The 473,733-nt window shown below is 53.9% G+C and overlaps 11 protein-coding genes, 7 long non-coding RNA genes and 2 pseudogenes across 72 annotated transcripts, besides 107 other annotated features; 13 read left to right on the top strand and 7 right to left on the bottom strand.

Annotated features, from left to right (window-relative positions):
- Positions 1-15,065: 15,065 nt before the first annotated feature.
- ELFN2 (extracellular leucine rich repeat and fibronectin type III domain containing 2) lies at positions 15,066-101,901 on the top strand. Of its 2 annotated transcripts, none has more exons than NR_110512.2 (3): positions 15,066-15,247; positions 99,842-99,944; positions 101,576-101,901. NR_110512.2 is itself a non-coding variant. In NM_052906.5 (3 exons), the coding sequence occupies exon 3, from the start codon at positions 67,011-67,013 to the stop codon at positions 69,471-69,473; it is 2,463 nt and encodes an 820-aa protein (NP_443138.2). In that variant the 5' UTR covers positions 15,066-15,247; positions 24,626-24,776; positions 66,549-67,010; the 3' UTR covers positions 69,474-74,585. The 2 variants fall into 2 exon arrangements, 1 of the variants encoding a protein (NP_443138.2); NM_052906.5 differs by lacking the exons at positions 99,842-99,944; positions 101,576-101,901 and adding exons at positions 24,626-24,776; positions 66,549-74,585.
- Positions 21,440-22,109: an enhancer, noted in NCBI's record as "H3K4me1 hESC enhancer chr22:37816475-37817143 (GRCh37/hg19 assembly coordinates)". NCBI's record gives its function as "activates a minimal SCP1, AML or CMV promoter by ChIP-STARR-seq in primed H9 embryonic stem cells {active_cell/tissue: H9 hESC(primed)}" and the evidence as "EXISTENCE:reporter gene assay evidence [ECO:0000049][PMID:30033119]".
- Positions 22,110-22,779: an enhancer, noted in NCBI's record as "H3K27ac-H3K4me1 hESC enhancer chr22:37815805-37816474 (GRCh37/hg19 assembly coordinates)". NCBI's record gives its function as "activates a minimal SCP1, AML or CMV promoter by ChIP-STARR-seq in naive and primed H9 embryonic stem cells {active_cell/tissue: H9 hESC(naive and primed)}" and the evidence as "EXISTENCE:reporter gene assay evidence [ECO:0000049][PMID:30033119]".
- Positions 25,754-26,298: an enhancer, noted in NCBI's record as "H3K4me1 hESC enhancer chr22:37812286-37812830 (GRCh37/hg19 assembly coordinates)". NCBI's record gives its function as "activates a minimal SCP1, AML or CMV promoter by ChIP-STARR-seq in naive H9 embryonic stem cells {active_cell/tissue: H9 hESC(naive)}" and the evidence as "EXISTENCE:reporter gene assay evidence [ECO:0000049][PMID:30033119]".
- Positions 31,494-31,995: an enhancer, noted in NCBI's record as "H3K4me1 hESC enhancer chr22:37806589-37807090 (GRCh37/hg19 assembly coordinates)". NCBI's record gives its function as "activates a minimal SCP1, AML or CMV promoter by ChIP-STARR-seq in primed H9 embryonic stem cells {active_cell/tissue: H9 hESC(primed)}" and the evidence as "EXISTENCE:reporter gene assay evidence [ECO:0000049][PMID:30033119]".
- Positions 39,222-39,970: an enhancer, noted in NCBI's record as "H3K4me1 hESC enhancer chr22:37798615-37799363 (GRCh37/hg19 assembly coordinates)". NCBI's record gives its function as "activates a minimal SCP1, AML or CMV promoter by ChIP-STARR-seq in naive H9 embryonic stem cells {active_cell/tissue: H9 hESC(naive)}" and the evidence as "EXISTENCE:reporter gene assay evidence [ECO:0000049][PMID:30033119]".
- Positions 55,969-56,507: an enhancer, noted in NCBI's record as "H3K4me1 hESC enhancer chr22:37782078-37782616 (GRCh37/hg19 assembly coordinates)". NCBI's record gives its function as "activates a minimal SCP1, AML or CMV promoter by ChIP-STARR-seq in naive H9 embryonic stem cells {active_cell/tissue: H9 hESC(naive)}" and the evidence as "EXISTENCE:reporter gene assay evidence [ECO:0000049][PMID:30033119]".
- On the bottom strand, positions 60,186-62,313 carry LOC124905114 (uncharacterized). Its single transcript, XR_007068094.1, has 3 exons — positions 62,235-62,313; positions 61,581-61,676; positions 60,186-60,435 (listed from the first exon to the last, which is right to left on the bottom strand). It is a non-coding gene; the product is annotated as an uncharacterized LOC124905114 (long non-coding RNA).
- Positions 63,717-64,285: an enhancer, noted in NCBI's record as "H3K4me1 hESC enhancer chr22:37774300-37774868 (GRCh37/hg19 assembly coordinates)". NCBI's record gives its function as "activates a minimal SCP1, AML or CMV promoter by ChIP-STARR-seq in naive H9 embryonic stem cells {active_cell/tissue: H9 hESC(naive)}" and the evidence as "EXISTENCE:reporter gene assay evidence [ECO:0000049][PMID:30033119]".
- Positions 73,541-74,507: an enhancer, noted in NCBI's record as "H3K4me1 hESC enhancer chr22:37764078-37765044 (GRCh37/hg19 assembly coordinates)". NCBI's record gives its function as "activates a minimal SCP1, AML or CMV promoter by ChIP-STARR-seq in primed H9 embryonic stem cells {active_cell/tissue: H9 hESC(primed)}" and the evidence as "EXISTENCE:reporter gene assay evidence [ECO:0000049][PMID:30033119]".
- Positions 86,670-87,170: an enhancer, noted in NCBI's record as "H3K4me1 hESC enhancer chr22:37751415-37751915 (GRCh37/hg19 assembly coordinates)". NCBI's record gives its function as "activates a minimal SCP1, AML or CMV promoter by ChIP-STARR-seq in primed H9 embryonic stem cells {active_cell/tissue: H9 hESC(primed)}" and the evidence as "EXISTENCE:reporter gene assay evidence [ECO:0000049][PMID:30033119]".
- Positions 87,171-87,671: an enhancer, noted in NCBI's record as "H3K4me1 hESC enhancer chr22:37750914-37751414 (GRCh37/hg19 assembly coordinates)". NCBI's record gives its function as "activates a minimal SCP1, AML or CMV promoter by ChIP-STARR-seq in primed H9 embryonic stem cells {active_cell/tissue: H9 hESC(primed)}" and the evidence as "EXISTENCE:reporter gene assay evidence [ECO:0000049][PMID:30033119]".
- On the top strand, positions 87,706-90,355 carry LOC100506271 (uncharacterized). The gene is made up of 2 exons (NR_110515.1): positions 87,706-89,419; positions 90,105-90,355. It is a non-coding gene; the product is annotated as an uncharacterized LOC100506271 (long non-coding RNA).
- Positions 101,902-110,408: 8,507 nt separating the features above from the next.
- LOC105373024 (uncharacterized) lies at positions 110,409-131,924 on the top strand. Of its 3 annotated transcripts, XR_938232.3 has the most exons (4): positions 110,409-110,652; positions 125,040-125,153; positions 129,842-129,952; positions 130,968-131,924. It is a non-coding gene; the product is annotated as an uncharacterized LOC105373024 (long non-coding RNA). The 3 variants fall into 3 exon arrangements; XR_938234.3 differs by lacking the exons at positions 129,842-129,952; positions 130,968-131,924 and adding an exon at positions 125,353-126,148; XR_938231.2 differs by lacking the exon at positions 129,842-129,952 and having other exon boundaries at positions 110,419-110,652.
- Positions 111,743-112,037: a silencer, noted in NCBI's record as "tiled region #3535; HepG2 Repressive DNase matched - State 12:CtcfO". NCBI's record gives its function as "represses a minimal TATA promoter and a strong SV40 promoter by Sharpr-MPRA in HepG2 cells {active_cell/tissue: HepG2}" and the evidence as "EXISTENCE:reporter gene assay evidence [ECO:0000049][PMID:27701403]".
- Positions 112,936-113,581: an enhancer, noted in NCBI's record as "H3K27ac-H3K4me1 hESC enhancer chr22:37725005-37725650 (GRCh37/hg19 assembly coordinates)". NCBI's record gives its function as "activates a minimal SCP1, AML or CMV promoter by ChIP-STARR-seq in naive H9 embryonic stem cells {active_cell/tissue: H9 hESC(naive)}" and the evidence as "EXISTENCE:reporter gene assay evidence [ECO:0000049][PMID:30033119]".
- Positions 114,029-115,228: an enhancer, noted in NCBI's record as "P300/CBP strongly-dependent group 1 enhancer chr22:37723358-37724557 (GRCh37/hg19 assembly coordinates)". NCBI's record gives its function as "activates an origin of replication core promoter dependent on BRD2, BRD4, P300/CBP, MED14 and CDK7 cofactors, with strong dependence on P300/CBP, by STARR-seq in HCT116 cells {active_cell/tissue: HCT116}" and the evidence as "EXISTENCE:reporter gene assay evidence [ECO:0000049][PMID:35650434]".
- Positions 123,754-124,611: an enhancer, noted in NCBI's record as "H3K4me1 hESC enhancer chr22:37713975-37714832 (GRCh37/hg19 assembly coordinates)". NCBI's record gives its function as "activates a minimal SCP1, AML or CMV promoter by ChIP-STARR-seq in primed H9 embryonic stem cells {active_cell/tissue: H9 hESC(primed)}" and the evidence as "EXISTENCE:reporter gene assay evidence [ECO:0000049][PMID:30033119]".
- CYTH4 (cytohesin 4) lies at positions 127,204-160,037 on the bottom strand. Of its 2 annotated transcripts, none has more exons than NM_001318024.2 (13): positions 159,957-160,037; positions 149,842-149,943; positions 147,821-147,885; positions 146,480-146,546; positions 144,863-144,981; positions 143,239-143,319; positions 141,526-141,638; positions 139,143-139,291; positions 133,222-133,333; positions 131,481-131,557; positions 131,018-131,089; positions 130,371-130,525; positions 127,204-129,106 (listed from the first exon to the last, which is right to left on the bottom strand). In NM_001318024.2, exons 4-13 carry the CDS (start codon positions 146,540-146,542, stop codon positions 129,034-129,036), a joined length of 1,014 nt encoding a protein of 337 aa, NP_001304953.1. In that variant the 5' UTR covers positions 146,543-146,546; positions 147,821-147,885; positions 149,842-149,943; positions 159,957-160,037; the 3' UTR covers positions 127,204-129,033. The 2 variants fall into 2 exon arrangements, with proteins under 2 accessions (NP_001304953.1, NP_037517.1); NM_013385.5 differs by having other exon boundaries at positions 149,842-149,924.
- Positions 130,262-131,461: an enhancer, noted in NCBI's record as "CDK7 strongly-dependent group 2 enhancer chr22:37707125-37708324 (GRCh37/hg19 assembly coordinates)". NCBI's record gives its function as "activates an origin of replication core promoter dependent on BRD2, BRD4, P300/CBP, MED14 and CDK7 cofactors, with strong dependence on CDK7, by STARR-seq in HCT116 cells {active_cell/tissue: HCT116}" and the evidence as "EXISTENCE:reporter gene assay evidence [ECO:0000049][PMID:35650434]".
- Positions 131,097-131,306: an enhancer, noted in NCBI's record as "active region_18971". NCBI's record gives its function as "activates an Ori minimal core promoter by ATAC-STARR-seq in GM12878 lymphoblastoid cells {active_cell/tissue: GM12878}" and the evidence as "EXISTENCE:reporter gene assay evidence [ECO:0000049][PMID:35858748]".
- Positions 132,433-132,702: an enhancer, noted in NCBI's record as "active region_18970". NCBI's record gives its function as "activates an Ori minimal core promoter by ATAC-STARR-seq in GM12878 lymphoblastoid cells {active_cell/tissue: GM12878}" and the evidence as "EXISTENCE:reporter gene assay evidence [ECO:0000049][PMID:35858748]".
- Positions 132,812-133,393: an enhancer, noted in NCBI's record as "H3K4me1 hESC enhancer chr22:37705193-37705774 (GRCh37/hg19 assembly coordinates)". NCBI's record gives its function as "activates a minimal SCP1, AML or CMV promoter by ChIP-STARR-seq in naive H9 embryonic stem cells {active_cell/tissue: H9 hESC(naive)}" and the evidence as "EXISTENCE:reporter gene assay evidence [ECO:0000049][PMID:30033119]".
- Positions 132,923-132,982: an enhancer, noted in NCBI's record as "active region_18969". NCBI's record gives its function as "activates an Ori minimal core promoter by ATAC-STARR-seq in GM12878 lymphoblastoid cells {active_cell/tissue: GM12878}" and the evidence as "EXISTENCE:reporter gene assay evidence [ECO:0000049][PMID:35858748]".
- Positions 135,025-135,254: an enhancer, noted in NCBI's record as "active region_18968". NCBI's record gives its function as "activates an Ori minimal core promoter by ATAC-STARR-seq in GM12878 lymphoblastoid cells {active_cell/tissue: GM12878}" and the evidence as "EXISTENCE:reporter gene assay evidence [ECO:0000049][PMID:35858748]".
- Positions 135,415-135,474: an enhancer, noted in NCBI's record as "active region_18967". NCBI's record gives its function as "activates an Ori minimal core promoter by ATAC-STARR-seq in GM12878 lymphoblastoid cells {active_cell/tissue: GM12878}" and the evidence as "EXISTENCE:reporter gene assay evidence [ECO:0000049][PMID:35858748]".
- Positions 135,505-135,674: an enhancer, noted in NCBI's record as "active region_18966". NCBI's record gives its function as "activates an Ori minimal core promoter by ATAC-STARR-seq in GM12878 lymphoblastoid cells {active_cell/tissue: GM12878}" and the evidence as "EXISTENCE:reporter gene assay evidence [ECO:0000049][PMID:35858748]".
- Positions 138,423-138,717: a silencer, noted in NCBI's record as "tiled region #14238; K562 Repressive non-DNase unmatched - State 6:EnhF". NCBI's record gives its function as "represses a minimal TATA promoter and a strong SV40 promoter by Sharpr-MPRA in K562 cells {active_cell/tissue: K562}" and the evidence as "EXISTENCE:reporter gene assay evidence [ECO:0000049][PMID:27701403]".
- Positions 157,561-157,680: a silencer, noted in NCBI's record as "silent region_13684". NCBI's record gives its function as "represses an Ori minimal core promoter by ATAC-STARR-seq in GM12878 lymphoblastoid cells {active_cell/tissue: GM12878}" and the evidence as "EXISTENCE:reporter gene assay evidence [ECO:0000049][PMID:35858748]".
- Positions 157,911-158,020: an enhancer, noted in NCBI's record as "active region_18965". NCBI's record gives its function as "activates an Ori minimal core promoter by ATAC-STARR-seq in GM12878 lymphoblastoid cells {active_cell/tissue: GM12878}" and the evidence as "EXISTENCE:reporter gene assay evidence [ECO:0000049][PMID:35858748]".
- Positions 158,633-158,682: an enhancer, noted in NCBI's record as "active region_18964". NCBI's record gives its function as "activates an Ori minimal core promoter by ATAC-STARR-seq in GM12878 lymphoblastoid cells {active_cell/tissue: GM12878}" and the evidence as "EXISTENCE:reporter gene assay evidence [ECO:0000049][PMID:35858748]".
- Positions 160,229-160,278: an enhancer, noted in NCBI's record as "active region_18963". NCBI's record gives its function as "activates an Ori minimal core promoter by ATAC-STARR-seq in GM12878 lymphoblastoid cells {active_cell/tissue: GM12878}" and the evidence as "EXISTENCE:reporter gene assay evidence [ECO:0000049][PMID:35858748]".
- Positions 167,893-168,062: an enhancer, noted in NCBI's record as "active region_18962". NCBI's record gives its function as "activates an Ori minimal core promoter by ATAC-STARR-seq in GM12878 lymphoblastoid cells {active_cell/tissue: GM12878}" and the evidence as "EXISTENCE:reporter gene assay evidence [ECO:0000049][PMID:35858748]".
- Positions 174,998-175,187: an enhancer, noted in NCBI's record as "active region_18961". NCBI's record gives its function as "activates an Ori minimal core promoter by ATAC-STARR-seq in GM12878 lymphoblastoid cells {active_cell/tissue: GM12878}" and the evidence as "EXISTENCE:reporter gene assay evidence [ECO:0000049][PMID:35858748]".
- Positions 175,208-175,267: an enhancer, noted in NCBI's record as "active region_18960". NCBI's record gives its function as "activates an Ori minimal core promoter by ATAC-STARR-seq in GM12878 lymphoblastoid cells {active_cell/tissue: GM12878}" and the evidence as "EXISTENCE:reporter gene assay evidence [ECO:0000049][PMID:35858748]".
- LOC107985576 (uncharacterized) lies at positions 176,721-183,073 on the top strand. 2 transcript variants are annotated; one of them, XR_001755534.1, is made up of 3 exons: positions 176,988-177,741; positions 178,590-178,685; positions 182,829-183,073. It is a non-coding gene; the product is annotated as an uncharacterized LOC107985576 (long non-coding RNA). The 2 variants fall into 2 exon arrangements; XR_007068093.1 differs by lacking the exon at positions 182,829-183,073 and adding an exon at positions 178,772-180,464 and having other exon boundaries at positions 176,721-178,685.
- Positions 181,405-181,944: an enhancer, noted in NCBI's record as "H3K4me1 hESC enhancer chr22:37656641-37657180 (GRCh37/hg19 assembly coordinates)". NCBI's record gives its function as "activates a minimal SCP1, AML or CMV promoter by ChIP-STARR-seq in primed H9 embryonic stem cells {active_cell/tissue: H9 hESC(primed)}" and the evidence as "EXISTENCE:reporter gene assay evidence [ECO:0000049][PMID:30033119]".
- Positions 188,737-189,238: an enhancer, noted in NCBI's record as "H3K4me1 hESC enhancer chr22:37649347-37649848 (GRCh37/hg19 assembly coordinates)". NCBI's record gives its function as "activates a minimal SCP1, AML or CMV promoter by ChIP-STARR-seq in primed H9 embryonic stem cells {active_cell/tissue: H9 hESC(primed)}" and the evidence as "EXISTENCE:reporter gene assay evidence [ECO:0000049][PMID:30033119]".
- Positions 196,776-197,360: an enhancer, noted in NCBI's record as "H3K4me1 hESC enhancer chr22:37641225-37641809 (GRCh37/hg19 assembly coordinates)". NCBI's record gives its function as "activates a minimal SCP1, AML or CMV promoter by ChIP-STARR-seq in naive H9 embryonic stem cells {active_cell/tissue: H9 hESC(naive)}" and the evidence as "EXISTENCE:reporter gene assay evidence [ECO:0000049][PMID:30033119]".
- Positions 197,616-197,665: an enhancer, noted in NCBI's record as "active region_18959". NCBI's record gives its function as "activates an Ori minimal core promoter by ATAC-STARR-seq in GM12878 lymphoblastoid cells {active_cell/tissue: GM12878}" and the evidence as "EXISTENCE:reporter gene assay evidence [ECO:0000049][PMID:35858748]".
- Positions 197,816-197,885: an enhancer, noted in NCBI's record as "active region_18958". NCBI's record gives its function as "activates an Ori minimal core promoter by ATAC-STARR-seq in GM12878 lymphoblastoid cells {active_cell/tissue: GM12878}" and the evidence as "EXISTENCE:reporter gene assay evidence [ECO:0000049][PMID:35858748]".
- Positions 198,276-217,275, top strand: RAC2 (Rac family small GTPase 2). 2 transcript variants are annotated; one of them, NM_002872.5, is made up of 7 exons: positions 198,276-198,431; positions 200,887-200,958; positions 209,627-209,744; positions 210,551-210,613; positions 211,155-211,314; positions 215,742-215,874; positions 216,506-217,275. In NM_002872.5, the coding sequence occupies exons 1-6, from the start codon at positions 198,397-198,399 to the stop codon at positions 215,870-215,872; spliced, it is 579 nt and encodes a 192-aa protein (NP_002863.1). In that variant the 5' UTR covers positions 198,276-198,396; the 3' UTR covers positions 215,873-215,874; positions 216,506-217,275. The 2 variants fall into 2 exon arrangements, with proteins under 2 accessions (NP_002863.1, XP_006724349.1); XM_006724286.4 differs by lacking the exons at positions 215,742-215,874; positions 216,506-217,275 and adding an exon at positions 214,602-214,806.
- Positions 198,366-198,435: an enhancer, noted in NCBI's record as "active region_18957". NCBI's record gives its function as "activates an Ori minimal core promoter by ATAC-STARR-seq in GM12878 lymphoblastoid cells {active_cell/tissue: GM12878}" and the evidence as "EXISTENCE:reporter gene assay evidence [ECO:0000049][PMID:35858748]".
- Positions 198,456-198,645: an enhancer, noted in NCBI's record as "active region_18956". NCBI's record gives its function as "activates an Ori minimal core promoter by ATAC-STARR-seq in GM12878 lymphoblastoid cells {active_cell/tissue: GM12878}" and the evidence as "EXISTENCE:reporter gene assay evidence [ECO:0000049][PMID:35858748]".
- Positions 199,359-199,922: an enhancer, noted in NCBI's record as "H3K4me1 hESC enhancer chr22:37638663-37639226 (GRCh37/hg19 assembly coordinates)". NCBI's record gives its function as "activates a minimal SCP1, AML or CMV promoter by ChIP-STARR-seq in naive H9 embryonic stem cells {active_cell/tissue: H9 hESC(naive)}" and the evidence as "EXISTENCE:reporter gene assay evidence [ECO:0000049][PMID:30033119]".
- Positions 199,752-199,901: an enhancer, noted in NCBI's record as "active region_18955". NCBI's record gives its function as "activates an Ori minimal core promoter by ATAC-STARR-seq in GM12878 lymphoblastoid cells {active_cell/tissue: GM12878}" and the evidence as "EXISTENCE:reporter gene assay evidence [ECO:0000049][PMID:35858748]".
- Positions 199,923-200,486: an enhancer, noted in NCBI's record as "H3K4me1 hESC enhancer chr22:37638099-37638662 (GRCh37/hg19 assembly coordinates)". NCBI's record gives its function as "activates a minimal SCP1, AML or CMV promoter by ChIP-STARR-seq in naive H9 embryonic stem cells {active_cell/tissue: H9 hESC(naive)}" and the evidence as "EXISTENCE:reporter gene assay evidence [ECO:0000049][PMID:30033119]".
- Positions 204,155-204,833: an enhancer, noted in NCBI's record as "H3K4me1 hESC enhancer chr22:37633752-37634430 (GRCh37/hg19 assembly coordinates)". NCBI's record gives its function as "activates a minimal SCP1, AML or CMV promoter by ChIP-STARR-seq in naive H9 embryonic stem cells {active_cell/tissue: H9 hESC(naive)}" and the evidence as "EXISTENCE:reporter gene assay evidence [ECO:0000049][PMID:30033119]".
- Positions 204,834-205,512: an enhancer, noted in NCBI's record as "H3K4me1 hESC enhancer chr22:37633073-37633751 (GRCh37/hg19 assembly coordinates)". NCBI's record gives its function as "activates a minimal SCP1, AML or CMV promoter by ChIP-STARR-seq in naive H9 embryonic stem cells {active_cell/tissue: H9 hESC(naive)}" and the evidence as "EXISTENCE:reporter gene assay evidence [ECO:0000049][PMID:30033119]".
- Positions 207,793-208,292: an enhancer, noted in NCBI's record as "H3K4me1 hESC enhancer chr22:37630293-37630792 (GRCh37/hg19 assembly coordinates)". NCBI's record gives its function as "activates a minimal SCP1, AML or CMV promoter by ChIP-STARR-seq in naive H9 embryonic stem cells {active_cell/tissue: H9 hESC(naive)}" and the evidence as "EXISTENCE:reporter gene assay evidence [ECO:0000049][PMID:30033119]".
- Positions 208,293-208,794: an enhancer, noted in NCBI's record as "H3K4me1 hESC enhancer chr22:37629791-37630292 (GRCh37/hg19 assembly coordinates)". NCBI's record gives its function as "activates a minimal SCP1, AML or CMV promoter by ChIP-STARR-seq in naive H9 embryonic stem cells {active_cell/tissue: H9 hESC(naive)}" and the evidence as "EXISTENCE:reporter gene assay evidence [ECO:0000049][PMID:30033119]".
- Positions 211,282-211,421: an enhancer, noted in NCBI's record as "active region_18954". NCBI's record gives its function as "activates an Ori minimal core promoter by ATAC-STARR-seq in GM12878 lymphoblastoid cells {active_cell/tissue: GM12878}" and the evidence as "EXISTENCE:reporter gene assay evidence [ECO:0000049][PMID:35858748]".
- Positions 211,952-212,011: an enhancer, noted in NCBI's record as "active region_18953". NCBI's record gives its function as "activates an Ori minimal core promoter by ATAC-STARR-seq in GM12878 lymphoblastoid cells {active_cell/tissue: GM12878}" and the evidence as "EXISTENCE:reporter gene assay evidence [ECO:0000049][PMID:35858748]".
- Positions 219,623-219,762: a silencer, noted in NCBI's record as "silent region_13683". NCBI's record gives its function as "represses an Ori minimal core promoter by ATAC-STARR-seq in GM12878 lymphoblastoid cells {active_cell/tissue: GM12878}" and the evidence as "EXISTENCE:reporter gene assay evidence [ECO:0000049][PMID:35858748]".
- On the top strand, positions 221,997-238,308 carry SSTR3 (somatostatin receptor 3). Of its 6 annotated transcripts, none has more exons than XM_017028924.2 (3): positions 226,379-226,924; positions 227,511-227,643; positions 234,706-238,308. In XM_017028924.2, the coding sequence occupies exon 3, from the start codon at positions 234,742-234,744 to the stop codon at positions 235,996-235,998; it is 1,257 nt and encodes a 418-aa protein (XP_016884413.1). In that variant the 5' UTR covers positions 226,379-226,924; positions 227,511-227,643; positions 234,706-234,741; the 3' UTR covers positions 235,999-238,308. The 6 variants fall into 6 exon arrangements, with proteins under 6 accessions (XP_005261778.1, XP_016884413.1, XP_047297429.1 ...); XM_006724311.4 differs by lacking the exons at positions 226,379-226,924; positions 227,511-227,643 and adding exons at positions 230,068-230,720; positions 231,856-232,000; XM_005261721.5 differs by lacking the exons at positions 226,379-226,924; positions 227,511-227,643 and adding an exon at positions 221,997-222,138.
- Positions 223,219-223,438: an enhancer, noted in NCBI's record as "active region_18952". NCBI's record gives its function as "activates an Ori minimal core promoter by ATAC-STARR-seq in GM12878 lymphoblastoid cells {active_cell/tissue: GM12878}" and the evidence as "EXISTENCE:reporter gene assay evidence [ECO:0000049][PMID:35858748]".
- Positions 223,589-223,758: an enhancer, noted in NCBI's record as "active region_18951". NCBI's record gives its function as "activates an Ori minimal core promoter by ATAC-STARR-seq in GM12878 lymphoblastoid cells {active_cell/tissue: GM12878}" and the evidence as "EXISTENCE:reporter gene assay evidence [ECO:0000049][PMID:35858748]".
- Positions 223,789-223,888: an enhancer, noted in NCBI's record as "active region_18950". NCBI's record gives its function as "activates an Ori minimal core promoter by ATAC-STARR-seq in GM12878 lymphoblastoid cells {active_cell/tissue: GM12878}" and the evidence as "EXISTENCE:reporter gene assay evidence [ECO:0000049][PMID:35858748]".
- Positions 226,325-226,404: a silencer, noted in NCBI's record as "silent region_13682". NCBI's record gives its function as "represses an Ori minimal core promoter by ATAC-STARR-seq in GM12878 lymphoblastoid cells {active_cell/tissue: GM12878}" and the evidence as "EXISTENCE:reporter gene assay evidence [ECO:0000049][PMID:35858748]".
- Positions 226,610-226,999, top strand: RPL39P41 (ribosomal protein L39 pseudogene 41; annotated as a pseudogene).
- Positions 230,250-231,229: an enhancer, noted in NCBI's record as "H3K4me1 hESC enhancer chr22:37607356-37608335 (GRCh37/hg19 assembly coordinates)". NCBI's record gives its function as "activates a minimal SCP1, AML or CMV promoter by ChIP-STARR-seq in naive H9 embryonic stem cells {active_cell/tissue: H9 hESC(naive)}" and the evidence as "EXISTENCE:reporter gene assay evidence [ECO:0000049][PMID:30033119]".
- Positions 238,575-238,624: an enhancer, noted in NCBI's record as "active region_18949". NCBI's record gives its function as "activates an Ori minimal core promoter by ATAC-STARR-seq in GM12878 lymphoblastoid cells {active_cell/tissue: GM12878}" and the evidence as "EXISTENCE:reporter gene assay evidence [ECO:0000049][PMID:35858748]".
- Positions 241,466-241,515: an enhancer, noted in NCBI's record as "active region_18948". NCBI's record gives its function as "activates an Ori minimal core promoter by ATAC-STARR-seq in GM12878 lymphoblastoid cells {active_cell/tissue: GM12878}" and the evidence as "EXISTENCE:reporter gene assay evidence [ECO:0000049][PMID:35858748]".
- Positions 241,536-241,625: an enhancer, noted in NCBI's record as "active region_18947". NCBI's record gives its function as "activates an Ori minimal core promoter by ATAC-STARR-seq in GM12878 lymphoblastoid cells {active_cell/tissue: GM12878}" and the evidence as "EXISTENCE:reporter gene assay evidence [ECO:0000049][PMID:35858748]".
- Positions 242,815-242,994: a silencer, noted in NCBI's record as "silent region_13681". NCBI's record gives its function as "represses an Ori minimal core promoter by ATAC-STARR-seq in GM12878 lymphoblastoid cells {active_cell/tissue: GM12878}" and the evidence as "EXISTENCE:reporter gene assay evidence [ECO:0000049][PMID:35858748]".
- On the top strand, positions 243,122-262,379 carry C1QTNF6 (C1q and TNF related 6). Of its 11 annotated transcripts, none has more exons than XM_047441114.1 (6): positions 243,122-243,221; positions 247,033-247,164; positions 251,617-251,680; positions 256,499-256,674; positions 257,090-257,327; positions 259,810-262,379. In XM_047441114.1, the coding sequence occupies exons 4-6, from the start codon at positions 256,624-256,626 to the stop codon at positions 260,355-260,357; spliced, it is 837 nt and encodes a 278-aa protein (XP_047297070.1). In that variant the 5' UTR covers positions 243,122-243,221; positions 247,033-247,164; positions 251,617-251,680; positions 256,499-256,623; the 3' UTR covers positions 260,358-262,379. The 11 variants fall into 11 exon arrangements, with proteins under 11 accessions (XP_047297070.1, XP_024307921.1, XP_047297068.1 ...); XM_024452153.2 differs by having other exon boundaries at positions 243,122-243,276; XM_047441112.1 differs by lacking the exon at positions 256,499-256,674 and adding an exon at positions 254,069-254,382 and having other exon boundaries at positions 243,122-243,276; positions 244,684-247,164.
- Positions 243,697-244,266: an enhancer, noted in NCBI's record as "H3K27ac-H3K4me1 hESC enhancer chr22:37594319-37594888 (GRCh37/hg19 assembly coordinates)". NCBI's record gives its function as "activates a minimal SCP1, AML or CMV promoter by ChIP-STARR-seq in naive H9 embryonic stem cells {active_cell/tissue: H9 hESC(naive)}" and the evidence as "EXISTENCE:reporter gene assay evidence [ECO:0000049][PMID:30033119]".
- Positions 243,785-244,014: a silencer, noted in NCBI's record as "silent region_13680". NCBI's record gives its function as "represses an Ori minimal core promoter by ATAC-STARR-seq in GM12878 lymphoblastoid cells {active_cell/tissue: GM12878}" and the evidence as "EXISTENCE:reporter gene assay evidence [ECO:0000049][PMID:35858748]".
- Positions 244,267-244,837: an enhancer, noted in NCBI's record as "H3K27ac-H3K4me1 hESC enhancer chr22:37593748-37594318 (GRCh37/hg19 assembly coordinates)". NCBI's record gives its function as "activates a minimal SCP1, AML or CMV promoter by ChIP-STARR-seq in naive H9 embryonic stem cells {active_cell/tissue: H9 hESC(naive)}" and the evidence as "EXISTENCE:reporter gene assay evidence [ECO:0000049][PMID:30033119]".
- Positions 252,655-253,288: an enhancer, noted in NCBI's record as "OCT4-NANOG-H3K27ac hESC enhancer chr22:37585297-37585930 (GRCh37/hg19 assembly coordinates)". NCBI's record gives its function as "activates a minimal SCP1, AML or CMV promoter by ChIP-STARR-seq in primed H9 embryonic stem cells {active_cell/tissue: H9 hESC(primed)}" and the evidence as "EXISTENCE:reporter gene assay evidence [ECO:0000049][PMID:30033119]".
- Positions 253,289-253,924: an enhancer, noted in NCBI's record as "OCT4-NANOG-H3K27ac-H3K4me1 hESC enhancer chr22:37584661-37585296 (GRCh37/hg19 assembly coordinates)". NCBI's record gives its function as "activates a minimal SCP1, AML or CMV promoter by ChIP-STARR-seq in naive and primed H9 embryonic stem cells {active_cell/tissue: H9 hESC(naive and primed)}" and the evidence as "EXISTENCE:reporter gene assay evidence [ECO:0000049][PMID:30033119]".
- Positions 253,925-254,558: an enhancer, noted in NCBI's record as "H3K27ac-H3K4me1 hESC enhancer chr22:37584027-37584660 (GRCh37/hg19 assembly coordinates)". NCBI's record gives its function as "activates a minimal SCP1, AML or CMV promoter by ChIP-STARR-seq in primed H9 embryonic stem cells {active_cell/tissue: H9 hESC(primed)}" and the evidence as "EXISTENCE:reporter gene assay evidence [ECO:0000049][PMID:30033119]".
- Positions 254,559-255,194: an enhancer, noted in NCBI's record as "H3K27ac-H3K4me1 hESC enhancer chr22:37583391-37584026 (GRCh37/hg19 assembly coordinates)". NCBI's record gives its function as "activates a minimal SCP1, AML or CMV promoter by ChIP-STARR-seq in primed H9 embryonic stem cells {active_cell/tissue: H9 hESC(primed)}" and the evidence as "EXISTENCE:reporter gene assay evidence [ECO:0000049][PMID:30033119]".
- Positions 255,723-275,786, bottom strand: IL2RB-AS1 (IL2RB and C1QTNF6 antisense RNA 1). Its single transcript, NR_199008.1, has 2 exons — positions 275,581-275,786; positions 255,723-260,116 (listed from the first exon to the last, which is right to left on the bottom strand). It is a non-coding gene; the product is annotated as an IL2RB and C1QTNF6 antisense RNA 1 (long non-coding RNA).
- Positions 261,199-262,058: an enhancer, noted in NCBI's record as "H3K4me1 hESC enhancer chr22:37576527-37577386 (GRCh37/hg19 assembly coordinates)". NCBI's record gives its function as "activates a minimal SCP1, AML or CMV promoter by ChIP-STARR-seq in naive H9 embryonic stem cells {active_cell/tissue: H9 hESC(naive)}" and the evidence as "EXISTENCE:reporter gene assay evidence [ECO:0000049][PMID:30033119]".
- Positions 262,059-262,919: an enhancer, noted in NCBI's record as "H3K4me1 hESC enhancer chr22:37575666-37576526 (GRCh37/hg19 assembly coordinates)". NCBI's record gives its function as "activates a minimal SCP1, AML or CMV promoter by ChIP-STARR-seq in primed H9 embryonic stem cells {active_cell/tissue: H9 hESC(primed)}" and the evidence as "EXISTENCE:reporter gene assay evidence [ECO:0000049][PMID:30033119]".
- Positions 267,293-267,551: a promoter, noted in NCBI's record as "1/260 LTR promoter fragment". NCBI's record gives the evidence for it as "EXISTENCE:reporter gene assay evidence [ECO:0000049][PMID:21865161]".
- Positions 267,293-267,669: a mobile genetic element, named in NCBI's record as "IL2RB LTR promoter".
- IL2RB (interleukin 2 receptor subunit beta) lies at positions 267,427-316,707 on the top strand. 3 transcript variants are annotated; one of them, NM_001346222.1, is made up of 10 exons: positions 267,427-267,551; positions 298,340-298,460; positions 298,910-299,024; positions 300,033-300,111; positions 303,323-303,428; positions 304,810-304,958; positions 306,152-306,317; positions 307,103-307,217; positions 310,077-310,161; positions 313,697-316,707. In NM_001346222.1, the coding sequence occupies exons 2-10, from the start codon at positions 298,373-298,375 to the stop codon at positions 314,447-314,449; spliced, it is 1,656 nt and encodes a 551-aa protein (NP_001333151.1). In that variant the 5' UTR covers positions 267,427-267,551; positions 298,340-298,372; the 3' UTR covers positions 314,450-316,707. The 3 variants fall into 3 exon arrangements, with proteins under 3 accessions (NP_001333151.1, NP_001333152.1, NP_000869.1); NM_001346223.2 differs by having other exon boundaries at positions 267,489-267,587; positions 313,697-316,702; NM_000878.5 differs by lacking the exon at positions 267,427-267,551 and adding an exon at positions 292,629-292,720 and having other exon boundaries at positions 313,697-316,702.
- Positions 274,192-274,251: an enhancer, noted in NCBI's record as "active region_18946". NCBI's record gives its function as "activates an Ori minimal core promoter by ATAC-STARR-seq in GM12878 lymphoblastoid cells {active_cell/tissue: GM12878}" and the evidence as "EXISTENCE:reporter gene assay evidence [ECO:0000049][PMID:35858748]".
- Positions 275,566-275,615: an enhancer, noted in NCBI's record as "active region_18945". NCBI's record gives its function as "activates an Ori minimal core promoter by ATAC-STARR-seq in GM12878 lymphoblastoid cells {active_cell/tissue: GM12878}" and the evidence as "EXISTENCE:reporter gene assay evidence [ECO:0000049][PMID:35858748]".
- Positions 291,764-292,719: a promoter, noted in NCBI's record as "-857/+97 promoter fragment". NCBI's record gives the evidence for it as "EXISTENCE:reporter gene assay evidence [ECO:0000049][PMID:8413220]".
- Positions 292,259-292,370: an enhancer, noted in NCBI's record as "-363/-251". NCBI's record gives the evidence for it as "EXISTENCE:reporter gene assay evidence [ECO:0000049][PMID:8413220]".
- Positions 292,453-292,468: a protein binding site, noted in NCBI's record as "-170/-155 Sp1 site". NCBI's record gives the evidence for it as "EXISTENCE:protein binding evidence [ECO:0000024][PMID:9199305]".
- Positions 292,453-292,484: an enhancer, noted in NCBI's record as "-170/-139". NCBI's record gives the evidence for it as "EXISTENCE:reporter gene assay evidence [ECO:0000049][PMID:8413220]".
- Positions 292,465-292,479: a protein binding site, noted in NCBI's record as "-158/-142 Egr site". NCBI's record gives its function as "positive regulation of promoter activity" and the evidence as "EXISTENCE:protein binding evidence [ECO:0000024][PMID:9199305]".
- Positions 292,567-292,589: an enhancer, noted in NCBI's record as "-56/-34". NCBI's record gives the evidence for it as "EXISTENCE:reporter gene assay evidence [ECO:0000049][PMID:8413220]".
- Positions 292,567-292,589: a protein binding site, noted in NCBI's record as "-56/-34 ETS site". NCBI's record gives the evidence for it as "EXISTENCE:protein binding evidence [ECO:0000024][PMID:8413220]".
- Positions 292,567-292,589: a protein binding site, noted in NCBI's record as "-56/-34 ETS site". NCBI's record gives the evidence for it as "EXISTENCE:protein binding evidence [ECO:0000024][PMID:8413220]".
- Positions 294,293-294,342: an enhancer, noted in NCBI's record as "active region_18944". NCBI's record gives its function as "activates an Ori minimal core promoter by ATAC-STARR-seq in GM12878 lymphoblastoid cells {active_cell/tissue: GM12878}" and the evidence as "EXISTENCE:reporter gene assay evidence [ECO:0000049][PMID:35858748]".
- Positions 315,348-315,397: an enhancer, noted in NCBI's record as "active region_18943". NCBI's record gives its function as "activates an Ori minimal core promoter by ATAC-STARR-seq in GM12878 lymphoblastoid cells {active_cell/tissue: GM12878}" and the evidence as "EXISTENCE:reporter gene assay evidence [ECO:0000049][PMID:35858748]".
- TMPRSS6 (transmembrane serine protease 6) lies at positions 332,009-377,109 on the top strand. 9 transcript variants are annotated; one of them, XM_024452167.2, is made up of 19 exons: positions 332,009-332,090; positions 339,127-339,329; positions 343,996-344,129; positions 345,830-345,897; positions 346,455-346,639; positions 346,953-346,994; positions 352,763-352,967; positions 356,126-356,262; positions 357,706-357,818; positions 358,141-358,250; positions 367,265-367,410; positions 367,837-367,935; positions 368,900-369,013; positions 371,513-371,629; positions 371,893-372,061; positions 373,201-373,472; positions 373,864-373,929; positions 375,583-375,719; positions 376,307-377,109. In XM_024452167.2, exons 2-19 carry the CDS (start codon positions 339,128-339,130, stop codon positions 376,463-376,465), a joined length of 2,475 nt encoding a protein of 824 aa, XP_024307935.1. In that variant the 5' UTR covers positions 332,009-332,090; position 339,127; the 3' UTR covers positions 376,466-377,109. The 9 variants fall into 9 exon arrangements, with proteins under 9 accessions (XP_024307935.1, NP_001275929.1, NP_001361433.1 ...); NM_001289000.2 differs by lacking the exon at positions 332,009-332,090 and adding an exon at positions 332,832-333,042; XM_024452168.2 differs by lacking the exon at positions 332,009-332,090 and adding an exon at positions 333,108-333,206.
- Positions 334,101-334,602: an enhancer, noted in NCBI's record as "H3K4me1 hESC enhancer chr22:37503983-37504484 (GRCh37/hg19 assembly coordinates)". NCBI's record gives its function as "activates a minimal SCP1, AML or CMV promoter by ChIP-STARR-seq in primed H9 embryonic stem cells {active_cell/tissue: H9 hESC(primed)}" and the evidence as "EXISTENCE:reporter gene assay evidence [ECO:0000049][PMID:30033119]".
- Positions 344,069-344,574: an enhancer, noted in NCBI's record as "H3K27ac-H3K4me1 hESC enhancer chr22:37494011-37494516 (GRCh37/hg19 assembly coordinates)". NCBI's record gives its function as "activates a minimal SCP1, AML or CMV promoter by ChIP-STARR-seq in naive H9 embryonic stem cells {active_cell/tissue: H9 hESC(naive)}" and the evidence as "EXISTENCE:reporter gene assay evidence [ECO:0000049][PMID:30033119]".
- Positions 353,446-354,645: an enhancer, noted in NCBI's record as "CDK7 strongly-dependent group 2 enhancer chr22:37483940-37485139 (GRCh37/hg19 assembly coordinates)". NCBI's record gives its function as "activates an origin of replication core promoter dependent on BRD2, BRD4, P300/CBP, MED14 and CDK7 cofactors, with strong dependence on CDK7, by STARR-seq in HCT116 cells {active_cell/tissue: HCT116}" and the evidence as "EXISTENCE:reporter gene assay evidence [ECO:0000049][PMID:35650434]".
- Positions 361,184-362,164: an enhancer, noted in NCBI's record as "H3K4me1 hESC enhancer chr22:37476421-37477401 (GRCh37/hg19 assembly coordinates)". NCBI's record gives its function as "activates a minimal SCP1, AML or CMV promoter by ChIP-STARR-seq in naive H9 embryonic stem cells {active_cell/tissue: H9 hESC(naive)}" and the evidence as "EXISTENCE:reporter gene assay evidence [ECO:0000049][PMID:30033119]".
- Positions 364,275-364,776: an enhancer, noted in NCBI's record as "H3K4me1 hESC enhancer chr22:37473809-37474310 (GRCh37/hg19 assembly coordinates)". NCBI's record gives its function as "activates a minimal SCP1, AML or CMV promoter by ChIP-STARR-seq in primed H9 embryonic stem cells {active_cell/tissue: H9 hESC(primed)}" and the evidence as "EXISTENCE:reporter gene assay evidence [ECO:0000049][PMID:30033119]".
- Positions 364,548-364,687: a silencer, noted in NCBI's record as "silent region_13679". NCBI's record gives its function as "represses an Ori minimal core promoter by ATAC-STARR-seq in GM12878 lymphoblastoid cells {active_cell/tissue: GM12878}" and the evidence as "EXISTENCE:reporter gene assay evidence [ECO:0000049][PMID:35858748]".
- On the bottom strand, positions 364,741-365,457 carry LOC124905113 (uncharacterized). Its single transcript, XR_007068092.1, has 2 exons — positions 365,217-365,457; positions 364,741-365,004 (listed from the first exon to the last, which is right to left on the bottom strand). It is a non-coding gene; the product is annotated as an uncharacterized LOC124905113 (long non-coding RNA).
- Positions 378,457-379,280: an enhancer, noted in NCBI's record as "H3K4me1 hESC enhancer chr22:37459305-37460128 (GRCh37/hg19 assembly coordinates)". NCBI's record gives its function as "activates a minimal SCP1, AML or CMV promoter by ChIP-STARR-seq in primed H9 embryonic stem cells {active_cell/tissue: H9 hESC(primed)}" and the evidence as "EXISTENCE:reporter gene assay evidence [ECO:0000049][PMID:30033119]".
- On the bottom strand, positions 379,155-390,803 carry KCTD17 (potassium channel tetramerization domain containing 17). 14 transcript variants are annotated; one of them, NM_001282684.2, is made up of 9 exons: positions 390,596-390,803; positions 389,337-389,445; positions 386,134-386,225; positions 385,052-385,147; positions 383,107-383,232; positions 381,623-381,722; positions 381,370-381,441; positions 380,916-381,006; positions 379,155-380,020 (listed from the first exon to the last, which is right to left on the bottom strand). In NM_001282684.2, exons 1-9 carry the CDS (start codon positions 390,782-390,784, stop codon positions 379,951-379,953), a joined length of 945 nt encoding a protein of 314 aa, NP_001269613.2. In that variant the 5' UTR covers positions 390,785-390,803; the 3' UTR covers positions 379,155-379,950. The 14 variants fall into 14 exon arrangements, 13 of the variants coding, with proteins under 13 accessions (NP_001269613.2, NP_078957.3, XP_005261801.2 ...); XR_937917.3 differs by lacking the exon at positions 381,623-381,722 and having other exon boundaries at positions 381,161-381,441; NM_024681.4 differs by lacking the exon at positions 381,370-381,441.
- Positions 380,133-380,990: an enhancer, noted in NCBI's record as "H3K4me1 hESC enhancer chr22:37457595-37458452 (GRCh37/hg19 assembly coordinates)". NCBI's record gives its function as "activates a minimal SCP1, AML or CMV promoter by ChIP-STARR-seq in primed H9 embryonic stem cells {active_cell/tissue: H9 hESC(primed)}" and the evidence as "EXISTENCE:reporter gene assay evidence [ECO:0000049][PMID:30033119]".
- Positions 380,991-381,848: an enhancer, noted in NCBI's record as "H3K4me1 hESC enhancer chr22:37456737-37457594 (GRCh37/hg19 assembly coordinates)". NCBI's record gives its function as "activates a minimal SCP1, AML or CMV promoter by ChIP-STARR-seq in primed H9 embryonic stem cells {active_cell/tissue: H9 hESC(primed)}" and the evidence as "EXISTENCE:reporter gene assay evidence [ECO:0000049][PMID:30033119]".
- RN7SKP214 (RN7SK pseudogene 214) lies at positions 387,198-387,437 on the top strand (annotated as a pseudogene).
- Positions 389,201-389,917: an enhancer, noted in NCBI's record as "H3K4me1 hESC enhancer chr22:37448668-37449384 (GRCh37/hg19 assembly coordinates)". NCBI's record gives its function as "activates a minimal SCP1, AML or CMV promoter by ChIP-STARR-seq in naive H9 embryonic stem cells {active_cell/tissue: H9 hESC(naive)}" and the evidence as "EXISTENCE:reporter gene assay evidence [ECO:0000049][PMID:30033119]".
- Positions 389,918-390,635: an enhancer, noted in NCBI's record as "H3K4me1 hESC enhancer chr22:37447950-37448667 (GRCh37/hg19 assembly coordinates)". NCBI's record gives its function as "activates a minimal SCP1, AML or CMV promoter by ChIP-STARR-seq in naive H9 embryonic stem cells {active_cell/tissue: H9 hESC(naive)}" and the evidence as "EXISTENCE:reporter gene assay evidence [ECO:0000049][PMID:30033119]".
- Positions 389,918-390,691: a biological region, named in NCBI's record as "H3K4me1 hESC enhancer GRCh37_chr22:37447950-37448667".
- Positions 390,572-390,691: a silencer, noted in NCBI's record as "silent region_13678". NCBI's record gives its function as "represses an Ori minimal core promoter by ATAC-STARR-seq in GM12878 lymphoblastoid cells {active_cell/tissue: GM12878}" and the evidence as "EXISTENCE:reporter gene assay evidence [ECO:0000049][PMID:35858748]".
- Positions 390,702-391,011: a silencer, noted in NCBI's record as "silent region_13677". NCBI's record gives its function as "represses an Ori minimal core promoter by ATAC-STARR-seq in GM12878 lymphoblastoid cells {active_cell/tissue: GM12878}" and the evidence as "EXISTENCE:reporter gene assay evidence [ECO:0000049][PMID:35858748]".
- Positions 397,907-398,820: an enhancer, noted in NCBI's record as "H3K4me1 hESC enhancer chr22:37439765-37440678 (GRCh37/hg19 assembly coordinates)". NCBI's record gives its function as "activates a minimal SCP1, AML or CMV promoter by ChIP-STARR-seq in naive H9 embryonic stem cells {active_cell/tissue: H9 hESC(naive)}" and the evidence as "EXISTENCE:reporter gene assay evidence [ECO:0000049][PMID:30033119]".
- On the bottom strand, positions 407,032-410,496 carry LOC112268295 (uncharacterized). Its single transcript, XR_002958751.1, has 2 exons — positions 409,219-410,496; positions 407,032-407,986 (listed from the first exon to the last, which is right to left on the bottom strand). It is a non-coding gene; the product is annotated as an uncharacterized LOC112268295 (long non-coding RNA).
- Positions 408,466-409,131: an enhancer, noted in NCBI's record as "H3K27ac-H3K4me1 hESC enhancer chr22:37429455-37430120 (GRCh37/hg19 assembly coordinates)". NCBI's record gives its function as "activates a minimal SCP1, AML or CMV promoter by ChIP-STARR-seq in naive H9 embryonic stem cells {active_cell/tissue: H9 hESC(naive)}" and the evidence as "EXISTENCE:reporter gene assay evidence [ECO:0000049][PMID:30033119]".
- Positions 409,224-409,741: an enhancer, noted in NCBI's record as "H3K27ac-H3K4me1 hESC enhancer chr22:37428845-37429362 (GRCh37/hg19 assembly coordinates)". NCBI's record gives its function as "activates a minimal SCP1, AML or CMV promoter by ChIP-STARR-seq in naive H9 embryonic stem cells {active_cell/tissue: H9 hESC(naive)}" and the evidence as "EXISTENCE:reporter gene assay evidence [ECO:0000049][PMID:30033119]".
- Positions 410,497-412,729: 2,233 nt separating the features above from the next.
- On the bottom strand, positions 412,730-422,803 carry MPST (mercaptopyruvate sulfurtransferase). Of its 7 annotated transcripts, none has more exons than NM_001130517.4 (4): positions 422,771-422,803; positions 418,618-418,793; positions 417,735-418,353; positions 412,730-413,329 (listed from the first exon to the last, which is right to left on the bottom strand). In NM_001130517.4, exons 3-4 carry the CDS (start codon positions 418,327-418,329, stop codon positions 413,031-413,033), a joined length of 894 nt encoding a protein of 297 aa, NP_001123989.1. In that variant the 5' UTR covers positions 418,330-418,353; positions 418,618-418,793; positions 422,771-422,803; the 3' UTR covers positions 412,730-413,030. The 7 variants fall into 7 exon arrangements, with proteins under 7 accessions (NP_001123989.1, NP_001356833.1, NP_001356834.1 ...); NM_001369904.2 differs by lacking the exon at positions 422,771-422,803 and adding an exon at positions 422,673-422,725; NM_001369905.2 differs by lacking the exons at positions 418,618-418,793; positions 422,771-422,803 and adding exons at positions 415,450-415,546; positions 422,673-422,725.
- TST (thiosulfate sulfurtransferase) lies at positions 422,362-431,686 on the top strand. 2 transcript variants are annotated; one of them, NM_001270483.1, is made up of 3 exons: positions 422,362-422,383; positions 423,792-424,407; positions 431,220-431,686. In NM_001270483.1, the coding sequence occupies exons 2-3, from the start codon at positions 423,813-423,815 to the stop codon at positions 431,516-431,518; spliced, it is 894 nt and encodes a 297-aa protein (NP_001257412.1). In that variant the 5' UTR covers positions 422,362-422,383; positions 423,792-423,812; the 3' UTR covers positions 431,519-431,686. The 2 variants fall into 2 exon arrangements, with proteins under 2 accessions (NP_001257412.1, NP_003303.2); NM_003312.6 differs by lacking the exon at positions 422,362-422,383 and adding an exon at positions 423,098-423,145 and having other exon boundaries at positions 431,220-431,680.
- Positions 422,487-422,806: a silencer, noted in NCBI's record as "silent region_13676". NCBI's record gives its function as "represses an Ori minimal core promoter by ATAC-STARR-seq in GM12878 lymphoblastoid cells {active_cell/tissue: GM12878}" and the evidence as "EXISTENCE:reporter gene assay evidence [ECO:0000049][PMID:35858748]".
- Positions 422,817-422,936: a silencer, noted in NCBI's record as "silent region_13675". NCBI's record gives its function as "represses an Ori minimal core promoter by ATAC-STARR-seq in GM12878 lymphoblastoid cells {active_cell/tissue: GM12878}" and the evidence as "EXISTENCE:reporter gene assay evidence [ECO:0000049][PMID:35858748]".
- Positions 422,967-423,356: a silencer, noted in NCBI's record as "silent region_13674". NCBI's record gives its function as "represses an Ori minimal core promoter by ATAC-STARR-seq in GM12878 lymphoblastoid cells {active_cell/tissue: GM12878}" and the evidence as "EXISTENCE:reporter gene assay evidence [ECO:0000049][PMID:35858748]".
- Positions 422,967-423,576: a biological region, named in NCBI's record as "H3K27ac hESC enhancer GRCh37_chr22:37415035-37415536".
- Positions 423,050-423,551: an enhancer, noted in NCBI's record as "H3K27ac hESC enhancer chr22:37415035-37415536 (GRCh37/hg19 assembly coordinates)". NCBI's record gives its function as "activates a minimal SCP1, AML or CMV promoter by ChIP-STARR-seq in primed H9 embryonic stem cells {active_cell/tissue: H9 hESC(primed)}" and the evidence as "EXISTENCE:reporter gene assay evidence [ECO:0000049][PMID:30033119]".
- Positions 423,517-423,576: a silencer, noted in NCBI's record as "silent region_13673". NCBI's record gives its function as "represses an Ori minimal core promoter by ATAC-STARR-seq in GM12878 lymphoblastoid cells {active_cell/tissue: GM12878}" and the evidence as "EXISTENCE:reporter gene assay evidence [ECO:0000049][PMID:35858748]".
- Positions 423,580-424,555: an enhancer, noted in NCBI's record as "H3K27ac-H3K4me1 hESC enhancer chr22:37414031-37415006 (GRCh37/hg19 assembly coordinates)". NCBI's record gives its function as "activates a minimal SCP1, AML or CMV promoter by ChIP-STARR-seq in primed H9 embryonic stem cells {active_cell/tissue: H9 hESC(primed)}" and the evidence as "EXISTENCE:reporter gene assay evidence [ECO:0000049][PMID:30033119]".
- Positions 429,519-430,019: an enhancer, noted in NCBI's record as "H3K4me1 hESC enhancer chr22:37408567-37409067 (GRCh37/hg19 assembly coordinates)". NCBI's record gives its function as "activates a minimal SCP1, AML or CMV promoter by ChIP-STARR-seq in primed H9 embryonic stem cells {active_cell/tissue: H9 hESC(primed)}" and the evidence as "EXISTENCE:reporter gene assay evidence [ECO:0000049][PMID:30033119]".
- Positions 430,020-430,520: an enhancer, noted in NCBI's record as "H3K4me1 hESC enhancer chr22:37408066-37408566 (GRCh37/hg19 assembly coordinates)". NCBI's record gives its function as "activates a minimal SCP1, AML or CMV promoter by ChIP-STARR-seq in naive H9 embryonic stem cells {active_cell/tissue: H9 hESC(naive)}" and the evidence as "EXISTENCE:reporter gene assay evidence [ECO:0000049][PMID:30033119]".
- On the top strand, positions 434,694-451,420 carry CIMIP4 (ciliary microtubule inner protein 4). Of its 4 annotated transcripts, XM_011530165.3 has the most exons (7): positions 434,694-434,816; positions 434,889-435,073; positions 438,520-438,579; positions 440,242-440,708; positions 442,561-442,705; positions 450,954-451,064; positions 451,269-451,420. In XM_011530165.3, the coding sequence occupies exons 3-7, from the start codon at positions 438,558-438,560 to the stop codon at positions 451,364-451,366; spliced, it is 843 nt and encodes a 280-aa protein (XP_011528467.1). In that variant the 5' UTR covers positions 434,694-434,816; positions 434,889-435,073; positions 438,520-438,557; the 3' UTR covers positions 451,367-451,420. The 4 variants fall into 4 exon arrangements, with proteins under 4 accessions (XP_011528467.1, NP_848647.1, NP_001157329.1 ...); NM_178552.4 differs by lacking the exon at positions 434,889-435,073 and having other exon boundaries at positions 440,261-440,708; NM_001163857.2 differs by lacking the exon at positions 434,889-435,073.
- Positions 459,881-460,480: a transcriptional cis regulatory region, noted in NCBI's record as "candidate enhancer chr22.1657 targeted for multiplex CRISPR interference". NCBI's record gives its function as "positively regulates LGALS1, MPST and TST gene expression in K562 cells {active_cell/tissue: K562}" and the evidence as "EXISTENCE:mutant phenotype evidence [ECO:0000015][PMID:30612741]".
- Positions 461,496-461,823: a transcriptional cis regulatory region, noted in NCBI's record as "candidate enhancer chr22.1656 targeted for multiplex CRISPR interference". NCBI's record gives its function as "positively regulates MPST gene expression in K562 cells {active_cell/tissue: K562}" and the evidence as "EXISTENCE:mutant phenotype evidence [ECO:0000015][PMID:30612741]".

Here is a 473,733-nt window from a genome sequence, read left to right as displayed (position 1 = left end):
TCTCTTCATGAATTCAGTGAAGAGAGTTGAGCCCCCACTGTTGCTAAGCACTGTTTTAGGCGGTGAGGATACAGCAGTGGGCAAGATGACAAACATCCTATTTCTTCCAGAGCTTGCATTCAAGTGAGAGGAGAGCCTAGTGTCCTGGAAGCCAGAAGGAGAGCGCTTCAAGGAGGAGGGGGTGACCGGCTGAGTCTATTGTAGCTGACGGGCGCGTCAGAGGCAGGGTGAATGTCTGGCCGCTGGAGTCCCTGGAGACCTTGACGAAGTCATATCAGTGACATGGAAGGGCAAAGCCTGGAGAGTCTAGTTCCTAATGCATAGGAATTGGGGTGAAAAAAAGGGAGCTCTTTGGATATATCTTCTTTCTATTAAGGAAAGGAGAGAACTGGGGATGTGCTGTTGAGACTTTCTTTTTTTTTTTTTTTTTGATGGAGTCTTGCTCTGTCAGCAGGCTGGAGTGCAGTGGCTCGATCTCGGCTCACAGCTCACTGCAACCTCCATCTCCCAGGTTCAAGCGATTCTCCTGCTTCAGCCTCCCGAGTAGCTGGGGCTACAGGCATGCACGAGACAAGTTTTTTAAGATGGAGAAATGGCAGTACATGCATGTGGTTATGATGGTAATGAACCTGGAGAAGGAAAAATGAAAATGCAGGAGGGCTGGGTACAGGGCTCATGCCTGTAGTCCCAGCTACCTGGGAGGCTGAGGCGGATCGCTTAAGCCCAGGAGTTCGAGACCAGCCTGGGCAACATGGCAAAACCCTGTCTCTACAAAAAATACCAAAAAAAAAAAAAAAAAATTAGCCAGGTGTGGTGGTGTGCACCTGTAGTCCCAGCTACTTGGGAGGCTGAGGCGGGAGGATCGCTTGAGCCCAGGACCAGGAGTTCAAGGCTATAATGAAACATGATGATGCCACTGCACTCCAGCCTGGGCATCAGAGACCCTTTCTCAAGAAAAGGAAAAAGAAAAATGAAAATGCAGGAGAAAGAGGGGTACACACTGCAGGAGTGCCCTCCTTAAGGAAGTAAGAGGGCTGGGTATAGGGCACAGTGGAGGTGGACCTTCGTGAGGGGCAGAGTTGACAGATCAGGCTCGGAAAGAGGAATGTAGGTGTTGGTGGAAGCTCTTTGGATAATTTCTGCTCTCTCAGTGAAATGGGAAGCAAGGTCATGGATGGCTTGAGTGAAGATGGGGAAGAGCAGTAGGAAATTTTGGGGCAGAGGAGGCATCTGTCTGCTGCAGGGGTTGGGGCTTCCTCACGTGACAAGAAGCCTCAAGGTGGGACAAGATGGCTTCCACAGTGGGCTCCAGCATCACCACCAGCATTCCAAACAGGAAGAAGGTGGAAGAAAGGTGGGGCCCCACTGGTTGTATCTCATGTCTTTTAAAAGGAAAGGAAAAAATTTCTTTAGAAATGCACTAGCTGCTTTCTGCTTAGATCTCATTGGTCAGACTGGGTCACATGGGTATCCCTAGCTGCAAGGGAGGCTGGGAAATCAGGAACCAGGATCTCAAGACTGGCTTAGAACAGGGTGCACTGCCTCCTCGAGGGCTCCGTTAAGAGAAAGATGGGTCCGTTAAGAGAAAGATGGGGGATGTGCCTGCCACCCAAGTCTGATACGTCCTGTTCACCAGCAGCTTTGCTCATCTGCTAGTGAAATATCTGCTGGCATGCACATATGACAATTATGGACCTTCCATATTGTTTGCCATGAATTTCAAGCCCCTCTCCACCAGTAGTGTTACCTGCCAATAGCCTCACCTGTTCTCTCTGACTTGTCACTCAGTGTGTGACTAGCTTTATAAGTGTCTTGGCAATAGAATGGCTTGTACCTGGCTTTTCTACACAGCAAGCCACTTTGAATAATACCTCTGTGCTTTTGGTTGCTTCTCTGCCTTCAGTGATGGAAGTCATCAATTTTGTACTGGAAAGTTTTATTTTGTGCTTGTTCTAAAAAAATTCCAATGGTTCCCTGGAGTGATACCTTGTTTTGTAGGGGAAACATGAAAACATTTCAAAGGCTTCCAGCCACCACCAGCCACCTGAGATAAGAGAGCTCACACCGGTCAGAGGTATGATGCGTCTCCTCTTTCAGGTATTTAGGGTTGCACTTTCTATTTTTATTTTTCTTCTTTGTTTGTGCAAAATCATACATTTCCGAACCAGCACATTCCACAGGCATATAAAAATCCTACTTACCACTTATGATTGTGTTGTATTCTGAATCATAGAATTTTTGTTAATATTTTCATCCCCACTTCGATGTTTCAACAACCATTTTGCATTATCCACCCATTTTGGTCATTTGGGGCTTAATACAACAGGAAATACGTAGGGCCAACTATGTGCTGGGCACTATTCTAGGTGCTTTTTGATTTTTTGAGTCGGAGTTTTGCTCTCGCTGCCCAGGCTGGAGTGCAGTGGCACGATCTTGGGCCACTGTAACCTCCACCTCCCAGGTTCAAGTGATTCTCCTGCCTCAGCCTCCCAAGTAGCTAAGATTACAGGTGCACACCACCACACCCGGCTAATTTTTTTGTATTTTTAGTAGAGATGGGGTTTTACCATGTTGGCCAGGCTGGTCTTGAACTCCTGACCTCAGGTGATCTGCCTGTTTCGGCCTCCCAAAGTGCTGGGGTTACAGGCATGAGCCACCACGCCCAGCTGTAAGTGCTTTTTATAAATACTGTGGTGGTTTTAAAACATGACCCCAATTTTGGACACTCTTCCTGTTGAAGGGTGGGGTCTATGTCCCTTCCTTTTAATTGTGGGCTGGACTTAGTGACTCTATTATATCAATAGAAAACAGCAGAAGTGATGTTTTGTCATTTCCAAGGGCAAGTGTTTTCCTCCTGTTTCTCCCGGGATGCTTGTTCTGGGGGAAGTCAGCTGCCATGTAATAAGCCCGGCTCCTCTGGTTCTGCTCTGCTGCAGATAGCCACTTCAGTCACCAGCTCCAACAGAGCTGCCAACCGATGGCAGGCATCAGGTGCCAGCTGTGCGGGTGAACCATCTTGATTGTACCCATCCCAGCTGAGCTATCAGATAATGGCAGCTCCAGCAGACATCTGAGGCTAACTGCATGAAAACCCCAAGCAAAAACAACCCAGCTAAGCCCTTCCATTCTTGACCCACAAAATTTTGAGCAAAATAAAGCAGGTGTGCCTTTTTTTTTTTCGCACCACTAGAATTTCTAATTAGCAATGATCACCAGAAGACATAGAACTCATTTAATCTCCATTTCTCAGATAAAGAAATTGAGACCCAGAGAGATTAAGCAACTTGCATATGTTCTCATGGAAGAGATAAGAGATGAGTACAGTTGATTCCAATATTCCGCCTCTTGACGATAATAAGGGGAGAAAATGCAAAGTTAACAAGTAGTTATGCAAAACATGTAAAAATGTGCCAGCCAGGCTCAGGGCTGTTGAGGAACCCCTTGTTTTTGTTTTTGTTTTTGTTTTTGGAGACAGGTTCTTGCTCTGTTACCCAGGCTGGAGTGCAGTGGTACAATCATAGCTCACTGTAGCCACACCTCCTGGGCTCAAGTGATCTTCCCACCTCAGCCTCCCAAGTAGCTGGGACTACAGATGACACCACTGTGCCTGATTGATTTTTTTTTTTTTTTTTGGTAGAGATGGGGTCTTATTGTGTTGCCCAGGCTGGTCTCAAATTCCTGAGCTGGATGATCCTCCCATCTTGACCTCCCAAAGTGCTGGGATTACAGGCATAAGCCATGGCACCCGGTTTCCTTTGGACCCATTTTGGATGGATGGACTGTATAGTACACACAGCACCTTGAAGAACTGAGCAATTCCTGCAAAAATCGCAATTAATTTCACATTTCAAATTTGCAAAATGTCAGTGAATGAAATTCTAACAACCTTCTTTCATCTGAAACCTCCAAACTGCCTGGGGATCATCAGGGTTTTGAGACCGCACAGGGGAAGCTCTGACCCCTTGACTCAGCATTTTAAGCTCAGAAGCTTCCCGGTGAAAAATATTAGAGCCATTAAATTAAAGGACATCAAATTTAACTGTTGGATGCACCTTGGAGTCCATTGCATCTAACCTTCCACCCAGGGCAAGACAAGAAAACACATGTGTGAGTGAAGCAACCGTTCGATATGACGGTCTGAGCAGCTGCGGCAGACAGCTTGTGATTAACAGTTAAGGAACTGCAGAGAAAATATGGACATCAGATCACAGGGCTCAGGTGGTCACTGAGGCCGGGGACGGGGCCAGCCTCAAGGGTATGTAACCTGCGCACTCGCTCAGGGCTCCCCACCTGGAAGGATCCCGTGCTTGGTTTAATGCTCTGCTATTGCTGTCTTGAAATTCATAATAATTTTTGAACAAGGAGTCCAGAGTCCAGATTTTCATTTTTCACTGAGCTTCACAAAATCGGTAGCTGGTTCAGGCTGGGGAGGTCGGGGGCTGGTTCAGGAATGACCGTTTCAGACAGGTGAGCAGGACAGGCAAGACCTGGGGGCTAGAAAACCCCATTAGTTTGGGAAGCAGTGACTTGCCCAAGATCACCAGTCAGGAAGTGGTAGCACAAGGGTTTAAACCCAGGCCTCTCGGACTCCAGGGTCTGTGGTCTTATTTTTTGAGTCGGAGTTTTGCTTTTGTCGCCCAGGCTGGAGTGCAATGGCGCAATCTCTGCTCACTGCAACCTCCGCCTCCTGGGTTCAAGCAAGTCTCCAGCCTCGTCCTCCTGAGTAGCTGGGTTTACAGATGCCCACCACCACAGCCTGATAATTTTTGTATTTTTAGTAGAGCTGGGATTTAACCATGTTGGCCAGCCTGCTCTTGAACTCCTGACCTCAAGTGATCCACCTGCCTTGGCCTCCCAAATTGTTGGGATTACAGGTGTGAGCCACTGCGCCCAGCCTGGCCTGTGGTCTTAAATACTTTACTCTCTGTCTCCTGGGAAGGACCTCACACCTGAGCTGCTCTCTTGACTGTTCTTAAAATTGTGGCTTTCTCTTCCAAGGAGACTTCCTGGATTGCTCCAGCAGTTGTGCTCACCACTCCCTCCTTCCTTCATTCTTCCTTCCCATGGTCCTCGTGCCTGCCCCCGTTTCCTTTCCCCACTCCTCTTGGCTGGCATCTACCATGGCTTCCAGGCCCCCAGGCCCATTCTGATGGGGCCTTACCCCCGAAAAAAGAAGTCTTGGGCTCAGTTTTCTTGCTGCATACCGAATAGACTCCATGGTACAGCTTTTTTCACCTTCCCACTCTTAGAGCTGGGCTTCTGTCTCAGTTTCCCTGCCTAAAACTCCAATGAATGTGGGATAATGGGAGTCAGATGGGCCTGGTTCACCTCCTGCCCTACCATCACTCCAGTGCAAGCAGCTTCACCTCTCCAGGCCTCAGTTTAAGGCCTATCTGTTAAGCGAAGGAAGCGCCACCCTAACCAAGTGACCAGGGTTAGTATCACCAATGATCCATCCTGTACCCCCTGACATGTAGCAGTGACAATGTACTATAACTCTGGGCTGTTCTCCCCCACTGTGACCCATATTAATGATAAGAAGACATCAGACAGGCCAGGCGTGGTGGCTTACGCCTGTAATCACAGCACTTTGGGAGGCCGAGGCCGGCGGATCACCTGAGGTCACAGTTCGAGACCAGCCTGGCCAACATAGTGAAATCCCGTCTCTATTAAAAATACAAAAATTAGCTGGGCATGGTGGCGCATGCCTGTAGTCCCAGCTACTCGGGAGGGTGAGGCAGGAGAATTGCTTGAACCCAGGAGGTGGAGGTTGCAGTGAGCCGATATTGTGCCACTGTACTCCAGCATGGGAGACAAGAGCGAAACTCTGTCTCAAAAAAAAAAAAAAAAAAAAAAAAAAAGCAAGCATCAGACAAATCCAAATTGAGGGACAGTCTACAACATATCTGGCCCTTCAAAACTGTCAAGGTCAAGCAAAGCAAGCATAGTACAATGAACTGTCCCAGGCTAGAGGATTGAGGAGACATGATGGCTGAATACAATGTCATGTCCCAGATAGGATCTTGGAACAGAAAAAGAATCCATGGAAAAACAGGTAAATCTGGATGAAGGCTGGAGTTTAGTTAATGGTAATGCACCAATGCTAATTTCTTAATTTTGACAAAGGTACCACGGTTATATAAGATGCTGGCTTCAGGGGAAGCTGGGTGAAGGGTATCCGGGAACTCTCTGTGCTATCTTTGCATTGTTTCCATAAATCCAGAATTATTCCAAAATAAAACATGTATTTTTAAAAAGTCCCTGCGCTGCTGCTGTTGCTGTTGTCTGGCCAGGGTCCCTCCCAGTTCCTCTGCTGACAGGTCCTCTCCCTGGTTACAAGGGCAGGGGTACCTGACCCAGGCTGGGTCACCCTGGCCACAGCAATTGGTCCAAGGGATAAGCATGTGACCCACGCTGGGCCAATCAGAGTCCTTTCCTAGAATTGTTCAGCTTGGAATGGGAAGAGAAGCTCTTCCCACTCTGGCCATGAATCTGTCAGGCCGTAAGTCTGGGCCTGTGGAGGCTCCTGGTTCTCCTGCAGCAGGGACAGTGGGCCTGAGAGAACTACAGCACAAAGAGAGGATGTTGATGGCATTCAAGATGGCCTCCTCCTCCTTCCCAGTCTTCCTCAAGGCAGCCTGCCCTGTTATGGGAGTCAAGATATCACCTTTGAGTGTAATCCAGTTCAAACTGGTTTAAGTTGGGTTTCTGTCACTTACAACCAATGAGTCCTGGGGACTGATGACATCCCCTCAGGTTGTCATGAGGACATGGCGGCATATCTACAACCTGGCACAAGGGAGCCGCTCCTACGTGGTGAGGGGTCTTGTTATCCTCTCCAAGGAGTCTGGGGACTGCCCTGGACTCCAGCCTGCATGGCTGTGGCCCTGACACAGGCTCCCCTCCTGGTCCCACTCAGCCCCTGGTAGGAAGGAGAGGTCCCACTTCAAAGGAGCCCGCCTGGCTCACAAATCCCTTCCCATCTCCAGGCCCTGCTCCAGCCTTCTCCTCTGGGTGTGGGGAGCTGGGGTCTTGGCTGTGACCAGAGCTGGGTCTATGGCGGAAGAGAGGGGAAGTCCCTATCACCGCCCTGGCCAGACCTGGCAGAACTAAGGCACAGCTAGGTGTCAGATGCCAAGGCTGTGCCAGTGCTTGCTCTGAGAATGAGTTGTGATGGGCCATGTGAGCTGGAGTTCCATGGCCTCCAAGCATGAGGGCAGACAGAAAGCAGGAGATGAGAGAAAATGGGGAGATTTTGGAGAAACCAGTCAGAACTACCGGAAGGATCTGAGTGAGACCAAGGCCTCTTCTGTGGCCTGCTCTTACTGCCCCCTCTCAAATCTTCCTCCACGCCTTGCCCCTTCCAGGCGCCCTGCCTGCGTGCTCCTCCCACCTGTCAGGCAGGTTCCTGGAGCATCTCTTCTTGTGTGAAGATTTCCTTTGCCCAGTGCCCACCCCTGGTCCCTAGGGCAGAGCCGAATTCACCAGCCTTCCTGTTCACCCATCCGTTTTCTCTCCTCATGCTGGCCACTCCCTCTTCTTTTCTTCCTTCGTTTGTTCACGCAGGCATACACTTGATCATTTTCCTTAGCAAATATTTTTGGAGTGCCATCTGCATGCCAGACCCTGAGCACGCAAAGGTGAATGGGACCCACCTGCCTTTGCTTCTGTGGCAGTGAGGGAGAGAGGAGGGGCTAGGTTTAGCAGGCAGAGCTGACAGGAGCCCAGGTGGCATCCAGGTGGCATTCAGGTAGCATCTGGGATTTGAGCCTGAGTAACTTGGTAGCAGCCACACAAACCCTCCCTTTGCCATGGAGTCTTGGGAATATATACAATGCATCCCCCTCCCCAGGGACCGTCAGTCCCCCAGATTCTACAGTGAGAGAACCTCAGGAAAGGCATGACTCTGGGAAGTGACAAGCGATTGTAGGGCTAAGAATGGGGCTTTGAGCCTAAAATATCCCCAGCGTCTCGTGGCCACAGCCTGGCTGCATCAGCAGGAAAGCCTGGGGGAATCATCGCCTCTTCTTCACTGTGTGATCCTGGTCAAATTGCTTAGCATCTCTGAGCCTCTGCAGTCAAATGAGAATAACAGAAGTACCTCGTAGATTGTTGTCATTATTCACAGAGACTTTAATTCATGTAGAGCACATGGCACCAAGCCTGAAGGAGAGTAAACACCTCCTTTTTGAGCTATTATTACGATTTTAGGAAGAGTGTGGCCAGGTTGCAGAAAACTCCAGATGCCAGCGTAAGGAGCTGGCGCTTTACCCTGTGGAGTCAGAGACCAGAAGTTTTTGAGCAGAAAAAAGAACATGAAGAAACCAGCCAGTCAGCTCCTTTCTAGCCCCTACAGCATCTGGAACCTCGGAGCCGGCAGCAGGTCAGCAGTGACAAGCCCAGCCATGAGGCCGGTGACCTCCAGCTCCCAGGAGCTGCCGGCTGCCCCAGTTCCGGACCCAGGCAGCAGCCTGCCCCCACCCCCAGCATCTCCCTGGAGGGAGCCAGATAGATGGTTTAATAATGCAGGCTGCCGGGCTGACCTCGTAGCCGCTGAGCCAGCTGAGGCTAACTCCGCTCCCCCTGCTGTGGCTCCCGCAGAATTCCAGAGCTCCCTGCAAGGGTGCTCAGATCCAAATGGCAGCCACACAATAGTGCGGGGTGCAGTGGCCTCTGGCTAGGGGACAGAATAAGTCAGGCAGATGCAGAGATCTGAGCCTTCCTTCCTCCTCCTCCAGCTCTCCCTGGGGGTGTCTCAGAGGAGTCTCCTGGTTCAGAGAGCTGAGAGGAGGCCATCTGCCATGGGGCTGTAAACACTCGGCAGATCCCGCTTCTGTTGGAGCAGGCCTCGGGGTTGGGGGGAGGGGGATGGACACTCTCGGTCTGGCCCTTGCACCATTGGGTGGGGCAGCTCACCAGGACCCTCCCCAAGCACCTGCTTGTGACTGGCAAGGGGCTGGGCACCCATGGCACAGATCTGGATTAGATGGTTGAATTGGCTGAAAATGGCTCACCTTCTAGTGGAGGCAGCCGGTGTGTCAAAAGGGGTGTCCCCCATTGTCCTCCTGTCCCCTCCCTATCTGACAGCACACTCCAGGGCTGCTCTACCAAGACTGGCGGGGAGGCAGCCTGGCAAACCTCACCATCCAGTCATCTCAGCCCCAGCCAGGCAAGCAGGGTGCCATCAGCACCTCTAATAGGGTTCTCTGGGGTCCCTCCCATAGCTGGGTCTCTGGACCTACAGGCATCCACGTGGACACTTCAAAATATCCCCCAGAGTGTGGCCCTGGCCTTTGGTCCTCACAGGCACCCCCTCACTGGGGCCACACCTTCGGCCACCTTTGACTCTTGTCCAGCCCTAGGGTCTTTATGCACATTCTTTATGCATCATTAGCCTTGAGCTGCCCTTGGTCTATAAACAATGAAGACCATAGGCTCTCAGAATCATGGACTCCTAAGGAATCAGGCCATCCTGTGTTGGCTGCCACTCCTCTAGTTCTGTTTTCGTCTTTGATAGTCTGGATGCAGAACACAGAACTTCCTCAACTTCCCCAAATATAATTGATTGATCTCAAAACCACTGGCCCCCAAGAGGGCTCCTGATGGTACCTCCCTCCTGGGCTCCACCCCCTGTGTGGTCCCCTCACTACAATGAATGGGTCAGATCCATGGAACCAACGGGAAAGCAAAAATGAGTGTTACTTCTGAGGACAGGTCTTAAGAGACACAGGCTTCCTACTTGTTCTCACTCTGGAGAAAGCAGCCGCAATGTTGTGAGGACACTCAAACAGTCCTATGGAGAGGTCCATGTGACAAGACACAGAGGACTCCCACCAACAGCCAACACCACCCTGCCAGCCACGTGAGGGAAGCATCTCAGAAGCAGATCCGCCAGCCCCAGTCCAACCTTCAGATGGGTGGAGCCCCAGCTAAACATCTTGACTGCAAGTTTATGAGACATTTCAAGGCTGAATCACCCTCTCCCAAATGCCTGACCACAGAAACTGTGAAATAATAAGCATGTCATTTTGCAGATTTAAGCCACTGAGTTTTGAGGTAATTCATTACAAAGCAATAAATGACTCATAGGAGAAACACGCAGACTTTTCTGAAGGGAGTGGGGGGAAGGAGGTGGTAGGGAGACTGAAGTGGGGGAGGGGGCTCGTAATGTACACACCACAGCAAAAGAATGTCAAAATCCTTCCTAGAAATACATGTGTTCTTCGCAACTAGGCCTCCTGGGCGGGTCGGCTTCCCTCCCTGTCACCTTCCTCCCGACTTGTGGTCTCTTCTCTCTCCTACTCATTCTCCCCCAGGCCCCAGCATCTGACAACTACCTTCATCCTTGCATGCCCTGACCTGTCACAGTGACCAGAAAAACAAAACACTCCTAGATAAGAGGACCCACCTTCCCCAGAAGGCAGCTCAGCCCCCATCTCTTCCTAGTCCACTTGGCAGGGTTCCACCGTGGGCAAGGACCACGCTTTGCCTTCCAGGCCCGTCTTTTTCTTCCAGGCTCTGTCTCACCACTGGCTCCTGTCCTCAGCGAGCTGATGTCCTCAGTTCCAGTACTGGAGGCGCAACAGAAATGTGATTTTAGGTCTGGATCCAAAGGAGGAATGTGACACCCCGCACAAGCTCTGGGGTGTGTGTGTGTGTGTGTGTGTGTGTGTGTGTTTCTCTGAAAGAATCACTTTAACCTAATTTTCTTAGCATCAACTCAAAATGCCACTGAGACCAAGTGAAGAAAATTTCACCTAAGTACAAAGGGTAAATCTTGTTATTCACCTTAAACAATGCGTGAAGCTTTTAGCATTTCTATGTTCCTCTCACTCTTCCTCCTCTGTTCTCTAAGCTTTGAAGAAAGGACGACTTTCTGGAAAAAATGTCTTTCTAGTGACGTGGCCAGGGCAGTGGGATCATTTGGATGTGGGCCATGCTTGTTCACCTTGAAAATAAAGGGCACTTTCTGGTGAGCTGTCAGCCAGGGGCAGCTCCTGTGCACCTCTGGGAGAAGGCCGAGCAGATGGGGTTCTGGGATGCAGGGCAGGTGCCCAGCCCACCCATGTCACCTGGCACTGACATTTCGAGGATGGTTCTGCTCCGGTTAATTTTCCTGTGCACGCGTCACTCCACCCACAGCGCAATTAGCCCAGCTGAGGGCAGGAAGTGGTACCTGGATTCACATTCCTCCAAGACTGTCCATGGTGGTGGGGAGAGGAGAAATTAGGGCGCTGGTGGGAAGGGGGGGTGGATGCTGTGTGCCCGGAAGAGAACCTCCTAACGTCTAGATTGGTGGCTTATTAATAAGAATAATGTGTGAAAATGGCCTTGCACAGTGCCTGGCCCTGAGCGAGCCCCTGACACATGGTTGCTACTTGATAGAGGTGACCAAGTGAAGAATAAGCTGGGGGAGGTGGACACATAGAGAATGAATAATGACATGATGTGATGTGTGCTGTCACTGAAGCCTTGCAGAGTGTTCTGGGAGCCGGTGGAGAAGGAAGTAGCTCAGCCAGCTCAGTTTAGGAGTGGTCAGGGGAGGCTTCACTGAGGAGGCGGCTTTCAAGCAGTACCTGAGGATAGGTAGAAAGTAGACAGGTAGGGAAGGGATCTGAGAGGAGGAAAGTCCTCCCACATCAAGGGAACAGGATCAAAAGCACAAAGGTGTGAAGATGATGGGGTGACAGATCCAACTCCATCTTCTATATGGTGGCAGAAAGTGAGTCTGGAAAGGGCAGATATTGGTGTTGCTGGGACCCAGAACATATGTGGGATGATATTGAAGATGCTGGAGGAATAAATAAGGACCAACTGCAACGGGCCTTATTTAGGCAAGTTAAAGAGTTTGGAGTTTTGGTCAGGTGCGGTGGCTCATGCCTGTAATCCCAGCACTTTGGGAGGCTGAAGCAGGAAGATCACCTGAGCTCAGGAGTTTGAGGCCAGTCTGGCCAAAATGGGGAAACCCCGTCTCTACTAAAAATACAAAAATTAGTCAGGCATGGTGGTGGGTGCCTGTAATCCCAGCTACTTGGGAGGCTGAGGCAGGACAATAGTTTGAACCTGGGAGGCGGAGGTTGCAGTGAGCGGAGGTTGCACCACTGTGAGTGGAGATTGCACCACTGCACTCCAGCCTGGGTGACAGAGAGAGGCACTGTCTCTAAAATAAATAAATAAATAGTGTTTGGATTTTATCCTGTAGCAGAGAGGGCTTACCATTCATCTCTGTATTTATTCCTGAGGCAGACATCACCAATTGATCATGCCATTTTCTGCAAAGGGTGAGCACCTCTAGGCAGCTGCTGCCAATCACTTGTCATGAGAAAGAGAACATATTTGCCTCTGTGCATGGGCTCTGGGGAGCTACTGGAGGGTTTAAACAGATGGGTGGTGAGGGAGTTTGTTGCAGGTATCCAGGTGACGGCAAGCCTGGTCTGGGGCAGTGACTGTGGGAATGGACATGTTATTGCTTACGTTTGTCTCGGTCTTAACCATTCAGCTACGGATTCTAGGCAGTCTCCTGAGCTCCCCGCTCCCCGCATTCCCAGGTCCTCAGGGTTCCCTGTGTGTGTGTCTGTGTGTTTGTGTGTGTGCATTAGGTCTGCCTGGGCTTGATTTTAATAAGGAGCTTGCTATATGTCTGGAGCTGCACTATCTCACATGGCAGCCACAAGCCACATTATGGCTATTTAAATTTAAAGTAATAACAATTAAAATTAAAAATTTAGTTCCTCAGCCACATTAGCCACAATTCCAATCACTCAATAGCCACATGCAGTTAGTGGCTACTGTCTTTGACAGTGCAGACATGTATCCTTTCCACTATGGTCTAGAGAAAGCCCAGTCGAGTGTCTAGATGGTGTGGTCCACTATGACCCTCAGGCCAGGCCAACTCTATCTTCTATATGGTGGCAGAAAGTCAGCTAAGAGCTGAAACTCTTGTCAATGTACATCTGCCCAGTAAGGGCAAAGTCTCCAAAGGGAGATTCTTAGACCGTTTTAGAGCTTCAAACAAATTCTGACCAAATCCAGCCAGACCTGGAGGTCTCCAGGGAGAAGGGAGTGGCCGGCACTGTGCTGGGGGTACTGGCTGCTTTTGCTATATTTCTTTCACAAAGGAGGAAACAGGCTCAGAGAGGGTTGTGACTTGCACTCTGGAAGATGACTGGGAATGTCTCGGAAACAGAGCAGCAAGAGGCTGTTTTGCCACTGACTCCCTGGTATTCTTTGGGGTCATCACTGCTCAGTTTCTTGGGCAGGAGCGGATTAGGTGGCATCTGCCAGTGCCCATCTCAGAAAGTGTCTGGGCCTGAGAGCCACAGGGGGGCTGTTGGCTTGGGGAGCACTCTAATTTCTCGAGGGATCCGCCAGAGGGCGCAGAGGCCGTTATGTTCCGCCTGAGGGGCTCTTCCAGCAAGGTCTTGGAGCTGGGACCCTGCTTCTTGCCCAGCCTTGTCAGGGATACACACCATGTGTTGGATACCGCCCCTGCCCTGTAGGAGGGCTCAGTTTAGAGGGCAGAGACAGCACATGGCTTGTTTGGGTTTGCAGCGAGGGACCTTGAAGGATGGGTAGGAGTGTGCCAGGCAGCCTGGGGTGCAGGTGGGGAACGCCCAATAGTCCTTCTGCATACCCCAGGACAACAAGTGGCCTGTGACCCAGTGCTTGTCTGCCCTCCCAGCCCCATCCTGGGCCGTTCCCTGTTCTTAGTTGAAAGGAGGGAGGAATTTCTGGACAGACGTTCTTTCTGCTCTACTAATACCCAACTCCGTGGAGTTCCCTGTACACACATACAAAGCTGTTTCATGCCTCTGTGCCTCTTTGCACATGCTGTTCCCAGAGTCCAGGACACCCTTCTCCTCCTTCTTTAGCTGGCCAACTCCTACTCATCCATCAAGATTCAGCTCAGGCAGTGGCTTCTTCTGGGGAGTCTCCTTATTCCAGACCTGCATGAGATGTCCCGACGGGGAGTTCCCGCAGCCTGGACTTCATCTGCTGTGCAACACCTGAGAACAGGCGCTGGTGCATGCGGTCCTATAAAAGTGATGGAGAAGTACAGGGCCTGCTGGCAGCAGGCCTCCGACATGCAGCTCGCAGGGCCTCGGGAGGAGGTGCTTGCATGCCCAAGCACCAAGTTATAGGCCCCGGGTGCCAGGCTTCTTGCATCTTCCACCTCCTCCTCCTCCTCCCAGCATCCACCCCTTTGCAGGTGGCAGCAGGTGGCAGGGGCTTTGGCGTAAGGGGCGGGGAACTGGGCCTCTGGAAGGCTAATGAAGGTTCTCTAGCTACAGATGAGCCCAGTATCCCTTGGACCTACTCCTGGAGGGGTGGGGAAAGGCAGTGAGTGCCCTGGCACAAGGTAGGGGAGCGTAAAGTCTAATACTGTCTGTAGGCTCCCTGTGTAACCTTGGGGGAATCACTCCTCTCCGAACCTCAGTTGTCTGGCCTGTAAAATGGGAACGCAGCAGCCGCACTTCCCCAGTCGCCAGCGGTTGAACGCGGGACCAACCAGCAGGGCGCAGGCGGCAGGGCATGGAGGTACAAGGCGGAGAGGGGGCCCATCAGCGGAGGCGGAGTCCAGGGGGAGGGCGAGTCCAGGCGCACTTCGGGCGGCCCCGCCGCAAGTTTGCCCCCAGCTGTTGAATGCGCTGGCGGAGGCCGGACCCGGACCCGGACCCGGATCCCGCGGGGTGAGCAGCGCAGGGGGCCGCGGCCGGGACAGGGGTCCGCCAGGCCGGGGCTCGGGTCCGTGGGGCCGCCTTCGCCTCCCCGGGCGCTGCAGCTGCAGCGGCGGCGCCAGGCGCGGCCCCAGCCCCGCGGGCGTGTGTCTGCGAGCGCGCGTGTGTCCGTGGAGCGTGCGGCCGGCTCGGGGGCGGGAGCGGGCTTGCTGCGGAAAGGCCTGCGGAGGGCACCGGGAGCGGGCGGGCTGGCGGACGGACAGACGGGGACGGACAGACGGACACAGCCTGCCGCGGTCCCTGACGCGCGCCGCTTGGCCCCTCCCGGGCGCCCTCCCCGCCGAGGCAGGGGCAGAGGCGCGGCGGCGGGGAGGAGGGGGCGGCGGCGTCTGCGCGCACACGCGCGCTCCCAGACACACACACAGACACACGCGGGCCACCCCACGGCCACGCACCCCGCACCCACACCCGCGCTCACACTCACATTCACACTCACACTCACACGCGCAGGCCCCGCGGCCGCCGCTTCCCGGAGGCGGTGCTTGGCCCGGATCCCGGCTGGGGCTGGGGTAAGTGAATTCCTCTGGATCCGAGCGCCGCGACCGACCGACCGGGGAGACGGTGGGAGTCGGGGCTGGAGCCGGAGGGCACCCCCTCCGTCAGTGGGGGTGGGGCTTGGAGAGGGACACGGAAGGGGGGATGAGACGGGGAGAGCCACCCCCAGTGTCTCCTGGGTCTGGGGATCCCCGTGAGACCCCCGGGGGACCACCCTGCGCGAGGGAGGTGGTGGTGGTGGCGGTGGGCGGAGGCGGTGGGAGGACACCGAGGACGGTCGGTGAGGTGAGCGTTTCTGGGGGTGGTGCAGAGGCTCGATGGTGGACGGTGTGCCAGCCGGTGCCACACTGCACCTCTCTGCCCTCATCTTTTCGAATCGGGGGCCCTAACCCCTCTCTTTCACGGGGTGCTGCCGGGTCAAGGCATTCATCCTCTAGCTGGTAAGAGGGGTTGACGGGGTGGATGCCTTCTAGGGGAAGGGGGGCCAGGGTGGGGCTTGACGGCGGTGGGGTTGGTAAGACCAGAATTGGGGGGTGGGGACCCTTTCAGAGGCGCTGGCCAGGGACAAGGAGGGAGGCAGCCCAGGGAGGCGGCATAAATCGCAGACACTGCAGCTCTGGCAGGGCCGGGGCCACTGCCGGGTGTGTGTGTGTGTGTGTGTTTGTGTGTGTGTGCGAGCGCGTGCCAGTGTGTGTGTGTGCGTGCGTGTGTGGGCTCCAGCAGCTGTCAGGGGACGGGGAGGGGGTGGGTGTGTTGGCTGGTGGGGCGCCGTGTGCATGTGGAGAGGATTGTGCGTGCTGTGTGTGTGTGGTGTGTGCGTGTGTGTGTGGACATGGGGTGGACCCTGCTCTCTGTCTGTATACACACAAGCGCACACACGCACACTGTCAGTGGCCTGGCAGGATTTCCTCGGAATGTTTGGAGGGAAGGGAGCTGATGTGTGTGTGTGTGTGTGCGCGCGCGCGCGTGTGCATGCACACTCGGGGAGCTTGTGTCCAAAACAGAGGCCACAGGCCATGGTGTGTCAGGCGTGCCCAAGGAGGGAGACGAGAAGGGGACAGTGGTGCTGACCGTGCACTCAGCTGGGGAGGAACGTGGTACTCGGCACTTTCTGCAGCTCAGGGCTCTGTGCTGTGCCCCTTCCCCCTGGACTCCTCCCACCCAGCAGCTGCGGCTGGAGGGCACTGCCTTGGTCCCTTGCTGAGACGCAGGTGTTGGGCTGGAGTGTGTGTGTGTGTCTGGGCTGCGGCTGTCGCTATCAGCAGGCCAGGCTGTCGGAGTCAGAAAGCTGGAGGGAGTGGGGTGCTGGCAGCACCTGGAGGAATGTGGTGGAAGCTGTGGGGCGCGGACTGCCCGGCGCGGTTACCGAGAGGCGTTTTAATATGCAAGTTGCATCATGAGATGGGACTGGGAGTGTGTGTGTGTGTGTGTGTGTGTGTGTATGTGTATGTGCATGGCTGACACCCCTGTTCTCGTGGCCCGTGGACACCTGTGGGACGTGTCACGTCTGGGCCATCAGCAAAGCATGTGGGCATGTGTGTCCCCTGAGAGGGGTGCACAGGCAGGTGCTGTCCTGATGAGCCGGGGGCCCTGCAACTGTGTGGGTGGGGAGGTGGGTACCTCTGGGCCATCAACGCCTAGGCAGGAAGAAAGAGTGTTAATTGTGGGGACATCAGGAAAAAGTATGTATGTGAGGTCAGTGAGAACCTCAGGTGTGACATAAGCTCCAGGCCGCAGGTGACGTCACTGGGACAGTTTTGTCGGAGGTTGCTCCCCCCAGCCAGAGTGTGTAAATGTGATGTCACGGGAGTGTGTGTGGCCGAGTGTGGTTATGTCTCTTGTATATGAGGGGTGGGAAGGGGAGAGGGATGGAGCCTTAGGACGCGTGGCGTGGTCCCTCCCAAGAGGCCGCCTTTCCCAGCATCCTGAGTGGGCATGGGACCCCTTTCCTTAAGTCCTGCCCCCTGAAGAGTGCACCTTCCAGGACTGGAACCCCCGAAGGAGGTTCTCACATCAGCACCATTGGCTGCTGAACTCCTTTGCCAGGTGGGCCTGGAGGCCTCCAATGTGCTGCAGCCCCCTATCTGACCTCCCCAGTCCCTGTTTTCCTCTTCATCCCAGCCAGGCCCACCACCCCTGGGTGGATGTGCTTTAATGAGTGAGTGTGTCAGTGCATGTGACAATAGAAAATGGCCATAGCCAGGGAGCGTGAGGCCATTGGTTCGAATCCCATTTTGCTGCTTTCTGTGTTTTGTGATTTAAGCATTCGCGTCGCCTCTCTGAGCCTCAGTCTCTCCTCTGTAACATGGGGTGAGGGGTTAGAGAGGTGAAGGGGGTTAAGGAGACCATGGGCCTTGTGGGGGGCGGGTGCTGATGCCTGGCATATGGTGGGGGCTCAGTCCACGTGAGCTCTGTCCTCTCACCTCCTATCCCCCTAGCCCAGAGTAGCTGCTTTCCTGTTTTGGTTTAAGTCTAACTTTGCAAAGGACTTTCTTTTCTTTCCTTGGATTTCCACGGCAGTTCTTTGAGGTGGGTGAGTTAGCCACTATTATGTGGATATTTGACAGATGAGTAAACTGAGTTCTGGAATAAGCTGTCTGTTGATTTAATGTGAATTCCATCCCCCCCCCCGCCGCCCTCAGTGGCTACAGGGAGACACATTTGATTACCCAGCCCCTTCTCGAGGGGTACCTTCCTTTCCTGGAGAGATATGGAGCTATGAGGAATTGGTGGTGGGGTGCCAGGTGATGAGCCCAAGGCCAAGAGTCTCTGGCTGGAGGAGAGGCTGCTCTTGACTCCCAGGTCAGTGCTCTCTTGCTCTTCCACCCACAAGCTCCAGAAACAGTCAGCGTGATAGGAACGGGCACACTCAGCAAGCCTTCTCCAGTGGGGCGTGTCTAGGGCGGTCACTGGGGGCTCCATGCCTGTTCCTCAATATCCCCTGAGGTCTTGTAGGATGCTTGTTTTTGGCAGCAGAATTGGGTTCCAGTGACACCCCTGCCGCATCTGCATCCTGGCTGTGTGTGACAGAGGTCAGCCTCTCCTGTCTCTGTAAGAGGGTGGTGGCAGCTTCCCTTGCGGGTGTGATGTGTGAGTGTGAAAGGGTGACAACCGTGTGCAGGGCTGGGAGGCACACATTGCTGCTACCCTCACCTGCTCCGGCCACAGTGCCTGGGGGCCAAGCTCCTCTCTCGGTGCCCCCACCTGCCCCATGTTGTGACATGTGCTGTGTGGAGTGGATGGCCGAGAAGTAGGATTGCCTCGAAACCTGACGCTTCTTAGCAAGTTAGACCTCTTCAGGAGCTGTGTTAATCGTCTAGAAGGTTTACCCAGTCCTCTGCCTCCTGCCGTCCCAGCCCAATCCCTGATTAAATTAACCTTCTCTTGGCTCAATTACCACCTGGGGCAGAGGCATTGACATTATTACTGGAGATGGTGTCTGGGGGTTGGAATAATTGAGCCCCCTCTCCTTCCCCCTAGCTCTGCCGACAGTCCCCAGGAAAGCCCCAGAGAAGCCCTGAGGACTCAAGAGCCACCTGGGCAGGCTTGCTTATGCCTGGGGTGCCAGAGGAAGGGTGCTGGCTGCACGATGCTGCTGATTGAAATAGTAATAACTATAGTGATAATAATAATAATGATATCAGCTAATATTATTGAGCCCCTACTGAGAGCCAGGCCCGGTTCGAAGCTCTTTATGGGCGGCATTCGTTTAGTCCCACAAAAGCCAGCTGCAGCAGGCACTATTATTATTCCTCATTTTGAAGACAAGAAACAGAGAGGTTACAGACCAGTCCAGGGCCACACAGCGATGGAACCAGGACTGGAACCCTCGAAGGGAAACTCTCACATCAGCACCATTGGCTGCTGAACTCCTTTGCCAGATGGGCCTGGAGGCCTCTACATCTTGGCCTACCCCTCTCACTGAAGGCCCTTTCTGGGCCTTGCTTTGCTTATCTGTAAATGGGTGCAGTGACCCTGCCCTAGGGAAGCTGGGGGTGGCGGACGCCCTTTGCTTTGGCTGCAAGGAGAGACAGGAAAGGAGGGGCCTCGTGGGTGGTGCCTGCATCTCAACCCCCCATCCCATTCCCCACAGAGATGGGACACCCCCAAAGGCAGCCCTTTGCTCCCTGGCCCTCCCACAGTGCCTCGAACAGCAGCGCTTGGAGGGCTCCCCCGGGTGACAGTGGGGAGGTTGCCCCAGGATCAGTATCTTCTTCAGGTCCCGAGTCTATCGTGGCCTCAGCTGTGGCCCCCTGGACTCCCCACCTGGCCATCTTGCTTGTGGAAAGGGCAGGGGCAGGGCTCCAAATCCAACCTCTTTTCCTCCTCGGTGTGGGTCCTGGGCAAGTCACTTCCCCCCCCCCCCCCGAGGCCCAGTTTCCTCAATATGAAGTGGGGACAAAAGTACCGAATTCTTGGTTGGGCGTGGTGGCTCACACCTGTAATCCTAGCACTTTGGGAGGCCGAGGCAGAAGGATCACCTGAGGTCAGGAGTTCGAGACCAGCCTGGCCAACATGGTGAAACCCTGTCTCTACTAAAAATACAAAAAATTATTCGGGCATCGTGGTGCATGCCTGTAATCCCAGCTACTCAGGAGGTTGAGGCAGGAGAATCGCTTGAACCCAGGAGGCCCAGGTTGCAGTGAGCCGAGATTGTGCTACTGCACTCCAGCCTGGGTGACAGAGTGAGGCTCCGTCTCAAAAAAAACTTCCCCAGTAGCTGGGATTACAGGCACACACCACCACACCCGGCTAATTTTTGTATTTTTAGTAGAGACGAGGTTTCACTATGTTGGTTAGGCTGGTCTCGAACTCCTGACCTCGTGATCCTCCCTCCTTAGCCTCCCAAAGTGCTGGGATTGCAGGCGTGAGCCACTGTGCCTGGCCAGAACAACAACAGCAACAATAAAACAACCAAAAAACAAAAAAAACGAATTCTTAACCCTTCTGGGTTGTCTTAAAGGTCATGCTAAAGGTTAGGTAAGAGAAGACCACGTGTATAACATCCTGTCTGGCATGCGAGATGCCATTATTTTCCTCCCCCTTCCCATCTGCCCCCTCCGTTCATTCCTGGCTTCCTGGAAGGGGTCTGCACTGTGCATGCATGTGTCTGTTTCTTTCCCATCCTTTTCACCCTCTGCTTTTCACCGCCTGAAGTGCATGGGTACTGCTGGGGTTGGGGGCGCCTAAGGATGCATGAAAAGAGCCTGGGTGCTGCCAGCTCTTGTGACTGTTTGTGTACACTGGTCACCACCTCTCTCAGGGGGAAGTAGGGAATGAATCCCAAGGCTGCCTGACCAGCCTGCCGTGGGCCTAGTCCCAAGACTCAGGCCTGACTCAGTTTCCCTCCTTGGCCCATCTATTATCCTTCTCCCCCTACAATTGCCCCTGAATCTTGGAGAGACAGAGGCTGTGGGGTCAGCCGACCTGCCTCACTCCCTTCCTGGCCCTTCTCATTCCCCAGTGGATTTCCTACATCTGCCTATTGCCTGTCTTATTTCTCCCACTTCATGTCAGCTCTGTGCAGGCGGAGACTGGTAGGCCCTCAAAAAATACTTATTAAACAAATTCCTTTCATCTACATGCTACCGAGGACGGATCGCTGCATTTTGCATTCAGATGGCGCGTGCACACACACCCTTATTAGCATGTTTCACCCAGGGAGAAATGCTGGGCCCCGGGGCTCAGGCAGGAACCCCCAGAGAGGAGCCCCTGCCTGGCAGAGCTCAGGGCCCTGGAGGAGAGGTGAGACACGGGAACCTCTGACAAGTGCCCAGCATGGGGTCTGCACACAGTAGGGCTTGCTTGACAGGTGATTCTTGTCCCTTTGTGACCTGACCGAGAGGGGGTTGCTGCTGCAGGCTGGAGGCCAGGTGTGGAGCGAGCCTCCCAGGCAGGGCTGGAGAGTTTGTGCCAACTTCTGCTCTGGGCTTTGCAGAATTCTCTCGATTATGCACCTGCTATGTGCCAGGCATCGGGCAAGGCGCTCTCTGTTATCTTGTTTAACTTTGGCTGGAGGATTGTGAAAGAGGTCCTGCCTACCCCTGGGTGGGGGCATGCCATATGGAGTGACCGTGTGAGCAGGGGCCCGGAGGTGGGGAAGCCCAGAGTGGATTTTGAGAAGATGAGTCTGGACATGTAGTTTGAGGAACAACCACACGGGACCATCCATGCTGCGCCAAGAAATTGAGTAATATCCTTTTTGTCAGGGAGCATTAGAATCTCTGGGTGTTCGTTAAAATGCAGATTCTTGGGCCCTGTCCACTGAGATTTTGATTGGGAGAGTGGACGAGGGGAAAATTGCAGGAACTTGCAATTTTAATGCTTTCCCGAAGATTAATTCACTCACATTTGCTGGTTGGATGGCAGCTGCATGTTCCCCGGGGTCTCTGAGACTCCTCCCAGAACCCTCCGGAGCCAGCAAAGCCATCCTCATTTTCCAGAGGAGGAGCTTGAGCTCAGAGAAGTGCCTAACCTTCCGCGCCACAGCAGCAAGTCAGGGGCCAAAACTGACTAATAATACTGGCTAATCATCTTCCGTTTCGTTGACTGCTGCTGTAAGCCTGTTTAAGGAGTCCCTCATTAAATCCTCAGAACGCCCCCTCTGCATCATTCCTGTTGCACAGATGAGGAATCGGAGGCAGCGTGTGCGGTCACGGGTTCGAGGCTGCACAGCTGCTAAAGCTAGGCACGTTAGCAGCCTAAAGTGTGGTCGGGATGAAGTGGAATTGGAGCGGGCCTGCCCCAGCACCTTGCACAGGGCGAATGCCCTCCCTCTCCCTTCCTGTGGAGCGAGGGCGCTGGTGGAGCTGAGTTTGCGGCTGTGCATGTGAGCAGAGGCCAGAGGCGGAGGTGGAGGTGAGGGCAGAGAAGCGGCGAAGAGGGCGGAGAGCAGAGAAGACGTCCTGGAGGAGGCGACCGACGCACAGCCGCGTAGCGGTGGCTCGATATGGTCCATCCACTTGGCGGAGGCAGACCTGGGTCTGGAGGCCGGCTGGGATTGTCCGTCCTGGGGGCGCACGGGGCGGGTGCGCGATGGCTGCTGGGCCGGAGGAGGGGGCGGGCGGGAACTGCCGCGGACCTGGCGTGGTGGGGACGGGAGCGCGCGCTCGGAGCCCCGCCGGGGCCGCACCGCCACCCTGCTCCCCCCCGACCTCGCCGCGCTCCCCACCTCCGCACCGTCCTCCGCCGTCCGCGGCTCTTCGAGGCCCCCGTCCCCCGCGGCCCACCCCGCCAGCCTCCGGAACTTGCGCCCGGCTGGCCCGGCTTTCCTCCTTACTTGCCTGTGTTTAGAATTTGCAGCCGCAGCCCCTGACGCTCGCAGCCAATTTCGCAGCCTCTGGGCTCTGCGCGGTGCCCGGGATCGGAAAGCGACCGGCAGGGGCGGGGGCTGGCGGCGGGGCGGGCCGCGCTGGGCAGGGGCACAGGGGGCGACCGGAGCCAGGACCCGGCGAGTTGCTGGCGAGGGGGTGTGTGTGCCGGGTGGGTGTGGACGGCATGGGGACGCGCCGCGTGAACTGCCCTGGGAGCGCTGTGGCGTGCAGGCGTGGCTGTGCTGGGGGTGTGTTGGCTCATGTGCATTGGCACGTGTGTCCGGGAGTGGTTCCCTGTGTGTGGGCATGCTTGGGGCATGTATGTTTTGGCGTGTGTCTATGTTGGGGGCCCCGTGTCCCTGGGCACGTTTTTCTGGGTGTGTTTGGTGAGCGTGGGGCGGGGCAGTCCACGGTGCCCCTGGTTTGTGCGTCTGTGCAGTGGCCGCATGCATTTTGGCACCAGCGTGGGCCTGCGTGTTGGGGAGGGTGTCTGTGTGGGGCGCCCCTGTGTTCTGGTTCAGCTGTGTGCAGTGCACCTTGGTCTCTAGGCCCACGAGTCTCTGGGTCTGTGATGTGCGTTTCTCTGCGGCGGTGGGAAGTTCTCCTGTGTGGATTCTGTCTGGGTGTGCTCTGGGAGGACAGGTCTATGTGTGTGTGTGTGTGTTAGGGTATAGTGTGTGCCTCTGGGGTGCTTTCCCATCCCTGCTGGCTGAGGGGCTGAGGGTCAATTGTGTGCTCCCAGCTAGGCCTGGGAGCCTTTCCTGGAGGAAGCCGGCCCTGCTAGTTCTCTGCCTTTGGGAGGGGGTGAGGGAGTTGAGGCAGTGTGGCGGGGAGAGGGGAAGGGAGGCCCGAGTGTGTGTTTATTTTCCGTTGGGCGCCGCTGGCTGCCAGCACTTGGTGGGTCTACATATGTTTGTGAATGGCAATGCCGAGGGGGCCGAGGTGTGAGCCCCTGCCTGCGGGGGAGGGCCAAGAGTACCATCTGGGCTGGTGGGGTGTGGGGCGGGACAGGGAGAGGGGCCTCCTCGGGAGGAGCTGAGTGTGTGTGCGCACGTGTTTGCGCAGATGGAGACGAGGTTCCGCCGAGGCCCGTCTGTCTGGGAGCGCCTGTCTGTGCAGGTGGAGGTCAGCCAGGTACTGTGCTCTTAGGCTGTGTGTGAGCCCATGTGGCGGGAAGGTGGGGTAGAGGCATTACACCTGGCTGGGAACAGGCTGAGCACATAGGGGAAGGCGTGTGCCAGTCCTGGCAGAGTTCTGAAGAGGAGAGGGTGTGCCGAGGGCGAGGGTGTCTTTGTTCCCTGGGGCCCGGCTGACGATGGGGTTGGGCGGCGTTGGTGATCCGAGTGACCAACAGGAGAGGAGGGTAGTTGGCCATGGAGGGGGTGAGGGCTGTGTGGGGGCACTGGGGGTCAGGGGAGTGTGAGAGTGTGTGTGCACACACACGTGGGTGTGACATGTGTGACCATGGCTGTGACTGGGGTGTGACTGGGGAGACACCTCCAGGCTGTGGAGCCCAGTAGGGAGTGTGGGACAAGGTGAAGGGGTGGGAGTGGGGGCCCCTTGGTTCCCAGAAAGCTCACTCATCTGTGCCTGCTCCTCCTGCCCAGGGGCTTGAAAGAAGCCCTGTGGCCCCTGGCCTCTTCCCTGGCCCCTGAGCCCCATGGGTTACGATTGGAAGCCTCAGCCCTCCATCTCTCCTGCCTCATCATCCTTCTGTCTCTACCTCCATCTCTTCTCCTCTCCCTGCCCCATCTCTCCATCTCAGTGCCTTCACATCTCTGCCTCCATCTCTCTCTGCATCTCTCCATCTCTCCCTGCCCTGTCTCCCCCATCTCTCTATCTCTGTCTTTCTCCATCTCTCTTCCATCTCCCTCCATTCCTCCTCTCCCTTTACCTCCTCTCTGTCTCACCCTGATATTCATTTGTGGTATATTCGGTTGCCATGGGAAACCCAAGAAAGAAGTGAGTGTACCCTTCAAGACTTCAGCATTTTTCCCTCCTCCCTCCCTCCTGCTGTCCCCCCTCCCTCTCCTCCCCTTCTCTCCCTCCCTCCCCTCTCTCCCCCTCGCCTCCCTGCAGAAGGAGAGGACTTGGGTGAGGAGCTGCTGCCACCCGGGCTGGGCCAGGACCTGAGATCTCATTGCTACTGCTGCCGCTGCTGCCTGGGGAACCTTTCTGAGACCCAGGTTGGGGACAGTGCCGGAGGGGCCTCCTCTGCTGCAGACATCTGGTAAGGACAGGGTCCTTTTGCCTGTGTGTGTGTCGCTGTCTGTGAGCATAGCTCACATGACCCGGCCTTGCAAACCTGTGATGTGGCCCAGCCTCAGGCTTCTGTGTGTTCCTTCTTGTGGGCCTGGCCCCTGCCCCCAGCCGTGGGCACCCCTCCCACCCAGCTTTCCTTCCACAGGGCCTATGAGGCGGCCTGCAGAGCGGCAGGCCTGTTGGGGGCTAAGACAAGCCCACTGGGGAGGGTGGGCAGGAAGCCCCTGTTGGCTCAAGGACCCCAGCTCCTGCCCCATCACCCGGCAGAGAGGCTGAGGCAGGCTTAGTCTGCACTCCAGCAGGTCAGGGGGCATCTGTGCACCTGCTGGGGGTGGAGAGCCAGCTTCCAGGGGAAGGCCTGGGACAACATGGTGGGGGTCTCGCTCAGGTGGGGGTCTGTCCATTGTAGAGAGAGAGGCTGGAAGTGAGCCGGGAGCAGGGGAAAACGCCAGCAGAATTGATATGGGGCCTGATCCTATGTCATTGAATTTTGGAGGCACAGGGAGAGCCGTCTGGCACTAGGAGGCCGCAAACAGGCAGACAGGCAGGCAGAAGGAGCTGCTCCGTCCTGGCTGGGGCTGGTGGCTGCCCTGGAGAGGAGAGGAGAGGAGAGGCTGGGGCTGTCACCGAGGCTGTGTTGGTGGCGGCCACGTGGAGGGAGCTGTTGTCCAGGCGGCGCTGAGTGACGGTGGTTGCCGTGGTGAGGGAGCCGCCTCTGTGGCATTGTGGTCTCCGTGGAGAGAGGAGGAGACAGAGAAAGGAGGCTGGCTGGCTGCGCACAGTGTTGGTGGTTGCTAAGGATAGGGAGATGCTATCTCCAAGGTGCGGTGGTCCCCACGTGGAGGGGCTGTGGCTGTCCAGGTGTTGGAGGTCCCCAGGAAAGGGGTAGTGATGGGTGCCCTGAAGGGGGCTTGTGCAGGGTGGTGGGTGCGCCCCGGAGGACGGAGGAGGTGTGGTGGGGGAAGGGCTGCTGCAGGGGACTTGGTGTTGCTGTCACAGGCTGAAGTGGGGGTTCTTGGTGGTGGAGGGCTGGGGAGTGAGGCACAGTGGGCGGGTCTGCACTTATCCTGCCTGCCCCTGTGGACAGACCGGAGACCCTGCTGCACCAGCGCTTGCTTCCTCCCAGTGCCTCCACCCAGCCCTTCCCTCCCACTTCTGTGGTCATGATCTTCCCACCTCTGCCTCCTTGAGCCCTCTCGCTCCCCAGGGCCTCTGATCTCATAAGTCTCTCATCTGGGCACATGCTCCTTTCTTGCCCCCAAGTGACTTTGTCCCCATCCGTCATGTTTGCTGAGGACCTGTTGACCCAGTGCCGTTCTCTGGGGGACCAGCATTGGTACCTGCCTTTGAGGAATCAGACGGGAAGTGACTTGCCCAAGGTCACCCAGCAGGCACGTTCTGGGGAGCATCTCCCTCCCTGAGTGCCGGACTCAGCAGGCCTAACTCCTTCCCTGGGGGAGCCTGTCTCTCTGACACCGTTGAGTCCTCTCTCTCCCCCCAGTCCCCAGGGGTTCTCCTGAAGCAGCATTTCATTCAATTACTAAAAACAGGAAGCTGCACAGGAGAGCAGCGAGTTCTGGGTTTGCAACCTGGCTCTGGTTTTTACGGTGGAGGACCTCTGGCCTCAGTTTCCCCCTCTGTAAAATGGAGATGAGGCACATGCCTCCCAGGGTGGCTGTTATTTGGGCTCATGGATGTGATGGCTCCTGGTATGTAATAGACTCTCAGTGACTGGGAACCACCACCACCATCATCATTATTATTATTTTTTTTTGAGACGGAGTCTCGCTCTGTCACCCAGGCTGGAGTGCAGTGGCACTATCTCTGCTCACTGCAACCTCCGTCTCCCGGGTTCAAGCGATTCTCCTGCTTCAGCCTCCTTGAGTAGCTGGGACTATAGGCGCGTGCCACCACGCCTGGCTAATTTTTTGTATTTTTAGTAGAGATGGAGTTTCACGGTGTTAGCCAGGATGGTTTTGATCTCCTGACCTTGTGATCCACCCGCCTCAGCCTCCCAAAGTGCTGGGATTACAGGCGTGAGCCACCGCGCCTGGCCCACCATCATTACTTTTAAAAATCGTTTTAAAATGATTTCCTGACACGCGTAGGGAAGCCAGATCTCACTAGAGTTCTGTGGCATCGTACCTTTCCCCATGACCCTTAGTGGTGGGAGTACGGTCCTGAGTTGGTGGTAACAGGAACGGGGCCGGAGAGGCAGAGAGCCTTCTGACAGGCACATAGTACCCTGGTGGCTGAGCCAGGATGGAGCAGGTGTGGCAGGCTCCCTCTCTGGTGCTCCTCTCCTGCCTGCCCCAGGGCCTGTGTGTGCACTTTCATCAGGCGAGCCCTGTCCCCACAGCCGTTGCCTGAGCCCCTGGCCACTGGTCTCCTTCATGGGACTTGGGTGCTCTGAGCTGCTCAGCCAGCCCTGGCCTAGGGCACCGCATGCCAGGCATGTGGCTGGTGGTGCCCTGAGAATAACCGAGTCAGGGGAAGACTGTCCTGTCTACCATTTTGGCATCACCAGGGGGACAGGACAGGCAAGGGAGGACTGAGAGTGATGGCCAAAGAGGGCCATTTGAGAGGCCTGGGAAGTGACGGGTAACTGTCTTTCAGGTGATGAGGGCCTGAGCTGAGATCCCAACACTGCCACTTTCCTGGAAGCTGCCGTTGGGCATGTTTCTCCACCTTTCTGGGCCTCAGTTTCTTCACCTGTACAATGGGGATGATAAGAATCCCTACTTCACCTTGCCAGAGCAAGGCCAAGGGACAAAGTAAGGCACAGGGCTTGGCACTGGGAGGTGCTCCAGGTGGCAGCTGCTAACATTTCAGGGTGACCTGGGAAGGAAGAGAGAGGGCTGTCCTGGGTGGCCTCAAAGGGCAGGCTCAGACCTTGGTTCATCCTAGAGACGTTCTGACAGGCTGAGCTGTCTTGGGATGGGAAGGGGGAATGTAGTGAGTGCCCTTTGTAAGTGAGACCGCCCAAGGCTGCCAGGAGTGTGGGGTTTGAGACCACTAGACTTAGGTTCATGTCCCGATGCTGTCATTTATGGGCTATGGGATCTTGGGAACCTCAGTTTTCTCACCTGCAAAATGGGAGGACTATTAATGGAAGCAGGGTTACTTTAAATGAATGAAGGAATGTGGAAGAGACCTAGGATGCACTTCAAGCTGCATCGCAACCTGGTTTCCAGAAGAGGAAGGCAAGGAGCAAGGGGTTTGGGGGGCTTAGAGTAATAATGCTCACAGCTGCTGTTTATTGAGCATCTGCTATGTGCCAGGCATTTTCCCATAGGCTCCAGCTCTCATTTGATTCACTGGCCTTTGACCTTGCTGTTCCTTCTGTGCTCACTGCTGCTCTCCTGGCTCAGTGCATGTCTGTCTCCTGTTCTGGTTAACTGTCACCTCCTCAGGGAAGTCCTCCCGAGCACCCTATCCTTTGCCCTTGGCCTCCTCCCTCTGGTTTCTTAAAGCCCTTAACACAACTTGATGCTGTTTTATTTGCTTGCTTACTCTCTGCCCTCCCACCACTGTAGAGTATCAACTCCCTGAAGACAGCTTTTTTTTTGTCTTGTTCTCTGCTCTATCTCAAGTACCTTGAATGGGGCCTGGCACATAGTAGAGGTTCAATAAATTTGTGTGACTGCATGGATAGGTAACCCCACCAGCCACCCTGGGAGGTCAGTCTCGTTATTCCCATTTTATACAAGAGGACAGTGAGGCCAGGGAGGCCGGGTAAGGTGCCGTGGGTACACAGCAGGCTGTGAGTGGCACGCCGGGCATTTGACTCGAGGTCCAGTGCTGTCTTCTGCTGCTGTATACCACCTTGCTGGGAGGCCTTGCGTTTCAGGCTGAAGAACTTGGACCTGACTCTGGATGCCGAGTCAAAATCACAGATTCTTAGGGGGGGCTTGTGCCATAACGAACAGCTTTTGGTAGCAGCCTGAATTGTCAAAAGAAATCAATCCAGATGCTCGCTAGCTGTGTGACCTCAGGCATATTACCTAACTACTGTGTACCTCAGTTTACTTGTCTGTAAAATGGGGATAATATCTGGGCTGGCTTCTAGGAGGCAGTGGGCTTTGAGCTTAGATTTGCAGGCTTAGCTCTGAGGCCTCCTCCCCAGTGTTGCCATTAATGGGCTGTGGGATCTTTTTTTTTTTTTTTTAGACAGGCTGTTGCTCTGTCACTCAGACTGGAGTGCAGTGGTGCAGTCATGGCTCACTGCAGCCTTGCAGCCTTGACCACCTGGACTCAAGTGATCCACTCATCTCAGCCTCCTGAGTAGCTGGGACTACAGGCACATACCACCATGCCAAGCTTTTTTTTTTTTGTAGAGACGGGATCTCACCGTGTTGCCCAGGCTGGCTGTGGGGTCTTGGGAGCCTTAACCAGCCTAGTCTTAGGAGACTTCACTGCCAGCTGTAGAGGGATTTGAGACTTTGATTTTGGAATAGGCAACATTTTAAGTGCCTGGGACAGGTCATTTTCTACTCTGCCAGCCTGTGCCCTCTCACCCCCATTTCTGCCAGCCCCACCTCTTATCCCCCTAGGGCAGAAGAGGGAATGAAGGAGAGAGAAAAACCAGTTTGGACTGAGCACCTCTTCTGTGCCGGGATTTTCTTCCTGTACCTCACCCCGTCTGTGGCCACAGCAGCCCCTGCAGCATAGGGAGTGTCACACCCGGTTGCAAACGACCAAACAGAGGCCTGGAGAGATTCTCTTCCAGGGTGCAGAGCAGGGATTTGGACCTATGCTCAGAGGTCCCCGCCCACACTGTGTCAAGGGAAGGGAGAGGGGAGGAAGTGGGGAGCGTGGTTAGGGGTGCCTGGCCCAGGCCCACTCCTGGGTCACCCGGGGAGGAAGGCTGCTGGTCCCAGCCCTGCCAGGATGAGCTTAGAGTGCCGGGCTCCCAATGCCAGAGGCTGGACCTGGAGGGGCTGTGGAAGGGACAGACAGCTCCGCAAGCCTGACCACCCACCCCGCTGGCAGCCGCGCCAGTCCAGGGAATAGATCTGGCCTTGTGCGTGGTTGTCCCGGTGCCTTGCTCAAGACCCCATTTGTTTGGGGAGGAGAAAGGGGGGTCTGTGGTGCCCAACAGAGGTGGGATTCATGGACAGGGCCCGGTGGTGGGAGGGTAGCCTGCCTGGTACTGGCCAGGCCTGGAGGAGTGCCAGGAAGAAGGGAGAGGAGGGGCTGAGGCGTGGCCTGGGGTCCTGCTTGGCCCCTTGGGGCAGAGTCCTGCAATCAGGTAGGGGGCTGTGTGGATGGAGGTGCTGGAGGAGGGAGTCCTGGGACCTCTTAGTCTTTGGGAAGGGGAGTGAGTGCCCTGTCTGAGGGAGATAGAGCCTCAATTCCCAGGAGCCCCAGTCTGAGGGTGGAGGCACTGTGGGTGTGCTGGCCTCAGTTTGCTTTCTTTCTTTTTTCCTTTTCTTTCTTTCTTTTTTTTTTTTTTTTTTGAGACGGAGTTTTGCTTGTTTGCCCAGGCTGGAGAGAAAGCTGAGATTACAGGCGACTGCCACAATGCCCAGAAAATTTTTGTATTTTTATTTTTAGTAGAGACCAGGTTTCGCCATGTTGACCAGGCTGGTCTCGAACTCCTGACCTCAAGTGATACACCTGCCTCGGCCTCCCAAAATGCTGGGATTACAGGCCTGAGTGTACAGACTGAGGCGCCCAACCTCAGTCTGCTTTCTGAATGTCGGAGGAGAGATGGTCCTCTGAGCGGAGGTTCCAAGAGCTCTGGGAAGACTTTTTTTTTGGAAGAGGCAGTCCCTGAGGGCTGGGAGTGGTTGGATTGGGGCAGGGGCTGCAGGAAGGCCTGTTTGGTGGTGGGAAGTGAGACCTTGTGAGTTAGATCCCACGCCTGAGTGGTCACATGTCCTGGTCTCAGTTTTCTTATCTGTGAAATGGGGATACTGCCAGGCTCCTGGAGGGGATGGAGTGAAATAGGATTGGAGATAGGAGTATCTGCACACAGTAGGCCCACAGGGTTGCCAGGGGCTGCGTGAGAAGCTAGAAGCTACTGAGAACCCATAGCCCCATCCCTGTCTCCACACTGGGTCACAGCTCAACCCACCCAGCATAGGAGGTAGGGTGCCCTCTGTGCCAAGCTGGGAGGCAGAGATGAAGGGCTATGTTGCCCTTCCTGCCTCCGCTTGCTGTGTGAGTCTTGCTTGTCCTACACTCCCTCTGGACCTCAGGCAAAGGACAGCCCCTGTCCCAGAGGACATTGTCTGAGGTCTGTGGGGGCACACAGACCTTCTCCGCTTCCCCTCCTCACCCAGGGCTGGGACTCAAGGATGGAGGTGGGGGCTCTCCAGGGACCCCCAAGCATCATCCTGGGAAGAGACCGGCTACAGAGAGGGGTTGGCACTGAGGTGCCCCAATGGTGGTGGCTCAAGGGCCCTTGATCTAAGCAGCGCTTCTGGGGTGAGGCCTTTGCTGCCCCGCTAGACACTCCTTGGCTTGGTGGTCGCAGGTCAGAGTGGAAAAACTCCCAGGCTACAGGATGGGGCGATGCAGTGATCAGGCCCATGGGCCCAGCTGTCAGTTCCCAATTCTACCCATGACAAGTTGCCCCGCCTGTGTGTGCCTCAGTGTCCTCACCTGTCAAGTAGGAATAAAAGTAGTGCCCACCACCCAAGGGTGACACTATGAAGCACTTGGTGCTACGCCTGGCGTGCAGTCAGGAATGCTAGCACTGGGCTTCTTGCTGGCTTTCCTGGTGGTCGGAGCAGGGAGGCAGGCTTCAGGGGCCCTTCTAGAGTCACCTCTGAGGCTGCTGGAGACAGGCTGGGGCCTGTGGAGTCCCGGTTCTGGGTGCTAGGTCAGGAAATGTGGGGGTGTCTGCCCCTGTGGCCCCTCCTACTGCCTGCCGAACAGGATGTCGTGGAAGGAGCCGATGGGCTTTGGAGTAGACGCGTGGGTTCCATCCCAGCTCATTCATATTCATCCCCCGCTGGCCGTGGGGCTCCGGCCCGATCATCCTCCGCTCCTCGGTTGCTTCGTGTGGTAGAATGGGATCAGGGCTGTGATGGGGATTAGGTGAGATGAGGCAGGAAGACAGCAGTATCCACGCCTGCGGTTTCCGGTCAGTGCCCGGCTCGTCCCTCTCCAATTTGATGCTGGGGCTGATGGCAGGGGAGGGAGGGGCTTTGGGAGTGAGTTCCTGGCTGGGCTGAGATGGCAGCTGACCTGGACGCTGCCCTCAGCACCATCTGGGGAGAGGGGAAGCGGGGGCTCAACAGGGAACCAGGACCCCGGAGTGCTGGAGGGTCGGAGCCAGCAGGTCTCCCACCCACTGCCCGCACTCGTGGGCAGGCTGCAGCCCAGAGAGGTGAGGCGCTGGCTCGGGGCCACACCGCAGTGAGTGGCCAGGCTGAGGGTGGAGACTTGCCGGCTTTCCTCTTGGGCACTTTCACTTCCCGCAGCCCCTGGACCAGCCTAAAGTGGCTGCTCTGAGCAGGATCACCCTAGGGCCTGAGCTGAGCTCATTCGTTCTGTTTCTCTCTCTCTCCCTGTCTCTTTGTCTCTGTCTGCCCACCCATCTCTCTGGCCCTGCCCCGTCTGTTTGCCGCAACCGCCTGTCTCTCAGGCCGCAGGAGAGAGCTGGCTGGATGGAAGCTGGGCACACAAGGGCAGGTGTGTGTGTATGTGTGTGCCCTCGTGATCTTTGTGCATTTGCTGGGTTTTGGAGCATGTATGTGTAAAACAATGCATAAGTATACAAACCCCCTTATACCTGGGGAACTGGCACATGCTCTCGGCGTGCACAGCAGAAAGGAATGGGCCACTGCCTGTTCCCAAGGCCTCCTCCCCAGAGGCTGTCACTGACCCGTGTTTCCTGGTACCTACAAACACACGTACACCATCTGTTCTTACCCAGGAGGGATTCTCCTCGCAGCTGGCCCTGCACCCTCCTGCGGCCCCTGATTGCACCCTGAGCACCCTTCTCAGGGGTGCGGCGGGACCTGGGTCCTAATCCACTTTGGAATGGGCTTTTCTTGAAAGGACATTTCCCTGTTGTGAGTGCCTGGGCTGTTTGCACTTTTTCTACTTTCACCCACTTCAGATCTGAAGTGTCTGACTGCAGAATCAAGCTCCTCTGACCCGGCACGCTGCCCTGGGGCACGGGTGGGCTGGTTTGAGGGGATCTGCTTCCAAGGCTAAGTGTGGACATCTGGGCTCCTCTCGCTGTTGGCTGAGCACTTTAGGCAGGAGCCCATTCTGGCTGGGATTCCTGCCTGCGGGCTCCCTGGGACTTGGGGAAAGGTAGGGTGTGGGGGTCCAGGGCCAGGACCCCTGGCTGTCTCTGGGGACAGAGTACCCAGGGACTTGGAAGGTGGTGCCGGGAGACCACGCTGTTCCCTGCTGTTCTCCACCTGCTGCATCCCAGGATCACTGGGCACTGGGCTCCTTGGGGCCACAGGGAGCTGCTTCGGGGCCCAGGAGCTTCCCAGGGTCCTTGAGTGCCCACAGGAGTGCCCGGGCCTTCCGGAGCTGGGGGTGGGGCCGGGTAGGCGAGTGCCAGGCACAGAGGAGGGAGGTGCAGGTGATGGAGCAGGGTCTGGGGCCTGGTCCCTGGCCTGTGGCTCTCATCCCTTTAGTCTTCCTCACAGGCTGTCTTTCCGCCTTGGGGCTGAGCCTGGGCCAGTCCTGGGACTTTTTTGTTCCCTTGGCCAAGCTGGAGATTCCTTGATGCTGTAGGGAGAGAGCCCTGGACAGGGAGTCCTGAGTCCAGCGTTCGAATTGCAGCTCTGTCTCTTGCCTTCTGTGGAACCCAAGTGTCAGGCCATTCACAGAGTCAAAGGGAATCATATCTTCCTTATATCAACACACCATGTGCCAGGCACTGCTCTAAGAACTTTATAGAACTTAGCAAAATCCTCACAACAACCCAGCAAAATAGATACTGTCACCATCCCTACTTGACAGGTGGGGAAACTGAGGAACAGAGAGGTTAAAGATCCTACCCACAGCCACACAGCGACTCGGTGATGAAATCAGGATTTGAAACTGGCCATCTGAACCTGACTGCCTTGCTGTGTTGGGCGCCCTTGGCAATCCCTGGAAGGCCAGTTATTGGGCAGAGCTGGTTCAGGCGGGTGCCCTGGTTTGAGCCTTGAGAGTGGTCCAGGAAGAAGGTCCTGGCATATGGTAGGGGTGGCAGTTTGGGATCAGGCCCGATTTGAGTGCCTAGCTGATTATTTACTGAGCAAGTGACTTCACCTAGCGGAGCCTCAATTTCCCCATCTGTAAAACAGGGTTAACAGCACTTCCTTGGCAGGGCTGTTGTGAGAATTCCGTGCAGTGAGGCTCAGGCGCTCAGCACATGGTGGGCCGCTGCCAAGGCCCCATGACCAGGTGGGAGGGAGGCAGTTCAAGGGACGCCTGTGCCAGCAGAGCTGAGTGTATCCCCTGGAGTGCGGGCCGCAGATCCCGTGATTGGGAGCTGATGGGCCCTGGGGTATGTGATGCCCCACCCCTCTCATCATCAGGCACATACCTGTCTATCTGGTACATCCATTGTGCAGCCGGGCCCAGGACTGGGGACATGGTGGTCATCTGTCTGTGTATGTATAAATGTGTGGGCTAGACCGCAGCCCCTGGGGGGATCATGCAGACATTCTCATGCACACACCCGGCCTGGAGAAACTCGTGAGAACTCCTGCTTGTGGGACTGAATCAGCCTTGGACAGCATCTCATCCAGCTCCCGCGCTGTGTGCATGAAACAGAGGTCCAGAGAAGGGAGAGGGGTTGCTCTGAGGTCCTCCATGAGTTGGGATTATCTGCAGTTTAATTGCTGGGTGGGGCCTTTTCTCGCTTTCTTTTTTTTTTTGAGACGGAGTCTTGCTCTGTCCCCCAGGCTGGAGTGTAGTGGCGCGATCTCGGCTTACTGCAAGCTCCGCCTCCCGGATTCATGCCATTTTCCTGCCTCAGCCTCCCGAGTAGCTGGGACTACAGGCGCTTGCCACCATGCCCAGCTAATTTTTTTTTTTTAGTAGAGATGGGGTTTCACCATGTTAGCCAGGATGGTCTCAATCTCCTGACCTCGTGATCCGCCCACCTCAGCCTCCCAAAGTATTGGGATTACAGGCATGAGCCACTGCGCCTGGCCGCCGGGTGGGGCGTTTTCTAAAAAATGCTGCCATAAGCCCTACCTGTGGTGGCCCCATCGCTTGTCCACATCCTATGGGTGGACTCTCTACAGAGCACGTTCCTCTATCTGCCAAAGCCAAGGCACTTGTTTCTTGATTTTCGTGTTGACTCCCTGGCTCCCCCATCACAGTGAAAGCACTGTGAGGCTGGGGACCTTGTCTGTCTTGTTCACGAATGTGCCTGTGGTGCCAGCACAGAGCCGGCTGCATGATAGTAGGTGTTCAACAAGCATTTGTTGAAGAATAAGTGGCCCTGTGGTCACGTCTGAAATGATTTCCAAAAATCGTGCCCTCCAGCTCGCTTGTGGTATAGCCTGAATTTCAGAGGGGCAAGGACTTTCCCAGAGCCTGAGCAGGTAATTGAACGCAGGCTTCCTGGCTCCCAGTCCCGAGCCCTCTTGTTCTGGTGTGCTCATGTACACATACGACACACACACACACGCACACACACAAGCACACACAAATGCACACACCCAGTAGGCCATGATCCAGAAACTTCCCTCTGATCATTGCTCAATTATCCAGCTTCAAATTGTCCATCTGTCCTCTTGGCCAAGGCCATGGGCTGCATGCCTACTGGGGCACCTGTTCTGGGCCTCTCCCAAGCCTGTGGCTGCCTGGAGGATGGGGCGGGAACCTTGGGAAGGTGGGGCTGTCCAGGTGACCACGGGTGCATTGCCTGCTTTGCCCAGTGGACTCTGTCTCCTGCTTCTGACCACGTCTCCTTCATCCCACCCTGAAATTCCACCTGCCCAAGCCTCCCTGTCCCCCTGCACCACCACCCTCCCATTGCTGGGCTCTCAGGCTTTAGGGGAAAGGGGTGTCATTCCCAGGGACCAGCTTCCCCCTCAGCCTCCCCCAGGAAGTCTGCCCTAATGCCCGGGAGGATGGTAATTAGTATGAGGCAGGCTGATTAGCTCAGAAATTAAGTCTTTGTTTCCCTCGCTCCCCAGTTTCCCTAATTGAGCAGATGCAGAGCGGGGGACGGGAGGGGCTGCTAGTGGGTCACGGGGCTGGGGCGGCACACGCGTGGCTGTGTGCTTGCTGCAGGGGCGGTGGGAGTGGGGGGTGGCATGGATGGGAGGCACTGTCTGGGGGTCCCTTTGCTCTCTGCCCTTTCCCTGATGGGGGAGCGCCAGGGAGGGTCACCTGGGGGTGAATCCCGAGATGTGCAGCCCTCTGGGGTGTGATTGAGCTGACAGGCACCACACCCCGGCACTCCGTTGTGAGTGCTTGTATGCAGTCATTCGTCCCCGTGTCCAGGTCTTCATATCCAATCACCGATCGTAACTGCTGTCACTTGTTGAGCACCTGCTGTGTGCCATCACTGGACTGGACAACTTTCACGTATCACCTCGTTCAGCCCTCGGGACAATGGTACAGATAGGGGACCCTTGTTTTTTATTTTTCATTTGTTTTATTATTTTATTTTTTGAGACAGGGTCTCACCCTGTTGCCCAGGCTGGAGTGCAGTGGTGCAATCGTGGCTCATTGCAGCCTCAACCTCCTAGGCTCAAGCGATCCTCCCATCTCAGCCTCCAGAGTAGCTGGGGCTACAGGTGCGTCTCACTATGCCCAGCTAAGTTTTTAAAAAACTTTTTTGTGGAGACAGGGTCTTACTATGTTGCCCAGGCTAGTCTCAAACTCCTGGGCTCAAGTGATCCTCCTGCCTTGGCCTCCCAAGGTGCTCAGATGACAAGCGCGAGCCATTGTGCCTGCCCAGGACCACCCCCCCTCCACCCTTTTTTTTTTTCCTAAAGGGAGGAACCTGGGGCTCAGAGAAGTGAGATGACTTGTCCAAGGTCACACAGTTCGGAGAGGCCAGGAAAGGGTTCAGATCCAGGTAGTCTCATGCAGCCCTGTCTCAGGCTAAGGGGGCTATTTGGGCAGGGAAAGGGGATCCTGCGATCACGTGGTGGTCAGTTCAGGTCCTGGATGCTAGGTTGAGGCCTTTGTCTTTCTTGTTTCTTATTCGGGCATCAGCACATCCCCCTTCTTGGGTCACTGGGAGGAGCAGTGACAATAACTGTAATGACAGCAGTGATGAATTATTTAGTGCTTGCTATGTCCCAGGCAGGTGACCCATGCCTGACATGTTTTCTTATTTCATGTTTACAGTGACCCCATGAGCCATGGGGTTGATACCTTCACTATCCCCATTTTACATTTTAAGAAGCTGAGGTGGCCAGGCATGGTGGCTCATGCCTGTAATCCCAGCACTTTGGGAGGCCGAGGTGGGTGGATCACCTGACGTCAGAGGTTCAAAACCAGCCTGGCCAACATGGCGAAACCCCCTCTCTACTAAAAATACAAAAATTAGCTGGGTGTGGTGGAATGCACCTATAATCCCAGCTACTCAGGAGGCTGAGGCACAAGAATCGCTTGAACCCGGGAGGCGGAGGTTGCAGTAAGCCGAGATCACGCCATTGCACTCCAGCCTGGGCAAGAGCGAGACTCCGTCTCAAAAAAAAAAAAAAAAAAAAAATGCTGAGGTTCAGGGAGGTGAGGGGCCTTGCCCTGGTTCCACAGTTGGTAAGTAGGGGACCCAGGATTCAGCCCAGGGCCTGAGGCCCAGTCCTTCCTTCTTGATCACCAGCAGGTAGCTGGAACTCCTGTGTCTCTGGGGCTCAGCTAAGGATCTGGGGGGATGGCCCTCCTCACAACAACCTATGTGGTAGGTATTGCTTTTATTCTCATTTTACAGATGGGGAAGTTGAGGCTCAGAGAGGTGAAGTGACTTGCCAAGGATCCCATAGCTGGTGAGGTGTTGGGTTCGGGCTTTGAACACAGGCAGATGTGGCAGGCTCCTGAGCACCAGCATCCACTCCCAGCTGCTGCACCTGTCCCTGAGCGCTGACCCTCCCAGCCTGGGTGTCAGCCGCTGCTGTCGGGCCAGCATCTTAACAGCTGTGTGCAAGGGATGCCTGAGTCTCCATCCTCCACTGTCACCTGCCTCTGGCTGTAGGACATTGCGTGTGGCCACCTGCTGACTGGTCACTCCTTTGGGGTGTTCCTCTGACCCCTAAAGCTCAACTGGCCCCACCCGGGCTCTGCCTCTGTCCTCCTGCACTGCTATTTGCCCATTCTCTGAGGCTCCCTGTTCCAGGGCAGGCACTACGCTCACTCAGCCACCCACCCAGACCCTGGGTGGCATCCCTGAACTCCCCCCTTGGTCTCTCTCTCCATCCTGCCCGACTCTCTTCGCTAAGCCTGACTCAAATCTGCCTTCATGTGCCCACCCTGCTGTCCTTGCCTGCACCAAGTCACCCTCCAGGCCCGTCTCGTTGCAGCCTCCTCACAGGCCGCTGGCGCCATTCCCGCCCCTCCGATGCATTCCAAACCCTTCCATTGGTGTCACCCCCCCAGCATGTCACTGGCTCCCCACTGCCCTTGGGCCAAGATCCAGAACCTTGAGATCTGCAAGGAGTTGGCTCGGCCTCGGGGCTCCCTCTCCTTCTGATGTTCCATTTATCTTGATCTCAGTTCTCCTGACCTTGTTCCAGTTCCTCAAAAGTGCCACCTTCTGGGTACCACATACGTGGTTCCCTCACCAGAATCACCCTCAGCAAAGCCTTCCTGGACCCCAGGACAGATGAGGCCCCTCAGGTGTCCTTGTGCTGGGGACGTCCCTCTCTTTCTCCCAAGAGCCCTTTGAGGGGAGTGGTGTTGCCCATTTTACAGACAGGGAAGCTGAGACTCAGAAGGCTAAGCTGGCAGCCAAACCCAAGGCTCTCTCATTCTGGGGCCTGTGGTCTCCTCGGCGTGTGCAGGTGCGTGTACACGTGTGCATACACGGCGGGCACCGCCGATGGCTGGCTGTGTGAGACCTCGTTTGGGCTGAGATGATGAGCCTCGTTGGGGAGAGGAGGTCCCGGATGGTCTCTGGGTGCCTGGCCTGCCTTTTCTGCCTTTTCCTGTGGTGGGGGTGAGGGCCTGCTATGTGAATTTGGGGCGAATGTCAGCCCCTCGCTAGACCCCGAGGCCGCAGCCTCCCAGGCCCTCTCGCTTCTCTCCCTTTGCTTCAAAACAAACACCCGGGAGCCCAAACCGCCCATCCAGCCAAGGCACAGATGGAGTTGGAATTAATTAGTCCTGTTGCCCAGGCAACCGGGACCCAGACCAGGATCCAGTCTTCTCTCGGCCCATCCCCACCCTCCGGCCCCTCGCTCGCCTTGCATGGCCCCGCCCCTTAGGAGCCTGGCCCTGCCCTCTGCCCTAGGGATGCCCTCGGGGACTCCTCCTAAATTGGGAAGGTGGTGGTAGGGATGTCTAGGAGCTGGGTTTCACTCTGGGCTTGGTGGGACCTTGGGCAAGTCCCTGCAGTGCTGGGAGCCTAGCTTTGTTCTGCAGAATGAATGGATGGACAGGTGCACCTGCCTGGGGGTGGGGGGAGGGGCATCATGGAGTGATACCTCATGGGGGACTTGCGATTGGTGAGAGAGGGAAGAATGAAAGTGGCCTCAGCTTGGGATGTTGTTGGGGAAGATGTAGCTGGTAGTAACTGGGATAGGCTGCGGCTATGGCTTTTTCTGCTCGATGCCAGCAGGAGGGGGCAGTTGTGGGCAAGTGAGGCATGGTCTCTGGCCCGGGCCATTCTTGGAAGTGGGCTCAAGTGGAGGATGTGGAGGAGACCTGAAGGGAACAGGCCACCTCTAACCCCCGTCTCCTATCTTTCAGAGTCCCCAGTGCTGTGCTCGGTGCACAGCAATGCCACCCTGGCTTGGCATGCCTCGGGTTGGCTGGGACGAGGCCCAGCTCATGCTCTGGCTTCTGCTCAGCCTCCTGCCTGGTCCTGGGACCCACCGAGCCCCTGGAGGCTGAACACCATCTCTCCTGCCACCTGCGTAACTGGCCATTTATTTGCTCCTCCAGCTGCCAGGGAGGCTTCCCTGAACCTGTCGTGGTGGCACAGGGGCTCAGGAGAGAAGACAGGCTGGGACTGGTGGCTGCACTCTCACCTTGGCTCCACAGCCCCTTCCTTGGGAACTGTGGGCAAGTTGCTGCCCCCCTCATGAGCCTCGGTTTCCTTATCGGTCAGCTGGGCCTAGTGATGCCTCTAGTGAGATCACCAGTTGGAAAGGCTTTTGAGAGGCAAGAACTAGGGGTGGGAAACTCAGACGCTCACCGGGGCCGGGTCACTGCAAGGCGCACGTCTGGTCTGTGTAGGGCAATAGGGTGTGGTGGGCCTGTGGCAAACTCCAGCGGTCAGTTTGGATGGCATCAAAACTCAAATGTGTGTCAACACGGAGTCTGCCAACAAAACCGAACCACAGGCTGCCTTTGGAGCTGCCAGCTTGCCCCGGAAGACAAACTCTACAAATGGATTAACCGGAGGGTATTTAACTCTTCTTTACATAATAGCATGGGCTAACATTTATTGAGGGTTTGCTCTGTGCCAGAGACAACTAAGCACTTTACTTGGATTATCTCCTCTGATCCTCCCAGGAACCCCAAAGCAGGCAGGGTGCAGCTACTGTTCCTACTTCATAGATGAGGCAATTAAACCACAGAGAGGTTAAGTCAGGAGCCCAAGGTCACACAGCTGTGGAGGAGGGAGCAGGGCTCACTCTTGGGCCTTCTGATTCCTTATCTGGGGCTTCTTCCTTCAGCCTCCCTGGGGCAGGTTGAGGCAAGGGCAGACCCCGCAGGCAGGGAAAGATGGAAGACGGAAAAGACAAGCTTTTCCCTTGTCGCCAAGGAGGCTGGGGGCGGGGAGAGGAGAAGCAAAATTAAACAAACGAAGGGTGTTGTGGAGCTGGGGAAGAATAACTTATTTTTTATGGGCTTGTTAACATTTGTGAAGTTAAGTAAGCAGAAATTTATGCCCCTCGTTTGCATGCATTAAAGGGAGGGCTGCCGGGCCGGCTTGGTTACTGGGAAACCTCACGCGCCTCCTAGGGCGGTGGCCCCCAGGCTCGCATTAGGCAGCTCCTGTGCAGGGATGGTTTGTTTGGGCTGTTTCTAGTGATTTCTGCAGGTCCAGCTGGGGCCGTGTTTCCTGAGGGCCCACTGTGTGATTGGCCTACCCTGGCTGCGGCCTCCTCCCTCCCTGCTGGGAGTGGAGCAGCTGGCCTGAATCCCATCACAGTGGCTTGGCCCTTAGTTCACTGGCTGAATGTTCTAGAAACTGTTCCAAGCCTCCTCAGGGACCTGAGAATGTGCAGGAGGCCCCATGACCACCAGCTTTGCTGCCTAAGAGCTGTGAGACCTGAGGCATGTTGCTTTGGCTCTCTGGGCCTCAGTTTCCTCATCTTTAAAATGAGGACAATGATAGTGTTATATATACTGCCCAACTGTGTGTCCCTGTCTTAGACACTGCCCACCTGAGATGACACTGGCTGGTTGGGGAGCTGTGCTCCCTTTGCTAGTTGACCTGCTTTTTGGAGACCCTTTGTCTCCAATAGGCCTGAGAGCTAGGTGACCCTTCCTCTGGAAGACCAGGCAGCCCCACCTGGCCTAGGCCCCACGGCCCCCGCATGTTCCGCTTGTAATTCCTGGTACCCTGTTTGACTGACTCCCTTGGAGCCGTGGGCTTCCTCAGGGCAGTGCCATGTCTGTTGAGGTCATTGCCAGTCCCCTGCACCGTCCCCAGGACTTGGCACAGAGCCAGGACTTGAGAATCGGTATGAAATGAATGACTGAATGAAATACTTAACCTGTGACCGTTTTCGCCACTTAGGGATTACAAGTCCCTTCCAGGTGTGTAGTGATTTATGGGTTTTGAAAGCACTTTCAGGCTAATGCCCTCGTTTGATCTCCACCTTTAGATCCCTCTACAAGAAGGCAAGGCAGGGCCTGTGTCCGGCATGGACTCTCTCACGCTTTTATTTGTTCAAGGAAACTCTTGAACTCCTGTTCTGGGCCGGGTGCTGGGACCCTGGCGGGGAGTGAGGCCATGTCCTTCCCTCCAGGGGCTCAGGGGCTGCTCCCAGCAGGCGTGCCCACCGAGGGTGGGTGGGGAGGCTGAGGGGGCCTTGGGGAGTCCTGGCACCCCTGCAGGCCTCAGGCTCCCATCTGTCTAATGGGTGACAGCGAAGAGGTTTAAGCTCTTCCAATTCTGCCAGGCTGTGATTCTTGGTAGTCAGGTTTGGTCACCAGGCACCTGCTAGGAGGCCCTAAGATGCCAGAATGCCTTTGCCCCAGCCCTGCCCAGGCAGCCCTGGCCCTCCAGGTGGCTGAGGTGCTCCTCAGGCACAGGTGTGTGGGCCTCCGGGGGTGAGGGGAGGGGACAACTGCCCCTGCTGCTACCCCCAGGCCCGTGTCAGTGGGGGCAGCTCTCTGTCCACAGTGGGAGTCGGCCTGTGGACAGAAGGTGAAGTCTGATTGGACCGGAGTGGGGTGGGATGGGGGTAGACACGAGGGGGTGGGTCAGCATCTCTGAGTGGAGTGGAGGGTGGTTGAGGCCCCTGACCTGGGAGGATAATAACCCCGCCTTTCCTTACATTCTTCTCCCTTGCACTCCCTTGCCCCTCCCGGTTTCCTAGGGACCTGCTGCATGGGCTGGGGACGTGGAGGGCTTGGCCTTTGGAGGCAGGGAGGGGGTGGTTGCAGGCCTCACCCTGCAGCAGCCTGGCTTTGGGCAGTTGTTTCCCTTCTCTGTGCCTCAGTTTCCTCCTCTGTCCTTTGCGAATGATGCTGGTTTGAGGGTTCAGTGGGTGCTGAGGAAGCACGTGGTCAAGCTCTGCAAGCCCTTCCTTCTTTCATTTACCAGGAGGAGCAAGGCGGCCATGGCGGGGAGGTGGTGGCTGGAGCAAGTGAGTGAGGTGGGAGGTGAAGAAGTGAAGTCTGGGAAGATTTTGGATACTATTCCAATCTCATGGGAGCCAGCAGCCGGTGAGGGCAGAGGCCGGTGGCCCAGGTGTGCGACGCAGGGGGCTCAGTGGGGGTGGGAGAGGTGGGCTGATGGTCCCCGTGGTCGGTGGAGGTGGGAGAGGTGGGCTGGTGGTCCCCGTGGTCGGTGGAGGTGGGAGAGGTGGGCTGGTGGTCCCCGTGGTCGGTGGAGGTGGGAGAGGTGGGCCGGTGGTCCCCGTGGTCGGTGGAGGTGGGAGAGGTGGGCTGGTGGTCCCCGTGGTCGGTGGAGGTGGGAGAGGTGGGCCGGTGGTCTCCGTGGTCTGATCAACTTGCTTGCTGTGCCTCCAGGCACTCAGGGGTGGCACAGGAGGGAGCATGTTTCCTCAGCAGACAGTTCTCAAGGAGCCAGTATGGGCCTGGGCATGAAAAGAGTCCCTGCCCTCAGGAAGCCCACACAGGGGCAGACTTGCCAGCCAGTCCTTACAGGGTGGCTGAGGCCTGGTGGGCTGGAAGGCTTCCTGTAGGAGGCAGCTTTGAGTCCTGCCTGAGAAGTAGCACTCACTGGGCGGGGATGGGACAGGAGGGTACTCCAGGCCGGGGAATCTCAAGGGGAAAGGCCAAGAGCTGCAAAAAGCCTCTCCGAGTTCAGAGAGGGGTAAGAAGCTCACGTGCCCATCCCTGGGAGTGGGGAGGGAGGATCCAGGAGTCTGGGGAGGACACCAGAGGCCCCTGAGCTCCCTCCGGGCCAGGAAAAGGCTGGACGCTGTGTCTTCCAGCAGCAGGGAGCATGTATGTGTTTGGGAACAGGCCAGGTGGATGCTGTGTTCCAGGAAGGAGCTGGTAGGGGAGCTGAGGAATTACAGGGGGTGTTTCTTGGAGGTGCTGTTCTGGGGTTGGGCTGGAGGTGGGAAGGTGGGTAAGGCAGGAGTGGAAGTAGAGGCCCAAGCAAGGGAGGAGCCTAGGAGATCCCGCACCAGCTGGAGAGGTGTACATGTGTGCACATGTGTGCACACATGACATGTGTAGATGCGTGTGTGTGCACGCCTGCGTGTGTGAAGCGGGGAGCAGTTTGTCTTGATGGTATTGGAGGGCACATTGCAGAGACAGAGCCAAGCCAGATCATGAGGGGCCTAAACTGTGGAGCAGAGGAGCTGGGGAGGCGCCAGAGGCTTTAGAGCAGGGCGGCGATGTGAGTGCGCTGCGGGAGGCTTCCTTGGGCTGCTGTGCAGAGGATGGGCTGAGGCAGGGTAGGCGACAGTCAGTTAGGAGACTGCTGTGCTGGGGGGCTTTACTGGGGTAGGGGGAAGGGGCCGGACAGGAGTGGGGTGGTGGAGCCCAGGGCGGCTCAGTGGAAGAGGTAGCATTTGATGAGAATGTAAAGGGTGAGAGGTTTGCTTTCTGGAAGTGGAAGGAGAGGCACGGCAGGTGGCTGGAACAGTCCCTACGAAGGCTTGCAGGAGGGAGAGGCCAGGCTGGAGGCCAGTATATTCAGGGGCCTTTGAGGAATAAAGGGCAGGTTGGAGTCAAAAAATAATGTTGTTTAGTGAGGCCCTCCATGTGCCCGGCACGGTCTACCCAGGCCTGAGCGCTAGCTCCACCGCCCACAGCTGCCTGGCTCTGGGTAAGGCGTTTGACCCTGGCACCTTCATTGTCTATCAAATGGGGACCCTGTTAGACTCAGCCTCCCAGAGTCACTGTGAGGATTAGATGCAATAATCCACCCGCAGCGTGGCCTGGAAGATGTTCGGCTGTTATTGGCTGTGTCCTTACCGTCTCATTTGACACAGCAACCCTGCAGGGCAGCCTCGCACCCCCAGGGACCAGTGCAGACGTCCGCTCAGAGAAGCTGCGCGGGCTGCCGAGGCCACACAGCTGAGGGGAACCGAGCAAGGGTCTGAGTCCAGGTTATGAGGACCCCAGACTTGGTGTTCTTTCCCGGGTGCCCACAGCCTCCCAGAACGCCTGTAAAATGCCCAGCCCGGTAGCTCGTTCCCCTCCTTGTGCTTAGGAAGCTCCTGGATCCAATGTAAGAAGAAGTGGGCAGGAGACCAATGCCGATCTCTGGGTTCAGGTCGGCTGCTTGCTCTTGGAGCCTCAGTTTCCTCATTTGGAAGTGAGAGCCCCACGTCCCCACATAAGAAGGTCACGCGGGGCTCCCACAAGGCCAGCAGAGTCAGCTGACCTTGGGGTCTAGGCGAGGCTTCCAGCAGGGGCTCTGTCCACGTTCCCCCTCCTTTCCCTGTCCCTCTGCACCCGTCTGACCAGACTGTCCTGTGGGCAGGGCCAGCATGGGAGCCATCGTACTGGACGGCTTCCTGATGGTCACAGCAGCCAGAAGGAGCTGGGAGGCCTGGCTGTCATCAGTCATAATAATGGGCACACTCAGCGTGGGTGGGGGTGAGCGAGTGGAGACGGATGCCAGCTGGGAATTACATGCCTGGGGGCCTATGTTGTTCTTTTGTGTTTTCAATTTTCACTCCCTGGGTGCCTTCTCCATGCCAGGCTTCTCACTGGGGGCACTGAGGGGGCACAGAGGGGCACGCCGTGCTTCCTGGCCCTCTGGAGGGGACACAGTGACCCTTCAGTGGGATGCCACTTGGAGCTGGTGAGCATGGGGGTGCTGTGGAGTGGAGTGGTGAAGCCAGACCAGGGATTCAAGGAAGGCTTCCTGGAGGCGGTGATGCCCGAGCTGAAGCTGGTAGGAGTTCACCGTGTTGGTGGTCACCCACCAAGAAGGAGCTTAGGCTCTAGCCCTGGGGCTGCAGGGAGCCCTAGAAAGATTTTGAGCAGGAGAGACAGCATCAGAGCTGCCCTCCGGAAGCCTCCCTCTGCCTGGAAAAAAAGGAGATCCCTGTGAGTGATAGGCAAGTGATGATAGTGGCCTGTCCTGGCATGGACTTGGAGGCTGGTCTGATCTTCATCTTCCAGTGGGAGAGGCAGGAGTTGACGGGAAAGCTGGGATCTGGGCCTGAGCAAGCAGGCAGGCAGTGGTGACCATGACCGAGCGCGATCTGAGCAGCCAGGGGCATGCATGAAGCCACCCTGGAGGAGAGGGCAGACGAGGGTGCCACAGGCCAAGGACAGAGCCTGGAGGAGCAGCAGTGGTTAGTGGGTCGGGGCAGGAAGGGGGCGCCTGGAAGGGAAGGGGGCGTGGCTGGGAGGCCGTAGGGCTCAAGGCTCTTGTCCTCTCTGGGTTCAGTTTCCTCACCTGCTGCATGACAGGGGCCTGGGTAGTGCTAAGGGATCTGCCAGCTCTGACCTCCTTCAAAGTGCCCCAGAGGGTCTGAAAGTAGATGGCACAAGGTGTGCCCGCTGGGGGATCCTGGCACCCAAGCAGCTCTGCTCCTGGGGTTTGGAAATGAGTGCGCTAACAGAGTTGGCTTCTGCAGCATTTGCTGAGCCTCTTCTGCACGCTGGCCCCATGTTGGGGGCCGGGGACATGGTGGGGACACAGCCCTCGTCCCACCCTTGGGGTGTGCAATACAGAAGCACCTAGAAAGCCAGGAGTGTTAGCTCACTTTCAGCAAACCCAATCTGAAAATTCAAGCTTTTGATGGGGAATTGGAGGCTGATACTTAGTTTATAAAATAATTCACAGGAAGCTTTCTTTAAATAGCAAAGTCTCTGGCGCATTTGTCCGTCTGTGAGTTCCTGGCTTGTCTTTGTGTTTTCCACGGTGTGCCTGAAATCCTAGGCTAGGTGCTCATCGGATGTGGAATGTCTGGTTAGCTGGATGCAGCCCCTTCCGGGGGTCTCCAGCCCTCCGGTGGTAGCGGGTCCTCAGAGGTGCTGAGCCTCCCACTTAACCACCAGCTTCGGGTATCTGGGGGCTCAGCTGTGTCCGTGACCCTTCTTCTGGCTTCCTGTTGGGTCTGTGGTGCTTGTGCTGACAGCAGACAGGGACCTGCACCCTGCTTGTCCCCTGAGCCCTGAACAGGTGGCTCCCTGCCCCTCCCACCCTGGGCCTCCCTTGGTGATGCCCTGCACGCCAGACACTAGTTTTGCAGGTCTTTGCAGCCCACGGTGCCAAGCCCAGGACCTGGTGTGTGGTGGGCCCCTGGGTGCACGGATATTGTGCCAGTGCTGACAGGACCCCCAGGTTGTCTTGTCCACATCCCCTGCCCCCCGTGGGTGAGGAAGCCAAGGCCCAGGTAGAGAAGGACTTTGCTCAGCTCCTGGCTGCCACAGAGCCAGCCAAGGGGTGCCTCTCTCCCTAGAGTGCCCCTGACAGCAGAGGAGGCTGGGAAGGAGATCTGGGCAGAGCTAGAGGGGACAACACCTTGGTGTGTCTCAGGCCCTGCCACTTCTTAGCTGTGTGCCTTTGGGAAGTGGCTTCACTGCTCTGGGCCTGATCCCTCGTGTCTCAGATGGGTAGAATAACAGTGCCCGTCTCCCAGGGCCGTGGAGGGGTTTTCATGAAGTGATTGATGTAAATGCCTACTTGGGTCTGGCGTGTGGTCGGCACTCGATTGATGCTCCTTGACTACTTCTAGGACGTTTCTTCTGGTGCTGGAACCAGGCACAGGCAGAGCCAGGTTTGAATCCCAGCCTCACCACTTACCAGCTGTGACGCTGTGAGGCCACTTTGTCTTTCTGAGCCTCCGTTTTCTCATCTGAGAAATTAATCCAACAATATTTATTTATTTATTTATTTATTTATTTATTTATTTATTTATTTTTGAGACAGAGTCTCACTCTGTCACCCAGGCTGGAGTGCAGTGGCGTGATCTTGGCCCACTGCAACCTCTGCCTCCTGGGTTCAAGTGATTCTCCTGCCTCTCAGCCTCCCGAGTAGCTGGGACTACAGGCGTGTGCCCCCTTTCCCAGCTAATTTTTGTATTTTTAGTAGAGACGGGGTTTCGCTATGTTGGCCAGGCTGGTCTCGAACTCCTGACCTCGTGATCCGCCCGCCTCGGCCTCCTAAAGTGTTGGGATTACAGGCGTGAGCCATTGCGCCTGGCCTGACGATCTTTATCTTGACACCCTGTAAGGTCGGGGGTTGGTGTTGAGTTTGCGGCAGCCAACCCAGTGCTCAGTCCCAGGCGAGGAGTGAAGAGTTCTTCATTTACAGCGTATGAGGCACTGTTGACAGTCACCACGGCCCGTAGGATGAAATTGCTGTCTGCACTCGATGGGGGCATTCCTTTAAGCTGCGGGATCGCTCTGCCTACTGTGTGCCGGGGCGGGAGCTGCGGGGGAGGACTCACGGTGCTGGCCACTGCGGCCCCCTGACGGTCCACGGGGGCTGGACACTCACCAAGGAGTCATCCTGGGAGAGGTGAGGCTGCCCGGGAGGAGGGCGGGAGGGAGCCTGGAACAGGCGGCCGGGCCAGGCCCCTGAGGGGCCTTGACCTTCAGGAGGACGTCTGGCTTTAGCCTGGGAACTGTGGAAGCGGCTGAAAGGGTATTAAGAAAGAGGCCTCGGTGAGTCCATAAAAGACAGCACCCGAGCCGAGCAGAGGGAGGGGAGGACCTTGGGGCACACTAGAGACCCTGGGAGGTGGGTGCTGCCATCCAGACAAGCTTGGACGGAGGGGCGGCAGCAGACACACAGGTGTGTGGCCTGGAGAGGTGTCGAGGTGGATGGGAAATGAGAGACGAGGGAGAGGGTGGAGTCAGACATAATTTGGATGATGAGACTGAGGCACAGAGAGTTTCAGTAAGGGGCCCACAGTCACACAGCCAGTGGGGCCAGGAGCAAAGGCTCCATCCCTGCATCTGTACGAGGTGGCAGCTGGGCCTGTGGACATCAGTCGCAGCCTGGTGTGCATGTTAGGTGGAGGTGGCAGGCGGGTCAGAGCCAGCAGGAGTGATGCTGGCGGTGGCATCATCACGCTTCATTTGCAGTGCTCCTTAGCGCCAGGCATAATGGAGATGGATTGGGGCATCTGCCAGCGAATGGGGGACCCGTTCCGTGTCGCCTGCAGCTCCATTAGGCAGAGATCGGGCCTATAAAGGAAGAGCTTGGGAAGAAGGTGCTGGAAGGAGCCAGGGCAAGAGGGTGGCCGAGTGCTGGGGCCTCCTGTTGGCACATGTGATGGGGACGCTCTGGGGACCCCGAGTCAGCGAGGCCTGGGTGCAGAGCCAGCTCCAGCCTGGCTTAGGGAGATGACTTGACCTCACTGGCCTCAGCTTTCCTATCTGTTAAGTGGAGGTTGATCTGAGGATGGGACCATATGGGACTTAGCGCAAGGCCTGGGGCGTGGTCCAGGCTCAGGAAGTGCTGGGTGCTGTTATTATTACTGTTGTCCTCATCGATACTGTTGTGTGGCAGTTGGAGTCCGGCAACTGGTGGGGGGTGTCAGTTGTCCTCTCTGATTTGGGACGTGTCATGGTCTGCCAGGCCCAAGCCAAGTTAGCCCGGAGATGCTGCCCTCAGGATGATGGGCCAGTGCCAGGACCTGAGGCCCACTGACTGCAAAGCCCAGGCCCAGGCCCAGGTGCGAGTGGAGGCTGTTGATGGGGGAGCATAAGGAAACCTCCAGAGAGGATCGGCTTCCATTCTGGGGAGGGATTACGTGAGTCCAAGAAAAGACACGCAGAGAAAGGACAAAGGATGAGACAGGGCCACCTTGACGAGGCCAGGTGGTGGTCAGAGACCATCCTTTGCCTGATTTTACCAGGTAAACATACAGGAGGCTCAGAGAGGGTGAGGGCCTGGCTCAAGGTCACACAGCAGCTGTCACTGGGAGCAGGCCTGCTAGCCCCGGGGCCTGGGCGCTGTCCCCCTCTGTGAAAGAGGGGTTTGATCATTTATCAGGGGAGTTTAATAATGAACGAAGTTGAAGTGTCTTTAATGCAGGCAGCAGGCCTGAAGTAATAAGGGACCCTGTATTAATTGAGAAGTTAATGAATATGCAGGTGTGTCTGAATGATTAATGGGGCTCCTGAAGGCCTTGGAAAGGGGTGCGTGAGCTGCTGCTGATGGAAATATGAATATTACATACATCTGGGAAGTCGGATAAACCAGGGAACAGATGGGCATTAACCAACCAGAGGTCTCTAGCAGCCACTGAGAGTGGAATATACAGATATGTGGGGGCAAATATACAGTGGCGTGGGGAGCACGCTCACTTTCTTGCAATGTGATCTTGAGGATGTCACTTAATCTCTGAGAGCCTTACTTCCCTTATCTGCAGAACGGGCATAAAAATAATACCTGGTTCTGGCCGGGCGCGGTGGCTTACACCTGTAATCCCAGCACTTTGGGAGGCCAAGGCGGGTGGATCACGAGGTCAGGAGATCGAGACCATCCTGGCTAACATGGTGAAACCCTGTCTCTACTAAAAATACACAAAAATTAGCTGGGTGTGGTGGCGGGCGCCTCTAGTCCCAGCTACTCAGGAGGCTGAGGCAGGAGAATTGCTTGAATCTGGGAGGCGGAGGTTGCAGCGAGCCCAGATTGCGCCACTGCACTCCAGCCTGGGCGACAGAGTGAGACTCTGTCTCAAAAAAAAAAAAAAAAAGAGAATCCAACAAACAAACAAACAAAAAACACAACAAAAAACTGGTTCCTAGGATCCTGAGGATGAAATGTGAGAGAATCCCTTAACAAGGGTGGGCTCACTGTGAGCATCTCACAAACACAGGTGAGCCTTTTTAGAGACGGGGGCAGAGAAGTGGTTGAGGAGGGCCAAGGAAAGTCTAACGGTAGCAGTTAAATTCCCTTAAGATGGACGGTGCTTCTGTTGCACTGACAGCAAGAAGGAAGAACAAAGATGAATGGCACTTTACAGTTTTTAAAGGGGAGTTGCCCGTGGGTTATCCTTTTCCTCCTCCTTGCAGCAGGTGCGTGGGGCAGAGGAGATGGGTCTTGGGGAAACTGAGGCTCTGAGGGGGCCGGTCACTGCCCATGTCACCCAGCCACGCGAGGGCCAGTTGGGCTCAGGCCCAGGTCTGCACCCCTTCCTCCTGAGTCTCAGAGGATGTGGGACCCACGCACTGCCTGGGAAGGCCCTTTCCAATATTTGCCAGGCCTGGGGCTGGGCACAGGTCATTTCTCAGAGCCTCAGTTTCTCTCCCTGTCATGTAAGGGTCTGTCTGCCGTTTGGGGTTGTTTTGAGGCTCTGATGAGGAAGTGGGACACTGTCCCTTCACCTATGCCTGGCCTTCGGGGAGTCCCAGACACCGTCCCTTTGATGGTCAGACTGCTGTATCAGCTGGACTTGTATCTGGGGAGTCATGGGTGCTGAGCCACTTTAGCTGTGGGCTCTTGGGCATGTCTCTTATCATTTCTCAGCCTCAGTTCCCTCATCCTTCAAGCAGGCATGACAGTGTGGCTGCCATGTGTGAAGTGTGCGGGGGCCTGGCACACAGCGGGTGCCGGCGCGGTGTGCTCCTCTGTTCCTGGGCCTGTGTCATGGCCCTGTGCGTGGTGGCTCTCTTGTGTTCCCAGGGTGATTTTCAGCCGTGGACGTGTACAGAGAGCCTACTGGGACGGTGCCGGGCCCTGGGTTTACAGGGTGAGTGAGACTGTCCACACTTGGTCTTTGTCCTCTATGAGGCTGTGGTCCAGGCAGAAGGTGGATGTAAAACCAGTGTCCCTGTCATGCGACCTGGGATGGGGGTCGGGAGCCAGAGGATGGCCCCCACGCAGCCTTGGGCGGATAGGGAAAGAGATGCCCATTCATCTCCCTGTCATCCCCACCAGAGCCCCAACCAGAAGGCCTGGCTTTGGCTGTGGGTCCTCCACTTGCGGGAGGCCGTGCTCACAGCATGGCTGTTTGAATGGAGAGAGAGGGAATGAATGAATGGCTGGCTTCTAGGCTCCTTTCTCTGCCTCTTGTCAGCTCCAGGCTGGTGAGCAGAGGCATAGTCTAGCCCCTCGCTTGACTGTCTCAGGTATCCGGGGTGATCCTGTTGTACATCCTTCTCTTCTCCCAGGTCTCTGCCTGGGCCTCCAGGGCCTCCCCCTGGGCCAGCCTGGCTGGGGTCAGAAAACTGTGTGTTGCTGGGTAAAGAACCTTCTGGCAGTCATGGTCATGGAGCAGCCTGCTGTTGACAAGCAAGGAAACCGAGGCCCAGAAGGGAGAGGGGTGGCGGGAGGGGGCAGGGCTGGGGTTAGAACCTCTGTCTTGGCTGTGCCAGGTTGGCCGCCCTGCAGTGACCAGCCTGCCCGTGTATTTATAGTCTCTACTGATCTATATTAACACCCAGGCCTGCCCAGGCCTTTGCAGCTGCGGATCTGAGGATGCCTTTGAACCCTCTGGGGGGCTGTGGAATCAGAGCTCACCCCCATGGGGAGGGGAGAATGCGGCTTCTCACCCTTCCCTTCACAGCTCTGGGGCTCACGCTGGGCCCTTTGCCTGCAGAATCTTTGCCAGCCTGGGTAAGGTTTGGGCCACCCTTTGGTGGGTTCAGCTTCTTCATCTGGGGTTCATTATCACTCCTTGCTTCCCTCTGGCTTGGCAGGGAGGCCGTGTGTACAGCATGAGATCAATGCATGGGCTGTGTGGCCTTGGGCAAGCCAGGCCCCTCTCCAAGCCTCAGTCTCCTCATCTGTAGAATGGGCATCATTCGCACCCGACTCTCCTGTGTCAGGCGCTGGGCACTCCATGCTTGTGAGCTGGGGTTTACTGTTTACACTCCTCACATCTCTCTGGTCCTCATCACAAGCAGTCCTCAGAGCCTGGAGGGACCGGAGTGTCATCTCCATTTGACAGATGAGGCCAGTGAGGCCCTGCCGCAGTGTGACTTACCAGAGCCATGCAGCCTGTTGGGGCAGAATTCGGACTCATCTAAGTCTGAATGTTCCAGCTTCCCAGGCCCCCTCCCCAGGGCCCGTGGGCTCCTTGGGGCAGGCCAGGTTCCTCACCCCACCAGCTTGGTTCCCACCCCCCTGGTCTTGGGGAGAGCTCCACTAACTCTATGCTTTTCTTACAGAGCAGAGACGACTGGCCGCCCTGAGCGCAATTCAATTCAACAGACATTTACTGAGTGCCTACTATGCGCCAGGCCTTAGGCTGGGCACTGGGGGAGGGGCGCAGACAGGAAGATGGGGTCCTGTCCTCAGGTAGCTCCAGGCAGGGGAGGGGGCATGGAGAAGACAGGCAAGGGCTAAACAGCTCAGCACCAGGAGAGAAGCTGCTTGGTGGGCTGGATGCAGCAGAGACCCGGGTTCAAGTGCATCACTGGAGAGCTGCTGTTCCTCGTCCGCACCTCAGTTTCCCCTACTTGTAAAATGGGGGAGATGATCTCTAGGACCCATCCAGGATTCCAAGGGCTATACCTCGGGGTTGTGGGGGCATAGCAGGGGGGTCACCCTGCAGAAGGGAGATCTCCAAAGGCTTCTCAGAGGAGGAGGCATAAGGTCTCGGCCCAGGGGATGGGGACAGGTGGGAATGGGTCCCAGGGTTAGTACCAGCTAATCGCTGGTGAGTAACGGCCTGGTGGATATGGGTGTGGGCGTGCCCTCAATTCCATAGGGTTGCGAGGGGACATGGTGGGGTGTGAGCTTAGAGAGGGAGAGAGGGGTTCTAGGGCCACAGGTTGGGTTGTGAGCTCTATTCTGGGGCCAGTGGGAGCCATTGTGGGCTGTTGAGGGAGAGTCAGGAACAGCTGGTCCTGCTCTGTCTCACCCTCTTCTCTCTCCCTCTCTGGGGCACACTTCAGGATCACATTCCCATAGAACCTTGCAGCCATGTGGCCTTGGCAGCACCTGCACTGTGCCAGGCACTGTGTACATTAGTCCTCATTGTGGCCCCAATTGACAGAGGAGGACGCCAAGCTCTGAGAGGAAGCTCTTGCCCAAGGTCATAATCTGACTCCCAAGCCCCGCATGCTTCTCCCACTACCTCCCCCTGAAAGAGTTCCTATTCTCTGTGACCTCTCCCATCCTGGGGACGCCCCCCACGAAGCCCCGGGGAGTGCCTGCCAAGGGCAATGCAGTTGGATTTGGAGGGTGAGGTCAGGAAAATCCCAGATGTTAGCAGGACTGGCTTTCTCCAAGACCTGAGTTTCTGCCCTATCAGCCACCCTCTGGGATAGAGAGTGAGGCGGGGCTCCTTCCCACTTTACAGATGAGAAGACTGAGGCCCTGAGAGTCATGTGGCTAGTCCAAGGTCAAACTCAAGGGAGTGACAGCCTAGGCTAGAAGCTGGTCTCTTTATTGCCCAACTGAGGCTGGAGGGAGGCTGAAGTCCCCTGAGATCTGTGCAAAAGCTGACCCCTCCCCGACTTCCCCAGGGAGCAGAAGAGCCCAGAAGAGCACTGGAGTCACAGACCTGGTTCAAATCCTGGTTTTGTCTTTTGCATGAACTGTGTGATCTGAGCAAGTCATGAATTACTTGGAGCCTCGATTTCCTTATCTATATGAGGGCGGCGAGCTGGCCTCCTTCACTCAGCCATGAACAAATATTTATTGAGCACCTACTAGGAGAAGCAGGACCCTTCCTCGGGGAACTCAGTCCAGAGGTAGCAGCAGCAGTTATGATTCCGGTTGTGATGGAGGAAGCACAGGGGGCTGTGGGAACCCACAGGAGAGACCCCGGCCAGGTTGGAAGAAGGCAGGCAGGTAGGAGGGCAGAACAGGCAGCGGCTCCCACAAGACCATGTGGGCTGGGCTCTGGATGCTGTTGGAATTTTCCCAGATCAGCCCGAGCCAACGAAGACTTTTCAGCAGGGAGTGCCATGCTCAGGTTGATGTTCTAGAAAGTTCATCTTCTGCTGGGTGGAGGGGGCATGGAGTGGGGAGGTAGGGTTGGAGGTAGAGAGACCAGCAGGAGCAGTAGGGGGAGGCGGCGGCACCAAGGCGGGACTAGGGGCAGGTGGGGAGGTGTGGGTGCCTCTCACTGTGTCTGGGAACTGGGAGAGAAGCAGGGGAGGAGGGGGAAGGGGCCGTGGGAGATGAGTCCAGCCGTGGAGGTGGACATGGACGAGTGAGTTTCAGGTGCCAGGGAAGGGCCCCGGAGGCAGCTGGGTACGGTGGTTTGGGTGTGGTCAGCCCAGAGCTGACATTAGAAGCCTTGGGAAGGGTTGAAGGGCTCTTGGGGTAGGGGAGGGGGAAGCGGGTTTGAGAGAGGCAGTGAGCAGGGACCAGGACATCAGGGGAGGCCACTGCTTGGCTTACAAGCAGAGGAGCCCGAGGGGCCGCGGCCTGGGAGGTCGCGGGAAAGCAAAGCTGCAGGTCCCCAGCCCAGGAAGAAGGTGGCAGGACTTAGGTCTGTGGGGAGATTTCAGAAGGCGACATGTCAGGCGCTGTGCCTGGCACCAGCGCGGACGAGGTGCCCAGGAGGGTCAGCTCCTGCATCTTTTCACCTGAAGGCAGAAGCTTAGTCTGTCCCTTACCCTCCTGAGGAGGACGAGGAGGCTACAGAGGGGGAAGGTGTCAGGGAAGGAGGAAAAGGGGAAAAACATTTGCATGCATGACAAGGCTGAAGTGAGGGAGAGAGAAGGGGGGAGAAAGAGGAAAATAAATTACCATACACCAGGATCTTGTTATTCAAGCTAATTTTCAAAGGACCACAGCTGTCACGCTGAGATAATTCGTTAATTATAACAGCCATTGTGCTTTGGCGCTGGGAGAGAAACCGAGGCCGGGGAACAGGCTGAAGGTGGGGGTGGGAGCAGGCTATTGGGGGGCCTGGACATCAGAGAGGGGACAGGGACAGAGGCAAAGAGGGGTGTGTTGCCCTCGGGACTGAAAGGAAGACAGGCCAGGCCCCATCCTTCCTCACTGTCATGGTTGCGGTGGGTAATGAGGTCCTCCTGCCTGCCTGGCGTGTGCCACGGTGCCACGCGCCAGACCCTCACAGCGATACCTGCAGGAGGCAGCTTCCTGGAGCTGTGACCCTGCCCAGACCCTGGCCTGTGGCCATCCCCCTCCACGGCCCTCTGAGCTGGTGCCCTTCTTGTCCCACTTTACAGAAGAGGAAACCGAGACCCAGGACAGATTAGCTTGCCAGGACCACGGGGTGAGGTGGCATAGCCTGGATTCGAGCTGAATGTGGACCCTGCGCTTTGGCAGCACGTTAGGGAGGGCCGGTCTTGGTGGACTGGCCACGCGGAGTTGGTGGCCACAGCAGCTGTCACATAGATAGCCTCACGTTTGGGCTGTGGTTTCTGCCCAGCCGGCGGCCCTCCCCGGGGAGTTTCCGGGGCTCGATGTCGACCCCTCTGCACCGACAGAGCCTCCTTGTTCTCTGCTGCTGCAGCTGCAGGCCCCCCGTAGCCTCAGAGGCGGCCGTCAGTGTGGGCTGGACCCTCCCACCTCCTCTGGAGAAAGCTGGTCTCAGGGCCAGGGGGAGGGAATTTGGGCCACCCCAGCTGGTGTCCATACTGACCCCTTGCGATCGCCTGGTTAGAGGTTCTGAAGCGACAGAAGCTGAATGGGCTGTGGCCTCAGGAGGGGTTTCTCAGCCTGGGCCTAGAGGGCTCCAGGACCCTGGGTGCTGGGCCATGCTAGGGACAGGGGGCTGGGGGCGTAGCAGGCAGGTGTCCCAGTCCTAGGTGAGCAGAGTGAGGGAGTCCATGGGGAGAGGGGTGGGACCAAGGAGCCATTCCAGAAACCCCAGGGCCCCTTGGTGAGCTGTGGTGTGGCTTCAGGAACTCAGGTCTCCTGGTGTCCACAGTGGCCATGCTTGGAAACAGCACCTAGGCTAGGCCAGCTGGCAGTGTTCTGTGGGGTGGGAATAATGTTTGGGAGAGGGTAACCCTCAAACCCCAGTAGGAGTCCCAAACTTGACCCAGGCAGGAGAGAAGTGGGCCCCACAAGGTGACAGGTGGGCCTGGGGTGGCTGTGTGGGAACTCCCTTGGTTGGGGACCTCTCCCCAGTGGGGCCGCATGGAGCCAAGGGGAAGCTGTCAGAGGGTCAGGACAGCTTAAAGTCCTGTAGAATTGGTGACCCACAGAGGCCAAGACACAGGAGACTTTTAGGACCAAATAAATGGTAGATACATCCTAGAATCCTTGAGCCCCAGACTCATAACTGGAGACCTCCCTCCCTAAATGACCGATCCATGCTGTTAGTATCCTGGTACTAAAACCCAGGAGCCATGGGTCAGGAGGATAGGGGAGGGGGGCTCGAGGTCAGGCAGGGGTCAAGTACAGGAGGCAGGGATCGGGGCACCCTTGGGTCCCAGGCTGAGAGGCTCATAGGAATACCCCTGACAGGCTGGGTTTCTACGTGTCCCCACTCTGGGGTTCCCCCCTTGTTGCTGGCCTCATAAACTCCAGTGTGCAGGGGTCAGCTGGCCACCTAAACCAGAGAGGCAGGGAGGAGGTTGGATGCTGCCCCGGCCTGTGCCACTGCTGTGCCTCCGGGGACGCAGACCCAGGGAAGCCAGATCTTCCCTGTATCTCAGTGGATTCCAGAAATGAGGATTTTTGAAATAAAATCTGCCAAGTTTTCAATATTGGCAACTGATTAAAAAAATGTGAAAACCACCATCCAGATGAAACAGGATCCCACAGCAGCTCTTGAACGGAGCCTGGGGCCGTGGAGGCTGGAAGCCACTGTGTAGCAGTTGTGAGGCCTCAGTTTCCTCATCTGCAAAGTGGGAATAGTGATAGTGCTTTTAAGATGTTTAAAGTTGGCTCAGGATTAAATGAGTTAATATGGGAAGTGCGGAGGCCCAGCCAGTGCAAGCACTGAAGACTTTTCATCTTGTCGGAGGCCGCCCATCCCTCCCCGGGCTACCTCTCAGGGGGCTTCGCTGTCCGACACTGGAGCCTCCATTTCCCCCTTGCGGTCCCCACATGCACTGCCCCTGTCTTGGGACAGCCCTGAGGGTACTGGAGGGCAGGGAAGCGTTCGCCCCTTGGGACCCTGGGGGAGGAGCAGGTGGAGGAGGCAGAGCCAGGAGGGCGGGCCTAGCCGGCGCCTGGTACATAGTAGGTGCTCCATAAATGTTTATTGAATGAATGAATGGAGGCCATGCAGGCAGAGGCAGCCGTGCTGCGCAGGCACTGGTGAAAGAGCGGGTCCAGTGGACACTGGTGAGTAGTGCCCAGGGGCTGCAGCTGAGGGGGCCAGCAGGGGCCGGGGGGAGGCGAAGGTCAGGTCGGGAGAGGGCAGGGGTCAGGAGTGGGAATTGGGGTCAGGTGGGGAGAGGGCAGGGGTTGGGAGTGGGAAGCGGGGTCAGGTGGGGAGAGGGCAGGGGTTGGGAGTGGGAAGCGGGGTCAGGTGGGGAGAGGCCAGGGGTCGGGTGGGGAGAAGGTAGGGGTCAGGTGGGGGAGGCAGGGTCAGGTGGGGGAGGCAAGGGCAAGTGGGGAGTGGCTAGAGGTCGTGGGGGGTGGGGAGGTGGGGTCAAATGGGATGAGGCCAGGGGTCAGGTTGGGAAGGTGGGATCAGGTGTGGGAGGCACAGTCCATGGGGGAGGTGGGATCCAGGGGAGGAGAGGTAAAGGCCAGGTTGGGGAGAGAAGGGGTGAGGGAGGCAGTCTCCTGAGTAGCTTGGAGGATTCTGGGAAAGCCAGGAGGTGGGTTTTTAATACAGGTCATCCTTGGCTGTGGGACAATCCTATCCCCAGGTGCCTGGTGGTGGGTGGGCTGGGGTGGGGGTTTGCCAGGGAGTGGGCCCTGCTCACGGGCCATGTGGTTACAGCTGCCCCTAGAACCAGGCTCAGGTGTCTCCTGTCAGGCCACAGGGTGGTTTGCCAAGGCCAAGACCTTTGGTAAAACCTTCCACCCCCTGCCTCTCTCCTTCCACCAAGGCCTGGACATGGAGTAGGTAGTAAAGATGACTGTGGCACCCTGTGAGCAGGGGAGGCACGGGGACCGGGTGAGCCATGGGGGGGTGACACGGTGGGCAGGTGACAGGGCTTTGGGGTGGCCCCAGCAAACCAGAGACACATGTGTACTGTGGTTTTCCTCCAAACAGATGAGGAAACTGAGGCCCAGGGAAATGAGGTGCTGACTTGCCCGAGGTCACACTGCGGCTCAGCGGCCCAGCCCCATGCCCCTTCTTTGGCTGAGGTTACACCTGGAGATGCGCGTCCAAAGCACCAAGGCCTTGCAGAGACCCTGACGCCTTGGCTGTCAGCTGTTGGTGCTGTGTGGTTCTTGTTAAGCTCTTTTGAGTAAGAAGGCAGCTTAGTGAAGGGGAGGCAAATCTGTCTGTCCCAGGGCCAGGGGCATAGTAGGTGTTCAGGGAATACATGTGGAACGCGTAAGCAACGTGGGTGGGTGTGCGGCTGCTTGGGCAGCATGCCTCACCCAGCCCAGGGCTGAACTGCAGGCAGGGCCCCTAGCCTGGGCCCGGTCCCTGTTTCCCTGTGACACAGATGCAGTCATGGCCTGCTCACCCAGTGCAGGATGACACAGAGCCCGGAGCAGGTGCCAAAGCAGTGAGGGGCAGGAGCCAGCTCCCCCGGGACCCAGAGCAGCTGGTGTGCAGGGCTGAGACTAACAAGACATGATTGAATGGGGGTGGACGAACACCCAGCACCTCAGAAGAGACCTAAACAGATACTGCCCAGAGCTGCCCGTGGACCTTGTGAGGGCACCAGGGCTGCCTGGCCGTGTGTGTGAAGGGGCCTAGAGGTTTGGTTGACATCTAGGACAAGGTGAGGACAGGACGCTGGTGCCTCCTTACTCTCACCGCATGAACAGAAGCAGGGAGCCCAGCCGAGGGAGGTGGAGGCTTCTGGAGCTGATCCTGCTCTGAACGCATCGGCACTGGTGCTTGGCTCCAGGCGACACGTTGTAAGAGGGACCTTGACAGCAAGCATGACCCGGGCAGCTGTACCCAAGGGCAGGAGGGACTTGACACCACAGCGAAGGAAGAGCAGGTAGAGGACGTGGTGCTGTTTAGCTTGGATAAGCAGAGTGATAACAGACCAGGAGATGTCAGAAGGGTCTTTATGGGGTACTGGCCTCGTCCCTAGTGGCTCCAGAGAGCAAGGTGGCACCCATGAACAGAAGCACAAGGAACCAGACTTGGCTTTGTAATAGAAGAAGAAATTTCTAGTAATCAGAGCTGTTCAAGAAGGGAATCAGGGCCAGGTACGGTGGCTGGGTGTAATCCCAGCACTTTGGTAGTCGTGGGCGGGTGGATCGCTTGAGCTGAGGAGTTCAAGACCAGCCTGGGCAACGTGGTGAAACCCCATCTCTACCAAAAATACAAAACAATTAGCTGGGCGTCGTGGCATGCGCCTATGGTCCCAGCTACTTGGGAGGCTGAGACACGAGAATTGCTTGAGCCCTAGAGGCAGAGGTTGCAGTGAGCCGAGATCGTGCCACTGCACTCCAGCCTGGGTGACAGAGCTAGCTAGAGTCTGTTTTTAAAAAAAAAAAAAAAAAAAAAGGCCAGCGTGGTGGCTCACGCCTATAATCCCAGTACTTTGGGAGGCCGAGGCGGGCGGATCACAAGGTCAAGAGATGGAGACCATCCTGGCCAACGTGGTGAAACCCCGTCTCTACTAAAAATACAAAAATTAGCTGGGCGTGGCGGCATGCACCTGTAGTCCCAGCTACTCAGGAGGCTGAGGCAGGAGAATCACTTGAACCTGGGAGGCAGAGGCGGCAGTGAGCAAAGAAAAGGAAAAAAAAAAGGAGAACCAGTAGCTTTAGGTGGGCGCTGAGAGCCCTGTTACTGGAGGTCTGCAGGTGACGGGACATCGTCTTCCAGGGAGGAGCCTTGGAAAGTCTGCTGGTTCCACTAGCTCAGGCTGGCCTGGGTTCTTGGCTGTGTGGTCTTGGGTGCATCACTGCACCTCTCTGAGTTTCAGTTCCTTGCCTGTAAAATGGGAGGCATAAGGACGGCCGTGAAACTAAAAGGAAGGCTCGGCACATTTTGTGCCCCATCATGAGCACCCCATCACAGGGGGGGCTTCTCCCTCTGATATTGAAGATTCTTTTTTTTTTTTTTTTTTTTTTTTTTTTTTTTTTTTGAGACGGAGTCTCACTCTGTCGCCCAGGCTGGAGTGCAGAGGCGCGATCTCGGCTCACTGCACGCTCCGCCTCCCGGGTTCATGCCATTTTCCTGCCTCAGCCTCCGGAGTAGCTGGGACTGACTCAGCCGAGTCAGGGGATCCAGGATCTCCCCACCATCCCTAGCCTGGAGCTCTCACTCCACACAGCATGTCCTGAGAACCCGCTGTACGTCTGACCCTGTTCTAGGCATGGGGGTTACAGCAGTGAACAAAGTTAAATCCTGCTTTGCTTTTCTGCTGGGGGTGGGGCAAGGCAGGGCGATGATGAAGAATTAAGTGACGTCAGGTAGTGCTGGCTGCTGTCAGGGGACCGAAGCCTGGGTTGGGTGAGGAGTGAGTTATCTCAGACTGGGGGGCTAGAGAAGGTGGGGGTCAGGGGCAGGGAGTGGTTGAGCAGAGATCTCAGGTGGATTATGGGGATTCTGGGGGAAGAACATTCCAGGCAGAGAGAAGAGCAAAGGTCCTGGGGTGGGGAGTGTGCCTAGGGGTTTGAGGAGCACAGCTGGCCTGGAATCAGTACTTCCTGATTGATGGAAACATCGAAATCTCTCGAGGCTTGTGGACAACTCCCCCTTGCACGCTTTCCTCTGACAGGGGCAGAAAACCCAGTAGACTGGCTCAGTGCATGTCCCGCCCCTGCCATGGTCCCAGCCCTTTGGAGGGAAGCCGGGGAGGAGAGAGCCTCTGTCTTCTCATCTGTAAGATGAGGCTGACAGCACCAGCTGTGTGGGGTTGATATAAGATTCGAGGAACATCAAATGTCAGACACAAAGGAGCATTGGATAAGGGGTATATGACTGTCTTAGAGGCCAGGAGACTGAAGCCCAGAGGAGTTAGGTAATGTGCCTGATGTCACACAGCTCAGCATTCAATCCCAGGACCCTTCCCCGCACCATCTATGCCCTGCAGTAAGGGCTCATTGTGCTGGAAATCCAAAAAGTTAACTTACCGAACGGTAGTTCCATGGTGAAGGTATAATCCTCCCATTTTACAGACAAGGAACTGAGGCCCAGGGAGCTCCATGACAAGGGAGCTCCAAGGAGCTCTAGGCAGTGAAAAGACTGGTGTTCAGACCCCCGGCTTGAGTCTCTTCCCCGGGGGGTGGCAGGCTTTGTCCCTGAGGGCAGAGTTCCTGTCCTGGTGCTAGGGTTCCAGCAGCAAGGGGTGAGGCAGCTGCCTACCTGAGAGATCTGGCTGGGCCCCAGGAGTCCTTGGTCCTCCTAATCCTCAGTAATGGCAATGACACGGATGGTGACAATGACACCTCCGGGAGCCTTGGCCAGCCTGGCTCAGGGAAGAGCCTGTGCCAGGGCTTATGAGCTGCTGCAAATGAGATTTCCCTGGCCGAGCCTCACGTCCCTGCTCCTGGGAGGCCAGGACACAGACTGCGCTTCCCCCCACCTGCTCCTGGAGCTGACGGGTGTCCCTGCAAGAGTGTGGCCACACAAGCGGGAGCCTGGGGTGGTGTGTTTGTGGGGCCTCCTGCCCTGGACTGAGCGTGTGTGTCTCTGTCATGTCTGGGATTTCGGGGGAACTCTGGAGCTGGGTGGTACTCACCTTGCCACACGGGGAGAAACAGGCTCGGAGAGGGCCTGCAGCTTACCTGGGTCTCAGAGCTGGTTGGGCCTGCATCTTCCCTGCTGACCTCCGCTGCCTGCGTCCCCAGCTGGCCTCGCTCTGTTCACCCTCTCACCCAGCCTGGGGAGTTAGCCCAACCCCCCTCAACCCCTCCCACACGCCGCAGTGCAGTGGGGGCTCTCCCCGGGTCCGGGGTCCAGACGCTCCCCTGACAGGGAAGCTTGGGAGTCAGCCTATAGCGGGGGGCTGAGAGGATGTGACCCGGAGGTTCAGCAAGCCTGAGTCCAGGGGAACCCTGATCTTGGGTGATGAGGGTTGTGAAGAAATAACTATAAAACCCCCATTAACAACAGCGGCTGTCATTCACAGAGGCCAGGCGCTGTGCCAGGCTTGCCCTCCGAGGGGGGGCAGGGGTGGGACTGAGCCAGGACTCCTTGTCTTCTCAGTTCTGAGTCCAGAGAGGGGCCCGGGACCTAGGAGCACCCGGGCGGAAAGGGCACAAACCCAGCGGGATCACTGGGCAGCTGACTAACCGGAGAGGGGAGGCATTTGCTGAGAGTGACTTTGGGGTCTGTGGTCCTGCCCAGCTCTGAACTGAGACCCCTGCACCACCAGCTCTGCCCTCAGAGCAGCAAGTGCTGTGAGGTCTCACTGACTCTCCTCTCTGCCCATGAATGTCCCCATGAGAGGGGACGTCCTACAGCATGCAGCCTGCAGACCGGGAGCCCCCGATAACAGCATGCACCCTGGCTGTGCAGCTGTTTCTTCTGTGGTGGAAGGAGAGAGTGCCCCTTAAAGAGAGCTGGTGGTGGGGCACTTGGGGCCTGAAGGGAGAAAAGCTCTAGGGGAGGGGTCCAGTCAGGCCAGGGCACGGGAGCCCTGCTCTTTGCTGGAACATGCCACCCCCCAATGCCTGCTTGCCTGCATGGCTGCACCCCTCCTGGGCTGTGCCACCGGGCTCTGGGCAGAAGAGGCCTCTGCGCCCCACAGCTGCTTCCACTGCTCCCCTCTCCCTCTGGGCTGGTCACAGGCTGCATTCTCGTGGTTCAGCCAGACCAGGTGTCAATTGTCTCCCGGGCCTCTGGGCTGCGGGAGGGAAGCAGGTGCCCGTGTCCCCTGCGCCCCCCATCTATCATCTAGATAGCTCACTGCCGTCGGTGCCTCTGTCTCAGACGCGCTTTCTCCTTTTCTCTCCTCCTCTGTCTGTCTGCTCGGCTGTCTTGATATTTTTGCTTTTCCACCATTCTCAGTCCTCACCTCCTCCCTGCAGCACCCCCTTCTTCCCGTCTCTCACCACCTGGGTATGTGGGGTGCTGCCCTGTCCCCCCTGCTGTGTGTGTGGGAGGACCACCCTCATGGGAGTAGGGGAGGGGCATGACCTTGGCCATGTGACCGCTGGACCCTTAGCCTCAGACCTGAGAGGACAGGCTGCTGCCCCCACCCCCCACACCTTGAGTGCGTGAACAGCTGGGCTAGGGGCCAAGTGCTGCTGTCAGCGCCTTCTCTGCCTTGGCCTCTCTGTTCCCTCCCTGGCCGCGTCAGGTCTCCACGGGTGGCAGGCAGGCAGCCCGGGATGGGGACCGGGCAGCTGACGCCCCTGGGACAGCACGATGGGAGCCTCCTCCCAACTCCGTCTGAGTCACGGGGGTGGGTCGGAGCTGGGCCCAGCCCAAGCCATCCTGGAGACCAGGAGGAAGAGGAGAGAGGGCCACAGGCAGGTCACCTTGAGGTTCAGGTGGGCAGAGCTTGGAGTGGCTGGGCTTGGGGCACGGCGGGCCTCTGTCCACCCTGGACTGTTTGGGAAGAGCTGGTGGGGGGACTAGCTCCCCTCCCACATGGGCCTCTTCTCCCATGCCCCTCCACGCTCAGCCTCTTCGCATCCTTTGGCAGGGCCTGGGCTTTCCCAAGGCTCCAGACAGCTTGGCTTTGCCCAATACCCTGGGTCTGGCTGTGGGGATGCTGGTTTGAGCAACTCAGATGTGAGGATAGGGGCTGGAGTTGCATGTAGGCACACACACGTGTAGAACACACAGAACACACATGTACTTAAACATGCCAACTATAACATAGATGGGTGCTTGCATTCTCTGGGATGTCCCCGACACACATACCTTCCTGCCCCTGCACACACAAGCACATGCCCCCGAAGCTGATGCAGAGGACGTGTGCACACGCGCCTGCCCGCCCATCCTTGACTTGTACACGTCAGCACACCCCTGCATCAGCACTCTGAGCCACCTGTGTGTGCACCTGCATACAAATGCGGTCCCCAGACATTCCCCGATGAGGAAGAGGGACTGCATTGGAGCAGACGAGGGTTCTCTGACAGGCCGGCTCGTGGATCTCTGAAGTGGCAAGCATGGAGACTCGGCCTCTTCCAGTACAACCTTGCTACCTGTGGGAGGGGAAACTGAGGCTCAGAGAGGGGTAGAACTGGCCTGGGATCCCCCAGGAGCCAGTGGCCGTGCTGGACGGGGGCCAAGGTCTCTGCAGCCCTGAGACCTTTGCATAGCACAGCCAAGGACAGAGCTGCTGTCTGCTGCCTGGGCACCCCTTCCTGCCTGGCTGCCTTGTGGTGCCCCCAAGCTGGTTCTGTAGCGACTGGGGAGGTGTGAGCCTGGCCTCAGAGGTCCAGATCATCACAGCCTCTGATGGCCTCTGACGTAGCATCAGCCTTTAGTCCAGCGGGCCATCTGGACTCCCTGTTCACCTATCACCATCCCCACCTCGGACTTCTTGTGGGATTAACCCCCGACCCCTCACCCATTTCCCTTTCCTCTGTTCCAGCCCTCTGGGGCTCAGTGCTGTAAATTGGTTTTGCTTTAATGGCAAAGGTTTAAATTTTTTTTTAAGCACTCTTCTCTTTCCTGGACTTTCCCAGGAGGAGGAGGAGGAGAGAGAGGCAGAGGTGGCTCTTGTGAACAGTCTCTGGCTTTCTGTGTCCAAACGTGGATTTCTCAGACCTCATCTTCACATCCCTGGCCCCTGCCCAGGGCAGAGGGAGGGAGAACTGGGCTGTTCCCATAGTTGAGAGCACAGGGTGGGGGCTGGGGCTGAGGTCTGTCCAAGGGGCTGTGTCCAGCTTGCTGGGCAACCTGGCCAAGTCTCCCCTGAGTCTGTGGCTCAGTTTCCCCACTTGGAAAGTGAGGGTTGATGCAGATGGTCTGCCGCTGTGACCCCCGTGGTGCCTCCCCTGCCCTTCTGCATCTTGCAAATGGGCGGCATGAGTCCCCTGCTTCTTCTCCCCCATCAAGTGGGCCAGAAAGGGACCCACTTTGTAGCTGTGGAAATAGAAGATGTTGTGGTTTACCTAGCTAATTGGGCTGAGCAGTTGTGGGGCTCCAGGCCTCCTGACATCTGACTTGGGCTCAGTGCCTTAGGAACCTTGATCCTGGTCTAGGCTGTGCTATGTTAGTTGGGGCAACTCCCTGTCCCTCTCTGGGCCTCTGACTCTCCAGCCATGGAAGGGGAGCTGGGCCTCAGCCGTGCTACTCCAGAAGGCTGGCCCCCTCCCAAGGATCAAGGTGCTCCAGGGAAGGCACTTTGGGAAGATGATACTGGGGTACCTCTGGCCTCCCAGAGTCTGGCCTTTCTTTCCCTTGGCTCTGCTCTGCCTGTGAGATGAGGTCTCCCCACGCCCTCCCACTGTGGGAGACCCCGGCTTCTGTGTCCCTCTGCTTGGGGGGCCCCACAGCTGCGATATTCTGCTCCCCCTCCCCCATGGAAGCTGAGACAAGGGAATTATTTTTGGAACAAGAGCAGTTACACAACAAATGAATTATTTATCTTTGGGCATGGAGGAAAGGAGGCATTTTGCTGGGCTTCTTAATTCTTTTTGTGGATTCAGGGGTGCCCGCTTGGGTACGTGGACACGTGTGTATGGGCCTGCTTGTCGTGTGCAGATTGTAGGTGTGCTTGTGTGTGTGTGTGTGTAGCTGTCTGCGTGTGCATGCCATGGAGGTCTGGCTCATGTGGGGGCATGTGGGTCTCTGTGCAGGTAGGGGGATGAGCATGGCCTCCAGGGTGCTGGGGGTGTGTGTCTGCACCTGTGCTCACCTGTTCTCTCCAGTGTCCCTTCTGTGCCCATGATCCTCAGTCTCTGCCCCTACTCCCCCTATTCTTCTGTCTCCCTCCGTCCCAGCCCCTGGGCCCCCTCCTGCCTCTTGCCACCCACCAACCCCCTGCTTCTTTGATGTAACAGGGACCCCCAGAGTGCTTGCTGGCACAGAGGCCCTGGGACGGGGTGTGGAGAAGGGATGGGGGGCCTGCGCTGGAGCTTGACGGGGCTGCTCTGAGCCCTCACACTGATCTGTCACCCGCTCTCGATGCTGCCTTTCAGGAACCAGGTGCAGATGGGTCTCTTCCTTCCTGCCCCCATCTCTCTCACTCCTGGCTCAGTGCGGCACTCTCCAGCCTCCTGTGGGAATCATCTGAAGTTCTGAGCCCGGAAGCCAAGGAGGAAGACGAGGAGGAGGAGGAGGAGGAGGAGGAGGAGGAGGGAGAGGAAGTCAAGCCCTGAGAACCCTTGCACCTTCCTAGCAGGAGACAAGGAGCAACGCTGCGGTGGGGAGCAGGCTGTGGGGCCCCCACCCCCAGCCCTAGCCAGGCCTAGTGCCTGCTGTAGCACCCTAGAAGATCCCCAGCAGTTGGCACTAGCTGTACCCACCTTGCCTGGGGCCCCCGTGCTGGGGGTCGCCCCCAAGATGGTGGCGGCCCCAGGGAGGACTGTACTGCCAGCCCCAGCCTCTGGCCGCTAGGCACCCCCTGCCTTGCCCTGGCCCCTCACTCCGAGGCCAGCGCCATGCTGCGCCTGGGGCTGTGCGCGGCGGCGCTGCTGTGCGTGTGCCGGCCGGGTGCCGTGCGTGCCGACTGCTGGCTCATTGAGGGCGACAAGGGCTACGTGTGGCTGGCCATCTGCAGCCAGAACCAGCCGCCCTACGAGACCATCCCGCAGCACATCAATAGCACCGTGCACGACCTGCGGCTCAACGAGAACAAGCTCAAAGCCGTGCTCTACTCCTCGCTCAACCGCTTTGGGAACCTCACCGACCTCAACCTCACCAAGAACGAGATCTCCTACATCGAGGACGGTGCCTTCCTGGGCCAGTCGAGCCTGCAGGTCCTGCAGCTGGGCTACAACAAGCTCAGCAACCTGACGGAGGGCATGCTGCGAGGCATGAGCCGCCTGCAGTTCCTCTTTGTCCAGCACAACCTCATCGAGGTGGTGACGCCCACCGCCTTCTCCGAGTGCCCGAGCCTCATCAGCATCGACCTGTCCTCCAACCGCCTCAGCCGCCTGGACGGTGCCACCTTTGCCAGCCTCGCCAGCCTGATGGTGTGTGAGCTGGCCGGCAACCCCTTCAACTGTGAGTGCGACCTCTTCGGCTTCCTGGCCTGGCTGGTGGTCTTCAACAACGTCACCAAGAACTACGACCGCCTGCAGTGTGAGTCGCCGCGGGAGTTTGCCGGCTACCCGCTGCTGGTGCCCCGGCCCTACCACAGCCTCAACGCCATCACCGTACTCCAGGCCAAGTGTCGGAATGGCTCGCTGCCCGCCCGGCCCGTGAGCCACCCCACGCCCTACTCCACCGACGCCCAGAGGGAGCCAGACGAGAACTCGGGCTTCAACCCCGACGAGATCCTTTCGGTGGAGCCGCCGGCCTCGTCCACCACGGATGCGTCGGCAGGGCCAGCCATCAAGCTGCACCACGTCACGTTCACCTCGGCCACCCTGGTGGTCATCATCCCACACCCCTACAGCAAGATGTACATCCTCGTGCAGTACAACAACAGCTACTTCTCCGACGTCATGACCCTCAAGAACAAGAAGGAGATCGTGACGCTGGACAAACTGCGGGCGCACACTGAGTACACCTTCTGCGTGACCTCGCTGCGCAACAGCCGCCGCTTCAACCACACCTGCCTGACCTTCACCACGCGGGACCCCGTCCCCGGAGACTTGGCGCCCAGCACCTCCACCACCACCCACTACATCATGACCATCCTGGGCTGCCTCTTTGGCATGGTTATCGTGCTGGGAGCCGTGTACTACTGCCTGCGCAAGCGGCGCATGCAGGAGGAGAAGCAGAAGTCTGTCAACGTCAAGAAGACCATCCTGGAGATGCGCTACGGGGCTGATGTGGATGCCGGCTCCATTGTGCACGCCGCCCAGAAGCTGGGCGAGCCTCCCGTGCTGCCCGTATCTCGCATGGCCTCCATCCCCTCCATGATCGGGGAGAAGCTGCCCACCGCCAAGGGGTTGGAGGCCGGGCTGGACACACCCAAGGTAGCCACCAAAGGCAACTATATCGAGGTGCGCACAGGCGCCGGCGGGGACGGTCTGGCTCGGCCCGAGGATGACCTCCCGGACCTCGAGAACGGCCAGGGCTCGGCTGCAGAGATCTCCACCATTGCCAAGGAGGTGGACAAGGTCAACCAGATCATTAACAACTGCATCGATGCTCTCAAGCTGGACTCGGCCTCTTTTCTGGGAGGCGGCAGCAGCAGTGGGGACCCCGAGCTGGCCTTCGAGTGCCAGTCCCTCCCTGCAGCTGCTGCCGCCTCCTCAGCCACTGGCCCCGGGGCCCTGGAGCGGCCCAGCTTCCTTTCGCCTCCCTACAAGGAGAGCTCCCACCACCCACTACAGCGCCAGCTGAGCGCCGACGCGGCCGTGACCCGCAAGACCTGCAGCGTGTCGTCCAGTGGTTCCATCAAGAGCGCCAAGGTCTTTAGCCTGGACGTGCCCGACCATCCGGCCGCCACAGGGCTGGCTAAGGGCGACTCCAAGTACATCGAGAAGGGCAGCCCCCTCAACAGCCCGCTGGACCGGCTCCCGCTGGTGCCGGCGGGCAGCGGCGGGGGCAGCGGCGGGGGCGGGGGCATCCACCACCTGGAGGTGAAGCCGGCCTACCACTGCAGCGAGCACCGGCACAGCTTTCCCGCCCTGTACTACGAGGAGGGTGCCGACAGCCTGAGCCAGCGCGTGTCCTTCCTCAAGCCGCTGACCCGCTCCAAGCGTGACTCCACCTACTCGCAGCTCTCCCCCAGACACTACTACTCAGGGTACTCCTCCAGCCCCGAGTACTCATCCGAGAGCACGCACAAGATCTGGGAGCGCTTCCGGCCCTACAAGAAGCACCACCGGGAGGAGGTGTACATGGCCGCCGGTCACGCCCTGCGCAAGAAGGTCCAGTTCGCCAAGGACGAGGATCTGCATGACATCCTTGATTACTGGAAGGGGGTCTCCGCCCAGCAGAAGCTGTGACCCCCCCCTTCCTCCCTGGTGAGGTCGGAGCCAGAGGGCTGGGGGCCTTTTGGGGGAAGGGTCCAGGCGGCCAGGGCGGGGAGCAGACTCGGGGGCCAAGGCCCAGGAGAGGACGCACATGCAGACCCGCACGCACGCACGCACACACACACCTGACCACCACCCGACTGTGAACAAACCAACATCCGACAATAACGGACAGGAAAACAGAGACACATTTTCCTTAAAGTTTACAAACTGATACCGAAACCAGTCGTCTTTACTGTGCTGCCCAGGGACTCTGCTGGGGTGTGCAGGGCCGGGGGGCTGGCGGGGGGAGGAAGGAAGCCAAGAGAGGGTGTGGGGTCTGGGGGGTCTGGGGCTAGAAACAGGTGTGGGGGTCAAGAAAGCTGGAGTAGAGAGGGACTGAAGCCCCTCTAGGGCAGGGAGAGGGTCCCTTCCCAAGCTGGGAGTCAAGTCACCTGCAGATTTAGCATTAGACATCGGGCAATGTCTCCTTCCACTTTAGAGAGGGGGGGAAACTGAGGCCCAGAGAAGGGAGTTGACAACCCCAGGGTCACACAGCAGCTTAGCCTCAAGTCCCCCAACTTCCCAGCCCAGTGCTGTCCCGGAACCCCCTGCAGCTCTCTTGTGGACCCCTGCCCGCCCTGTGCCCACCCCACATCCCTTTCCGAAGCTGTGGTCCCTTGGGGCTGAGGGACTTGGGAATCAGGCAGGTGCTTTTTCTTCCTAGAAAGCCACATGGCAGTGCCCCCAGAGTGTGCAGCTGTGATTCAGAATCCTGGGGGGCTTTTGACCCCTATGCCGGCACCCGGGAGAAGGGAGAGGGTCCTGTTGACGGGAAAGGAGCCGAGGCAGGGCGACATTCCACCAGCCCACTTCAAGTGTCTTCCACGTGGCCTGGGAAGAGTGGGGCGTGTGGCGGGCAGGCCAGCTCCCAGGACGTCTCAGGTGCAGGCTCCCGGCCCCAGCTTCTCTGGTCCTCCGAGACCCCTGCCCACCGCAGAAGGGCAGCGGTGCACTGTGATGCCTGGAGGGCTGCAGGGAGGAGCTGTCATGGGGGACTTCCTGCCTGTCCCCATGGCCTGTGTCCCCACCTGCCCGACCCCATCGTGGGATCTCGGCTCCTATCTCAGCCGCCCACCCGGGGAAGGAGGGCTTTCTCACCCATCCCCTCTGGGCTGCTCATCCAGGCCTGGCCCCCTGGCCAGAGGGGCTCCCATGTTTCCGTGGCAATGGCCACTTCCCTCTTTCTGACCCCCCCACCCAACATCAAACAAAGCACAAACAGTGAGGCCCCCACCCGAGAGAGGGTTGAGGAGCAGGCTGGGTTCGTGGCGCCCCAGCCCCTCCCAGCCAGCCTCTGTCACCATGGTAACCCTGTGCCTGGCAGTTGGTGCCCAGAGTGACCGTTGGGCTCTGGGGTTCTCTGTCCATGTAGGCGGTGGCAGAGGGTGGTGAGGGAGGGCCAGCCTGGCAGCAGCTCCTGGGGCCAGCTCTTTTGGGAGGCAAATCTGCGGTCCTGAGACTGGGGTCTTGACCAGTCAGGATGCTGATGGGCCGGAGTCCATCATCCTTCACCTCTGGGTGGGAGCTGGCCCAGCGGGGTGTGGGGACGCCTCTACTAGCAGCTTTGCCCGCCTAGCAACATGTCGCTTGGCTGCCACCCACCTCAGCTTGGGGGGCCCCGGCTCTCCCCACGCCCCTGCCAGAGACCCCCAGTCTAGGGCCTGTGGCCCACATGGGTTTCCTGAGATTTGGGGAGTGTGACTGAGGGGCGAGGGTAGGCACTGGAATGGGTCCAAGACCGGCACTGTTGGTGGGCAGGGGCTCTGACCAGGAAAGCTAGTGCCATCCCCTGGGGACCCCAACGACCTTCCTGCTGGGGGCAGGGGGTGAGGGAGGACAGCAGAGGGCTAGGAGGCTCGGGCTCAGCTGAGTACCTCTCTCACACCAACTTTGGGGTTAACGAAGCCCAGGGCTCACTTTGAGGGTGACATTTGCAAAGAAAAGACTGTTCTCCTGGGGCGAGGAGGGGAGGGGGCGGCATGGATACGCGGAGCAGACCTCCTCCCCCGGCCCCCAAAACCTGCCCCCCAACCCCTCCTCACACCCCCTTGGCACAACTGAGAAAAGCAAGCAGGCAGAGAAGCCAGGGGTGTGAGGAAGCAGACTCCCTGTTATATTTGCATGACGATTTTACTGTATTTTTCTGAGCAAACATCTGTCGTGTATGTGCCAGTTTGTCCAGACTCCCCCGCCCCCTCTCTGATGCCCTGCTTTCCCACATTCTGTCTGTTGTGATCTGACGAGCAGCTCTTGAAACCCAGGGAGGGGTCAGCTCTGCAAAAACAGACCCAAAACAGGTGCCACCAAGACACAGCCCTGCCCCACACCCACCTCCTGTGTTTCTGAGCATTGGGCCCATGTGCCACCTCCCTTCCTCCCTCCCTCTCTCCACTGCCACCTCCCTTGTCCCCAGTTCCTTCCCCTCCTCCATGCCAGGGAGGGCAGCCCCAGGGAAGCCTCCTCAAGGGCTCTTGTCCCGGTGGAAGGGACTGTCTGTCCGTCCCGCTTGTTCCCGTTTTGTAGATGAGGAAGTCAGGGCTCCCAGACGGGCCTGGTGAATTGGCTGGCCAGCTGGGGTGGAGGATCAGTCACACTGCTGAGTGTAGGAGGCCAGGAGCTTGGGGCTTCGTGGGGGGCTTCAGGGAGAGGGTGGGGGCTTTGAGAAAGGAACCCGTGGGAAGAAGGAGCACGCCTGGGCTGGGCCCCAGGGAGGGTTCCCAGCAGCAGGAGTTAGGGGCCTGCGCTTGCCATTTCCCCATCCTTTCTGCGTGAAGATATTTAGGAAACCTCAGACTCTCTGACTGCAGGGACAGGGGCCCTTCCAAAGAGCAGGACTCTGATGATCCAGGAGGGGAACTGGCCTTGAAGACCCAGTTCATGTGGTTCTTTGTGAGGCAGAGCGGGGTCTAAGACTCGGGTCTCTGGCCTCCCAGCCAGGCCAGAGCCCCAACTGCTCAGCTTGGGGAGAGCCCACCCGGAGGCTGGCCTGCATCTGTGTCCCACGTCCTGCTCAGGATGAGTTTTTCCCAGGCGGGAGGGAAGTATTCACAAAATGTTGCCATCCAAGGTCTGGGTTTGTGATGATGATGAGCATGGTGGAGCTGGGCTGTGGTCTGGGGCAGGCCAGCAGGGCAGACACCAGGAAAAGAGGGCAGGGGGGGCCACAGGGAGGGAGGGGAGATGGAGGCCCGGTGGAGCGAGGGATGTGTGGGTGCCACGCCCTGGACCTCTGCGGGGAGGCCTCCTGCCTTGGGCCGGAACAAGGTCACACCTGGGCTTGCCTGCCTCTGTTGGAGAATCTCCTCTGAAGCTGTTTCTGGGAAGTAGCACAATGGGTCTGCTCCTTCCTGGGAGGGCACAGCAGGTGCAGCTAACCCTCTGTTGGAGCTTATGGCCTTCCAGTAGCAAAACACAGAGGTCTGGCATGAAGGCAAGAAAGCCTGGTTGGTGGGGAAACCTCGTCACGGGTCCCGGCCTTGCTTTTCCCCGCGGCAGGAAGAGTCTCTCTCTGCCCACCAAAGAATCCCTCACCTGGGCTCCCCTCCTGAGGCAGTGCAGGAGGCCTGTGGGAGCAGCCTGTGTCCAGGCTGGGGAGCCCGTGTCTGGGTAGGTCTGGGAAAAGGGCTGTCAGGGGAGCGAGGAGGGTGGGAGTAAAGAGACCTGCTTGGGAAGGCCAGGCCTGGATCGTCCCCGGGAGGCAGCTGGGGCAGCAGCAGTGGGGAGTATCAGGCTGGCCGAGAGTCACCCATGTTCTCAACTGGAAGTTGGTCGCCTGCCCCACTCCCTCCTGGAAATGTAACAGCGGGGTGAACAGAAGTGCAGAGACGGAAAGGAGAGGAAAGGAGACCTAGAGCTGACAAACTCGGTTGTGACAGTGCTGAGGCCGGGATGGCATCAGGAATTAAGGACACCAGTGACAGGTCCTAGCTTATAAGGGGCCTAAGTGCAGGGAAGGGATAAGACACAATGCTCCCTAGTGACTGGCGCCTTGCAGAAAATTAAAATAGGGTGATGGGGGAGGGGCAAGGCTGGTCAGGGAGCATCCTGTGTGGGATGGGGGGACAGGGAGCCAAGCTGTGAATGACAAGAGGAGCCAGAAGGGTGGGTGGGTGGGTGGGTGTGAAGACGAGACTAGAGGGAGTGGGGTTGCAGTGGCTGCCTGTCCCCCAAGCACCGCCTCTGTCCCCTACTACCCTGCCCCTGCCCATTCCTGGCCCAGCAGAGCCCCCTTTCCATGAGTGTGGATGGGCGGGGCAAGCCGTCGGGGAGCCTGGGGAAGCTCAGCCCTGAGGGGCTTACTTTGCCCGTGGAAGCCAGTGTGAAGGTTAGGGCAGCCTTGCCTGGCTGGCCCCATTGCCACCTCTCCTGTCTGACAAGGTGGCTGCTCCAGAGGTGGCTGAGCCCCAGGAGAGGGGACCTCCTCTAACTCTCATGCTCAGATTCCATCCTGACACACTCCTTCCCTGACCCTGGGTGCCCCTTCTAAGACAAAACCAGGGTCCATACTGCTTGCCTCCAGAGGCGGCTTCAGGCCTCACTAAAGGTCAGGCAGTCCTGCTGAGCAGGAGGGAGAGGAAGGGGGTCCTGTAGGACGGGCAGGATGGTCTGGGCCTGCTCCTCCTTCCTCTGCCCCTCTGCCACTCCACACTCCAGCACAGGGCTGGGACAGGGGCTTGGAGTTCCTGCAGTGGCGGCCACACTTCCCTCCCTCCCTCCCTTCCTCAGGAGCCGCCAGTCCCCAAGTTGGCTGTGGTTGGGCACCTGGTTTGGGTCCTGCAGAGCTGGGCTCAGGCCCTGGGCTCTGAACCTGTGAACCCTTGCTGTGTTACGAAACTTTCCTTCCTCTGAGGGCCTTGAACCCTCTCCTTTTCTTCTTTTGGGGGTGGGGGTTAACTTTATTTTCTCTTCCCTGTATCTGCCTCTCCCTTCCCTCAATTTCCTGTTTTAAAACTGAATGGCACGAAATTGTTTTCCTCAACTCGGAGATTCCTGTATGGAGAGAATCAATTTCTATATTTGCAATAAATTTCTTATTTAAAGCTACGGGGCCATGGTCTATGCTGTATTCCTCCCACATTGCACTGCCATGACGCTCGGTGCCCTTTTCCCCATTTCCCTTCCCACTGGGAGCCCCAGTCATGGGGCTAAGGCTTAGTGGACAGGGTGGGGGTCACTGCCTGCGGTCAAGGAAAAAAGAAGGCGGTCTGCCAGAGAGAGGGAGAGGGGGCCAGCAGGAAACTCAATTCCAGGGTCAGTGTGCACCCAGACACTGCGCCGTCTGATGGGTTGGGGGCCTGATGACCTCCCTTCCCAAAAGCCTAGACATCCCTCTGTTGTGTGCTGTCACTCGATTTTCTGCTGCCCTGGCCTCCCACACCCGGGATTCAGAGCCCTGTCAGAGAGGCAGGGCCATGTGGGGGCATTACTAGACTTCAGCTGCTTCCCGGGAGAAAAGCCCCCCATCAGTGACCACGGTCTCTGAGGTCAGCCTCTTGCTGCCCCTGTCTATGGTGGGTCCAGTGTCTCTGTGGGACCCACTGGGCCTCCTCCACGCCTGGCCTGGGCAGCCTGTCCTGGGCCCCTGGCCCACCCCTCCTCTGGTGCCCTCCCGCCATCTGCTGCGGTTCTTCATGGCTGGGAAGCGATCCTCTCTGGTCCTTCGGGGCTTCTGCTGCTTCTCAGATTTAGGAGATGCCTTGTCTCTCTGGTCAGGCTGAGGCACTCAGGTCAGCGTCCAGTGGACTGCAGGCTGAACCGCCCAAGCCTCTGCTCGGGGCCAGTCTGGGGCCTACCTGCTAGCCCCAGCCTCCTTGCTTCCCAGAGGCAGAGCCCACCTACCATTTTCCCAGACTCTTGTTCTCCAATTGCTACGAAACTCTCCTCCACGAAAGCCTGTATTCAGCCTGGATTGCTATGGGGTATTCTGGACTCTGTGGGTCTGAGCTATTCCCTGATATCACCCTGTGGCCTTCAGCCCAGCCCTAGGTCTTCAGGAGCTGTGTCCTAGTGGCTCTGGTGGCCCACAGGGCTTTCCTGCCCCCCTGCCTGCCTCCATTAAGAGTTGGTTGTACTCTGGGGACCCTCTGGGATGGCCCAGGGCCTGGGGCCGCTCACCTTCTACTGCCTGAGCCCCAGCTGGACGCCTGTCCCTTCCACGTGCCCTCACACAGGCTCAGTGCAGCCGTCCCAAGGGGGCCACAGCCAGCCAGGGTCCCTCCTTTGCTCTGCTTCCTGCCAGTCCCAGGCCTCCTTCGTGAGGGAGGTTTCACTGTGAGCCTGCACCAAGGGAGGAGGAGGAGGACGGTGGGACACATTTGTGGGAGGCGCAGAGAGGTAGGGCCTGGGCCCTGACAGGCTCTGTCCCCTCAGGCCCCTCAGCTGGGGCTGCCCTATGGTCCCCGGACCCAACCCTGGGCTCCAGGAGCCCCTGCTCAGCTGCCTGCCTGTCGCACTGGGTCCCTGTTTTCTTCATCAGCAGGAGCTGTTTCTGTTGAAGGACTCATTCTACTCCTCAGGAAACTTAAGAGGTGATCAAAGGGGTCAACGAACCTCGAGAGTCCAAGTCCAGGCCCTTCCCCTCAGCTGCCTCTGCCGGCCTTGGGCTGGGGGAGCCCTGTGGCCCCTGGGAGTGTGGAAGTGTCCTCCGGGATGGCTTTGCTCCGGTGGGTGGAGATCCGGCAACAGTTCTTAGGCTTAGAAAGTCACTTTTATTCCCTAATGTTACAAATGCAAACACCCTTGCCTTTTCATTTCAACTCAGAAGTGATTCTGTTTCTAAACAGAGCACATTTAACATGCATGTTTTGGGGCTTTGGGCTAATTTTGGTCCTGTTTACAAATGCAATTAGGGAAATGTCCTTAGCTACTCCCCGCTTCATAAGTGTCGCGTATCTGCTTCCCTTTCTGCACACTTCAATTATTTGAAAACCGAGCAAACGCCGTGAGCCCACACATTTTCACCGGTGCTTGCATCTTAACATGTGAGCCATTACTTAAAAGAAAACCCCAATTCTGAATTAATGCCTTACTTGCAAATAATCAGTTTATTCGTAAGTGCTCAAGGACATTCGCAAATACCTGAAACGCTACACGTGCTCAGATATCGTGACACAAAATATAGATGACAAAAAGGTGAACTTTCATGGCATAAACGTGTTATTTTTTCTGGGGTGAAGGGGTGTTCCTCCATCTGTTGGACGAATGTCTCTAAGTGTGGCTGTACCTCGTGGATAATGTTGGGTTCAGGCTTCTCTGCTGGCTGGGCCCCAGGAACTGGATATTTCAGGTGGGACAAGGACCTGGGTGCTGCAAACAGGACCATAGTTGCCAGGGGCACCCCACTTTGGCACGTTCTGTGTCATGCCCTCTAAGTGGGGTGCACTTCTCAAGCCTCGCCCAAGGGCTAAACTGCTGGTATATAAGTTCTTCCTCCTTTTCCTTCCTTCTTTTTTTCCAAGATATCTGTAACTCAAACTTCACCGACCACCGGCCCTCTCCAGCCCGGGCAGGCTTCCTTCTCTAGCTTCTTTGATGTTCTTCCCCGCAGCAGGGCTCCAGGGAAGCTAGGTGTCCTCAGCACAGTTCCCTGGTCTCTGCTGGGGCTTGGTTTGAAGGAGTTGACAGTTCCAAGGTGACTCTGGTGACCCTTGTAGCTACTGGGCCAGGAACTTCCTTTTCTGTTTAGTTGTTTAGCTGAATATTCCCCTCCCTCAAGCTCCCCCTGCCTCAACAACTATAAATGTTTTCCAGAGGTGAGCCTAAAATGAGCCCTTGTGGCTGCAGGGTTTGGGGGATCACTGGATCTCACTGGTTCTCAGGGTCTCCTTTATTTAGTCTCTGAAGGCAGGGTTCCAGGCACTCAGCCCCAGGCCCAGTGTCTCAGAGGCTGGCCTCCTCCTGCTCCTGTCATTGGTGGGTCCAGGGTCACTGTGGGACCCACTGGTTCTCTCCTCTGGGCTCAGCCTGGGCAGCCTGTCCTGGACCCCTGCCCCACCTGCTCCTCTGGTGCCCTCCCACCATCTGCTGTTCATTTTTGTCACAGCCCGGAAGCATTCCTGCTCCTTCTCAGATTTAGGAGGTACCTTGTCTCTCTGGTCAGGCTGAGGCACTCAGGTCAGCATCCAGTGACCTCAGGCTGAACTGCCCAAGCCTTTGTTCGGGGGCAGCCTGGGGCCCACCGCCCAGCCCCAGCCTCCTTGCTTCCCAGAGGCAGAGCCCACCTGCCCTTTTCTCAGACTCCTGTTCTCCAACTGCTACCAACCCCTCTTCCAGGAAGGCCCCTGGATTTGGCCTGGATTGTTATGGCTTGCTTTAAATGAACTCCCTTGTCCTAAGCTATTCCCTGTGACTGGTGTCACAGCGTGGCACTCATCCCTGGCCTGTGTCTACAGGAGCTGTGTCCTGCTGGCTCTGGTGGCCCATGGGGTTTCCTGCTCCCTTCCTGCCTCCATGGGAGTTGGCTGAACTGTGGGGACCCTCTGGGATGACCCAGGGCTTGGCCCCTCACTGTTTTCCTGCCTGGGCCCCAGCTGGCCCCTGTCCCCTCTGAGTGCCCTCACACAGGCCCAGTGCAGCTGTCCCAGTGGGGCTGTGGCCAGGCCAGTCTCTCTCTTGCTCTGCACCCCCGGCTCTTTCCTGGCAGCCCTTGTGCTTCTTCCGGAGCCCCTCATCCCTGAGGCTGCCCCGTGGCCCTGTGCCTGGCCCTGAATCCCAGGCAATCCTCCCTTGCTGCCGCCACCACCCTGGCCTCCCCGAGGCTTCCATCCTATTGGTGTTGTGAGGTTAGGGTCTGCAAGCCCCTTTTTCCAGGAAAGCCTTTACTGTCTAGTCCTTGGCCAAGGGAGGCTTAGGTGATCCCTGCTGGCTCAGGTGTTTTCTTCATATTCTTCCCAGACTGTGGGGCTGGGGAATCCAATTCTGAGTTCTGCTCTTGGTCTCACTTTACCCCAATTCCCCTGGATTGCAGGTCCCATCTGCAGCTTCCTGGTCTCTGCATCTGAGGACTCCCACATGGGGAACTGGTTGGCCCCATGAGCCTCCTTCCCAAGGCCCTTTGTCTGCAAGGAAGGAGACCTGATGCTAGGTGTGCATTGGAGGTGACGGTTCTGGCCTCCCGCTGTCACTGTCTTCCCAACCCTGCACCTGTGGGTCACCCTCTGCTCCTTGTTGTCCAGGCTGCTCTCGGCCCTGCCGTTCTGGGAGCTCAGCCATTGCCCCCTCCCTCAGGCATGTGGGGACATGTCAGGAAGCTAGGGCTTTTCTGCTTTCCCCACCACTCCTGCCTGGAGGGTTTCACGGCTAGACTCCTAGGGCCCAACCTCCAGTTGAGGCCCGGGCTGCCTCTCCGGCATATGCTGGCAGCCCCTTCTCCTTCCCTAGGCCTAGGGCCCCAGCCTGCTGTCAGCGCCAAGCCCACGACACCCATTCTTACCCAGTCCCCACCCCAAATCCCCCTCTCTCTGTTGGCCTCCTCTAAAACTGCCCTCACCTGCATCTCAGACCGCGCATCTTCCGTCCTCCCCGTCCTTGCCAAACTAAGCAAGGTCACGTGTGAAGGAGTTCCCAGGGGGGTGAAACTCCTCCAGCAACTCTCGCCTCCCCTGATTTAGATAACTCCCAGAATCTGCAATGGTCTAGGGGGAGAAAACTCACTCATCTGCCCCTCTCTCTTCTCACTTACTTTTCAAACAAATTGTATGGCTCAATCCCCATATGTTAAGCACCATGGCTGTGAATTTATAGACTTCAGTCCGGTTTCTATTGCAGAGAACAGAATTCTCTGTAACTAATTTAAGCAGGAAAAAAAAATTCACAAGAGGAAACCAAGTGGTGGATGGAATTGTCAGGAGGGCTGCAGACCAGACTCAGGGGTAGCCTTTTCAAACTGACTTTTAAAATAACTACGCAGGACTGACCCACCAAGGGAGCTGCCACCTGTTTCTGCTTCATGGGGCTGCTGAGGGAATGAATCGGTACCTCGGGGGGCCCTGGGCTGCTGTTGCCAGGATCACAGCAGCTGCAGGGGTACCCCTTGGGTGCTGGCAATGGGCTGTGGACTCTCATTCTAGGGCAGGGACGATGGCGGTAGAAGCATCTCTCTGCCTCACTGCTTCCTTCCAAGGCTCTCAGAAGAGCATCTGATCTGTAGAGCCCAAACATCTGTCCTGCAGCTTTAAGAGGGTTTGGCAGGGTTGGGCTGATGCCTCACATCTGGTGTGTGGACCAGGGTGTGTTTATTTCCTCGGCAGCTCCATGAAGTAGGGGCTTTACCCCTGCTCTACACTTTGGGGGAAAGACTCAGAGACAGTAATTGGCCCAAGCAAGCACAGCATACCCAGAAGAGCTGGAAGGAGCTCTAACCCACTTTACTCCCAAACTTTGCCTGTTCCCCTGGAGGTCAGGGCCCAAAGACCCGAGTCCCAGATCGGGCATGGCCCAACGTCCCAACCTTAGGCCAGTGGAGTGTCGAGAGATGCCACCTGTACAATAATCCTGGGGCCTGTGCCGGCCCTGTCAACCCCTGCATCTCGTGTCTTGTTGCTAAAATTCTGGTTCCTGCTGAGATGTCTGCTCCAAATCTTTCCTTTAAAGATGGGAAGAATGAGCCCCCCAAAATAAGGGTTGGAAACGGGGAGAGCCTTCCTGTGGTCATAGGAAGCATGATCAGGGAAGAAGAGGTTACGTCTGGCAGTTATTTAGATTATAACCCAGAGACGGGGGGAGGAGGAGGCAGGTGGCACCAGGATTAAGGGGGTCCCTGCCACAGGGCATATATGTGAGAAGGGTCTGCTCTGACCCTCTCCTAGCCCCCTGCTCTTCCCCACGGGCTGATGAGTCTGCAGGGCCCACGGGCATTCCCAGACACTTTCCACTTGACCATGCTCCAAGCACCTGGGATGCCAGGATTGACTGTCCAGTTGGCCCCGGACATGTTTCCAAGGCCTGTCCTTCCCAGGGTGGACCGTGCCACCCATGTGGGCACTCCTAGGCATGAGAGATGACCAAGGAGTAGCTGCGTGTGGGAGGTGTAGGCAGGGCTTGAATGCGTGGGGTGGCAGTCTCTATGCATGCCTGTGAGACCCTTTAAGTTGTGAGATAGTGCTGTGGGCGAGAAGAGGGTGTCCTATGGGCCGGAGAATGGGGCTTGACTTTCCATAGGCCACCACATTTAGGGAGGCCAGGAATTTGAAATTCAAACCTGTTAGAGGTCATCGTGAAGGTACATTTGTCAAGGCAGGAGGATATTCTAACAGTTTGTTAGCTGAATGGAGAACTTTTCAGTATTTAGACACACAGGATTTGGGCTTCCCTTTGTACTCACGCCCAGGCCTAGGAAATACTAGGGATAGGCCTGGGCTCTGAGTTAATGGGGCCTGGGGGTAGAAGTCAGATGGTGTGGGATGGGCCCACTGTTTGGAGGAAAAGGCTATACATGGAGGAAAAGGGAGAGGAAGTGGTTTTGCTGTTTTGTGTCTGGGCAGGAGCAGGGTGGGCTTGGAAGGCTGCTCACAGAGGAGGGAACGACCCTGCGGGGACTGGGGAGGTGGAAGGGGAGATGGCGTCACTTGGGCCCAGGAGTTGAGTGGGGCTGGCAGGAACTTCTCCTGGGGGTGGGAGGAAGGTGGGATGGAACTGGCAACTCATGGAGGGCAGGATAAGGGGGTAGGGAGGAGGGGGGCTCAGAAAGTCACTTTACATTTGGAGTGTCTTCCTTTTGCCCTTTCCAGCTAAGTAAAAAGCATATTTTTCTCTTTACTGCTGCTCAGCAGCATCTCATGGCCCCATTGCTTTTCCTAGTTTCTTGCTCTGAGGGTCAACTCACAAGTCTTCTTCTACATGCCATGTGAGGCACCAGCCCTGGCTGGCACCTGTGGTGGGAAAGCCTAAAGGAGACAGCACCTCTGTCTCTGGGGAGCTGCCGGGATGTGGCTGTCCCTTAGCTGTTTATAACGGTCCTTTGACATGGTTCAGGTGAGGGTTAAAGGCGGGAAGTAACCCTAGGAGACAGTGGAGCCTCGAGTGGCTCAGTCCCTGCTGTAAACCCCATTCCAGAGGGCACAGTCCACCCATCACATAGCACTAGAGGGGAGCGCCGCGCTTCACTCTGCCCACTGCAGTGAGGCTTCTGGGCCATCTTGGTTCTTCATCTCCATTTTTGTTCTGCCTTGTACGAGCCTCTTCTTTGTTCTGCTTTGTTGCCTCATGGCCAGAGCTGCTCTTGCCTCCTGTTTTGTGTCTGATATTTCAGTTTCTGCAGCTCCCATTTCCTGTCTTTGGCCCCTGCTTTCCCAGCTGCTTTCGGTCTAAGGAGCTTTCTGACTTTAGGACCTGAGAGTGGAAGTCTCCCCACTGACTCCCTGTTGACAGCTGATCATCGACTCCCCTCAGTCTCACCCTGAGCTGTCCCTGTGCCAGCCGGATGGAGGTTGCTAAGCAGGGGTGGCGTGGGGTGTACAGAGGTACGTGGTCCACGGCTCTTAACTGGAGGACTTCACTGAGGGACGAGTCACCCACTGTGTGTCCGCACTGTGCTCACACACAGAGCTTCCAGTGCCACCTCACAAGAGAGCCATGAGGTAGGCATGAGGCCGTTTGAGTTCTGTTGTACTCCAATGAGGAAAAGGTACTTACTTTTACCCTCCGTGTATGGACCAGGGAACTGAGGCCCAACAAATGCTGATTAACGCAGGCAAGGGCTGGCTGCCCACTCTCCCTGACTCCAGGAGCTCATGTCCCCATCCCAGGCCTGGCTGCCTCTACACCCATAAATGCATGATGAGACACCCCAGGCCAGACTATGAACTTAGGGCTGGACTGACCACCAGGGAGTGTGGTTGAGGTGGGAGACGGAGACTCAACTCTAGACCAGATTGAAGAGTGGCTAAAACAGGAAGAGGCCCTGAAAGCACCTCTCTCCAGAAGTCATGCCCACCACCAGCACCATGAGTTTTACCTTTGTCTATAGCAATACCCGGAAGTTACTGCCCCTTTCCATGGCAATGACCTGGAAGTTACAGCTCCTTTTCTAGAAATTTCTAAATAACCTGCCCCTTAATTTGCATGTGATGAAAAGTGGGTATAAACATGACTGCAGAACTCCTCCTGAGCTGCTGCTGTCAGCACACTGCCCGTGGGGTAGCCCTGCTCTGCAGGGGCAATCACAGAGCTGTAACACTATCACCTCTGTAAAGCTGTTTCTTCCACCACCAGCTCACACTTGAATTCTTTCCTGAGCAAAGCCGAGAAACTTCTTAGGGTAGGCTCCAAGTCTGGGGCTCGTCTGCCCTGCCCCATGGTGGTCAGGCAGTACTGGGCCTTGGAGTGCTCCTCCGAACTCCAGAGCCTCAATTTCCACCTCTGTGAAATGGATTGAGCTACTCCTGCTTCACGTAGCTGTATCGAGGCACGGAAGCCTTGAGAGCTGAGGAGCGTTCATACCGTGGCCTGGCCCAGGTAGGGGCCGCTCGAGAATGTTGGCTGAATGAAGGAGGCTGCGACAGTGTTGCAGATACAGCAATGGAAGCAGATGCTTTGGTCAAAAGAAATAGACCCCATAGAGGGCCGAGAGCCAGGAAGGAGAGAGCCAGGAGAACCTCCGAGTGGGGTAAAGGAAGAGGGGAGTGGCAGGGGCCTGGCCAGGGAGGCCAGGGGAAGGCTCCCAAGAAGGACCAGGCCAGTGAGGGCAAAGCCGAGCCCCTTGTGCTGAGGGTCAGTGACAGCGACCTCACACCATCTGAGTCTTTCTGAGATCCAAACTTGGTTACTCTCCTTCCCTTCCTCATTTGGACCAGATGATTGCGTTTTACAAATTATATTTTCAATTCCCTGCCGGGTGGCCTTAATCCAGGTCTCCATCTCTCTCTTGGATTCCTGCCACAGCTGGAGACAGTCACGGAGGTGCTAAAGTGTCGACTCACTGATTCCCTACTTAGTGCACTCCCCCAAGCCCCAGGGCTTCCAATACCAACATATGGATATATGTTGGTGACTTCCAGCCCCACGTCCATCTCAGATAGCCCAGCGGCCCCCAGTCCTCCTGCTTCCTATGTAAGTGGCAGTCCCCTGCCACTCAAGCCAACATGATGGGCCGTTTTTTTGGAGCTAGTCTCCACCTTCCCCTCATCTCATACTGACTTGATCTTGACAACTCATCTCAATCTGGCTGCTCCTCTCCATGTACCCATTCCCCTTGGGGTGCAAGCCACACCACCCTTCACTTGGGGGATGATAGCAGCCAGTGGGCCCACATCTGGCTGTGCCCCTCATCTGTTAGATAATCTCACAGGCTCTTCCAGCCATGCTGAGAAGGCCCATCACCGACTCATGCCTCTGGACCTTGGCACCTGCCAGAAATGGTAGTCCCACTCCCCCTGCCAGTGATTGGCTTAGGAATGGCCACGGGACCCAGTTCCAACCAGGAAGAGGAAATGGGACGAGAAGAATGATCCTCCTTTAGAATCGGTTGTATCTAATCGGGATGCAGATGCCTGAAACTCTGCAGTTTAGGAAACACTAGGGCCCTCTCTGTGAAACATTGAGATGTCCAAGTGGAAAGAGAACAAATCCTGTATTCGAAGAAACGGTGGACCGAGGCTCGCCCCGGCGGACCTGGACCTGCGTGCCTCTGCCTTCTCATGTGAACTGATGTCTCTTGCTTGAACTCACTTGAGTAAAGGTTTTGTGCCACTTGTAGCATGTGCAGATGTAACCATCAACACGGAACTCCTACTTCCTGGAGACTGGGGGGGATTTGAACTTACTGTAGGTTCACGGAGTGACAAAGCTGTTTCTAGGGCCGATGCAGCCGTGGGCCATGTGAATAGGATCACGGGGTCTGGCCTGGGGGAGGTGAGGGTTCTGTGCTCTCCCGTACTGGCCAGACTCCACCTGGAGAGGCTATGGTCAGTCCAGGGTGAATATGCCAGGAGGGAGGTTGACCCGCCAGGTCCACCTGCTGAGAATGATAGCAATTAGAAGGGTTGGGAATCCCTGCCACGCAAGGGATGAGTGAGAAAATGGGGCTTTTTCTCCTGGCAAAGAGAAGGTTGGCTGTGGGACTTCACTTCGGCTTCAGATGCGTGCAGGGTGATGTGTGGAGGGGGTGGCCACGCTCGTGCTGCTGACCAAGAGGAAGTCGATGACAGTACAGAGTTTGTCAACAATTGAGGGCAAATTCAGACTTCAGTGGGTATCATTCTCACCCAGGGAAGTTGGTAAAAACAGAAGGGCCCAGGCCCTGTCTTTCAATAAGCCTGGGCTCCAAGTTGTTAGCACTCTAGGGGGTTCTAGGGCACCGCAACATTTTTGCAATGCCTGACTCAAGGGAAGGAAGCCAACATTTGTGAGGCATTTAACGTGAGCCACGTGTTGAGCTGGGCCCATCCCTGTGGCTCCCATTTGATTTTGACACAAATTCTTAGAGCCAAGCACTGCTACAGATGGTTTTGGGAAGTGTAGTGAGTTCCCCATAAGAAGTGTGGCTAAAAATCAGTAAGAAAAGGATGATCAGTGTGAGAGGAAAAGGAGAGTAGGAAAAGAGAATTCTTAGATGAAGCCATAAAAATGGCGAAGAAACCTATGCAAAGATACTCCTCTGTTGTGGCAGAGATCACAAGCTGTTCTCCAGTATCCACCTTCCCTTCTTCCACAGGAGCAAAACCCTTCATTTTCAGCCAGGCATGTGGTCTATTATTAAGACATTCCCCAACCTCCCGTCTAGCGTGAGGCCCCGTACTCAAGTTCTGGTCAATGAGAAGTAGCAGATTCCAGGAACCGTCCTAAAAAGGCAGCTGACAGGTGTTCCTTATTTCCTTTTTCTTTATCTTTTTCTTGTGGCTGGAATACGAGACATAATGGTTGGGGCTCCAGCAGCCCTTATGGGGCAGTGAGGAGACCTTGGGGACAGAGATCCCACATAGCAAAGTAACAAGAGGAGGGGTCTGCGTGACCAAAACCATGGAGTAGAGCTGACATGCCAGCTCTAGACTGCCGTCCTCCTGATTTTACTTAAGCAATAAATGTCTGGCTGGAGTCTCTGTTATTTGTTCCTCTGCCTATTCCTCGCTGATAACAACAGAGAAATACAAAACAAGACAATGAACTTTCCAAACTCCTGATCACTTTTCACTCATGAGATTGGCAGAAACCTAAAAAGACGATGATATTGTTAGAGACAGTGTAGTGCTGTGGTTCACATCCCTCCTGCTCTGGACTTACCAGCTGTGGGAACGTGGACAAAGTGTGTAATCCTCTGTGCCTCAGTTTCCTCACCTAAAAAATGAGTGTCAAACCCAGTACTACCCCACAGAGTCATTGTGAGGGATCAGTGTTTAGAACAGTGCCCCATGCAGAGCACACATAAGTGTCTGCCGTGACTATTACTATTTAGCTGACGTACCTGAGGTGGGTGCGCAGGTGTAGAGGAAAGACGTTCACGCCTGGCCAGGAGTGTGAAACGTAGACAGCCATTTCAGAGGGCTCTTGATGTTTCAAAACTTTCAAACTACATACAAGACTCCCCCCAAGGTGCCCCCTCTAACCCTGAAATTCCACCTCTAGGACCCTGAATCCCTTGGGGTCAAACATGTTTCAGATTTTCGGAAGGTAACTTGGCGCATATGCCCCATCCTGTGTTACTCTTCCCCGGGGTCTGGGGCTGCCCCATGCTGTAGACCCTCTGGGGTGTTCAGCCCACCTCAAGTGCAACTGGGGAATTCTGGGGAGTGAAGGCCCTTCGGGTAACCCTCAGCTGGTAGAGCCCAGGGGCAGGTGGGTAAGCGCCCAGCAGCCTCTAGTCCTTCAGAGAAGCACCCCACATTGCTCAGGAGGTCCTAGAGAAGTTGACCGCCCCCTCCTGCAGTGCCCTCTGCAGTGACCTCCGTAACGACCCTTGTATTATCTTCTCCCAACCCCCGTCTCACTCTCCCCGGTTGCTCCCTCCTGGATTCTGGTGTCACCTTCCAAAAAAACACCTGCACTCAAGTCCTGTCTCAGGCTTTGCTTTTGGGGAACTCAGCCCAAGACAACCCCCTGATGAAACACATTATTTCTTCAGCAAGCTGCACACATATCACAGCAAGTGGGAGAAACAAAAGACGCTGAACACTCTCACGTCAATTTGGGTCAGGTTTGCTGGCAAATAGGTAGAAGAAAAGACGTATGGTTCTGGGAGCATTTGGGTTTCATGGCTGTGGATATGGGACTGGACTGCACTCTGCGGAGCACAAAGGCAACCTCTCTTGCTGAGTTCACTCGGTGTGAGTGGAGAGGCTCCCCCGGCCACGGACTGCACTCAGAAGGCCTGAGACCACAGCAGTCACCAGGAGTTGGGCCCTCCAGGAGCTGATACTTGAGTGTAGAAGATGTCTGCTGGGGCTCCTGGCAACACTTGGGAAGGGAGCCCTTTGGGTGGGGAGACAAGGCCACAATCGATGGGTGCTCAGGGATGGCCCCGCTGCAGAGGTGAGGTCTGAGAAGGGACTTGACAATGAGAGGAAGCCTAGGACGCCAGCACCACCTCCACCTCGCCACCACGGCAGGTGCTCCTGATGGGTCTCAGGGCGAGCGCACCCTCTGCCAGTGACAGGTCAGGTGTGGGCTGTGACCAGTCTCAGCCAATGAGACATCAGGGAGGGCCCGCAGGTGGCCTCGGGCCCGGCCAGCCTGGATGCTGAGGCCGACCTATGAGGCTGACTCGAGGTGGGGAAGAGCAGAACAGGCAAACGGCCAGTGCTCACCCTGCTCCCTGCCAGGCAGCACTGTGGATGGGCTTGTGGCCCACGTGAGACTGAGCAGGGATTTCTGTCACTTGCGGCAGAAAACCTCCCACTGGCTAGCAAGCACCTGGTCCATCCCAAGGGACAGACTGACAGGCTATGGCTTGTCCCCATCATGGAACACAGCAGAGCGCCGAAAAGAAAGAGGGGGTATCCTCCCGTCCTGAAAAGGAACCAGCGACGAGAGATGTCATCTGTTCTCAACCAGGGGTAATTTTGCTCCCTAGGTAGGTTGCCAGGTTAAGGAAATAAAAATGCAGGGCAGCCAGTTCAAGCTGAATTTCAGACCGTGCATGTTAACTAGATGTCCTGTATTTACTGTGGCAACCTTACCCCCAGGGGACATTTGGCAATGTCTGGAGGCAGTTTTGGTTGTCACTGGGGATGGTTAGGTGCTACCAGCATCTGGTGGGAAGGCACCGGGGGTGCTTTTAAACATTTCACAATGCATAGGACAGCTGAGGCCAAAAAAAAAAAAAAAAATTATCCAGCCTAAAATGTCAGTTGTAACAAGGGTGAGAACCCCTGTATTAAATGAAAGATAGCAAAAACCCCATAAGAACCCCATAAGATATGGTAGGATCTCATTTGTACGTCCTGTATTTACTCTGGCAACCCTACCCCCAGGGGACATTTGGCAATGTCTGGGGTTGTTACTGCGGATGGGGTTGTGTGTGTGTGTGTTTCTTTTTTTCTTTTTACACACCCAACTAAGCCATAGAATCGCATAGAAAAAGGTATGGAAGGTCACATACCTAAGTCATGTGGGGTAGGGAGTGGTCATTCCTTTTACTCTAAATACCTTCTGCAGTGTTTTATTATTTGTGAAGTTAATTATAACTGAAGTGAATATATACGTGTATACACACACACACAGAAAGCATGCCTATCAAAACAATAGATATTTCACAAAGTGAACACACCCATGGCATGGCCTCCTGATGAAGATGAAGAACATGGCCACTGCTCCATGAGGCCCTTTGCAGTCCTGCCAGCCTCTCCCTCGAGGGCTGCGAGGGGAACTGCTGTCCTGACTTCCAACCTGCTTTGGGCTCCACATGAACCGAATTCTGCCCGACGTCCTCGCTTGAGACTGGCGTCTTTCCCTCAGCAACGTGTCATGATTCATTCATGTGGATCGGAGCAGCGGTTGGATCATTTTCATTGCTGTGAAATACACCACAATGGATTTATGCATTCAACCGTTGATGGACATTTGGGTCGTTTCCCGTTTGGCAAGATGATGAAGAAAGCTGGTATGAGCATTCTTTCACACGTCTTTTCTTGGGCATATGTACTCACTCCTGTTGAGTGTAAACCTAGGAATGAATCGCTCAGTCATAGGGCAAATGTGTGTTCCTCTTTCCTAGATACCATTCGAGTTCCCAAAGTGCTTGCACGGGTTTACGCTGCCATCCACCAGAGATGAAAGTTCCGCCTGGGCTGCTGCCTCCTGGCCAAGCCTGGCTGGGTTGTAGCTTTTGCGCTTTAGTCCCTCTGGTGGGTGTGTAAATTGCTAATCACTGTGATTTTAATTCGCATTTCCCTGATGATGAAGCTGAGCACTTTTTCATAACTTTATGGGCCATTTGATTGTCCTCTTTTGTGAAATGCCTATTCGGGCCATTGGTCCATTTTTCCATGAGGTTATCTCCGTTTCTCTCATTGATTTGTAATTAAGAGTCCTGTTGCAAATCTCTTTTCCCGCTGTGCGGCTTCTTGCCTTTTCCTTCGCTTACAACGCTCCATGCTGTCCTGGACCCTAGCATCACCCAGGCCTAGGTAATAGAAGGGTGGCTTTTGTAAAGCGACTCAAGGCTGAGAAGGGAACAGACACTCTTAGCACAATAAGCTACAGGCTGAAAAACAGCCGGAGGTGAATCTTTGCAGCGTGAATGGTCTGGCTGTCTTTTATAAAAGTAACTCGATTGGACTAGACCCCATGAGGGACTCTGCTCCTCCGCTCCCCTTTCCCTGAGGACCTAATTCCCCACTGGGTCAGCCGCAGAACCAGATAGAGCTGGGGACTCACGACCCGTGCTGACGACTGGATGCAAGAGGAGGAAGGACTTTGGTGGAGAGAAGGAATCAAAAGGAACCAAGGTACGCAGCTGGGGGCAGGGGAGGTGAGAACATGGGAGAGGGTTCTGGGAAGGGGCTTACTGCTGTCATGGGCAGGACACATTGAGTAGACCCCTTCCTGTGGTCTCTGTGTAGGCCAGAGCCACTTCTCTGCCTTTCTATGCAGCCATTTTGCCCCTTGCCTGAATCACTGTAGCATCCTCTTAACTGGCCTGCCTGCTTCAGCTCTGGCCATCCTCCACCCCGACCTGTGCCCAGCAGCCAGAAGTAGCAAGATCGTTAAAAACGAACATCAGAGTGCATTTCTCCCACAAAGCCTCCAGTGGCTACTTCTTGCATTTAGAATGCATCACAAACTCCTTCCAGGAGTGCCCATCCAGGCAGGATGTGATCTGGGTGTGACAGCCTCCCCTGCCACTTTCCTGCCCCAGCCACACTGGCCACATGTTGCTCAAACAACCACACGTGTTCCAGCCTCAGGGCCTTTGCACTTACCGCCGCCTCCATCTAGAATGGTATATATACCCCAACTTTGCCACGCCAGCTTCTTATCATTTTGGGCGCATCTCAGGGTCACCTCCCCTGTGGTGTCTTCCCTGAGCCCTCCTATATGGCCTTACCCTGGGTCAGCATCCCCTCACTCTGTTTTCTTTCCTTCATGACACTGGCCACTCTGAAATGAGCTATTTTTCTATTTTGTTTGCAGAATGTGAGACAAGAGGACTTGCTGGTGGGGTCCCCTGCTGTGTCCCCAGAGTCCCAGCATGTGCCTGACACACAGCAGGTGCCTGATTGATAGTGACGGTTCCCCAAAGGCTGCTGGAGTCACCTCTGGGATTCTGCACAGGCTCCACCCTCTGGGGAGGTGTGCTTGGTAGAGGACACGAAGGCTGCTTGTTGGGGTTACCTTAGTACCTGGGTGAAGAGTAAAAAGTAATTAATAATAACGAAAGAAAACGATTGAGTTGGGTGAACCATCGGCGTCCTTGAACCTTGCGGACTTATGGCACCCATAGGGTAGGGCATGGGGTCTGGGAGTGAGGAGCGTGTACCTTTCACTTCCAGAGAGGCACCTTCTTGGGCTACCTGGGATGAGGCCAGGTGGTGCTGGTGGCCAGGACGTAGGTTACCTGAATGCCCACGAGTCCTGGGTGGCTGCCAGCTCCGAGTTGGGCAGCCCAGTCTACTCGGGGGCCAGGCAGGCGCAAAGATGAGTGAGGCAGCTCCTGCAACAGAACAGGAAGGAGAGAATCTGCTAGAAACTGGAATGCTAATGCCCTGGCCCAGAGCCATTCCCAGTGAAAATAAAATAAGATTTGAAATGGGGCCGCCACCAGAGCAGGTCAGGAGTGACCCCGCGGCAGCCCTCTGTGTTGGCTGGAAAGCTGACAGGTCTGGGGGCCACACAGTCTGAGCGGGAAGGGCTCGGAGGTGGAGCCTCACTTCACAGGTAAACTGAGGCCTTGAAAGGGGGCCTGGCCAGCACGCAGGTCTCGAGTCCCAGCCCAGTGCTCTTTTCTCCAAGCCTTGAACTTTGGGATGGTCAGAAGTCGAGAGGGTGGGGGGGACGCTGGAGCATGGGGAAGGGGCAGAGTGAGAGGAGTTTTGGGGCAGTGAGAGGAGGCTGCAGGCCTGGCAGGATGAGAGCAGTGGGAGGGTGCCCCCACTGGAGGAGTCAATGCCAGCACCCAGCACCTGTCACTCGAGGAGAGGTGAGGGAGGTGGAGAAGGGCAGGGCTAGGGCATTAGGATTCCAGACAGCTCTGGACACCCAATTTTCCAGCTGGGTGCCCTAGCCTGCTCTCTGAGCCTCCTGCCAGAGCCAGTCTAATTGACAGGGAGAGAGGAAGCTCCTGGGGTGGGGGCAGGAGAGGAGAGGAGTGAGGGACTAGAGAACAAGGAGAAGACAGTGAGGAGGAGGGAGAGAAGAGAGAAGAGGGAGAGGAAGAGATGGGAGAAGGACTGGGAGGAGAGAGGGGAGAAGGAGGAGAGGAGGGAGGAGGGAGGAGAGGAGGCAGGCAGGTGGGCACTTAGCCCAGGGGACCGCAAGGGAGGAGGGTTGGCTGGCTGATTGCAGCTGGAAGGGAATCAAGAAATGGCACCCCTCATTTAAAAGAGGAGGAACCGGGCCTGGAGAGGAGAAGCCATGTACCCGGGGTCCCGCGGCCCACTGAGGCAGGGGCAGGATTAGAGGGCAGAGCTTGGTTTCCTGACTCCCAGGCGGGGGAAGGAGATGGAATGGGTCAGGGGGTAAGGGTGGAGGAGTCCTGAGAGGGGAGGGCCCCTCCGAGGCTGATGGAGGTGGGGTGAAAGGAGACTGCCTGGAGGCCTCGGGTCTTGGAGAAGCACCACCTTGCCTGTCCCGCCTCCCAGCGGCCCCTCTCGGTGGCTGCCCACAGCCAGCGTGGAGCAGGGATACCTGGCACTCCTGACACAATTCTGCCAGAGCTGCCGCCCCCACCCTGGGGTGCTGATGGGAGTAATCAGCGCTAATGACAGTACTGGGGGCTCTGGGGTCACACACGCTCTCAGCCTCCAGGGGACCAGGCCCGGGGAGGGGAAAGGAGCTGGCGGGTGGGCCTAGGGCCCTGCGGTGGGGAGGCAGGGAAAGAGGGGATAGGGCCTGCGGCTGTCTCTAAAGCCTCCTCAGCAATGTGGGATCAGTAGTGGGCCTGAGTGAGTGGGTCCCTCCCCTCACCCCCTGGGTGGCCAGAGCTCACTGAGGCCACCGAGTCCCCTGCAGCCGCCCGACAGTGTCTGCTCAGTCAGCTGCACACTGCGTACCAGAGGGACCTTCTCAGGCTGCAAACTCAAGTGGCAGAAATGGAACTTCTTTTGCCTCCAGGAACAAAACTGAATCATTTCCTTGGCTCCCACCCGTTCTTGCCATTTATGCTGCTACCTGGCCCCTTCTAGACAAACTGTAGACAAACTCGGCCCACATGGGGGTTTCGCCGTTGCATCAGGTTCTCCTTGGACCCGCTCACTCCTGGGCGTCTGTGAGGCCAGCTGTGGGGTTCCCTTCTCCGACAAGGGCGTCTCTGGGTGCTGTGTCCTTTGAGCCAGCAGCCCTCTGCGTACCACAGCCCAGGCAGCCTCACACCCCGTCCCCACTGCCCGCCAGGACCAGGTGCTGCTGTGGGCGCGCACCACTCCTCACTGCCTTGGCTCTCCGATCTCATGGGGAGCATCCCTCAGGAACAGGAGCCTCGTGCCCACTTACCTCTTGACTGTCCTCAGGGAACGCTGGCTTTTGGGCCTTCTGTGCCCAGGGGTTGGCTGGAATCTCCTTTCAATGTTGCTCTCTCTGACACAAGTTTCAAATTTTTATTTCAAAATTCAAAAGCTGAGCCTTAACTTCCGTGGGCACAACCCCATCTTGAAAGCAGAAGCTGGAATGTCCTGGGCTGGAGGTGTAAGATGATGGTGGTGAGGGTAGGATGTAAACCACGGTGTGGGCTGATGAGTGTGCCCTGCAAGGCCCCACCTGCACCCCCACCCCACCACCCAGTGCCTTCTCTGAAGGGCAGGGCAGGAGGAGGAAGGGGCTGGCAGATCTGATGTCCCTGGGGTAGGAGGGGCTGCAAAGGGGGTCCCCGTGCTGGGGCTTACCCTGTGCCAGGCTGGAGATTGGAGTGTGTGGCTGTAGGAGGGAGCAGACGCTGGAGGTGGGTGTGGGCAGGGCCCCTGGGGGGCCTCTCAGGAACCTCCAAACATCCTTGAGAAGTAGGCCGGGCTGCCCCAAACTGGGGCAGGTGCAGGGAATCTGGGCCGGGGGCACCGTGGATCCCCAGGGCTGGGCCTTGTGCACGGGTGCCTCTCTTCTACCTGCCCCTGTGGGGAGAGTCCAGGGCAGGGCCACCAGGCCACCCTCATCCCATTGGCCTCTGGTTCTCACAAGCACCCAGTCCTATGCCACCTCCGGACTGCACGACAGCTAAGTGGCGGGGCTGGGATCTGCACCCAGGCCTCCTGGTGCCGGGGCTTGGCCCCTTTCCGGGTGTATCACATTGCCGTGGGGAGCGGGCACCCAGGACTGCCCATCAGAGTCAACCGGCCCAGCCCAGGCTAGCGCGTGGCATGCAGAAGAGATGCTCTGTAGCGATCTGTGGGCTGCCCTGCTGACATGAAAAGCGCCCAGCATGCACTAAACGCTCAGCAGATGGGAAACCAGCCTGTGGGTAAATGTGTAAGACGGGTAGACGCAGACCTCCCCAGGCCCCAGGGCTCACTTCCTATCTCATCTCCTCCAGGAAGCCTCCCATGATGCCACCTCCACCAAGCCATCATATTTATGATTTTCTCCCGACCCCTCATGCTCTGCTGCCCTGCTGGCAGCGTCCGGCTGACCTCCATGTCCTCTCCCACCTTCCCCCTCCCCAGGTCCCTCTCGGGTGGCACATTCCTCAGATAGGACACAGATTGGTGGGCCCCGGGAGCTGAGGACAGAGAGAGGGAAGGGAAGCCCCTGAGTGTCCTTCCTGGGACAGCCCATTCTTCAGGAGAGAGAGACCCAGACCATGGGGAAGAGTGTGGGACAGGAGCCCTGCCCCGAGGTCTGATCTGGCCCGGGGCTGGGCCTCACCTTCCGGACCTTGCTTTTCCCTGCAAGGCCATGGGACTGACCAGCTCGGAGACACTCCAGGAAGGCCACCCCTCCCTGATCTGGGGCCCTGTGCCCACCTCAGCCTCGTTTCTCCTCCTTTCATGTCTCAGGAAGTCCTCAGCCCTTCCCTGCCCCCTAACACAGGGTTGTTTCTCAACCCCACAGCCACGCCTGTCTCCACTGAGCCTGGAAGCCCCTTGCTAAGACTTCTGTGAGAAGGAGGCCCTGTTCTTGCTCTCTGCACAGTGCCCCTCACCTGGCACCCCTAGCCCCCAAGGGTGTCCTCCCCCAAGAAGATGGGCCCTGCTCTCCTCCTTCCCCAGCATGAAGGCCAAATGCCTCATACATGAGCGCACGTGTCTGTGAACTTCCAGCCTCAACGTGGCCCACACTGGCCTCTGCCAATAGACTTGGAATGAGGAGGGCATCCCAATTGGGCCCCTGAGGTTGAGGACAGCCAGAAGAGGAGAAGGCTTAGAGCCCCAAGGCAGAGACCCAAGACCTAAGGTGGGAGAATCCCCAGGGGTAGAGTTCAGCTCAGCAGAACGAGGGACTCCCACCTTCACAAGAGATCAGAGATGGGCAGGTGGGCGCGAGCTCCCCAGCCCTGGAGGTGTGCAAGTACAGGCTGAAGAGCTGTAGGCAAGGATACTGTAAAGGGGTTCAAATATCAGAGGGGTTGAACTAGATGGAATTTAGGGCCTGTTCTGTCCTCCAATCCAAGGAATCTGGGGGTTCCCTGCCTTAGTATGTCAGACATTATGACTTTCCCAGGGGGCCCATCTTCATAGTGAACTCTTAAAAATCTTCCAGGTACAAAAGAATGAACTGATAATGAGAGACTGCAGCCACTGATTGTGTGTGTGTGTGTGTGTGTGTGTGTGTGTGTGTGTGTGTGTTCTGCCACCCACCACCTATACAATCTTGTGTGAGTCCCTCAACCTCTTGGGGCAGTGTGTTTATCTATGACATGGAGGGTGCGGCTGCAGGCCCCAGGTACATTCCCAGCAGCTGCCCATCCTGTCAGGGGCTGCTGGGGCAGAAGTGACATGGAATGCAGAGGTGCTTCCACGGCCAGAGGTGTGGGTGGTTCTGTCCGTGGTTTTGGATGTGATTATTGTCCAGCCAGGTAATCGGGAGCTTGTGAAGCTTCTTGAGCGAGGCAGTAATGTCTGACTATGAATACCTGCAGCTTCAGATTTGGAAAGGACCTTTGGAATAGCAGCAGAAGTCAAGCCCTCCAGGAAATAATGAAGATGGGAGGCCAGGCGTGGTGGCTCACACCTGTAATCCCAGCACGTTGGGAGGCCGAGGCGGGCGGATCACCTGAGGTCAGGAGTTCGAGACCAGCCTGGCCAACATGTTGAAACCCCCATCTCTACTAAAAATACAAAATTAGCTGGGCGTAATGGCGCACACCTGAAATCCCAGCTACTCGGGAGGCTGAGGCAGGAGAATCACTTGAACCGGGGGGGCAGAGGTTGCAGTGAGCTGAGATCATGCCATTGCACTCCAGCCTGGGCAGCAGGAGTAAAACTCCATCTCAAAAAAAAAAATAATAATGAAGATGGGGTTATTCCAAGAGCAAGATACATTAGGGTGTGGGACAGAGACAGAGAGCTGGGGGTGGAGAGAGTCCAGCCACGCCCTGTCTCTGCACTGCTGAGGGGACTGGGGGCTGGTGGCATCCACGGTGTTTCACTGAGGGCTGTGTGTGTGTATGTCTTGGTGTGTACAGTCTGCGTGCATGTGTGTGTTTTGCAACGTGTGTGTACGGTTGTGTGCTGCATGTGGTGTGCACATGTGTGTGTCATACAGGAGCCGTGCCTCTCCGTGTGCACCTGTTTTCTGCTGTCACACCAAGAGAATGAACACAGGCCCCTAGCTTCCAGCCAAGGGCAGAGGAATTCTTTATTTCCATGGCCTTCCCCAGTGATTAAGTCTCCAAACTTTTCCTCCACCATCATTTCTTCAAAATGAAAAACCAAATTGTATCTCCAAACTGCTTGGAAATCGATTTCTTTCAGAATGAACTTTTGCAGAAGCGGTTTCAAGGAGAAATAAGAGGAGGAAGACAGGAGGGGTGTGTAGGGTGGGGACAGAGCAGCTGCCAGGGCCACCCAGGGCCTGGGTTGGGAGGGAAGGAGGGGTGGGGTAGGAGGTGCTGGAGACTGGAGGGCACTCTGGACTCTGGGGCGGGGGAACCTGCTTCAGCCTCACCCCACCTGCTCCGGCCAGGGCCCTCAATGCCAGCCCTTCCTGGGGCCTGGTCTGGGAGGCTTGGGGAAGTGCCCAGTGTGCGCACAGGCCGGAGCTTCTCCAGGGCAGAACAATAATAGAGTTTCAACTATAAACCCAGGCGTGATGTGGCCGCCAAGTTTTGAGCCAGGCACTGGGCCAAGTGCTTTTCCCGAATTATCTCCCTTAATTCTCACATCAACCTCAAGCCGGTGTTATCATCCCGTCCTAATGACGAAGAAACCAAGCATCTGTGGCCCAGAGAGGTTAGTGAGCGTTTTTGAGAGGATGGTGGAGAGGATTCCAGGCGAGGGTGGATGGGAAGTGCTCAGAACCACATCTGGGGGTGGTTTGGGATCAGCAGATGTCAGGGCCAATGGGAAAAGAGGGAAACAGCAGACATAAACAATGGGACAAAGAAAACACTCCCTGCCAAGGGTAAAAGCAAGGAGGCCATGGCCGGGTGTGGTGGCTCATGCCTGTAATCCCAGCACTTTGGGAGGCTGAGGCAGGCAGACCATGAGGTCAGGAGATCAAGACCATCCTGGCCAATATCGTGAAACCCTGTCCCTACTAAAAATACAAAAATTAGCTGGGCGTGGTGGCACGCACCTCTAGTCCCAGCTACTCCGGAGGCTGAGGCAGGAGAATTGCTTGAACCTGGGAGGCAGAGGCTGCAGTGAGCTGAGATTGTGTCATTGCACTCCAGCCTGGGTGACAGAGTGAGACTTCGTCTCAAAAAAAAAAAAAAAAAAGACAACAACAAAAACAAAAAACAAGGAGGACATGGCCCTTTGCAGGGGAGCAGGTGTGCCTCAGGGCTGTGGAGCACCTACTGTGTGCCAGGGCGTTTGACTCCCTGGCAGGGGTTGTTATTAATGCATGTTATGCATAAGGAACTAAGGCTCAGAGAAGTGGAGCGACTTGCTGAGATCACACAGATAGGGAGAGAACCCAGATCATCCTGGGTCCAAAGCCTGTATACCACTTCCCAGCGTCACCTTGCAGAGCATCTGGGAAGGCTTCCTGGAGGAGGTGGCTTCTGAAGGTGATGGGGAGGGAGGGGCAGAAAGGAAACTGCACAATGACAGTTGAAGAGGAGAAAAGACTGGGGATGGCGAGGAGGAGGCCAGTGTGTCAGGATGAAAGGTGCTCACAGATTGGTGGGCCCAGAAGGGGGCACAGGAAGGTAGTGGGCCAAGTGGACATCTGTGATGGGGGCAGTGCCTGGTGCAGTGGGACCCAGAGGAGACAGGCTTGCTCTGCAGGGACTGACGGGAGCGTGGCCCCTCAGGGGCAGGTGCCTGGGCTGGCTCCCAGTGGGAGAGTGGTGCTGACAGCAGGGAAGAGAACGGGGAGGGCCCCCTGGCAGAGCAGGGGGGATTGTGCTCTGGGCATGGAGGCGGCATGGGATGATGATGCCCATTGGGGGAGCTCGCCCCTCAGCGCCCCCTGCGCACCTGAGGAGCAGGGTGAGAGCAGGCGTGGACGGGGATGGGGTGCCTGTGGCAGAGGGGATGCGCATGGTGGTGCCAGGACAGGAGAAGGAGTTTGCAGAGGTCAGCCTTCGAGGACCGCAGAGGTCAGCCATGCTGGGGATCAGGCTTCCCCTGAGGGCCACGTGCATGGAGTCTCTTGTGGAAGGGGGGTAGAGACAGTGTGGCCACAGTGGGTCACAGCATCCCCCTCCTCCTGCCACATCAGAGGCACCAGGATGAGGGCCGGGAGGAATGTGTTCCCAAGACTCGAGGCTGGCACTGGGCCAGGACCAGGAAGGCCACCTGTGTGGGGGCAGCAGGGGGGCCTCTGGGTGCCCTGAGCCTGGGTCTTGCTGCCCCTCCTGTCCACTCCCAGTGCCCTGTCCACCTGGCGCTGAGAGCCGGCGATGCTGGGGGTTTGGGATGGGGTCAGGGCTCCTGGGTGTATGTGCGCATGTAGATTTGTGTGTGAGTGTAGGAGATATCTGTGGGAGCAGTGTGTGTAGGACTTGTGTGAGTGTGGTGACTGGGCTGTGGGAGGGTTGGTGGCTGCCACCATTGCGTTGTAGGTGGGTGTGGGCAGGTGGGCATGGGCAGGTGGGTGTGGGCAGGGGGCATGGGCAGGTGTGCATGGGCAGGTGGGGTTGGGCACGGGGCATGGGTGGGGGCATGGGCAGGTGGGCATGGGCAGGTGGGCATGGGCAGGCGGGCATAGGCAGGGGGCCATGGGCAGGTGGGGTTGGGCAGGGGGCATGGGTGGGGGCATGGGCAGGTGGGCATGGGCAGGTGGGCGTGGGCAGGCGGGCATAGGCAGGGGGGCATGGGCAGGTGGGCGAGCAGTGCTGTAAGCCCTCGGCCCCTCCACCCACTGCCCTGTCCCACTCCCTCTTTGACAGCGGCCTGGCCTAAGGGATCCAGGGGGGTGTGAGGGGCATCAGGAGGAATAGCACTGGAGGAAACTGGGGAAGATGAGGGCCAGGAGGGTTGGGAGAGCTGGAGAGGGTGTGGGGAGGATTAGAAAGGGTTTGGGAGCTGGAGGGGCTAGATAGGGCTGGAGGGACTGAGGTGGGTGAACACTGGAGATGAGTTGGGGAGGCTGGGGTCCGGGGGGGGTGGGTCTGGGAGCCAAGGGGTGGGTGCCAGCCAAGACCGCTCTCTGCACTCCCTCCTGCTGGTGGCTGGCAGCCTGGTGGGTGTTGATCATCCTCACGGCTGAGCAGCGGGAGCACTGAGGAGGGAGCAAGACAGGCTCGGCTCACAGCAATGAGGGAAGCTGGCCAAGGTGGAGGCGGAGGAGGCGTGAAACCGACAGTGGAGCCCAGGCCGGGGGCTGAGAGAGAGACAGAAACCTCAGACTGGAGGCAGCCTGGAGTGGGAGAGGCGGGCATCGGCCAGCAGATGGGAACCCTCACAGCAGACCAAGAAATGGGAGGGTGTAGTGCCCATCTCTAGGTGGGGAAACTGAGGCTCAGGGAGGGCAGGTTGTTCCAAAGCCACCCATTCGGAGCCCAGGGGCATAGGGGCGGGGGAGCAGGGAGGAGCGGACCTGGGACACAGACCGTTGCAGCTGGGGCCCCCACCTGCCTCACTTATGGGATTCCTTGGCCAGAGGAAGGAGCTGGGCTGAGGTTCAGGAGCCTGCAGTTGAGTTTCTGCCTTCCAGTCGCCGCCCTGCTGTGGCCTCACTGTGTGTCCTCGGCAAGTTCCGGTCCCTCTGAGGGCCTCAGTCTCTCTGTGAAATTGAAGAGGCCTGGGACCAGACCATCTGCCATATTCCTTTCTGTTTCTGTGACTTGAGCCCCATGGCACCCACTCTGCCAGCATTCATGGGGTGCCGAGTGGGCCCAGGTAAGCTGTCCCTTAGCTGCTGTGTGACCTTGGGCAAGGCTCTCAGGCTCTCTGAGCTACCATTTCTCCATCTTCCAATGAATGGGGGCTTGAAACAGATCTACCTGTCTGGGCCTGGCCCTGGGTAGCCCTGCCCCTTCCCTCCCCTCCCCGCTTCCCTTTCCTGTGCCCACCCCCCCACCCACACCTTGCTCCCCAGCTCTTGAAGCTGAGCCTCCTCAGGGGCCCACAGACTGGCTCTGATGAAAGGTTCATTTTCCTTTCTTTGTGCAGGTGACAAATTCTACCGCCAGTAATCACTTGTGAAAAATCAACAGTGAAGCCCAGTGGCTCCCGGTCCCCCGGAGAAATCTGAGTGGATTTCCAGAAGAACAAGGTGGAAAAACCCAGGGGCAGCAGTGGGACCCAGGAGTGGGGGGGACCTGGGAGGGAGGACTTCGCTCAGCAGAGCACAGGACCGGGCTGCACCTCGGGGGAGGGCCCCACTGCACCCCACTCCTCCCATTGCATCGTGGAGCTTTTGCACAGGATGATCCCTCTGCCTGGAATGGCCCTCCTTCTCCCCCTCCTCTGCAAGAGGACAGGGGGTGGGCAGGAGACACTGGGGAACAGGTGCTGCTAGAGGGAGGCTAGAGAAAGGGCAATAATGGGAGAAAGGGGCAGACGGGCCTATTCTGGAGGGCTGAAATGCTGGGGAGGAGCTGGATCATTTGCAGGACAATAGGGAGCCATGGAAGGTTTTTGAGCAGGGGATGGATATGTGGAAAGCTCTGCTTCACTCCGCTTCTCCGTGCCTCTTCAAGTCTTCAGGGGAAGACTTGCTCGGTCTCCAGGGACCCAAGTCCTCATCCGGTCTTTGGGGAGGGGTGTAAAGAATGCATGGAGGTGTGGCGGTTGTTGGGAGGCAAGGGGACAGGTTGGGGTGACTAACACAGATGGCAGGCCACCCCTGTGCCTGTCTAATGTCAGGGTCAGGGCTCCTACAGGGCAGTGCAAGTGATGAGTGGGTGAGCCAGGCTTGGAACCCAGGTCTGTCTGACCAGAGGGCCCCAGCAGGAGGAGGATCCTGGTAGCGACCTGCCTGTGGGGAGAATTCCCCTAAATTATCTCATTTGTGCCTCTTCCTCATTCTGAGGAGGGGCTCTGTCCTCACTGACCCATTTTGCAGATGAGGAAACCAAGGTTCAGAATTGTCAGGGGTTTGAGTTCACCAACGAAACCAGTATTTCTGGCTTCTGAACCAGTGCTTGGTACATGGCAGGTGCTTAACGAAGGGATGGGAGTCAGGCTTTGAGGATTTGGACTCTAGAATGAGTCCTCTCCAAATAGCACCCAAGAGATTTCTCTGAGATGGGGCTGTTCTCAGACAGTGTGAAAATCCCAGAAATAGAACCATCCGGGAAACCTTCAACCACGTTGGAAATATGGCCCAGTGAGGGAAAGTGGCTTGCCCAGGGCCGCACAGCACACCAGTGACAGAGCAGGGACAAGGACCCAGTGCTTTAGACCTTCCCTCCTCTAGACCCAGGCGGGTGAGCACAGTGGGCTTGGCCCAGAGCTGGAGAGGAAAGGCAGGTACAGCCCACCTAGCTCCGTCCTCCACAGCTGCACAGGAGGGCCTGAGATAGGCAAGGGGAGAGGATGGCTGGCCACAGTGGTGGAGCAGCAGGACTCCAGAGGGGACAGCAGTAAAGTGGGAGGGACTGAACCCCTTCAGCTCCTGCCCTACGCCCCTGCCATGCGAGCCTCAGAGGCCCACCCGACCCAGTCAAGACTGCACCTCCCCTCCCATGCTGCCACATCACCACTAAGCACACAATTTCCATGGTGACCCCTGCCCCCTGGCTGCTGGTGAGGTCGGTGGGTGCCCCTCATGGTCTGGCTCACTTGCTGTCTCTCCCTCTTTCTCTCCATCCCTCTTTATCCCTCCCCTTCTCCCTCCCTCTCTCTATCTCTCTCAGTCCAATCTCTGCCCTGCTGCCCTCCATCTGTCTATTTCTCTCCTAGACTTCGGCTTCAGACAGATGTGGTTTCAAAGCTGCAGTCCCGGCCTTCCTGAGCTGTGTGACCTTGGTTACGTCCACGTGCCCATTGCCTCGCCTGGGCCTCACTTTTCTCATCTGTATCATGGAGTTGGCACCACCGGCTCTGCCCTCAAGGTTTGCCGCGCCTGCAGAGGCCCCTGAGCATTCAGCAGGTGCTCACTCAGCAGGAGCTGCCAGACGTTGAATGTGTGATGGGAATCATTGGATGCTGCCGCCTCTCCGCCCACCCGCCACCTGACACTGCCTCCTGGCTCTCCATCACTGCCCAGGAGTCGGGCAGCCTCCCCGCTCCCTGCTATTTCTTCTCTGCACCTGACGCCGCCTCCTGGCTCTCCATCATTGCCCAGGAGTCGGGCAGCCTCCCCACTCCCTGCTATTTCTTCTCTGGAGCTTCCCAGGAGGTTAATAGCAGCTTCTCACCAGGATATTTGGCTTTTTAAGGAATCTCCTTGCCTCTTTCTTCTCTGTGAGGATATTCTCAGGATGGTTGCGGTGGAGAAGGGAAGGAAGGAGACTCTCGAGGCATTTGCCAACTAAGGGGGGCACTTAGGGGTAGGTGGGGGGGGCCAGTTCCGGGCAGAACTTGGGGCAGACAGTGCCCTGTTTCCAGAACAGCTCCCAGTGCCGGGCTGGGCTGGGCTTAAATGCAGTGGGAGAAGCTCAAGGGTGGGGTGGGGTCACAGGCTCCACTTGGAATGGGCCAGGTCATTTGACTATGGGGGCATTTCTGAGCCTGGTGGGGCCTCAGTCTCCCCTCCTGGAAGGTGGGCCTGATGATCCATGCCAGCCTGTAAAGGAAGGGAAAGAGTTTTGCTGAGCTGCAGAAGGAGGTGCAGACAAGGCGAGGGGCTGGGTGTTGGGGGAGGCCAGCTGAGCGCCCAGGACCCCTCTGGCCCCACCCCAGGTCCTTGGGCTCCAACTGCTCTCAGCCCTGCCCTGAGCTCAGGAATGGGCCCAGGCCTGAGAAGGAGGTCAAAACTCTGCAGCCCTTCCACTACTACTTCGGGGGGCTCAGCACAGCTCCTCTGGGCTCAGGTCCCCAGGCCTTTCCCTGATGTAACCCCCCAGTCAGGCCCGCACAGTAGGGGAGGTCCACCTCTTATGTGTGTGTTTTAAATTGCGGTAAAATGTACGTAACATGAAATTTACCATTTTAGCTCTGTAAGCATACAGGTCCGTGGCATTCGGTACATTCACATTCCTGTGTGGCCATGACCACCATCCATTTCCGGGGCTTCTGCATGATCCCGAACAGAAGCTTGCACGCCCTGCGCCACGCCCCCTCCCATGTCAACCCCCGTAACCGCTGGTCTTCGTCTCTATGAATTAAACTATTCCAGGTACCTCCCATCAGTGGAATCATAAAATATATGTTCTTTTGCATCTGGCTTATCTGACTTAGCATAATCAGACGACCCCGTCTTAACAGACAAGTAAACTGAGGCACAGAGAGGCTATGGGACTCGCCCCAGCTGTGTGCCCCTTCTCACCGCCTTTGCGTCTCCTCTCTGTTCTGACCGTCCCCGTGAGGGTGGAAGTATGCCGGCCATGCCCACATTTCACTGAGGAAGAGAGAGAGCGGCCCCACGGTGCTATGAGTCCCCAGAATTAAGACCTCCAAGTTTGGTGCTCACACATTCAGGAGAGCCACACAGCTCTGCCCAGGAGAGCCCAGGGCCTGAGCTGGGCCAGGGTTTAATGGGGAGCAACCAGGGACCGCCATGCCTCTTTTCAGGTCCCAGTGTCTCTTTTCTGAGGGTGACTCTGTAACTAGGCCCTGAGGGTTGCCTCGGGCTATGCTAACATCACCCCTCCTCTGGATTGTCTGGGTAAGGGAGGGGACAGGAGTGAAGTCAGCAACATGGCCCAAGAGGCCGCCCAGGGCAAAGAAGAGCCTGATAAGGGACTCTGGCCTTCAGGTGACCCACACTGCCTGGCACAGCCTCCACCCCCATGCCCTCCTGGGCCTCCCAGGCTCAATTTGTGTGTGTGATTGGGGAGGGCCAGGGTGGCTGGGAAGATTTTAGGATATAGGAAACACATTTATTGTGCTTTCAACGTAAGCCTGGGGACCCAAGAAAATCAGGCATCTGGTAAGGGAAGGGAAAATGAAGGATCTTCCCTGGGCCCTACTCACCTTCTTACGCTAATACTTAAGACCTTTTGTGATCTGGCCCAGTCCATGTGTCCACCTGCCAGTCTTGTCCTCCACTCCTTGATCCTTCCATGGAGTCATGCATTCGGTAAGTATTGACTGAAGACACCTCCACCCAGGCACAGCGTCAGTCTCTGGAGCCACGGCTGCAGCTGTGAGGAAGACAGATGTGCCCGCCCTCCTGGAGTTCCTGAGCTGGGGGTCCTATGGCAAAATCCAGCATGAACGAAATAATCAGATGATGCCTAAGCACAGGCAGTACCCAGGGCTTTGGGGAAGCCAGGGCCTTGTGAGGGACTGGGGAGCAAGCTGGATTAAGACTGGGAGTCACGGAGGGCGCCGCTAAGAGGCTGCAGAGCAGAGGGATAGATGGAGCCGGCCAGGCAAAGGGCTTCAGGAAGATCAGCCAGGCAGGGGGAACAGCACGCAACATGGCCCGGAGGCGCCAAAGAACTCGGTGAGGCTGAGGAACCTGGAGGTCAGGCAGTGTCGGCCATCGTCAGTGAAGAACAGCCGGGGCAGTGGGGCCAGGACCTGCGCAGGGGCCACCCACTCAGGACTCGGGGCCAAGCCAGGAAATGAAAATCGTCAGAGTGGAACTGGGGGACTTACCGTAGGGGATTGGAAGCATTAGAAGGGGACAACGAAGGCCGGGCGCGGTGGCTCACGCCTGTAATCCCAGCACTTTGGGAAATCCCAGCAAAGAGATGGTAAAACCCCATCTCTACTAAAAATACAAAAATTAGCTGGGCGTGGTGGCGCACGACTGTAATCTCGGCTACCCAGGAGGATGAGGCAGGAGCATCGCTAGAACCCCAGAGGCGGAGGTTGCAGTGAGCCAAGATTGTGCCACTGCCCTTCAGCCTGGGCGACAGAGCAAGACTCAGTCTCAAAAAAAAAAAAAAAAAAAAAGAAAGGGACAATGAGATCACAGCGTAGTAGGAAGTTGCTGCTTCCCAAGGCCAGGGGGACAGAGGGAGGAGGTGGCTCTGCTGGAATTCCAGCACCATGGAACCAGGAGGAGCAATTCTGGCAGCAGCTGGAGCCCTCAGGGTGTAGACTTGGCCAGAGCCGTGCCCAAGGCGGACAGAGAGGGGGGCAGAATCCCCTGGCATTGGCTTTCCTCCTGCCCTCCAGGCTCTTCCCAGCTGGGAGCCAACTGATGCAGGAACCAAAACAAGGCCTGTGTGGCCTTGGAGAAGACACTTGCTTTGAGCCTCAGTTTCCTTTCCTGTTAAAGGGACCCATCAGTCCGGCCTTGCAGGTCTGTGGTTAAGGCAGGGCTGTTTCTCTGCCTGGCACTGGGCCCCAGCTCAGCCCTCTTAATCTGCAGAACTTGCCATTACTCCCCTGCCCTTCTGGGCTCCCTGTGTCCAAGGGGCCCTGAGGACTCAGAAATGAGTCAGACCCTGGCCTCTAGGTTCTCCACTCACTTGGGCCAGGCTGTGGTTGCAGACTGTGCGGTGCTCTCACAGAAAGCAGGCGGGTGGGTACCTTTCACTCCAAAAGGAGCGGAGAGCACAGGGTGAGGTGGGGGCTGGAGCTTCAGAAAGGAGGCTGCATCTGGAAGGCCAGGGAGGACCTCTTGAGGGCTCTGAATGTCAACCTGCATTGCATGAACTTGATCCTCAAGGGGAGGTGGGGGACAGGCCTGGCAGGTGTGCATTGGGAAAGCCCTGTTAAGAGCCAGTGCATGTCAAGCGCCTTGGAACTGTGCATCGGGGATGGTGGCCTGGAGGGGACGAGCTGGAGGCAGGAAGACTAGGGAGGAGGGTCTTTCTAGAGGAGCTCCAAGACTCCCCTTGGACATGCTTTCTGGGACTGCTAGAGTGATTCCTTCTTTCCTGTCACGAAACACCTCTCCCTGTCCTTGAGCCGGGATTCTGAAAAGGTCTCTGGTTCCTGGGCCAGCCCCACCCTGCCCTGCCTTGAGGCCACATCTGCCACACCCTCAGCCTGGCCTAAGGTGCTAGTTACTTGTTGCTATCTCTGGGGACCTTCTTGCCAAGACTGTGCCGTGGAGGGGGTGGGGAGGGGAGGAGCTGAGAAGAGGGGGATGGGCAGGCCAGAGGTTGTGCCCGGTGCACGTGGGATGGAGTATAGGGTGATGCTGTGCTGGGCTGTGTGTGTATGTCGGGGGCGTTTGTCTTGGAGGGGCATGTAGAAGGGATTCCAGTGGTTCACTGGGGGCTTCGCCCACCACTTTTTAATTTTTATTTTTATATATTTTTTGATACTAAGTCTTGCTCTGTCTCCCAGTCTGGAGTGCAGTGGTGCGATATCGGCTCACTGCAACCTCCGCCTCTCAGGTTCAAGCAATTCTCTTGCCTCAGTCTCCCGAGTAGCTGGGATTATGGGCGCCCGCCACCACACCTGGCTAATTTTTTGATTTTTAGTAGAGATGGGGTTTCGTCATGTTGTCCAGGCTGGTCTCCAACTCCTGAGCTCAGGCAATCTGCCCGCCTCGGCCTCCCAAAGTGCTGGGATTACAGGAGTGAGCCACTGCGCCCGGCCACGCCCCCGCTCTTAGTTCTCCCTTCCAACCTTTTCATCCATCAAAGGTTACACTGGGACCCTGCGTCTGTGAGGTGGGGAGATATCTGAAGCTAGACTGGGGATCCCCTCCCAAACGGGATCCTGGGGACTGGCAGACAGCTCAGCTGCCCCCCACTCTCCATCATCCCCAGGGCTCCACCGCAGCCCTGCTCCTCTGTCCTGTGTCCAGCCACCCTGGAAGAGATGGGGGTGGAGTGCAAGGGACTTCAGTGCAGGGAGGGGCTGCAGGGAGGAGGAGGCGAGGTGGGTTTGAGGCCAGAAGACGGAGGGAGATGGGGAAGAAGAGGGGCACCCAGAGCAGCCGACAGCAAACCTAGTGAGCAGTGACAATCAAAACAGGGGCGGTTCACTGAAACTTCTGTGTGTCTGCTGGCTTCACACACTTTATCTGGCTTAATCTTCACTAGTATTATTCTTAAATTTTAGTTTTGTAAATGTTTGTATTTTATTTTGTTTATTAGCTGGAATTGCTAATGCATTTACACATTTGAATATTTAAGAGGTGTGTGCAATACTGAGTCTCCATCTCCCCCGGCTCATTCCCCAGGGACCAGGCTCCCTCCCTGGAGGCAGCCAGCTTCGCCAGCGACTTCCCTCCTCTTCCAGGCTGTCTGCGCAGACAAGCAAACATATGCATAGAAAAGCAAATATATACACATACATTTCCCACTTTTTAACCCATTAAAGGCTGGCATTCCATCACCCGAGTCTTCTGACTTCTTTTTCCACTTGCCTACTTACTAAGGCTCGGAGAGGTTAAGACAATCGTCTAGAGTCACACAGCGGGGGTGGAAAGATGGGCGGCGACCTCAGTCAACCGGTGGAGTGGGATGGAGGGGACAGGATCGGTTTCCGGTAAGAGAAGCGGGAGGAGGCGAGGAGAGCGCGGGGAGCGGGGAGGAGGACGGAGGCGCGGGGCCGGCGTAGGGGATGGGTGGCCAGCCTGGCGCAGAGACAGGAGTCTGGCGGGAGAGGGGAGCCGACGAGATGCGGAGGCGAGCAGGTTCCTGCTCCTGCTGCCCCCGCCCTGGCGGTTGCCGGTGGGACCTGCGACCACCGGAGCCCATGACCCTTCTTTACGCCCCCTATCGTATACTACCCTATCCAAGGCTGGGGTGGGGGCTTCTTCCTGGATGCCCCGCTCCGCCCACGCCCAAGTTCTCCGGCAGAGCCTACAGGTCCTCACTCCCTGCCCATCCTCGTTTCCAGCCTCTCAATCAGGCCTGCGAACGGGCGATGGCGATGCGGTTCTGGGCCTGCCCTAACCCTCTGAGCTAGGACCTGCCATCTGTGAAATGGGTGCATAGTGTGTGGGGGTGGGGCGGGGGTGACTCGGCCTTGGCCGTTCGAGGTTTGGGGATAGCTCGGTGACACCGGCCCCCTCCACTCCGATTTGATGCTCCCCCCAATACCTGGGTGCACTCGCCCCCCTTCCCCGCTACTCCTTGGCTTGGGGGAGGGGGTGGGTGACAGTCCCTGAGCATAGGCGGTCCTACCGATCCCCGCCCGCGCCCCCTTTCCAGATGCTCCTGGGCCGACGCCGCAGGTCCGGGCCAGCCCGGAGCGCCCAGGCGGGGCCGCCGCGGGCAGCCTCCGCGTCGCTGAGCTTTAATGAAGGCCCCCGCGGCGCCCGGCTAATGAGCTCTGGGCCCGGGGTGCGCGCCGTTCCGCCGGGTCTTCGGTGCACCGCCGGGTCCTAAAACGCGGCCGCTACTGACTGACCCTGGGTTCGATTCCCAGCCGAGACGTTTCTGCTCCATTCCGGCAGGAGCTACCTTCCCGAGCCGCGCTTTGCTCACCTGTAGGAGAGCTAGAGGGAAATAAGACAGCCCTTCTTAGGATGGTGGAGTGGCTAGAAAGAAGCAATCCACGCCAAAGGCTTAGCTCAGTTCCTAGACTTAGTAAATGCTCAATAAATGTCTGCCATTGTTATTATTATTTATTATGCTTCCAGCTGGCCTGGAAGGAGGGTTCTGGAGCCAGAAGGGACCTTGGAGAGACCTCGGTTAAATCTCTAGCGCCATCTTTATTTTTAGGATGGAGTAACTTGCTCAGGACCTACATCTAACATTGTGGAGGGGATGCGGTTTTTAAGTAGGAATTCTTGACTAGACCTCTCAGCAACCCTTCCTCTCCGTGACAGTGGGCGCTACACCCCTGTTCCCCTTCACTCTGTGTGTTTGTTCACCTGCTTTTCTGAAATGTCCAAACTGGAAGGGTTGTTAGCTATCTTCTGGCTAACATCTCTCACTTGCTGTGTGATTCTGGGCTAGAGGCTCACCCTTTCTGGGCCCATATTCACACCTGTCAACAGAGAAGGCTGCACTAGCCTGGCAGTTCCCAAACCCCGGCTACATATTGGAATCATTTGGAGAGGCTTTTTATCATTTTAATTTTTATTTACTTATTTATTTTTATTTTTTAAGAGACAGAATCTCACTATGCTGCTCAGGCTGGTCTTCAACTCCTGGTCTCAAGGGATCATCCCCCCTTAGCCTTCTGAGTAGCTGGGATTACAGGCATGAGCCACTATGCCCAGCTTGGAAAGCCTTTCAAAAATGCCAGTTTGGCTAGGCACAGTTCACGACGGCAATCCCAGCACTTTGGTAGGCCGAGGAGGGCAGATTGCTTGAGGTCAGGAGTTTGAGACCAGCCTGGCCAACATGGTGAAACCCTGTTTCTACTAAAAATACAAAAATTAGCTGGGCGTGGTGGCAGGTGCCTGTAATCTCAGCTACTCAGGAAGCTGAGGCAGGAGAATTGCTTGAACCCGGGAGGTGGAGGTTACAGTGCGCCAAGGTCGTGCCACTGCACTCCAGCCTGGGCCACAGAGCAAGACTCCGTCAAAAAAAAAAAAAAAAGTCAATTTCTGGCCCCTCCTCAGAACCCCCAGGGGAATCTGCAGCCAGCCGGATCCTGGCCCTGGGCCTGTGCCTGGGAAGCACATACCTTCCAGCTACGACTGTGAGCCCCTCCCCAGCCCCTTTCTGGGACAGATGGGGACACTGAGAGCCAGAGAGGGGAGATGTGTAGCAGAGTTGGAACTAAGGGCCAGGTGTCCATCCCGCCAGTCTCTGCTCCCACTGGGATTCCTGCCCAGCCTCTGTCCACTCCGAAGGCTGGGATGAGCGTCTAATGACCGTGTGCAGGGAGAAGGTCGGGGGCAGGTGAGGAGCAGGCAGCCTGGACCCTGCCTCTAGTGGACAGTCCCCATCCCCTTGTCTGACCCCAGGGTTGGGGGGGCCTGCCTCACTTTTCTGAGCTGACAATTGTAGGGTCTCTTGGATGCTCCCACACACTTCGAGTGCCCACAGCTCCCCCACGGGGTACCCGGGAAGGAGAGAAGCGGTGGTTGCGGGGGAGAGGGACGGCAGGAGTACAGGAGTGAGGCTTAGCTGTCTATGGCCTTGGGGGGCTTATGTTCTTGTCCTGGCTCCTGAGAAGGAACGGTTTGGGAGAGGAACTGATTGAAATGTACTTTGCGTTTCTGGAAATTGAAATACTCAATTTGAGAGCATAGCGGCAATTAGTGTTTAATCACAGGAGGATAGAGCATGGGTGGCTGTGCCTGAGCTGGGGAGGACGGGTGGGCTGATTACCCGTCCTGCTTCCTGCTGTGGGGGCTGAGTCCCATTCCTCCCCTTCCCTAGGACAGATTAAAGGTGTAATTTGATGAATCAATTTGTTTTCTGGAGGAGAGAAGGGAGAAGCAGAAATCTCATAATAGCTGGAAGCAAGTTGCTCCATCCTGTCCTACAGGAGTCTTCATCAAGGAGCCAGGGGCGGTAGGGAGGCAGACCCAGTAGAGGAGGCCTCAGTGGTGTCTTCCTTTGAAGTCATGCACACCTGAGTTCAAATCCTGGTTCTGCCATTTACCAGCTGCACGACCTTGAGAAATCCACTTAACCCTCCACTTCCTCATTTCTAAGAAGGACAGCCCAGCAGGGTAGCTGGGCTAATATTTAATATTAGTCAATGTGCCTTCTGCAGTGTCTGGCACTTAATGGATGATCTATAAAGGAGAGAGGATACTGGGGGTAGGGAGGGGTGGGCTGAGACAATTGACCCCTGCTGGGCTGGACTTGAGGTTCACGGCCACATGGTTCCCTGTGCAGCGCCCCGTGGGTCCCAGCAGACACAGCACCATAATGGGAGACTTCTAGGCCGAGAGGGCAAAAGCTTCAAACAGCAGGCGGCAGCACCAGCTGTGTGGTGGCTGGGAGCTGGTCTAGCCTCCGCCTTCCTTCCAGAAGTCTCCCCAGCATCCTCAACCAGGTCAGATCCCCCAGCATGACTCAACATCCCTTCGACTTCCCTTCTGCAGCCCTGTAAGTGCTGGGGGTGCTGTATGTGGTGGTGGGCACCTGGCATGCCAAGTTCATAGCAGGTGCTCTGTCAGTGCAGAGCTGGGCACTAGTGGCCCAGGGTGACAGGCTTTGGCTGGCTGGAGCAGGGCTGGGTCAGGGTCGGGAGAGGCTGGGCTGCAGCAGAGACAGCTCAGGTCTGAGTCAGACAGACCTGGGTTCAAATCCTACCCATCCCTCCCAGTGTTGGGGTAGGGGGCAAGTTGCTGCCCTTCTCTAAATCTTATTTGTAATTTGCTTTCCTGGGCTGGTTATTAAGAATAGTAGAATTTGTCTTCTACCTTCTCCTGGCAGGTGGATGCCTTAGCTCAGCTCCAAGGGACAGTTTTGGGTACTGAGAGGGAACAGGGATGGGGAAGGTGGCCTCCCTTTTACTGAGTCCATACCAGGCCCTGTGTTAAGCTCTTTATGCACTCTGAGTCCTCATCACTCCCTTGTAAGGCAGGAGTAATTCTTTCCATTTTCCAAACAGAGAAACTGAGGCTCAGAGAGGTTTCCTGGCTTGCTTAGTCTCAGCAGCGAGGAGCCAGTTGTTGAACGTGGGGTTGTGTGACTCAGAGCCTGGGCTCTGTCCAATCCCAGCTGGCAGTGGGGGAAGGAGGGGCCTGGGCGGGAGGCTGCAGCTGGGCGTGGGTGGGCAGGTGGGTGCAGAGGCCCATAGATGCTGGCTAATGGGCCCTGGTGGGCCCGGCGCTAATGGGCCCTGGAAGTGCCAGGCGTAGATTTAGTGGGAAGGCAGGTGCTGGCTGCAGTGGGCCAGGAACTCTTCTGCCCCTCCTTTCCCTGTCCCATTCCTCAGGCCAGGGAGGAGGGGGAAGGAGATGGGGGCTCAGGGAGGGGGCATGCACCTAGCTTTGCCACTGACCCTACAGCTGGGTCTCAGCTTTCCCTTCTGCCCAATGGGTGAATCATTCCCTCCCCTCAGGTTTTGTTCTGAGTACCAAGGGCCATACTCTGTAGGAATGAATGCTGTAAAAATCAGGGGGCCACTGAAGTAGTGACCCCCACCCCAAGAAAATGCTCTTTCTTTGGAGACTCTCAGGGCTTTAGGGATAGAAGCAGGTGTGCCCCAATTATGCCAGTTTCCCTTTTCTCCTCCCCGCCCCCAACCCCTGGCAGTCCTAGGTGAGGGACCGCACAGCCAGGCCTGAGTGGGTGGGTAGGTGGCGCTGGCGCAGCCAAGAAGTGCCTGCTTCTGATTGGAAGGCTGGTTTCCATGGCGACCGATTGATTGCCCAAGCTGCAGACTCAAGGGGAATGAGCAATGGGGCCTTTCTCCCAAGCTTCACTGCTCAGGCTTGGGCCTGGAGGCCAAGGCAGGGGTGACATCTTTGTGTCCTGTCAGGGACAAGGGGCCCACTAGGGAACAGAAGGGCACCTCAGCCCAGAAGCCACCACTGGGCACCTGCTGTGTGCACATTCTGAGCTAGCAATGGAACAGGAGGAGGGGACCTAGCATTTATGAAGCAACTACTATGTGAAAACGAAGCTGCTGGGACTAGAACCTGGCCCAGTGGAGTCCCAAGCCTGTGAGCCTAACCACCAGGCTGTGATGCTCGTCCATGCTGCTTGTGAGGACTAAGCACATTTATGGGACACCAGCAAGCATCCTTGGACCACCAGACTGTAACCCCGCTCACACCAAGCTCTGAGGGTGAGGGTGAGACAGTCATTGCTGAGGGAGATCAGGGCTGGGGTGAATGTTGGAGGAATTAGGGAGGAGGATTAAATGTTTGGGGTGAGGGTAGGGAAATAAAGGCACCCCAGGCAGGGCACTGGCTTGGGCAAAGGCAATGAGGTGGAATGAGCTGGCCGTGTGGCAAGAGTTGGCCCCTCCACCTGTGATGTGGACTCGAAAAGGAGGGGCGGCCGTCTCTCTGATTGTTAGCTATGCAGGCCTGTGCCAACCACACCCTACCTCCCCTTTTACCCCTTTCCCATGCCCGTCTTCCCACCTATTCTGTCCATTCTGCCTCCCCCTCACTGGGGCCTGGGTGAGTCCCTGGCCCTCTGGCCACAGAGGTCCCACCGGCCAAAGGAGAAGGCTGGCACCAGTGGGGCTGCCTCCAGGACTCCAGCAGGGGATGGTTTCTCCCCGTCCCCTCCACGGTCTCTTCTCAGATTCCTTCTTTCTTCTTTCTCTCCCTCTTCCTTCTTCCCTGCACGCACCACCCCCTCCAACAATATTCTCACTGTCTCTTTTCCTGCCCTGGGGGTGATTTTGTCCGATTGATTGCCCAAGCAATCTGAATTGCTCTGAATCAGAAATCTGACTGGTCCCTGCCCCAGCCCCATCTCCATCGTGAACCCCATCCCCTGGTCCCACCCTGCCGCTGCCCTGCTCCCTGGCTCCTGCCCTGCCTGGCTCTGTCCCTCTTCATCCCAAACTCTCACTTGGCCCTTGGTACTCAGGACAAGACCTGAGAGGGGGAATGATTCACCCATTGGGCAGAAGGGAAAGCTGACACCCAGCTGTACAGTCAGTGGCAGATCACTGCCCTGCTCCTATCCCTGCTCTGCCCTGCCTGCCTGCCCCGTCCCTGTCTAGCCCCTCCCAAGCCCTGGCTTCATCTGAGCCTCTGCCACAGTCTTAGGTTCCCAGATGGGCTCGCTTAGGTCCTGGCCTCATTGTCATTCTGTCCACGCCAGCATCAGTCGGTGGCTGCAGGCACTGTCGGGGGTGAGGGGGAGAGAGAGAGAGAGAGGGAGAGAGAGAGAGAGAGGGAGAGAGAGAGAGAGAGAGGGAGAGAGAGAGAGAGAGAGAGAGAGAGAGAGAGGGAGAGAGAGAGGGAGAGAGAGAGAGAGAGGAGGAGAGAGAGAGAGAGGGAGAGAGAGAGGGAGAGAGAGAGAGGGAGAGAGAGAGAGGGAGAGAGAGAGAGAGAGAGAGAGGGAGAGAGAGAGAGAGGGAGAGAGAGAGAGAGAGGGGAAGAGAGAGAGGGAGAGAGAGAGAGAGAGGGAGAGAGAGAGAAAGAGGGAGAGAGAGAGAGAGGTTGGGGCTGCAGGTTGCGGGGAGCTGTAGGTCTGCTCTCTGAGCCTCCTCTCAGAAGGACAGAAGTGTTGTGTACAGGCTGGAAATAGCTGTCCATTATTGAGTACCTACTGTGCGCTAGAGAGGTTACAGTATCTCTAACCTCACAGCAGCCCCAGGAGACAAGTAAAAGGGACTCTTCCTCTTTACTCCAAGAGCCGAATTGACATCTCCATAGTAAACATTGGCAGGATTCATTTGGGACCCAGGTCCTCCTGGTCAAAGCCCCTGCTCACTGCCTTCTGCTGTGGGATTTGGGAAATGGGGTAGCTGGTCCCTACTGCAGGTGCCCCTGGATTGCTGAAGCCCTGTAAGATCTCCAAGGATGGCCAGGGCCCCCACAGGCACAAATGTGGGTAGGCTAAGGAGGAGAAACAGGGAGGGGGAACTGCATGAATGGAGGCTTGGAGGCCAGGACTGCTTCGGGAAGACTGTATGGGAGATGCAGCTTGAGACAAGGTTGCGGGGGTGAACCAGAGCCATTTCATATAGGGCTTCAAGACTTGAAGACCAGGCTGGGCCTTGACAGAGAGAACCTGGGAAGCATCTGAAAGTTGTTGAGCCAGGGAGGGAGATGATCCCAGCTATATTAATTCCTTCCTTCCTCCGTTGACTCATTTATTAAAAATTTATTGTCTTCTCCGCGGCATGCCTTTGCTGGGACTGGTGATTCAGAAATACTAGTCATAGGCCGGATGCGGTGGCTCACACCTGTAATCCTAGAACTTTGGGAGGCCGAGGTGGGTGGATCACTTGAGGTCAGGAATTCAAGACCAGCCTGGCCAGTATGGTGAAACCCCATCTCTACTAAAAATACAAAAATTGGCCGCGTGTGGTGGTGGGCGCCTGTAATCCTAGCTACTTGGGAGGCTGAGGCAGAAAAATCGCTTGAGGTGGAGGTTGCAGTGAGCCATGATTGTGCCACTGCACTCCAGCATGGGCAACAGAGAGAGACTCTGTCTTAAAAAAAAAAAAAAAGAAAGAAAAAAGAAAAGAAATACTAGTCACAGTTCTGGCCCTCAAGAGGCTCACAGGCTCACCAGGAGAAACTCATGCATATTCATAAAGGTACCAAAGTCCCACTGGTACCGAGATAGGTTTGTATACTGGGGCAGTGGGAGAAGGGGGAGAGACCTGGAATGGCTTCAAAGGCTTTGGTCCTGAACTAAGTCTTGGGGGTCAAGTAGAGGATGCAAAGCCCATTGGACTGGGAATAAAGAAGGTTCCAGGCAGAGAAAACTGAATGGGCAAACATCTGGAGGCTTGATACAACCTGCTGGGCTCAGGGAAGTGCTAGCAGTTTGGGTGTTTGGTGGAGGGGGGTGGCTCAGCACCTGTGCTGCACTGGGGATCCAGGGAGGAGGCAGGTGACCCTGGCTACAGAGTCGGGGATGAAATGAAGGGGGGAGCAGGGAGACCTGGAAGGAGATGATGGAGGCTAGAGTTGAAGGAATGGAGAAAGACTGCAAAATATCCACCCATCCATCCATCCATCTAGAAAATGTTTGCTGAGGCCGGGTGCGGTGGCTCATACCTGTAATCCCAGCACTTTGGGAGGCCGAGGTGGGCAGATCACCTGAGGTTAGGAGTTCGAGACCAGGCTGACCAACATGGTGAAACCCTATCTTTACTAAAAATACAAAATCAGCCGGGCATGGTGGCGCATGCCTGTAATCCCAGCTACTTGGGAGGCTGAGGTAGGAGAATTGCTTGAATCCAGGAGGCAGAGGTTGCAGTAAGCTGAGATTGCGCCATTGCACCCCAGCCTGGGCAACAAGAGTGAAACTCCGTCTCAAAAAAAGAGAAAGAAAATGTTTGCTAAGAACCAGTGTGGGGCAGGGATTGTGCTGGGTGCTGGAGGTGGAACCGGTCAGGCTGGGTCACTGACGGGAGAGGGTGGCTGGAGGCCAGGTTGATAAGCTTGGAGTGAGGACAAGCAGGATGAATGGGGGCAGGGGATGAATATCTTGAGTTCAAAGTGCATCCACCCAGGTAGCCGTGATTCGGGATGGGGAGGCAGCAAGCAGCAGGGGCTTGGCAAAAGTCAAAGGCATTTCTTTTTCTTTCTTTCTTTCTTTTTTTTTTTTTTTTAGACGGAGTCTCACTCTGTTACCCAGGCTGGAGTGCAGTGACACAATCTCAGCTCACTGCAACTTCTGCCTCCTGGGTTAAAGCGATTCTCCTGCCTCAGCCTCCCGAGTAGCTGGGATTACAGGCATGCGCCACCACTCCTGGCTAATTTTGTATTTTTAGTAGAGATGGGGTTTCTCCATGTTGCTCAGGCTGGTCTTGGATTCCTGATCTCAGGGGATCCGTCTGCCTCGGCCTCCCAGAGTGCTGGGATTACAGGCGTGAGCCACTGCACCGGGCCGGTCAAAGGCATTTCTAAGATGGGTGCTGCCAACTGTGCTCAGGGCTTTCCCAGCCTTCACTTCATCCTCACTTAATGGCATTCCCATCTGTCCAGGTGAGAAAACCGAGGCGTAGAGGCTTCATCGTTGCCCCATTATTGCAGGGATGGGCAAAGCTTTTCTGGAAAAGGCTACATAGTAAATATTTTTGACTTTACGAGCCATGCTTCTTGGTCAAAACTATTCAACGGTGCCACCGTAGAGGGAAAGCAGCCATAGACAGTACCAGAAATAAGTGGGTGTGGCTGTATTTTAATTAAAAAAGTGGATGAACATGGAAATTCAAATTTCATATAATTTTCACATGTCAGGAATTTTTTTTTTTATCTTCAGAAATAGAAAAAACCTAGCCGGGTGCAGTGGCTCATGTCTGTAATCCCAGCACTTTGGGAGGCCGAGGAGGGTGGATCACCTGAGGTCAGGAGGTTGAGACCAGCCTGGCCAATATGGTGAAACCCCATCTGTACTGAAAATACAAAAAAATTAGCCGGGTGTGGTGGCCCGTGCCTGTAGTCCCAGCTGCTTGGGAGGCTGAGGCAGGAAACTTGTTTGAACCCAGGAGGGAGGGGCTGCAGTGAGCCGAGATCGCACCACTGCACTCCAGCCTGGGCAACAAGAGCGAAAACTCCATCTAAAAAAAAAAAAAAAAAAAAAAAAAAAAAAAGAAAGAAAGAAAAAGAAAAAGAGAAAAAAAAGAAAAAAAAACATGCTTGGTTTCTGGTTGTACCATAACAGTTTGACAGGATTTGGCCTAGGGGCTGTAGTTTGCCCACCCCTTGGGGGATGGTTGGGAGGTGGCAGAGCTGGGGTTCAAACTAGGTTCTGCGAGCCCACGGGCTTCTGGACCAGATCAGCTCCAAGTGTGTGCCGGACCTCAGCCCCCTGGTCTTTCCCTTTCGGGTTGGTTCTCCCATCTTGGGATGCACAGAGCATCCTGCTTCTACGCTGCCCATTTTGGGCAGGAGGCAGTGTGCCGGGCAGGCCAGGGGATCTGAATCCCCCAACTCGGAAAAGGGTCCCCGCCCAGCCACTTGCCAGCTTGGAAGACTGGAAACCTCTCTAGGCCTCAGTTTCCCCACCTGTAAAGTGGGGCATAGCAGATAACTCACCCGCAGGGTCGCCGTGAGGCTGCAGTGAGAATATACCTTGAAACGTCTCCCCACCCCGCGGCTGCCTCAGTTTCCCTCCTCCCCTCCTTGCCTCTGAGCCTGGTCTACACCTGCGCCGCGGCCTCTCCCACCTCCCCCACCGCCGTCCCCCTCCTTAATGCGGAGAACGACATCCTGGGTGTCTCCCAGCTGCCTCCTGCGCACGGACGGTTTCTCGAAAGCTTTTAAAAACGAGGCTCCCTCCCGGCGGCGGCAGGGAGGGTGGGAAGGGGGGCGCCCACCCTCGGGAGCTTCCCCGGTGGGCGGCGGCGGCCGCTCCCAGCCTTTTCGGGAGATCTCTGGCTGATTATTATGGAAATCAGGCCCCAGCAGCGCGCCCGGGTGGCGCGGGAGCGGGAGGCGCTTGGTGCGGCTGAGACGCGCTGAGGACCCGCTCTGCCAGCCAAAGGAGCGGTGCGGGGGAGGGGGCGTGGGAGCTTCCCGCGCTCCTGGGACACGCGTGGCCTGTTCTGGCCCGGGTGCCCGGGTGACACTGTTCCCGCGCAGGGCCGATGGGCTGAGCTGCAGCCGGAGGGGCTGGGGTCGCGCACGGAAACCTGGGCGCCCAAGTCTGGGAGTTCATTTCCGCCGGGACCTGGGCCCTTGATATCAGCGGTGCTGGATATTTTCAGTGCAATTAAAGGCAAAGGCAGTGGGGTTCACGCCACCACCCCAGGAACAGAACTGGGGCGTGTAATGAGCTCAAGCCCTGTGTACTGGGCGCGTGTACTCGGCGTCCAGCACCGACCTCAGGGCGCTGATCTATTTAAATCCTTCCGTTGACTTGGGCATGGTCAGGCCCATTTTATGGATGAGACAACAGAGACCCAGAGAGGCAAAGCTCACACGGCCAAAGCAGTCGAGGAGAGACCTGAGCTGGGAGTTGTCCAACTCCTCTGGCCAGTTCTTACACCTTCGGTCATCCTGTCTCCAACCTGAGGATGATGCCTTTGACCTTCCAGCCGCGCATCCAGCTCTGGCCTGCCCTGTGCCTCTCTGCGGGGGGACTCTGCAAATGGGGAGAGAGACAGCGTGGCTAATGTCGAGGAGAGCTGAGGGTGGTGGGTTGTCCTGGTGCTGAGGGGCTCTTGGTTTCTGACTATGCCTTCTATCACCACCACAGGGTTTGAGTTGAGCCAGGATCCCCCACCCCCACCACCCCTCAAGGTGCAGGAAATCTCATCATTCAAAATCCATTTCCTTTATATTGTCACATTCTGGAGAAGGGCTCCAATCTAAGCTTAAAAGTGATAGAGAAAATAAAAATGGGAAAGTCAGATGGATTCGGCCACTTTGTAAGCCAGAAAAATGGCCCCAGCAGACAGGTGAGCAACAGCTTTGGAAAAATCTCTAGCAATCAAGAACGGCCATGGGGGTTTATCTTTGCTCTGTAATGATCCCAGGCAGACGGAGAGGAAAGGCAGAGAAACCTGCAGGTGAATGGGCAAAGGGCAGGAGCGATGATTCACACTAGAAAGGAAACACAAATGCTTAACCCTCACAGGGAGAAAGTCCATTCCCACTCAGATATGAAAGGAATACAAATGTTAATCAATGCAGTTCCATTCAAACTCACAAATATTTTAAAACATAAAGTTATTTAATTTACCGCTGAATAACTGTAACTATTTTTAACTGAACTCATGGTTACCCTGGTAGTCCATCCTCCCAACTGCTCCAATTCACAGATAGGAACCTAGGCTAAGAGAGGCTAATTGCATAATTTGCTCCAGGTTAGACCTCTGGTGAGTAGCTGAGCAGGGTCACCTGTTCGGTGGCAAAGTGGTGGCATCTGGCCGGGCGCGGTGGCTCATGCCTGTAATCCCAGCACTTTGGGAGGCTGAGGCAGGTGGATGACCTGAGGTCGGGAGTTCAAGACCAGCCTGACCTATATGGAGAAACCCGGTCTCTACTAAAAATACAAACTTAGCCAGGTGTGGTGGCACACGCCTGTAATCCCAGCTATTCAGGAGGCTGAGGCAGGAGAATCGCTTGAACCCGGGAGCTGGAGTTTGCAGTGAGCCGAGATTGCACCACTGCACTCCAGTCTGGGCAACAGAGCGAGACTCCATCAAAACAAACAAACAAACAAACAACAAAAAAACCCACAAACAAACCACACACACAAAAACGCAAAGGTTAGGCTTCATCCCAGCCCCCGTGGATCAGAAACTCTGGCGCTAGGGACCAGCAATCTGTTTTAAGGAGCTCTCCAGGTGAGCTGGAGGCTACAATTAGAGAATGACTGCTCTGGGCTCCAGGAGAAGGTAAGGAAAGCAGGTACGTGCTTTCGCTGCAGAAGGCAAATTGTATTGTTTCAACCTTTTTGAATTACCTATGGATAACAGGTATTGTGAGCCTGTAAACGGCCACCAATGGCACCTCTGAGAAGCCACTGAGAAGTAGACATGGTTTTATCCATGGAGGTATTTAAGACAATGTATTTATAAACATGGAATACTGGAAACAGTCTGAGTCTCCAGCAATAGGGGACTGGGGAGAGAAACCTTGGTTCATCTAAAAGATGGCTGCTGTGCAGTTTTGAAAAGTGAGTGTGTAAAGACCGCACAACGTGGTACAATAGGAGCAGACAAGTCCTCCTGGGTTGCCCAGGACTTTCCCAATTTTAGCACAAGAAGGCCGGCATTTTGGAAAACTCCTTGGTCCTGAGAAAATGGGGACAATTGGTCACCCTAGCTATAATCGGCACTAGTGCCACACCCCAAGTATTACTGTCCTCCCATGTTGCATGGCCGGTGGTAGGATGGTATTTCATCTGGCCTTGCAGTGAGGTAGCTATGTGACATGTTTTGGCCAATGCAATGTGAGCGGAAGTGGCATGTCACATCCAGACAGCGCTCCTGGCAATTCATGCCAGGATGGCACCTCCTCAGCCTAGGTCCCTGAGTGACTATGATAAGCAGAGACTCCATGCCGATCCCTACCCTGCAATCCCAGGGCATAGGGTGTGAGCAAGACATAACCTCTTGTGGTGTGTGAAGCCACTGAGATTTGGGGATATTTGTTGCCACAGTGTAACCTAACCTGTCCTGGCTGGTATACACGTGGACATCCGGATTTCATAGTTTTAAGGCTTAAGTGTTAGGCCGGGCATGGTGCCTCACACCTGCAATCTCAGTACTTTGGGAAGGCCGAGGCGTGCAGATCACTTGAGGTCAGGAGTTCGAGACCAGCCTGGGCAACATGGTGAAACCCCGCCTCTACTAAAAATACAAAAATTAGCCGGGTGTGGTGGTGCATGCCTGTAATCCCAGCTACTCGGGAGGCTGAGGCAGGAGAATCGCTTGAACCTGGGAGGAGGAGGTTGCAGTGAGCTGAGATTGTGCCACTGCACTCTAGCCTCAGGGACAGAGCGAGAATCTGTCTCCAGAAAAAAAAAAAAAATTGGCTTAAGGTTACAAAACTGCATTTGCAGTATCATTGCAGAGACATAACAGGTGTGTTGGAAATATTCTGAAATGTTTACAAAATTATCAGGTAGAGGAATTCTTGGTCTAGGTTTTTTTTTAACTTTTAGGATTGGGATACATGTGCAGGTTTGTTATATAGATAAACTGCCATGTGAGTTTGGTATACGGATAATTTTGTCACCCAGGTAATAAGCATAATACCCACCAGGTATTTTTTTCTAATCCTCTCCGTCCTCCCACTGTCCACCCTCCAGAAGGCCCCAGTGTCTGTTGTCCCTCTCCTAGTATTCATGTGTCCTCATTATTTAGCTTCCACTTATACGTGAGAACATGCGGTATTTGGTTTTCTGCTCCTGTCTATGTTCGTTTGCTTAGGATAATGGCCTCCAGCTCTAGCCGTGTTGCAACAGAGGACATGATCTCATTTGTTTTTTGGTCTAAGTTTTTCTTCCTCTTCATTGCGCTTTCCAATTTTCTGCAATGAGCATGTTTTATTAATTTTTAAATGGGGGACATTTTCTGAAAAAATCATTTCTTTGGATCAAAGGTTGGTCCCCTCTGGGCTCTTATTTATGAACTGAAAATCCCTTGGGGGAGGGAGAAAGAGAAGAGTTAAGCTTTAGCCTCAAAGGATCACAGGGACTGGAAAGGTCACAGAATTAATCCTGCCCTTCTGCTGGAGCCTTCTAGCTGGTGGCTCCTCCTGGCCTTAGCAATTGGATCAGATGCCTGTTCCTGGTCGTGTGACTCTGGGCAAGTCACAAGCTCTCTGAGCCTCCACGTCCTCATCTGTTAAATGGGAATAATCCTGTTTACCTTGTGGGCTCCTGGGAGGATCAGATGAGATGAAGTATGTTCTACAAATGCCGGCGCCTTCTGCCTCGGTCTTCTTCATGGAGCCTCCGTGCTGGGTGACTTAGGGCGTGTGCCTGAATGTCTGTGACCTTTGATTTCATCATGGAAGAACAGGCAGGGTGCTTTTTTAGGCCAGGGCATTTCTGGATGGGGCTGGAGGCCCCCGTACAGAAGCTGAGAGGGATGGAAAAGGAGAGGGCTTGTAGGCCTTGGTGTTCAGCAGCCGAACAAAAACTTTGAGCCTGGCAACCCCAGACCACGAAGCCAGCCCACCAAAAGCCAAATGGTGAAACCTCTGGAGTCTTAAAGTAGCCCCGGGGACAGGGGTGGTCAGGGAGGGCTTCCTGCAGGAGGAGAGCTGGCAGGATGGCATGGACAGCCCCCATTGCCTTCCATGGTTCTGTCCTGTTCAGAGTCCTTGAACTCAGCCCTCTCGAGGGAGACTCCATCAAGAATATAACAGTGACAGCTAATATCTGCTGACGGCGTGCAGTAGACCAGGTTTACCCAATCCAGTGTCAGTCCACACGGTGCCACTTTGGGGTAGGACTTGGGGAGACTCACCGTGGAGAAAAGTTCGCTGGGTGAATTGGTGGCTGAACCCCATCTGCTCCGGAGGAAACAGCTGTCCTTTCCTTCTCCAGGATAAAGCAGCCACGGGGCACAACTCTTCCAGTCCACAGGGCCACCCAGAATGACCCCAGTTCCTTGCTGCACCTTGTGGATATGTCTGATCTCTACCGTGACCCTATGTCTTGGGGTGCCTGGAGCAGTCCTGGTTTCTGCCTGTTGTCCTGGCGTCCCCTGGAATCCAGATTCCAGCACTCATAGGAAGGGCTATTATGGATGATGAGTTTGTGGTCGCCCTGACACAGGTTTCAGATCAGATGGCGCTGGTTCCATGCCGGCTCAGGTCCTTCTTGGCTGGGCCAGAGTGCGCCTGAGGGCCCTTCTCTGTAAAATGGGGATAGTCACGCCTGCTTAGGGAGTGCTGGAAGGTTGGAAGACAGCATGTAGTGGGAGGCGCTGGCCTTAGCGAGTGCTCCATGGTTGGCGGCTTTGGCCATGACATACTGATGCTGGGCATGGTGGGGGTGGGCCGGGGTGTCCAGGGCAAACCTGGGTCTTTGTGGGTTACTTTTGAGGGTCACGTGCTGTTAAGAACCCACACACTGGGATTGGAACCCAGGCCTGCAGGTGGACCCCAGGACCCAGGTGCCTGCCAGTACACACCACTGAGCCAAGACTAAATGGCCAAGAAAGGGGAGGGGGCGGAATCGGGCAGACAGGGGAGGGAGGGGCAAGTGGGAGAGGTGGGAGTGGGGAGAGGAGGAGGAGATAAGAGGGTGAGAGGGTGCGGAAGAGGAGGTGGGAAGGGCTTTCTGCTGAGCCCAGGACTCTTGTCTAACTCGCAGCTGAAGGTGTCCACGGGGAGGTCCTGCTGCCCCTCTGACGCAGTGTGACCTGTTCACCTCCCCTCCGCCCGACTCCTTCCCCACACCTGCCCTTCGCTGGGCTGTTTCGGGGAATGCTGTCACCTCCCACAAGTCTTAGCCCCGGAGGCCCATCAAGCCTCTTTCCTCCTGTCCAGCGACCGCTCTGTTCCTCCCTCACCTCCTCCAGCCCCCTGTGGCCCACCTAGCCTCCTTAATCCATCCCTTGAGTGGTCGATCCTAGGGGCTATCCCCAGACGGCTTCCAGCCGTCTCTCTCCTGCTTTGAACCCTTTCCTGGCTCCCCGTCACCGTCCTGGTAAAGTCACCCACGCAGGCTGGCCAGTGTGTCTCCGCTTCTGTTGCATTCCAAGTCCAGCTGTTCTAGGCAGGCCTCCTCCAGGCCCACCAAAGAATTCACCGCTTCTCAAATGTGCCAAACTCCTGTGTGGGGGCTCCGTGCTCCAGTCTCCCCAGGCCCCACAGCCCCTCTTCCCTCATCCTTACCGTCGCTCCCAACGCTGTCCCCATAGCGAGGTCACTTCATCCTCCTCCGCCGGCCCTGCCTGCAGACCAGATTCGCCCACGTTTCTCCAGAGCCCAGCGCCCGGCCTGGAACCACCACGGGAAGAGCATGTTCTCCCCAAAGAGGCCCTGTGGAGTCTGGCTTTTCTCCTGGAGGGTGGTTGTTGGATCTTGGGCAGAGGAGGCTGTGCTGTCAGGAAGAAGCCAAAAGGGATGGGACAACATTGCCAGACAGGGAGGGAGGTGGGGCTGGCTCGCGGGGACGGTCCAGAGAGGGTCCCCACTGGGCCAGGATCACATGGCAGTTTGGGGCAAGGCCAGGATTTTGACCCAGATGTGTGTCACTCTCTGGCTTCATTCTTCAGCCATTCTGGGTGCAGTCTGGAGAGTTGGGAGGCATGCAGGAGTGAGTGGCTGGGTCTCTGGTGCCCCTCAGAGGCCAGGCTCTCAGGACACTTGGGGTAGGAGGTGGTCCTCCCATTGAAGGGAAGGAGGGTCTGGAGCCTGCAGTGTCCTGGTGGGAGCAGGCCTGTCTTTGATGCTCACACTTGCAGACCCCTGGGGAAGGCCTGAGTCATCACTGAGCCGGCAAACATATTTAGCTCCTTTTATGTCCCTAATAAATCAATTTCTCCAGGTCTTTCATACCTGCCACTCGACTCGGGCTGCCTGCCCCCATCTCCTGTCCCCTGGCAGCTCTGTGTGCCAGGCTTCAAGATGGAGGGGCTCCTCCTCCCCAGGTACCTGGCAGGGGCCCACTCTGCCTTCTCCAAGCCCCGCTGCCCTGGCCTATTCCAACCCAGAGCCTTCTGTGCCAAGCTAGTCCTCCCTCAGGCTGGGATGTCTCCGTTCAGCAGCCACATTACTGAATGCCCCCTCAGAGCTTCATGCGGCCAAAGCTGCAGCCCCAGAGCTGCAAGGATCCTGCACTGTGCACGCAGCTCAGTCCCAGCCAGCACCCAGCCTCCCTCAACCTTGCATTCTTTTGACTCACTGGGGCTTGTGTTTGGGGCCCAGGGGAGTTCCAGAAATACCTTGCCTCGACCTGCCCTCCTTGTCCTGTCTCCTACTGGCCCCACTGGCTGGAAGGCTCAGACCTCCACTTGGCTTATCTTTCCTGAGCACACCTCTTCCAAGAAGTCTTCCCAGATCTCCCCCACTACCCCACTGCCCACATGAATCTTTCCCCCTCAAATGGCCCCAATTCCATGTTTTTGTAGCTCCATGAATGCATGCCCACAGTCTGCCTTGTGACCATAATAATAGTAGCATGTAACGTCCCAGGAGCTGCCTAACGCTGTTGTTAGCATTTTACATATATTTAATTATTTCCATTTTATAGATGGGAAACCTGAGGCTCAGAGAGCTTAGGAAACCTGCTTAAGGCACAGGGTAGAGGTGAGCCTTCACCATGGCCCTCTGGGTGGCTCTGACGGCTACGTCACCCCCCCGCCCCGTGCCCTGACACAGTAATGGCTTTCGTGGTACCTGCTCATCTTCCTCCCCCGCCATCCCTTCCAGGGCAGGAGCTGTGTTGCAGCGGTGCCTGTTGCATGTGGAAGTCTCCCTTCAAGGTTTGCATCATGGAACTCACCTGGCCCAACCTCTCAGGGAGGAAAATTCCAACCAGAGAGGGTAAGCAACTCGTTCGGGGCCCCACAGCCAGAAAGCAAGAGTGCGCGAATCTCCCAGTGCCAGGCCCAATGCCAGCCCCAGCAGGGGTGACTGTGCCCAGCACGAGTGGCGGGGAGGCCCATGCTTGTTTGTGTCCATGGGTGTCTACTGGGCTGCTCGAGCCCTTGGGCCCTGATAGACCAGATGTCTCCCCCTTTAGGACGTCCAGGCCAGGGCTCTACTCCGGACAGAGACCCCGTCCCTGCAAGGGACAGCCAGTCAGCCCTGTCCAGCCCCGTCCAGCCCTGTCCAGCCCTGTGCAGCCAGTCCAGCCATTCTGACTGCAGCGTTGAAACCTCTTATCCACGTGTGGTGGGAGCCCCCTGCTGACCAGAGTGAGGAGTGGCAGAATGGCAGGAAGGTGAGCAGACATGCCCTGGAGAGACTCAGGGGGCCAGTGAGTCAGAGCCCAGCTCTCCATGCTCCTGGCTTGTGATGTGGCCTCTCCAGGTACTCCTGCATCTCCTGGAGGCACCAACGTTCTCATAGCTCTCTAGGCCTCTGGACATTTGCACCTGCTGATGCTGAGACCCAGAGGGCCTTTTATCAGTTAACTTCAGGTGAACTAGCAGTTATTGTGCACCTATTGTGTGCTGGGCACTCTGAGTATGTGCAAGGTCTGGCCCACAAGGAGCTCACAGTTCAGTGTGGGGCAGACATGAAGTGAGCTCACTGCATTATCAGGTGCGTGTCCTGTCCCCAGCCTGGCTGCCAATACTTGAGCACCCTCCTCAGAGAAGCCTCCCCGGATTGCCCTCTGCCCAGCCCAGCCCAGCCCAGCCCTCCACTGCCTGCTCTGCGTCCTCTGGAACAGCGTGTGTTCAGTACTGCAGGGATGTGAGCCCCATGCAGGCAGGGATTCGGCCTTGTTGTACCAGTGTCTGGGACAGTGCCTGGCACAACGTAGGTGCTCCATAAACATTTGTGGGATGTACAAATAAATGAAGGTTATTGAATTCAAGCTCCTCCGTTACCCACCAAGTGATCCTTGGAGCAGCAGTGCTTGCACTCCTCCAGCAACGGGGAACATTCTACTCACCTCCCGTGGCAGCAGGCTCTTTCTCTCTCTCTCTTTCTGTCTGTCTGTCTGTCTGTCTCTCTCCCTCCCCGCTCCTTCCTTCCTTCCTTTCTTTTTATTTTGAGACAGAGTCTCACTCTGTTGCCCAGGCTAGAGTGCAGTGGCATGATCTCGGCTCACTGCAACCTCTACCTCCCAGATTCAAGCAATTTTCCTGCCTCAGCCTCCCAAGTAGCTGGGATTACAGGCTTGCACCACCACGCCTGGCTAATTTTTTGTATTTTTAGACGGGGGGTCTCACCAGGTTGGCCAGCCTGGTCTCGAACTCCTAACTTCAGGTGATCTGCCCGCCTTAGCCTCCCAAAGTGCTGGGATTACAGGCGTGAGCCACCACGCCTGGCTCTTTTTTTCTTTTGAGATGGAGTCTTGCTCTGTCACCCAGGCTGGAGTGCAGTGGCACCATCTGGGCTCAATGACACCTCCGCCTCCCAGGTTCAAGCAATTCTCCTGCCTCAGCCTCCTGAGTAGCTGGGACTATAGGCACCCACCACCACGCCCAGCTAATTTTTGTATTTTTAATAGAGACGGGATTTCACCATGTTGGCCAGGCTGGTCTCGAACTCCTGACCTCAAGTGATCCTCCCACGTCGGCCTCCCAGAGTGTTGGGATTACAGGCGTGAGCCACCACGCCTGACCGGCAGCGGCTCTTTCTATCGTTAGACAGCATTGCCTGCTGGAAAGTCCTTTTGCCTTTCCCTGGGCTTGTCAGAACCAGCTTGCCTGCACCTGCTCTGTGGAAGCCCCATTGGCTGTCCAGCCCCTGGGGATGGCTCCTGTGCCAGTGTTCCGGGGATGGGGTCGTAGGGCCCTCTGAGTGACCAGCCTCCCTGCCTGGCCCTCCTGCCCTCCACTGGGAAAGGGACGGAGGTGGAGGGCCCGGTGGGGTCAAGGTGGCAGCCGCAGTCACAGAGAGGACAGAGCCCACTCACGAGTTGGATCAGGAGTTTTATTCTCTCTTTGGAATGACTCCCAGAACAGCCACTTATGCCCAGAAAATCCATGATCCCATCTCCTCCATGATGGAGGAAGCTGAGGACCAGAGAGGGGAAGGGAGTAGACTAAGGGAGTAGCCAGTGCATCCCAGGAGCAGGACAGAATCTCTGACCCCTGACCCCTAGCCCAGTGCTCCTTCCACCACCCCTGGCTGCTCCTTCATGGACCAATGAGGTGACAGAGGCAGGGCCTAGTTCACAGGCTGACAAGAATCTGCGGATGTCCTCAGATGTCCCACAAGGTGTCCTCCTGCAGACGCCCAACCCAGACCTTGTCTGCTGCAATATCACTACCAGTGCTTGCAGACCTCCAGAGACAGGAGTCTCACCACCTCGCAAGGCAGCTACTCCATCCTGACCCTGTGGAAGGTGTGCAAATGTGGGGGTGGGTGGGGACGAGGAGAGGTGCCTCGCGAGCTGCGGTTCCTTCTGGGGGATCCACCTGCTTCCTTGCCCACTCAGGCTGGCAGTGGGGCAGAGGCGGCCACATTTCCTGTTCCCCTGCCAAGGAATTTCCCTCCAGGGGCTCCCCTGGGCCTGTGTGAGGGGGTGAGAAGTGTTTCCTGTTAGTGGACTCCTCCTCCAGGCCAGGCCTCCCTGGAGACAGAGCTGGCTGCCCGGGTACTGGAAGTCAGCTCTACTCTGATAATACTTCTGCAGAGGGTCTCGAGATGCTGGGACCCGCCGGGCTGCCCTTTATCACCATGGGACTGCTCGTCAGTGGTCTTGCAGGAAAGCCATGGCCAAGACTCTCTCTCTCCAAGCATGAGCTCTGTGTTACTTTCTGGCTCAGCCACTGCCTCCAGGCAGCCCTCCTGTTAACCACAGTGCACGAAACTCTCCCTTCTTGGCTTCTTGGATATAGCACCCATCCTGCTTGAGTCCCATCTGTCTGGGATGTTCTCCGTCATTTTCTTGAGGGTCCCACCTGCTCCTCTCCCCGAAATGGACATCCTGGAAGGTGGAGTCTATACTGCTTTTCTCTCCCCAGCAACGTTGAATCCGGAGTCAGCCTGGGCTCCGCAAACAACGGCTGCCATCTCCAGCTGGAAGCTGGAGCACAGGGCTAGCAGGGGCCAATACGTTTCTAGTCCAAACACTGCAGTTTTGCAAGAACTAGAGAATGGGCATGACTTGGCAGAGGGCACACAGCGAGTCAGAGGCAGAGCTGGGACTGAGCTCGTGGGGTCCGGGCTCCTAGGGCAGTGCTCCCGGGGTTCTGTCCCGGGGTCCTGTCCGTGGGTCTGAGCTGTGTGTGTGCTGAGCTCTCTCAGGCAGAGAGGGCCAAGCCCAACCCGAGGACAGGGGAGGGGTTGGCAGAGATATCCCTGAAAAGGAAGAGCCTTGCCAGGGAGAAGAATCACTTAGGGACCCCACGGCCCCTCCTACGTTGAGGGCTGACAGCATCTAAGTGCAGAGAGCGCCTTCAGAGCCGAGGACACCGAAGTCCAGAGAGAAGAGAAGTTGCAGCATTCTGGGGCTGGTTTTCCTCTGGCTGCTCTCCTCACCCCTTCCTGTAGTGCACGTAGGGCAGGGGCCTGCAGCTGGGTGCCCAGGCCAGGGGGCCTCATTGCTGGACTCTGAGCCCACTGCAGCTCCCACCCACCCTCCTGAGCTCTGCCTTCCCCTCTAGAGTCAGCTCGAGGTAACGGGGAACAGCAATGATGTCTGTGGCCCAAAAGAGTGCACTGGGGTGGGAGGTGGGTCTCCAGGTGCTGCAGGCGATGGGACTCTCAGGGTGACCAGCCCCCAGTGCCACCTCCAGGAATCTCACTGCTTGCTGGCAATCTTCTTCTTCCGAGTAGAGACCAGGTCGTAGAAGGGGACACGGGTGATGCTGGCTCTAGAATGAGTGGGAGGAGAGATTTCAGGGCTGGACTGGCCGTCAAGGTGGTCTGCTCTCCCAGGGCTTGTATCAGGGGCATGGGATTCCCAGGGAGGTGTCAGCCTGCTCTGCCGCGGGGGAAAGGCCAGATGGCCCCAACAAAGGCTGTGCCAGGGTAAGTCCAGACTTGTAAGCCTAACCCAGTGTCCCATGGGCAGGGCCAGAGTGGGTGAGGCCTCCGATCAGGAGCTGAGAGCCTTGGGAATTCTACTCCCAAATGTCTCTGGGCCCCTCTCCAGGCTCCCACTGGCGACCTTCGGAAGGTGATGGGAAGAGCTTGGGGTGGAGCTGGCAGACCTGCCTGTTGGACCCTGCTCTGTCCCTGGTTCTGTGGCCTGGGCAGGTCCCTCCCATCTCTGGGCCTCAGTTTCCTCATGTGTAAGATGGAGGTGAGAATGGGTCTGCCTGGCAGCCTCACAGGCTCACAAGGCCCAGGGGAAAAGACCCTGCAAGTCCCCGGGACACGGCCCCTGCCCAGCAACCACTTCAGCCTTCCTCTGGCCACCAGGCCTCACCCTTGCCAATATCTTGGGCTGGCTCAGAGTCAAGCCTTGAGCAGGCTTGCCATCTTGCCCTTTACCAGATGCATCTTCCTCATGTCTCTCCTGTTGGTGGCACCACAGAACCAGTCCCTACACTTTGGCTTTCCTCACCCAGCCACCCCTCCCTATTTATGAGTCTATGGCTCCCCAGTGCCCCAGGAGAAACTGAAGCTCTTCACCACGGTGGCTGTGGCTTTGTCATGCTCAGCAGTTTCAGCTCCCACACTGCTTAGCCTCACTCGGACTCCGGGATGCTGTGCAGGTAGGCCGCCTGCTGGTTGCCCACATGGGTCCGGGTCCTTTTACCTGGAAGTTTATCTGGAAAGCCCTTCCCTCCACCTCCACCAGGTCCTTCCCAGGCCACTTTGGATAGTGATGCCAACAAGAGCACTCACCACGTGCCAGGCAAGGGCGGGGCAAGAACTTTATGTGCAACTCTTTGCTCTATTCTCCCACCAACCCCATGCAGGTGGTCTCTCCTTTCCCTGTGTCCTGGGGCCTGGCCTGGTGCCAGGCACACAGAAAGTACCCATGGAATACGGGTGGAAGGGGTTTGCCAGCCAGAAACAGGAGGGAGAGACTGGAGTTAGCCCCTTTACAGATAAGGAAGCAAGACCCAAAAGAAGCAGGGCCTTCTGGAAGGTGACGGGAAGCCGTCCCCAGACCTGGGCACCCCTTACCGGATGGACTCGATCCACTGGTCACGTTCCTCGGCACTGGTGGCTGAGATGCGGTACGATTCGTGCTTGCCCTCCACCACCCTGCCGTCGCCATCGGTCTTGCAGGCCTTGATTTTCTGGCCTCGGCAGCTAGGGTTGTAGAGCTCCAGGCAGAACTGTGGGGAGGTGGCCAGGCAAGGGTGGGAAGAGAGGGAGGCTGGGTGGGCCCTCCAGGAGGCTCAGAGAAGCCCAGACGCTAGTGTCCCTGATCAGCGTGACAGCCCTACGACAGGCGAAGGGGCAGGAGCTGCTGCTCCCACACTGAGCACTCTCTCTGTGGCAGGCTCCTGAATCCACCATCCTCCCTAAAGTCCCCACGTGACATGTGGGCTCACTGAGGTTCTGAATGGAGTGGAGCTTACTCGGGGCCATCCAGCCAGTCGGGCTGTGTGGGACAACAGGGGACAACCACGTCCTTGGACCCACATTGACCTTTTCTCACTGTCCATGGCCCCAGGAGGGAGAGAAGGCAGCCCTGAGCCACAGGGAAGGTGTAAGGGGCACAGCCTGGCTTCCTGGAGAGCCCAGCCTCAGGCCCTCTCCCCACGTTCTGTTTAGGAAATTTCCCAGTGGCTCCAGCCTCGGGATCCTGCAACCTGAACACCTACTGGCTTCTTGGGGTCATCCACCTTCTGCACCGAGAGGTTCTCAAGAGGTATAATTCCCCGTGGCTCCTTGTCCTACAGGGAAAGGGGAAGGAAGGTCAGGGTCAGGAAGCGGAACCCTGAGGCCCAAGGCAGGGTGTGAACGTGTGGGGTTCCCCAAACTCAAAGAGGAGCGTGCTCATCTTCCGAGACTGTCCAGTCATAGGGGGACGGAAGTTAGAAGCAGCATGTGAAGACCTCTGGCCGGAACTTAGGAGGCCCAGCTTTAAGCCTGGGCTCTGCCTAGGACCTTGGCCCGGCCCTCCTCTGTGTACCCGTTTTCCCCATCTGTAAAATGGGCATGGAGGGGGACTGAATGATCTCAAAGGATCCAAAGCTGTGTGAGTCGACTGCTCAGTGGGAGTTGGGAAGTGGGTTGTGCGGGGAGAGGCGGGGGCAGGGGAAGGCCCAGGAGAACCCTGCTCACAGTGGTGAACTCGAAGTAGTAGAGGCAGTTGTCGGTCAGGATGAACCAGCGCCGTTTCCACGTCTTCACGCGGCCCCCTGCGCAAGGCCAATGTAGCAAGCTGGTCAGTCCTCCTCCTGGGCCACTGACACCTCCTCCAGGGAAGGGCAGGTCCTCGGATGCTTTCCCCTGGACCCCCAGCTGAGTGCCCTAAACTTCGTCCACCACACCTCCCCCCAACATCTATCCCTTTCTCAAACAAGAACCTTAGTGGCTCCTGTAATCCCCAGGCTTCCCTGGAGCTGCTTGAGCTGGCGTTTGGGTGGCCTCCGTGATCAGGTCCTAGGAATGGTCCTAGGAATGGCCAGTTCCTGCTCTTCCTGGCTACCGCCATCCATTGCTTCATTCCTTAGCTTGGTCCCTGCCTGGCACAATGCTAAGCATTTCGTCCTTCATTTGCCAGACACTGCTCTAGAGGTTTCAAAAAATATTACTTATTAATCCTCACAACCACGTATGAAGAGGAGACCATTGTTAACCCCATTTTACAGATGAGGAAACAGTCATGGAGAGGTAAAATCGCCTGCCCACGGTTCAGCAGCAGAGCTGGGATTCGAACCCCAATGTCCTAGTCCCAGAGCCCAACTCTTGGCCATTTTGCCGCACATTTAACCCTCCCAGAGATCATTCTCCCCATCTTACAGCTACAGAAACTGAGGCTGAAGAACCTGACCATCAGTACTTGGGTGGAGGAGCTGGGGTTTGGGCCCAGGGCTATGTGACTCTGAGGCTCCCTCTCCCATCTGAGTTAAGATTTATGACATAGAGCTTCTCGGGGGCGGACAGCACGTGGCTGGGGCAGGACAGGCGGCCGAGTGCTCTGGAGGAGGATGGACTGGGGTGTGGTGTGGAGAGTCAGAGGGCTCATGGGCTCCTGGGGGTTCTGGGCAGGACTGGCACGGGGCTTGGTAGACAGGAGGTGCTGGAGGCTCAATGTTGCTGGAGGTGAGCCAGGTTGAGACCCCTGCTTCAACATGAGGCATCTGTCCTCACCTGCCCTGGAGGCGCTGTCCCCGGCTTGGCTGTCCCTGCTGGAGAGGCTTCCGGAAGTGTGTGTGGGAGGCAGGGGCAGACGGCCGGGCACTGGGGTTGCCCTGCTGGACTCTACAGCCACTATTACTGCAGCTCCCACCCCAGCTGCTCTCTGCAGGGTGCAGGCCCTCCCTGCCCCCAGTCAGCTTGAAGGGAGCCTCCCCCTAAGCCACATCCTGTCATCCTTCCTCCCCTCCTTTAGGGACACCTAACCCTCTGTGCCCTCAAATCTGCCCCTGGCTGGCTGTGTGGCCTCAGGCAGATCCCTGACTTTACTGTTCGGCTGTAGGGTGGACCAGCACCTTGCCTGAGCTCAGTAGGTTCTGAACAAATGGTACTTCCTGCTATGACTTCCCTCCCCATTCCGCTGGGGAGAGAGAAACAGAACCGCAGCTGAAGCATTTGTCAGTGGGTCTGTCTGCCTCTCGCCCGGCTTACAGCTCAGCCCCCACCACTGGCTCCCTTCCTTCTCGGGACAGGTGGATGGATGGGGCAGGCAGACGGCTGCACTGGGGGCCAGGAGACCTGGGGCTGTCCAACTCCATCCCCCAGGATGCATGTGAGCCTCGTGTCAGCTGGGGGCCTGTGCGTCCAGGAGTGTGCATGCAACGATGTGTGCCCGCGCGTGCATGAGTGTGTGTGCGACGACGTGTGTCTGTCGGTCTCTCACCTAGCTTGAGCAGCCAACCCTCCCGGTCTGGATTGAAGAAGGTGTGAGTGAGGTCATTGCCGTCGTCCTCAGGGATGGAGAATGGCTCACTCTTGATGCTGTCGAAGAGGTTCTGCCCCAAGACAAGGGAGAGAAAGACCTGGCTGTGAGTCCACCCGAGTCCAAGGCCTAGGCCTGGCCTGGCCTGTGTGGCCTTGAGCAGGTCACTCACCTGCAGGCATACTCTTTCCTCACCTGTTTATCGTGGTCCCTGGGCTTTTCTTGGTGAGCCCCTCCCTGGTTCCCTCCATTCAGCCTGGGCCTGGTCTTGCCACCCTGCCACCCCGCCACCCCGCCACCCCGGTCATGCTTCCCTCTGTGCTACTGCAGGGCAGAGCGAGCAGGGGTCAGCCCCTCAAACACACATATATACAAATATACATGCTTACACACACACACGTGCACACACACGCACATGTATGCACGTTCACACACATGCAGGCACACTTATATAAATGCATGCTCACACATACATGCACACACATGCATGTTCACACACATACACACATGCAGGCACGCTCACACATACATGCACACACATGCATGCATACTCATACATACACGCACACACACATGCATGCTCACACATACATGCATACTTACACATGCAAGCACGCTCACACATATATGCACACATACATGCATACTCACACAGACATGCATGCTTATGCACACATACATGCACACTCAGACACATATACACGCTCACACATACATGTATACACACGCACACTTACACACATACACACACTCACAGACACATATACACACGCTCACACATACATGTACACACATGCACACGTACACACATACACACACACTTATATACATGCACACTCACACACATGCACGCTTGCGTGCATATACATGCACTCTTATACATGCATGCACACTGACAATATACATGCACACATATATACATGCATGCCCACACACACATGCATGCTTACACACACAGACACAGACACACACAAACACACGTATTCTCTTTCTGTCTCTCTGTCTCTGGGGCACAGCAACCTTGGCAAAAGCCATGGGAGGAGGGTCCTCTCCTGCTTAGGTGCAGCAGCAGAGAGGTCCCTGAGTTGAGGGGCCCCTGAGGAGCCACCAGGGAGGAGGATAGGCCACTTCCTGTTGAGAGGCCCAGCTGAGGGAGAGCCCAGGGTGGGATGCTGGCTGTGGCTCTCAAAAGCCCCTCTCCTAAGCAGACCTATGCTGGATGGGCCGGGGTGGGGTCTGGGGAGTTCCCAGAAAGCAGACTGCCGTTCTCCACGGAAGCCTTTCTGGCAGTCAGAGCTGGTGACGTGGGAGAGCAGCCCTGTAGGATAATGAGCTCTTTGTCACTGGAGGTAAGTAAGCCAGGTCTGCGAGTTCCCTGTGGGCAAGGTGTGGCTGCTGGTGCCAGATCACCCCTGTGTGCTTTGAATCTCCTGCCATGAGATATTGCGTTCTATGAGCAACCTGCCTAGATTGCCAAGTGTTTGGAGAACTATTCTAAACTGTCCATTTCTGCTTATTCAAAGCAAGCGCAGTGTTATCTCAGAGGATGAAATCATTTCCTTTCGCTGTGTTTGTGTGTGCTGTTGCTCAGATGTTTCTGTTCAGATGCTTTCTTCGAGATTTTAAGTGAAAATTCTCACAAGTATCATTTGACTCTCTCAAAGTTTTAGAAATGGAGCTTGCTGGTTCTTTAAGGTCCTTTCTGACCTCAGAGCTCAGGGGTCCAGAGTCAGGGGTGGGCTGGGAGTGGCTTCCCTGGGCTCAATCTGGCTGTGGGGCTATGGGGGTGGGGAAGAGCAGGCACCAGTTTCTCTCTGGGAAGCCCCTACGTGCATCCCCGGGAATTCCCAGGTGGCACTGGCTGGTTGAACAAGCGCCTGGAACAGGAAGGCCCCATCAACAAAGCTGTCAGCACAGACAAATATTTGGAAGCCCAAGGAGCTGTGCAGGGGGGCAGACGGGGGTCTTCACTGCCACAAAACCCACAGGGGGACCCAGCAGCTTCTGCGGTCACTGTATCAGCCTGTACATTCTGCCCCCGCAAAGAAAACGGCTGAGTTCACCCACATTTCCTGTCCCCTGTAAACACCAGCCTCTCCTGCAAGAAAACGCCTTGCACGCACTGCCGCAACCCCTGGGCCTAGCTGTCTCCTCCTGGCTGGGTGGATGTGCAGAAATGCAAGGGCCTCCTTCCGGTGGCCCTGCTGGCTCTGTGTCCCTCCACCCCCACCTCCTCAGTTTCCCTCTGGGGAGTTTCTGCTCCTCTGTGTTCTGTCCAGGTCACTTGGCAGGGTTGACACCCACAGGTCCCCAGCCCCAGGCTCCAGGAGGGGGTGAATGACTCACATCTGGCTGATTAGAGCATTTCATCCTGCTAGCCTCAGTTCAGGGAGTTCAGTTCAGGCCCAAGCCAGCCAATAAGCATTAATCCTGGGACTTTAGCTGAAACAGCTGAGGAGGAGGACTGTGAGGGCACGGGAAGGCCGGGCCATCTCTGCCACACCTGGGCAGAGCTGGTTTAAGAGATAAATTAACACAGAGGAGGCGGTTGCTGAGAGATGGGGCAACTGGATCAGGCCGTGATGTCACTGGGCACCTGGATCTAGCTGAACCTGAAGCCAGCATTTCTGAAGGCAGATCGATCTCTGATCTTTTCAGTGACATGAATTGAGATTCCCCTAGCTAGGAAGTAACTGGTAGCTGGAAAGCACAGCCAAGTCCTCCATCCCCAAATCTTGGCTTCTGGCCTCTGCAGAGGGATAGGCGCTGAAGTCAGTCATGGGTTTGAATCAGGACTCCTCATAAACTATGAGACCTCTGGCCAGCTACCTCTCATGGAGCTCAGTGTCCTCTGCTGTAAACTGGGGACGGGATGACTTAATAACGTAAAGTACTTAGTACTGTGTCCAATCCACAGTCCATTCTGACCGAGAGGCCTGGGCAAGGACCCAGGAGGTGCAGGGCTGCCTATGGCAGAAGATGCCTGGAACTGGGAGACTGTTACTCTGCCTGGGCCTCAGTTTCTCCAACTGTAACACCGGAGAGTGGAGTTCTTTGTCCCCTTATCTCCTGTGCCTCTTCCACCCTAGCTCCCCCTCCCACAGCCCTCAGGGTGGGTGGTTCCTCTCCTAGCTTTTCTCAAGGCCTGCCAAGTGCCAGGCGCCTGACAGCTTCTCAGAAAACAATATGAAGCCAGCATCATCAGCCCACTTTGCAGATGAGGAAGCTGAGGCTCATGTCCAAGGTCACACAGACATAAGGGCAGAGCTGGGATTTGACCTCCCATCCCTGTGAGTCTGAACTCACTGTGCCTTCACCCTGAGCTTCTTGGGGACTCTGCCCCTGCCCCATCTGGATGGCCAGAGCAAGGTTGGCTCAACCCTCCTGTCCCCTGACTACCACTGTGCACCTCTCCACAGCCTTTCCCAGCTGCGCATCCTCATGGTCTGTGTACCCTTGAGGTGACCTCTCTTTGGGTCACACCTGTGTAGACTTAATTTTGCAAATTGGGCCACTTAAAAGCATTACATGTCCTCCTCACTTAATGGGCCCAAACTGGAGAATCCTTCTGCAAAGTGCTGACCTTTGACTATCTGAAGGTGCTTAAAGCTGAATCCTTGCTTTACATATGGGGAAAGTGAGGCCCAGACAGAAGGCAAGAGGATCCCCACATCCACGCAGCTGCCTGTGTGTTTCTTTTTGACCTGGGAAGCTTCAGGATTGATTAGCCACTCCAACTACACCAGGCACTTGGCTGAATACCTTACACTTCTGCACTAATCCTATGAACTGGGGCTCAGAGAGGTCAAGCCACTTTCCTAAAGTCACACAACCAGAAAGTGGGGTAGCCGGGACTGGAGGTGGTTCTGAGTCCAGCGCTCTGTTCTTTCCCTTAGTCTGTGTCTGCCTCTCTGGGTTGCCAAAGAGGATAATAAGGGCTTCCTAAACCTCCCGGGCAGATTTTGAAGCTAAATTGAGATAATAGACCCCAAAGCCTGGTGAGAAGAAACTTACAAGTTCCATACAAATGCAGTGCATTGTTATTAACAAAAGGCTCGAATTGGGAAAAACAGCTAAGGAGGGAGATGCTGAAGAGGGCTCACTGGGAGCTAGAGGCAATAATGTGGCACCTGGGAGAGCGGCAGGACCAGTGCTGGGAGGTAATTAACTCATTCCCTGCCAGACAAGGTGTGCCCGCATAGCACCACGAGGACCCCAAATGAAATGAGTCACCAATGCTCAAATGCTGTTTAAAATGTTTCAGGCATTTTACTAAATGCTGGGGCTTTTTTCATTATTAATTATTTTTAATAGTGACTTAGGCCACAGGCCCTACTTTAGCTGGGGAGCCACGCAGGAGGCAGGTATTATATACCTGGCACAGGCTCTGCCCGTAACATTTAAAACAGTTACTCCCTGTGGCAAGTATTATTATCTCCACTCTCCTGGTAGAGGGGATAGTGGCTTCAACTCCAGTGAGTCATTGCCCAAGGTCACCTAGCAGGCAAACGGGGAAGATGGGAGTAGACCTGAGCTCCAACCAGCTCTCAAGCTCTCATGCTACGGAGTGGCTCCTCTCTGATGTACTTTCTCCTTTTGGGACCAGGCAAGAGGTGGGTTAAGGGTGAGGCAGTTCTCAAACACCGAGGGGCACCAGAATCATTCCAGATCCAGGCTCCACCCCAGCCTTGGAGGCAGGAGGTATACTCGGTGCTGAGCTGGGACCGTGGTGTTCGCGCCCCCTCTGCCCCTCCCTGCTGGGCTCTGACCATGGAGGGGATTGAAGCTCAGGGGGCTCTGGGGAATCTTCAGTCCTTGAAGTGAACTTGTCCATTCATTTTTCCTAAGCCAGGCTCTGAATCTCTCCTTCCTGTTCTTATGAATACCCCCTGGCTCCCTGTGGCCCATAGGAAACAGGCAAACTCCTGAGGCTGTCATTGGAAGCCCTGGACCCTCTGGCCCCACCCTGTCACCCACTACTGTGCATATATACCACACCTCGGCCACACTGGACACCTCTCCTTTCCCAATCAGGACACGCCTCCGTTCTGGCCACTTCTTCTTTTTGAAATGTCCTTTCCCGGCTTCTCCTCTGGGAGCACTCCCATGTAACCTTCAAGGCCCAGTTCAGAAGTCACCTCCTCTGTGAAGACTTCCAGGATGGCACCCTTCCCTGCCCCCAGAGCAATGACAGCCGCAGTGACAGCAGATCTGCGTCTCCAGAGCTCCATCCCCACAGCCAGCACCGCATGAATCATGCAGCCTTGTGATTCACATGTGTACAGTCCTCCCACCAGACCCTGAACTTGGTCAGGGCAGCATATGTGGTTGATTCATCCCTGGGGCCCCTGTGCTGGGCGCAGAGCCTGGCATGGTGTGGCAGGGGTGCAGGCTATTTGAGGAAGCGACCGGAGGTTGGTAGGGCCCAGCTCAAGTAGGGCCTTGTGGAAGACCTCAGTTTCCTCCTCTCTAAAGGACAGAGGGCTTAGAGCAGAGTCTGAGGGTTTTCAGGCCTGACATGCTGAGCGTCTAAGAATCTCTATTCTAAGAAATAGACCTGGGCTGTGTGAGGTACCCTTTTTGGAAGATGTGAAAGATGGCTGCCTAGAGTCCCCCAAAGGCTTAAATCTGGGTGGACCTCCTGGGTGGTCTATCTCGGACATCCTTCTCAAGATGGGGGCCTCTTTTGGGCAGGCGGGTTTCAGGACCAATGCGCTTTGTGACGGTGCCTCTCAAGACAGTCACAGCCTGGGTGGGCCATATCAGCAGAGTCCCCACTGGGGGCTGTCTATCTCAGAGGAGCCCCTCCCGGGCCATCCATCTAAGGACAGGTCCCTCCTGGATTCCCCGGGGCCAGGCTGGGTGGGCTGCGCCTCTCTCACCCGCAGCTGGTCCTCGGGCAGGTCGCTACCATTGTTGATGCCGCGGTTCATGGACACAAAGCGCTCAAAAGGCGGCCTGTCCCGGACGTTGGGATTGTGGAGGCTGGTGTTGAGCATGATGATGGAGAAGGACAACACGTAGCAGGTGTCTGCGGAGGGGACAGCGGTCACAGTTCTGGCCCTGGCCACTCTCCCTGCCTCTGTCCCGGCCCCTTCCAGGGCCCAGAACTGCCATTGCAAGGCCCCGAAGGTCCACCTTGTCCTCCTGGCTTGGGCTTTGAGGCCCAGCCTCCTCTCCCTTCCCACTCTTGCTGGTCCCCACCCCCTCTTAAACTAACCTCAGCCTCTTTTTCTGAGCCCCTTCCTACCTCCGCGCGTACGCTCCTGCTGGATCCCCTGCCAGGCCTGCCCTTCCTTCCCTCCTCTCCGCTTCAATCCTCCTTCTCGCTCAGCCACGGCTCAGGACCTCCTCCCCGCAGAGCCCTTCCAGCCCCCTGCCCACTCTGTTCTCTGCCTCTCGGAACTCGGAGAAGAACACTCATTGTTAGCGGCACTGTTCAGGGCTGAGCCACTGCTGCTCTGTAATCTTGCTGGCGTTCCTCCTGAGCCCCAGCGCCTCTCCCATTATTCAGACTTTCAAGCACTCAGGAGGGAGGGCTGGGCTGATGGCTGGGGAGGGAGGTAATTGCTACTCTGGCAAGGTCTTTTGTCGAGTATTTGGGCCCTGGATCCAGAGCCAGGGAAGTTCAGCTGCATCTTCAACTCTCTGGTTGACCTTGGGAAGTACTTGACCTCTCTGACCTTCAGCTTCCCCATCCTTGACATTCAGAGGTTAATCTTTGAAGTAACTGCCTGTTCTGGAACATCAATGTTTCCATCTCTGATAGCAGTGGCACCGAGCGTTGTTGGTGCTTGCCCTGTGCTAAGCTCTCACATCCCCATGCCCATCCTATGAGGCAGGTCTTGTTATCACTCCCATTTTACAGATGAGGAAACCGAGGCACAGGAAGTTAAGCTATATGCCCAACATTACAAAATTAAGAAGTAATTGGACCGTGATTCAAATCTGGTGCTTTAAGATGCCTTCTTTCCTACCTACAACTATTTATTGAGTACATACTCTGTGCTGTGGGCCTGGGAGTCACTGATGATGGGTCTGACAGGGTCCCTGCCCTTGCAGGACATTTAGACTTGTGACAGATAATAAACAAGCAAACAAACACTAAATTAAGATCTAACCACAAAGTAGGGCAAATGTTCTGGAAGGTTTGTCCATGGACACAGCCAGGAGGCGGCGTGCTCGCAGACAAGTCATTTTATCTCTCTGAAGCTATATTCCATGCGTGAGGGAGGGATAAGAAGACTACTGACCTCAAACGGTTGATGTATGGATTGAGTAACTTTGGCTTGGCATGGTGGCTCACGCCTGTAATCTCAGCACTGTGGGAGGTCGAGGCGGGCGGATCACCTGAGGTCAGGAGTTCGAGACCAGCCTGTCCAACATGGTGAAACCCCGTCTCTACTAAAAATACAAAAAATTAGCCAGGCATGGTGGTGGGTGCCTGTAATCCCAGCTACTTGGGAGGCTGAGGCAGGAGAATTGCATGAACCTGGGAGGCGGAGGTTGCAGTGAGCTGAGATCACGCCATTGCACTCCAGCCTGGGTGACAGAGACAGACTTTCTTTCTCTCTCAAAAAAAAAAAAAAAAAAAAAAAAAAAGGATTGAGTGGCTTTGCCTGTGTAAAGCACTCAGCGCATAGGGATTACTCAATATACAGGGTTGGTTATTGTTGTTATGACAACTAGATCCAGAGAAGAGGCCAGGATGGTCCCTCGCCCACCCTGTCCTCTGGATGTCTTCACATGGGCATTGGGTTAGCCCTGGGAGAGAGGGCTATGGAGGACTGACCTTTATGTATCTCCTTCTATGCCCCTTTTGCCCCCTACACCCTGCCCAGGCTGTTTCATGTTTCTGGGCCTTTGTTCCAACTGAAACTCCTGCCAAAAAGGCCCTTTCTCCCCTTAACCTCCTGGAAAACTCCTACTCATCCTTCAAAACCCCATTCAGACCTCACCGCCTCTGAGAAGCCATCTTGGACATGCTGATTCCCTTACTCCTGCCCTCAGAAAGGGGTGCTGCTGCCTTAGCCTTAGCATCCTGTGCCATCGTCTCCTGACTGCTCTCCTAAGAACTGTGTCTCAAGGCAGCTCTGTCAGACAAGCACCCAGCAGCAATGAAGTCAGTGCTCAGTGAGGGCTCATGAAGGGGTCTGGGCTGCCAGGGTCTGGGTACCTGGGGGAAACCTGAGGGGGTCTGTGAAATCTATGCCTGGCAATGCTGAAGGGGTCCCGGAGCCCTGGGTCCCACTCCCCTCCTGGCACCTGTGGACTGGAAGACGCCTGGGTTGCAGAGGCAGTATCGAGTGGCAAAGGCCTCCATCATCCGGTCTATCTTCTGGGCCTCGCCCGGCAGCCGGAAGCTCCACAGGAACTGCCTGGGGGAGAAACGGGGCCACGGGCAGTGGAGTGGGTGGGCCCTCGCGGGCCCCAGACAAGCTGCCCTGCCTCTCCCAGGTTTAGTCTCTGTATCCTGTAAATGGGGGAATCTGCAACTGTCATCTGGGCTGACGGGGAAGTGGGATGGGCACCAGGGAGCCCCAAGCACGCGGGAGGTAGCCAAGAAATGCCTTTTCTTGCAGAATACGGAACTAAGCACACGCCCCGCTCTGCAGGTCTGAATCCCAGCACTGACTGCAGCCCAGTCTGCCTCAGCTGGGAAGGGGGACGGCCTCTGCCTGCCCCGGGGTCTGTGGCTCCCCGCACCTGGCCTTTGGGCCCTGAGATCTGGCTGTGGGACCTAGTTGGGGAAGAGGTGGGGCAGGGGTTTTGCCTTGCTAGGGCTCCCTTTCTTGGAACCTCGACTTCCCTCTAGCTCTGGAAGTTGGTGGTTTCGACAGCTTCAAGCTAAGTTCTCTGAAGGTGAGAACTGGGCCTGTATCTCTCACTTCTCCTCCTGGGCTTCACACAGTCCTGGGCACCTAGCAAAGGCTCAGTAAATAAGTGAATGAATGAATGAATATGTGAATGAATGAATGAAAGAATGAATATGGGAGACTCCCAAGTCACCTACCCCTCTCCCTTAAAGAGCTGGGAGTTAGAGAACACTGGATGGTGGTGGCTTCTTCCTTCTCTGTATTGTGAACTCCTACTCACCCTCCAAAGCCCAGATCAGATGCTCCTTCTCGGAATCTGAGTTTTCAAGCAGCATCAAGACTTACTAAGCACTCACTGTGGACCAGTTTTAAACACTTTCCCATTTAGTCTTCACAACCCTGTGAAGTTGGTACTATTATTATCCCCATTCTACGGATGAGGAAACTGGGGCACAGGAAGGTTTATTTATTTTTTTGTGAGACAGAGCCTCACTCTGTTGCCCAGGCTGGAGTGCAGTGGTGTGATCTTGTCTCACTACAACCTCCACCTCCCAGGTCCAGGTGATTCTCCTGCCTCAGCCTCCCGAGTAGCTGGGATTACAGGCGCCCGCCACCACGCCCGGCTAATTTTTGTATTTTGTGCATGTGTATGGCTTGCTTAAGGTCACACGGGGGTGAGCAGCAGAGCTGGGATTTGAACTGTATAGTCTGGCTCCAGAGTTTGTGCTTCAAACTGATAATTGGACTGCCTCTGCAGTTGTAAAAATGAGTACCAAAAACAGTACCCTAATTAGAAGCTAATAAGTCATAATAATTGGAATACATGCTAAGCAGTCTTATAAAATAAATAAAACATGCACTAATCCAAAAAGTAGGAGAATGACCATAATAAAGTAATAATGATTAGAATGATTAAATATGGGCATGATAGAATTCTAACTAAGAAGGCAGTATTTGCTATTTGCAAGGAACTAGGCCCTTTCCCAGGCGGTCCAGCTCAGCTCTGTGAGGCAGTACTATCATGAAGTCATTCTTGTTCCTTGCCTCCTCTTCTTTGCTCCCAACCCTTTGTTTGTGCTGTCAGCTATGTGGATCGCGACACCCCCAGCCACTGGGGCTGTGCCACCCTTGAGGGCCGGGACCCTGCCCCAGGACTACTCACCTGAGGGCCTGGACGAGGTTGAGGTTGGCGAACTCGTGGCAGTCCACGAAGGCCTGGAGGACCTGCAGGTTGATGGGATCCCTGGGGGAGGAGGCGGAAGGGAGGGTGGGACACACTTGGATACTTGCTGGCACCCACCTCCTGGAGGGGGTTGAGGTGGGGGAGGGAGAGGACAGAGACATCTGTCCTTCTGGGGTCCAGCTGCCATCTGGTGTGTTCACATCTGTCCCACCCATATCACACCCTGAGGGCACACCCTTGTCCTCCCATGCAGGAACACACACCTTCACGGCTCACCAGCGCTGGTCTGGCCTGGGAGGGGAGCCCTGGCTTTGGAGCGGCCTTGCCCTCAGTCCAGGCCTTCCTCATTTCCTGTAACTTCCCACCTGGTGACCTCGCGGAAGCCACTTGACCTTCCCAGCCCCAGCTTCCTCATCTGTACAAGGGAGAGAAGCTGACCTCCCCCATCTCCTCCCTCTCCCCAGCTCCTGAAGCAGGAAGGTGCCCTTCTCACCGTCTGCATCCCCTGCTCACCGCGGGAGGGAGGGGTGTCCTTGGGAGCTGGGGAGAGGGCTGTTGACTCTCTGGTCCAGCTTCACCCCTATCCACTCGCCCACCCCTCAGACCAGTCCTTTGCCCAGAGCGCTCCCACAGATCCCCACCTCCTCGCCCACAATATCCTTCCTCTCTCCTCCCGTCCAGTCTAGATTCTTGAGCCTGTTTCTGACCCCAGGGCCTTTTTACTTGCTACTCCTGGACCGCTCCTCCCCCAGATGTCTGTACTGCTCATGCCCTCACCTCTTTTACGTTTTGGTCAAATGTCACCTTCTCCATGAGACCCTTCCTGTCCACGCTATTCTAAATCACAGCCCCCAACCTATGGTCCCCAGCATGTCTTTCTTTCTTTGTTTTCTTTTCTTTTCTTTTTTTTTTTGAGACGGAGTCTCGTTCTCAATCTGTTGCCCAGGCTGGAGTGCAATGGCGTGATCTTGGCTCACTACAACCTCCGACTCCCAGGCTCAAGCGATTCCCCTGCTTCAGCCTCCTGAGTAACTGGGACTACAGGCACCTGCCACCACATCCGGCTAATTTTTGTATTTTTAGTAGAGACGGGGTTTCACCACGTTGGCTAGGCTGATCTGGAACTCCTGACCTCGCGATCTGCCTGCCTCGGCCTCCCAAAGTGCTGGGATTACAGGCATGAGCCCCGAGCCTGGCCGGTCCCCAGCATTTCTGACTTCCCTTCCCTGCTCGATTTGTATTCCACAGAGCTTATCATTCTCTAACATATTTTACAACTATTGAGACCTGTCTCTCCCACTAGCATGGACTTCCTGAGGACAAGAGTTTTGTCTGTCTTATTCACTGGTGTACACCCAGGGCTTAGGATGGTGCCTGGAACACAGTAGACCCTGAGCAACATTTATTTGTTGAATAAATGACTAAATGAATGAAGGCAGTCAGGCTTTGACTCAGAATCTGGAGGGGATGATCCGTGAGCCCCTCAAGCACTAGGAGTGATGACTTTGCTAACATAATTCATCCTCTCACCTGCACATCCACACACCTGTACACACCTGCACACCTTCATTTCCTGCCTCGCTAAGGCTCCACTCGTTCTTACCTCTCCCCCAGGTAGGTACCAATGGCTGTCTTGTTGAGGCCCTCGCCTTTATACAGGAACCGTGCAATGTCCTGGACGTCAGGGGTCAGCAGCTTGTGCTCAATGAAATACTGGATACCCTGGAGGGGGTACACAGAAGCCGTGAGCAGCTGCTGCATGGAAGCAGGCCTGGGAGGGGGAAGGGAGGAAGGAGCTTCCATGGCCAGAATCCTGGAGCCTGGCATTCTGGTGTTGGCACAGTCTGTTCTGGGAAGTTTTGACCCCTCTTTCATAGGAGCTGCCTTTGGGAGGTGATGAGTTCCCCATCACTGGAGGCATGCAAAGAAAGTCAGCTTTCCTGCCATGAACCAGGTTCATGCCAGGTACTCCCCAGGGTCCCCCTCAGTCTGACATTCTTTGATTATATGCTTCAGTGACTCTAGGAATTTGTGATTCTGAGATTCAATGATTCAGCCATTTCTTTTGTTCCCCTAAAACTCATATTATTTAAAAATAGCGTTTCATTCTTTCACACAAGTAATCTATGTCTATTGTATAAAAGTTAGAAAAACCAGCTCAATCCAAAGGGGAGGAAATTGCCCGGGCCCTACCGCTCGGAGGCAGACAGCTTCCATCGTGGTGACCTTCCTTCCCTTTCTATGTGAAAATGGGCTCAGACCATGCCTGTCACATTTAAATCTGTTTTTCGGATTTGACAATATCACAAGCACCTCTCCTCACCACCAAGGCACTCAGAGTTTGTCATCCTAGTTTTAGGAGTTGGAGGGGTTGGTCTCTGGCTCTCCGTGAAGATTCCTCTGTGTTCCACTGCTGGAAGTTGGGCACAGGCCATGAGGGCCCAGTGACAGGCAGAGGATGCAGAGGACACCCCTGGGTGCTGGGTGGGGTGAGAGTGTGAGCCTGCGGGGGTCTCTGTGGGTAGGAGCAGGAGTCCAAGGGTCTGTAGCCATGAGAGGTGAATGGTTATAACACTTTGGGCCTGTGATGGGGACAGGGAGCCTTCTAAGCCAGAGCGGTAAATTTCCAGGGACCCCAGCTTGGTGCTCTCTGCTGGCCACCTGACCCCACCTCGGTGTGTCTGCCTGCGGTTTCCTTCTGTCTCCGTCCTTTCAGGATGGAAGCCCAGCTGCCACCTGGTGGGGTGAGGCCAGGGGCTTGGGAGTGGTGTGGGGGATCGAGGTAACCCAGCCCTGAGCTGCTGCTCCTACTAGCAGAGGGGTGGGTGGTGGGACCGCAGGACTGGCCCTCCCTGAGCCCAGGGCTGGAAGATGCTTCTGGAGCCTAAGCCCCAGATCCAAGAGCTCCACTGTCCCAAGCCACATTCATGGAGAAGGAAATGGAGGCCCAGAGTGGGGAAGGGACTAGGCCAAGTGCATGGACACCGTGGCCTCCTCCATGCTCCTGGCTCCTCCTGCCCCAAGGCGTGTATGCCTGGGAGTAGACAGGGCGCCCAGCCACAGCTGGCCATGGGGCACTGGACAAGATGCTCAGCTCTGCTGGGCACAGCTTCCTCCTCTGGAAAGGGGTCGTGTCAGCCGAGGGGAGCGAGAGGACACCAGGCAGGTGCTCCCATGCAGCCCCCACACCCTGTGGCCCGGGCCCTCCACAGCCACCTACCTTGGCGGGGTCCATGTTGAACTTCTTGCGCCCAATACACAGCTCCTTCTCCTTCTGGGCCATCCGGCTGTGGACATGAGGACGTCAGCTTGGGCTGCCCCAGGACCCTGAATTACCCTCTCCACTCCCCAAGGACCCTTGCCTCAGCAGGAGCCCATACCCCTCTAGGGCCCTCCAAGTGTGGCCTCCGGGTCCTGCATGGGAACCACCTGGGCGGGAGAGAGCAGTGCAAGGCCTGGCTCCTCCCAGAGCTCTGCAGCTGACTTCTCTGATGGGCCCAGCACGGGCATTTAGCAGCTTGCAGGAACCCGGAGCTGCCGTGTGGGAGAAGGTGGAGGGGCCCTGTGCAAGAAACCGGGGGAGGGGGCGAGGGCTGAGCACGCAGGTGCTGGAGCCAGGCTCCTGGATGCGAATCTGAGCCGGGCTGCTTTGGGCGAGTCACTTCCTCTCTCTGGGCCTCAGGTTCCTCATCTATAAAATGGAGGTGATACCACCACCTGCCTCCCAGCATTGTTGAGAGGTTAAAGCACCTAAAACAGTGAGGCGTAGGTGTGTTATGTTGTCATTGTTGTGGCTGGAACAGGGGAGCTGGAGAAACGGCCACTCGTGTGTGTGCATGCTTGTGTGTGTGTGCATGCTTGTGTGTGTGTGCATGCTTGTGTGTGTGTGCATGCGTGTGTGTGTGTGCATGTGTGTGGTGGGGGAGGGGAGGAGGCTGGACAGGTGGAGACCTAAGGAGTGGCGGGCGCAGGATGGGAAATTGCCAGGACATCGTGTGTCAGAGTCAGTGCACTGGGGCCTTAGGAGACTGTGTAGCAACCAACCTTCTTGTTGCACAGATGGGGAAACTGAGACCCAGAGAGGGACAGGATCTGTCCCAGATCACAAAATAGTGGGAGTTTTCCACAGAGGCGGTGGGCGTGGCTGGCCCGGGGTTAGTGGTGAGTGGGGTGGGGTAGGGCCAGGCTCCTGTCCTCCTGGGGCCCTGGGCTTCCTTGTCCTTGCCCTTGGGGCTGAGCTTCCCTTCTCCCCGCCCATCCCAGGGTGGATGTGGCCAGTGATCGGTCAGGGCTGGACCACAGTGGGTCAGGAGAGACTTTGGGTTGGGGGAGGGGAGGACGCAGTGTCTCTCAAGAGAGGGTCAGCCTGGGAGCAGGGACCAGACCCGGGATGGGGCCGGGGCCACCCTGTTCCGGTCTCGTTGCTGCCTCCTTCTCCCTGGCCAATCCCTGATTTCACCAGGTCCAGGGGGCTGGGAGTGGCCCCTGCTCATTCAAGGTGTATGACATCCTTGGGAAGCAACCATGGCAGTTTCTGGGGGTCCCCACCCAAGCCCCTCACCTCTCCTCCGCACTCTCGAAGCAGTCGATTTGGGCAAACACATCTGCAATCTCATCCTTCAGCTTCTGTGGGGTGGCAGGGGCAGGACAGGGAGAGTCAGGGGTGGAGGCCAGAACCCCGGGGGTTTGAGACCACAAGGACCACTCCTACCCCTGGGCACGACTCTCAAACCTGGCCCCTCTCCCTGACCTCTGTCCTGAGTCCCCAGTCTGAGGGACCCTCCATGGACAGGTCCCCTCCCTGGATGTCTCATAATTTCTAAGTCGCATGCTAAACTATCACCTCTGTCTGCACCCATGCCTCCACTTGTCTTGGGGAGTGGGATTCCCCAAGCCCCCATCCCTTGCCCATCCTTTTTCCAACCTTCCCATCTCTCCTCTCTGCAGCCATGAAGTCTCCTGCACTCTAGCCGAGCCTACCCGACAAGCCGGCCTCCCCACTGCCCACCTCCCCCAGCCCACCTCCACCCTGCCCGCCTCCACCCTGCCCACCTCCACCCTGCCTGCACCCCCCGCCCGCCTCCACCCTGCCCACCTCCCCCAGCCCACCTCCACCCTGCCCGCCTCCACCCTGCCTGCCTCTCCCGGCTGGTGTCTTTCTGGAGCACTGCATGGAGCCTGCCCTTCCCCTGCTCAAACCCCTCCCATGGCTCCCTACTGCTTCCTCAGCTTCTCTCTGGCTTTCCTCCATTTACTATGTTGCTCACCCTTGACTAAGTGCCCGCTATGTGCCTGCCAGGTACTACGGGGACACCACGCACAGGCAGCCTAGGCCCTCTTTCCAGGGACTTTGCAATTCCCCTGGACTTTACAGAAGAGGACACTGAGGCGTAGAGAGATGACACGACACGCCCGCAGTCTGACTCCAAACCTGTGCTTCCCCCAACTCGACCCCAAGCCCATTTCATCTTGACCCTGCAGGAGGCACCCAGTGGCAGAGGGGACCCCCTAACACCTCCCCCTGCCAACCACCAGCACCCCCTGAAGGACACCAGCATGAGCCTCTGGCCGGCACCCCCATTAGGCACCCAGCCCCTTTCTCCCCAGGATCTGCAGGGTGCTGGTGAGGGGCTGGTTCCAGGGACTTGTCCTGAGACTCAGGGCCAGCATGGGACTTGGGAGCCTGTGTCTGAGCCGTGTCAGCTCCTGTTCATGCCATCTTGGCAGAGCCACTGAGTGGTTGCCCCACAAATACAATGGGGATTCATTTGCAAGTATTAACTGAGCACCTATTAATGCTGCACCCAGCGGGCTGGGGATGCAGTGGTGGGCAAGACAGACCTCGGCTCTGTGTTCATGGAGGGCACAGTCTGGTGGGGCTGGGATCATGGGTGGTCATAGGGTAATTGGAATGACTATGCAGAACACCATCAGAGCAAGGTAGAGAAATCCTGGCATATAGTAGGTGCTCAATGAAACAGCAGCTGAGTGAATAATTTTGTGCCTTCATTTCCTCACTGAAATCCTAAGTTTATGTGCATGGGAGTGGGGGTGGGCACAGCCACTGCAGCCCAGGCAGAGGGGACTGCGAGTGCAAAGGCCCAGGGGCAGTGCTGAGCAAGGCACGTTCCAGGAACAGAACCCAGCCTGTCTCAGAAGCTGCTGACCCAGATGAGCTGACGTCTGAGTCTGATTGGTGAAGTGGTAAGTGCAGGGCACATACTGGGAGTTATCTTGACCAGGTGGTCTACACTCTGCAGGGGTGAGACCTGGCTGAAGCTTCACCACAGGGGTCAGAGCCTGCCCTGTGACAAAGCAAGTAAAGGCCAGGATGAGGATCGGCACACGGTGGGCGCCTAATTGGATCGCTGCCTCCCTCCCCGGCTCTCCCAGTTCTCCCTGGGTCTCGGGGTGTCTGCAGTCTTGTTGTTCTCCCTGCTCCTGGGGCTGGGGCCGAGGCTGATATGAGCCAGAGTTGGCCACACTGTCTGTTGACCAGGCTGGGTCAGGAGCTGGTGGGGTGCGTACAAGCGTGCAGGAGTGTGGGCATGGACACGTGTGTGGACACGAGTGTGCACTCACCTGGATGTCCTCCAGGAGCTGCTTTCGGTGCCACTTGATCCTCTGTAACTCTTCCGTCTCCCCGCTGCTCAGCTCCGCGGGCTCTACAGAGAGACAACCGGCCTTCCCCATCACTTGGCTCCAGCCACACCCACTTGCCCTCACTTCTGCAGGGCCCCCTTCCCTCCGGAAACCCAGGACTTGCCCTATTCACAGAGGCCCACCTCCTCCAGGAAGCCTCCCCTGACTGCCCTGTCTAAAGCAGCCCCTGCTCCCTCCTCTCCTGCCCTGCTTCCTGTTTCTCCCACCCCCCTGGATAGACACCCCCAAAAGGATCCTGTTTCCTTGCATCTTTTCTGTCCCTCCCGCTAGACTCTCGGCTCCATGAGAGTTCAGTTGTTCTACTCTTTTGCTCACTACTGTGTCCCCAGCACCTAGAAAGAGTCTGACATGTCATAAGCACTCAGTTAAACACTCGCTGAAGGCACGCATTCCTTCCCCGGAACTTGAATCTCCTCCTCCACTGGCTCATGGGCTCATTATTTATTCACTTATTTATTTGAACAACCAAGAAGTGGTATACCATTTTCCTCACATCCCATTGGCCAGAATGTAGTCACGTGGCCACACCTAGCTGCAAGGGAGGCTGGGAAATGAGCCTGTAGCAGGGTGGTCCTGATGTCCTTACTGTGTAAAATGGGGAGGCTGGATTTGGGGGATATTTTATAGTCCCTGCCCCTGGATACTGGGGCTCAGAGAGGTGAGGTGACTCAACCCACAGGGAAAAGGTCACTGAGCCAGGATGGGACCTTGAATTGGGCTGACTCCAAAGCCTGTGCTCTTTCATCTCCACTTGGAAATGAATTAAATGAAATAAGATTTGTGTGTGCGGCATTCTATGCAAGGTGCTGTGATGATGCCCACAACTAGGTCAGCTGTCCTATCTTCATGCTTCATGGTGGCTTCTGTTTCATCCACAACACTCTCCTTCTCTGAGTAATATGGCCTCCCTATTACTCAGAGAGAAAGTCTTCATCCTGGGCCTGGGGCCTCCACAACCTCTCCAGCCTTGGCAGCCAGACTTATTCCCTGCCATTCCCAAAAAGAGCCTGCCAGTCCAGCCTGCCAGCTCCTTCCTGCTCCAGAGCCATCCAGGACTCAGTCCCACTTCCCCATGTTTGCCCAGGCCGCTCCTGTACTCTGGGATGCCTTCTCCTGTCTGCCTGCCCAAATCCTCGCTGACCTTCAAGTTCCAGCGTCGGGAAGTGCCTGGCCGCATTTCTTAAAGGTTTTACAAGGATAGACATCATTTCCTCCAAAAGAACACAGAGGGAATGTTGAGCGCTCCCTTTCCCTACTTCTCCTTCTCATGATTAAGCAGGCATTGTGGCTGTTGAGATTAAAGCCCCATGCGGAGATGCAGGGCACCAGGCTAGATGGAGCCCAGGTCCCCAGGCAGCGGTGTGGAGAAGACTCATCATGTTCACCTGGCCCACCTATCCATTTGGACTTTTCAATAAGAAATAAATCAGTTTTGAGAATGTTTCGGTTGCTGTTATTCTGAGTCTCTTTAAGCAGCTAAATCTGAGATATACCTAATACAGCATCCTCATCTGTGAAATGTGAACCATAACCCTTGCCTCACAGGGCAGCTGTCAGGAAGGAAAGAGCTACACTTTGTCAAACACCCAGCAAGAATCCAACATATGCTGAGTCCCACATGTGTGCAATGGGTGCTGTGTGCATCTGGCTCTTCTCTTCAGGACCAAGGCACCATCCCCCCAGCTGCTGGGAGGAAAGCCTGCTGATGGCTCACAGCTGAATCCCTCCCCAGACACTAGCCTCAGCCAAAGGGAGGTGCCACGCCCAGGAGTTCCCCTGACCAAGGGCAGCCACTGCAATAAAAAGCCAAGTCCCGGTCAGGCAAGGTGGCTCACGCCTCTAATCCCAGCACTTTGGGAGGCCGAGGCGGGCGGGTCACGAGGTCAGGAGATCGAGACCATCCTGGATAACACAGTGAAACCCCATCTCTACTAAAAATACAAAAAATTAGCCAGGCATGGTGGTGGGCACCTGTAGTCCCAGGTACACCGGAGGAGGCTGAGGCAGGAGAATGGCGTGAACCTGGGAGGCGGAGCTTGCAGGGAGCCCAGATCATGCCACTGCACTCCAGCCTGGGCAACAGAGTGAGACTCTGTCTCCAAAACAAAACAAAACAAAACAAACAAAAAAACCCAAGACCCCTTGCCTGGTTTCAGGACCTACCCCAGTTTTCAGATACAGAACGTCGGGACTGAAGGAGAGGCTGGGTTCCAAGGGAAGAGTCCTGCAACATTGTGGCAAGTATATATGGCAATGACTCCCTGGTTCCACATTAAAACACCTGTGGCCATTCACTCCAACAACTGTACACTGGGGAAAGAGCAATATCCAAACATTCTGAGGATTGTTGGACACAGGATCCAAGTTGACATCAGCGCTCAAGACTGAAGTGTCTTCAGGGCCACATTTGAGTGGGGGTACATAGAGACCAGGTGGTAAATGAAGTCCTTCCAGGTCCAGCTCACTAGGGGTCTGCTTGATTCATGGCCACTTTCCTGGCCTACAGATGTAGAATTGGAATGGACATCGCTGGTACTTGAGCCCATATTGGTACCTTGGCCCATGGGGTCAGGATCATTGTAGTGGGAATAGCTATTTGGAAATTTATGAAGCTGACCCATCATCCCCACAGCGAAGAGACTAAATAAAAAACTATATCCTGAGGGGAATGGCAGGTGTGGGTGCCACTCTTGAGACCTAACGGATGCAGGAGCAATGGCCCTCATCACATACCCAAGCACTTCCCCGGTCGGGAGGATGGCCTGCTCCTTCCAGCTGCTTCCTTCTAGCAGAGAATTATATACTATGCAGAAAACAGTTCCTGGAATGGCACCGGGTCCTGGTAGAGATAGAGTGCCAGCCCACGGAACATCATGTAACTAAGTAGCTCAGATGGCTCCATCTGTCCCACTAAGTCAGAAGGTCAAGCGAGCCCAATAGTAACCCTTTGTGAGTGGTACGTCCAGGAGCAGGTGTGAGCAGAGCCAGAGGGCTCCAGTAGGCTCCAGGGATAGGTGGCCCAGATCCTCATGTCACCGCTGCTGGTGGACCAGGGTCTATCCCTCTGCTTACACCGTGACCACATGGGTGGGTCCCTTATGACTTTCTAACAACAGAGGAAAATGCCCAAGGCTGGTTGCAGAATGAGTTGGCTCAGAGTTTGGGCGCAAGTGAAAACCAGGCAGCTACTGAACTACAGTCCTGCTCAAAGGTGTCCTGGAAAGACAGTGATGAGGGCAAGTCCTCCCAGGGGGCAGGGCTTCAGGCAGGGCACCTGGCCATCCACTTCCTGTGGAAAGAGAAGTGACTTCTTGAAGTCAGAATATCCATGCATCATGGGCAGTGGTGAATGGCTTGACTTCTTGGTCAGAGGCAAGAAAGAAGGAAGATGGGAAGATCAGAAACACAGATGTCAGGAGAAGAGGCAGGTGGATGACCCCGTGGGAGCGGAATGTCCACTCTGCCAGCAACAGGGACGCATGCTGAGCCCATCTTTTCTCCAGAAGACCAGGGGGCAAACTGATTCCATGAAACCCCTTCTATTCTGCAAAAGTCAACAATCCATCTTGTCTGGAGTCGACACGTGTTGGAAATGTGTTTGCCTTTCCTGCCCACAGAGCCTCAGCCAGCACCACTATCCAGAGGCTTAGGGTGTTTGACCCACCAACACAGCACACCACATAACATCACAGAAGACCAAGGGATGCTCTCTACAGCAAAGGTGGTCTGAAGTGAGCACGTGGCCATGAGATCCACCGATCCTCTCTAGCATTTCATCGGAAGGTGCTGGCCGGATGGAATGGAGCCATGGGGCGGTCTTGAGAAGGTACAGCTGAGGTGTCAGCCTGGAGGTGATATCCACTTGGATGGGGCGCCATCCTCCAGGAGGCACCATATGCCCTAAATCTACCACCACTGTGTGGTGCTCTGTCTCCAGCAGGTGGACCACAAGGGTCTACGAGCTGAGGGGTAGGAGTGGGAGTGGCCCCACCTGCCATTCTCCTAGTGACCCACTCTGGAGTTTCCTTTTTTTTTTTTTGAGACAGTCTTGCTCTGTCACCCAGGTTGGAGTGCAGTGACATGATCTTGGCTCACTGCAACCTCTGCCTCCCAGGTTCAAGCGATTCTCCTGCCTCAGCCTCCCCAGTAGCTGGGATCACAGGCATGCACCACCATGCCCGGCTAATTTTTTATTTATGTATTTATTTTTTTGAGACAGAGTCTCACTCTGTCACCAGGCTGGAGTGCAGTGGCACGACCTTTGCTCACTGCAACCTCTGCCTCCCGGGCTCAAGGGACTCTCCTGTCTCAGCCTCCTGAGCAGCTGGGACCACAGACATGAGCCACCATGCCCAGCCAATCTCTGTATTTTTAGTAGAGATGGGTTTCACCATGTTGGCCAGGATGGTCTTGATCTCTTGACCTCACAATCTGCCCACTTTGGCCTCCCAAAGTGCTGAGATTACAGGCGTGAGCCACCGCACTGGGCCAATTTCTGTATTTTTAATAGAGACGGGGGTTTCACTATGTTGGCCAGGCTGGTCTCGAACTCCTGACCTCAGGTGATCCACCTGCCTTGGCCTCCCAAAGTCCTGGGATTACAGGTGTGAGCCACTGTGCCCGGCCCACTCTGGAGTTTCTTTCTGTCTCTGCAGGTCTAGAGGTACTGTTTCCAGGAGGGAGTTGGCGGGGACACTTATACCAGGGGACAAAGCAAGAGTCTTATGACCCGTTAAGCGCACAAACACCTACTCCATGCCAGTCTCTGTATAACTGCTGTCATTTAACCCTCTTTGAAGTAGGTATTTTCCAGTTTGAGACACTGAGGCTTAGGAAGGCGAAGTGACTCGCCCCAGGTCTCATTCACAGGAAGTGGCAGTGCTGGGAACTGCACCCTTGTTTGCTGACCCCCACGCCTCTGCCCCAGGAGAGGTGGATTCCCAAACTGCTTGGGACATGCAGGGATGGAAGGTGTAAGGGGCCACCTGTGTGGAGATGCAGAGCAGGGACAGCCGGGGAGGCAGTGCTGGAAGCTGGCTCCGGAACTCTTCCGGCAGGAGCTGGCGGGGAGGCCGTTGGTCTCATCCATGGGAAAAAACCAATCACCTTGGGTTGCCTTGGAGGTGAACAATCCGATTCTGTTTTGTTTTGTTTGTTGGCTTTATACAGTTTTCCTGTTGGCTTGGGGTTGTGTTTCTGCCCAGGGCGCACCTGCTGGAGGAGGCTGAGTGGATTCCAGACTGGCTGCTTGTCTGAGAGAAGCCAGGGTGGGCTCCAGCATTCCTACAGATGCTCCAAGGTGTGGATGGCCAGAATTGAGTGATGGGGCTCCTGAAGCTCCTCCTAGGCCGACCTTCCTGGTCCCCATGGGGCTTCATCAGCTCCTGGCTCCCACCTGCCTTCAGGGTCCAGGGAATCATTCACACATCCTCTGTTCCAGCCCCTTCTCTGAGCTTCAGATCCAACCATCCCCTATGTATTGGTCACCACCGCTCTTGTCATTGTGCCCAAAATTGAACTTCTAGAATGCCCCCTCCTCCCCATCCTCTTCCTGAATTCCTGAGCTCTGGAAATGGTCCACATTTCCCCAGGAGGCACTCTGACTCCCACCTGGCTGTCACCCCTTGGGTCTCCTCCATCACCAAGTCCTGTCTATTTCTTTCCCCTTCCATGGCTCCACTGTCATCCCAGCCGCTATCGCTTTGCTCAGGGGGACTTCAGGGCTTTCGGATGCCTCCCTGCCTCTTCTACCCATTCTGGTCCAGTTTCCCATGGCATCCCATTGTCCTGGGGACAAAGACCCCAAATCTCACCAGTCCTGCTGGTGTATCCCCTCCATGCTCCTCTCACACTGTGCCCCTCCCCGTCCCAGCTCCGTGCTCTGCCTCCCTGGCTGCCCTTCATTCACTCCCCTGAGCTCTAGCCTTCCAAAAGCCTTTGCACCACCATTCCTTGTACCCAGAACGCCCTTCCTTCTCCTCTCTGCCAGCAGCCCCTCCTTATCTCCTACTTCAGATCCCTTTTCAGGGGTCCTCCTGGGTTCCATCTAGGAGCCATCCCTGCCCCCACCCCTTCCCATTCCCCACAGCGTTTCTGGGATCTGCATGGCTCAATAACCAAGCCACGCCGTTGGTTAAGGAAGGCATGGTGGCTGAGCACCCATGGTGCGCCAGGCCCTGTGTGATCCAGGCTCTTCCCATCCACTCTCATTGAATCCCACAACCACTCCGAAAGGAAAGGTACTTCTAAGCTCATCCTACAGGTGAGGCCCCTGAGACTCAGAGACGTGAAGTGTCCTGCCAAAGGTGACACAGCTGGAGGGTGGCAGAGCTGGGATTCACATCTGGGTCCATCTGGGGCTCGGAGGCTTACAGCCCTGATGTTGATCTTCCGAAGGCTGATCTCTCCATACGAACCATCAAACACCCGTCGGACGCTAAATCTGGGTTTCTGACGGGGTTACACGTTTCAGAATAAAGGCAAGATGCAGAATGATGCCTGCAGTTGCCCCCACCCAACCCCTGCAAAGCCAACTTTGCAGAGCTGGGGAAACTGAGGCACGGTTCCCAGGGGAGTGGGATTGCATGGGAATAGTGAGCAGGTTGCTTGTATTTTTACTGCATACAGCTCCTTTCATACTCCCTTCTGGTTGACAAGTGTGTTCGTGAATCCTCAGTCCCCTGTCCCCTTCTGACGGGGGTCCTGTCCCGAATAGGTGGCAACTGGTCAAAGCATCTGAACCCACATGAGGGTGATGATGGCCCCGGGCTTGCTGTGTCTTACATGGTGCACACGGAGCCTACTGACCCTTCCTCTATTTGTTAAAAAGAGGAGATTCCTCCCCATTTCAGAGTTTCAGGCACCGGTGTAGGCTCATGGGATATGTTTTTTTGTTTGTTTGTTTGTTTGTTTGAGACGATGTCTCTGTCTGTTACCCAGGCTGGAGTGCAGTGGCCTGATCTCGGCTCACTGCAACCTCCACCTCCCAGGTTCAAGTGATTCTCCTGCCTCAGCCTCCCAAGTAGCTGGGATTACAGGCGCCCACCACCAGGCCCGGCTAATTTTTTTTTGTATTTTTAGTAGAGACGGGGGTTTCACCATGTTGGCCAGGTTGGTCTCGATCTCCTGACCTCTGGTGATCCACCTGCCTTGGCCTCCCAAAGTGCTGGGATTATAGATGTGAGCCACCATGCCTGGCCAGGAGATGAATTTTTAAATACTAATAATAATACACACAAATAATAAAATTACCACCACCACCACCACCACCACACACCCCGTTTCCTTCTCACTTATCTCTGTGCTTCTCACAACCTCACAAGGTGTGACATGAACCCCCACCCCAAGCCCACAGGCTGGTGCTGCCCTTGCGCCCAGGCTGGTGAATGTGCCCATCTCCCCGGCTCCTCCCCACTTCCTCTTTGTCCTTCCTCTTTCCCATCGTATTTTTAGAAATCTTTGAGCTTGCAGCCCTGCTTCCAGGACAGCTGGCCTCACTTCCCCTTTCCAGGGCAGGAGGAGGATGCCATCTCAGGGCCCTAAATAAAGAGGCCCCTCAAAGTCTCAGTAGGAGGGACCCTGGGGCAGAGGGGGTGTGGGTGGAGCTGCTCCCCGCCCCAGCCCCACAAGCCCCACAGGCTCTGCGGAGTGCGGCTTCCTCCCCCGCCGCCCCCCCACCGCCCCAGCCGAGCTGGCTCTATTTTTAACTGCGCTGCCTGTCTTCTCTGCACCAGCACAGTGCTTGTCTTTGGCCACACTGGGGCTTTGCTGTCTGGCCCTCTCACCTTCCCGGCAGGCCCTGGGGGAGGGCGCCTTACCTGCTTCCCGACACAGGCCCACCTCAGGAGAGGAGGGGAGGCAGCCCTGGGGGCCCCTGAGTCACCAGCCTGTCCATAATAAAGGTGAGAAAACTGAGGCCCATAGAAGGAAGAGACCATGACCACTGGCAGGGTGGTGCAGAGCTGGAACCTGAGCGAGGTCCGGCTAACTCCCAATCCCCGCTTCCCCAGGCCAGGCCAGGATGATGGCACCCACGTAGAGATGACAAATCAGAACTCAGAGAGGGGAAGTCACCGTGCCATGAAGAAGCCCCATTTAAGACCCAGTCTGGGCAACAGGGAAATGACCTTTTCTCCCTCCCTCTGGCCTCCTCCTCAAGGAGGTCTTCCCAGATCTCCTCTGCCCCAGTGGGAAAAGTTGCTTCCTCCCATCTGTAGGTCTGTGTCCATTTGCACAGCTGGGTCAGGGTCCTGCAGGATGTGGCTCCTGCCTCTCCACCCCACCCCCAACATTCCAGACCAACACCTGTCCCCCAGGGTTAGGCCCATGGCTGGGTCACTGCTGTCCCCAGCACTGCATAGCACACTGGAAGGTCGTTTGTAGAGTGAATGAATGAAAAGACCAACTACTCGATGGAGAACCCATTGACCCCATTTAATCCATTTCCTCCCTAGTACCGGCTGAAGCAAAGCAGAGACTCCCCTCCCCTGCCCTCTCCATAGCCCCGGCCAACCTGGGGCTCTCTCCCGCAGGTTCTCGTCCCTGCTCTGCTGCTGACTGGCCGTGTGACCTCAAGCAAGTCAGTCCCCGTCTCTAGTTCACCTCTGGGAGCCTCAGTTTCCTTATCTGCAACATGGAGACAGCCATCCCTGTAACCTCAGTATGTTAGGACCCGAAAGGACAAAGCGCCCTGCTGGACACACAGGCAGGGGGGTTGCATCTCGGTGGGTGCCCTCCCCCCCTCATCCCACCCTCATGTCTGCTGAGAGGCCTGAGCCAGGTGCTGCCCTTCGCTGGGTCTCCCTGTGCCAACCAGGTGCCCCCAAGCTGTGCTCACTGAGCTGTGATTTTGGGAGCCCCCAAAGCCCATGGGAGAGGCAGGGGTCAGAGTGAGCCCTGGATAGGGATTCAGGGAACAGGATTTGGTCCTGCTCCTGCCTTAGAGAGGCTGTTTTCCTCCCTTGGCCTCTTTTCTCCCTTCTGCCACTGGGGGGGCTGTTGAAATGGATCAGTGGTTCTCTGGGTTCCCTGGGGCCCGAGGCTTCCATCTGGGGGTGGGGAGGAAGGGGGATGCCCAGTGGGCGGGGCCAGGCTGCTCCACATTAGGTGCGTTTGAAGCAAGGGTGCTCCTGGACAAGGCTGAGGTCATCTGGACCTGGGGAGCAGACAGCTCCCACGAGCCCTTAGGTTCTGGAATTCCAGCAGCCGTGTTCACCAGAACTGTTGCAGCTCTGGAGCATGCTGACATCCAGGGTGCAGAAACTTGGCCCCTCTACCGGGCCTTCAATTTGCCTCCCAAAACACGACCCTGATGTTCTTTTCCTCACCATCTTTGCAGCCTCCTTTCTCCTCTTTCTCCCCAGACACATTGTCTTAGTAGCTGGGGAGGGTTTCAACCAGAGCCTCTGTTGCTCACTCCTGGCCCTCCCCTGGCTCTAGGCAGCGTCCTCAGCCTCCCCAAAGACCACCCCAACCCCCGGGGGCCAAAAAGGGGCCTCAAGGCCCTTGTATCACCCAGACAAGCATCGCCATCACCAACATCCCATCATCATCTTAATCGCAAGTCACTTTTCTGAGTCCACCTCTGAGCCTTTGGACTGGCTGTTCCTTCTGGCTGGAATGTTTGTTCCTTAGAAAGCCCCTTAGCTGACATCTTCCTCAGGTCCCTCATCAGACAGCATCTCCTCTTGGGGCCTTTTCCACCATGCATTCCTGTCTTCCTTACCCTGCTTTACTGTTCTTCATCCTACCTGCCATCAACTGACATATGGAATCACATTAGAGTCACTGCCGGTCTCCTCATCTAGAGCACAAGCCTATGAAGGGGGAAACAGCGTCTGCTTTGCTACTGCTGTGTGTCCAGCCCCTAGAACGCAACTGGACACACAGGCTGAGCCCACAAATGTTTGCTTCTTGCAGCTGCATTTCCCACCTGCGCTGTATTCCTTTATCTAGGACCCTGTGAGGCAGGGGCTGCTGTCCCATTCTAAAAGAGAGCACCCTGAGGCCCAGAGAGGTTGACGGCAGTTGCTTACCTGGGTGGCACAGGTCCATTCCGACGCCTCTGGGGAAAAGATGACCCGTGCTCCTGTCGCTTGCCGACCCAGCTGCTGTTCGGGCTGGCCCGGCAAGGATGCGTCACCTTGACTGTAACAGGCTCCTTCCTGCTTGCCCCGCCCAGCCCTGTGTGGGGAGGAAGTCAGTCCTGGCCCACGGGGGTCTCGTGTGCAGGCTTTTGACAAAACAGCACTTCCTAAAAACTGGCAGAGTTTTGAGCAGCAGGGACTTTTGCCAGGGAGGGACAGAGGTGGAAACAAACAAACAAACAAACAAACAAACAGATGAAGTGAGGGGAGGGCCAGATAAAAAAGAGAAAGACAGTGAGACAGAAAGAAACACACAGACACATATGCACATACACACGTACACATGCACAGACACCGAGGGCGATGTTCACTGAGGACGAACATTTTCCAGGGGACCATGGGCATTCACGTGGCAGCCTCCTCACATATATGCCATAGGAGCGCCCAACTTGGACAGTCCTAGCAGGGCCCCCTGTGTTCCACCCCACAAGCTCTCTTCCAACTCCCACTTGAGAAGAGACAAATGAATTCACTGCTAGGAAGGGCTTTGCTTCCCTTCAAAGAAATATCTGGCTTTTTCTTGTCTAGTGAACAATCGGGTAATATGTTCCACTTTCCTTCTCCCCCAGGCTGCTGGGAAACTCATCGTCAAATCCAAAGCTCATCGACAGCTATTCTATGATGTCATGTGAACTTTGGGGCCTGACTCAGCTGTTTGACTCTCAGCTAGGGCTAGTCAGCCTCGCTTTGCTTATCTCTGAAAGGGGAATAACACTAACTCGGGGATATGGAAACCATGGAGTGAGAGGATGTGTCGGAGATGCTTGGGACATAGTAGGTGCTCAATAAACACTTTCTCCTTTGATTTTAATTATCTTCTTTGGTTAAAATGTATCATGTTATTCCTTGTGCCTTTTCTGGCAGGTTGGTTCAAATCCTTTCTGCAAAAAGCTTTGCTGTAAAGAAACAGGTATAAATTAAATGTGAATTCCCTATAACTTCAGGACACATGCAGAGTTATTCATCTGTTTCCCCATTACTCTCCAGGCCCCATGAGGGCAAGGTTACCTTTTGTGTTCTGGTGTGTGGTAAAATGCTGGGGACATAGAGGGTGTGCAAGTGTGGAATGAATGAACAAATGAATGAATGAATGAATGAATGAAGGGAACATGGAAGAGATCACGGCCGATGTGAAAGCTAGCTACAAGTTCACCTCCTTTTCACTATGCCGCCGCTTCTGCTGTCAAGGGGCGAAGTCCATTTCTCCTTCCTTGGAAGCTGAGCTGGCCTTGGGCATCTCTTTGACCAATAGCACGTGGCAGAAATGATGTGCCGTGATGTTCGAGGCTGAGCTTTAAAAGGCCTTGCAGCTCCTGCTCTTGCTCTCAGCCCCCTGCCTGGCTACCATGAGAACAAGCCTGGGCTAGCCTGTTGGAAGACGGAGGACCACAAGGAGATAGGCTGGGCTGTCTTGGCTGTCCCCTGGTTGCTGCCTCATCAGTGAGGCCAGGGGACACCAGAAGAAGAACCATCAAGCGGAGTCCCACCCAAACTGCTGACCCATAGCACTGTGGGAAATAATACATTTTTGTGGTTTAAGCCACCAACTTCTGGGATGCTTTGTTATGCAGCCAAAGCTTGCTGATACAGAAGAAATCCAATGCTGTCATTTCCTCGGAGAGAAAACTGAGGCTTATTTCTGGGAAACACTTGACCAAGTTGGAACTTGAGTGAGTGCCAATTCAGGCCCAGAAGCCAGGCCTACTAAGTCCCCGTCTAGTGTGCTCAGGATTTTTGAACCCCGCTGCTTCTCCCCTGCCCTGCCTCCACCTGGGTTCTTGTATAACTCATGGTTCTTTTCTGGAAAACTTGTTACAATTATTTCCATGGTAAACTAGATTTTTCTCAACTGCTTTGGGCCTGAGGCACCACAAACCATGCCCTTGGCCATTTTAAAACTAGAAATGTGGGCTGGGCATAGTGGCTCATGCCTGTAATCCCAGCACTTTGGGAGGCCGAGGCGGGTGGATCACAAGGTCAGGAGATCAAGACCATCCTGGCCAACGTGGTGAAACCCCGTCTATACTAAAAATACAAAAATTAGCTGGGCATGGTGGCGGGTGCCTATAATGCCAGCTACTTGGGAGGCTGAAGCGGGAGAATCACTTGAACCAGAGAGTCGGAGGTTGCAGTGAGCTGAGATCGCGCCACTGCACTCCAGCCTGGCAACAGAGTGAGACTCCGTCTCCAAAAACAAAACAAAAGAAAAAACAAAACAAACAAAATAACCCCTAGAAATATGGAGAAAGGTATATATAATTCCCTGTGCAGAAAGACTTCACACTGCAGGCCGGAGACTGCTATCTTTAGAAAGTCATGCTTGCAAAGTTGACCCTTGGCTGGCACCTGGGAGCTTGGATTTGGGGAGGGCTCCCACCACCCTAACTGATGAGAGTGGCTTACTGGGCCTAACCTATTTGCCTAGCGTCCCTGGCAGCATCCCATCTCACAGGTGCTTTCACGACTTGTTGCTGGAGGAATTGAGCGTGTCCCGTGTGACTCTTTTGGGAGCAGACTCTTGGAAGCTGCCCCTGGTTTCCTCTGGACTTCGCCACGGCGCCTTTGCGGATTCTGCTTTGAGTCCTTTCACTGCCATAGATCATAGCCGTAAGTATGACCATGAGCTGAGTCCTGGGAGTCCACCTAGTAAACCACTGAACCTGGGATGGCCTTGGGGAAGGCTGCCTGATCTTGCGGCTGATCCAGTAAATGTGTCTTGACCAGGCCACGGTTTGGCATCTGACACTTCCCTTTTGTCTGATGGATGGTCACGGTTGTGTGGTTCAGCTATTGTTACTGTCTTATTCTCTAAGACATACCTCAAATACCACCTCCTCTGTGAGGTCCGTTGTGATGACACCTCCCCTCCCTCTTTCCCACAACGCTGGTCATGTTTAACGGCTTATATGCAGACAGCCTGGGAGGGAGGGACTCTTTCACTGTGAGCAGCAAAGAGTTTAGCAGAACTGACTTCATCATTTTCTCCGTCACTCCTTGTCCAGGTTTGGCTGCAAGATTTGCTGGGAACCAATAGCACAGGCAATGAGGAGAGCAGGAAGCTGGACCCAGGGGAGTCACAGAGAACTGGATTTGAATCCTGACTCAGCTCTTGTGAGCTGTGTGATCTTCTTCCTTCCCCTCCGAGCCTCATTTTTAATCATTTAAAATCATCTACAAAATGGAGACAGTTCAGGTTAGGTTTGCCTACATGAAACAGAAAACCCAAATAATAATAATGGTTTAAAGAAACTAGAGGTTTATTGATCTCTTACAAGAAAGAAACCTGAAGTGGGCAACACATGGCTGCCCTGTAGCAGCCTGGGCATGGATCCAGGATCCTTCTAACTTTCGGCTGCTGTCCTCAAATTCTCTTCATGGTCCAAAGTGGCTGCTTGATCTCCAGCTATCATGTCTAAATTCCAGGTAGGAGGAAGGATGAAAACGGGAAGGAATCCCCTTAAAACTTTCTGGCCTGAGATCAGTCCTTCTGCGCTACATCAGGCTCTGGTTCCCACCTGTGTACCAGGCAGGGGATCCGCAGTTGGTTCTGGGACAACAAATGAGAGTCTCCAAACACGAGATCTGGGAGGTCCTAAAAAAACCATCACTGCTATTTCTGGAGTGCCTGCTATGGAGTGCCAGACACTGTGCTAAGTGCTTGTCATCTCATTTAACCCTTTCCACCATTCAACAAATTACATTATTACAACCCCTCTTTCATAGATGAGGGAACTGAGTTCAGAGAGGTTAAATCACTTGCCCAAGGTCACGCAGCCAGGAGAAAGCAAAGTTCAGATTCAAGCCCTGAACTGTCTGACTTCAGATCCCCACACTCAGCTTGTACAAGCGTCACTTTAAACATTTCAGAAGTTCACCGACCTGCCCTCCCCACTCCCTGCACTTCCTTTGAGGGAGAGATAGGAAGGGTCTAGCATCTGAATCAAATAATAGCAAAACCATCTGGGTAACATCTTCTGTTTGTCCAAAAGCTCAGAATTCCTCACGTGATGCCAATGGCCCAAGGGCGAGAGAGATGGAAGAAGCTTAGAGGAGGTCTGATTCCATGGCCTCATCTTACAGATGGGAAACGGAGGCTGGGAGAGGGAAGGGACTTAACAGAGTGAGTTAGAAGCAGAATCTGCCCTTAAGCCCATTTTGGCTGCACAGTCAGAGTGCCCATCCATCCATCCATCCATCCATCCATCCATTCATTTATTTATTCCTTTGATGTTTATTGAAGGCCTGCTATGAGCCGTGCACTGTTCCTGGCATTGGCACAGACAAACGTCCTGCCCTCATGGGGCACATGGTTGAGTCACTAGGCCAGATGGGAGGTGGCAGGTGGTGGGCAAGGTGTGTGTTGGGGGAGTGAATCCTCTCTGCAGTCCTTCCCCTTTCTCATTTTCTCTGATTTCTGATTTTTTCCTCAAGGATTCAGAACTGGAGACAGCGTCCTGGAGGCTCTCATAGTGGAGCATCCTGAAACTGCTGAAGGTCTGCCTGTGAACCTGAGCTGTGAGTAGGGTTTCCAGAGCACAGATCTCTCTAGATGTGCCTGATTTCCCCCAGACCTGTCACTCCTCATCCAGTGACCAAGAGCACGGGCAATGGGAGAGAAGGAAGCTGGATCCAGGAAGGAGGGCCTGCGACCCAGTAAGCCATAGGCAGGGATGGGGGTCAAGGGCAGTGGGGCACATGCTGATGTTCAAGTTCTAGAACTTGCCCGTAACGCAGAGGCTCCTCCTAGCACCACTGATAACAGAGAATTTGGGGAAGAGCTCAAAGGCTCATCGGAGAGCGAATGGTTAAAAAAATTGTACCGTGTCTGGATGATGGGTCAGTGCGAGTCATGAAAGAGAAGAATTACGATGTAGGATTCAAGCATCTACTTCCAGTTGTATGTAATGTTAACTCAGACCAGCTTAAATGGGAACTGAGCGGCTCAGTCTCTCAACAGTCTGGAACGGGGTTGGCCTTGGGGATAGAGATAGCAGAGACTCTTTTTTATTTTTATTTTTTAAGATGGAGTCTCACTCTGTTGCCCAGGTTGGAGTGCAGTGGTGCGGTCTTGGCTCACTGCAATCTCCGCCTCCAGGGTTCAAGTCATTCTCCTGCCTCAGCCTCCCAAGTAGCTGGGATTACAAGCACCTGCAACCACGCCTGGCTAATTTTTTTTTTTTTTTGTATTTTTAGTAGAGATGGGCTTTCACCATGTTGGCCAGGCTGGAACTCCTGACCTCGTGATCTGCCCTCCTTGGCCTCCCAAAGTGCTGGGATTACAGGCGTGAACCACCGTGCCCAGCCTACCCGAGACTCTTAAGTGTCCTTGTTAATTCTCTCCCTCCCTCTCTGTCTCTCAGTTCCAGGCTCACATCAAATCATCTTTGATTTCAGAGAGAGGGCTTACCAAAGAGAAATTTCCCAGGAAAAGACTGTGATTGGCTAGGCCTGGGTCATGTGCCCCACCCCTGGAACAATCATTGCAACAGCGTGGGAGAAACAGCATGATGGGTCAGGCCTGGGTTATGTGCCCAGCCATGTGGCCAGAAGGGAGGTGAGAGGGGATGGACAGGCCCACCAGAGCCACAAGGTGAGGGGCATTTCTCTAAAAAAAGGAAAGCTAGGCAGATAAAAACAACATTCACTCTTGCTATGTATTTATTTATTGAGACAGAGTCTTTCTCTGTCTCCCAGGCTGGAGTGCAGTGGCAGCTCACTGCAACTTCTGATTCCCAGGCTCAAATGATGCTCATGCCTCAGCCTCCCGAGTAGCTGGGACTACAGGCACACACCACCATGCTCAGATAACTTTTTGTATTTTTTTTTAGTAGAGACAGGGTTTCACCATGTTGGTCAGGCTAGTCTTGAACTCCTGGCCTCAAGTGATCAGCCCGCTTCAGCCTCCCAACGTGCTAGAATTACAAGCATGAGCCATCGCACCTGGCCCCCTCTTGCTATTTTTGATCCTAGGTTATATTGATAAACATGGAAAGTTATCCTCGACATAGAACTGTGAGTTTGTGTGTTTTCATGTAGCCTGGGGATCGGGAGCCCAGACTCGGGATCCAGACGGTCTGGGCTCAAATTCCAGCCTTGCCACTTTCTTACCATGGTCTTAGGTGATTGACTTCACCTCCCTGAGCCTCAGTTTCTTCATCTGTAAAATAGGCATAATAAGGGTGCTTGCCTCATATCATTGGTGACGGGATCTCTGAGTCAAGCTGTGTCAAGTGTGTTGGAGTGGCGCTCGGTCTGTCGTCAGTTTTTGATCGATGTTAGCGGTTGGAGAGGCCTAGAGCAGGGGTTGCCAGCTTGAATGCCCTGAAGGGTGAGACAATAAGCAAATGAGGGGAGTGGGCCCACTTAGGGACACAGCGGGGAACGGTGGGGACTGTAGCAAAATGGAGTGGCTTGTCCCATATGAAGTGGGCAGCTGGTCCTGGCCCCAGCTGACTGCCACCATGGAGAGACAAGAGTACAGGATGGCTGGTTTCTCTGTTTTCCAAGCATGGCTGCATTCATCTGCTTTTGTGTGAGATTCATCCTCAAGTAGTTTGACAAAATGGCAAAATGCTGAGCTGGAGAACATGGTGGAGGCCAACGCCATGGGCTGGATGTGGTTCGTGGCTCGCCCACTCACTGCCTCCCAGGTAAGCAGATGATGAAAGATCTTATCTGGAAAGGACAGTCACCAATGTGGTGACAGTCACTGTCCCTGTGTTGTAGGATTTACGGTGATTTGAATCTTCTTGGTATTTAGACATTTTATTCATCACCACCAACAACAAAAGAGAGGGTAGGAGCTGTGGGAAAAGGGGTTGGGAGGAGCGTGGGGAGAGAAGGTGGACAGGGTGGTGGCCACATTCAGGGTGCTTGCGGGAGCCCAGAATGTCAGTCTCCGCATGTTAACACACACCAGCCTTGACGCCTAGCAGAGGCTGAGCAGGGTGGGGGCCAAAGCTGCCTTCTCCGTTTCTCCTTAACGGTGTCCCACGTAGGTGACCTCCCTCTTGCCTGAGAACCCCTGGACTTGGGTTCAAATCCCAACATTACCAGTGTGGGATTTGCGACTTTACCTCTGCGTCTGTGTCCCTGTCTGCAAAGCGAATGTAGTCAGGCCTCCTCTCCTGTGTAGATGAAGGGATTGCAAAAGCAAGCCAGGAAGGACATAGCCCAGCTTCGAGTGACAGGTGTGCCACACACGCGGATGTCTGAGCACCTGGTCCTGCCGTCTGGAGATGGTGTGCATCCTGCATCTATGGGCACTTCAACCCAAGCGGGGGAATCAAGTGCTGGGATTTCAAATGGAGGGACAATTTTAGGTGAGATTATCTCATACCTCATACCTCGTAGATGGCTACGAGTTCTGAGCACAGACTCTGAGCCAGGCTGACAGCTGGGTGCTGGGGACAGAAAATTAAACAGCCAGCACCCATGCTCTGCGATAAGCCCAGGGCACAGAGGGGCTCTTAACCCATTCAGTGAGCATGAATGCTCATCTGGAGTCTTGACTGTTTGGTCTGAGGATTGAAATCAGTAGTTTGACACTATTGAAGGTCAAACAGGACTTTTTGAGGGAGAAGGTGAGGAGACGGTGTCCCTGGCTGTAGGAACAGCCAAATGTAAGGGCTGGGTGGCTTGAGAGGGAATGCAGAGGCGCTGGGCACGAGGCTGGTCTAGTTCTGCTTTGGGTTTCTCCCTCTCCCCCACGCCCCTGGGCCTCTACCCTCGACTCAGCTGCTCCCTGACTCCCACTTCCCCTTTCCAACCAGGCAGCTGTAGTTTTGGGACTGGGCCCTTTTCTGCTAGGGACAGGAAAACACACTTGCAGGTCCAGTGCATGCATGCGTATCACGTGCACGAAGAGGGGCCCTGGGTTCTGCCCCGCGCCAAAGTCACTGCGGTAGGGGCCTGGAGGAAGCCCAAGGTCTCCTGCGGGCCCAGGAGGTGTGTCATGGGGTGGGATGGATGGAGGTTCCAGACAAACCAGGGGCAGCCTCTCTCTGTGTCACTCCTCCCTGAGGTCACAGATGGCTGCTGCAGTCTCAGGTGTCACATCCTGACTTGACCATGCCTACCCTGGCTGCGCTCAGCCCCTGTGGCCAGGGTGGGTCCATGCTCACACCTGGATGCAAGGGATCCTGGGAACATAGCCCCTGGCATTGGCAGCATCGAGGTGGGAGGTGGGGAGGAGGGGGCTGCTGGTGGGAATGAAGGGACCAGCCTGTGAGATCCTGGAGGGGCCATCATGGGAATAAGGGGGAGCAGCAGAGGGATGGATGAAGGAACCCAGGTGTGGTCAGAGGCTCCCAGATGAGGGCCTTCCAGGAAGTGACTGGCCATATCCCTGGCTGCTGGGAGGTGGAGGTCTCCAATGTCCATGGGGTCAGCAAGGGGCTGGGGGTGAGCGGTGGGGAGGAAAGGAGGGGAGGAAGTGGAGGGTGTGAGGTGGGGCAGGGACGAGGGCTGGGAGAGGTGGGATCCGCTGCAGCCCGAGGGGGTGGGTTGAAGAGGGTGTTTTCGGGAAAGAAGCAACTTGACTTAAGTCAAGCTGCAAGAGGCCCGAGGTGTTTCTGAGTAGAGAGGAGGAGGAGGAGAGCAGGGCACGGGAGAGGACGGCAGGCTAAGAGGAAAGTCCGGAGGACCCTCTCCCCACGGGGAGGGTAAGGCTGGAACCTGCAATCCTGTCATCTGAAGGTGACTGTTTCCCATTTGACAGACCAGGAAACTGAGGTTCAGGGAGTCCTCAGTGGCAGGCCAGGGCTCCAGCCCAGAGTTTGGTTGTGACTTCTGAGTGGTCATGGTTAAGGCTGACTCATCTTTCTGGGACGTGAGTTCTAGCTCTTTCGGAGCCCACTCCTTCAGTGTCTGTGGGAGTCCTTTAAAAGATTGAAATCAGTAGTTAAACCCGTGTCCGCTTCAGTCTACCACGGAGTCTCATTTTTTGCCCGAAAGTATAATTGTAGAGCTCCAACCAAATGGATTCACACAGGATCTCCGGTTACACGTGATCGCTGGGTCCCTCTGTCCCCATTTCTGCCATTGTGTTCTTGTGTCTTTGGCTTCTACGTCCACATTTATGGGCCCTGGGGCGTGGGGGAGGCCAGGGCTACTTGCTGGACACCCTCCAGAACCAACCCCACCCCAGGGCAGCGCTGGGGCTCCCCGGGTCCTCCTGCTTTGAAAACTGAGTGGCCGAAACACTTCTGTGGGCTCTGAGGGCAGGGCTGGATGATTTTGTGTTTTGTGTTTCTTTGAGACAAGGTCTAGCTCTGTTGCCCAGGCTGGAGTGCAGTGGAGCAAACACAGCTCACTGCAGCCTTGACCTCCCAGGCTCAAGCGATCCTCCCACCTCAGCCTCCCAAGTAGTAGGACTACAGTCACATGCCACCATGCCTAATTTTTTTTTTTTTTTGTAGAGACAGGGGTCTTGCCATGTTGTCCAGGCTGGTCTCTAAACCCTGGGCTCAAAGGATCCTCCTGCTTTGTCTCCGAAAGTGCTGGGATTACAGGCGTGAGCCACTGTGCTGGGGCCAGGGCTGGGTATTTTGAAAGATACTCAGGGTTGGGTGTGGTGGCTGACGCCTGTAATCCCAGCATTTTGGGAGGCCGAGGTGGGTGGATTGCCTGTGGTCAGGAGTTCGAGACCAACCTGGCCAACATGGTGAAACCCGTCTCTACTAAAAATACAAAAAATTTAGCTGTGCGTGGTGGTGTGTTCCTGTAATCCCAGCTACGTGGGAGGCCGAGACAGGGGAATCACTTGAACCTGGGAGGCAGAGGTCGCAGTGAGCTGAGATTTCACCACTGCACTCCAGCCTCGGCAACAGAATGGAAAAAAAAAAAAAGAAAAGAAAAGATGCTCCGGATTTTGCCTTCTGGAGTGTAAAGCTAGACAGGGGCACCTCAGAATTGGTTGGTTTGCATGTGAAAGTCATTTTCTCTCTCTAGGAATTAGCTAACCCTGGGAGAGGTGCTAATTCTTAGTCACGAGGTCCCAGATGCCGGAGCCTCAAGAATATAGAAAGTAAGAAAATACAGTTAATATATTACATCTAGTTAGTACACTGGGCTGGTCTGGCTTCCTGCTGCATCTCCAGCACTTACAACAACCTGGCACACAATAGATGGTCAAAACACGCTTCTTGAAGGAATGAGGCTGGGTCGTGTTTGTGAAGGGCTGATGTGTGTCACATGAAGTGCCCCTGTCTGACTTTACACTCCAGAAGGCAAAATCCTGAGTATGGCGAAATCTCGGTTCACTGCAACCTCCACCTCCCGGGTTCAAGCGATTCCCCTGCCTTAGCCTCCCCGGGAGCTGGGATTATAGGCATGCGCCACCATGCACAGCTAATTTTTTTGTATTTTTAGTAGAGGTGGGGTTTCACCATGTTGGCCAGGCTGGTCTCGAACTCCTGACCTCAGGTAATCTGTCCGCCTCAGCCTCCCAAAGTGCTGGGAGGACTAGCTTCTTTCTGGTGTCAGCCAGCAGCTCCTTGGATTCCAATGAGTCACCCTGGCTTTGAACCTCAGTGCCTCCACCCGTGAGCTGCAGCAGCATCAGTCAGGCTCAGCCTTTCCATCTGTAAAATGCGGATACCGTGGAATGTCTCAGCAGCTTGGGAAGATCAGAGGGAGCAAAGGCAGAAGACAGGGGCTGGCTGTGTTTTCTTGAGATTTAGGAAAGATGATCTTAGGGAGGGAAACTCAAACCTGGATACACACCAGCCTCACCTGGGGTATCTGTTAAGATATAGACTCCCAAGTTCTGAGTCTGTCTCTCCGATGGAGGGACCTGGAATCATTATTTCAAACATGCTCTCAGATGCCTGTGACCCCAGTAAGGGCCATGCTGTCCTCCAGGTTCTGTAAAGATGTCAGGACATGCTCTGGGCTTCGGCCTTCAGCGAAGAAGTTCTTTTAAGTAACAAGGAAGCCACTTCTTTGCTTGCTGTTGAGGGCATGATGTCACCCAGTGCCTCTTACAGCAGAGCACGTAAGAGCTTTCGCCTGGCATGGTGTTAAGAAAACCCATCTCGCTAAGAAACTGACATGCTTCTCCTTTTCCAGTAAGGAGAACTGAGTAATGTATCCTGTTTCCCTTTTTGCCCCAGCTGCCAGGAAGCTCAGGCCAATCCGAATCTCATCAGCAACAACTCATCATTTGGCATATTTCCCTCTGCTTTTCTCATTGGTCTTGATCTTCTACTTTTGTATTCCTAGCTTTTTGTGTATGTGGGAGATGGAGATTCTCAATATAAAAGGAAAGGAGGAGGGAAGGAAGAAAGGCAGAATAAAGATATCCATCATGGGACACCACACTTAAAATTTTGGCCGCCAGCCTGCTGTGTGCCCTCAGGTCACTCACTCTCACTCTCTGATTCCCTCTACCCTCCTCACCCCCATCAGTCTCCCCTGCAGCCTCTCCTTTCTCTGTCTTCCCTGAAATGTTTATTCCCTTATTCATTCAACATATATTTATGGAATACCTATCTGTTCTGCTCCATAACAAATGACTTTGAAACGTCTTAGTGGATTTAAACAGCATTGATTTTGCTCACGAATCCGCAGTCTAGGCAGGGTCCCCCTGGGAGAGCCGGTCTCTGCTCTTCTTGAGGTCGGCTGGGGTGTTAATATCTGAAGGCTCAAACATGTGTCATTTCTTGGTGTTGGGGGAACACTAGCTATTTTCAAAATCTTCCCATCTAACTATTTTGAAATATACAAAAATCGTCCGCTATAGACTTCCTGCTGTGTTATAGAACGATAGAGATCATTCCTCCTATCCGGCTGTCATTTTGTACTTGTTAACCAATCTCTTCCTCCCCTCTGCTCCCCGATCCCCTTTCTATCCTCTGGTGACCTCCATTCTACTCTCTGCCTCTGTGAGATTGACTTTTTAGCTCCTACATATGAGAGACAATTTGTCTTCCTGCGCCTGACTTAATTCACTAACATAATGTCCTCCAGGCTCATCCGTGTTGTTGCAAATGATGATATTTCATTATTTTTTATGGCTGAGTAATATTCCACTGTGTATATGTATCACATTTTCTTTATCTATTCATCCACTGATAGACACTTAGGTTGCTCCCATATCTTGGCTATTGTGAATAATGACACAATAAACATGGGAGTACAGACATCTCTTCAACATGCTGATTTTCTTTCCTTTGGACATATACCCAGGAGTGGGATTGCAGGATCATATGGTAGCGCTAGTTGTAGTTTTTTGAGGAAGCTCCGGACTGTTTTCCATAACAGCTGTACTGATTTACATCCCCACCAACAGTGGCCGAGTTCCCCTTTCTCTGCATTCTTGCCAGCATTTGCCATGTTCTGTCTTTTTGATTATAGCAATTTTAACTGGGGTGAGATAATATCTTATTGTGGTTTTATTGTATTTCCCTGACGACTGGCAACGTTGAACATTTGTTTTTCATGTTATCTGTTGGCTATCTGCATGTCTTCTTTTGAGAAATGTCTATTCAAGTCTTTTGCCCATTTAAAAATTGTATTTTTTTTTCTTCCTGTTGAGTTATTTGAGCTCCTTCTGTGTTCTGGACATTAATTCTTTGTTGGGTGGATAGTTTGCAAATATTCCCTCCCATTCTATAGGTTGCCTCTTCTCTCTGTGGATTGTTTCCTTTGCCATGCAGATGTTTTTGGCTTGTTGCATTCCCCATTTGTCTATTTTTGCTTTTGTTGCCTGTGCTTTCGAGGTCTTATAAAAAAAAAAAACACTTTGTCCAGACCAATGTCCTGAGGCATTTTCTCTATGCTTTCTTCTAGTACTTTCCTAGTTTCGAGTCTTACATTTATGTCTTTAATCCATTTTGAGCTGATTTTTGTGTGTGGTGGGAGACAGGGGTCTAGGTTCCTTCTTCTGCATGCTGATATCCAATTTTCCTGGTCCACTTACTGAAGAGACTGTCCTTTCCTCAGTGTATATTCTTGGTGCCTTTGTAAAAAACCATTTGGCTGTAAATACGTGGATTTATATCTGGGTTTTCTATTCTGTTCCATTGGTCTATGTGTCCATTTTTGTTTTTGTTTTTGTTTTCTGAGACAGAGTCTTACTTCTTGCCCAGGCTGGAGTGCAGCAGCGCCATCTCCGCTCACTGCAATCTCCACCTCCCGGGTTCAAGCGATCCTCCCACCTCAGCCTCCCAAGTAGCTGGGAATACAGGCAAAAGCCACCATGGTTGGCTAATTTTTGTAGTTTTAGTAGAGACGGGGTTTCACCTTGTTGGCCAGGCTGGTCTTGAACTCTGACCTCAAGTGAACTCCTGCCTCAGCCTCCCAAAGTGCTGGGAATACAGCTGTGAGCCACTGCACCTGGCCTATGTGTCTACTTTTATGCCAGTACCATGCTGTTTTGGTTACTATAGCCTGGTGGTATGTTTTGAAGTCAGGTAGTGTGATGCCTCCAGCTTTCTTCCTTTTGCTCAAAGGCCCTGAATGCTTTGTCCATACAGATTGCATACAGATTTTAGGATTTTTTTTTTCTATTTCTGTGATGAATGTCATTGATATTTTGGTAAAGATTATATTGAATCTGTAGATCCCTTTGTGTGGTATGGACATTTTAACAATATTAATTCTTCCAATCCATGAACATGGGTTATTTTTCCATGTTTTTGTGTCCTCTTCAGTTTCTCTCATCAGTGTTTTATAATTTTCATCATAGAGATCTTTTCCCTCTTAGGTTAAATTTATTCATGGCTGGGCATGGTGGCTCACGCCTGTAATCCCAGCACTTTGGAAAGCCGAGGCGGGTGGATCACGAGGTCAGGAGATAGAGACCATCCTGGCTAACACGGTGAAACCCCGTCTCTACTAAAAATACAAAAAAAAAAAAAAAAAATTAGCCAGGTGTCATGGCGGGCATCTGCTGTCCCAGCTACTCGGGAGGCTGAGGCAGGAGAATGGCGTGAACCCGGGAGGTGGAGCTTGCAGTGAGCCGAGATCGCACCATTGCACTCCAGCCTGGGCAACAGAACGAGACTCTGTCTCAAAAAAAAAATTATTCGTAAGTGTGGTTTTTTTTTTTTTTTTGCAGCTATTATAAATGGGATTGCTTTTTTCTTTTTCAAGTTGCTTCCTACCGGTGTAAAGAAACACTTCTGATTTTTGTATGTTGATTTTGCGTCTTGCAACTTCACTGAATTTATTAGTCCTAACCATTTTTGAATGGAGTGTTTGGGTTTTTGTAAATATAAGATGATGTCATCTGCAAAAAGGGACAATTTTACTTCCTGCTTTCCAGTTTGGATGCCATTTTTTTCTTTCACTTGCCCAATTGCTCCGGGTAGGGCTAGAGTTTCAGTTTTGCAACCTTAAAAAAGTTGCACATTGTGAATGTACTTAATGTCACTGAACTTTACACTTCAAATGGTAAAAATGGTACATTTTCTGTTATGTATATTTCACTACAATTAAAACAACACAAATGAAGCCCTACAGAAAAGTTTTTTAAAAGGCCACCAAAAACCCTAGAAAGCTCTGGGAGGCACCCAGTGCGAGACCCGCACAGAGGGGCTCAGGCCTGAGATCAGGCCACCAAGCTGGGCAGACATGGCCAGCTCCTCCCCGTTACTGCTGGCTGCCCCGCTATAGTGAGCTTCCCTCTCTGGGCCTCAGCTTCCTTTTCTGTAAAACAGGGTTAGTGACCAGGTGCGGTGGCTCATGCCTGTAATTCCAGCACTTTGGGAGGCCGAGGTGGGTGGATCACCTGAGATCAGGAGTTCGAGACCAGCCTGACCAACAAGGTGAAACCCTGTCTCTGCTAAAAATACAAAAATTAGCCGGGCATGGTGGCAGGCGCCTGTAATCCCAGCTACTCAGGAGGCTGAGACAGGAGAATCGCTTGAACTCGGGAGGTGGAGGTTGCAGTGAGCCGAGATCGCACCACTGCACTCCAGTCTGAGTGATGGAGTGAGACTCCGTCTCAAAAACAAAACGAAAAACAGAAAACAAAAACAAAAAAACCGGGGTTAGTGACGACGCCTCCCTCAAGGGAAGGTTGTTTTTGTTTCATTTTTTCAAACAAGGGAAGTTTTGCAGAATGTAATGAAATAATCCATGTAAGGCAGTCAGCACAGAGCACGGCCACGAGTGGCCGAGGGAAGTGGGCCTGGGGTCTCTCAGCTCTCCAGAGCCGAGGCCCACAGGAGGAGCCAGACCAGAGTCGGGGCAGGGGTCTGGCCCTCCTTGCCCCACCCCTCGTCGGTTTCCTAGGTGACCAAAGCCAGCCCGCGGGCTCCCCTGCGTGGTCGCCGCGGGGATGGCACTCAGAGAACCCACCGCCTGGGGCTCCCCTGTGAACGAGGGGACCTCTGAGGGTCCTTCAGCCCCAATACCCAGGTATCCGTGGGGCTGGATTCTGGCCGGGAACAGGGCTGGACCCCTAGGAGCCCGTCACATGGGGGAGGCAATCCAATCCAGGATGATTCCGCTGACACGTAACGAGTTCTTGAAACAGTATGAACGGGAGTGGTAAGGATGGATTCCACATGGGGAGAACTGGGGAAGGGGTTGTCAGGTGTAGGGGTTGGGTTAGGAGAGCTGGCTTGGAAGAGGGAAGGGCACCGGGTGGTGGGGACAGCATGTGCAAGCCACAGAGGTGGAGACTGGGCGACCTCTGTGTACACTGGTGGGCAGGAGCACGCACTTAACGCTGAGTGAGTGTATGCGTGTGGCTTTAGCGGGAAGCAGGGGGGATGAACCTCAAAGGAGAAATGGGCCAGGTGCCCACGCCTGTAATCCCAGCGCTTTGAGAGGCCGAGGCCAGCGGATCATCTGAGGTCAAGAGTTTGAGACCAGCCTGGCCAACATGGTGAAACCTAGTCCTTACTAAAAATACAAAAATTAGTCGGGTGTGGTGGCACATGCCTGTAATCTCAGCTACTTGGGAGGTTGAGGCAGGAGAATCGCTTGAACCTGGGAGGTGGACGTTGCAGTGAGCTGACATCTCACCACTGCACTCCAGCCTGGGCCACAGAGTAAGACTCTGTCTCAAAAAAAAAAAAAAAAAGAGAAATGGGAGCCAGGTGGTGAGAGGCTCTGAATGCCAGAACACCATTTACTCTTCTTATTTTTTTCAGATTGGCAATAGGTAAGAAAGAAACCCTCCTTGGTGGGAAATGTCTCTTGTGCCAGATGCCTTGTCCCAAGTGCTCCTCAGTACAACCCTTTGAGATTCTGTTATGAGCCTGCCTTGCCTATGAGTGAGGCTGAGCCTTGGAGAGGTGTCCTCACTCCCTCTGGGTCACATGCCAGATGGTGGAGACCTGAGAACCGGGAACCAAGGTGAGCCCTGATTTGCAGTTTAGAAAGGTCACTCTGGCTGTCATGTGAAGGAAGGACTTGATGGACAGATTAAATGCAGACAGGCCTCTTAGGAGGCTGTTACAAAGGCCCAGGCCAGGGGTGCTGATGGTTGGGGGTACAGAGGATCTGGGGTGTGAGGGACCTTTGTGAGAGGTAATTAGATACTGAAACTGACTGGTCCTGGTGAAAAATCGAGGGTGAAGGTGAGCAGAGTGAAGGATGACTTTGAGGTTTCCAGCCTGGGAGACTGGCGGGTGATGGTGCTGTTTCTACAGGGGGCTGAGCCAGCTTAGTGGGCAGTAGGTTAATGATGGCTGCAAATTCTTTTTTTTTTTTTTTTTTGAGATGGAGTCTCGCTCTGCCGCCCAGGCTGGAATGCAATGGCATGATCTCGGCTCACTGCAACCTCCACCTCCCGGGTTCAAGCCATTCTCCTGCCTCAGCCTCCCAAGTAGGTAAGACTACAGGCATGTGCCACCATGCCTGGCTAATTTTTTGTATTTTTAGTAGAGACAGGGTTTCACCGTGTTGGCCAGGCTGGTTTCAAACTCCTGACCTCAAGTGATCCGCCCGCCTTGGCCTCCCAAAGTGCTGAGCCACTGTGCCCAGCCGATGGCTGCAAATTCTGTGCTCCTCTTTCCATTGAGCGGGGGAGTTTATTCCTTTCTTAGTACCTGGGCTTGGGCCCAGGACTCACGTGACCCATGGAACAGAGGTCCAGCTGGTATTCCATTGCCTGGCTATGGCAACTCGTTCAAGAGTGGTTTGGTGACCTGAGTAAGTCCAGTGAGATTCAGTCCTGGGACTTTTGCTGGAACAACTAGACAAAGAAAACTCCTTTCCAGTTGTGATGTCCAGCTGGGAAGATGATGTGAATCTGGAGTTCTAAGTACCAGAAGGATCCTAAGAATGAAGCCACAGCAGAGGAAGGTGAGTGGGGAGATGTGCAACAACAGCTATTGAGGCTGGATGGTATCATATGGGCCTCTGCATCATCAATGCTGGAAGCCCAGACAACTTGGTTACGTGAGCCAGCTAATTCCCTTTATGGCTATGACAAATATTAAAAAGTAGGCTCACTCAACAGCTATTCTCAATCCCTCTCCAGCTCTCCTTCCTCTACTAACTACAGAGTCTGAAACCTAAATTGTTATTTCCCAGCCTCCTTTGCAGCCAAGGATGGCCATGTGACCTTTCTGGCCAACCAGGGTCCCTGGAGAGGGTGGCCCTTCCTGAATAAAAGGAAATTCTCATGAGGAGAAGGCAGTGTTTGGCCCCCTTCCCTGCTGCTTGGAAAGTGGGTGTGAGGCTGGCAGGTGCAGCCAACTTGCAGCTCTCAACGGTAAGCATGAGGGGCAGAGCAAGTGCTGAGGGTGATGGGACCAAAACACAGAAGGGCCCAGGTTTCTGATGGCACTGCTGGGCTGCAGCTCCAGTCCCAGGCTGCCTCCTGACACCCTGCTGAGTGAGATCAACAAAGCCCTGCCCGAGCAAGCCCTGCTGCTTGTCTGCAGTGGAGTATGAGTGTGCTGACACATGGAGTGAGACAGAGGAGCCCAAACCAGTGCAAGGAGACAACTGGAAAAATATTGAAAAGGGGAGGGAGTGGCCCTAGCCAAGTGATGCAGAGAGGCAGGGTAGGAGTGGGCTAGGGCCCAGGTCGACTCACTCACCTTCCATTCTACCCCGCCTCACCCTCCTATACTGCAGAGGCTAGCAAGCTAAAGCCACCCTTCCTCCCGGATCCCTTGCAGCTATGATTCTGGATGTGAATTAGATCCTACCAATGGGATTTGCTCCCATGAGATTTGGAAAGCAGCTGTCTTCTTGCTGCTCTTGGCAGTCATTGCTGGCAAGTGACCTTGTGGGTGTCAATAAGCAGTTGCAGCAGAGGACGCAGTGCTGGACCCTGTGTCGTAGTATCTGGACTCTGACTTCCTGAGGCTCAAGATTCGGGTACAGCAGTGGTGGTAGCATCCTAACCCCTGGGTGGCAGCCACAGTGGGGGGTTTAGAGGTGGCCCCTGACTCCTCACCTTCCTGGCTGTGGCCTCGGTGGCAGCCCCTCTTGGTCAGTTCTGTGGTGTCCTGGGAGTCATTTCTGGAAACTGGCCCTGGAGCACGCTCCCTGAGTACATCTTATGATGTTGTAGGTGCTGAATTTCCTATGTTCAATCTCTTTCTGCTTAAGATACCTAATGTGGCTTCTAGTCCTTACACTGAAACATGACTGATACAAGGACCAAGAAGTGACCGTTGGATTTAGAAACCTGGACGTCATACGTAGGTGAGCCTCAAGGGAGCATTTTCACTGGAGTGGTGGTGTAGGGCCATCCATTGTGGGAGCCGTTAGCACCTGTATTAATTCTCCAGGGCTGCCATGTCAAAGGACCACAGATCGGGAGGCTTCAACAACAGGAATGTACTTTTTCACAGTTCTGGAGTCTGGAAGTCCAAGATCAAGGTGTCAGCAGGGTTGTTTCTTCTGAGGGCTCCCCTTGGCTAATGGTGGCCGTCTTCTCCCTGTGTCCCCACATGGGCTTCCCTCTGTGCGTGTCTGTGTCCTAATCTCCTCTTCTTATATGCACACCAGGCATATTGGGTGAGGGTCCACTCTCATGACCTCACTCTACCTGAATCACCTCTTTTTTCTTCTTCTTCTTTTTTTTTTTTTTTTTTTTTTGAGACAGAGTCTCGCTCTGTCTCCCAGGCTGGAGTGCAATGGCACGATCTGGGCTCACTGTAGTCTCTGCCTCCTGGATTCAAACAATTCTCCTGCCTCAGCCTCCTGAGTAGCTGGAATTATAGGCATGCACCACCATGCCTGTCTAATTTTCGTATTGTTAATAGAGACGGGGTTTCACCATATTGGCCAGGTTGTTCTTGAATTCCTGACTTCGTGATCCACCCACCTTGGCCTCCCAAAGTGCTGGGATGAATCACGTCTTTTAAGACCTTGTCTCCAAATACAGTCACATGTGGAGTTACTGGGGCTTCAACATATGAATTTTAGGGGAACACAATTCAGTCTGCAGTTCCCCTAAAAACACGCTGTAATCCACAGAAGTGGGTCAAACACCAGGAGGACACTGCTGTGGAAGAGGATGGAGATTTAGCTTCCCAGGTTTTGGTTCTCTGGGGTCCCTGGTCCCCAGCCCTCCTCGGCCCAGTCTCCAGATTCCCCATCTTTGTGTGCCAATAATGGTGTCCAATCTCACTCTCACTGACCATGGAGGAAACCAGGGTGCAGTGGGTGTTTCCTGGAGGCGAGGGCAGGGGAGGGGAGGTAGGGTCGGTGGATGGCAGCCGGAGGGGTCTCGAAGACAAAACCCCTGGGCTGCTTCTTTGTAAGATGGGAGAGACCGGATGTGAGATGAGGGAGACAGTAGAACGAGGCTGAGGACATTGGAGAAAGAGCAGAGTGACACCCTAGAAGTGGGGAGAGGAATACAAGATAAAAAGGAGAAAGCCAGCCCCATCACACTCATGCTGACATTTATCCAGAGTCTGCTACGTGCCAGTTTCCTTCTAGGTACATGACACACATACTTGCACCCCGTGCTCATGGCTATCCAGAGAGGGAGGTGCCCCCATCAGCAATGGGAGAGCAGTTTGCAGAGGTGAAGCCACTCACTGGGGACACACGGCCAGATAGCAGAGGAGGCGGGTGGAGACACAGCCTGACCCCAGAGCTCGTGAGTGGGAGAGGTAGAAAGTTGGAGGAAGAGGGCACAGTCATCTTGAGATGGGCTTGAGTAGAGTGGAGACTGAGGTCACCTCTGGAAGAAGAAGTTGGTGTTTGAGAATGGGGTTGGTGGGAAGTGGGGAGTAGGGGTGAGAGAGAGCCCCCTAGCATTCAGTGAGGGTCCTTGCTGAGGCTGAAAGTGGAGTTTGCCCCCTAGACTTTCTCCCACCACCATCTGCTGCTGCTGGGTGGATGGGGTCTTGAGCTGCATTCCTTCCCTGGGTGGCCTCCTGCTGCTTTAAATACTGACTTAGTCTCTGGAGTCCTAAAAGAAATGGAAGAAAACACAAATAAACGGAATGATATCTTGTGTTCATGAAATGGAAGAATCAGTATTGTTAAAATGTCCATAGCACCCAAAGAGCTACAGATTCAGTGCAATCCCTATCAAAATCCCAACGTCATTTTTCACAGAAAAAAAAAAAAAAAAACCCTAAACGTTGTATGGAACTACAAAAGGCCCTGAGTAGCCAAAGCAATCTAGAACAAAAAGAACAAAGCCAGAGGCATCACCCTACCTGATTTCAAAATATACTACGAAGCTGAGATCTCACCACTGCACTCTAGCCTGGGCGACAGAGTGAGACCATGTCTCAAAAAACAAAACAAAACAACAACCCCAGAAACTCATTTCTCAGAGTTCTGGAGCATGGGAAGTCCAAGACCACGGTGCCAGCAGATTCAATGTCCGGTGAGACCTGCTTTCTGGTTCATAGATGGTGAACTCGTCACTGTATCCTCACGTGGTGGAGGGGGCTAGTTAGCTCTCAGGGCCTGTATTATAAAGGTGACAAGCCCACTTACGAGGGCCCTTCCCTAATGACCTAATCATCTCCCAAAGGCTTCTCCTTCAAATGCCATCACGCTGGAATTAGTTTTCAACATATGAATTCAATATATACGTTCTCAGGGATGTAAACACTCGGTCAATAGCAAATGCCATCTACGTTGGGACAACTCCACGCTTATGCCTCCAGCCTGGACCCTTCCCCTTTTCCAGAATATTCTATCCAAACACTCAACAGCTTCATGTTCAACAGGCTTCTCACCCAAAATGTCCAGGACAGAAGCTTGATTCCTGGATGCTCTAAGCCCACTCCTCCCGCGGCCACCCCCTCCTAGTTAAATGGTGCCTCCATCCGCCAAGGTGCTAAGAATGAAACCCAACATCATTCTTGACTCCCTCAGCAAGTCCTAAAGCCTCTACAATACCAACTCTCCGTCCAGCCACTTCTTACACTTCCCACCATCACCTCCCTGGCCCAAGCCTCCGTCCCCTTGCCTGGACACTGCCATGGCCCCACCGGGTCTCTCAGCGTCCGCCCTGGTGTCACTGTGGCCTATTCCTCATATGGCCACCAGAGGGTGCCTTCTTGATCAGGATTCGCCGGTTTTTCTGCTCGCGCCCAGAAGAAATCCAGTGTGTGAGCGAAGGCTCCTTGGTCATTTTTTCATGGCGCTTTCACCACCTGCCACTGTGATTGTATTTGTTGCTAGCTTGTTTATTGTCTGTCTCCCACCTGGAATGTGAGCTCTCTGGGGGCAGGGACTTCTATTTGTACACTGCCATTTACCCAGAGAAATGGACCCAGAACGAGCTTGTTAACCATGGGATGCTGGCCTGACAGAGGACTTGCTGGCAAGGGCCGATCTTCTCCACCCTTCTCCCCGACTATTCAAGGAACCTTTCCCCACAACCTCCATGTCCAGATGCCCAGCATCAGAAGCCCCTGGACCACCCAGAGCTGGAGGATGGACACCCGGGTCCAGGGCTCCAGGAGAAAGGCAGGAGCCGGAAGGCCATGGGGGAGGGAGGGTGATTTTTCTAGTGAGAATGAAGCCTTGCCCAAGACCTGCCCATGGGAGGAGATGAGATGGGGATGGAGGGGTGCATTGTTTGGAGAGGAGAAGCCGCTCCACTTCTCCCGCCTCTGTGGACTAGCGTAGGGGTCCCCAGAGAAGCTTCATCTGTATTTACAGCTGCTCCTCGTTGCTCGCATTACTGCCTGAGCTCTGTCTCCTGTCAGATCAGCCGTGGCATAAGATTCTCATGGGAGCATGAACCCCGTTGTGAACTGCGCATACGAGGGATTTGGGTTGCAGGCTCCTTATGAGAATCTAATGCCTGATGATGATCTGTCACTGTCTCCCATCACTCCCGGATGGGACCGTCTAGTTGCAGGAAAACAAGCTCAGGGGTCCTACTGATTCTACATGATGGTGAGTTGTGTAATTATTTCATTATGTATTACAATTAATAATAGAAATAAAGTGCACAATAAATGTGTTTGCATCATCCCAAAAGCATCCCCCCAAATCCGTGGAAAAATTGTCTTCCACGAAGCCAGTCCCTAGTGCCTAAAAGGTTGGGGACCGCTGGGCTAGAGCAACGGCTGGTGCAGACCTCAGGGTGTTTGGTGCCTGAAGGTGGACAGGCAGGCTGGGCTGGGACTCTGTTCCTACCCTTCCACGATAAGGTTGGGACTGGGCTAAGAAAGGGAGGGGGTGAGTGGTGACTGCTGAGGGCCTAGAGGGGGCACCCCAAGGTCCAGTAGGAAGAGGATTTGGTTGGGTAGGAAGGGGAGGGGGCTTTGTCCCAGAGCGACGGGGAAGACAGGATGCCACGCGCAATCTGGAAATCTCGCAACGCCCTCTCCCGGCACTAACGCATCTCTACATTCCCAGGGAGAAACGCGGAGTTCTCAACTGAAGCTCAAGGTGGAGAGCGAGAGAAGGAGGCGGATTCATGAAATATTTCGGAGAGAGGAGCCACGGGGCCCTGAGGGCGGCAGAAGCTGCGGCCGAGAGGAAAAGCACCAAGAACACCGCCCTGCCGGGAACTAGTTTTAAATCCACGTCCAGGTTTTGTATGAGCCTCGCTGGAGGAATATACGTTCAGGGTAAATTGTGTTGGTCAATGGGTACTGTTAACTGGGAAAAAAAATCACACAATTTATATATTTAGAAAGGAGATTTTATTTCTTTAAAGAGTTACAGCCTGCAAGGTGGCCATCCTGCACATGGCATGTGGCAGAGGCCAGAGACAGGCACTTCAAAAGAGGAGGGGTTGGGGTAGCAGCTTTATGCTAAAGGCGTTGGCTAAACATACATATTCAACAGGCTACAGGAGGAGCTATGCATATTCATGAAGGTGGCCCTGACGGATGCATATTGAAAGAACATGCATGTGATATACTACCCATGTTCACTTTGGGGTGGAGACTTAACATGTAAATGCATTACACTTAGGCCCTATACCGCTAAAGGTCTTCGGAACACGGGCGCGGAGCTTCTGCAAACCGGCCAGAACTGGTCCGTGGTCCGTGGTCTTCTGATCTGGAGAAAGCTACTGAAATCAGTCTCTTCTCTAATGAAGGCTGGAATTAGGGCCTGGAGCAGGGGCTCAGTTGCTCAGCGTAGGGGCCCTGGATGAGCTGTGATTGATTTCATCTGGCTTATCTCGAGGCAGCGGCTTGTTTAGCTGCCAGAGCAAAAGAAACACCTTGTGGCAGGCAGGACAGAGTTCACGGTTTAAGTGTGGGGTGTGTGACCTCACCCTCACCTGGCAGGGCCTGAGGTCCTGGTTGTAATTTGGTATTGTGTTGCCACAAAGTCTGTTCTGTCCATATTATGGTTCTTTTTTTTTTTTTTAATTTATGGTTCTGTTTTAACATTACTGCTGGTCAGTTGTGTCTCAACTGCGAAAGGGAGGTGTATAATGAGGCGTGTCTGACCTCCCCTTCCATCACGGTTGGGATCTCAGTTTTAAAAGTTTTTCTGGGCCAGGTGCAGTGGCTCACGCTTGTAATTCCAGCAATTTGGGAGGCAGAGGCAGGGGGAGCACTTGAGGTCACAAGTCCGAGACCAGCCTAGCCAACATGGTGAAACCCTGTCTCTACTAAAATGCAAACATTAGCTGGGCGTGGTGGTGGTGGGTGCCTGTAATCCCAGCTACTCAGGAGGCTGAGGCAGGAGAATGGTTTGAACATGGGAGTCAGAGGTTACAGTGAGCCGAGATAGTGCCACTGCACTGCAGCCTGGGCGACAGGGCGAGACTCTGTCTCAATAAATAAATAAATAAAAATAAAAGTTTTTCTGAGGTCCCTTTGGCCAAGAAGTGGTTTGTTTAGTCAGTTGGAGGGCTTATAATTGTATTTTTAGTTTACAGTAGCCATCTGTAAAACTATAAAGTTGAGTCTACCTTACACTGTGCAATGGGATAATGAGTCATGTCAAATAATTCAGTGTAACAAATGAAACCACAAAACTATAAGAAGAAACTATAGTAAACTGTTTGAAAAATATAATTTCAGAATGGCAAAGACCTTTCTAAAAATCACAAAGAACCCAGAAGCCATAAAAGAGAAGATTGATTAACCAAACTATTTAAATATGCAGAAGTCCACGTGGCTCAAGTCACCATCAGTTAAGCCAAAGTGCCAGTGGCCACCTGGGAACATATGGCTGTAACTTGTGTGATGGACCAGAAGTGAGTCCCCCTAACATGGAAATCAATCAAAAAGACCAACACCGAATAAGAAAGTAGGCAAAAGGTATGAAGGCACAGTTTACAGGAAAAGAAAATACAAATGGTTTTTTTTTTTTTTTTTTTTTTTTGAGGTGGAGTTTCTCTCTGTTGCCCAGGCTGGAACGTCGTTGCATGATCTCGGCTCACTGCAACCTCCACCTCCTGGGTTCAAGCGATTCTCCTCCCTCAGCCTCCCAAGTAGCCAGGATTACAGGCGCCTACTACCATGCCTGGCTAATTTTTGTATTTTTAATCGAGATGGGGTTTCTCCATGTTGGCCAGCCAAGTCTTGAACTCCTGGTCTCAAGCGATCCAAAGTGCTGGGATTACAGGCATGAGCCACCGTGCCTGGCCACAATGGCTTTTAACCCTCCAAAAAGATGCCTATCCTATGGAAAAGAAATGCAAATCAAAACTCCGGTGCAATGTCATTTATTGCTTACTGGGGTGTCATAAATAAGAACATTGCCTGAAACGCCGTATTGGTGGGGAAGCCAGTTTTCCCACACACCGCCGGTGGGAGGATGGATAGATACAACCCTGGTGGAGGGCCATTTGACACCGATGCACCCATTCTGTCACCCAGCAAACCCCTGTTGGGGAAGGCTGCCTTCAGATACTTGCATCTGGGCGAAATGGCACGTGTGCGCTGTTATTCATGGCAGCTTTCTCGTGGTAGCAAAAGGCGGGGAATCCTATCCTTCCTTCAACAGGAACTAATCAAATTAATTCTAGCAAGTCTGCACAATGGAATTCTGTCCATATAGAGGAAGCTCTTCGTCAACGAATGTGGGACAAACTTCAAGGTAAATAGTTAATGGAAACCAACAAGGTGCAGGACAGATTGGGATGAGAGACAGGAAGTGGAGAATGCTTTCTTCCACTGGAACATCTCTGGAGGGACATAGATACGTCAGTGACAGAGGTGGCCTCTGGAAGGGGAATTGAGTGCTGGGCAGATGGGCTGCAAGGTGGACCTGTGCCTTCTGTATTTTGGACCATGGGGATGCATTACCCATTCAAAAGTAGTATGAAAATATTAAAATGTAACAAAAAAACTTTAAAAATATTTGTGGTCTAGGTCCCAGTTTAGGGGGCTGGGATGATTGTGTTGTACTGGGATAGAAGAGACTGCTGGATTCAAGAGGGCAATGGGGTGTCCTGGGTGGGGGTAGGAGGCATCTCCAGTAGGCAGTGGAGAGAGATCTGGGAACTAGCCTGACTGAAGCGACCTCAGAGGGTGTACAGAGAAGGGACTGAGACCGAGGCCTGAGGCGCAGGTGTAGGAAGCAGGGGTGGGGGGTGTGTACCTGCTCAAGGATGGGAGGGGCAGCTCTCATCAGCCCGTCAGTTAGAGAGTGGCCTGTGGGGCCCGCTGGGAGGGCCTCCTGGGACCTGAGGTGTGGGGCAGTGGGAGCTTGGTTCTGTTTGGTATCTGGGTGTGTCTGGGGCACAGAGCCTGGCTCTGGGGGCAGAATGCTGGTTTTCTCATCAGGAAAGTCCCTGATGGAGAGAGGGACCCGCATTCTTCATGGGGGATCTTCGAAGAGAAAATCCTCTCCTAGAGGTAGGGAGGTGACTGGAACTGAAGAGTGGCCCAGGGCGGTCAGCCCAGGGAGCTGGGTTTGGGGATCGGGTGGGGGGCAGTCAGTGGGAGTTCCATCAGCTCCTCGGAATTTGACCTCAGAGCCACTCTGGGAAAACCCTGTCAGGCTGGGGACTCAACTCCAGCACCTGGGGACTGCCCAGAGCTGCCAGCCCTCCCTGTCACCTCTCTTGCTTGTGACACTGAACACAGGATGACCCCCAAGGCAGAGTGGACCTGGACGCAAATGTTCCCCAGCTCTGACTCCAGGGTGCCAGCCAGGGACACCCTAGGCATCCCCTCAATGTTTTCTTTCTTTCTCTCTCTCTCTCTTTCTCTCTCTCTCTTTCTTTCTCTCTCTCTGTCTCCCTCCCTCCCTCCTTTCTTCCTTCCCTCCCTTCCTCTCTTTTCTTTCTTTCTTTTTTCTTTCTGTCTTTCTCTCTCTCTCTTTCTTTCTCTTTCTCTCTCACTCTACTTTCCTCCCTTCCTTCCTTCCCTCCCTCCCTTTTCTTTCTCTCTCTCTCATCCTTCCTTCCCTCCTTTCTTCCTTCTCTCTTTCTCTTTTTCTTTCTCTCTCTCTTTCTTTCTCTCTTTTTCTTTCTCTCTCTCTCATCCTTCCTTCCCTCCTTTCTTCCTTCTTTCTTTCTGTCTCTTTTTCTTTCTTTCTTTCCTTCCCTCCCTCCCTTTCTTTCTTTCTTTCTTCTTCCTCTTTTCTTTCTTCTCTCTTTTCATTCATTCTCTCTCTCTCTTTCTTTCTTTTTCTTATTTCTACCACATTTTACTGAGTGCTAGGTCTGTGTCAGATCTTGGAATATAGTAAAGATTTTTAAAATGTTGGCTGCTATTTCAATAAGATTAAAAATTTTAGCATGATCTGATAATTCTAAAGTTGCATGCATTTGATGACATAACCTAAGGGTTTAAAAACAAAAATAAAAAGTGACAGAATTACAAGTAGAATTGACAAATTCACCACCATAGTGGGAGATTTAACATACTTTTCTCAAGAGCTGATAAATATAAGCAAGGTAAATATAAATTTATTTGTAATGATACGAAAGATCTAAACAATGCAATGAACACCTTTGATTTATTAGACACATAGGGAACACTGAATATATACACATTTATGAAAATAACACTCACAGTAGGTCATAGAGCAAGTCTCAACACATTAAAAGGAGTCAGTGTGACACCGTCTGTATTCTTTGTCTGCAGTATCACGAGGTAAGAGAACAAGATAACAGCCTCTTTCCCCAACTCTTGGAAATTAACAATGCACTTTCAAATGACTCATTGAGCAGAACGGAAATCGTAATGAAAGTTGAAAAATGTTTAGAACTAAAACATAATAAAATATTACATATTAAAACTGTGGGTTGTGGTAAATTTTATGTTATGTCTATTTTACCACAATTAAAAGCAATGCTAAAGTAGTATTGCCTTAAGAACTTGTATTAGGAACAAAATAAGACTAAAAATTCATGAACTAAGCATTCAAAACTAAGAAGTAAAGTAAGAACATCAGAACAAAGCAAAAGAAAGAAAAGAAACAATAAAGATAAGAATAGAAATTAATTAAATGGGAAACAAATGTATAGTAGAAAGGATTAACAAGACCAAAATTTGGCTCTTTGAAAAGGTGAGTAAAATTAATGAAACTGGGGAGCAATTGATTAAGAACAAAGTTTGAAGGCATAAATAATCAATATAGGATAAAAAAAGGGAGATAACAGAAATTAGAGAGGAGAGATTCAAAAGATATAAAATAATACTATGAATAGCTTTACACTAATGAATTTGAAAACCCAAGCAAAATGGGCAACTTTCCAGAAAAATATCTAAAGCATGACTCAAGAAGTAATAGTGGCCGGGCGCGGTGGTTCATGCCTATAATCCCAGCACTTTGGGAGGTCAAGGTGGGCAGATTGCTTGAGCTCAGGAGACCATCTTGACCAATATGGTGAAACCTCATCTCTACTAAAAATAAAAAATTAGCCGGGCCTAGTGGTGCCTGCCTGTAGTCCCAGCTACTTGCGAGGCTGAGGCATGAGAATCACTGGAACCCAGGAGGTGGAGGTGGCAGAGAGCTGAGATCACACCACTGCACTCCAGCCTAGGTGACAGAGTAAGACTCTGTCTCAAAAAAAAAAAAAAAAAAAAGGAATTCCAAATAGTCCTATACCCCTTAAAGAAATTGAATTAGTAGTTTAAAATCTACCCCTCTTCCCCCTCTCCCCCATAATTCTGAAACCAGGTCCAGATACAGATGGCTTTATAAATTTTATAAAATATTTAAGGGAGAGATAATGTAATATTATCCAAACTGGCTGGGCGCGGTGGCTCACGCCTGTAATCCCAGCACTTTGGGAGGCCGAGGCGGGCAGATCACGAGGTCAGGAGATCGAGACCATCCTGGCTAACACGGTGAAACCCTGTCTCTACTAAAAATACAAAAAATTAGCCAGGCGTGGTGGTGGGCGCCTGTAATCCCAGCAACTCGGGAGACTGGGGCAGGAGAATGGAGAATGGTGTGAACCTGGGAGGTGGAGGTTGCAGTGAGCCGAGATCGTGCCACTGCACTCCACCTGGGTGACAAAGCAAGACTCCATCTCAAAAAAAAAAACAAAACATAATATTACCAACTCTCATAATGAAACTAGTATAACCTTGATAACAACAACAACAAAAAAAGACAAAGACAATATAAGGAAAATGACCGGCCGATCTCCCCACCCTACCTGTAAATATTGGCAATTTCAAGCCAGCAATACACAAAAGGCGATGCATCATGACTGACTGAGTGAGGGTGTGACTGAAGCTGCTGTAACAAAAAGATCTGAAAACGCAGTGGCTTAAAGAAGCAAAAGTGTATTTCTCTCTCAGGTCTCGAGCTGAGTGGTCTGGCTCTATGTTGCCCCCACATGGTTCCAGGATTGTTCTGGCGTTTTTATTTCCTACTCCGTGGGGAGAGGGGAAAATGCTGTACAGGATAAATGGTTTAGCTTCCAAGGAGATGATGCAGAAGTTGCTGACATCACTTCCATTTGCACCTTTTTCCCCCAGACATGATCATAGGGCCCACTCTGCTGCAAGGGAGACTGAGAAATGTCTTTAGCTGGGTGAATGTGTGGCTAGCCCCAATGCTGGGATCTCTGTTATTAAAAAGAAGCAGAGAACGGTTGCTTAGGGATACTCAGCAATAGTCCCCATATTAACTAAATTAGACTTATCTGGGAATGCAAGGAGAATTGGACATCAGAAAATGTATTAATATAATTCACAACATTTCCATGGGTACAGAAAAAGACATTCAATCAAATTAAACGCTTAATAATGATAAAACAAAACTGCCGTTTCTAAGAATAGTAGGGAAACTTCTTTCAGTGACAATAATATCCACCAAAAGCCTGCAGTAGACATCAGGTTCAATGGTGAAACATTAGAAACAGTCTCTTTAAAATCAGAAATAAGACAAGGTTGCCTGCCAGCACTGATTCCCTTCAGCCCTGTAATAAAAGATCTAGACAAGCCAAGGAATTAACGTTATAAAAATTGGGAAGGAAGAAATAAAACTGTCACTTTTCATAAATGATAAGACTGTCTATAAAGACAGCTGTAGACTTGTTAGGAGCAAAATCTTTACATAAATTAGAATGAGAATTTCCATCCAGGTTTCTATATAAGTTCAATATACAAAATGTGACATTTTCCCTACGTATGGGCAACAAATAGAAAATTCAATTTAAAAAATATTAGTTATAATGGCACTGAAAGTAATAAGGTATCAAGGAATGAATCTTTCAAAAAATGTGCATGACCTTTCCGGGGGGAAATTATAAAACTTAATTGAAAGATATAAAGAAGCAATATACCATGTTAATGGACAGGAAGACTCAATATATAAAGATGTCACTTCTCCCCAAGTTCCTCTAGAAATTGAATACAATTCTAATCAGAATCCTCACACAGTTTTTCTTGGAACTTGACAAGCTTATTATGAACTTTATATGAAAGAGCAAAGTGTCAGTGGTAACGATAACAATTTTGAAAACATTCAAGAGTGGATGATTTGCTCTGCTGGGTATAAAGATCTGATATAGAACTTCAGTAGTTGGCTGGGTGCAGTGGCTCACGCCTGTAAGTCATACCAGCACTTTGGGAGGTCAAGGCGGGCAGATCACCTGAGGTCAGGAGTTCAAGACCAGCTTGGCCAACATGTGAAACCCTGTCTCTACTAAAAATACAAAATTAGCTACATGTGGTGGCAGGCGCCTGTAATCTCAGCTATTTGGATGCTGAGGCAGGAGAATCACTTGAACCTGGGAGGTGGAGGATGCAGTGAGCCGAGATGGTGCCGTCGCACTCCAGTCTGGGCAACAGGAGTGAAACTCCGTCTCAAAAAAAAAAAAAAAAAAGAACTGCAGTAATTGAGGCAGTGTTTTACCGGCTTGAGGGTGGACCAAGAGTCCAATAGATGGAGAGGCTAGGAAAAGACTCATGCACTTATAGACTCTTGACATGTGATATGATTTGGATCTGTGTCCCCATCTAAATCTCATGTCAAATTGTAATCCCCAACAGTGGAAGTAGGGCCTGGTGGGAGGTGATTGGATCATGGGGGCGGAGTTTGCATGAATGGTTTAGCACCATCCTTCTTGGGTACTGTATAGTGAGTGAGTTTTTGTGAGATCTGGTTGTTTGAAAGTGTGTGGCACCTCTCACCCCCTTGGTCCTGTTCTTGCCATGGAAGATGTCTGTTTCCACTTTGCCTTCCACCACGAGGCCCCCCCAGAAGCAGATGCCACCATGCTTCCTGTGCGGCCTGTGATACTGTGAGCCAGTTCAACCTCTTTTTCTTAGTAAATTACCCATTCCCAGATATTTCTTTATAGCAGTGGAACTGTGAGATGCGAGATGGCTTGACCACAGCTTACTGGGCAAAAAGCAGGCAGAGCTACTCAATAAATGGTTCTGGAACAATCAGTCATGGAGATAATGATGTTAAATACATATCACACAGGCCAGGTGCGGTGGCTCACGCCTGTAATCCCAGCACTCTGGGAGGCCGAGGCGGGCAGATCACCAGAGGTTGGGAGTTCGAGATCAGCCTGGCTAACATGGTGAAGCCCCATCTCTACTAAATATACAAAATTAGCTGGGTGTGGTGGTGCGTGCCTGTAATCCCAGCTACTTGGGAGGCTGAGGCAGGAGAACCGCTTGAGCCCCGTAGGCAGAGGTTGCAGTGAGCTGGGATCATGCCACTGCACTCCAGCCTGGGTGACAGAGTGAGACTCAGTCTCCAAAAATAAAATAAAATACAATAATAAAAAAATACATATCACACAAAAACTAAAAACAGTCAATAATCTCACCACACCCTAAATTCCGTCTGAAGTGTGTAAAGACCTACTCATATTTATTTTCTTTTTTCTTTCTTGAGACAGGGTCTCACTCTGTTGCCCAGGCTGGAGTACAGTGGTATGATCATGGCTCACTGCAGCCTCGACCTCCCAGGCTCAAGCGACCTGCCCACCTTAGCCTCCTGAGTAGCTAGGACTACAGGCATGCACCAACACATCTGGCTAATTTTTGTATTTTTTGTAGAGATGGGGTTTCACCATATTACCCAAGATGGTTTCAAACTCCTGGGCTCAAGTGATCTATGTGCCTTCATCTCCCAAAGTGCTGGGATTGCAGGCATGAGCCACTGCACCTGACAAGACCTGTTTATGAAAAGCAAAACTTTAAAAGAAAATGAGGATATTCGTCTTCATGAAATTGGGGGAAGGAAAGGAATTTTTAAGTAAGATTCACTCCAAAAAACACAAGTCATTATGATGCAGGGCAGGTGAGCCTCCAAATTGGGGCTTAGCTTTGGAAGGTTCTTGGGTTCTCTCAGGAAGGAATTCCGTGCTGAGCTGACGGTGGAAGAAAACAGCTTTATGGAGGTGGCAGTGTTACAGCTGCGCGAGTGCCCCTGCAGAGTAGGGCTACCTGACGGGCAGTGTACTGAGAGCAGCAGCTCAGGGGCAGTTCCACCGTCATATTTATACCCACTTTTAGTCACATGCAAATTAAGGGGTGGGGTATTTAGAACTTTCTAGAAAAAGGGTGGTAGTTTCCGGGCTGTTGCTATGGAAAGGGGTGGTAACGTCCGGGTGTTGCCATGGCAATGGTAAACTGACATGGCGCTGCTGGGCATGTCTCATGAAGAGGTGCTTTCGCCTCGTCCCCATTTCTGCTAGTCCTCAGTCTGGTCTTGAGTCAAACCCTGCCTCCTACCTCAATTAGGAGAGAAAGTGGAAATTTGACTACATGCAGATAAAAATTGTGTCTATTAAATGTCACAACATATTAAAAGACATCCCACGGACTGGAAGAAAGTATGAAATGCCTCTAGCAATTCAAATGAAAATCAGAATATGCAAAGAGCTTCTCCAAATAAATGTAAGAGAAGGATAAATACTGGGCCTGGCACAGTGGCTCACGCCTGTAATCCCAGCACTACCTGGGAGGCAGAAGTGGGTGGATCACCTGAGGTCAGGAGTTTGAGACCAGCCTGGCCAACATGGTGAAACCCCATCTCTACTAAAAATACAAAAATTAGCCGGGCATGGTGGCGTGTATCTTTAATCATCGCTACTCAAGAGGCTGAGGCAGAAGAATCGCTTGAACCTGGGAGGCGGAGGTTGCAGTGAGCCGAGATCACGACATTGCACTCCAGCCTGGGCAACAAGAGTGAAACTCCATCTCAAAAAATAAAATAATAAAATAAAATAAATAAAATAAAATAGATAAATGCTCCAATAGAGAAATGGAGAAAAGTGAAGAAAAAGCAATTTATGGAACAGGAAACACAAGGTCCAGTAATCACTTACAATGATGCTTAATACCACTGGGAATCAGTTAATATAAATTAAAACCTCAGTGAGATGCCAATTCACACCCATCTAGCTGGCAAAAGTATGAAGTCTTACAGGCCAAGCATGGGCTGGGAGTAGACGAGGAGGCCCCTGGAGATGGGCGTAGCACTGTCCGTTGAAGTGCAAGATATGTGTGTGTATGCTAAACCTCACACACCAGCCCAGGAGCACATGGATGTTCACAGCAGAATCGTTTGTAGTGCAAACATTGCAAGCCACTTACAAATCCTGGCCCGGGAGATGTAGGCTGCAGTGAGCCATGATTGCACTCCAGCCTGGGCAACAGAGTGAGACCCTGTCTCAAAAAAGGAAAAACGAAATAAATATGAGTAGGTCTTTACACACTTTGGACAGAATTTAGGGTGTGGCGATATATTGACTGTTTTTAGTTTTTGTGTGATATGTATTTAATGTCATTATCTGCATGAATTGGATAAATAACATTTCAATACATTCATATACTGGAATATTTACCAGAAAAATAACTAAACTGGAACTCTAAGTTGAACATTTCCCAGCACACTGCTGGGTGGGACTGTGCCTCCCAAATTCGAAGGCCTGTGGTGAGGAGGAGGGAGCTGACTGACCCTGAGTGGCCCCAGAACAAGAGGTAGCACCTCTATGAGGACAATCCAAGGGAAGGATTTGGGCTGAAAATGAGGAAGGGTTTTCTAACAGGCCAGGCTAGCCAGGAGTGAAAGAGACTGCCCCTTAAGGGAATGAGCTCCCTGTCATTGAAGGTATGTAAGCAGGGACTGGGCAGCTGCATCATGGGCAGTGAGCCAAGCATTGTCTATCAATGGCACAAGGGTGGGTTGAATACAGATGGCCTTAGGCCCCTTCTAAGCATGCCCAGAGGCCTCGTGGTTCTGTGATTCAGTGAGTTTGCAAAGTGTAGTCAAAAGAGGATGGGACTAAATGAATAACCAAATGTGACACATCCCTGCGGTGGGACACTACTCACTAATAAAAGGGACAGACACACCATGACACATGTAACAACAAGATGAATCTCGAAAATATGCTGTGTGAAAGGGCCTTGGATGAGATGCCACACCGTGTGATGCCGTTTATGTGAAATCCTAGAAAACGCAAAGTAATCTACAGAGGCAAAAAGCAGATCGGAGCTTGTGTGTGTGAGCTGGGCGGTGGCTGGGGGCGTGGGGAGGGAGAAACAGGGAGAGGTGGGCTGCAGGGGGGTGCAAGGAAGCTTTTCAAAGTGATGGAAGTGTTCTGTGATGTTCTGTATCTTGGGAGGTTCCATGGGTGCATATATCTGTCAAAATGAATGGAATTATATGCTTTAAATGGATCACTTATTGTATTCAAATTATACTTCCACATAGATACTTTTTTTTTTTTGAGACGGAGTCTCGCTCGGTCGCCAGGCTGGAGTGCAGTGGTGCGATCTCAGCTCACTGCAACCTCTGCCTCCCGGGTTCAAGCCATTCTCCTGCCTCAGCCTCCTGAGTAGCTGGGACTATAGGTGTACGCCACCATGCCCAGCTAATTTTTGTATTTTTAGTAGAGACAGGGTTTCACCACGTTGACCAGAACGGTCTCCATCTCTTGACCGCGTGATCTGCCCGCCTCGGCTCCGAAAGTGCATATGGATACTTTTAAAAAAAGAACTAAAAGGCGAGGAGGGCTGGAGCAGAGGTCAGTGCCGCTGCATCATGGACTTGGTCACGTAGACTTGGGCCTGACTGCTGTCGTCCAAGTGGCTTCACTCCTCCATCTGGCCATCCTGCCAACCCTGGCCTGTCCACACAATCCCAGGACCACCTGCAGATGGGGGACATTCCCAGAGAGTGGTTCCAGGGCTCCTGTGTCATTCTCGGTGTGGGTTAGAGTGCTTCAGGGATAGCTTTCTGTTCTTCCATGTTTTGTATTCACTACAGTACCAAGCCCAGAGCTGGGTATTCAGGTGGTGTATCATTGATGCATGCAGAATGAAGGAGAGAATCAATGGCTTAAGCTAAGGAGAATTTTTGCTTGGGCTGCCCTGGAGAAGTGGCTTTCTTGGGAGGGAGGGCAGTTGCAATTTTAGGACCGTCATGGCCATGTACAGTTGAGTGGGTTGTGTACTGCAAAAAAAAAAAAAAAAAAAAAAAAAAGGCCGGGCGCGGTGGCTCATGCCTGTAATCCCAGCACTTTGGGAGGCCAAGGCGGGTGGATCACGAGGTCAGGAGATCAAGACCATTCTGGCCAACATGGTGAAACTCTGTCTCTACTAAAAATACAAAAAAATTAGCTGGGTGCGGTGGCACGCGCCTGTAGTCCCAGCTACTCGGGAGGTTGAGGCAGGAGAATTGCTTGAACTCGGGAGGCGGAGGTTGCAGTGAGCCGAGATCACGCCACTGCACTCCAGACCGGCGACAGAGCGAGACTCTGTCTCAAAACAAACAAACAAACAAACAAACAAAACAAAACAAAAAACAACAATCTCTGCTCTAGTAGGTGAACGAAGGATAAAACTCAGTATCTACACTGCTTTCCAAGTCAGGTGGCTGCACCCATTGGCTGTGCATTCCTAAAGAAGCGCATTATTCTTTTCTCTTCCCTTTTTTAAACAAAAAAATGTTTTATTCTGGAAGAATTTTAGATGTACAGGAAAGGTGCAAAGATAGCAGGAGTGTTCACATACATTTTCACCCAGTTTCTCTCTATGCTAACATCATTTGTGTAACCACGGTATATTTGTCAAAACTAAGAAATTACTATTCTTAACAATACTATCAAAAATTTCAGACTTGATTTGGATTTTACTACTTTTTCCACTGATGTTCTTATTTTTATTTTATTTTATTTTATTTTATTTTTTTGAGACGGAGTTTCACTCTTGTTGCCCAGGCTGGAGTGCAATGGTGCGATCTCGGCTCACTGCAACCTCTGCCTCCCGGGTTCAAGCAATTCTCTGCCTCAGCATCTTGAGTAGCTGGGATTACAGGTGCCCGCCACCACGCCTCGTTAATTTTTTGTATTTCTAGTAGTGACGGGGTTTCACCATATTGGCCAGGCTGGTCTCAAACTCCTGACCTCAGGCGATCCACCAGCCTCGGCCTCCCAAAGTGCTGGTATTACAGGCGTGAGCCACCACACCCGGCCTGATGTTCTTTTTTTTTTAAAGCTAATTTAATCGTTTAAATTGCTTCAAGAAGCTGCATTTATAGATGAAACACTTGTTTCTTTTTCCCCCTTCAAGAACTAGAAATGAATTCTTTTAAAAAATGTATTAAAAATTTTTAATTTGTAATTGACACATAATAATCGTACATATTTATGGGGTACAATGTGATGTTCCAATGCATGTATACACCGTATAATGATCAATCAAATCCAGGTAATTCCCACATCCATCACTTTTAATATTTATCATTTCTTTGTTGCGACATTTGAAACCTTCCCTTCCAGCTGTCTTGAAATATGCACGAGATTGAGATTTGCTGTAGTCACCCTACTGTGTAACAGGACACCAGAACTTACTCTTTCTGTCTTACTGAAGCTCCACAAATGTTCTTTTTCTGTTCCAGGTTCTAATCTGGGGTACCGCACTGCATTTAATACATTATTATTATTATTTAAATTAACACAGAGGTTGCCCCGTGGACTAGCAGTGGATGGAAAAAGAAAGGGGCATAGAGAAGTATCCAGAACAAAGTCCTCAGGTGGCCTGTGAGGGAGGAAGCCCCAGGGTGGTCACGGGGCACACCTGGCCTCTCTGACCCACAGTCTCAGCACAGCGTATGCAAAGTGCAGAGGAAAGACACCGGTTTGCTGGTAGCTTTAACAGTTGACTTGCCCAGCGCTTGAGGAAGTTGCATTTCCCTTTCTGTAAAAGTCAATGTTGTGAACCCAGTAACTTGTGTGAATTGCTCTGAAAAGGTTCAGCCTCCGGGTGCCTGGTGGGAATCCTGCGCTCTGCCAGCCAGCAGGCCCTGGCCCTCTGCACCCTCCTTTGGAGTTCCTGGCTTGTCCCGAGTGACGAGTCCAGGGTGGGTGACCAGTGGCTCTTCCTCTCCCCGCCCCTCCGTCCCTTCCCCCCGGAGCTGGAAAGGTGTGTGGGTGGGGAGTGATAGCAATGAACAGTGAACTTGGTGCCAACTGGGGTGGTCGAATATTCACCCGAGTCCACGTGGAGAGCCCTCGTGGCGAAGGGAGCGCCCTGCAAGCTGCAGAACTCAGGTTTTGTCCCTTCAAACAGCAGCCGGAGCCAATAGCTGCAGCTTGGAGAAGAGCTTGGAGTCACCTGAGCCTAGGGCTGGTTTCAGGCTAGGTGGTCAAATGACTTCTCAGACCCTCAGTTTTCGCATCAGGGAAATGGGCCACAGTTCTAGCTCCAGGGTGCCTGGTCCCCCAGGGCGGCCTCAGAATAGGCTTGGCTCCTGTGGGGCACTGCCCGCCACTTCCCCTCAATGTGCCCTTCTCCATCAGCGGACCCCACCTTCCCTTCCTGCCTCATCGCCCCACATCCTCCCACCCAGGGACTCCCACACAGGCCCTTGCCTGGGGGAGCCTCTGGGTCCTGGCTCAAGCAATCTCCCCCCACCTGGAGTTCCCTCTTTAGGGCGCACGTTTCAAGAGCCAGCTCCAATGCTAGCTTGCAGGCCCCCAGCTCTCCATCTCGGTAACCCTGAGGTCCTCTCTGTAGATTCCCCCGTTGCCTCAATCACTTCCTGTCTCTGTTATGATCTCCCATGATGAAGTCATGCCTCCCTCTCTGCAAAGGGTATAAACTCCAGGGACCAGCTGTCTCTTGCATCCTGGGATCACCAGCACCTGGTACTGTGCCTGGCACACAGCAGGCACTCATTAAATGCTCTGCTTAGAATTGAAGTGCACTGAATTCTTGGAACCCTCAAGTTCTTGGAGAACAGCCTCTGGGCCCGCCCCGTGGACAGGAAGTGAGCCTCCCAGCACAGAGGGCCCCCAGGTCTCCTGCTGGAGCCTCCACGCAGGGGGCCTGTGGGGATGGCCAGGGCTCAGCCCAGCACCTGAGCGCCCCTCCCACCAGCTGCTCTGCCAGACCGCATGCTCCGCCCCCTGCAAACGACCGTGGGGAGAGCAGCTTGAGTAAGTTCCCCTTCCGTTTCCTCCTGCCCCACCACCGCTGCTCCTCAGCAGGCGCCTCACCAGCCTCCACACCCCTTGCGCCCGCAGAAACGCGCCTGGCCCTGAGCTGTCACCACCGACACTCTCCAGGCTCCGGACACGATGCAGGCCATCAAGTGTGTGGTGGTGGGAGATGGGTAGGTACCTGGCTGGACTTCCTCACAGCCCCCAACTGGGATGCCCTGAGATCCTTCCGCCCTGGTGCCCCTGGGGAAGCCCCTGGCCCTGCAGAACTAGGCGTCCCTGGAAGGCAGCTTGGAGGGGACGCTTCCTTCTCCGAGGGCCCACAGGGAGCACCCGGGGGTGGGCTGAGGGGAGCTTCACCCTCTTCAGCCCCACCCCACCCCAGAAGCCATCTCGGTGGAGGGTGCAGGACTATGGGTGAGAGTGCCCAGGGCTCCTCACCTGCACCCCAAAAGCTGGGGGCAGGTCTCCCACGGAGGCAAGCCTCAGTCTTTACTCTGTGGATGCAGGAGGGAAGTGGGAAACCTGAAATTCAGCCTTTGTCCCCAGGCTGACCTGGGCTGTCGTCACTGGCTTGGTGCCGCTGTGTGGCCTTGGGCAAGTCACAGCACCTCTCTGAACCTCAGCTTATTCATCTGGGAGGAGGCCTATGCCCTGGGGATGCTGTGGGGTCGCTTGAGATAAGCTGAGTGGCTGTCTTGCTTGTAGTATGTGCCTTCTAGCACCCCCTCCACTTTCTCTCCCCTCCCCTCAGCCTACCGGGTTGGGGAGGATGTGTGGGGGATGTGGGTGAGGAGCAGAAGAGGCAAGGGGACATTGAGAGACAGAGAGGGAAGGAGGAGGCTAAAGGATGGGAGGGTGATTGTGGGGTCGGCAGGGGAGGGGCAGGCTGGGCTGAGACCCTTCTCAGTTGTCAGATCCCAGTGACTTCAGGCTGTCTTGTCCCCTGGGGGCCTCAGTTTCCTCATCTGTAAAATGACAGGTCCAGGCCAGGTGCAGTGGCTCATGCCTGTAGTCCTAGCATTTTGAGAGGCCAAGATGGGAGGATTGCTTGAGGCCAGGAGCTTGAGACCAGCCTAAGCATCATAGCGAGAACCTATGTCTATAAAAAAATTTTTTTAAGCCAGGAGTGGTGGCATATGCGCCTGCAGTCCCAGCTACTGGGGAGGCTGAGGTGGGAGAATCGCCTGAGCCCGGGAGTTTGAGGCTGCAGTGAGCTATAATGGTGCCACTGCAGTCAGCCTGGGTGACAGAGCAAGACGCTGTCTCTTAAAAAAACACAAAATAAAAGGACAGGTCCAATTTGTCAATCTGTCATGCCTGCCAGCAGCCACATCTTAGGGTCCAGCCTACAGGCTCACCCTGGAGCATGTTCTAGCTGGAAGGGGGCCTCCTGTCCAGCCTTCCCATTCTACAGAGGAGCAGCCCAAGGCTTTGAGAGACTCAGCTCTCCTGGCCTGGGCCCTGTGGCCCCGACTTTGGCTGTGACCCATCTAGGTGGGGGCGGGCCCATTTGTCCACCAGCCTCAGCTGATTCTGATGCATGGCTCCTTATCTGCCCTCGCCTGCCCCAGCCCTGTTCACTTCTGCTTTGTATCTGATCGGAGGAGGGGCGGGCGGAAGTCAAGGGTTAACGTTCCAGTCATTCAAAATTACCTCGGTGGCAGGCCCAGGGGAGGGCGATGGTAGGAGGAGAGGATGAGCTGTCTTCTCTGAGCAGGAAGTGACAAAACCACGCAGGGCAGGGGAAGGCCCAGAGCTGTCCCTTGGCCTCTGGGCTTCGGCTGAGCTACCTGCACCCGCTCCCAGCCTCGCATGCTGAGGGTGGAGGAGGCGCGCGTTATCACTTCCTTCCTATGTACCAGCTCTGGGGTTAATCTAGCCTTCTCTATTTATCCTCTCACCAAACCTAATAGGTCCATTTTACAGGTGGGAAAATGAAAGTTCAGGGAAGCTAAGTAATTTGCCCAAAGCCTCACAGGATTTGAACCCAGACCACTCTGACTCAAACCCTGACCTGGTAACTGCTCTGCTCCACGGGGGAGGTGAGAGGGAAGAGCAGGGTCAGGTCTTCCCTAGCAGCCATCGGCTGCTGCCATGCATCAGGCCCTGTGCTCAGTGCTTTGATAGGCCTCGTTGGATTTACTCCTCAGCACACTCCTATGAGGATGGGCTCATCTCTATTTTCTAGATGGAGAAACTGAGGCAGAGGCAGGTTAAGTGACTTGTCCAAGATCATACCACTGGTAGGTGGTACAGCTGGGATTTGAAGCCCAGGTCAGGCGTCGGGGGCCCCTCGGCATTGCCTGGGTCTGCTGGGCACCCTCTGTCCCACATCACTGGCCCCTGGAGAAGCCTGTGGGAAAAGCGGATTGCCAGCTCTGCGCACACCTGTGGATCAGAATCTCTGGGGCTGGACCCTGAAGTCTCCACTTTAACAAACATCCACATGACTTGCAGGCTCTCGGGTGTGAGAACACAGACAGGGGGCATCTCACATGGGGAGACGGAGGCCCAGAGGGCTAGGCTGGGTGGATGCTGAGGTCTTTGCAGAGGACCAGGCAGAAACCTCCCCACGTCTCCGGCAGAGCCCATGACCGCCGCCCTCTTGCACTTCCTGTCTTTCAGGGCCGTGGGCAAGACCTGCCTTCTCATCAGCTACACCACCAACGCCTTTCCCGGAGAGTACATCCCCACCGTGTGAGTTCCTGGGGATATGTGGGGTGGTGGGAGGAGGGGAGAGACCGTCACCAAGTCGACCCCCCTTTCAGGCACTTCCTGTGGGCCAGACCCTGTGTGGGCACCCACAGCCTCCAGCCCAGTGGAGCTGCCTGACAGTCCAGCCAAGAAGGCAGCACTGGCGCTGAGAGGTGCTGGGGGCTCCCAGAACCCGGGATGGGGTATGGAGGAAGGGGTAGAAGGGAGGAGGGGTGGCCTTTAGGCTGGGCCTCCAAGCAAAGGGACGTGGAGGAGAAGGCTGGCTCAGGCAAGAGCAGGAGCTGGGAGAGGAGCTTCTGCGGAAGCAGGCTGCTGGAGGAGGTGATCCAGAGAGCCTGACTCCAAGGAACAGGGACACCTGGGGACAAGGCATGCTGAGGGGTGGAACAGAGCTGTCTGCAGGCCTGGGAGGCCCTGCGCTCTATTGCAGGATGCGGAGGCAGGGCTGTCATCGGACGTGGAGGGAGCGTGTTGGTGTCAGACTCAGGAGGGAAGGATGACTGGGGAGGCACCAGCCCCTCCCTGGCCAGCCCTCAGGGGTCCCCATCACTCCTAGGACATTTCCCCGACTCCCTAGCATGGCACTCAAGGCTCCTGATGGCCTTCACTCAACCTCCCACCTGGCCTTATTACCCATTACTTTGCTTCACACTCTGCCTCCTCCGGACCCTACTGTTCGCCACAAGCTCCCTGCACATTTCTACCCCAGGGCCTTTGCTCAAGCTGTTCTCTCTCCCCATAGTGCTTTTTCTCCCCACATCCACCTGTCTAAAGCCTCCAGGCGCAGCTCCAGTGCCCCCTCCTCCGGGAAGCCTTTCTGATCTACCACGAAGGGGTCTCCACTCCCCAGAGTGACTTTATCTGATCTCTCCCATGACTATGAGCCTGTGGAGGGCAGGGAGCCATGGCCAGCTCTTTGTGGGTCTCCCATTATCTCAGCACAGTGTCTTCTACATGGTATGACACATGCATTACCTTACACACAACACATGTGTTTTGAGTTGACCTGACTTGGACATCGTGGGAAGGACCACAGGAAGATCGATCATAGCCACCATCTAGCAAAGGCCTGCCACATGCTGGCCCCTGCGCAAGATGTCACACATGTGTGATCTCATTTGATCCCCCTGGGAGATGGCTATTAGCATGCACAGGACACCCATGGGGAAGCTGAGCCTCACAGCCACTAAGAGGCTTGCCTCCCAGGCTTACACGGTCCTGTCCAGCTTCAGAGCCAAGGTCCATGCAGAACCTCGCGGGGGCCCTCATTTCTTGATCTTAATGAACCCCCCTTTCAGGGGCAGGGATCAGGCTCTCCTAGGAAGAGGAGGGCAGGCAGAAGGGAGAAGAGAGCCTGGAGCCGAGATGCTTCCAACCCACCCCAGAGGATTCCTCACTACCCAACCCCCAACCCCAGACTTGGGTGGGCTGGGCTCTCTCTGCTGCTGTCTCTCCCCGGGACACTCTGCTCAGCTGCCTTAGATGCCCTGGCCCAGGCTAGAGGAAGGCAGGCAGCCAGGAGAGGGCAGGGAAACCCTAGCAGAGAGCCTAGAAAGCCGCTTTTGCCCCAGCTCGGTCCTGATGCTGGTGAGTGCCCCTCTCTGGTCCTGTCCTTATATACAAAATGGGAACAAGGATTCCTGCCCACTCACCATCAACTATCAAACGTTTATCAGGTGCCTCTAAGTGCCAAGGGAGGGCTGGCTGCAAACCTGAGCAGGGAGGGAGAATTAGGTGAGGCAGCTCCTGCTCAAGGCCATGGTCACCAGCAGTGTGTTGTCACTGCCTCTGTCCCTGGGTCTCTGGATGCTGGCTTGAGACCTTGTCCCGCCTTTGTGCATCTTGGCTGAGTTGAAGGACCCACTTGCTGAAGGACCTTGGACCAATCACTTCCCCTCTCTGAGCCTCAATCTCCTTTTCTATAAGAGGTAGAGGCTTGGAAGTCCCAAGCTCCTTCCCCAGGCACCTCCCTTGTACGTTGAGATGGATGGCTGAGGCTGCTGAGGCCAGGTTATGGCCAGGTGCTCTCAGCAGCCTGGAGGTCCCTGATCCCTGGTGGCCCCTAGTGGACTTTGTTGTCCTGGACAACATCACAGAAGCTGGAGAAATAGGCCCGACCAGATCTACCTTCCCAAGTCTCTCCGAAGGATTGGGTGAAGGTATCCCAGTAGGGCCAGCTCTATGCGTGTGGCCACCTATCCAATTGCACAGGGCCCCATGCTCAGAAGGGTCCTGCACCTTGTTTAATACTCTGATGTCTACATCTTGAAATTCTTAATCATTTTTGAGCATGGGCCCTGTACTTCCATTTTGCACTGGGTCTTGCAAGTTCTGTGGTGAATCCTGCCTCACACCCTCATATGGCTTCAGGCACAAAGTTTCTCAGCCCCAGACGAGACCCCAGAGCGGGATCCTGCTACTGCCAATGCCTGTGCCCCTGTGAAGGGAGGGTAAAATAGTCACACTGGGCCCTTGACATTGGAGGGGGAAGAGGGAGAGAAGGTGGGTTGGGAAAAACAGGCAGCCCCAAATCTCTGGCACCTGAGATTAAGGTGGAGAGAGCTTCTGGGCTGAGGATGGTAGGTTTGCTGGGGGTTGGGGAGGCCCCTGCTGCAGATACAAGATCAGATAAGCCTGAGAGCTGGCTCCCCATGCTGCCAGCCATGAGGGGTTAACAGCAAAGGGATGGACCTGAACCTTCGGAACTGACACCTTCCTGAGCAGCCAATCAGTTGCCAGGACTCGTGGGGCTGCACCGTGATTGGCTCTTGCCGCCTGCTCTGTTGTATAGACCCTATATTGGAGCCGGCAGGGCCCTGTGAGTTCTTTGCATCAAATCCCCCGTTTCGCAGATGGGGAGCCTGAGTCTGCTCTGTGGATGGCCCCGTGCTAGGTGTTGGGGATACAGAAACATGGCAGGAAGACAGTGCCCTCGTGTGCCTGTGGCATAGAGGGGCGCCCCCTTACACCTCACCTCGTTAGAACCAAGCTCGACGGAAGCCCTGGTGAGCTTTTAAAACTGAAAGTTAGGCTGGGCGCCGTGGCTCATGCCTGTAATCCCAGCACTTTGGGAGGCTGAGGCAGGCAGATCGCTTGAGCCCATGAGTTCGAGACCAGCCTGGGCAACATGGAGCAGAAACCCCATCTCTACAAAAAATACAAAAATTAGCCGGGCATGGTGGTGCATGCCTGTAGTCCCAGCGACTCGGGAGACTGAGGTGGGAGGATCGCTTGAGCCTAGGAGGGTGCGGCTGCATTGAGCTGTGATTGTGCTACTGCACTCCAGCCTGGGCAACAAAGTGAGACCCTGTCTCAAAAAATAAAATAAAATAAAAAGAGCCTCCCAAAAAACAACTGAAAGTTAACCTGGCCTAAATCTCTCCTGTGGCTCCCTTCACACTTAAAACTCATCTTAATGCGCAAACCGTGAACAACAGCCCCCGTCTCCCCAGCCTCATTTACCACACCCCTTACCCACTTCACTCCAAGTACACAGACTGCCTTGATGATCTCTGCCTCCCCCGAACCTCTTCACTCCCCTTTATGACACCCAGAACCCTCCCTGCTTCCTGTCATTCAGTTCCCTGCTTAAACATCGCCTCCTTGACCCCCTGTCTACAGCAGCCCCCCGTCTCCAACCTGCCCTCTCCATCCCACCACCCTGCTTGGCTGTCTTCATAGGCCCCCCGACAGCCCGACTTCATCTTGCTGCTCCTTTGCTGCCACTCCTCCTCTTGGATGGAAGCTCCCTGAGGACGGGGCCCTTATCTGCCTCACTCCCTGCCATCGCGCCAGTTTCTAGAACAGAGCTGAGCCCATTCCTGTTGCTCCGTCATGACTGCCTCCCCGACCCCGGGGAGGAAGGCAGGGCTCAGCTCTGCATGGAAGAATGTGTGCTGCTAATTGAGGTTGAATCATTTGGCACTTAATTTTCACTTTCATTTGAAATCCTCTCTTCGGTAAACTGGCGAATCCAGCCTGGGATTCCAGTGGACAGGATGACATCAGCCTCCCTAGCTGTGTGCGCCAGGCCCCACCAGGTTCTGCCTGGCCTCTCGGCAGCCCCATCCCTGCTCCTGCCGCTGTGTGTGTGGGTGCCTCATGATGTCCAGTGGCTCAAGCCTCTGCCTTAGCTCAGGCACCCCTTCTGTTGGGTATTCTGTTCCCTCCTGCTCCACCTCTCCCTGCCCCGTGACACCTCCAGCTGCCTTCATCTTTCAACCAATAGCACGGTAAGGGCCTCCCCTCCTGGCTGATGTGCCAGTTTCCCCCTCTGTTCCCCTCTGGCCCCTCCCTAAGACTTCTCCAAGAGGGTCCCTCCCTCCCTCCCTCCTTCCCTCCCTCCCTTCCTCCCTCCCTTCCTCCCTTCCTTCCTTCCTTCCTGACGGAGTCTCGCTGTGTCACCAGGCTGGAGTGCAGTGGTGCGATCTCGGCTCACTGCAACCTCTGCCTCCCGGGTTCAAGCGATTCTGCTGCCTCAGCCTCCCAAGTAGCTGGGACTACAGGCATGCACCACCACACCCAGCTAAGTTTTGTATTTTTGGTAGAGACAGGGTTTCACCATGTTGGCCAGGATGGTCTCGATCTCTTGACCTGGTGATCCACCTGCCTCAGCCTCCCAAAGTGCTGGGATTACAGGCGTGAGCCACCGTGCCCAGCTGGGACCTTTTATAAATGCAAATCTGATCTCATCACCTCTGCCTGGCTTGGCCCCTTGCTGGTTCCCCATTGCCCTGAGAACCAAGACCTGACTGGTCCGTGCCCCTATGACATCAATCCTTTCTCACCCCCAAGTCACTAGCCATGCGTGCCCTGTGGTCTCTGGGTTCCTTGAATGCACCATCCTTCCTCCGTGGGGGTGGGCTTCGGTGGTGGTCAGGTGATACCTGGGTGCTGGGGCCCCTTCCACCTGCCCCATTCCCCTCCTCCACTCCATTCTAGGGCCAGGCCTCAGAGTTCTACAGGCACTAGATGAAAACATGGTCTCTGCTCTCTCCAACTCCATTTCCAGCCATGAAATAGCAGCGATGCTTACCATGTGGGCCTTTCTGAATTGGGTAACAGGATCTAGCCTTGCTCTGCCACCCACTGGCTGGGAGATCTTGGGCAAGTCCCTTCCTCTCTGTAAGCCTCAATTTCTTCATCCGGAAAATGGGGTGAGGGTTGCCCATGGTGGTCTGTGCATAAGGTTCCTCTCTGGTCCTGGCTGCCTGTGGGTCTCTTAAGTAAGGGGGACCCTCAGGGGTGTCACACCATTGACACATTCCTGCACCTGTCCCTCTGGTCCTCTGGGGAGGGGCCCTGTGGCAGGGGCATTTGGGGACATGGAAAATGAGACTGCTTAGCTTCTCAGCATCTCCCAGTGGGGTGGCTTGAACATCCTCTGTTTTTTTGGATTCTCCTAATGGCTCCAAGAAATAGGTATTTTCCCCTCCACATTAAAGAGATTGAGGCTCAGAGAAGTTAGGTCACTCACCCAGGGTCACACAGCCAGGATGTCCTGGCTTCCCAAGGAACTCTGTGTTCCCGCCCAACAAGAAAGGTCCTTGACCTCTTCAGGCCTCAGTTTCCTCATCTGTCTAATGGGGGTAACTTAAGATCCTTTTGTCTTGGATCACATGAGACTTCAAGACCTAACATACAAAGACCCTCAGCCCCCTGCCTGGCCTCAGAGAAGGTGGCTGTTGCTTCTCAAGGTCCCAGCTCTTTCCCCATCACCGTGGCCCTGAGATTCCAGGGATGACCCAGAGGAGACAGGTGAATCTTGTGGGGCTTCTTGGCACTAGCACTGTGGCTGGACATTAGAGGAGAGAGTGTCCAAGCATTTCCCAAAAGTGTGTTTCTGGTCAAAACTGGAAAAACAACACAGGTGTGGCTTTTCCCATCATGCCTCACTGTGTCTCCCTGGACAGCGCCTTCTTCCTGAAATCCCACAGCAGTGTAGGTGGTACCCAGAGTAGGTGCACGCCAGCACCTGCTGTGCACCAGACCGCGGGCTGGCCCCAGGGTGCAGCGGCAAACAAATGAGGCTTAGTGCCTGCCACCTGGGATGCTGAGTTCCCCAAGGAGTGCTGGTTTAGGTGGGGTGGTAGCCCCGACATGGCTGGAAGTCAGGAAAGGCTTCTTGGAGGAGGTGACATTGAGCAGGGGCTGGAGGGATGAGTAAAAGTCAGCCAGCCTGGCAGTGGGGAGGAAGAGAAGGGAGAGAGGAAGGAGAGTGGGAAGTCAGGGGCCACTGTTTGCAGGCACTTTCCAGACAGGCGGGAACAGGGCCGTTTGAGGAACTGAGAGGTAACCAGGAATTCTGTCCAGGGCTGGACAGGCAAAGTGTATTAAAAAGGCTGGGCTGCCCACTTTTTGGGGGTGTGGGGGACTCCTCTCAGGAGAGGTGTCTTTTGTGTTACTCTGAAGTGTTAGCGCTTCTGCAGCCTAACATTGAGTAGCGTTCTCTGAGGACTTCCTGGAGGAGGTGGTTTAATTCCCTTCCACCTGCATTCACTGGGTGACAGGCCTGAGACTGTGGAGAATAAGCAGGCATCGGCCTGGCCCACACAGAACCCACAGCCCTTGAAGGGGTGGAGACTCACCAAGTGCCTGCTCGTGGTCCAGGCAAAGTAGTCACCTGAGAGAGGGAACCATGGGCTCTTTACAGGTAGAGGACGACGAAGCTCCGCCAGAGAGGAGGACTTGTCTGGGCAGGGTTTTGAAGCATGAATAGAAGTTGGGAGTGAAATGGGGCTGGAAGCGTATTCCAGAGGGAGATACAGACAGGATCAAAGGCTTGGAGGGCTGGGCAGCCTGGAGGGTGTGGGGGCCAGAGACCAGGTTGGTGAGAACATATGGACAGCTAAGGTGGGAAGGACATTCTGGGCAGGGGCTTTGTGTGGACCAGCACAGGGAGGTGGGCAGTGTGAGCCTTTCCCGGGAAACGGCTTGGCTGGTGTGCGAGGGGAGGAGTAGGAGGAGAAGTCAGAGGAGCCGGAGGTCTCAGTGGACCAGGTCAGGGCCTGTGTGGGGGACCACAGCGGGAAAAGTGACAGTGATTCCCTAACCCTCAGGGGCAGGCGGTGAGGGCATTCCCGGAGGCACAGCTGTGGCCTGGGGCAGTGAGCACTGGTCGTGGTCACTGGTTTCTGGTTTCTTACCTAGTTGGGTCACTCACTGGCTGTGTGGCCTTGGGCAAGTCACTGCATCTCTCTGAGCCAAGTTTTCCCTTCCACAGCGTGGGTAGCCAGCACCTTCCTCGCGGGGATGTGTGTAGCAAGAACTGGCTTGCAAAACCTCCCCTATTCCGAGCTTGGAGCCCTGGGATGGCCCTCCCAGCATTCGTTGGGCTTCCCCGTCTCTGATATTTGTCAGGCCCCTCACCCCGTGTCTGGCCTTCCGCCAGCTGTGGGGGCAGGATCAGGCATGTACTCCTTGGTGGCCCCAGCGCTGGCTCTGCACCCGATGCATAGTAGGTGCCTAGCAAGTGCATCTGGAGGCTCGTTCGATGGCCCTGCAGGGCTCTCTGGGTCTGGCGGGAGACATTGGGAGTCAAGGTCAGTGCCTCACACCATCTCCTCGGCAGCATGTGTCTTTCTACCGTTTGCCGTGGCCCTTCCCATGGCCAGTGACTAACAGCTTTCACGCACACTCTGGGGTGGGCTGAAAGGCCCCGGAAGCAGCCCTCTTTCCCTGGAAGATGGGAGATGAATGACAGCACCCTAGCTTCCTGCCTTCTCTGGGGACGCCCTGAGCACGGTCCGTTCTGTCTCCCAGGTGGCCCCAGCAGGACTGAGAGCAGCAGCAGTCCACAGCCATGACAACTCAACCACCTGCCCTGTGTCAGCTGCTGTCCCCTCCTTTATTCCTCCCCACTCCCCTTCTGCAGCATCCTGGAGTCACTTCCCGAATAAACCCCTCACATCACCTCCTTGTCTCAGGGTTTGCTTCTGGGGGGACCCAGCCTGAGACGGGATGAACATTCATTCGACAAAATATTGCGGCTGGGCGCAGTGGCTCACGCCTGTAATCCTAGCACTTTGAGAGGCCGAGGCGGGCGGATCACTTAAGTTCAGGGGTTCGAGACCAGCCTGGTCAACATGGTGAAACCCTGTTTCTACTAAAAATACAAAAATTAGCTGGGCGTGGTGGTGCATGCCTGTAATCCCAGCTACTTGGGAGGCCGAGGCAGGAGAATCACTTGAACCCAGGGGGCAGAGTTTGCAGTGGGCCGAGATGGTGCCACTGCACTCCAGCCTGGGCGACAGAGCGTGATTCCATTTCAAAAAACAAACAAACAAACAAAAAACAACAAAAAGCAAACATTGAGTGGCAGCATAGGGAGAGAGGTAAGTTTATTCTCATCAAGACTGGGAGGAAAAGTTACACAGCCTCAATTACCTTTCCAAAGGACAGGTACGGGTAGGAAAAGGATTAAGAGACAATCTTTTTTTCTTCTTGTTAACTTGTATTACATTTTTAAAAAATATAATGAATCAGTAATGAAACAAATAAAGAAACCCAATTGCAAATGCTGTGTGACTTTGGGCCAGTCGCAGACTGTCTCTAGGTCTCAGCCTCCGAGGAATGACATGGAGCTGGACCACAATTCCCAGGTTCTGGGGTTTGAGATTGACCTTACCTCCGCCTTGCCTGCTCCCCACAGGTTTGACAACTATTCAGCCAATGTGATGGTGGACAGCAAGCCAGTGAACCTGGGGCTGTGGGACACTGCTGGGCAGGAGGACTACGACCGTCTCCGGCCGCTCTCCTATCCACAGACGGTGTGCTGCTCCCACCTGCCTTGCAGTCCTGACCTTTGCTGTCTCTGTTCCCTCTGCTTGGGATGCCCTTCCAGCCAGCTCAGCCTGGGAAACCCTACCTCTCCCCTTAAGGCCCAGCTCAGGGAGTCTGCCTGCCTTGCATGTCCCAGGCAGAGAAGGGCTTCCTCTTGCACTCCCTCAGCCCTGCATTGGTTCCCGGTCCTCAATGTGCCCATCTTCCCACCCCATTGCCTCCTGGGCTCTGGCACCCCCTGTTTCCAGTGGTGGGGCAGGTGGATTCTGCACAGGGCCCCAGGAGGCAGCCCAGCATGGTGAGCCCTGGGAGTGCTGGGGGAGGGGAGAGGTGGAGGATGCCTGCAGGTGGCTGCTGGGTCCTCGCCCTTCCTCCAGGGTATGCAGGGAGGCGGCTAAGGCCGGTAATCAGATGGTGGATAGTATATGGATTGGAGTATGGACTCTAGAATCCCAGATCCTCCCCTCACCAGAGTGCACGTTGGCAAACTCTTTAACCTCTGGAAGCCTCACTTTCCCTGTCTGAGGAATGGGGCTACCAGCAGTGCTTGCTGCAGAGTGACATGTGAGGATAACCACTTCGCAGAGGCCCTGGCCTTTAGTGAGCGTCCTAACAAACAGCAGCCTCGTGGTAGAGGCGAGAAGGGTATCTCTGCTCTGCCCAGATCCTAAGTCCCCAGCATTCCCTGGGGTGTTCCACCCTCAGGGAGCCCCAAGCTCCACCTCTCGGTGGCTGCCATGGTGGGACACCTCTGGGCCCTCCTCACTAGCAACCTCGCTTGCTCTGTCCCCAGGACGTCTTCCTCATCTGCTTCTCCCTCGTCAGCCCAGCCTCTTATGAGAACGTCCGCGCCAAGGTGAGCTGGACAGGGTGGGCCTTGGGGGCTCTGGGGCAGGTAACCCTGAGGGACAGAGGGAGGAACTGGTGACTCTAGGCTGGTCCCTGGGGCAGCAGAGGTCGCATACAGAGAGGGTCCCCAGTGCCAACCAGGGCTGGCAGAGGGACTTGAGGGGGTAAGATTCAGAGGACCTGGGGTGGGGGGTGCTGCGATAGTTAGCTATACCCCCACTTTCCATGGCTGCATTCTCCTCCTCCCCACACAACCTCATGTCCGCCTCCGATTGTCACATAACCTCATGTTTGCTTCTTATGTCTGCACAAAACCTCGCCTCCTCCTTTCCTACAATCATGCGCCCCCTCCTTCCTGCACAACGTCGTGGCCTCCCCTCCCTGTGCCACCTCACGTCTCTCTCTCCTCACCGTCGTGCCCACCTCTGATCTTCTGGCAACTTGCTGCCTCTCCTCTCCCTACACCCTCACACTCCCTCTGATCCCCGCACAGCCTCGCGCCCCCTCTTGACCCATACAACCTTGTGTCCCCCCACCCACCTGCCCAGTGGTTCCCAGAAGTGCGGCACCACTGCCCCAGCACACCCATCATCCTGGTGGGCACCAAGCTGGACCTGCGGGACGACAAGGACACCATCGAGAAACTGAAGGAGAAGAAGCTGGCTCCCATCACCTACCCGCAGGGCCTGGCACTGGCCAAGGAGATTGGTATGGGCCTCGGGCTCAGAGGGGCGATCTGGCTGCAGGGGAGGCCCTGACTTGGCCTCGTGGTGTGATTGTAAACACGGGCTGCAGGGCCAGGCTGTGCAGTTTGAACTCAGCTGTGCTGTGCACTTGCTGTGTGACCTTGGGCGAGTCACGTAGCCTCTCTCTGCCTGTGTTTCCTTATCAGAAAAGCATGGGATAGTGATAGCTCCTGCCTCCTGGGGTGGTTGGGGGAATTCAGTAACTTATTCCAGGTGGAGCTGCCAGGGCAGCACCTGTGTGTGAGAAGCACTCTGTGTTAGTAGTAGTCGTCCTAGTAGTATGAGTAGTATCTATTAATAGATACTGAAAATAAGGAGGTGTGCTTTGAGCAGACAGAAGCAGAGATTGAGTGGGGGTGCTGTGGTTGCTTGGAGGACAAGTGGCAAGTCAAACTTGGGTGTTCTGGGAAGGCTTCCTGGAGGAGGTGGCGCTGCATTAGATCTAAAGGGTGACACATTTCCTTCCACCACCTTCTCTCCTCCCTTTCCCCACTCCCTTTGGTTTCTCAGCTCGACCCCTCTTTGCCTCCAAATCACTGGGCTGGAGAAATATAGTAACTTCTCAAGGTCACCCAGCTAGTAGGTGGCCCAGCCAGATTTGAAGGAAGGACAGCAAATTATTGGCTCACTGCTGGGGGGTGCTTCTTTGTAGTGGCTCAGGGCTGCCTGCATCAGGGAGGCGATGACCATGGGTCTGGCTTCATGCATGGTACCCAGGCCTGCTGGCTGTTCCTGTCCCTGTCCCTGGTAGGTCCCAATGTGTCTGTAGCTCAGGGATCCTTGCCCAAAAGCCCAAAACCACCAGCTGGGTTTGGTCATATGAGCTGTGCCCTCTGCCTCACCACAGGACTCTGCAGGCCCAGGGTTTGGCCCCCAAATTGAATCCACTAGACCTCCTCCCGCCCCACCGCCCCAGCCCCGCCCCACCTCCCCCTGCCGGAACTGGGAGGGCCCTGGGGACTCACATCTCTTCACAGGAAGAGAAACCGCAGCCACCACCTCCCTCCTTCTGTGACTAGCGTGGTGACACAGCCATCTTCCCCGGGGGCCTCAGACTATGGCTCACACCCTGGCTCCCTTCCCCTGTCCTAGGGCCACAGCTCCCCAGCCTGCAAGTCTTTCCTTTTAAATATCAAGGATTCATCCCTGCCTTCTCTTTCTGACCAACCAGCACCCCTCCAACCCCTGCCCCTGGACTCCTTCTATTCAGGGTGCAGCTCTCCAGCCTGTGGCCTGGCTGTCACTGACCTCTCCCTTGTAAAGCACATGCTTTGGGATCATGTGGAGGGTGCTGGAGGCCTGGATTCTGGTCCTGGCTCTGATACTGATTGGCTGTGTGACCTTGGGTTAGTGGCTGCCCCTCTCTGGGCCTCAGTCTCCCTCTCCACATAAGCTGACCTGGACAATCCCCAAAGGCCCTCTCTCCTCCATAAGGTGGTGACTCAGAGTTCTTGCCTTGGCCTCTAGCCAGTCTTTCCTGGCTGACCCTGCATGGAGCTGGGGCAGGGGCAGTGATTTTAACTGTGCCTCAGACCAGCTTAGGCCTAGGGGGAGTCCTGGGGGGACTGGCAGGGATAGTGAGGGAAGCAGCAACTGCCTCTGCCCACCTGGACTCCCCAGCCCTGGGATGACAAGTTTTGGGGGCAGCCCTGAGCCCAGCTGATAATCACAGCTGATGTGGACTGAGCACTTCCTGGGAGCCACTTCATTCTCACAGCAGCTATGACGAAGAGCTCTTGTCACCTTCACTTTACAGAGAGGAAACAGGCTCGGGGGGACATGTTGCTGGCTTAAGGCCACCCAGCCAGGATTCTGACAGGGGTGGACTGGCTCCCTAAGCCACAAAGCTGAGGGCCATCTGTCCTCCCTGCACCTCCACTGCCCCCACCGCCCCCTCACCCTCCTTGCCCTCTCTGTAGCTCCCCTGCCCCCTGCCTCAGCTTGATGAGCCATCGCATGGCAATGAGTCCTAGACAGATGGGAGACTGAGGCCCGGAGAGGGGGAACTGACTAAAGTCCTAGAGCAGTGAGAGGCCGAGCCAAAGTGAGCCCTGGCCCCCCAGCTCAGGACCCTTGTCCTGGGTGAGTGGGTGGCTGGGTGCCAGGGAAAAGGCAGTTGGTGGATGTGGGGGAAGTGGACGCAGATGTGGTCCCTTATAAGGAGACAGTGGCCAAGTGCCCAGTGACACCTCCTCAACACAGGGGGCTGTGGTGACCAGACTCCGGGCTGAGCTCAGGGCACCCTGCTCTTGCCAGCCAAGCCCCATGACAACCACTGCCCATGATCCCTGGTGGGCGTATATGCCTCCAGGTAGAGGGGAGACGCCCAGCATGTGACTCAGAGCGAGTGACATCCTCTCTGAGCCTCAGGCTCCTCGTCCCTGCCCCACCCTTCCTTTCTCCCCAGCACCTGGCCTCAGTGGGCTCCCCTGTTCCAGGGGCTGCCCCTCCTGCCATCCCGACTTCTCCCCCCAGCTCTGTGCCTTCGGGCCTTGGCTTCCCCACTCTGGGCCTGTTTCCTGGTCTGTGAAATGGGAACTCACCCCGGTGTTGTTGGAAGCACCCAGCTCAGTGCCTGGCACAGGGTAGGTGGTGACCAGCGTCCATCCCCTTCCATCCTGCCACAGAGAAGCAAGCGGGCTTTGGCGGAGGGCCCAGAGTTCCCCTCCCCTCCCTTCTCCTTCCTCTTGGTTCTGACATCGGCCCCCAGGCCTGCATAGCATCTCGGCAGAAGGGGTTTTGTGGTTTTTCACTTCAGGGAAACTGTGCAGCTTGAAATGGACATGGGAAGTCACACGGACTCTTTGCAGAATGTCATGGAACGCCGTCCCTGGGGGTGGGAACTAGGCCTGCCTTTCTCCTCATCTGTGCCCCGGGCTCTAGCCCTGAGGGGTCTTCATGTGGGAGAAGGCTGGGCCTCCCATGGCAGGACAGAGGAGCTCTCCAATGCCACTCCTCCCAGAAGGCCCCCAGCTGGGCCCAGGTTGAGGGAATACATCCAGCGTGTGAGTTTGGATGAGTCGCATACTCTCCAGGAGCCTCAGTTTCCTTGTCTGTAAGACAGGGACGGTGCTAAGGAAGGGGCTGATGATGTTGGGAAGTTCCTGGGGAGGGGGCCCTGAGGGCTTCAGGCCTCCTGGGGATTATTTGCAACCCTGGGAGAATCCTGGAGGGATGGGCAAGACAATTTTCTAGAAGGTGAGGCTCCCAGAGATTTGGTCACTGATGCTTGAGCCCTTTCCTTCACAGAAAAGCATCAAAATTCCCGCCCTCCTTCCACGGACTAAGGGCTATGTGTCCAAGAAAGACACAGACCTGCCCTGGAGGCCTTAGTCTCTCACTGAGTTCACGCTCGCTATTACAGACATGAGGAAACTGAGGCACGGTGACGTTAAACTCCTTGCTCCTGGTGACACAGCCTCCAGGTGACCCCACTGGGACTGGATGGCGGCCCCCAGAGCCTGGTGTTCAGTTGTATGGCTTGGGAGGGGGTGTACGGCATGGAGGGGTGTATGGCGTGGGAGGGGGTGTATGGGGTGGGAGGGGTTGTATGGCATAGGAGGGGTGTATGGCGTGGGAGGGGTGTATGGTGTGGGAGGCGTGGGAGGGGTATATGGCGTGGGAGGCATGGGAAGGGGTGTATGGCGTGGGAGGGGGTGTATGGCGTGGGAGGGGTGTATGGCATGGGAGGCGTGGGAGGGATGTATGGCGTGGGAGGGGGTGTATGGCGTGGGAGGGCTTGTATGGCATGGGAGGCATGGGAGGAGTGTATGGTGTGGGAGGGGTGTATGGCGTGGGAGGGGTGTATGGCGTGGGAGGGTGTATGGCGTGGGAGGGGTATATGGCGTGGGAGGGGTGTATGGCGTGGGAGGGGTGTATGGCGTGGGAGGCGTGGGAGGGGTGTATGGCATGGGAGGGTGTATGGCGTGGGAGGGGTGTATGGCGTGGGAGGAGTGTATGGCGTGGGAGGGGTGTATGGCGTGGGAGGGAGGGTGTATGGCGTGGGAGGGGTGTATGGCGTGGGAGGGTGTATGGCGTGGGAGGGGTATATGGCGTGGGAGGGGTGTATGGCGTGGGAGGGGTGTATGGCGTGGGAGGCGTGGGAGGGGTGTATGGCATGGGAGGGTGTATGGCGTGGGAGGGGTGTATGGCGTGGGAGGAGTGTATGGCGTGGGAGGGGTGTATGGCGTGGGAGGGAGGGTGTATGGCGTGGGAGGGGTGTATGGCGTGGGAGGGGTGTATGGCACGGGAGGGTGTATGGCGTGGGAGGGGTGTATGGCGTGGGAGGGGTGTATGGCGTGGAAGGGGTTGTATGGCATAGGAGACATGTTGGCCCAGAACCCCCCCCGCCACTTAGGCCTTGGCTCTCCTGTCCATCTCCCCAACCAGACTCGGTGAAATACCTGGAGTGCTCAGCTCTCACCCAGAGAGGCCTGAAAACCGTGTTCGACGAGGCCATCCGGGCCGTGCTGTGCCCTCAGCCCACGCGGCAGCAGAAGCGCGCCTGCAGCCTCCTCTAGGGGTAAGAGTCCCCCACTCTAGTGCCCAACTCCCATACACAGCAGGCCCTGGCTGAGCAGTGGCCTTTGGTTCACTGTGAGTGGCATTTAGGCCAGGACAGAAAGAAGGTGGGTATGGAGGTTGCCTCAGTTTCCGCAGCCTACTTGTCATCTGCCTGGGCCAGTCTCACTCTCTGGAGCTCATCTTCCAGAGGCAAGGCCCAAGGTATGAATGAATGCCTGGTAACCCCCCACCCCCGGGCCAGGGAGTGGGTGTCACGGAGCCCCACTCTGCCCATTCCTGCAGGAGGTGATGGAAAAGATGCCTTGGTCCCTGGCCCTAGGAGAGCCCAGTCGAGCCAGGGAGATCCTGCACCCACATATGTGGGTGGAGGTGGGAGAGCCTGAGCTATGATCCCCAGGGGGCAGATGGTGGGGTCAGTGAGTTGGAGGCAGCCCACAAGGCCTCCTGGAGGTGTGGGACCAGAAGGACAGAGAGGACTGGTGAGGTGGGGAGAGCAGCATTGGCAGTCCTGGTGGGAGTCAAACCTTGAGCAAAGACCTGGAGGTGGGAATGAGCTGTGAGCCAGGAAGGCGAGAGCTGTGGATTCTGCATGTCCCCAAATTCTCTTTCCCTGCTTATCTTCCTTCCAGGTTGCACCCCAGCGCTCCCACCTAGATGGGTCTGATCCTCCAGGATCCCCACCCAAAGCCTGATGGCACCCCGGCTGGCCATGCTGTCCCCTCCCTGTGGCGTTTCTTAGCAGATGGCTGCAGAGCTTCGTTGATGGTCTTTTCTGTACTGGAGGCCTCCTGAGGCCAGGAACGTGCAAATTTGCAGGTGCTGCATCCCAAGCCCCTCATGCTCCTGCCTTCCTGAGGGCCAGAGGGGAGCCCCAGGACCCATTAAGCCACCCCCGTGTTCCTGCCGTCAGTGCCAACTGCCGCATGTGGAAGCATCTACCCGTTCACTCCAGTCCCACCCCACGCCTGACTCCCCTCTGGAAACTGCAGGCCAGATGGTTGCTGCCACAACTTGTGTACCTTCAGGGATGGGGCTCTTACTCCCTCCTGAGGCCAGCTGCTCTAATATCGATGGTCCTGCTTGCCAGAGAGTTCCTCTACCCAGCAAAAATGAGTGTCTCAGAAGTGTGCTCCTCTGGCCTCAGTTCTCCTCTTTTGGAACAACATAAAACAAATTTAATTTTCTACGCCTCTGGGGATATCTGCTCAGCCAATGGAAAATCTGGGTTCAACCAGCCCCTGCCATTTCTTAAGACTTTCTGCTGCACTCACAGGATCCTGAGCTGCACTTACCTGTGAGAGTCTTCAAACTTTTAAACCTTGCCAGTCAGGACTTTTGCTATTGCAAATAGAAAACCCAACTCAACCTGCTTAAGCAGAAAATAAATTTATTGATTCAAGTTTGGAGATATCGTGATTTCAGGTGCAGCTTGATCAAGGTATTCAAATGATGTCATCGAGGCTTGTTTAGCTCTGGGCTCTGCCTTCTGCTGGCTGGTTCATTCTCAGGCAGGCGACTTAGGGCTTCATCCTCCCAAGTTCAAGTTCAGGGTTTCATCCTTCCAAGTTCAAGTTCAGGGCCTCATCCTTCCAAGTTCAAGTTCAGCCAAAAAGAGCAAATGTCTATCCCAGGCAAAGTTCTAACTAAGATTTACTGTGATTGGACCAGCTTAGGTCCTGGGCCCCCTTTTAACCAATCATATTTGTCAGAGTGGTGCAGTGCTGTGCTCTGACTGGCCAGGCATGGACCATATGCCATGCTGGAACAGAACTGCGGCAACCCCAGCGAAAGCGTGTGTACTGGGGGGGAGGGTGAGTTCCAAAGTGGGCTGAGAGCCTGGCGGGAATTTGGGAATTTGGGCGAGAAACCCTCAACCTCCACTACTGGAGGTCATGGGAAAGTGTTCATTTCAGCAGTGAAATGAAACAATGCTGGACCCCGAAGGTGATAAGCAAAGGGGAGTTTCTTTAAAAGAGAGGCGGGGTTGTTGTGAGGATTTAAGAAGTTCCGACATGGGCACAACAGTGCCTGCACAGTCAGTCCCACCTCAGGACTTGCTAAGTTCTGTGGAGGTGCCAGACCTCCCCCTCCTGCGGACAATTACTCTCCTCTATCTCAACTTCTCACTCATTCATCAAACACACATTTATTGAGCACCTCTTCTGTGCCTGGCACTGTTCTAGGTGCCAGGGATCCAGCAGTGCTCAGAAGTCCCTGCCCTCAGGAGGCTGACACTCTAGAGAGGCTAAGAGATCTAAGAGGCTGCCCCTGACAACCCAGAAGACCCCAATTTCCAGCCCATGAAATGCTTGAGTTTCCACATTGTGCTTTCCCAGAGCTCCCAGCCAACCCCACTATCCCCATTAGTCCCCATGTTCTGAGGCAGGACCCCCTCCAGCTCACTCACCTCCTGGGAGCCCCCCTTAAAAGGGATTAGGTGCAGAGGGGAAACCCCTTTGCTTTTCTTAGTTTCAGCTCAAAGTCATGATGTTTTCAAAGTTACTTCTCTTCTGAAACAGAAAGGAAATACTAAACCCCACCCATCCATGGCACCATACAGATGCAGGCGGCCAGGACCCCACTCCCTAGTATGTTCGATGTCTAAGATCCCTGAGGCACCCCCTGAGGTTGGCCAGAGTCTGAGGGAGCCTCTTTCTGATCCCTCCTCTTCACAGAGCCTTGGGATAAACTCCAGAGCCTCCGCAACAAACCATGGCCCTGAAGGTCTGGCCATCCTCTGCCTCCCACTCTTATTGCACTCGTGCCTCTACCATCAGACTGGACTGTCATTTCTTCCACTCCACATTCATGCTTCTTTCATTCCAGGCCTTTGAACATACTGGACCCCTTTCCTTTGCTCCTGGAACTTCCCTGCAGGGCAAAGGTGGGCCCGGATCTCCTTCCATGTGTGTTCAGCCCGTTAGGTCGACCCCAGTAGAGACAATCTTTGCTTCTATATGATAATAATGTCAGTAAATAACTTCCTTTACTCATTGTCTTGGCTCCCATGCACATATTATCTCATTTAATGTTCTAATAGCCTTCCAAGATAGGTACTCTTAGCCACGGTTTGCAGAAGAGGAGATGAGGATGCGGGAGGGCACAGGTTTGGCTCAAATTGACAAGGCAGATGCTGTCCTTTCCCACCCTCTCCCTCTGTTCCCATCCTCCTTGCTAACAGAATCCTAGTTTTGTGCATAGCAGCACCGTACCTAACACCAACAAAATACTCGTTTTTCCAGCTGGTTTTGTCACTGGGGTTTTCAGGCCACATAGTTCTGGCCTAGAAGCCGATGTGAATGAAAGTCAGCGGGAGAGATGGCTTCTGTGAAAGTTGTTTTCTTCCTTAAAAAAATGACAGGCCCAGGCCGGGCGCGGTGGCTCACGCCTGTAATCCCAGCACTTTGGGAGGCTGAGGTGGGCGGATCACGAGGTCAGGAGATCGAGATCATCCTGGCTAACACGGTGAAACCCCGTCTCTACTAAAAAATACAAAAAAATAGCCGGGTGTGGTGGTGGGCGCCTGTAGTCCCAGCTATGCGGGAGGCTGAGGCAGGAGAATTGTGTGAACCCGGGAGGCGGAGCTTGCAGTGAGCCGAGATTGCGCCACTGCACTCCAGCCTGGGTGACAGAGCAAGACTCAAAAAAAAAAAAAAAAAAAAAATGACAGGTGGGATGTCTGGAGCTGCAGCAGCCGTCTTGTGAGCTTGAAGCCACAAACATGAAGATACAAGGCCCCGTGCTGAGAGGGGATGAGCAGAAAGATAAAAGGAGCGTGAGTTCCTGGCAGCAGCAGTGGGCAGCTGAGCCAATGCTAACAGCTGCCTTGTTATGGGAACTGAAGAAAATGAAACCACCCAATTGTTAATGTCACCGTTGGTCACACCTTTTGTTACGGTAAGCTGACAGCATTTGTCACTGAAGCGGTAGGACTCCTAGCGCAGTGCTCTTCCCACTGTATAACTGTTCCCAGCAGCCACTCCAAGTGGGGTGAGCCACTTGTTTCTGCTCTGCAAATTGGCTGAGGATGGAGGCCCCTCATATAGGAAAGAGAAAGCTTATGGGAAGTCAATGAGAACCTGTTTTGAAACAGGAAGACCTGCCGGTTGTGGGCAGGAGCTGACACCATGGTTTGCTCTTTCATGTGACAACAACCCCTCCCAAGTGCCCACCTAGTGCCAGGCCTGGGCTGGCAGCAGGTTCCATGCCTCACTTCGCCCCTTCTTGCAATGAAATCATGGCCTGGTGGTTGAGGAAAGTGCCTGCCAGACAAGGCCACTTCATCTGGTGCTTTCTATTCTAGAGACTGGCTGTTCCTTGTCCCTTCTTCAAAGCGGAGGCCTGGGGTCCCCCAAACTCCTCCGATCCTTTCACCCTGGCATTCACTGGCCACCAAGCTTGGACAATTCAGCCTCTGTCTATTAAATCCACCCCTTGTCCCCACGGCTGCTCCCTAACCTAACCCCTGCCATGTCTCCCCTGGACAGTAGCCACAGCCTCCTCACTGGCCTCCTGTCTTCCCTCTCTCTGCCTCTACTCCATTTGCCACCAGGTGGCCTGGGGATTTTCCTCATTTACAAACAACTGTGCAGTCAAAAATGCTGATAGAACCACAGACTTATTCAATCATTGAATCCTTCAGCAAATAGTTATTGAGACCGTGTGTCAAGCCCAAGGCTTGGGGGTGGGTCAAGCATGAGCCCGCTCTCAGGAGCTCACAGGCCAGTGGGGAGGCTGTCCAGCCAGCAGAGAGCCCCAGGAAATGGCCCTTCTGCTTGGATGTCTCCTGAGCATTTCAAACTCACACGCCCCGCCCAGCCTTCATCACTCAGTAAATGCATCCAGGCTCTCAAATCAAAAACCTGGGAGTCCTCCTTGACACCTTCTCCCTCACCTTCCACTTCCAACCCATCACCGACAATCTCCTCAGTGACCCCCTTCTCTGCATTGTCATGGTTTCTAATGTCCAAACCAGCACTGTATCCTCCCTGTGGTAGCCTCCTGTCATAGTCAGCAATTGGTACAATAATGCTGTGTAACAAACCAAACTGCCTTGAAATCCAGAGGCAAGAAGCAGCAGGCCTGTATTCTCACACTCACTAGTTGTAGGTGGACAGTGGGTCTGCTGACTTAGGAGGGTTTGGCTGGTGACTTGGCTTCGGGCTGGGGATGGGTGGTCTCGGTCCTGGCTGTGGGTGTGTGTGGGTCGGCTCCACCTGTCTCTCATCCTCCTTAGACCAGCATTCCCTGGGGCATGTCCTTCTCATTGTGGATCACAGGAGCATGAGAAGCCAAGCCAAACCATGAGGTGTTTAAGGCCTCTGCTCATGCTTCACATGGCCGAGCCCAACACCACCAATGGGGCAGGGACAGGAACTCTTCCCAGACTTGGAGGAAAGGAAATATTTGCTGAGCACCAACTGAGCACCAATCCTAATGCTCACACCTCCTGACTGGCCTTCTTGTTTTCACTCTTGCCCTTGGCCATGGTTTATCTCCACGGAGTGGCCAGAGTGATCGCGTTAAACTACCAATCAGATCAGACCACTCCCTTGTATAACACCGTCCAGTGGTATCTCTGGACATTTGGCACGAAACCTCCTCCCTCACCTACAAGGCCTATAGGATGTTGTCAGTTTCTACCTCCAGATCTCACTTGGCACTATCTTCCCTTTCCTTGCAAAGCTCCAGCCACAAGGGCTGTGATCTGGTTTGGCTGTGTCCCAACACAAATCTCCTCTTGAATTGTAGTTCCCATAATCCCAAGGGAGGAACCCAGTGGGAGGTAATTGAATCCCATAATCCAGGTGGGAGGAACCCAGTGGGAGGTAATTGAACCATGGGGGAGGGGGACGATTACCTCCATGCTGTTCTCGTGATAGTACGTGAGTTCTCACAAGATCTGATGGTTTTATAAGGGTTTTCCCCTTTTGCTTGGCACTTCTTCCTGCCATCATGTGAAGAAGGATGCGTTTGCTTCCCCTTCTGCCATAATTGTAAGTTTCCTGAGGATTCCCCAGCCATGCTAAACTGTGAGGCAATTAAACCTCTTTCCTTTATAAATTACCCAGCCTTGGGTATGTCTTTACTTTTATTTTTTATTTTGTTTTATTTTTTGAGATAGAGTCTTGCTCTGTTGCCCAGGCTGGAATGTAATGGCATGATCTCAGCTCACTGCAACCTCCACCTCCCAGGTTCAAGCAATTCTCCTGCCTCAACCTCCTGAGTAGCTGGGACTACAGGCATGTGCCACCACACCCAGGTAGTTTTTGTATTTTTAGTAGAGACGGGGTTTTGTCATGTTGGCCAGGCTGGGGGTATGTCTTTATTAGCAGTGTGAGAACAGACTAATGCAGGCTGCTCCCAGGATTTTCACTGTGTGCCAGGCCCCTTCTACCTTGGGACCCTTGCTCAAGCCGCTCCTTCCACACATAGCACCTACTCTCCCAGATCTTCCTCCACAATCACCCCACACTCAATCTCGATCACCTCCTCCTCCTGCTTCTCTCTTGGTGCCTCTGTTGAAGAACAGTCTTCATCACTGTTTATAATTGTTTATTAAATAGGTGTATTTATTCAAAAAGTGCTTCCCGTCTAGACTGTAAGCTCAAACACACAGAAGGACCTGCGTGTTTTGTTTTACACTAAGGCCCTAGTGAGTCCTGGCCACCTAATCCATGCAGAATGAATGTTATTTGTACAAATGAGTAAGTGGGTGAAAGAATGGACTTTAATGAAAATAGAGAGACTGAACCATGCCAGCGACCCAGCTGAGCCCAGCCTCCAACCACCCCAGCCAGGTGCCAGCCATGTACAAGAGCTGACCTGGATGTGCCGGCCTAGCTGAGTCTCCAGGTGACTCGCAGTCAGCCACCATCAAAGAAAAAGAATGGCCTGAATGAGCCCAGCCAACCCACAGAATCATGAGGGATAATAACATGGCTATTGTAAGCCACTACATTTTGGGGTGGTTTGTGACACAGGTACTGATACTGAAACCTTGACTTTTTGGAGTCTAGACTCTTCGTTATCTGCTCCTCCGATCTCTGACCTCTCCTCTCTACCCACCATTCCTACCACGCTCCAGAGAGATACTGACATTTGGGGACATCTGACTCCATCCAGCTCTCACATGATATGGGAGGCAGAGCAGGACAGGTCCCGGAGAGGGAGAGGCAGATCCAGGATATCCCTAGAAGGCTTCCGGAGAGGACCTCAAGGAAGGTAAAATGAGCAGTTTTTTGCAGAATCCAAAATTCAATACAGTTCCCACCTATTAACTATGTGCTTCACACCAAGCTGTGGCAGGAGCTGGAGGTGCAGAGAGGGGTGAGGCACAGCCCCTTGCGCACCAGCAGCTCAGAAGCCAGTGGGAGAGACAGACGTGTAAATAGACATCCACCATGTGGCTTGATCCACAGATCACAGAAATATATTCAATACAGAAAGGAAGAGACTCTCGTCTCAAGGCGCTAGGGTAGAGATGTTTCCACCCCCACCTCCTCGCTGAAAAGCAGCCACGACAAGAAGGAGAACAAGAAACAGAAACACAAACTCCCACCTTCAAAGAAGCCAGGAGACACCTGTAACCCCAAACCACAATGTATGAGCAGCAAGAGCAGATGGAGGGTGGTAAATGATTGAACAGAGCTGAGGAAGGCAAACCTAAGTGCCTGCTGCTACATGGTGGGGTGGAGTAGGGGCTTTGGAGACAGAAAAGATGCAAATCACCTGGTCTTGCAGAACCCTGGGGAGGCTTAGAATTAGGGAACCCAGACATCATGGATGGTGAGGCAGGAGGCTGAAAACAGGGGTTGTGTGGAAGTCTGCTTAGGAGGAGTGAGATCCCCCAGCACCACCCCAGGTCTTCTCTTTTCCATTACGTGGTCAGGCACCCACCCCTCCCTAACCCCAGCAAGGAGTATTCAGCCAGAGTTCTCTGGACCCAGAGACATTCGCTACAGGGCAGAGTGGGGGTGAGGCACCACAATGCTTTTGGAGATGTCAATTCGATGATGCCTTGCAAATAATCACTCCTCCACTCCTACCCTCCCTACCCATCACTCCTACCATGCTCCAGAGAGAGATTGACACACCCTCTATGGGAGGGGCGTGTTTCCCCTCTCCCCTGATGCTGGGCTTGGCCATGTGACTTGCTGTGGCTACTGGGATGACAACCTCCACCTCCTGGGTTCAAGCGATTCTCCTGCCTCAGCCTCCTGAGTAGCTGGGATTACAGGCATGCGCCACCACGCCAGGCTAATTTTGTATTTTTAGTAGAGACGGGGTTTCTCCACGTTGGTCAGGCTGGTCTCGAACTCCCACCCCAGGTGATCCTCCTGCCTTAGCTTCCCAAAGTGCTGGGATTACAGGTGTGAGCCACCATGCCCGGGCTTAATGCCTCATTCTGAAACAGGAGTGGCTAACACAGGATGACTGGTTGAAGAAGGCTCTAATGATAGCATTGCCCCAAATGATAAATGAAAGAGACCCAATCAAATAAGTAGAAGAAAAGGAATATCAGTAAGCAATAAAGATGATGCAGTGAGCAGAAGAAAATTTTGACAAAACCATCATTGCCATCCTTGAAGAGATAAGGAAACATATATCCACAAATGAGTACAGAATGCCATAGCAAAGAGCAGGCAGAAATCAGGAGAGAGCTGGTTGGGCTCAGTAGCTCATTCCTGTAATCCCAGCAATTTGGGAGGCCGAGGTGGATGGATTGCTTGAGGCCAGGAGTTTGAGACTAGCCTGACCAACATGGTGAAACCCTGTCTCTACTAAAATTACAAAAATTAGCTGGGTGTGGTGGCATGTGCCTGTAATCCCAGCTACTCAGGAGGCTGAGGCAGAAGAATCACTTGAACCCAGGAGGCGGAGGTTGCAATGAGCTGAGATTGTGCCACTGCACTCCAGCCTGGGTGACAGAGTGAGAGAGCGAGACTGTCTGTCTCAAAAAACACAAACAAACAAACAAAAAAATAAAATAAAAAACAGGAGAGAGCTCTTGGAAATGAAAAATAGGTTGATTTAAAAAAAGAGGGACTGGAAGAGAAAAACAGATTTTTTTAAACCTCCCAGGAAGTAGAACAAAATTATAAAGATGAGCAACAAGAAGAATAAAGATTTCATCCAGGAGACCCAATATTCAAATATAATAGGAGTTACAGAAGGAAATAACAGAAAAATGTGTCTCAGAACTGAAGAACACAAATCTTCAGATTAAAAGGCTACTTGGTGCCCCCGAAGACAAATGAAAAAAGAATCAAATCTTGTTATAAAATTTTCAGAAATTTAAGGATAAAGCAAAGATCCTAGAAGATTCCAGAATAATAATAATAAAAAAATTAGCTTAAGTTACACAATGGATTGGGATTAAGAATTGTGCTGGAAGCTGGAGACACCGACAGACGCCTTCCATCAGCTGAGTCAGAGTCATTCTCAATCTCAAATTCTATACCTAGCCTACCTATCAACATGTGTGAGAGGGGAATTCACTATTTTGAAACATGCACACCTTCTCTGAAAGTTACTGGGAGCTATGCTACATCAAAATGAGAGAGGAGGCCAGGCGCGGTGGCTCACGCCTGTAATCCCAGCACTTTGGGAGGCTGAGGCAGGTGGATCACTTGAGCCCAGGAGTTCAAGACCAGCCTTGGCAACATGGCAAAACCCCATCTCTACCGAAAATACAAAAACTATCTGGGTGTGGTGGCATGCACCTGTAGTCCCAGCTACTCAAGAGGCTGAGGTGAGAAGATCGCTTGGGCCTGGGAGGCAGAGGTGGCAGTGAGCCGAGATTGAACCACTGCACTCCAGCTTGGGTGACAGAGCAAGACCCTGTCTCAAAAACAAAACAAAACAAAACAAAAAAACCCCAAGGCCCCCATAAAATGAGAGAGTAAAACATCAAAAAGGAAGACATGGAATCTAAGGAACTGGATTCATACAGGAAAAAGCTGAAGGGAATCCCCAAACAACAATGGAGAGAGAATCTCGGGATGTCAGCTGCGCACAGGCCCAAGGGGCAGCTGGCCCAGATAAGAGGAGCTCGTCAGTCTCCAGGACGAAATCGTCCCTGAGGCTGGACTCTGGAAACTCCACTGTGTGGTTTTTACGAAGCTATAGGAACGTGTGGAAATGCTTAGTCCAAGAAATCGAAGATATTTTTAAAAACCAAAAAACGAAGCAATTATGAACTCCTGGCTGAGCAGGAAATAATATTTACATTGCATTAATCATGGGAACACTGGATATGCATTTAACCGAAACTCATATTGAGAAGATGGGGAGAAGGGGTGAGAGTGCGTAAGAAATGTAAACTTCTCCTGTACTGTAAGAGGAGTCAGTAGATAATGGGTAAAATTGAGGGATTAAGACATAAAAAAATCAATATGATATTTAGCGAGAAAGAGCTTAACTGAGGGAGCAATTGCCGAGCGGGTGGGATTACCTGTGGGATGGGGGGGTGGGAGGGATGGGGGAGGACTGCTGTTTTTTGCTGTTACAAACCTTTTCAGCGCTACAGTAGTCCACTTAGCGCAGTTTCAGTTACCTGTGGTCAACCACAGTCTAAAAATATTAATAGATTTTGAAAGAAAAAGAGACAGAGAGGTCACCATCATATAACTTCTGTTATGATATATTGTTATATTGTTTTATTGTATATTGTATTATTAATTATTGCTGTTCGTCTCTTAACTGTGCCTAATTTATAAGTTAAACATTATCTTTCTCCACCATCGTGGTGTGTGGTTGACTCCGTTTCTCGCCACAGCTTCTCACAAGACTTTCAGGATCAAGTGATTCCTGCACAAGAAACAAAAGCAAAATTGTCCCATTCCCCAGTGGATCTGTATGAAAACTGGTAATAACATCAGGTACAGCTCCAAAAGGAGATATTGGAAAGAACCAAGCTGGGTCTATAAGGAATTGAGCATGAGATGCTACACATATTCATGTTGTATCAAGGTTGTGATCATATTACCATAGCAAGCTGAAAATGTCACCACTATCTGGACAGCTGGACATGTTTGATTGGGAAGGTACTTTTTCTCTTTGTTCATATGCTCTGCACTAGTAGGCTGGGTTCAGTAATACATAGGTGAGATCTTTTATTTAAAAAAAAGTTATCAGCCTGTAATCCCTGCTACTCGGGAGGCTGAGGCAGGAGAATCGCTTGAACCTGGGAGGTGGAGGTTGCAGTGAGCCAAGATCGCACCACTGCATTCCAGTCCGGGCAACAGCGCGAGACTCCGTCTCAAAAAAAAGAAAAAAATTATCAGGCTGGGCGAGGTGGCTCATGCCTATAATCCCAGTACTTTGAGAAGCTGAGGTGGGAGGATTGCTTGAGGCCTGGAGTTTGAGGCTAGCTTGGCCAACATAGGGAGACCCTGTTTCTTTTAAAAAAAAAATTACCATGGGTATGTAAAACATCATACAGGAAAAAATAATAGCATATATATACAGGTTCACTATAATCCACGGATTCAGGCATCCACTCAGGGTATTGGGATGTATGCACCGAGGCATAAGGGGCATAAAGCGGGGACTATTCTACTGGTTTCTAAATTTACTTGCAAACAGTACTTTGATAAAATAAAAGCAAATTAAAAAATCATTGCATTACAGATAAGGAATCCTGAAGGAGGGAGTGTTGGAGAAGGGGAGGGCTCTGGAGAAGGCTGCCAGAGCAGGGGATGCCTAACCAGGCTGAAGGTGAAGAGGGGGACCCGGAGTGGCCTGCTAGGGACTCGCGGCACCGGTGAGTTTCAGATGGAGGCCCTGGTGCTTTAGAACGAGAAGAGGGCCGAGTGGCGGAAGCGCAGGCTGAGGCTCGTTACATGGGGTCCCTAGGCCGCGGTCGGGACTGTGGATTTTATTTGACGAGGAACAGGTGGCCATAGGAGGTTCTCAAGGAGGCAGCTGGGATGACTTATGTTTGTAATGGACTCACTCTCTCTGCTGAGTAGGGGGCGAGGGTGGAAGCAGGGGAGTACAAGGTGATGGTGGGGTGGAGGAGGAAAAACCCTTCTTTACTGTCTTAGGGTCTCTGGCTGGGCTGAAGAATTAAACTGACATAAGGCAGATCAGCAGGAGAAAAACATACAGATTTCATTTACATGTACAAGGGAGCCCCCCCGCCTCCCGCCCAAATGACCAAGACCCAAAGAAGTGACTAGGCATAAAGGCTTTTGTACCAGGTTGAACATAGAATGGCAATTGTGTAACTAGGAAGATAAGGATTAAAAGATCTGTTCATACAGATTTCTTTTGGCCTCGACTCTCCTTATCTGGTAATGTCTTTCCTCCTCCTGGCATAGGGAGGGCGTCTTTCACAAGGCGTTTTAGCTCCTGCTTTCAGGAAGAAAAGGGGAGGTCAGAGCCCCCTTTCTGCACCTGCTGTTTCTGAAGTGCCTTTAGTGCAGAGAAATCAATATGCCAGAGTGGTGTATTCTGGGGTGGCGTGTCCTGAACCCCTTCAGTGGCCTGGCTCAGACGGGAGCCTGTGGATGGAGAGCAGTGGACGGGTTCCAGGCTGGAGCAGTAAGGCTCGGTGCTGGGGAGGTGTGTGGCAGGGGGCACACTGATGAGCATTCACTCCTTTAACCTTCGCAAGAACCCCCAGGCCAGGCAGTCAGGTGTGTACAATCTACTGAAGGAGAAAACCGAAGTTTAAGTTCAGTGCACGGCAGGGGTAGAGCTGGGGCTCAAACTCCCCTGTCCAGTCTTCAGCCCCTATACCCCAACCTGCAGGAATAAGTGAATGAATACATGAGGCTGGGTACGCCTGGGGCACAGAGGAGCGAGTGAAATCAGCAGAGGAGGAGGCCCGCGCAGGCGGCAGGAATCAAGGATGCAGTGCCAGGTGGGCTGCGGCGAGAGAGCTTTATTCTGAGGGCAGTGAGAAGCCGTGGGTAGGGGTGGGTGGTCAGTGCCATGGAAAACCCACCCTTGACCCTGAGGACACGCTCCCAGGAGCCCACCCACACCTCATGAACTTGTACGGACAAGGACAATGGGAGGCTGAGACCTGGAGCAAGGGCCTTGTCCCGGGCACAAGGCAAAGGGACGGGCAGCGTTAAGAGACCAGGCCGGCTCCGGCTGGAAGTGGGTGTGTCCTACTGTGTGCTGCCGCATGCATGGTGGCACCTCTGGATGCATTCAACTTCCAGTTCTCTGCAGTGCCAGGTACCTAGTGACAAAGGAGGTCCAGCCCTGGTCCCAGGGAATGGCCCAGTTTGGAAAGCAGCCTAGGTACAGCCTGGCACATAGTAGGTGCTCAGCCAAGACGTGTGTCCTTTTCCCTTCCGTCTCTGACTGTTCCTTTCCTTATCACTCCTGTGCTGAGGCAGGAATCAGCACAGGCAGGGGCACGGCATCCCAAGACATCTGGGCCTGTGCTCAGGACTGTACGGCAGAGTCTCTTAGACCAAAGATCAGTAAATATGGCCCACGGGGCAAATCCCACCCACTGCCTGTTTTTGTACAGCCTAGGAGCTGAGAATGGTTTTTACGGATGAACATTTGCAATCGGTTTGATGAAACACTAACTCTAAACTCCAATTAAGCAAAAGGTGATGTCTGTAAAAAGAACTCTATTCTTCTCATGAGTGGACCTACATTACAAAATACTGGCCTCAATTATTATTATTCTATTTTGAGTTTTGTCAGTTACAAAATAGTAAAAATCTGTTTTCTCACTGCACAATGATTTTGCCCTCAAAGCCTAAAATATTGGTTCTCTGTTCTGTCCTTCCACTCCTCACCCTGCCTGGGGCTCTCCAGATGTAACCAATCCCAGGACTAATGACCCCCACCCGGCCTCCCCAGTGGTCCGTGCTGCGGCCGGTGTGCCCGACTGCAGGGCTGGACTGTGGACTCCCGGGCTGGCCAGCCCCACACCCAGCCTTGCCTTGGGACACAGCTGCTGCCCCGGGGGACCTGTGCCGCAGTGGCCTCACGAGCTGCTCTGGCTACTGGCTGGCAGCCTCGGCTCCCCTGAGCACTGAGCACATTCTTCTCTCCAACTCCCTGCAGGAGCCAAGGCCAGCGGGCGTGGGTGGCTGAAATCTCCCCGGTAACAGGGTCTGCGCCCCTCCTGCTCCCTCTCCGGGCCTCCTCCCTTAACCTGCACCCCGCCCCCACCCCCCACACCTGCTCTCCGGCCCTCAGCCCCTCCCTGCTTACTCCCTCCTTCACGGGCTCCATGTCACCATCTGTGGCACAGTCCCTCTCTGTCACTCTCCCTGCCACCCCCTCATTCTCCTTCCTCCCTCCTGCCTCTCTCTGCATCTCTCCCTCTCACCCGTGTCTCCTCTCCTCTCTTTCCTTCTCGTCTTCTCCCTGTCACGCATCTCTCATCACTCCCCCTCATTCTGCCTTTCCTCCTACTCACGGTCTCCTCTCCCTCTCCCTCTCTCTCTCTCCCCCTCCCTCTTTCTCTCTCTCTCTCTTTCTCCACCTCCTCCCGACCCCCTTTCCCCTCTATTTCTATTGGCTTCTGTGTCCCTTGCTCCCCTCTTCTCTTCCTCACCCTGGGAAGCTTCTCCCCCCTATCCTTGCCCCTGCCCCCCCAGGATGTGTCCTGGAGATGGGGGGTGACGTACCAGGCTCTGGTTGGGAAGTCAGGGCCGGAGACCAGATGGGAGAGGCTCTGTGGACAGCCGTGGCCGAGGGCCTGGGAGGGAACCTGAGCCCGCAAGCGGTCTAGAAGTGGGTGCCTTGTGGGGACCCTAGTTAGGAGTGCCCTGGGGGCACCTGGGGACTGGGCAGGGAGAGGGGACAGCAGAATGATAACCAGCCTGGCGGCAAGGAGGGAAGCCCTCACCCCATGGGCAGGTAAGGAGGCTGGGGCCCGGATGATGTCCCGAAGGGTGGGGTCCTGGAAGCCCATCCTCTGCCCAGGATGAACTTGGGAGGCTGGGGCTGGGGAGGCAGAGGGTGGGGACTCCCAGGGAGGCAGGAGGGAGGCCTTCCTGTGACCTCCCGGTCGGCTGCAGGGGCAGGGGCGTTAGTCTCAGAATCTCGTGCCATGATTCTAGGATCTCGGAATCACAGAATCGCAGGCTGTCAGGGCTGGAGGGAGCCAGATGTATCATGTCGTTGGCTTCCCCAGCTCACGTGGCAGCTCTCCTGAGCTCCCCCTCCATACCCGGCACTGTGCTTGGCACGCCTCCGTTTAATCTCTGCAAACAACCCTGGGAGGTGGGTCCGCTTGTCTTCCATATGACGAAACTGAGGTGCAGCGGGGAGAAGTGACTTGCCCGAGGTCACACAGCAATTTGGCATCATCGCTGTGCAGCAGAGCCCAAGCCCCCAGCGCTGGGCCTGTAGGGTGTGCTCCTGGGATCAGGCCCCAGGCCTGGGGTGCCAGTGAGTCAGTCGGCACTGGCAAGCATAAGCCAGGTGTCTTTGGGGGGAAGGCCGAAGCATGTAGAGGACAAGCAGAGAGCCAGGGGCCATCGCCCTGCACTATTCAGGACTGTCATGGCCTTTGATCCTTCTCAGCCTGAGGCCTTCAGAGGAGCCAGTGTGGCCAGGAGGTACTGATGGTTTAGAAGTAGATAGAACTGGGTTCGAATTCTGGCTTCCCACTCTCCAGCTGGGTGACCCTTTGCAGCTTACTCAACCTCTCTGAGCCTCAACTTCTTCCTCTCTAAAAACTCTCCCTCTTGGGCTTCTTGAGGATCTCATGATGTGAGTCTGAGGCTTCCATCCGGGGACAATGTCCCACCTTGGAGCTCTCCTTGTTGAACGGCTTGGCTGTTCACATTTATGGCTGTTCTGGGTGATGTCCTAGGTTCTGGGGTTAAGAAATAAATCATTCAGGGCCCCTGCCTTCAAGAGCCAGTGTTCTAGCGGGTGGGAGATGGGCAAATGGAGAATGATTGGGGTGCCTGGCCTCCCTGAACTGTTAGGGCTGTGCGGCTCAGGACAGCCACTCACCCTCTCTGTGCTGTCTCCTCCTGAACAGTCCTCCAAGGAGTCCGCCCCCAGCTTTCAGGCAAGCTTGTGCCAAAGATAAACCAGACAGGGAGGAAAAGTCCCTCCTTCTCAAGGATGAACTAGATCATGCACAGGATTCCAGCTCTAAAGAAAAGACGGCACCTCAATTGCAGGTCTGGCTTACGTGCGTGGAAAGCTGTAATTTCCCTGCTTCTGCTGCCTGGGCCCCTCAAACTTTGACAGGGAAGACCGGCTGAGATAAGGGTGGAGACAGGGTTTTCCAGGAGGGGGCCAGGGGTTCTGGGAGGGGCGACTGCATGCCCTGGTACAAAGGAGGGTCTGGCTAGGCACGCCGTGTTCCTGCCAGGACCATGTGTGTGTCAGCGCATGCGCTTGTGGGTGCACAGACATGTGCTGGGCAGGCGTGGGGGTGGGGCAACCTCAGAGCTTACCCCCAGCGGGCTACCCCAGGGGCATATGTCCCTGAAGCCTGGAAATTAGGCCTGCCCAGCTCCTTGCTTCTCTCAGGAGCCTGGTGCTCCCCTCCCTCATCTAGCCCTGGCTTGTGATTGGCTGACCAGCAGGGATGCTATAAAGAGGATCTGTGCACAGCACAGGGCAGCAAGGTGGATGGTGACGCGGGTCCCCTACCAGGGAGGCAGGACTCTAAGGTTCCAGGTTGCACAATTCCAGGTCTAAGAAGGACTCATTCTAGCATTCTGGAATTCTAACATTCTCTGATTCAAGGATACTGAGTCTAAAATCCTATGGCTGTAAGATTCTCTGCCTGTTCTAAGAATTCAAAATTCTATTTTTAGATCTCTAAGGTCCATTAGGCTTTGAGTCCATGATCCTCATAGCTCAAAGCCCTGGGGGCAACTGGGAAAGCGGATGCCAGCTGGGCACTCAGGTGGGTGCCTTCCCAGGCCTGGCTTCAGTTTGCCAGCCTGTGGAATGGGCGTAGAGGTGGTCACTACAGATCTTTCCAGATTTGCCCCTTCCTAGCTGTGACCAGAACATGTGACCTCACGTTTGCTCCCCATCTGTGCAGTGGGGATGACAGTAGTGCCTCCCTCGTAGGACATCATAGGATACTGCAGCTCACCAGCTTAGCCTGGCACCTGGCACAGTCAGGGCTCAGTGATGAGCAGCTGGCAGCACTGTTAGGATCCTCTAGCCCACTGTCCAGGTGCCCCTCCCTTAGTGCTGCTGTCCCAGGCTCAGGAGACCTGATGAAGGGTTGGGGAGAAGGATGGGTTGAGGACAGGTTAGGGGATGACCCAGGCTCAGAATCCTTCTCTTCTCCCAGCCCCAAGAACAGGGAGGAGATGCTCTGAACCCAGCCAGCTGGAGAAGCCACGGCCTAGGGGTTCCTTGCTACCCTTGGCTTCACCCAGCCTGGCACTCTGAGCCCGCTGCAGCCCCAGGTCCTTGGGGCAGGGGTAGCCAGGCGTGCTCAGAGGCGTTTGTTTGGATTTGGGGTGCCTTCCCTTCCCAGGAGCTTTGCACATCAACAGTGACATCCATATAGGGCAGTGCGGACCACAGCTCCCATTGGAGGGAGGAAGTGCAGGCCCAGTGTCAGGGATATTAGAAGAAGGGCTTCTCCTCTGAGAGATTTATCTTCCCTTCAGGGTTTTCTGCAGGGAGAATCCAAGGACAGCCAGGAGCCAGGGGATTGGGGGATCATTAGGAAGAGGGGGTGCAGTGGGTGGTCCAGACCCCAGAGGAGGCTCCTGCATCCAGCCTGGCTCTGCCTGGGCCTCCTCCTGAGCGTGGCTTTCCTCAGTGGGGCCTGACATTCCCCCTTGGCACTGGGCTTGGTCCACTGAAGGCTTCTCTGGTTCATTTGATGCCTGACACTGAGGCAGAGCTCGTGCCTGTGCGGAAGTGATGGGGCAGAAAGCAATGGGGAGGGTCCAAAGCTGGCTGGAGACTCCACAGGGGAGGGGATCAGAGTCTCGCAGGGGAGCCCAGAGGAGCCCCAGCTTCTTCTGCGCAGGCATGGGATGAGAAAGACACTAAGAAAGCACCTGGAGTGCGGGGGGGCTCTTGCTTATGCTGCAAATCCCTTCTGAAAATGTCCCCTTTTCCAGGCAGCTGGCCCCTCCAGCCAGGGGGAGGGACTACTCTTGGATAGCATCTGCTAAGTGAATTGTAAAGTTCTCCAACCCCAGCCGGCCTCTGGGGAGAAGGGGCCTCAGCCACCTGCCCCCCAGGTTCACAGCCAACCTTCCTGGGCAGGGCCTTTGGGAGGGGCACAGTGGGATGGCCCAGGCTGAGGGGGCACCTAAGGACTCTGACTCCCAGGGGAGGGGACACCCCAAGCCTGTGGTTCTTAACTCCATTTGGAACCTGAAGAATCTGATAACAGATCTGACATTAACCTTCACCTGGAGTTTAGGGCGTTCATGGATCCTCTGAAGTTCATCTAGGGAGCAGGTTTCCAGGTGAAGGTCCTGTGATATGAAGCAGTGTTTTTCAGATGTGAGGGCGAGACCTGTTGGTGGCAATGCAACCCACTTCACAGGGCCCTGCCAGCTGGGGCCTCACATGTAGAAAGGAAGGGCAGGTATTTGTTGGTGAAACAGTATGACTTCATGCCACACACCACACCCTCACTCCACGATGGAGAATGATCACCTCACCTCCCTGAGCCTCAGTTTCCTCATCTGAGAAAAGGGGATAACACGACTCAGCCTTGCGGGGCTGTGCGGGGTGAATGAGATGGTGCGTGCTAAGCACCTCCCATCTTCTGAAATCTCTCAGACGATGGGAGGATGGGCGTGCAGCAGGTCCCCAGGTTCGGCATGATGGGAGGGGGCAGCACAGAGAAAGCCATTCTCTGCTGTGACCGAGCTGTTTTTCCTTCCCCCAGGCAAATAGCTGACTGCTGACCACCCTCCCCTCAGCCATGGACATGCTTCATCCATCATCGGTGTCCACGACCTCAGAACCTGAGAATGCCTCCTCGGCCTGGCCCCCAGATGCCACCCTGGGCAACGTGTCGGCGGGCCCAAGCCCGGCAGGGCTGGCCGTCAGTGGCGTTCTGATCCCCCTGGTCTACCTGGTGGTGTGCGTGGTGGGCCTGCTGGGTAACTCGCTGGTCATCTATGTGGTCCTGCGGCACACGGCCAGCCCTTCAGTCACCAACGTCTACATCCTCAACCTGGCGCTGGCCGACGAGCTCTTCATGCTGGGGCTGCCCTTCCTGGCCGCCCAGAACGCCCTGTCCTACTGGCCCTTCGGCTCCCTCATGTGCCGCCTGGTCATGGCGGTGGATGGCATCAACCAGTTCACCAGCATATTCTGCCTGACTGTCATGAGCGTGGACCGCTACCTGGCCGTGGTACATCCCACCCGCTCGGCCCGCTGGCGCACAGCTCCGGTGGCCCGCACGGTCAGCGCGGCTGTGTGGGTGGCCTCAGCCGTGGTGGTGCTGCCCGTGGTGGTCTTCTCGGGAGTGCCCCGCGGCATGAGCACCTGCCACATGCAGTGGCCCGAGCCGGCGGCGGCCTGGCGAGCCGGCTTCATCATCTACACGGCCGCACTGGGCTTCTTCGGGCCGCTGCTGGTCATCTGCCTCTGCTACCTGCTCATCGTGGTGAAGGTGCGCTCAGCTGGGCGCCGGGTGTGGGCACCCTCGTGCCAGCGGCGGCGGCGCTCCGAACGCAGGGTCACGCGCATGGTGGTGGCCGTGGTGGCGCTCTTCGTGCTCTGCTGGATGCCCTTCTACGTGCTCAACATCGTCAACGTGGTGTGCCCACTGCCCGAGGAGCCTGCCTTCTTTGGGCTCTACTTCCTGGTGGTGGCGCTGCCCTATGCCAACAGCTGTGCCAACCCCATCCTTTATGGCTTCCTCTCCTACCGCTTCAAGCAGGGCTTCCGCAGGGTCCTGCTGCGGCCCTCCCGCCGTGTGCGCAGCCAGGAGCCCACTGTGGGGCCCCCGGAGAAGACTGAGGAGGAGGATGAGGAGGAGGAGGATGGGGAGGAGAGCAGGGAGGGGGGCAAGGGGAAGGAGATGAACGGCCGGGTCAGCCAGATCACGCAGCCTGGCACCAGCGGGCAGGAGCGGCCGCCCAGCAGAGTGGCCAGCAAGGAGCAGCAGCTCCTACCCCAAGAGGCTTCCACTGGGGAGAAGTCCAGCACGATGCGCATCAGCTACCTGTAGGGGCCTGGGGAAAGCCAGGATGGCCCGAGGAAGAGGCAGAAGCCGTGGGTGTGCCTAGGGCCTACTTCCCAAGGTGCCACAGGCCCATGATGGGATGTTGAGGGGCCTGGACTTTGATGCTATTGCTGCCAGGTCTTGCTGTGTGACCTTGGGTAGGTTGCTTCTACTCTCTGGGCCTTGTTTTCTCCTCTGTGACTCAGGGATAGGAGTCATCAGCCTGGATGAGCTATGTCAGATGAGAGGTTTGGAGGGCACTGTTGCTGGGCTGACCTGGCTGAGCAGGCAAAAGGTGGGTGCAGACTGGCCTCCCCCCAGGGATGGAGTGTCTTGGGGCATCAACTAGAATCTTGGCCCTCAGAGGGATAAACCAAGGCCAGGATTTCTTGGGCTCAGAGTCAGGAACACAGGAGCTGCTGGGGGCTGGGCTGGAAACCTAAACAGAAGAAAGCCTAACCCGGTGGGAGGAGTGGGGCAGAAATGGTCAGGCCCCAGATCAGCTCCCTCCCCTCGACTGTGAGGCCTTGGACCAGCTCTGCTCCTCTCTAGGCCTCAGGCTTCACCTGGGTAAAACCCAACAACCTCTACACCCTTTTGGCCCAGGCAGTCAATGCTGGAGGTCCTGTGCTCCTGGACGGGAAGAGCAGGTGAATTTCCTGCTCATGGAAGCGAATGAAGTCCAGCTTCAGGGTCTCTCACTGCCTGGGCTTTTGCAAGGCCCTGCATCTACTTTTGTACTTGTCATTTTGTATTCGTTTTCTTAAAGAGGGACCTCGAACTGCATAAGCTTAGGCCACCCAAAGCCTGGCTCTGCCCCTGCTGAGGTCAGCCACCCAATCCCCAAGGAAGCTCATGTTGGGTCTTATGGCTGGAGTAGGGGCCCCCGGGGGTTCCCAGGTCTTTTGAGGGCTTCCAGGCACCTCCTTGTAGGAAGGGCCATCCCTGTTCCTCTCCTTGTGACCCATATTCTCCCTTCCTGGAGACCGAGACAGGGACCCAGCCCATGAGGACTGGCATGGAAAGGCAGAGTGTCTGAAGAGCGCTGTGAGGAGAAGGAAGAGGAAGGGAGAAGAGGAAGAGGAAGGAGAAGGAAGAGGAAGACAAGGGGGAAAGGGGAGGATGAGGAGGGGGAAGGAGAAGTACAGATCTGTTTCCTGGAGCCGTCTTTGGCCCCCCTGGGCTGAGCTCAGTGGTAGCATCTGTGAACCTGAGTTGCCGACAACAGCCCCACCCAACCAGTACTGAGGGAAGGACACGATCAGGGTGGAACAGCCAGGGTGCAATGGCAAATGCACAGAGTACAGACAGGCACAGGGCCTGCGTCCCTGAGGGGCCTCAGAGTGCTGCCAAGAGGGCTCAGGCCTTAATAAAGCCCTAGGGTGGAGCTGGCTACCAGGGACATTGGGAGGACTGGGGAGCTCCCTCCCCATGCTCTATCATCCTGGAGACTACAGGTCGGGAGGCCCAGGGAAGACAAGAAGAGGCTGAAGTGGGACTGTGGAGGGGGACCATGGGGAGCAGCCACCATCCAAGGCTGGGCCTAGACTCCCTCCCAGAGATGGTCCCTCAGAGCTGTGGTGAGGCTGGCCCTGGGAGGGTGAGACCCCCGGTGAAATCCTTCCGCTTCCCCACCCCTTGCAGAGGGCAGGGGTCCTCAGGGAAAGCACAGGAACCAGACTTTTGGAGACTTGGATCTTCAGCACACCTCAGGGTCCTGGGCTGGCATTGGCCTTCCGGGCCTCAATTTCCCCATCAACAAATGGAGATGAATCCCAGCTTGGCTGCCTCCTGGGATCTAACGAGAAAATGAGTCATGTGAGGTAACTTCCAGGCTCACTGCAATGGGTACGGTGGGGTGTATCAGATTATAAAGTGGGGGTGCCCTCCTCACCCCCAGGCTTGGCCTATACCCCCCTCTCCATCAAGTGGCCTCTCTGTGTCTGTCCTTTGGGGTGAGGACACTGTAGGCCATGAGAAATGGGCAGTTGGGGGGTCAGAGGCCAAGGGTTAGGGAGGCAGGGCTTGGGGAGAGTGTGGGACCATCAGAAGAGAAGGAAGTTTACAAAACCACATTTTGTGTGGAGATGGAGGCTGGAGGCCCGGCCCTGGGACTTGGTCTGGGGTTTCTTGAGGAAGATCTGAGGGTCCAAGGGAGGAAGGATGCCCTGGCCTTCTGGCCTTCTCTGGCTGATCCTGCCTTCTTGCTGCCTAGGACAGGAGAGTAATGTCCTAGAATGGTCCCTGGGAGGCCAGTTAGGAAACCCTTTGCTGCTTCTGTCTCTAGCTCTTGTCAATAAAGACGGTGACACCTGATAACAGCTGTGGCCTGGGCCAATTTCTCCGCCAGACACTGTGTCCTGATGGGTGTGAATGTGTAGGTGTGTGTGGGCTCCGTGCACCCTGGCCTGTTCGGGTGTGACCTCCCAGAGTCCAGGTCCTTCAGGGAACATGGAAGATACCCTTGATGGGGCTGAGCCCACATCCTTATAGACCTTGATCCAAAAGCAGTAGATGTCCTTTCTCCCTATTATCCAAATAGCAGATTTCAGGGAAGAAAGTGGATTGGCTCCAACTAGGTCACATGATGGTCCCTTGGGCCAATCACCAAAGACGTGGTGATAGGGTGCCATGGTTGGCCAGGTGCGGGTCATGTGCCTACATTTCCAGCCAGAGAGAAGGTAGGGCACTGTGATGGACACTCTGGCCTGGCCTGTGGGGCAGGGGTGGGTCAGGGACAGCCTACTAATGGCTAGGGGAGGTGGGCCAGGCACCAGCAACCAACAACATGCGGGTCTGGGTGTGTGTGGGGTTTGCTGTGTGTGGCTGCCTTTGCTGGGTGTGATATTGTGTGTCCAGGTTTGTGTGAGCCCAGTGCAGGGTGCACAGTAGGTGGTCGGGACATCTTAGCTGCGTCCGTGAGTGAATGGGCACTGAGGTGTGACATGCGGCCGGTGTGCAAGTGGTGGGAGTGGAGGAACTGCTGGGGCCCCAGCGTTGGGTGGGAGTGGCTGCCTGGGTAGGGTCCCTCACCTAGCCCCGGCAGCCCTTGCTTCCCCACCACACTGGGTGTCCCCGCCTGTGCATGCTCACGTGCAGCCTGTGTGTGCATGTGCTTGTCCCCCCACACACGTGTGTCTGGCAGCCTTGCGTTCCCCGGGCCTGGCAGTGCTGCCGTGGCCTTTCTTAGGAGTATCTGGAATGAATGAACAAAGGGGGCCACTGCATGTCACAACTGCAGGGGGTACTGTACACGCTGTTCCTGTAACCTCCTGTGAAGCTACAGCATGGTGCCTCTGAATAAATGAGTGATAAGGGGCAGGGGTACTGAAGGAGCTTGTATGGGGTTGGGGCTAGAATCTGTGGGTTAGGGGAGCCATTGGGGCTGTAGGGTGAGGGGAGGCTCTGCAGTTGTGAGCAGGAGCAGGGAGGGAGGAGTGATGATAACGCACCTTGCCCACTCCTCTCCTCCTCCTCCAGCCATTGAAGTTGCTCAGACCAGAGGCTTTACCTTGAACTTGTCTCTCCGAGGCGGTTGCCAGGCAACAGCCCTTGGCCACCAGGCTCTGGACCAGGACTTCCTGCATCAGCATCAGCATTATCAGAGGGGAGCTGGGAACCCGCAGGGCCTGGGGCAGGAAAGACCACGGCCCCCAGATCTTTGGGATCCTCTTTACCTAGAAGCGATGGGGCAGGTGAGGCCACTGACCCATGGGAGTTGACAGCTGGACTCCACAGGACTCCACACAGAAGAAAACACAGCGAGCGGTCGGGCTCAAGCCTGTAATCCCAGCACTTTGGGGGGCCGAGGTGGGCAGATTGCTTGAGCTCAGGAGTTCGAGATCAGCCTGGGCAACATGGTGGAACCCCGTCTCTACCAAAAATACAAAAATTAACCAGGCATGGTGGTGCATGTCTGTGATTCCAGCTACTTGGGAGGCTGAGGTGGGAGGATCGCTTGAGCCCGGGAGGCAGAGGTTGCAGTGAGCCGAGATTGTGCCACTGCACTCCAGCCTGGATGACAGAGGGAGACCCTATCTCAAAAACAAAACCCCAAACCAAAAAAACCCACCCAAAACAAAAAAAACACGGCGAGAAGGCCAGGCTGTAGTGTGAGGGGCACCCCCTGGAGGTGTGCAAGGCCACCATCCCTCCAAGGCCTCAGGGTACTCCCTGTCTCTGGCAGGCCCTGCTGAGCATCTCAGCAAGTCCACTGGAGGGCTGAGGGAGAAATGTCTCCCTGAAAGTCATGGGGCCAAAGTCAGCAGGCCTGGGCCCTATGTCTCCCGCAGCAAACCTACTGTGTGGCCTTGGGCCATTTATTTCACCTCTGGATGTGGTTCACTTAGCTAACAAAGGCTTTTCTGAGCACCAGCTGTATGCAAGGTCCTGACATGCGGCTGGGGGCCAGTGCAGGCAAATGGACAGGGGTCCCGCACTCTCAGCACTCACAGGCAACCACACAAGGAAGTGTAGCCCTATTTTGGGGGCTCAGTGGGGAGGGAGAAGTGCAGTGTGCTCTGGGAGAGCACTAGGAGGGTTGGGGGCTGGTGGGAGCTGCATCTAGAGTGGAAGTTTCAGCCTAAGTGTGCCAGGCAGAGGTATCTGCACGTGCTAAGGCCCTGAGCTGGAGGAAGGCAGTGAGTGAAAGGAAGAAAGGTAGCAAAGAGGCCCCTTTTTAGGGACAGAGAATGTGTCACACAGGGCTTCCTAGGGCATCCATTCCTGTTAAGGCTGAATTCTGTCCCCCTCTAAATTTCTATGTTGAAGTCCTAACCTCCAGAGCCTCAGAATGTGACCTGATATTTGGAAATGGGGTCATCACAGTTGTAGGTAGTGAAGAGGTCATACTGGAGCAGGGATGGCCCCTAATCCAATACGACTGGTGTCCCTAAGAAGCGGGGAGGCCAGGCACGGTGGCTCATGCCTGTAATCGCAGCACTTTGGGAGGCTGAGGCGGGTGGATCACCTGAGGTCAGGAGTTTGAGGCCACCCTGGTCAACATGGTGAAACCCCATCTTTACTAAAAATACAAAAATTAGTCAGGCATAGTGGCATGCGCCTCTAATCCCAGCTGCTAGCTAGGGAGGTTGAGGCAGGAGAATCACCTGAATCTGGGAGGCAGAGGTTGCAGTGAGCTGAGATCACGCCACCGCACTCCAGTCTGGGCAACAGAGCAAAACTCCATCTCAAAAAAAAAAAAAAAAAAAAAAAAAGTGGAGATTCAGACACAGACAGGCACCCAGGAGGGAGACGCCATGTGAACATGAAGGTAAAGATCAAACAAGGCATCCGCAAGCCAAGGAACGCCAACGATTACCAGCGCAGCAGAAGCTAGGAGCAGGCCTGAAACAGCTCTTCCTTCCCTTGCAGCCCTCAGAAGGAACTAGCCCTGCTGAGGCCAAGCCTGGACTTCTACCCCCAGAACTGTGAGACAATCAGTTTCTGTTGTTTAAGTCTTCCCAGTATGTGGTGCTTTGTTAAAGCAGGCCTAGCAAACTCAAAATTCCTACTTGCAAAATGGAGATAATGGCCCCTTCTCTCCTGGGTCTCCCAGAGGACCTGTTGGGTTAACCCATTCATTCCTTCAAACTCTCCAACAAGGTCCAGAGCTTGGTGGCCAAGGGCTGTTTTGGGTCTGAGCCAGATCCAAAACACAGTTCCTAGTCCAGGGCCCATAGTTTAAAAACAAAACTATGAAAATGGGGGCTGAGTGGACGGGAGTGATGCTGGGCGTGGGGAGAGCTCTGAGGCCACTGGTGTCCCTGGTGGCCATGGCAGACAACACCCTCTGGGAAGACCCAACAGGCAGAGGGCAGCCCAGGCCCCATGGGGACCTTGGTTCCTCCCCAGAATCCCAGCAGGCCTCCAGCAAACCTCACAGCAGCGTGCACCACACTGAGGGGTGAATGACGGGCACACATGAGTGCACACCTGTGTGTGGAGGGTGAGACAAACCTTCATTTTCTCATAGGCTCAAAAAAAGTGCCTGGGCCGGCTGGGCGCGGTGACTCACGCCTGTAATCCCAGCACTTTGGGAGGCCGAGGCGGGCGGATCACGAGGTCAGGAGATCGAGACCATCCTGGCTAACATGGTGAAACCTCGTCTCTACTAAAAATACAAAAAAATTAGCTGGGCTTGATGGTGGCACGTGCCTGTAGTCCCAGCTACTCGGGAGGCTGAGGCAGGAGAATCGCTTGAACCCAGGAGGCGGAGGTTGCAGTCATCGGAGAACATACCACTGCACTCTAGTCTGGGTGACAGAGCGAGACTCCATCTTAAAAAAAAAAAAAAAAAAAGGTGCCTGGGCCACACTCAGGGTCCCCTGGGGTCCCAGACACCTCAGGTTCTGGCTCACACTCTCCTGGAACCCACATCCTCTGTCACCATCTTACAGGTGGAGAAACTGAGGCCTACGGTGGGGTGGGGTGTATCGGATCCTAGCAGGGGAAGAGCTGGGATGTGGCCTCTCCACCCTCCTGTCCGCTTTAAAGGCCAGCAAATGTGTCAATATTTGCTCAGGGGAACTGCTGGCTCAACAGGCCCCAGAGCCTGCCTGGTGTCTCCCTCTGTAAGATCAGGGGTTGCCTCTGAGCTCCAGCCAGGACCCTGCGCCTGCTCTTCAGAAGGGAGGGGCTCTCCCTGTTGGGCCTTATCAAACGGCAGCTGCCAGAGGGAGAACGGAACAAACGCACGATGCCCATTACGTGGTCGGCAGTGAAAGGTGAGCTCCTGGCCACGCAATCGGGTTTGAACCCCAGCGCCACTGCCTCTTAGCGCTGAGTGCCTTTGAGCCAGCCTCAGAACCTCTCGTAGACTCAGTTTCCTCATCCGAAAAAATGGGCTCCCACGCCCATCTCAAAAGCCTGTCGCAGGGCTGCGGGGACGGCTGGAGCGTGGCTCTGTGCTCCCCAGGCCCGGCAGGGGGCGCCGCGGGTCCTCAGGCCTCGCCCAGTAGCCGCGTGGTATCCGACCCGCAGCTCCGCTCGGCTGGACTCGTCTCTATTCGGCGACCCTTGGCTCCACTCGGCCAGGCTCGGCTCTACTCGGCTGTATTCGGCAGCACTCGGCCAGACTCGGCCTTGTTCCGATCTGCTCGGCTTCGCCCTACGCCGGAAGTGCAAAGGCAGTTTCCCGGCGCGGCTGTGGCTCCGCCCTCCGGGCGCGAGGCCCGGGTGGGCCAGAGAGGCAGGTCCTCGTCCCTCGGGCCCGTGGCGCTGTCGTGGATGTAGGGGTTCCGCTTGCCTGGGCCCTGGGCTATGCAGAGGGAGACACGAACCAGGGTTTGAGGGGGAAGCGGGTGGAGAGGGAGGGGCTCCCCGAGCCTGGCGTGGGGGCGTCTTTCGCCTTCGTTTTGCAGGGAGAAAGGGAGAGGTTGGCGCCAGCCGCACGCCCCAGCAGGCAGGCTCTGCCACTGTTCTGTCGTGTCGGGGGAGGAAGTTGCTGCCCCTCAGTGTCCCTGAGTCTCGGTTTCCCCTCCAACAATCAGCAGGTTTCCCGCCGGGGCAGAGGGCCTGGCGCGGAGCTGGCGCTCTCCAGACTCAGTTTCCCCTTTTGTAAAACATGACAGCCCGCCCAACTCCGCTGAACACCTTTGGGATCCGACGTCCTGAAAGCCCAGGACGGGGAACCTGGTTCCGGAGAGCGAAACTTTCCCCGGCCCCTGGGCGGTTCAACGTGGGGGAGTCGGTAGAACCAGGCCCGGGGCTCTCCTCGTGGGAGGAAGCCGGTTTGTGTGTGGGGGGTGGGGGTTGCTGCGGGGACTGCGGGGGTTTGGAGGAAGAAGCGAGTGCATGGGCGCCCTGGCCTGCCCCAAAGTTCCCTGAGGGGACGGGCTGGTGGGACGGGCGGGGGCCGGGGACCGGGGAGCGGGGAGCGTCCCGGGTTCCCGGGCGCGGGGGCTCTGCCCAGCAGGAGGCGCTCGCGTCTTCCTTTGTTGAAATTGATCTCTGCGCTTGAACAGTTAGATCTGTGACTTGCCACTCAGAGCCTACATAGCGGACGCCAGGAATCATGTTTACTGTCCTGTCTCCCTTTTTGACAGGCACACATTTTATTTTTTAAATACATGAAGCGCGCCGTGCTTTGTAAGCGCTGACTGAATGTGCCTATTTTCACACCCTCTCCTGACCCTGGGCTGGAACGTGGGCGAGTGCAGGATGGTGGCCAGGGGCTTGGCTCTTGGTCAGTATGTGCCTCATCTATCTCGTCTGTAAAATGGACAGACGAGGTAACACGTGTGCCTACGTCAGAGCATTGTTGGAAGGATTAGAGGAGTCAAGATATGGAAGGCCCACAGAATGGTTGGGGAGAAAAGCCAGCTTCTGGAGGCAGGGGAAAGGGTGGGGAGTGGCTGGGGAAGCAGGGCCTGTACCCTGGGTTTCTGCATTGGGGTTACTCCTTTGCTGCTGGGAGTGATAGCAGGGTGATGAGAGCCACCCTGGGCCTGCGCTCCTCCTGGTCATGCTGTTGTCCTGGGTCCCAGGGTGCCTGGGAAAGGGCACACAGCTTTACTGATGGGTGGCCAGTGGGGAGTGCCCCCATCGGGCATTCCACCAGTCGGCCCCGATGGTCCTGGCCTCCTCATGTTTATCTGGCCCAGGGACACCAAGGCTCAGAGAGGTAAACTTGCCCGAGGTCACACAGCTAGGAGGGGGAGCTGAGTCATCACCCAGGTTTGTCTGCCCCAGGGCTGGAGCTCTGTTTTCAGGCCACCTGACCAGCTGAGGAGATCGTCAGAAAGGCTGGGACACCAACGGATGACGCACAAATGGAGGAATTTTCAGGCACGGTCAAAGCTAATGGGAGGGAAAATACTGAAGTGTAATATTCCAGAGTTCTCTCTTGTCTGCTCTGACTCCTGCCAGCTGCCCTGCACCTAGAGGGACAGGAGGCTCTTCTCCGGGGCATTGCATGGCCGGGAGCCAAATGAGCTGGCACCAGAACCTGGTGAGTTGCCTGGCTTTTCAGACCTCAGCCTCCTCACCTGTGAAGTGGGTTGAACAGCTCTTCTCTGCAGAGGAGCTGTTGAGGGCGGTATGGAACACTGCCAGGCACACAGTTGGCCCTTGACAAAACCATTGCTGTGTCCCCAGCCTGTTTCTCCCCAAGTCCCATTGATGGTTCTCTCTATCCCTGTTTCCTCAGAAGGTCAGGTTTTCTAAGCCCGAAGGCTTGGAGCCAGGCAGGAGCTGTCTCCCTCTCCAGTGCTGCCGACTCAACCCTTTTCCCTTAGAAGCAGGGAGGGAGGCTCCCCTTGGCTCCCTCCCTCTGCAGCCCTGGCTCTGCGCCCTGGGAATGCTGCCTGGGGCAGGGCCACGTAGAGAGCAGGGCCAGTGCAGGCCTTTGGGTGTTCCCAGTGGCCAAAGTCCTTTAGTCTGCTTTCCTTTGGGCCCCCTTGCACCCCTGAATGGATGACCTGGGGGATTCCAAGTCGGTTTGGGAGGGGTGACAGCACAAGGCTGGAGGTTGGGAGAGTCTGGCTGTCATCCCAGCTTGGATTGTAGTCTGCCATGTGACCTTTGGGCCAAAGATAAATCCTCCCTGGGCCACAGTGTCCCTGCTGGTCAGATGAAAGAATCAGATGAGATCATTTCTGAGGATCTTTCCAGGCTTCATATTCTTCTGTTTGATTATCCCCCCAAATAAATTGGAAATTGGAGGCCCAAGGATGAGCCCTGGTTGAGGACGCAGAGCCCAGGGGCCGTCCCATCCTCCACACTTGGCCCAGCTGTGAGTGGGGGAATGGGATTTAGCACCTGAAGCCCCAGATTTAAATATATCCCCACTCCCCGCCGGGGTCCCCGCACTCCTGCACCTCCCTCCTCCCAGGACGGCCCTGACCTGCAGGCATTGTTCCCCGCCCATGCCCAAGCCCCGAGGGAATTCCATCGGGTTGGAGAGTCTTCCCTTCTGTAGGGGGCTTTGCTCCTCTCTACCAGTTATGTGACCTTGGGCAAGTCACTTCAGCTGCCTGACCCCAGCTCCCTAGGACTAGTTGAAGTAATGGATATAAACACCCTTTGGGGACCAAAAGCCCCTAGAGAGATGAGACCTGGCCCAGGCAGTAAGTCTTCAACAAATGTAGAATAGGAGGATGCTGTAAACAAGCCAGCCAAAACCCACCAAATCCCTTGGTGGAGGATAAGGGACATTTGAGACAGTCTTTATACAGGAGTCTCGGGCCCCAGGAAGCCAGGGCAGAGAGTCTTTGCCAAACTTCCCCCTGCCTAACAAGAAGGAAACTGAGGCAGGACCCTGCCAGACCCAGAGGCAAACAGGCTGCCCTCCTGTGAACTTGTTGGGGGTCATTTCCACAAGGGAATAGTTCTAGAAGACCAGGGTGAGTCAGTAACAATGGCAGAATTCCAGTCAGAGGAAGAAGACTTTGGTGTAGCTGGGGCTGGAGCATAGAGGAGCGACTTGGCTGCCGCCCTGGCCCTGTGTCAGAGGTGTTAGAACCAGAGCCACTCCATCTTGAGTAGGAGCTGGGTAAAATAGGGCTGAGACCTGCTGGGCTGCATTCCCAGGAGGTTAGGCATTTTTAGTCACAGGATGAGATGGGAGTCGGCAGGACTGGTATCATAAGATACAGGTCATAAATACCCTGCTGATAAACAGGATGCGCTAAACAAGCCGGCCAAAACACACCAAATCCAAGATGGTGATGAAAGTGATCTCTGGTCATCCTCACTGCTCATTATACACTAATTATAATGCATTAGCATGCTAAAAGACACTCCCACCAGCACCATGACAATTTACAAATGCCATGGCAATGTCCAGAAATTACCTTATACGGTCTAAAAGCGGGAGGAACTCTCAGTTCTGGGGAAATCTCCCCTTTCTTGGAAAACTGATTAATAATCCACCCTTTGTTTAGCATATAATCAAGAAATAACCATAAAAACAGCCAACCAGCAGCGCTCAGGGGTGGTCTGTCTATGGAGTAGCCATTCTTTTGTTTCTTTACTTCTCTGTAAACTTGCTTTGACTTCACTCTGTGGACTCACCTCAAATTCTTTCTTGTGCGAGTCCAGGAACCCTCTCTTTGGGTCTGGATTGGGACCCCTTTCCAGTACCATTTTTTCTAGTGAACCACGAAGGGACGATACCAGAAAACACCCTCAACCCAAAGGAAATAGACTACAGCCCCAATTGGCTGACTTTGGGTAAGTGAGGGATATTTTATTCTGGGTAATGTATGGATTTGGGTTAGGTTCCCTCCTCAGAAATAGGGGGTTAAAGGCCCCTCTTAGTGAAGGGCAAAGATGCTTATCAGAAATTGGGTTAGAGGCCCAAATGAAGAAGGTTGGAGTCCTTAGGGAGTTAGAGGTCCCCCTCGGTCATGTCCCTTGGTAAGGAGAAATGGATTAGGCACTATGGGATATTAACCACTATTCTCTTTTCATTAATCTGCCTTGCACTGTTTGCTGACAGCTGTGAGTGACAGGATTAGGCACGTACAGGATCATGGGACATGGGGAGCTTTCTTCTCCCCAAAGGGGGAAACTTTAGAGATGATGAGATTGCTGGAAAAGATACCTTTGCTACTGACAAGCGACCTCCTGAACTATTGATCCAGTGTCAATGGAATGGAGGCCTCTGGCCTCCCTGAGCTCCTCAGCTTCTCCACCCCCCGGCAGGCAATGCTTTTCTTCCTCTCTCCTTTCTCTTTTCTATCTTTTCTGTCACTCAGGGTGACTCTCCACTCTTCCATCTTGCCCAGCTACCATATGTTGAAACTTCTGGTTGGAGGGCATTCCACCTCACTTGGAGTGGATCAAAGATGACAAGGGCCATCGGGAGCAAGTTTGAGCCTTGCCAGGTTGATGTTGGGCACTGAGTGGGGTGGCTAGTCTCCTGGAATGGAAAATGTTAATTTGGTTTCCCCATGCAGCCTGTTGGACAGCATCTTACAAAATTAAGAGGCTTTTGCCTGTGGTTCCATGAAATGGAAAAAGACGATTTTCTTTTGTAACGTGTCTTGGCCCCCATAGCAATGGCACAGTAAGCAGGGCCATCAAAGCCACAGAGAGAAAGGGAACCCAGAAACCTGGCATGCTGGCAAAGGGTAAGAATTTCTTACCAGTCAGGCTTCTGGCCTCTCTTGGTGCAAACTGGTTGAATAAATGATAAAAATCACTGTTTGTCTCTCCTGCAAGGAATTTGATTAATACGAAAAAGAATTCATGGGGGCTAGTCTTAAGCTTTAGAAAATCTGGTGTACTTAGTGCTATGAATTTTTCTTTCTGTGTCAGTCTGTCATAAAAAGAGGTACTATAGGATAGAATGTGGGCCTAGGACCCATATAAGCCCATTATTCAAGTTGGCCCAGCAAACTCGTCAGTTACAAACTTGGCGGCAGGTCCCTGAAACAAAAACTAGATGAGGTTTCTGTCTTGTCTTTTTTTTTACGTCCTTGCAAGTTTAACCTTGTGACCGTGTGGGAGTACTTTCTCTTAGTCTCCACCATCCAGACGACAGGAAGCTGGGGCTTCATGTGATAGCCCTAAAAATTGTCCTGAGCAGTTAAAAGCCTTTGCACGCTTGAAATTGGCTTCTCTGGGCTCCTTCCAGGAAGGAAAACAGAAACTGTCTAGTGCCGTGGCTCAGTAGCTAAGGCTTTGTCTCTTCACACTGGGGACCCAGGTTCAATTCCCACCTTAGGGAATGAGTCCTTTCTGGTTTAATATCTATGTGACCTTTGCCATTTATTCATTTTCTTCTCCATAAACAGCTTCTGACTTCTCGTTTGAATTTTCCTTTCTCTGCACTACCCTTGGCGATTCTAGATCTCGTAAAAACTGCTTATCACCTCTTTGAAAATACCTTGTATACCTGGGTTAAGTGCTAACCTTAGTTAAGGCTTACCGGTTTCACCTGGGAGGTTACTGTTAGTGAAGTTCAAAAGCCAGAAATATTGGCTGTTTGTCCCGGCTAGAGTCTGGTAACAAGATTTGGTTAAAAGTCAGCTTAATTAAAAATGGATATCCAAGCTATACATATATTTAAAAGGCCTTTATGCTTTTTTTTCTCTTCTTGGCTCTTATTTTTCTGAAAAATTTTTTCTTTTCAGTCGACTTAATTTTTTTCCCCATTTTGTCTTCTTGCCACTCTTGATGCCCCACCTGAGAGGACCTAAGATAAATTTTAATAGCCTGGGACTTCTCAGGAAAAAAGGAGGTGCTACAGACCCTGTTTTGGGAGAAACCTCTGTTCTCCTCATGGACACCCCCAGGAATTGAAAGCAGATAGACCACTCTCAAAATCTAAGGCTCTGCTCTGTTTTGTATTGTGTTATCTGACAGTTTTGACTTTTGGGGATATCAGAAATTACTTTGCATTTTAAGAGAGCTTTTAGCCTTGCTATGTAATAACTAGGTGGGGAATACACTTTTAGGGATGGCTAATGGCAGTTTTGTGGGGATACTTGGCTCTTCGCACCTTTGGATCAGAAAAGCATGCTCTTGGCCACCTAGAAAGTATGGAAGTGTCCCCACCCTCCATTGAAAGATAAGACTGCCATGGGGGATGGGCTGATTCCCTCTCTTTGGGATCCAGGATCCAATATAAAAATGAAACCCTTAATTTTGGGGTTCTGTTTTGCCTTCCAGCTGTGCCTGCTTATTAGGCCTTAGAAACTGCAGGCTTTCCTGGCCCTGTTTCTTGAAGGGCTCCACCCTGAAGTCAGTAATCCAATTAAGAAACTTAAAAATTGGCAAATGAAAAATCTTACAACTACTGGATCTTCTGTCTGTGTATTTATATATGTTGTGTGTGTGATGTTGATATATGAAAGAGCTCTGATTAATTGGCTTAAAAATAATAAGTACTTAAATCAAATATTTTGTCAGAAAAATAGAAACATTAATGCCTTTTGGTTCACATGACTTTAATAATCTTTGGGAAATAGAGACAGTTTTAAAGATTATCAGTAACATTAAAATATCTTCAAACTTTAGACATTTGGTCTAAATTAGGCAGGTCAGATTTTAGGTTTGCTAAATGCCTCAAGGTCATAAACTGCATCATTGACTTTTGAAAATTGCCCAGCTTACCTGCTTTGGGGCCATTAGATTCTAGATAAGGCCTGGGGACTTGTCGAGTTAGCCATGCCCCCAGCTATGCTGGAAAGAGTCAGACCTTATCTGCACTTCTGCAGATAAGGCTGTCCTAGGCTCCACACCTGGAATATAAGTAAAACTGCTTACTTACCAGGTTTTTCACCAAAAAATAAAAGTTGCTAAGAGTTAACATCGTAATATGTTATATGTAATTGAGACTACTAGAGAAACAGTTTTATATGCAAGGTGTGTAAGGAAAATTGAATATGCTTTTGGTAAGAAGATTATAAGAAAGCATGGGAATGTGGACTTTCCCCCTACTTTAGAGGGTTAAAGGATTGTTTCAAGTTAGGTAGGATAAAGCTGAAGGTTTGAGCAAGTTATGGAAGGTTTGTGAAAGATTAATCTTGTAAAAGAAATTCTGTGTGAACTTATTGGCTTAAATTAAAGGGATATTATTCAGTTTTTCCATAAATTAAATATGGAATAAAAGTATAACAAGGTTTTCTTAGAGCACTGGTATACTCTTTAACAAGAAAATTGTAAAGAGCTATAAAAGGTTTATGAGACTCTTACCTCATGGTCAAACATTAAAATTGGATAGAGTTGTCTATAAGGCTTTATTATGAATTGGGTTTGACATTAATAGTACACAAATGCAAAGGTAAAATTTGGCTTTCTCTCTTGAACAAGTTTTTCATGTAATATTGAAAAATAATTAAAGATTTTTGTTTGCCTTTTGAATAAGCTATAGAAAAAAGAAAGGAACGAAAAGAGACAGTTTTTTTTGGAAAGCTAAGTCTTCCCTTTATCGGTGAGTAAAGGTTTTTGCCCTTAAAAACATCTTTGAGTTATCATTTTGGCCAAATAAATGACTTATGGTGACCTGGGATGCTATTTTGTAGTATCAAATGTTTTAAATTTTTGATATTTGACAAACTTTCCAAAATCAAATTCTAAGTTATGCCTTTTTCTAACCTGATTAGTCCTTTAGATATTAGGTCCCCTAAAGTCCAAAAATGACATATTTGGCTTATTTGGTACATTAAAATAATACAGGAAGCATTGTCAAATATGAAATTGTGTTTGGCTTTCTTTGGGCTGTGTTTATATAAATATGTTATTGGTATGTGTTCCAAAATTATGGGAAACTCCTATAATTCTGATATGAACATTATCAATACTAATGGACATTATCAATAATAATTATAATTGTTATGATGTTAATTTATTATATGCCACAGAGGTATCCACATTTCCTAGTCAATGATATTAATTCTTTAACCATGACTGCTCTAAGTCTTTCTGTCATCCATAGACAATTGTTGTCTTGCTTTTATTCTCTTCAAAAGGTGGTTTATAATCAGCTATAGGACTCTGATGAGTACTCTTAAATGCAGAGAAAAAGAAAACATCATCCAAGACTCTTGGAAAACTAACACATATATATCAAGCAAAACAGGAATTAATTGCATAGACTGAACTAATAAAAGACTGAAATAATCTTTTATGACTTTTTGCTTAAAATGTTGTTGATCTTTCTGTTTTGTTTTTCAGAGTCAAGAAACCCCCCCTTCTTGAGCTATTTACAGCTTTTAACAATTGAGTAAAGTACGCTCCGGTAAGGATTATAAAACAAAGTTTTGTCCAAAAACAAAATTTGGAATATGTTTTTTTCTCTTTACCTGATTTCTGCAGAATTTGGAAACTATTTGTGAGTGTTCTTAACTTACGGCAATATAGTTATTTGCATAAGTGCAGTAAGAATCTGTTTTTCCTTCTTTCTTCTTTTTTTTTTTTTGTAACAGGACACAATTGGAGAAACTGGTTATTTAACAAGGGTTTGACTCGAGTGGCATGCTTTCAAATATAAACAGACTTCTTTAAGGAATTAAAGTTGACTAATAGAGCCAATAAAAGCCTCTTGGAAAAACTGGTCTTGTACCTTGTGTATGAAGTCCCTGTATAGGGTTCCTGACCTGTGGTAAGTAAAGAATGTAACTTTCTGACAGGCCTGGGAGCCCCGAGTTATCTCGGGACCTCAAGAGGAGAGGAATTTATCTAACTCATACAGGTTCTTGCAGGCATAGGTAAATCCATGGCTGGGCTCAAAGCTTTAAAACATCTAATCTAAGATACCTTATGAAACAAAGCCAATTTTAAAAGGAGCCTGTATGGCAAATAATTATACTTGCTGCACTTTATGCAAATAATGAAGCCAAGTATAATAAGACTAAAGCTTATTTTGCAAATAAATTGGTCCTACCATGATTTGTTTTTAATAAAAAATGGGAGACTGGAGAGAGAAAAACGGTGTTTCAAAAAATATGGTACACCTGTCATAGATTCTAGTCTCATCCATTGTTTTTGAGTTTTTTGTCTGCAATTTAGACTGACCTTGCTTCTTTCTGTGAACCAAACAGTCATCTCTTGACTGCTTCTCGTCAGAAACAAGAGGGATGGATAACATAAAAATCTGGATCAGTATCTAATTCTGAGCATGTATTGGAATCGTCTAGCAACTCCGTATCAGCTCATCTAGCAATTCCTGTGACTAAGAATGCCTAACCTCCTGGGAATGCAGCCCAGTAGGTCTCAGCCTCATTTTACCCGATAAGTCACAGGCATTCTTGCCCAGTTCATGGAAAGCCTTCTTATTTGGATTACTTGGGATAATTTTACTTATTTTACTTTGCTGTTGTAGAATATATTGCTGCTATACTCTTTGTGTAAGAATGCAAGATAAGCTTACTCAGTGCTTCCTTAAATTGAACACATTAATCTTCCAGATATCACCTTTTGTTAGGACTCAGAGTTACAAATGACTCTGAACACACCAACATTTTCTTACTCAGTTCCTCTCTGCACCAAACCCAAGAGACTCTAATAGTTAGGCAGGAATATCATCGCCTCTATTCAGCCTGAAGAAGTTACAGAAGATGGATCTTCATGCCTCTACAACCCTTAAGATTAAACGTTCCCTCGTAAAAGAGAGTAGGGAAATATGTCAGAGGTGTTCAAAATAGGGCAACTCCATCTTGAATAGGGGCTGGGTAAAATGAGGCTAAGACCTGCCAGGCTGCATTCCCAGGAGGTCAGGCATTTGTAGTCACAGGAAGGGATAGGAAGTTGGCAGGACTGGTATCACAAGATACAGGTCATCAAGACCCTGCTGAGAAACAGTATGCGGTAAACAAACCAGCCAAAACCTGCCAAATCTAAGATTGCAATGAAAGTGACATCTGGTCATCCTTATTGCTCATTGTATGTTAATTAAAATGTGTTAGCTTGCTAAAACACACTTCTACCAGCACCAAGACAGCCTACAAATACCATGGCAATGTCCGGAAATTACCCTATATTGTCTAAAAGGGGGAGGAAGCCTCAGTTTCAGGAAATTCCCACCCCTTTCCTGGAAAACTCATGAATAATCCACCCCTGTTTAGCATAGGATCAAGAAATAACTATAAAAATAGCCAACTAGCAGTGCTTGGGGGTGCTCTGCCTATGGAGTAGCCATTCTTTTGTTTCTTTGCTTCTCTAATAAACTTGCTTTCACTTTGCTCTGTGGACTTACCCCAAATTCTTTCTGGTGCAAGATCCAAGAATTCTCTCTTGGGGTCTGATCAGTACCCCTCTCTGGTAACACTTGCATGATACCTGAGGAGGTCAGCCTGGTCATTCACCCAACAAACATGGGTTAAGCCCTCCCATGTGCCTGGCACAAAGGGGGCTGAGGACTGCAGTTCTGGAACACCTAGGCTCTGAGAGGCGACGCGACTGTGGTAGCAGGGCCAGGATTCTAGCCTGTGCCTGGAGGGCCAACACCTGCACCTTCTCTGCTACCCACCCTGCCTCTGTGACTCAGAGCAGTTAAGCACTTTAGCTCAGGGTGGACTCAGGGCTGCCTCCCCCTTCCTGAGCAACCTAGGGGCTCCTGTGCCCCATGCCTGTGTCCATTTCCCAATCATCAGGGGGCCTCAGACTCCTGCCTGCTCTGACTTTCTAGGCCTTTGAATCAAGCAAGACCCCACTGGATCACCAAAGAGTTAAGCAAAGGAAATCCCTGCCTCCCTTTATCTCCGCAGAACCCAGAGGCTGAAAGGGAGGGAGCAGGGAGGAGGGGAAGTGGGAAGCGGCTCTGCCCTCTCCCTCCGCCCTCCCTCCGCCCTCTCTCCCTCCATCCCCTCCTCTCTCCCTCCTCTGCTGGGCCTGGGGGTCTGGGCCAGCAACAAGTTAGTATTGCAGACATGGGCCAAGGAGCCAGAGGCCATGCAGTGGCTCAGGGTCCGTGAGTCGCCTGGGGAGGCCACAGGACACAGGGTGAGTGACCAGAGGCTCCTCAAGCTTGGGGGCTGGGGTCAGAGCCTGGAATTCCTCTCCTCCCTCCTTGCTTCCTGGAAGCATCTCGGGCCCTGCTCTCTCCCTCTGACTGGGACAGCCTCTCCAGGCTCTCCCCTCCACATTTCCTCCTGCCTCTGGCTGAGGGCTGCGCTCCACTGCTCCCGGTTTGTGCCCGCCCCTACCCGGGCACACACAAACTCAGCTCTGCACGGCCTGCCTGGACCGAGAAAAGTTGCCCTGCCGCTCCCTCCCCAAAGAGGTCCCAGTGGAAGCAGCAAGGACCCCAAAAGTCCTCCCTATGACTTGGTTCCCACACTTGGTCCCTGCCTGGCACCCACCCCCAGAGCTAGTTCGTGATCCTGGCTGTGGTTATGATTCCTCGTTAACGGCTTCCTGATTCCTGCTCCCAGGCCACGGTTCTGTGTCTCACAGCCTTTGACTCCCATCCGCTGGGGCCAATAGGAAACAGAAATGCTCCCAAACCATGCCAGTCCTCTGGGAGAAGTTCTCCTTCCCATCCCATGCAGGCACAGGGAAGAAGTCAAAGCACACTTTTTTTTTTTTTTTTAAGTCTTTTATAAGGCAGGCACTTTTCCTGCATTGAAATCCTTCCAAATTACCTGGGAGGGAAAGGGTGGTGTCATTTCCTTGTAAGTATCAAGGAGCAGGAAGCCCAGAGAGGTTCAGCCACTAGCCCTAGGTCACACAGCTTGCAAACTATTCTGGGTCTCAGATTTGACTCTAAGACCTCAGCTTTTCTCATGAGGTCATATCTGTGGCTGGGAAAAAGAAGGGAATTTTGGGATTTCCAAAACCACTGGGATTTGTCATTTATAAGTAAAAGTTGAGGATGACAGTCTCAGACAGGGAGGATGTTGATCTCTGAGGATTTGACCTCCTTATTGAGCAGAACCAGGAACCCAACCAGGGTGGGCAGAGAGAAGCTTGGGAAGAGTCACCTCCAGGAAGAGGGAGGTGGCTCTGGAGACTTCCTGTCCAGCCCCCTTCTCCTGCTGCTACCATCCAGCTCTGGGGGTGGGGGGCAGGGCTCCTGCCGCTTTATTTATTTTTAGTTTTAATTTTTGAAAAATAGAGACAGGGTCTCACTATGTTGCCCAGACTGGTCTCGAACTCCGGGACTCGAGTGATCCTCTCTCCGTGGCCTCCCAAAGTGCTGGGATTGCAGGAGTAAGTCACTGCACCTGGCCATCCTGCCCCTTTAAAACTCTGCCCTCACCTCAGTGCTCAGCTGAGACAGGGTGGCATTTTAAAAAGTAATAATTGTACCTTGTCTACATGTATTAACCACAAAAAAAATATTTTTGAATTCTACTAAATGTTAAAGGAGAACAAAAAGGAAATAAACAAAGAAACGCCAGAAGTGTAAAAACCAGTCTGGTTTCAAAAGCAGAGTTTCTGATCCTGTGATAACTCGGCACCAGCCCCCAGAAGCTGCACCACCTCAAAGGTCTTTTTGCCCGGCTTCCTGCCCACCCAACCCAGGACTGTCTCTAGCGCCTGGTGTCCAGGCTACTTCCTGCCTCTCTCCTGGAGCCCTAGACCCCTTCTTGGCCAAGGCCAGAGACAGATCCTCACCAACACTTACACTTTTCTGATCCTTTAGAATTTTTTATACCTCCTAGTCCTACCCCTTAATTCCAATTTACCACCTTGGCATCTGATTGGCAGGTCTACGATGATTGACACAACCATCTTCCAATGAACTAACTCTCTCTACAGAACCCTCCCTGCAGGGCTTCTGGATAAGGTTGGGTTGCATAGATAGTTGACTGCACAAAGGTGCTGAGCAGGGAGGTGGACTAGCGCCAGCCCTTGCCAAGCTGCACACCCTCAGCATCACGTCCCTCCAACGGGGACTCTTATCATTTCTAATTTGTCCAGAGGGGCACCTTCTTTGCTTTGCACAAAGGCACTCTAAAGACTAGCAATGGGCTGCAGTCAAGGACCCAGTATTCCTTCTCCTGACTGCTCAGCGATGCAATGACACCATCACCGCGCACCACCCCACATGCTCTCATGGACGTTGCTTTCTGTCTGCTAGGATCAATGAACTCTCTTATCTCTTTTTTTTCAGAACTATGGTGTTCTCACACCAAAGCATGGGCTCGGCCACCCATCCCCTCTCCTGAGAACAAGCCTCCAGAACCCTCCACGTTTGTCCCCAGTGTTCACTAACCTCAGTCCTCCTGCCCGGAGGGCATGTGTTTGCTGGAGATAGTGGAGTCGGTGGCAAGAAAGTGCCAGAGGGAGGTGCGCGGGCGGGAAAGCATCTGACGGTCTCCTGGGTTGCCACCCATGGCCAGCTGGGGCATCTTCTCACCTGCCCCAGCAAAGCTTCCTGGGATCCCTGTCTGCTCTCAGCTGTGGCTGTTTTCAGAGGGGCTTCATCCTTCCAAGGCCTGTGTGGAGCAGAAGCCTCCATGGACTGGGTGCCCGGAGACTCAGCATGCAGGCCCTGCCCTGCCAGTCTCCTCCCGATCTTGGGGAACTTGCTGCTCTGTGGAGGTCTCAGTCTTCTTGTCTGATAGATGGGGACAATAACCTTCCCTCTGGAGTTAGGTCAGGAGTGCTGTGGCTGGAGGACGCAGCACCCGCCCACCCCAGGCATCGGCACATAGTAGATGTTGAGTGAAGTATAGTTCCTGTCCCTCCTTCCTTGTTCCAGGTCACCATGGGGACAGCCGCCCTGGGTCCCGTCTGGGCAGCGCTCCTGCTCTTTCTCCTGATGTGTGAGATCCCTATGGTGGAGCTCACCTTTGACAGAGCTGTGGCCAGCGGCTGCCAACGGTGCTGTGACTCTGAGGACCCCCTGGATCCTGCCCATGTATCCTCAGCCTCTTCCTCCGGCCGCCCCCACGCCCTGCCTGAGATCAGACCCTACATTAATATCACCATCCTGAAGGGTGAGTGCCCTCCTGTGGGGCCTGGTAGTGGGCAGGGAGGGCCAGGGAGCTGAGGTGGAGGGAGTAGAGGGCAGGGCGGAAACCTGTCCAGACTCCTCTTTCATCCTGAGTTATTGAGCCCCAATGTGAGCCTGGTCTGTTCCAAACACTGATGACGGAGCGTGAACAAACCAGACCAAGATGCCTCCTGCCTGAGCACCCGTTCTCGGTGGGGAGATGGGCTGTGAGCAAGGCACACATCACCTAAGTTAGTGGAGTGGAATGTTCGATGGTGATCAGTGCTCTGGGAAATGAAAAGGGGCTTCAGGAGTGCGGGTCTGGGCTGCAGGCTGCATATTGAATGAGGTGGTCAGTGGAGGACCCATGGAGCACAGGCTTCTAAGAGGTGGTGGAGGAGCCTCCTGGCAAAGGGCACAGCTGGTGCAGGGGCCCTGGGGCAGGGCCGGGAGATGCACCAGGCTCAGATCACATGGGGTGCTGTCACCACCCGGCTACTGTAGGGACTTGGGCTCCGCTGAGTGGAGTGGGAACAGGGGCAGGTTTGGGTGGGACAGGGACTTGATCCCACCCAGGTTTCAAATGGATCCCTCTAATGTCATGTGGAGAGCAACCAGCGGGGGCCGAGGGTCGGAGCATGCAGCCCTGTGGGGCCTGTCCAGGTGAGGGCCATCCAGGTGAGGGCTGTCCAGGTGAGGGCTGTCCAGGTGAGGGCCCGTCCAGGTGAAAGGCATCCAGGTGAGGGCCGTCCAGGTGCGGGCTGGCTACCCGCTCTCTCAATAGGACGTGGAAGGACTCGCTTCCCTTCCAGGCTGTGGTGGCTGACGGCTGTGACCAGGCCTTGACATCCTTAGCGTCCGTCTCTGCCCACAACAGCCCGTGAGGTCGATATTTTCTTATTCCTCCCACTTTGCAGATGGGGAAACCCAGTCTCCTGGGGCCACACAGCTGTCAGGGATGGAGCCAGGATTTGTTCCTGAGCTCTCCCCGGGGACACTCACTGCACAGCCAGTGGTCACCTGGCACCTGGCCTGCCCTTGTTCTGATTTCGTGGTGAGGACGTTGCTCTTCCTCACACCCCCCTCCCCACCCAGCTTCCCCAGGGCTGACTTAGCTCTCTGCATGAGGTTGGAGAGGTGCCTGGCTGCTGATGGTCCCTCCTCATTGCCCTCCCCAAACCCAGGGTCACTGCTCCTGGGCCCAGCTCAGCAGCCTGCTGGGAGGTGGGTAGGCTGCCGTGAGGGACCTCGGGCTGGCTTTGGGAGTCCTGGGTCCCAGCCTCACCTCTTCTGCCCCCTTGCCCAGTGAGTCAGGCTGGTCTCTCCCCCGCCCTGAGCTTGCTGCCTTATTTGTAAAAAGAAGATAGTCCCTTCGTCCTGTCCACCCTCCACTCCTTCCTTTCCTTGGGCTGGGGCACAACAAACTTCCTGCACAAGGTCTAGAGCTGTGCAGGTGAGGACGTGGTTCTCCAGCCAGGCGGTGGAGCCAGAACCCTGCAGAGCTGTGGCCTTGCCCTGCCCAGCTCTCTGGGCTTCCACCTCAAGGGCCTGTGCCCTCCTTTCTGTCCCCTTCCCCCCCTGTGGAAAACACAGGGCCTTCTAGCCCATGCAAGGATGTGGTTGCTCGTGTGACTCCAGGCACTGTGACAGGTGGCAGGGAGCTATGTGAGGTCGGGTCCCTCCAGGCGTGGGTGGTCACCTGCTTTTCTTATGTTGAAAGTCAGCCTGGACTAAGGGCCGGGCAGGGCTGTGCCTGCCTGGGGGCCATTGTAGATGCTGCCAGACCTCAGAGCAGGTCGGGATGGGCCAGCCGTGCTGGGTGAACTGTTCTGCCTCTTAGTTGCAGAGTTTGCAAAGTGCTTTCCCACAGGACATTTTGTTGAGGGCTCACAAACACCCCTGAGGTGGACATAATCCTCTTTAAAATATAGACCAGAAAACCGAGACCCCAGCCGTGGAGTGCCCGAGGTCACACAGGGCAGGACTGCCAACCAAGGGCTTCCTGGCTCCTAACCTGGGCTTTTCCTCCAGGTGGGCAAATGTATTTTTCTTGGTTTCTTCCCTGGGTCAGAAACCCAAAGTATGTTCCAGCACACCCCACATCCCTGCCAGCCTGGACTGCGCTGTGGTCCTGGGGTGGGGGCCTGGGCCTGGCCTCCCAGAGACACCAGTCGGACCCTCCCTGCTGGGTGAGGGGAAGTCAAGTCACCCTGGGGACAGACCATATTTTAAGTCCTGCCTCTTCTGCTCCTGCACTGTGTGGCCCGGGGTGAGTCACTCACCCTCTCTGTGAAGTGAAGACGGTCATGATGTTTTCTTTAGGCAGGCATGTGGGGAGGCAATGTCTGGCATACAGTAGGTGCTAAATAAATGCTGGCTTCTTCTCTGGGCCAGGACAGGGGCAGAGCCGTCACAGATGAGTGTGGGCACCTCCTTGGAGCAGGCTCAGATGTCCACCCTGACTTGTCCCCTTTTTATCCCCACAGGTGACAAAGGGGACCCAGGCCCAATGGGCCTGCCAGGGTACATGGGCAGGGAGGGTCCCCAAGGGGAGCCTGGCCCTCAGGGCAGCAAGGGTGACAAGGGGGAGATGGGCAGCCCCGGCGCCCCGTGCCAGAAGCGCTTCTTCGCCTTCTCAGTGGGCCGCAAGACGGCCCTGCACAGCGGCGAGGACTTCCAGACGCTGCTCTTCGAAAGGGTCTTTGTGAACCTTGATGGGTGCTTTGACATGGCGACCGGCCAGTTTGCTGCTCCCCTGCGTGGCATCTACTTCTTCAGCCTCAATGTGCACAGCTGGAATTACAAGGAGACGTACGTGCACATTATGCATAACCAGAAAGAGGCTGTCATCCTGTACGCGCAGCCCAGCGAGCGCAGCATCATGCAGAGCCAGAGTGTGATGCTGGACCTGGCCTACGGGGACCGCGTCTGGGTGCGGCTCTTCAAGCGCCAGCGCGAGAACGCCATCTACAGCAACGACTTCGACACCTACATCACCTTCAGCGGCCACCTCATCAAGGCCGAGGACGACTGAGGGCCTCTGGGCCACCCTCCCGGCTGGAGAGCTCAGGTGCTGGTCCCGTCCCCTGCAGGGCTCAGTTTGCACTGCTGTGAAGCAGGAAGGCCAGGGAGGTCCCCGGGGACCTGGCATTCTGGGGAGACCCTGCTTCTATCTTGGCTGCCATCATCCCTCCCAGCCTATTTCTGCTCCTCTCTTCTCTCTTGGACCTATTTTAAGAAGCTTGCTAACCTAAATATTCTAGAACTTTCCCAGCCTCGTAGCCCAGCACTTCTCAAACTTGGAAATGCATGCGAATCACCCGGGGTTCGTGTTAAATGCAGATTCTGACTCAGCAGGTCTGAGTGGGTCCAGGATTCTGTGTTTCTCATATGTTCCTGGGTGATGCTGATGGGGTCAGTCTATGAACCACACTGGAGCAACCAGGTTCTAGGACTTTCTCAATATTCTAGTACTTTCTGAACATTCTGGAATCCTCCCCACATTCTAGAATTCTCCCAACATTTTTTTTTCTTGAGACAGAGTCTTGCTCTGTTGCCCAGGCTAGAGTGCAGTGGTGCAATCTCAGTTCACTGCAACCTCTGCCTCCCGGGTTCAAGCGATTCTTCTGCCTCAGCCTCCCTAGTGGCTGGGATTACAGGCGCCTGCTACCATGCCTGGCTAATTTTTGTATTTTTAGTAGAGATGGGGTTTCACCATATTGGCCAGGCTGGTCTTGAACTCCTGACTTCAGGTGACCCACCCGCCTCGGCCTCTCAAAATGCTGGGATTACAGGTGTGAGCCACCGTGCCTGGCCAATTCCAACATTCTTAAATTCTCTCATCCCTCCAGGGCTCCCCGTGCTATGTTCTCTTTACCCCTTCCCCCTCTTCTCTTGCTCAGGCCTGCACCACTGCAGCCACCGTTCATTTATTCATTCATTAAACACTGAGCACTCACTCTGTGCTGGGTCCCGGGAAGGGTGAGGGGGTCAGACACAGGCCCTGCCCCTGCCCTCAGTGACTGGCCAGTCCAGCCCAGGCGGGGAGAGATGTGTACATAGGTTTTAAAGCAGACCCAGAGCTCATGGGGGCCTGTGTTCTGGGTGTTCAGGTGCTGCTGGTCCTCCATTACCCACTGCTCCCCAAGGCTGGTGGGACGGGGTCCCGGTGGCAGGGGCAGGTATCTCCTTCCCGTTCCTCATCCACCTGCCCAGTGCTCATCGTTACAGCAAACCCCAGGGGGCCTTGGCCAGGTCAAGGGTTCTGTGAGGAGAGGACCCAGGAGTGTGGGGGCATTTGGGGGGTGAAGTGGCCCCCGAAGAATGGAACCCACACCCATAGCTCTCCCCACAGCTGATACGGCATCCTGCGAGAAGACCTGCCCTCCTCACTGGGATCCCCTTCCTGCCTCCTCCCAGGGCTCTGCCAGGGCCTTGCTCAGTCCCTTCCACCAAAGTCATCTGAACTTCCGTTTCCCCAGGGCCTCCAGCTGCCCTCAGACACTGATGTCTGTCCCCAGGTGCTCTCTGCCCCTCATGCCCCTCTCACCGGCCCAGTGCCCCGACTCTCCAGGCTTTATCAAGGTGCTAAGGCCCGGGTGGGCAGCTCCTCGTCTCAGAGCCCTCCTCCGGCCTGGTGCTGCCTTTACAAACACCTGCAGGAGAAGGGCCACGGAAGCCCCAGGCTTTAGAGCCCTCAGCAGGTCTGGGGAGCTAGAGCAAAGGAGGGACCTCAGGCCTTCCGTTTCTTCTTCCAGGGTGGGGTGGCCTGGTGTTCCCCTAGCCTTCCAAACCCAGGTGGCCTGCCCTTCTCCCCAGAGGGAGGCGGCCTCCGCCCATTGGTGCTCATGCAGACTCTGGGGCTGAGGTGCCCCGGGGGGTGATCTCTGGTGCTCACAGCCGAGGAGCCGTGGCTCCATGGCCAGATGACGGAAACAGGGTCTGACCAAGTGCCAGGAAGACCTGTGCTATAAACCACCCTGCCTGATCCTGCCCCTGCCTGACCCCGCCACGCCCTGCCGTCCAGCATGATTAAAGAATGCTGTCTCCTCTTGGCGATTCAGACTGGTTCTTTCTGCTCGGCTCCCTCTGCCCACTCTGCGTGCTCCCTGCCCACAAAGAAGCGAGCCCCCAGGTCACTCACGCAGCTGGCGCGCCTTGGAGCTAGTGGCACCAGCATAGAGTCAGCCGTGTCACTCTTTGGTTGTGACCTCGGGCAAGTCCCCATATCTCTGCGCCTCGGTTTCCTGTCTGTAAAATGGGGACAATGGTAATCTACCTCATGCGGTGGACATAAGGATCAGATGCCAGGTTGCTTGATGAGTGCCGCGTTCATGCTCAGCATCTGCTGAGCGCCAACTGTGTGGCGCAGAGCTGAGCACCTGTGCCGTTTATGCTCCAGTGAGGCACACGCAAGCCCCCCCACCTCCCGCCCCGGGGACCCTGTCGCATGTTTTGCGTTTAATTATGATGAGAGAACTGTTGGATCTTCTCTGTGGGAAAACACACACTACTACATTGTACAGTGGAGCATCTTGATGGATCTGGCTTTCTTTTTTTTTTGAGATGGAGTCTCTCTGTCACCCAGGTTGGAGTACAGTGGCGCAATCTTGGCTCTCTGCAACCGCTACCTCCCAGGTTCAAGTGATTCTCTTGCCTCAGCCTCCCGAGTAGCTGGGATTACAGGCGCCCACCACCACGCCCAGCTAATTTTTGTATTTTTAGTAGAGATGGGGGTTTCACCATGTTGGCCAGGCTGGTCTTGAACTCCTGACCTTGTGATCTGCCCACCTCGGCCTCACAAAGTGCCGGGATTACAGGCGTGAGCCACCGTGCCCGGCCTGGCTTTCTAATATGTCGTCAAGTTTGGACTCTCTAGGCTAGCCTGGTGGCTACTCACATAAGTATATTTAAAGTGACCGACGCTGATTTCCCAACAGACTTGACCGGGCATCCTGCTCTATCTGTGTTGTCCCTGGTGTGTTGCATGGCTTTTGGGCACCAGGTGGAAGAAGCATGCTATCGAGAACTGACCATACACCTGTGCCAGGATTCAGCCCAGCCCAGCAGCCCACCTTGCAGGGGCAGACAGGTCTCCGTTTCCTCGGAGGTCCCCTGACACTGAAGGGAGGCTTCCCACTGCACCTCAGGGTCATACAGCTCTTGCCAAAGAGGCTCCTCCCATGTCAGAGGCTACCCCGGGGAGCGATCTCCAGCGTGTTTCTGGGCCAGGCTCTATTTGTACACAATCGGCCTCACCAGCCTTGGGACAAAGGCTGTCCTGAGTGCCAGCCAGGAGCCTTTTGTCGTGTACAGCACAAGGATGAGCCATTTGCTGATCGCTGAGGCAGCAAAGCTTTGAAACTTCTTGCCAAGTGCCTGCAGGAGGATTGAAGCTTATCCTTTGTAAACTGAAGCCAAGTCCCCCAGACAGTTCCAGGCCACATTAGTTCAGGGAACAGAGGCCGGCTGTCTTTGTGTCATCCCATCTGACCCACTGCACACATTCCTCCACCCAGGGCTCAGATGTGGCCTCTGGACTGTCTAGGCCAGGTTTTTTTGCGCTAGGTCTGGGTTTCTGACTCAATGGCACCCGGATGGGTGCTAAGAGCCACTAGATCTTTGTGACAAGCTTCTCCCAATGGGCACGTTCTTGGCGGGGGTTGGTCAAAGGTCCTGGGAAACTGGAGGCCCCCAATCCTGCTGCCAGGTCTGTGGGGCACAGCGTCCCCCAGGAGATCTGCCATGCTTAGTACTGATGACCTCAGCAAGCTGGCTGAATGCCCATGTAATCACCTCTGGGGCAATCCCTTTAAGTTACATATTTTGAAAACGTTTTCCGCCTGAAACGTTAGGCAATGAGGAAGGGGAAGGAAAGGGTGGTCAAGAGGGGAAGCAGCCGTGGGAAATGAAAAATACCCCTGACAAGGAGTGTACCCCAGACAGGGCGACCTCACCCCCACCTTGCCATCGTTTTGTTGAGTGGCCCGGGGCAAGTGCAGGGAAGATTAAGGGGGAAAGGGTGATTAGATGGGAGCCTGAGTTAAAATCAGGGGCAGAGCTGGTGCAGGGATTTTAGCTTGATGGTGTCCCTGGTGACCTGCTGTCTGGATAGATGGGCTGGATCCATTTCATGGGCTAGGTTAGGTTGTGTCTGGAAGTGTTCAGCCTTCCTGGGGAGATGAGCGCAGGAGCTCCTCTGCCACATGGGAGTGTGGGGAAGGGAGTAGATAATTCTTATGTGGCGATCTGGGAAGGCTTCTTAGTGGAGGGGACATGTGGGAAGGGCCTTGGAGGGTGAATAGGAGTCTCAAAGGCACTTGACATGGGGCAAGGAGCTGATGAGAGGAAAGGGTTGCAGGCGGACCAATGTAGTCTATGCTCTGGGCAGTGGGAGAGACCAGTAGGTTGGATAGATGTCTGGAAAGGAGGCAAGGAGAGCAGAATGGGGTTTGAGACAGGAAAGGCCTGGAATGTCAGGCTAAGTCTAGGATTGACCTCTTTCTTAGGTGCTGGGGTGCCTTTAAGAGGCAGATCACTCTGCAGCCAGGTGGAGCACAGGCTGCAGAGGGTGAAGCTGGAGGCAGTGAGGGGGCCTGTGCCATGGTCCAGGGGAGGACATAGAACGCCTAGAAACTGGGTGAATCATGATGTCATCCTGGAGGGGGAGGCATGTCCCCAATTGACTTTGAAGTTGGTGAGAGATTCAACAGCAGAGAGGAGGCAGGAGGGCAGCTGGGGGTTGTTGGGGGGACGGGGTCCAGCTTGGATTAAGGGTCTACCAGGGTGTTTCTCCCACAAGGCTTTCGTTAGCCAGTGGGAAGCCAGCAGGCCGGGGTGCCAGGAGGTGGGCTCCTGTGGCAGCTCTGCCCAGGAGAGTCCCTTGTTTGGCTGGAGGACTGGAGGGTGCTGGGTAAATCGTTTAGCCTTTTTGGGCCCCATATTGTCCTTATCTGTAATATCAGATGCAAAAGCCCTTCTCTCTTACCCCACTGAGGACTTCAGGGTATCCAAGGCTGCAGGGGCATGGCTATTTTCAGAACCCCAAACCAGGACCCATGGAGAAGTGGCAGTGGGACAGAAAACGTGAAATTAGCAGCAGTTGTCCCAGAGAATACTAAGTGTACGGGACAGGGCTGGGGAAGCCTGAGAGAGGTGGTGAGTGCTCAGACGCCGGCATGTATGGAATCTGGAGCCAGGCTGCGGGTTCTGACCCCAGCACACCCTTTCCTTAGACCAGCTCCTGGTTCAGGGCGCACAACATTATTTTTCCTATAGTATGACCGGGGCTTGTCACTTCCTCTCTGTGAGTCTTGGCTTTGTTCCGATAGAGGACTCCACGTGACGATGTATCTCGGTATTAGCAGTGTCTGGCACACAGCCGTGCTCAAATGGCATGGGTTCGATGAGTGACCTCTCTGAGCATCGTGGGAAAGGTGCGGGGCGAAGTGAGAAGCAACAGTCTCTGGCCAGGGAGGAGGCCCTGCAGCCCCCCTCTCCTCTCCCCGCCTCCTCCTCCACTTGGCAGGCCCGTCACAGTAGCCACATACTGCCACGTGTGCGTCTGGAGGAAAGGAGAAACACAGGCAGAAACTTAACATGACCAGAAACAGATGTCAAGAACATTATGGGTGAGGCCAGCGGGTGGCCGCAGGAGCCAGAGAGGAAGGAGGGATTTCCAGGACACGAGTCAAGGGTGCGTGGGGCTAAGCTGGCGTGGCTTTGGAGCAGCTGGCCTTCAGACCCAGGAGGACAGGAGGCGGTGGTGACCAGCACCTGGGGGCTGGGGTCGTAGCATACAGTCAGGTGGGCTGTGGAGTTGCAGCCTGGAGGTGGTGGCATTGGCGGCAGAAGTAGGGTTGCTTCACGGGAGGAAGGAGTCATTGGAGAGGGCTGGCTGTAGGCGCGTGGAGGAAAGAGGTGACCCTCTGCAGGTCAGCAGTAGAGTGGGAGGGTGGGGCGGTTCCTGCAGGTGGCTGGCTGCTCTTCGCTTCTGGTGGGAAGGAATGGATGCCACAAATGCAGATGTATACAAAACAGGCCGTGCTTTAGTTCTCTGAGTAAATTTCACTCCCATTAGGCATTTCCATGGGCTGAAGTCAAAGAAATGTGATTTTGGCAGCTGGGATTCCTCCCCGCCCCCCGATATTTCCCTGCGGCTGCATCTAAGTGCCCCTCCCTGCCAGCAGGGAGGAGCTGGGGCACTCCATGTCCACGTTTCCTCTGCGAGTTTGGCAATGTCCCATCTGCTCTGGGCTCCGGGTCCCACTCCCATACCTCCTGATTCATGCTCACTCCCACAGCGCCTCCCGGGTCCTCATCCCTCTTGGGACACCTGGGTGCTTCCTGTACACAAGTTCCTTGCCTCTCTGAGGGCTGTCTCACCCAGCCCTATCTGCCCGGATACACCCTGGGGCCATTTCTTCCCTGGGGTCTCAGCTGCCTTTCTAGGGTTTTGCCCAGGAAGAGAAGAATGGCTCCTCTGAAGCTCGGATGTCCCAAACCTGTTGGGGGTCTGCCTGGGAAGGAGGAGACAGGATCACTTTGGCCAGGAATCCCAATCCTAACTCATCTCTTGTTTCCCCTCTGCACCTCCCCACCCCGTCACCCAGGGATGACGCTCCTTGAGCTCATCTGAGCTCCTCTGAGTGTCGGGAGAGGGCTCAAGGCAACCTCTCCCAAAGCTTCTGGTGGGGCTCTCCTTGTTCTGAAACCTAAGAACGTGCAGAAGTCTCCCTTTCCCCCTCTGCTTTTTGCCTCGTAGTTTCTGTATTTGTTAAGATGCTTTTGGGTGCAAGGTACACATATTCAACCCAAAGCAGCAAGAGAGAAAAGTAACCCTAAGTCCCAGGCAGGGCGGCTCAGGGTCCGTCAATTCAGCAGCTGAGCAGCTCAGCAGCTCGCTAAGGACCTGGGTCTGCCCCATATCTCCATTCTCAGCACAACAGATTTGCCCTTAGGCCAATGATGTATGATCTGGCTCTGTGTCCCCACCCAAATCTCATCTTGAATTGTAATCCAAATTGCAATCCCCACATGTTGGGGAAGGCACCTGGTGAGAGGCGATTAGATCATGAAGGCGGTTACCCTCATGCTTTTCTCGTGATAGTGAGTGAGTTCTCACGAGTTTTGATGGTTGTATAAGGGACCCTTCCCCCTTCACTCTGCACTTCGCTCTCCTGCCAGCATGTGAAGGTGCCTTGCTTCCCCTTCGCCTTCCACCACGATTGTAAGTTTCCTGAGGCCTCCCCAGCCATGTGGAACCGTGAGTCAATTAAACCTCTTTCCTTTCTAAATTATCCAGCCTCAGGCAGTTCTTCATAGCAGTGTGAGAACGAACTAATACAGCCAGCTTCCCTCAGGGCCACAGGATGGCAGTCTCAAGATGGTGGCCATGAGATTTCTGTTCTGGGTCCAGGTGTCATATCTGGGTATCACCCGCCAGGTCCCAATCTGTTCTGCCAGTGTGCAGCCAATCGCTGTGACTTGGGATTTGCAAAAGAGAAAAGATTGATTCACAAGCCTGCCAAGCAAGGAGGTGGGAGAACAGCGTTCAAATCTGCCTCCCCAAAGACAAGGTTTAGGGATATGAATGGGTTAGAGAAGTGGGGTGATCTAAGGTGTGGGGACAGGTGATTGGCAGTGGGGAAGAATGACGTAACCGGTTTGTTCTGTACAAGCATAGTTGGGGTTCATGGCATTTCATAGGACACATACAGAAAACAGATGCATTGGCCTGATCTGAGCGTGGTGCTTTTGGTCCTCCAATATCAAATGGCCATCTCTTGGGCACATATACGGTTCCCCAGCTGAAGGGTCTCAACTGGTTTCAGCTGGCCCAATTCCTGAAAAACAACCGAAGCCACCATTACCATGGTGACCTATGAATGTTATCTCTAAAGTAGCCAGTGAAGGTTGTTTCAGCATTCAGTGGCAAGGCTTTCAGCTCCCTTGGCCTTCAGCTTCATGGAAAAAAGTCTCAAAACCCAGCGACGAACCCTTCCGTTTCATGGATGTGGCAAGGGTGGGTGAAAGAGAATCAGAGATTCTTCTGTCCAAAAGCCTCTTCTCGCTTCTCATTGGCCACAGCTGGTCACATAACCATACCTAACCCAACCTCGGGGAAGTGAGATTTACCCCTGAACCCTGAGGGGCTGGGCTGGAGCCCCAGGCAAGATCAGAGTCCCACTCACAGGTTGGGGTGGGGTGGGGAGAAGCTGTTGAGAGTCCAGTTGGTTCACATTTCGTAAAAACTCTCTGGCCATATTGTCAGATGCGGGTGCCTGACTCAGCCAGGGTGTCTTGGTTCCAGGAAATCTTCCCAGATGTGAGAGGCAGCTGGATCCCTGAGCGTCCCCTGGTTATAGTGTTTAGCAATAGTTGGCTCTGCTCACGAGGCTTCAAGCTCTTGGGGCAGCAGGGCTACAGCAGCGCCAAAGCTACCACCTCCAGGACCCCTCCCCAACCCCCCCTGGCAGTTTAGTGTGTGGTTAATGCTGAGGCTGCTGGAGGCACTGCCTGGGTTCAAATCTGAGTAAATGAGGGGAGGTCACTGAAACTCTCTGTGCCTCAGTTTTGTCACCTGTAAAATGGGGATGATATTAACACTATCTGGGCTGTTGTGAGGATTAAAGGAGTAAGTATATGTAAAATACTGGTACGTAGGAGGTGCTCTATAAATGTTAAAAATTATTTTAAGGTAGACACTTTCTTATATTTATTTTACAGAAGAAGAAACTGTGAAGTACAGAAAAACTGATTAATTTCCTTCCTTCATGTGTCATTTGTTTACCCAATCAATAATTATGGATTGATTCCTATTCTATAGGCTTGGCCCTGTGCTAAGCACAGGGGACAGTGTGGTGAGCCAAAACCCCACATGGTCCCTGCCCTCATGCGGCTTCCAGTCTAATAGGGGAGAGAGACATTACACAGTCACAGCAGGGCTTCAGCGTGGGGTAAGTGCTGGCAAGGGAGAAGCAAATTTGGGAGGGAGAAGTGGTCAGGGAAGGCCTCTCTGAGGAAGAGGTGGTTCAGCTGAGACCCAAAGATGAGAGACATAGCACAGCTGGTGGAGGGGCCAATATGGGTCAAGGCCAGGAGGTAGGAGGCTGCTCAGCCCCTCCCAGGAACTGAAAGAAAGACCCAGAGGCCGGAAGGAGCCAGGTTTTGCAGGACCTGGGATATTCGATCTTGTCCAGTGGGCCACACCAGAAGGAAGGGATGGTTCCTGGGAAAGAGGGGAGGCTCATCCAGGACCTGAGCTATGACTTCTCAGAGGATGGCTGGAGGATGGGAAACACTCTCTAGCTCTTTCGGTGGTTCTCAAGACAGGGCAGGGCTCCTTACAGGAGTCTATGAGGAGGCTTGTGCCCTCAGCCCCACAGCCAATGGTGGCTGGAGCCAGCTTGCACCAGAGCCGACTGCATGCATGTCTTCCCGATCGCAGGTTCAGAGACATCACGATGCTAGCTTGAAATGGGTCATGGTGGCAGGATATATACTGCTAGAAATTGGCAGATGTTGCAGTTTGCCAATTTCTAGTTAAAGCATTTAAAAATTCTTACAAAACAAAGCCTTCATTAGAAATGCGGCTTGGGTGGGGGCTGGGCCCAGTGAAGGAGGCACTTTGGGTGTGGCCCCAGGCTCACAAGTTCCCCTCTTCTCCAGGGACCCCTCGCCACTGCCCACCCCCAAAACCTCAGCCCCTTACCCCACCCTTGGGCTCATCTCTCTACCTCATTCTGGGCCCTATTGGATGGTTGACGGCTCCAAGGGAGGCCCCAACCCTAGCAGGGCCAGCTTGAGTCCTGCTCTGCAGATTTGGGAAGCAGGACCGCAGCCAGGAGCTGATGGAGCCGAGTGCATTAGGAGGTGCAGCCAGGGATCCCAAGCACAGCGGGCGCCAAGGAGCTGGGGCTACCCTGGCTTTTCCTTCCTGCAGGTTTGGTTGGGGCTCTAGCCCCTTGCCTCCATCCCCAACATCACTTTTTTTTTTTTTTTTTTTACTTTACCTTTAGTTAATAGTTGAGTTTTCTTGCTCACAACCAGAGAGCCTCAACTGAGGTGCCAAAGGTCCCAGAAATGCAAACCACCTACTTGAGAGGGAGCATTAAAGCAGTAACAGGTCATTTCAATCCTGACAACGTCAGCCGAGCATCTGTCCCAGGAGCTCTGGGGATCCATAAATAGCTCAGACAGGTCAGATCCCCTTGCGGGTTCTCAACCCAGGGGAAAGCTCTGACCCGCAGTAAAATGAGGGAAACACAGTGTATTGGGGCTATAAAAGAGGTTTATATAAGGTGCAAGAGTAGCGAGCTCAAAGGAGGAGCAACCAACTCTGCCCATATGTGTTTGGGTCTTGAAGGCTGTGTAGGAGTTTTCTAGGAGGAAAGGTGAAGAAGAGGATTGTGAGCAGCTTTCTATTCTGTACAACTGCATCTATAAATCCCATAAATACTTTCTGAGAACAAGTCAAGCAGTCTCTTCTCACGTGGAGCTTGCAGTCTAGCGTAGGCAAAGGCATGCATTGGGAATCATGTGGCACATTTCAGGGAGTTATAAATTGCCTCGCATATTCAGGAAGCATTCCATAGTTTTCATCCTTCCTCCAGTTCTGCCTGGCTCCCTCCTTCCTTCAGATTTTCCCATCGCCTTCTGGTGAGGTCCATCTACCCTGACTGCCTTGTTTAAAATTGTGCTCCTGATTCTCTGTCTCCCATTTTTTCTTTTCTGATAGCGTTTTTCATCTTTTAACCTCCTATGAAACTTACTTAGTCCTTATGTTTATTGTCTGTTTCTCACCCCACTCCCCACTAGACTGTAAGCGTCACAAGGGCAGGCGTCTTTGTTTTGTTCACTGTTGTGTCCTAAGCCTCTAGAAAAAGGGTTTGGCACATAGGGGCTCCTCAATAAATATTATTTGAATGAAAGAGCGTGAGGCCAAGCATGACGACTCACAACTGTAATCCCAGCACTTTGAGAGGCCGAGGTGGGTGGATCACCTGCGGTCAGGAGTTTGAGACCAGCCTGGCCAGCATGGTGAAACCCTGTCTTTACTAAAAACACAAAAATTAGCCAGGCATGGTGGCCGCGCCTGTAGTCCCAGCTACTTGGGAGGCTGAGACAGGAGAATTGCTTGAACCCGGGAGGCAGAGGTTGCAGGGAGCTGAGATTGTGCCACTGCACTCCAGCCTGGGCAACAGAGCGAGCCTCTGTCCCCCTCCCCACCCAAAAAAAAGAGCGTGAGTCCTAGAATTTGGGAGGTAGTAAAATCCACCCTCATCCATAATATCGGAAGTTCCACAGGCTGGCAGGATCATCCCACCACGTGCCCAGCTTCCAACCACAGAAAGGCGCTCCCAGAATTTTGCAGGATTTCTTTGGATTTGCTTCATGTTTATCTTTGAGATTGCTTCATCTCTTTGGAGATCAGCAGTAAAGTCTTAAAGGCAGCAGGAATCTGTGTGTTTGCGGAGACAATGAGGAAAGGAACTGAGGGAAGTGTGTGTGGCCCGTGCAGTGAGGCTGGGAGGCCATGAGCCACGTCAAGCAGTGACTGCGTGGTGGAGAACCCCAAATGTGGCACCCTTGGGACTGAGAGGTGGCCAGAAGGGGCAAGTCGACTCCCATGATGCCTCCACAGAGAGGGATGGAGGCTTGGGTTCTAGACTGTCCACCCCCAAGAGGCCACGCCTGTCATTACCCCAGCCCCTGGGTGGCGCTGCTTCCCCTGTGGCAGACACGCATCTCTCCACGGCTGGGGGCAGCGGGGACAGTGCAGAGTCTGCCCCCGCTGCTGGCCTAGCTTGTCCATCCCTGTCTATGAGGAGCTGTTGCTCTTCTCAGCTGCTCTCCTGTTAGGTCTTGGGACCTGCACCTTCTGTGATGTCAGCTGCTAAAACACACCCCATCTCTTCTGCAAAACAGGTAGCTCATTTCACCCCCAACCTTGGCAAACACCAAACTTCCTGCAGCTGCTTTGGTTTTCTTCAGGGCCTTTCTGCTGTGTTCTGGCCTTCCTGAAAGAGTCTTATTATTCTGTCCATCCACATCCACTGTCTGTCCATCCGTCTGTCTGTTCATCCCTTCATCCATCCATCCATCCATCCATCCATCCATCCATCCATCCATTCTTCCTTCCTTCTCCCCCATCCTTCCTTCCTTCTCCCCCATCATTCCTTCTCTCCCTCCATCATTCCCTCCATGATCCCCCCATTCATCCTTCTTCTGTTCATCCATCAGTCCATTTTCCATTCACCCATTAACCACCCTTCTATCCACATCACAATGACTAAGCACCTCCTATGCTCCAGGCACATACCAGGCAGCATAAAGAAATGCAGAATGAATGGGATTCAGTTCCTGCCCTTGGGGAGCACCCACTTTAGTTGGGGAGAGAAGGAAGGCCTCTGGCAGGTACCTAACCCCATCAGAAAGCAAGGGTAAAGGCCTGGGAGGCTTCACGGAGGATGTGAACCCGGGGCCTGAAGGATGATGAGTCCGCGGGATAAGAAGGCAAAGGAAGGATGCCACATGCAGGGCAGGGAGGGGGCAAACCCTGGGAGGAGGGGGAGGCATGCAAGCGATTCTGCGTTCTGTGTGGCCAGAGGATTGGATGCAAAGGGGGATCTTCAAGAGGGGGCCCAGTTAGGGACAGCCTTGAAGCCAGACTCAGGATGCTTGGATAGGGTCTTGAGGGCAGTGGGGAGCCCCTGAAGAGTTGTGTGCAAGGATGCTCTGGATGCAGAGTGAAGGATGACATGGCAGCGTCCCGCTAACAAATATGAACCCCTCTGTAAACAGAACCCCTGTGTAAGCAAGAACCCTCTGTAAACAGAATCCCTCTGTAAACAGAACCCCTGTGTAAGCAAGAACCCCTCTGTAAACAAGAACCCCTCTGTAAACGTGTAAACAAGAACCCCTCTGTAAACAGAATCCATCTGTAAGCAAGAACCCCTCTGTAAACAGAACCCCTCTGTAAGCAAGAACCCCTCTGAAAACAGGAACCCCTCTGTAAACAGAACCCCTCTGTAAGTAAGAACCCCTCTCTGTAAGCAAGAACCCCTCTGTAAACAGAATCCATCTGTAAGCAAGAACCCCTCTGAAAACAAGAATCCTTCTGTAAACAGAACCCCTCTGTAAGCAAGAACCCCTCTGAAAACAAGAACCCTTCTGTAAACAGAACTCCTCTGTAAACAAGAACCCCTCTGTAAACAGCATCCCTCTGTAAACAAGGACCCCTCTGTAAGCGAGAACCCCTCTGTAAGCAATAACCCCTCTGTAAACAGCATCCCTCTGTAAACAGAACCCCTCTGTAAGCAAGAACCCCTCTGTAAGCAGAACCCCTATATAAGCAGTGCCCCTCTGGCACTGGGCGTGGAGGGAAGGAGATGGAGCTGGGGAAATATTAGGCTCTGGTGATAATTGTTGTTCCCCAACTGCCTTCAGCCACCTAGTCTGTGCCTTGGCTCTTGCAGCTCCCTCTGTCTTGGGCCCTTTCTCTCGACCCATTCCGGCCTATGGAACACTCATCCCCATCCTCCCAGAGAAGAGGAAGAACCCAGCCTTCCTCAGGTGCCTCCTGCATGCCAGGAACTGTGGGTGATGGCTTCTCTGTGTGCACAATCTCATGCCATCCCCATGAACCTAAGAGGTGGGGAGTAGTCGCATGTTTCAGATGCAGAAACAGGCTCAGAGAGGTAAAGGAACTTATCCAAGATCACACAGCTAGGAAGTGGCCAAGGTGGGATGGGGACCCAGCCCTCACTGCCTTTGCACAATGACCCACTGCCCACAGCACCGATGCCACATCCTCTGGAGCCTCCCCTATGGCTCCAGCCAAGCCACGTTCTATTTTTGGGTTTGTGTTTTTGTGTTTTGTCATTTGCAGGCGTTTCAAACTGGGCACGCTCTATGCCTCTCATACTCATTATGACCACATTTTCTAAAGACAAAACTGCACAGACAGCCTGAAAAAGTATTTTTTCTGTCTTGTTACTTTCTTTAATAACGTCTTAGCCAGTTTAGAATCAAATCACATGTATTTACTCTTCTCACGTGATACCAGGACTGTTCTGAAAGTTCAGGCCAAGGGTCACCACATTGACACGATTTCCTTAGTTATAATCATTTGCATACTTGTCCTACCTCCATACCAAGAGAAGGTACTCTGAGTTAGAGTTCAAATCCCACACATCCTTGTCATTCCCACAGTGCCCAGCATGCTGCTGCCAGCAGGTGCTCAGTAAATCCTTACTGAACTCATGCAAAGGGGACAGACGCCACCTCAGCCCAACACCAAGATTGTCCTCCCTCCCTCCCGCACCCCTTCCCTTCCTCCCTTGCTTCCCATCTTTCAATAAATGCAGTTTGAATGCATTTGTCACACAAAGCTTTAGGCTCAGAGAAGCTGTGGGACTCCATGCACTTCACCTGTGGCCTTGAGGCACCGCAGTCCAGCCAGGAAGACAGACACCAGGCAAATCCTCCCACCTATGCCCAGTCAATTAGGAATATGAGCACCTGATCCAGTGATGGGCAGGGCAGCATCCACTTTAGATGCACGGGGTGCTGGGAAAGCTGCCCTGAGAAAGTGACCGCAGGCTGAGGCCTGGGGCAGAGAGAACGTGGGCAGGGGCTCGAGGCAGGGAAGAGCTTGGAGACTTCCAGGAACTGCCAGACAGCCAGGGGCAGTGGGGCAAGGGAGAGAAGAAGCCAGAGAGGCCGCAGGCCTGGGCTTTCCATGGCGAGGAGGCCTGGATACTGCATAAGTGCAGCAGGAAATGTTGGGTGGGGTCGGATTTTCACTTTACAAGGGCAGTCGCTGGGGCAGAGGGCATGGGACTCAGGGAGGGACTCAGGAGGCAGAGAGATGGTGGGACGAGACTGAGGGTGCCGGCTGGGGCTGGGGGTAGAGGACTGTGAGCGCTTGGCACTTGGAGGCAGTCAGAGCTGGTCTGGGCAGGGGTGCTGTCACCCAGGGCCGAGGAAAGGGATACAGGAGGGGCAGAGGGTGGGTCGGAGGCTGTCCTGGGAACCCTAAACGTGGGGGCCAGGAGAAGGAGGTGCTCCCGTTTCTGATCTGTACCAATTAAGGGGAAGGTGAGAAATTGCTTGGGTGGAGTGTCCTTCTCTGAGTCTGGGGGTTAGGTGGGATGAGGGGACCTCGGAGGCTGGAGGCCAGAGTTCACACTCCTGCCCTGCTGTGTGACCTAAGGCTGAGAGCTGCCTCTCTCTGGGCCCAGATGCATCATTACCTATTCAGCAAGCAGCTGGGCCTGAGAGCCTCCGAGATCCCTTGCAGGTCTGCTGGTCTCGGCTGCCTTTCCTTGGTCTGCCCTCATGCTGTCTTCCCAGAAGCCAGGGGCCCAGTTTGCTTCCCCTGCTTGTCCTGTGGGCACTTGCGACTCCCGGGGAGGCAGCAGACACGGTCCAGCGTGGTCACGCTCCTGGCCGCGACTTCACCTCCCTCCTGCAGCACAAGTCTCGAGGAGGCTGGGGAGGTGCGCGCACTGCCCTCTGGTGGCAACTTCTGGGCCCACCTGTCATTGTGCCCTGCTGTTTTCTAACTCAATTATTCTTGAAGGGATGATTGAGCGCCTTTTGCATGCAAAGTCCCGAGGTAGGCATGAAGTAGTTGGGCAGTCCAGATGGGGGAGAAGGTGTCGTGGATGTGGAGCCCAGGGTGTCACTCTACGCGCTCCCGATCCCTCCCAAGGCCTAGGCGTCCTCCCTCCACCGCGGGAACGGAGCAGGGGTGGCACAGAACTCTGGTGGCTGCAATGAGGGTTCAACGGTTGAATGCGTGGAGTGCATCTTAGCTTCACTTCTGGCCCAGGAAGCGCAGGCTCCGTGTACAACACACGCAGCGGTGCAGTGCCTTCAAAGGGGGCGTGTGGCTGTGTGTGTGGATGTGCCAGTTTTGGGCTTCCTCTCGGCAGGAGGTGGGGGGGCGGGGAGGCTCTGGCGCTGAGTGCCCCCTTTCCATTGCGGTCCTTTGGTGCAGTTGAGGGTCCCCCCAGTAGCAGGGGCATTTCCAAGGAGCCAGGACTTCAAGGGCCTAAGGCTGGAGGGGCCCTGTCCAGTGCAACAGAGAGACCTTGAGCATGGGCGGTGAGGTCACCTCTCCTGGCCCAGCTATCAGCTGAGCTGGATGTGCATGGCTCAGGTTTGCACAAAGGAGGCCCACCTGTTCACAGGAGTTCTGGAAAGAACACACCTGTGGCAAAGACACACACACGTGCACACCAGACAGGCCATGATCTCGCTCCCCTGGCGAGGAATGACTTCCTTGCCGTAGGGAGAATTCAGGGGAGTCTGGCCCTCTTGAGGAGATGCTGTAGAGGGGAGTTGTGGACGGTTGGATTCAGGATGTTTTCAGCTCCAAGTGTCTGCTTTAGGCCGGTCTGCACCTGTGTCCTCCCCGCCTCTGTCCTTCTGGCACTTGCCCTGGGTAGGCCTGGCTCAAAGCCCTCTTCTCCCCTCCTCCCCCAACCCCACAAACAATAATAAAATTAAATTAAATTAAATTAAATTAAATTTTTAAAAAAAGCCCTCTTCTCCATGAAGCCTGCCCTGAAGAGGCAGCTGCCCAGGAGCATCTGCACATCTCATACAAACTTTAGCTGTGATTATATTGCATTCGTTCCCATGCCTATTTCCTGTCCCTGCAGCTAAACTCTGGGCTCCTTGAGGGCTGGGTGGAGTCTTGGGCATCTTTTGTGGCTGCTATAACTCCCAGCCCTGAGCCAGGATAATACAGACGCTTGACAAACGCTCCATGCTGACTGGCAGGTGTTCCTACCTTCCATGCCTGGGAAAATCATGATTCAGACTCTCCCTGGAGAGGCCACGGTCAGAGAAACATTAGGAAGGACAGAGTGGGTTCTGGAAGGCCAGAGGCACACGGCCAGAGCAGGCACAGATGCGGCCAGCCATAGCTCAAATTCTCATGGCTCTCTTCTTCCAAAGGTGGCGGCAGCCTGGTAGTTAGGAGCATGTGCTTAGGAGCCAGATGGCCCAGGCCCACATCCCATCTCTGACACTTATCACCTACCTGTGTGCGGCCCTGGGCGAGTTATTTAACCTCCCCGTGCCTCAGTTTTTTCATCTGCAAAATAGGATAAGAGTCCTAGTCTGCAAGTGCTGTTGTCAGGATTCACTGAGGTAACATGCGGCCTCTCAAACTTCTGTGCACACTCGAGTTGCTTGGGGACGTGGTGAAAATACAGATTCTGGCTCGGGAGGGCTGGGCTGGGGCCTGAGCATCTGCATTTCTGACCAGCTCTCAGGGAATGCTGATGCTCTTGAACCTGAAACTGCCTTCAGCATAGTCGGGAATCAACATGTGTACTTAGAATAGGGCCTGGTGCGTAGTAAGGGCTAGAGGAGTTACCTAGTACCTCCCTGGGAAGGCTATGCTTCTAGAACTTTCTGCTCTGTAGCATTCTGCCCTCTGCATTCCTGGTGGCCCTCTGCTCTCTGGAGCCTCGGTGATGCTGGAGCCTCTGGTGTCTCTGAGGTGGGCTGTTCAGAGCCTCCTTGGTGGTCTGCATTCTGGGCCTGAGAAGGGACAGACAGGAGGTGATTTCAAGCGAGAGAGAAACAGGAAGAAGGCCCAGTGGGGAGAGGTGGCTTGCCCGGCCCACTCACCTGAATGTCCAGGCTTGGTGTGAGCTTCACAACTTAAACCACACATCTTGCAGCTTCCACCATCCCCCCTGCCCACCACCCCCACCACCCGGCCCCTCACCCCTCACTCCTGCCACACTGCTTCATGCAGGAACGGCACAGATGACTTCAGCCAGAGTGTCAGCAGCACCTCTGGGCTCAAACCACAGGCCTGAAGCCGCTGACCACATCCTCCCGATCAAAGCACCCCCGTGCCCCCTCCTCACTCTGCTCCCCTCCTCTGACCCCTTGTGCACTGGCCAGGTCTCTTCTGGGCCCTGACGCCTGGCTTAGGGAGGAGTGAGGCTGGGGTTCTCGGGTACTTTTGGAGAGGTGGAGGAGGTTGGGGGTGAAGTAGTGGGGCTGAGGGGCAGGGAGCGCAGAGGGAGAACCCTGTGTTGACAGGCTACATGGCTGACTGTTGCTTTCCGCTCTGCTCTGCAGGCCGCCTCTCCTCACGCACCCTCACGTGTGATACAGGTGATGGCCTCTGGGCTGTTTCCAGAGGTCCCATGTGCAACCCACAGAAATGGTGTGGGAACAGCAAAGCACCTTCGTGCATGAGCAGCAGCCATGGCACTCTCGGCCTGTGCTGCTGGCTGCCACCTGAGCTCCACTTTGGGGCCGTTTCTCACAGAGCAGCTCCACGCACTGAGGAATGAGCTGGTCTCAGTTTCCTCCAGCCTGGCCCAGTAAGAGGGTGACAAGCCTGGGGCCCTTCGTCCCCTGCTGCTTTCAGGTTTGCTCATGAGTTCCCGGAGGCCCATGAAATCAAGGTCACAGGCTCAAGCCCATGTGGGTGGTGGAGACGAGCATCCCTCTGCTCCACTCAGGTAGCAGCCCCGACCCTTCCTGGCTTTCCCCCGAATGGGGGGCCTCAGGGCGGGGGTATAAGGCATCCTCATGCCAGGAGCCCCTCCCAAGGGCTGAGAAGAGTCCCTCCTCCCTTGAGGGAGGCAAGGTGCCCAGTTTGGATTCCTCCAATCAGAGGATGACTTTCCTGGAAGAGCTTCTGGGATCATCCAACCCAAGCCAGTCCTTGCGGGGCATCTTTGGTTCCTGCTTGCTCAGTAGGCATCAGGCCTCCTGCTTCTAGAAGCGGCCCCCCCATTTCTCTTTGGGGTATCTACCTTCCTGCATTTGGTGAAGTCTTGGTTGAACTCTCAATCAAAGTACCCCACCCTTTCCAGCTGGAGGATGGGCATTTGACGTGATCTTAGCCAATGAGACTCTTTGAATTCTAATGAATGAAGCCAGCAAACAGCTGGAGGTTGGTGCCTCAAAGGGGTCTCTGCAGCTGGACCACACTCAGCTGCAGGTGCGGCTGGTCTGGAGTCTGCCCGTCCCTGAGGTCTGGGTCTTCAGCTCCCTCCAGAACCTGAGAACCACTCCAGATCCTCTAACTAGTTCTGTTTGGCTCAGGTTAGCTACAGCCTGTTCCTGCGGTCTGTAGCTCCAGAGCAGTGATGACTGCAGGGAGCGACCCTAGTGAGTTGGAGGCACTGCTGGGGCTCAAACTTAGGTCTCCAAACCCTCAGTCCAGTGCTCATGCCCCTGGGGAGAAGCCTCTGGCCTGGGGACAGGGGTGGGACTGAAATGAAGTGGAACCGAAGGGAAGAAATGAGTGTTCTCATCTCATGGTCTGGTGCTGGGGTGTGGGTGTTGGTGGTTTGGCTGCTGGGCAGAGTGTGAGGAGGTGTATAGAACTAGGCAGGCAGGGGTAGGATGCGGTCAATCAGACAGGTAGCCTTTGGCCCTCACAATCCCCTGCCTCTTCCCCAGTACCCCTGGCATGTGGTAGGATCTCTGATCTGGGGTAGAGGGGTGGGGTGGGGGTCAGGGATTTGGTAAACAGAGCCTGTGCCTGACCTGATTCAGACTAACCAGAATGGGTTTGTGACTCCGTGTGGTAGAGGCTTCACAGTGGGACTGTCTCTAACTCACTTTGAAAGTGAAACCAGCCACTCACCAAACATGGGGGCCCCTGCTGGTTCTGAAAGCTCTGGCAGCCTCTTTATTCACCAGTCACCCGAAGTATAAACCAGTTAGCAAGACAGCTTCAAGGTCAGCCAGCCAACTGGTGTGTGCGTGGGCCTCACCAGGCCTTCCAAGTGCGCATTTAGGTAGCCTTCCAGCAAGTCGGTGGGCTGTGAGCTCAGGGTCAGCTCTCCCCCATGTTTGGGTCACCTACCCCACCAGTACATTAGGCAGAGGAGGTTTTTATCAAAGACCTCCCGTACTGTCCTTGAGCATCCAATGCTCACACTGGCACCAGGGCCTGTGGTACAACACTGGTCCTACTCCAAGGCCCCGCAGACAGAAAACCGTGGGGGCGGGCACTCTTCCCCTCGCTGCCCTCTCACTCGATCGCCATCACCCAACGTGGTCAGTCATTGCTGTAATTAAAGACTATTTCAAATCTGAGATCTGTACTAAATATATGCATGCCCCTGTACTTGGCTAAGGCACCTGTGTCAGCCAGGAACTTCAGTTGCAAAAACTCTACTGGCTACTGTCATTAGAAAAGGAATCATTCAGGATATTCTGAAGCTCAGGAATCTCTGGCAGGACCCGCAAATCAGGCTTGGAGAAGCTTGGAGAAGCTTGGAGAGGCTTGGAGAATTGCTGCATCCTGGACACGATGTTCCGACACCACCCTCGCCAGCCTCCAGGTCTTGGAGTTGAGGCTTCTGATTGGGGAAGCCTAATCACACGCACACACTTCAGGACTGAGGTCTGGAGCTGAGGCTTCTGATTGGGTGAGCCTGGTCACATGATCATATTCCCAGCCTGTGGTCTGGAACCCAGGCTTCTGACTGGGGGAACCTGGTCACATGCCCTCCCAGTCAGCAGTCTGGAGCTGGCTTCTGATTGGGGGAGCCTGGTCACATGCTCACTTTCCCAGCCTGTGGTCTGGAACTGAGGCTTCTGATTGGGGGAACCTGGTCACATGCTCTCCCCGCCTGAGGTCTGGAGCTGAGGCTTCTGATTGAAGGAACCTGGTCACATGCTCACTTTCCCAGCCTGAGGTCTGGAATGGAGGCTTCTGATTGGGCAGCCTGGTCACATGCCTATGTCCCAGCTGCAAGGGAGGCTGGAAAAGCAGTTTCAGCTTACTGGTTAGGGTAGGAGACTCCTAAAAAAGGAGATAACTCCAACACAAGAAAGATTTGCAAAGATGCAGCGCACCCAGATGTAAACTAAATATCCAGGACAGCACCTGAGAAGAAACAGGGCTGGCAGAGGGTCCCTTTGTCAATGCCACCCTCAGCTGCACTCCTCCCTCTGAAAGTGGCGCTTCCTCACATATGGGCCGGCTGTGGTGGTGGAGTTTTGTTGCATGTTTAAGTTAGAATTAATGGCGAGTATTTTAAATGGGAGGTTTTCACGTTTTTTTGTTTTGGTTTCTTTGAGATGGAGTCTTGCCTGTGGCCCAGGCTGGAGTGCAGTGGCACGATCTTGGCTCACTGCAACCTCCACCTCCCGGGGTTCAAGCAGTTCTCCTGCCTCAGCCTCCCAAGTAGCTGGGACTAAAGGCATGTGCCACCATGCCCAGCTAATTTTGTATTTTTAGTAGAGATGGGGTTTCACCACGTTGGTCAGGCTGGTCTCAAACTGGTGACCTCAGGTGATCCACCTGCCTTGGCCTCCCAAAATGCTGGGATTACAGGTGTGAGCCACCGCATCCAGTCTTTTGTTTGTTTTTTTGAGACTGAGTCTCGCTCTGTCACCCAGTCTCGCTCTGTCACCACGATCTCACTGCAACCTCTGCTTCCCAGGCTCAAGCGATCCTCCCACCTTAGCCTCCCGAATAGCTGGGAATTACAGGCATGCACCACCATGCCCGGCTAAATTTTTTTTTTTTTTTTTTTGGCATAGACAGGGTTTCGGCATGTTGGCCAGGCTGGTCTCGAATTCCTGAGCTCAAGCAATCCACCCGCCTTGGCCTTTCACGTTTTTAAAAATACCAATTTTAGCTTCTTTTGCAAATTGAGTTTCCTGGTAGTATGGTGCAGACATCTCCATCTGCCATTTCTCCTGTAGCTGGAGTCTCCAATGTGCCATGGTCCCCACCTGTCCACCTGATGTAAATTCACTTCCTACCTGGCCCCCATGGGCATCTCAGTTCCCTGCCCAAACCCTCCCAGAAGGAGAGACTAGGCTTCCTTAGTGATCATGCTGCGTGGTACTGGTTCTGTTAGCCCCCACCTTCTCCTGTACCCACTGGGCCTGCCTGGAGAAAGAGCGAGGCCCCGCTGAATCTCATACACTCCAGTGATGCTCCCTTAGCCACGGATAAGCTGCCATCCCGCTGCTCCCCACAGGGAGCTGCCGTCACTGCATCAGCCAATCAGTGTCCTGGCCAGTCAGACACTGGGTTGTGTTGTGTTCTTAATCAGTAAGGGTGTGCCTGGTTACCTCTGGCCATGGATGTGAAGAGTCTTTGATGTTGGGAGGTCAACAGTAGGATATATTTTAGCTAACTGTTGATTGTCCAAAAATGCTATTTACTCAAGGAGGTCTTTACAATGCAGTGGCCCTCGCAATGTGCCCACAAACCTGTATACGCAGAAATGATATCAAGAGAATCATGTTTTAAACTTGGCTGGGAACAAGGCTGGGCACTATGTGAGCACACAGGTGGAGAAGGCTTTGGGCTGCAGATGCAGGGACCATGGGAATAACAACGGGTGGCCCCCACGCCAGCACCCCTGAGTGCCAACCAAAGTGGGGGGTCCTTCTCCATGAATCCTTGTCACTGGTCAGGCACTTTTGGGGGCTTTGCCCTAGTCCAGAACTTCCCTTCTGCAGGCTCAGTTCAGCCCCTTCGTTCTGGGGAGGGCTTCCTCTGCATCCTCACTGTGGCGTGTTTCAGGATCTGCCAAAATGCACCTGCCTCTGTCCCCTCGGCCTCACCTTGTTTAGATTCTTGAAGTGGTAATGGAACACAAATGCTAGGACTCCAAGAGGCAGAGACCAAGAGGCAGAGGTTTTACAGTTTCTCTCTATATATGTTGTAGGGCCAGGTGATACCCAGATCTAGCCTGCCTTGCTCCTTCCCCCTTCCTGAAATGGGCATCTTTCCCGCTCGGAGGAGTTCAGGGTCCCCTGTTCTCAGCGAGCCCAGGGTGGCCGCTTCTGGTGCCAGGCCTGACGGAGGGCATCGTCACTCTTGAGTGAGAGCATGTTTCTGACCCCATTTTTTGCTTTTCCCCAAGCAGACTTTGCAGGCAACGGTGACAGCCAGGCATAACCTTCTTAGAGGGACATTTTAATTTTTTCCGATTCTTTAATAAAAACACTAAGAAAAAAAAAAGCAAGCAAGTGTTACTTCTTGATAGAGAGGAACTTCTCACAGACACTTTTCAAACATCACACGTCCTTTTTCCTCACAGCAACACCTAGATTGTCTTCTGAGAAAGATCGCAGATTTTGGTGAAACCTGCCCAAGAATAAGAAAAAGCAAAGAGAATGTTTTCACTCTACCTGTTTCCCACAGGAAAAGCGGAAACCGTTGTGGGTACTGGCTTTCTTGACTGTCCCCATCACAGGACACTGGCCTGGCTGTGAGGAGACCTGGGTTAGGAGTCCGCCTTTTTGCCAACCAGCGTTGTGGCTGTGGACAAAATGCTTTCCTCCCTGGGTGCTCTCAGCATAGTGAAGACGGCGGAGGATGGGTGGTTCCACGGGCCTGGTGACTCAGGGACAGTTTCAGGTAGGAAACTGGCTGGAGGACTTGGCTGCTAGCAGTGTCCAGGGATTCCTGCCTGAGTGGCTCAGTGCAGGTAGATGCTAGTTCACAGACATGCTCCCACGCACCTTCACAGACGTATGCCACACTCATGCCTTCGAACACAGGGCTTACCGCCTTTATGTTTACCTGAGCAGTGGTGCACCCACGTGTATTCTGAACTTCGTTTTTTGTCTCTTCTCCGTACATCCTGGAGATTGCTCCATATCAGGACCCAGAGAGCCTCCCCTTCCTATTTTTTTTAGACGGAGTCTTGCTCAGTCACCCAGGCTCGAGTGCGGTTGCGCAATCTTGGCTCACTGCAACCTCTGCCTCCCGGGTTCAAGTGATTCTTCTGCCTCAGCCTCCTGAATAGCTGGGACTACGGGGTGCCCACCACCACGCCCGGCTAATTTTTTTTTAATTTTTATTTTTGGTAGAGACGTGGTTTTGCCATGTTGGCCAGGCTGGTCTCGATCTCCTGACCTCGTGATCCGCCCGCCTCAGCCTGCCAAAGTGCTGGGATTACAGACATAAGCCACCGCGCCCAGCCCTCCCCTTCCTATCTTGGCATAGCTACGTGGCATTCCACTGGATGGAAGTTCCCTAATTTGCTCATCACCTGTCCCCTATGGATGCGCATTTTGTTGGCCTCGGGTCCCGTGACTGCAGGAGTTACTTTGTACACACGTGTTCAACATGGGTCACTCTGTTGATGAGTTTTAGGTGTGGAATTGCTGGGTCATGTGTCAGAGATGTTGGTAGATGTCAGATTGCCTTCCAGGGAGATGCTTGAAGCCCACGCCAGCAGGGTGACTCGCCTTTTCAACCTGCCTTTGATGGCAAAGCTTTTGAAACTTCAAATATGCTATCCTGGTGTTTTTAATGTGTATTCTCAGGACTCTTCAGGGTATTAGGGACTTAGCACTTTTGATTCTTTCTCTTTTCCTTTTTTCCTTCCTTCCCCTCATATTGACACTGTCCGTATGTCAGGTAATTTTCTGGGTTCTGGAGTGGTGTGGATGAATCCCACACTGTTCCTGTTGTCCAAGAGCTCCTGGTGTAGACTCATAAGCAAGGCTCTGACATGAGATATGGTAACTGGCTTGTGCCCAGAATCTGCCTTGGCCAGAATTGGAGATCAGGGAAGGACTGGTTTTAAATCGGGGAGCTGATTAGTCTGAGTAAGTAGGGTGGGAATATGGTGACCAACTTTGTCCTAGGAATATCACTGTAAATCTTATGTTCTGGAAACCCCCCTCAGTCCCAGGCACAGTGGGACAGCTGGTCACCTTGGCGCGATCCTGGTAAGGAATGGCATGGTTTGCACAAGATAGGAGCTGCTCAGGGCGCTGGTGCTGGTGTGGCTATGAAGCAGGCAGCTCCCGGATGAACAGGGAAGAACGTGGGGCTTCAGGTCTGGAGCCTGGGGGGCTGGCGTGGAGGTGGCTGCTGTGGCAAAGCAGAAGTAAGGGTGATGGCTTGGAAGGAGGGGGTGAGGGAGGGAAGGAGTCAGGGAGAATGGCCACAGTCTGTCTTGGGGACTGGTGGGTGGGGCGCCTCCAGTGAAGAGCAGGTGTCAGCAGAGGGGCATGCTCGGAGGACAGCCCTCAGGAAGTCGGCCGCTAGCCTGCTCTTTCTCCTTGTTCTGCTCTGGCCCCTCTGTGGGCCCCTGCAGCTTTGTGATCCTCATTTGTCATGAGGGGTACCCCACAGTCTGATGGGGACTGGGCGGAGGGTCAGACACCAAATTATGTATACCATAGTCCTCCTGACCAGGGACCAGGACTCAAAACCAGGTCACTGGTGAGGCCTGGCACTGTGGGGGCAGGACTTTTTTTCCAGCTGGGGACTCGGCTACCTGCTGACTTTCCAGAAGACAGGTCACAGCACCGAGCAGGGGTGGGCGGAACACAAGGACTTGAGGGTGGGTGACAGTGTCAGCTGGCTGAGCCAGGGAGGGCAGGAAGGGAGGTGGCCCTGGAGATACTGGAGGTCTTCACAATGGCAGAGGACAGGCGGTGGCAGAGACAGTGAATGGCACCCCCAAACCTGCTCTCCCCTGCCCGTGTGCCCTCTACTTATAGCTGGCTACATCTCCCAGCCTCCTCTGCAGCTTGGTTGGCTATGTGACTCAGGCGTAGCCAATGGGATGTACATTAGAAGTGGCTACGGCAGCTTTGGGGAAGGGTCCTTAACAGGCAGAGGCAAGCCCTCCCTCTCTCCTTCCTTTCCCTTCCATCTGCAGGAACGCAGAGGTGATGGGTGGAGCTTGAATAGCTCTCTTGGTCTATGAGGAGATGGGAGAAGGATATTGAAGAGACCCTAGTAGCAAGCCAGATTTAGCTCAGGATCCTGACATCATAAAGCCACCCCACCTAGCCTGGGTGGCCTCCCTTTGGACTTCTTTTATGTAAGAGAGAAATAAAGCCCTCTCTTATTTTAGGTCACTGTTTTCTTCTTCTGTTCTCTTTGGACACACGCAGCTGAACTTCATCCTAACTGGGACACTGTTGTACAGTGGAGGCGGTGATGGCAGCACGCGGGTGAGCTGAGGTGGAAGTTCAAGGGGTCTTGGTTAACACAGGTCAGAATGATGGCAGGGTGCAAGTGCAGGCCTGGGTGTGGGACTGGTATGGAGCAGTTCAGAGGGAACAGGAGGCTGGAGGCTACAGTGTGGACCCTGACATCTCCTGGGAGGCGGAGTGGAGAGGGAGGCTGAGCGCAAGGGCCAAGCACTCCAGTGAGCAGAGGGAGGACGGGTAGGGCGTTTGGCAGATACCAGGACTGAGGAGGATGCAGTCTGGCTTGGCCCCAAAAAAGACAGCCCAAGGACATCAGGGCTGGAAGACCCCAATATGCCCTTGTCCCATGGCCCCTGTGAAAGAGGGGTCTGGGTCCAGTGGTGGGAGGGCTGTGGGACTGGGTGCATGGAAACAGAGGGTATGAGGCGGTTTGTTCCCAGTGGGACCCATGAAGATGCAGCGCAGAGGGTCAGGTGGGGATGTGGAAGACGTAAGAGAAGTAGTTATAGGAGCAAGGCGTGGAGCTCGTGGAGGAGGCTGGGTCCAAACCCCAGCACTCCTGAGACCCAGGTCTGGGTAGGCCCGAGTGGGCTCTGTCAGGGCTCTGCCATCAGAGAAGCTTCTGGATTACATCTCAGGTTGCCTCAGAGAGAATCGGATGTCCTCTGGGACAGACCTAGGTTCTAATCCTGGCTCTGCCACATTCTGGTAGGATGACTCATGAGGCCTGGTTTCCTGGCCTGTAAAATGGCAAGGGAAGAGCAGGCTCAGCATGCACAAAGCCCTGACAGAGTGAGAAAGCACAGGAGGCAGGGTCAGAGATGAAGATGGGGCAGTCCCTGTAGGACATGTGGGTCAAGACTGAGAGTTTGGATTTTACTGTGAATGCACTGGGAAGGTTTGAGTGTGTATGATGGGGAGTGGCTGGGGGGTGAAATGACGTGATTTGAGTTTGGGAAAGGTTGCTCTGGCCGCTGAGTGGAGAACAGACCAGAGAGTCAGGAGTATTAATAGAAACAGGGAGACCAGGGCGGAGGCCACCATGGGCCTGCTGAGGTGGGAGATGACACGGCTCTGAGCAGGGCAGGGGCTGAAGAAAGCAGGTGCACCTCTCTGCACACCCCTGCTGGCCACCCATGCCTCTGGGCTTCTGCTGGCGTACTGTCTCACCCCTCCTCACCTGGTTTTATGTTCAGCTGTAGCACCTGGGGGACAGACTGTATGAGTCAGAGAAAACAGAAACAGCAGTCCCCAGGTCTCAGAGGCCCAACAATAGAGGTTTATTTTTCATTCAAGTTATAGCCCAGTGTGAATTGTCTGAGGAGGGGTGAGGGCCTGTCCTTCAAGGGACTCCAGCCCCTCTACCCAAAACTTCACTGGATTCTGGCAGGGGAGGGGAGAGAGAGAAAGAGATAGAGGGATGGCCGGCCGTGGTGGCTAACGTCTGTAATCCCAGCACTTAGGGAGGCCAAGGCAGGCAGATCACGAGGTCAGGAGATCGAGACCGTCCTGGCCAACATGGTGAAACCCCATCTCTACTGAAAATACAAAAATTAGCTGGGTGTGGTGGTGTGTGCCTGTAATCCCAGCTACTCGGGAAGCTGAGGCAGGAGAATTGTTTGAACCGGGGAGGCGGAGCTTGCAATGAGCCGAGATCGCGCCACTGCACTCCAGCCTGGCTACAGAGCAAGATTCCGTCTAAAAAACAAAAAAAAAAAAAGAAAAAAAAAGAGAGATAGAGGGATTAAGAGACACAGGAGATCATAGGTGAGATTTTTTTTAGGCCTAGAAGTAGAATAAATCACTTCCTCCCACATCCCATTAGCCAGACTTGGTTCTGGAGCCCCAGCTCACTGCAAGGGAGGCTGGGAAGCAGACCCGAGCTGATGCCGGGAGGAGGGTGCACGCCATGGCCTGGGGACCCATTCCACCAGGTTTCCCTCCTACGTGCTCCCACAGGCCATGAGGTGTTACATAGAGGATGTGAAGGAGAATCATTCTCTGCGTAGCCCCCTCCCTGCCTCTCCATCTGAGGTGTTCTGGGCTAGGACCCTTGACAAAAGAACAAACCGGCTCCATCCCCTGTCTCCTGGGGTGGGAGACTCTGTATGTGGGGGCTGCACCATCCCCCATTCTGCTCCCCACTTTCCTGGCTGCTGCACATCTCAGGGGCACGAGGGTGGAGAGTGGCCTACCTCCCTCCCTTGGTCCTACCCCGCTGGCCTGGGCTGCGCGCCTCAGGCTTCCTGTGTCTGACCTGGTCTTTGGGGCATCTGGGGTGCTCAGTAAATGTTTGTTGAATAAATAAAAGAAGGAAAGCAGGATGAGGAGGAAGAAGAGTCTTGGGCAGTATGTGCCAGGCAGACTGATGCTGTCTCATGGATGAAATAGCTGTACGCAGCTGCTCCTTGCAAGCTGGGTCTGTGACTTCTGGCTTTGGCTGCGGATGCATTTTTCTTTTCTTTGTATGTGTGTGCTTTTAAAGTTTTAACTGAATTCATTTATTTGGGGGCAGGAAATATGTTCATGCCATACAAAAGGGTCTATAGAGAAAAGCGTCCTTCCTAACCCTTCCTCACCTGGCTCTCCTCCCTGAGACAACCGGCGTTCCTAATTTCTTGCAAAGCTTCTGGGAATATTTGAGGCTTAATAAATGTTGGCTGTTATTCTCATGGTTGTGGCTGTTGTGTTTAGTATCCTCTCCTGCCGCCAGACAGCCTTACTCTAGAGGAGAGGGAAGGGCAGTGTGGAAGGAACTGGCCCTTACAGCAAGCCTGCAGTGCGTGGTCACATTAAATGCTTTATACACACCTTCTTGTCCAGTTCTCCCTTCATTTGGTAGGTCTGCACACTGAAGCACAGGGAGGCCTAAGTCACAGCCTCAATCTCCAGTCCTGCCCCTCCTGGGCAGCAGTGCTCCACGCTTCTTCTTTTCCAGCAGCGGGCTTTGCACATGGGAGTTGGGCCTGATTCTCTTTTTGGAGTCTTGAATTCCACTTTTCTCACATTTGCAGAGCTGCCGTCTCTGCTCTTCTCTCTCTTCTTCTCAGAAGAGGTGGCAGGCTGGGCGCAGTGGCTCACACCTGTAATCCCAGCACTTTGGGAGGCCGAGGGAGGTGGATCACCTGAGGTCAGGAGTTCAAGATCAGCCTGGCCAACATGGGGAAACCCCGTCTCTACTGAAAATACAAAAATTAGCCGGGCATGGTAGCACGTGCCTGTAATCCCATCTACTCGGGAAGCCGAGGCAGGAGAATCGCTTGAACTTTGTGGGCAGAGGTTGCAGTGAGCCGAGATTGTGCCACTGCACTCCAGCCTGGGTGACAGAGCTAGACTATGTCTCAAAAAAAAAAAAAAAAAAAAAAAGAGGCCACAGCTTGCAATAAAACCCCTCTGAAACAGGGAATCAGGAAAGGGAAGAAGCAGAGCTGCTGCTTCTGGGCTCTGAGGATGGAACTTCACAGGGTCTATGGGGCTGTGATGTAGCACGTAAATAGATGTGCATTTTTCTAAAGACCAATCCATAAGTTTCCATCATTTAAAAAAAAGAGCCCTGAGCTGAGCTCCCACGCCACCCTTCTCCCCCGCCAAAAAAGGGGGAGAAGGGTTAGGAACCATGACTTGAGAGGAAGAGGAAGGTTCTAGAATGTTCAGTAAGTGACCATCAAATTGTTCACAAAGACCTGATAGTCATCTCTGGGAAGTGCTAGCTAGAACAAACAGACAAGAGAAAGAAGTAAAGGGCATCCAAATTGGAAAGGAAGAAGTCAAATTATCCTTGTTTGTAGACGATATTATCTTATATTTCAAAAAGCCTAAAAACGCCACCACAAAACTATGAGAACTGATAAACAAATTCAGTTAAGCTGCAGAATACAAAATCAACATACAAAAGTTAGTAGTATTTCTATGTACCAACAGCAAACAATCTGAAAAAGAAATCAAGAAAATAACTCCATTTGGAATAGCTACAAATAAAATAAAATACCTAGGAATAAACGTAACCAAAAAAGTGAAAGATCTCTATAATGAAAACTATAAAACGTTGGTGCAAGAAACTGAAGAGGACACAAAAAATAAAAAGATATTCTATGTTTATGGATTGGAAGAATCAATATTGTTAAAATGTCCATACCACCCAAAGAAATATACAGACTCAATGTAATCCCTATCAAAATACTAATGACATTCTTCACAGAAGTAGAAAAAATAATCGTCAAATTTATATGGAACCACAAAAGATGCAGAGTAGCCAAAGCCATCCTAAGCAAAAAGAGTGAAACTGGACAAATCACATTATCTGACTTCAAATTATACCACAGAGCTACAGTAACCAAAACAGCGTGGCGCTAGCGTAAAAACAGATGCATTGACCAATGAACCATTGGTCAGAATAGGGAACCCAGAAACAAATCCACACACCTACAGTGAACTTATTTTCAACAAAATTGCCAAAAACATACCTTTGGGGAAAGGCCAGTCTTTTCAATAAATGTTGCTGGGAAAACTGGATATCCATATGCAGAAGAATGAAACTAGACCCTCATCTCTCTTCATATACAAAAATCAAATCCAAATGGATTAAAGACTTAAATCTGAGACCTCAAACTATGAAACTACTAAAAGGAACATTGGGGAAACTCTTTAGGACATGGGACTAGGCAAAGATTTCTTGAGCAATACCCCACCAGCACATGCAACCAAAGCAGAAATGATAGATGAGATCACATCAAGTTAAAAGGCTTCTACACAGCAAAGGATGCAATCAGCAAAGTGAAGAGACAACCCACAGAATGGGAGAAAATATTTGCAAACTATCTGACAAGGGATTAATAACTGGACTAGATAAGGAGCTCAAACATCTTTATGGAAAAAAATTATAGAAATCCCATCAAAAATTGGGCAAATGATCTGAATAGACAGTTCTCAAAAGAAAACATATAAGTTTATGAAAAGGTGCTCAACATCATTGATCATCAGAGAAATGCATGTCAAAACTACAATGAGATATTATCTCACCTCAGTTAAAATGACTTTTATCCAAAAGGCAGGCAATAATGAATGCTGGTGAGGGTGGGGAGAAAAGGGAACTCTCGTACACTGTTGGTGGGAATGTAAATTAGTACAACCACTATAAAGAACAGTTTGAAGAGTCCTCAAAACACTAAAAATAGAACTACTATATGATCCAGCAATCCCACTGCTGAGTATATACCCAGAAGAAAGGAAATCAGTATATGGAAGAGACATCTGCATTCCCACATTTGTTGCAGCACTGTTCACAATACCCAGGATTTGGAAGCAACCTAAGTGCCCATCAACAGATGAATGAATAAAGAAAATGTGGTACATATATGCAATGGAGTACTATTCAGCCATGAAAAAGAATGAGATCCTGTCTTTGCAACCACATGTTTGAAACTGGAGGTCATTATGTTAAGTGAAACAGGCCAGGCACAAAAAGACAAAGCTCACATGTTCTCACTTATTTGTGGGAGCTAAAAATTAAAACAATTGAATTCATGGAAATGGGAAGGGCAGTGATGGAGATGGGAAGGGCAGTGGGGGTTGGAGGGGTGGGGATTGTTGTTGGGTACGAAAACAGAATTAGATCGAATGAATAAGATCTAGTATTTGATAGCATAACAGGGTGACTTTAGTCAACAATAATTTATTGTACATTTAAAAATAACTAAAAGAGTATACTTGGATTTTAACACAAAGAAAGGATAAATACTTGAGGTGATGGATACCCCATTTACCCTGATGTGATTATTATACATTGTATGCCTGTATCAAAATAGCTCATGTGCCTCATGAATATAGACACCTACCACATGCCCACAAAATTAAAAACTAAAAAAAACAGTCATCTCTGAATGCTAAACGGAGTAAGGGGCTTCCTGGAAGGCTGGGTGAAATGGGAGTCTCGGAAAGATGGTGTGTTGCAGGCTGGGAGGAGGGTGAGACGCTGGGGTCACCTAGAGGGACCTGCTTGTGTGAAGCCTACGTATTAGTGGGTATGTGTGTGACCGGATGGAGGCGTCAGAGGTGTTGGGTAGCCTGTGTGAGTTGGCGTGGGGGTGATGTAGGAGGGGAGAGAGGGAGGGCCTGCGTTCCCTTGGCTCCTGTGTGCAGCTAGGCCCCTATTTGACAATGTGTGTCTGTGTGTGTGTGTGTGTGTGTGTGTGTGTGTGTGTGTGTGTGTGCCGCCCCCAGCGTAGGAGGCAGATCTTTATCTGGCCCTGGGTGCTTGAGGAGTTTCAGGCTTTCTCATAAGCCTCGTCTCCCCGCCTCTCCACCCCAGGCCTTGCCCCTCTATCCTCTGCACAGGAAGTGGGCTGGCTCTGGGCTTTTAGTCTTTGCGGCCCCAGCAGCCAGAGCTCAGCAGGGCCCTGGAGAGATGGCCACGGTCCCAGCACCGGGGAGGACTGGAGAGCGCGCGCTGCCACCGCCCCATGTCTCAGCCAGGTGATGTCCCCCTGCCTCCCTCCCGGCCCCTGTGGACCAGCCAGAGGGCTGGGAGTGAAAGTCACAGAGAAGACTTTCAGCTCTGACTCAGTTCCCCCAGCAGTTTCTGCCTGAACTCCCATCCCCCAACTTTGTCTTAGAATTCCCCTAGGGAGGGGTTGGGCCCAGCTCTCATGGCTCCTGGCTGGAGGAAAAAGCGGTCCCCAGTCCCAGGTCAGCTCTCCTTCCCAACCCATTCAGGGGAGGCTAGGGACTGCTGTGGGATGAGGGGCTTCCCTGGGCTCTGTGTGCTGGGCCCCCAACCCGGAGAGGTGGAGAAGGGATGGGTGGATAGCCTGGGTGCCCGGAGAGGGTACGGGATATGGGGTGGGACAGGCGGGAGCCCCCTCCTGACCTCTGTGGAGTGGGGCCCATATACCGGGGGAGGCAGCCCTGTGTTGCGTGCTCATCAGGAGGCTTGTGGAGTAAGTGGGGACAGAAGGGTCCCCTTGGAGAGCCATCTATGAAGTGAAGTTGCTGCGAGGCCTCTGGGAGCCCCAGGCTGGAGGCAGAGCCCTGGGTTTGAGTCTGGGTTTGTCCCTCCCTTGGCTGCATGACTGGACAGGTCAGAAGCATCTCCGGACATTGGGGATGGGACCCTATCTTTGGGGCTGCCTGGAGCTCATGCTCTCTCCTCTCCTGGGGGCCGAAGCCTCCCACTCTTAACTGTGTTTGTAGCACCTCGGGGGAGGGAGGTGGAGTGAGGAGCTGAGCTATCCCCAAGGGTCCCCTTCCTTCCCCCACAGCCAGGGTCCCGCACCCAGCTGGAGAAGCCCCTGAAGTTAAATAGCAAGAGACAAGCACTGTGTATGGGAGCAGGGGGGTGGCAGGTGGAGGTGGCCAGAGAGGACGAGGGGACATAGGCCCCATTGAGTTCAGAGGTCAAGTTGGATGAACCATGGGCTCCCGAGCTCCTGCTTTACCACCCTGCCCCAGCCACCATATACCCCTGATGGCAGCAGGGGCCCCGAACTGCACCTGACCAGGTTCAAATCCCAGCTCTATGCCCTTCTCGCCTGGGTGAGAGGTTGACCCGTTTCTTAGTCTCCTCATTTGGCAAAAAGGAGGCATACTAGAGCCTCCTCATGGGGCTGTAGGGAGGGCTAAAAGCTGAACTACCCCCGAGCGCTCAGGGCAGGCAGTGTAGGCAGAGAGAGAGCAGGCACCAGTCCCTGTCCCCAGCAGCATCTCTCTGAAAATCAGATGGCTGGGGTCAGCCGCTCCGGGCTTCAGTTCTGGCATGGATCAAATGGGGCAGCAAGACCCACCTTGCAGGGCTGTGGTGGGGACGTAGGCATCCGTGGGTGTGACCAGTTTCAGAGTCATGAACGACAGGGCACGTGTGGGTGTGCCTGAGGACCCAGGAGGGGGTGCTCAAACTCGAGGTCCTGGGCTCCACTTGCTGTCACCCGAGGCTGGGCTTCTCCTCACCGTGCAACCTTAAGTGGGTTCCTTGGCCTCCCTGAGGCACAGCTTCCCCATTGCAGAATGAGGGTGCAGCCTCAGTGACTGCCAGGCGCTCCCTCAGCTCTGTGCCCCTCTGGCACCCCCACACCATCCTCCCGTGGACTCTGCCCTCTCCGAGCATCGCTGCACCTCTGAGCTCCAGGCGGCGGGAAGCAGACTCCAGATGGCGCTTTCTCCTCCTGCCCGGCTGCCTCTAGGCTGGGCCTGTGGTTTACCCCTAACCTTCCTTTGACCTTGCACCCCTTTGTCCCTCAGCACCTTCCTCACACACTGGGGCTCTCTGCAGTTCCTGTCCTGGGCATGGGGTCATCCTGAGGCTGGGCCCGACCTGGGGTGACACCCACACAAAACATTGATGGTCCCCTTGCCCCAGGGCCAGGTTGGCATGATTGAGCGTGAAGGGGCATAGGGGCTATGGGAGTCCCCTGGTTGGGCTATGCACTCTTTGGGGTCCCAACCCTGTGCCCTCTGCTATTGGGGGATCCCAAGAAAGAGGTGAGCAGCCCCCACCCTGGGGAGCTCACCCTCCTGTGGAGACGGTAGGCCAGGCAAAGGCGAGCCCATGGTACCCCGAATAAGCACCTGCCAGTCTGTCTGTGAGCTGCTGGGTCCTGACTCCCAGGACAGAGAGGGTGGCAGCCTTACCTCTGGGACCAGTGTCTGGCAGGGTGGGACAGCATGAGAGAGTGAGCCTGGAGCCCTAGCTCCACCTCTTACTGTGTTTATGACCCTGGGCAAGTTAGGGGCTTGGAGCCTTAGTTTCCTCATCTGTAGAATGGGATAATAAAGCCATTGGGCAGCTTAGACGAGCTGGCATATGTGAGGCACTTGGCCCCAGGCCTAGCATAGAGTATGTGCTCAGTACACAGAACGAGTATTATTAGTTCACCAGTGCATATTTACTGTCGTGTGAGCTGTCGTGGTGGGAAGATGCGTCTGGGGAGTTCCAGGAGGGGAGGATCCCTGCCTGGGCACTGGGCAGTCTGCCCTGACTCAGATTCCAGAAAGGCCTCTTATCCACTGCATGACCTTAGGCAACGCACTTCACCTCTGTGTGCCTCCGTTTCCTCATTGGAAAATGGGGATAATAAGAGTATCCCCGCCAGAGGCCCTGATTGCTGCATTTAAAGAGTTTTAAATGGAGCCTGGCTTACAGTAACCTGTCAGCCGATGGTTTTGGTGTGACTAAGGGGGTGGCAGAGCGGCGTGGAGTTGGGTTCTGATCCCAGCTCTGTGCTGGGCTCCTGATGTAACCTTCAGCAAGTCTTTCCCACTTCGGGACCTCAGTGTTCTCAAATGTAGAACAAGGGACTGTGCTTGCTCAGAGAGCCTTTGCAGCTTTGACAGTGCGTGGGCCTCTGACTCTCACTCCTGTGACATCTGCCTTAGGAGATGGAACCCATGGCTCTTGGGGCCAGGGTGTGTGTCCCTGCTCCATGCTGGCTCTGATGTAAGCCACGAGACAATCCAGGGCCACCTAAAGAGCTCTGCTTTTTTTTTTTTGCCGTACTGAGGCCTCTGACCACACTCATTCATTTCACTACATTTATTGAGCACCGACTGTGTGCCCGGCCCTGTGCTCAGCAGTCCCTGGAGCGAGTGTGCTGGTGGGCCAGCCCCTGGTCAACGCCGGCCCTGCTGCTGCCAGCCTAGAGGGAGGAGCAAGGCGCTCAGAAGAGGAAGCCCTCGCCCTCCATCACGGAAATCAGGGAAGGCTTCATGGAAAAAGGCATGAGGGCCCGTTTGAAATGGGCTTGAAGGATGGCAGGATCTGTAGGGGACCCAGGGAAAGGATAGACTTGGGAAGGACCTTTGGAGGGTGAGTGTCGGTTTCCTGGTCACCTGGAGCCACTGGCTTGTGCAGGCAGGTAGGTGCGGTGTGTGTGTGCTTTGGCCTGGGTACATGCACCTGCTCCTGTGAGGGCAGGGTCTGGAAGGGTGGGCTGACCTCATTCCGGTCCCAGAAAGCCTCGAAAATGGGAATTTAGGCTTTGATTGCAACAGGGCCACTGCAGGTTCCTGGGCAGGGATGTGGGTGGTTGGAGGCGGGCTTCAGGGAAGGCAGGTGAGAGCCTGCAGATGGGGTGGTGCCGTTGTCTGGGCTGGAACGGCACGAGGCTGGCCTGGTGAGGGTGGGGAAGAGACAACAAGTAGTCACTGGAGTGTCCTGCTGTCTGAGGAGAGTCCTGACTGGCTAGGTATGGGGGCAAAGGTCACCTGGAATAGGAAGGGTACAGTTGTCCCAGAACTGAAAGTCAGACAGGAGAAGAGCTGGGGATGAGCTGGGTTTTTGCCGGGTCCAGGAGCATCCCCTGTGAGGGGGTCCTGCAGACCATCGGGAGGGACGTGGAGGCTTGGGGCTGAGCTGGAGAAAGACCCTGGGAAGCTGAGGGCTGGAGCCAGTGAGAGGCTCAAGAGAGAGAAGGGAAGGGGAGTGAGAGCTCGAGTTTGGAGCCGCTGGAGAAGGGGGAACAGCGGGGGAAATGCCCAACGCTCAGGAGCCTTGGAAGCTCTCGAGATGGAAGAGCAGGAGGGAGGGAAGGATGTTCCACCTCCTCCACATCTCTTGACTCACCTGCTCCTCTCCCCTCTCCCCCTGCCCCTCTGACTGAGGCTACCCTCATCTTTCCCTGGAAGCTCCCTCCTCATCTCCCTGCCTCCCCCTTTGCCTGCTCCAAACACCTCTCCTGGAAGCAGTCCCCTTATCTTCCCGAAGTGACCATGTGCTCACTTTCTCATTCCCCTCCGCACACCCAGCCCCTGCAGAGGGTGGGGGCAGCTACTTTTCTTTCCCATTTCCGCTGCGACAGTTGTGGTCTTGCCTCACGGGAGCTTCCACGGTTGGCTAGAGGTTCCCTGAGAAGCAAGTCTTTGTCTCAAAAAAAAAAAGTAAATAAATAAAGCACTGGCCAGTGGCCAGTGCATAATAGGCACTCCGGGAAAACTTTTGAGCCTCCCTCTGACAGGGCTGGCTTAGAGATTTCATGTCTCTTTCCTCCCTGGGGTATAATCTGGGTGACCAACCTGGCCCTGCCTCCAGGGAGCTTCCAGGCAGGTAGGGGAGTACGAGTGTGGACAAGGTCCTCCGTAAAGGCTACTGCAGCCCTCTGTGCCTCAGTTTCCCCTGTCCTCTAGGGCTCTTCAGTGTTTGGGTCAGAGCTCCTATCTGCTTTTCTGCTTTTCCGAGTTCGCGTCCTGATGCCTTCACACCATTGCCTCAGCTCCCTCGAGGGACAGTGAGGGGCAGAGGCAGGGGCTAGCCTCAGAGCCCTCTGGAAGCCCCTCTACCTGCTGACTTTAGCTCTGTCTATATTTATTCCATCACTTGTTTGTTCAAGAATTTTTTTTGGCCAGATGCCTACTATGTGCCAGGCACTGTTCTAGGAATTGTGGACCTAGCAATGAACAAAACACAAAAATACCTGTCCTTAGTGAGCTTACGTGACTCTGTGTGTGTTTGTGAAGAGAGATAGAGGAAAACATGAATCAGTCAATAAACGATGAATAAATAATGCTATGATGAAAATGTAGGGGGGTGGTGAGTAACAAAGGGTGCTTCTTTTATTTTTTTCTTTGAGACAGAGTCTTACTCTGTCGTCCAGGCTGGAGTGCAGTGGTGCCATCTCGGTTCACTGCAAACTCCGCCTCCAGGTTCAAGCAATTCTCCTGTCTTAGACTCCCGAGTAGCTGGGACTACAGGCACCCACCACCTTGCCCGGCTAATTTTTGTATTTTTAGTAGAGACAGGGTTTCACCATGTTGGTCAGGCTGGTCTCAAACTCTTGACCTCAGGTGATTCGTCTGCCTCGACCTCCCAAAGTGCTGGGATTACAGGCATGAGCCACACGCCTGGCCACGACGGGTGCTTCTTTATGTAGTCTAGTCAAAGAAGACCTCTCAAAGGAGGCTGCAGTTGAGCAGAAACTTGAAGGAAGGGTGTGAGCATGTGTAGGGTGGTGGGATTAGCAGGTGCAAAGGCCCTGGGGCTGGACTGAGCTGGCACCGAGGAGTGCAGACCATGCACACTGAGGGGGCGGGCCCAGCCTGCCTCTAGGGGCAGCGAGGCCTGGGATGTGTATTTACGTGTGCTCTCTCTTTCTCCTCTCCCACCAGGGCTTCCTTCCTCGGCTCCACCCTGTGGATGTAATGGCGGCCCCTGCTCTGTCCTGGCGTCTGCCCCTCCTCATCCTCCTCCTGCCCCTGGCTACCTCTTGGGCATCTGCAGCGGTGAATGGTGAGGACCCTGACATCTGAACAGCTCTGCTTTCCCTATGGAGAGATGGCTAAGGCCCTGCTAAAGCCTCTTCCCAGAAGGGGATGGGGCCAGAGACCAGGTGTCCACCTCCTGCCTCACCCTCTGTCCTGGACCCCTGCCCTGGCATGCATGCATGAATGCGCGCACACACACACACACACACACACACACACACACACGCCTCTCCAAGCCACAGGCTTGTGCTACTTTCTGTCCCTGCCTTGCCTTAGTTTGCCTGTAGGAACTTGCAGGCTCTGGAGCTCCATTTCCTCCTCTCTGAAGTGGGTCCATGAATCCCTTCTCCGCTTGCCAGAGTTACCCACCTCCTCCTCTGGCAGGTGTGGGTGCCAGGTGCAGGGGCAGTGGGCGTGTCTTGGGGGGGCTGTGGGCACCTACAGTCAGCACTCACACCTCATCTTGCCCGGCAGGCACTTCCCAGTTCACATGCTTCTACAACTCGAGAGCCAACATCTCCTGTGTCTGGAGCCAAGATGGGGCTCTGCAGGACACTTCCTGCCAAGTCCATGCCTGGCCGGACAGACGGTGAGTCCACTGGCCACACTGCAGAATCTTAGGATGGTGGGATCTCATATTCTGGATCCTATGCACTGGACTCCAAGGAGTCAACGTTTACAGAATCTTGGACTAATGGGACCCACAGACTTTTTGAATCACAGGAGTTGGGGCCCAGGCCTGGAATCAAGGGATCGTTTAAGAGAATTTGGGAGTCAGCTATTTAGACTTCTAGAACCTGGGTGGAGTCCAGGCTGCAGTGGAGGGGCTGGGGATGAACTGGACAGGGTAGTTTGGGGACACTGAGCTGCAAGCCTGCTATGCCAAGGCTGGACTCCACTCTAGAGGCAAGCAGAGAGGAAGTGGGGAGAAAGGAGGGTCCCCAAGCTTTTTGGATAAGCTCGGATTTTGAGAGACCCTGTAGGCAGCTGTGGGGACAGGGAACCTGGGAGTGGTTTGGGTGCCTGGTGGATGGGAGAGAGATGTCACTGTGATGTAAACATCCAGGCGGCCAGTGAGTGAGGGACTGACCCCAGGTAGGCTTGATGGGGTCAGGGAGAAGAGGAAGACCACAGAGAGGTGGCTGGGCCCAGGTGGATTCCATAGGGTGTGGGGTGGGGGAAAATGGGGAGGGAGATGGAGGGGTAAGGCAGGTTCGGGCCCTGGCTTCTGGGTGGGTGGTGATTCCACACGGCTCTGAAGGCCTAATTAAGGATCTATCTTCATCCTAAGCCTCATGGAGCTTTGGAGGGCTCTAGGTGGGGAGGACTGCCTGTCTTGAAGTGGTTTGTGTTTCTAGATCACTCCAGCTGCCGTGGGACCAGGCTGGGATGAGGGAGCAGGACAAGGTGCCCATGAGGGAGGAATGCCATGGAGCCAGTGGGGGAGGCAGTGCCCCTCACAGTGGTTGGCACAGGGGCCCCAGCCTGGCCTTGCTGCCTGGTGCCATCCTGGCAGCAGAGAGATCTGAGAAGAGTCCCTTGGGCCAGCTGTGTGGGTCCTTCCTGTTCTTCTAAAGAGGGTCTTTTGCCATGAAAGGCGGTGGAACCAAACCTGTGAGCTGCTCCCCGTGAGTCAAGCATCCTGGGCCTGCAACCTGATCCTCGGAGCCCCAGATGTGAGTAGCCCACCCAGGGAGAGAGTGCAGGGAGAGGGTGGTCTCCCAGCTCCGGGCTGCGATCTCAGGGTGGGCCGGATGCCAGGGGAAGAGCTGAGGCCCAATGGCTGGGGCTGTGGCTAAGCAGGATGCCCAGCGCTGAGCAAGAGGCAGAGAAAAACAGGTGACACCCCAGGGAGTGGACTCAGGCCTGCCCCAGGGCCGACGGACCCTCTGTATGTGAGGCATCTGCCATTCTGCCTCTGCTCCTGCTGTCTCCCCTGCGCTTTGTGGGTCCTGTGACACTTGTGTTCCTTATCAAGTAAGACAGCACTCCAGTAACTGTAATGACCACACCCAGCTCTTCCCGGGGGCTTGGCAGTGCAGTGCAGTGTGGGGGGTGAAGGGTGTAGACTCTGGAGCTGGATGCTCCAGCCCTGGCTCACCAGCTGGGTGACATTGGGCAACCCCTGTGCCCCAGTCTCCCCTTCTGTAAAATGGGCATAATAATGGCACCTACCTTGTTGGGTCAAGGCCCAACAAGGGCCTTGTTTTTCAGGCCCTCCCCAGCCTGAAGGTGGGACCTCACCAGGGACCCGCCTCCTTCTGCCCAGGCTGCTCGGGCCAAGGGGCACCTGCAGGCCAGTGCCAAGCTGTCCCCTGCACCCCCGTGGCTTCCCATCCCCCTGTGCTCATTGGTGCCTAAAGTCCAGAGGGGGCCGAGGCAGCTGGGGCCAGTGAGTCAGTGCTGCCTCGAGCGTGCCAGGCTGTGGTAGTGCCTGGGCTTGGTCCCGCTCTGAGATTGGAGTGGGCACTGGAGCAGGAGGAGGCCAGACAGTGGGAGCAGACACCCCTGAGCTTGTGGGGGCAGTAGAGATGCCTGGGTCCTGGCTTGGGCAGCTGCAGCTGCCCCAGGAGAGCTCCTGGCTACCTCGGAAGGGGCAGGGGTCCCGCTTGTCCCCGACTCACACTGGATCCACAGAGTGCGTAGCCCCGACTGTGCCTCCAGGATCAGATCGGGTGCCAGAAGCAGGGGAGAGGCCAAGCAGTGGGAACAGACAGCTCTGAGCCTGCGGAGGCAAGGGGGGATCTTCCCAGACCCTGAGAGTGCAGGGATGCCTGGGTCCACAGCCACAACTTGGGTAGCTGCAGCTGTGCCCGGGAGGGTGGGTCTCCTGCGTGCTCCCTGCTTGCAAGATCACCTGGAGGCTTGGGTTTGGACCAGGGCCCCTGAGAGTGCAGGGACACCTGGCTCTGTGGCCACGACTTGGGTGGCTGCAGCTGCGCCCAGGAGAGCGGGGCTCTTGCCTGATCCCAGCCCCCAACAGCACCAGGAGGCCTGGGTCCACAGCCAAGACTTAGGCAGCTGCAGCCCTGCCTGGGAGGGCAGGGCTCCTACCTGCTCCGTGGAGCAGGAGACCCCAGCTACGCCTCCCGGCTGCAGCCAGAGTTTTAGCAGCGGCCACTCCGGATGGGCAGCTGCGGCCTTCACCTACAGCCCCATGGGTCAACATCAGCACTGTCCCCTTCTTACCAATGAAGACACTGAGGCTCAGAGAGGTATGGTCTCTGCCCAAGGTCACACAGCCAGGAAGTACACAGCTGGGATTGAACCCAGGCCTGCGGGCTCCCAGTTCAGGCTTCTCACCGTTGCATTAGGCTGCCTCTTGCAGGGCATATGGCCATGTCCATATGAGTGTACATCAAATTATTGTCTGTCAAAGCCTCCTGGGCGGCAGCGGGCTCCAAGGACACCCGGACCACATCTTCCATCAGGTTATATGTCTTCTTGAGGGGCAGGAGAGTGTGAAGATGGAGTCACACAGTGTAGCTGATAAAATCACAGCCTCTGGAACCGGATGCTGTTCCCCTTGCAGGGAGCTCTGTAGGTGGCCTGGTTTCTGATCCTGGCTCCACCATTTCTTAGCTGTGTGACCTCAGGCAAGTCCCTAAGGCTCTCTGTGCTTCAGTCTCCTCAGCTGTAGAATGGAAATAGTGACAGTGCCTGTGCCCAAGTTGAGAGAATTAAATGAGACAATATATGTAAAGTGCTCTCAAGAGTGCCCGGCACAGTGTGAGTGATCACGCGAATGTATGATTGGCAATATTTTTATAACAATAATAGTAATAATAATAATAATAATAATAATAATAATAATAATAATAATGAGACTACTATCATCGGGGAAAATCTAGCCCCCATAGCAGCTATAAGAAGGCTAGGACAGGGTCTATAGGGTGGAGAGGAACTGGCCAGTTTGGGGAATTCCAACGATCAGGTTTAAGGTTTGCCCATAGTGGGTCTTATGCAGACCAGAGGGACGGTGCCCAAGGTCCCGGCCCTGAAATCAGCATCCTGGACCCCAGATCCTAAGAGGCCTGCACTAGAGCTTCCTCCCGCAGGGCTGCCGGGCTGTAGGGTTGGCAGCTGCACAGTGGCAGGATGCCTTAAGCTGCTCACTCGGCAGCCCTCTGTCAGGCATGACAAGCCAGGACTCGGAGATGCAGTCACCCTGTAGGGGGACACAGAGGGCCTGGGTTTAAACTTGGGCTCCCCTGCTGTTCATCTGCATGACCTGGCGCAGGTCCCTTGACCAGCCCAAGCCTCAGGCTTCCCACCCATACCATGGGATGGATGCTGTGTGCATTGAGGGGCTAAGGCATCTGAGCAGTGACTGCTCATAGGAAAATGCTCAATACCTGGCCATTTTCTTCCAGAAAATTCAAGGCGTAGGGATGGGGAGAGATAGGGGAGGGGAGGGCCTTTCACACTAAAAAATGTTAAACAGGTATAGTTCCAGAACTGTACCTTTGTGGGGGCTTACCAGCTTGCATGCCTCCTGTAACAGGGAGCTCACTCCCTCTCAAGGTAGCTCACTTCATTTTAGATCAAGTGTTGGTAAACTACCTTGACCCATAGGCCATATCCAGCCCACTGCCTGTGTTTCTAAATAAAGTTTTACTGGAACATGGCCCTAATATTCATTTACATGTTGCCTACGTCTGCTTCATACTACAGTGGCGGAGTTGAGTCATCGTGACAGAGACCATGTGGCCCCATAAAGCCAAAAATAGTTACTATGTGGCCTTTTACAGAAAACATTTGCTGCCCCTGCCTTGGGTGGCGGGGCATGTGGAGAGGCTGCCATCCTTCCCAGGTCATCCCGGTGGCCTCCCCCTTCCCCTGCCTGAAGCTGCTAGAAGTTTCACCCCTGCCCTCCTTCCCTTGCAGTCTCAGAAACTGACCACAGTTGACATCGTCACCCTGAGGGTGCTGTGCCGTGAGGGGGTGCGATGGAGGGTGATGGCCATCCAGGACTTCAAGCCCTTTGAGAACCGTGAGTGAGGAAGCCAGGGTGGGGCTGGGGCAGGGCTGGGCACCTCCTTCCTTCCACCTCCTCTGGGATCTTCCCTGCTCCAGCCTTTCTCCCCGGCAGCTTCCACACCCACATCTGATCACCTCACCGCCCGCTGTTCTCGGGATGACGTCCTGGCTCCTTCCTCTGGCATTCAAGGCCGCTCAGGATCCAGCCCTGGGCCTCCTCCCCGGCACTCCTCCTCTTGAGGCCTATATTTCTGCTACAGCCAAAGGCCAACTCTCCAAACCCACCTTGCCTATCCCTGCCTCTGAGCCCTTGCACATGCCGATCCCACTGCCTGGAAGGCCCTTTACACCTGGAAAATTCCCACTCACGTTTCGAGGCTTAGTTGAAAGTCACTTCCTCCAGGAGGCCTTCCTAGACTCCCCTAGCCCTTTGTACCTCCTCTTTCTGGGAATGTATGTCCTGGGTTGTTACTGCCTGATTGTAGGTCTGTCTCTTTCACTGGGCTGTGAGCACCCTGAAGGCAGAGTCTCTGCCACCCCTGTGTCTCCTTGCCACGCACCCAGCACTAGGTCTCATCAGGACAGTGGTCTGGGAAGGTTTGTTGAATGCCTGAGCGACTGCCTGCTGACCTTGGGGGCCATCTCCAGGGAAGCAGTGGGGTGGAAAGTGAGAGTCAGGCCTGAACTGGATGTGATCTGACTGGCAGACCATCGAAACTTTCTGAGCCTGAGTTTTGGGGAGAATCGGAGTCACCTACCTACCAGGCTTGTAAGGCATCTTTGAACTGAGACATAGAAACTGCTTACCATGTAGTCAGCACTCAGCATCTGCTTATCACTTATGTGGTTCTATAGAGTCTTAGAAGTATAGAAACTGAGATTCATTTAACTTCAGAATCACAGTGTTATAATCATCACACTTAAAATAAATGAGATGATCCATGGAAAGCTCTCAGGTCAATTGTAAGTGCAGAGAAAAGCTGCCGTGAGTCATTCATCCAGCAGCTACTGAATCAAGTGCCAGGTAATCTTCCAGGTGCCAAGGACACAGCAGACAACCAAGTCCCTGCCCTCAAGGAGCTCACAGTCTGCTGGGGGAGACAGAAAATGAGTAAAGAAACCAAACCATATATTTCGTAGGTCAGGTGATGATAAGCACTGGGAATAAAAGTGAAACAGGCAAGGGGGATGCAGAGTGGTGAGTGGTCAGGGAAGGCTTCTCTCAAGAGGTGATCATTGAGAGAGGCCTGGAGGCAGTGAGGGAGCGGGTCCTGGGGCTTTGGGTCGGGGGGTAGGGGAGGTGGTAGCATGTGCCAGGAGGGAGGAGTGGCAGGTACAAAGTGGGAGGTGGAGGTCATGGCTGACTGCTCTCCCCTACCCCCTGTTGTCTCCAGTTCGCCTGATGGCCCCCATCTCCCTCCAAGTTGTCCACGTGGAGACCCACAGATGCAACATAAGCTGGGAAATCTCCCAAGCCTCCCACTACTTTGAAAGACACCTGGAGTTCGAGGCCCGGACGCTGTCCCCAGGCCACACCTGGGAGGTGAGAATGTGGCCCAGTCCGTACCTGCCTTGGTTCCTCCTTCCTGTCCTGGTCCATGTCCTGTCCCTTTTTCATTGTGTCGAGGTCCCCTCAGCCCCAGGTGGATGGTGGGTGGCTGAGTCCAGTGCTCTTTCTGCACTGCCTGGGGCTGCCTCCCCGACTTCCACGTCCTTATCTAGCCCCCTTAATCCTGGGGATCCAGCTGGCAGCAGGTTCCAGGCTGACACCAGGGAAAGATTCAGAAAGCCAGGAGATAGGCAGCTGCCCAGCCCCATGGGCTTTCAGAGGCCAGGGAAGCCAACCCTCCACGTGTCAAAGCCCATCTGCTCCACATCCGTGCGGGCCTGTTGCTTATTCATTCACTTACACTCATTTCTTCATTCACTCAACTGCTCACTCAATAAATATTTGCTGAGCACCTACTATGCGCTGAATGATGGGGAGAGAGCGGAGGGTGAGCTCAGCAAACTTCCACTCTCAGGAATCTCAGACTGGGGCAGGGCAGGCAGGCAGTCAGTCAGCAGATGTAGCGACAGGGTCTGGGATAGTGAGGCACCCGGATAGTGATAAGTTCCATCAAGAAAACCCAACGGGGCAAGGAATTTGACAGTGACTGGCACAGGCTACTTCAGACTCAGGTGACCAGGGAAGGCCCCTTGGACACCTGGGTGTCCAGAAGGAGCTGACCTGCAAAGATCTGGGGAGAAGTTTTGCAAAATTAGAAAGACCTGCCACGGCAAAGGCAGGATGCTGCTATGTGTCTGGGGAGCAGGAGGAGGCAAAAAGAGTGACCCAGGGTGGGAGAGGTGTGCGGAGACGTCCCACTTTCTGGTCCTGTGGAGACTAGACTGCAGCGGGGCACGGGTGGGAACCAGAGACCAGCTGCAGGCTTGGGAGAGGGCGGCAGCTCAGGCCTGGGGTGAGTGCGGCGGGGAGAGAGGGGGATGGTTCTGGAATGGCTATGGAGGTGGAACCAGGTTCTGGAGGTGGAACCAGCTGATTAGCTGATGACTTGGGCTTTAGGGGATGACCCTGGGGTTTGAGGCCCCAGCAACTGGGTAGTGAGGGAGCTTTGGGTGGCAAGGAAGTGGGGGTGCAGCTGGCAGGGGTTGGGGGGGGGTTCTGTGATGCTCAGCCTCCTGGCCCTGCCATGGGAGGTGAGGTGGGCGCTGACAGTCCTGTCTCCGACCCAGGAGGCCCCCCTGCTGACTCTCAAGCAGAAGCAGGAATGGATCTGCCTGGAGACGCTCACCCCAGACACCCAGTATGAGTTTCAGGTGCGGGTCAAGCCTCTGCAAGGCGAGTTCACGACCTGGAGCCCCTGGAGCCAGCCCCTGGCCTTCAGGACAAAGCCTGCAGGTACTGGTGGGCGGCAAGGGTGAGAGGGGGCTCAGGCAGGAGGGGGCGGCTGGAGGAGGAGCTGCTCCATTCTCTCCCTGCCTGGGGTGAGGGTATAGCAGTCAGCTCCATCCCTCACTTGCTGTAACCCTGCAGGGGGCTCGCTTTTCAGACAGGAACAGGGGTTCAGTGAGGGGACGGGGCTTGCCATGGGCCTTGTGAGTTGGGGAGGGGTCGAAAGGCTGTTTTCACTCTTCTCCACCCTGAAATCTCCAACTCCTGGTTTCTTCTGGGGCTGGGGGTGGCTGCTTTCACCTCTCGGCCTGATCTGTGAAATGGGTACAGTGACCGTGAGGCAGAGCTGCTGTGAGGAAGGCGTGTGATGTCCCGGCAGCCTGGCCCTCAGCAGGTCTGCTGGGCGCCTGTCCCTCATCGCACCACATTTCGAGTTCAAGCCCAAGCAAGACCTGGGGTCCTCTAAGTGGTGCTTGGAGGGAGGTGGAGAGAGGGGTGCAGCCAGCTGGAGCCCAGGCTGCTGTGGGGGTGGTGGGGGGCTGTAGGCTCACCAGGGGGGCCCATGGGATCTGTCTGGAGCTGGAGGAGCTCTTAGAATGCCACCGTGTCATTTCTTTTTAGCATGAAATCTGGCTTCCCAGAGGATGGGCTTAGCAGAACCCTGTCCCCAGCCCCCCAGACGCAGGCCTGCGTGGCAGGGCCCTGGATGGGGGTGTTGGGGTGACCGACCCAGGGTGAGTGAGGGCACTTCTCTAACCCCTCTCCTTGCTGTTTCTCCCACCCCTGGGCAGCCCTTGGGAAGGACACCATTCCGTGGCTCGGCCACCTCCTCGTGGGCCTCAGCGGGGCTTTTGGCTTCATCATCTTAGTGTACTTGCTGATCAACTGCAGGAACACCGGGCCATGGTAAGAAGGTTCTCCTCCCCTTCCTTCATGCTCCCACCCCTCCAACGTGCACACACATGCACACACATGCACACACACGCACACAAGCACACATACACACACACACACACTTACATGAACACATGCCACCTTGCCAGGTCAGATTCTGGACCGAACCCCCTGCTCTGATACACCCGTGCTTCGTCTACCCTCCAAAGAGTCCTCCCTGTCCAAAACCTGGCCTTTCCCTGTGTCGCATCCCCACAGGGGGGCCCTGTGGAACCAACCCGAGGGGAAGGTGGGAGGTGCAGCCCTCCAGGGAGAGCCCCGGGGCCCTGTCCAGAACACTGCTCTCAGGACTGGGGATGCCCGTGTGCACATGTCAGCTGTCTCTGTGTCTGGGTCCCCGCCGGTCCATCTAGGTCTGTCATTCGCTTATTCCCATATTCACTGAGTACGAGCTGCATGCCAGGTACAGCTCAAAGAGCTGGGAACACAGTGGCAGGCCGCATGCATGCGCCCCAGCTCCAGGCAGCTCACGGCCCAGTGGGGGAAGGCAGACAATCATGCAGGTGTGTAATGACACACCGGGATCAGGATGGCAGAGGAGGATGTCGACGTATTGCCATTCCTTAGGATCCATGGAAACCAGTTCCAGGACCCTCCCTACCCCCTACAGATACCAAAGCTGGTGGATACTCAAGTCTCTGATTTTTGTTTTATTTTATTTATTTATTTTTTGTGAGATAGAGTCTCACTCTGTCACCTAGGCTGGAGTACAGTGGCGCAATCTCGACTCACTGCAACCTCCACCTCCAGGGTTCAAGCGATTCTCCTGCGTCATCCTCCCGAGTAGCTGGGACTACAGGCACACGCCACCGTGCTCTGCTAAGTTTTTGTATTTTTAGTACAGACGGGGTTTCACCATGTTGGCCAAGCTGGTTTCAAACTCCTGACCTCAGGTGATCCACTCGCCTTGGCCTCCCAAAATGCTAAGATTACAGGTGTGAGCCCCCACGCCCGGCCTCAAGTCCCTGATTTAACACAGCAGAATATTTGCGTGTAACCTACACACACCCTCCCAGAGACTTTAGGTCATCTCCTAGATTACTTATAATACCTAATACCATGTAAATGCTATGTAAATAGTTGTTATGCTGTATTTTAAAAATTTGTATTATTTTTTATTATTGTATTGCTATGAGGGTTTTTTTTTCCTGAATATTTTTGATCAGAGATTGGCTGAATCCGTGAGTGCAGAACCCACGGATCCTGAGTGCTGACTGTATCAGGAGCAGAAAACAGGGAGGGGAAACTTGGCTGGGGCGTGGCCAGGGCTGGTTTCCCTGAGGAAGGGATGATTCTGTTGAAATCTGTAGTGGGAGCCCATGGGGGGTGTGGAGGGGATGGGGAGAGTGTCCCAGGCAGAGGAAACAGCATGTGCAAAGGCCCTGGGCAGGCAGGAGGGAAGAAACTTCCAGGAACAGAGTGCAGGGGCGCTGGTGTGGCTGGAGACAGAAGTGGGTGGGGCAGGAGGCTGAACTTGAGCCTGGGCCTGTGGCGGCAGTGATGCTTCCTGGGGCCTCAGGCTGTGGTGAGGACCTGGGCCGTGTGCCGAGCAGTCATGGAGGGTTTCCCCAGAAGTGGGACAGGATCCACTTCGCCCTCTGTAGCCCTGGCTGCTGTGTGGAGCGTGGCCTGGTGGAGGGCAAAGCGGTGAGGAGGTGACACTTCTGACCGGGGGTTGTGGCCCCCTGATGAGAGCCCTGCTTCTCCCAAGAGGTTTGCAAAGCGTGCCTAGCTGTGTCACCTCACTCGACTTTCCCCAGCACTGGGAAGGCAGTGAGTCAGGGGCTACCATTGCCTTTTAACTGATGCCAGGACTGGCCAGAGAAGTCAGCTGACTTGCCCAAGGTCACATAGCCAGTTAGGAGTGACTGCCGCTCTCCTGACCCTCGTCCTGGAGCAGTGGTTCTCGGCAGTGTTCGGAGCCCCGTTTCCTCTTTCCTCCCAAGAAGACAAGCATTCCTCCACCCACCCGTCCCCTCCGCCCACAGCTCCCTGCAGGCCTTCAGGGAAACCATGTCCCTGTAGAGGGAGAGGTCCTCTCCCAGGCATGGGTTCAGTGGCCTCCAGACTGCCCTCCTCCTTGTCGTTCTTGCGCCCCTTCAGTGCTTTCTCCACCATGTCATTCTCCTGTTTAACACTCTTCAGAGGCCGCTCACTGCGCTGCAGTACACCCTGGCCCTTGAGGGCCTCCACCAGCTGTGTGGAACCTTTGGGCAAATCAAAAATGGTGCCTCTTTCTTCACGGTGATGTACACAGCTTCCAGGCACTCAGCTTAGCAAGCAGAACATGGGCTGGAATTCAGCCTCACTCACCACCACCTTTCCCACTCCCTGCCCAAGCCTAATGCCCTTGGGCAGTGTACAACCTGAACCACCATCCATGGCAGCCCTGACAAGAAAGCCCATCTCCTCTCTCCCGCCTCCTGGTTCATTCCACTTCTTCTAGCCATCTCCGTCCCTGACCACTCTGGCTTGTGTGTTCACCCCCATCGACCCCCACCTCCCCGTCTTGTGTAGCACTGTGCTCTCTGTCTCCACAGAATGAATGGTGATGTTGCAACATGCTTTGTGTCCATCTCCCCATGAGAATGTCAGCTCCTTGAGAGCAGGGACCTCCTTTGTTGGCCATTCTTGTCTCCCCAGTGCCCAACACAGCGTCCTCCCACAGTGAACACTTAGTATCGGCGGAAGAAATACATAAGTAAATGTGGTGCGGCTCCGTGCCTGGCATCCAGAGCTGTGGTGCCGATGGCATAACACCGCGGTCCTTCCCTTTCTCACCCTCCTCCTTCCCTCCTCTCCTCTGTCCAGGCTGAAGAAGGTCCTGAAGTGTAACACCCCAGACCCCTCGAAGTTCTTTTCCCAGCTGAGCTCAGAGCATGGAGGAGACGTCCAGGTAGGAGGCCGGGGCGGGGAGACAGAGGTGGGCAGGGGTGTGAGTGGGATGAGGGGGTGGCAGGTTAGTAGCTAATTTTGTGTTTTGTGAGAGGAGACAAAACGCCGAAGTGAGCAGCCTCCGGGGTGTGCATGGGTCTCTTCTCCAGCTCTGGCACTTTCCATCTGAGCCAGACTGCCTGGGTTCTAATCCCAGCTCCACCACATTCTGGCTGTGTGACCTTGGGCCTATAGAGCCTCCCTGGGCCTCAGTTTCCCCACCTGTTAGATGAGGAGAAAAACAGTGTTACTATGTGTCCTGCCCTGAGTACATTGCCTGGCACGCAGTTAGTGTTCAAAAGAACCCTATCAGGCTGGGTGCAGTGGTTCATGCCTGTAATCCCAGCACTTTGGGAGGCTGTGGCAGGTAGATCACGAGGTCAGGAGTTCGAGACCAGCCTGACCAACATGGTGAAGCCCTGTCTCTACTAAAAATACAAAAATTAGCCGGGCTGGTGGTGCATGCCTGTAATCCCAGCTACTCAGGAGGCTGAGACAGGGGAATCGCTTGAACCCAGGAGGCGGAGGTTACAGTGAGCTGAGATGGCACCACTGCACTCCAGCCTGGGCGACAGAGTGAGACTCCATCTCAAAAAAAAAAAAAAAGTACCCTATCTGGTATTACCGTTGCCGGTGTGCTGAACGAACAGGACCTGCCAGCACAAGCTCTCTCCACCCCACTGTCTGTGCAGACATGCTCTGTGCTTCTCCTGTCCCTGCTCAAAATTCCTGAGCAGGCTCCATAACTTAGCGTGGATACTAACAAGTCTTCCCGTCACTTTGAGTCACAAAACACCGATTCATTTTTAAAGTGCCGGCCCGCAGATCAGTAACGCTCTAAACTCCATCTCAGATTCCGTCGTCTCCTCTTCCCCAGCCCATGCCCCCTTCAGGCAGGAAGCTTCAAGAATGAAGGGGGGACATGGGGGGTACTTTTTACCACCCTAGCCCCACTCTAGGCTCCCAAGATTGGGGGGTGGGGATGAGGTAGGGGCAGAGGGAGGTCAAGAAGAGTGGCGGAGGAGGAAAGCCATGCCGGACCAGAGCTGTCATGACCTGGCTTTGGAGTTCTCTATCAGGGCTGATCAAGGGCCCCTTCTGGAACTCCTTGGAAAACTCCCAAGATGAGAATATCTTAGTTGCAGTGCTTTTATTTATTTATTTATTTATTTATTTTTTGAGATGGAGTCTTGCTCTGTCGTCCAGGCTAGAGTGCAATGGCACGACCTCAGCTCACTGCAAACTCTGCCTCCTGGGTTCAACCGATGCTCCTGCCTCAGTCTCCCGAGTAGCTGGGACTACAAGCACACACCACCACACTTGGCTAATTCTTGTACTTTTAATAGAGACGGGGTTTTGCCATGTTGGCCAGGCTGGTCTTGAACTCCTGATCTCAGGTGATCTGCCCGCCTCGGCCTCCCAAAGTGCTGGGATTACAGGCGTGCGCCACCGTGCCTGGCCATTAGTTGCAGTACTCTTAATGTGCGGGAATGTATTTCCTTAAAATTCTTCCCTCAGCCTTGAGGGTAGCAAGATTCCCATCTATAAAGGTATTCAAGCAAGCCATGGTTGCCTATGTGTCAGAAGCATAGAGATTCTCCCATTGAACTGGTTGGAGGCTGCGGTAGATTAGCTGCATGCTCAGATACCTTCCAGCTTCAAGTCCTGATTCTATGAACCTACAACATCGTGAGGTGGGAGCTGCAAACCATTCCAGCTTCCCATGAGGGTATGGTATCCTTGGGTCTAGTGTGTGGAGCGGGGTCCTGAGGAAGAAGGCATGATGTGGCTGGGGGTTGGGGATGGCAAAGCAGGCCCCACCTTTTCTGCATCTGGGTGAGAGACCTACCCCTCCACCCTAGGACCCACAGGGGCCACAAGGCCCACCCCCACTTCCCAGGGGATCGTGGAACGTGTGTGCGAGTGTGGGAGTATGTGTGAGGGGCGTGAGTGTCTCCTGAAGCCCCTTTCAGGGCATTGTGGGCAGAGGCTCAGGCCCAGGAAGTAGCTGGCCACAGGCAGTGGGTCCCTGGCTCACCGGCACTGGCCACAGGCCTGGCCGCTCCCTCTCTGGCTGCACACACAGGGCTGCTGTCTGGCCCCGCCCTTGCCCTGGGTATCATGAATCTCACCCGACCAGTGCTTCTTCCTCTCTGCCCAGCCAGCGACCCTCTTTGCCATCCTCAGTTTATCCTTTCTGCCTCTCTCAGCCTTTTCTTTTGTGACATAACTCCTGGTTGCAGAAAGGGGGCGGATTTAATTGAGTGGTGTGTGCACGTGTGTGCATGTGTGCATGCATGTAAGCGTGTGTGTGTGTGTCTGCGGAGCAGCTGGCTCAGCCTCAGGGACTCTCCCTGGAGAGGAGAACTGGGCATTTGTTGCTGGTTCATTAATTCATCTGAAATAGATCCATGAGACCCGCCATGCTGGGCACAGAGGCCTGGGGAGCCCATTGGGCCTGGCCCCTGTGCTTAGGGGGCCATAGTCCAGCTGCTGAGGGTTCCCAGGACAGAGGGTTGTCAGGGCTCCCAAACTCACCCACCCGAGGCCCCTGCCACACCACCAGGAGGGCCTGCTGTCCCCCACTCTGCTGTGCAGTCTGTGTCTTACCCGTTTTGGGTGTTTACATCTCCATTTGCTTACCTGATGTCTCCTTGGTGACCTGATGGGTGACAGCAAGGAAGTCAGGAGAGACGTGGCTGTTGTGGAAACTGAGGCCCAGAGAGGTGCAGGGGCCCTCCCAGGGTCACACAGTTAGTGAGTGCCAGGGCCAGGGCTAGAACCCGGGTCTTCCCACTCCTTGCCAGGGCTCTCTGGAATCCCGAGCAACTGAGAAGTGCTCTGATGGGCACTTTCCTCTCTCTGGGGATGGGAGGCGGAGGGGGTGGGGGTGGGGACTGCAGGGAACTGGGGGAAAGGTGAATCAGGAAACCATCAGCTCCCCCAAGAGACGTTCCCACCACAGTGTAAGCGGAGACCCTGGGTCCCAGCTCTGCCGCCTGCTGGTCTGTGATCAGGGCCAGGGCATGTCCCGTCTCTGGGCATCTGTAGGGTGAACAGGCTGTACTCTCAGTGCCCTTCTGCTTTGGCATGGGTGGATCGATTCCCACACTTGTGCTAGTGCCCACTAGACAGTCTGAGGATTCTCTCCTTTCCTGGGTCCCCAGCATCTAGAACAGTGCCAGGCTCATAGCAGGTGTCCAATAAACAGTCACTCTTGAGCAATCAGACATTCCTGGGCACTACTGGCAGCCAGGCAGGCCTGTGCTGGGCTGTGGGTCAGGCAGTGTCCCTGGGCTGGTGGCCCAGAGGGCCCCCAAGCCAGTGGGTGGGTTGGGGGAGTGCGGGGCTATAATCAGGGAGAGCTTCCTGGATGGGGCAGCCCTGGGCCAACTGCTTCAGGAGGAGGAGGAGTTAGGAGCTGTTGAGAGTCCAGAGGAAGGGGTGGAGGGTGAAGGAAGCCCCCACTCACCCACCCCTGGCCTTTCTCCCACCAGAAGTGGCTCTCTTCGCCCTTCCCCTCATCGTCCTTCAGCCCTGGCGGCCTGGCACCTGAGATCTCGCCACTAGAAGTGCTGGAGAGGGACAAGGTGACGCAGCTGCTCCTGCAGCAGGACAAGGTGCCTGAGCCCGCATCCTTAAGCAGCAACCACTCGCTGACCAGCTGCTTCACCAACCAGGGTTACTTCTTCTTCCACCTCCCGGATGCCTTGGAGATAGAGGCCTGCCAGGTGTACTTTACTTACGACCCCTACTCAGAGGAAGACCCTGATGAGGGTGTGGCCGGGGCACCCACAGGGTCTTCCCCCCAACCCCTGCAGCCTCTGTCAGGGGAGGACGACGCCTACTGCACCTTCCCCTCCAGGGATGACCTGCTGCTCTTCTCCCCCAGTCTCCTCGGTGGCCCCAGCCCCCCAAGCACTGCCCCTGGGGGCAGTGGGGCCGGTGAAGAGAGGATGCCCCCTTCTTTGCAAGAAAGAGTCCCCAGAGACTGGGACCCCCAGCCCCTGGGGCCTCCCACCCCAGGAGTCCCAGACCTGGTGGATTTTCAGCCACCCCCTGAGCTGGTGCTGCGAGAGGCTGGGGAGGAGGTCCCTGACGCTGGCCCCAGGGAGGGAGTCAGTTTCCCCTGGTCCAGGCCTCCTGGGCAGGGGGAGTTCAGGGCCCTTAATGCTCGCCTGCCCCTGAACACTGATGCCTACTTGTCCCTCCAAGAACTCCAGGGTCAGGACCCAACTCACTTGGTGTAGACAGATGGCCAGGGTGGGAGGCAGGCAGCTGCCTGCTCTGCGCCGAGCCTCAGAAGGACCCTGTTGAGGGTCCTCAGTCCACTGCTGAGGACACTCAGTGTCCAGTTGCAGCTGGACTTCTCCACCCGGATGGCCCCCACCCAGTCCTGCACACTTGGTCCATCCATTTCCAAACCTCCACTGCTGCTCCCGGGTCCTGCTGCCCGAGCCAGGAACTGTGTGTGTTGCAGGGGGGCAGTAACTCCCCAACTCCCTCGTTAATCACAGGATCCCACGAATTTAGGCTCAGAAGCATCGCTCCTCTCCAGCCCTGCAGCTATTCACCAATATCAGTCCTCGCGGCTCTCCAGGGCTCCCTGCCCTGACCTCTTCCCTGGGTTTTCTGCCCCAGCCTCCTCCTTCCCTCCCCTCCCCGTCCACAGGGCAGCCTGAGCGTGCTTTCCAAAACCCAAATATGGCCACGCTCCCCCTCGGTTCAAAACCTTGCACAGGTCCCACTGCCCTCAGCCCCACTTCTCAGCCTGGTACTTGTACCTCCGGTGTCGTGTGGGGACATCCCCTTCTGCAATCCTCCCTACCGTCCTCCTGAGCCACTCAGAGCTCCCTCACACCCCCTCTGTTGCACATGCTATTCCCTGGGGCTGCTGTGCGCTCCCCCTCATCTAGGTGACAAACTTCCCTGACTCTTCAAGTGCCGGTTTTGCTTCTCCTGGAGGGAAGCACTGCCTCCCTTAATCTGCCAGAAACTTCTAGCGTCAGTGCTGGAGGGAGAAGCTGTCAGGGACCCAGGGCGCCTGGAGAAAGAGGCCCTGTTACTATTCCTTTGGGATCTCTGAGGCCTCAGAGTGCTTGGCTGCTGTATCTTTAATGCTGGGGCCCAAGTAAGGGCACAGATCCCCCCACAAAGTGGATGCCTGCTGCATCTTCCCACAGTGGCTTCACAGACCCACAAGAGAAGCTGATGGGGAGTAAACCCTGGAGTCCGAGGCCCAGGCAGCAGCCCCGCCTAGTGGTGGGCCCTGATGCTGCCAGGCCTGGGACCTCCCACTGCCCCCTCCACTGGAGGGGTCTCCTCTGCAGCTCAGGGACTGGCACACTGGCCTCCAGAAGGGCAGCTCCACAGGGCAGGGCCTCATTATTTTTCACTGCCCCAGACACAGTGCCCAACACCCCGTCGTATACCCTGGATGAACGAATTAATTACCTGGCACCACCTCGTCTGGGCTCCCTGCGCCTGACATTCACACAGAGAGGCAGAGTCCCGTGCCCATTAGGTCTGGCATGCCCCCTCCTGCAAGGGGCTCAACCCCCTACCCCGACCCCTCCACGTATCTTTCCTAGGCAGATCACGTTGCAATGGCTCAAACAACATTCCACCCCAGCAGGACAGTGACCCCAGTCCCAGCTAACTCTGACCTGGGAGCCCTCAGGCACCTGCACTTACAGGCCTTGCTCACAGCTGATTGGGCACCTGACCACACGCCCCCACAGGCTCTGACCAGCAGCCTATGAGGGGGTTTGGCACCAAGCTCTGTCCAATCAGGTAGGCTGGGCCTGAACTAGCCAATCAGATCAACTCTGTCTTGGGCGTTTGAACTCAGGGAGGGAGGCCCTTGGGAGCAGGTGCTTGTGGACAAGGCTCCACAAGCGTTGAGCCTTGGAAAGGTAGACAAGCGTTGAGCCACTAAGCAGAGGACCTTGGGTTCCCAATACAAAAATACCTACTGCTGAGAGGGCTGCTGACCATTTGGTCAGGATTCCTGTTGCCTTTATATCCAAAATAAACTCCCCTTTCTTGAGGTTGTCTGAGTCTTGGGTCTATGCCTTGAAAAAAGCTGAATTATTGGACAGTCTCACCTCCTGCCATAGGGTCCTGAATGTTTCAGACCACAAGGGGCTCCACACCTTTGCTGTGTGTTCTGGGGCAACCTACTAATCCTCTCTGCAAGTCGGTCTCCTTATCCCCCCAAATGGAAATTGTATTTGCCTTCTCCACTTTGGGAGGCTCCCACTTCTTGGGAGGGTTACATTTTTTAAGTCTTAATCATTTGTGACATATGTATCTATACATCCGTATCTTTTAATGATCCGTGTGTACCATCTTTGTGATTATTTCCTTAATATTTTTTCTTTAAGTCAGTTCATTTTCGTTGAAATACATTTATTTAAAGAAAAATCTTTGTTACTCTGTAAATGAAAAAACCCATTTTCGCTATAAATAAAAGGTAACTGTACAAAATAAGTACAATGCAACAAAATAGTGTTGATATTCATTGCCTGCGGTAAACCTGTTGTCTCTTAAAGGGGAAATGAGAAGCTGCTGGGGAGCTGTCGAAGACATCCCAGGGCCAAATGCAAACTTCCTCCTTGAGAGAAAGGAAAAGGATTGTAAAGGGAATATCTTTTTCACTAATAGGAGTCAGGACTGTCTGTCTTATTCTGTGTCCAGGTATCAGCTCATGGCCATATCCCACAAGTCTATGCCTGGGGAAATATTGCACTTGATGACGAATCTCTCTCTCTCTCCTCTCTCTCTCTCTCTCTCTCTCTCTCTCTCTCTCTCTCTCTCTCTCTCTCTCCCCCCCCCTCTATCCCCCTCCCTCCAGATAGGTAGATAGATGATAGATAGATAGTGTCCTGATAAAAGTTGGACCAGACCAGGGATGGCAATTCCTGGCATTCATAAAGCCACACTCATGGCAGACATTACTAATCAATTGCACCCATGCACGGCAGACATTTCTAATTGAACACAGCTCTCCTCCTGCAGAGCCTGGGTGCAGCTTCAGATTCTGCAATGCTGCGCTATAGGCAGCCCCCAGTTGGTCACAGCTGATAGCTGATGACATCTCTGGACCGCATAATTCCTCAGGTTCCTAACACAAAAGGAGCTCTTAGGTTTCCCAACTCCGATTTCCCAGGCAGGGAAAACTGAAGCTGAGAGGATGGAGACTGGAAAGCTGAGAGGGACCTGTGAGAGGCAAGCCCAGGGAGCCCAGCTGTCCCCACCATGTCTGGTGAGAGACTTGAGCTGGCAGGGAGCAGAGTCAGGGCCACCTTATACCGGGTGCAGATGAAGGGATGGGCCAGCGGTCACTGTGTGTCATGCCCAGTGTGGATCCGAGTGTGGATCTTGGGAGAGGAGACAAAGAGGAAGCAGCTGGCGGCAGGGGTGGTGGTCAGATTGCAGGAGGGGCCTGGGTCAGATTCAGGAGACAGGAGCGGCACCAGCTGGGGACCGGGCAGCCGCTGGGGCCCTGGAGAACCGTCAGGTACAGAGCGGGAAGCAGGAGGCAGCCAGGGCAGATCTTGGGGGTAAGAGAAAAAGGAGGAGAGGTGGGGGGAGGGGGGGGCCTTCCAGCCTCTCATGTTTCCTCTTTGTTGAACTAGGTTTGTTATTTTGCTTCCTCCGTTCCCCCACCTCCCATCTCTCATTCGAAGCAACTTCAGGTGCCTGCATTTCCCAAGTAAATTATGGTGGAAACTGTAGGCCCAGGTCCAGGATGAAGCACCCACCACTGTCCTCCTCATTACTGACAGCTGAAAAAACAGACCAAGGAGGACAGTAAGAAGGGGCAAGAGAACCAATACTTCCACTCTACACATTGTGCCAGCATGGCCTGGGCGTCATCTCTCATCATCTGGAAACAACCTTGAGAAGCAGGTGCTTTATTCCCCATTTTGCTGATTAGGAAACAGGCCCAGGGAGGTGGAGCAACGCAGCTGATGGTTGGTAGCATCAGGATTCAAACTCAGGTACATCTGACTCCGGAGCTTTTGGCCCTTAGCATACAGAAGGCTACATAGGAGATAATTATACTAATGGGAAAATACCTGGTAAAATTTCATTCTAAGCTTCCTGGCAGTCAACTTCGGGGGGAAAATAAGATGCCATGATCCATTAGTGTGATTGTGGGAGAAAAAGCAAAGCCCTTTGATAGTTTGGCAGGTAGATGGGGCTGAACGGTGGCCAGGAGAGAAGGCTGAGGGCGATGCTGGTTGGTCAGGCCGAGGTGGTCTTACCTCCTCCTCCTCCGTAACTGCTGAGCCCCTCCTACTGCCTCCACCCTCCAAGCTGGTCCAGTGTCCCTCTGGGCCAGCATTTCACTGGCTTCTCCCACCCCCACCCTGGTGACCTCCGTGCCACAGACCTGACGCCATCACCTCTCACTCGTATGCCTGCTCAGCCTCCTCCTCGGTCTGCCTGTCCCCACAGCCGCCTGCCCCTCTGATCCTTCCACCTCTGAGCCCTGCCAGGCTGATCTGGCTAAAGGTCGTATCTGGCCACACCACATCCTTGCTAAACCTCCAGTGACCCACTGTCATTTTCAGGATAATGGCTGAGGTCCTTAATGTGATCGTCCATGGCTTGGGGGACTTTGGGGAGGTCCCATCTGCTCTTATGCCTCAGTTGCCCCATCTGTGAATTGGGCAGGCAGATTGGATGATTTCTAAGTGCTCTCCTAGCCCTGACATTCTGTGGTTCCAGGTGCCACATGGAATATGGCTTAAGGCCTGGGCTACATGTATTTTACATCAAGAGTTCACGCTGGGGTTGGGGGGTGGGGATGAGAGTAGGGATTGCAACTGACTCATTTGCTTGGCACCTGCTGATCCCTGGGTTTGAAGTAGCCCTGCCCTGCCACCCAAGCTATCTACCCTCAGGTTCCTATGCATCCCTCAGAACCCCACTCAAGCATCTCTGCTTCTGGCAGGCCCTCTGATTTGCCCCCAAGTAGAGTAGATTACTTCCTCCTACTGTCCCCCTCCTGAGCTACCTCTGTTATAACCAACTGTTGTGCCGTGGGTCAGAGCCTGGGCTAGATTCTGGGGATCTAAGGGTGATACTAATAGCTTTGGAAGAACATCAGGTAGAGCCCCGTTAGCTCAAGACTTTAGTCAGAAAAGCCAGGCACAAGAAGACTCTGAAAGGACCTTCTAATTGGGGAAGGAGGGTGGAATGTTGGGTGGAGCTTTAGCAAGGGGGCTCAACTGGAACTCAGCTAGTTTTGGTTATAGTTGATTGAGGATGGTGCTTGGAAGAGAGAGGAATTGTTCTTGCAGATTAGCAGCCACTATTTGACAATTTGGGCTTTATCAACAGGCAGTGGGGGAGGGACAGCTTTGGGGTCAAGGATCTGTGAGAGCCACTGTGGAATGTTCTCGGTCCTTCAAAGTCTTCGAGAACTGCATGTATTGAGCACTTAGATGCGTCAGACTCTGTTATAAGCACATTGATCCTTCCACTCTCTGGAAGCATCCTTAACTCACTGGATCCTTAAGCAAATGCCATGAGGGAGGTACTATTCTTAGCCCATTTTATAGCTGAGCCTATGGCTCAGAGTGGCCAAGTGACTTACCCATGATCACACAGCTAGAATGTAGTGGAGCAAGTTGAACCCAGGCAATATTTAGCACCCACATGGCACAGCTTCTTACAGCTTCTAAAGGGTGTGCACCCCTGGTATCCCACACAAACACACAGTGACCTACCAAGATAGGAATGACAGAGGTTCTAAGTCTTGTTCCTCAGTAGAGGCCCAGAGGCCCTGAGGGGATGGCGGTGCCGTGTCCCGGGCCACACAGTGCGTTTGGTAGTGGGGGAGGGAGTGTTGATTAAATTTGAGCTCACCACCAGCACCTGTGACAGGCCTGGGACATCCCCTAGGCTGACTTGCTTAGAGACATTTTCCACCACCAGGGCTATGACACACTCGAGGCTCCCATCACAGAGCCTGGCAGAAAGTGAGGCAGGAAGCGCTGAGTGGTGAGAGACGCAGGTCGGGTAGTGGAGGGGGGAGTGCCCAGTCTACGATTCCAGGAAGCCAGGATGCAGACGGAGGGAGGAGCAGAGCTGGCAGACAATGTCTCATCTCCCATTCCTCTATTTACCTGGCCTCATGCTGGGCACTGGCCACAGAGAGGAGGCCGGCTACTGCTCTGTCCACAAAGAGTCTCCAACCTTGTCTGGGAGGGAGTGACTCTGGAGGACACATACAAGTAGACCAGCTGATCACAGCCCTCCTTCGGTGTGGAAGAAAATCAACCCGGTCCTGTGAGCACAAGCCTTGATCAGGAAATGGTGCCAGTGAACACTCTGGTGGAGTCTTCTAACCTGGGGAGGAATTGTGGAATGCCGTGCGGGGCTTTAGCAAGAGAGGCTGAGCCAGAGTTCAGGTAGTTTTGGATAGCTGCTTGAGGATGGTTCTTAGAAGAGGAAGGAATTGTTCATTCATTCATTTATTCATTCAACAGACATTTAGGAGGGCCTAGTACCTGCAAGTCACGGTGTTGGGGATCCAGCAGCGAGCAAAGCCCCCTTCATTCTACACTTTCAGCCTTTGTGGACACCTTGGGGCAGTGTGGCATAGTGGTTATAGCCTTAACTCTGGAGCCCCGCAGCCGGGTTAAGTACTGGCCCCCTCACTCTGGAGCCCCGCAGCCGGGTTAAGTACTGGCCCCCTCACTCTGGAGCCCCGCAGCCTGGGTTAAGTACTGGCCCTGCTGCCTATCAGCTGTGACTTTGGACAAATACCTAAGCTTCTCCGTGCCTCAGTTTTCTCATCTGTAAAAGGGGACAATACCAGGACTGTTGTGAGGATGAAAGAAATAATTGAATGTGGCAGGGTGCTGTGGCTTGCACCTGTAATCCAGCACTTAGGGAGGTCCAGGTGGGAGGATCCCTTGAGCCCAGGAGTCCAAGACCAGCCTGGCTAACATGGTGAGACCCTGTGTCTACAAAAAATATATACAGAAAATTAGCCGGGCATGGTGGTACATACGTGTAGTCCTAGCTACTAGGGAGGCCGAGGTGGGAAGATCCCTTGAGCATAGGAGATTGAGGCTGCAGTGAGCATTGATCGTGCCACTGCACTCCAGCCTGGGCAACAGAGTGAGGCCCTGTTACAAAAAAAGAAGTAAGTTAATGTAAAGTACTTAGGAGAGAAGAGCTAGCCGTGGGAGAGACAGACAGAGACAGGGCTGTGACCAGGGCAGCCAGGGGCCAGAGATGTGGAAGCTGCTGACTTGCTGGCTGGCCTTTTGGATACTCTGTTGCTGTGTTGGTGATGGCTGTTTGGGGCAGGGGATGAGCTGGACACCTGCAGGCTTGGTGTCTCCTGCCACCTCCCTGCCCTTTCCAACCTCCTAATCCTGACAGCTCATCTCCCTCAAGCACCTGGGTAGGTCTTGGGGGATGATGGTTTGAGATAAGGCCCAAATCTATGATGACAAGATTCTAGGAGGTGTGACAAATGCTGAAGGAAACCTATGAGGTCTTCTTCCTACCTCTCAAATCCAGCCGTGCTGGCTGCCACCCGCCTAGCTCAGGGCCGAGGACATTTTGTCCCTCCCAATTCTGTACCACTTGGCCCCTTTGAGCCTCAGTCTCTTCATCTAAAATGGGGTGAAGAAGTGAAATTTCAAAGGCCGGGTGCGGTAGCTCACTCCTGTAATCCCAGCACTTTGGGAGGCCAAGGTGGGTGGATCACCTGAGGTCAGGAGTTTGAGACCGGCCTGACCAACATGGTGAAACCCCATCTCTACTAAAAATACAAAAAAATTAGCTGGGCATGGTGGCCTGCGCCTGTAGCCCCATCTACTCAGGAAGCTGAGACAGGAGAATCACTTGAACCCAGGAGGCGGAGGCTGCAGTGAGCTGAGATCGCGCCACTGCACTCCAGCCTGGACAACAGAGTGAGACTCTGTCTCAAAAAAAAAAAAAGAAAAAAAAAAAAGATAGCCCACCCTGTGCCCAGTAACTACTGCTCATTCATTCTAATCTATTTATTGAGCTTCTACTATGTGCACTGGACTGTTCAAATTGGACATTTCGGTTTGAGAGAGCTCGGGTTGCTTGGAACGGGCTTGATGGTGGGTGGCTGGCCGTCCCCGGCCAACGGTCCAGTGATTCTCGTAACAGTGGGTGTAGGAGAGCACCCGTTACACTGTCAGTCCGAGCAATCAGCCAGGAACGGTACATGTTGGCGAGAGAATTCTATTGCTTGTAATTTATGCAAATATGAAACTAACAATGAAACCTTTGCTGCTGGGATCCCAAACTCAGATGCTGACAGGGACTGGGGTTTGGGTAGATATTAGCTGCAGTGATGAAATGCTGATGGTGTACACCCAGTAGATGCGGGCCCCGTTCTAAGTTCCTCACACAGGTTCTGTCAATCTTCACAACACTTAGGCTTACTGTCTCATTTTCTATATGAGGAAATGAAGGCCCAGTAAAATCAAATACCTTGTAGCTCAAGGGCATGTGGCCAAATAAGTGGTGGAGCCAGGACTCAAACTCAGGCTCCTGACTCTAGTAACTCTTTTTAACCCATGCAGTGTGATACAATAGGGAGTGGTGAGGTCTGTGTCAAACCGAAATTGCTCCAGGGCAGCCATCGCTGATTGTTGCCATGTTGGGGATCAGCTAGGTCATCTACTTTTTTTTTTTTTTTTAAGACAGAGTTTCACTCTTGTTGCCTAGGCTGGAGTGCAATGGCGTGATCTCAGCTCACCGCAACCTCAGCCTCCCGGGTTCAAGCGATTCTCCTGCCTCAGCCTCCCGAGTAGCTGAAACTACAGGCACGCACCACCACGCCTGGCGAATTTTGTATTTTCAGTAGAGACGGGGTTTCTCCACGTTGGTCAGGCTGGTCTTGAATTCCCGACCTCAGGTGATCCGCCCGCCTCCACCTCCCAAAGTGCTGGGATTACAGGCCTGAGCCACTGCGCAGGCCTGATCTTCTACATTTTTAAGAGAAGCTGAAAATTCAGTTTTTCCTGCAAAGTGTCCTTATTTTTAAATATTGGCCACTCATCTTTTAAAAACAGAAAACAAGCAAGCCAAGCAAAATGTGTCTGCACGGTAGAGAGGGAGGGAGAAAGGAAGAGCATCCTGCGGGATTTATTGTAAAGATCACTTCTTCCTGACCCCAGGTGTGCTGGCTGCTCCGTGCCCCCACCCCCTGCTTGCTGAGCTCAGCTGCAACTCTCTCCAGTTAACGATCCTCGATCCTCCGTGATCCATCCATTATTGAATCCCAGCACCTGCCACAGGTTGTTCGTTGAATGGATGTGTAGGTTGGTAAATGGGCAAAGGGGAGGAGGGAAAAAGGAAAAGGAGAAAGGAAGGAAGGAAAGGTGGGAGGGGAAGTTACTTAGAGGCTTTGAAAACCTGGAATGACCAAGGTTCTGAGAAACCAACGTGGAGGGAAGAGGCAACAGAGCCGACTGGTATCAGGAGCTCTCTCGGGCCCACCAAGTCAACAGCTGTCTGACACAGATGACCAAGGAGAATAGAGGTACTCGGGGAACCTGAGTGAGTGCTGGGGTCTTCCCATGAAAGGGCAGCAGGAAAGAGCCTCCTTGGGGAAATTTAGGTGTCTGTGACCTTGGACAGGGCCCCCTTCAAGGGCAAGAGCTAGTCCCACAAACCGGACTGTCTTTAGAGGAGGCTCTGCCTGCAATGTTTTGAGGCAAAAAAAAAAAAAAAAAAAAAAAAGTTGAAAATTGCAATTTTGTGTCCTTTGGAAATTTTTGTTGACTCTCTGCCTAAAGCCTTATGTATATGGAAATAAGTAATATTGTTCTTTTGTTTTAGTTTTTAGAATTCATTTTTGGACAGTATACTGGGAAGAGTACAGGCTGGGAATCAGGTCACCTGGGTTCCAGTCCCAGCCCTGCCTCAGCATTGCTGTGCAACCTTGGGTAGTCTCCACCCACTCTCTGGGTCTGGCTCCCTGATGTGGTTTGGCTGTGTCCCCACCCAAATCTCATTTCAAATTGTAGCTTCCATCATCCCCACGTGTAGTGGGAAGGACCAGGTGGGAGGTAATTGAATCATGGGGGCAGGTTTTTCCCATGCCGTTCTTGTGATAGTGAATAAGTCTCATGAGCTCTAATGGTTTTGTAAAGGACAGTTCCCCTGCACACACTCTTGCCCGCCACCATGTAAGACGTGCCCTTACTCCTCCTTTGCCTTCTGCCATGATTTTGAGGCCTCCGCAGCCATGTGGAACTGTGAGGCCATTAAACCTCTTTTTCTTTATAAATTACCCAGTCTTGGGTATTTTTTCATAACAGCATGAAAATGGACTAATATAGTCCCCCTATCTGTTCTGGGAGCCCCACCTGCTACAATCCCACAGTGGAGGAGAAGGTCAGGCTGAGTGATGCATGCAGAGTTTCCATTCTGTGTCCCCAAGGTGGCTTGAAGCAGCCCCTCCCAAACCCCAAACCCCTGATCAGCATCTGTACCCCGACTGCCCATCTGGGAAAGAAGCGACTGGGCATGCCAGGGCCTGGTGGTGAGTTTGTCCTAGCAGCATCTTCAGACAGAGGCCAGAGGCCAGGACCCAGGGCTGAGACAGAGGCCGAGGGCTCAGGAGTGGTGGTGTGGGCAGTGGGAAGGAACACAGAGACAGGAGAAGGTGTCACTGGGAAGGACAACTGGCTCTGAAGCCAGAGGGTCCTGGGTTTGAATCCAGCTCCTAGCACTTCCTGACTGTGTGACATCAAGCAAATCACTGCTCTGAAACTCCACTTTCTCACCTCAGATGGGTGAAGTGACCATTTTTCTTATTGGAGATCAGGCCTATCCTGGGTCTGGTTAGCTGTATTGTAAGCCATAGATTATTCTAAGCCTTAGGATCCTTAAATCCCTGTACAGATGGAGGAAGACAAGCCACAGAGATGGGGACTCCTGAGAGGTCCCACACCTGTTGGTGACAGGCCATTCTGGTGGATTCTTATTCCTCCAAGCACATAAGAAGCATCTCCATGTACTGCTGAGGGTCCTGTCCTCCACCGGGTGCTGTCACGTGGTGGGCGGGGCCAAGTGCCTGCCAAGCTTCTGTCCCACTGTCTGTTTCCCTAGGCTTGGCAGCTTTCTTCAAGGGCAGCAACTGAGACTTGTTCTATTTCTTTTACATCTTTGTTCTTGTTCTTTCTTTTTTCTTTTTTTGAGATGGAGTCTTGCTCTGTCGTCTAGGCTGGAGTGCAGTGGTGGATTTCGGCTCACTGCAACCTCTGCCTCCTAGGTTCAAGAGATTCTCCTGCCTCAGCCTCCCGAGTAGCTGGGACTATAGGCGCCTGCCACCACTCCCAGCTAATTTTTTTGTATGTTTAGTAGAGATGGAGTTTCACTGTGTTAGCCAGGATGGTCTTGATCTCCTGACCTCGTAATCCACCTGCCTCGGCCTCCCAAAGTGCTGGGATTACAGGCGTGAGCCACTGCGCCCGGCCCCCCTCTCTTTTTATTCTTATCTAAAATCAAAGTGTTGGCAGGCTCATTCTCTCCCTGAAGGCTCTAGAAAAAAAATCTTCCTTGCTGCTTCCTAACCTCCTTACATTTTTATTTTTTTAGAGACAGGGTCTTGCCCAGGTTGGAGTGCAGTGGCAGGAGCATGGCTCACTGCAGCCTCAACTTCTTGGGCTCAAGTGATCCTCTCCCCTCAGCCTCCCGAGTAGTTGGGACTACAGGTACATGCTGCCACACTTGGCTAATGTTTGTATTTTTGTAGAGGCTGGGTCTTGCTATGTTGCCCAGGCTGATCTTGAACTCCTGGGCTCAAATATTCCTCCCACCTTGGCCTCCCAAAGTGCTGGGATTACAGGCATGAGCCACCTTGCCCAGACTCCTTATCCTTTTTATGTTATTTTTCTTGTTCTCTTTTGTGGCTGTGTTGAGGCTCAACACCAATCAAATGAACGAACAAGTGAATTGCAGTAGGGACACCGTGCATTGGAAAGAGATGGCAGAGGTGGCCTCTGGGGACCCTGCCTAGGTGGCCTCAGAAAAGTTGCATCTATTGAGCAGTTCAGGCTTTAGAGGCCTGTGGGAGGTGGAAGGAAGCAGGTCATAACTGTGATTTTGGGGGAGGAGAGTAAGATGGTGGTAGCTCAGGTGTAGGGAGAGGACACACTTCAGAAGTGACTTGAGGACTCATGGTCATGTGGAACCTTTGGGACACTTGTCCACAGCATTGTCAACAGCCAGCCTGCCCCTGCCTGCCTCACCCTGCTTAATATGGGCTGGATTGTGTCACCCCAAAAGATACATTGAAGGCCTGACCCTTTAACCTATGAATGTGACCTCATTTGGAAATAGGGTCTTTGCAGATGTGAAGAAGATGAAGTCCTTAGGGTGGACCCTAATCCAGCATGGCTGGTGTCCTTTAAAGCAGAGGAGAAGAGGCATGGAGCCACGCACAGGGAGAAAGCCATGAGATGGCAGAGGCAGAGTTTGGAGTGACGCTGTCACAAGCCAAGGCACACCAGGGATCGCCAGCAACCACCAAAGCCAGGAAGAGGCAAGAAAGACCCTCCCTTGGAGACTTCAGGGAGGGCGTGTGGCCCTGCTGCCACCTTGAGTTTGGACTGCCCGCCTCCAGAACTGGGAGAGAATAAGTGGCCGGTTTTTTCTTTTTGTTGTTGTTGTTTTTGAGATAGAGTCTCACTCTGTCACCCGGGCTGGAGTGCAGTGGCTTGATCTCAGCTCACTGCAACCTCTGCCTCCCGGGTTAAAGCGATTCTCCTGCCTCAGCCTCCTGAGTAGTTGGGATTACAGGTGCCCACCACTATGCCCAGATAATTTTTTGTATTTTTAGTAGACATGGGGTTTCACCATGTTGGCCAGGCTGGTCTCGAACTCCTGACCTCCTGATTCTCCCGCCTCAGCCTCCCAAAGTACTGAGATTACAGGCGTGAGCCGGCGCACCTGGCCGTGTCTGTTGTTTTGAGCCACCCTATTGGTGGCAGTTTGTTTTGGCAGCACTGGGAAGCTCATACCCTGCCCTGGAGCCCAGAGGAGCCCCATGCTTCCAGCCACCGTCTAGACAGCGTCTGGCTGGAGCACACAGAGCCCGCCCCTCACCTCCTCACCACAGACCCTGGGCCTCCCCTGTAGGTTTCAGAGAGAGGCTCGGCTCAGCAAAGAGTAGAGAAGGTGGTAAGGTATTTCCCACAGCAGCCTCCTTGAGCTCTGAGACGTGGCTAGCCCACAGGACAGGAGGATGAGGAGAGGGTGGCCCTCCTGCTATCTGATCCTTTCCTCCCACCGAGAATAGTACCATCAGTTCTTGTACTAGGACTGAACAGTGTCTCCTCAAAATTCATGCCTACACATAACCTGTGAATATGACCTTATTTGGAAATAGGGTCTTTGCAGATGGAAGCAAGTTAAAATGGGGTCCTACTGGTTTCGGGTGGGGCACAAATCCATGATGACTGATGTCTTTATAAAGTGTGTGCAATTGAACACTGAGACACACACACAAGGAAGAAGCTCGTGCTATGATGGAGGCAGAGATTGGAGCGTTGCACCTCCAAGCCAGGAAACACCAAGAATTGCCAGAGGACCGAAAGCTAGCAAGAGACAAGGAGGGATTTCTTTTCTAGAGCCTCTGGAGAGGCAATGAGCCTACCAACACTTTGATTTCAGACATCTGGCCTCAGAGCTGTGAAGGAACAAATCCCTGTTGTTTTAAGCCACCCAGTTTGGGGTCATCTGTTATGGCAGCCCCTGGAAACAGCGACACCCCCCATCAAAGAGACCAGGCTGGAGTCTATGTTCCACCTGCAGTGGGTGGCGGGACCCGGGGCAGGTGAACTTCTCCTTTCAGATCCTCAGTCTCCTCTTCTGCTCAGTGGAGACCCATATTCCCACTCTGAAGCCTAGATTTGTGGCATCATTGTGATCGACTGTGTGGAGGGCCCAGCTGTCAAAATCCTTACTGTGTTATCATCAAAGGAGTTAACAGTAACTGTCATTTGTTCACTCAACAAATATTTATTCCTCCTGTGTGCCAGGCACTGTTCTAGGCTAAGAGTGTTGAGGGAGTGGGACCGACAACTTGCAAGATTGAGAAATCTTCATGGGACTCACAGTCAAAAGGGGGTGGGGAGAATAGGGAAAGAAACAAGTAGACCCCAAACTGGAAAATTTCGGAGAACAAGTGCTGTGACTTGGGGGTTTGTGTATAAGAGCTGGGTTGTTGTGTTCTTGCTTCTAGGGCTTTCTCTGAGCTCAGACAAGGTTACCCCCAATTCCGCTCTGCCTGAGCGTCCACTCCATGGCTTAAGGCATCACATGGCCTGAAGGCTCCTGATAAAAATACAGATATCTTGGCTCTTCAGTCTCTTCAGTGGACAATGAGTGAGCGCCTGCTGTTCGCAGGAGCCCGGGAGGAAGCTAGACACAGGAACAGGCTTTGCATAGCATTTACCTAATACTAGTGCAATGGGCATTGTATTCGTTGGCTAGGGCTGCCTTCACATGACCCCACACCTGAAGGGCTTGAACGACAGAAATGTGTCTCACAGTTCTGGGGGCTGGAGTCCAAGATCCAGGTGTCGGCCGGCTTGGTTCCTTCTGAAGGTATGAGGAAGAGTGTTCCAGGCTTCTCTCTTGGCGTCTGATGTCTTGCTGGCAATCAGTGGGGTTCCTTGGCTTATAGAAGCAATGCCACGTTCTCTGCCTTTACCTTCACGGCATTCCCTCTGTAGGCGTGCGTCTCTGTCTCTATATTTCCCTTTTGGATAAGGACACCAATCATACGGACGAGGAGCCCACCCTACATTTTTTTTTTTTTTTTGGCCTACAACAACCAGCTTTATCACCCACCATCCGTAGGCCATGAAGTGGTAGCTTGGGGACATCTTGTGGGTCACCAACACGTGGAGGGACTGGGATTTTGGCTGGGTCTGCCCACTCTCCAGCACCCCGCTGGATCTTGGTCACCTGAGTGTGGTGGGCACACCGAGGCCTGCTCTGCCCTGTCCTGCTGGGTCAGGCCTGTGTTCCTCGCTGTCCGGCCCCCACCATGCCCAGCCTTCAAGCCTCCCCTCATCCCCTCACCAGGCCTCCCGGAGGCTTCTTTTTCCTTGGGGACCAAGGAGGCTGAGGCTCAGTGTTAGGAATGCAGATTCCCAGAGCAACAAGGCTTCCGTTCCATCTATGTGAACGTGTCTCTTTGCTGCGAGGACAAGAGTGTCCCTTGTTGACAGAGGAAATCCCTGACTCCTTGGCAGGCTGTCCCCTACCCCCACGGCTTTCTGGGACCCTTGTCTGTGCTTTTCTCTTCTCTTCTTTCCTCTCCTTTTCTCTTTCTTTTCAAGACAGGGTCTTGCTCTGTCACCCAGGCTGGAGTGCAGCAGCACAGTTATGGCTCACTACAGCCTCCAACTCCAGGGCTCAAGTGATCCTCCCACCTCAGCCTCCCTAGTAGTGGGATCTGCAGGTGTGCACCACTATGCCCAGCTAATTAAAAAAAATTTTTTTTTGTACAAACAGGGTCTCACTATGTTGACTAGGCTGGTCTCAAACTCCTGGGCTGAAGGGATCCTCCCTCCTTGGCGTCCCAAAGTGCTGGGATTACAGGTGTGGGGGTAAGCCACTGCACCCAGCCACGTCTGTGCTTTCAAACACCTCTCTCAGCATTTTGCTGCTGCTTGCTTATTGCCAGCCCCTCCCCCCAGGCCATGTCGGATCGATGGCCAGGTGGCCGCCAGGTCTAGAGGACGTCGATTGTGCAAGATCGGCTTTTCAGACTGTCGGGCTAGCAGCCTGGGCTGGGGGCCTGGGCCTTTTGACCTTCCAAAGGACAGGATGGGGTACAGAGGCTAGGATCGGGGTGTCTTCACCCCCTACACAAACACACTATCCCTGCTCTGTCTCAAGCATCTGTCCCTCAGGAAGTTTGCAAGGTGGGGCCCAGGGCCTGGGAAGAGGGGAGTTTATGGGGAGGAGGCAGAGTTGTTGGGGCTGGGACGAGGGACAGTGGGCAGGGCTATGGTGTTCGGTCTCAGGGTCAGGGTCAGGCCCATGGGCAGGGGCCAGGACTCTGGGGAGGGCCACAGGAGAAGGTGAGGGAAGGTACCCCCTAACCCAGAATCCTAACCAGCCTGACAGTGCGCCCTCCTGCCCTGGCCCAGCCCTGGCTCTGCCTGGAGATGGTGCTGTACTGAGCTCATGCCCAGCCCCCATGGGCAGGGGCCTTCACACCTTAGGACACAGGGGTGCCCCCCACGCACATGTCAGGGAGGTACCTGCCTACTGCTACAGGCCCCCTTAGGGAGCACACGCCAGAGAGCATGGGGCATCTACGTGCTTGAGACATGCGTGAGGGGCCACACAGGTAGGCACCACACACATGCCACCTGTCATTGCCTGGACTTCAGTGCACAGGCACACCTGGCCCCGACACACCAGCGTGTCACCATGAGAAGAGGAGAAACCCGCTCTCGGCGCCCCCCACAGTGCTGGGCCTTCGCACACGTTGTTTCCCGTTCATCAAGAAGGGGCGAATTTTTTTCATTCGACAGATGGAAGAAGCACCGCTCAGAAGTCAGGGAATCTGCCCAGGTTCCTACAACTAAAAGGGAGCCAGGTAGGGCTGAAAACCGGCGGTCACGGCAAAGCCCGGGCGCGGGGCCCTGTCCCATCCCAGCCAATCCATAAGCATCTCACACTTCACACCCGCTGCACACTCCACTCACACGCCTCACACTCCACACATGCCTCACGCTCCACACACACCTCACACTCCACACACGTCTCACACTACACACACGCTTCACACTCCACACATGCTTCACACTACATACACCTTACACTACACACACACCTCACACTATGCACACACCTCACACTAAACACATGCCTCATATTCCACACATACTGTGAGCATGCACACACACACACACACAGCTGCACACACCTCTCATGCTCCATACACACCTCACACCATACGTACCTCAAAGACACACACACCTTACACTGCACATTCCCAGCACCCACACTGCACACACATGCACAGTCCATATGCCCACACAACACACTTCACACACCCCCCACCCCACACCATACAAACCTCACAGACACACCTCTCACACAAATCTTATACCCCACACACAATCCCTACGCTCCACACACACACACACACACACACACGCACATTCTACACATACATAATCTACACACACAAATTCCAGACTGTCTCTCTTACACACACACTCTGGGACCCATATGCCCACAGCACACAGCATCTCAGGCGTGCACCCCGCATTCTGGCCTCAGGATGTAGACTCGCTGAAAGTCAGCCTTGTCTGAGACAGACGCCCGCTGCCCTGCACGCACCCTAGAAAGCCCTGGCTCCCATCCGGCACTTCGGCACGCATATGGCTCAAACCCATCTCCACAGCAACGCTGTTCCATAGAACAACAACGCAGGTCACACTTGTGACTTAACCTGTCTAATATCCACATGCAACAAGGGGTGTGGTGGCCCGCGCCTGTAATCCCAGCTACTTGGGAGGCTGAAGCAGGAGGATCATGTGGGCCCAGGAGCTCCAGACCAGCCTGGCAACCTAATGAGACCCTGTCTCTGAAAAAAAAAAAAACAAGAGAGCCAGAAGAAAATTGCTTTTAATAATACATTTTATTTATCCCATGATCACCAGTGTTATTTCAACATAAAATCAATATAAAAATTGTTATCGCGTTGGTTGACATCCTGTTTGCACTTGGCCTTGGAAACCTGGTGTGCGTCTCCCCCGTGCAGCTTTTCTCAGTTCAGACTGACTCAAGAGCCACGGGTGACCAGCGGCTACCGTCATGGACAGCACAGCGCTACGGAACCAGGTAGGAATTCATGCTGCGTGCGGTCGCTCATGCCTGTAATCCTAGCGTTTTGGGAGGTCGAGGTGGGTGGAATCACTTGAGGTCAGGAGTTCGAGACCAGCCTGGCTAACATGGTGAAACCCCATCTCTTCTAAAATTATGAAAATTAGCCGGGCATGGTGGTGGGCGCTGTAATCCCAGCTACCTGGGAGGCTGAGGCAGGAGAATTGCTTGAACCCGGGAGGCGGAGGTTGCAGTGAGCCGAAATCACACCACTGCACTCTAGCCTGGGTGACGGAGTGAGACTCCATCTTAAAAAAAAAAAAAAAAAAAAAAAAGAACGAGGTAGGAATTCAAATAATTCCCAGCTAAACAGAAAATAGCATCAAACCCCACCCCTGCCTCCCCTTTCTCCTCTCCAGTCCCCAGAGTATATGGGCCCAGCCTCCTTTTCTCTCTCTCAGGCCAGCAGCTCCTTTAGTCTCGCCTGTCCAGGTAAGCACCTGGACTCACCCTTGTGAGCCCCTGCACTCACCTGCACCGGCCTCTGCACAGTCCCCAGTCCTTGGCTGTCCCTACCTCATGCTCTCGGGGACCAGGGGCTGTAACCAGGCAGGCATGTCACCAGGCAACGGGCCTCGGGGGAGAGCTCAGATCTCCCGCACCTGCCTGCCAGCCTCTGGGGTGCCCATGCGGGGGTGGGGGAAGATGGGGCGGGGCAGGCACTGCCTTCTCCTACCTCCTGCCTGTTTACCTGTACTTAGTCACAGTGCTGTCCAGGACCCAGCAGGAGGAGTTCCATGGAGCCTGAGGCCACAGGCCACAGGGGACAAGGGCCAGACACCCTGGTCATGGCTCTAGGCCATTGATCCAGCCTGGGCTGGCTGGGTGGGGGTGGGGAGGCCTTGGCCTGGACAAACAGAGGCTCCTGAGGCCTGTGTGCAGGCCCGGCACCTATCTGCCGCTCCCAAAGGTAAGCGGGGGCCTCCAGGACAGGGGACCGGGATCTATAAATGACCTAGTGACAGTGTCCACCCTAAGAGCTGGGCCTGGCTCCCTGCAGCCTGAGCCACCTACCCTGCTCCGAGGCCAGGCCTGCAGGGCCTCATCGGCCAGAGGGTGATCAGTGAGCAGAAGGTGAGGGGCCCACAGAGCTGGGGAGGGGAGGGACCACGCAGGGTGACACCAGGTGTGTGGACAGGCACAGCATCAGTGCTGGGTGGTTGGTGGCCTGGGATTCAGGTGGCAGGGACAGGAGGAAGGGAGAGGCCACCCTACCCCTGCCTCGCAGGACTGGACATGCTGCCCCCTCCACACCCGGTACCCCACCTGGGCCTTCTGGTGTAGGAGACAGGCCCGGAGCCCCACATTGCACCTATGTACTGACTTAAGCCCAGGACCCTGGGCTCACAGGCTCAGAGTTGGCATGTATGTGTATGTGTGTTCGTGTGTGTGTCTGTGTAGGAAGGGCGTGCATCTATGAATTTTTGTGTCATGAATAGATGTGCGTATATCCCTCCGCGTGTCTCCATCTGTGTACATCTGTGGGTCTGTGAGTGTGTTTATATGTGTGGAAGGGACCCCCACCCAGTCCCCCACACTCTCAGGACTCTAGGGCCTAATGGTTTCACTGAAAGATGCCCCTATGGCCCTAGCCCAGAGTCCCTGCTCTGCTCTGCTCTGCCCTGGCTGAGGGACCTCGGGTAAGTCATGTTACCTCTCTCTACCTCAGTTTCCCCAGCCATTAAATAGAGTCAGCAAAGTAGGCACCCCAGGCTGTTGGAGGCTGCAGTGGAGTTTGCAGCACTGCCCAGCACAGGGCTGGCACATGGTAGGAGTTCATACGCAGTGGTTGAATCCGGATCTGCATTGCTGGGGGAGTCGCGGCCCCGCCCCAAGGAGCTCAGCCTCCAGCAGGCAGACCCGAGACCCTCCAATGGCCAGAAGGGCAGGAGGGAGTGAGGAGCAGGTGCCAGGGTGGGGTCCATGGTGCTCAGAGCTGGGGGACTGCTTCAGGCCCCTGTGGCAATTGGAGCACAGTCCCCGCTTCCAGGAGTTCAATGTGAGGGGCAAAGAGAGAGTGCCCACAGGTAAGCTGCACATCGCGAGGGGCAGCCGCCCCTTCTAGGGCACTCTGGGAGAGCTGCGAAGAGGTGAGGTCTGAACTGAGGTGACAGGGGCTGCATAAGAGCTGGCCAGGTTGGGAGGTGGGGGCCCAGGCAGAAGGAAGAGTGTGGGGACGCCTGGCCGTGAACAAGCACTGACAGGGCTCAAGGTCCACGAGGGCTCTTGGTGCCGGCTGGCTGCTCTTAATCCATAAATGTTTGCTACCATCCCATTGTTAAAATTTCTCACCAATGGAAGTCCAGTGTCCTTGGGGTGCGACGGGGAAAAGAGAGGGTGGGAAAAAAGGAGGCAGGAGAAGTTGGCCAGGCCACATATGCACACAGCACCTTGGACTTCTGTAGGGAGGAAGGAGCTGGGACCTTGTCATTCATTCATTTAACAATTACTGAGTGTCCGCTGAGTACCAGACTCTGCTCTCATGCAGCTTACAGACAGGGAGGAGGCAGATAAATGACATATTTGCATATCAGGCAATTTAGGCCTCTGTAATTGCTATAAAGAAAAATGCAGGAGAGACGGGAGTGCCCAGGGAAGGCCTCTCTGGAGAGGTGACATCTGACCCTTTGGAGGAGGTAAAGGAGGGAGCCACGAGGCCAGCAGAAAGGAAAACATCCCAGGCCCAGCAAGGAGCAAACCTCCCATTCAGCAAAGAGGACAGGAAAACTGAGACCCTGGGTCTTTAGGGACTGTGTTCTAGGTGGATGGAAGCCGTGCGAGGCTTGTGGGCAGGGCACATGGTGACAACACGCAGTGGCCATTGTGTGAGAACTCACTGGGTAGGGGGGTGGGTGATTGGCTATTGCAGGAGTCGAGGTGACAGATGACGGTGGCCTGGATGATGGTGGGAGTCATGGGGGGCCAAGAAGGGGCTGGCTTTGGGGGGCATTTGGAAGGTAGGGCCACAGGCTTTTCCAAAGGTGCTGGACCCTGGGAATGGGGGAGCCGTTGTATTATAAGATAGTAAAGACAAGAGTGGCACCGTCATCTTCACAACTGTCCACTGCCCCTCCTCCTGCTGGGCAGGAAACCCAAGAGGATGGGAATGAGGTCTCTTAGAGTCACCATGTGCCACCCTGTCGCCACCACAGAGCCTGGCACCAAGCAGGTGCTAGACAAAGATAGGGTGACTGAGCATTGAACCTGGGACCCCACAGGCCCACACCATTGTCCATGCCCCAGTGCCAGGCCTCACAAGTCCTCCTTCCTGGAGGCAGCAAGATAGAAAGCCCTGTACCAGGGGCCTAGAGACTTGGCAGTTTCATTCACTCATTCTTTCTGATCCTTCACTCATGTGACGGGCTGTGCGGCGTTCCATGGGGAACCCCAGAGGTGAGCAAGATGCTGGCCCTGCCTGTTCTGTAGGGGACAGAGGCAAGACCCAAAGCCAAGGCATATTCTTGATCTGATCAAGGGCTGCCCAGGGGAGGGGGCAGCTTAACTAGCCAGGGGCCCAGAACCCAGTGCCTGGCAGGTCGCCTGGTAAGAGTTCCCCACAGTCCAGGCAGGGGGACTCAGCTGCACAAAGGCAGGGTCTCGTGGGCCTGGGGCACCATGTGCATGATGGAAGTTATAGCCACGAGGAGGGTGGACAGCAGCCTGGCCATGGAGGGTCTTGGATGTCGCAGCAAGGGGTTTGGATGATAAGTGGCTGGGAGCTGTGAAAGGATCCTGAGCAGGTGAGCGATTGAGCTGGGGAGGGAGGATGCGCTGGAAGACGCAATGGAGGCAGGGGACCTAGTGAGGAGGCCGCCCCAGGGGTTTGGGTGGGAAGTTATGATGAGCCCGGGGGAATTAATTTCCCACTACTGCCATTTGGACCATGGCTTGGGTTTTTACAGAGGGTGTCCTGAAAATGAGCCTCTCTGTGCTGCTCAAAGTCCTCCCAGATGGATGCGAGGGGCATTTAGAGGGAGGCAAAATCTGCATAGAGAAGGACGCCTGGCTTGGAGGATGAGAGGGGAGGGGAGGCCCACCAAGCACCCCACCATGAGCTGCCCCTCTTCGGGCTTCCTCTAATGGACCCACGACCTGCTCCGAGCCTCAGTTTCCCTCTCTTTACACTGATTATCTGAGAGGTAGTAGGGCTCAGTGATCAGGGCGTCACTCTGAAGTCAATCTGCTTGACTTTGCAGCCTGGCTGTGCTGCTGACCAGCTGTGTGACCTTAGCCAAGCTGCTCAACCTCTCTGTGCCTTGACTCTCCCATCTGTAAAGTAGGAGTGATCAGAGTACCTGTCCCCACAGGATCTGTGTAAGGCTTACATGAGAAAGTGCACATAAAGCAACAGAGACAATTGAAATAAATGTCACCTGTTACCACCTCTATGCCCCCGAGTCCCCATGGCTCTATGACTCATCCCAAAATAGCTCCTTTGTGATCCAGACTCAAGAGTAAAACAGGGCCAGGTATGGTGGCTCACATCTGTAATCTCAACACTTCAGGAGGCCAAGGTGAGGGGATCGCTTGAGGCCAGGTGTTTGAGACCTGGTCTCTACAAAAAATAAAACTATAAAATTAGCCAGGTGTGCTGGTGCACCTGTAGTCCCAGCTACTTGGGAGGCTGAGGTGGGAGGATCACTCGAACCCAGGAGTTGGAGGCTGGGGTGAGCTATGATCGTGCTACCATACTCCAGCCTGGGTGACAGAGTGAGATCCTGTCCCTTAAACAAAAGGGGTGCGACGGGAATATGGTGTCCTCCTCTGGCAGAGGGAGGGGACGAGGGACTGAAAGAAGGGCAAGGAGCCAACCCATCACCTGGGATCTTCCCAATCCAGCAAACCTTCTCAGATTTTGAGGACAGCCACCTCAGTCAGAGGTGGCCAGCCCAGGACAGACAGGCAGCTCTGCGCTGGGGACTCAAACCTGCCATGTGGCCTCATGCAAGAGTCTCAGCACCCTGTTACTGGTCTGTTTCTTGCCTGTTTCTCACTAGGGATGCTGTGAACATTTGAGGAAGTGGGCGGGGCTGTCCCACCCGTTGCCGGACGTTTACCATTTACCATTCCCTGGCCTTGGCCCCATAAAAGCCAGTAGGGCCCACTCCACATGCAGGAATGTCCTAGCTTAGTTGTGGAGGGGGATGTCATGCCCAGTGAGGGTCCCCTGCAGTCCCTCCCTTCCTTGTATCTGATGGGGGCCGCTCAACAGAGTCACTGTGGCTTGACACCAAAGACCCTTAGCTGGGAACGATGCCAAGGGGAGCTGGAGGGAGCCAGGAAGCTGGGAGAAGGGCCAGGGCCCTTCACATCCACCTGGGAGGACTTTGAGCATTACTAAAGAGCCCCGTTTTTGGAAACCCGCTGTGTAAAATCCCAAGATACAGCCCAAAGGAAGCCCCGCCTGCATCTGGGGTGCATTTTATTTATTTTTTTATGTTTTTTTTTTTCTCAAGCAGAGTCTTGCTCTGTCACCCAGGCTGGAGTACAATGGCATGATCTCAGCTCACTGCAACCTCCCCTGACCAGGTTCAAGTGATTCTCCTGCCTCAGCCTCCCGAGTAGCTGGGATTACAGGTGCCCACCACCACAGCCGGCTAATTTTTGTATTTTTCATAGTGACAGGGTTTCACCATATTGGCCAGGCTGATCTCGAACTCCTGACCTCAGGTGATCCACTCACCTCAGCCTCCCAAAGTGTTGGGATTACAGGCGTGAGCCACGGCACCCGGCCCTGGGGTGCATTTTAAAGCTACACGGTATTTATGGATATAGTAAGAGGAGATGAACTTCGCAGTAGTCTGGAGCCTTTGCTCTCCCGGTGGGTGGGTCAAAGGCTTTCTCTGTACTGTGGGGAAACCTGCGTCAAAGGCCAAATACATTGGGATGTTTGCTTGAAAGGGTCTCAAAATAGAGTTGGAACCCTGGAGCGTGGAGAGGGGCGACATTCAGTTGCTATTTAATCATGATTTGTTAATTAACAGCTCATTTATGGGAGGCATCTTAGATTCGTGGAAAAAGCAGGGAGTCAGACATCTAGACTCAACCTCCACTTCCCTGCTGTGTGATCTTGGGCAAGCGGCTTAGCCTCTCTGGGCTTCAGGGTTTTTTTAATCTGTAAAATGCGTCTGGGAGTGAATGTCAGGTATTCAAATCACACTGGGAAAATGGGGCTAGGAAAAGCCCTAGACTGAGTTAGTGCTAGAACACTCTGGGTCTCAGTTTCCTTATCTGTTCAATGGGTGCAGAACTGGAGGTTTAAGTGAGATAAAGCAGGTGAAGTACCCACGTGGTGTGGGCTGGAGGAAGAAAACATGGGACAATGGTTCCACATCCCTGGGTGACCTGAAAATTAAGTGTGAGATGTCTCATGAGGGCACGAAATGAATATTAGTTTTTGTTCCCTTCCTCTGCCACAAGACTTTGAGAGCAGAAAGGTGAGAGAGACGGTACTCTGTGAAGGAAGGCAGGTCCCCGGCCCAGCGCAGTGCCAGCTCAGGGGATTCTGGGGCGGGGGCTAAGTGCATGGACTGTGTGGGCGTGGTGGGAAGCTCCGTGAACCAGAACCAGGAGCAAGAAACAGCATTCCTTGCGTGGACGGGAAATGAGGGCAAGAGGTCAGATGTCTACAGAAGTCTGCACCCCATGTACTTCAGTTCTGTCTGTGGGTGCAGCCTCTAGGGAGGTGGGTGTTTAGGTACTGAGACCTCCGTCTGTCCTCTGACCATAGGGAAGCCAGTGGGAAGCAAAGGTGGGGTTCTTGAGCCAGACCCAGTCCAGCTCTGGTGCCTGCCCTCTGGTGCGAGCTGACCTGAGATGCACTTCCCTCCTCTGTGAGCTGTCTCGGCACCCACTTGCAGTCACTGCCGCCTGATGTTGTTACTCTTCCACTCCAAAAGGCAGGGAAGTCCTGCTTCCGTGCCCCACCGGTGCTCAGCAGAGGCTCCCTTGCAAATGCGAGGCTGTTTCCAACTTTGGTCTGTTTCCCTGGCAGGATGCCCGTGGCCGAGGCCCCCCAGGTGGCTGGCGGGCAGGGGGACGGAGGTGATGGCGAGGAAGCGGAGCCGGAGGGGATGTTCAAGGCCTGTGAGGACTCCAAGAGAAAAGCCCGGGGCTACCTCCGCCTGGTGCCCCTGTTTGTGCTGCTGGCCCTGCTCGTGCTGGCTTCGGCGGGGGTGCTACTCTGGTATTTCCTAGGTAACGTTGTGGGACCGCCTGGGAGAGGCACCTGGGGAGGACTTGGGGTGACTGTAGCAGGCACAGCAGGACAGGACTGGGTTCCAGGCTCAGCCGTGCTTAGCATATTGCTGTGTGACCTTGGGCAAGTCACTTCTGTTCTCTGGGTCTCCCTCCCTGTCCTTCCAGCTGGAGATGCTGTCAGACCCTGGCTCCAGGTCCTATGGCTCGGGTCTGCTTCCTGCTTGGGCAAAGTGCCCCAAAGCTCCCCACCAGGTGGGGAAAGTGGGCCCTCCTAGCACCCAGTTCTTGTGAGCCAGCCAGCCCACAGAGCATAAACATCGCCTTCCCTTGCCTGCAGTCCTCCTGGGTTGCCCCTGAGGCTTGGAGCCAACCCAGCCCTAAAGAAGGAGGCCCAGAGGCACCAATGGTACCTGGTACCAATTAGTGCCTCTGCTCACTTGAGCCTAGCCTAGGTTCTCCTCTAGGCTGGGGACCACAGCTCTATCCCCTCTGGGTCTCCAGGGTCCAGCATGAATGGGGGACGGAGCAGGCAGCTGGAGAGCAGCCAGCCTTGGGGCCCTCTGCCATGTCCTTAATTATGGCTGGCCCCTCCCTGATGTCACAGCCCTCAGTCAGTCCCCTGGTGCCCGGGGAGCAATTGGCCTGTGCTCTGGGCCCATTCATCCAGGCCTCCGTTCATTCATTCATGGAATAAATGCTCTTGAGCATCTATTATCTTTCTCTAAGATTGATGGAGTCTCTCCTCTTCCTTCTGCCTTTGACAGTGGGAAGTAATGGAGAAACCAAATCGGACTGTGCCTCTACACTGTACACTGTAGAAGGCCCATTCATTTGTTCATTTACTCAGTGCCAAGCACCTCCTGTGTGCCAGGTTCTGGGGATAGCCCCTGTCCTTGTGATTTAGCCAAGGCATCAGACCTGACATTTACGCTAAAGCATAGCATGTGATGGGACAGAGGAAGCTGAGGGCTGGGAAGCCACAGGAGGGACAACCCAGATGCCTGCGTGATCAGAAGCATCCCATTAAACATCCTGCAAAGGATAGCTAGTGCTCTTACTGGCTGAATCTCCTGGTGGAATTCCAGGCCTGTTGAAAGCAACCTGGGGACCAACTTTGTAGCAGTGGAGAGAAATCCATGTAGGCCTAGATCCAAGGGGTCAGGGTTGGGAGTGTCTGGAACCAGCATCTGGGAGTGACACTATTGGGAACCCCAGGTCTGACACGGGCCTGCTTGCAATGACTTATAGTGATTCTACCCAGAGTTGAGCAACGCAGGCAGTAGACGCCATGTGCATTTCACCACCAGCAGGAAGCCAGTGCCCCAGATAGCACAGGGCTGTGGGGGCCTCCTCAGGTAGCGGGCTAATTAGTCTACAGGGTAAACCACGGGGCACTGGGCTGGAGGGCCAGGAACTCACCTGCCAATTATTTCTCTTTGCAGAGGAGTTTAATTCCCCCTGATTATGCTCCTGGGGTAAATCACCCCCCACCCCAGGAGAGGTGCTCCATGGGGCTGAGGACCCAAGGGGTGAGTGCTCCCAAGCCTCTGCTGGGGGAAGCCAACTCCCCCACAGAGGGATTAAGGGTTGAAGGAGGCACTTTGGGAGCTGTTTGAAAGACTCCTCCCGCCTTGACCAGGCTGTGCTCCTGGGACTGGGCGCTGGGCAAGGAAGTGGATCAGAGACACGCCCTGCCCTGTCTGGAAGAGGAGGTGCACAAGTGACCAGTGACACTGGAGCAGGACAGGCCCCAAGCGAGGAGGACAGCCTGGCCCGAGGAGAGGGTGTGGCTGGCTTCCTAAGGATGGTAGCAGGACCCTTAATACCACCAACCATATTTCCTGGGTCCTTTCCCTTTCCTGCTCTCCCAGGCAAGAGTTTTATGTGTTCTCAAGCCCCCAGCACCCGCCTGCCCCTGTCTCCTGCTTCAGTGAGAAAACAAAACAGCTTAGAAGAGAAGCCCCATATATGTTGGCCCACCTGCCCTCCCAGCTGCATCACGTGCACTCCTCCTGGGACCCCGATCCCGCCCCCTCTGCCCACACAATGGCCCAGCACCAGCAAGGATGCCCTCTCTCCCCCAGTGTCCCTTGGGGTGCCTCCCCCATTTCTCTGCTCCTTGAAAGAGCTGTCAGTCCACACACCCAGTCTCTCTGTGCCCTTTCCAACCTGGCTCCCTCTGCCCCCCAACTCCAATGGCCATTGTCAAGCTCGCCAACATCCCAGGTTGCTAAATCCAATGTCCACTTCTCAGTCATCATTGCACTTGACCCGGGGGCTCACCCCCACCTCCAGAAGCCCTTTCCTCCCTAGACTTTGGGCCGCCACCGGGTCCTTTCCGCTCAGCAGGTTGCTTTTTCTGTGTCCCTGCTGATGGGTGGGGCCTCTCCTTTCTCTCTCCACCCGCTTCTTTCGTGATCTCATCTGCTACCCTTAGCTTCAAGTGCCCTTTATACCCTGATAACACCCACATTTGCATTTCTAGCCTGGGCCTCTCCCTTGAGCTTGTCTCTAGAGCTGCCCCTGCTCTTCCTCTTAATGTCTAAGGAGCATCTCGGACCCTATGCTTTCAGACCATGAGGTCTCTGCATAATTTCCCCCAGACCTGTACCTCCAACATCCCAGTCCAAGACCACTTCTTTCTGGCACCTTCCCCTTACTCCTTTCTTTCTTTTCCACCCAGCCCCACTTTGCCAGCAAACCTGGTCATCTCTAACTCCAAAACACATCAAAAGCAGCTGACGCCAATCACTTCCCACCCTCTCCTCTGCCACAGCTGGGGCCAGGCTCTGTCCCCCTGGACATCTCTCCCCTGGAGCCCTGCAGGCGTGTCCTCGATGCTCTCCCTGCCTCTGCCCTGCCTCCTTAGAGCCTTTCTCAACAGCAGAGGGACCATTTGATAAAGCAAACGAAATCCTCTAACTTCGCTGCTTAAAACCTCGCTTGGGGCCAGGCGCGTGGCTCACGCCCGTAATCCCAGCACTTTGGGAGGCCGAGGCAGATGGATCACCTGAGGTCAGGAGTTCGAGACCAGCCTGACCAATATGCAGAAACCCTGTCTCTACTAAAAATACAAAATTAACCGGGCGTGGTGGTGCATGCCTGTAATCCCAGCTACTTGCGAGGCTGAGGCAGGAGAATCGCTTGAACCCGGGAGGCAGAGGTTGTGGTGAGCGGAGATTGAGCCATTGCACTCCAAGCTAGGCAACAAGAGCGAAACTCTGTCTCAAAAACAAAACAAAACAAAAACAAAAAGAAAACAAAAAAACCACCTCCCATTCCTCCCATCTTACCCAGGGTGAAAGCCCGAGTCCTCCCAGGCCTGGAAAGCCCTACCCAGCCTCTCCCCTTCCCCATCTCATACCCTCCTGCTGTCCTGTTGCTCACTCTTTGCTGCTCCTGAAACACACCAGGCCTTTGCACTTGCCCCTGCCTGGGACATTCTTTCCACAGATGTACATCACCTTCTTCCCTGACCTCCATATCGCAGCCCGTCCCATGCCCTGATTCCCACCGCACTGACCACCTCTAACCTGTTATACACGATGTGTGGTTTACCGTCTGATTCCTTGCTAGTCTACAAGCTATTAAGGGCAGTTTTTTCTTGATAGTTCTGTCCGTTGTTTTGCTCATATAGTCCCAAGTACTTTGGCTCAGTTCCTACACATAGCAGGCTCTCAAGAGGTATTTACTGAGTAAATGGATAGGGGTGTAAACCAGGGCTGTGAGTCTACCCTCTTCACTTCAGCCAAAATAGCCTTTGCAAAACAGAAGTCTGATGACATCATTCCTGATTTTAAACTTTTCATGGTTACCCTTGTTCATCGGGTAAAGACCCAATGGGCCCTGCCCTGCGGAGGCCCCAGCTCCTTGCCGCCCCTCCCCATCTCTGACTGCTCCAGCCAAACAGGCTTTCAGCCCGGGTCCTCACCATGGTCCCCGTGCTACCGGCCCCGTGCCCCATGCTGCTCCCTCTGCTGGAAGGTACTTCCCTCCCTCTTCTCTTACCAATTTACAGTTTCCCCATCCCTACATCTCAGCTGGAGGGTCACTCCACTCTGGCCCAGGCTGAGTGTCCTCGTCACATCCCCTCAACAGCACCATGTGGCACTGCTCCCTGATGGCACTGCCCACAGACAGATGCCACATGCTGTGTGGTTGCCAGAGCCACGCCTTTCTTACCCACCACTGTCAGCTTCACAAGGGGAGGCACATCTGTCTTGGTTAACTGGCGTACCCCATGTAGTAGGTGGTTAGCACACACTGTGGGATCCCTGGGTGACCTCACGAGTGGAAGGATGCCTAGTGGTGCTGACCCATGACCTTGGCCTCCTGGGCCTATGTGGATTTCCTGGCCTTCATGTCATTGGTGTCCTGGACTGGTCACTGTGTCAGCCTCTCCCTGGGAACCTGTAGGACACCATCCATCTGGGAGCCTTTCACCTCCCTGGTACCTTGCAGCCAGTTTGTCATCCAATAAACTTTAGATGACCATGATGACAATGGGAGTGACAAAGATGATGATGATGACATTGATGGTGCCATGGAGACCCAAGACACTGAGGCTGAGCTGAGGGTGTGGGTGGCAGGAGAAGGCATGGAAGAGACAGGAGACTTTCCCACCTGCTTCCTCCACTAACCCTGCTGGTTCCTTCCTGGGCAGGGTACAAGGCGGAGGTGATGGTCAGCCAGGTGTACTCAGGCAGTCTGCGTGTACTCAATCGCCACTTCTCCCAGGATCTTACCCGCCGGGAATCTAGTGCCTTCCGCAGTGAAACCGCCAAAGCCCAGAAGATGGTAGGAAAGGATCTGGGGGATGAGAGGGAGGGAATATGGGGGTGAAAAGAGAGGGGTGGGGTCTGATCACATGGAGCCAGTTGGTCAACCCATCTGGAGCATTCACAGGGACCACAGCCCTGCTCCAGGCACCATGGAAGCAGATGAGGTTGAGGGTCATGGGAAAGTTAGTGGATGTTTGGGTCAATAGCACTCGGATTAGATCCTGATCATGCCTCTTACCAGGGGTGGAGCATGACCTTGGGAAAGGTCCCACAGTGCAGCTGACACTATTGAGGGCCCGCTCCTGCCCCTCCGTTACAGGACGGTGGCCCGCTCCTCCCCCTCCGTTACAGGACGGTGGCCCGCTCCTCCCCCTCCGTTACAGGACGGTGGCCGCTCCTGCCCCTCCGTTACAGGACGGTGGCCGCTCCTGCCCCTCCGTTACAGGACGGTGGCCCGCTCCTCCCCCTCCGTTACAGGACGGTGGCCCTCTCCTCCCCCTCCGTTACAGGACGGTGGCCCTCTCCTCCCCCTCCGTAACAGGACGGTGGCCCTCTCCTCCCCCTCCGTTACAGGACGGTGGCCCGCTCTTCCCCCTCCGTTACAGGACGGTGGCCGCTCCTGCCCCTCCGTTACAGGACGGTGGCCCACTCCTGCCCCTCCGTTACAGGACAGTGGCCGCTCCTGCCCCTCCGTTACAGGACGGTGGCCCGCTCCTGCCCCTCTGTTACAAGACGGTGGCCCGCTCCTGCCCCTCCGTTACAGGACGGTGGCCACTCCTGCCCCTCTGTTACAGGATGGTGGCTCACTGCACGGAGGCTGGTCTACTGCCTGCCACTCTCAGGCTGCAGGACCACTGCCCAGCAAGGCAGGCCAGAAGTGCCGGGGAGTTATTCCCAGGAGCAACCCTGAACCATGAGCGCTGGAGTGGGTGGATCAATACCGCAGCTTCTTTGGCCCTGGCAGGGGGAATAGTTCACAGAATGTTCCAGGCTGTCTCCCAGAGATGCCCTATTCGGCTGAGCTCAGATGCTCTCAGCTCTACACTGCGCATTCATGGCCCTGTGTTGGTTGCCCACTTTCCAGTCTCTCCCTCCCAACTACTGTTTCCCAGAATCACCTCCAAATAAACCACTTGCCCCACCTTGTCAATGGAGGGTCTGCTTCTGAGGGACCCAGCCTGAGGCTGCCCGTTTCCTCCTCCATGAGGTAGGGGTGATAACAACAGGACCCGGCTGCAGATTTGTTGTGGGTTGCAGTGAAGTTGAGATAACACGAACACTATTCCCACGCTGCGCAAATGCTTAAGAGCCTGTAATCCTGCCAGCAGCGCTGTAGTTGGAGATGCGCAAAAACTACCCATCAGAGCTGCTGGCTTGTCCCAGGCCATGGGAGGAGGTGCAGAGGGGACCCAGGAGCCGAGTGGGGTTTCTCAGAGTTGAGGAGTGACTTTTGGCAAGGGGCAGAGGGGTCATCAGCAGTGCAGGTGGAGGTGAGAGTCGGGTGTAGTGGAAACAGAAAGAAGGGGATGGGGTGTGAGATTCATGCATGCCCCGGCCCGGCCACTCAGCACTGTGTGACCGTGATCAAGCCTGTCCACCTTGGAGAATCATGCATGGAGCGGGGCTGCCAGTAGGAGCAAAGGGCACCTCCAGGTAGGAAGTGGGCCTGTCTGCCCTGCAGAGGGTCCCAGGGGCTGTTGTCTTCCCTTCTCACAGCTCAAGGAGCTCATCACCAGCACCCGCCTGGGAACTTACTACAACTCCAGCTCCGTCTATTCCTTTGGGTGAGTTGTCCTTGCCCCTGACCAGCTCCTGCAAGAAGCTGAGATTCAAAGAATGGGAGGGGCCTCTGTAGGCTTCTGATGCAATGCCTTCATGTTTCAAATGGGGAAACTAAGGCATAGAGAGGGAACTTGGCTTCCTGCATGTCACCCTCCCTTCACTGGGCTCATCTGTAGAATGGAAACATGGGTGTGATAGGTTTGCACCAGACAATGACTGTGATGGCTGATCAAGGGCCTGACACCATCAGGCGAGGCGATGTTGGAGGGGCATGGGGTTAAAAGCATTGGCTCCAGGGCCCGACTGCCCCGTCCACATCTGGTTCTGCTACTTGCGGCATAGTTTATGAGACACAAGTTCACCTCTCATGCCTCAGTTTTCTCATTCGTAAAATAAGGATTATGAGAGCGCCTCCTTCAGAGGTCGCTAGGAGGCTTCTGCGTGAAGACGGACAGCAATGGCTGAGGTGCGGAAAGTGCTCGATGTGCATGAGCAGGGGTGGAGCTGGGGCCAGACCTCAGAATCCTTCCCTGGCCTCTCTCACTTCTGCCTGCCTTAGGGAGGGACCCCTCACCTGCTTCTTCTGGTTCATTCTCCAAATCCCCGAGCACCGCCGGCTGATGCTGAGCCCCGAGGTGGTGCAGGCACTGCTGGTGGAGGAGCTGCTGTCCACAGTCAACAGCTCGGCTGCCGTCCCCTACAGGGCCGAGTACGAAGTGGACCCCGAGGGCCTAGTGATCCTGGGTCAGTACTGCGAGTGGAAACGTGGGGTTGGCCTCATGAGGTTGGGGGAAACAAGCTGTGGTGTGGCCCGGGGAGGCTGCCTGCCAGGCCTGGGGTGCTGTCAGGGTGGGCCCCCCAGGAGAGCCCCCCAGGTGAGGTAGCAGTGCCATTGCATTCAAGGAGCCAGGAAAGAAGGGTGGGATGGGGGCATTTAGGGTAAATCTCAGACAAGGCTGGCTCCAAGGGTCTCCTCTAATTTTATTTTCATTGTATTTTCTTTTCTTTTTTTTTTTTTTTGTTCTTGTTTATTTGTTTGTTCATTTCCTTTTATCAGAAGCCAGTGTGAAAGACATAGCTGCATTGAATTCCACGCTGGGTACGCTATTTTTTTTTCCCCTCCCCATTTTCCTTTTGAGTTGGCATTTGTCTTGACTTTGTTGTGTATCAGGGGGACACATGGCTTCTGTTGTGTGTGCAGGGAGCCCTGGCCAAGAGTCACCCAGGGGATGCCATGGTGGACTCAGCGATGTGTCCCAAGCAAGTCTTGGAGCCTGTAGGGGGAGAGGAGGTGGCGACGTGCATGCGTGTATTTGTGTGTGTCTTGTAGACGGGTGTGCATGCGTTCCTGTGTGGGTGTGAGGATGAGTCAGGTTTAGTGGTCCACGAACGTGACTCTCCTCTATCATTCACTTCAACCTGCCCACAAGCTAGTTTCCACTGATGGTAGAAAATCATCTTGCCAATTCACGGTTTGTCAGTCACGTTGGTTTTAAAACTTGGTCTTTTGGAGGTAGCGGTGCCATTGCATTCAAGAACGCTCCTTCCCTCTTTTCCTTTCCTTCCCAGTCAGGCTCATCAGCCCTCCCTCCCTACCTGGTGCCGTATTGCTAGAGTCACCTTGCATTTCTCCAAGCGGACCCACAATCTTTCAGCTGACCAGCACAGTCACCACGCTGCACAAGGCAGGAGGTGCTGTCCAAGTTGTAGTTTGTGTGAGTTGTGCAGTGCACCAACTGGCTGCTGGACTCTATGGCCCCTAAATTCTCAGATTCCTCCCACACTATCTAGTGTTGTCACCCAGAGCCAAGGTGGGGGTGAGCGTCTCAACCCCTTCTCAGGGAGGGAGGCAGAGTTTAAATCCTTGTTATACCTTTCCTTACCTTCCCGTCTTCCCATCCTGCTGGTCAAATGCTTGCTTCTTTGTTGGATGGAGGTGATGAGGTCAAAGTACAGTTTTCAAAGAGGTGAAATCATGATTCTCATACAAAGATAGAGTGACCATGTGTCAAATATTTATTTGGCTGATTAATGGGGGAACGAGTAGAATGGTAAAGAATGCAAGAAACTGATCTATTTGTCTATCTATCTATCTATCTATCTATCATCTCTGTTGATATCTGTCTGCTTGTCTATCTAGTTATCTAACTAGCTAGCTGTCTATTATCTATCTGTCTGTCTCTCTGTCTCTGTCTGTCTAGCTAGCTAGCTGTCTGTTTATATCTATCTATCTATCTATCTATCTATCTATCTATCTATCTATCTATCATCAATCATTAATGGAAAAAGAGAATTGCTAGAATAAGATTACCAAGTTAGATACAAACCTGGTTAAGGTCCTACCAGGCAAGAAAACTCAAACCTTTGGAGTTGTCTTTTCTAGTGAATTAAAATCATTGACAGCTTATTACAGTCTTCTGAAAGTTAACATCTACCTCTACAGAGTCTGAGGTTGATAATCTACAACCAATAGTAAGTCAGAGATATTACTCCTGAGAGCCTCAGGGGGACTTAATCAGATGATGCTTGGAGACAGAGACTGGCTCATTGCAGCCTGGACACCGAATCTGGTCAATTGCTGCCTGATTTTGTATAGCCCATGAGCCAAGAATGACATATATATATATATAACAGAGTCTCACTCTGTCATCCAGGCTGGAGTGCAGTGCCGCGATCTTGGCTCATTGCAACCTCCACCTCCCAGGTTCAAGCAATTCTCCTGCTTCAGCCTCCTGAGTAGCTGGGACTACAGGTGCCTGCCACCATGCCTGGCTAATTTGTATATTTTTAGAAGAGATGAGGTTTTGCCGTGTTGGCCAGGCTGGTCTCGAGCTCCTGACCTCAGGTGATCCACCTGCCTCCACCTCCCAAAGTGCTGGGATTACAGGTGTGAGCCACCACGCCTGGCTCCATAGGCCATTTTTCAATTATTAAAAAATATAAAAGTCAGCCAGGCATGGTGGCTCATGCCTGTAACCCAGCACTTTGGGAGGCAGAGGCAGGCAGATCACCTGAGGTCAGGAGTTTGAGACCAGCCTGGCCAAGAAGGCGAAACCCCGTCTCTTCTAAAAATATAAAAATTAGCCGGGCATGGTGGTGCGCACCTGTAGTCCTAACCAGTCAGGAGGCTGAGGCAGGAGAATCACTTGAACCCGGAAGATGGAGCTTGCAGTGAGCTGAGATTGTGAGGTTGTGCCACTGTACTCCAGCCTGGGCGACAGAGTGAGACTCCATCTCAAAAAAAAAAAAAAAAAAAAAAAAAAAAGAAAGAAAGAAAGGAAAGGAAAAGGTCCTATGGAAAGTTATTTTTTCTCCTGCAATAGAAGTGCTATGTAATAGCCTCATGTTGCCTCGTGCCTCTGTGTCCCCATGTTCCTGGCAGTTGTTCTGTAATTATCTGTGCTCAGTGGGTGTTCGTTTCATGAATGAATGATTGAACAAATGAATGAAAGCATGAATGAGGAGACTGGTTCAGTGCATGTCCAGAGCACAGAGTCTCAGGGGGCAGAGATAACAACTCAAATCCTTGAAGTCGACTTTATGAGCACTTCCTTCATGCCAGGCCCCATTCCTGCGCTGAGGACACCAGGATGACCGTGTCCTCACCCCTGCCCTCGGAGGAGCTTTAAGCCCCATGAGGGAGACAGACACATAAACAGATTCTCATAACACCAGGTGCCAGTGTGAGAATAGAGGCCCCAGAGGCAGTGGAGAGAGGGAATTGTTCGTTCCAAAGCAGAAGAGGGGGCAAATCAAGAGCCTCACACAGAGTCCCAGATCTACAGGAGGGAGGGGTTGCTCCTGACTGGGGGATCCTGGAAGACTTCATGGAGGGGGCATCAGATTTGGGCATGGGCCGGGCGTGGTGGCACAAGCCTGTAATCCCAGCACTTTGGGAGGCCAAGTTGAGCGGATCACCTGAGGTCAGGAGTTCGAGGCCAGCCTGGCCAACATGGCAAAACCCCATCTCTACTGAAAATACAAAATTAGCTGGTCATGGTGGCCCATGCCTGTAATCCCAGCTACTTGGGAGGCTGAGGCAGGAGAATTGCTTGAACCCAGGAGGTGGAGGTTGCAGTGAGCCAAGATTGCACCATTGCACTCCAGCCTGGGCAGCAAGAGCAAATTCCATTAAAAAAAAAATTAGCTGGACATGGTGGTGTGCACCTGTAGTCCTAGCTACTCGGGGGTGGGGGTGGGGGGCTAAGGTGGGAGGATCACCCGAGCTCAGGAGGTCGAGGCTGCAATGAGCTGTTGTGATCGCATCACTGCGCTCCAGCCTGAGTGACAGGCTGTCTCAACAATAAAATAAAATAATTTTCAAAAGAAAAAGAAATTCAGGCATGGGGGTAGGCAGGAATTTGTCAGGGCGAGAAGAAGAAAGGGTTCCCTGAGCAGAGGGAATGGCAGGGGCAAAGGCTGGGGGAGGGGAACACCCAAGGCGTGTTCAGTTAATTCCTCCCAGCCCCGAGAGGTGCCAGGCTCCCTGAAGGTGTTTCTGATTAACAAGAGGTTAGCACACACCTCTCCACGGAATTCGTCTCAAAAAAAAAAAAAAGGGTAATTATTAAAGTGGCAAGAGCAAAGAATCTGCTTGGAGCAAGATTTAAAGAACACAAAACCCTAGGAAGAGCCAGCCATCTTTCCCCAGCTGCTGGTGGAGGCCCTGTCCCTTCCCTAGGCAGACATTGTTGTTCTCTCTCTGGGGAGGTCAGCTCCCCACTGCAGTCAGCATGGCCAGGGGTCAGGGAGAAGGGGCTGAGCCACAGGTGGCAGCATCAGAGCAAAGTGTATTCACCTCCATTCCCTTCCTGGTCCTCAGCACTGCCCAGAGGAGGTCATAGGACAGGGATTATTATTACATCCATTTGACAGAACTTGGAATGGCTAAGCCACTGGCCCAGACTCAGTTAACTACCCAGAGGTAGTGAACATCTACCTCTACAGAGTCTGAGGTTGATAATCTGCAACCAATAGTAAGTCAGAGTTATTACTCCTGAGAGCCTCAGGGGGACTTAATCAGACAATGATTGGGGACAGAGACTGGCTCACTGCAGCCTGGACACCGAATCTGGTCCACTGCTGCCTGATTTTGTATGGCCCATGAGCCAAGAATGACATCATCACACAGCTGATGAGTGTTGGTGCTAGGTGGGGAGGGTAGTGCCCCTCCCTCCTTCTCTCCAGTTCCCTCCCCATATACCCCCTCCCCTGGGGGCCCAGCAGATGGCACTAGCCTGGGGGGCCTGCCCTCAGGCTGACCAAGCTGACAGGGGGACTTTTGCTTGCCTGTGGCCTTCCAAAGAAGACGATTTAAAGCAGAGAAAACAGACTGAAAACTCAGGTTTTATAATTTCATGTCACCAGGCTGCCTCCCACATCCCAGGTTCATTCCTAAATCCCCACTGGCTCCTGGAAGAACACCAGGCTTCTGGCGAGGTTTAAATGAGATACTGGATGCTCCACGGGAGAGAACATGTTCACTGGCAGACCCTGGTGCCTAGATCGAACACACAGTCGGTGCACAGTCACTGTTTTGAATGAATGAATGAATGAATGAATGATGCAGGTGGTACTGCTTTGTAAGTTCTAGCAGTGCATCAGAGCTTACGGATTAGATGGAAGAGCAGAGACTCACTGGTGTGTGGGGTAGGGGGGTGGGGTATGATGGTGAAACAGTTGTGAAGTGAGGCAGCCGTGAGATGGGCTAGGTCTGAGCCTCAGGCGGGGCCAGCTGCAGGATGAAAAGTCACAGGCCTTTCTCCCCAGCCCTACCTGCTCCGTCTCCCTCACACCCACCTGAGGAACCAGGCACTGCCTTTATTGAGCCCCTACTGTGCAAGGTGCTGTGCTGGGCATTCAAACGTGTATCATCCTACAGCCTCTGCTGGCGGCCCTGCAAGGGTGGTGTTATCGTCCCATTCTATAGATGAGGAAAGCAAGGCCCAGGAAAGATTAGGTGGTGGCTGGGCAAACCCAGATGTGTCTGGCCCAGGTCTGTGCAATGGACACAATCATTGAAAGTATCTCATACAGCTGTTGTGGGCATTGAGCGAGACAGTGAGGGAAGGCATTCAGTTCAGTTTCTGGCCTGTAGCAAATGCTTGATAAGCACCTGTTTTATTCTGATGGCTTCACCATCATTAGCTCAAAGCTCATGTCCTCCCCCCAGGGCAGCCTCCCAGACTCCTCCTTAGGGCACTCCCTTCTCTCTACCGGAAGTGAAGCCCTCATCCCTTCTTCTCCTCATTGCCTGTGGCCTCGCTGGTCTCCACAGCAGCCAGAGGAGTGTGTGGTCCAAGCCAGCCCATGTCCAGCCTTGCCCAACCTTCTGTGGCTCCCTATGGCTGCAGGAGAAAGCAGCGCCCATCCTCGGAATGGCCTGGGCCAGGCCTCCCTGCCTTCAGCTTGTCCTCTAGATACACGTGCCCTGTGTGTACTTTTCTCAAAGCTGCCCGGCTCGCCCCAGCCTCTTTGCTCACGCAGGGACCCCCAGGATGCCCCCAGCCCACAGGCCGGGTTTGAAGCCGTCACCTCCTGAGCTATTCTTGCCTGTTCTGTGTCTGTCTGTCCCCGCTGTCATCCATGTCCCCAGGCAGCGACTGGATTTTTACCTGGGCACTGAGAAGGCGTGAAGCTCAGTGTGTGTCCATTCCATGAGTGAATGACTGAACCAATGAACAAATGCATGAATGAGGATACTGACAGGGAAAGAGAAGGATGGGGTAGAGCATGTCTGGCTATCCCCACCCGGCTCCCCTGCCCAGCCCATCCTGCCTGGTGGAGGACCTTGAGGGACCTGGCTCCCCAGGGTCCCCTCCTTCTGGCTCACAGGAATCAGGGGCTGTGCCCCTCTCCCCGCTCCAGGTTGTTACCGCTACAGCTACGTGGGCCAGGGCCAGGTCCTCCGGCTGAAGGGGCCTGACCACCTGGCCTCCAGCTGCCTGTGGCACCTGCAGGGCCCCAAGGACCTCATGCTCAAACTCCGGCTGGAGTGGACGCTGGCAGAGTGCCGGGACCGACTGGCCATGTATGACGTGGCCGGGCCCCTGGAGAAGAGGCTCATCACCTCGTGAGTCCCTGGGAAGGAGGGCAGGAGGGAGGGCTGGAAAAGGGAGTGGTTGATGGGGGAGTTGAAAGTCACACACAGCATTCTTAGACAAGGGAGGGTAGGACCTTGGGCCTGGGTATCTGGGAGACAGGACGGCTAGCTTAGAGGGGATAGGGGAGAGGAGGCTGGAGATGGTTGTGTACTGGGGGCGCTTCCCCTCCGCGAGCCTCAGTTTCCCCATCTGTAACAAAGCCGTTGTTGTAGATGACTCCTGAAGTCAGCTCTGGGAGGCACCGTGGCTTGTTGGGATGTTTCAGAGTCTGGCTGCAGCCTGGACTTTCAACCTCTGGGCTCGTTCCTAAATCCTGACTGCTTCCTGGTAGAACACCCACCCTCTCTGCTTCCCAGGCTTCTGGTGGGGTTTAAATGAGATACTAGATTCCCCATGGGAGGGGATGTCTTCACTGCCGGGCCCTCGTGCCTAGACCAAACGCACAGTAGGTGTGCAGTATCTATTTTGAGTGAACGAATGAATGATGTAGGTGGTACTGCTTTGCAAGTTCTAGCAATGCATCAGAGCTCACGGATTAAATGTAAGAGCAGAGAGGCTTACTGGTGTGTGGGGCGGGGGTGTGGGGATGTGACGGGGAACCCCCTGTCTCCTAGCTGCGTGCCCTAAGGCAAGTTACTTTGCCTCTTAGAACCTGCTTACCTTGCCGGATCATTGGAGGATTTAAATCAGACTATCTGTGCCATGATCCTTACACATAGTGAGTGCCTAGCACTTACACGCTAGCCATTATTGTTATCATTATATATGCTCTAACTGGGACTGGGCCGCAAAAGGCATTGAGTGCCAGGAGCCATTTGGACTTTGATATTTGGTAAGTGGGGAGCTATTGAAAGTTCTTGAGCACAGAAGTAGGGCTTTAGGGCATAAGATATGGAGTGGAGTACAGAAGTGATCAGGATCAGAGGGCAGGTGGTTGGGGGTGGGGAGGAGGGACTGGAAATGGCCTTGACCTCTGGGAGCCTGGTCCTCCCACAGGATGGGGAGATGGGTGTTAGCCTACAAAGCACTGCAGGAGGTGGGGAAGATGCTCTGGGCTGGGCAGTTCTCAGCGATTGTTTATTGAGCACTTACTTTGTGCTGGGCGTCAGGCTGATGCCTCTTCTGTCTCACTTGGGCTGTGGCCAGCCTCCAGGCAGATGGGGATGGGACCAGTGTGTTCAGATCAAGCGCAGTCTTTGAATGTGAGCTGGCAGAGGTTCTTGCCACACCCCTCCCCCAGGGCCTCTCCAAGCTGCTCTCTCCTTGTCACCCCTCCTGCTGTCCTGCTGGGTGTGACCTCGATCTGCGGCATGTGCGTGGGCTGAGTTTCTGGAGGGCTCTGGGAAGTGCAGAGAAGCCAGACACCATCTGACTTCCAGGTCCAAAAAGGGTGGGGACACTTAGGGGTTTCCCCTGGGGCTTCTCCAGGTGCCTCTCAGCCTGGGAGGGGACCTGACTGCCAGGCCCAGCTCTGTTCCTACTCACTGTGGCTCCTGGTGGCTCTCTCATCCCAGACCCTTGGAGAAGCTCTAAAATGACAGGTCAGACAACATTTGGGGTTCTCAAGCTTGTACCCCAGACACCTGCTAGGGAATGGGGGTGAGGGGGACTTTGGTGGTGATGGGAAGACAGAGCAGGTGGCCCCTTGCTCAGTTTCAACCATGTGCTTTGATTCTGCGTTCCATATTTCATTTATAAGAAGGGCTCTGCCGCTAGGTAAATAAAATAAAACCCCCCAACAATGAAAGCTAAAGCCCCCATTAAAGGTGACCTCCAGGTCTCTTCCATCCTAATATCGTATCTCCCACCTCCCAGGGAAGATGAGCCGGTAAGGCCAAAAAGGACGTGGCTGTATGGGAGGGTGGGGGGCACCGGTGTGGTTGGGGAGACTTGGGTGCTGCAGCAGGAAGATCAAGCTGGAATGGTAGGAAGAAGGGACGAGGGCCTGGGGGGTGAGGGGGGTGGTGCCTGCTACTGGAGGCCACCTCCCTCCCCTGGCAAGAGGCCAGGGGAAATGCCCCATCCCCGGACCCTGGGCACCAAGACCCTCCCAGGGAGACCCTTGGGGTTATGCCCACCATGCCTCCAGCTGGCTGCAGGCTGCTTGGGTGCCATGTGTAGCGATTTTGAGGCTGTGCTTGGAGGAGCTCAGGTACTCGCTTGCCAAGGTGCCTGAAATCCCTCCAGCAGCACCCCTTCCTCCTGTCAAGGCCCAGGTGCCCACGCACAGTCTGCAGGCAGGGAGGCTATTGGGTTGCCCATTCAGAGGGAGGTGGGGCCGTTAGTTTCTTATAAATTGACCCATCAGATGCGCTGGACTCCAGAGAGTGTTGCCATTGACACTGGGAAGTTTGGGGGAGGTTGGTGAGAGGGTGAAGGGGAGCTGGGGAACCCCTGTCTGAGACAGGCAGACCAGGGGCACCTACATATGTGGGAGGGTACCAGCCATCACAGACAGTGCCTAGCGCAGGCCTATCTCTGCCATGGACTGCCGGTAGGGCCTCAGTTTCCCTATCTGGAAATCAAGCAGCTGACCCCAACAGTGTCACCAGTCTTTTCAGGGCTGACATTCCAGATTTCTAAAAGCCCAGAAGTCTAAGATACGGTTATTTGTTCCGAGCCTCCCAGGCGCCAAGCTCTGGGCAGATTTCTGGGGCACCCTGGGGGTCACGAGACCACACCTGCCTTCTCCCTGCCTATCCTTGAGCACAGCCAGGAGTCGCGGTGCCAGAAACGGTGGTCCCTGCAGATGCCAGTCTAGTCTTCCTGCCAGGGACGCTAGGGGTCACAGATGATTCTGTAGCAGGGTGGAGGGGTCTGGGGAGGGAGCATGGGACTCGAGCCAGCCGTCATCATCAAACTGTAAGCTCCAGAAGTCTGGGGAACCTCCTGGCCTCTCTCACCCGAGGAGCTAGCCTGGTCCTTGGAGGGCCTTCAGTCTGTCCTCTGGGGCTGGGGAGACACAGAATTCTCCCCACAGACACACAGTGGTCTCTGGTAGGAGACCCGGACCCAGAACCCAGATGTCCAGACTCCCGTCCACCCTCCCCCAGCAGCCGCCTGCCGCCCTCCCTGCCACTCCCCTCCCAGACCCCAGCCCAGCCTTGCCACCTTTCTGTTCTGCCAGGGTGTACGGCTGCAGCCGCCAGGAGCCCGTGGTGGAGGTTCTGGCGTCGGGGGCCATCATGGCGGTCGTCTGGAAGAAGGGCCTGCACAGCTACTACGACCCCTTCGTGCTCTCCGTGCAGCCGGTGGTCTTCCAGGGTGAGAGGTCAGGGGTCCCTGGGGCAGGGGAGGGGTGGTGGTAGAATCCAAGGGCCCTCCACTGGGCTCACTGCTCACCTTTTTTGCCCAAATTGAGGATGGGATGGGGAGAGGGAAGATTCTGGAAGCTCCTGCTGCTCTCCACTCCCCACCCCGGCCCCCCTCTTCCTTCCGTCGTTTGCACTTCCACCCCCCTCTTCCCCTTGACCGTCCTACCATTCGCAGTCTCTGTCTTCCTGGCATCGCTCCCTTGCTTCCCTCCTCTTTCTCTGTCCTTCCTTCTCTCTCCTTTTCTCTTTTCTGTGCTGACCGCCTCTCCTCCCTCCTCACTCGCCTGGACCTGTGTCCCCTCCCCTCTGCCCCTCACCCCCTCCCTGCCCTCTCCCCTTGGCACCCACCGGTGGCTGGGCCTGGAACACGGGTCTGTTTGCAGCAGGACTAAGAACTCCTTGGATTCCGCCCTAGACAGTCCGCTTACAGCCAAGAGGGCGCAGGGAGCTTGGGGAGGTGTGATGGCAGCACAGCCAGGCCATGGCCACTGGTGTGGCAGGTCTCCCACTGCCTTCCCAGCCCCCACCCTCCTCCTGCTTCGGGACCTCCCTCCTTGCCCCCTTCCCAGGAAGGGCACGTCCCACCCCGCATGGGACAGCTGTCCTGGGCCTGGACCAGCCATACTTCTGCGCAGGAGGCCCAAACTTTGCCATTTCTGGAGCTCAGGAGGGGAGGATGGCAGAGAGGAGGCCATAGAGTGTTGGCAGCTGCTTCTGCCTCACCTCTCTCCCCACTCTTCTCCCTCCCACTCAGGGTCCCAGCCCTCTTCTCGGTTTATCCCCAAACTGTCTGGCATAGACCTGGGTCCCCAGCTGGCCAAACTGGAGCGCTAAATGGGTAGCAGAGCTGTTCCCTTGGGAGTCTGACACAGGCTCGAGGCGGGAGGGAACAAAGGGCTTTGGGGGCCCTGGCCCAATGGAGAGATGGCCAGGGCAGGTGAGCATGCTCCTGTCCTGACCCCTGGACCCCTCAGCCTCTCACGGTGTAGCCTCAACCAAGCCACTCCTTTTCTCCGAACCTCATCTTGGAAAAGGGGAACAGCTCTCTCTCCCCCAGCCACCACCGTGAGGCCTGTGCAGGTGTGAATGCATTTTGTAAACTGGCGAGTGCTGTCCCGCAAATATCAATAACTAACACGGATCGAGCACTTACTACATGCCAGGCTGTTTGAATGTTTATGTCTTTTTAATCCACTCTACTACCCTATGAGGTGTGTGCTATTACTGTCCTCATTTTACAGATGAGGAAACTGAGACCCAGATTCACACAATCACATTCAACCACAGCAATTTGCTGGCAGAGGTGGTAGGGGTGGTGGGGTTACAAGCTGCGCCAGCCTGCTGGGAGGTGCAGCCAGGGGACCCCTGTGTAACAGCTGCTCTCCTGGTCCAGCCTGTGAAGTGAACCTGACGCTGGACAACAGGCTCGACTCCCAGGGCGTCCTCAGCACCCCGTACTTCCCCAGCTACTACTCGCCCCAAACCCACTGCTCCTGGCACCTCACGGTGAGACCCCACCCTGCCTGCCCACCTGCCCTCTGCCGCAAGCACACTACAGGTCCCTGGTGACCCGGGATGAGAGGGGGCAGTGTCCCGCCTCTGCTGAAGCGCCCACAGGCTGAGCCCTGGGTACACATCCTGCCAGGGTGGAGAGGGCTGTGGGCGAGGTCTCCCTCTGTGGGTCACAGCAATGCCTGTTTGTTGAGTGACTGACAGACTTTAGCCCCACCTGGGATTCTGTGTTTCCTTCTCTTTGTTGTTAGGGAGGTGGGTTCACCAACCTGGCCACACCCCATGGGCCACCTGATGGCCCGCTCCTCCCTCCCAGGTGCCCTCTCTGGACTACGGCTTGGCCCTCTGGTTTGATGCCTATGCACTGAGGAGGCAGAAGTATGATTTGCCGTGCACCCAGGGCCAGTGGACGATCCAGAACAGGAGGTACCACTTCCTCTCCTCCCTCTGGCTTCCTTTCCTCCCTCCCCCTCCCTCTCTTCCCTCCTCAATAGTGACCCCCTCATTGGAAGCCCAAGTCCCCAATCTCAGAGGGGCAGCAAGGGGAGCGAGCAGAGGCTGGGGCTGGTGTCAGGCCTGTTGCCCTTGACCTTGTCCTCGTCCCAGCCTCCGCCCTGGCCCCGGCTTCCCCTCTGGCTACCCCAGAGGTCTCAGACACGTTTGGTCATCAGACACCTTGGATGTTTATTCTAATTACAGCAAAATTGTCTCATCTTCTTGGGTGCTGTAACCCCCTCTGGCACCCTCAATCCTTCAATAAAATGTTTCCAGAGCCAAAGGACTCATGGGCACTTTGGTGCCTTCCCTCTAAACCCAAGGCGTACCATCAGAGGTGCCTCTCCCTTATCACGAACCCCTGCTGCACAGCCAGGCCCAATCCCATTGCACAGGGTAACATGGAAATCATGGGTGCCCTGGATCCCCCGAATCCCCAACGGGGCACTTGCCCTCTTCCCTGCTCTTGCCCTTGCTCCCTCTGGTAACTAAGTTTCCGACAAAGAAGTGAGTCCTTACAGAGATGTGAGCAAGAGACAGTGGGGTTAGGCTAAGCGACTACCGTTGCCAGGGTCACTATGGCATGAGGCCAGTAGGTGCCCACTGGGCCTGGCCACCAGGAAGCCATGGGTGGTGCCGACAGCTTCAGAGGCCTGGGCTGGGCAAGGAGGCAGGGAAACAGAGACAGGGTGTATGGACAGGTTTTCATTTGTCTGGGAAGAAAAGAGAACTAGGAAATTCAAGGAAGGGGACATTTAAGACGGGAGAGGTTCCATATCTCAAATGTGTGGATCATCCCAGCATCCCCAGAGGGAGAGAAGGAGGCTCAGGTGCAGGTAATATTGTTTAGAGTGGGGAGGGTGGGCAAGGGGAGAGGGAGGCCCTCCCATGGCTCCATTGTTGGGGAGCAGAGGTTTGGGGAGAGAGAAGAGGAATATTGAAGCAGCGATGGCAGAGCCAGGGAGACCCTTTCCCTGGGAATCCGGGGTGAAAACGGTCATCGTGTCAGCGTCAGGAAAGAGGAGACTCTATCCTTCATCGCAGGTTGGGCCTCTGCCCTCCCTTCCAACCTCGGAATTCTGGGGGCCTAATGGGTTCAGAGTCTAGTATGAAAGATTTGTCATTTCTTGATTTCACAGAGTTTGAATATCTAAGATGCCAGTCTTGGAAGATGCCAAAATTGGAAGGCTCTGGGGCTCTAGAATTCTTGGATTTCTGGGGTGTGTGTTCCCAATCACCAACACTTGTAATTTGCTTGTTGGCTGATCCTATTCAAAAGGATCATCCAGACAAAAGGTGACGAAGAATGACAAGGTTTGCTTGACTCCTTTTTGCAATTTATCTGGGACTAGGATTAAAAGAAAGGAGAAGAAATACTCATGGCATGATCTAGGGCTATGCTGTTGGGGGTAACATGGGGAGTGACTTTGGGCCTGTGCTGTTGGGGGTGATATGGCGAAGCAGTGCCTTCAGGGCTTTGCATTTGGTGGTGATATGCTGATGGAGTGTGACATCAGGCCTGTGCTGCTGGGGTGACATGCTGGTTCAGTGATGTCAGGCCTGTGCTGTCTGGAGAGCAGAAGGCTTCTGTAGCATGATGGGGGCACCTCTGGGAACGGCTGCCCTGACCCCTCATGGAGCTCACTTGAAGCCTCCTTGCTACTCACCTAGGCTGGGGATGGCTGGCTTCACCCCCGCTCACAGGAACCCGCAGGGTGACCCTGAGATGGATCCATGATTCACAGTTCTGCGAATGATGAGAACATGTTTTCCTGCCTCCCTCCCTACCGCAGAGCTGAACTTTATGTCTCAGGGAGGCCCACAAAGGAGAAGGAACAGTCTTGGGTCTGACACTCCCTGTCTCATCCCTCACCCCCTTGGCGACTCCATTTGCCAGAGGCGGGGCCCCAGCATTCAGGGGTTGTGGGGGGTTCGGTGGCCTGGAGTTAGGTGCTAAGACAGGCGTTCAGTGCATTGGCCCAACAACTTGTGTGGTCATTGGCGCCGTTCCTGTTTCCCAGAGAAGGAAATCAAGGCTCAGCAGGATTAGGTGGCACGCAGATGGGTCCACAGATGGGGTCTCTCCCATACCCCCAACAGCCACAAACAGCAGGCCAAAGGATGCTCCACCCCATGCTTCCTGTGGGAAGGCCCTCCTCCCTCCCTGATGCAGTTGGGCAAGGGTCTGGGTACTGGGGAGACAGGGACTTCGTGAGCTACCCTTGGGTAATGACAGAGAGAGTGTGGAACACGGATGGGAGAGTCTTTTCCCTAATCCAAAGGAATGATGCCTTGATGGTGAATTTGAGGCACTAGGACAGCTTCCAACAGGGTGGAGGGATCTCGCCAGAGTCTGAGCACCACTGAGCTATAGAATGTGTGGGCTGAACTGGTCCTAGCACCCAACCTATGGTACAGGTGGGGAAACTGGGACCAGCGAGGGCTAAGGACTTGGCCTCTTGTCCCTGTCTTTTCTGCCTTTCAGTGGTGGAGATGGGCTTCAGGGTGTAGCCAAGCGGTGGCTGGGTGGTGAGGATGAGGCCTGACAGCTCCCTGTGCCCCCATAGCTCCCCCTCTCTCTGTTCAGTCCTCCCTCGCCACACGGGGGTGGAAGTGCTCAGCAGGGGCTGGCATCAGGGTTTGCATGGATCCCTAGATGCACCCCCTTCCTTGTCTGTGAAACGAGGGGTTCAGGCCAGCCCAGGGCCCCAATCTTTGATTGCTTACCCATCAGGAAGCTATTGTCTCCCATACAAGTTGTGTTTATTAATTCCTGGCCAAACGCCATTCCAAGTCAGGCTGGTGAGGTGGAAAGCGCTTAAGTGTCGAAGCCAGACAGGCCAGGGCTCAGCACCTGTCTCCTCTGCTTCCTACCTGGGCGAGGACTTACATCTCCCAACCTCAGGTAACTCATCTGAAAAAAGGGCGTGAAAGAGACCCCCACCCTGGGAAGACTAAGTGAGACAACGCGTGGAGAACATTGCACACGCGGGCTTAGGTCAAGTGCAACAAACCTGCGTTCATCACCGGCTCTCACTCTGCTCTGGGCAGGCACAAGCTGAGGGGTTTATGGTGCTGGCTCTTTCAGCCTCAACAACCCAGCGAGGAAGCAGGTGCCTGTACTGCCTTCACAGACCAGTGAGACACCCAAGACACAGAGAGATGAAGTAATTTGCACAAAGTCACCCAGCTCTTTGAGCCAGAGTTAAGGCCAGGCAGCCTGATCTGGAGTGCACGTGGGTGCACAGATGCATGTCTGTGTGCGTGCGTACATCCATGCATGTCTGTGCACGTGTACGTGCATGTGTGTGTGGTCCACGTGTGCGATTCTTCCCTCTGAGCCTCTAGCGGCCCATGCCAGCTGGTGACTCCCTCAGCCAAGGCATCCCCAGCCAACCCACTGGCATCTGGGTGGGGGGATCGACAGTTTCTGTGGCTGTCCCACCAGTTCCAGAGCGGCCTGGGAAGTCCCAGCCCTTTCTTCTCAGACTTTCATTAAGGGTCCAGGGTCCCCAGGGGCAGACTCTTGTCCCCTCCCCGCAGACTCCTCCTGTGTGAATGAATGTGGAAGGGAAGGCAGAGGTGGCGCCTGCAAACCATCCGCACTGGGCCACTGTGCCCTCTAGTTATGATCATGGGCGATAGTGATCATCCCATGTAGATGCTGAGAAATTCTTAGAATGAGCATTTGTTGGAAATCTGCTTGTGTGGGTGGCAAAGACATGAGAGGTCTAGGGAAGAGCAGATTTTCAGACAAGGCACTTTAGGGAGGGGGAGGTACAGCCCTTTGGCCCAGAATGCCCATTGATGGAGAGGGCGGGTCAGGGGAGAGGGTATCTTAACCCTCAAGTGCCAGCGTAGTGATGAGGAAAGGCTGGCCTGGTGGGCCCCCCATGGACTAAGCATCCTTAGGCACTTCACCTGACTCCTCTGAGACTGTGGTGCCTCCTTCACCCCTGACCTGCCTGCTTTCTACCTAGCTTCTCCCGGTGCCCACTTGAGCCCAGCTGAGGCCTCAGGCCCTTGAGTGGCCTGGGGGTGGTAGAGGGACTTGGCCCGTGAGATCTGGCCATGGCTGCTCCATTTCGCAGAAGCCACTCTCACGGGCTGCCACCGAAGCACGGGCTTCCCCCTTTCCGGGAACCTGCCTCCTGCCAGCTTCCTCTCCTGTGACATCACTTCTCTTGTGATTCGCCCCACCATTTCCACTCACTCCCAGCCAGTGGGGACAGGCAGAACCATGGGTTCCCTAGGCCAGCTGGAGCCACCCCCGACCCGGCCTGGCCTGGCTATGGGGTGGCCCTTGTGTTCTCCGGAGCGCTAGTGGCCAGCACAGGCGGCAGCCACAGACACTTAGTAGGAACTTCAGTGTGGCTGACCTGAGCTGGGCTGGCCGTGCAGGAGAGTGCAAGCTGCTTCCTCCATGAGCTCACAGCCTGACGTCAGCAAGTGCTTCAAAGAAGTCATTTCCTATGCATGCCTTAAACCATGCCACAAGGGAGATACGATCACCCCTGTTTTACAAATGTGAAAACTAAAGCTTGCTGAGGGTGACCCAAGGTCACACAGCTTGTTCCTGGGGCAAAGCCAGGCTGCCAATTCAGCTCTGCAGCCCCAGGTCTAGAGCTCTGGCAATGCCAGGTGCTGCTCTCCTCCCCTCTTCAGCACTTGCCTTCTGTGACCCTCCTTCCCCTTTAATCTGTCTGTAGGTAAGGGCACGGGGGTGTGCATTCATCCACCCACGCACCCTTCTTTCCTTCTTCCTTCTTGTGTTCTCCCCACCCTTCCATCCATCCATCCATCCATCCATGCATCTATCCCTCCAGGCAGTACATCCTGACAGGGTCCCTGTCTACCTCCTGGATGAGGCAAGAAGGAAATATTCCCCATATCCAGAGAGGTGAGGAAGCAAGGCAGGCCACACGGTGCAAAAATGTGCCTTCAGACACTCAGTACTTTGTAGCCAAGATGAACTGGCAGGCATCGCAGCAGTCAGGCTTCTGGTGCTTCTTGGAGAGGGCTAGAGGGGAGCACTTGTTGGACGGGAGGCACTGGAGAGCCAGAGAATGTGCACCCTCCCCCAGAGAGTTCTGCAGCAGAAACAGAAAACTCAGATGGGCCAAGGGGCCAGGCCAGGGCTAGAGTCTATGATGGGGGGTAGGGTAGTCCAGTGGTGTTTTCGGGGCTTTTCTTTCTTTCTCTCTTTCTCTTTCTTTCTTTCTTTCTTTCTTTCTTTCTTTCTTTCTTTCTTTTTCTTTCTTTCTTTCTCTTTTTCTCCTTCTCCTTCTCCTTCTTCCTCTTCTTTCTCTTTCTTCTTTCTTCTTCCTTATTCTCCTTTTCCCTTCTTCTCCCTTCCTCTTCTCCTTCTTCTCCTTCTCTTCCTTCTCCTCCTCCTCTTTCTTCTTCTTCTCCTTCTCCTCTTCCTCCTCCTCCTTCTTCTTCTCCTCCTCCTTCTCCTCATTCTCTTTCTCCTTTCTTCCTCTTCATCTTTTCTTCTTCTTCTCCTCCGCCTCCTCCTTCCTCTTCCTCTTCCTCTTCCTCTTCTCCTTCTAAAGGAGCAGGAATCTGGATTATTATGTGAAATTAGCTCGCGACTCAATGAAGCAATTTCTACATGGTGCATAAACAGATTGTCTTTACGCTGAGTGACTCCGCTTGGGCCACTAGATTTCAGCCGCTGCCTTGAATTCCTCTCTGGCGCTTTCTAAGCAGACGCTTGTTCCAGGGATTCCACCACCTCTACCCGTGCTCCAGGCCTCCAGAGTGAGAACCAAACACTGCCCAGACAGACAGGTTCCCGGGTACACGGTGAGGCCCTGGGGAAAGGTTGCTGCCAGCTACAGACTGGTTCTAGGACTCTCCCTGGAGGTTGAGAGAACTTCCTGTAGCAGGCACAGGTGTCTTTGCCTTACAGCCCCTGCCCAAGGCTTGGGTGACACTACAGGTCCTCAACGCAGTTGCTTCTAGGGTGAAACGTTCCACTCCCCTCCAACCCCGGCTTGGGTTCCTTCTCTGTCTCCCCACAATCTCCCTGTGACTGTGGGAAGGGACACCCCAAGGCCCATGGGATGCGCTTGACTCCTCATTCCCCGCACTAGTCCTTCCCAACCCCTGGCTCCCCTGTCTACTTCCTGAGGTCCTTCTGTGAGGAAAACAATCCATGATAACTTTATAGACAAACAGACACCAAAACCTGCGTTTCCTGGGTTTTACAAGAGCAAGAGGGCCAGGCTTGCTCAGGGGCGCCCCCTGGCGGTGCCTCGTCCCCCACCGGCCCTGCTGGGCTGGGGGAACCATGGTCGGGGGTGGCGGCTCCCAACCTGTTCTGCCTCAGGACCCAGTCACTCTCCGCAAAATGACTGAGTACCCTAAAGAGTTTTTGCTTATACAGGTTATAGATCTATACTTGCAGCATTAGAAATTGAAACAAAATTTTAAAATGTTTATTAATTCTTTTAATATAATTATAAGCCCATTACACATTTGAATATAAATAACATTCTATGAAAATTAGTTGCATCCTCCAAAAGTAAAAACATTTAGTGACAAGAGTGCTGTCATTTTACATTTTTGTACATTTCTTTAACAACTGGCTTCACAGACTACAGGCGGGACCTTCGAATCTGCCTCCGAGTTCAATCAGTCCCGATGTCACACATCAGTCTCTGGAAAACTCGCCTGTCACCTTATGAGAGAATGAGGGCAAAAAAGGCAAATGATATCTGAGTGTTACTATAAACATGACTTTTGGACCCCCAGGGGTCCCCTGACTGTGCTTTGAGAACTGCTGGTTGGTGTAAGGGTAAGATCGTGGTCACTGTGGCCAGATAGACTTAGGGGGGTGCCAGAGTCTAGGCCAGGCGTGTGGAGGACATGGGGCATGTAGGGGGCTCAGACCTCAGAGCTCCTGTTGCAGTGGGAATTCGGAGCCCTCCCCTCAAGCAAGCTAGGTGAGCTCTTCTGGGTCCTGAGGCAAGATTCTGGCTCCACCTTGGCTCCTGCACTCTTGAGCCTCATCTGTAAAATGGGATGAGAGCAATTCCTCCCTCCCTGGGTGGAGGTGCTGCTTGAACCTCAGAATCCCCGTGCAATGAGGCCTTGTGATGCCATAGCCAATGAGGCTCAGCCCCAGCCACACACCTGGAGATGTTAAAACAGCCTCAAAGCTCATCTTCAGCTGTTCGGTGGCTAAGGAATTGATTAACTTATTGAACGGTTAAGTGCTTACCACATTCTAGAAGTTCTGGGGAAGTGCCTGGCCCTTGGGAATCATGGCCGGCTCCGCAGGGTGTTGGATTTGCTGTGGGATGTCCCCACTGGCCTTCAGGGGCATTCCTGATGCTCTCTGGATTTCCATCTGCTTTCTCTGCCAGGGGCATTTTCAGCTCTCCCTGCAGATTTTCAACCTGCACCCTGAGTGTGTTTCCCCCATCTGCAAAGCACTCTGATTTGCTCTGTGGAGGGCATTTCTATGAGCTGATGAAGCTGTCCCCATCTGTTCTGCAAGGGTGTCCCACCTGGGATGAAAAGGAACCCCCGGCTGCTGTGGAGGGAGGGTCCCACTGTCCTGGGGGAGTGGCTGCACCCACTCTGTGAAGTCATGCCGCTGCCCACTTGCTCTGTGGGGTGAGGTGCACCGGACTCTCTGCAGGAGGAACCCCTGGGCCCATGCCCTGGAGATGGGAGGGCTCCTACCTGTTCTCTGGTAGGAGAGAAAGACTCAGCCTCTCTGGAGATTCCCCCACCTGCTCTGTTTGAACAACGGTATCTTCTTGGTGGTGGTATGGCAGGGGTGCAGGGGCGGTGTTGTCCAGCAGGGATGTGAGGGTGCTCCCACAGCTGGGGGTGGTCCCACCCCGTGTGGCCATGCACAGAGAAGGTGCTGCCCATCAGCACTAAGCTACTGGTCATGGGAGAAGGACTGGTCCTTCCCTCAAGCCCACAGTGTCACAGGGAGGCAGGAGGGTTGGTGCCTAAATGGGGAGCACTGCTGCCCCCTCGTCCCACACCAAGCTCAAGGCAGATGACCGTGCACATCTGTGGACAGTGGGGCAGTCAAGGGCTTTTGCCTCAACTGACACATTGAAGCCTTTTGTCAGATTCAAGATCAACAGAAATAATTTTTCCTTTCTTTCTTTCTCTTTCTTTCTTTTCTTTTCTTTTTTCTTTCCCTCCCTCTCTCCCTTTCTTTCTTTCTCTTTCTCTTTCTTCTTTCTTTCTTTCTTCCTTTCTTTCTCTTTCTTTCTTTCTTTTTCCCTCCCTCCCTTCCTTCCTTCTTTCCCTCCCTCCTTCCTTCCTACCTTCTGTCTCTTTCTTTCTTTTTTTGACGTACTTTCGTTCTTATTGCCCAGGCTGGAGTGCAATGGCACGATCTCGGCTCACCGCAACCTCTGCTTCCTGGGTTCAAGCGATTCTCCTGCTTCAGCCTCCCGAGTAGCTGGGATTACAAGCATGTGCCACCATGCCTGGCTAATTTTGTATTTTTAGTAGCAACGGGGTTTCTCCATGTTGGTCAGTCTGGTCTCGAACTCCCGACTTCAGGTGATCCACCCACCTCAGCCTCCCAAAGTGCTGGGATTATAGGTGTGAGCCACTGCGCCCAGCCAATTTTTCTTGTTTTATAAGGGAGGAAGGTGAGGCTCAAAGAAGGACCCTGACTTGCTAGAACCTCACAGTTCACAGGTGACTGTGACTAGAATTGAGTTTTTTATCTGGCAGGCAATGGGGAGCCATTGAAGATTTTTGAGCAGGGCAGTGGCATAGCCAGGCTAGTTTCTAGAAGATGACTCTGGGGGTGCACTCATCTAAGGGAGAAATCAGGGCAGAGGAGGCACAGCGGGCGTGCAGCTCCCCCTGCCCCTCTGGCTGCCTGTCCTTGCTCTGTCTGTGCACGGGACCCAGGAGACCAGCCAGTGCAGCCCTGAGTCGTCTCTGACTCCCCCCAGGCTGTGTGGCTTGCGCATCCTGCAGCCCTACGCCGAGAGGATCCCCGTGGTGGCCACGGCCGGGATCACCATCAACTTCACCTCCCAGATCTCCCTCACCGGGCCCGGTGTGCGGGTGCACTATGGCTTGTACAACCAGTCGGACCGTGAGTATGGGCAGCCGGGGGAACCCCCTGCAGTGACTCGCTGCCTCTTGGCCATCCCTGGAACCACCAAGGGGGCTGTGGGCAGCTGCTTATGAGGCTGAACAAAAGGAGAGAGAGAGTGTGTGTGTGTGTGTATGTGCTTGCACAAATTTATGCAGCTTTGTGTGCCCACGTGTGCAAGGCAGCCACAAGGGTTTGCAGGAATACACACTCATACATATCCACGTGTGTGTTGTGTATTCTGTGTGTGTGTCTGGATATGTATGTCTGCTTGGACTGTGTACACAGGTGCCCAGGACCACGTCTGTGGGTGCCTGTCCATGCGCGTGTGAGTGAACAGGTGCATGCGTGTCTTTGTGCGCCTTCGCGGCTACGCATGGCCTAATGGCGCCCTGCCTGCCTCCACGGTCCCCTGTGGTTTTGCAGCCTGCCCTGGAGAGTTCCTCTGTTCTGTGAATGGACTCTGTGTCCCTGCCTGTGATGGGGTCAAGGACTGCCCCAACGGCCTGGATGAGAGAAACTGCGGTGAGTAACCCGCCCGCGCATCCCTCCTCTCCCTGCCCATCCCTTCTCCTTCCTCACCTTTCCTGCTCTGAGCTGAGTGGAGACCCCACTTCTACATGCAGCTTCCATTATGAGCACCCAGGAAGTGGGGTTCTCTCACTGTGCCGGGGTGGCAAAATGAGACAGACCAGCAATGCAGCCTCCCCGAGACCACCTCGTGGGACAGTGGCAGGGAGAAGTGGGGAGCCAGGTCTCCTGACTTCCAGCTCAGGGCCATCACCCCCAGCCCCTGTCCCAGCCAGCCTTCCAGGAAGGAACAGAATGGGTGAGGGAGATGTCCCCCTCCTCTGCCCTGTCAAAGGTTTAAATATGTGGGAAGAGGGAAGCGAGATGTTCATGGTGGGGGGATGATCCTGCCACGGTGCTGGGGGAGGTACCTCATATTCAGAAACTGAACATCTGGCTTCAAGTTCTGGCTCAGCCAAGTGACCTTGGACAAGTCACCTCATCTGTTTCCACCAGTGAAATGGGGTATCTCACAGGGTTGCTGTGAAACTTTGGGTGTAAAATAGCAGAGAAAGAGGCCGGGCGCAGTGGCTCATGCCTGTAATCCTAGCACTTTGGGAGGCGGAGTCGAGCGGATCACCTGAGGTCAGGAGTTCAAGATCAGCCTGGCCAACATGGTGAAACCCCGTCTCTACTAAAAATACAATAATTAGCTGGGCGTGGTAGCAGGAGCCTGTAATTAATCTCAGCTACTCGGGAGTCTGAGGCAGGAGAATCGCTTGGACCTGGGAGGTTGCAGTGAGATCATGCCATCGCACTCCAGCCTTCGTGACAAGAGCGAGACATAAAAATAAAGTAGCAGAGAAAGAGATTTGTGATTGGTAACGTGCAATACAGCACACCTTCTACAGGCATCGCCAAGCCCCGGCTGGCTCCTCTGGCTTCCTCCCACCTGTCCCCTCTCTGTGTCCCCACACAGTTTGCAGAGCCACATTCCAGTGCAAAGAGGACAGCACATGCATCTCACTGCCCAAGGTCTGTGATGGGCAGCCTGATTGTCTCAACGGCAGCGACGAAGAGCAGTGCCAGGAAGGTAGGGCAGGCCTAGCCGAGTGTCTGGAGGGACACCAAAGGCAGTCTAGGCCTGCTACATGCTTCAGCAAAAGTTTCTAGCTTCTCCTCTCAACACCCACCAACCCCTCTGTATTTACATCTGTATGTCTGTCCATTCATCCATCCATCCATCCATCCATCCATCCATCCATCCATCCATCCATCTTCTGGTCTCCAATCACCGTCTGTCCATTGATTCATACAGCTACCCATTTATCTATGCATCTACTGACCTGTGCAACCATCAATCTCCCTATCATCAAACTGTCAATCTACCCATTTATTGGTTTGGCTGACTACTGGTCTATATGGCCACTGTTCCATCCATCCATCCATCCATCCATCCATCCACCCACCCATCTACCCACCCACCCATCCACCCATCCATCATCCATCCGTCCATCATCCATCCATCCATCATCCGTCTATCCATCCATCCATCCATCCATCATCCATCCATCCACCCATCGTCCATCCGTCCATCATCCATCCATCCATCCATCATCCATCCATCATCCATCTATCCATCCATCATCCTTCCACCCATCCGTCATCCACCCATCGATCATCCATCTGTCCATCATCCATCCATACATCATCCATCTATCCATCCATCCATTCATCCATCCATCATCCATGCATCATCCATCCATCATCCATCCATCCATCCATCATCCGTCTATCCATCCATCCATCATCCATCCATCCATCCATCATCCATCCGTCCATCATCCATCCATCCATCATCCATCTATCCATCCATCCATCCGTCCATCATCCATCCATCCATCATCCATCCATCATCCATCCGTCCATCACCCATCCATCCATCATCCATCCATCCATCATCCATCCATCCATCATCCATCCGTCCATCATCCATCCATCCATCGTCCATCATCCATCCATCCATCCATCATCCATCCATCCATCATCCATCCATCCATCCATCATCCATCCATTCATCCATCATCCATCCATTCATCCATCATCCATCTGTCCATCGTCTATCCATCCATCATCCATCATCCATCCATCCATCCATCCATCCATCCATCATCCATCCATCCATCATCCATCAATCCATCAATCCATCATCCATCCATCCATCATCCATCGATCCATCATCCATCCATCCATGCACCCATCCATCATCCATCCATCCATCCATCATCCATCCATTCATCCATCATCCATCCATCCATCATCCATCCATCCATCATCCATCCATCCATGCAACCATCCATCATCCATCCATCCATCATCCATCCATCCATCATCCATCCATCCATCCATCATCCATCCATCCATTCATCCATCATCCATCCATCCATCATCCGTTCATCCATCATCCATCCATTCACCCATCATCCATCCATCCATCATCCATCCATCATCCGTCCATCCATCATCTGTCCATCATCCATCCATCCATCATCCATCCAACCATCCATCATCCATCCATCCACCATCCATCCATTCATCCGTCAGCCATCCATCCATCCATGCACCCATCCATCATCCATCCATCCATCCATCCATCATCCATCCATCATCCATCCATCATCCACCCATCCATCATCCATCCATCCATCTACCCATCCATCCACCCATCCATCCACCCATCCACTGATCTCCCTAGCCCCCTGTCTGTCCACTGGTCCTTATATCCACACGTTTATCCAACCTTCTAGCTGTCTGTCAGTCTCCCTAATGGACCACCACTCCACCCATTGGCTTGTCTGCTCAGTCTTCTGTCTGGGTCTATTTATCCATCCATCCATCTACCCATCCAACTGACCAACTGACCAACACTTGCAGGCTACCCAGCGATAGGCAAGGTGCAGTAAGGAAGTGAGAATAAAACAGCAGAGATGCAGGCCCTGCCTTCCAAGGCTCATCTGTTAGTAGGAGGATATGATGGGTGACTCTCCTGCCTTGTAGGAAGATTGGAGGGCAGGGAGGAGGTCAGACATGAAAAGCTTCCTGGAGGAGGTAGGTGTTTGGCCCTTGGTGAGAGCTAAAACTTAAATAGGCAGGAGGAAAGGAGAGAGGCAAAGACCAAGTGGTGGAGTGGAAAGTTCTTTACAGTGAAGAGCAGGGAGGAAAATGTGGACAACCGGGCAGGGCCAGAGCCTGGGAGATTGCCAGGCTAGGTGCGGACCCTGGTCTAAAAGTGGAGGCACAGTTCTGCCTTCAAGTTCCACACTGGAGGGGGAGGCATGATCTTGTGGTCAGGATCTCCAGTCTGAGAATGGAGACACCACTTTGTGCTCAATAGGCCAGTCTGAGTGGAGGGGCTGTGGGGGGCGGGGGGACATGGCCTGCTTTTAGGAGACCCTAAAGGAGACTCAGGAAAAGACTCTCTAGTCACCTCCTGGCTCTTCTGGCTCCATCGTTCCTGCACCCCACTTTGGAAGGTTTCCTTGGGGCTCAGAGACCCACCTTCTGTGCCCTGCCCCCATCCCCTCTGTCCCAGGGGTGCCATGTGGGACATTCACCTTCCAGTGTGAGGACCGGAGCTGCGTGAAGAAGCCCAACCCGCAGTGTGATGGGCGGCCCGACTGCAGGGACGGCTCGGATGAGGAGCACTGTGGTGAGCCCTGCCTGGCTGCCGGGGCCCTGGAGCTTGGGAGGGAGGGGGTGCCCACAGCAGGAAGCTGGAGGGAAATCTCACTGTTGTCCCCTGGTCTCTCTCTATCTCATCCTCTGCCCCCTTGCCTGGGTCCTGATGGTCTCTCCCCCTCCATCATTCTCCTGTTCTCTGTCTCTCCATCTCTTTCCTTTGCCCTTCCTCTCTGTCTGCTTCTCCCCTTCCCCTCCTCCTCTGTCCACCCCACCACCTGCCCCCATCCCCAGACTGTGGCCTCCAGGGCCCCTCCAGCCGCATTGTTGGTGGAGCTGTGTCCTCCGAGGGTGAGTGGCCATGGCAGGCCAGCCTCCAGGTTCGGGGTCGACACATCTGTGGGGGGGCCCTCATCGCTGACCGCTGGGTGATAACAGCTGCCCACTGCTTCCAGGAGGACAGGTGAGCGGGAGGGTGTGGGGGCCTAGGCAGTAAGAGACAAGGGCAGGGAAGGCCCGGTGGGAGGTGCACTGTGTCTGAGCTCTTTGCAGATAGAGGGAAGGGTGGTGGACCCCCCAGACAGGCTACTGTGATGTGAGTTCTAGTCCTGGCTCCACCAGGACCTTCTGGGTCCCCGGACACATTGTTCCACCTCTCTGCCATCTACTTTTGGTATCTTGCTTTAAGTTGGGCCAGTAATTCATTCATTCATCTCATTCACTCATTCAGCAACACTTGTGCTCCTACTATGTGCCAGGGCTGTGCTAGATGCTGGGGATTCAGTAAAGGACAGAACTGCCCAACCTGGTCATAAGCTATGACACTCCCCGAGGTGTGACACGAGGTAGCAGGTGGGGCTGGGGAGCCCCCAGGGGACATCTCATCAGGCCTCATGGCCATCTTTCCCATCTGCTTGGTGGGCTGAAACCTCCCCCAATCCACCCCCAGACAGATCTGGGCTCCAGATCCCGCCCCCAGGCCCTGCACAGGGATCCCCTTTTGTATCCTCTCTGGGACGCAGGGCGCTCTGACCACCTAGCTCTCTTTAACCCCATCTCAGGCTCCCCACTGCCCTCAGGTAGAGGGTAGAGACCCGAAGGCTGCCCATCTGCCACCCAGGCAGCTGACTGCCGCAGTCCAATTCCTCCACGCTCAACTCCCACCCGCTCCCCACTAGGACCCACCAGCCTCAGGGAATTCAGAGCAGCCTGGGTCTGTAAAGCACACAGGAAAAAAGAAATCTGTGTCGGGGGCCTGGCACTGTGCTACATTTTTTAGATACACGGTCTTATTGGATTCTCTCAAGAACATTCGAGTAGAAAATGCCATTCCCATTTGCAGATGAGGTGGCAGAGGCTTAGAGAGGCACACCCATGTCTAGGGAGGGATGAAGCTGGGGCGTGGAACCCAGGCAGGCCGAGTGGGTGAAGGCTGAACGCTGTACCACCAGCTAGGCGACCTTCAGGGAGGGAAGGGAGGGCTGGGTGTGGAGGGCACTGTCCCGGGCGGGGATCTGGCTATCTTGAGGGTCCCTGGATGGGGAGAGGCAGCTTCCTCCCACCTCACCTCACCCCACCCCACCCCACCCCACCCCACCCCAGCATGGCCTCCACGGTGCTGTGGACCGTGTTCCTGGGCAAGGTGTGGCAGAACTCGCGCTGGCCTGGAGAGGTGTCCTTCAAGGTGAGCCGCCTGCTCCTGCACCCGTACCACGAAGAGGACAGCCATGACTACGACGTGGCGCTGCTGCAGCTCGACCACCCGGTGGTGCGCTCGGCCGCCGTGCGCCCCGTCTGCCTGCCCGCGCGCTCCCACTTCTTCGAGCCCGGCCTGCACTGCTGGATTACGGGCTGGGGCGCCTTGCGCGAGGGCGGTGAGCAGCGGGGACTTGCGGCGGGAGGCGGAGGGAGACCGTGCGGATCTGCGCCGTAACACCTGGCCTGGAGAAGGGCGGGGCTGGGGGTCCCGGGGCTCCACCCCATAGGCCCTCTAGTGCTGGGATTCAAATTGGGCTGAATTTTACGGTAGAAAACCACCATTTAATGCGGCCTGTAGGCCCCTGCCCCTCCCCTCCTAGCTCTTCCCTTCCTTCTGGAAGGGCGTTATGTGTGGGGCAAAGGGGCAGGTCTGGGACGCCACTGCCCACGTGCAAGCTCCACCTGCTGTTCCTTGGGCTGCAAGGGTGGAAGGCTCTTAATTACTAGCACTTTCCACATCCAGGCTGGATTTTAGGGGAACTTGACTTCATATAATCCACCCAACAGCCCTACGGGCGGATGCTGTGGCCCTATTTTATGGATGGAGAAACCAAGGCTCAGAGACATGTTGCTGTAAGTCACACAGCCAGAGAGGACTGGAGCAAAGATTAGAACCCAGGGCTGGCTGCCTCCAGAGCCCCTGCTCTTCCTGCTACTGCTCTCAGAAACAGGGTCTCTCCCCTTTCTACGTTCACTGACCAGAGTCCCTGGCGGCCACCGCACAGTTTTGGGGACACAGACCCAGCTGGCAAACCTACAGACATGCCCTGCAGCGTTAGTGTTGGTGGCTTCAAAAATGTGTACAGTGACTTACAATCTGGAAGCAGGCGGGGCCGCAGAGATATTTTAAGGATGGGGAAACTGAGGCTCAGAGGAACAGTGACTTACCCAAGGGGATGGCAGTGGTCATGGCAAAGCAAAGGCTGGTTCATTCACTATTCCTTCACTCATTCAGTCACTCAATGACACTTTCTGAGCACCAAGTACGTACCAGGCGTGGGGTTAGGGGAAGGGTACATAAGGATGAAGAGAGAACATTCTCGGGGGAGACAGACAGTGGTAAGAGCTGACATGGATGGGGAGATGCAGGAACAGTGGAGACACAGAGGAGGCTCCTGCCCAGCTAGGGTCAGGGGAGGCTTCCAGGGGAGGGTTGTTTAAGCTGAGGCCTGGAAGATGAGTTGGCAACATTCAGACAAAGGGGAAAGACATTCAGGTGAAGACACAGGTGCCAAGACAGGAAGATGTGAGAACATCCGCAGCCTGCCAGAGGGGCTGAGGTGGGGGGCAGGCGTGCCTGGGCGAGGAGCAACCAGAATGGCAGACAGGGCCTTGGGCGAGGAGCAACCAGAATGGCAGACAGGGCCTTGCCGGCCAGCATAAGGATCTTAGGCCAGGAGTTCTCCCTCCTACCTGCACCTTAGAACCATACGGGGAGTTTCAAGAAAAACTGCGTATCAAGGCTCCCCGGGGGACTGTGATATGCAGCCCTCGTGGAGAAGCGCTAGGGCAGACTGCAGAGTTGGGGCACTGCAGAGTTCTAAGGAAACCATGAAGGGATCAGATGTGGGCTTCGGAGACATCTGCAGGTGCTGTAACAGAGCAGCGAGGAGCCAGCCAGAGCCCAGAGGTGCCTCAGCAGACAGAGGTGGGGGACAAGAAGCTGGAGGAAGACACTCATCCACACGGGCTTTTTTCTTTTTTCTTTTTTTTGTTTTTTTGAGACAGAGTTTCGCTCTTGTTGCCCAGGCTGGAGTGCAATGGCGCGATCTCGGCTCGGATCCCCCTCCTCCCGGGTTCAAGCGGTTCTCCTGCCTCAGCCTCCTGAGTAACTGGGATTACAGGCATGTGCCACCACACCCAGCTAATTTTGTATTTTTAGTACAGACAGGGTTTCTCCATGTTGGTCAAGCTGGTCTCAAACTCTTGACCTCAGGTGTTCCGTCCGCCTCAGCCTCCCAAAGTGCTGGGATTACAGGCATGAGCCACCGTGCCCGGCCCTCCACATGGGCTTTGGTCGGGGGCTGTCACCATGAACCCCACAGAGAAAGAGCTAGAATAAAGTGACAGGGAGGCAGAGGGGCAGGTGCGACCCTAGCAGGGGTAAGGGTGGGCAGAGCAGGAGAGAAGTAGGCTCCTGAGATGCAAAGGGAATAATGTTAGGGAGAATAGAGAACAGGGGCTCCAGGCTCCTGAGATCTCACTTCTGCCCTTGACCACGGACAGGCCCCATCAGCAACGCTCTGCAGAAAGTGGATGTGCAGTTGATCCCACAGGACCTGTGCAGCGAGGTCTATCGCTACCAGGTGACGCCACGCATGCTGTGTGCCGGCTACCGCAAGGGCAAGAAGGATGCCTGTCAGGTGAGTCCCCCGGGCATGGGAGGGAGAGAGGAGGGAGAAAGGATGCTGCCCACATCACCAGGGTCTGGCCCTTTGCTCACATCAGCCTGCTGAAGCCTCCCATCCTCCCAGCAAGGTGGTGATGGCCACCCCTACTTTACAGAAGAGGAGACTGGGGCTTAGAAAGGTTGAGGAGCTTGCCCAAGGTTGCAGAGCCACAGATCAGAAGAGATGCTGTGATGGGCAGGTGTTAGGCTCAAACCCAGTTCTGCTCCTTGCCCACCACAAGGCACTAGGCCCAGGGTCCCACAGTGAGGTGGATGCATGGAAGAAGAAAGGGGTGTCAGCCACAGAAGGGAGGCGGAGGCAGAGTGGGGGCGTGGGGACACAGCCACAGTTCCAGGAGGTCCCAGGCTGGCTGGAGGCCGGGGAGGGCTGGCTTGGGCTCTCTCCATTTAGCAGGCGAGGGGAAAGCAGAGCTTTAAGACTGAACGTGACTCTGGCACCCAGTCAATTCCCAACAGTCAGGACTTAATCCCTATGGCTCTTCACCTGGAAAAGGGGGTGCCCTTACCCTGCTTCAGTCCTTTCTCCTTTCCCCCTTTCAGGGTGACTCAGGTGGTCCGCTGGTGTGCAAGGCACTCAGTGGCCGCTGGTTCCTGGCGGGGCTGGTCAGCTGGGGCCTGGGCTGTGGCCGGCCTAACTACTTCGGCGTCTACACCCGCATCACAGGTGTGATCAGCTGGATCCAGCAAGTGGTGACCTGAGGAACTGCCCCCCTGCAAAGCAGGGCCCACCTCCTGGACTCAGAGAGCCCAGGGCAACTGCCAAGCAGGGGGACAAGTATTCTGGCGGGGGGTGGGGGAGAGAGCAGGCCCTGTGGTGGCAGGAGGTGGCATCTTGTCTCGTCCCTGATGTCTGCTCCAGTGATGGCAGGAGGATGGAGAAGTGCCAGCAGCTGGGGGTCAAGACGTCCCCTGAGGACCCAGGCCCACACCCAGCCCTTCTGCCTCCCAATTCTCTCTCCTCCGTCCCCTTCCTCCACTGCTGCCTAATGCAAGGCAGTGGCTCAGCAGCAAGAATGCTGGTTCTACATCCCGAGGAGTGTCTGAGGTGCGCCCCACTCTGTACAGAGGCTGTTTGGGCAGCCTTGCCTCCAGAGAGCAGATTCCAGCTTCGGAAGCCCCTGGTCTAACTTGGGATCTGGGAATGGAAGGTGCTCCCATCGGAGGGGACCCTCAGAGCCCTGGAGACTGCCAGGTGGGCCTGCTGCCACTGTAAGCCAAAAGGTGGGGAAGTCCTGACTCCAGGGTCCTTGCCCCACCCCTGCCTGCCACCTGGGCCCTCACAGCCCAGACCCTCACTGGGAGGTGAGCTCAGCTGCCCTTTGGAATAAAGCTGCCTGATCCAAGCCCCGCTGCTGGAGTTTGAATGGGACCCAGGCACCAGCCTCATGCCCTTGACTGGAGCAGCCCCTGCTTCCTGCTCAGCCTGTTTGACAAGTGTCCAGAAGGCCAAGGTGGGCTCAGTGGCAGTGGGCGTGGCCACTGAGGGCTGGGGCCTGCAGGGCAGCTGCCCAGGTCCCAGAAGAAATGCCAGGAAGGCAATCATTTGGGGACCCTCAGGTCAGAGGGATGTGAGGAGCAATCGTCTCCTTTTGGAACCTTAGGAGGAAACTGAGGCTCAGAGAGGCGGTTAAGACATCCTCATAGTGGCACTGGGGGTTAGGAGTGGAGGTGGCATAGACTCCTGTCTCCCAGCTCCCTGTCTGCCAAGGCCCCGTCCAGTGCGACACTCCCTTCCTTTGCATTCTTTGAGCCACTGAATAAAGCCTTGGGCTCCAACCATGTGCCAGCACTATGCTGGGGCCACAGGGGTGAAGGACCTGGCTCCTGACCCCAGGAGCAGTGGGGATGATCCAGTGGGAAGGGGCCGGAGGGGAGCGTGGACTGGGCAAGTCAAGGCAAGCTGCCTGGAGGCTGTGAGACTTGAGCTGGGGTTCAGAGGTGGTCCAGGTGGGAATATCCGGGAAGGATATTCCAGGCAGGGAAGAGCACGTGCAAAGGCACAGTCCCGGAAGAATGAGGCACGCTAGGACCCAGCAAGCCGAGTGAGTGTTAGAACAGAGCTCGAGAGGATGACTCAAGAATTCAGAGGGGCGAACTGAGGCGGGATAGCAGAGCCTGGGGTTGAGCCAAGGATTTGATCTTGAAAGCTCTGGGGAGCCACGGTGGGCTCTATAGCATAGGAGTGACATGAGAGGATTCACATTTTGGAACCAGCCTTGGCACCAGTGTGCAGGGAGCGGCAGGCAGGGAGGCTGGTTAGGAGGCCACCGCAGGATTCCAGGATGGAGAGGATGGGCCGGGACTGAGCAGCGCCATGGGATGGACTGGAGGATGATTTTAGACCCCTGGGGGCAGTTGTGATGGAGGCAGGGGGCTCGCTGGAGGTGAGGGTGGACGGTCAAGTGTGGACAACTCTTTCTAGACGCCTAACTGGGAGCGGAAGGGAGAGAGGGAGCTTCAGAGGGGCCCCAGACTGAAGAGGGGTTTTTCCAACATGGGCGCTGCTGCCAGGTCTGTGGGTGAATGAGGCAGAAGGGGAACCAGGGACGGGGAGCACCCACCTGGGTCCTGCCAGGACGAGCCGGAGCAGCTGGGTGGGCAGGGAGCGTCTCCAGAGCAGGTGGGCAGAACACATGCAGAATACCTTGGGTGATCTGGAATCACCCTGGGCCCTACCTCAGTCTTCATCGGAATCCTGGAGGGCGGGGGACGTGTCATCTGTTCTCCTAACAAGCCTCCTGGTGACTCTTTTGCAAGGATAGTTGGACCCTAAAAATGAGTCCAGCTTTGGAGTGGAGTGTCCTCAGGGGAAGTGGCGAGGCCCTCCAGGCTTGAGCTGGCAAGAGGGTGCCCCCGCCCCAGCCTGTGGAAGGCCTGCGCCTTAGGGGCTCACTGCCCGGCAGGATTTCCTCGAGCAGCGGGGAGGACTGAGGAGTTGAAGGAACTGGCCAGGGTGGGTGGAGGGTCTGGGGTCTGGGCTGGGTCCAGCAGGGTCAGAGAAGGGAGAGGGCGGGGTGTTTATATTTCCTAGGATTTTGGGCAGAGGGGTGGCAGCAATAGGGAGGGATGGCGGTGGCCCAGGTGTCAGAGTAGAAGTGGAGGGGGCGCGCTGAGAGGTTTAGGATGTGGCAGAGGCAGCCCAGGGCTCTCCCTAGAGTTCTGTTTTCTGGCTCCCGGCCAGGTAGGGCAGGTGCTCTGGTATCCGGCCCCAGGGCAAAGGATATAGCCAGTTCCCCAAGCCCTCCCTGCAACACACACAGGAAAATGACAACAGGGCAGCGTCCCTGGGCTTTTGGGACAAAGCCGCGTTCCTTTGGACCAGACTACCACACCTTTAGTTTAGCCCCGTCCCCAAAAGTGGCCCAGAGAAAGAGGGCAACAGCCAGGCTGGGCTGTTCCTTTGGGTTTTATTACATGGTGGGGTCGGACACAGCTGAGAAGCAAGGACCCATCCCGGGAAGTCAAACACAGGAGGGCCCCTGGCTCAGCCGCCATACCCACTCTCCCCGGGCAGTTCCTGAGTCCTCCACCGCCCCTGCCCAGCCCCTTCTGCTGCCTCTCCCCGCCCCCCAGGCCAGGCGCTGGGCCAGCAATGCAAATGGCTGGGGGTGGGATCACCAAAGAGAAGGCCAAGCCAACTACCCCTACTCTGCCAGGCCAGCTCCCCACAACCTGCATCCCCAATACCTGAATCTCCATTTGCAAACACAGTGTTATGCCCAGGGGTCGGGCTGGGTCCTTCCCATCCCAGGGCAGCTGAAGGTGGGCGGCCCCTATATACTGCCTGAGGGCCTTCAGGGACTTTGCTCCTCTGTGCACCCTCACAACAACCCTGTGAGGTAGGTGGGGTGGGAGGAGTGACCCCCTGGACTAAGGCTCAAGGAGGCAATGTGACCGGGCCAGGAAGGAGCACATCCACCATGCAGCAGGGGAGCCCGGGAGAGGGGACGCAGGTGCCGGAGAGACACAGCCAGACATTGCCACACATCTGCCATGAGCAGTCCACTCTGCCCAGAGGTCCTGGGGCCCACCTTGGGCCTTAAGAGGTCCCAGGGGGGCCCCGCCCCGCCCCTGGAGGCAGGAGTAAGTCACAGCCCCACGGGTGCAGACAGAGGAGGCCGGGGAGAGGGTGCTTCTTCCTTCTCAGGCCCGGGGCCCACCCCATGGTACAAAAATAAAGGATTTCAGATGGGAACCCCAAGTCCCTGGAGGTGATCTGGGGCCTCACATCCGGGTGCCTCTGGCTTGTAACAGCTAGAAAAAAAAGAGGGGAAGGGCAGGAGGATGGGAGGGGCGGAGGTGGGGCCGGTAAGGAGGGGGTGATGCAGGGCAAGGGGGCGGAGAGGAGATTGACGGGTGGGGGAGAGGGAGAGAGAGAGAGGCAGTTGAGTCACAGGCTTCCTTCTGGAGGAGGGGGTGGGGCTGAGGCCCAAAGAAGGTGGATTCAGAACTGAGTTGGGGGGAGCAGCAAGGGCTCCCCAACTAACCCATCCAGGAGCCCCATGCCCCGTCTTGGGCTCGGTGGCGGCCACCTACAGAGGCCAGATTCTGCCAAGACTCTGAAGGGGGTGGGATGGGGGTTGCTCAGGGCTGGGAGAGGCACTGATGCCCCAGGCGAAAGAAGCCACAGGGAGCAGCTGTCTGTCCCAATTTTAGAGGCAATTGTGGCCCAGAGAGGGACAGTGACTTGCCCAAGGTCACAGAGCAGGCAGAAAAGAGTGGGATAGGGGGCTTGTGGGCACATGGCCAGGGCTTTTTCTGCCACTCTGCAATCCTTAAGCCACTCTGGCTGACACTTCATGGGCCAAGGGTATCCAAAAGTGGCCTGTCCTCCCCATCCCCACAGAAATAGGGGATGCCACAAGGCAGTGACACAGGAGCTCCTGGATGTGCAGGGACTTGGCCAGGGCCTCTGGCTTCAGCGGTCCCTCCCTCCCCACCAGCCTGGCTCTGGTGCTGATGGGCTGGTAGGAAAGTTCCCACTCCCTAACTTTCTTCTCCTCTCAGAGCCTCACCCCCAAGGCCAAGGTCGGATGAGAAACTTTGGTGGGTGGAGATAATCAGCCGAAAGCTCGGCTCAAGTCCAAGGATCAAGAGATGAGCACCCTCCTCGCTCCACCCCTCCCTCCAGCACCGCCAAGCTACAAACCAGGGATGGCAGCTCTGGGGGCGGGCGAGGGGCCGAGGAGAAGCCCTCACTGCAAGCTCAGCCTCAGGTCTGAGAGGGTGCGGACGGGAACCTGCAAGGAGGAAACGTGAGGAGGAGGCCGGGAGGAGAGGAGGGGGGGCAGGGCCTGCAGCCAGGGCCCAGTCTCAGAGGTGCCCGGCAGGGTTAGTGGGCACAGAGGAGGTGCAGCTGCGCCCCTCCTCCCCAGGCTGGGAGGCAGGAGGTACCAGAAGGGGCGCAGGAGGCGGCAGGCAGGACGCTCTGGGATGCAGGGCCAGGGGGCCTGGGTGGAGGGCACGGGAGGCTGGGACCAGGGCAGACCCGGGATGGAGGCGTGAGCAGGCAGAGAGAAAACCCGGACAGGGGCAGAGAGGGAAGAGGCAGGGTGCAGATGAGATCCAGGAGGAAGAAGAGGTGGATGAAGATGAGGCAGGACCTCCAGCGGGAAGCGGAGGAGGAGGCAGTGGTGGGAGGGAGAAAAGGTTAGCGGGATCCTGAGATGACTGGGCTGCAAAGAGAAAGTGAGAGAAGGGATGGTTATGCGGGTGAGGCGCCAGGCAAGTGGCTGAGCTAACCCTGGTGCCCCCCCAGCAGCCCCGGGGCCCCCGGTTCTGCAGCTGGCTCCAGCAAGGAGTGGGCGGGAGGCTCCGGCTTTGCTTAGCAATCATCCTCCTGGGGGTTGGCTGCACCTTTCTCCTGTGCATCTGCCTCCACCTGCACCTGTTCCACCTCCACCTCCTCCACCTCCTCCTCCTGCTGCTGCTGCTCCTCCAGCTGCTCCTCCGTGCTCTGTGAACCAGCCGGCGGACCCAGGGAAGAAAGAGTGGAGACACTAACAGAGGGGCCAGGGCCTGCTGGCTATCCCCAAAGACCCGGTCTCAGGCAAGGTGAAAGGGACCTCAGGAGAGGGGAGGGCTCCAGCCACAGAAGCTGGGGGCATCTTCTCCGGTCCCCTGGGCAGCTTGGGGAGGGCCTGGGGAAAGCAGCTGAGGATGGGATGCTGTGGGCATGCTCCGGGGTCAGCCTGGCTGCTGTTACATAGAGCGAGGCTGGAGGGAGGGGATGAAGCAGAACAGGGAGGGTGTGGGACTGGGGTATCCCTGAGGGGTGCCTGGGAAGGCCTTGTTTGGAAAGACTGCTCCTCAGTAGAAATGTGGCCAAGGAAGCCCCAGGGCAGACACCACCCAGATCTGGGATGCCAGCCAGTCTCTGACACCCCAGGTCCAGGGGCTTTGGCCCAAAGAGGCAGAAGGAGCAGTCTCGCTCTGCACCCTTGCAGGGCAGCGTCAGCCCTGGCAGTGGTGGGGGTGGGTGGGCAGGCAGGGTGCGTCACAGCAGGACAGGGAGGCAGACAGATAGACAGGAAGCCAGAGGTAAGCCTCCACTGTGTGGGGTTGGGCCCCAGGAGGAGCAGCCTGCCTTCTTCCCAGCCTGGTTCACGCCTGCTCTGTGGCTCTGCGAAGGCCCTTGGGACTTCCCACAGCACTGGGTCCAGGATGGCAGGACCCCCGCTCAGCCCTCTCCCCACAGTGGTACAGTGGATGCTGCCAGGGTGCTCTCAGGAGGCTGCCTCAACAGGCCAGGCGGACACACAGGACTGGCAGCCACCAGGCTGCCCCTATCCTGCAGAGCAGCCAAGGAGGGGGCCTGGGAAAGGGGCAGGATTTACAGCGGTGGCTTCCTCATCCTGGCTCAGGCCAGCTGGGGACATGCACCTGTCCCTGGGGAATAAACGGCCATTTGGGATCCCAGAAGTTCCAGGCTCCAAGGCACTACAAAGAGTATGTGATCCTCCCCTCTCACTTCAGAGAGTGCAGCAAAGGTGCTGGGAGAGGACAAGCCCTGTCCTAAGTCACACAGAGAGTGCCACACTGTGCCCTGACCCCTAGTCCATGCCACAGTGCCCAGTGGCCACTAAGCGGCCCCCTTCATGTAGCCTCTGAGTCCACGCCGGCTGCACCCTGGGGATGCTCTCATTTCACTGCTCCCAGCCTGGGCCTGGGTAACGGCAGGTGGCATGGGATGGATGGCGGTGGCTGTGAGCATGGGGTTGTGCATGGGCGGTGGCGGGAGAGAGGTGGAGGGATGGTGCAGGCGCAGGGGCGGGACAGGCGGGGAGGGTGGAGGGAGACAGGAGACTTCTCCGGACACAGGCTGAGGCGGGTGGGCTCACCTTGGTTTTGCGGCTGGACTCTGAGCTCAGCCCGTTTGGGGTGCTGTGGAGCTCCTTGGACACCACACACAGGAACTCTGCCTGGTCCTCGCTGCCGTAGTTGTAGGAGGAGCCGATGTTCACCAGCTAGAGGGGCGGAGCATGGGGAGAAAAATGCAGGTTGGTGTTGGGGGCCGTGGGGCAGGATACGACAGACCTCGGCACTCAAATCAAGATACCAGCTCAGGTCCTAATCTTGCGGCTTGTCGGGCCCACTCCTGGGTTTGTAGAGGGCACCTCTGGGCAGGAAGGTGGAGTCTTCCCCCTTGCAACCTGTGCCTGTGGTCTGTGCCCCAGGACCAGCCCCTCCGCCTGGCTTGGCTGGCCCGATCCCTGGTGGAGGGTGGCAGCATTACCGCTGTCCCCACCACCACCTCCAGCCTAGCCCCAGAGCCAGGGGGCCCTTTTCTAAATGCAGGCGGAGGCCTCTAAAGGGCGGCTGTCCCCCATTCCAGATGTGGCTGACACAGCCCCAGGACAAGGTTGCAGGGTGGCATTGGCAAGGTGGAGCCCCACAGAATATTCCCTTCACTCCTGGAAGCAGAGGTGGGACGACAGGTGGTCCACTCCTGAGACCAAAGGGCAAATGACCAATGGTCCCTGGCCTGCTTGCTCAGCCTCTGAGAGCCTGTGCAATTGCCAAAGACACCCAGAGGCTCTCAGAGTGGCCCTGCCCTTGTTCCAGGGTCCCTAGAATAACCACGCCCACAGAGCCCTTCTGGCTAAGAAATAAGAAAGTTCTTCCAGGTGATGAGTCTCATTCAGCTCTCAGGGACCCTGAAGAGAATCTCAGGCCTGCTGAAGGCCTCACAGCTAGGAAGGGGTGGAGCAGGGAATGGCATCGGGGATCCCAAGTCCTCTCTGAGTGTTGCAGACTTCAATATGGATTTCTAATGATTTGCATGACACTAATGCCAACATAGGGAGTCCTACGGAGGGCTGTAAGCTTTACTGATGGCCCTTCTAATCTCACAAGAGTCCTACAGAGGAGGTACTGTTAGCCCACTTCACCGATGAGGGAACTGGGTCCCGCACAGGAGATGTAACTTGCCCAAGGTGGCAGGCATGTCTGTGGCAAGGCCTAGAGGTGAAGCCAGGCCTCTGGCTCTGCACTAGGCCCATTCTTCCATCCCTCCAGGCCATCCTGGGGGCTCCGACCTTCTGCCTTGCAGTCTCCATGTGCCAGGGAACGTGTGGGTGGGCGTGGAGAAAGGCTAGCCAACCCCCTCTCCTTCTCTAAAGGCACTTTTGACCCTGGGCTCACTTTCTGGCTCTGCTCCTCTGGAAACCTGAAAGGTGGGAGGTCAGCTGCATGACTAGGGATAAAGTCCCTCGGGATAAGGATCTCCCGATGGGTAAACTGCATCTGGACTGGGAGGAACCACCGTTCACCATAAAGACCTCATGGGAAGGCACTGCTTTGGGCTCCCCTGCATGTTGCAATGCTGGCCACTGGGCATGTCCCCTGCGGAGACCCTGAAAACTGTGTCAGGAACTGCTATGATCGCATGATGCTGACTCTGAGTTCTAAGAGGTACTGACTCAATGTGGACTCCACTCACCTATGTGGATCTGGTCTCCTTGCACCTGAGCTGTCCTTCGGGGGCCACAGACTCACTCATGCCACCAGATAGATCACCACCCAGTTGCTGTGAGGACTCCCACCAACAAGGACACCCCGTGCTGTCCTATGGCCACTGGGGCTCCTATCCTCTCTCTCGGTCAACCTGCCACCAAGTGTGGTCTCTCCTAACCTTGTTTAATTTGATTTCAGAAGAACCCTGGGGTTGGGGGAGACTGTGGTGGGGAACCCAAGGCTGGGGCTGCAGGAAGGGAGGGGCCTGCTTGGTCAGAGGCTAGGAGGTCCCAGGGTTGTCCTGGTGGCACGCCCCTGTCCCCAGCGCACCTGCTCGAAGCGCCAGCCATCAGACATGGTGGAGACCATTTGCGTGAGCTCCTCCTCCTGGCACTGCAGCACGCGGTACACGTGCTTGGGTGGGACCTGTGGGCAGAAGGGTCACATAGAGGGCACCTGTGGGAGCACCAGGCACCCCAGGAGGGGCATGAGCACCTGCTGCCACCACCCCCGCAACATACCCAAAGAAGAAGAGAGGGAGAGAAAGAAGAGGTGGTTGGGGGGAGGCAGCCATGCTCTGAGCACCTGCTCCTCACCAGGCATTTACCAGGCACCATCTCACTTAATCCTTCCAAGAATCCTAGGCATTACGGGACTTTCCATTGAGGCTCAGAGAGGTCCAGTTACTTGCCCAAGGTCACCCAGCTCAAGGGTGAAGGAGACAGAACCGGAACACGGGTAATTCAAGAAAGAACATGGGTGGGGCTTAGGGAACATTCTGGGTCACCCTCAAGGAGTCAGGCCCTCAAGGAGACACGGAGCCTCCCCTCTTTAATCCCCTGGGCCTGAGAAATGGTTCCTCACTACCTGTCCCCCAACCCTCACACATCCCCCAGAGTAGGCGGAAAATCTCTTTCCCTCCTCCTGCAGACTGGCCAGGGAGGCCCAGGCTCCAAGGTCACAAACGCCAGCCCCAACAGCCTGTGCCGAGCCCACCAGGCGACCATCTGATGCCACAAAAGGCACAATTTGCTAATCCTGCATTTTCCTCTGCAGGGCACCCTGTACCTCCACACTGACCCCCTTCTGCCTATGAGGAAGGGATGGGTGTGCCATTCCCACCCCTCTCTATCCCATAAGAGAAAATCAAGGTCCGGAGAGGGCGAGCCTGGCCCAACACACAGCAAATGGGGCTGAGACAGGGACTGAACCCCAGTGTCCGTCTCCGAGTCTGGGGCTGTGCTGGGCAGCCTGTCAGCCCAACCATGCCTCTCCTTACAGGCCAGCTCGGCCTCCCCATGACAAACACTGGTCCTGTCTCTCCCAACCTCCTCTGCTTCCCGCCCCGTCTCTCAGCCTCTCTCTCCCCACTGGCCCCTGCCCTGGCCGTGTGTGCTGCCCCTGCTCCCGACCTGGGTGACCGTGTAGTCCTTCTCTTCCATCCGGTCTTTGATGATGCGGATCAGCGGGCCGATGTTGTAGAACTCGGCTTCCTCCAGGACCCCTGGCACAGACAGAACAGATCCCAGGTCACTCCTTCTGCCTCCATGCCCCATTCTCCTCTTGTTCCCTCCACCCCGAAACCCACCTCTCGCTCTGATCACCCGCCCTGAGGGTGAGCTGAGTGTCTGTGAGTTCAGGGGTCAAGTAAGAGGGAGCATTTCTTTCCTTGGATCCCACACTTCCTGTGGAAGGGGCTGAGGGGCTGCCACACAGCTCTGCTGTGCTGAGTGCGGTGACCCAGGGGTACCTGCCAGGCCACCGTCTGGGGCAGCTTTAGGGCTATCAAGAGACAGCAGGGTCATTGGGACTGATCCCCAGAATGTCACCATGAGCAGGGCCTTGCCTGACCCCTGATTATGTGCTCCTATTTATTAAGCACATTCTAAGTGCCAGGTGCATTACATTTTTGAATTCTCAGAACTAGAAGGAGGTACTTTCATCATCTGCATTGAACAACTGGGAAAACTGAGGCTCCCAAAGAGAAGCAGCTTGTCCAAGGTCACACAGCTGGTAAGTGCCAGAGGGAACTCAAGCGCTGCAGACTCCAGAGCCCATGTCTCCCCACTGTAAGCACATACCCTTGTGTCCATGCATTCCCCCAACTGCCTCACCTTACAGTTTGCAACACCCTGCACGAGCTCATCACAAGTCCAGGGATATGAGGAGAGCAGGCATTACTGTCCCCATCTTACAGTTAAGTTAATCTGGGAGATGAAGAAGTCAGCCCACCAGTGAAGCGATGAGCTTGCAGCTGTTTCGACTCCCCTAGGCTCCCAGAAGGCAGGGGACCTTTGGGCCCTTTCCTTGACTGGCCTCTGGGCTCCCTGGGGACAGAGCTCATTATGAGCAGAATGTGTGTGTTCCCCAAAAATCCACCTGCTGAAAACTGTGATGGGATTAGGAGGGGAGGTAATGAGATCATGGGGGTAGAGTCCCCAGGGTAGGATCAGTCTTCTTATAAGAAAGGCTAATTGGATGTGAGGGCGATCTGGCGGGGACATCTGTCACTCCACTGATCACCAGGGTTGATTTAGCTGATCTGGCTGGCTAGATGTGTGTCCCCTTCCTCCCTCACTGCTCCAGGTGTGTCCCTCCCGAAGCTGTGAGCTCCATCGAAGGGGGCGACCACCCCCGATAGAGGAGGACCGGACTTTGGTCAAGGGTATGTGAGTAGCTGCGCTCCCCTGCTAGAACCTCCAAACAAGCTCTCGAGAAGGGGCGGGCGAGGGCTAGCTCCCTCTCTTTCTGCCATGTGAGGACACAACGAGAAGTCAGCAGTCTGCAATCCGGAAGAAAGTCCTCACCAGAACCTGCCACAGTGCCCCGATCTCGGGTTTCTAGCCTCTAGGACCAAGAGAAATAAATTTCTGATTTTCATAAGCCACCCAATCTATGTTACTTCATGATTGCAGCCTGAAATGGCTAAGATGGGGCTCACATTTCTGATCTGCCCTCTGTCCCCGGTGCCCACACAGGACCAAACACAGAGCAGGAGGTCAGGGAGTGCAGCTGCCTGATTACGAGAATTATCCCCAGTGCCCTGGGCGGAGCCCTGCAGGTGACAGACAGCTAGCACTGCATCCCACATCCTCCGGCCAGGAACTGAGCTCCATGCTGCACTATTAACTCCTTTTATCCTCATGACAGCTCGGTGAGGTGGGTGCTATGGTCCCCCATTTCACAGATGGGGGCATGCAGACACAGAGGGGTTAGGTCACTTTCTCAGTGTCACACAGCTAGTAAGTCTCCTCTCAGATCCCCTATCCCCTGGATGAGCCCTAGCCCTGTGTATCCCCTAGCCCCCGGATAGCCCTGCGTGATCCCCTAGCCCCCGGATAGCCCTGTGTGATCCCCTAGCCTCCGGATAGCCCTGTGTGATCTCCTAGCCCCCAGATAGCCCTGTGTGATCCCCTAGCCCCCAGATAACCCTGTCTGATCCTCTAGCCCCCAGACAGCGCTGTCTGACGGTGTGGGAATAGCAGGGCTTTGAGAATGCAGGGCGTGTAAACAGGTGCTGGCTGCGACGCAGCTGGGGTGTTTACTTCCCTCCCGATGGGGCCTGCTCCTGAGCCTAGGCCACGCCCATGGTATCTGTGCTCCCCTAGGGATTAACAGGCAAGCTGTGGGGCTCTGCAGGGCCAGGCACCTACAGTGGACTCTGGTGTTGTGGCCCTGACCTATTAGAGAGTTGCTGGGCCTCCAGACCACTGTGTCCCATAGGGCTCAGGGAGGGCAGACCATGGCCCAGAGCAGGAAGGCACGCACAGGTGCAGGATTTATGACATCTCCCTCCAGAAGGCAGATCACCGCCCCCATTGAATAGATACCAGTGGAGACGCAGTGAGGAGAAGTGACATATTCAAGCTGGTCTGGCTGGATCAGCTGACCCAGAGCCACACCCTGTGTCCCAAAGAAGAGTTAACTTGGCACTGACTGTAGTCCTTGCCCCTGGCTGCAGCTCTGCTAACAGGTCGTTCTCCCAGACATGGCCTCCCCACTGTTTGTTAGGCCCGGATATGGGCATATCCAGGGCCTCGGCCACCTAGGCCTGGGGATAACCAAAGCCCCACTGGGAAGCAGACTCCCCCCTCTCCTGCCTCCACCCACAGCCAGCACTGTGCCGCACAGGCTGCCAGACTTAGTGAACAGTCACCCGCTCCACCCACTTACAAGCCCTCACCAGGCAGAATTTGAGATACTGGATCAGCCAGAGAAAGAGAGACAGAGCTCTCCCCATGCCTGTCAACACTGCATTCCTGTCACCCCAGCCTCCGGATGTGACCGTCCACACCTGGCTTCCTAGGAGGCCAGAGAGAAAGGGCGTCACAGCCCACAGCAGAGGCCACAGGGCCTCGCTGACTTCCTCTATCCCCTGCACATGTGTCTCTTCACCTCCCTGACAGTACCCAGGGAAAGCTTGAGCCCGTCCGCTTGGCAGAGCCCCAGGCTCGGCACAGGCAGATGCTTGGGAATCAGCCCCGTCCGACTGGGAAGAGGCAGGAAACAACCAAGCAGGCAGATGGCCGTCCTGGTTGTCCAAATGGCTTGGGGCCTCCACAGAGGGCCCTGGCAGGCTGCATAAGGTCCAGGCCAGCCCCCTGGACCAACTCACCCTCCTCAGCCATGTCCTTGTCCAGCACCAGCTTGCCATGCCGGAGGAAGTTCAGGATGGGCCCGAAGTAGGTGGGGTCACGGTCAATGAGGTAGGCCCCGGTCTCATCCTATGGAGGTGAGGGATGCTCGGTGAGAGAAGAGTGAGGCTTCTCCCCAGCCAACCCCGCACACGCACAGGGAGGGAAGGAGAGTGGAGGGAGAGCTCTTCCCTGGATGGAGCAGGCACAAAGTAGCAAAAAGGCACTGGGGTCAGATGGACCTGAGTTCAAGCCCTGCTTCTGACTCTTCCTGAATGTGTGACCTTAGGCTAATGATTTGGCCTCTTTGAAACTCACTCCTCTCCCCCTAATCAGGGTTTGCTGTGAGCATCCGGTGAGAGGATGTCTGAGTGGCAACTGGCCCAGCACAGGGCTCGAAGAATGTCCCTCTGAGAGGCTGTCCCCTGAAGCCAGCCCCACTGTCGCCCCCAGGTCCCTAGGCTTTCAGGGGATGTTTACAAGTTTCCAAAGGAGTCACTATCTCACTGGACACTCGGGCGGGCAGGGAGGCAGGGTGGGCTTCCATGCGACTCTACAGAGAGATCGGAGACATTGAGAGGTGAGGCGACTTGCCAAAGGCCACAGCATCGGAGGGTCACGGATGGGGGACAGGAGACCTTAGAGGTCATCTTCAGACCAGCCCTTCGTGTTACAGATGAGGAAGGAGGCTGAGCGCAGTGCAGGGAAGGGTCCGACTCAAGGTCGCGGCAGGCAGTGTGCAGCAGAGTCAGGGTGGGTGCTCAGAAATAGTGCCCGCTGGGCCAACGCTCCTTCTAGATTCAGCCCGCTCAGAAGGCGCCCCAGGGCTCCTCCATCCAGCTAGCTCCCTGCACCCCTCCGCCACCCACATCCCAAAGAGCGGGAGAAGTAGCCTCGTCGACTCCTTCCCCAGAGCAGGAGTCCCCTTTGGGAGGGAGGAAAGGTCCCAGGTCTCTCCCTGTCCACAGCCCCAAAGGAGAAGGAGAGGCCCCGATCCGGGGCGGCTGGAGAGCTTCTAATGGCCGCGGCCTGCGTCGTCCCGTTGCCACGGCAATGGGTACATCCCTCACTACCAGACCCACCTCCCCCTCCCCTCCTCCTGCCGCTTCTTCCCGCCTCCAGTTCCTCGGAAATGAACCCGGCCGGGTCCCCAGCCTGGCGGGCGAGCCAGGCCCGACAGCCCCGCGTCGGGCGAGCGGAGGACCCACCGCCCGCTCGCCGCCCACCCCGGGGGCCTCACCCGGTCCGACTGCAGCTCTTCCCCCTGGCACAGGCGGCTGAGGAAGGACTTCTGCTCGCGGCACAGCGTCTGCCGGGTGGTCAGGAACACCGTGCCCCCCACGTTGAGCCGCACCCACTTGCCCCAGCCGCCTGCGGCGCGGCCGCCCGCCCCCGCCGGCGGCGCTGCCTCCCCGGCCTCCATCCTCATCGCCGGCCGCGGCGTCTGCATCCTCCTCCCGGGCGCTGGGGGCGGGCGGGGACCGCACGCGGGGCAGGCCGGGAGCTGTAGTCCGCGCCTCCTGGCTCCGCGTGGGCCGCGGGTAGGGTCCCGCCCCGCGCTGCTCCCGCCCCCGGTCCCGCCCCGCTTCGCCCTTCCCCGCAGGCCCGCAGTCTGGGGTGGTGAAGATGCCCTCTGGCCAAATCACTGTGTATGGGGAAGGTCGAACTCCCGGCCTCTGGGAAAAGAATGAGGGCTTCCCCAAATCTGCAGTCATCCCATGGGTCCGAGCATTCTTGTTTTTCCTTTGTGCCGTCTCCGTCGTCCAACAGCTGATAAGGGAAGAAACTTTCCCCTCCAGGAATCCCCATAGCATTGACCCGCATGTGTTTCGTCATATTTTTTCATTTGCCCTTTGTGTGTATAGGGGTGGGGGCGGGGTGGGTGGGAGTGGGTTCTTTCCCTCACCTGAGTTCTTGGAGAACGACATAGCTGGACTTGAGGTTGGCTGAGCACCTGTATGCCAGACACTTTGTGTATATGTGTTATGAATTTAAGCTCTCAGCAGCCCTGTGAGTCTGGTATTTTGGGCTATACCCATTTTACAGATGAAGCCACAGAAGCGAAGTGACCGCCCTACTCACATTGCTGGTGAGTGAGTACCCACCAAGGTCTCTTTCCTGCTCCCTGACCATGGAATGTCAGGGATCCTTGGGAAAGACTTCTAAGGAGGAAGAGTAGAGCACGCCCTGGATCCGAGTCAGGAGAACTGAGTTTCCATTCTGGCTTTTGGCCTTTCTCAGTTTTTCCACGTCCTCCCTAAGAAGGAGGAGGGATTGGTTCTGCGGGTGGCTTTCTGAGTTATTCCCCAGTTAACTCGGAGGGGAACCGTCATTCTGTGGACCTCAGGATGGGGGAAGGGAGCAGTTCCTCATGTGGTCCGGGACCAGGGAGGGACAAGGGCTGACGAGGAAGCTGTCTCCTTAGCTTCCTCTCCTTACTGGTTTCAGTCCTGGTCCTGGCCTATGGGGGAGAGGTCTGGGGCTCCTCTCACTGATCCAATGTCACACGCAGCTGGCCCGAACACTGGGCAGCCTGGCCCTGTGCTGGGAGAAGTTTCCCTGTTACCACCCAATGCCCTGCTTTCTGCATAAAGCTTTTCTCCTTGGCAGGGAGTGGATCAAAGGTGTACTGGAATCCTGCTACTTAAAATTCACTAGGTGTGTCCTGAGCAACTTCCTCTCTGAGATTGGCTTTCTCTCTTGCCAAATGGGATTTACAACAGTTGTGACCCCAGAGCATTGCTGTGAAGATTAAGTTATGAAATGTCTATAAACATCTAGCGTAGGCTGGGTGCGGTGGCTCACACCTGTAATCCCAGCACTTTGGGAGGCCAAGGCTCGCTTGAGCATAGAAGTTCAAGACCAGCCTGGACAGCATAGTGAGACCCCTATCTCTCTCTCTCTCTCTCTCTCTCTCTCTCTCTCTCTCTTTTTCTTTTTTGAGATACAGTCTCACTCTCTCACCCAGACTGGAGTGCAGTGGCACCATCTCAGCTCACTGCAACCTCTGCCTTCTGGGTTCAAGCAATTCTCATGCCTCAGCCTCCTGAGTAGCTGGGATGACAGGCATGCACCACCACGCCTGGCTAATTTTTGTATTTTTAGTAGAGATAGGGTTTCACCACGTTGGCCAGGCTGGTTTTGAACTCCTGAGCTCAAGTGATCCTCCTACTTTGGCCTCCCAAAGTGCTGGGATTACAGGTGCGAGCCACTGCGCCTGGCCCCCATCTCTATTTTAAAAAAATAAAACGATAGAAAACCAAAAAACAGCCGGTGGCTCACGCCTGTAATCCTAGCATTTTGGGAGGCCGAGGCAGGCAGATCACAAGGTCAGGAGTTCGAGACCAGCCTGGCCAACATGGTGAAACCCCTTCTCTACTAAAAATACAAAAATTAGCCGGGCATGGTGGCTCACGCCTGTAGTTCCAGCTACTCAGGAAGCTAAGGCAGGAGAATCACTTGAACCCGGGAGGTAGAGGTTGCAGTGAGCCAAGATCATGCCATTGCACTCCAACCTGGGTGACAGAGTGAGACTCCGTCAAAGAAAGAGAGAGAGAGAGGAAAGGAAGGAGGGAGGGAGGGAAAGAAAGAGGGAGGGAAGGAGGAAGGAAGGAAGGAAGGAAGGGAGGGAGGAAAGAAAGAAAACAAAAAAAAACACCTAGCACAGTCCCTGGCATTTACTATGTTGAATGCATGAATGGGTGAATGAGATGGGATGTGAAGTGGCCTTGAAAGACTGGCAGGACTGCTGGCACTTAGTGAGGCCTTGACCATTGTCAGCTAAAGCAAAACTAGAGCAGGAGATACTTATTCTTTCACGCAAGGGTGGCAGGCAGGGGAGTGACACGGTCAGATTTGCAATGTGGATCACCCTTAGGTTGCTGGGAGGGTGGTTTGAAGCACCAGTTAGAAGAGAGACCAGTTAGAAGACCACCTACATCTGGGTCAAGAGTAGGGGGAGCCCAGGCCAGGCACAGTTACTCACACCTGTAATCTCAGCACTTTCGGAGGCCAAGGAGGACGGATCACCTGAGGTCAGAAGTTCGAGACCAGCCTGGCCAACATGATGAAACCCTGTCTCTACCAAAAATATAAAAAATAAGCCAGGTGTGGTGGCGCACACCTGTAATCCCAGCTACTTGGGAGGCTGAGGCAGGAGAATTGCTGGAACCCGGGAGGCAGAGGTTGCGGTGAGCTGAGATTGCGGCATTGCACTCCAGCCTGGGCAACAAGAGCAAAACTCCGTCTTAACAACAACAACAACAAAGTGTCAGAGAAAAGGGCCCAGGGAGGGTCTTGGGAGGTGGGGAGAGGGGAGGGTGGGGTGAGAGGGGAAAGAAGAAAGAGCAAAGCTGTATGGGGAAGAATGAGGGCATTCCAGAGGCCAGCTGTGGGCCAGTTGGAATGAAACAAGGAGTTCACCTGAGGAGAAGTTGGGAAGGTGTCAGATGCAGTGGCTCACGCCTGTAATCCCAGCACTTTGGGAGGCCGAGGTGGGAGGATCTCTTGAGCCTAGGAGTTCAAGACCACCCTGGACAACATAGCAAGACCCCCGTCTCTACAGAAAATTTAAAAAAATTAGCCAGGCTTGGTGGCATGTGCCTGTAGTCCTAGCTACTGGGAAGACTGGGGTGGGAGGATACCTTGAGTCCAGGAGATCGAGGCTGCAGTGAGCCATGATCGCACCACTGCACTTCAGCCTGCGTGACAGAGTGAAACCCTGTCTCAAAAAAAAAAAAAAAAAAAAAAAAAGTCAGGAAGGTGAGGAACAGCTCCCATGCTTCCTGGGCCAGCTGCTGCCCACCTAGGGTTGCCTCTCTGTACTGAGGCGTGTGGATGCTACAGCAGGACTTGGACAGCACCGAGTCTTTCAGCAAAGGAGGAGTGTCATCAGTGTGGCATTTGGGGAATCTTAACCTAGCGTTGGTGCCAAGATAGATAGTTGGGGTGGGGGACAGCCCAGGGGCAGGGAGGGAGAAAGGGGGAGGGAAGGGTAAGAGCCAACATTTACATTGTGGGGGACCTACCCAGAGACCACCCCCACTTCCAGTAGCACCATTTTCTGGTCTGTTTCCCTCACTCTACAGTGTGAGCTCCCTGAGGACAGGCCCTGTCCCCACTCTGCCATATTGCAGGTGTCAAACACTGGGCCTGACTTTGGGAGGGGGATGAATGGAACAGAAACCCAAATACACTGGGAATATCTTTAGGGCAGAGATGGAGTCTTCTTCCTTCATGCTGTATTTCCGTGTTATTTTATTTTTTTCTATTTATTTATTTATTTAGAGACCGAGTCTCACTCTGTCAACCAGGCTGGAGTGCAGTGGTGCGATCTCAGCTCACTGCAACCTCCGCCTCCTGGGTTCAAGCGATTCTCCTGCCTCAGCCTCACGGGTAGCTGGGATTACAGATGTGCAACACCACACTTGGCTAATTTTTTTTTTTTTTTATTTTTAGTACAGATGGGGCTTCACCCTGTTGGCCAGGCTGGTCTCAAACTCCTGACCTCAGGTGATCCACCTGCCTCGGCCTCCCAAAGTGTTGGGATTACATGCATGAGCCACTGCGCCCGGCCTACTTTTTTCTTGAGACAGAGTCTTGCTCTGTCACCCAAGGTTCAAGAAATTCTCCTGCCTCAGCCTCCTGAGCAGCTGAGACTACAGGCACCCACCACCATGCCTGGCTAATTCATATATTTGTATTTTTTAGTAGAGATTGGGTTTCACCATATTGGCCAGGCTGGTTTGTAACTCCTGACCTCAAGTGATCCGCCAACCTTGGCCTCCCAAAGTACTGGAATTACAGATGTGAACACCTGGCCCCATATTATTTTATTTCACTGCTTCATGCTTCCCATGTGCCAGACACTGTCCTAAGTGCAACGCCACACGTACCATGTGTATCCAACGAAGACAAGTTTACCATCTGCTATGTGCCACAGACCGTGTCCCAGGCATCCTGTGACAGCAGGATCAGCAGCTGTCATTTATTGAGGGTTTGTTCTGGACCAAGTAGCGCCCATGTGTTTTTCCTGTAATCCTCACAGCAAGCCAATGAGATCCATCTTGTTCCCACCCCCATCTTACAGAGGGTGAGGTCATGGCTCAGAGACCAGAGGTCCCTACTAGGTCGTGCTGGAAATGGCTACTGAGAACTGCGCTGGCCTCAGAGCCTGGTCTTGCTGGATCTGAAGTCACAGCTGATAACCATTCTGCTCTCCAGCCTCCCATGGAACCCCACAGCACCCTTGCGGCAGGTGCTCTTGACAGCACATTACAGATGAGAAAACTGCAGTCCCACAGCTGGTCCAACACAGGCCTGTCTGAGCCTGGGGCAGGGCTGGTCTCCGCCGTCCCACAGGCACTGCCCTTTTAGATACAGCCCTGGAGTGCCAGGTGGGGACTTGGCCAGCACCTTTGGTCCCAAAATGGAGGGAAAGGCTTTGTCTGGGCCAGTCTCACTCCCCGTCCTTTCCACAGAGACCCCAACCTATCCCTGGACACAGCGCTCTGCTCAGCAAGCTCCTAAAATGCTCCCATCTGAAGCCACAACCTCACTGGCGAGGGCCACAGCCAACAGCCAGGTGGCAAGACCTGGGACCCTTAAATAGAGCCGACAGATGCCACCATATCCCTGCCCGTGCCTGGGCTTTGTCCGGATGAAGCCATGTTTGGGTTGGGAAAAGGTGCACCCACCTCTGAAAAGGATGCTTGGCCCCTCCCCACAACCGGCCTGGCATTCAGGCCATCGCTGGGCTTGCTGGGTACCCACTATATAAACCAGACATTGAAACACAGAGGTGAAGCTGCCAGAGGTGGCCTCTGCCCTAGGGAAGGCTTTGGTTTGGGGTAGGTGGGTTTGGGAGGCTTGGACAAAATATGGAATTCCGTATCAGCAGTCATGGACTGTCACTCTGCATAGATTGTTGCATGTCTTCCTCATTCAGAGGATAATGATAAAACTCCAGACATTCCTTAGCTGCTTTTCAGGGTGATGGTTAAACTGGAGGAGGGCCAGATTTCAAATGCCTGCTGGTTACACCGCCCCCTGATGTCTTCTTCTGGGAAGAGCAGCCTCAAGTATTTTTTTTTTCCTTTCGTTCTTTTATTCCCCCTCCAACCACAAGACCACTAGGGATCAGGTGCTTTGGTGCTTTTTATTTTTATTTTTTATTATCATTTTTTAAAGATGGGGTCTCGCTATGTTGGCCAGATTGGTCTTGAACTCCTGACCTCAAGCGATCATCCCACCTCAGCCTCCCAAAGTGCGGGGATTACGGGCATGAGCCACCACGCACGTCCCATTCAGTGCTTTTTAATATGGCTCTGGACTCCACTTGAAAGTGAAATAGAACAGAGATATGGTTAAGGGGTACAGGCCCCCAGACAAGGATGCTAGCCAAGGCTTCGTGGTTTATCAGTTGGGTAACTTTTCAAAGTCATTTAACCTCTCTGAACCTCAGTTTCCCCATTTCTAAATTAAGAACAGTAATAGTGCTTACCTCTTGCAGCTGTTGTGAGGATTTAAAGAGCTAGCAGGTGGAGGGCACTCGCCAGGCCACCTGTGTGAAGACCAGGGAACGCTGGCTTTGGTGAAGCCAGTCCTGCCACCCTGTCTATCATTGCCTGGACCCAAGATCAGTGCCTGATGCAAAGGCTGCCCCTTAAACATCCATTTCTCTTTGGTCAGGGAAGAACCAAGCCCACCAACTCCCCCTTCCTGGGGTTGGAGGGAAAGGTAGAGAGAAAGGCCACCCTAGATGACCCCAGCTCCAGAGCAGGCTGGCTGTCATTTCCTCATGTCACCCCCCCCACCCCTCTGTGACCTAGAATGGCCCAGGAGTTTTTTTTTTTTTTTCTGCTCCAGATAGAGCTGAAAGAACACAAGATACATCCTGAAGTTCTCACCTGAGCGCATCACTGAGTCCTGTTTTGAACCTTCTCAGCTTAGCAGCAGTCTCTGCCTCACTTCTGAGTGGCCTGTTTCACAGCTCCTGTCAGTTCCATGACTAAGACGTCATTCATCCCTGCTGGGTTTTTGGTTTCAGTTCTCTTCCCCAGATTGAGCACATCAGAACATTCTGATCAGCCATTTTCTGTTCTTTATGTCAAATCCAATCCTATCACTGCCTGGGGCCAATTCTGTTACTTATCCTTGATGTGGGGGTGTTTGGTTTTGAGCCTCTGCACCTTTTCAGGTCACTTGAGGAGAGAAACGGGCATATCCGATCAGAGAGAGTGTTTCCTGACCAGCCAGAGCTATGGGTACATGAGATCAGGCTTCCAGAGGCCCACGGCCCAGGGTTTGAATCTCTACTCCGGGTTGGGACCCTGACTCATGACACCTTGTTAGTTAGTTATGCAACCTCTTCAAACCGTTTGCAATATTTACATTGTAATGTAATTCATGCTTATTAGTGCTATTGCACACAGTGAATATTAGCCATTATCACCGAGCATCTATTATGTGTTAGGTCCTGGGCTGGAAGCATCATTCTCAGAGAGGCTAGATATGGGTCCATAGACCTGAATATTTGACAACCCTTTCATGATATGACGGTGACCCTGGAGTCTGCAGACATTACAGGCCCTCTCTGTGAGCTCTTCCAGGGGAGAGTCCCTGTCTCCTTCGTTTCTGAAAGTCTAAAGCTCAGCACTTGTGACAGGTTTGGAAATGTCTGGCCCCAGCCTCTCCTCCAGCTCCTTCTACCCTCCACCCCGTCTCTGTTTCCTCCCTGGTGGGAGTGGGGATGCGGGTAGAAGGAAGGGCAGGAATGTCTGGAGGAAAGGGTGCCTTCTCTAATTTGCACAAAGATGCAGTGGGGGCGGCAGTGATGCTGGCCCCTTGGGTCCCTGCTGGACCACCTGGGCCCCGGGCTCGGCTCCCTTCAGCCAGCAGGGTGGGGCTCAGCGCGCTCCCAGCCTGACCTGACTGGGCGGGAGAGTGGCTGGAGACTCCTCTTCACCAGCAGGGGGTGCGCCTGCCTGCTGAGGTCCTTGGGGAGTGTCTTGGACAGCAGCCCCAGAGCACCTGCCTGCCTATGTGTCTGCTACTGCTGATTCCTTTTGCAGAAGCTCAGCTCTTGGGACTGAGGCCATGGCAGCCGGCCTCTCACCAGCCTCCCCTCCCCAGGACTCCCCTCTCCTGCCTCAACGTCTGCTTGGCTCCAATGCATGTAATTCCACAGCTTGATGGCACAGAACCAGGGACCTACCGTCTGTCCCCCTGGGCCCCGTGGACTCTGCCCCTGCTGCCAGAGGGACGTTTATGAGTACTTCCGTGTGCCAGGGACTGCACCAAGCACTTTTGTGGATGATCTCTTTTAATCGTAACCCAACAGGGAGATGTGGCCGTGATCTCACTTTACAGAGGAGGAGCCCAAGGAGTGCTCTGTGCTGCTCTGGCCCCAGCCTGTCCTCCAGCTCCTTCTACCCTTTGATCCCCCCTCTGTTTCCTCCCTCGAGGGAGTGGGGATGCAGGTAGAAGGAAGGGCAGGAAAGGTTTTCCTTGCCTGGCGTCCTTTGTTCTCTGGTGTGGCTTTGCTGTGGCCGGAGCAGATGTTTCAAGCTGGCTCCTTGTTTTCTGGCAGGTTGTTTTGAGGGTTCTTTGGTGCCCCCATTGCTGGGAGTAGCTCCTACTACAGGTCTCTTCCTGGGCAGTGTCTTCTCTGGTTCGCCCCTTGGGATGCTCCCCAAGGATCAGCTTCCTGGGTTCCACCGTCCACCCACTCCCCAACCCCGCTTCCAGCCTCTGTGCACTCATGCACCAACTCCCCATCTGGACAGCTCCAAGCCATCTCCTTTCGGCCAGCTCTCAGCTGGGCCCAGAAAAGCCTGCAGGCAGGCCCCACCCTGACAAGACTCACAGCACATGTGCCTCCTGACCCCAGCAAGGAGCAGCTGGCAGGATGCAGGCTTTTCCAGGCAAGGGCCCACCCAGCCTCTGAGACCCCCAGAATCCAGGACACATGGGTGAAGCTCCGCAGATGGCCTCCTTGAAGCCCTCTCACTCAGCCTGTGGAGAGGGGAGGCACCCCATGCACCTCCTCCATGGGACAGCACCCCAACATCTGCCACCAGAGAAAGCATCCTCTACCTTCCTGCTGCTCCTGGTGGCAGCTCTCCTATCTCTGCCGGGGGCAGGAGAGGTGTGGGTCAGGGGGTGGTCGTAGGGTTCTACGACTAGCTCTTAACCACTTCAGTAGCAAGAAATGCTTTCGAGAGTCCAGCACCTCACCTTGTTTTAGAATGTGGGGTCAGCCAGGCGCAGTGGCTCATGCCTGTAATCCCAGCACTATGGGAGGCTGAGGTGGGCGGATCACTTGAGATCAGGAGTTGGAGACCAGCCTGGCCAATATGGTGAAACCCTGTCTCTACTAAAAATACAAAAAGTAGCCAGGCCTGGTGGCGCCTGTAATCCCAGCACGAGAATTGCTTTAACCCGGGAGGTGGAGGTTGCAGTGACTGAGATCGGGCCACTGCACTCCAGCCTGGGCAACAGAGAGAGACTCCATCTCAAAAAAAAAAAAAAGAAAGTGGGGTCAGTGAGCAGCCCTAGCTGAAACTAAATCAGAAAAAACTGCATTGAAATAACAACAAAACATTTCGCTTTGAAAATAATTTTAGGCTTAGAGAAAAGTTGCAAACATTATAGTAAAAAATCCCGTAGAGCCTTTACCAGACGCACCAAGTGTTCACACAGTCTTTCCTTTGTTCTCTCCCCACCTTCTTTGTTACTTTTCTGAACTGTTTTTGAAAGTAAACTACAGGCTGGGCATGGTGGCTCATGCCTGTAATCCCAGGACTTTGGGAGGCTGAGGCCGACGGATCACTTGAGGTCAGGACTTCGAGACCAGCCTGGCCCGCATGATAAAACCCCATTTCTACTAAACATACAAAAATTAGCCGAGCGTGGTGGCACATGCCTGTAATCCCAGCTACTCAGGAGGCTGAGGCAGGAGAATTGTTTGAACCCGGGAGGTGGAGGTTGCAGTGAGCCAAGATTGCACCACTGTACTCCAGCCTGGGCGACAGAGCGAGACTCCATCTCAAAAAAAATAAAAATTAAAAATAAATAAATATGAAAGTAAACTGCAAAATTAATGACTTTTCATTCCTAAACTCTTCAGCATGATTTCTGAAAAACAAGGACATTCTCTCCATAACCACAGGACAATGGTCAAAGTCGGGAAATTAATACTGTTACATACCATAGCTTATCTACAGATTTCTTCCAGTCTCCATTTGTCCCACTAATGTCCTTTATAGAAAAAGAAAGGAAAAAACTTTGCTAAAAGCCTCTGGGAGCCCATCTAGGACAATTGCATTCCCTTGTCATTTCTCTTTAGTTCTCCTTTGATCTGGGACAGTTTCTCTTGCTTTCATTTTTGGAGTATAGGTGATTTTTTTTTTTTTTTAGTAGAATTACCCTCAGTGTGGGTTTGCCTGATATTTCCTCATGATTGGATTCAGCGTATGCATTTTTGGCAGGACTCTCATAGAAATGAGGTTGTGTTCTTGCCAGTGCATCAGGTCTTGAAGGAATCTGATGTCCATGACTCCCATTACTGGTGAGATCAGGGCTGATCATTTTGTGCAGGTGGTGTCTGCCAGGTCTCTGAGCTGTACAGTTACTCCTTTCCCCCATCGATTTTTCTTTTTTTTTTTTTTTTGAGATGGAGGCTGGAGTGCAGTGGTGCGATCTCGGCTCATCACAACCTCTGCCTCCCGGGTTCAAGCGATTCTCCTGCCTCAGCCTCCTGAGTAGCTGGGACTACAGGCACGCGCCACCATGCCCTGCTAGTTTTTGTATTTTTAGTAGAGTTGGGCTTTCACCATGTTGGCCAGGCTGGTCTCAAACTTCTGACCTTGTGTTCCGCTCCGCCTCGGCCTCCCAAAGCACTGAGATTACAAGCATGAGCCACCATGCCCAGCCTGTGTCCTTTTTTAAAAACCGGTTCTTAAACACTGAATCTTTTTAAACATTGTAGTAAAATACACATAAAATGTACCATTTTAACCATTTTTAAGTGTCCAGTTTAGTGACATTACATGCATTCGCATTGTTGTGATTCTATCACCAGCTTCCATCCACAGAACTCTTTTCATCTTGCAAAACTGAAACTCTCTACTCATTAAACAGCAGGTCTCTATTCTCCTCTCCCAACTGGCTCCTGTATCCTTCTGACTCATCCCCATTATCATTTGAGCACTTCCTTCCTTTCTGGCCCAGCAAAACAGTCTGGGCTCGTATTATACTTTTCCTGCCCCGGCAGCTCCAGTTCCTTTTGATGGATAATGGTATTTAAAACCAACACCAGGCTGGGTGTGGTGGCTCACGCCTATAATCCCAGCACTTTGGGAGGCCGAGGCAGGTGGATCACTTGAGGTCAGGAGTTTGACACCAATATGGTGAAACCCTGTCTTTACTAAAAATACAAAAATTAGCCAGGCATGGTGTCAGGCACCTGTAATCCCAGCTACTCTGGAGACTGAGGCAGGAGAATCGCTTGAACCTGAGAATTGGAGGTTGCAGTGAGCCGAGATCGTGCCATTGCACTTCAGCTTGGGCGACAGAGCAGGACTCCGTCTCAAAAAAAGAAAAGATAAAACCAACACCTGAGCATTTGGTGGCCTCATTGCACTAGGATGTCACTGCTTTCAGGAAATCTCAAGGAACAGAGCTAGAGCTGGGAAACACGTGCACACACACACACACACACACACACACACACACACACTTGTTTCTGCACCTGTCTATAGTAGAAATCCTGGGTTCACGCTGATATCTCCAACTTCAGTCCAGCACCACAGGCTTCATTTAAGTCTTCTCCCTTTCCATATTTGTTTGTCTTTTCTCCAATAGGGAAACAGTTTGTTCCCAGTATCTTTAATACATTTCCTTACTTATTTAGCCAGTCCTAGTTTTATAATTGGTAACCTATAACATTGTGAAAAACAAACCTATTAACAAGAGTTCAATATTTGTTATCGGAAGTTTTTTTGTTTATTTTGTATTTTGCCTGAGTATGTATAGTCCAAACAGCCAAAATATCGCATTCAAGAGTTACTTGGAGCTGGGTGTGGTGGCACGCACCTGTAGTTCCAGCTACTTGGGAGGCTGAGGCAAGAGGATTGCTTGAGCCCAGGGATTCGAGGCTGCAGTGAGCCATGATCACACCACTGCACTCCAGCCTGCATGACACAACGAGACCCTGTCTCTTAAACAAAAAAGAAGTCCATCTTTGCCCCAGTGGTTTGAGATGCCTTTATCATACACTAAGTTTCCTGGAGTATTTGAGCCTATTTCTGGACTCACTATTCTAGTCCATTGGTCTGTCTATTCATGCACAAGCCACACACTGTTTTAATTACAGAGAGTCTTTAGAGTATTCTTGTAGGGTCAGACCCTTTGTAGCTTTTTCTCTTCAAAGTTTTCCTGCTATTCTTGCATGCTTGATTTTCCATGTGAACTTGGGTCAGCATTTTTAGCCCAATAAAGAAGCATATTGATATTTTTATTGTGGATGGGTCAAATGTTTAAATTATCTTAGGGAGAACTGACATTTTTATGATGTTGAGTTGTCCTATTCAAGGACGAGGGATGTCTTCCATTTGTTCAAACCTACTTTTGAGTCTTTTAGGAGGTTATTTTAAAGCTATCCTAAATAGGCTTTGCGCATTTCTTGTTAAGTTGCTTTTTCTGTCCTTTTGAATTTTTTTTGTTGCTATTGTAACTGAGGTTTTTCTCTACCATTAGAGTCTCTCTCTCTTTCTCTTTCTATTTTATAAAAAAGTAGAGACAGAGTCCCCCTCGCCCGTTGCCCAGGTTGGTCTTGAACTCATGGGCTCAAGCGATCCTCTCATGTTCCACCCACCTCGGCCTTCCAAAGTGTTGGAATTAATTACAGGTGTGAACCTCTGCACTTGGGCTACCATTATATTCTCTAACTGGCTATTGTTTGAGTATATGAAATCTACTGATTTCTGTGTGTTAGTTGTTTTTTTTTTTTTTTGAGATGGAGTCTGACTGTCACCCAGGCTGGAGTGCAGTGGCATGATCTTGGCTCACTGCAACCTCCACTTCCTGGGTTCAAGAGAGTCCTGTGCCTCAGCCTCCTGAGTAGCTGGGACTACAGGTGCATGCCACCACACCTGACTAATTTTTGTATTTTTGGTAGAGACGGGGTTTCGCCATGTTGGCCAGGCTGGTCTTGAACTCCTGACCTCAAGTGATCCGCCCACCTTGGCCTTGCAAAGTGCTGGGATTACAGGCCTGAGCCAGTGTGCCCAGCCTGATTTCCATATGTTAATTGTATACCTCATTGATTTTTTTTTTATTGTTTGAGTAACTTTTATTATTAATTCTCTGGGGTTTTTCAGGTGTACTATCATATTATCTGAAAACAAAATGCTATGGACAAAAAAGAGAGAAGCAATATGTACAATATATACACATATATATGTGCTTTCTTTTAGCTGCACAAGTCATCTCTGATGATACACAAGAAACTGACATAGTGTTTGCCTGGGAGAAAGGAATTGACTCACTGGGGCTGCTCTGGGAGGGAGGCTCCTGTGAATCCTTTGGTACCTTTTCAGATTTATTCAGAGTACAGGTGTTGTCTCCTCAAACAATAATATATATTTTGAGACAGTGTCTAGCTCTGACGCCCAGGCTGCAGTGCAGTGGTGTGATCTCAGCTCACTGCAACCTCCGCCTCCTGGGTTCAAGCGATTCTCCTGCCTCAGCCTCCCAAGTAGCTGGGATTACAGGTGTGCGCCACCACGCCCGGCTAATTTTTGTATTTTTAGTAGAGGGGGGTTTCACTGTGTTGGCCAGGCTGGTCTTGAACTCCTGACCTCATGATCCACCTGCCTCGGCCTCCAAAAGTGCTGGGATTACAAGCGTGAGCCATCGCATCTGGCCAATAATTTATTTTTTTAAAACCAGTTATTTAGAAATCATGAATTCACAGCTTTCTCTAATTGCCTATTCTGCTATTTTATTTTTGGGTCTTTAATAAATATTTCTTATGGCCAATTTTTTTTTAAAGGCAGCAGAATCGGTTGGAACATAAATGATTGAGTGTGATGATAAATCAGAGCCCAGTTCCTGCAACTCCCATTTGGACTCTGCAGTCCTCGAACGGCAAGCGGGTGACTTAGTGTAATGATACTCAGCCTCACTTTCTATTGCAATCGTTTCCCCAACGCTGAATCTGCCAGCCAGCCTAACGTATTCGCACCTCCTGTGCAATGGCAAGGCCAGGACAGCTGCAGCCTCTGGGGCTTGCCCCCTCCTCCCTTGGCTCCTGGCGGCTTCCCACCCCACCCCTGCTCCCAGGCTCTGTCTCCCGCTCTCCTTCCTGTTTCCACCCTCCAGGGCTGCACTGGAAGGACCTCAGTTCCAAAACCTCTTTCTATTCGCCTCAGGTTGACCATCCTGCCCTATTTCCGACCCCAGGGGCCCAAGCCCCATGCCAAGCGCCTCAGCTGACCACTGGCCGAACACTGGCGAAGCCTCCATGCAGGGTCTTGCAGTCCTCCCTGCACAGTCACACGCGTCCCCTCCCCGCCTGGTTTCTCTTTTCCCCGCTGCCTGCTTCAGCCTGGCTCTTGGCATGGCCCACACAATAGATAAGGAGGAAGAGGATAGCTTGGGAGGGTTTGGGAGGCTGATGTGCCAATCCAGGTGGGAGCTGGCAAGGCCAGAGCAGACACTTCAATGGGGCATGCCAAGGGTCATTGAGTCAAGATGGCAGAGGCTAGACATGAGTACAGGGCTGAGGAAGGGCAACCAGGCAGCCAGAAATGTCTCAGAGCCAGGGGCGTGGTGAACAAGCAGGTAACATGAGGGTGGGCACACCGAAGGACCCATACCACCCTCGGCGGCTCTGCTCTGCTCTTACAGATGCTCCTCCTGGCCCGGAGCTCCCAGCCAGCCCACAGCGGCTCTTGTCTCTAGTGGTTTCTGCCTGTCCCTGCCCATCATGCATCTCTCCTACCTAGAATGATGCACAGCTCCTTATTCCCACTTCCGGAGCTGCATGTGTAGCTCCAGTCATTGGAAAAGCAAGCACAGCCTGGTACTGAATTTCTCCCCTAATTCGCTTTCTGCAGGTTACAGGAGGGGCATTTACCTGCCACTTTGCAGAAGGTGAGAAAGGCACCTCAAGAAAAGGAATAAGCTGAAGTGAATAAAATTCATATTCACATGCTTTCTTGTTTTTATTTTCTTTTTATTTGTTTGTTTTTAGAGACAGGATCTTGCTGTGTTGCCCAGGCTAGAGTGCAGGGATGCAGTCATGGCTCACTGCAGCCTTGAACTTCTCCTGGGCTCAAGTGATCCTCCTGCTTCAGCCTCCTGAGTAGTTTGGACGACAGGTGTGCAACCACCATGCCCAGCTAATCTATGTTTTTGAAGAGACAGGGTCTTCACTTGTTGCCCAGGCTGATCTCAAATTCCTGGCCTCAAGCAATCCTCCTGCCCGGGACTCCCAAAGTGCTGTGATTACAAGCATGAGCCACCGTGCCTGTCCTTGCTTTTACTTTGAAGTCAATCAGGCAGCATAAAAAAAAAAAAAGTTCTGGAGAGGTCAGGCGCGGTGGCTCACACCTGTAATCCCAGCACTTTGGGAGGCTGAGGCAGGTGGATCACAAGGTCAAGAGATCGAGACCATCCTGGCCCACATGGTGAAACCCCGTCTCTACTGAAAATTCAAAAATTAGCTGGGCGTAGTGGCAGGTGCCTGTGGTCCCAGCTACTCGGCAGGCTGAGGCAGGAGAATCACTTGAACCCGGGAGGTGGAGGTTGCAGTGAGCTGAGATTGTGCCACCGCACTCCAGTCTGGTGATAGAGCTAGACTCCGTCTCAAAAAAAAAAAAAAAAAAGTCCCGGAGAAACATATCAAAGAGCACACAGCTAGCCAGACAAGTAAATTAGCCTTTGGTTGCCCTGTTCCTCACTTGTGTACAAAGGTGTGAACGTGCATGTGTTTGTGTGCGTGTGCATACACACCTATGTGTTTTAAGGGGTGTATGACACCTCCCCACCCAGAGAGAAGCCTGCTCCCTCTTCTGTGATCCCCTCCCCAATTCTGTCTTGTAGTGGACAAAAGCCTTGTGGTCATTCTGTCTAGGATTCAGAGCCCAGCCCCAGATCTAACCTCTCCTGTCATCTTGGGCAAGTCACTTGACTTTTTTTTTTTTTTTTTTTTTTTGAGGCAAAGTTGCCCAGGCTGGAGTGCAGTGGCGCGATCCCAGCTCACTGCAACCTCCGCCTCCTGGGTTCAAGTGATTCTCCTACCTCAGCCTCCCAAATAGCTGGGATTACAGGCACCCACCACCACGTCCAGCTAATGTTTTGTATTTTTAGTAGAGACGGGGTTTGACTATGTTGGCCAGGCTGTCACGAACTCCTGACCTCAATCACCTGACTTATGGAGGATAATAACACCTGTTTCTCGGAGTGGTTAGAGTAAATGGAGGCAAAGCACTTAGCATCCTCTCTGGCACATGGAAACAGTAAACAGGAGGGGTTATTAAGGTGCCTCTCAGCCCTGAGAGTGTACTTGTGTAATATTAAACATTCATTGGCCCCTGCAGAGACAAAGGGAAAGCTTCCCTTTCTCCTCGTGAAGGCTCGCTGAAAATCAACAGACAAAAGGAAGATTAATTGGAGAAAAGACAAAATTTATTTCAACGTGCAGAGCATGAGGGAATCACAGAAGTTACCCAATAACCCAGTGGGGTACAGGTGCATGCGCCCTTCTTCACGGGGGAAGGAGAGATGGGGGACACGTGGCAATTTGAAGGACAGTCAATGGTTTTTAGGGGGGAAATGAATGAGTCCAGCGTCCAGATGATAATTAATAATTTCTTTGGACATTGAAAGGGAAAGAGAGCAGATAATGGTTTGGGATGAAGTTTATCTGGGCTGTAGGTGTGGTGTTTAATGTTCAGTCTCATATCCTCTAGGATATGAGTTTTAACCTCTAGCTAATGATATTCCAGGGAAGGTAATTGTGTTCCCCTTTGGCAGGTCCCGTTTCTAGGCAGATAAAGAAACTTCAGAGAACAGCGTCATCCTGCACTTTGAGAGAGACAGAGGATTCAGAGAAGGAGGCAGGGAGGTCAGATAGACCTTGAGGCTGCTTCATGTCAGAGCGCCATATTTTAGGGCAATGCTTTCTGAGCCCCTAACCCCCCATCCATGTCAGTTGCTGTGCTGGTACCAGGACAAGAAACATGAATAAGATACGTTACCCCTCAAGGTTTTACAGCCCAGCCAAGGGAGGCAGGCAGGGCAGGTGCAGGACAGGAGAGCAGTAACAGTAACAATACAACATGGTGGTCGGGCACAGTGGCTCAGGCCTGTAATCCCAGCACTTTGAGAGGCCAAGGCAGGCAGAACACTTGAGGTCAGGAGTTTGAGACCAGCCTGACCAACATGGTGAAACCCCGTCTCTACTAAAAATACAAAAATCAGCCAGGTGTGGTGGTGGGCACCTGTAATCCCAGCTACTCCAGAGGCTGAGGCACAAGAATCGCTTGAAACTGGGAGGTGGAGGTTGCAGTGAGCTGAGATCTTGCCATTGCACTTCAGCCTGGGTGACAGAGCGAGACTCCATCTTAAAACAAACAACAAACAAACAAACAAGCCCGTGGATTTGGTGCTTATGAGGTCAGCTTCTGCTCTCAGTGCTATGTATGAACCAAATCACTTCATCCTCACAGCAATCCTATAAAGTGGATTATTGCCACGTCTCAGATGAGGAAATCCAGGCCCCTCTGCCCACACTCACGGCCAGGGAGTTGGAGGTCAGGGTGCTCCGGAGGCTGCCCTTTGAACCGTCCCCTGCTGCAGCTCTCCCTGGAGCAAGAGGGCACAGTCCAGGGAATTCATAAAAGGGACTATGCGTGGGTGTGGAGGTGCCTCTCAGACCCAGAACCAGCCCCCCAACCCATGGCGGTTCTCTGTGTTTCCACTTCTCAGATACTCCTCGCCACGCTGTTGCCAGGATCCATGTCTGTCCCTCCCCATGGGGCGAATGCCCCCTCTCAGGGCTGGTCTTTATCCTCCATGCCCCCAGATCCTGCCACAGGGCCTGTCCCTAGGAAGTACCCTGGAATGAATGGAGGAGACAGGCTGAGTGCTGGGTGCGGGCTGAGTGGGGGACTTGGACAAAGGCAATGGGAGTAGAGGTGGAGGTCTGACCGGCTGTAGGTAAGTGGGACAGAGTCTCAGATCACTTGCTGCCAGGTGTGGGCCTGGGTGACCCACAAGTGGTGACCGTGCACACTGAGACAGGGGACACAGGTGGAGGAGCAGGCTTGGGGCTGGGAGGCCATGACTCAGGGATCTGAGTTCAGGAGGAATCGAGTTGCGGGAGGCCCCGATTCCAGAGTCACTGGCTCAGCACAGTCGTTGAAACCATCCGAATGGCAGCATTATCTAGAGAGCGGGCCCGCCTCGAAGCAGGCCGAGGGAGACTCCAGAGAACACAGACGGGAAACCAGAAGGGCAGTCAGCTAGGATTCAGTATCGAGGACCTGAAGACCTCAACATCCTGACAGTTGAGGGGCAAGGAGCCCCTGCAGGTATCGCTGTGCAATCAAGGGATCAAACAAAGCCCCCAGAAGTTCAGGCAAGATCAGCCTACCAAGTTCCACCCCTAGTAGGTTAATAGGCAAAAAATTTAGGTGCTTAAAATAACACTTTCCGTTAACCTGAATATTTCAACATTTCATCTTCCCCCAAGTGATTCATCCTCCATGAGTTAAGGATAATAAAGCTCCATTGTGCTTATAGAGCTGAGGTTATTCCAGTAGGTGTGACACCTGACTTCATTTTGAGCCTTACCTGATGTGACATCACACCCACACTGGGCATGGCAGAACTGAGTTTGCTCCCATTTTTCAGATGAGAAGACTGAGGCCCCAACAGGAAGGCTCTGGAACGCAGACCTTCTGGGGCCTTGTGCAAAGCTGATTCCACAGCACCAGGACCAGATCGCTGCATGGATCCATATTCAGCCCACTGTGTGGATGGGGGCTTTGATCTCTGGAGGCAATGACCCAGGAAGTGGAAAACATTCCAGGGCAGCTGGTTAGGCAAGGTTGGGAAACGCATTTCCAACTGTTCCTGACACAGAGGGGGCGCCGAGCAAATATTTGCCAAGTGGATAAAAATTTCATCATTCTTGTTGCTCAGTGTTGCAAGTTCCTGCCTCGAACACACAGGTTGGGTAGGGCGGGCCCTGGCAGAGGCCAGGATCCTGCAGTCAGTGGTTAATTATTCTAAGAGTTCAGGCTTGCAGGAGGCGGGACGGAGCTGGGCGGAGGGTGCGTGTCTAGTTCATTCCTAACAAACTCCTGCAAAGTTAAACTGAAGCTCTGTAGTCCTAGAAAGGTGCGGCTAGATCGCCCACCTCTAGGCAGGTCACCTCCGAGCCTGTCCAGACCCAAGGAGGACCTTCCCAGGAGAAAAAAGCCCGGGCTGGAATCAGCCTTGGTTTCCTTGCTGCAGGTTGGACTAGGGTAGGGGAAGGGCGCCTAACCCAAACCCATTGGTTAAATTCCACTGCTCAAGGTTTCCCTGTGGAGCTGAGAAACACGTGGCCATCTTCCCTGAGCTTCTCATGCGTTTCTGTTCTCACCTTGATCCTGGAATCTGGAAAACCATGGCAGGCAAGATCCGCTGGAGAAACTCCTCCCCTGGAGAATTCTAACTCCAGTTAGGTTCCTCTAGCAAACTAGCTGTGTGCCCTGAGGCAAATCACTGAACCTCTCTGAGCTTGTTTTCCCACCTGTAAAATTAGTCTGTTGTGAAATAGATCATTTCACAGCACCCCCTTCTCTCTGGAAATGTACTCTAAAAGACTAGTTTCTCCTCCCTAGTTTGGAAGCTTTGAGAGGGCTGGGACACAATTCTATTTGTCACTCTCTCTCCTCCAATGCCGGAAGTGCAGAAGGCACTTAACATGCTGAATAAGTAAAACTCCTTTAAAACTAATGGGAAGAAACCCTTGGTGTTTACTCTGCACCAAGCAAAACAGTTTCTGTGGATTATCTCATGTAATCCTCATACTGCTCAGGAAGGTACTTCTTTTTTTGAGATACGATCTTGCTCTGTTTCCCAGGCTGGAGTGCGGTGGTGTCATCACAGCTCACTGCAGCCTTGACCTCCCAGGCTCAAGCGATCTTTGCACTTCAGCCTCCCAAGTAGCTGTGACTACAGGCACATGCCACTCTGCCCGGCTCATCTTTTTTCTTATTTTTGCCTACAGATGAGGTCTCACTATGTTGTCCAGGCTGGTCTTGAACTCCTGAGTTCAAGTGATCCTCCCACCTATGCCTCCCAAAGTGTTGAGGTTACAGGCGTGAGCCACCGTGCTGGCCAGGAAGGTACTATTTTGCCCGTTTTACAGGTGAAGAAACGGGTCTGGGCGCTGTGGCTCACGCCTGTAATCCCAACACTTTGGGAGGCCGAGGAAGGTGGATCACGAGGGCAGGAGTTTGAGACCAGCCTGGCCAACATGGTGAAACCCTGTCTCTACTAAAAATACAAAAATTAGCCGGGCGTGATGGTGAGTGCCTGTAATCCCAGCTACTCAGGAGGCTGAGGTAGGAGAATCGCTTGAACCCGCGAGGCAGAGGTTTCAGGGAGCCGAGATCGTGCCATTGCACTCCAGCCCGCGCAACAGAGCAAGACTCTTATCTCGGGGTGGGGGGGAAAAAAGAAACGGAAGCCTGCAGAGGCTGGGCAGCATGTTCGAGGTCAGGCTGCCTTGTGTGGAGTGGTTGGGACTGGAAGCTGGATCAGAACCTCACATGTTTGCAGACAAACTTGTCTCCTCAAAGTGGCAGAGCCATTCCAGGAAGGAAAACTAAAGCTTGTCTGAGACCGGCCAGAAAGGGGGGAGTGTCTAAACTGCCTCACTTCCACTTCTGGGAGAAGGTGCTTATGATGGGGAGTCGGGGAGCCCCTCCATGTTGGGGTTCCCTGTCTACACTGTTCCTGACTGCAGTGGTCAATTGTGTTATTTGCCCCTAGGGCAGTGGTTCTTGACTGGGGGTGATTTTTGCCCCCCAGGGGACATCCGGCCACATCTGGAGACTTTCAGTTGTCATAACTGGGCAGTGTTACTGGCATCTAGTGGGCAGAGGCCAGAAACGCGGCCAAGCATCCCCCAGCACACAGGACGGCCCCCATGACAAGGAATCATTCAGTGTAAATGTCAGCAGCACTGAGGCTGAGAACCCCCGGTGTGGAAAACGGGGACTCTGCAGTGGACTCTTGGAAGGGCTCTCATCTGAGTTTCTTCTTCGGAAGTACACGATTCCCATGTTTTAGGGGAGGAAACTGAGGCTCCGAGAGGTTGGGAGTTACTTTAGAGCTCTTACTTGGAAAACCAAGATTCTAGGCTGTGTCGATTTCTCCCGTCCCTGCGGACTTGGGAAATGACTCAGCATCAGGGGGAAGTTGAGGGGATACAGTCAGGTGAAAAGAGGAATAAACTGAGTCAGGGAATCTGGATCTGGCCCTGGCTCTTCATAAATTCAGTGTGGCCTTGGTAAGTCACTGCCCCTCTCTGGTCTCGTTTCCAAAGGAAGGGCCAATAAGATAACTTCGAGCTCTCCCCAGTACCGCCTGGCAGGACACTGCCCCTGCGCTGCTGAGATGGTGCCTGAGGGCTGGAAAGACGGGGAGGGGCAATCCAGGTCGTGATGGGCAGGGGGGAGTTTGGGGCCTTCTCAGACACCTACGTCCACCTCTGCACAAAGGATAAATCCCGGGCAAGGAGGATGGAACCCCTACCCTTGGGAAATGGGGAGAGATGTTCTCTTTGAGCAGAAAGAATCAAACTCCCTGGGTCCACCCACTCCGGGAATTCCACAGACCAGCCCCCAAGTGTGAGCTTCCAGAGTTTAGAGCCAGGTTCTCCTCCAATTCAGCTCAGCTTAGCCCTTCCCTAGAACATCCCAGCTGGGCTGGGACATTCCTCCTTGGCATGGCACAGGCTTCTGTTAAGCTCTGGCCCCATCTTCTTCTGGAAATGAGATGTACTATTTACCTGCTAGAAGGGCAGGTGGTGGGAGAGTAGCTTTGGGTGGGACCACAGACATGTCACAGCAAAATTCACCTTAAATAGCCCAGATGCCAGAAGGGAGAACGCCCAGGATTATGGGGTGAGGGACAGCTTGCTAGGGGCTAGCTCAGTCACAGAAGTGGGGAGCTCTGGGGCCCCAGCACTGCTTGGAAGGCAGAGACAGGATCTCCAAGACCCTCAGGCTCCCCAGAGTGACCTTTGCTGGGCATGACAGAACCCCTGGCTCCTTAGGAAAACCGAGGCAGCCCCAGAGCTACAAGATTTAGCACTTGGTTATTTTATTTCCTCAAAAATAAAACAGAAAGGAGGCGGGGCCCCAGCTCAGCACCAGGTGGGCAGCTCGGAGTTGTGGCCTCCCTCCTCCAGGGCTCGCCTCCGCCTTTCCTCCCGCCCCTACTGGCAGCCAACAAGTCAACGGAATTCCTGGCCTTTGAGATGTCACCCCAAATGCCACCTGAGTTGAGTGAAGAAACACTCTCTTGGTGAAAGCAGAAGCGGAGCTACCAGGCCAGGCATTGCTGGTGGCCGGCATCACCTGAGCTCGCCTGTGTCCTGCCCAGCTTCAGTGGGTCTTCCCCCGGCCCTCTGAGATGACATCCTCGGGCCGGGCGCGCATGTACCACTCCACCCAGGAGCCATCGTAGATGGGCACGTCTGGCTTGCCGCAGAGGTAGGCCCCTAGTGCCACGTGGCAGGCTGTGACGCCAGAGCCACACGTGGCCACCAGTGGCTTAGACAGGTCCACTTTCTTCTCCTGGAACAGATGGCGGATCTCCTCAGGGCTCTTCTCCAGCCCCTCCTGGCTCAGGAAGTCTGTGAAGGGGATGTTCACGGTACCTGGGATGTGGCCAGGTTCAATGCCTACAGCAGGGGAGCAGGGAGGAGGGGACAAATAGAAGGATGCTATGAATGGTACCTCGTATTTGTGGTGCTCGAGATATTGAGAGCATCCCATGCAAGCATGGTGCTAAATCCTTTATATCCACCATCTCATTTAATTCTCACAACCATAAAACCTGAGCACTGTTTAGAGGAGCCCCCATTTTATACACGGTGATGCTGAGGTTAAGTACCACCTGAGGCTAACACATCTAGCAAATTGCTGACTGAACTTTGAACCTAAGAACTGGGCCCCAAGGTTTCCTGACTATGCACCCTAGGGACAGCAAAGCAATAAACAAGACCCCTGCCTAGCTAGAACGTGCAGTACCTGCAGGCAAGGAGCTTTAATCTGGCAGGGCAGACAGGCAACTGAATAATTACAAGCATAATGGGTGTTCCAAAAGTGCCCTACTGGGTGGCCTGGGGCATGTAAAAAAAAAATAACGCCAGTAACAGCAATAGCTGATATTATTATTACTGAGACAGGGTCTCATTCTGTTGCCCAGGCTGAAGTGCAGTGGCATGATCAAGGCTCACTGCAGCCTCAACCTCCTGGGCTCAAGCAATCCTCCTGCCTCAGCTTCCCCCCGAGGGGCTGGGACTACTACAGGCACATGCCACCATGCTCAGCTAATTTCCTTTTTTTGTTCTTTTTTTTTTTTTTGAGATGGAGTTTTGCTCTTGTTGCCCAGGCTGGAGTGCAGTGGCATGATCTTGGCTTACTGCAACCTCCACCTCCTGGGTTCAAGTGATTCTCCTGCCTCAGCCTCCTGAGTAGCTGGGATTACAGGCACCCATCACACCTGGCTAATTTTTGTATTTTTAGTAGAGACGGGGTTTCACCATATTGGCCAGGGTGGTCTCGAACTCCTGACCTCAGATGATCCACCTGCCTTGGCCTCCCAAAGTGCTGGGATTACAGGTGTGAACCACCACGCCTGGCCTAATTTGGTTTTTATAGACATGGGGTCTCAGTATGTGGCTCAGGATGGTCTTGAATTCCTGGCCTCAAGTAATCCTTCTGCCTCAGCTTCCCAAAGTGCTGGGAATATAGGAGTAAGCCACCTTGCCTGGCCAATAGCTGATGTTATTGAATGCTTACTTTCTGCCAGGCACTGTTTGGAGACGGTCAGCTATACTTTCTCCTTGAATCCACCCCAAAATTCTCTGGGAAAGAAATTATTATCCTCTCTTTTGTAAAGATGAAGAGAATGAAGTACAAAGACTAGCTTGTGCAAGCTAGCAGAGGGCAGGGAGGAGTAAACCCAGGCAAGTCTATGCTTCCCACCTTCACGCCACACTGGCTGGGGGCTCAGTGGGTGGAGGAAGTTTCTCTGAGAATGCCCCGAAGGATGAGTAGGATTCAGTCACATAAAGGGGTCTGGGTGGATGGAGGCCTAGAGCATCCCAGGCAGAGGGAATCTGAAAGGCGAGGGAACCACCTGTTGCCCGGAGGGGTTAAAGGTCATTGTCACGAAAGCCCAGACAGTGAGAAGCCAGAGGCCCAAAGGGGAAGCTGAAGGGGATGGGAACGCCTTAGCAGGCCTGGAGTAAGACTTGGGGGCTTTGACCTGACTGCAGGGGGAACTCAGGCTTCTGCGTTTACTTTTTTACTGTTACTTTTAATTTTTTTTATTGAGAAGGGGCTTGCCATCATGTCCAGGATGGTCTTGAACTCCTGGGCTCAAGGGATCCTCCCACCTCAGCCTTCCAAAGTGTGAGGATTATAGGTAGGAGTTACCTTGCCCAACCTAGATTTCCATTTTTAAACGATCATTTTGATTGTAGCAGAAAGAATGGGATGGGAAAGGCCCACACCTCTGCAGACTCCCAGGGTGTTTTTTGTTTTCACTGCCCCACCTTGAGGCAGGGGTTACTAACATTCCCATTTTCATGCAGGACTGGGATTTGCAACAAAATAAACCTTCACAACTAACGCTTGGGCTGGGCACGGTGGCTCACGCCTGTAATCCCAGCACTTTGGGAGGCCGAGGGGGGCAGATTACCTGAGGTTGGGAGTTCGAGACCAGCCTGACCAACATGGAGAAACCCCGTCTCTACTAATAATACAAACATTAGCCGGGCGTGGTGGCACATGCCTGTAATCCCAGCTACTCGGGAGGCTAAGGCAGGAGAATCACTTGAACCCGGGAGGCGGAGGTTGTGGTGAGCCGAGATTGCGCCACTGTACTCCAGCTGGGAAACAAGAGCAAAACTCCGTCTCAAAACAATAACAACAACAACAACAGAAACAAACACAAACAAAAAACCCCCCAAAAACGAATGATTCAAATCTGAGCCATTCAGACTCTTGTCCAGCTTCTGCCTTGGTTTCCCTCCGCAGTGGAGTGACACCCCCACAGGAGCTGCTGACCCATGTATCGGTATCTATTCTCAGACCCTGGCATAGAGACAGCACTCCCGAGTCTGTGGAGAGGCTGGAATGGGTCATGCATCCCACCTAACAGACACAGTTACCGGGCTTGGTCAGATATCACATAGAGACCAGCCCAGAGCAAGGAGGAGGAACAAACTCTCAACCCAGGGTGGTGACTGTAAAGGGAGGGCCATCCCTACACCTTGAATCCCACCAAGCAAAGCATGTTTCCCCTGCCTGCTGGACTGGTGTGGCACATCACAGGAGCACTTGGCCAGGCCTCAGGCTGTGGAGTGGGAATGATGACGACAGTGACATTCATCACTGATCCAGCTGCAGTGAGCTTAGTTTGTTTTGACAACAAGCCTGCTAGGCGTGTATCACCTCCCATTCTATAGATGAGCTAGTGCGACTGAATAAGTGTCAGGCACAAGTGTGCAGCACACTTGTGCATGAAAACCCGGAGCTGAGTGCTTTACACACTTGCTCTCCTTGCCCCTATCATGTCTTTATGCTCTGTGTTACTGCTCCCATTCTACATAGGCAGAAGCTGCAGTTCAGAGACATTAGATGACCCGTCGTGTGTCACAAAGCCCATGTAAATGTGGCAGGGATCTGAACCCCAGTCTGGCACCACCAGCTAGCTCCCCTGTGTTGCTCATTCCCCTGGGGCTGAGATGGAGAACCCAACAGGATTAAGGTGGTGCTCTCATTAGGCTGAACCACATGAAACTGACACCTGTGTAGGTTCAAAAATGGTTGGATATCAGCTGTTTCCTATGGTTCCGGTAACACCAACATTGCTTTGCAGGATTCCATGCAACAGGGACCTTCTGTATTCACCAAACCTCTCTGGAACATCGACTCTGTGCCAGGTACTGAGCTAATCTTCAGGATGCATGAAGAGCAGGGACAGTCCTTGCCCTCAGGCCATCCAAAACAATGCTGGCCCATGGTGAGCCCAAGCGGCTCCAAACCCAATCTGTAGCCATGGGAATGCTCTTCAGAGAGCTCTCTAGGGGCAGTGGTCAGTTTCTTGCACTCTTGAAGGCACAAGAGAAAGGGCTGGGGAGTTCCTGGTTGCTCACGGCTGTTAAGTGCGCAGGCTGCCGAGTCTGAATCCCGGCTGGGTTGTTTCTTGAGACCTTGGGCCAGGTTCCATTTCCTCCTCTGTGCAATGACAGTATCTACTTACACGGGATGTTTGAAAGACTCACACTAGCGTGACCACTGACCAGCCTGCTTTGTGGGGACTCCTCCTCGCATTATACAGAGCTTACCCACAGGCTTCTTGCCTGAGGAAATCCAGCCCACAGGCAGAAGGCTCTGCCCTACCCACTTCTGTTTAATCCCCCTTCCACCCTCAGTTCTCCAAGCTTTGGTCCCTGGAAGAGACTTTCCTTTATGCAGCCCCCGACTCTGCCTTCATTCCACCATCCTCAGGGGCATGGGTAGCCCTGATCAGGACCATCCCTCTGGGTTTTTCTCTCATACTGGGGCCTGCCCCCCAACATTCCACAGTGACCCCCCACACCTCTAGTGTTGGATTGAGAGCTGTTTGGGCAACCAGGGTTCCCAATGAGCTAGGGAGAGTCACTGCCCAAAGCACAGGAGGGGAAGGGCCAGTATTATGGTTCTGCTTAACAGACAAAGTCACCGAGGCAAGTGGAAGTCAAATCTCCTTCCCCACCTCATGCAGTGGCCTTTAAAGGCAAGGTCAGGCTGAGCGGGGAGGGTCACCTGAGCCCAGGAGGTTGAGGCTGCAGTGAGCCATGATTGTGCCACTGCACTCCAGCCTGGGCGGTAGAGCCAGACCCTGTGAAAAGAAGGCAAGGGTAGGGAAAAGGGGGAAAGGAGGGAAGGGAAAGGGAAGGAAAGGAAAGAAAAAAGGAAAGGAAATGAAAGCAAGATAAATTAAAAAAATAAAAGAAAGGTCAAGTCCAGGGCACTGCTCAGGGCGTAGAGGCCGCGCCCCCGACGACCTCCTGCCCCCTTCCCCCGCGTTACCGTCTCGGGGCTCGGGCTCGGTGCCGCGGAACCTGCCAGTGGCTCGGGAGTCCACCACCTGGAAGCGCCGGGATTCCAGGTTCTCCTTGATGTCCTCGTAGGTCTTGATGAAGGCGGGGTCGAGCTGAGCGCGGAACTCGGCGGGAGCAGGTTGGCTCTTGCCGGAGCTGAGCGGGAGGTTCTGGCGCAGCCAGTGGCGGAGGCCGCCATCAAGCAGTGACACGGCGTGGTGGCCGAAGGCGCGGAACATCCACCAGACGCGCGGGGCGGAGTAGAGGCCCTGGTCGCTGGCGTCGTAGATCACGACGTGGGTGGCCGCGCCCACGCCCAGGCGGCCTGCGTACTCCGCGAAATGCTCGGCCCCGGGCAGCATGTGGTCGTAGGGCGAGGTGCGGTCGCTGCACTGGTCGATGTCGAAGAAAGCGGCGCCCGGGATGTGGCGCTCCTCGAACTCGCGTCGCGCGTCGCGCCCCAGCTTCGGCAGGTACCAGGAGGCGTCCAGCAGCTGCAGAGGCTGCCCAGCGCGCGGGGCCCGCAGCGCCTCCGCCACCCATTGCGCCGACACCAGCGCGCGGCAGAGCTGCGGCGAAGCCATGGCGGCGACACTCGGGCTGCGGGCCTGGGCGACAGGGAGGATGTCAGAAGGGAAGCAGGGAGAGGCCGCTGTTGGGGCTAGGGCTGGGGCTGGAGCATGGGCGAGGGCCGGCGGGGGAGGTGCGGCCCGTGCAGGGCAGAGTCCAGGGAACGCAGAAACCAGTGGTGGTGAACCCGGGCACAAAGGTGGGTAGCCAGGGGCCTCCCTCTGCCAGGCCTCATATAAACACAAGCTCCGAGTGACCCAATGACCATGACCTCCCGGAGAGCCCCAGGCCACGCCCCTCACCTCCACTTGCTGGGCAGGAGGGTGGGTGGAGGTATCCTAGGGCAAGGCCCTGCTGGCTTCAAGGCACAAACAGGGGCAAAGTCTCCACCCCTCCCTAAGATGCAGCTCGGCTTTATTTGCAACCAAGTCCCAGACGGAAGTCATTCATTCACTCATCAAGCATTTATATTGGCGACCTAATAGGAACAGTAGCTGGAATTTACTGAGTCCTTGCTGGGTACCACTGAATCCTAACAATATCCTAGAACAATGCCTGACACAGTAGACTCTCCAGTATGTGTTGAATGAGTGATCTTAAGAGGCCTGGTATATTATTGTCACCGTTTCAAGGAGGACACTCAGGCTCACAGAAGTGCACTAACCTGGCCTGGTGCGGTGGCTCACGCTTGTAATCCCAGCACTTTGGGAGGCCCAGGCAGGTGGATCACCTGAGGTCAGAAGTTTGAAACCAGTCTGGCCAACATGGTGAAACCCCGTCTCTACCAAAAATACAAAAAATTAGCCGGGCTTAGTGGAGGGCACCTGTAATCCCAGCTACTCGGGAGGCTGAGGCAGGAGAACTGCTTGAACCCAGGAGGCGGAGGTTGCAGTGAGCCGAGATCGTGCCATTGCAATCCAGCCTGGGGAACAAGAGCAAAACTCTGTCTCAAAAACAAAAAACAAACAAGAAAAAGTGCACTAGCCTGACCCGGCGGTGCCAGGCTTCTCACTAGGCAGTCAGTCTGGCACCAGAATCCGGACTTCTCAGACACACACTCTGTGCAGGCTCCAGGAGTCTGGCGAGGCCAGGTTTTGCCTGTCCAGCCTGGGCTCTCTCTGGCCCTTCTAGCAGCAGCAACAGTGACTTCGCACCTCCCTCCCTCTCCTCTCTATCTTTCCTGCATACCAGAGACAGTGCACCAGCTCGCCAGCCCACTATGCCAGGCCAGCCCACAGCCTTCCTGGGTGTAAACTTCCCAAACACTTTAAGCCCTTTGTGCTGGGAAGCCACCGTTGTGCAGGTGAGAGGAAAGGGCCCCTTCTGCCAGGCAGAGGCTGAGCCCCCACCAGGGCACATGGCTGGGTGTGTGGAGTATGGGCTGCAGATCAGCCCTCACTTATCCCCTGTGTGAGGCCCAACCTTGACACCCACTGCATGCAGTCCTGCCAGCGAAATGAAGGGGGCAGGTAGAGAACAACATCTGTGGACCGAGTGCCTCTGTGGGCCAGGTCACATGCTAGGCACCGCAGCCTTGGGCGGGTATTAGGACGCCTGCTTTATGAATGAGGCCACTGGCAATTAGAAGAATAAGTGCCTTGCCCGTGGTCACAGGAGGCAGCCTCAGGATTTGCAGCCAGAATTTGACCCCTCAGGCTGGACTTCCCCTGCCCCAGGTGCCATGATGACCAGGGCCTAATGAGTTCTAGGGTGACACCCTGTGCCCACCCCCACAGTCTGGCCGCAGCTGGCTTTTAGGAACCTACTTCACCCATGCGGTCAGGCCTTGTGCCGGACACCGAGGCACTCTTGCCTTTGCCAAGCCCTGGGGGGAAACGTCAGGCTGCAGGCAAGAGAGAGTGAAATTGAGGATAGTTTAGAATTCAGTGTTGAGCACAGAGGGCCCCTATGTTTGCCTGGGGTGGCAGCAGAAGAGGTGGGAAGGCTTCCTGGAGTAGGAGGAAGTCCAGACTAATCTGACTTTTCCAGGGGCCCAGGAAGCCTCAGCACGGTCTTTAGGGTAGGGAGGCTGCCAAGGGGTGTTTGGCTAAGGGGTGATCCCCATTATCTGCGTTACAGCACAGCTAGGGGGCGCTGTGCTGGCAGATGCTGCAGGTTCCTTCCTGAGGAACCCTATTGTGGGAACCACAGCAGCCCCTGTGCACCCCCAAACACTGTCCCCTATTCTTGAGGATCCTTGTTTCCCTCACCCAATCATCCATTTACAGTAGAAAGAGCCCTGGTTTAGGAGCCAGAGAGCCCCCCAAATCAATGTAAACCCCACTCCACTGCTTAACTGGTTGTGTGATGTGGGTGTGTAGGGTCTCTGGGTGGTTTCTGTTCCTTATAATGGAGCTTCTCACCTCCACCTCTTAGAGCCAAGATTAAACAATAAATGTAGAGGGGCAACCACCATGCATTACATCTGGCTGGTTTTAATAATCATTAAAAACGGTTTAGGTCGGGCGTGGTGGCTCACACCTGCAATCCCAGCACTTCGGGAGGCCAAGGCGGGCGGATAACGAGGTCAAGAGTTCAAGACCAGCCTGACTAACATGGTGAAACCTCATCTCTACTAAAAATACAAAAATTAGCTGGGCATGGTGGCATGAGCCTGTAGTCCCAGCTACCCGGGAGGCTGAGGCAGGAGAATCGCTTGAACCTGGGAGGCAGAGGTTACAGTGAGCCGAGATCGCGCCACTGCACTCCAGCCTGGGCAACAGAGTGAGACTCCATCTCAAAATAATAATAATAATAATAATATTGCATTATTTCTTCCATTACTCTCATTGGTGGCCCTGGAACTGCCAGCAGCAAATCTAAAATCTTAGAATTTCAGGGCTTGGTGGGACTTCAGAGATCTGAGGTCACCCTGCCCCAGTCTCCCTGCTTGATTGGCACTTCTCACAAAGGTCTGTGGGCCATAAAGGAGGGTGTGAAGGCAGGCTGTGGGTGTCAGGGAGGGGTAGAAACCAGGTGCCTGTGTGATTCAGAAGCCGGGATCACTGTAGGTGAGGGTGCCCTGGGAGTGGAGGACCCCAGGACGTAACCGCCCCAGGCTCATGTCAGAAGGATACACAGCTGCACTGAAGCAAGCGTGAGCCGCAGGCTGGATCCAGGGTACCCCTTGAGGAGCAGAGCTTGGGAGCTCCTCTTGGACCTCCCCAGCCTGGTCCCTCCTGCCCACCCCCTCCCCCAACCACCAGACACTAGGCTTTGAGGATTGCTGTGAGCATTTTAGAACAAAACCTTTTTTTAAAAAGAGGGATGAGGCCAGGGATGGTGGCTCATGCCTGTAATCTCAGCACTTTGGGAGGCTGAGATGGGCAGATCACTTGAGCCCAGGAGTTCAAGACCAGCCTGGACAACATGGTGAAACCCCATCTCTACCAAAAATTTAAAAATTAGCCGGGAATGGTGGCACATGCCTGTGGTCCCACCTACTTGGGAGGCTAAGGTGGGAGGATCGCTTGAGCCTGGGAGGCGGAGGTTGCAGTGAGCTGAGATGGCGCCACTGCACTCCAGTCTGGGCCACAGAACCACAGCCTGTCTCAAAAAACAAAACAAAACAAAAGGTCAGGGTTGGGAAACAGGGAAAGCTTCCAGGCTGGCCTCTGCAAAAGCTAGGGAGGGGCAATGGTGTCCCCCAGTTTGCAAGAGCCCATGGCGAGCTTTTCAGGAATTTTGCCAACTGGTTGTTAAATACAGCTATTATTAAAAATTGAATTACATCAACTTATGATTAAACGGGCTAAGTTCAAAACAGGCAATTTTTTAAAAAGCATGAACCTTCAGGGAAGAGCCAGGTAAACAAAGGCAGCTGGTACCACGTGGGCTTCAGACCAGGGATCAGGCCCGGCCTCAACTCTGGGTGTGTCCTCCAGCAACTCGCTCTGCCGCTCTCTCCTGTCTTAGTAAGTTTCTGGCCTACTCCTCAGGGTTATTGTGGGAATTAAGTCACACCACGGGAGTACCCAGCAAAGTGCCACACCAAGCAGGGCTGGACAATGTTAGTTCCTTTCACTCACTAACAAGTTATTGGCTAGTGTCTCTTCCTGGGGCCTCTGGGTCAGCGGGGTCTCGTCTCCCTGTCCTCCTCTCTCTCCCCCGCCCTCTCTGGTGCCACCAGGTCACCCACTTCCACCCAAGGCTCCCCACCCGCCACTCGCCACGACCCCACCCGGCAGGCCGCCCCAAGCGGACAGTCACCCTTAGTGCCAACGTAGCGGCGCGCCTTCTCTCCTAGACTAAGCCCCCTCTTCCGCCCAGGTCCCGCGCGGGAGCCCCGCGCCGAGCACCCCCAAAGAGCCACTCCCTCCCCCTCCAGAAAGGCAAGCCGCCACGCCGCGGCAGTTACCCGGGTCTCGGACTCCCGGCTTCCTGGCTCCGCCATGGCCCCCGCGGCGCGGCGCCCCCTCCCCGCGCCCGCAGCTGTCCCCTCCTCCCGCCACCAACCTGCAGCGGACCAAAGGGAGGAGACTCCGGCACAGCCCACCGCCGCGGCCACTCGGAGCCGCTGCTGCCCGCGCCTTCCACTGGCCGGGCCGTGGGGGTACGCCCGCTCCGCCCAGCCCAGGCCCGCGCGGCCCCCGCGCCACCCGGCGTCCCCCTCAGACCCCCGCGGGTCCCGGAGGCCCCGCGCGCGAGGTTGGCAGGTGCCGGGCGCGAAGCGGCCGCGCGGGGGAGGCGCGGGATGGCGGCGGGCGGCGCAGGGTCCCCCTCTGGCGGTGGCGCGATGGTGCGCGCCGCCTGGGGAGCTGCGGCCGGGGGTTTGAACCGGCCAACTTCTCCAGCCGGCCGGGGCGAGCGCCAGCGCGGCGTCCGGGGCGAGTGAGTGCGGGGCGGGGGCAGCGGCCGGGCGCCTGGGCCGCCGGTCGGGCCACCTGCTGCCCGGGGAAGGATAGCGTTGCGAGAGTGGGACGGGGTGCCCCGGGAACCCCTGATCCACCTAGGGCAGAGGGCAGCGAGCTACGGGCCGGACTCGGGCACTCTGGAGGCGGGCGAGCTCGGGCTGCCTGGGGAGGCCGCAGGCGATGGCGTGTGCGCGGCTCGCGGAGCTTCCTAGCCGTGCGCCCACCCCCTCTGCCTTGGAAGGAAAGGGGATTCTAAGCCCAAGATGCCATCGCCCCCCATCCCGGGCATGCTTTCATTGCTCTTTCCTGGCGGGATCGAGTACTGTAACTTCTAGGAGCCAGATCCCCGCCCCAGGAAGCGCCCCTACTTGGAGTCCTCGGAAACTCTTGCCCCACCCGCTTCTGCGCTGGGCCCCCGGGCCGGCTGGGAGGGGCGGGGCCGGCTTTCCAGAGGGAATCTGCAAACTTATCCCGCTGCACGCCCCAGCCTCGCTGGCTTGCTGTAAACAAGGAACCCGGGGGAGTGCGGAGGGAGAAAGAGCTTCTCCCAGGCCTCACCCTACTGCACACACCGACTTCCTTCCTCACGCCTGTCTCTCTTTCCTGGTTCCCACCCGTGCCAGGTGACACGCAGAGCTGAAGCCATGGTTCATCAGGTGCTCTACCGGGCGCTGGTCTCCACCAAGTGGCTGGCGGAGTCCATCAGGACTGGCAAGCTGGGGCCCGGCCTGCGGGTGCTGGACGCGTCCTGGTACTCACCAGGCACCCGAGAGGCCCGCAAGGAGTACCTCGAGCGCCACGTACCCGGCGCCTCTTTCTTTGACATAGAAGAGTGCCGGGACACGGCGTCGCCCTACGAGATGATGCTGCCCAGCGAGGCTGGCTTCGCCGAGTATGTGGGCCGCCTGGGCATCAGCAACCACACGCACGTGGTGGTGTATGATGGTGAACACCTGGGCAGCTTCTATGCTCCCCGGGTCTGGTGGATGTTCCGTGTGTTTGGCCACCGCACCGTATCAGTGCTCAATGGTGGCTTCCGGAACTGGCTGAAGGAGGGCCACCCGGTGACATCCGAGCCCTCACGCCCAGAACCGGCCGTCTTCAAAGCCACACTGGACCGCTCCCTGCTCAAGACCTACGAGCAGGTGCTGGAGAACCTTGAATCTAAGAGGTTCCAGCTGGTGGATTCAAGGTCTCAAGGGCGGTTCCTGGGCACCGAGCCGGAGCCGGATGCAGTAGGTAGGTGTCCCAGTGCTGGGTGGTCCCTGGGGAGTATTGCCCCATGGAAGGATAGGGAGTAAGGATGACTGGGACCCTCTCCAGGGTCCGTCCCATGCCTTCAATCCTCCCATGTAGGCCTCAGTCTTTCCATCGATAAAACCAGAAAGTGGAGACAAACCTAAAGGCTTTTTCAGCTTGGATGCACAAGGACCCAAGAATGTGTCCTCATAGCCATGTGCTAAGAAGCCACCTAGCATCTGTGTGAGCAGAAGTCACTGGTGACATGTCCACCACCTCCACTCCCAGGCACCAGCTGCCCCACATGTACTAGGATATACCTAAGGGTGTCATGCCCCTGAGCCAGCGTTTGCATTGCTGTACAGAAACCTCCCACGGACACATCCAGCTTCTCCAGGCCTCTCTCGTCCCGCAGAAACCCTTATAGACATCAACAGTGTCCCTCCCCGCAGGATCCCCCTCTCCCCAAATCTAGCTCTCCTGGGGCCCCTGCCTGCTGTTTGCAAAGGTTCCATAACCTTTCCAGGCAGCTGCAGCCCGTCGGCAGAGTTGTAACAGCAGCTGCCATTTCATGCCAGACACTTGGCACCGCATTATCTCAGCGAACAAAGCTCAATGCCCCTGTTTTGGCAGCGGGGGGTGGGGGGACTGAGATGCCAGGACATAAAGTGGTGGAAGGCAGGATTCGAATCCAATGCTGCCTTGTTTCAAACCAGGGCTATAAACCAGGACGCACCCAATGCTGCCCTACCCCTACTTCCCAGGGCCAGGAGGGAGTCCCCTCTGCTAGTTGCCCCAGGAAGGCGACTCAGAAGTTCCCCTCCTGTGGAAGGGAAGGCCAGGTGGATTGGATACTGCTTGAGGGTTGGGGAGAGCCTCAGGAGAGGAAATGCTGAGTTCTAGAACCTCCTAGCCAGACAGAACCTCGGAGGTCTTCCCTTTTCTAGAGGCAGGACTGCCGTCTCGCTGCCATCACTCCTGCTGAGTGCCCTCCAGTCCCTGCCTGGCCATTTCCAGGAGCAGGGCCCTCTCTTGTCTCTGGGCACCTCCTTGGTGGCTCTTTCCTCAGTCAGAGCTCCTTCTCTACAGAATCTAACTCGTGTGCAACATTTTGCCTGACTTGTTGAAAAACATCTCTTCCTGTCTGTACCTCCTACAGAGAGAATGCTGGGAAAACTGTTCTGCACACTCTTAGAGCTGGAGGGCCTGAACGGTGACCTCACCTGACAGAGGGGAGACTGAGGTGCACAGAGGCAGGGGCCAAGGCCGCATAGCTAGTTAGTGACAGAGCCAGGACAGCAGGGTCTCTGCCCTTTCCAGCGCAGCTTTTTCCAGGCCCCATATTTTTCTTGCCTGCTTGCTCTCTGAAGGTCTGGAGTTGAAGATTCAAGTTCATTTGGCACCTCCCAGAGAATCCTGGCTGGGAACGCCTGCAGCCCTCTCCTGGCCTTGGTTCAAGACGCCTCTTCTCCTTGGGATTTAAGCTGTCATGGGGGAGGATCAGTGGAATTGGTTCTCTTGCTGCTTCCCAGCCTGCCCTGAAGCAACCTAAGAAATAAGTGGAAGGGACAGCTTGGAGGTGCCAGGCCCAATGTCCTCACCCATTTTACAGATGAGGAAACTGAGGCTCAGAGGAGGAGAATGGCCTGCAGTGGGTAATGCCTCCTGAAGGCCCGGGATGCTGAAGTTCCTCCTCTGTAATTGTGTTCACACCTCCTTCAGTTTCCCTCAGGAGCATCAGGGAACATGGATTCTCATTTCAGCTCAGCCACTCCTCCTTGGAGTGACCTCAGTCCAGTTGCTTGGCCTCTCTGGGTTTCCTTATCATAAAATGAGAAGAGTCACGCCAGCCCTACCCACATGAGTATGCATTTGTTTAAATGTAGCAGTGGCGGCCGGGCGTGGTGGCTCACGCCTGTAATCCCAGCACCTTGGGAGACCAAGGTGGGCGGATCATGAGCTCGGGAGTTCGAGACCAGCCTGACCAACATGGTGAAACCCCGTCGCTACTAAAATGAAAAAAAAATTAGCCAGGCGTTGGTGGTACGTGCCTGTAATCCTAGCTACTTGGGAGGCTGAGGCAGGAGAATCGCTTGAACCCGGGAGGTGGAGGTTGCAGTGAGCCAAGATCGCGCCACTGCACTCCAGCCTGGGCAACAGAACAAGACTCTGTCTCAAAAAAAAAAAAAAAAAAAAAAAAAAGTAGCAGTGGCTGGAAAGGGATTTCAAGAAGGGTAAGGAACGATACAAATCCTGGAGGGTGTGGCACTTCCCCCCCAACCCCCTCCTCCAAGAGGCTTTGCTGGCCTCCCATACAAGATATTTTGGGGACACAAAGGCACATGAGGCTCTGCCAAGTTTATGGTTCCCAGCGTGGTGTGGGATCAGGGAGGCACCCTGTAGGTTCAGCGGTCCAGATGTAACACACAGGGGCATGGGGGTGGCAGACCTGGGGGTCAGGCATTGGCCCTGATCATCTCTGGAAGGAATGACCCTAAATGGAGCGAGAAGCAGAGCTTAGACACCTGGCGGCCACTTCCTGCTCACCTTAGGCAAGCGCCTTCCTCTTTGGCTGTAGTTTTGTGCCTCCACAAGCTCTTAGTCCTGGAGTCAGCCAGATCTGAGGTTCCATCCAGGTGTGATACTGATGCTTAGCCTCAGGCTAGTGCCTTCACCGCTAACTGTTGTTCGTGAAAGGAGCGCTGCTCACCTGAGAGGAGGGCTGGAGGAAGTGAGAGAGGCAGAGTAGGAGTTTATCCAGCCCAGTTTCTTTATCGACTTAATTTTCTTTGCCTCCCTTCTTGGAGGGAGTGAGGGTGAAGAAGGGAGGAGGGTATCGACCCGCTAATGAGCACTTTTATTTACAGAACGCTTTTTATATAGTCTCTTCTGGACACCTACAGCAGCCCTGCAAGGGGAGGCAGGCAGGGGTAGGTAGGCTGGGTCCCACTTTGTGGGTGGGGACAAGGAAGGGGCTTCTCTGTTAAGACAAAGTGGCAGAGACTTGACCCCAGGTCGGCAGGCTTCAAGTTGGGGCTGTTTCCCAAGGCTACTGCTGTGGGTGGGGTGAGCTGTAAGCAAGCCCAGGGGCTGAGGGAAAGGTCACGGCTCCATGGTGTGGCTCCCGGGCTGCTGTATGGGACTGAAAATCCACTCTGCCTATCTCTCCCTCCCAGGGCTGGGAGCTTGGCTGAGGGAGGAGGGAAGGTGCAGGGCTGCCTCTTCCTGGCTAGGGTTAAGGGGTTGCCTTCTGGGGCTGCCTGCTCTGGATTCCTTAGTAAAAGGAGAAAGCGCCAGACAGCTTTTCCTGGCCTTAAAAATCCACACCTACCAGTGGCCTGAGGGATGTTAACTCTAGTAGTTGAGTACAAGAGGTCATCTCATCCATTCCCCAGCCTCAGTCTCCTTTTCCAGGGAGGCTCAGGGTGGTCAAAGAACACAGGCGTTGGGGGCAGACCAATCAGACTTACCTTTGCTGTGTGTCCTGAGGCAAGCGACATCACCTCTCTGAGCCTGGGCTCCCCCAGCAATGCTGAGAGAATAATCTCCCCTGCTTTGTGAGGATTGAGGAGGATAAAATTCTTGAGAGCACCTGCTGTCAAGTGCCTGGTGCCGCAGGTTATGGGAATGGGGGCATGCCTGCTGGGGGCAGGGAGAGCCAGAAGCCTTCAGCTAGACTTGGGAAGAGAAGCATGGGAGCCTCTGCTTTCTGGCCCAACGTGCCTTTCCACCAACTGGCTGTTCTTTTTGTTTGTTTGTTTGTTTTTTGAGACGGAGTCTCGCTCTGTCACCCAGGCTGGAGTGCAGTGGTGCGATCTTGGCTCATTTTAAGCTCCGCCTCCTGGGTTCACGCCATTCTGCTGCCTCAGCCTCCCGAGTAGCTGGGACTACAGGTGCCCACCACCACACCTGGCTGATTTTTTTTGTATGTGTGTTTTTAGTAGAGACGGGGTTTCACCGTGTTAGCCAGGATGGTCTCGATCTCCTGACCTCGTGATCCGCCCACCTCGGCCTCCCAAAGTACTGGGATTACAGGCGTAGCCACCGCGCCCGGCCAAACTGGCTGTTCTTGAAAGTTCTCTGGCCCAGGTTCATCTCAGCCCTTCCCACAGTTCATTTAAATGCCCCAGACAGGCCCTGAGCTCCCCTTGCTTCACCCCGTCCAGCTGGCCCAGTGTGGGAGGCCCGCTCTACAGAAACTCCCTGACTTCATCTTTACTCAGAAGGGGTGCCCTTTATGTAATAAGAAGAACACAGTGGGGCTGTGTCATCAGGGATGGGGACAACAAAACAGGATTCAACCCGTTGTGCTTTCAAATGCACTTCAATCCAGCCCACTGTGGAAACATTTTAAAGCTGGGTTTCTTGGGAAAGAATGCCCTCGATGCCAGCTGATCCATTGTTCCTCGTTGGTAGGGTGGGCACACATCTTAGATTCAAGTTTCCAGGCAAAGCAGGTGAAACACAACAGGAAGAAATTGCTCTAATTTTATACGTTATATGCAATCAAACTTCCTTTTTTAATTCATTATTATTATATTTTTGAGACAGAGTCTTGCTCTATCACCCAGGCTGGAGTGGCATGATCACAGCTCACTGCAGTCTCCTGGGCTCAAGTGATCCTCCTACCTCAGCCTGTCAAGTAGCTGGGACTACAGGTGCATGCCACCATGCCTGGCTCATTTTTTTTTTTTTTCTATAGAGATGGGGCCTTGCTATGTTACCCAACTCCTGGGCTCAAGCAATCCTTCCATCTGGGCCTCCCAAAGTGCTGGGATTACAGATGTAAGCCACCATGCCTGGCCTTTCTACTTTATTTTCAGGCTATTCAAGTGAAGCAGTGGGAGTGGAGAAGGAAGAAAGAAATCTGTAACTGGTGATCAGTTGATTGTAAACACCACTGCCAATCAAACTCGACTTGTACTAATAGATTTTGGAATCCTCTTTGGCCCCGGGGTGAAAGGACCAGGACATAGCTGGCGTGATGATGTACCGAATCGTGTGCCTGCCAGGGTCACTGGGTGCTTTTAGCTGCAGTAGTTAGACTTCCCCACACACCTGTGAGGTGGGTGAGGTTTACTTTTTTTTTTTCTTTGAGACGGAGTCTCGCTCTTGCTGCCTAGGCTGCAGTGCAATGGGGTGATCTCGGCTCACTGCAACCTCCGCCTCACAGGTTCAAGCGTTTCTCCTCCCTCAGCCTCCCGAGTAGCTGGGATTACAGGCGCATGCCACCATACCCGGCTAATTTTTTATATCTTTAGTAGAGACGGGTTTTCACCATGTTGACCAGGCTGGTCTTGAACTGACCTTGTGATCCACCCACCTCAGCCTCCCAAAGTGCTGGGACTACAGGCGTGAGCCACTGCATCCGGCCTAGGTGGGGTTTTGTCCCCGTTCTGCAGGAGGGAGACTGAGGCTCGGAGGTTCAGGGCCTGCTTGGCTGTACCCAGCCCCAGTATATGCCTTGGCCACACTAGTCAGATCCTTCCCCTCCCACTCCTGCCACCCTGCTCCTGCCCTGTCCCATAATCCAGGTTGAATGGGGGTGGGGATTTGGGGAGCAAGGAGGGCTCAAAGAGATGGAGATAGGCCTGTGTCAGGCCAAAGTGCAGGTTGGGCACTGGGAGTGGGGCCAACCATAGAGCCCCCACCCCTGCCAGGGTGTGGGCTGCTCGAGGAAGACAGGAGTGGCCTGGGGCATGTGTGAGATTGGCCTGTGGCCTCACCCTGTGGGTGGCACCAGCTCTGGCCATGGCTTTCCCCTTTGCCCCAATTCCTGGCTCTTCTGAAGCCAGATTTGGCCGAGGGCCCTCACTGGGTACTGAGACAGTTCCAGAAAGGACTCTAGAGCCAGCCGAGTCCCTCCACTCTGCTTCCATCCAAGTTCTTGGAGGGGACCAAAAAGGCCCACACTGTCCCTATTCTCCCCCTACCCCCTCCATGGGTGGTGAAGTGGCTGGGGGCGCAGCATGGCAGGGTGGGTGGGCCAGCCTCCAAAGCCAGCGCTTTCCTTGTGCCACCCGCTTCGTGCAGCAGCCAATACACAGTGGATACTCTCATTTCCATTTTTCCTATGGAGAAACTGAGGCTCAGAGAGCTGACATAACTTGCTCCAGTGGGATTTGACCTCACATCTGACACCAGGTCACTTGCTCTTTCTGCAACTGTGTGCTTAACAGAAAACCAGAGGCCCCGATGTAATCCTGGGTCTGCCTTCATCTTTCTGTGTGGCCTTAGGTGAGCCGTGTTGTTTTGCCAAGACTCAGCGGATTCATCTGTAAAATGGGGACATATCTGATTAGTTATGTGGTTATCTGTTTAGCATCTGCCTTTCTTGTTAGACTGGAATCTCCCAGAGGGCCTGGCTGTGTCTCTGCCTTTCACCGCTGTGTTCTCAGCACATAGCATTTGCAATAAGTTGTCCCATTTGCTCTTCTCAACATGGCTGTGAGATAGGTATGTACCACTGAGCCCATTTTACAGATGAGAAAACTGAGGTTCAGAGAAGTGAAATGATTTGCCCAAGGTAAAGGTTAGTGGAGCTGAGACTCATGCCGCTGTCTTCTCAAGCAGGTGTGATTTTGGGCATCTCTACTTCAAGACAGGTGTTAGGAGAGGAGTTGCAGGCATCTTAAGTCATGAGAAATGATAATAGGTGGGGCTGGGAATAAATTGAGCTCCAAGCAGAGCAAAGATGTTATTTTTATTTGCAAAGCTATCTATCCTTCCAGCTATAGCTGATGGAATCCTCCAGGCCCCATTAGTCCCCACCCCTCATACATCCCCTAAGCTGTGTCCTCTGCCCTGCCCAGGACTGGACTCGGGCCATATCCGTGGTGCCGTCAACATGCCTTTCATGGACTTCCTGACTGAGGATGGCTTCGAGAAGGGCCCAGAAGAGCTCCGTGCTCTGTTCCAGACCAAGAAGGTGGATCTCTCGCAGCCTCTCATTGCCACGTGCCGCAAGGGAGTCACCGCCTGCCACGTGGCCTTGGCTGCCTACCTCTGCGGCAAGCCTGATGTGGCCGTGTACGATGGCTCCTGGTCCGAGTGGTTTCGCCGGGCCCCCCCAGAGAGCCGTGTGTCCCAGGGAAAGTCTGAGAAGGCCTGAGCCGTGACCTCTTCTGCTTACTGTAACTGCGGCCGGTTTAGTGACCCCATGACTTACAGCCGGTTCTTACCTCTTAGGTGAAGGAGATGACATGTTTTTAGAATTGCTGTGCAAGGCTCACCCTCTCTCTGTCAACACTGGAATAAACTTTGCCTTTTCTGAGTAGTGTGTTTGCCTGCCTCTCTCTGGGCTCCATCCTTGCCCCCAAACTTCCATCTCTTTCAAACTCCGGAGACTCCACCAAGGACAGAGACCACCATAGCCCCTCTGGCTGGGGAAGCCATACCGAGGACACCACTTTCACCCAGTTTTGGCAGAAACAGCCTCCTGCTGTCCCATGTCAGGTGGACTCTGTCCCAGAGCATGCTGGGTCCTACCAGGAAGACAGGTGGGAAGGGAACCAGAAAGCCAGAGAGCTGAAGCCCCAGCTGCTGTAGCCCCAGCCTCCTGGGTAGGGGCGGAGGGACAGCTGGCTTTCCCAATATGTCCATAGAGGTGTCACACAGACCCAGGGCCTCTCAGAAGAGGCCATGCTCAGGAGCAGGTGAAAGGAAGGTGGCCTCTGTCTCGAGCACCTTTTCTGGCTCAGAGTAAGACCCCCTGGGGAGCAGTGGAGGGAGGGGCTGGAGAAAGAGCTTTGGCCCTGGGAGAAGGTCCAGGCTCTGGCAGGTGAATCAGGAAGCCACAGTAGAAGAAAGCAACCTGATAGCTTGGCCCCATGTGGCTGGATTTCAAGTTTCCCAGAAACAGCCTCTCTTAGACCTCCTTTGGGGTTGCAAGAAGAATTCCGGGCCCCACCTACTGGGGACTACCGGCTCCCCACTATCCAGCCTTCCCAGTGAAGACAGGATCCTGGAGGGCCGGAGACCAAGTCTGTCCTTGGCTTGGCATTGGGGCAAATAGGTGCTCAGGAGATGCTGAGGAGGTTGGTTTTGGGGCTGGCAGGTTGGGTGATGGGGCTGAATGCTGAGGCCGGTGGGACCTGTAGTGGTGGGACTGGTAGTCTGGAGGGTTGACCCCTCTCACTTCCATGCCACTAACAAAACAGTCCTCTTCCCAGCTCACATGTGGCTCAGATCCTACTGTGGGAAGAAGAAGCAAATATACACAGTATGTCAGATGGCAATAAGGTGCAATGGTAGAAAAGGTTGGAAAATAGGAGTAGGGAGTGTGGGGTGGGCTGGGATGCTTTTTAAGAAAAGGTGGTCTGGGAAGGTGAGCAGAGTCTTGAAGGAGGTGAAGAGGCAAGCCATGTAGGCATGTGGGGGAAGGAAGTTGCAGGAGAGGAGAGGGAACAGCCCGTGCAAAGGCCCCGAGGAGGGACTGTGCTTGGTGTGCCCAAAAAACAGCAGAGCCTGGCATGGCAGGGACCCAGGGAGCACTTGGGAAAGTGAGAGGAGCAGAGGTCAGAGAAAAATGGTGGACAGGTTGGGTAGGGCCTTGCAGATAAATGGGAGGATGTCAGCTTTTACTGTGGTTGAGCTGGAAGGTTTTGTTTAGAGGGGTGACATATGATCTAATATAGGTCTTAACAGGATTGCTGGGCTGTTGAGTGAGAAGACTGTCAGAGGATATGGTGGACTCCAGGGTGGTCCCCATATTATCTGCCCCCTCGTGTTCATGCCCCGTGTGACCCTCTCCCTTTCACTGCGGGTGGGACCCGTGACTTGCTTTTAACCAACAGCCTACGGCAAAGGTGATGGATGCCACTTCTGTGACTATGGTACACAACATTGTAATGCCCCATCTTGCAAGGGGACTCCCTCTTTGCTGGCTTTGATGAAGTCAGTGTCATGTTGGTGTTGGGGGGCCCACATAGCAAGGAACTGAGGATGGCCTCTGGCTGACAGCCAGAGAGAGCCTGAGACCCTCAGTCTAACAGACTGCAAGGAACTGAATCCTCCCACAGCCACATGAGCTTGGAAGCATATTCTTCCCTAGTGGAACCTCAGATGAGACTGCAGCCCTGGCCAATACTTGGATTGTAGCCTGCTAAGACCCCAATGCAGAGAACTCAGCTAAGCCATGAGTAGACACCCGACCCAAAGAAACTGTGAGATAACAGTTGTATGTTAAGCTTCGAAGTTTATGGCAAGATTGTCGTGCAGCAATAGATAATACTTAGGCAAGAGATGAGGGTGGCTTGGACCAGGGAGTAGGGGGAGTTGTGGAGGTGGACGAAGGCATCCAAATCTAGTGTACTTCGAAGGACTTGCTGATGGGTTGCTTGCGGAAGTAGCTTAGAGTTTTGTGATGTCTCTCTCTGTGCAAGGCAATGTGCTACATTTTGCAAAAAATTGTTTTATTCGCCCATCACCCTTATCCTTAGTGTTGGGTGATATCTGTTTCACATGTGAAGGAAGTTCAGCTAAAGGACTTGGCCAGTCTCTTATCTAATAAGTGACAGGCCCAGATTCTGGGGACTCCAAGTTTAACCACAGCACTCTCTGTTTCCTGGGGAAATCCTGAAAGGCTGGGCTTGCAGGAGGCGTTCACTATACCCACTCTTTGTCCAGGCTGAGCAACAGCCAGACAGGAATGGGCCAGTGCTGGCACCAATGACTTCTGCCTCCTTCTTCTCTGCAGAAAAGAAGTCACTTAATTTTGTTGATCTCCTTCTGTAGCCCTTGTTGTTTAGGAATAGGAGAGAGGACCCTTCCTTTAGTTTTACTCCCAGGTCCCTGATCCCTGGGTGTCCAAATCAGACAGCTCCAGATGCATCTTTCTCCTTCCCCATTGACCTCGACCTACATTTATGCTGTTATACACATCCATGCCTTTAATATTCTCATCCCTTCAAAACTGTTAAGTTCCTAGGCATCCTTCAAGATCCAACTCAAATGGCTCTTTCATAAGTCCTTCCTCCTTTTTCCTACACAGAGCTAGTTCTTCTCCCTACTTAGTGCTTTGAGCTCCCAAGAACATCTTTTGCACTTGGTAGCATCTGAGCCCCCTGTGCCTGGCACACCTGGCATGTAGTGGGGGCTCAACTGACATTCTAGAGTGGATGAGAGAGTGAACAATAATTGAAGCCCCTCCTGCCTTTTCCTGGCCTCAATCCTGGCTTTCTCCTGGCCTCTTTTCCCTACGGGTGGGCCTATCAGCCCTCTGAGGTAACAGAGCCCTGTGTATAGTGATCACCATGGCAACTCCAATGAACATCTTGGGGAGGGCCACTTCCCAGCAACCATCCATTGGTCTTCACCAGTAGTTCTGCAGTGGGGATCTGCACTTCTGGGCTTCAGCACACATCAGTGTGGTTCACGTGTTTCCTGCTGTTATGAAAGAGATTGGAGAGGTGAGGCAGAGACTTATGAAGGGCCAGGGTTCTTCCAGGACATGGGGTTTCATCTTCCTTCTCCCCATTCAGAGTTGCTTGTGAGTGAAGACTGCCTAGACTGGACTTACCTTCCCGCCCTCTTTGACCAAAGTCTCTTGGGATCTCTCTCTCTGGGTCAGAAACTGGAAGTGAGTCCACACTTCCATTGTAGCCCGTCCAGACTGCTGTGGACTGGCAGTGCACTGGGACGTACAGAGCTGCCGTGGGCACGTCAGGTTGGTGGCTGGGGATAGGAGGAGAAAGAAAACTTGGAGCTAACTTGAACTTCACCTAGCTTGAAGATGTGCAATTTAATTTTAGCCCCACCTGGTGAAGTCCTGTGTCTTTTCGGAGCCTCATTTTCTCCATCTGTGAAAGAAGATAAATTAGTAGTGTCTCCGAACACCTTACTGGGTATTTGTGAAGACCAGACTAATTTACCAGATGTGAGAATGCTTGACATGGACTTGTGTTAGTTATCTCTTGCTGCACAACAAATCACCCCAAAACTTAGTGGGCTTAAGACAACATTTACTATCTCACAGTTTCTGTGAGTTGGGAATACCGGTGGAGTGTTGGTGATTTTTCTGTCCCAGGGTCTCTCACAGGCTGCAATCAAGGTGTTGCTTGGGTCTCTAGTCTCATCTCAAAGCTCGACCAGAGAAGGAACCCATTCACATGGCAGGATCCAGCTACTCTGGAGCTGTTGGCAAGAGGCCACTCTGAGTTCCTTGCCCTGTGGACCTCTCCATAGGGCATCTCACAACAGGGAAACTGGCTTCTGTCAGAGAAGATGAGCTGAGGAGAGCTGCAGAGAGTGTGTGAAAAAGACAGAAGTTGTAGTCTCTTATAAGTTCATCATGGATGCAACATCCCTCATTTTTGCCACATTCCATTCATCACTATGTCCAGTCCACACCAAAGGGGAGAGAATTATACCAAGAAACAGGGATCATTGGGAGCCATGTCAACTGCCTGCCACTCTCTGCCCTCTGGCCCCCAATAATGTACATCCCTTCCACATGCAAAATATAGTCATCCCCTCCTAAGATCTTTAAAATTCTCATCCTATTAAAGCATCAGTTTAAAAGCTAGAATCTGGTCATATAAATCAGCTCCAGGTGTGGCTGAGGCTCCTCCAGTGTCGTTCCTTAAGTACAGCTTCTCAGATTCAATTCTTCCCCATCATAGATCTGTGAAACTAAGTAATTTGCCCTGAACACACCTAACATACAGTGATGTGATAGGCATAGGATAAGAACTAGTGACATTCCTATTCAAAATTGAGGAAAATGGAGACATGGAGTCAATGTTCCATAGCGGTTTTGAAATCCAGCCACACAAATGTTGGACATTCCTTGATTAGGTTTCAAGGCCTGGGGATAATTCTCCATGGCTCTCAGCTCTGCCTTCTGGACTCTTGCATCCACTCTCTGACTTGTCTTTTTTATTTTTATTTTTTGTTCAATGGTATCTTTTCATTTTGTACTGTCTCTATCCCTTTTACCCGAAGTTGCCAACATTTTGCTGATGTTATTTTCTCAACAGTAAAACTTACAGGGGTTCACTCCATTGAACAAAAGTCACACCCCTTTTTAACTGAGGCTCCTGTTGAGGAGCCTTAAGCTTCCTAGAGGTCCTATGGTTCTGTTAAGAGGATATATCAGGCATCTCTTTAATCTCTTTAAAGCACCCTTTGTTTGACAGAGTAATACCCTCATCCTTTGATCTTTCTGAAGTTTTAACAACAGGTCGCACAGTCACACTCCTGGGCACACTTTCCAGACAGCCTTCTGAAGCTATTTCTTAATTTTAGCATCTTTTGGGATCTGGAAAGGATGAGACTTCAGAACCATTAAGTACTGGCATCTTTTTGTTTAACAGTCCCTTCTTCAATTCATCACCTTCCTCTCACATTTCACTACAAGCAGCAAGAAGAAAGTAAGAGGCAACTACCATCTTTTCTTTGGAACTCTTTAGCTAAATCATTCAGTTCATTAGTCACATAACTGCAGATGACAGTGTCACTGTTTCTGCCACTACATAACAAGGGTCTTTCTTCCACTATTTCTAGTAATATATTCCTCACTTCCATTTGGGCCCTCACTCACTGCATCTTCCAACTCCAGATTTCTGCTTAAAAAAAAAAAAAAACTGTTTAAGGTGATTTAGGCTTTTTCTATCATGCTTCTCAAAATCCTTATAGACTCTGACCACCGCTTGGTTCCAAGTTCAGTCCCAAATTTTTAAGTATTTGTTATAGCAACACCCCACTGTTAGTACCAAAATATGTATTAGCTATGTATTGCTGCGTAACAAATGACCATAAAGCTTAGAAGTTTGACACTGTATGTTTAAAACAGTACAAATTTATGATCTCAGAACTTATAGGAGTCAGGATGCTCACTTGGCTGGGTCCTCTGGCCCAGGGTATCCCACAGGCTGTAATGAAAGTGTCATCCAGGCTGTGTTCTCATATCAAGGCTCAACTGGGGAAGGATCCACTTTCAAGCTCATTCAGGTGTCAGGATTCATTCAGTTCTTCAAAGACTGTTGGACTCAGGGCTTCTATTCTTTATGAGCTTTTGGCCAGAAGTCACCCTCAGTTTCTTGCTCCATGGGCTGCTCCACAGGGCAGCTCAAAACACGGCATTTGCTGTCATCAGAATGAGCAAACCAAGGAGAACCAGGGAAAGAGAGCAAACAAAACCGAAGTCACAGGCCGGGCACGGTGGCTCACACCTGTAATCCCAGCACTTTGGGAGGCTGAGGCGGGTGGATCACTTGAGGCCAGGAGTTAGAGATCAGCCTGGCCAACATGGTGAAACCCTGTCTCTACTAAAAATACAAAAATTAGCCAGATGTGGTGGTGCACACCTGTAATCCCAGCTACTCAGGAGGCTGAGGTGGGAGAATTGCTTGAACTTGGGAGGTGGAGGTTGCAGTGAGCTGAGATTGCACTACTGTACTCCAGCCTGGGTGACAGAGTAAGACCCTGTCTCAAAAAAAAAAAAGAAAGATCACATAAGAAAACAAAACACAAGCACGAAAGCTGCAGAGGCTTTTGAATCTACCCCTCTAATTTGAATCCAAGGCCTTAGAGAGAAGACTGAGTTTACACCAGAGCAAAGTGTGGGTTCCTGCTCTTGGTTCTCCTTCGTGGTGGCTAAGCTGCTTCCCTTCCCTGAGCACGAACGACCATTCAGCAAATGGATACAATCCTATTTGCAGGAAGACAAATGGTTGCCAGGATGGGAGCCGGGGCAATGGGCTTCACAGCCAGGGGCCTGCTAGGGTCTCCTAGGGTGGTGGTGATGGGGCAGAAGAGGAGGAGGAGATGAAAGGAAAAATTATGAAGGAGTAAAATGAGCCCAGGGTTCCAAGGCTGCTTGAGATAGGTCTTTGAGGACTGGTGGGGTGGGGTGGGGGTGGCCAGGGCTTTTCAGAGAGGGCAGAGGCTGCAGAAGTCCAGGAGGCAGCCCCTGTGCCAGGGGTGATGAGTGAATGGGGCAGAGGCTCCGTGGGTCTGGGCAGTGCCAGAGGGCACCAGGGGCAGCTTAGGAACCTCTGATCAGGGGCGGGCAGACAGCCACAGGCCTTCCTGTTCAGCTCCCAGCTCATCCTTGTTCACAGAAACTCTGTGTGTTATCTGAGACGATGAAACGTGGTGCTTTGTTTACAGGACTAAGCTTGGAATTGCCTGTCCCACAGCAAGAGGCTATGGAGCTGGGCCACGGAGCAGGTAGGACAGGCAGACCAGGGATGTGCTGAATGCACATCCAGGCTTCTGGAGGGACTCCCTGGGGCAGCAGGGCACCGGCCCTTTCTCCTCCCGCTCCGTCTTGTGTTGGCCTCCAGACCCACCATCGGCCCAGGCTTCCTAGGGGGGCATTCTGTTGGAAGACAGAAGGAAAAAGGAGGGAACGGAATTACTGAGCCCTCCCATCCTGCCATGTGCAGGGATTATCACCCCGATATGGTCTCCATCCTGAGGGGGTGACTCAGGTGCTCTGAGTCTTGTGTGTACCAGAAGGGCAGGGCTGTGGGGGAACATGGTGAGGGGCCTGGCCTCAATGGATGGGAGGTATATATGGGGTTACACGTGAGCCAAGAGCAGGGGTAGTGTAGCCCAAGGAGTGGAGGGGAGTGTTCCAGGCAGGAGAAATAGCTCAGGCAAAGGCTTGGGAGGGAGAGACGGCTGGCACTTTTGTGGAGTCCCGAGAGCAGGCACTCTGCCCTGAGGACAAGAGGAAAGATTTTGATGCAGGCGTGACTGAGTCAGGCCCGCTCTGAGAATGGTCCCCAGGGGTGAGTGCAGGTTGGCTGGGGCTGGCAGGTGGGATGGGGAGAAGAGAGTCCAGTGAGTTGGGGCAGCGATCCTGCTAAAATCTTCCTCCAATGACCTGAATGCCCAGGGGCTTGTTAAACACTCAGATTCAGGGCCTTTCTGATGCAGCAGCTCTGAGAGGGTCCCAGGCATCTGTATTTTTAATGAGAGCCTAGGGAATCCTCATACATGGCCACATTTAGATAAACTCTGCGGAGGTTTATCATCCAGGGGATATGATGGTTTAGCTTGGGCTCAGAGGCCTGACGGCCAAGATGCCCAGCCCTTATGTATCTTTTAAGAGGACTTGAAGTTTTGGAGGGAAGACCACCAAACATATTTACAGCTGTAATCTGGGGTGGAGGATGAGGCCAGGCTGTGAGGAGACACTGAAGGCTGAGAGCAAGAGACCTAGAGAAGCGGAGGCTGTGGGCAGGGACGTGGGAGACAGGGAGAGGCGGGGAGGAGAGAGCCTGGGAGGTGGCTGGGATGGTGCCACTTCTCAGCCCTGGCGAAGGGAGGAGGTAGGTATTGGGGAGCAGTCTTGCATTGGAAGCAAAGTCTGGAAGTCCCATCCAACTCCAGTACTTCCCAGGCATGTGGCTTAGCCCCAGGAACGCCTCTGCCAGTGCCGCTGCTGCCAGATTCTCACTGCGGAGAGTGAGGGGGAGGTTTCAAGATGGAAAAGTGGGGAAGGGAACTATCCAAATGGAGCCAGGGACATGAAAGCACAGACAGGCCAAGTCCCTTGCTTGCGGTCACACAGCTAGGCCTCAAGGCGGGACAGGCTTAGGCGGCAGCCCTTGTTGCCCCAGGCAATGTGGACTAACCCTGCCCGTGGGAGGCACGCAGGCTGGCCTCTCTTCTCCCATTGTGTCTCCTAATTTCCCACCCATGCCTCTGGTTCCTGCGCTTCCTCTCCGTCCCTCTCCCCTTCTCTGGCTGTGGAGCTCTGGGGCTCTTTGTCTGTCCGTTTCCCCTCCTCACCCCCATCTCTGCCCCCTCCCCACCCTCTACTTTCTGCCCTTGTCTGCGTGTCTCTCTCCCTCCCCCTCTGTTTCTCTTTGTCCTGCTCAGGTACAACCACTTTCACCAGGGCCCATCTGAATGACAAGGAGGGCCAACAGGACTTGGACCCCTGGAAAGCGGCCTACAGTTCCTTGGACACCTCCAAGTTCAAGAACCAGGGTCTGTCATCCCCACAGCCCCTGCCCCTGGGAGCCAGCGCTCAAGGCAGCTCCCTAGGGCAGTGCCACTTGAAGGAGATTCCCCCTCCACCCCCGACTGCTGCCAGCAGGGATTCTCTGGGCATGGACCCACAGTCCAGGTCCCTGAAGAATGCGGGCTCTCGATCCTCCTCGAGAGAGAACAGGGCCACCTCGGGAGAGGGGGCTCAGCCATGCCAGGGGACGGATGACGGTCCCAGCTTGGGGGCTCAGGACCAGAGGAGCACGCCCACGAACCAGAAGGGCAGCATCATTCCTAACAACATTCGCCACAAGTTTGGGAGCAATGTGGTGGACCAGCTGGTCTCCGAGGAGCAGGTGTCATAGCAGGGGCCAGGAGGGTGATGCAGAGTCTTATAATGAGGACATAAGATAAACTCACTCTTGAGTACAGAGTCCCTATAATAATACCACTAGAAAGCAGTATCTCCTGAGCATCTGCTGTGTGCCAAACACTGTGCACTGTTTAAACTTCACATATAACAAGTTGTTACATCTTCCCAGCAACCCATGAGGAAGGTACTATTATTGTCCTCATTTTATAGATAAGGAGACCGAGGCTTAGAGGAGTTAAGTCAGTCAACCAAATTCACCTAACTGTGCGAGACGAGGGTGCAAACTGGGTCGGCAGATTCTGGAACTCTGATCCTTAATGACTTTGCAGTTAAAAGCCTTTTGTGTGAATTGGATGTTTTCCATGTGATCAAGTCTCCCAAAGAAGACAGCATTTAGTGGATGGATAGCATTTATTGGGAATCAGAAGACGTGCGTTTGAATCCTGGACCTGATCCTAAATGCTGGATGACTTTGGATAAGTTACTTACCCTCTCTGGGCTTCAGTCTCCACATCTGTAAAGCGAGGCAGTTGCACTAGATCAGGCTGACAAATACATGGTGAGCGTATCACAACCCTCCCAGCCTGCATTCATGGCAGACATCACTAGTCAATGCCAGCACTCTTTTCCACCCGATATAGCATTCCAGGCAGTCATTACAAATCAACTGACACGAGATAAAATTCATCTACCGTTTCTGGTCAAATGCTATGTTCTTTCTGTCCTGGCATTCTGAGACATATTTTTAAAGCCACCATCTCAACCCTCATAGCAACTGCATTGTGTGGAAGGTCAGGCAGGAGTTATTGCTTCCTTTATAACAGATAGTATAACCAAGTCCCAAGGAGGGGCTACGATCTGCTTGGGTCACAAAAGCTGGGGGTCAGGCTTCTCCTAGGCTCCCCTTCCACTCTGTCATCTTAAAGTGCAGTGACCCCACCACCAGCAAGTCTGGAAGGTCACAGTCTTGACATGTTCTGCCCCACTTGGAGGAACTTGTCCCAATTTGAGGTTGACTCTGTGGTCACCACCTCTCACCACCCTGCCCAGCCTTGGGAGAAGTCCTTTCTCTCTTCAGCCACCGTTGTCCCTGGCTGGAATCAAGAAATCCGTGTTTTCTGCCCATCTGTAACTTATGTCACAAGTGTCATTGAGCCAGCAAGTGTCAGAGCTGGAAGCCACTTCAAAGACCATCCAGTTCCACCCTGCCTTCACATTTTACATGTAGGGAAACTGAGGCCTAGAGTGGAGAAGAGGCTTGCTGAAGTCAACAGCTGATATATTGCAGAACTGGAACTCAAACCTAGGTGTCCTGCCCCTGGACCTGGGCTCAGCTTCTCTGTGTGTCAGTTTCCCTATTGGTATGAAGAGGGAGTTGGCCTCATTGAAAGTTAAGCACCCACCCAGAGCTGCCCTGTGTGGTGCCTCAGTTGTAGGAGGCAAGCCAGGGCTCTGTGCCCTGCCAGCCATGTGAACTGGGTGATCTTTGGTCTCCTGAGGCCCGCTTTCCTCATTTATAAAATGGTGGGAAGAGTGGCACCCTATAGAGACCCCCCGTCCCAATGTTGCAGGTAGCAGATGCTCAATGCTTGGAAGAGGTTTTATGATCATTAACTTGATGCCCCCCACCCACAGCAGTGCAGATGATGAGAGGAGTTGGGGCTGGGGCCTTTGTATACCCCAGCTCCCCAGCCCTGTGAATAGGTTGAGGGCTGCAGGCTACAGGTGGGATCGGGGTGGGGAGGGCAGGGTCAAGGGAGGAGGAGTTGGAGGGAGATATGGGGCTTGAAACTGCTTTTCCATCCCCTGTCTGTCATCCCTGCCTCCCTGCTCAGGCTCAAAAGGCTATTGATGAAGTCTTCGAGGGCCAGAAAAGGGCAAGCTCATGGCCCAGCAGGACCCAGAATCCTGTGGAAATCTCCTCCGTCTTCTCAGACTACTATGACCTCGGCTACAACATGCGGTCAAACTTGTTTCGAGGTCAAGTCAAAGGGCAAGGGTGGGGCCGTGAACACCCATGGTCTCCCAGGCATTGGGCAGGGAAGGCCTTTGGGGTTTCCACTCCATATGGGGTCTAGGACCCCAGGGCACATCTTCAAGGACACTTATTTCATGCCCATGTGTCCTCTATGTCAGCTTGCGAGTGCTGGGAACATCCAGTCCCCTGTCCTTGATGTGTGGATGATTCATCCCAGTTGGCAGTCAGGCACCTCTGGTCCCTCCCCTCCCATCCCCCCCTCCCCTCCCCTCCCCCCTCCCCTCCCCTTCTCTCCCCTCCCCTCCCCTCCCCTCCCCTCCCCTTCCCTTTCCTTCCCTTCTTTTGTTTTTTGAAGTCTCACTCTGTTGCCCAGGCTGGGGTGCAGTGGCACAATCTTGGCTCACTGAAATCACCACCTCACAGGCTCAAGAAAGCAACCCTCCCACCTCAGCTACCCCCCTGCCCCCATAAGTAGCTGGGACCACAGATGCGCGCCACCATACCTGGCTAATTTTTTTCTTTTCTGTTTTTTTTTTTTTGTATTTTTGCTAGAGGCAAGGTTTCACCATATTGCCCAGGCTGGTCTCAAACTCCTGGGCTCAAGTGATTCACCCACCTTGGCCTCTCAAAGTGCTGGGATTACAGGCATGAGTCACTGCGCCCTCCCCACCTCTTGTTCTTAATCTGCCAGTAGGAGGCCCAGGACCCAGTAGAACTGGGACTGCTGCTCCCCACACCCCTAGCCCCATCCCAGGCACCTTTGGTCACAGTGACAATATCAAGTTTCTTTGGTTCAAAGCTCAGCTCAGCCACTCACTAGCTGGGTATGACCTTAGGTGGGATCCTCAACCTCTGCAAGCCTCCGCTGCCTTCTCGGTACAGTGGGGATGATAATGAGAGTATGGCCCTTGCTGGGTCATTGGCAGGACTTTATGAAGTGCCACATGAAGGTGCTTGGCCGAGGCAAGTCGTGAGCACTCAGTAGCTGTCAGGCTATCATTTTTCTTCTCCAGAGCCTGGAGGTGGCGCCACCTGGGAAGAAAGGAAGGGTGGGTTGGAGGCTCTGACATTTACACAGGGTTTCCATTGGATCAGTGTAGTCCTGTTTGGTTGGGGTGGGGAGAGTGCTATTAGCTCCATTTCACGGGCAGATTTCAGATCATTTGCCTTAGAACTCTCAGTAGTCTGCATTGTGCCTAGGACTCAAAGTCAGGTGTTCCTTCTGCCTTCAAAGCCTCATAGTCTTTTCTTGACCACTAAGTCACCTCCCTAGCTATGATCCTGTTCCCAGGGTCTTCTGGATGGCTCAGATGCCTGTCACAGCACGCAGGGGCTTCTCTCTGCCCCACATTCTGGTTTGGCCTCATTGCAAAATGAGGCTGTTTCTGGTATGGCTCCTTCCTCTCTCCTCACTCCAGGCCCTCTCCAGTGCTCCCAGGGCCTGACAAACCTCTTCCACCTGGCTCGGATCCCTGTCACCTGAGGAACCAGGTGCCCACTGGAAGCCTTTCTGGAGTTTTCTCTGAGCTTGGAGAAGGGATGGTGTCAGGGAGGAAAGCGAGAATACAGTTCTGCTTGTTCTCTGTTCCGGGCCTTCCAGATCCTGCCTTCCAGTTCTCTCTTTAACAACTATCGGTCACCAAATAGCTATTCCATACAACTTTGTATGATAATGTCTACATAAATGTAAAATAATCTATTTTTAAAAATGTCCATGTCCCATCATCCCACCTGGGAAGTAGAACTGTGCCAAGGGTGTGCTGGAGCTCATAGCAAATTGCACCAGCTCACAAGAGGCAATTGTCTCTCTGAACTGACTGGCACATAAATGCTGTCTTAAAATTGGCCATGCTAGTAGTATTTACACTCTGGAAATTGGCAAACACTATGAATCAGGGCTTCACCCTGCCACACAGTGCTGTCAGTGTGCCCATCCATCTGTCCCTCTCTGTTTCCACCCACCCAGGGTTAGCCTTTATACTTGCTGTTTGAGGTTGGTGAGGCTGGTATGGCTGCACAGGAGTGAGGCAGAAGACATCAGAGGAAACAGGCTGGGTCGTGAAGCCTGCTGGAAGGTCTTTACTCGGAGTGAGATGAGAAACCAAGCCGGGATTTTAAGCAGGAGAATGGCCCTGTTTGGCTCAGGTTAAGGGCTCACTCCAGTTGCTATGGGGAGAATGGACATAGGGAGATGGGGCAGAAACAGGGAAACTGGTAGGAGGCAGCTGCAAAACTCCAGATGGGACAGATGATGGTGGCTTGGTGTTGGAAGCTGGGCTAGTGCACCTGCGCTATTTTGGAAGGCACCATTGTGCAATATAGCAGCTCAGGGAGGTAATGGTGAAGGTGGCCTGATGTAGTAGGATTCTGGATATTTGTATAAGGCAGAGAGAAAAGAATATGCTAATGAATAGATTTTGGGGTGAGAGAGGAATTAACGTTGACTTCAACGTTTTGACCTGAACAACTGGAAGGATGAGATGGCTATTTACTGAATTAGAGAAGCTGCCAGGGGGAGCAGGTTGAGGGACTCCTATCCTATGCTAAATCGTAGATCATCTTTTACACAGTCTTCTAAAATTTTTAGTTTTGCTTTTCACATTTAACTCTTTAATCCACCTGGGGTTGATTTTTGTTTTTAGTATGAAGTAGGGATTCATTTTCAAAAACTGTAGATGGCTTTTGTGAGTTTTAGCCATTTAAGAAAGTAGTAAAACTGAGGCTTGAGGAAACTTTAGGCAGCTTGCCCAGCTGTATAAAGAGTGAGATGACGAGCTCAGGCATTCCTTGGGCATCTGTGTGCCCAGCCCTCAAAATAATGGAACAACAACACCAGAAATCTTTCCCCAGTAGGGATTCATTTTCAATTCCTTCTTTATGTGGGTTACTGACTGCCTCAGTACCTTTTATTGAATAGGCTCATCTTTCCTCCCGGTGACCTGCAGTGGTACTTCTGTTATCCATCAGGTTTTGACACATGCATAGATCAGTTTCAGGCTCTATTCTGTCCATTGGTCTAATATTACATTTTTAATCACCAAAGTATTATAAGTAGCCTGATATCTGGTCAGGCAATACTCCCACTACCACCCCTCCACCACCATCACCAGTTAATGTCTTGGGTTTCTAGGCCCTTTACTCTCCCATACAAATGTTATTAATAAACAGAAATTTCCATGAAAAACCCTGTTGGGATTTTGATTGGAAATACATTGAATCTACAGCTCAATTTAAGGGCTGTTGTCAGCTTTATAATGAATTTTCTAATATATGAATATGGTATATACCTCCATTAATTTAAGTCTTCCTTCGATATCTCTCAGTAACATTTTGTGATTTTTTTTTTTCTATAAACATCATGCAGGTTTTTTTGTTAGACTTACTCAGGAGAATCTCTTTTTTTGCTGCTGTTGAAAATGATATCTTTTTAAAATTATATTTTCTAACTTTGCTGCTGATACCGTATACACAAATGCAATTTTTGTTTTTGTATATTAATCTCGTATCCAGAAGCTTTATGCAGCTCACCAATTAATTCCAGTAATTAGTTATTGATTCTTTAGGAGTGCTTTTGAATAGTAATAATGGCTACATTTATGCATAGTATTTAACATATGCCAGGTACTGCTCTGAGTACTTTATATATATATTTTATTCTGCACATGAATCCCATGTGGTAAATGCTACAATTCCCATTTTTTTTTCCAGATAAAAAATAATTGAGTCATGGAAAAGTTAAATAACTTAATTAAGGCCACACAGATAGGGACGGTCAGAATTGGGATTTAAACCCTGCCAGTCAGAGGCTAGAGTTTAAATTCCTAAACACTAGGCTTTTCTTACCTTTATATCAGCATCTGGCTGACCTCTCTAGGACAATGGTGTCTATAAGCAGGAAAAACAGGCATCCTTATCTCCTTCTTGATTCTAACATTACATCATTAAATATAATATAGTCTGTTTTCATACTGCTGATAAAAACATACCTGAGACTGGGTAATTTATAAAGAAAAAGAGGTTTAATAGACTCACAGTTCCATGTAGCTGGGGAGGCCTCACATCATGGTGGAAGGTGAAAGGCACGTCTTACACGGTGGCCGACAAGAGAGAATGGGAACCAAGTGAAAGAAGTTTCCCCTTATAAAGCCATCAGATCTCATGAAATTTATTCACTACCATGGAAACAGCATGGGGGAAAATGGAGCTGGCTCTGGGTCTTAGTCTGGCTTTGGGTGTCCTGAGAGTTTGGTGAACTTCATGTGGGGAGAGTATTGGCATGGCCGTGAGTCCTGGGTGTATAGGCTTCCCACAGACAGGGCTGCGGGGGAACCATGTGGGATGGCCTGCAGGAATATGGCCACGGTGAGTGGCCCTTTGTGTATTTTCTGCCTCCCAACTCACCGTGGCTCCAGCTTCAGAAGGAGGTCAGAGCAGAACACCCCTGTGGGCTAACATGAAGGTCCTCATCTGCTCCATGCAGCAGGGCTGGGAGGGGAGAGTAGAGGGTCAGCCCATGGTAAGGACAAGCCACATACAAATCAAAACCTTGGCTGGGCTCACCTGGACATTGTGTCTTTGAGTCACAGAGCAGGCAGAATGGTAGCTTACGTCCTGTCCTTTTCCCTCTGTGTCCAGGTATCCAGGGATCCCTGAACCAGCTTACCAAGGATTTTCTTTTTTTCACTTCTTTCCATTGTTGGAATTCTGATTTCCTCTATTTGGTGTCTTCCTCTTTCTTGGTTTGCTCTCTTGTCTTTGGGGTGGATTCCATCTCCCAGCTTGATGTGACTGTCATTGGAGAACACAGCCCTGTAATGATTTCAATCCTTTGAAATTGTTCAGATTTGCTTTAGAGCCCAGTAGATGGTGATTTTTGTAGATGATCTGTGTGTGCTTAAGAATAATCTCTCCAGGCCGGGCGCAGTGGCTCACGCCTGTAATCCCAGCACTTTGGGAGGCCGAGGCGGGTGGATCATGAGGTCAGGAGATCGAGACCATCCTGGCTAACAAGGTGAAACCCCGTCTCTACTAAAAATACAAAAAATTAGCCGGGCGCGGTGGCGGGCGCCTGTAGTCCCAGCTACTCGGGAGGCTGAGGCAGGAGAATGGCGTGAACCCGGGAAGCGGAGCTTGCAGTGAGCCGAGATTGCGCCACTGCACACCAGCCTGGTGACAGAGCAAGACTCCATCTCAAAAAAAAAAAAAAAAAAATCTCAGGAGGCGGAGCCAGGCAGATCACAAGGTCAAGAGATCGAGATCATCCTGGCCAATATGGTGAAACCCTATATCTACTAAAAATACAAAAATTAGCTGGCATGATGGCGCATGTCTCTACTAAAAATACAAAAATTAGCTAGGCGTGATGGCGCACGCCTGTAATGGCTTCTCAGGAGGCTGAGGCAGAAGAATCGCTTGAACCCGGGAGGCGGAGGTAGGCGGAGGTTATAGTGAGCGGAGATCGCGCCACTGCACTCCAGCCTGGTGACAGAGCAAGACTCCCTCTCAAAATAATGATAATAATAATAATAATAACAATCTCTTGGGTAAGGGATTCTGCATTTGTCTATAGAACAGGCTTGTTAATAATTTCTGCACAAATCTTCTAATCCTTATTAATATGCTTTGCTTGATCTATTAGTTACTAAAATATGTGTCTTTAAATCTCCCTCTATAATAGCAGCTTTGTCCATTTGTCCTGTGGTTCTGTCAATTTTGCCTTATCTATTTTGAGATTATTTCAATGTAGCAAGTTCAGAATCATTACATTACCTTAATGAATTGCAATTGTTTTTGTTTTTCATCGTGCCGTTGCCCTACAGTCTATTTCACCTGATATAGTTAGACCAGACTGCTTTTGGTTAGTGTTTGCCTGGGTATATCTTTTTCTGTTCTTCCATGTTTATCCTCTCTTTGTGTCCTTTTAAATATGCCTTCAATGATACATACCTGGAAAACATTTTCTGTAGTGTCATCATCTGGTTTTTAACGAATGGGTTTAATTCGTTCATATTGATTCTCGTTACTGATATAGACTATTTGGGTTTATTTCCATGATCTTATTTTTCGTTTTCTATTTGTGCTGCTTTTTCTTTTCTTTTCTTTTCTTTTTTTTTGAGATGGAGTCTCACTCTGTTGCCCAGGCTGGAGTGCAGTGGCGCGCTCTCAGCTCACTGCAAGCTCCGCCTCCTGGGTTCACGCCATTCTCCTGCCTCAGCCTCCCAAGTAGCTGAGACTACAGGCGCCTGCCACAACGCCCGGCTAATTTTTTTTTTTGTATTTTTAGTAGAGACGGGGTTTCACCGTGTTAGCCAGGATGGTGTGCTGCTTTTTCTTTGTGGCTTCTTTTTCTCTCTCTTTTTGGATTTACATCAGCTTTCTTATTTTTCTCAATCTGATATTTGTTCTTTTCTACTCCTCTTATTCTTTGAGTGGTTACCTTTGACATTTTTATATGCGTAATTAACAAATTATAAAGTTAATCTAGGCATTTGTGTTTTCCTGAACACTAAGGGCCTTAGAAGGCTTTAACTTTGGCTGGGCGCCGTGGCTCACACCTGTAACCCCAGCACTTTGGGAGGCCGAGATGGGCGGATCACAAGGTCAAGAGATCCAGACCATCCTGGCTAACATGGTGAAACCCCGTCTCTACTAAAAATACAAAAATTAGCTGGGTGTGGTGGCGCATGCCTGTAATCCCAGCTACTCAGGAGGCTGAGGCAGGAGAGTAGATTGAACCTGGGAGATGGAGGTTGCAGTGAGCCAAGATTGAGCCACAGCACTCCAGCCTGGAGACAGAGCGAGACTCCGTCTCAAAAAAAAAAAAAAGAAAAAAAAAACTTTAATTAACTTTAATTACTCTCCCGACCTCCACCTCAGCTTACATGTTATTATTTTATAGAATTTATATATGTATTATATATAGGATTTAGATATATGTATATATAGAATTTATATATATATTCTCGGCCTCCCAAAGTGCTGGGATTACAGGCGTGAGCCACCGCGCCCAGCCCACATCTTTTTATTTCTTTGTATTGCATCCTAATATTAATTTCTTTAGGTATATCTTCCAGTTTACCATTTTCTCTCAGCTTTATTTGATCTGCTATTTTATCTGTTAATTGAATTTCTTTTTAAACTTTTATGATGGCAATTTTCAAGCTTATGGAAAAGAAGAGAACTTAGTTTATAAATAGATGTTGCATATACCACTCAGCCTCAACAATGATTAATACATAGCCGATCTTGTCTCATCTTTTCTCCCACCCATCCACTCCCACCCAAGATTATTTCAAAGCAAGTCCCAGGCATCTTATTGCCATGGAGTTTAATTTTTTTTCAATTATTATGTGTTTCATTTCTGAAATTCCGTTTGCTTCTCTTACTAATCTATCTGCTCTTTCTGGATGGTTTCTTACTCTTTGCTTATATTTTTATTCTCTCTTATGGTTTCAATCATTAAATATAGGTTTTTTGTTTGTTTGTTTGTTTGTTTGAGACAGAGTCTCTCTCTGTTGCCCAGGCTGGACTGCAGTGGCACGATCTCGGCTCACTGCAACCTCCGCCTCCCGGGTTCAAGCAATTCTCCTACCTCAGCCTCCTGAGTAGCTGGGATTACAGGAGCCCGCCACCACGCCCAGCTAATTTTTGTATTTTTAGTAGAGACGGGGTTTCACCATGTTGGTCAGGCTGGTCTCGAACCCCTGACCTCGTGATCCACCCGCCTTGGCCTCCCAAAGTGCTGGGATTACAGGCGTGAGCCACTGCCCCCGGCCTAAATATACTTATTTTGTATTCTGTATCTGATCATTCAAATCTTTGCTAATTTGGGAGATTTTGTCCTTTGGTGTTTCTGCTGACTCTTGATCATTGCAACGTATCTGCTTGTGCATGTTTGAATTTTGAAAACAGAGATAAGTTTTCCTAAGTTACAGGTATTAGTTGCCACTTGCTAGATGTCTTGATGAATGTCCAATAATTTTGTCTTTCCAACCATGCAAAAAAATCTCATTTCTTGGTATAGTTGAAGACACTGAAGCTCAGAGAGGTTAAAAATTTCTCTGAGGCTATACTACCCATAAATAATGGAGTCTGGGTTTGAACCCAAACGACTTTACTTTGAAACCCTTCCCACTCTCCTTCCGTTCCACAATTTACCATCCGTAGAGGAAACTGACACCCAATATAAGCCATGGAGTACCCGACTGCCACTGAATTGGGCACTTGGGGTTTCTTCATGGTATTCTACAGGGGCTGCTGAGGAGACAAAGAGCCTCATGAAGGCTTCTTACACACCAGAGGTCATTGAGAAATCAGTGAGGGACTTAGAACACTGGCATGGCAGGAAGACGGATGATCTGGGTAAGTGAGGAGCTGCGGGTGATGGGAGGCAGGGACTGTCCTCCACCAGCAGGGTGTGTTGGCTCTAAGGGTCAGAGAGAAACCAGAGCAGGAGACAGAGCCGGGGTGGACTTGGAAGAGGTACGAGTCATCCCTGGGGTCTGGGCAACTCCAGAGACTGCCAGATGATCTAATCTGTGCTGGCTCTTCTCCTGCTCGCTGTAGGGCGGTGGCACCAGAAAAATGCTATGAACCTGAACTTGCAGAAAGCACTGGAAGAGAAATATGGAGAAAACAGCAAATCCAAGAGCTCCAAGTACTAGTTTTGACACAGTAGAGGTGTCTTCTACTCAAATAAAGTGCTAACAATAAGGAAAGGCTCAGGTCCGAGTCCTCCTGTGCTTGGTGCCTTTCTTCACACTGGAGTAGAGGCCGATATGTGGTGTTGGAGAGACCAACTGGGGGAAGATAGAAGCCCTGGGGTCCCAAACTATTCCCTAGTCCTCCCTCCTGCACACACATGCACACACACGTACCTTCATCCATTATCCCAGGAAAGGACATGAGAGCTGGGCATGACTCTGTCTCAAGCCCAGGGTGCCTGGCTTCTCCCACATGCCCTATGTGAGGGGGTCCTATAGTGGACACTGCTGGATCTTACCCTACATGCTCTTCCTAGAAGATGCCAATTATTCCCAGACATCCATTCCTCCCCCACGAGACACGGACTTCAGAGGAGTTGGCCACACACATTTCCTCCAATCTAGTGGCGGGTTTGATTGGTCTCATGGTGATTCTTTACCCCTACCCCAACCCCACCTCTTGCACGTGATTGGTTCAGTCATGCACATATGACTCAATTTGGGCCAATAAGATGCAAGGAAACGTGTGGATGCGTGCAGCCTTCTGGGAAATTCTTTTCTCAGCTGGGAATGCTGAGAGAGCATCCATCTTTCCTGATGTAATGAATGAGGAACCATGCAGCCCAGACCACTCCTGCCAGACACCTATGACCAGAGGAATTGCAGACCATGCAGCACATTCTGGGTCCTCCATGGCCTCGCAGAGCTGCTCCATCAACTTGGCCAGAAGCTGCCGGCCTCTGGACTTCCTGTAATGTGAGCCTGAGGTCTCCTCATTGTTTAAGGAGCCAAAAGCATCCTCAGACCATAGGGGCTTGGAGCCCCAGGGAAGAGTCCCCAGATAATGGGTTCTAGGTCAGACGGTTCTGTTTTCCAGTTGATCCTGAAGCTTTTCACCTGATGAGTCTCTAAGCCCGCAGCACACTCCACCCCGAGATCACTGACTTGCACCCTCAGACCGTGCTCTACCCATGGGTTATTTATTATTTGCTGTGTTCCAAAACACCACCAAAACTTGTGGGCTTAAAATGACATGATCCTTAATTTGCTCATGATTGAGCAATTTAGGCAGGGCTCAGGAGGTACGGCTCATTTCTGTTCTGTATAGCATCTGCTGTGAAGACGCCTGCTCCTCTCCCATGCCTAGTGCCTCAGCTGGGATGAGAACCACAGTGGGGGGCTGGCTGATCATCACTCTCTCTCATGGGACCTCTCTTCGTGGCTCACTTGAGCTTCTTTTGGAATGGGGACTAGGTTTCAAGAAGGAGCCGTCTCAGGGGACAAGATTCAATGTGCAATGGTTTATCAAGCCTTGCACTGGCTTGTCAATGTCCCTGTGGCCAAAGAGACATATGGCCAAGCCCAGACTTTGTGAGAGGGGACTACATAAGAGTATTACTGTATGCAGGAATGGTTCATTGGCGACCTCAAAATAATAGTTTGTCCTGGTGGTCATCTTGCTTTTGAAAGATCAAAAGCGAGAGGAAGAATCAAAATCACTACTGGGAGAAGAGGAGACATGTTCCTACTTCTCCCTCAACTGCCCCTCCTCCCACAAAAGGGAATGACTTACTTACTTTTTTTTCTTTGTCTTTTCTTTTTTTTTTTTTTTTGAGATGGAATCTGGCTCTGTTGTCCAGGCTGGAGTGCAGTGGTGTGATCTTGGCTCACTGTAACCTCCGCCTTCTGGGTTCAAGCTATTCTCCTGCCTCAGCCTCCCGAGTAGCTGGGATTACAGGAGTGCACCACCATGACCAGCTAATTTTTGTATTTTTAGTAGAGATGAGGTTTCACCATGTTGGCCAGGCTGGTCTTGAACTCCTGAGCTCAAGTGATCCACCCGCCTCAGCCTCCCAAAGTGCTGGGATTATAGGCGTGAGCCACCACGCCCGTCCAGGAATGACTTAAAGGTAGGGTTGGATCAGAATGCAATACAGGGAAGTGAATCTGACTTGATTTAATATTCATCAAATATCTAATTATGTGCAAAGTGCAGAGTTCAGTTCAACTTCTTTACTGGGTACCTAGTTTCTGCAAGACACTGTTCTGGGCACTGGAAACACTAGACTTTGTCTTCATCAACTACTATGTGCCCATCACATGTGACACCTGAAAAAATGAGCCACCCAAAGTCTTGTGGCTAAAGCAGACTCTGTGCTGTTCTGACATAGAAATGATAACGTGGCAAATGATTATGTGCCACATGGTTTATATACGGAACTGTATTTCATCCTTACACCAGTCCTCAGAGCTGTTATCACTCCCTTTATGAAGATGAGGAAACTGAGGCTTGGAGAGGCCAAGGAAATTGTACAAGATTATATGCATAGGAAGCTGGGGGTGCAAACCCAGGAATTTCTATCCAAAGTCACTTCTACTCTACCAGGCAATCGTACTGCAGTGTACGTAGTATGACAGTGCAGTGCCTAACAGGGCTGAGTGTTTGTGGTGCCTGTTGACGGAGCACCACAAACACTCAGCCCTATTAGGCACGGTGAAAACAGCAATATGAATGCAATACAATATGCAATATGCATATGCAATATGCAATACAGTCCAGACCTCAGAGCTTTGCAGTCTGCAGGAGATTGATGTGGAAGAAGCTGCCTTAGAGACTTATCTACCCATGATATGCCCCTGCCCAGCCCTGACCAATGAGCTGGACGTGCAAAAATAAATAAGACATGGCGCCTGTCCTCAAAGAGTTCAGAGTCTGGCGAGAAGACAAATACATCAGTACATAGATGCTCAGAAGTCTTACACATGCGGTGAGACGTTCACGTGGGGCCAGCAAAAGCACAAAGGAGAACGTGGTTAGCTCTGCCTGGGATGGGGTAGGGTGCCGGTCATATGGTAGGCTTCATAGAGGAGGTGGCTCTTGAGATGAATCATGGAACATGAATAAGGATGTTCAGGTGGACTGGAAGAGGCACAGCATTCCAGACAGAGGGCATGGTATGCATGAAACTGCAGCATGATGTATTTGGCAAGCTGCAGGTAGCTTGTTAAGCTTGGAAGGTAGGGCTCCAAGGAGGAACACAGAGGTGAGGTAGGAAACAGAGAGTCTATGCCTGGACCGGGCTGTCCTCTGTGAGGGCCTTACATTTGAGACTCAGACCTTCCTTCTAGGAATTTACAGTCTGGCTGGAACATAAAGAGTTAATGACTAAAGAAGCCACACGGAAGAGTTGAAAAGATGCTCATTATCCCCAATAATCAGAGATGCAAATGAAAACAATCCATCAGGTTGGCAAGAATTAAAACGCAAGTGTAGATGAGAATGAGGGAAATGGAAACTTTCGTACCCTTGATGAATTATGAGCCAAGAGCCGTGGGTGAGTATTTAGCAAAATTGAAATTATATCATACAACCTACAATTTCCATTTCTACACAGCCTAGACAAACCCTTGAACATGTATATAGGGAGTGCGTGCAAAGATCTCCATTGCAGCATAGTTTACAATAGGAAAACAACCTGGCAAGTATTAAAAGTTCTTGTTCTCAGCTGGGTGCAGTGGCTCATGCTTGTAATCCCAGCACTTTGGGAAGCTGAGGTGGGCACATCGTTTGTGGTCAGTGGTTTGAGAATAGCCTGGCCAATGTGGTGAAACCGTGTCTCTACTAAAAATTCAAAAAAATTAGCCAGACATGGTGGCAGGTGCCTGTAGTCCCAGCTACTTGGAGGCTGAGGCAGGAGAATCACTTGAACCCAGGAGGCGGAGGTTGCAGTGAGCCAAGATCGTGCCACTGGACTCCAGCCTGGGCAACTGAGTGAGACACCATCTCAAAAAAAAAAAAAAAAAAGTAAAACAACCTAAATGCACTTTAGCTGGACAATGGACAAATGGGATGATCTATGGCAGTGGAAAGAAATGAACCACATCTGCATGTATCAGCATAGGAAGATCTCACAATACATCATTGCGGGTGAAAATGACAATCTGCAGAACGACCCCTACAGCAGGAAATGTACTGTTGATGTAGCCTTCAAAAGGGACACACAAAACCAGTCCATTGCTTATGGGTATGAGTATGGAAGGTGAATGGGAAGGATGCCACAGAAATCCAACTTCACATTACATTTAATTTAGTGCTTTTCAGAAGCAGCTTTACAAGACAGAGCTGCCAAAATGCTTTCTGATGAGATAACTAAGATGCTAGCAAGAGTGTCTGAGAAACACAGTGTTGGTGAGCTGATCTAAAGTTAAGTGAGCAATTTCAATGTTGACATAAGGGAACAAATGTCTCATGTTTTATGACTTTGTCTCAGTTAAAGATTCATCCTCAGAAAGAGGAACCCTTTTTAATTAAACATTGAATGTTCTAGAGAGAGAAAAGCTGTAATCTTGGCAAAGTAAATAAAATATGCGTAGATTTTTTTTAACTTAAAGAAGGTCTTTTATTTCACTGGCGTGGTTCCCAATAGCATTCCTTGTTCTTCATGTTCCTGAGGTCCCTAGATAGCGGAATTCACAATGATTCTTAACTTTCAAGGAGGCACAGGGGCCAGGTAGTACGTAAGCATTAATTCATATAGTGAAAAAAATTGGTCACACTTCAATTCATGCAGGGCCTCATTTGCCCATTGTGACTCAAAACCATCTTCATAATTTCTGTAATATCCGTGTACCACTCAAGGGAACACCAATAAAATCAATTTAGGTTGCTTTAACCCAGGATACAGTAGATGAGCCTGCCATGGCTATAATCCCAGTCCAGATCGCCCCCTGGTGGCAGTATGTCCAAATTGCAGGCCCAGAGATTCGGAATCATAAGCCCACAATGTACATGCTGTGGAGGGACAGAGAGACCATTTAGTTACATCTTTCTAACCGTGCTTTCCTACTCCCACTCCAGTTCTATGTTATAGATGAGGAAACTGAGGCCACATTGAACACATTTATGCTTAAATTGCAAGAGAGGAGTTTATGTTGCCTGCTTTGCAAATCCAAACTCTCAATGATGTCAGAGTGGTAGGCTGATCTTTTTCCCATTCTCCCTCCCAGAATCATGGACTCTGTAATAAACAGGAACTAGAAGGAGCCACAGCAGAGGAAAATTCAAATGCAGGTTTGCTGTAGAAAGGCAACAAGAGACTCTAGCTAGGCTCGTGTTCTTGGGAAGACCACCTCGCTTGTCAGAGCCAGTTCTCATTTCTAGAGTACTAACAGAGGGACAGTTCCACCTCTTTCAGAGGCTATTGTGAAGATTACCTGAGAAAATGCATGCCATGTATCTGGCACAGAGCCAGTTATAGACACGCAATAAACACTTATGCTTTTCCTTCCTCAAGGCCCTGTTTCCTAAATATGTTTAAAAGAACTCTGTGGCATGTTAACAGATGTTCTATGAAAAATTATCCCATTGTCAAATAAATCAGGTTATGCTGGTTTACATAACACTATACAGATTGCTTTTGGGCAAGACTTCTCAGAACTTTGAACACGCTAAAATTGATTGCGTCACTCCATATTATTATACATAGTTTTCGCTGTTCCTCACTTCGCCTGGCACAGACAGAGAAAACTATGAACATCAGTTACAACGGCTGTGATTATGACAATGATTTTATTAAAATTGCAGGTTCAGAAGCCTGGGAGGTCAGCCGAGGAAGAGGAGTCCTGTTTTGGGGGGTGGTTAGATGGACTGATGTGTTAATCCAGATGCCCATTACCAATGCTCATGGAGAAATGTGCCTGCCAAAGGCCTGGCCACTTCCTTCCTCTGGCCCACACTGCACGCATCGCACTTGGGAAGCAGATAATCAGAGAAGGGAGTAAGCCTACTCTCAGGACAAGGGGTTGAGTTTCTTTCATTGCTGGCATTGCATGAATCAGTCTGAGTGAGGGCATCTTAGCCTCCCTGTGCTGCTGGCTTCCCTGGTTTACGACAAGCAAAAGGGGTTAGGTGACCTGTCCAGGGCAGTGGCAGGAGCCAGGCTTGGGCCCCTCCTATCCAAATCCCTTTTCAAGGGGCCAGTATATATATATATATATATATATTTTTTTTTTTTTTTTTTTTTTTTTTTTTTTGAGACAGAGTCTCACTCTGTCACCCAGGCTGGAGTGCAGTGGTGCAATCTCGGCTCACTGCAAACTCTGGCTCCTGTGTTCAAGCGATTCTCCTGCCTCAGCCTCCTGAGTAGCTAGGATTACAGGTGCATGCCACCATGCCTGGCTAGTTTTTGTATTTTTAGGAGAGATGGGTTTTCACCATGTTGCCCAGGCTAGTCTCGAACTCCTGAGCTCAGGCAATCCGCCTAACTTGGCATGCCAAAGTGCTGGGATTACAGGTGTGAGCTACCGTGTCTGGCCCCAGCAGACCAGTATTTACTGAGCACCTACTATACGCTGAGTGTTTGGCACCATGTGGGAGACAGAGATGAGTAGTCCTTGGCTCAGAGAGATGATAATATGAGACAAAGATGAAATTAATACAAGGTGGTGAAGGGTCAGGAGAGAGAGGGTGCAGCCTGGGGGATGGAAGTCAACTGCCTGGGGCTTCCAGGGTGGGAATTTAGAAGCTGGGGAGCATTGCTCCTGGCCCCAGGTGATTTGGGGTCAGCGTTACTAGAGCTTTGGAGCAGGTCAGGGTCCCATGCAGACTTCCTAGGGTAAAACATTCCAAGTCTCCAGAGGGAAGGGAATTGGTCACTGTGGGCCCTTTGGAGGTCAGAAATAAATAGTTCAGCTGCTCATTTGCTCCCCAAATGGTTCCCACAGCACATCCTCTCTGGCTGTCCCTAAACAAGCAAGCCCATTCTTTTGTGCAATCAATTCTGGGTGATTATAGGTTTCTTCCAGTCATCTTGACCTGTGACCCCCCTAAGGGATTTTCCCTAGATTTTGTTTTATATAATATTTATTTATTTAATTTTTTAAATATTTTTGTTGTTGTTGTTGAGACAAAGTCTCACTCCGTCACCCAGGCTGGAGTGCAGTGGTAAGATCTCAGCTCACTGCAACCTCCCGGGTTTAAGTAATTCTTGTGCCTCAGCCTCCTGAGTAGCTGGGACTATAGGTGTGCATCACTACATCTGGCTAGTTTTTGTATTTTTAGTAGAGATGGGGTTTTTACCACGTTGGCCAGGCTGGTCTCGAACTCCTGACCTCAAGTGATCCACCCATCTCAGCCTCCCAAAGTGCTGGATTACAAATGTAAGCCACTGTTCCTGGACTTCATATAAGATTTAGTTAGGTCTATTTACCTTACTCCCCAACCTTCTTGCAATGTCCAACACAGATAAGTTGATTCACCAAGGAGAGACCACATTTTCTCAGACTTAAGGGACTTGAACCACAGGGTGACCCCATTAAGAATAATAGCTAGCACTGAGAAAGCACTGTATACACATGAACTCACCTAGTCACCACAACACCCCTGCTAGGTAGGTACCTTTATTGTCCTCATTGCCTCATAGATCCAGAAATTGAGGCACAGAAAATTCTAGTGACTCCCCCAAGGTCACACAGCTAGTGTGTTGGAGCTGGAGTTTGAATCCAGGTGGTTTAACTTGGAGGTCCTCAACTTTAACCTCACCTAGGTCACGTTGCTCAGGGGAAGTACAAACTATGGTGGGCAAGGTTGAGGTCTAGAATACGTATGTAAAAAGTCCAGAGGAGAGGCCGGGTGCGGTGGCTTACGCCTGTAATTCTAGCACTTTGGGAGGCCGAGGGGGACGGATCACTTGAGGTCAGGAGTTTGAGACCAGCCTGGCCAATATAATGAAACCCCGACTCTACTAAAAATACAAAAATTAGCTGGGTGTGGTGGCGGGTGCCTGTAATCCCAGCTACTTGAGAGGCTGAGGCACGAGAATCACTTGAACCCAGGAGGCGGAGGTTGCAGGGAGCCGAGATCACACCACTGCACTCCAGCTTGGGTGATAGAGCAAGACTCAGTCTCAAACAAACAAACAAACAAACAAAAGTCCAGAGGAGGCAGTTTACATGGAGATTTTCATATTTGCTGCTAGTCATTAAATTCTTCCTAATTATGAAGCGGGAGAGATATTTTAAAGCTGGGTGAAGGAGAAGGAAAAGCTGCAGATGCATTTGGTAGGATTTGGGGAAAAGCCAGGCAACTTCTTCAAATAAATTAACCCGAGATAATTACAGGCTGACTTGAGGTCCACAGTCCAAGCAGGGCTTCTTGGACTGTAGACTTGAAGTCTTTATAACACTGTGCTCCCTCCCTGAGGAAGAACAAGAGGAAAAAGGCTGGGAGGTCTTTAGAGACCCCTATCTGCACCTCCCTGTTTAACAAATGGGGAAACTGAGGCCTGCATGGACAATAAAGTGAACTGTCAAGGTCCCAAAGCATGTGAGAGGAAGACACAGAATTGAGCTCAGGTGTTTCGGCTTCCTTTGGGGCACCCTCTCAGTGACCTTGCTGCCCTGGCTAATTCAATGCAGGGTGGCCAGAACCAGGACTCAGCTCTGGATGCCAGCTCAGCTGCCAAACAGCTGTGAGACCCTGGGCAAGAGGCCTCCTCTGAGCCTCAGTTTCCTCATTTGTAAACTGGGGATAGTCAGAGAATCTACCTTATGGGGCGGTTGTGAGGGTCTAGGGGCTCCTGGGATGAAGCGCCTGCCATAGTACCTGGCGTGGAAGAGGGGCTGGATAAGTGTGATTTAGCCTTAGTATATTTCCCACATACCTCAGCCACCCAGAAATGATCAGAAACAAAGAAAGGACAAAGGAGAAACCGTTTCAGTTTAGCCGCAGGAAAGCTGAGAAGGGAGATGAAGGATATCTGTAGGGACAGAAATTAGACCCTAGGGTGGAGTCTGGGCCGGGCTTTGCCTGCAGGGGGCAGATAAGCATATTACACATTGCCCAGCTGAGAATAAAAACCAAAGCCCCTCCAGAACAGTCCCTGGGGACCAAGCCACATGGCTGGGGAAGAGCCTCAGAGTTTGGGTTCCCTAAAAGCAGACCCCGGAACAAGGATTCCCATGCAAGGGTTTACTTGGGAACCCTCATGAGGAGATGCAGGGAGGGGAGTGGGGAAGAGAGAGAAAGAAGGAAGCCAATCAAATGTACACAACTGGCCGGGTAGGGCGGCTCACACCTGTAATCCCAGCACTTTGGGAGGCCGAGGCGGGCAGATCACCTGAGGTCAAGAGTTCGTGACCAGCTTGGCCAACATGGTGAAACTCTGTCTCTACTAAAAATTCAAAAATTAGCCAGGCGCGGTGGTGGGCGCCTGCAATCCCAGCTACTCGGGAGGCTGAGGTAGGAGAATCGCTTGAACTTGGGAGGCAGAGGTTGCAGTGAGCTGAGATCATGCCACTGCGCTCTAGCCTGGGAGACAGAGAGAGACTCCATCTCAAAAAAAAAAAAAAAAAAAAAAAAAGAAAGAAAGAAAGAAAGAAAAAAAAAGTACACGATGACGGAAATTACCCCTGGAACTTAACTCCCCCCAGGAACTCTAGGAAGCATGTAGAATCTGTAGAACCTCAGAGCTATCGGGGCGTTGGGGTAGGGCTGCCCCCATGGCAGGGGAGGGCTGCACCTCCTTGGCACTCGCAGCCTTGGGGCAGGCTCTGCTCCAGCGGCGGTGGCAGTAGCGTGTGTCCCTGTCATAGGAGGCCAGTGTGGGCGCTGGCGGCAGGAGTCAGGGGGAGCACCCTGAATGGTCCAGGTGGCAGAGTGGGTGTCAAAGGGAAACACAACCGACATGAGTGCAGGCAGTGGAAGTGGAGGCAGATTTGGTTCAGCAGGGGAAAGAGCTGAGCTCTGTTCCAGCTTCTGCAGAGGTGGCTGGGCAGACGTTTGAAAGAAAGAACGTGGGAGCTGGGAAGACAGCAGGCACTCAAGTGAACAGCGATGAGGGCTGGGCAGGGTCGGAGCCATCCCGCCAGTTGTGTCTATGTCTGCAAGCTGGCAATGATCTCAGCTGGGATTCAGTTCACCCAGAGACAGGGAGACAGAGGCCCTGTCCTTCCTGAGGATTCCATTTCAAAGGAACAACTTTCAGGCCGCTCCTGCGCTGTAGAAGATGCACACATATCTCAAAGGGACCAGGGAGGGATTCATCATCGTAAGCTGTTCTTAGGTTAATTTTCTAAGAAAGAGAGGCCAGGGCTGGTATAATTTGGGTATGTGTTTGTTGCCTCCCAAATCTCATGTTAAAATGTGATCCCCAATGTTGGAAGTGGGGCCTGGTGGGAGGCGTTTGGGTCATGGGGTGGGTCCCTCGTGGCTCGGTGCTGTTCCCGCAGTAGGAGTGAGTACTTGTGGGATCTGATTGGGTAACTGTGTGGCCCCTCCCCCCTCACTCTCTCGCTCCTGTTTTCATCATGTGACAGACATGCCTGCTCCCGCTTCGCCTTCTGCCATGAGTTAAAGTTCCCTGAGGCAGCTGGCTCATGACTGTAATCCCAGCACTTTGGGAGGCCGAGGCAGGTGGATCACGAGGTCCGGAGATCGAGACCATCCTGGCCAGCATGGTGAAACCCTGTCTCAACTAAAATACAAAAAAATTAGCCAGGCGTGGTGGCACGTGCCTGCAGTCCCAGCATCTCGGGAGGCTGAGGCAGGGGAATCGCTTGAACCTGGGGGCAGAGGTTGCAGTGAGCCGAGATCCTACCACTGCACTCCAGCCTAGCGACAGAGCAAGACTCCACCTCAAAAAAAAAAAAAAAAAAAAAAAGATTCCCTGAGGCTTCCCTAGAAGCAGATGCCAGCATGCTCCTTCCTGTATGGTCTGCAGAACTGTGAGCCAATGAAACCTTTTTTCTTATGAATTAACGGCCAAATACAGGGACCTATTGTCAGGCATTGGCTAGAACAAAAACAGTCAATTCTCCAGGTAATGTTGAGCTTTCTCAAGCAGCATTATTTATCTATTTATTTATTCATGTATTTATTTTTTTAGAGACAAGGTCTCATTCCCTCACCCAGGCTGGAGTAGTTGTGCAATCATAGCTCACTGCAGCCTCCAACTCCTGGGCTCAAGTGATCCTCACACCTCAGCCTCCTGAGTAGTTGGGACTGCAAGTGCATGCCACCATGCCTGGCCTTTTTTTTTTTTTCAGACAGAGTTTCGCTCTTGTCACCCAAGCTGGAGTGCAGTGGCACGATCTTGGCTCACTGCAACCTCCGCCTCCCAGGTTCAAGTGATTCTCCTGCCTCAGCCTCCTGAATAGCTGGGATTACAGGCAACCACCACCACGCCTGTCTAATTTTTTGTATTTTTAGTAGAGACAGGGTTTCACCATGTTGGGCAAGCTGGTCTCTAACTCCTGACCTCAGGTGATCCGCCTGCCTCAGCCTCCCAAAGTGCTGGGATTACAGGTGTGAGGGCCATTTTTTTTTTTAAGGTACAGATGGGGTCTTGCTATGTTGCTCAGGCTGGTCTCAAATTCTTGGGCTCAAGTGATCCTCCCTCCTGAGCCTCCCAAAGTGTTGGGATTATAGGCAGGAGCCACCGCACCCAGCCTCAGGTGACATTTTAATGGGGAGAGGATGGTGGTGCTGGAGTCATCCAAGGGACACGTCCTGATGCTGTTAGGAGCCAGCTAGAGTTTGGTCTTCCCTTAGTGCTGAGGTTAGGAGAGAGTTTTTCTGTGCCAAGAGCCCTGCAGTTCAGTGGGTGGGACCTGACAACTCCTCTTATAGGAAGACACCCTCTTGCTAGTCTTTTTTTTTTTTTTTTTCTTTTTTGAGACAAAGTCTTGTTCTTTCACCAGGCTGGAGTGCAATGGCATGATCTCGGCTCACTGCAACCTCCACCTCTTGGGTTCAAGCGATTCTTCTGCCTCAGCCTCCCGAGTAGCTGGGAGTACAGGCACCCGCCACCACATCTGGCTAAATTTTGTATTTTTAATAGAGAGGGGACTTCACCATGTTGGCCAGGATGGTCTCGATCTCCTGACCCTATGATCTGCCTGCCTCGGGTTTACAGGCATGAGCCACTGCGCCCGGCCCCTCTTGCTATTCTTCAGCAGCCTTGGAGTGAGAAACCTGAGGCCCCTGTCCTTCCCTGGAACAGAGAAACCTGCTGTCTCACATGCATATATGCACACACACACACACACACACAAACACACTGTACATGAACTTACACACAGACATCTAAGGCCGGGCGTGGTGGCTCACACCTGTAATCCTAGCACTTTGGGAGGCCGAGGTGGGTGGATTGCCTGAGGTCAGGGATTGGAGACCAGCCTGGCCAACATAGTGAAACCCCATCTCTACTAAAAATACAAAAATTAGCTGGGCATGGTGGCGGGTGCCTGTAATCCCAGCTACTCGGGAGGCTGAGGCAAGAGAATCGCTTGAACCCAGGGGTGGAGGTTGCACTGAGCCCAAATTGAAATTGAACCACTGCACTCCAGCCTGGGTGAAAAAGCAAAACTCCGTGTAGAAAACAAAACAAAACGAAACAAAAACCAGACATCTAAGCACGTTTGTACAAGCAGGTGCACGCAAACATGATGCACACACACAAATATACATATTTGTACACATACACACCTAGGCACAGCATACGAAAGCATTGCTAACTTAAGTCCAAATACAAGGTTGCCAGTCGGCTTCATGGGCATGCAGCCTATAACCTGTGCAGTCCCAGACGGCTCATTCTCAGAGGGCGCTGCACTTGATTTAATGCCCTACTGTTACAATATTGAGATTCTTAATAATTTTTGAACAAGGGGCCCCCACATCTTCATTTTGCACTGGGCCCTGCATGTACAGATGCACACACAGGTGTTCTCTATCTCATTCTGTCTTGCCCTCTCCCCTATCTTGACTTCACATTGGAAGTTCCCACACATCTCCATCCTCAACTCTGAAATCCAAGGGCTTAAAATGAAAAGGGAAAACTGCAGCTGGGAGCGGCTGCCCCTGCGGAAGGGGGGTTGAAGTAATGTCTGTCGCTGACCTGTAGGTGGCAGCACAAGCCGAGCCAAGCCTCAGCAGCGGACCGGAAGGAAGGAGGCGGGGCTGGGAGGAGATGGGTGTCACCGCGTCACTGGTGCAATCCTTCTACAAACGGCACGGAGATTTCCCAAAGCACAAGATTCTGCGAGGGATTGTCTCACTAACCCATTCTTCTACCAATTCAGTTTTAACAGTTTTCTTTCTTTCTTTCTTTCTTTCTTTTTTAATTTTCTGATTACAAATGCAACATTTTTTATTATAGAGAATAGCGTCTAAACGAAAGTAAAAATCATCCATAATTAGATACTTTTTGGTTCTTTTTATTTACTTATTTTAGAGTCAGGGTCTCACTCGGTCACCCAGGCCGAGTGCAATGGCGAGATCTTAGCTCAATGCTGCCTCGAACTCCTGGGCTCAAGCGATCCTTCCGGGGACTACAGGTGTGCGCCACCAGACCTGGCTAACTTTTTTTTTTCTATTTCATCCCGTGGCTAACAATGCCTGACTTCCTGGGAACGCAGCCCAGTAGCCCAGCCCCTGTTCAAAATGGAGTCACTCTGGTTTGAATGCCTGTAACAGTTCCAGCTCCCCCTTGGACCTCTTTTCCAGCACCTCTGTCAGCCTGGCTTACTTAGTGCTCCTCTGGCCAGCTCTGCTCCGCTGCGGGGGCCGCTCTTGGAGGAGGTGTGCGTGTCCCATAGGGGCACCTACACTGCACAGCGCCCCCGTGAGGGAGATGCACTGGCTCAGCAGCTCCCCATACTGCCTCGGGTCCTGCCCTCCTCTAGGGCACACCCCACAGCCTTGGCCTGCTGGGGTGTTCTCACCCAGTTGTCTGCCCCCTTGGATGGGCTCTGCGTGGCCACTCACGCCTCACTCCCTTCCTTGGGGTCCACGTGCATTTTGGAAGCTCCTTCATCCTGTGGCGTCATGGGGTGGAAGTGTGGCAGCCCCACTAGCCTCCATCCCCCGTGGTCTCCCTCCAACCCTCTCCTCCCTATCAGAAGGCAGAGAGCACAGCAAGGTCCGGCAGGCACGATGGGTTGTTCTCACTGGGGAACAAAATGTGAGTCTCCCCTTAGTGAAGACCGCCAGGCTCTACCATTGCTCCTCTGGGAGATATCCTCACCTGGCTTGGGGCAGAGGAGCTCACCCCAGCTCCTTCTTCACGGTAAGGGGGAAGGAAAAGCCACAGTTTTTCTTACCTGGCCAAGCACTCACCTCTCTGACACTTCTTCCCTCTCTCTCTAGCCCAGGTCTCCCTGGCCCAGAGGAGGGCCAGAGTGTGTTAGTGAGGATGTGGGGTTGCAGAACCCTGAGAGGGCATCTGACCCCCACTGTTTATGGTTCTCTGCAGATGTGGGCTCTTTGATGACTCTTTATCTGAATTTGGAGTCTTGAAAGTCCCCCTTATCATATTGCTACACTAACCAGATGCCCACTGATGGGAGCTTCAGATATTTCCACCTTGGGACTATTACAAACCACACCCACGGAGCATCCTTGGACACATCTTTTCATGCTCATGTCAGAATCGTCACAGCTCAATGGATTCTTCTTGCCCGCTGCCCTAGAAGAAACCAATGAGAACGGGAGGTGTTGCCACCTAGAAAGAGTTTAATAATCACAGGGCCTGCCAAGCAAGGGGAACAGGGAGAAATTTTTCAAACCCATTTCCCTGAGAATTCAGAGGCTAGGGTTTTTTTTAAGGGTACTTTGGTGGGCAGGGGGTTGGGGAACTGGAACCGTTGATTGACTGGAGATGAAATCACAGGGGCATCTAAATCTGGCCGGGCACGATGGCTCATGCCTGTAATCCCAGCACTTTGGAGGCTGAGGTGGGCGGATCACTTGAGGTCAGGAGTTCGAGACCAGCGTGGCCAACATAGAGAAACCCCGTCTCTACTGAAAATACAAAAATTAGCTAGGTGTGGTGGTGCGTGCCTGTAATCCCAGCTACTCAGGAGGCTGAGGCAGGAGAATCCCTTGAACCTAGGGGGCAGAGGTTGCAGTGAGCTGAGATTGTACCACTGCACTCCAGCCCGGGTGGAGAAGACTCCGTCTCAATAAATAAATAAATAAATAAATCTGCCTTCACGCAGCTGAATCAGTTCCTGGGAGTTGGGGTGGGTTGTGGTGGGGGTGGGCAGTCTCAGAACAAAGTGGTATCTGTTGGTTTATCAAAATGCTAAATCTGAAAAATATCTCAAAGACCAGTTTTTTTAGATTTCACAATAGTGATGTCATCTATAGGAGTAGTTGGGGGAATTATAAATCTTGCCACTTAACCCCCAGTTAAGTGACTCTGGACAGTAAGCAAATTATAGAAAAACAAGCTAAGCACTGGGCAGTCATTGTTTAATTCTGCCTATTCCTTAGCAAAGTTCAAGCCTCTACCTTAATTCTACCCTTGTCTTATGAATGCAGCTTCAGTCTTTGGACAAGGAGAGGAGTGGTGGGGGGAATCAGTTTTCCTTGCCTGTAAGTTTAGCTATAAACTAAATTCCTCTCATAGTTTCTTGAACTCTGCACTAAAATAAGCAAAAAAGCAATTTAGCCTGTGAGGTTAGAAGCAAGACGGAGTCAGTCACATTAGTTTTCTCTAATTCATTACTTGTAATTATTATTATTATTATTATTATTTATTATTTTTTTTAGATGGAGTCTTGCTCTGTCACCAGGCTAGAGTGCAGTGGCGTGATCTGGGCTCACTGCAACCTCCGTCTCACAGGTTCAAGCGATTCTCCCGCCTCAGCCTCTCCAGTAGCTGGGACTACAGGCATGCACCACCACGCCCAGCTAATTTTTGTATTTATTTATTTATTTATTTATTTTGAGATGGTGTTTCACTCTTGCTGCCCAGGCTGGAGTGCAATGGTGCCATCTCGGTTCACTGGAACCTCCGCCTCCCAGGTTCAAGCAATTCTCTGCCTCAGCCTCCCGAGTAGCTGGGATTACAGGCGCCTGCCACCACGCCCGGCTAATTTTTGTATTTTCAGTAGAGACGGGGTTTCACCATCTTGGCCAGGCTGGTCTTCAACTCCTGACCTCGTGATCCGCCTGCCTCCGCCTCCCAAAGTGCTGGGATCACGGGTGTGAGCCATTCTGCAAAGGCAGTTTCAGTATTTCCGTGGGCTAGGTTTCTGAGAGTAATAGGGCATGTTTAGTTAAAATGTTATCGTGTAAGTTAACAAATTGCCTTCCAGAAACACACGAATTTGCACTGTCATGAGTGAGAGTGAGCATGCCCGTTTCCTCCTCTTCTCATGGACTTTTGCTGTCACTTGCTTTATTTTCAGTGATATGAGAGGTCTAATAGGATCACACAGTTGTTTCATTTTGCATTGCTTTATTAGTGAAATCGAGCACCTTTGCTCTGGAGGGCCTTGATTATGCTTGCAACCTTGGGAAGGGGATTCAGAGAGAGAGAAACAAACAGAGGGAACACGCTATTTGACAGCTCTGAAAATACAGTCCTCCAGAGCAAAAGGGCATCTTCGTTCTCCTCACAGGCACCGTCAGCCCTTATAGTCTATATCTCAGATAGGCAAATTCCTCCTGCCAGGTTTTAAAAAATATATTACTTTTGGCCAGGCACGGTGGCTCACACCTGTAATCCCAGCACATTTGGGAGACCCAAATGGTAGATCATTTCAGCGGATCATTTGAGGTCAGGAGTTTGAGACCAGCCTGACCAATATGGTGAAACCCAGTCTCTACTAAAAATACAAAAAAAATTAGCCAGGTGTTGGCCGGGCGCAGTGGCTCACGCCTGTAATCCCAGCACTTTGGGAGGCTGAGGTGGGTGGGTCACGAGGTCAGGAGATCAAGACCATCCTGGCTAACAAGGTGAAACTCCGTCTCTACTAAAAGTACAAAAAATTAGCCAGGTGTGGTGGTGGGTGCCTGTAGTCCCAGCTACTTGGGAGGCTGAGGCAGGAGAATGGCGTGAACCCGGGAGGCAGAGCTTGCAGTGAGCCGAGATCACGCCACTGCACTCCAGCCTGGGCAACAGAGCCAGACTCCATCTCAAAAAAAAAAAAAAAAAAATTAGCCACGTGTGGTGGCAGATGCCTGTAATCTCAGCTGCTCGAGAGGCTGAGGTAGGAGAATCGCTTGAACCCTGGAGGCAGAGGTTGCAGTGAGCCGAGATCCCGCCACTGCACTCCAGCCTAGGTGACATAGCAAGACTTCATCTCAAAAATAAATACATAAATAAATAAAATAAAAATAAAAATATATTATTTTTTATCCTCTTTCCATTCCTTCTTCGGTTTTCGTTGCTGTCTGCCCTAGTCCAGGGTCCAAGTGGCCATTGTGGGGAAGAGCCAAAGTCCTTCCATGACACTTTTTTTTTTTGAGACAGAGTCTTGCTCTGTTGCCAGGCTGGAGTGCAGTGGCACGATCTCGGCTCGCTGCAACCTCCACCTCCCAGGTTCAAGCGATTCTTCTGCCTCAGCCTCCTGAGTACCTGAGATTACAGCCACCTGCCACCACCCCCGGCTAATTTTTTGTAGTCTTAGTAGAGACGGGGGTTCAACATGTTGGCCAGGCTGGTCTCGAACTCCTGACCTCAGGTGATCTACCAGCCTCGGCCTCCCAAAGTGCTGGGATTACAGGCGTGAGCCACCGTGCCCGGCCTTCCATGACACTTTTAAGACTACTGTTAGCATTCAGAGGGTGTAGGTCTGTTGGAGTCTTCAAAGCAGAACAGCTATAAGAGAAACCATCTCGATATACAGGATTGTCCGTGTCAATCCCCTGTCACCACCATTCCCTTTGAAGGTTTCCTCTGGATGGCAGAGACTTCCCAGAAGCCCCTTGTGTGGTTCTAGCTTTGTTCCCCAGTGAGAGGCTCTAGAGAAAGATCTAGAAGACAGGAGAGAAGGAGAGGACACTGTCTTCTGAAGGTGCCAGTAGCCAAGTGTGGGGCAAGTGAGATGCCCAGCCCCTCCCTTGGGAGCTCTTGAAAGCCATCCTTGCCCATTAGTGGCAGCTTCTCCCACCCACTGGCGGCTTCTCTGGCTTTTGCTCTGCATGCTCTTTCCACAGTTGTTTTGGTTTTAAAAGGGGTTTTTGGAGACCAAATATTTGAATATAGGAATCTGGAATTGTTCTTTTCATCTTTTTAGATTTGAAGGCCACAGTGACTTCATTGCCAGTAGAAAGTGAGACACTAGCCGTTCATGACATGCTTTGACAAATCAGTTACCTAAATTAGCATCTGTAATTGCCTGGGGTCAACTGCCTATGGCAAGCAAGGCCTTGGGACATCAAGTAGCTATTGCAATATAAGATTCTTATATTAGATTCTTCTTGTAGAACCGGCGGGATTTTTCTGACCATACTGGAAAAAGTGGAGGAAAAATAAAGAGACAAATTTAGGACTGTAAATTTCCAGCTGAAGGCAGAGATAGACCACCAGAGAATTATTAGATTACTCTGAAAGAACTCCTTATTTCTTATGGTCACAGGGCCAAGATTTCTTTTCTCTATCTCTCTCTCTCAGTCTCTCTCTCTTTTTTTTTGGAGTATAGTGGCGTGATCACAGCTCACTGCAGCCTTTACCTCCCAGGCTCAAACGATCCTTCCATCTCAGCTTCCCAAGTGGCTGGGATCTCCAGGTGCGCACCACCAAACCTGGCTAATCTGAAAAATTTTTTGTAGAGATGAGGGTCTCCCTGTGTTGCCCAGGCTGGTCTTGAGCTCCTAGGCTCAAGTGATCCTCTCACCGTGATCTCCCAAAGTGCTGGGATTACAGGCAGGGCCAGGATTTCTAAAAACCAAACTCCAAGTAAAATAAAATACAAATTTAATTCATGACCTTGCTAGATCTCTTCTGTAACAAGGGATTAATTGGGAAGGAGAGAGACTCTAAGAATTAGAAGTGGAAATTTGGGCAGATTTTGATAAATCTGAATACCTTGAACCCCAGACTTCATCTCCCTAGTCATCAATAGCAGCTCTTTTCCCTACTGGAGATCAATCTTCTTTTGCCTCAAGACTTTAATTAACTCACCTGAGGCTGCTGCCCTGAAGGGACTGTTGATTTTACTCCCACCTTTTATTATTTTCAGAACCATAACATCCTGGCAGACCCTCGGGTAATGACGACCAAAGCTGATCTGGGAGGAGGCATTCAAACAATTGCAAGACCTTTGCCAATTTATAATGTCAGAATCCTGAGGAATACGTGAAGGAATGAATTTCAGGCTGCGAGACCAGGGCAGAAGGAACATAACGTTGAACAAACAGAACTGATGAAGCTGGAAGCGCTGGCTGGAGAGCCTGGCTTCAATCTGTCAGACGGAGCAGCTGGGGGCTGCTCTCATAGCTCACTGGGTGCTGCAACCCCAACCCAGGGCCCGTGGTCCATTAAATGCAGTCAGGATGCAGGCATTTACCTTGCTATATCATAGAGGAGGGGATTCAAGGCTTAGGCAGATAGGAACGTTGAAGTGTATTTATGGTGCGCAACCTGCTCAGCCTTCCCGGGGGATGATACAGAGGATGCTGTCTTCATTAAGCCTTTTTAAAAATACTTTGGTGTGATGAGACACAGTGAGGCCTATTGGGGATGGAGAAACCTAGTTCCAATCGGTCACCCGGGGACAGGGAGCTACACTACGGTGCAGATGTGCAGCTGCACAGAGACAAAAATATTATGTAATGAGCATGCGGAATGCCTGCTCAGAGTGAATTGTTGTTAGAACAAGTTTATAACAAGACATAATTTATAACGATGTGCAAACGCTTGCTGGCTGCTAGATGAAATACACAGTTAGCCTGTAAAATATCTTACCAAAACCAGTTCAACGGGAAATAGAGGCTGAGCACGTTGGCTCACGCCTGTAATCCAGCACTTTGGGAGGCCAAGGTAGGCAGATCGCTTGAACCCAGGAGTTCAAGACCAACCTAGGCAACATAGTGAGACTCTGTCTCTACAACAAAGAAAACCCCCCAAAAAACAAATAAATAGTCAGGCTTGGTGACGTGTACCTGTAGTATCAACTACCCAGGAGGCTGAGATGGGAGGATTGCTCGAGCCCGGGAGGTCAAGGCTGCAGTGAGCCATGATCATGCTTTTGTACTCCAGCCTGGGTGACAGAGCAATACCCTATTTCTTAAACAAACAAACAAACAAACAAACAAAACAAAAGGAAGTAGAAATGCTAGTGAGAAAGAAAAAAGATGAGAATGTTTCTGATGTTTATTTTAACCTGATACCCAATTTAATACTAAGCTTTGGAAACCCACGTGGAAGTTGACTGAAGGCAGAGACAGGCCTGGCATCTTGGAGTGGCATTTGCCTGGGACACAGAACCTTGAGAGGTGAATGCCAGCAGACATGTAGAAAAAGAAAGAGTGTTTTCAGAAAGCAAGAAGTCTCCTTTTAAATGGTAAAATACTAAAGAATAGAATAATTATAGAAAAAGTGGAGAAGTGTATTTAATAATCACTTATAAATGCATCAGGCCTAGACAGTTTAACAGGCAAGCTCTTTTGTTTTTAAGCTCATTTAAGATGTTAAGTTCTTACAAGGCAGATTACTTTTTAAGTAACAGATAATCCTCATGTTATTTAAATAATACCAATGGAAAGATAAAGATGGAAGGAATATCCCCCAATTCGTTCAATGCAGCTATTATATCTTAAAATGTGGGATGAAAACACACAAGGCCCTTTAGAAAGAAAACCCAAGATCAAGAGGATGATGCCTCTTTGTACAACGAAGGTCACCTAGCTGCTAATCAGAAACAGTTGCAGGCTAGAGTTTAAAGCTAGAGAAAAGCCTCAAAGCCAAGAGTGTCGCTTTACCTGAACTTAAACTCCTGTCTCCCAGAAAAAAAAAAAAAAAAAAGAACTCTGCTGATGTTAATAAAAGCGTTAATTTACTCATTGTTGCATGTATTAAGTCTCTTTGAAAAGTTTAATTATTTCAAATGCATGTGATACATTGCTGAGGCTAAATTACATAATTCATGAAAATTGATGATGGCTCAAAAATTAGTCAGTGTACATAAATGATTCAACAGTAAGCTTAGCAGATTTCTACAAAAAAGCATGATATTCATAAACTGTGAAACCTCAGTGGATAATTGCAGCATTAAGAGATCTCTACTGTTCTCTTTTTACGATACCAGAATTTTTGAATATATGGTATTTGACAGCTTTTTAAATCTTGAAATCTAAGTGTAAAACAATTCTTTTTATTTATTTTTCTTTTTCCCTTTTTATTTTTTAGTGACAGGGATTTGCTGTGTTACTCAGGCTGGAGAGCAGTGGTGTGATCACAGCTTACTGTAGCCTTGAACTTCTTCTTTTTTTTTTTTTTTTTTAATTTGAGGCGGAGTCTTGCTCTGTTGCCCAGGCTGGAGTGCAGTGGTGCAATCTTGGCTCACGGCTAATCTCTGCCTCACCTCCTGGGTTCAAGCAATTCTCCTGCTTCAGCCTCCTGAGTAGCTGGGATTACAGACATGTACCACTATGCCCGGCTAATTTTTGTGTTTTTAGTAGAGACGGGGTTTCACCATGTTGGCCAGGCTGATCTCAAACTCCTGACCTCAGGTGATCCACCCGCCTCGGCCTCCCGAAGTACTGGAATTACAGGTGTGAGCCACTGTGCCTGGCCAGCAAGAGGCTTTTGAAAAGATTTACCAACATCTCAAAGGGACAGAGAAATCATTTTCAATGACAAATTTTCTAAAGAAGATGCTCTAAAATAAGGGAGGTCAGGGCCTAGACTCAATGAGAAGCCATCTGAAGTCAAACCAAGCTGAGGAGAACTTTAAGGGCATTTTGGTTGGAGCTCTCTGTCACCTGCCACTGGTGCCCAACCACAGGAGCCTTCTGGTGTGGTCTTAGTCGGAGGCTCATTTTATTAAAACGCCTCACATGGCCACTTGGAGATGGAGGCAGAAACATTTCCCTGGACATAGACCCTTGAGAGGTGAATGCCTGCTGTCATGAGTAGAATATTTTTTTAGTAGGATCAAGATGACTTTTCAGGAAGCGATGCTAAGTCTCTCGAATGGTGAAGCATTTGGCATTCTCTATGCAATCTCTCTGAAGACAGGTGTGTGCAACACCAGGAATTTGTCAACATAGTTTTGAACTTTCTGGCAATTGTGATTGAATAGGAATAATATGTAAAATAACTATTAAAAATAAGAGACAAAGCTCATAATTTGAAGAAGATAGGCTTGTATGTCTAGAAAGCATGTAAGATTTAAATAAGAATTATTCAACGAACAAGACTTCGAGAAGGAGCTGGGTATAAACTCATTACACAAACATCCGTAGCTTTTCTTTGCACTAATAATAATCATTTGCAATAAGATAGGTTGGGAAGATATTGGCCACAAAAGAGGAAAATGAAGAAAGCAAGCAAGCAAGCAAGAAAAAGGAAGGAAGGAAAAAGAAGGAAAGAGAAAGA

This window comes from Homo sapiens, chromosome 22, assembly GCF_000001405.40.
Source record: "Homo sapiens chromosome 22, GRCh38.p14 Primary Assembly".
Lineage (NCBI taxonomy): Eukaryota > Metazoa > Chordata > Mammalia > Primates > Hominidae > Homo > Homo sapiens.
This window is presented reverse-complemented; position numbering and strand designations above follow the sequence as displayed.

What these genes read in the sequence shown, in the direction of transcription:
- ELFN2 (NM_052906.5), top strand. Translation starts at nt 67,011, where the DNA reads ATGCTGCGCCTGGGGCTGTGCGCGGCGGCGCTGCTGTGCGTGTGCCGG.
- CYTH4 (NM_013385.5), bottom strand. An exon ending in TTCGAGAGTGCGGAGGAGAG is followed by an intron (nt 146,547 to 147,820) that starts GTGAGGGGCTTG and finishes TCATGTCCACAG; the next exon opens with CCGGATGGCCCAGAAGGAGA. An exon ending in AGGCGTCTTCCAGTCCACAG is followed by an intron (nt 139,292 to 141,525) that starts GTGCCAGGAGGG and finishes TCCCCTCCGCAG; the next exon opens with ACACCTGCTACGTGTTGTCC.
- RAC2 (NM_002872.5), top strand. Translation starts at nt 198,397, where the DNA reads ATGCAGGCCATCAAGTGTGTGGTGGTGGGAGATGG. An exon ending in CGCTCTCCTATCCACAGACG is followed by an intron (nt 209,745 to 210,550) that starts GTGTGCTGCTCC and finishes CTCTGTCCCCAG; the next exon opens with GACGTCTTCCTCATCTGCTT. An exon ending in GGCACTGGCCAAGGAGATTG is followed by an intron (nt 211,315 to 215,741) that starts GTATGGGCCTCG and finishes CTCCCCAACCAG; the next exon opens with ACTCGGTGAAATACCTGGAG.
- SSTR3 (XM_005261721.5), top strand. Translation starts at nt 234,742, where the DNA reads ATGGACATGCTTCATCCATCATCGGTGTCCACGACCTCAGAACCTGAG.
- C1QTNF6 (XM_047441114.1), top strand. Translation starts at nt 256,624, where the DNA reads ATGTGTTTGCTGGAGATAGTGGAGTCGGTGGCAAGAAAGTGCCAGAGG. An exon ending in CAAGAAAGTGCCAGAGGGAG is followed by an intron (nt 256,675 to 257,089) that starts GTGCGCGGGCGG and finishes TCCTTGTTCCAG; the next exon opens with GTCACCATGGGGACAGCCGC. An exon ending in TAATATCACCATCCTGAAGG is followed by an intron (nt 257,328 to 259,809) that starts GTGAGTGCCCTC and finishes TTATCCCCACAG; the next exon opens with GTGACAAAGGGGACCCAGGC.
- IL2RB (NM_001346222.1), top strand. Translation starts at nt 298,373, where the DNA reads ATGGCGGCCCCTGCTCTGTCCTGGCGTCTGCCCCTCCTCATCCTCCTC. An exon ending in TGATCCTCGGAGCCCCAGAT is followed by an intron (nt 300,112 to 303,322) that starts GTGAGTAGCCCA and finishes CTTCCCTTGCAG; the next exon opens with TCTCAGAAACTGACCACAGT. An exon ending in CCCCAGGCCACACCTGGGAG is followed by an intron (nt 304,959 to 306,151) that starts GTGAGAATGTGG and finishes TCTCCGACCCAG; the next exon opens with GAGGCCCCCCTGCTGACTCT.
- TMPRSS6 (XM_024452167.2), top strand. Translation starts at nt 339,128, where the DNA reads ATGCCCGTGGCCGAGGCCCCCCAGGTGGCTGGCGGGCAGGGGGACGGA. An exon ending in GCTACTCTGGTATTTCCTAG is followed by an intron (nt 339,330 to 343,995) that starts GTAACGTTGTGG and finishes CTTCCTGGGCAG; the next exon opens with GGTACAAGGCGGAGGTGATG. An exon ending in CTTGTACAACCAGTCGGACC is followed by an intron (nt 367,411 to 367,836) that starts GTGAGTATGGGC and finishes GTGGTTTTGCAG; the next exon opens with CCTGCCCTGGAGAGTTCCTC.
- KCTD17 (XM_011530374.3), bottom strand. Translation starts at nt 390,784, where the DNA reads ATGAGGATGGAGGCCGGGGAGGCAGCGCCGCCGGCGGGGGCGGGCGGC. An exon ending in ATGGCTGGCGCTTCGAGCAG is followed by an intron (nt 383,233 to 385,051) that starts GTGCGCTGGGGA and finishes CCGCCCCTCTAG; the next exon opens with CTGGTGAACATCGGCTCCTC. An exon ending in AGTCCAGCCGCAAAACCAAG is followed by an intron (nt 381,442 to 383,106) that starts GTGAGCCCACCC and finishes TTCTCTTTGCAG; the next exon opens with CCCAGTCATCTCAGGATCCC.
- MPST (NM_021126.8), bottom strand. Translation starts at nt 422,708, where the DNA reads ATGGCGGAGCCAGGAAGCCGGGAGTCCGAGACCCGG. An exon ending in GCCGGGAGTCCGAGACCCGG is followed by an intron (nt 418,354 to 422,672) that starts GTAACTGCCGCG and finishes CCTGTCGCCCAG; the next exon opens with GCCCGCAGCCCGAGTGTCGC. An exon ending in CGAGCCCGAGCCCCGAGACG is followed by an intron (nt 413,330 to 417,734) that starts GTAACGCGGGGG and finishes CCCCTGCTGTAG; the next exon opens with GCATTGAACCTGGCCACATC.
- TST (NM_001270483.1), top strand. Translation starts at nt 423,813, where the DNA reads ATGGTTCATCAGGTGCTCTACCGGGCGCTGGTCTCCACCAAGTGGCTG. An exon ending in GCCGGAGCCGGATGCAGTAG is followed by an intron (nt 424,408 to 431,219) that starts GTAGGTGTCCCA and finishes TGCCCTGCCCAG; the next exon opens with GACTGGACTCGGGCCATATC.
- CIMIP4 (NM_001163857.2), top strand. Translation starts at nt 438,558, where the DNA reads ATGGAGCTGGGCCACGGAGCAG. An exon ending in GGAGCTGGGCCACGGAGCAG is followed by an intron (nt 438,580 to 440,241) that starts GTAGGACAGGCA and finishes TGTCCTGCTCAG; the next exon opens with GTACAACCACTTTCACCAGG. An exon ending in AGCTGGTCTCCGAGGAGCAG is followed by an intron (nt 440,709 to 442,560) that starts GTGTCATAGCAG and finishes CTCCCTGCTCAG; the next exon opens with GCTCAAAAGGCTATTGATGA.